This window comes from Mirounga leonina, unplaced genomic scaffold (genome assembly GCF_011800145.1).
Source record: "Mirounga leonina isolate KUSES-001 unplaced genomic scaffold, KU_Mleo_1.0 Mir_174, whole genome shotgun sequence".
Classification (NCBI taxonomy): domain Eukaryota; kingdom Metazoa; phylum Chordata; class Mammalia; order Carnivora; family Phocidae; genus Mirounga; species Mirounga leonina.
In genome coordinates, this window is record NW_023270451.1 from 70,870,582 (window position 1) to 71,447,297 (window position 576,716).

At 40.2% G+C, this 576,716-nt stretch overlaps 3 protein-coding genes across 5 annotated transcripts in view; 2 read left to right on the top strand and 1 right to left on the bottom strand.

The window, feature by feature from the left end:
• Positions 1-65,211: 65,211 nt before the first annotated feature.
• On the bottom strand, positions 65,212-336,951 carry CHCHD3 (coiled-coil-helix-coiled-coil-helix domain containing 3). Of its 3 annotated transcripts, none has more exons than XM_035021131.1 (9): positions 336,700-336,951; positions 324,964-325,033; positions 278,569-278,650; positions 236,495-236,612; positions 157,445-157,528; positions 117,653-117,723; positions 76,628-76,763; positions 68,138-68,204; positions 65,212-65,964 (listed from the first exon to the last, which is right to left on the bottom strand). In XM_035021131.1, exons 1-8 carry the CDS (start codon positions 336,778-336,780, stop codon positions 68,181-68,183), a joined length of 666 nt encoding a protein of 221 aa, XP_034877022.1. In that variant the 5' UTR covers positions 336,781-336,951; the 3' UTR covers positions 65,212-65,964; positions 68,138-68,180. The 3 variants fall into 3 exon arrangements, with proteins under 3 accessions (XP_034877022.1, XP_034877024.1, XP_034877023.1); XM_035021133.1 differs by having other exon boundaries at positions 68,134-68,204; XM_035021132.1 differs by lacking the exon at positions 68,138-68,204.
• Positions 249,685-255,675, top strand: LOC118021249 (ribosomal protein L18-like). The gene is made up of 2 exons (XM_035021374.1): positions 249,685-249,711; positions 255,039-255,675. Exons 1-2 carry the CDS (start codon positions 249,685-249,687, stop codon positions 255,636-255,638), a joined length of 627 nt encoding a protein of 208 aa, XP_034877265.1. The 3' UTR covers positions 255,639-255,675.
• Positions 336,952-470,061: 133,110 nt separating the features above from the next.
• The window catches only part of EXOC4 (exocyst complex component 4), a 735,341-nt gene continuing 628,686 nt past the window's right edge, over positions 470,062-576,716 (top strand). Inside the window, exons 1-7 of the mRNA XM_035021134.1 lie at positions 470,062-470,165; positions 492,178-492,367; positions 502,526-502,720; positions 520,903-521,087; positions 529,110-529,219; positions 544,829-545,072; positions 562,854-563,028. Of these exons, the coding sequence (XP_034877025.1) occupies positions 470,080-470,165; positions 492,178-492,367; positions 502,526-502,720; positions 520,903-521,087; positions 529,110-529,219; positions 544,829-545,072; positions 562,854-563,028 (1,185 nt within the window). The 5' untranslated portion in view covers positions 470,062-470,079. The remainder of the gene's footprint in view (positions 470,166-492,177; positions 492,368-502,525; positions 502,721-520,902; positions 521,088-529,109; positions 529,220-544,828; positions 545,073-562,853; positions 563,029-576,716) is intronic.

The window sequence follows — 576,716 nt, forward strand, 5'->3', positions numbered from 1 at the left end:
TTTGTCTAGTTCTAGAGCTTTGGGTGATCTTTTTCGAACGTTAATAGCAGCCACTCCACAAGCTCCCAAGAGAAAAAGAGGAATGAAAGCCCAGATTGCTTTTATTTGCTTGTCAAAATAATATTAGATGTCTCTTTGTAACTGGGTACTAAAGGATGTATAGAAGGAGAGAGGGGAGCAGTGTGGCATTTAATTGCTCTGTTTCCTCCTTCCTCTCTGCATGGCTCTTGATGGCCCTCACAAAAAATACCCAGGAATTTCCTTGGGGCTTTACAATTACCCTTCCATGGAAGAGGCATGTGTCCACAAAAGCTACTGTTATTTTGAATTGCTCAGCAAAGGCTTCCCTTCTCTCTGTGGCCCCAATGGCAGTGATGGTCCTGCTTGCTGAAGATTTCCAGAAGGTTCCACGAGCCAAGAAGATCACAAATGCTGGGAATGGTTTCCCTGACTATAGGTGCCTCCTCCTCTCCTACCCCTAAAGGCACTGGTGTGTAATTCCCTTGGGGTTATTAAGAAAGAATTATTTATGACACTTGTTAAAGAATGGTAAAGTCAGGGGCGCCTGGGTGGCTCAGTCAATTAAGCATCTGCCTTTGGCTTAGGTCATGATCTCAGGGTTCTGGGATCGAGCCCTGGGTCGGGCTCCCTGCTGAGCGGGGAATCTGCTTCTCCCTCTGCCTCTGCCCCCCTCCCCACACACATACACACTCATTCCCCACCCCCCAAATAAATAAATAAAATCTTAAAAAAAAAAAAAAAGGAATGGTAAGGTCAACTATCACAATGTAATATGCATAGGGACCGTGCAAGGGGGTTTCACAGTGGAGGAGAGAGATTGGGCTCAACTCCAAATACAATAAGGAAAAGTGGGAATTTATAGCCAAAGAGCAGAGTGTGGGGTCAGTGGATGGAAAATGACTGAGAGGAAACATCAGGACTAATGGGGGATTCTGGCTAAAGCGACCTAACAGGATTCTCGCTGGTGGCATTGGACATCCCCTGGGGGTCAGTGGGGGATGGTGGAGGATGAGGAATCTGTTCAGCTTTTAGGGTGATCAGATATGGTGGGGGGTAGCTCTGGCTAAACCGATTTAGCCAGATTCTTTCTAAAATTGGACAATAAAATCAGAGAAGCCTGATTAGAGTTTAAGGAGAAAGTCTTTCTCAGGGTGGTTCCCAAAATAGTGCTGTTGTTGTTTTAATTTAACGCTGCTCGTGTGCGGTCAGTGAACATTTTAAGGCTCCTCTGAGTGATTCTAGTGACTTGTTTCCTTCCTCTGTAAAAACGATGGTGCCCAGGTCTGCTGCACAGGATTGTTGTGAGGAGTAAGGGAGACGGCATCCATGACACCTGATGTCACCGTGCACACAGGGGTGCGCCATCCGTGGGGCCCGCCTTCCTGCTCTGAAGTCTACAACTGTGCCATTGAGGCAGCTCTTGATGCTGGGGCTGAGACCCTTGGCTCCTTCTGTGCCTCCCGGACCTTCAGCCAGCAGGGGCTGGGCAAGCGTGCAGACCCACCCATGTGGCCAGCCTCTCTACCAGGTAAATACTCAGTGAGCACCACCGGCCCTTGGACAGTCACACCAGCTCTGCAGGGGGAAATGGCAGCTTCAGTCAAAGGCTTTGGGGAGTACCAGTTAATTGGCCCTGGTTCATGACGGGCTCCAGCTTGGCTCATACTCCTCCCCGAGGGGACAGGGCTCCTCTCAAGGAGATAGACTTCAGTGGTCCTGACTCCCCCCCCCCTTTTTTTTTCCTGACTCCCTTTGAGGAAGGTGCTGGTCCCAGGCTTGGGGGCTGTTTTGGTTCCTAGCTCGTTGGTAGCAGATTTGTGAGTAGGAGGAGAATGGAAATGATAGCAAAGGAGTTTAGAGGGACAGACCAAGGAGTCTACCCCTTCCTCTGGGCAGATGAGAAGGAACATGACACTGAGGAGGAACATGAAGCACCAAGTGCACATTTAGATTTTGACGGCACCCAGCAATCTCTCCCCTGCCTCCTCAGGACCCAGAGCCATCGCTAAGCTTCAGTGCCTTGAAGGAGGGTGGGGAGGGGCAGCTCTGCGGCTCTGGAACACAGCTCTAGATGGGACGTCCTGGAAAGGGTTTCCGTCCTCTGGGCCTCAGAGGCAGACTTATCGAGAAGCCTAGACTGCTTTGGTTTCACTGCTCACTCGTCCCTGCCAGAGTGCGGAGCCGGGTGGGGCTGAGTGCACTGTCGAGGTTGTGGTCTGTGGCACTTGGTCATTCTTTAGGGTCACTGGCTTCCTTCTCTCAAAGGACACAGCCTCACAACAAGTTGGGCAGAGGTAAACAGGGCAAAAGTCCTTGTCTTCATTCTCCCCCAAGGCCTCAGGCTGTGAATACTGGCCTCTGAAAGGAGTTTCCAGCCTCCACATTTAACCCTTCAGCACCCAGCTTGGGGTTCCCACATGCTTTCCAACACAGCTTTCTGCCACCCTGGTGGGTGTGTGGTGCTAAGGCTTCTTTAAAAGCAGCCAGGTGGGGGCACCTGGGTGGCTCAGCTGTTAAGCATCTGTCTTTAGCTCAGGTCATGATCCCAGAGTCCTGGGATTGAGCCCCACATCGGGCTCCTCACTCGGCGGGAAGCCTGCTTCTCCCTCTCCACTCCCCCTGCTTGTGTTCCCTCTCTCGCTCTCAGTCAGATAAATAAATAAAATCTTAAAAAAATAAAAAATAAATAAAAAAATAAAAGCAGCCAGGTGTATGTATGTGTGAGTGTGTGTGTGGGGGGGTGTGGGTGTACATGTGTGTGATGAGATGGGTAAGAACAAGTTAGAATACATGTTTGTCACTCTTCTGAGTGTTAAAATAACGAGGTGTTGTCACTCTCTGAAAGTGGCCATCTCACAAGCATCAGCAAGGATCTACAAGAAGTTTCTGAGGTTGCTATGGATTGAATCATGCCCCCCCCCCTCAAAATTCACATGTTCACGTCTTCACCACCAGCACCTCAGAACCTGACCTTAGTTGGAAGTAGGATCATTGCAGATGTAATGACTTAAGATGAGGTCATACTGGACTGCGCTGGGCCCTCATGGTATCATTATAAAAGAGAACACCATGTGAAGAGACAGAGACATGCAGTGTGAAGAGAGATGAAGAGACAGAGGGAGAAAACAATCATCCACACGCCAGGAAACCTCGGAAAGTACCAGAAACTAGGAGAGGCCTGGACCAGAGGGGCTTTCCTAGCACCTTGAGAGAGAGCACATCCCTGCTGACAGCTTGATCTCATGCTGGCCTCCAGAACCATGAGACAAGATATTTCAGTTGTTCTAAGCCTCCCAGGTCATAGTACTTTATTAGGACAGCCCTAAGAAACTAATACGAAGGTCAGTGGACAAAAGTGAGTGTGGCTAATACAAAGGGTGGAATGCCCTTCCCTTGGGCAGCCCTGGGACAGGGCATTGTGTTTCTCAGCCTCTGGCTCAAGTGTTAAAGTCATCTCCATGATATCAACCCAGGAGGCCCTTGGCATTCAAGGACTTAGCATTCATGGTTTTAACTATTCATGAACAATCCCATAATTTATGACACATGATGTGCAGTCATTAGTCATTTTGCCAAGGCACAAACTTGAATCATGCACTGAGCCCGGTGAATGGACAGGGCACTTGGCTGGGGCTTTGTTCTCCTCCATTTGTCATCCATAGGCAGAAACACATGGGAGGTGACAAAGCCTGTGCTTTGTGGGGAAAAATGTATCTGAAAAGGAAGGTGGCAGCTAGCATGGGGGAGGAAAGAGAAGAAGTCTAATCATGTGACAGTCTGGGCCAGAAAGGAGCTTTTATAAATTACCTGAGTTCCGTTTTTACAGAATCATCATGGATCTAAAAGAGGCAGGAGATTTTTCAATTATACTTTACTGCCTTGCGGGGGTAGCAGTCATAGGACTTAGTATCACTCTCGAACTCAGTAGTTCACTGAGGTGTGAGGCCGTATCCTTGCAGAATGTCAGGGATCTACTATATAGCATTCCACTGTATTTTCCAAGCCTCCCTTTTCCTTTAGGTAACAGGCTTTCTACAGACCATATGGCTGCTATCTCCTTCAACCACTGGTAAAGGTCACTTGTGTGGTGTCATTTGGAGAGATTCTCAGAAGAGCCTTGCACTAAATGACCCATTCCTCGGTGCCTTTCACCACCACAGCACATACCTGAGGCCCGAAATTCTGCCATTATAGACTCATTCCTTCTGGTGAAAGCATTGCCTCAACTTTTAGGAGCACCCATGGTTGGAAAAGGACGATCTTAAATTACTGATAATCACATACTCCTCAGTGTCAATGGGCTTAGCAGACCCTTTAAAACCAGCCTGACCACAGCTGTTAGTGGGGGAAGTGGGAAGAACCCTATGGGCCCTGGCATCCTGGCAGGTGGATGCTAGAGTCTTCTAGCCTTGCCAAGATCAGCTCTGACGGTACCCTCATATGTGAGGACAGGGTCAGACAAAGGCTCAGCTGGTCTGATCTGGAAACGTCTGATCCGCTTTCTGTGAAACTGATGTACTGCAGATAACATCAGAAGAGGGAATTCCTCCCCCAGTGACATCCAATCTTTAGAGCTGTAACTCTGTTTTCCATTTTCTCTTCTTTCTTTCAAATAAACTCTTACAACCACACAGATCAGCTATAAAGTAATCATCCATTGTGGAGGGAAACAACTTATCATCAGATCTCTAAGTCTTGACTTCCAAGATCATGCTCATGGATAATGGGTCTCTGGAGCTCTCACTTTGATGGCCCTCAGTTCCCTCTTGGTTTCCCTTCTCCTTTTAGAGTCCCATCCTTCCCTACCATCTCTGGAAAGCTTTTAAGATAACTCCAAAAAAACAAAGCGATGTCAGTAAAGGCCACTGCACTGTTCAGCTAACGATAACCACATCACTCTTTCTCAAGATAGCTACAAAGAACATTTTTGAAGCATGCTTGGGTTTGTGAAAATAAATGGACTAAGTCCAACATGAAACAGACAGCCAGGGTGTAGAGTGTCAGCCAAGTTACTGAGCCTGTTGGTAGAACACCACAGCTAAAGCAGCACACCCTCTAATTTCAGGTGGTTCTGTCTGCCTGCGTATTCAAGGAGCTTTTCTTTCATTAGGCATTTGTGATGGACTCCAGAGCCTGCACGCTGTTCCAGAACCACAGTCAAAACTCATTAGACTCATCCTGCAATGTGGGACTCGTCAACCGATGGACATTTGTTATAATATGTGTATCAGAGCAGCGGACGCTGGCCAAGAACATAACGGGAGGCCAAAGAGGTGGGTACCATTATTATGTCCACTTTATAGGAAGGAAAGCTGAAACTGAAAGAGGACTGGCTGCCGTAGAATACAGCTTTAACTTCGCCGCTGAGTCCAACATATGTAGGAACCCCAAGGAGCCTATCTTTAAAGGAAGGGAGCTGGTGTTTGAGGGGGTAGAGAAATCAACACTATTGCGTAGGTCAGATGTGTTGAGAAGGTAGAAGACCTTGAAAGCTGAGTTCCCATGTCTGTGGCCCAAAATTGGGTGTTCAGAAATACGTTTTCTGAAACAAAAGTGAAGGACAACTGTTATTGAGGAGGATATGTTTGTTAGTAACCTATGCACAGAGGTCTGAAGGCATTCTCTCCAGTTTTGAAAGCTGATATGCCCTGGGACAAACCCTCCCCATCCCATCTATATATAGGGTCCTCCCAGCAGGGCGTGCTGGCCCCCAGTCCTCCTAGAGAAACCCATAGCAACATCCTTGAAGGTCAGTGGTTCCTGGCTTGTTGGGAGCCTGTTGGCTCCCCTCTGAGGGGCAGGCAGGGTGCTGAAGGGGCAGAGCCATGTGGACCTGGTGACAGTGTAAGTATTACAAAGTTGAACTGACCCAGAGGGGGAGTAGTGGGAGCTTACCTATCTAAACTTGTATTGCTATGTCTTTCTCCACTAAGCTGTATTCCAAAAGGATAAACTTGAATATATGGTTAATGAGAATTTAGGAGACGAGGGACCCCAAAAGTCTCCATAAGGTCTAGGACTCCTCAAGATGCACCCAAGTCTACCGGGTCCAAGGTACCCTAAGAGGATACCCCAGTTCTCACAACTCCTCCCACTCAGGGAACTCCAGGGAGCATCCAAATTGGCCAGGGCCCCAGTCACTAAAAACACTATAAGCCCCCTCATATATAGTTCAAAATTAAAATAGCACTAAACCATAGGGAAAGAGAGCCCAAGCCAGTTGAGGTATTTTTTTCCAAGATAACCACTTCATACTATCAAATATCTCCATCTTTTGGAAGTCTGTCTCTGTGCGTGTGTGTACATATTTGTGCACATACTCAGTTGGCCTCATGGATTACCCAGGACTGAGAGCTGTCCTCCCAGTGGCCGAGGCTTGGCTGTGTGGTTGTGTTCTCTATCCTGGAGCTCCCAGGTAGGCCAAAGTTTCATGCAGACTGCTGTGATGCTTTGGCAACAGGTCCATTTACTCAAGAGAGAAAAACTCCCCAGGTTTAGCTGTTCCCTCAGACCCACAGAAGTTAGAGAAATCCTCTGTTGATATCCTCAGCCTTCTAAGACCAGAAAAGTAACTGAGGGCTCAGATGCAGCCACCTTAAGGGGTCATGTGGTTAAAGCTAGTTCTGCTTTGGGGTCCCACTCACAACTCCACCACTCTGGTCCATCCCAGCCTTCTGTCAACAGAGAGGGGCCTAGTTCCACACGGTCAACTTGACTCAAGGTCATTAATCCACCAATAACTTGCCTCAGCAGATCTATGGAGCTACCTTAGTTCTTTAGTGAAGGAGGCTCTCCCCAAGATGGCCATAAAGCGTGCTTTAAGAACCTGAGAACCTTCACTGAGATACTTCTCTCCTCTGCATGGCATACACAGATGTCTGAAATTCTACTTTGTTAATTCTCCCTCCCTCCATCCCTACTTTAAGGAAGATGTACTGAGTCTGACAAGAGCCCTTTAGTTCCACTCCTTTAGCCCTGAAGGCCCTGGTCTAGGACATGCTTTCCACTCCTCTCCCTAACAGCATCTAATTTCCACTGTGACTCCCTGAGGAGGGCCCTGGGAGAGATGCTTGTTTTGGCATGTGAGTGCTGGAACGCCATCAACTAATATTAACGAAACTCTCTATCTTCTTCTGTCAAAAATCTTTACACACACATTCCTTTCTCTCTTTCTCTCACACACACATCTCTATACCCCATTCCAGTAGGAGCATTCATTTTCCCTATAATGCTCTCCCATTGTGAGTGGTGATGGGCAAAAGAGATGATGTAATAATTTTATCGGATCAATATATCATTTAGAAAATAAAAGCTCTCCCTTCGTCGGGTGATGACCAAGAGGGGAAATGCCTACGTCTGGTCAGTAATTTATGTCTGTCAAGCAGAATGGATGAGATCTCCCGCTCAATGCTCTTGTGTCTTTGTGTTTTACTGTATCTCCTATGTTTTCAGCAGTGCCCATAAAATATCCCTCTGAAGGGCTCTCCTTTGAGCAGGAAGCAGCTCCCTCCCGGAAGGGCTCAGATCTCAGTCAGGAGGGAAGCCAGCCTTGCCTGTGGCTTTTAGTTTCTCTGCATAGGGAATGATAAGGTCAGTTTCATTTAGGCTAGTGTTTGCCAGGACACCTCTTTGCCTTGCTCAGCAACCACATATTAGGAGCTCCATTTTACAGATAGGAAAAGAGAGGACCAAGAGGGTAAATCTTTTCCTCCAGTCCATGGGGACAAAAACCGTCTTCATCTTCAACTGTAAGAAAGCACTTCCCATGGCTCCCTACAGCTTGGTGGGTGGGATCAGAGCCGGAGAATGTGAGCAGGGAACTGCGTCACTTCACGGTGATGGCTGCGTCCAAGGCAGGAGGATAACAGCTGGGGTCTCTCTCCCTTCCCAAAGCCCTCTCTGATCCTGCAGTCTCATCCTGATGCATGGGCCACCTGCCTCTTCCTTCTTACAACTCAGGACCAGGTCCTATCAGTGGCGGATACCTTGGGGCTGGCCACGAGTGACCTTTGAACACTCATGCCCTATGCCTGAATCTGAGAGAGTGTGTTCTTTGCTTTGGTTCATGCCAGCTCCCTGCATAATAGAATTAAAATGGGGGGGAGGGAGGCGTGGAGGAGAAATAAAGGGCAATATGTAGTAAAATATCTGATCAGTGGCTTATTGAGAAAACAGAAAGAAAAAAAATGAGAAGGAAGAAAACCACTATTTAGTGTGTGCCAGGCACTACATCAGACCATGAAAATACAGAAAAAAAAAACCAAAAAAACAAAAGAAATGATATTGCAATGTTACTGACAATAACATAGATGCTGTCTTTCTCCTATGTATATGATATGTCTACTCCTCTGTGATTTTAGCCGCAGCAGAGGGGGCTTTGAGCTCAAACTGCTCTCTCGTGGCAAACTCACTTTGGAACAAGGGTATCCATTCTTCTACCCATCCACTCACTCAGCTTTTTGGGGGAGGAGAGGGGATGGACCACATGTTTCATGGACTCAGGACCAAATCTTACAACTGAGTGATATGTTTCTTAGTGAATTATTTGTTGGCACTTTTTATTTTAGTATATAGCGCCAACCACTTTTTGTTTAACAATTTTTTGAGCACTTACTAGGTGCTAGGCACCATCCCCAGTACAAGGGGTTCAAGAATAAATAAAATCAAGTCTTTGCCCCCCCCCCCCCCCAGGGAACTAACGCCCAGACACAGAACACAAGGGGCAAATTTATCATGTCAGCCCCATGGACTCGAGACAACTCAACTATTCCAGAACAAAAACCAAAAACGGTTGGGGTTGTGTTTGTTTGGTTTGGTTTTAGTTTTGTTTTGAAAAGGGTATTCAAGCTTAGAAGGACAGCAAGTCACTCATAAAAAAAAGACAAACTCAAATCCTGTCTCTGTATCCACTTGCATATCCCTTCTTTGACCTAGACACACATTATCAGCTTGAACCTCTGATTACTACAAATCTATGGCCATTTTCAGGACCTCCTCGAGGCTGGTCAAAGATGTGTACAAATGAAATGTCTGGTCACTTTAAAAGTCTTCACTCTGGGTCCTTAGCAAAGAACTCTTTCCAGAGGAAGGCAAAGGGTACGAGGTAGGGAGGACAGGCAGCTGTTTGAGGTGGATTCACAGATTTCATGTTAGTTAAGGCTCCGTGAAACATTAGTTAAGGGTCCCTTTAGTCATTCAAAACATATTTTAGCTCCAATTATTTGTGTACCTTCCTGTCCTCAGGACTCAGTACCGTACCTGTCACCCAGTAGAATCTAATAAATGGTTTTTTATAGTTCTCACTTTTCTCAAAATAACATGCATACAGTCACAAATCAAATCTTGCAGGAGTGAGTGCCCTTTTGTGCAAAGGGTGCGTGAAGACATAAACAGCTAATGCTAGGTGGTATAAATATAACACAGGGTTATCAAGGGAACATTCACAAGTCTGAGCAGTAGCAAGGTGCCCAGTCCCCTGGGTTCCCATCATCCCCAAAGAGGCAGCCAAAGCCAGGCCTGGCTAGACCGGACACTCCGGAGGTGGAAGTGAGTTCCAGGGCCATTCCCATCTGTCGTTCCTCCAGCTTTAGAGGACCTGACCCCTCCACTCATCCTCATCTCCTCTCCCAGAGACAATTTCTAAAACCGATCCATTTCCAGCTCTTTTGGTGACCATTACTTTTTTTTTAATGCTATCAAACTTTAATAAGAGCAACGGTAACATCAATTAAATGACAGCAGTTAAACTAAAGAGAAATAAATCAAAATTACTTCTACAAAGAGGAAACACAGCCACATGTCTGGCTGCGGTCAGCTGAATCAAATCTGCCTCAGGCCCCAGATCCCCTAGCCCCCACAACTTAAGTCTCCTCTCCCCTGGGGGCCCTGATGACCCGGGGCAGGTGAGGGGGGGAGCAGGGGTTGCAGGAGGTGTAGTAGTAGCCAAGGGCTGGAACTGAAACCCAACATTAGCCAATACTGGCTGCGAGCACTTTTTTTCCCAGCTCACTGAGCCTTCTCTCTGCTGATGGAGCTGCCGTCCAACTTCCTCGAGCATTTTCTCATAGACAAGAATCTGGTTTTGATAAAAGGAAGTGGTTCTTTCCAATTCTCGGAGTCTTTGGCCATCTTCCCGTAGAGGTGGCCCTTCTGCTTTGTGTAGTTCATGTTTCCATGCACTTTGAGACCATTCTTCTCTATTTCCAAGCATGAGAGCTCCTTTTCGATGTATTTTCCCTGAGTTTGCATTACATATTCTCGGTATACTTCAAGATTCAGCTGGAGCTTCCAAAGCTCACTTTCAGACTCACGTTCAAGCTAGAATTCTCAGACTGCAGAGACGCTTGCACGGTCTGGAGGCTTTTTATTTGTCCTGGAAGCTCTTCATTTGGTTTTCTTCACATAATTTTTTGGAAATAATGTTTTTCTCGATGTTTTTTAAAGGACATATCTAAATTATTAGGTCCCTGATTCTCTTCAAATCAACCTGCAAGACACTGGGTGATCTCCACTGTCCTCTGCCTTCTTTCCCCTCGTTCTAAGTGGCCACCATCCATGTAGAGATCTGCTCTAGAGAGAACAGGCACAACTATGATGTTCAGCATGGGTTCAGCCCGAGACTGCAACCAGCTCTCTTTCTCATCCATGACTTGTTTCATCCATACATTTGTATTTTCAAGCCTTTTTTTTTTCTGTTCTTTCGGTTCGAAGCCCTTGGCTTCCATCCCTCAGTTTCTTGGGCACAGAGTTCTAAACTCTCCTAAAGATTAGTGTTTTCATTCAAGTCATCTGTCATCTTCTTCTGAAGCTGTTCTCCACTGTTGTGAGATGCTTTTAAGGTGTGTTTTCATTTTTGTTTTTGCCTCTGTCTCTTGGGATTGGAGGGACGTTGATGCATCTTCAAGTGATTGCATCCGTCTTTGAAGGTGAACTTGGTCCATGAAGTCAAGTTTAGAGGGCTCATTTTCTTTTCTTTTTAATGATAAGGAAGCAATTTGTAAAAAATTTTTATTTAAATTCAATTTAATTAACATATAGTGTATTTTTAGTTTCAGAGGTAGATTTTAGTGATTCATCAGTTGCATATAATACCCAGTGCTCATTACAACTGCCCTCCTTACTGCCCATCACTGATTTACCCCATCCCTCCAGCCCCCTGCCCTCCAGCAACCCTCAGTTTATTTCCTAGAGTTAAGAACCTCTTATGGTTTGCCTCCCTCTCTGTTTTCATCTTATTTTATTTTTCCTTCCCTTACCCTATGTTCATCTGTTTTGTTTCTTAAATTCCACATATGAGTGAAACCATATTTGTCTTTCTCTGACTTACTTCGCTAAGCATAATACCCTCTACTTCCATCCACGTCCTTGCAAATGGCAAGACTTCATTCTTTTTGATGGTGGAGTAGTGCAACAGGCCCCTCCCCCAAAAGGCCAGCAAATTTCTTTTTTAAATGATTAGTGCTGTTGAGAAAGGGGACAGGTCAACCAGGGGAGGAGCGCGTTTCCCAGCTTGAACTCCAGGCAGGCAGAAGCTGGGCTAGCAGAGAAGAGAATCTTGCATCGGTTGGGAGGTTGGTGTGGCTTCTCGGGTCTCTTTTAGCCATCAATTTTGAGTTTAGCTCTCAGGAAAGTGACACTGTGCGGCGGGTTCTGTTATGTATCTACCCTTCCTTCTGGCAGCACCCTGGGCCCCTCTGAACACAGTGAGATACCGCTAGCCTGGGCCAGTCACGACACATCATCGAGAGGGCTCGCTTTTCTGTACTTTTCCAAGCAAGTCTGCCATGTCCTCAAGTGCAGGCCAGTTCTGAGTTTTATTAAGTGCTGCCAAACACAGCATCTGTGGCTGCAGAGAACTGACCCCACCACAGGAGGCTGGGGGAACTTCACAGGCTTGTCATTAGCCCAGTCTACTCCCTGGCTCTTCAATATACTCTCATGGGAGGCAGAAAGCCTTTTGGCTAGCTTCTCTTCCCTCCTGAAAGTATGCCGGCTCCTTACTATAAAAACCAACATGACAGGACACACTAGGATCTCACAGGGAAACCCACAGAGACCCGGGCCTGTCTCCAGCATGCAGACATCACCAGAACACTGCACAGCAACTCCAGGACTAGCTGGGACGACATTTCTGAGGCACCCAGTGAGCCCTCCACAGCTCCAAAGAGCACGGCAGCTCAGCCTCGGATTGCCAATCTCTGGTAGGCCACAACCGCCCCCATACAACCCTGTGGAGTGCCCCATCTCGAATGCAAACAGGTGCCTAGCAGCCAGGACAGATCACAGGTGGAGATGGAAAAGAGCCAGGCCTGCCAGGTTCTATAAAATAAGGCTCCCTGACTTTGCTCTCCTGAGTGCACAAACAGAAAGTGATATTACTCACACAGTGCATCTGGGAAAGTGGAAAGAGCCCACGGTGGCCAGGGGCCAGCCTAGAGTTCAGCCATTCTAGGCCCCCCGTGGCCCTACAGATCAAGGTTGTACCCTACTGGTGGTTACCATCTTACTATAAATGGTATGGAAACTCCACTTCTTGGTTTGTCAACTTTAAACAATATCCATTGCTTTCCCTCTGTAAAAATAGAAGGATTTAAAGTCACTTCAACTACCTGCCTTTAAGACCTACCTCAAGGCTTGTGGTTTCATATTATTTTTTACGAATATATTTGGTTACTCTCATAACATTAAATAACATATGGACTCTGCTTTATTGTTCCATCAACTTGAGTCAGTGTTTGGATTCTCTTTCATGTAAAGATAATATTTATGCCCCTCCACTCCCTTCCCCTTCCATTTTCAACCTACTCTCAGATGTATTTTTATATTGAATTGAAAAGGTTAGCATTTACATTCTGCAACCACAAGCCCATCTTCTAAGCTTCCACAGTGTGACTCCAAATGTTTTTTTAAATAGTGTTTACATTACTATCACTATAGACATATTGCTCACGGCCCAAATTCAGTAAGGTTCCTGAATCAGTTTCTCCTCTACAAATCTGAGATTACAATCCCCAGGCCACTGAAGGAAGAATGGTCACAGCATAAAACTCAATGAATTTTTTTTTCCTGATATTCCAGCAATTGCATAAAATCGTGATACATTTTTCTTGCTATTTGGATAATGACTTTTTGGTATAGCTTCTTGTTTTTCTAGAAGTTTCTAAATACATTCTTTTTTTCTGTGAACAATGGGCATTTTTCAGATCCTCACCATTTTCCATCATCCCAAGGATATCATCTACCACAAGTAGCTGCCTTTTTCCTCACTCTTCCTGACAGACCACTTTGTTCTTCCATTCCAGTCTGGATTGGTGATCCTTGAGATCGGTTGTCCTGAAGACTTGCTGCCTTAGTTGTTAGTTTGGCATCCACTTAAGTATTCTCCTTGATGGGCTGCTCTCCTGTCCCCTGGATTCCATATCTTTCTCTTCCTTTGTTTACCTCCCCATGCTGCTGGGATACATGCTCAAATAATTTCCTAAGAAAGGGTATATGAAAATTAAATGTCCTTATTTTGCCCTGATACTTGATAATTTGGGCTAGTTTAAAAAAATTAAGTTATATCTTATTCTCTCAGAACTTTGGAGGCATTATTGTTTTCTAGCACTGAGAGTTACAGATGAAAAGTCAGTTAACCAGTTCAAATTTCGTTCCACGAAAGTGACTTATTTGATCTCTCTGGAAGATTTTAGGAACTATCAATTATCTGTGATTTAAGATTTTGCAAAGAAGTGTCTGAGTGTTGGGTTGTTTTGCTGTTGTTGATTTCATTTATTTTGCTAGATACTCTGAGCCCTTTAAAATTAAGGTCCTCTTCAGCCTTGAGAAATTTTCTTTTACTGTTTCTTTGCTAATTTCTGTTTTCTCCATTCTCTCTTTCTATGATTCTTTTTCCTTTTATGCTTGACCTGATGAGTTTTCATGTTTCTTGCCTTTTCTCCAATATTTCTCTTAATATTTCTGTTCTGCATTCTGAGAGGTCCCCTTGACTTTATATCCCAAGCTTGTTTTGAATTTATTTTGATAAGTGAGATTTTGTAATCTCTAAGAACTCTTATTTGCTTTCTGCTTTTTTATTGCATCTTATCGTGTTTTATGGATATAATATACCCTTGAATCTGAGTGTATAAATACAATTTTTTTCTGAATTAACTCAATTTCCACTGGGGTCAGTCTATTTATCTTGGTCTGTGTCTTTCAGATTCTGGTTTTTGTCTAATTCTTGTGATCCCAGGTTGTCATTCCATAGTTTAAAAGGACGAGGCAGCTAATGTGGTTTTCTTCTGCATTGTGCTGGAACACAAGAGATCTATTTTATCACCAGGTTTCTACCCTAGAAGTCTGATTAGCTCTCCATGAGGTGTGAAAAGTTGCCTGGTTGCATGCTGGTTGGCAGGTTTGGTGTTAGGCTGAGTGACTTGAAAATCAAACTACAGACTTCTTGAAGGGTAAAATGTGCACCAAAATCTGCACTACATGCTTCAGCCTTCTCCATAGGGCTAGTTTAAATTTAAAGATACACCTCTTGTATGTGGATTTAGAACAGACACCAGACGACCTGTGCAAACATATACCAACTTAACCATCCCTCCATTTCTTACTCCTGGCTTCCAGTGCACCTGCTAAGTCTGAGCCCAGAACCTTTCTTGGTTTCTAACAGGTTTTTAGGCTCCCACATCGTATTGCAGCCTCCTTTTACTCCAGGTTGTGCCTTTTTTGACTGTTTCATGCATCACAAATCCCATTCATTCCATCTTCCAGAAAAGTGTTGAGCTTTCTTGCCCTGTGACAATCTTCCTCTCCACTCTTTTGCCATAATGGACATTATTTATAGCTTGATTCCAGTGAAATCTAAGTAACAAAGATGAAAGCATGAGCTCAAGCCACCATCTTGAACCAGAAGTTCTCATTAAAAATTTGTTGGAATTCTACTGCGAATATGAACCATGAATGCTATTCCACTATGTGCCAAACATTGTGTCTGACTTTACTAGGCTGCCAGTATAAGAAGTGTTCAAGGGGCATCTGGCTGGCTCAGTCAGTAGAGCATGTAACTCGTGACCTCAGGGTGGTGAGTTAAAGCCCCACTTTGGAGGTGGAGCCTACTTAAAAAAAAAAAAGTGACTAAAAATTACATTTGAATCCATTTTTACTAAAAAGTTACAAAGGAAATTCAAGTTAGACTTGAGAGAAATGTTTCAAAGGGTTCAAGGGCAGAAAGGCCAGGGTTGGCAGCTGCTGGCATTTCCTCTGATTGCAGGTGCTTGAGCACACAAGGTTTGGAGGCCACTCCAGCTCCTGCCAGGAGGACACAGTGGCTGTCAGTCAAGAGCAAGAGGCCACGCACTGGGGCTCTGATCCTGGGCTCCTCACCAGCAACTTTTTCTCTGCATCAGCTCAGCAGCCAACCTTTGTGCACACCTGCTTCTCCCCGCAGGGCCTGGAGAGGCTCACCAGCTCAGAAGATAAGACAAAGGGAAGGCCAGATCTCTGGGCTTAGCACTGATGTGCTGGTCCACCACTGATCTGTGAGTAGCAGGAGGCTCAGAGCTTCTCCAGAGTATTTGTCAGGGGTCTAGTTGTCAAAACCAGAAACAAATTTGAGCTAATCTAAGAAAAAAAAGATGATTTAATCATAAGGGTCTGGGAGTAACTACCGAAACCCACTAGCCTTAAAAAAGGTATAGAACGGACGCCTGGGTGGCTCAGTTGGTTAAGCGACTGCCTTCGGCTCAGGTCATGATCCTGGAGTCCCAGGATCGAGTCCCGCATCGGGCTCCCTGCTCAGTGGGGAGTCTGCTTCTCCCTCTGATCCTCCTCCCTCTCACGCTGTCTCTCATTCTCTCTCTCGCAAATAAATAAATAAAATCTTTAAAAAAAAAAAAAAGGTATAGAACAAAGGCCTTGGGGACTATCCTGAGAAGGATTTACTCTCCTTCTCTTATCTCCCATCTCCAGGTCTGTTTCCTGTTTCTCTCTTTCTGCAGACTGGCCATCTCTTCTCCTCAGTCTACTTGGCAGAATGTGGCTCTCCCACAGATTGGGGGTTCACAGACACTGGCCCAGCCATTCAGAGAGACTAACTGATTTTCCCTTAGACTGGGAGTTGGCAAACTTCTTCTGTAAAGGCCATAGAGAAAATATTTTTGGCTTTGTGGGCCATACAGTCTCTGTACCACTACCCGACTCTATCATTGTTATGCAAAAGCAGTCCCAGCTAACATGTAAAAAATGGTCATATGCCTGTGTTCCAATAAAACTTTATTTACAAAAACAGGCAAGCAGGAGGCAAGATTTGGCTAGTTTGCCCACCCCTGCCTTAGACACAACCCCAAATTTTCAGAAGAATCTGAATGGTGCAGCAGGATTAGTAGTCAGTCCCTTAGTCAGTAAGCACATAGTCAGGGAAACACACCAGAAGCATGACTACAAGGAGCCAAAGCCTGGAGGTGAGGCACGCAGTTCTCAGAGAAGAGACTCTGAGGAGACACCCCAATAAGCGTCCACTATATCACTTCTCATTGTAGCAACCATAAGTTGGAAGTATTAGCTTTTGATCTTCTGACTTCAAGGTAATCTCCTGGAATTGAGTAGCAAGAAATGGCTTGCAGTCGCTTGAGATCCTCAGAAGCAAAGTCCTATTTAGAATGAGACACTTTGAAATTTCCCACCATAAAAAAAGGAAACGAAGTATGGGAGGCAATTAGCTCCCTAAATAACCTATAGTTCTATAACTCAGAGAGCTTATTCAAAACTTATATTGTTTCTTAAGTAGACAGAAAATTTTTACATTCAAACCCAAGGCTCTGAAATTGAACAAGAGTCATTCTGAGCTGAGTTGGCTTAGAGATTCCACTGCTCCCTGCCCCTCACCTCCAGGACTCGAGTGTGTGTCGTAGTGTGGTTAAGGGTTGAATGATATGCCCAGTGTGGCTATAACTCAGCCTGTGTCCTCGACTCCCATGGTAGCCCTGTAGCTTATGGGCATGTCACAGAAAGTCTGGAGTGGCTATTGGTGGAAATGTAAAATGGTGTAGCTGCTGTGGAAAGCCGTACAGTGGTTCCTCAAAAATGTAAAAGTAGAATTACCACATGATCTAGCAATTTCACTTCTGGGTATAGAGCCAAAAGAACTGAAAGCAGGTCTCAAGGAGACATCTGTACACCCATGTTTACAGCAGCATTATTCACTGTGGTCAAAGCGTGGAAGTAACCCAAGGGCTCATCGACAAAGAGACAAACGAGATGTGGTATATATATAAATAGAATTATTATTCACCCTTAAAAAGTTGGGAAATTCTGGTGCATGCTACAAGGCTGACCCCAGAGGACATTCTACTAAGTGAAATAAGCCAGCTACAAAAAGACAAATCCCATCTCAGTATATAAGAAGGCACCTGGAGTAGTCACATTGGCAGAGACAGAAAGTAGAATGGGGTTGCCAGGAGCTAGGGAGAGGAGAAGTGGGGTGTTGTCTCATGGACAGTTTCTGCCAGATAGAAAGTTCTGGAGTTTAGGTGCACAACAATGTGAATGTACCTAACTCTAATATATACTTAGAAAGATGGTTAAGATGGTAAATTTTATCTTATGTATATTTTACTACAACTTAAAAAAAGAGTCTGTGGTGGGACATGGGCCCCAACAGGTAAAGACAGTGTATAGACCAGAGCCACTGCCCCAAAGGCTTTCCTGCAATAAGTTTCAGCCTCTCCTAATCATAGGTCTATAAAAATAAGAGTTGTGATTTTTTTTTCTTCTTGCCAACAGAAACCAAGGAGCAAGAAACACCCTGCTCCTCTGTGAACCAGTCCAGCTGGCCTTCCCAGAATCCTCTGGGGCCCAAGAAGGGAGATGTGGGCTCTCACATGGTTGCTGTTCTCTGGACAGCAGCTTGACTGACAACCAGCCCCCATGCGATCCGCTGCAGAAGCACGTAACCTCTGTGGGCAACTGTAAGGGCCTCTGAGGGAGAGGGGCAGCCCATACAACCCCAGAGCGTCTCCTGAGCCCAAAGGAAGAGCCAGAAGTTTCTTCTTTAGGTGCTGACAGACACTGTGCCAGCCTCCTATGGCCCTCCATGCCTCTAGTCTTGTCCCCTCTGAGCCCTCCTCCAGACAGCCTCCTAGTGACATTTGAACACACATCTAAGTAGGTCACTACCATACACTGACCTTCATTGGCTGCCTACCACTCTCAGAACCAAACTCCCTATCATGACACTCAGCATCCATGCCCTGATCCCTGCCCACCTCTGTAGCCACATTCCCCACAGCTCCCTATCTCCGTGCTTCTGATCCCAACGCATCCCTGCATTTCCATTAAGTGGAAATGCCCTTTTGAAATCCCAGCCAATAAGTCGAATCCTTTTTTTCCATAGAACTCAGACTCTTGGACTATGCTCAATGTGGCAGTGTGGCCTGTCCACTCCATGTCCTATTTACTCTCCTCTGGAGGCCTCCAGTTTGTCCACATCCTCTATACAGAAGGACACCCACGACTGACCATATGTTTCAGGGGTGATCCAAATGGCTCTAAGATTAGCCCATAAGTTCCAGGAATGACTTTGCAGTTTTGAGACATCATAACAGGACACAGTCCAACCAAAGACCATGGATTAAAATTACAGAAGAGGAATTTTAGGATGAACTGCCAAGCAAGGGCTTTGCAAAGCACTAGGATAAGCTCCAGAAGGTCATCTCCTTTCCTCCCCTCTGAGGAGAAGTCAGAAGCATACCTGGCTGGTATGGTGTGGGTGCAGCCTGGAAGTAGGAGATGAGTGAGAAACATCCAGGAGCTCTTCTGCCACTGTGAGTTATATGGCCCCTTTGCTGGGGGCTCTCCAAACCTTTCTCTTTATTTTTATTGCTGAAAATGGGATTGTTCTTTCAGTTTTGGGTTATGGGGTAAAATCCTTAAAAAGTAACCACCTGTCATTCTGGCCCAATTCCTAGGCTACTAAGGCCCTGCTGCCACAAGATGAGGTCAGAAACTATAACAACAGAAGGGAAGGATGAAGTAACTTACCCTTCCCCAGAATCTCTGTGGAAGCTGGAATAACAGGGTCCTCTCCAGAGACCAACCTCTGTGGTCAACGATTTGAGAAATAAAACACAACTACAACTCCATATTCCTACAAGGTTTTTCCTTCTGGCAGACTGGTCACAGCATTAAACTTCTGTGAGCTTCAGCCATAAACATGACAAGACTGCAAAGTGCAAGGCATGCTGAAAATAGTTATGTGTATTCATTCCCTATTCCGGTTATGCAATATCGAGAATGAATAAGGAACAACCTAAGTGTCTGTTGATGGACGAAGAATAAAGAAATTGTGGAGTGTGTGTGTGTGTGTATCTATATAAACACATACATAAGGGAATATTATTCTGCTTACAAAGAAGGGAATCCTACCATTTGTGACATATAAGGAACCTGGAGGACATTCTACCTAGAGAAATAAGCCACTTACAGAAAGAAAAATACTGCCTGATCTCCCTTATATGTGGAATCTGAAAAAGTCAAATACATGGAAGCAGAGAGTAGAATGGCGAATACCAGGGGCAGGGAGGTGGGGGAAGGGGGAGATGTTAGCCAAGGGTGCAAAGGTGCAGTTCTGTAGGATGACTAAGTCGCAAGATCTAATGTACAAGCATGATGACTACTGCTGACAATTCTGTACTGAATATGGGACATTCAATAAGAGAGTAGATCTTAGGGGCTCTCAGCACCACACGTGAGGCCTATATGAAACAGCCTGACTGAAGTCAGCATTTCATTTAGTATGTGTACCAAAACACCATGTTTTATACCTTAAATATAGAGTTTTTTTATATTAAAAATAAAAATACATATACATATATATTTTTAAAACACACAAGAACTGAACAGTGTTAGTCAACACGGGCCTCTTGTGCTGCTGGGCTCTCGGTCACCAACTCTTGTGTATCACCACCATCTCAGGCCCCCTGATACAATGGCCACCCCTGAACCTTGGACCCCTCCATCCGTGGTCACTGGGGGGAATGAAAGAGACAAGGGCCACAGCTCTTCCTAGGGAGCACGGGCGCATGGCTGAGGTCAGAATTCTTTCCCTTTTAACCCACTTCGAGCCGTATTGGGGTCCATGCTCAGGAGAGAGATGCTGAATCAAGCTGTCAGTTCCCAGAGATATAGTTTCCTTCCCCAGGGCCCTGGGGACTCAGGCAATTGCCAAACTCCATGGCCCCCTCTTCCCCTTAAGTGTGATAGATGGGCCCAGTTTTCCTGGTGGTTTAAACACTTTGCATTGATTTGTGTATTAGTTTGTATATTGTTTTGAGAGGCCAATTTCAAGACAAGCTTTGCCCATCGTCCATCAAAGCTCACTGGTACTTTATCTTCATTCTGAGTTGGCTGCTCATCAGACATCGGGCAGGCTGCTGCCAAAAGATCCTGCTGCCCAGGACCTCCATCCATCACAGCACCGGGAACACTCTGCCTCAGGTCCTCAAAGACTTAGGCAGAGGCCATGGCCGCTGGGGAACAACAGTCCACACTCAGCCACTCTGTTTCTTGGAGAAGAGCTGAGCAACTGGTCTTTGGGACTCTTAACATTTCCAGAAATGAGAATGTTCTAGGAATACTCGAAAGCGTTTCACACACGTGGAAATTGAGTCAAGCATCATGGACTAGAAGCCAACCTAAACCCCAGCTGCATCTTAACAGTGTTTTGGAAGGGACAGAGTGGAAACAACCATTGAGCATGGGGCACTTTAGCTTTTACTTGCCAAGCATCTCTGCCTAGAGCTGCTCTGGGGTACAGCTTTGGTGGAGGGACATGGGAATTGCACATGAGACCAATCACCCTGCCGGCAGCATCTTACTCCCTCAAAGAGATTGGCTCCTGCCCTTCATCCATGCTGCAGAAGAAGCCAGTCCCTTGTCCTCCAGGAACAGATGGGGGACACCCTGGCTGGGTAGGTGGGGCCCCATGGACAGTTCACTCTCCCAGCCCTGGCTGCCATGAAGAGACAAAACCTGCAAGTCACCCCCCTCCCCAGCCCCCAACACACACAGACTACTTCTCCTGATGGCTGTCAGCAGTCCCACATCCCGGAGTGAGGGGCCCCTGAACATAAACGGAGCTGACCGTGAATATCAGTTGCTAGAATAGCATTACCTTCTCTCTCTCTGTCTCTCTTCTTCCTACTGTTTCTTTTCTTAAGGTCCCAGCCCCCCACAACAGCTCCATCCTCCAGTGTCAACAGTGACACGAGCTGGGTCTCATCACCCTGCAATTTTGATTCTCCAAAGGGCATCAGAACACAGTGATCAGCAAAACACAATAGCCGGGCTCTCGCAGCTGGACCTTGGCAGAGTCACTTCAGCTCACCTAGGAAACCTCATCCTGGAGCAGCTGCTGGGGAGTCTGAGATGTCCTACCAGCGGGGGCGTGACTGATCCACCCAAAGGGTCACTGTGAAGCCCGGGGGTGGGCAGCAGATGGGGAAAAGGGGCCAACTCTAATACAAATGGTAAGAAAAAAAAAAAAGAGTGACCTTCAGTCCATTTCTGACCCCTCAGCCCCACCTCTCCCCTCTGCTAAGGGAAACCAAGTTCTGGACTTTTCTTTTCTCTTCCCCTCCAGACTTACCTATTCAAAATAGAGATGGCTCTCCAATATATGAAAAGATGCTCAGCCTCATTCAGAATAAAAGAAATACAAAATAAAACTGCTGCGAGAGCCCACTTACCACCATCAAGGTGGCAAAAGGCTAAAAGTTCAACGACCTATGGTGCTGGCCAAGCTGTCTCGGGACACGGGCAGTCTCTTTCACTAGTAGTGGGGTGTAAATTGAAATATTAGGATATTTTGACTGTATCTTTCTGTAATATAATTTTAAAAATATATGTTTGGTCTTTGTCCCCGGTTTTTGGCACAGATCTCCTAGTACGCTTGGAATTTCCTAAGTGATAGGAATGTCTTTTGCTATTCATAGGGGGGCCCTGTAAACCATAGCTGAGTTTATGCTAATAGGGTGACTAAGGATGGGGCCTGGCCATCAAAATCACCAAACTTGTTGGAAGCTCCCACTCCCTGCCATAAACCTGGCCCTTCCATTGGACTGCCCCTGAGTTAGATCCTTTATAATAAACCAGTCATAGTAGTAAAGCGCTTTCCTGAGTTCTAGGAGTCATTCCAGAGAATCCGTGAACGGGGGGCGGGGGGGAGGGTTGCCACGAGAGCCCTTGAATTTGTAGTCAGCAGGCATCTCATCTGCAACTGGCATCTAAAGTGAGATCAGTCTGGTGGGACTGAGCACTTAAGCCTGTGGCGTCTGATGCTAACTCCAGGTAAATAGTGTCAGACTTGAACTGAATTATTGGATACCCAGTTGGTGTCAGAGAATCAGGGAATTGGTGTTGGAAAAGACACCACACATTTGGTGTCAGAAGATAGACATCAGTCTATCAAAATTACCCATGTGTGTATCTTTGACCCACCCAGAAACTCTGCTTCTAGGAATTACCTTAGTGATACACTTGCCAGCATGCACAAGGATGTAATCACCACCCTGTACATTTGGGCGTGGTTTAGAATAGCAAAAGAATGGAAACAGCAAGGGGTGCCTGGGCGGCTCAGGCAGTTAAGTGTCTGCCTTCAGCTCAGGTCATGATCCCAGGGTCCTGGGATTGAGCCCCACATCAGGCTCCTCACTCAGAGGGGAGCCTGTTTCTCCCTCTGCCTGCAGCACCCCCTGCTTGTGCTCTTTCTCTCTCTTTCCTCTTTCTCTAACAAATAAATAAAATCTTAAAAAAGAAAAAATGGAAACAGCCAAACTGCCATCTATATGGGAACTGGCTAAACTGCTGACATGCATACAGTGGAATTCTATATGGTGATAAAAACAAAAACAAAAAAGATTGAAACAGCTCTTTACTAATAAAAAAAATCTTCAGGGTATCTTGTTAACTGGAGAAAAAAAGGCAATGGCAGGACAGTGTTCATCATGTTATATGTTGTGTTAAATGAAAAGGGAAAGAATATAGATTTTAATTGGCTAGTATTTTTTTTTTTTAATCTCTGAAAGGATAAGCAGGCACTAACACCAATGGTGACCTGTTTGAATAGGAAGACAGAACTGGGTAGATGACACACAAGGAAGGGGAAAGGGAGATTTCTGCTGATGTGGGAGCGAGGTGACTGTCATTCCTATTCCACTCATCACAGGTCAGGCCTGCAAGGAACTTCAGGGAGCCTCTCCCACCCTCTCTCCACTTTAAAATTTAAAATGTGGAAATCATGACCCAAAGACATTACCTGGTCTACCCAGCTCTCAGATCTGGTAGAGGACTGGGACAAGAATCCCAGGCCCTCACACCAGTTCAGTGCTCTTTCAGAGACATGGCTAGACCAGGTGCTCCTCTGGGGCGGGGGGTGCTCTCAGTAGGACATGCGCCACATCTTTGCAAATATTGAAAATTCACAGAGCATTGGCACATGCTCACTATTTATTAAGAGTATTCCGAATGAATGAATGTTGCATTATACTTCCTACGAGCCCCGACTCTCTAGCTAAGCTTATTAAGTCATCCTAGCCCAAGAGTGACACGATTTATATCCCCCAATGATGACAGAGTCACATTTTCCCAAGCACCTCAGCAATGGAAACATGTCTGGTGAAGGGGGCCTTTTAACACCCCTCAAGTGAAATGCCATAAACAACTGCCCGTATTGTAACTTCTTGCATTATCAGCCTATGTACAAAATAAGAAAAGAACGATGAGGTTAATATACTTAACACAGCACTCGGGAGAAGAGGAATTATTAATCTGCATATAGATTGTTTAACCAAACAAATGCCCATGGGTCGTGTCCTCTGAATTGTGCAGGCTGGAGTGCTGATTTTGTGCATTGCATCATGAGGACCCGTCTTCTATGCCAAACTTACTAAACTCCAAATACTGTTGCAAGGTAGATGGCAGGTGCACCTCTATTCAAAACATGTGATATGAGTCTTGTTAGCATCATCGTCGAACCGACTACTACCCCACCCAGACAGACGGAGCACTCACCCCAGCCAGGGGCAAAAACTCAGAACCTTCCAGGACATCACTGCACATCATCCATGCTGTGTGACAGACTCAAATTGTGTCTAAATAGGCTGGGAGGGTTCAGAGGGAGATGAGCTAAGTAAGACCATAAACACCTTGGAAAAGCAGATTGAGTAAAGCTACCCATGATGGATGAACATTTGCTAGATCAAAGAGATCTGGGGCTTATGCAGAGAGCCCCATTGGGGAGTTTTGGTCACAGATTAGAGGCCCATTTGGCTCCTTAGACACAGCCGGGTTGGCTGCGGTGAAGGGAGCAAGGTTATCACAGCCGCCAGAGGGAGAACGGGTAAGTGAGATGGATGGAGAGCAAATCCTATTATAACCAACTCTGTTACAAAGAAAATTTCACCTTAAAAATATATCCAAGCCGGAGGCATCGGCCCATAATAATCGTATATCGTTCAAACAACCCATTGTGAAGCATGCTGTTCTTCAGTCCTTCTGGGTAATAGTCTCCAGTTATAACAACACCCCAGCACATCCCCACTTACCACATGATGAATTATTTGTAGTACATGACAATACCTGCCTTCCTTTCCAACCCTCTGACTGTGGGAGGTGACTTTTGAGATGCTCTATTGGAGGCTGATGTTTTGAAAAATGGCAAGGAATTTGTCTTTATAAGAATCTTTACCTCATCTCAGTTTCCCATCAAACCACTCACCTGTATTTAATACCATTAGGAAGATTATTTAAAATGTTAGATGATCACCTCTACATAAGCTGAACAAAAATATTTGATAAAACTCAATATTCATTTGTGTTTTAAAAAAATCATAGAAAAATAAGACTAGTAACTTCCTTAATCTAATAAACATCTGTCAAGAACCTATAGTAAACATCCTACTTAACACTGAAATGTTTAAATCATTCCCTGAAAAGTCTGGAACCAGATTAAATGCCTTTTATATCAGAGATTGGCAGAACATAAAAGGCCTGTAAAATACTGTGTGGAGACAAGGATTTGGAATAATAAGAACTTTCCTGTAGTGCTGGTGGGTGTATAAATTCATATGACCCCTTTAAGAGCATTCTGGCAATAACAAATTGAAGATATACGTATTCTTTGATCCAGCAATGCCATGTGCTCAAGAAGATATGATTAAAATGTGTATTGTAGCTTTACTTTTAATAGAAAAGGGGTTGGAAACAATATATATGTCCATCAAAAGAATATATACATAGTGATATTCTTGCAATGGAAAAGTACATAGTAGTTAAAATGAACCTGCTAGAGCTCCCTGTATCAACATGGATACATCACACACACACACACACACACACACACACACAGGCACACAAAGCAAGCTTCAGAAAGCTAAGACAAATGGTACCTTTATATAAAGTTTTCATTTTAAAAGCATGCGAGTACTAGGGCTCAGCACAGGAGTCCAGGACAGTAGATTCAGCCTCTCCAAGCAGACATTTGTCCTTGAAGCAGAGTGATTGGGGAATCACTCCAGTTCTGGAGTCAAGAAACAGGTTCCTAGCCTGTGTCTTGGATGTTACCAGTGTCTTAGCTCAGACTGCTACAGCAAATACCACTGAATGGCGGCTTAAATAACAAACATATATTTCTTACAGTCCTGGAGGCTGGCTGGGGGCCAGAGTGATTGGATTTTTGGTGAAGGCCCTTCTTCCTGTTTTACACACATCACTTTCTCATTATGGCCTCACGAGGCAGAAAGAGAAGGCTAGCTCTCCTCCTCTGCTTATAAAGACAGTAATCCCATAATGGGGGCTTCACTCTCATGGCCTCATCACCTCCCAAAGTCCCCATCTCCTAATACCATCACAGTAAGGCTTCAACATAAGAATTTGCTGAGAGCATGGGCATTCAGTCCATAGCAATCAGCAAGCACCCTTGACCACTTGGGAATGACCAGAAATTTACTATTCACCAGAAAAATGGCAGTATTTTCTTTCCTCTCTTTCCCCATTTCCACCTTCTGGTTTCTGATCCCCTTTCATGATCTGTTACATATGTCTCTGTGAGACAGCCCAAAGCCACCCCAGAATAGTCCCCCTCCCACCTCTCTAATCAATACAAACATTATGAGACAACAACAAAATTGTGAAGTCCTGGTTGATTGGGTAACATTATCCCATAGCACTCATTAGAAATTTAGAGCTTTAAAGAAATTAAGATGACCCAGTTCCACTTGCTTCCTCTCTCAGGTCCTGCAGGGTGACAAGGTGCACCCAAGGTCACACAAGGACTTAGTGAAAGAGCAAGACCCCAACTCAGGTATCCTGTCTTCCAGGATGATGTTTCTACTATGCCATAGAAGCCTATGACACGTTTATTATGTAAAACATCAGCTTGAGTCCTCTCATCCCTGTGGGGGTTCCAAAAATATCAGATCATGGTTTATGCCACTTTCAAGCTCACAGAGGATCATTTTCAGAATGCATTCCTCCGTGAGGTCAGAGTCACGCTTCCCATCACAGACTGGGATGGCACCCAAGCACACACAGTTGTGCATGCAGAATGATGGTCTCCACATTTAGACAATGACTCATCATTTCGAATGTCACTGGGCTTGGAACAACTTGAAAGACACAGAAGGAAGGAGAGTGATGTTGAAATCTCAGTGGAGTATGCTGATAAAGACATGCTCCTGCTAACAAAAGGTGAAAGTGAATGTTTCTATCCCCTCGCTCACTGGCTGATACCCAATTATCACTAAGGCTCTGGTAGCAAGAATTGTTCTAACAAGGGAAGGGCTCAGCTCTAGATGCAGGAAAATGCCTACAAACATTCCAAACTCGATTGCTCTCTGGGTGATCTTGATTTGTGAAGATCAGTGAGAAATATAAATCGGATGTAAGAAGTTAGTAGTCCACCTTGATGGATAGAACTTTTATATTGATCAGTGCTACAAAGCTGGGAGAAATCTCCGGTTCCTAACCCCCCAAAACTTACAATCTACTGAGATTCAGAACGAACACTTGGGACAAATTTAGGACATCTATAGAGAAACATAAATAAATAGTACTTAAAGACAATACCACATTCTTCCAGCATTGGAGAAAAACAAAAAGGATGATCCAAGTGAGATGGGGTAAATCAAGAAGGACTTCTTGAAGAAATGTGAGGTTTGTGCCATGAGATTTGGAAGGAAAGAAGCCTTGATGGTGAGAAGACAAGGAAAGCAGACATCCAAGGCAGATGAATGGCTTCTGAATATGCCCAGAAGAGGGGTTATGGTGACAGTGGCAAGTCTTTACATCAGCAAGATAAGGCTATTTTATATTCCCTTACTTCTCTATAGACAATGACCTCAGGAAAGAGATAAGGCAGGGATCCTCTCCATTTTACAGAGGGAGAGAAGGACTTAGTAGACTCAGTGGCTTGCCCTAGGGGTCATAGCCAACAAGTGGCAGAGCTAAATCTTGAACTGAGGACTTTGAATTCCAATTATAGAGCATTTTAGGGCTCCCTTAAAGACCTAAATAGAAATAGGAACATAGACAAAGTGACAGTTTTTTAAAAAACTTGGGTCAAGTGCAAGTGTAGGGTAAGGTAATGTGTTACATACTTCCAAAGGACTCAACAGTTATAAACTTGACCTGTTTGATTTGTTGGTCAAGAGTCCTAGAAAATGAATTAATGATATCAAGGTCACAGTTTCAGTGTCTCAGGAAGCAGGATTGAGAAGACAGCTGCAAGCCATTGTTCTCGTAGCTCACTCAGGTATACCAGTTTGCAAAAGTTTGAGGTGGGGAGCAAGTAAGAAATAGAGCCCTCAATATTAGAAAAGAGATCTCTCAATGCACAAATCCCCCCAGATGGAAAAACACCTCCAAACACCTACTCGACAATGGATTGCCCCTCAATTTTTCTGCATGCAAAGATCAGCTTGTTATAATTGTTCATTTGAAGTTAAACTAGGCTGGACACTACTCTTTTCCCTTGCAGCCTGAATTCAGAAGCTTCCAGCTGGAATCCCGCTACATCTCTGCACAAAATCACCCACCCTTCAAAGAGTGTCAGGTTCAAATTTGCTTAACTTTTATCCCTAATTAAGAAGGCCAGAGGAATAGTTGGTAAATACTTTGGATCTAATTAAGTCTGATTGCATTACGAAATGGAATCAGTGTATTCAACTTCTAACATTTTGAAATTCCAAAGTGATCCTAGGTTCTCCATTGGCCACAGATGATAGCCCTTTGCACGTGAAGTACACAAACTGTTCTCACCAGCTGGTTAGTGGCTCAATGGCACACAAACCACAAAATTAACCAATTCTCAGGCACTGCAAAATGAGCTCTGCCTTACACCATAGCTTTGTCTCTCTGGAGCACCCACCCTTACACACATGCAAGGGTCCTGGGCACCCTTCTTTTCTCCACTGGCATTTCTCCCTTGTCAAGGGTTCTCAACCATGGCTGCATTCTGGGATCATTTGGGAGCTTTAAAAATCCCAACGGCTAGGTGGCATGCCCAGATTTAGTTGATTTGGAGAATGGCCTTGTGTCAAATTTTTTTTTAAAGCTTCCCAGATGATTCTAACCTGCTAAGGTCAAGAATGACTGCAACTAAGTGATCTTATCCAGTGCTTAGGCTTTAAATCCTAGCAATAGGCTATAGTTGCAAATATAATCTCCTGTCTTGGGCTCTCCCCTGAGTTCCAGAATCATTCATTAAAACTGCTTACTTGACATGCCTACTTGGGAATCTAAAAGACTTTGCAAACTTCACAAGTTGCAAGAAGAACTCTCAATTTCTCCCCACCTACAGTGTTTCTCTTTCAATAGTTCTCATTGTAGTAAGTAGCTCGAACCTAAAGCCTAGAAGCCATTCTAATTTTCTCCCTTTTCCTCATATGCTGCATCAAATTCACCAGCAAAGTCCTGTTTGTTCTACAACCAAAGTAGATCTCATAGCCATTATGGTCGGCAGCTTCCAAGATGATCTCCAATGATTCCCATTTCCTGGTATTCATACCCTTGTACAGTCCCTTCCCACATTGTACCTGGGTTGGGCTCTATGACCAATAGCATATGGCAGAATTGATGGTATGTTACTTCAGAGATTAGGTTATGAAAAGACTCTGACTTCCATCTTGTTCTCCCCACCATCACACTCACTCTGAGGGAATTAAGCTTCAAGCTGCCATGTTGTGAATAGCCCTTGGAGAGGCCCATGTGGTAGGGAACAGAAGCCTCTGGCCAACAGTCAAAAAAGGAACTGAGTCTTCCAACAACCATATGAGCAAGCTTGAAAGTGGATTCTCCAGCCCAATCAAGCTTTGAGATGACTGTAGCCCCAGCCAACAGCTTGAATTTAACCTCATAAGAGACCTTGAGTCAGAAATATCCAGGTAAGTTGCCCCTAGATCCCTAGCCCTCAAAAACTCTGTAACATAACAAATGTTAATTGTTTTAAGTTGCTAAATTTGGCGGTAGTTAACAACAGACACTATACTCATCCACATTTTTGCATCTCATGGCTATCATGCTCCTCCAACCTACCTCCATTTCTTCTCTACTGTGGACTACTGCGATAGTGTCCTAGCAGGTCTCTCTTTTCCCATTTCTGCTCTCCAACAATTTGTCACCCTCATTTATATTCTTTAAATAAAATTAGCTTACATCTCTTCTCTGTTTAATACCCTTCAATGACTTCCCATTCTACTTAGAATAAAACCCAGTTCCCCACAATAGTCCTTCCTGATCCAATTCCAGTCTATATCTCCAACTTATTCTTGTACCTCTCTTCCCATTTCTTGTTGTGTTCTAGCCACATTATGCCTTCATTTTTATAGGAAGACCCTTGCTTTTCTTTTATGGTTAGGGAAGCTGAGGGAAAGAGGGACATTTTTAATATCAGGGGAATAAGATCCTGGTAACATTGCTCAAAACAGAAATTACTTTTTTGCTACATCTCTGACAAGTATTTGTCAAACTTGAAGGCCACGCAGTATAGTGTGGGAAAAAAAAAGAGGTGCTTTTGCTTCTGGCAATATGTTGGGCTAAATGAGGAGAGAATATCTTCCCAGTATAGAACATCTAAAAATGCTGAATAAAATGAAAAACATGGGGCACCTGAGTGGCTCAGATGGTTAAGCATCTGCCTTCGGCTCAGGTCATGATCCCAGCGTCCTGGGATCGAGTCCCACATCAGGCTCCCTGCTCCTTGGGAGCCTGCTTCTCCCTCTGCCTCTCTCTCTCTCTCTCTCATGAATAAATAAAATCTTTTTAAAAAAAATGAAAAACATATTTCAAAGTATGGCTGAGCTAGTAGGAAAAGAAGGAAACCAATCAGCGGAATTAAAAACAAGGAAGTGTAATTCAGTGGGGATAAGTAAGCTACAGAGGCATTTTCCTTGTGGATATCTATGTATTTCCTAGTGATCTAGAGTCACACACATATGAGAATGGAGAAAACATCCTGGGTCTCAAGCAGAATGGGACTTTATTAGTTGAGACTCCTATAGAGTGATACCTCAGTGGTCACATAGAGATTTGTCTGGCTTAGCCTTGGCCCTTAAGCCAGGAAAGTAGCAGGTGGAAAAAAGTCTCCCCTGATATTTCCTACCACAAACTAATATTTATTAGGATCTGGGGCTGTAATTCATACCATCTGTGAAGCCAGAAGGAAGAAAAAGTGCCAGACTTAAAAGAAGTCCCAGATTGACAGGGCTCCAAACACTTGGGAGAAGAAAAAACAAGTTCTCTCTGAAGGAATGGGCCCTCAACTCAGGCATCTTGATATGTTCATGAATGAAGAACAAAATCACGAAACACGTGGGAGTACAAACTAATATAAGAGTCAACAGAAATAATAAATTGCAGAATCAGACCCATTGAGCCTACAGGTATTAGATTATTAGAGAAAGATTTTTAACATAAATAAGAGGGAATTCACAGTATTACAAAGAAGCAAAAGATTACCAGAGTTGAACAAACCTATTTTAATGAACCAAATATAACTTCATGAAATAAAAATTATAATATATGAAATTTAAAGTTCATTGGATGGGTTAAACATCAGATTAGACTTGGGAAAAATATACCTAGTAGACTGGAGGAACCAGCTGAAAAATTATCCAGAATGCATCAGCAAAAAAGAAAGAAATTAAGATACTTGAATGAAAGAATGAAAAGATACAACCAAAGTATAATTGGGATTACAGAAGATGTAACCAGAAAGAGAAAGAACAAATATTTGAAAAGTTAATGGTTTAGAATTTTCCAGAGTTGATACCACTTCTCAGATTCAGGGAATCCAACCAATTCCAAGCAGGACACATCATAATAAAACTACAGAAATCAAGCTGAGAACTGAAAAAAATAGAAAAATATCTTGCACTCATGGAGTTTATATTTAGTGAGGGAAAACTGACAATTGGCAATTAGCAAAAAAACAAAAAGCAACCCAGATCATTCGGACAGTGACATGTGCAATACAAAGAATTTAAAGAGGATGATGTGAAAGCCTAGGACTTGGGAGCCACATCAGCCTTGGTGATCATGAAAGGTGATATGTAAGCTGAGATCTGAATGACAGAAGGGAACGAGTCCCATAAAGTCATGGGAAACAGCACTCCATGCAGGGGGAAGAGTTAATGCAAAAGTTCCATATCTGTCTGTCCCAACTTCTCTGAGCCTCAGTTTCCTCATTTATAAGATGGGGAAAATATTTTCCTCATATCTGTTGTGAGGCTTGAAATTTTGTATGTAAAGTACTTGAAAATCTTTGAATCATAATATACGTGATAATGTTATGGAGGCAGCCTATCTTCCCATGAAGAATACAGACTTTGGGCCACCCAGACCAGTATTCTTGGCCTGATGATTCATCTGTGAACACTCTGAGATCCAGTGCTTCATTTGTTAAATGAGAATGATGCAGTTGCCATAAAGAATACAGGGTAAAACATTCGCACAGAGCCTAGTGTTGTCCCTGGCAAAAGAACTCAATAATTACCTCTACCAAAACGTTACCTTTCCTGTACAGGCTCTAGAGGCCTCCTCTACCCTCCACACCCTGACTCTAGCCAGAAGTTCTCTCTCTTCTCTGCTCTCCCACTGCACTTTATCTTTAAGTCTCTCCCAAGTCTCTCCTTTTTTGTTTTTATTTTGTTTTGCATTTCTCCCAGTGGTCTGTAAAAAGTCATTCCACAGACTATAGTCTATCCATCTTTTATCCCTCATACTACTTAACCCAGGGTCTTGCACATCATAGGTATTTAATAAAATGTTACAAGTGCAAGAATAAGCATATGAGTTATAATTGGAATATCTCCACCACCACCAAAGCAACTATTTCACAAGGCAGCTAATTGCATGGCTATACTTGTTTAAAGCTTCTCTCCCATATCAAGTCAAAATCTGCTGGTGGAGATTTTACACTAATGGTCCCCAGTGAATCACATCTCTGGGATCCACATGCTGATATTGTCTCCTCCCACCTTGACCCTGGGCTTGTCCCTACAACTCACTGTGGTCAATGGGACAGACATGATGCAAGTCTTTGCTTGATAAGTCTTTGTGCCTTGGGCTCACCCTCTTGGATCACTGCCATTACTATCTGAGGAAGTCCACAATTTCGCCTCCTTGAAGATGCAAGACCACGTGGTCTGAGGGACCCAGCGGAGCTCAGAGCCTTGCCAATCCACAATCAGACTATAGTTGTATCAGCCCTGGCAAAACCAGCAGAAGAGCCACCCAACCAACTCACAACAGAAAGAGAAATAATAAATCAGTGTATTAAACTAATACATTTTGGGGTGGTTTGTTACACAGAAACAGATAACTCAAATACGTTCCCCTTTAACTTCTACCTTCCATCTATAAAAGCAAGAATGATCCTTCTTCCAAAGGTCAGTCCTTCAAATGGCTAAATATCCTCCTGAACACTTTTAGTTCTTCAACAAATTTTCACAGTAGTGAAAGGCCTAAAGGCCCTCTTGTTTTTTCCCCTCTAAGTGTGGAGCTCAGTAAAGAAACACACTCACCTGTGTTCTGGCCGTGCACCTCTTAGACTACAATCATATTGGTCCAGATGCTGTGCTTCTGGTCATGTGGCCAAGTCAGTGTTGGTGTGCCATTTGTGACATCCCCATCACATAGTGGCTCACATGACACTCAGGGTCTTAAATCACAGACCCTTTCCCATGAACTACTGTGAAGTCACATCTTCAAAATCCTGTACGTGAAAACCTGACCATTTGAACCCACATGTGGGCTCCTATTAAGTCGGTCATAACAGTTTTGGCCTGTTGGAGACTTTCTAAATTCAAATTCTATATAGCAATGGACCTCTACATCATTAAATTCAATTCAAGTTTCCATCTTCGGCAAATCTGACCTACTTGATCACTCTCTCCTCCTGGGAATGCTTTCATTTCTTGGCCTCACAAAAATCCCTCTCTCTTGGTTTCCATCCTTTTCCATTGGCTGTTTCTTCTCTGTCTTTGCTGGGTCTGTGGACTTCTTCCCTTCTTTATCTATCTTGGCTCCCTAAAGCCATCTATAGCTGAACAACTCCCAACACTATTTCTCCCATCTTAATTTCTCCCCTGAATCTCAGAATCATATAACCCATTGCCTGCTGAAGATTTCTAACTACAGAATGGGCATCTTAAAATGTAATCTACCCAAAATAGAACATCTGGCTTTCTACCCCTATTTGTCCCCAAACTTCTCATCTCCATAAATAGTGACTCTATTCTCAATTTTCCTGACTGGTCAGTCCAAAACCTTTGGAATCACGGACTCCCCTCTCACGTACCACACACAATTTATCAGAAAATCCTTACAACTCTGCCTTCAAAGTATCTACAACATCTAACAATTTTCACCACTGCCCCCACCCATACCCTAGTCCAAACCACCTAATCCCTAACCCAGACTGTTAGAAGACTCTCCTAATTGGTCTCCCAGCTTCCACCCCTAAAGCCCACAGTAGCCTGTTCTGTATATGGCAACCAAAGGAATCACTTAAGACATAAGTACATGAGTTGTTCATACCTTTCATCCACTCAAAACTTCCAGTGTCTTCCCATGTCACTCAGAGTAAAATCCAAAGCCATTACCCTGACCAGAATGCTCTATACAATCTGGCCTTAGCTACATCTTGATCTTACCTCTTGCTATTCTCACCTTCACTCACTCCACCACAGCCACAACTGGCCTTCCTGCGGTTGCACAAACCCTCCTAGCATACCCATGCCTCAGAGTCTGCATTTGCTCTTCCCGTTGCCTGAAAACACAATTCTCCTGAATCTTAATTGGTGTTCTCCTTCATTTTACACAAGTCGCTGCTCAATGGTCACCTTATCAGAGAAGCTGCCTTTCTGAGGCCAGCAATAACCCCCAACACAAGCTGCTTGATATCTAGTCTTACCTCATCTGACATGTCAGCTTGTCTTCCCTTCTCGTATGCAAGCTCCATGAGAACAGAGGCTTTGTTTTGTTCCCTGCTATATCAGGGAACCAAGCCCAGCCTAGGTGTCAATATTCATTGATAAATGAATTCACTATCCCTTCCAGCTTTGGTCCATCTGCAAAATGGATGTGTGTGTCAATTATATATTTGTCCAAGAAACAGACTTTTTCACATGGTCAAAAGTAATCTTTTGATTACTTGTGTTCTGGCCATGCACCAGCCAAAAGTACATCCAAACCAAAATAATCTGTGGTATGAGCAACGGAGGTCATATCTTAAAGAGAAATAATGCTAGGTCAAGACTGTGGAAGGCCTTGAATGACCAACCAGAACCTGGTTTGTTCACTACAGGCAATGAGATATCATTGAAATTTTTTGAGTGTAAAATGACAGAAATTGTCTCATAAATAACTTTCACTAGGTATATTTTTTAAAAAATCCTGCTTAGATCAATGTGGAAGCAACCTGACATTTTCTTTTTTTATTAACTGGCTTTTAGAACATGTTGACAAGTATGGTTCATTTTGAATGGTCCTAAGTAATTCCCTAGACTAGGGCAGGGACCACTAGGTCATTTGTAAACAGATGCACATGGCTGGCAATAAATAGATTTATGCATCTGAGGCTTAAGACCACATTTTATACTCATAACACATGTATTTCTTATCTAACACCTGTGCGCAACTATATATAGCATACACAGAATCTTGTTTTCATATCCTACAGATATGAAAGCCAGAACGCTCTTTTGAGCCAGGGAGTCTGAGAAAAAAGCTGAGGGAACAGACTGGAAAGCTCTGTCACACACACCAGACTCCAGTGAACTCACATGTGGAAAAAATACACCGCTCAACAGCTGCCTGCTTCGACAACTCAGTGGCCCAGGGGCAGCTGAGATGAGAGAAGTCTTTTCGGCATGGACAGGCTTGTGGTGGAGAGGGAGGGGAGCAGTGGCGGTCATTCTGAGGATCTGCTAACTTCTTCAAAGGGAAAGCAGCGGTGGCTGGAGCAGAGGCTCAGAAACCCTGTCATCAGTCCCTCCAGCCACTACAGACACCTCTAAGGGGCTGGTGGGCAGCAGCTCCAGAGCTGGGAGGGGCCTCTAGAGGGAAAAGCAGAAGCAGATCTTTCTGTGCTGTGGCCCACACAGCAGGCCCTCAGTGGCCACCCACCCTTGACATGCTCAGGAACTGAAACCAAAATTGGTTCCTTAATGCAACTGGGAATATTATTTACATTCAGTTTTTCCCTAATTGTATCTATTCTTGCCTCTCGTTTTCCTACCTCCCTTCCAGAATCACACTGAATCCCTCGTCCCTTGACACTGCGATGAAATCCATACATTTTACAGGTATGTGTGTGTGTGTTTGTTATATACCTACATACATACATACATAAATATATATGTATTTAACAACTTAAACTTCTGCAGGCCCATTTGGGTACTTTCTGTATTCCTGGTCACTTTTACTTCAGGGCCCACATGGGTTGATAAAGCTGATTTTTTCTCTCCATCAATATATCTTCAAAATCCCTTATGAAGGAACAGCACTGCTCTTCATTGGTAAAATATACACTCTACTTATTCATACTTCTCAGGGTAAAAATATCATTCCAGTTATAACCCTTGAGCCCAAAAGTAGCACTCCTAAGAAAATGACTCATCCATGACATTACCAGGTGAATAAATGACAAGTGTGCCTCTCCAGTCATGAGACAACTTACCTAGTTAACTCATCATCCTTAGAATGGGGCATTTTCCCAAATGGAATATGAGTCATTTGGGCATGAGAAGAGTTTTTAAGTTCACAGACATAACATTTCCTCTGCTATGTTCTTCTCCATTAGTAAAAGTTTGATTATTAACATCCGGCACTTTAAGAAATCAGACCTTACATAATGACACTCCTCACTTCTGTTCACTCTCTCCTCTCTTGGGTGAAGTTCATGGTTGAGTTTCAGCTCAAATCTTTCTTTAGCATTTCTTCTGGGAATCCGGAGATTTTACAGGTGGTTAAGCAATTGATAAACTTTTTAGGCAAAATAGTGCTCAGAATGCATGCAATGGTTAGTCACCACCACGCTGATAATTAAGTCAACGACATCATTTTCACAGGATCATGGAAGCTTGTACATTCAGTGGCTACAATGAGCATGTAGAAATTTAGAGCCAGCATTTCACAATAGCAAAAGCACTTTCCAAACATTTGCTCATCTTATCATAATCTTCTCAAGACCAGCTAGACTTAGCCATATGTCTTAGCCATATTCCAACCCCAAGCCTTATAATGTCTAGAACATCATAAATATTTAATAGACTTTGTTGAATGAACAAATGCATTCCCTGAACCATTCAGTGGAGTTTCAAATTTAGAGATTAAGAAGAAGCTAGTAAGTATCAGAGTCTGGACACAAGGACAAGTCTTTGGCTACTAAAAAGCTTTCCAGGCTCCTAAGAAATCATTACCTTGTGTGTGTGGGTGGGGGGGGGGGGGGGGGGGGGGGGGGAGGAGCAATACCAGCAATTCCTTTGGGGGTAGAGACAACAGGAAAAATGATGTGTTGTTTGGTTTACAAAGAGTTAGATGACCCAGTTGGAAGATCTTAGGGATTATCTACAAGATACAGCATGGTATCACGTGAAAATGAAGCCAGACATACCTCAGACTCAGCCTCACTTCTGTTCTTTACTGCCCTGCCTACATTGCATTGTTGCTGTGAGCATTAAATCGGGTAAGTGTGATGGTTATTTTTATGTATTGACTTGGCTAGGCTATGGCACCCAGTTGTTTAGTCAAACATCAGTCTAGGTATTGCTGTGAAGCTATTTTAAAGATATGATTAACATTTAACTCAGTAGACTTTGAGTAAAGCAGGTGGACCTCATCCAATCAGTTGAAGGCCTTAAAAACAAACACTGAGATTTTTTTTTTTTTTTTTTTTTAAGTAGGCTCTGTGCCCAGTACAGAGCCCAATGTGAGGTTGAACTCATAATCCCGAGATCAAGACCTGAGCTGAGATTAAGAGTCAGACAATTAATCGACTGAGCCACCCAAGCACCCCCAAGGTTCCCTTTCTAAAGAAGGGATTCTCAAGATGACAACATAGAAAACTTACATGAATTTTCTAGCCTGCTGAGAAATTCTGATTCAAGACTACAGCATCGACTCTTCCCTGAGTTTCCAGCCTGCTGGCCTGTCCTATAGATTTCAGATTTGCCAGCCCCCACTATCCCACAAGCCAGTTCCTTAAAATAAACCTCTCAATCTCTCTCTCCATGTATGCATGTGTGTGTGTGATTGGTTCTGTTTCTATGAACCTTGATTAATGTAGTGAGTCAAGCCTGACAGAGAAAGTACAAATGTTTGTTCTCTTCTATTATTTGCCCTGAATCTATCTCCATCCTCCTATAAACTATATGAATACTTGCTTGCAAGATGCCAAATGGGCAAAGATCCAGCAATAGCAATGGCCTGCCCAAGGTCATGACCAGTCCATAACAATCTTTTGTCTGTTTCAAGTTTTTATTTAAATTCTAGTTTGCTAACATATAGTATAATACTGGTTTCAGGACTAGAATTTCGTGATTCATCACTTAATAGTCCATGACAATCTTAGGATCCAAATCCTCTTCTGACTCATTACCTGTTTATTCTTCTCCTTCCTGTTACTAACCCATCTTTCCACCCCTAATCCACCCAGATGCTATGCCCACTGAACCCTAGGAATCAGAGTTCCTCTCCAGCAAGGATGCACTACAGTCATCTGGGCCATAATTACACTCTAACCCTGCATATTTACTTAGGATTTCTCTCCATCCTGGCAGCAGAAAGTGTTTCAGTGACAGCCCAGCTAGCTCAGTTTGTCTCTGCACCTGAAGCTCACAAGGCCCATCATGCAGTGAGCTTGGCCCATAGCCCAGTGTCAGTGCCGTGACATCTGTGTCTCTAAGACCCTGTGTCTCTAGCACTTTTTTCTTGAAAATTTTTTTTAAAGATTTTATTTATTTATTCATGACAGACAGAGAGAGAGAGAGGGGGGGGGGGGCAGAGGGAGAAGCAGGCTCCCGAGGAGCAGGGAGCCCGATGCAGGACTCGATCCCAGGACCCTGGGATCATGACCTGAGCCGAAGGCAGACGCTCAACCATCTGAGCCACCCAGGTGCCCTTTCTTGAAATTTTTTAGGTTCAACCTGTCTGTCTGCCTGCAGTCCGTGAAGTTAGTCACACAGCCAGCATTAAAAACACATTCATATGGTAAAGGATTCTACTCTCCTGCATAATTACCAACTACAAGGTTTGGGGGTGTGGGGGTGTTCTTGAGACTATCCGGAGGCTCTATAATTTACTAGGACTTCCAGAACTCACTGCAAGCTGTTATAGTCCATTACAGTTTATTACAGCTAAAGGATACAGCTTCAAATCAGCCAAGGGAAAAGGCACATAGGGCAGAGTCCAGGAAATTCCACACGCAGAGCTCCCATGGAGTTGCGGACCATGTTAACTTCTCCCAGCAATGATGTAGGACATATGCACAGAGCATTTCCAACCAAGGGAGCTCACCTGAGCTTTGGTGTGTAGAATTTGCATGGGGGTTCCACAGTTGACTGCCGACATGGCTGACCCCTCTGGAGGTAGAGTGGATACTGCATGGCCCAAAGCCCCTATCATAAATCACATTGTCCAGTGTGGCTCAAGGCCCCCAGGCAAAGAAAGACACTCTTATCAAGTGGGATATTCCAAGGGCCTAGAGATCACCTGCCAGGAGCTGAGAGCAAAGGCTAGATCTGTCTATGGGCTAACTTAATTTCTTTACTATTAGACCCATCCCCATGGTGTGTCAGGGCAAGCAACTCGACTTTGCAGTCTTCTATAGCTACCTACCATATTCTTAACGCTGACTAGTACTTTTGAAAACGAAAGCTTCTGGCCTCAGGGGTCCAGGACAGGGACTGGGGAGGACTCCTTGCTCACCAGACCCACCGCGGTCATTTAATGAGATGGCAGGTCAGTGTGACGCCCACCAGGGGGTGCTGTGGTTTGTCCCTAAGCCTTCTTCATTGGTACACGCATGCAGGGGTCAGCCCCAATTCTGGGGGTAGCCCAGAACCCTTCCTGCCCCAGTGAACTCCCCAACTCACTCCTTTCTGCTTATTGCAACCCCAGCTCAACCGGTAATGGCATCTTCATCTATTTAAAAATGCCTCTTCTTTCAACGGCCTAGCTTACCACAATTCTGTCAGAAATAATTCACTAGGGGTGCACCTGGGTGGCTCAGTCGGTTAAGTGTCTGCCTTCGGTTCGGGTCATGATCCCAGGGTCCTGGGATCGAGCCCCACATTGGGCTCCCTGCTGAGCGGGAAGCCTGCTTCTCCCTCTCCCACTCCCCCTGCTTGTGTTCCCTCTCTGTCAAATAAATAAATAAAATCTTTAAAAAAAAAAAAAAAAAGAAAAGAAAAGAAAGAATTCATCAGATTTGCAAAATCCAGATTACTGACATTAAGTGGTGAGACTGCTTAAGCTTTACAAATGAAGACCCCAGAACCCCTTGGCGGGGGTGGGGCTCAAGTCATGCACCCATTTTCCCACGTTGCAAAAGGCAGAGGATCCAGACTAAGAGAACACAGCTGTAGGCCAGAGGACTTGATTCACATGAGAAAAGCCAGAACTGATGACTGACAGGGGTGGTGAAGGAGGACAGGAGGGAGGCAGGTGGGTGAGCTGTGTGGTGGGCTCAGCCAGACAGATCACAGGTACAGGGCTGAAGAAGCAGGTACGAACAGTGCAGCCTGATCCACCCCAAAGGCAGATGCTGGGCATCACTGACAAGCTGTAAGGGCTCCTTCAGCCACAACTAGGCATCAGCCCAGCATCCTCCAGCAAACTTCTTTCTGCCTCAGGAATGGGGCATTTGGGTCAGGGCACCCTCCTGGTTCTCTCACTCCATCTCACAACTAACTAAACAGCACCTGTCCCTTGACCTGTCCTCCCAGAGCCCTGGTAGGGATTAGCAAATCTGCTTTGCTAAATGGAACTGAGGTGTTACAACTAATAATGTGGTCAGATAACGTTTTCTGTTTAACAAGGGCTCCAATGCCTTCACTTAAGAGAAACCAGTGGCGGAAGAGATGTTTTCGCTTTCATAGGTAATTGGCTTAGCCTGGCACCAACCCTGTCCACAGAAGCAAAGAGACTCAAAGAAACCGGCAGGTTCAGTACTCCAAGATCATATAGACATAAAATAGAGATTCTGTAAGTAACCTGGATTTGCTAGGTTTCAGAATCTGATTCTAGAAGCCTGGACAAGCCAGCTCACCCCTGCCTTACCCCAGCTGCATCCCTCTGCAGCAAGGTCCTTCCTCCCTCTGCGTTCCCACAGAACCCTGCTTGACCAGGCCCGGCCCTGTGTCCCCTGCCTGGCATTATCCTGTGAAGTCTGGGATAAGGCTGGGCAGGGATCTCTCCTTTTATATCTCTGAGCCCCATGGTGCTTAGCAGGTCAAAATGGAATTGCCAGCACCTGCCTACTTACACTAGCCCTGGTTCTGATTCCCAAGCTACAGGAAAAGAGGAAAGCGGGCAGCCTTGTTCTCACTTGCTGACCACATCAGACCCAGTTCTACTCTCTTCAAGGAGAGCGGGACGTGGGGAAAGGCCAGGTGCAGAGCCCCCAGAAACAGAATGTAAACCATGACAGTCTGCCAAGACCCAATCTTCAGGATTAAAATCTCATCTTCCCCAATAGTGAAGGGGCCAGCTGATCAGAGCCACCTCTCCCCAGGGGTGCCCTGGCAGCTGAGCTCAACAATGACCGCCCCCTTCCCCTCTCAGCAGTTATCATGAAGGTAGCAACAACTATCCAGGAGCTAGGAGGATGTTGCACAGGTTTGGAAGGTACTTTACACAGACGATGACTTCAAATGTTCCTTCTTAATCATCAAAACAAAAACGAGCGCAGTTAACTGGAGGTCCATTCCTGGTTCCTTTAACCCAGGGGTCATGAACTCAGCCCTCTTTCTCAGTCCCACCTCAGGGGGCCAGAAACCAAGGCCAGACCTGGTTGTAGCTAAGACCTGCTGTCCACATGCACCAATTCTTTGTGACCTTAAGCCATCTAACCTCTTCCCCTCCCATTATTTCTCCCTCAAATGGGAGTACACTAACTCGACAGAGATGTCCCAGGGAGGAGTGAGGGGACACATGCCAGGAGGAACCAGAAACACCTGCAGACGCAGCAAGCACTGTTTTTATGTCCTACCTGAAAGCAACAGTCTCTCCACAAAGTCTGCTGTGTTGGCTTTTCTGCTCATAATATTTGTGGTCGAATCATGCCTGTATTTAAACCAAACACAATATTTAAGCCACCAGAAATAAGAAAACAAAGCAAGGAAAATTCCATCACATATTTTTGGTTTTTTTTTTTTTTTTTTTTTAGTCTATTCATCCAGATGGTGATAATTAGTGGGATCGCCTGTCTGCACCTGTTATTCCACCTATAGGAATGTGTTGGGAACTTTCTGGATGAGTCTACCAAGTGACGCTGTGGACCAGACACAACCTCTAGCTCTAGGAATCACCCTTCAGTTCTTTGGTGGAATCAAAAATAGAGCTCTTAGTGCCACAGGGACATACAAAGCCAAGGACAACTTGGGCTGAAAGCCACAGAGACTCCTCCTACTGTTGTCTTCAATAAAGCTGCTTACACACTATGAACAAAAACGCCTGGTTCTGGCAAGAGCAGCCACGTCAGTCACTTGGTGTTTCTTAAATATCTCCGTACCAGGCCCCAGTCTAGACCTCCTGAATTGAATTCTTTGAAGTCACACATGAAAAGACAGCTATTTTAAACACCCACGTGATTCTGACACTTGGTTGAGTTTGGAGTCTTCTGGACTGGAAGAACTCAAGCCTTTGAATGGAGAACTTGGGTCTGCCCCAGGCATGGAGCTAACTTTCTATCCTTGCTGTGTAACTCTGGGAAGCGCACTTTCCTCTGGGCCTCTCTCTCAAATAAGGATGTTGGACTTGACTAAGTGAATTTTTGCTTATATTCTAGAAGCCCTAGGGTTTCCTTGGAGGTTCCAGAAGCTTCTAAGGGAAAGGGGGTAGGAAGAGAATAGTTTGGGCTTAGGGTTCCCTGCCTTGAGATTTCATCACGGGGGCTGCTAAAAATCTATTTACAATGGCCTGACATTAAGCAAGCTCAAATGTGAACACGTGCCTGCGATACAGGAAATGCACAGCCCTGGAAGTAGTTTAAGGTGGCTTAAATGGGCATGGCTTTTTAGAAAATGGCAATCCCTAAGGGAGTCAAGGATTTAGATTGTGGGACTTTAAAAGTATCACTTCATTTCTAGGAGTTGTGATTTCCTCATCCTTCAAAGTAAGGGGTAAACTAGGGATTTCGAAGGATTAGGGGTCTAACATTTTGCCATTGTAATGGTTAGGATGGTCTGCATGAAATCCAGACCCCCCTATGTTGTGAGCTACCTGTGCCCAGAACCAGGGTGAGTCAGCTAATCCCCTGGGAACATGGTGCACAGCCTCGACCTCACTGCCATCTGCTACGGACTGAGTTGTGCCCGCCTCCCCCAATTCATATGTTGAAGTCCTAACCCCAATGTAACTGTATTCAGACATAATTAAGGTTGGATGAGGTCATCAGGGTAGGATTCTAGTTTGATAGGATTGGTGGCCTTATAGGAAGAGACACTGGAGAGTCTGTCTCTCCACATGTTAACTGAGCAAAGATTCTGTGAGGACATGGTGAGCAGGCTGCTGTCTGCAAGCCAGGAAAGAAGCCCTTCCCAGAACCCGACCCTGTGGGCACCCTGATCTCAGATTTCCAGCCTCCAGAACTATGAGAAAATAACTGTATTTATGCCACCCAGTCTGTGGTATTTTGTCAGGACATCCTGACCTAGGACACCATCACACCACGATGTTAGGTTCCTCGGCCACGGCCAGCTCAGGTAGCCACGCAGCTATGTGTGGATGTCACATTCTGCCTTATGGCAGCTCCATCATAAAAAAGTCACTTGCTCTTACTTAGAGGGTGAATCTTTCCTCCCACACTAAAATGAAGCCCCTTGAGGGCCAGAAGTTTGACATTTTCTTTTTTGTCTGCGAAGCTGTTCATGAGGTCAGCAATATCAGACATTTTAGCAGATGGAGAAATGGAGACTCTGAAGTTGGTGGCTCATGCCCAGTCCCACCAGATTGAAAGGGGACCGTTGGCAGGAGATGCGCCTCCAATTTCTACCTCTGAGTGTGTTTGCTAGTGTTCTATTTCCCCTTGGGGCCCCAGCTCAGTGAAGATCTGTTGACAGAGTGAGAGCGGGGAGGGAAGTGATGGCTTCCTGGAGCTCTGGCTACTTCTTACCGTCCAGGACAGACTGAGCAGCGGTTCTCCTGGCCCAGCAGTTGGGCATCCGTGCGCAGGGGGACTTCCAACATGAATGGAGTGGGTTCCCGTGGTGGGCCAGGGTGAGGTTGGCACAGCAGAGCAAGTGCTTCTGTGTTTCTCTCCAGGAAGTCCTAGAGAGTGAGGATGCTGTTTGTCAGGTTAGAAAGGCCTGTGGATTCTGGAGCACCAGGCATGAGCCAAGTTGATAAAACACAATACTATGAAGGTTACAATTTTTGGGTTTATTCCTATACTAATAAACACCTTAAAATTACTTGTCTAGAGCATTTAGATTTAACTAAGCACTTTCATGAACAATGTCATTTATTCTTTACAACAACCCTGGGAGGCAGATATTATCCCCAGTTTGTAGGCAAGGAAACAGCCTCAGCTGTGATTAACCAAATTCACGTAGTTTTCGAGCAGCAATGCCAAGACATGAAGCCCTGTGTTCTATTGCACACCCGATGTTCTATTTCACCCAAGGTTTGCTTCACACAGAAATCAGTAATGGCTCTAGGCTGCTCCTCAACTCAGCCACATGTAATCCTGTGCTGTTGGCTTTGGCGGGGGGGGGGGGGGGGGGTGAAGTGAACAGGTGAAAAGTTGGACGGGCTTAATATAAAGTGGTGTTTCTCAAATGGAGTTTCAGGGAATCCTAACTCCTAGCAAGATGTTAAAATGTACGTTTATAAACAAGGGTGGGACTCTTCTATAATTGAGTTTGGGCAATGCTCGATACAGCCTGTCATTCCTAGGAAATTATGTTAACTGTTAAAGGCTCTGAAAAGTCCTTCAATGAAGAGGCTGGTATAAATTTAATTCAGCATTTGATAACACAACTAATTTTTCTATCAACATCTTGGTTCAGGGAGAAAGTGATGCAGAATGTAGAAGTATCAGTAGCTAAGAATACAGAGGATATTTGTTCACTAGGACAGAAATAAAGGATTATTGAATTAAAAGGAATTAAAACTACTATCATTGTCAAATAAGCATGTTTAACTCCTCTTAAAGCTTGTCACTAAAAATACGTTAGCTAAATCTCTTTAAAGAATTAAATCACATCATTGTTCATGTCTAAGTGTATTTTCACTTAAAGGATTAATAAACAAAACTACTTTTCTTATTTTATCTCACTTTCTTGTATTTTCCAAGTTTATAAATAGGTATCATTTATAAACTATCCAAAACAAATGATTCAAAATAATCTGCCACCCAACAGCTAAAGATCTAGGACCAAGAGTAGACCGTGGAGGACCAAGGGAACAGAGGAGGAAATCTCAATGTGTAGTCTACCAGGTAGGGATACAACATACTGGAAGGTATTGAAAACTGTGGGTTCAAGAATGATTCCGTAGGTATGGAAATGTAGGTTTTAGATGTGTAGATTTCCGGACCCAAGACATGCGGATACCCCAAGTCTGATTTATGTGCCTCCCCATGTGGCCAGAAGGCAGGCAGGCTGAGGCTGGGGAGCTTGGAGGGAGACGTGACAGAGCAGAACTCAGCTCAACAAGTGGGAAATGGGGAGCAAGACAGCAGCACGGCCTGACACTCGGCAGCCCTTCCAGGGTAGACAGGGCAAGGCTGTGTGCAGGATCAGCTGGAAACAGGCAAAACAGCAGTAGTTGTGATAATGGGAGCTCATGGTTAACCCTTATCCTGTGCTAGGCTCTGTTCAGAGAGGTTTATGATTGACTCACTTAATCCTCACAACAACCCATCCCCATTATATAGATGGAGAAATGGAGGCAAAACAGACTAGAGAGCTTGCCCAAGTTCACAGAGCTTGTAAGTGGCTGCCCTAGCAGCTGCCTCCCCTGAGAGATGGCAGATACAAGGTGTATCTGACCCACATGCCCTGAAAATGGAGGAAGAGAAAGGCACAGACCTCCATTTCAGATGGGGGAGACTGGCTATGGAAGCTCAAAGCAGGACCCAGAGCGGCCAGCCCTGCCTGGGAGGACAATATGGAAAATCAGAGCTGGGGGGCAAGGGCCTGGCCAGAGTCTAGTCAAGTCGTTCATGTTCCCCAGGCAGATGAGGCCAGGCGAGGACTTAATTCCCAGGGGCACAAAGGTAGTTGGCAACTCAGCAGGGCTTTAGTTCCTCATAGCCTGGCCCCTTGTTCAGGGCTCCTTCCACTTCTCACATCCCGTGTCAACTGTAGGTTGGAGTAGGTCCATGACGGGGAGAGACCAGGGTCTGGGGGTACATCAGGAAGATTCACTGCTCTGGGTCAGGGAAACCAGGCTTTAAAAGGCTTTAGCCTGAAGGGGCCCTTCTCCCTCTCCAACCCAATGAGGTACCAGCCCTGACACTGGCCCCTTCAAAGCTAAAGCATTTTAAAGCCTGATAAGCCAACATGCAAATAAATCATCTGGTTTGGTTAACCCAGAGCTGAAGTTTAGCTGATCTCATTAGATAGTGACCCAGGTGAGGGGGAGGAGAGCTCCCTGAAGAACTGGGGCAGAGCAGGGTGGGTACCCACAGCATGAGGCCCACCCTGGGCAGCAGCAGCATAGAGCAGCGGAGATGCCAGGAGGAAGGGGAGGCACAGAGACGAGAAAGACACCAAGATGCCCCCCTGTATGCTTGTACATGCACACAGCCTTTGAGCAGCCCTGGTAGGCTTGCTCGAAGATGCTCCTTTATTCCAACATTCTCTTCCACACATGCCTTCTTCTTCCTCGATTGGATTCCCTTCCCTAATATCACTCCCCTCCACTCTCCAACCTGTCCCCCACCCCCTGCTATTTCCACCTTCCTCCCTGAAGGGGAGATGCATGGGCCTGAAGGGAGGGCTCACAGGTATCTGGATAAATGAGTAAATGCAGGCAAAACACCCAGAATGGTGTCTGACACTCCATAAGCACCATGCCTTAGTGGTTTCCCCCAGGCGGTATTCTGTCAAGGACACAAACTTTGAGGCACTGCTTAACATTTCATATTTTTAAAAAGTCCAAAGTGACTCCCAGTGTAATGCTGCCCCCAATTTAACAACCAGGAGAGGAGTGGGTGGTGCAAAAGAGATGCCGTCAGTTGAAATCCAAAGCTGGTCCCTCAGTCCGTTGGCTCTTTAGTTGCATACTCTCCATGCTCATCTTTCCCCAAATGGCATCTCAGGCACCACTTCACTTGCTGCTAGATGCCCTGAGAGGTGGGATGGGCCAGGGCGTGGGTTATAATCTGACAGCACGGGCTGAAGGGGGTGGAGTTATTCTCACGCTTTCAAAACAAGTACACCTGTAAAAGAATGAAATTAGACCCCTTCCTCACTCCATATACAAAAACCAACTCAAAATGCATCACAGACCTAAATGTAAAAGTTAAAACTATAAAACTCTTAGAAGAAAACATAGGTGGGATGCTTGGGTGGCTCAGTAGGTTAAGTGTCCAGCTTTTGATTTCAGCTCAGGTCATGATCTTAGGGTCCTGAGATGGAGCCCTGCACTGGGCTCCATGCTCAGTGGGGTGTCTGCTTCTCTCCCTCTGACCCTCCCCTCACCCGTGCACACTCTCTCTCTAAATTAAATCTTTTTTAAAAAAAGGAAACATAGGAGTAAATTGTTATAACCTTCATTTAGGCAACAGTTTCTTAGCTATGATGCCCAAACCACAAGAAACAAAGGAAAAACAAATACATTGGGCTTCATAAAGATTAACAGCTTTGTGCTGCAAACGACACCCACAGAATGGGAGAAAATATGTGCAAATCATATCCGATAAGGAACTGGTTTCCAAAATACCTAAAGAAATCTCACAACAGTAAAAAGTAACCCAAGTTAAAAAATGGGCAAATAATCTGAACAGACATTTCTCCAAAGATATACAAATGGTTAATAAACACACAAAAAGACGTTCAATGTCATTTGTCATCAGGGAAATGTAATTCAAAATCACAGTGTAATACCACTTCACAACAACTAGGATGACTATGATAAAAAAGATGGACAAGGCATAAGTAATGAGGAGGATATGGAGAAATTAGAACCCTCAGATACTGCTGGTGGGAATGTAAAATGGTGGAGCCACTTTGGAAAAGCTTGGCAGTCCCTCAAAATTTAAAGCATAGGTAGGTACCATAGGACCCAGCAATTCCACTCCTAAGTACATACCCAAGGGAAATGAAAACAAAAGTCTACACAAACACAGCAGTATTGCTCATAATAGTAAAAAAGTGGAAACCCTACTCTCTATCAACAATGTGGCGTATTCATACAGTGGAATTTATTTGATCATAAGAAAAAATGAAGTTGTGGCACATGCTACAGCAGGGGTGAACCTTGCAAACATTGTGCTGAGTGAAAGAAGCCACATACTGTAGGATTCCATTTTTGTGAAATATCTAGAACAAGGAACTCGAGAGAAAGTAGATTCGTGGTTGCCAGGGACTGAGGAACGGTGTGGGAAACGGGGAGTGACTGCTAAAGGCCATAGGATTTCTTTCTAGGGTGATGAAAATTTTCCAAAATTAGACTGTGGTGATGGTGGCACAACCTTGTGATTATGCTAAAAGACACTGAAATGTATACTTGAGAAGGGGGAACTGTATGGCATATAGATGCTATTTTAATAAGCTGTACTTGTTTTTTTAAAGATTAAGAAAATGATGTAACCCCATTATGAAACCAAATAGGCCAACTTAAATGTTTAGTTTTGCTTTTGACTGGAATTCCCACAGTGTGGCAATACTGATGGTCATATATCGACTATAAGTTGATTCATAGACCTAGATACCTTCACTCAAACATTTGGGTATTTACCTTCTGCAAGGTCTCGTGCTAACACTAGTGAAAACAATGCCTGGGGTCAGGATGAAGATACAGTGGGCAGCAAAGGCGGTCTGCTGGGTAGGAGCCTCTGGGCCAAGAAGAAAGCCAGGACACGTGGCCTCTCACTTCACCAACAGGAGCAGGGGATGCTATGATGCCTCTGAGCCCCCAGTTCAGGCCTGGGGAGAGCTTCCCGAGTTGAGAGGAAGAGCCAGACCACTTGAGCATGCAGGGGGTCTCTCTCATCTATCCACTGCTGACTCTCTGAGCTCCCAACTGGCTTCTAAAATGCTCCAAGATTTCCTCTTTCTAGACAGGGCCCACCTCCTGGCACTGGAGGCAAACCCCCTCTCCCCCACCAGAGCTCATGGCAGCTTGGTGGTCTCTCCTGCCATGATGGAGAAGGTCTTAAACATCAACGCCTGTTAATGAGCTGGGAGAAGCAGGGCAAACAGTGTGTGATGAAATTCACAGATGATACTAATTTGGGAGGTGCAGGAAACACCAGCCCTCAGAGAGAAAGCAAACAATCTGTGGAGGGAGAGGTTAGAAACCCAAGGCAAATGATCACCAAGCGAGGCGTGTTGGAAGACAGTGTTTGTTAACCAACACTGCTGACAGAGGGAAGGAGCAGAAGCCTGTTCCTTGAGGCTCAGGAGGCACAATTGTTGACTTGAGCTCCTGATGATAATCTACAGCAAATGAAACGAAGATATGCCAATGGAAAAGGCTGTGCAATGTGGAGCCATTAGCTCAGCCAGTCCAAGCAGAGCATGCCAACTCTTCTAGCAAAGACCTTGGTCCTACCATGATAGAATGATATTTTTTCAAAGATATTTCCATGTCTGCTGGCATTCTCTTGGGTAGAAATTTTTGAGAACAAAGATTTATCAGGACTGACACAAGGCTCTACAAATGTTGCCTACTGTGAGTTTATAGATTAAATCTGGTCAGCTGAGCAGAGCAGCGAACAGGGGCCACAATATGAAGAAAAGCTGGCCAGGGCTGGGAGGGGGAGGAGTGGGCAGAAGCAAGAAAGGCAGATCTCTGGCAGGTCTAGCTAGGATTGGGGGGTGGAAAGAAGCACAGATATTTGCTGATGAGTTGGGGCTGGAGGAAGAACCAGGTGTTATGGACTGAACCGTGTCCCCCAAATTCATACGTTGAAGCCCTACCCAAAACGTGATGGTAATTTAAGAAGGGGCCTTTGGGAAGTAATCAGGGTTAGATAAGGTCATGAGGGTGGGACCCTCATGATGGGATTAGTGGTTTTATAAGAAAAAGAGACACAGCTATGAGGACACAGAGAGAAAGCAGTTATCTTCAAGTTAGGAAGAGTTTCCTCACTAGGCAACAAATCAGTCGGCACCATGATCTTGGACTTCCCAGTCTCCAGAACTGTGAGAAATAAATGTCTCTTGTTTAAGCCACCCAGGCAATGGTATTTTGTTACGGCAGCTCGAGCCAACTAAGACACCAGGTGTCCACAATCAGGCAAATGGCACTACTCACATTATGGCAAGAGACTCAGGGAACATTAACTCACAACAACTGCTGAAAAACCCTGTATCCCTCATGCCCTCAACAAATATTTAAGAATAACTACTCTCCAGACGCTGAAAACACAGCATGGAGCTAAAAACAGGGCCTTGCTCTCATAGGGTTTATATTCTATGGACTTCACCATATGGCTAACAGTTCAATAAAGACATTTCTGTGTGCCCTTGAGCTAAATCCTTCAAATAGTGTTTTCCTAAGATTGACATTGATGTAAAGATATACTTTAGAATATATAAACTCTTTTATGCCACTGATAAAAACTTATTAGGAGCCAGACACTGTACGAAGCATCTCAGACTTTTAACTGTTATTACATCAGCCCCATTGGGGGCAATGTTCTTGTCCCCATTTTACAGACTATGAAACAGACTTGAAGAGGTTTAAGTAAGTTCTCAGTGTTTACACAGCTTTCTGGTTAACAGAGCCAAGACTCAAGATAAGGTCTGTGACTCTAAAACTCTGCCATAACTGTGTCTTCATGATACACTGTGCTATGGCTTTGTATGCAACACTCAGCCTTCTTTCTGCAAATAAGCACCTTCCACTAGGCAGGAACCATTATTAGGAAGGCCAGAGCTCTCCTCTCGTCTCTCAGTTGGCAAACTTGAGCATGAGGAGGGTCTCTCTCTGGGGAGCTGTGCATTCCCTGACCTCACTCCCAGAGAGTCCGATCTGTCGGTCTCAGGAGATGCCCAGGGAATCCATAATTTAAACTCCCCAAGTGTGTTTTTTTTTTTTTAGATGCATCAAAGTCACATTATTATCCTATATAGCAAATGTTTTTGCCTATTTCTTTTTAACAAACGAATGGGAGCAATTCCAATTCTTGTAAATTCAGAAAGCAAAAATGGTTTAATTGGATTTCTTTCTTAAACAGCTTTAAGATATAATTCACCTATCATAAAACTCGCCTGTTTAATGTACACAATTCAATGATTTTTCGTATATTCAGAGTTGTACAACTATTACCACCAAAAAAAACCCCCCTGTACTTTGTAGCAGTCATTCTCTGTTCCCCCTAACACTTACCCTGGCACCCACTATCTACTTTGTTGTCTCTGTGGATTTGCTTTTTCTGGACATTTCATATAAATGGATTCACACAGCACAGGACCTTTTGTGACTGGCTTCTTTTGCTTAGCATGTTTTCAGGGCTCATCTGTACCATAGCAGGTATTAGAACTTCATTCCCTTTCCTATCAAATAATATTCCACTGTATGGATATGCCACATTTTGTTTCTTCATTCATCTGCTGGTGGAGATTTGGGTCGTTTCCACTTTTTGACTGTTATAAAGCTGCTATCAGCATTCATGTACAAGATTTTGTGTGAACCTAGGTCTTCGGTTCTCTGGGGTCTATTTCTAGGAGTGGAATTGCTAGCTCATACAGTAACTATGCTTAACCCTCTGAGAAACTTCCGGACTCTCCCAAAGCAGCTGCACCATTTCACATTCCCAGCAGTGTATGAGAGTTCTCGTTTCTGCACATCCTCGCCAACACTTGCTAGTGTCCTTTTTGATCGCAGCCATCCTAGGGGGTGGGAAGTGGTATCTCACTGTGGTTTTGATTTGCATTTCCCTAATGATCAGTGAAGGTCTTTTCATGCACTTATTGCCCATTTGTGTATCTTCTCTGGATCTTCTGCCCATTTCCCATGTAATTCTGATGTACCTGATTGGGGAATTCATTTCACACTGTTCCATTCTAGAGATTACAAGTCTAACCTTGAGCAAGCATTTGGTGAGAAAGAGGCTGAGGTGACTGAATGTGAGGATATCATTAAAAACCCAAGCTCCCCCCCCCCCAAAAAAAGCTAGCCTGAAGTTGGTGCCCTAATGAGGGAAACACAGGAAGTGGGAGAGGGAGGCTGCATCTGTGTTAAATGCAGATGAATCAGGTTTTCAGCCCAAGTAACAGCAAACCCAGTTCAACCACATAAATGACGAGGAGAAAAGTATCACCTCTCATAATAAGAAGTCTAACGGTAGACCAGTTTTAGCTGATGCACGGGCTCTTCCCACATTTTACCTCTGCTATCCACGGTGTCTTGATCTCAGTCGTCAGGCCTGTTGTTCCGTGATCACAGGTGGGCACCCAAGCTCCAGTCTTGTGCACTCACACAGCAACATCCAAAGCCAACAGGGGACATAAAACCCAGCCTAACGTCCCTATTTAACCTTCTCAGAAGCACCCAGAAAACTCCCCCACACCTCATTGGCCAGAATTAGATCACATGCCCACTCCTAAGCCAATCACTGGCAAGAAAAATGGAATTACTATAATTGGCTTAGGTTATTCAAGATTCTTCCCTGCAGCTGGGAAGGCAAGGCAAATTTCCCCCGAAAACACCTGGCCACCTGATAATTGAACAAACTCGAAGGATACTTTTATGTAGGCCACAGTGAACATCATTACGATCTGCGTGAGATTGTTAAAAAGCACTGGAAGAGACCTTGCCCTTCTTATACTACCCTCTACAGATTTATAGAGATTTTCCCGAAGGATGTTATCGACCAGCCATAATCTTTTTAGTACCTAGAATGCTCACTCTAAGGACTTTATTTATGTGATTCAAGCTGTCTATAAACCAGGGAGTGGCCCAAGTTCTCCTGGCTCTAAAGGACTGTCAGGTCCAAATGGATGGTACTTGAAGGTGGGCAAGAGTAGGTGGGTGAGAGGGTGGGGGTGGGGTGAGTCTGTGGACTCCTAGACTTCAGACCCATGAGGTAGGTGGTACAGGTATCAAAATAAATCCTGAGGAAGAGCCAGTTCAGGAGAGGTGAGGGAACTGTAAATAACTAGCTGTTTTGGACAACTTGAGATGGTGGTAAAAACTGTTGAGGAAAACATGTGTAGAGTTCTCAGAATTTGATTTCTTCTCTTGTTATTTTTAATCTTCTAGCCATAGGAAAAGGGCATAGTGAGGGCGAGTGGCAGAAGCTGAGCTGGTGATATTTCATGGATCCCAGTGCACCTGCTCTGTACCTGCATTATTGAGCAGCTCTGGCTTCAAGGCCAGTGGCCAATCACCACTGAAGACGGCTTGAGAATTCCAAACCAAGTTACTTTTCTTTGGGAGTCTTCTTGCCTCAGAAGACCTTGGGAAACCAGTAACAATGTGGAAGTAGGAGTTTTATTTAGAATGGCTGAGCTCTGCGCCCTGCACCCTCCTGGCCCACCTAGGGACTGCGGCGTGGTTGCACCTGGGGCACCCTCCGGAAGCAGAAGCAGAAGGCATGCACACAGCCTGGCTGTTTCTCCATCTATTGCTTCCTGGGTGGTAGGCCAAGGGAGGGAACACGATGAAGTTAAGCAGATGTCTTGGAGCTCAGGGAAGGTAAAAAAGAGGAAGTAGGGAATTTGTCTGAACCCCGGCAAGTAAAACTAGCAACAGCCACAGGCAGGAGGCTTTCTGTGATTTTTTTTCCTCTGCTTCAAACCTCAGTAACTTCGCACAGGAAAAAAAAAAAAAATCTTGCACCAGTGCAGCCGGTACATGAGAGAAAGTGGATGAAAAGAATGGAACTACCTTTATTGAAGGCTTATATTGTACAAGGCACTGGACTAGAGGCCGTGGTGGGGGGGAGGGTTATGGCAGTTTACAATAAACAGGGATGCCCTGAAGGTCTTGGTAGCAGGATAAGGCATCAGCTGAAAGGGGATCCTGCACCAATTAAGAGTCAGACTTCTGGGGAGAAGGGGACTGGGTGGAGTTTACTAGCTGTATGACCTTTGGCAAGTTACTTAACCCCTCCAAGCCTCAGTTTCCTTATCTGTAAAATGGGAATAATAAAAGTACCTAATTTATAGGATTACTGCAATAAGAGATGATGTATATAAAATGCTCAGTACAGGGCGCCTGGGTGGCTGAGATGGTTAAGCGTCTGCCTTCGGCTCAGGTCGTGATCCCAGGGTCCTGGGATCGAGTCCTGCATCGGGCTCCCTGCTCCTTGGGAGCCTGCTTCTCCCTCTGCCTCTCTGTCATGAATAAATAAATAAAATCTTAAAAAAAAAAAATGAATGACATAAAAAAAAATAAAAAAAATAAAATGCTCAGTACAAATGTCAGTTACTAACTGGTAGGCAATGTCAAGAGAGCAGAAATGGCTTTGTCGTAGGGATAGCCTTAAACCTGTTTAAATTTATTTCAAAAACTTTTTATTGTGAAGTATAAGACACAGTAAGTACATAAATGTACAGCCCAGTGAATTATCATAAATTAAATAGATCAATTTACCACCCAAGCAAAGAAAGAGTATTACCAGGACCCTTGAAGACCTATTTGTGTCCGTTCTCATCAGTACCCCCTCTGGCCCCCAGAAAGGTCACTGCTATCCATTTATGCTAACACTTCATTTTTCTTTATAGTTTTACCACATAAGCATCAAATCCATAAACACTATCATGTACTCTCTTTTTAAGAAGTTCATATGAATGGAATTATACAGTATGTATTAATACTTCTTTTCCTCAAGTTTGTGAGAATCACCCATTTTTACATGTAGCCATAATTCATTCATCTGTATTAATGTATAATATTCCAGTGCTCGCTTCAGCAGCACATATACTAAAAATAATGTATAATATTCCATATGCCTCCATATATATTTTTTTACTACAAGGCACATTTGTTTTTTTCCACTTTGTAGCTAGTATGAATGCTATTGGATGTTATCTGGGATGTACGTAGGCATGATATTGCTGGGTCATCAGTTATGGGTATGTGCTATAAAGTGAATTTGTGTCCTCCCAAAGTCAAATGTTGAAACCTAATCCCCAGTGTGATGGTATCTGGAAGTGGGACCTTGGAGGAGGTGATTAGGCCGTGAAGGTGGATCACCCATGATTGGGATTGGTGCCCTTATAAGAGAGACCTCACAGAGCCCTCTTGACCCTTTGGCCATGTGAGGGCCAAGGGAGAAAATGGCCATCTAAGAACCAGGACCTGGCCTACATCAGACACCAAATCTGCCAGCACTTTGATTTGGGATTCTCAGCCTCCAGAACTGTGAGAAGTGAATTTGTGTTGTTATAAGCCACCCAGTCACCTACAGTTTTGTTGTAACTAAGGGAGTATGTTCAGCTTTAACAGATAATGCCAAATCATTTCGCAAACTGGTTGTACCAATTTGCAGTCTTACCAGCAATGTATTAGAAGCTAGCTGCTTCACATCCTTGTCAACATTCCGTATTTTCCATCTTTTTAATTTTTGCCATTCTGGTGGTAAATGGTGGCATCACACCGCGAATTTAATTTGCATTCCCCTCATTAGTAATGCTGTTGAGTACATTTCATATGCTTATAGGCCATTTAGATATTTACTTTCTGTGAAGTGCTTATTTCAGTCTCTTGCTCATTTTTCTGTTCAGTTGCCTTTTTCTTACTGATTTGTAGTTCTTTATATAGTCTGGATATGAGCCCTTTGTTGGCTTATGCTTCACAAGTATCTTGTCTTTTAAGGCCTGCCTTTTCACTCTCTTCATGGTGTCTTGATGAACAGAAATTCTTAGTTTTAAAGTGATCCAATTTATCAACCTTTTCCCTTATGGTGTTTTTTGTATCCTGTTTAAGAAATTTTTCCTTACGCTGAGGTCAGGAAGTTATTCTTCTATATTGTATTCTAGACGTGTTAGTGTTTTGCTTATTCATTTTTTTTTTAGGGTTTTATTTATTTATTTGACAGAGACAGACACAGCGAGAGAGGGAACACAAGCAGGGGGAGTGGGAAAGGGAGAAGCAGGCTTCCCCTGGAGCAGGGAGCCGGATGGGGGGCCCGATCCCAGGGCCCCGGGACCACGACCTGAGCCAAAGGCAGATGCCCAATGACTGAGCCATCCAGGCGCCCCTTGCTTATTCATTTAAATGACACTCCAATTAAAACTGACTTGAGTATGGAACAAAGTAGGGTCTAGTCTCCCTTTTGCTCCATGTGGATATTAAATTGACCTAGCACTATGTATTTTTTTTTCTTTTTTTTTTTTTTAAAATTTTTTTTTTTTTTTTTATTCATTTGAGAGAGAATGAGATAGAGAGAGCATGAGAGGGGGGAGGGTCAGAGGGAGAAGCAGACTCCCTGCTCAGCAGGGAGCCCGATGCGGGACTCGGATCCCGGGACTCCAGGATCATGACCTGAGCCGAAGGCAGTCGCTTAACCAACTGAGCCACCCAGGCGCCCAGCACTATGTATTTTTTATTGAGATCTGTTTCAGGTACATAACACAATATTCAATATTCGCATATATCGTGAAAAGATCACCACAATTAAGTCTGATATCCATCACCACACATACACATTTTTTTTCTTGTGATAACACATTTCGCCCATCCCTCCCCTCTCACCTCTTGCAACTACCAATTTCTTCTCCGTTTCCATGAGCTTGGGCTTAAGATTCCATGTATAAGAGAGTTCATACAGAATTTGTCTTTCTCTGATTAGCATAATGCCCTCAAGGGCCATCCATGTTGTCGCAAATGGCAGGATGTCCTTTTTTATGGTTGAATAACAACACATTGTGTATATACATAGATCTCTTCTTCATCCATTCATCTGTTGATGGACACAGGTTGCTTCCCTATCCTGGCTACGATGGTAAAAAACTGCACTAAATAATGCTACAGTGAACATGGGTGCATATATCTTTTTGAGTTAGTGTTTTCATTTTCTTCAGTTAATACCACAAGTGGAATTTCTGGATCATACAGCAGTTCTATTTTTAATGTTTTGAGGACCTTCATACTATTTTCAATAGTGGCCACCCCAGCCTACATCCCCACCAACAGTGCACAAGGGCTCCCTTTTTCCCACATCTTCGCCAACACTGGCTGTCTTTTTGATAAGAATCACTCTAACAGGTAAGAGGTGACCTATGTTTTTAAGGACCAGTCTATCCGCTCTGGCCTGCAGTATTACCTTGGTTATATAGCAACCATTCACCTATGCATCATTCTGTGTGTGGACACCTTGTGCTGTTCCACTAGTCTGTCCGAGGTCACACTCTCTTCATTAGTGTAACGTGATAATGACTAGTGCAGCAAGTCCTCCCACCTCATTCTTCAAGAGGTTCTTAGCTATTCCTTTTTTTATTTTTTAAAGTAAATCTCTTTACTCTTGGCTATTTTACAATTCTTTTTTATTTCAAAATAATTTCAAACCTACAGAAAAGTTTCAAGAGTACAAATAACTTTTTATCCTGAACCATTTGAGAGTTGTTGACTTATGCCCCATCACCCCAATACCCCAAATAAGAATAGCCCCTTACATATGATCATCCAAAAAATAAAAAAGTCCCCCTATTACTATCATCTAATCCATAGTCCAGTCCCTGTTCAAGTTCTGTCGAGTATCCCAACAATGTCTTTTACAGCAAAAGATCCAATCTAGGATCATGTACTGGATTTAGTTACTGTTGTCTCTTTTGTTTCCTTCAATTTGGAATAGTTCTTCAGTTTTTCTCTTGACATTCGGAATTTTGACACTTTGGAAGGTTACAAGCCTTCGTATATTGTCCCTCACTTTGGGTTTGTCTGGTATTTTCTCATCATTAGATCAGGCTATACATTTTTGGTAGGAGTATCGCAGAGATGATGCCGTTGTGTGTTCTCACTGCATCCCATCAGATCTTGATTTGACCCATTACTGGAATTGGAATGTTGGTCACTTGATTAAGGTTTTGGTCAGGTTTCTTTACTATAAGGTTACTCTTTTTACTTTTGTAATTCATAAATTGGGCATCAATTTGAGACTATGTTTCTTAAAAAACTTCCACCCTAATGTTAATGTCCATTGTTATTTCTTGGATGAATTATTACTATAATTGCTGTCTAGTGATGATTTTATAATTCTATCATTCCTTTTCCATTTATTAGTTTGTATTCTATCCTAAGGAAGAAGTATTTCCTTTTCACTATCTATTCATCCATTTATTTATATGTACCCATGTTATTCCATGGATTACTATCAGTATTTATTTTGATCTTAAACTGTCGCAGATGTGAACGATGATATCCCCTTCAAGTTGGCTCTGCCCTTTTGATATGTTTCCATCTTGTATTTTCCCTGTCCCTGCCCTGGAGTTAGTCATTTCTTCGACAAGTTATGGTTCCTTTTAGCCCACTAAATGGTATTTAGAAACCAAGATCTGGGTACCTGGAATGCTCATTGCCATTAGGATGCTGTTGCTTCTCGGTCCTCTCAGTGACAGAGCTAAGGAATAGATGTATGAATATACATACGAATATACACACATATTTATATCTGCACTTATATCTGTACCTATATTTATATTTAAAACCACAATCACATCAGTATCTCCAATTCCAAAATGACACCACAGAGTTCATCTTACTTTTCTGCTCTTCCATATTTGTAATTCCCTCCTCTGACAGTAAGAAGCTGGCTACCATCATCTTCACTGTATTTCCTAGGTCAGTGTCCTCTAGATGTTAACCACTTTCCCATTGCTACTGCCACCATTCTTCCCCCACCAACACAGCCACCCTCCTCCAATCACATCCCACTGTAAAGTTCCTCTTCTAGGAATGGACACCCTTCTCACCGTGTTGGGGCATCTCAATCTGGGCCACCATTACCCCAATCTCCAGCATGGAGGCCTACCTTGTGAGCTCCCACCTAATGGCTTTTGGACTGAATTATTCAGGAAGGAAGAAAAGACAGACAGAAAGGAAGGTGCTCAGCTACTTTAATTATTACTAGTGAACATTAACTTGGAATATTCCCCGTGGCTCATGAGAAAATAGATGCCACTGGAAGAGAATGACCTAACCCTCTCACCACCAAATCCATTGCCTGCCTGCATCTATATTCATGAACTTGACCTTCCCTCCTATCACAATAGACAAACTGTGCCTATCTAAGACCGGATCCCCACCTCTTGGCCTGCTTGCTCTGAAACTTTTCACTGAATTTCTCTTCCCCTGGTTATTTCCATTGGCATACAGAACAGGCTGAAATATCCCCAGTCTTAAAAAGAAACCTCCCTAGAATCTCACAGCTCTTCCACCTACTTCCCCGCCTTTTAGTAAAACTTCTCCAAAGTGCTGCCTCTTCTGTCTCCACTTCCCAAACCCATTCTTTCCTCAACCCCACGGTGACCAGGCTTTCACCAAAACTGCTCATCAACTAGCCTTCATGTTGCTGAATCCATTGGCTAAATCTGTCTTCCTCTTGTTTGATGCATCAGTAGCATTCAATACAGCTGGGAAGTCCCTCCTTCTTTAAACACTTTCTTCCCTTGGCCTCCAAGTCGGCCTTGGTTTGTCCCTCACAGCAATGCCCACTGTCCCATTCCTCTCTGCTCACTTCTCTCCTGAGAGCCATAGGGCTAAGCTATCCATTCACTCCCTGGGTGAGCACAGTGCCAAGGCCACACTGATGCCTCAATCTATCTAGCCCCAGCGTTCACCTAACAACCTACTCAGCATTTCTACTAGGAATTGTAATTTATATATTAAATGTAACATGATCAAAACTGAACCCTTTTTGCCCCCCCCCGCCCCAATCTTGCTAGTCTTGTGTCTCAGCCCCAGTAAACGGTACCTCTATTGAGTTAGTTGCTCAGGCAAATCTTGGACATCTTATACTTTTCCTCTCTTTCTCTCACCCTCCAGCCTCCATGTAATGCAATAGTCAGTCTTACTGGGTCTACTTTTATCTGTAGATGTCCTAAATCTGATGACTCCTCACTTTCTCCACTGCTATCACCCTAGTCCAAATCAGCACCTCTTGCTTACATTGTTAATGCGATACTATTCCTACTATTCTTTCCTCCACTTTACCCAAACTTCAGATAATTCTTCACACAGCAGCCAGAGTGATCTTTTAGAAATGTAAATTAGATAAACTGATGACCCTGCACCAAACCTTCCAGTGGTTTTTAATCACACTCTGAATAAAACTGAATTCTTACCATGGAGAAAGAGGTCCCTCCTGTTTAGACCCTGCCTACCTCTCTGAACTCATCTCCCAAAACCATTTGCCTTTTTTACTCCACTCAAGCCACAACGACCTCTTTGCTGTTCCCTAATACAACAAACTTATTCCTACCTCAGGACTTCTGTGCTTACTATATGCTCCCCAGCCTGGAATCCAGTCCCCACTACCTTCAAGAATCTGCCAAACTCTCACCCCCTTATAGCTTGTCTTCACCAATGAATCTTACATAGCACCCTCCTCCCCCCACAGCCCTACTCCAGCTCCCTGAACTCTCTAGTCCTCGCCCTGCTTTAATATTTGTGTAGCCATTTACTATCCCCTGACATTATGTTTACTGTACATTCCCCTCACACCCCACCCAGTGTAAACTCTGAGAGGCCAGGGCCTGTCTAGAGTGTTGACCACTGTATCCCTGACCCCTGGGACAGTGCCCGGGGCACAACGGTAGGTTCTGCTGCATCAAGGTGTGGATGATTCAGGCAATGCCGGTGTGGCATGCTACTGTGGCTGAAAACCACCCCTCCCGGGGACCAGAGTGCAGGAGTGGTCAGCGGGAGTGGTACGGGGAGATCTGTAAGGTGATGAATATGCCACTCCTCTCCTGAGGAGGAAGCTGTAAGTGGTTATATAAACTCAGGACAGTAACTTCTGACGTCCTGAAAGAGCATCACCTCAATGCGGATCCATAACTTGTTTTCTGCTTCTACGCAACAATGTCTTTCTAACTTCACAGATAAATTCATTTCCAGTGGAGGAAAATCACCTTCTGCCTTCGTTACTGAGATTTCCAAGTTCTGTGGTAAGCACCTGAGAGTGAGGAGTGTGGGCTCTTTTATTTTGGGTTCACATTTAACATGTGGCTCCTGCAAAGGCATTTTAAGAACACTGAGGTAACTCAAAATCAACTCCTGCCAGCAGGTGAGCCGACATCCTATTCACCCTCAGCTAAAGCAAAGTTGCTGGTGCTTGCTCTGCAGCCTGTCCTCTAAGCTTGAAATAAAAAGACATTGCCAGTTCAACTCTATGTGGAATAATATTTTCAGTGAATTTGTGGACAAGTTTCTGAGACGAGGGTGCACATTACGTCAGAGAGATGCAAAGCAAAACTAAAATTTGCAGGCTGGACTGGTCTCTGGTTTGATGTTGACAGAGGAGAGCAGCCTGTGGCTATGAGATGGAAGAAAATGTCTTTAGCTTGTCTCTCAGACTGCACAGGCAGATAATAAGCAAGTGGTCCCAGGCGCTTGGCCCTCATCCCTATTTTATATATTTGCCAGGGATGGGGAGACAGAGTGAGCACAGCCTTTCAACCTGTGCTGAGGCCACTGCCGAGAACCTAACAGCAGGCTGACCCAGGGACACACCTGGCAGGGGAGGCTCCTCAGCCTGAGCAGTCCGTTACCCTCACTGGGACCAAGTCTAGGAAAGAGACGTGTGACCACACCAGAGTGGCACCCTGCAACTTGGCCAGGGACCTCAGGCTGCCACATTTGCATTTAAAAGCCATTATGGAAATGTAATTTACTTTGAAGACAAGGTTATATTCAAATCACACTGCTCTCTCAGCAAAGTGACAGTGACCAGGAGAGGAAGAGGGAGACTACGTAGGGAACAAACAGATGAGGGAAGTTGAGCTTTTCTGCAAGGGGAAACTCTTTGACGGGTACGGAGGCCTCGCCTAGTCACACGCACCTAAAGAGGTTGGAAGCACTTCATTAAATTGCAGTATAGCTATTGCCAATTTAGGCTGACTTGGTTTGAGGGAGTTTCAGGGACTGAACTTGACCGTTTGTTTTCAGTTTCTAACTTCCTTAACTGAAAAGCCATAAATATGGTGACCAAATGTTTTGAATCTAAACTGGGTTTAATACTGGACTGTCCCATAAATACAGGGCATATTATCACGGTCTAAAGGAGGCTGTGGGGGGGCGCCTGGGTGGCTCAGTCAGTTAAGCGCCTGCCTTCGGCTCAGGTCATGATCCCGGGGTCCTGGGATCGAGTCCCACATTGGGCTCCCTGCTCAGCGGGGGGCCTGCTTCTCCCTCTCCTCCTTCCTTGCGCTCTCTCTTGCTATCTCTCTCTCTCTCAAATAAATAAATAAAATTAAAAAAAAAAAAGAAGGCTGTGGGTCTGGGGTGTCTGGCTGGCTCAGTTGCTACAGCATGTGGACTCTTGATCTTCGGGGTCATGAGTTCGAGCGCCACATTGGGAGTTGAGCTTACTTCAAAACAATAATAAGTCTGTGGGTCTATTTGGAAGGTTCAAAACAACTGATAGGAAAAGTGGAAGATTCTTTGTTTTGGATGACTTTACTAAAGCAATCAGCTGGGGGGAGGGGGCGTGGTCCTGCCAGCAATACTAAGCCTGGAAAAACCTGGAGAGAGCGAGCATATAGCATGAAATATAAAACATATATATACAAAAGAGAAGTTACAGTGAGAAACCTGAGAAGGGACTTGTACCAATTGGCAAGAGCAGCAGAACCAGAGTAAGAGTCCCAAGATTCTGTACGCAAGATAATGCTCTCAGCACCCTGTAATAATACCTCCCAGGAGCCGGCCCTGAAAGGCCAAGTAGGATGAGAGAAGTTTGAACAGACAGAAGAAGCTAGAAGAGGAGAAACAGATGGGAAAGACAAAGGGGGGGGAAGCAAAGAAATGGATGAATACCTGGGGGAGTAGAACAGAGCAGTGACAGAAAACGAATTATTAACTCATTCATTCAAAGTATTAGCTTTTCAAGAATATTAACTCAAAACAGACTCCTGGTTTTCAGTTCACTTGGTCTGAATCACAGTAAGTTACTGCTACCCTTTCAATTGTTCTTCATCTGCTCTAATTCTTAAATCTTGAAAGGGTCAGATCCTATGGCTCACCGAAATGGGGGAAAGAGAATTATCCTGTGGGTTTCTGGCAAAAGCAGTTATACATGTGGGCTGAAAAATATCAAGCTAAGAACCACAGGTTCCCAGCTCCTAAGCCAGAGAAGCTAAGGCCATCTGGCTGCTTATTCAGTTCTAAGTAAAATACAACTCAGAGCTGCTACAGAGTCTCATTGGTTGACCAGCAGGCCACAAGCATCTGGCTTTTAGCACTCCACATTTGCTATTAATAATGATTAGCCAATAATTTTTTAAACCATCACATGTTAGCAAGTCTTCTGTAATAAATTACTGCCTTTTCAGAGAGCACTTTGTACTGGTCTGACCCAGCTGTCTTCTAGAAGTTCCCCAGACATTTGCTTAGTGTGACCAGCTTTCAGAATACTTTATTCTTCTGGGTTTCAAGAGCTAATCTATTGTGGTTCAAGGTCTGCTCTACTTCATGGAGAAACTGATCAGAGAACTTCACTCCCATGAGACTCATAAATCATAACGTTATTCCCAGGCAGCTGTCCTAGAGTCAACAGTGATCTGAAGAGAGCAGTGATGTAGTCAACAGTGAGGTCTCCAAAGGTGGAGAAAAGGCACCATCTCACCCTTTTACTTCCCCCAAAGTGCTGTCTTTCCCCTCATACCCATCATGTTTATCAGAATGATAAATTAATAACCTGACAAACCACCCTCCCATTCTCATGTATCTAACCAGCTTGAAATGCCTGATGCTTCCAGTGCTGCATTTCTCTGCCAGCAAAAAGACTGGCAGCCTGGGATATGCCAAGTTCTTGGCTCTCAACTGCAAAACAAAACAGTATAGGAGGGAATTTGTGAGTTAGCTGATTTGCAAACACTACAGCAAGTCACCGCGTAAACACTTGTTTTTGTGTACCTATTATTTCTCCCAGGCAGTTACCTGGATGCCATCCTGACGGTGGCCAAATGTGCTGCTCAAGTTACCTTGCTTCCTTCATTCACATTTAAGAGAGCTCAGCTTATTTTGCACCATTAAAAAACAAAGACAAAACCAAAAAAACCTTCATTAAATAGCAATCACAGGGCATCTCGGTTAATTATGGAAGGACAATCACCAACATCACTCAGAATCAACACCAGGTCCACAGGTGTGTCCATAAGGGTACAGGTAGATGCCATTCAAACAGAGCCAGCTCAGGAATTAAGAAGCCACACTTACATAACAGGGATTGGTTGAAATTTCCAAGCACAAGTTCATCCTGATTCCTCTAAAGTAAAAAGTAATCTGGGTATGTGGATATTCTTTCCATGCTCCCAACTCCAAATACCAGTTTACTGAATGATCACACAAACCAACAACATCATATACTGGGCCTGACTGATGTATGTAGAAAGCATTTTGACTCTTCGCTGGAAGCCTACAAGGCAGGTTCTTCAATTTTCCATCTATTTACGGTTGAAGAATGAGAGATCAGTATTGTTAGGTGACTTGTTAGTCCCAAATTGGTAAGAAGCAGAGACACAATCTGAATACAGATACTCCTTATTCCAAAGCCTGTATTCTTAATCATTTTGCTAAATTCTCTCTCTGTGTGTATCAAAATAAAAATGGAATAAAACTTCTACATGACAGAAGCTATTTAGATGACATCACAGAGCACTCGCATTTTCTTCTCCATGTATATCCCAGAAAGAACTTTCCATTCAGCTTTAGTGTAAATGCTAACTTCCAACTTACCAAAATCAAGGGCTGAAGCACCAATCCTCTGGTAGAAAAATAAGTGATAACCAAGAAATTTCAATGAAATTGGAAAGAGGAAAAACTGCAAGGGTTTTTTTTTTTAACATTTTCGTAGTACTGCATAATCATACATTCCTAACCAAGCTTATCTAATCTAGTTCTTGCCCCAGGCAGGACGACTTAAGTCATCCCAAAGACAGAAAGGTTCAGGCAATTTGTGGAGATCTTACAGAATCCTACCTAGATGAGAGGCAAGTTCTAAGTATCTCTTGCCTATCTGAGGCTCTGCAAAGTGCTCTGGAGCTTTTTAGAAGAAAGGTACGGCCCATGTGCAAATATAAATCAACTCAATTTCCATATGCATAACCATCTAACCCAATGAAAGGAATACACGAGGCCCCAGGCTGCAATGCCAGTCTTCTTCGGAAAATATATTTATTATTAATAGTGAGTGCAGTAAAGATGTCCGTATTCATGATCGAGAAGAGGTGGTATAAGCCAAGGTTGCCTTTATGTTGATAAAAAATGCCTTATTTCACTTGTAATCATAAACATTATTCCAGTAAAAGAGGTACATTTTTCTCTCCTTTTTGTCTTACTTATATGATCACCATAATAAGTTAAAATGAAGTAGCTCTTATATAGTCAAGGGAGAAAAGCAAAAGGGAAAACCAAAACACCAGAGCCTAGACGATTGCACCCAGCACTGCTGGGCTGAGATGGAGGTTTGGTGCCCTCTCCCCGCCCCGCTCCAATTACCTCAGCCCCCATCCCAACCCCCAACCCCAGCTCTGCTGGAATGAAGATTCACCCAACCCTGGAGCTTGGTGAGAAGAGAAAGCTGAATTGAAAGTTAAAATTTAAAGGTAGAAAGGTCTGCCTTTCTCTTTTAATCATCATGAACGGAGTTGACTAACACTGCAGTGTGTCCTTGCTGGCTGATACCTGATCTAGGCCTTGGCTTTTCAAACTGCAGTTGATCAACTGGGATATGCTTCAGCTGAATCTGCTCTTTGGTGTTTCTCTTTAATCGTCTTCTCCTTAAATGGGTTACTTTCTTACTAGGAAAAAAAAAAAAAATGTTCCGCCTCTGGAATTAACGTTGAGGAGTTCTGCTTGTTCTAAAAGTTGACTTTATCCTCCCTTCTCAAGCATGCTCTGCAAGAGAAAAAGAAAACATGAGTTTTACCAGCAGAAGGAGGGATCCCCAAAATGGCAATAACTATTTAGTATCATTTGTATTACTTTAAAAAGATCTACTCAAAAACACATAAAACAAGGTGTATGCGCTTCTTGGTCTCAAAATATTATTACTTTTAATGAACACCACTGCTTAATCATGTATAATCTCCAAATGACCCCACCCCCACCCCCGCCACCATACCAAGCTGAACTCAAGAGCGAGCACGGCCTGGATCACTGGGGGGTGTGGACATGTGTGCTCTCTCTCTACCAGGGGCATTTGGAAATGTGTGGGAGTATTTCTGGTAGCCACAGGGACTGGGGTGAAGCTATTGTCATGGCAACAGGGGTGGGGGGTGGGGTGGAGTAGAGGTTAAATCCCAAAGGCTCCGAGAGGGCAAGAATCTCTCCCAGAAACCTCTGCCCACTCCAGGCAGAACACAGATGTTCATGAGCTTGTAATGCTGGATGGAGCTACAAAGATAAGTATCTATTCTGAAATTGCTTTATTTTTGTGACTGAGGGTATGTGTGGGGAGGTAAACAGGAAGAGTTCTCAACTATCAGAGTAAAACTCTATAACTAGCCGGGGCAGGGGATATATTCTCTCCATTCTCAGGAACCTTTAAAGACAAAAGTGATGCTTTACCCTTTAGTTTTGAAATTATTCAGGATGAGGCAGCTAGGTCAGGCCCAAGGTTGCCTATAGTTCATCTGTTCACACCCTTCCAGCCATTTATTCACCCAGCTCTTAAACTGAGCTTTTACTAGGTAATCATTGTAGTGAGTGAGGTGCTATGGGGAAACCAATACACAGGCCCGTGGAGAATTAAGGCATAATATAATGTAGTAATTAGCTATTTTTAAAAAATACTTGCTAAATATATGCTAAAAATTAATTTTACTGAATAAGTAATACATACAGTATAAAATTCAAGATAAACAAAAGAATATTTCCTCCCTTCTGTTTCCCAGTTTCTTGGGTATCCTTCCAGAGAAGGTAATAGTTCAAAAGAGGAGTTGTTCTAACTCGTTCAGAGGAAGAGAACTCTATAAAACTGGAGTGGTCAGAGGAGGCTCCTAATAGGACCTTGCAGACCATCTCTCTGAGTCTTTCAGAATCTAAACAGAAGGACCAGGAGGGGGCTGAGGAGGGGTGAGGGCAGGAAGCAGTGGCAAAGATTCAGAGGTAGGAGCAATCCCGGTATGTATGGGGGGCAGAGGAGAAAGACCAGCCTAACTAGAGGAAAGGGTGTACCAAGGATGTACCAAGGAAAAGAGTGTCCAAAGGGCCCAGAGTGAAAGCCCACTGGCTTTCTGGAAAAAACCTGTTGGCCTCTGGAAAAAACTTGGGAATCCACATATGTCTTTAAACAGGAAAATGTCGTTTAGGAGGGTTACCCTTCTTCCTTGGCATAACGGATCTAATAGATGAGAGTCTGGAGGCAAGAAGACTAGGGCAGAGGCAGATTAGGAATCAAGGGTGGGAATGAGAAATAGAGCCATAAAAGAACTGGCTAGAAACATAGAGGTGGTGAGACCTAAGGTATGGTGATCCTCAGTGACAGGGAGAATGGTGGTGTCATGGAAAAGTCAGGGGGAAGAGTCAGCTTGGGAATGAGGGAAAGGACTTAAATTTTGGGTGTATAAGAAATCCCAGATGGAAATATCTAGAAGGAAGTTACAGCCTTGGGATGAGATGTCAACAGTCTTTAGAGAAAGGTTTAAAGCCAAAGATAAAGAAAAATGATTGAAATAATAGGGCAGAACAGAAAGAGTGGAGGGACAAATAAGAGAGCATCCTGGGTCACAAAGCACAGAATAGGTAGATATCCTAACTTCTCCATGATTATAAGCTACTAAGAAGTCTATGTACACAGGGCACAAAAGACCAGGTATAAAAGCAGGCAAACTAGTTTAGAGAGAACACATACAGAAATGGTCACAAAATATGATACACTCAAGGAGGAAGTAAATTAGAAAACCCAGGTGCATCTAGAGAAAAAAGGAAAGACAAAGCAGGTAAAGCAGAAGACTTCGCTCAGCAGAGTTGTCTTAACAGAACAAACACCATAATGTGAGATTTCTCTCAAACCCATCATTCACATACGCTCTGTATTTGTTGGAAAAAATAAAAATTGAGCACCTACGATGTAAGAGTCAGACCAGACAATGTCCCAGTATCATAGTGTCTCATTTATCCTCTTGTGGCTTGATCTGTGTGAGACAACAACCGTGTGTCCAGTTATTTGGACAGGAAACGATGAATTCCAGACATATAGACAATCTCACCACAACATTATATGTTAATACAAAATAGAAGTCAGTATAAAGTAGATTTATACTTGGCCCATCTAAAGGCACTTAGTTACTAAAGAAAATTATAACTTTATGAGTGATGCCATTTTGCATTTTGGGAGTTATACACTCACTACTTTCTTCAACATACCAATGGGAACTTTAAGCTATTATCTGCCTGATCAAGATTACATGGCTGTGCCTTATTCTATAGCTTAGGTCCTATGGTTATGATAGCTATGTGTCACGTGTTGCAAAATAATCTACAGTGACCACAACATAATTAAAGCAATAAAAAGTGTTTTTTTGAGAGTCTAGGGAATCTTTTTACTATTCTTCTTTCTGTAACCCCAACCAAATATATAAGGGTAATTTTCCAGCCAGATTATATAATGTTAAGAGTATGAGACTCTCTTTAATCTTTGAGAGAGACAAGCTAGGCCCTGGCTGGTTTAAAGATCAGCGGGCCAGTCTAATGAAAAGACTAACAGAACACTTTTGAGCAAATATAAAACACAGAGAAATCACGACATTCACAGAATAGCCCGCTATATGTATTAAAATTCTGATTTTCAAAGACAGCACAACAGTTCAGCACGGGGGCTCCAGGCCAGTCTATACCCATGTTGTAAACTGCACTCAGTTGCCACCAAAGGGTGATAACAAAACTTCTTCACTCAGTCAAAGACATTAATAAATACATCAAGTTGAATAATAAAAAAAAAAAAAGATTGGCAAAACACTCTGTTATTACTATTCTAACTATGCAATAAAACCTGCTCAAAACCTAGGCCCAACGACCTTTGGCTGGAGGGATGCTGAGGCCTGGAAAGGTCTGTGTCATTTAGTGTCACCTTATAGGTTCTCCCACAGTCTCTGTATCGGTTCTGTTAAGTAGCTGCTTTTGGGCTAAATTTCAACACTGTATAAATTTAAGACCGCATAAATTAACATAGGAAATTCCCCAAAGAATCAGGGAGAAGATCTGCAAGTTATAAAAAATTGCTTCCTTCATTTAAGGAACTCCTAACACTTAATCTTAATGTGGAGAAAGAAATTCCTTGCATTTGCTCATCATTCACGTATACGGGGCCTGCAGAAACCCTTTATGAACAGCTGGGTAAATTGCCAAAAGGAGAGAATGGCTCAGGCATCCGTACTGCTCCGTCCTCTAGTCTCTCTCTGATTCCGGCCACCGAGGAAGGAACGACTGGTGGCTCACAGTATCAGACAAGAGCAGGGCCCCTGGAGACCACAGACTGTCTGCCATTTCCATTTATTAAAATGATCTTCACTGTTTTCCTCAAATATTTTTGTTCCACAGTAATCTCATCAACTGATTTTTGAATTATAGCTTTCTTGAAGGGGTTGACTATCAGAGCCATGTGTCAGCTACTGGATGTCTCAATGTGTTGAAGAGGAATTACGGCAACGCTGGTTTTTTTTTTTTTTTTAAGATACTATTCAGAGTGCTTGTCTCTGAGCTCACCCAGCATCTCGCCAAGATCTCAAAAGCCCTAACAAAGCTGAGTAAGGAAGCAGGAGGGTTTACAGGGGAGAACTGAAATGGGAATGTGTTTGGGTATACCTGAGTTTTTCCCAAGGAGGGACATGAAAAGTGGGGAGAGTAAAAGACAAGGGAGTGGTGAAGACACAATGAGGAGAGGACCGACAGAAGCAAAAGTAATCAATAAATTCAATTTAGGAGGAGCACAAGGAGAGCTTTGCCTGTGCACCAAGCATGACTCCTGACCACCTGCAAATCTGATTAGCTAACTTCCTGTGTTCTCGCTGTCTCTCCCCGGCCAGCCAGTGCTGTTCTCTATTCTCCCTGCTTTATGCCTGGATCTAGTTTCATACCTTCTCTGACAAATGCTCTGTGTAATATTCAAATTAAGTTACAAGTAATTAACTGTTTACACAACTTGCTGCAGTAACAGACAAAACACGAACATATTGCAGCTCTAACTCTTGAAGGATAAGCCCTAGAAAAGAAATGCCTATTAAGAAAAAGGAGTCTATTACCATTGTAATATTTCTTCTATTAAACCCAAATTAAAAAAAAAAAAGAAAATGTCATAGAGCAACGATTACTCTCAGAGGGTTCCCTATGATAGAAGAGACTGATAACACATGTAAAAGTTTGGAATTCAGTTTGCTTTGATGTGACTCCAAGTCCGAAGGGCCACCCCACCAAAGGACGGGATATCTATTGTGGAACACGAACATGTCATCCTGAGTATGAGCAGCCCAGCTGGGCCATTAATAAATGTCACTAGGTGATGATGATAAAGAAGCCTTTGAACACAATAAAAATATGCTCCCACAGGTCTTCCCAGAATATTAACCTTCTTGATTTATCTCTGTGCTCCCTGAAGGTGGGCGTCTGTGGACATCAGAAGCAAACGCATAAAGAGAGGGGCCCCTGTGGTCAGTCAGGAGAGGGAAACAGGGTGACTGGAGGAGCAGAGCCAAAGGAGGGTTAGTCACAATTGTGAGCTGGCCAGGGGACCATGTTACCTTGGTTCAGTACCTCTTTCCTCCCTCCCACCCATGAAAACCAGGCATGGCTCCTCACCCAGGGGTACCTACAATTTCAAAGGAGGCAACAGGAGGGGGAGAAAATAACTTCTTTTTAAGGGGCTCCCGCCCTCTGTCCAAGACCTCTTCCAATCTGTTCCTGAGGCTGAAACAGGAACAAGTTCCCAGAGGTCAGATGAGACCTCTGCCAGATGGCTCAGACCCGAGAAGCAGTGACAGGTAGTGGCAAGTCCTCAACTCCCGAAAAGGGAAAACAGAAACTTAGCAGGGCCTCTGAAAGATCGAAGACCTCTAATCCAGGTTAGGCCAATGGGCTCTAGAGTATGTCTGTCAAACTCTTGTGCACAGAGTTACTTGGGAAATTTGTTGAAAGTTCAGATGTCCAGGTCCAACCTTAGACCTTCTGAACCATAATCTCCAGGGATGGGGCCAGATGTGTGCATTTCAAATATGCTCCCCAGCTGATTCTGATGTTCACCCATGTTTGACAGCTGATATTACAGAAAACAGCAGGCTGGGTTTGGCACCAGGAATGGGCTATTCTGGTCTGGACTCTGTCCCATAAACAGATCACTGACCCTTTGTGACTGCAAATTTTTCCAGGTGAAAAGATGGGATTAGGTCACATGATCTCTAAGGTCTGTCTAGCTCTAACAGCCTATGAATCTGTTCAATCATTTGGATGTAATTTATAATTCATCTGAAAACAATGATAAAATACAGCTTGCTCTGGCACTGGGTTTTTCTTTCAAGAATGCTGATTTCTAAAGCAACGGTGACTACTGTGTTTTTAGACCTTCTTCACACTTAGACAACAGGGAGGTATTTGAGACGTCATCTAACACAAACCCAGGTCACAGGGGAGATAAAATGCAATGTCCTTAAGAAGGCTGACACTTCCTGCCATAGGAATCCCTCCCTATGCCCTGATCTTAGTTCAGGTTTTCTATTTTGGGGGTTACCCATGGACTGGAAGTACCATTTCATTTTGGAAATGAAGAACTGAATGCACTAGCATTGGGCTGAAGTAACGTCATATTAAGATCCAGCCTCATTTACCAGGGTCTTGACCTCACGCTCTCCACTACCACAGGGTGACGTTCTGATCTCCCCAACGATACCAGCAGGAAGCACAGGCCTAAGGTAGGCACTGCCTCACTTACAAGATGTCCTCGTTTAGATCCTTCCTTTAACTGAGCTGCTTACTTGGCTACTGACCCACTGCCCCCTTGCTGACTTAAACTTCTGTGATGGTTTACCTTTTCCTGACTGGCCTCTGTCATCTGACTCCAGGCTCCACACTGACCTCTGTCCTTAGGCATCCCCTGGGTCTGGCCCTTGCTTTTAGTCCCAGGCTTTCCTTGGCTCTTCTGACCTGGCTTCCTGCTCTGTCTCTACACTCCCTTACCACCCACGATCCATGGAGTATAGGTGAAAGCCACTGTAGAACAGGGGAGCCTAGGGCTGGCTAGAGGTAGACAGCCTACATTTTCTAATGGAGTTTATTAGCTGGCAGGTTACATTCTGCCAGGTAGTGCTGAGACAGCTGTTTCTCAGTACACTGCCTTTGGAGAAACTGTTTTTACCCCCTCCTAGTTCATTCCACCACTTTGGCTTCCCTGGGGCTGTCAGGAGCATCAGCTTCAAGGAAAGGCTATATAGCTGTGGGAGGCCAGGCAACATGCAGGAAAACCAGAAGTGCAAGTTTAAGGAGGACAGAAAAATCTAAGAGGCAGAGGCACAAGTGCTGGAGGTCCCCAAAGCAGGGCTGCTGCCTACACTAGAGATGCCTCTTGACTGAAATGTGCTCAGAGACGTGCGTCGTTCTGTTCCTGTACACACAAACTCTTGCTCTCATGCGTGGAAGTAGAATTAGTCCCACAGCATCACAGCTGGAAGGCCCTCAGGGATCACCTAGTTCAAACCCATAATTTAGCAAAGAAGAAACTGAAACCCAGATCACCGTGACTAGATTGGAATGTTACCTACAGTATTTCCCCAAAATTCTACCTTCCAGGGAACAAAGAATGTTTGCCCAGAGTCCAGCCAGCTTCTGTACCATCCTGTCAGCGGCAGGGTTGGAAAAAGAGTTGGAATACTTCGAGTTGCCCCCTAAGCATGCTACCCGCCAAGCAGCCAGATGTTGCAAGAAAATATTAGGGCAGTGGGGTGTCCAGGGAACGGAGCAATGCAGATCTGAGAGGGACCCTTTCTCTATCCTTTCCCCTCCTTTTGATAAAGAAAACTTGGGTACATTTTGATCCACTAGCGGCAAATATCCCTGGCTTCCCATTTCTCTCCCACCTTCTGTAGTCTCCTGTAAGGTAGGTGAACCAAGATTGAATAGGAATCAGGTTATCATGGTAAGAACAGGTAATTCAATCTTGGGGAGTTTATAGAAAGCTATGAAGCTAAGCTGATATGAGAAATAAAAGACACAGTCTATCAATCGATGTCCTCCTACATTTTTAAAAGGCGTACCTCATACAGCTAGCGAGTAGCTTTTAAGTCTTAGAAATAATAATTACAGCAATTTATTACCTCTTTACCCTTATGAAGAATACATAACTTAATATACTAGAAGTAACAGTCTAAATGTCTCATATCAACCCACGAGGAATTGTTTAAGAATAGCTGAAGAAAGATTGATATGAGTAAATGCATGAAGAAAGGAAAAATAAGGCTAAGGAATATCCGGAAATTTTCCAATCAGCAAAATCTATTAGTCTATAGAACAGTGCCTCAAGGGAACCAGTGAAAGCCCAATCTTATGAGTCATTTAAAAGTGGAGTGGATTTGGTTCTTGGAATTATTCCAAGGGGAAAACTCTTGCACTATGCCGGAAATGGACAACATGACCTAATGGGTTGTTGTCATGTTGACCATTTTCTACATATTAGCATGTCTAGGTGGTTCTCTGGATTTAACAAGGGAACACAAAAGGGAAGCTGACCAGTCAGGATCGGCTACCATGGACGATCAGAACCACTATACCGCTGAAGCCCCTTCTAACAATGGGCAGAGTCAGGGGTCACAAGGTTAGACAAACTTCACACTGAGAAAAAGGGAAACGTGGTATGAGAGGAAAAGTGCTCAGGAAATGCTGGTATTAACCCTCTGTGGCCATTTTGGTGTGGTCTTAAAATAGGGCACCTTTTTGCTGAGCTGCACCTTTGTCCATGGCCTTTATAATCCCACCTCCCTATTTATTACCTTTAGTCTCCATTACGACTTAATTTGATATTCATGTTTTTCTCTTCACTTCATGATCATCGTTGACATTTTCCCTCATTGCCTTATTTCTGTATTAGTGGATAATGGCTGTCTCTTCTCACACCCAACTCAAAAACCAAACACCATTCTTAATTTTTTTGTTTTTATGGTAGGTGTATCTTGGTTTAGTTGTTACATTGACCATCATGACTTCCCTGGGTTTCAAGTCTCTCAACTGTAAAACCATGAAAATAAAACCGTCTCTATTTACATCTCAGGTTGTCATAAAAACAAGCAAGAGAATAGATGTGAAATCACCTGGAAATCTAAAGTACTATAGAAATACAAGGTATTATTGCTTCTTGTTTTCTTGCCCATTACAATGTTGCCCATCTTAGGGTAAAAATACTTTGTGGACAGTTATCTTTGTATTATTACCTGGTGTTATATGCTCCCTAATATTTGAATGTAAGAGTTGTGAAACAACAGGTACCTCAAAACACACTTCACAGAAAGGATATTAAATTATGTTGCAGACTGGGGCGGGTGGGGGGGTCCTCGTTTGGAATCACTAGTAATAATTTGGTGCTTTGGGATGATCTGTTCAGTGGTTTCAGAATGAAATAACACAACTGAGGGAAAAAGGAAAAAATAAGATTTACCCAATACTTTATATAAATGTAATCCCCACAACACTGGGGATAACATCACCCTAATTCAGAGAGAAAAATCAATGCCCAAGGTCACAGAGTTAGTAAAAGACAAAGCTTCAATACAAACGCAGATCTGCCCAATTTGAACTCCCTACTGCACCGTGTGGCATATTTGATGTTGTTACAAAGTAACTTTGTTTTATTCTATAAATATATGCCACTGATAGCATGGGGCTGGGTGCAAACAATTCAACACAACCCAGATAGTCAGGGTGAAGTTGAAACCCCATACACCCTTGCAGTTGCCACTTGAGTAATGTTACAAATCACATTGTGCGAACAGGCATGTTTGTCAGACGCCAGTGTAGAAACATACATTTTGTCACAGCCGTTCTTTGCACTAACTACTACCCCCTCCTCAATTGGCACTAATATCAAGTTAGAGAAATCCATGAGTCAGCTTGCAGGTCCCAGGTGCGTCAGTTAGTATCAGTATTAAAGGTTCGGGCTCGTTAAGAGCATATCAGAAGCTGTCTTTGACAAATAAAATGTACTAACTTAACATTAGCAACATTACTTCTACCAAAGACCTTTAAAGAAAAGAATCACTGGCATGCCACTAGAAATTACACAGTTGGAGCTACAAGCAAGAAACAGAAGAAAGCCTCAAGCCACTAGGCTTTTATTTTTTTATTTTTTTTTAAAAGATTTTATTTATTTATTTGACAGAGAGAGAGAGAGACAGCGAGAGAGGGAACACAAGCAGGGGGAGTGGGAGAGGGAGAAGCAGGCTTCCCGCAGAGCAGGGAGCCCAATGCAGGGCTCGATCCCAGGACCCTGGGATCATGACCTGAGCCAAAGGCAGACGCTTAATGACTGAGCCACCCAGGTGCCCCAAGCCACTAGGCTTTTAAAGAAAACATGGGCTTTTAATAAATCCTGATTATGTTTTTTTCTACTAGTGTTGATGTTACTTTCCAGCTACACAGATAATACCAACCCTCCCATAAATATCAGAAATTTATAGTGTTAGAAATTTACACTAAGTGGTTTTATTATAACTACAGCAAATTAGACTGCAGAAAGGCATGCTGTGTAACTCAAACACTAGATTTAGTTGGGTCAGAAGGTCAACTCTAGGGAGTCTGTCAGCAGAAAGAATCAAGGTTTCCAACAATTTCTGTCAGAACAACCTACATCCAACTGTTAAGTCAGTTAAATGGTAGGCAATTATGTGACCTGCCAGAACTGATCATTTGCTTCAGGGTTTATCATTAGCTTTCTAAAGCACGTGAATTAGAGAAAACACATTGTCCTGTGAACATCGAATTATTCTGGAATGGGGGGGAGGGTCAAAGAAGAGTATGGCTGCGGTACATAAAAGTGATGGAAAGTGTTGCCTAAATCCCATCTCTGGCCTCACTTTCCCTTCTCAATCCGGTGGGCTCTACCAACTGGTAGAAGACTGAATGGAACTCGAAAGGTGGCTTTTTGTTTTAGCTTTCTGTTTGTTTTTTGCATTTCTAAACCAGGCTCTCTGCACAACTGCTTGCTGCTTACAGACCCTAAGCTGTTGGCCCCTTAACTTGTATCCTTCCTCTTTGCTGGCTTTGAGTATTAGCCAAGAAATATGGGGCAATGGCCTTCAGGACACAATTATCATAAAGGACAGAAGTTCAAAGCAACTGGAAAAAAATATTGTTTTAGTAAGAATCTTTGTCTTTCCTGCAAGTAAAGGAGTTACACACAAGGAGAATATGGGCTCTTCCCACAACCAGCTGGACGGAAGTTGATTACTAACTAACGGACCTGTTATGGCAATTTTTGACGATGACGACTAGTTTGGCTTATAAAGCTCTTCCGTCCTTATCCCTGCCCCACGATGCCGGGCTTGCTTTCTCCTGGTGCCCCAGTTAGCGGGGCCTGCGCACCCACCTGCTTGGCCTGACGGACACAGTGCATGTACTGGCTGGCCAGAGCGGAGCAGCCGAGGGTCTGCTGGGAATTCTGGCGGTAACACTGGAGAATTCTGGCCTGCAGATCAGCACAGACAGGACGAAACTCATACCGCCTACAAACAAAAACAGGAACCAGTGAGACAAACGGTCTTCAATCAGAGTGAAGATCAAGGCTAAAGATTATGTAAAACATAAGATATAAATGTTGCAAGTGTAGAAAAAAAGTTTCTAAAAATGATTTCTTTGAAATTAGTTCCAGTAATTGATACCAGCATGAGCCTCTCCGGACACTGTAACATTCCCAACCAAACCTATACCTAAATCAGGTGAATGGTGCCAATACTCTTCAGCCTAGTCAGCCAAATCAAAAACCTGAGAGCCCTAACTTCTCTCTTTCATGCCCACATCCAACAGGTTGCAAAGTTCGAGATAATGCAGTCTGGTCCTCCTTCTCTATATGCACTGCCATTACATTAATTCATAATCACTTTTATCCTGGAATCAGGCAAAGCCCTCTAAACTAATCTGTCTTTTAGTTTTTGCCTCTTTACTCCTGCCTTCCAGAAGGTTCTAACACTGAGACCGTATCTCTCCCTACTGCTTTCTAAACAAAATGCAAGGTCAACCAGGCAAGTCCTTCTGGATCAGGTTTCCACCTACTCTTCAGCCTTCATTCCCTACATTGCTTCAGCCTGACCAAACCACTTTCAGGGTTTGATCTGTACATGTCCCTTCATGTTTCTGCTCATGCTGCTCTCAATCTTGGACATGCCCTGTACCCAAACTCCCACCCATTCCTATATATCCAGAAAATAAGGACTCGACTTTCAATATTTGAGCTAAGTACTGAAGTGTAACCTTCTCTAGACAGCTTCACTAGCTCTCCATTGAGGGTGGAGTCTACTATTCTCTTTTTGGCGACCCCACTGACCCTGTATTAGCTTCTTCTATCACTTCTTTCACCTTCCACTTAACACTGACTACACCATAACCTGGTGTAATTTACTAGCCTACATCTACTAGGAGGCAAATCCCAAGAAGTAAAGACTGTTATAGAAGTCATGCAATAAACTACTGAGAATACAAATGGGTGGAGAAAAAACATTTATAAATTTTCTGGGCTAAAATTTTACTAATTATACTTACAAATCTCAGATTTTAGTTAAGATTTGCTTTCAGTGAATATGCACTACCAAACATAAGTGCCTCCAAAAATCTTAAAATATACACTTGAAAAATGATAATAAAATCAACCAAATGAATTATACCAATGAAAAGGAAATATTCTTGTTAAGATGGTAGAGGAACTTGAATTATAAGGACTAAACATACACAGAAAAAATACATAATTATCACTTTTAATCTAGGAATTCATATTTTTCAAATTAGTTTTATTTAGTACAAGAGGCTTCTAGTCTTTCATATCAGTTCTTTTTTTGCAATTTAAGTTTTTTATTTCTGTAGTAATCTTGAAATAGCATTATTTTATATTAAATGGGTTCTAAAAAAAAAAAAAACCCTAGAGAATATAGGGGGAATATTTCTCATCAATAAGGAAACCCCTGGGTGATGATTTGTCTCATTACTTTTATCCAACCCACTAAGCTAATACATATTTTGCTTGTACAGAAAACTGAAATGCAAACCATGTTACTGGTCCCTGAGGGAATTTACTTCTTACTACCTTCTAAGGAAAGTAGACATACAGGGAAAAAAAAAAAATAATAATCCCACAACTTTTACATTACATCACTTTTACTTTTTCATTGAACACTACCTTACTGCTCTGCCAAATACCTAAGAACAGAATTTATAACCAATCCCTGGAGTTTCCATTCTCTCTAAGATTTCAAAGTTCCTAATGTCTATGAATTTTTTTGGACATGGATTTCCCTAATTCCCTTCCATGAACATCAGCATCTAAAGGGAGTTAGCTATGCTTCGAAAAGCAGAAGCACAGACACCACAAACTTACTGATTATAGCAAGACACACATCTGGATAAATGTTGAATAAAATATAATTAAGCATTACGTCAGCTGAACCCAGTAAATACATGACTAATGCCTAGGACTGTTCATGGGAAAACAGGGTTATGTTCTATCCTAGTGCTGAGGACCACGATTCTTCTACCATATCTTAGATTTAAAAGCAAAGGAAGGAGGATGGGGAAAGAAGACGAGAACAATCCCGACCTTCTCTTCAGCTCTTCCCCATTAACATTCAGGAAAAAGATTGTAAAGAATGAGCTTCCACATACTACACATCATAAAGAAGAGGGTGTTTCTTTTTTTCTTTAAAAAACTATTTGTGATGGAATAATTCATCCAATACTATGAACTCCTTAGAAAGAAGTAATTTAAGCTGTATATAAACATTTACTGGGTTGAGCTGTTAGTCATGTAAGTTAATATCCATGAGTTATTTATGATTTGAAATGTGTCAAAATATACTTTTATCACCACAAATCAATACTGCTCACTTCCAGGGTCCTTGATTTCCTGTCTGCTGGTCTGGTCTATGTGTGTGTATACACAACACACACACACACACACACATCTGCTGAAATCCTTTTTGTATACATTTCAATGTGTATTGATGATTAGATAGCAGAAAAGGGGGGAACAGGGGTGGAAATCAGCATAATTGTCTCCCAGTTGCTGGAGTAGACTCTGGTACATTCTTCTTGGATTAATCTGTAAGGGCAAAGCTCTGCCTCTGTATTGATCTGCAATGCTTGTTATGCTACTCTAATGCACTGTTTTCACTCTGGGAAAATGCTAAATGAGATTACCGTCCACCATTAGAAGGCCATAAAACACAAGCCATGGCACCTTCCATTCAGGAAAAGGTTTAAAGGCATTTCCAATATGCATTATGGTAAGCCCTCCATATAGCCACTGAGTCAGCAATTGATTTCTATTGACTGCTTTCCTTCCTGCTGATGGAAAAAGCCACTACTAGGCAAAAATAACAGGAGGGCAGAATTTCAAGATACCTAAGAAGGAAAATTAAATCTTAGCTGCAAGAGACATTTAAACAATTTAATCTTTGCATGAAAATAAGATTTAAAAAGGCACTGGTGAATGAGAAATGTAAGACAAAGATGAAATACAAATCTGGAGAACTCGAAACAGTAATAGAGATAGAACAGTAATCCAAAAACATACTTGGCAAAAAGGAATTGGTGGAATAAAGTCGATACTTGAAAATATATATTGATGAAAAACAAGGAAAAAAAACCGGTTTTGGGGTCACTTGCAATGACTGGGATTTTGATGGGTCCCACCACGTATCTCTACGCCCCTCTTCACTTTCCTTTTCCTTCCTGGACTCTACACTCTGTTCCCTTCCTCCTCCCCTCACTCCCACAAGCACCAGCAGCTGCCTTTGCCCTTCCTACTCCACCCCACAGTGGCAATGAGGACCAAGGGGGTTGATGACTGTATTCAGCGAGAGAACTGGAAAGCCAAAGACTTGAACAGAGAATAAAATCACTCCTGGTAAGGCATTCTGTAGCTGGTGAAACCATCTTTGCTAATGTTTAATGCTAAATATTCACTTAAAAGGCAGCTAAGAAAACAGATCCAAGTATTTTGCTCATTGCACTGACAGGGCCATTGTATAAACTCCGGGGAGAAAAAAACCCAGAAAAGAATACAGAAATACATTTGGGCTGTTACTAATTTTTCAGTGCTTAAAATAACATGGAGATGGATATAAATTGTTACTGTTGTCTCTGATTCTTTCCTGGGGATAATTTCTTGTAAGTTGAATTAAGGGTCAAAGACAAATAAAAACATTTCGGTAAAACTGAAGCTGAGATAGGCAGTGTTCAGCTCTCCTCTTCAGACTCGGTGACACCCTGATACTCGGCCATCTGTTTTCGAGCTATCTGCAGGTTTCACTGCTGCTTCCCCCATCTTCATGTCTGAGAAACTTCTTTGATGTGGGTCTGAGCTTTATATTTCGAGGAAACTACTTACCCATCTTTTTAGTTCTGCTAATATAAATGGCAAGGATAATGAGGTAACTTCAGAGAAGGAAAGAAAATATGGAGGCAGCTCTCCTCATGCCAGTCTCCACCAGAAGGCTAAAGAAGTCATGTAATAACAATCAGCAGCCACAAATTCCTAACACTCTCGGGAACACAGAAATCATTCATTAGGAGTACAGGTGCACAAAAAAGGACCCTTTCCCTGTATCTGGACCAGTAAGTATAGAGTGGTGATGGTGGTGGGGGGGGGGATGAGGGAGGGAAGTGGGGGGAGGGATAGAGGGGAAGAAGGGAAGAGAGGGAGAGGGAAGGAAGGAAGGGAGGCAGGGAAGGAATGGACGGGTAGATGGATAGATATGAGAATGGCTGGTGCTAAAATAATTCCTATTCTTTTAGCAGGTTGCGACAATGCATCCTTCATGGGATCTGGTGATCTCATAAAATGGTATCTACCACATTAAAAGCAGGCACCAAACACAGCCATGGAGTTAAATCTTTAGCTCTAATTCCTATGGCACAATGCAAAAACTCTTAATTTTATTCTGTATTAAACATTTCATTAGATGTTAAGCCCAGGAGTCAGGATTTCTGCTTTTATAATACAAAACTAAAGCTCTCAACCCCATTGCCAATAGTTAAAAATATGTAATAAACACTCATCATTTATAATAAAGCTATCATAAAATGCAATATCAATGAAGAAAGTATTAATTCAAAGTATTATCTATTCAACTTTTTTCATTTTACCTTAAATTACAATATCCTAATAATAGTTTCCAGAATAAAATGTAAACAGCCTCTTTCTAACAATGCAAAATCCGAAAGACAACTCAATTACACTTAAAAGGCCAAACATCTCCAAAAGCTGCTTGCTTTCTTAGTTTCAGCTTGTCTCCATATACACGTTGCTATAAAATCTGAAAAAATAAAGTGAAATAAAAGCAGAGGACTTTTTTTTTTTTTAAAGATTTTATTTATTTGAGACAGAGAGAATGAGAGACAGAGAGCATGAGAGGGAGGAGGGTCAGAGGGAGAAGCAGACTCCCTGCCGAGCAGGGAGCCCGATGCGGGACTCGATCCCGGGACTCCAGGATCATGACCTGAGCCGAAGGCAGTCGCTTAACCAACTGAGCCACCCAGGCGCCCCGCAGAGGACTTTTTTTTAACATTTATTTTCTAAAATGATGAATGTGAGCTATGATGTTGTCTATCATCTCAACACAAAAAATGCCAAGAGGCCTCCCCCGTATCAGAGGAGGGACCGCTGACCTTGAGGACACCCAGTCCAGCACTCAGTTCAACGAACCAATCAGGCTGGAGAGTGGATCGTTACCCACAATGAGTGCCATTCCATTCAACCAGCAGATTCAACTGGGTGTTGTTAAAGAAAAACTCAGCTTTGGCTAGAGATACAACAGAGTTTATAGAATTCTATCCTCTACACCCAAGGCTTGAAACAGCAAGATCTATCTGAAAATATTTTAATATTTAATTTTTAATTTTAATGGTTGATTTTGGAGAAAGAGGTCAGTATCACAACTCAATAATCTGGATCCACAGGAGGAAGGTGACCTATCTGCAAGGAAGGGAGAGGAAAACATTGCCAGTCCTACAGGTATTAACATCTCACGTAGAAGGCCTAATACCTGGAAAAATACACAGACAGGACCTCTGGTCACCCATCCGAGATAAAATGAATAATGCGGTGCTCTACATAACAGATTCACTGTTCTTAGACCAACAGGCCTCACACACCCCAAGCAGATGAACACCAACACACCAGAATATAAGGTGAGTGAAAAGCTTTCCAATTTTGCAATATATCTTCCTTCCTTATTCAGTAATATTGAGTGCTTGGAAATGATGGGGACATTAGGGTAAACATAGGAGGAGAGTGGGAACTTAACAGGTGACCAGGTGAAAGCTTGTGGGGGCTGGCTACTCTGCCTTCTCATGGGGCTCAGCGGACAATACTACATCTGACGTTATGGGACTCCCAGATGTCTGCGTTGTCTTCCTGAGCAGACTGCTCTTACTCTACTCTTCAGAGAACCACATGACATCTTGCCAACTTCACCATACCCTGAGTGAGATTCTACTACATGGACTCACCCCACAAGCATCTGGATTTAGAAAAATGGGGCCATCTTCTGCTGTATCTCCGAAGAATAAGGGCCCAAACCATTTTTGTTTTATAAATATTTTCTTAAAATCTGGTAACCTAGAAAGACTAATGGCCACTTAATATTAGTAAAAAAAAAAAACTTTCCCAGAAAATTTCTCCAAGTAATAATGTCTTGGACAAGAAATAGTTATTTATTTGGTTGAAAAGATTTGTGAAGTGAGGCATCAGGTATGAGGCAGAGAAGAACAATCAGTTGGCTAATTTCAATTTTCTACCACATCATGGTACCCTTGACACATTTGGGCTATGTGCAGCAAGGCATACATCTCAAAAAGAGAGATAAAATATTTCTTACTTACATAAAAGGTATCTGGAATAAGAGGCAATAATTATACAGAGTTTAGGGACACAGAACATAAATGAGGCCAACATTAACTCAACCTGAAAGGACCCCAAATCAACTTCCGATCACACTTTCTTTGGAACAACCCAGGACTCATGAGATGTTGCTTTCTCAAACTCACACAATCTTCTCATTAGGCGAAATGCTTGAGCTAACATATTGCACTGAGTGAGCCTTAATTTAGAGAAGTATAAGCCATCCTTCCCTTTCTCCCTTTCTTTCTTAACGATGCTTGGAATATTGTTATTGCTTAATAAATGCCAAGTAATAACGCTGTAATAAAAACAGGGACTAGTGGGTTAACAATGCAGCTCTTTGCTTTAGCAGTGCCTGAGACAACAGCAGTTTACACAAGAATCCTGACTAGAAACATCACCTCCTGCATCCACACAGTAGGAACAAAACAGAATCGCAGTTCATAGAAGCGGCCCTTGTTTATAAGAACTGTACTATCTGCAGAAGCATTCTCTGTCCCTTAAAAAACCTACAAGCCATGGAATGCAGAGATGTCCAGGGCCAAATGTTAAATGTGAATCTCCAAGGGATACATCACTGTGTGAGCGAGACCAAGCCATCTTAATACACCAAATTATTTTTATTTGAAATATCTCAATAAGGCTTCAAGGTGAAGAAATGCATTATTATTAATAGTATAAGTACAACTAAAGAAAAGCATGGCATTTACTCTCACCTGATTTGGTAAAGTAATTGTTTAATGAAACTACTTACAAAATGTTAATCCTGCGCATACAATATGTGTATACCTATATATAATACATTGAACTTATGCCAACACAAGTTAATTTATTTTGTCCCCCAGACTTTATGAGTGATTTCTATTTCCTCTATCCTGTTACTTTGGAATGTTCACTAAAATTGGTCTAAGAATGGAAAATATGAGGGTTGGCTGGTTCATTCATTCTTTCATCCATTCTGTTATTCCAATAACAGATATTATTAAGCATTCATTAAATGCCATTCACTATGATAGGGTCTGAATAAGATATGATCTTTGCCTTCAGATAGCTCAAAGTCTAATGGGGGTGGGGAGAGACAAATTGCACATGTCTTATAATGAGATTGAGAGGTAATATAATTGTAAACATAGTGCTAAACAAACCCGGAGATCTGGTTTGGGATAGGACAGAAACGGAATATAGTGTTTTAGACAAGAGGACATCTATCACTAGTGAACAGGAAGCAAGAACTGGCCTTATGATTTTCTCGAAGCAACTTTAGAGCCTGCTGAAGATCTGTCCAGTGTATCTAGACTAGAGAGACAGATTCAGAGATGGAGAGGAGAGACCTCCTTTGACCTTGGGGATATAAATACACCCATAACCTGGTGACTCCAAGCCTTCTGAACTCCTCTACTTCCCCCTAGAGAAAAGCTTGGTATTTGTGTTCGTGACACTTGCTGATTCAGGCTTGGTTTGGAGAGGTGGAATTAGCTGTATAGAGTTAGAGCTTATACATTCTGAGTCAAGTAGGAATCCACAAGGAAATAATCAGAAGCCAGAGCACAATTTTAGACCTACCAACAATAAACAAATGTTGAGAAAAGTTCCCATTTGCTGTCTTAGTAGGAGAGCTCTGGTGGTAACTCTCCATTGGTGCTAAAATGACTCTTCAGCCTTCATTGTTTTTCCTATTTGGGAATGACTTTTGTAATGACTCTATTGCTTTATTACTTGATATGGCCAAGGAGATTAAACTGGATAATTTGGTCCTGGATCAATGCCCAAATTTGGAGGTAGGAGGGAGACAGGAGGAACGGGGATAAGATGGGGAAGGTAGAAAGATACTGGGAAGCAAAAGAATATACCAGAATTATAGGGAAATCATGGAGGAGGAAGAAAGATTTCTGGGGCCAGATGAGTTTCAGTGGAGCAAAAGCAAAGGGTCTAGCTGAGCATCCCAACCAGCCCATGGGGAAGGACAATGCAAAGGGGAGGCTGTACATTCTAGACCATGGAAACAAACTGTGGCCTTTGTTTTCCAAGACAACTTTCACATTGCAATTTCTAGAAGGGGGATATTATACTTCTCTTCATCGCCCATTCTTCCCGCAGAAAGTCCTCAAGTTCAGAAGAGGAAGAACTGGCTATAGCCAGTGTGGCTGTCCCCAGTACAACCAAAAGGCAGGCACCAGTCCTGGCAATTTAGCAGGTTTTTTCTGACGGAGCATACGCGCAATGAATCTAAGACTCTCCAAGCAAATGTAATGAAACACTGAATACAACCTCCCAGAGATAATCCTTCCATATTTTGGAGAAATATATATTTCTTAGGCCTTATTATATCATTTTCATCAACGAGATCTAACTACTATAATAGCATAGAGTCACAGAATCTTCTAGTTGAGTAGTATGGTACCAGCAGTCTGCACAGAAATATGGTTGAGCGTACACATTCATGTTAAGCTCCTATTTTTAGGCACTTAAAAAATTTTTAAAAAAGAATTACCCTTTTGGATGGATTTCTTATGCTCTTCAGCTGAGGGGATGCTTGGGGGCGGGGCGGGGTGAGATGTTTGGTGAAATCCCATTTGAGTCACCCGAGCATAAAAATACATCCCACTACCCCCACCTCTTCCCTGCTGTGATCACGTGTGAAAGAGTGCCTTTCCTACTAAGAGAAGTCAAGAATAGCTTCATTTTTAAAATTTCAAAACTGTCACAGAGCTCAGTGCGGACTGTGGCACACCCTAACACAACTAGGTGAAGAACAAATGTTAAGTCTGTAGTGACACGGTGTGCTGCATCACTTGAAGGGAGACTCCTTCCTCCACTGCACTGGGAAAGCAAGAGCCGACTCCCAGATACACCCAGGAAGGCATGTGGCTGGCTCTCCTAACTGTAAGAATTGCGAATGTATTTATTTTAGTGACAAGTGAAGGAAAGAAAAAATCACCCCTACTGATTTGCCCTCTAAGTGTCAGAGTGCCAGGAACGAGGAGGGGAGGGGGGAGTCGCAGGTGGGAAGCAGCTGGAGCTAAGCCCGTTGTTGGTTCTCCCTGCCGTGGGGAGGACTTGAAGGGCAGAGTGCGTAAGCATTGCCACTGGATGCGGGAAATCCCTGAATGGGGTCACCAGGCCACACCGGCGGAGCTCCAGGAACACAGGGCAGCCAGGCAGGGAAAAGCCACATGGGCATCACCGTGCTGGCCACCGTGTACACACTGTGAAGGGGGTGCTAAAGGGTGTGTAGAAACAAAAGGAAGGAGAAAAACACACACTCGTTAAAGACACACGCTCGCAGAAGTCAAGCCCAAGGCAATGAGGGTGCCAAGGAAAGGTGCTATACTGTTCTGAGGAGGGAGTGGTCTTTCCCGGATGGGGGTAGTGTGGAAGTCCACGGAAAAGGAGATGGGATAATAGAAGACTCTTGAATGAAGGGTGGGACTGCAAGAGGTCATTTGCTGGGGGGTGTGTGAGCCCCAGTCCAGGCTCAGTGGAGCCAGGCTCCTTCAGGGGACTCAGGCTGGAGGCAGCGCTTGCAGAGGTGAGAGGCGATGCTGGAAAGGAAGGGGCTGGGACTGGGAGAGACTGCCTGTAACAGACAGCAGCTTAGAGTCTACTCTGCAGCTGATGGCAAGCCACCAGCCTTTCCAAATGAGGGGGTGAAGTTATAAAGATGCCACTGTGAAAAGATGGATCTGTTCTGAATAGACCAGATAGACGGCAGAGGGACCTGCCTAGGCTGGGAGGCCAGCAGGGCACTCCCCAGGTACAGAAACAGGCCAGAAGGGCAGCCTTGGAAAGCAGGAATGGAAGGACGTGTTAGCAGACGGACACAGAGTTAAGAAGAGGAAAGACTGAACGACACACACATGGCTTAGGCCCGAGGATTTACAGAATGAAAGTGCTTAAGGATGCCAGGAACCCCAGGTGGACAGGGGTGGAGCTGGACCTGAGCGCGGGGGGTGGAGCTGGACCTGAGCGTGGGGCAGGGCTGCAAGCACAGAGAAATCCCTGAGCAAGACACTGGGGGCACTGGGACAGAACTGCAGCCTCCAGGGAGGGGGAGAGAAGCAGGGAAGGGAGTGGGGCGGCCCCAGAGCTGAGAGTACAGGGAAGAACCCATGCAACACACTGTCCCAGGCAGGGGAGCTGGGGAGGGCTGAGCCTCACGACAGAGGAGACTGTCAACAAGGCGGCTGATAAAAGCCATGGCATTTGATCCCTCGCCATTTGGAGAAACAATTTCAGGAACGAGCAGTAAGAGAAATGGAGGGAGCTACTTTAACGGGGTACAACTGGATGGGAAAAAGGGAAAAATATGAAAGGGGAAGATTACATCTGGCTGAAGATGTGGAGGTCGTAGATGAGATGAAAGAATTTCAGTAGGGTCTTAAAGAACGGGAAAGGCTTAGGCAGTTAAGGGAGGGGACGGAAAAGTAAAGGAAGTAAAGGCAGTGATGTCACTAATAAACTTTTTCTTCCAATGATTCCTGTGGAAATTTACGTAAGATCAGAAAGCCAAACACTTCCAACAGACACATTCTAGGAGAAAAGGAATTCCCATCAAGGGCAGTCATGAGTGAAGGTGTGCTCAGAAGTCAGGAAATCGGGAAGGCTGTGTGAAAAAAGGAGAGTTTTCAATAGTCCCTTAAAGGAAGGGAAGAAGGGCAGAATGGAGGGCCCGGTCCTTGCAGACGTGGTGCAATCACAAACACAGATTTCCTGGTTAAAGCAAGAAGTCCACTGTCAAGAATACAAAAAATGAGGTTGGCGAGGTGCAGGAGGAGAAGTCTTGTCTGTCTGAGAAACCTCAATGGCTAGTGGAGGCACGTGACAGAAACGGAACTCTTGTGAGTACAGAAGAGGGATCCTCCTCCTAAAGGTGTCCCTAGGTGCTGGTGGCGGAAGAGCAGAGACAGCCCTGCAAACCCAGAGTGTGCCGACTGGCCAGGCACGCAGTGGTGTCTGGGAAGACCAAACGATGCTTGATGCTAACGAGGGAACGGCCGGAGACCCTCCTGTACCCCCTCCCCCCACGCTGGATTTCCCACCACAGCTCTTCTTTTATATATAAAGTAAATGCATTGGAGGCAGGGATCGATGTGTGCATTTACCAATAGGTCTTGTCCTCACGCTCACACTGTGTCTCGTACGTTCATTTTGAGCCCCTTCTTGCTCTCCAAAATAGACATGCAGTGAAAGTAATGGTTGACTAATGGTTAACAGAAGATGGAGAAAGCCTGGCATAAAGTACATTTGAAAAAGAGGAGTTTATGGGTGTTAGTCAACAACAGTTACTTCTTCTCTGTAAGCTCATCATGTACTCAAGTTCGATTTAAAATCATGTAACATGCATATGCTAATATATGCACAGGATGTATCTGAAAAAGACACACAACTGGTAACGGGAGTTGCTTCAAAGAAGAGGACTTGGATAGGAAGTCATGGACTTAAGGAGGTGGTCTACTTTTGCATGTGACATTCAAATCTTCTATCACAGGCATATGTTGCTTATCAAGAAATAATTCATTTTAAAGATTACAATGCCATATTATCTACAGATACTGTATGCCCTGAAAAACTGCTAAAAGAAAGGTTGCTTTCCCTCAGGCTGCCTAAGCACCAAAACCCGTTTCTGTGAATCCGTAGCACTTAACAGCACCGAGACACCAGGTAAGAAATCCCACATGCCAACTCTACACAGAAACAAAAATGTGAACTGGGAAATAATTCACAATGCCTTCACACATGTCAGCCTTCAGCACAGCCCTTCTGGTTTAGTATCTCAGCAACCTTGTGAGAAAGAAGGACTGAGAAACCACCCGATTATTTTAAGTTATGGGGTAAGCCATTGGGAGTAAAATGTAACACGAGTGGAAAGCCTGGAAGCTGGCTCCATCCATGAAATCCTTGTCTATCAGGGAGGTTGGTCCCTTCCCTATGGTTTTCACTGTGCTTTCCCCACCTCCCTCCCTGTCTTAGTTGTGTGTGATCCCCAAAGCTCAGGTCTTTGCCCCTGTTGTTCTTCTGGGGTTCCAGATGGAGTTATCCTCCCCTCTTTGGGGGGTTTCCCATTGCTTTCTGTGTGATAGAATGGGTTTTCTAGTTGCTCTCCATCAGTTAGTAGCTGTGTGACCTTTGGCTTCTTTGGGCATCAGTTCTTTATAAAATACACAGATGGTAATCTTCCCTACCTGAAGCTAGGGACTAGATCTGGTGGCCCTCTTATATTCCTTCTAACTCAAAGACCTTTAGACTAAGCAATAACTGGATACGTCCAATTTATTTGATTTCCAGTTCCTTACCCAAACAAGATTTTCCTTCCATTTTTCACCAATAGCAATACCGTTAGCTTATCAGTAGGCATTACATTTTTGTTCTTTTGTGCTCTTAATACTTTATATTCCAGAAGTCCCTGAGATTGTTAGTTCTTCCTTTGAAAAGTCTTTTCACTTTCAACCATTGCTCGGTTCGCCTTAACAGCACCCTAGGCTAAGCTAACAGTTTATGCACAGACTACTATTACTATTACCCTCAGAATAGTCTCTCTGCCCTCCGCTGCCTCCTCTTCAAGCTCATCAACGTCAATTCTACCAGCTGCATACCCTGTAAAATGCCAACCTTTCGTAGGAGGCAATCAGTATTCTTACTTCTCCCTCTTCACCTCCAGTAACTAATTTTACTTTTGAAATATTTCTCATATCCTTTGCCTCCTCAACAAGCTACTATTTGTGGTGTTGGGAGAAAAAGAACCCACTAAAACTTCTACTAAACCACTATTTATACCTATTCTGGCTTCAATGTGAAGGACAGATGGTGATGTATCCAAGGTTGTTTTCAAACACAATCTAAACAGCTAAAGAGCACAACTACACATATTCCTAATGTCCACTTCCCAAGCCATGTTATAAAATTATACAATCATACTCTGAATTTATTTTATTTTTCACTGTGGGTAAGGGCACTACCTACACCACAGTGGTAAGTTTCCACAGGAACTAAATCCACTTCAAAGGGTTGGAGCATAGAGGTTTACAAGAAATGCTCAAACATGACTTTGTACACAGTGCCTTGCATCTCTGAAACTCAGTATTATAAATATTAACCTCTTAATTCCCTGGAAGTCCCAGAAATGAGACGGGAAAAAAAGTCTCTTTGTATTTGGGAAATGGATGTTTAATGTAACTGGTAGGGAAAAGAAAGAACTTAGAAGGTAAGTTGCTGATAATCCATTTCATCTCTAGCATTAAGCACAACTAATCACATGACTGACCAAGTTTTAGAAGAAAAGTACATTATGAATTCAAGTAACTAATATTTCCCTATTTAATACCCCATAAATGAGGGCTACACCTTCAAGCATTTTATAGCTAATGAAAGTGGAAAGTTTATATGGGATGTATAATCACATTGCTACTACACGCACGCCTATGAAACATCAACAACACAATTACTCCTTAATTTAAAAATTCTAACATGTTTCTTTTTTTGGTTCTGATTAACCAAAGTATTCAGTACTGATGCCATAAGAAGGCATTAAATTCTAACACATCATATAACCTCAACCCCTTGTGTTACATAAATGGATTTAAGCATTTTTCAGAGGCCAGGCAAGATTTAGCAAATTGGCTTAACATTCTAGGCTGCTGCTGAGACCGAAATTAACAAGACCAACCATGAAGTACAGAAAACAACAGCCTGCTATACAAATTCTCCAAATGATTATGATGAGCCTCATACATGAGTATTTCAGAGGTGGAATCTCAATGATTCCTATATAAAGGGATAATGATGTATTACTGCAGGACTAAACAATGCATTTCTCAATTCATGTCCTGGATTGGATTCACCATGCTGAGCTCCATTAGTTTTACATCTCCCTAAGGGTTCCAATTCAGCAGTATTAATCTAAGCCATTACACACAGCCCCAATCTATGAACGTCTGCCTTATGAATGTCCCTTAATACAGCTCTCCAGTTGAGTGTTTCTGGGGAAAAATCACATAAACCAGGGAAACTTGAATCATTATAAATTCATAAGCAGACACTAAATTCTGCCTGCCATACTTTTATACTTCTGTGATAAATTTACTCTCACCCCATTTACAATGATCATTTTATCCCATCTTCAACCTTCCCCTCCCCCCCCCAAAATCTCACCCCTTTCCTTCCTCTTTCACGCTTGGCCATTTGTCTATGTTATGCTGGAGAAAAACAGAAACCAAGAGAGAACTCCTTTATCTTCCCACTATAAACACTGGATCTGCCTTTTCTAGTGTTACTTTGGAGGAAGAGTCCCTTCTTTTTTTTTTTTTTTAATTATGTTATGTTAATCACCATACATCATTAGTTTTTGATGTAGTATTCCATGATTCACTGTTTGCATATAACACCCAGTGCTCCACTCAGTACGTGCCCTCTTTAATACCCATCATCAGGCTAACCCATCCCAGAGTCCCTTCTTTTGTAAAAAGAAAGGCAATTCCTACACATGGATTCCATTCTTACCTTCCCCTACCCTACTTTCTAGTGGGATTTCTTCCTCCGTCTTCAATCTCTTTCTTGACTACATCATTGTCACTAGCATTCCAATAGTCTCTCCAACAGGACTTTCTGTGATGATGGGAATGTCCTATACCTATGCAGTCCAGCACTGTGGTGACAGCCACATGGTGCTACTGAGCACCTGATAGGTGACCAAGGCAAAGGGAATGCATTTTAAATTTTACTTAATTTTAATAAATTTATATCTAAACAATTTAAATCTAAACAATGACATATCGGTGAAAGCACAGCTCTGGGAAATACTATGCTTACAACAACCACCTCGCCTGCCCTACTTTCCATCCATGCGCTTTTATTCACACCAAAGTGGCCAAATCCACTGATTTTTTGTACACATCATCTAGGAACAATCAGCACGTTGTTCCCACTATTTCAGATTGTTGTAAAGATTAGTAAGGTGACGTTTAAGCTCTCAATGCAATGCCTGGCACAGAGTAAGCTTTTAATGAATACGAATATTATTATTAATATTGTATTGTCTAATAAACTTCAGTACGTTATTCTGGGAACTTATTAGTTATCACCTTATGTCCAAAGCTAAACGAAGCTCCACTTTCAAACAACCAACTTAAAAATCAAGTTCTAGAATCTAATCCATGTGAGAGCTGCTGACTGTTCATACAACGTGAAGGTGCCCACAAAGTGTTCAGGTGGTGGCAAAATAAGGCTCCTGCATGTATTTTGATAAAGGGACTAAAAAGCTGCACTCATGTTAAAATCAAACTTCCAGCATGGGGTATACAATTAACATAAACCTATGTATCTTTTCTTTTCTCAACAAAGTTCTCACGGGGAGCAACAGTCGTCCCTTTGAATAAACGGAATTGTATTTGAAGTAATTACTCTTGGCACAGAGTTGCCCACTGCTGGTGGCAGGGCTGCTACCTGTGACTAGGCAGGGAGGGGAACTCAGTGGAATTGGTGGCAAACTGCTTTAATTAGCTTTCATAGTAGCAAAAGCCTGTCTAAAACAAGTTGGGCATTTCAAGAATAATCGACAACACACAGCTGAAGTTCCATTACCATTAAACCAGTATTCAAACAGGCCAGGAACTGGTTTTCAGCCTCTTTCAGTGAGTTTCCGTATCTTTAGTGTCATAAATGTCATTTTGTAAAGTCAAGTCGGCAGTCCTCAGCAGGAAGCCTAGAAGTGCCAGTGTTAATTAAAAATGTTGGGTAACATTTTTCAGTTTATTCATGCTGTGAGATCTGGTCCCCCACCCCACCCTCAAAAACTTTAACCACCAAAGGACACTGAGGAGCAGGGAGAAATAGGAGAGTACTATGATTTCATTTCCAAATGGTCTGAAATCGACAGACAGTGACCCTAACAGTGTTGGAGCGCAGTCCACAAGCTGGGGATGGGGAAAAGGACGGCTGGGACGGTTCTCTTCTCTCTAATATGGGATGCAAAGAAAACCCAGATCAGAAATTAGAAGTGGTCTTCCCTGCACCTGAACGAGCAGCCCTTGTGAAGGACAGACGAGAGACCCAGGGATCCCTACACACACACACACACACACACACACAGAGAACAGCACAACAGATATCTGTGGATTGATTCCTGCTCAGAAATTAGTTGCACATGACTAACTTATGATGTAAAAAGCTTATAAAATTTAGAGTTTTGCCATCTCTCTCTCTATATATATAATTTCATATCATGCTAAGAAGTATATAATGGCTGTGGCTATACAGCATGTCATGAAGGAGAAATTTTAGACTTTTCTGCCTAATCTGATCAATGTAAGCTGTCAAAAACTGCCTGATTGTGGCCGGCAACTTCAGCTGGAGTTAGGACTGAAGAATCTTGAAAGAGGAAGGTCTTAAGTACTGCTCAGGATTATAACTTCAGTTTCAGGTCTGAATAGCTGGTGTGGTTATTCAAAGGGAATAAATTAATTAGATAATTTACCACAATCACACAGTGAAATAAAGCGCTGAGGTTTTGTGAAAACTTTTTTTTGGTTTTGTTTTCTAAGTAGGCTCCACGCCCAATGCAGGGCTTGAACTCATGACCCTAAGATCAAGATCTGAGCTGAGATCAAGAGTCAGACGCTTAACCGACTGGCCACCCAGGAGCCCCTGAAAACTTTTCAACACAATGATAAATCAAGTATAATATTAACTTCTACCAAATACCATAAATTTTTACCACTTTGCGATCTCTGATATTAGCTATAATGCCAATATTTAGACTGAAGGAAGAATCACTTAACAGATGGAGCCTTACTACTCTCAGTATTTAGGAAAGAGGTCATTTGATTCAAGTCTTATTTCCCTACTTGAAAACTAAGGCTTTGGCCCAGGAGACACTATTTCAGAAATGTACTGAAGGTTAATATCTTTGCATGTATTACAAATGCTAATCAAAGTGGAATGTTAATATATTCTCCTCTTCACTACAAAGAAAATGTTAGATATGACTGCACATGAAGGACATTTTACCAACAGTTGTTTCTTTCCTGCTTATTTCTTAGGTCCCTGCAAATGCCAGGAATAGTTTCAGTGGTGCTCAGGTAGCTGACGTGAGGCAAAAGAAATGGGCTCTCCTACGACGAGCCACACCAGGACAAGAGGTAACAAAATAGAGTCTTGGTTTGTGGTATTTCATTTCACTAAACCTGCTGGTAGGAGGAAAGGTGAAAAGAGAACAGAGGGGAAAAAAGGTTTTTTTGAGAAAAGATATTAGAATTGTAGCCTTTCTTGCTCCCTCCCCATTCTCCTCCTTCCTATTTCTGGTTTAGGCACTGTCAGTCAGGGAGTAAAGAGATTCTTATATATGCTTCTAAAGCCGGGCAGCAAATATCAAGGAAACATGCCAACTCTCTCACTGCTCATGCCAATGCTGGACGTCACTCATCAATCATGACAGTCCAGGCGGAGCCTCGTCATAGCCTCAGAACCCTTCTCAACAACATACTGCGGGGAGGTCACTATAATCAGCTGGAGTTTGTGCCTGAAACCAAATTTATTTGTGTTCCTTTGCTCTAAAGTTTGCCCCGGTGTTCTAGCTTTAGCACGGGGTCTGACCCTCTTGGTTCTGCACTCTCCTAGGTCCTGCAGTGAAGGCTGAGTAGTCTGTGATGTCGAAATTCACAAGAGGCCTAGCTTTCTTCCAGTGAGCCCTTTGCCGTACAAAAGCCCAGGCTTCTGAAAGTAAGCAAGAGACCAGATAATACCCCTTCCTGACTCATTCCACATCCCTCTAAAATGTGAGCAAAACCAAGAAAAATCATCTGAGCTTAGTCTATTTCTTTCCTTCCTGGAGAAAAAGAGTAGGGCCCTATTAATGTTCAAGCTGGATCTTAACTGTGGTTGTTTTTAAAGCTGATAGGAGGTTCAGATTCAGCATTTAAACTTTTTAAAGTATGCGTTTAAAATAAAGTTTCATGACAGTCACTAGATCACCTGCATGAGCATTTTAGGAGTACCTTCCCCATACATTAACATACTCGTCCATTTGGCTTCCAATATTATTGCTCCCTCTTCTCCAGGAAGCCGTTAATTACACCATCTCGCATCCAACCTTCCCAGTTTGACTCCCTCCACCTCGGAGAGCAGGACTTCCTGGGCATGGTCTTCCTGCCAGCCGCTGTGGGCCAAAATGTGATTCTCCCCAGCCGCTGCTGTGCTTGGGGCTTTATGACAGGGGCCTGCCTGATCACTCTGGGCCATTCCAGGGACGGAAGCCTTCCAGGCAACAAGAAGCTATTAAATGCAACCTGCCTGGGCCAGGCCCGTGTTCTGTTCCCAAGGATAACTCATATATGCTTCTGCCTCTGTTCTCTCATTCCATAGCTTAAGACAGGATCGTCTCCCACACTTGCACAAAGGATCTCTCTGGATAAACAAGTCAAAAGAAGATCAGCAAATGGCAAAACCTTGCCAGAAGTTCATTCGATAAATGGCACACAAAGGCCTCAAAAATAATTTATCAAAATGGAGGCAGTAGGTTCCAATAACTAGGAACGTGGCTGCCTGAAATATGGACAGAGGCCAGAAGAGACACAGTGCATCTCTGTCTATACGTGGGAACTGAAGGAAACGTGGTCATTTCTCCTGTGCATGTGTTTGTCCCTAGTCCCCCACAGCTGCTGGCTCTAAAGAAAATGCTAGTGCAGGAGACGGCCATATAAAGGGCAGCACTTATCTGCTTTAGAGAGAATTGAAAAGATTTACATATTTTTTCTGGGGTCCCAAGCTTTTTTTTTGGCATTACCCATAATGTATTTGTCCATGGGATAAACAGAGACGCCTTCCCCCACAATTATATTTGCTTAAAAGAAAACACAGCTGCCTTTCTTGCATATTAAGACGCAACTGGAACTAGAAAGACCAAACAAAGATTTCAAAGGGAAGGAAAATTTTTACAGCATAAAAGACACTCCATCATACCAAAGTGCATTGAAACTAAAAAACCGAGGCAGAGTAATGACTATTCTCCTTGGGGACAAAGTCCTATTGAGCAAGAAGCTATAGGTGCCATTTTCCAGAAGAGCCACCTGCTACTACTTGGAGCTGTTGCTGATATTCAGGAGCCAGAATTTCAGAGTCCTTCCCTCTGTGGTGTTTGTGTGGGAGAGTATGCACGCACGTGCGCCCTGAGGCAAAACCAATAGGTAATTACTCAATGCTGTCACTGTGGGATAACTGAACCATCAAGTCGACTACTTAATGATCCCCTCTTAGACGACCAGCATCACACTGCACGCTCCTGTTAAGAGGAAACCTTTGGAGAAACATGCTAATCCAAGAGAAAGCAAGGAAGATACTGTATTGCTAAGAGGGCCCACCCCATCCAAAGAACAGAATGTAGGAAGAAGATAATGAGCCTAATTAGTCAGTCATTACTTGCTATACTTACAACTGCATCTAATAACACTGCTACCACAGTGCTGTTTTATGTGATATCTTCTTCATGTAGCAACCTTTTCATAAATCAAAGCAAAAGCCACACCAATTTCTTTTATCTCCCCAGTTTTATGGAGAAATAATTGACACACATCACCGTGTAAGTTTAAGGCATATGGCATGACGGTTTGATTCCCATATGTTGTGAAATGATGACCACGAGAGCTTGGGCAAACACCCACCTCCTCATACAGATGCAACAAGAGGAAAGAAGGAAAGAAGGGGCAAATATTTTCTCCTTGTGATGAGGACTCTTAGGCTCTACCCTCTTAACAACTTTAACTGTGTATCATACAGCAGTGTCAGCTCTAGTCATTATATTGTATTTATTTATCTGGTAACTTGGAAATCTGTACCTTTGTCCACCTTCCTCTGGTTTCCCCTACCCCTGCTAACCGCAGGTCTCATCTCTTTTTTCTATAAATTTGCAGGGTTTTCTTGGATTCCACATATACGTGAGATCATTCAATTTTTGTCTTTCTCTGACTTATCTCCCTTAGCATAATGCTGTCAGGGTCCATCCATGTTGCCACAAATGGTAGGACTTCCTCTTTTTATGGCTGAATTATATATATTTATATACACATACACACATATCACAACTTCTTTATACATTCATCCATCAGTGGACACTTAGGCTGTTTCCATGTTGTTTCCTTTGAAATATTCCCAGAAGTGGAATTGCTGGATCATGTGGTTGTTCTATTTTTAATTTTTCAAGGAACCTCCATACTGCAGTGACTGCACCATTTTACAATTACCCCAGGGTGCACAAGGGTTCCCTTTCCTCCACATCCTCACCAGCATTTGTAACCTCCTGTCTTTTTGGTGATGGCCATTCTAACAGGCCTGAGGTGATATTTCAATGTGGTTTCAACCTGCATGTCCCTGATGATGCTGAGCCTTGACTAGCTTCTTTGAAGAAATGTAGAATCAGGTCCTTTGCCAATTTTTTAATTGGGTTATTTGCTTTTTTGCTATTGAGTGTATGAGTTCTTTATATATTTTGGATATTAATCCCTTATTAGAAGATAGATGGTTTGCAAATATTTTTTTCCCATTCCATGGATTGTCTTCTCACTTTGTTGGTGGTTTCTTTTGCTGTGCAGAAGCTTTTTAGTTTGATAGAGGTCCACTTGTTTTTTATTTTGTTGCTTGTTCTTTAGGTATATCTAAAAAAAAAAGTTATTATCAAAACCTCTGTCAAAGAGATTTGGTCCTATGTTTTCTTCTAGGATTCTCATACATTTAAGTCTTTAATCAATTCGAGTTAATTTTTCTGAGTGGCATAAGATATGGGTCTAGTTTCATTCTTTTACATGTGAATATTCCATTATCCCAGCACCATTTATTAAAGAGACTGTCTTTTCTTCACTGGGTATTCTGGGCTCTCTTATCAAATATTAGTTGACCGTATACGATGTGTTTTATTTCTGGGCTACTGATTCTGTTCCATTGGTCTATTTGTCTGTTTTTATGCTAGTATCATACTGTTTTGATGCCAGTTTCTTATACAGCCTGCCTGACAATAAAAGTTAACACTGAACCTTAGCTGTTACATATCTTAGTAAACGTGGCAAGACTGCTCCACGTTACAGTGGGGCTGCCAGTAATGCCTTCAAAGTAGCAACCCACTAGGATCAATGGGACTTGACCATTGGTACAGTTCTAATTGAGCCAGAAAAAGAAACAGCCCTCTTAGCCTTCTCTTAAAGCATATAGTTTTCTCCTCTATGTCTTGGTTCCACCAGTGCCTTGATCAGAAAATGCCTATAATCAAGTTTAATAAAGATTTGTATATAGCAGACAATAAGAGACCTCATGGGGAAAGCAAGTTGGCTTTCATAAGATAACTTCTTACGAAGTATGTAATTGGCTTTCTTGGTAGAGAGCTACCTGACTTGAAGATGTCATGTTTCCAAGTTCAACTAGAAAATGTTAATGAGACACACTTTAGTAATGGAAAATATATAAATCTATCTTCATTCACAGAGGTGAAAAATAGTCCTCAAAAATAGCAAATGTCAGGCGCCTGGGTGGCTCAGTTGTTAAGCGACTGCCTTCGGCTCAGGTCATAATCCCACGGTCCTGGGATCAAGTCCCGCATCGGGCTCCCTGCTCTGCGGGGAGCCTGCTTCTCCCTCTCCCACTCCCCCTGCTTGTGTTCCCTCTCTCGCTGTGTCTCTATCTGTCAAATAAAAAAAAAAAAAAAAAGCAAATGTCAGGAAGTTTTTCGAATATCTTCTTTAACAAAAATTCACACTGTACAGAAATCTGAACGGAAGGAATTTCCAATTAACGACAAACTTTAAACTAATAAATAATACTCCACTGTATGTTGAATCTTGCTATAATCTTAACTACCCTATTGATACTGTCAAGAGGAATGCTTGCCTTCTCTCCGGCACGTATTGGAGATGTACTCTGGCAATTAGCTAGTGTCCAACAAAAATCAGCCCTGAATTAACAGCCTGTACTAAAGAACACCAACAACTAGAGGAAGCAAACCATTAAGCTAGACAGAGAGATGTCACATAGCCACAGTCCCCTAATTTACTGAAGGAACTTATTTCAGCATGTATTTACTAAGTGCAGTACCTGTGCTAGGTGCTGGGGGAGATCTATAAGTGGAATAAAACACGATTCCTGCCCTCAAGAAGGTTTCATTTCAACTGGGAATGAGATTCGCACACTGTTACTCGACAGTACAACCTTGATAATGGACCCTCTAAACTCCCAAGAGTCTGTAATTCTTACTCAGCTTTTTACACAAGGGCTTCCTTTAATGTTAATTCAAGGTCCCTTCTCGAGTAGAAGGGTAGAAGCTGAAAAGCAGGAAGTTTTGTAAGCGCTTAAATCAATTTAGTAAATAACAACGTTGACATTAACTGAACACCTGTCAAGAGCACCACTGCTATAAAGGTGGCTAAGACAGCTCATGCGCTAAGGGGTTCCTGTTTTAGAAGGGAGACAGGGGCCCAGGCAACTACGATGCAAACTGGACTGTAACAAGGGGTTGAGTTACCCAAACACAGGAGGAGCAATTAATTGTGCTCTTTTCTGGGAGGTGGAGGGGGAAAGGCAGTGTCAAGGAAGACTTCAGAGACACTAACCTGTAAGACAGGTCTTGACAGTGGAGTTTACCAGCAGGAGACGGTGAAGGTGTGCTGTGTTAGGGGCAGGTGTGAACAAACCTGCAGGAGCACAAAGGCACGTTCTCTCTTTAATGAGGAACTCCAAGGTCCATGGAAGATGAAAAGATGAGGTTGAGGTCATGTCAAAGGTTATGTTTATATTGTGCTTTAATGTTGTAAGTTTTGGGTGTTTGTCCCAACTTCTATATAATGGTTTATTAGATACGGTCAATTATTCAGCTTTAAAGCACAAACTTATCTCACCTTTGATCATAAGGATCAGACTGATGAATGACTATGTTGAGATTGCAAGGCAAGCTGCTAAAAAAAAAAAACCTGTTATCAGTTGCCACTACTTATTACTGCAAATCAGGATTATTTCAATGCTATGCAACCTAATAAAAATTTGGGTGCTGAGGCCGATATAAGCCTGCAGCCACCACCCTTAGCAATTACTTTCAAATGTTGTGTTCATGAAAATAAGTGTCTTTGTTTTCTTGATAATTAGAAAAGATTGTAAATAAGCTTAAAACTACATTTTTAAAAATAGTATTATCATTTGTAAGTGTTATGACTGCACCCGAGATTTCATTTTAAAATTGAATCCCACTCACTGCTCAACATCCCCCAACCCTGGAAAAAAGTTTGAATGCTACCAAGGGACAAGGGGGAGAGAGAGCAATTCTTTCCAAGGTTTCTGTATTCCCAGTTCACTCTCTACACGGATCTACATTTTTTTCACAGAAACAAAGTTATACCCATGATTAGATTAGCTTTTAAAATCCAGAACGTAGGGTGCCTGGGTGGTTCAGTTGGTTAAGCAACTGCCTTCGGCTCAGGTCATGATCCTGGAGTCCCGGGATCGAGTCCCGCATCGGACTCCCTGCTCAGCAGGGAGTCTGCTTCTCCTTCTGATCCTCCCCCTCTCATGCTCTGTCTCCCATTCTCTCTCTCAGATAAATAAATAAAATCTTTAAAAATAAATAAATAAAATCCAGAATGTAGTTTAAACACATGAGCATGAGCAAATGCATTATTTCCTTTTTTCCTTTTTGCTTCTTTCTTTTCCCACATCCCCCAACCTCCAGTCTTTTCATTCTTAACTGCAAATATACAGGGATTAAATAGGCTTTTGAGGACTAACCTAGACACTTAACCACAAATTAAGTCCTTCTCATTTCTAGGAAAAATTATGGTCCAAATGCCAAGCAAGTGACTTCAGAAGAAACTTTAGGGAGAATTCTGTTCATTCATTATAGACTACCACCCTGTAATTGCCCGCAATCTCAAATTAATATAAATATCCTAAAGGAAAGACAAGTTATTAGATGAAAACTATACTATAAGCAATAGCAACATTTATCCAAGCACAGCCTCCCATAGGCATTTCTAACTAAATTATGTACATCCTGGCATGTTAAAATATAATTATTATTTTGGGTAGTGTTGTTAACTGCTGGTTAATGATCTGACACAAAACATATGTCCTTAAACACATGTTTTTAGAGGCATGGTATATTCTCAATTGCAAATTTATATGTCCAGGGATTATCACCAAGGGAAACATATATTGAATTATATGATGGGTATCAATTTAAAAACACACAAAATTCACTCAACAGAAACTTGAACTATTGATGACTATACTAATTAGCTAAATACTAACAGCTTGGGTGTGCCAAAAACAAGAATGGTCTTCATTTAATTCCTATACAGCATCTCTGTGATTATCATCTTTCACAGATGTAGAAATATAATGGAGGTGGGGAAGGAAGAGAGAACTTGACAGAAAAACTCTACTGCATTATGTGAAGGATATTTATAAAGATTATACCCAGTAAAATTTCTGCTTACAAGGAAATTTACTATTTCATCACAGCTATACTGACATTATGGAATGGAAGGAACAATTAAGAGAAGACCTAGCGGAGGGATGGGGGGGGAGAGACACCCAGGGAGACCAAGAACCACAAACAAGAGAAAATGAGCATATGTTCTTGGTAGTTGCTATAACAAAATCTGTAGCATTATTAAACATTCTCTTTTTCTTAAAACTACTTCCTAGAGACTATATCATACAAAAGGGGAATTTTATGGTGCAAGGTACAAATATTAATAAGAACAGATCAGCTTTCTGAAGAACGTGGCCAAAAGCCTAGCACTTAGATCTTTTACAGATCTAGCCTTAATGCACTCTCTGGAGCAATGATCCTATTTTCTTTCCATCATCAAGTTCTGAAAGTATATTTTTCATTTGTCTTGTCGTCAGTTAGGAAAGGTGAAGATGTGTATACATTTTGGTTTTCAATTCTCCCATTAAATCAGCTTCTCAGTGCTTCAGTTTCCAAATGCTCCAGAAGAGGTATGGATTGACATTTCTGCCAAAGGACAATTTTTTTGCTCTGTAGTTTTTCCCAGAGTTAATGGAAAAAGTTTACCACTAATCTTTTCAATTCACCTCTAGGGAATTACAAACCAGCAGCAAAAACTCTAAAGGTTGTGCCAAAATTTAAATTACACAAGTCAAAAAAGCTGAAAATTTTCACAAAATGGGTTTTCCTTTTCTTAAAGAAGAGAGAGGGACACTTGGGAGGTCAGATTTAGATTCACACTGTAATAAAACACCTAAAGTTAAGTAACCAAGCTCTGCCAATTCTAATTCCACTAGATCCATACAGAAATTGATCCTGTATAGCGCTGAGTGCCTACTATATGCCCAGAATTCTACCTATATTGTTCATCACCTCTTAAACAACTCAATGAGTTATTATAGCATATACATTTTGTACATCAGCAAAGAACAGCACAATGCAAATTAGTTAGAAGGACTGGTCATGATTCTAACTCCACCCATGTTATGGGAACAAAAGTACCACTTCCTAAAGATTTATGTACAAGTTTGTTTCACTGCAGCAAACAGTTGTTTTTTGTTTTTACTTGTCAAAAAAACCAAATAATTTGGAACACAGCCTGACTGCCTGTCAACAGGGGATGGGCTCCATGAATTCTGATGGATCAATGCCATGGAATAATATGCAGCTTTAAAAGAATGAGTTGGAATTACAGGTGTTGATTAAGGAGGATATATCCATCATAAATGGAAGTTAAGGAAAATATATATGGCACAATATGTTTTTTTCAACTAAAACAAAATCTATTTTTTATTAACGTTTCTATGGATAGAGATAAATGTGGAAGGATGACTATCAAACTGCAATTTCACATGATTTGCTTTTAAGGGTTAACCTGGAAGAAAAGAGAGGGAAAAATTGCATTTGCCTTGCTACAAAAAAAAAAAAAAAAAAAAAAGTATTACCTTGATAATTTTTAAAAATCCAATAGCATTTATTAATTTCATATTCTTTTCACCACACGAAGTCTCTAGGAAGGATATCAAAAGGCAAAGGTTGATCACAAAATACAATGGGAAGGAAAAAATTCTTAAAATATTCATTTAATGATAATACTAGGATCTTATTAGGTGGACTAGCAATATAGGAGCTAATTTTATATATCTTGGGTACATGCAATCACAGACATAAACCAAAAGTCATACACCCAGACAGACCGTATCTGAATAAACCATATAAAATTTGTTTTTAACACATTCTTTGTAACAACATGCAGAATTTGGTATCATATGAATTGTTAGGATGCTATTCAAAGAGATCATGGCTCGGAATACTTTTATAAGTTCACCATTATACCGTTTCAGTTAAAAGATGATCCCACAACATGGTCTGCAGGGACAGTGATAAAATGAGGAACCAGCCTACTGGCTTTTGGTGTTCCTTTATCTGAAATGTTCTTTCTCTGCTAAAATGCTCTAGCATTTCCCCAAACAGCATCCCATGAACCAAACCTTTCTTGAATTCTTTCTTCCCTATCTTTTCAATCACAACTGCTCTTTCCTATATCCCAATCTCTCAAAGCCATGAACTTTGCTAAGAGATAATTAATATGAGTTAACATATGCTTATTTTTGAATAGATATTAATAATGTTAAAATAATAGTAACTAGAAGGGTATAATAAGCTGTGATTATAATAAACACATACATATGCACCGAACATTACACTTGTATATTTGATAGAAAATGTTTAAAAACAACGACCAACTCAAAAGGCATAATTCCATGGTGAGAATCATGGACACCAGAGATGGGGGGCAGAAAAATATTTTCAAGTAGGTAGAACTTTTTTGCTGAATCCTCACACCTTCACCTCCCAGAGTTAATAACTCTTCCTTTCACTACATGGCATGTAAAGTCTGACTCTAATCTTCTTTTATGGCCTCCTATTCCATCACATCTCCCTCCACATTCATCCCAACCACTTCCAGCATCAGATTCCCTCTTGATGGAAAGCTACTTTCCCTCTTCTTACCTTATGAAAATCTCAAAGTGAAAAGACCCAGCCTACGCCAGTCACCTCTGCCTGTAATCCAGCTTCCCTTCTTACAGCATTTTGTTTATACCATTATATTAGCATTTACCACACTTTAGTCACTTTTGTATTAATCTGTCTCCCCCAAGTGTTCTGAAGTCAGGGATCATGCCCATTTCATCTATTTCCCATTTATAAAAACCACCTGGAATGTATGCGATAGGAGATACTCAACAATTTTTTTTGAACAAATGTTGCAGTTATAGTTTCTGTATGAGGTTTTGGCACCTCGATAGCAGAGCTAATGATCTCAACAAGCATAAGACCTCTGAGGGCAGGAACTCAAACTTCTATTTCTGTATTTCCAGTGCCCACAGAGCATGGAGCATCAAATGGGTAGTTCTGTTGATTTTAATGATGACTTAAATTCCCTAAAGCAAAAATTATCTTACTAATAATCTTTCAAAATAAATAGATGTCACTGCGTTCTGAGCTGGGGGGAGAATCCAAACAAATAAGGACAGTGTGTCCGAATCCCCGCACTGAAAGGAACTCCAGGACAGGGGCATCAGTGAAATTTCTGCTGGCAAAATCCAGTATCTCAAACTCAAAAGACTTCAAAAATACGCCCAAACCAACGCTCACCTAACCAAACCAAAACCACGCATTATTTATGGAGTGACAACACATTTGATTCTTGCTGCCTGTCAACTACCCAGGATATCTGAAAGAAGCAGTGTACATCCAGCAATGTTATTTTCTTCTTTATAGTAGTGTCTTTTGTATTAGAGAAAACACGATCATGAAAAGAAAAGAACCGGTTAATTACGAGCAGTGCCCAATGAGCTGTGATGGAGGTGTTATGAATGTGTATCAGTGAAGCCTGATGCGGAAAACAGAAGCATCTGGGCGTGCAGCTTGCAAAGTAATGAGACCGAGGATGTGCTGGCACTGGGCTTTGATCGCTTCATCTTGTTCAAGAGCTCTGCTGGGGAAACAAAGGTGAGAGGCACTGACCTCCTTCCCACAGCTGCACAAGCACAAAAAATAGTTAATGGATCAAGGATGGAGGCCCTTCTCTCTTCTGCTGCTCACCAACACACCCCTTTTTCAGAACTGATGGTTCATAGTTGGGGGCCCAGCATAAAGCAGGCTGAGCAAGCTTCTGCCATATGAAGTGTCATGTCTGAACATGTCTACAGTAATTGGCAATTCATTTTCCATCCTGAAAGTAGAAACAGGTGTATGCTACCTTCAAAATCCCAATCATAAACCATGCAGAATGTGCCTCTCAGACGGCAGCTTTGTTGAGATCTCTACCAGCGGCAGGCTGGTGGACTTCAGAGTCTCCAATAGGTGGGTGTGGCTCACAAATAGGCATGTGTGTAATCTCAGCAGCACAGGAGAACAAGACGAAGAACAAACGGCAGCGCATTATTAAAAAAAAAAAAAAAAAAAATCCCACCACACAACAGCAGCCCTTAGTCTTTCTTGTGTTAATACTGTAATTGGCAAATAGCTGACTGCTTTGTACTTAAGATCCCTACAAAGAAGCATGTTTAACCTACTGAAAAAGGAGGTGTGAGTCCTTGCAAAGGAGTACAAAGCCAGATGTATCACTGCACAGTATTTCTTGCCAGCTTCATCCAGAAACAGTAGCTGAGGTGACTTTTGAGTGGTGCCAAGAGCAAGAGCTCCCCTTAATGAGCGCATCTATCAATTTGCAAGGGACGCAGCTGATTACCAGCATTTAGACGTACACACTCACAAAAGGAACACGGCAATTTAACTGTTGGCCACTGAATGAGAAAGCACATAAAACAGCTTAAGGCAGCCATGTGAGCAAGTTGGGGATGCTTGGCGACACTTGAACATGGGAACATGTGTGCTTTCGTTTCAACATGTAGGGAAGGGCCAAGATGCAAGCTTTTACAAGTTCTGAAGCATTTTGCCAGGATGTAATACATAGTAGGAACAAACTGCTGCCTAGGATTATTATATTAAAAAGTACCAGTGTTACTGTATAAATGTTTCATTTATAAATACTGCCTTCAAAACCCCTTTATCAAAAATAACTTTCAAAACGTAACCAGGTCCATCTACAAGACTCTCGGCTAATGAGGAAGAGAGTATATGAGAGGCAAATGTAACTTAGTAAGGAGGAAAACAGACTGATTCTTAAGAAAATAAATAAATAAAATATAGCAAGGTTTACTTCTATATTTCTATAGCATTGAAATATATTGAATGATGAAAAAATACGATTATGGATAAAATTAATAATTGTAAGTTTCTTAAGACTGATTAAATTGAAGAAACTTATTTTACCTCCGACAAATTATAGTTAGAAGTTGGGCACTCCTAATATTTTGGGCATTTTTTTTTCCCTAGGTAAAATTAATTAACAATGAATTTAGGGTGCTTAAAGTATAATTAGCATTTTTTTAAAAAGCACCTATCTTAATTGTTCATATTGTAAAAATTGTTTATGTCTGTATAACTATGATCTAGAAAACAAATACTCCCAGGGCCTCAGAAAGTCTGTGTCCCTTTCCAATCAAATTGCCTTCCCTCCCCATCAACTGTTCTGATTTCTGTCAGTACAGATGAATTTTTCCTATTTTTGCACTTCATATATAGAATCAAACAAATGGAAGCACACAGTATTGTTTTGTGTTTGGCTTCTTTTTGCTTAACATGTTTCTCAGATTCATCCATGTTATTACATGTATCAATAGTTTGGTTTTTTTCTTTTTCTTTTTTTTTTTAAACTCCTGAAGAGTATTCTATTCCACTGTATGAATATACCACAATTGGTTTATCCATTCTCTGGACCATTTGGGTTGTTTCTAGTTTTGACTACTATGAATAAAGCTGATGTGAACATATGCGTACAAATCTTTTTGTGAATGTATATTTTATTTCCTTTGGGATAAATACCTAGGACTAGAATTGCTGAGTCATAGAGCAAATGTATGTTTAAATTTATAAGAAACTGCCAAACTTTTTCCAAAGTGGCTGCCATTTTAGAACTCCACCAGCAAAGGATGAAAATTCTGGCTTCTCCACATCCTGTCAAACAATTAGGACTGTCAGTCCTTCCGGTTTTCAGCATTCCAACATTTTAAATTCACATTTTCCTAATAACTAATGATGTTATTAGCACTTTTCGTGTGCTAATGGCCATCCTTATATCTTCCTTCGAAGTGTCTCTTCAAATCTTTCACCCATTTTATAAATTTTCTTAATGGTGTCTTTAGATGAACAGAAGTTTTAAATTATAGTAAGGACCAAGTTACCAACTTCCGTATTTTGTTTGCTTATGTCTTAAGAAAATTCAAAAGAGCCAGCAATGGGAATCCTTAATAGACTGAAACCATGAGACATCTCATGATAAATTATAATTTCAAATGTGCTATGGAAATGTATGTTTAAGTGCAATTATCCTAAAAGTTCTGCTTTCAATCTTACTACCATGGTTTTATCCCATGCATGGTGAAAGGGCAACCACAGACATCTATAATTATCTGGCTGGAGGCAGGAAGGCCTGATAGTATTTGGAATAGGCTTACCAAACTGTAGAGCGATAAAACATAATTGGATCTTACAATATGGCCAAGCCTATACAACTTCCACAGACCATCCTGACAGCTATCATTTTTATGTGCAGATAATGACTATGATGCAATTTTTAACCATGCTCAAGACTTTAAGAATTAAAAATCTACAACCTAGAACTCTTCCTGGACATTTTAAAATATGGTAGGTTTGTCAGACAATAATTAACTCTAATTGACCCTCCTTACAAGCTTCTCTCTACCTGCAGCTGAGTGGCACTCAAAAAGCAAAATAACTTTTTCTTATCTCTGAAAACATCAAAGGAAAATCAAAAATTATTTTCTACTGGATCTTTAAAATGTAAAGGAACTCGAGTCAGAATGAGCAAGAGGAAAAGATTTCCTACTTCCAGTTAGAAATAGCTTTTGGGAACTATGAGCTATACCGTTAGTTAATGACTCAAATAAGCAAGGATCAGTAGACAAATTCCAAAATACCATGTACTCTAGAAGTCCAAATGTTCTCATTTTAAATACTGTGATACAAGGAAAGAAACAAGCTATCATTCTGGCAGAACCTCCATTTATCTAACAGTGTGTAATTAATGTTTCATATAACCATGTAGGGTATGCTAGATTCTTAATGGATTGTATTGATTAAGAAAGAAAGTTCAATGCTAATGTTCTTGTAGGGGAAAACAGAACAATTTGTTATCTCACGTGGAACAAATCATGAATTCAGGATCTTATGGCCACAAACCTAAGGGCTACAACAAGACTGGTTAGGATCATTTACATGTAACACATAAATAGGTTAAAGTAAAGAAGATGCCCAGAGCAAAGCAAACCAATCCTGACTGCCACAGCTTGGACAGAGACAAGAGTTCTGGGTCCCGGATAGGATGGAGCTAATCGGACTGGACCTTTGGCAGCTTCTGTCACCACTCGCAGTTCCTTTACATACTTATGTTGACATTGACGTGAGGAGGAAGTGGCTGCAGCAACCGTCTCTTGACCTTGTGAACAAGTGCAGATGTTCATGTGATGGCTGCAGTTTGTGTCCTTTTTGTGAAACAGACCATACTATCTGTGGTTTACACTCACGCACCTGCCCTGTATTCCAATCAACTTTGCCACCCTGCCCCGCCCCTTTCTGCAGACACTTCTGGATTGAGTGGAACGCTGTGAGGGACAGTTTAGGAAGCAGAGAAAAAGTGCAGACAAAAAGCTTACTCCCACGTGGTGTTAATGTTTCTTGCCATTTACTTCTGTTCCCTCAGAAGATAGCGTATAGATTCAATATAGAGATCCAAACCAAGGAACAAAAAGAAACTAAGTAACTTAGATCTGATTAGAAGGGCTCCAATCTTAAAGGAATTTAAAAAAACATTAATCACCTAAGGTTTCTTTACAAATCTAACCAATTTTAAATGCCTATCATATGAAATGTTGTCAAATACTGGTGTATTCCAAAACAGATCTCACTTTACTTGGAACTAATTTGTGGTTGGAGGTGGGTGGGATGTGGGGGATGAAAAGGGAGACAGACTCATAACTTGACAGGTGGCAGACTGTCCTGTAAATATCCCCTGAGGAAGTACCGAAGGGCTGCCACACCATCCAGAACATACTTAAAATGGCAGCCAGCACCTTTAGAACTGAGTAAAACCACCGTTTACAACCATTTTTAGATGAGGCTCAATGACAACTTTCTTTTTTTCCTTCTTTTTTAACTTTTAAACCTTCTCAGCTTGGATGCCCTAAAGAGAGTGGTGGTTATAATTTACATTTTACAGATGGAAGAGACAAGCCAAAGATGTAATAAATAACCTGCCTGAGGAATTAGTTGTTCTAAACAACCAAGACTATGTTTCAGCCAAATGTGTATTTGCCATTAGCTTCATATACAAAGTATATTCTTCAGCTCATAAACATTGTTTCTCAATTTCAGAATGGAAATCCTCTGCCAGCAACACTGACAAACTCCAGAGGGTTTGAGACACCCTGCCAGTTGACACAGGGGAGCTGATGTTTTTTAAAAAACAATAAATAACCTTAAAACCTATTGAAACCAAGTTTATACACAAAGGGTACAGGTATATTGACTTTATCTAGAATTTTGCCTCTTCAGTTACTAAATCTCTTACTGAATAATCAAGATGTTACTTGGCTCTGAGGACCCTAGGGAATAAAATGTCACCAGTGCAGCTGCCATGCTCCCTGCTCACAGCCTTTCAAATTAAAAAAAGGGGAAGGAGGACCCAATACAAATGCAGAATTTAATTAGTTAGTAAAAGCCCAAATCCTTGCTCAAAGCCCTGTTCTTCCTGCAATATCACATTCTTTTCTTCTTGTGTAAACTTTTCATTATGAAGGAGACATCTTTATAATACAATAACTCTAGTTATAATGTAACTGCTGGTAACATAACTCCTGCATTAGAAAAGACAGCATGTTCAAGTAATGTTGTTTTAATACAATTTGTGTTCAGCAGAAGCCAAGTCAACTTGGTCATTTAGAATTTGATCAATGTGAATTAGTGTCTTACTGAGATAAACCATTTGATCATTTAGAAATTGATCCATGAGAATCAGAGATAGAACATTTATCATGTACATTTGGTCTATCAGAGCCATTCACGCAGCACTAAAGTAGGTTATAAACAGACATCAATAAGTGTTAGAGACGATGTGCAGGGTACCTGTCAGCTGCAGATACAAATACATGTACAACAGTATATAATTTTAAGCCTTTTGATAAGGCCAGCTATTCAATAAGGCAGCTGGAGTCACCGAAAAATTGCTGGAACTCCACTTTGGAGAAACCAAAGAGAAAGAGAAGCACAGCAAAACTGAACAGCTCAAACTTTTGAAATAAGTTTTAATTAAAAGTAAGAGGTAAGTAACATAAATTTACTTGGCTACACTTCTAGAAAAGTTTTAAGACTATTAATCAGGGTAAACTTTGTACCTGCAGTACAATTAGTTCTATTAATCTAATATTTCCAAATTGAAGTCACACTGACATTCAGGCACACTGGCTTACTCATCTAACAGAATTATAAATTTGCCAGTCAAAACCTTATTTAATTATTTTACAGCCAATTAAGCAGGATCTTTAAACACTGTTGCTTAAAACTGTCCATGATCCCATGTGTAATTACAGAGAACACGAGAAACACCTGCTGATACCACCGGCATGTAATCCTCAGCTTCACTAATTCATTTCCAGTATAGCTATTAAAATCGTCCACCCAAAAGAAACAAAACAGGACTGCTGGTGCAGAGGAGCAGAATTTGCCACCCCAAGACATGTCTCTCTGGCATAAGGATTATTTTTGGTTGATGATTTTTAAGAAACTGCCAACACGTGAGAAGCTCTGCAAACCAAAGAGAAGTGACCCTTTTGCAGGAGATACTGACATGTCTAAAGAAATCCTCCATTTGCAGGGGCGTCGTTCTTGCGGTATCAGGAAGAGAGGATGACTCAACCTCTAGAAACTCTCATCAGTGGAGAAGAGGATGACTTAGGTCTGCATAACAACCTTACCCTTGTTTACTGTGCTCCCATAACTGATTCTGTATCTCCGAAATCTTTTGTCTTTTGCTGAAGGTGCTATTTAAGGTGATGGTTCTGGCCATTTTGGAGAGTTACTCACTTACTCCAGGTCTCTCTCATGTATACACATTACTACACTTGGAGTTGTTTTCTCCTGTTAATTGGTTTTAAATCAATTTAATTATTTGACCAGCCAAAGATCCTAGACGAAGGGAAAATTTTTCCACCCCTACATCAGTCAAAGTGAAAAACCTAATAAAACCAAAAACATTTTAAAGTTAAAGCATTTTACATTGAAGAAAACTTTGAATATAAGGTAATACTTACAAAATCCATTTTATCTCTAAGAGTTTTGCATAGCATTCCTCAGATACTCTAAAACCACCTAAACTTCTTCCACAGGGTAACTAATTTTTTAATACCTTGTAAGGATAACCCAGGCTTCTTCCATGAGCCTAAATTTGTAAGTCAGGTTTCAACAACTTCGTTCAAGGATAAAAGTGAAAACCCTTCTAAAGTAGAGCACACAAAGGAGTATTACTAGTATTCATGTACAATCTCACAGAATCATACTCCTTTACAAGTGCTTCATCTTCCAACAAAACTGAAGCCAAACTGAAATGTTACACCTTTAACGAAAGGAGTCCAAAAACATTTTCAACAGACCTATGTCACTTCCCACATTCATACTTTCTCCTTTAGGGAAGGTGGAAACGGTCCACTTTGTTATCTACGACAGCATGGGAAAGAAATATCAATTGTCTTTAAAATGCTTTTCATTTATTTGATATTGTATTGTCTTCACAAGGTTTCCATTGCCTTCAGAATATTCTATATTTCTTTGATATGTGCTTAACATTTGTTTTTTTATTTAAAAAAACCTCATATGTACAAAATACACTGGTAATAATGCTTCCTTTTTGCAGATGTGGTACACAGGATCTAATCCACCCAAGGAGGTCTGATTCTGACAGTGATCAAGAGATAGAGCCCCTGCAGCTCTCTCCCTGTTCTCTGCCACATCCCTCACCGCACCCTCCCCGTACCCACAGCTTCATCCCTTGTCTTTGGTTGGGCTGAGAGCTCCCAGAGGATAAGAACTCTTTCTATTGTTTTTTTGTTTGTTTTCAGAGAGGGGTTTAACATCAGGTAGATTTTGTCTGGAAACAAATACAGAAATTTCTCCTATGGTGCACAGTCATATACCTTGAGTTGGACATCATAATAAAATAATATCATCACAATATATATAACAATAAAATCAAATATTCAGAGCATTTATCTTGTGCTAGACCTGTGCTAAGTACCATCAATGCAACATTTAATATAGTATTTTGTTTAATTAATTACCTATCAGGTGAAGAATAAGGGTTAACACAGGGAATACTTCTCTACATGACATGGTACCAGCATCTTGAAACTAAGAACCAGCACCATAAATTGCTCTATTTAACAGATAACACCAGAGTGATGAAAGCAATTGGAACTGCTAACAGTGATTGTTTCTAGTTGGACTGGGAAAAGTTAAGGTTATCTTTTGAATAAAAGCTAGATGTAAAAAATTGCTGGATCTGCTAAGGGATTTGGGTTTTACAGCTAAAACGTTAAAGCTATTGTGGGGTAAAAGTTCTTGCAGGAAAATAAGCAGCATACATTCTTAATTTCCAAACTGTTTAATTCCTACTGAAAAAAACGTAATTAATATTTTTAATAACTTATTAGGGACACAATTATCCCATGATAATAGAACTACCTTGGGATTTTTCAAAAGCTCTTTATTTTAAAATTCTGTCTTCCTCCTGCTCTCTGATCGACTCCCGAGTTCCATACTGGTAAGATCCTACCTGTTTCCTCATAGCTGTATATTCAGAACTCAGAGGGCATGTCACGGAGGAGCCCTCTGAATGAATGAGGTGTTGATTAAATAGGGGGAAAAATGCCATTAAATCTAAAGTGTTTTAATGGTTTCCTGCCAAAACTATAAACTGAAGGACTCAAGTGTGAGTTAATGTTTAAGCATCCCTAAAATAATTCCATTAGCTATCCTGGCAAGATGCATCGATGTGACTGGTGTTTATCATGTCTGGCTTCAAGTGCTCTCAGCTTTCCTTCTCTTTACAATCATTTTGTGTGACCCCCATCAGGTGTATAATACCGCCCTTGAAACTGCAATTTAAAAAGCTTCCATCTTGGGCGCCTGGGTGGCTCAGTTGGTTAAGCGACTGCCTTCGGCTCAGGTCATGATCCTGGAGTCCCGGGATCGAGTCCCGCATCGGGCTCCCTGCTCGGCGGGGAGTCTGCTTCTCCCTCTGACCCTCCCCCTCTCATGCTCTCTCTCTCTAATAAATAAAATAAATAAATCTTTAAAAAAAAAAAAAAAAGCTTCCATCTTCGGGCGTCTGCCTTCGGCTCAGGTCATGATCTCAGGGTCCTAGGATCGAGCCCCACATCGGGCTCCCTGCTTGGCGGGGAGCCTGCTTCTCCCTCTCCCTCTACTGTTCTCCCTGCTTGTGCTCTCTCGCTCTCTCTGTCAAATAAATAAATAAAATCTTAAAAAAAAAATAAAAAAATAAAAAGCTTCCATCTCCTGTAACCAAGATGCATCCAAATGAAATCTCCCATCAGATAAAATTAATTAAATCCTCCTCGAAGTCCTTCTGAGCCTGTTGTCTAAGGGGGACTGCTGAGATCAGCTCTGTCATGAAAGGAAAAGGATATAGTATACTGCCTTGCAAAAGATTAAAGCTGCCATGATTACCTGGGATGGCCAAATCTGTAAGGAGAAACAAAGTTCCACTGAGTAATTTCAGGGCCTTCAAAGATGGTAAGTATCTCTTAGAGCCAAGGCACTATTACTCCCTAGGTGTGAAGCTAAGAACCTCACTACAAATCAAAAATACAATATTCTAGGAAGCTCAGTCTAGCAGATAGTACTGAAAAAAATAATAATATAATGAAAGCCACTCTCTTGAAAAGCTAGCTCTTAAAACTCCCTCATAGTATGTAAAAACCTGGAGTTTTGTTTGTACTACACTTAGTCAAACTGCAAATTCTGAGGGCAGAGTCCCCAAGACTGTCCTCACCCTGACATCATCTGCCAGGTTAAAGGGTTCCCAAAACCACTCTAACCTTTAATAATTCACCAAAAGGACTCACAGAACTCACAGAAAGCCATTAAACTCACAGTTATGGCTTATTATGGGAAATGATACAGAGAACCAGACAAATGAAGAGATAAATAGGACTGAGTATAGGAGAGTTCCAGATGCAAAGTTTCCACTGTCCTCAAGATGTTCTACTCTCCTGGCAGCAACCTGTGATAATATGCACAGAGTATTATCAACCGAGGAAGCCTACCCAAATTCCAGTGTCCAGGGTTTCACTGGTATATGGGTTTGTTTGACAAGCTGCCCATGTGGCTGAATTCAGTCTCCAGTACCACTTCCCTGGAGGCTGGGCTGATACCACATGGCCCAAAGGGCCCATCATGACTAATGAGACACTTTCATCACTCAGGAAATTCCAAGGGGTGAGAGGTTACCTCTCCCAGAAGATGAGTATAAAGACTAGACCTCTCTTTGGGAAAGGTCAAATTCTCTACTACACCAGGTGAGAGCAGAATTAATAAAGAATAATATCTTCTAAAGGTAAGAGAGAATGAAGCTGCTGAGGCTCTGATTAAAACGAAGTCTAACCTACAGAGCCATGTTGTCTTGGAGAAAGTAAGTCAGCAGGACCTTTAGTTTTGAGTTCCATGTACCCTCTCATTTGCCAGCAGGCTAGCCCAGGTTGAATGACATGGCAGGTGCACGGGCTTTCAGAAGAGTGATTCTTTTCATCTCAAACCAGACTTAACTGTAAAAATCCAGCTTCCACCAATTTTCCAATCTGCTAACCCTCTGTTTCTGTTTCTCCCCGGCCCTTCTATCCAGGTGTTATGGGCTGAATTGGGCTCCCCCTCTCCCAAATTCATATGTTGAAGACCTAATGACTGGTATCAGAAAGTGTATTTGAACAAAGGGCTCTCAAAGAGATAATTAAATTAAAATGAAGTCATCAGGGTGAGCCCTAATCCAATGGGATTCCTAAGAAAAGGAGATTAAGACGCAGATGCAGAGAGGAAGACATTGTGAAGACACAGGGAGAAGACGGCCTCCTGCAAGCCAAGCAGAGTGGCCTCAGGGGAAGCCAACCCTGCTGGTGCCCTGATCGCAGATGGCCAGCCTCCAGAACTGCGAGAAAATCAATCTCTGTTAGACCACTCGGTCTGCAGGACTTTGTTAGAGACCACTCGGTCTGCAGGACTTTGTTAGGCAGCCCTAGCCAACGAACACACCAGTCATTCGCTAATTCCTACCTAATCTTCCAATGACTTGTTTGCACCCATCTCTTTCTTTTCTCTGTCACTTACAGGCTAACTGTTCCTCATGCCTCCAAATCAAATGCCTCACATCCACTGTTAGAGACTACTATTACTCAAGCAGCACAGAAATCAGGGCATTAACCTGGTCAAAGACCTTCCAAAAACTTCTTGCTAAATGAAGACCAACTTTTTAGCCCAATAGTTAATGATGACCCCTACTGACCTTTCCAACTTTGTCTTGCACTAGAATCCCTCTGAGTCAAACCACTGATCTGAACTAATTTCTCACCCACCAACTAGAGAGCATGATTTTCCTTCTGAATACTTTTCCTTTCCATCTACTCAGTACTCCTCTCCTAGCCGCAACTCAATTAGTATCTTCTTTAGGAGAACTTCACAGATCATTCTAGTCAGAACTGACCTCCTTTGATTTACCTTAAAATTTAGTTATTTGAATACCTGTCCTCTTACCATGAAGAAATACCCAGGGTACCTAGTCAAAAATTCTCATGGTACAAAGACAAAAAGGTTAACGAATGTTACTTTATCATTAGGGAGAAAGATAAACATATAACTTAAAAATTATGTATGTAGAGCACCTTTTAAAATCAAGTCCAGGGCCCCGCATCAGGCTCCCTGCTCAGCGGGAAGCCTGCTTCTCCCTCTCCCACTCCCCCTGCTTGTGTTCCCTCTCTCGCTGTGTCTCTCTCTGTCAAATAAATAAATAAAATCTTTAAAAAAAAAAAAAATCAAGTCCAGGGGCGCCTGGGTGGCTCAGTTGGTTAAGCGACTGCCTTCGGCTCAGGTCATCATCCCGGAGTCCTGGGATCGAGTCCCACATCGGGCTCCCAGCTCAGCGGGGAGCCTGCTTCTCCCTCAGACCCTCTCCCCTCTCATGCTGTTTCTCTCTCTCTCTTTCTCTCAAATAAATAAATAAATAAATAAATAAATAAAAATCTTTAAAAAAAAAATCAAGTCCATATCCAATTTTATATCTAAATACTTAAGATAGCATGTCAACCTTTAAGAGTGAGATCTGTGGCCCATTCTCAGAAGGTCTTTCCCTGCTGCCCCTAAAAAGAGAATTCACTAGCAAAGACTGGAGGTCTGTTTAAATATACCTCAAACCATCTTTAAATTAAAAAAAAAAAAAATCATCTTTTTAAAACATCAACATTAAAAGAACACTAATATCCATTACCACACAAATTGTACCACAGCAAAAAGTAGTAACATTACACCTTAGGTTTAATCATTTTATCAAATGCTTATAAACATGCACCAAGAAGGAGGTCAGAGCCCAGTGCAATCTTTCAACAAAACCTGTCACAGCACCTTTTTTTGCTTCACTAATTTGCACATGTGCTATAACAGGGGTTACACAATAGAGCTATTTATACTCTCAGGAAAATTCTGAATGACGTCTTCTTACTTAGCCTGAGAACTGGCAGCAAACGGAAAGTACAGGGCTATGGGTCATGGACACGTTGATCCATCAACTACAGAACATTCATTTAAACATTCCAAGGATTAACAGAGGCAGCGATTCAACATCACCTTCATAATCAAGGGCAAGGTAAAGTCTGTGATTTAAATGCTTTCAAGGTACATGTGAAGAAATGAAAACAGCTTAAACAGGAGAAGAGTGGATACTCAAATTTGGACATGCCCGTCATTTTATTACATAAAAGTGAATGGTCTCTATGTTTCTGTTATTAACAGCAATTTCATATCACCTTCATAATCAAGGGCATCCTATCTTATGTAGTATGATTCCAAATGAAAATTCTATTACCACTGCTTTCAATTTTCCCTTAACTTCATAAAATTGAGTTGCAAACAAGCTTTCATCAAAGGTTCTTTCCTTGTGTTTGAATTCCACTAATGGCAGATAACGTGGATATGCCTCAACTGCCCAAACACACTTCCAAGAATTCCAGAGGGCTGCACAACAAACTATCTTCTGTGCAAAAAGCAATAAAGTTGTACTTGCATCTTGTCAAGAACAGTAAATAATTATAATAGTGTTAAAAACTTACTTGAACTTCGCTTCCACCTCTTCAGCAGCTTTCTGATATTGTTCAGTGGTGACTTTGTAGAATTCTGAGCTCTGTGGACAAAGATTGATAGTAGAGTTTTCACTGTCCAAGAGGACAAAATGTGTGCAGGGCTTACAATGACAAAAAATACATAAAATCTTTGTTCCGCCATTCAAGCAAAAGGACAAAGATTTCTTCCAAAAGTGGCATAGCAACTTCTAAAAATGCATGTAAAGGTGTCCATTTAAATAACAGTATGTCTGCTGGCATACAAGTTATAATTAAAATAAACTTTCATGGTTAAAATGCATTATTATTTGATCCCATGAGAAGATTCTTAACACATTTTACCTACTATTCCAATGTTCTACCTAGGATATTCAAGGTTCATTTTTTTTTAACATGGTATTTTTGTCCTTGAGATGGATTCTTTATGGAGTAGAATGTGTTCTATCACCTCCATATGACTGCAAGAGCATCAACATTTATAACAAATTAATCAGTAAGAACAGAGGATGGATTTAGGTAATTTTTACACCAAAAAAAAAAAAATGTTTCCACTATTACATAAATGAACATAAATCAAGTTGTAATAGGAAGGTAATGCCTTTCCTGAGGCAGAAAAATTTAAAACTGTCTATTCTGGCTGGCTACTTTGAAACCTGTCTTACTGCAGGGGGTAGCCTAAATGACCCCAGGAACCTTTAGACTCAATGAAATATCCTGCAAAATGTGTACCAGTACAAAAGAACACTACACAATACAGTGGTCTATTGTGCACCTTCAATCCCTAATCACTCAGGTTTCACAAGCATGACTTGGGGTAGTTTATTTTTTAATAAATCATTGTTGGCTGAGGAGAAAATGAAAATGAAATCCTCTTCACATCAGTGACCCCTTTGCATTTAACAATCTGGGTTGCCCAATGACAGTCACATCCAGGTTTGTTGGATGTAGATAAAATCAATAGGTATGTGATTAGACAGCAGACTCAGGGTGGCTGGAGCAGTGGACAGGTCACCATTTGAGATGATGAATGGCTCTCTATCAACCTAGAGTCCCCTACGATGCTAACATTTACTATAATCTTATTTGGGCTGCGATTTATCTTTCTTGCACCTGATCAATAAAGATGAACAGAACAGTTGTAAGGATCGATTGTAATTTTTTATCATTTTCAAGCACGAAGGTGCATTTTTGACATGAAGACAATATTCTAAGTATACTGCTTCTGCATTTTTTAAAATTACAATTTGAGCGACCAATTTCCTCAGTCTATATGCCGAGAGGTTTTTTTTAATTCATCTGTAGGTCTCAAGCTACCAAAAGGCCATTTGTCTTCTCAGATATTTTAACTTGAGATTGTGTCACACCTTCCTTTCAGTTTTACTTGTAAGATTTTTCTTTCCATTAAAATATACACCAGTCACAACATGCTCTTTTGCAATGTTTGGCTTAAGCTTTTTTGTGAACCCTTCCAACAAAGAGGCAGTAAAAAGGCAGTTACTAATCTACCAGTAACACTGATGAGAAACTCCCCATACTACTATGATAAACTGTCAAGTGGGCACTATGTTACTGAATTACCTGTTAAAATTCTCGTGAAGCAATAACATCTTGATTAATACTTTCAATTATTTTAAGCATTGAAACTAATGTCCAGACAGAGCCAGGACTAGGTTGAAAGATCTGCTTTCTGGTTCTGTTCTGCGACCCTGAGCAAGTCCTTCAAACTCCCTCAGCTTCCTTTCCACTGTTCCTAACCTGTAAAATATGGATGATACTAGCCCTGCCTATCTCTGCCAAAGCGGCTACAGAAATCCAACAAGATGGGCAACAGAGCTGTGAAACCTGTTAAGTGCTTTTGCAGAGTAAGAGCAACAATGTACGAATACCCAGTATTTATCTATTCTCCTGCTGGCAAGCATATTGAGAATAAAACAGTCTTGGAGGAAAAAACTAATTTCAGCAAAACTAATTCTGGGTACAAATTCAAAATGATCAAAGGCAAATAGTAAACTTTTTTTTTTTAAGATTTTATTTATCTACTTGACAGAGAGAGAGAGAGACAGCTAGAGAGGGAACACAAGCAGGGGGAGCGGGAGAGGGAGAAGCAGGCTCCTGGCTGAGCGGGGCTTGATCCCAGGAAGGCAGTCGCTCAACCAACTGAGCCACCCAGGCGCCCTCATTAAAATACTTTCTAAGTCCTCATGCTGTATGGGGAATGGGTGACACAACCTGGTGAGATGACCCTAAAAAGAGAACCAAAAAGAACAGGCAGAGAAAGCTGCCCATGATCTGACATGGTGGTCTTTCAATGAAAGGATCATTGCTTTGTGCATGGCCATATTGATTCTATGATGATAAGGCCTTTTACATCCTAAACCAATTTTTTAAAAGATCTTTTTATTTGAGAGAGAAAGAGAGAGAGAAAGGAACAGGGGCAGGGGAAGAGGGAGAGGGAGAGAGAGAATCTCAAGCAGACTCCCCACTGGGTCTGGAGCTCAACACAGAGCTTGATCCTAGGACCCTGAGATCATGACCTGAGCCAAAATCAAGAGTCCCAATCGCTTAACTGACTGAGCCACCCAGGTGCACCTACAACCTAAAATTTAAAAATACCTTTCATTCATATTCACTTTGCAGTTTCCTGCTCCATCAACAGCAGGTAAAATATTTGACATGATTTGTTCAGTGGTTACATGAATTTGTGGTAGGTAAATGTTATTTAAATCAAATTTAAAAGTCTATTATTTTCTTACTTTAAAACAAATTTTTGTTTGACATGACCATTAAAACAACGTTTTCCACCAAGATTTCCTTTGAGAATGTAGACCTTATAAATTCAAAGTAGAATAATACTATCTTTTTGATGTTTTAGTGCTATCAAAAATCTGATAAAGGCTTATCTTTCTTTTTTGGTCAAAGATTTAGTGAAACAAGAGTTCCTAGGAGGAACTCCAAAATGACAACATAATACTAGATATGGGAGATGCGTCTGTCACCTAGATTAGAGGACAAGACACCACTGGAAACGACAGGCCTTTCCATTTTCTATATTAAAACATTTTCCAATCTAAGGCACTAGCTACCGATTACTAAAAAGCGCACAGGCAACAGACTGAGTTGGCGAGACTGAATGCTCCACTGTACACAATTCTTTAATATATTTAAAACATGAACATGTTGTCCACAGCCCTCTGTACTTCGGTGAGCAATTCACAGCAGAGCCACACTACCAATGACAGCTCCATCCTGGTAAAACAGCACATGTTACTTTACCCCAACAGTTCTCTCACATCTGTAAGATGGGGACGGTCACAGAAGTGGCCTAATAAAAATCTCTGGGAGATTAACTATGATCATTCATGTAAAGTTCTTAGAAAAGTACCTAGGGCTATATATGGTAAGCATTACAGGAATGTTACCTATTATCTTTATAAATTATTTGAAGAGTAAAAAAAAGTATAGCGTGTTGGGTAATTTTTTTCAAAAGCCATTTTAATAAAAATTTACTCTTTAAAAAACAAAAGTCTTTTCTTCCTTTAAACCAATCATCACTGAACTTTGCTTATACAGCTCATCTGTTCTATTTTTCTGTTCCTTAAGATAAATCGGAAATGTGAAGACTGTGGCTGGGCAGTACTAACAATGTTAATGACTATGAAAAAACTATACATATATAGAGAGAGAGAGAGAGAGAGAAAGAGAGAGAGAGAGATGGTGACACTAACCAGCCCATATTAAGAAAAAAAAAATCAAACCAATAATTTTTGACCTTCTCACCAATGAAATCCAATGAACCAAATTAAATAGTAAAAGTACTTTTTAATGCCAGGACCTCCCAGGGCCTTAATTCTTACTATGCACTGTAAATCTCCAAGATGAGAAATACCTTTCATGATGAATCCCAAACTGATTTCCCATGGAATCTTTTCATTCTGGAGCATCTTGAGAGAACAGAATCCCTCAAATGTTCCATGAGAAATGCTGGATTAAAGACAAGTGGACAACCACTATCTCAATCCTGTACTTCTTTGCATGCAACTCTTCTCTTCTCAGAGCAACATTTTCTTACGAATTACTTTTAAAACTAGTGTTCAAAAGAGGAGAAGTTGGCAATATTGGAAAACGATTCCAGAACTGACGGTATCCCTTTCCTGAAGTGCTAATAAAAAAAGAGCGGGCTATTACCTTGAATTTTAAAAAGTTGAGATGGGGGCACCTGGGTGGCTCAGTTGGTTAAACATCTGCCTTCTGCTCAGGTCATGATCCCTCGGTCCTGCACCCTGCTCAGCAGAGAGTCTGCTTGTCCCTCTCCCTCTCCCCCCCCCCCCCGCCCCCGCCTGTGTTCTCTCTCACTCTCTCAATTAAAAACAAAAAAGAAGAAGAAGAAAAAGAAAAAAGTTGAGATGAATTCCTCAAAGAAATCTATTGCTGTACCTCTCCTCTGTTCCCTCAGAGCCCTGTGGCAGACCTCAAAACTGGCCACCATTTTTTCCTCTTTTCTGTAATACATGCCCCTGGGTGAGGCGACCTTGCAAGTTTCTCTATCATGAAAGGGTGGAGTCTATTTCTCCACCCCTTCAATCTGGGCTATGCTTCTGACTTGCTCCGGCCAACAGGATGTGACAGGAGCAACGACGGGCCACTTAACAAACAGAAGCCTCTCTCTTGGAACCCTGCCTAGTGAGACATAAATAAGCCCAGGCTAAAGTAGGAGAGACTATAAGTCACTCCAGCTGAGGCCATCCTAGGCCCAGCCAAACCTCAGTCAACTCAGGATAAGTGAGGCCAGCCAAATCCAGAAGCAGTGCCCAGATGGGTGACCTGTAGAATCATTAGGTAAATAAATGGGGGTTGTTTTAAGCCAGAGTTTGGGGTAGTTGGTTATACAGTAAAAGCTAACTGATTTATGCCCTTCATCTGTCTTCTCATAAACACCACGGACTTTTATCAAAGCACTTAACGCATGGTACTGACCGTGTGTTTACATGTGGTCTCTCCAACGAGTCCATACGATCCCTCGAGGCAAGAATCTCATCCCACTCATCATTATACTTAGAGCACCCGGCACCGTGTGTGATACACGAAACTTACTGAAATAATGTTAGAGTGACACCATTCGTTCTAAACTTCATTCCAAAGTTGACTTTTATTTACAACAGGCTGGGAGAGAGATAAGTCTAAGGTAAATGAAATAATGTAACATGGGCAAAATGGAATACTACATTTATTACATGTCTCTTTCACAAACTGACCAACATTGCAGTCTGCTCTGCCACAAAAAAAGGGATGTGGATATCACCTAGGATCATGTTCAAGTACAATGACAGTACACTGGTAGCAGTTCAAGCGACACGCAGCTAAGGGGCTTATTTTCCTCAGGTAAGAAGGAGTCTGGATGCTGGAAACCCACAGCTGAGGTAGGTGCCAAGGATACTGCCCAATGCCTAGGCCCTTTTTTTTCTATTCCTTCGCAGCCACCCTTAGCATCGGCTTGTGTCCCCAGAGTCTCGGGCGAGCTACTGCACCTCCAGTTCTCGTGCCCAAGTTCTCAGGAAGGAAGAGGAAGGAGGTAGAGAAGGGAAGAGGAGCTCTCTCCAGAGATCTGCGCTCCCATCTCAGTGGCCAGAGTTACAGACCATGCACAACCCTGGATGCAAGTGTTTTGTTTTCTCACTTCTATAGTAAGAGAAAGCAGGAGCTTGGAACTGGTGTTTATTGAGCCAATTTATCATACCTGCCACAAATAGCTGAAGTGACAGCACAGAATCATGCGCAAAACAGTGTGGTTGACTTTGGATACAAGTATTCCAATACTTCTTTTCAGCCACTCTGAAAATCCAAATTTGGGGTTTGCGGGGTGGGACTTACCCATCTGGTATTCTAATACCCAAAAACCAAGATTTTAGACAGTATAGGAAGGAAATGGGAATCCACAAGAGTGGGCATCATTCCCAATTTTTGGGGCATTGGCCATGGCCCATGTTTTTCAATGTGTGATACTGCCATTTTCCATTTTCAGAAAGTCTCCCTTTAAAAGTGTATTTTAAAAAGCACATGCACAGACACACATTACTGCTACATTTGAAAAGTGTCTGTTTGCAAGTTCTAAATTAGATCAAAAGAAAACATGCACACACAGTATTCTGGCAGTATTTTCTCAGGTTCCGAATCTTATTTCTGTTCTATTATAATATGATCATACCTGCGGTATACAAGAAACGAACAAATCAAAAACGTCACAAGAAAAATTTGTTAACTAGCTCTTGTCAGTTCTTTTACAAAATGCTTCATATGATGATTTGGGCACAACTATATAACCATCACACTGAGGTATAATTTAAAGTCTGGTAACCTTACACTATTTCTCAGAGGAGAGTTACAGCCCTACTCACTGTCCATTCAAAGATGATTGCAACTCTGCAGACATTTAGCAACAGTGAATGGGAGAAGGACCAAGTCTGACCTTAGATGTGAGCAGACTGGCTGAAGGTGTGGCTCTATTCTTTCAAAGATGATCTAGAATTACTGCTCACCGTTGTAGGTCTCTATCCCTCCTACAACCCACCCAAACACAAGTGTTACTCTACCTGGATAGCTTTCTTAAACAAAGGTCTAGTGTTGTACAAGCATCAGTGAAAGCCTTCCTATTGACCGACAATGTCAATATGAGCATTCCTAGGTTAAGCAGCTGGATTCAAAACAGACTTCCACTTCTTGTTATAACAGTTGTCCAGGAACTATGTTATAATATGTAATCAGCTAGATGCAGGTAAGTATGTTTCCCCCAAGATGAAGCTAAGCATTTGGGGATGTGATTTAATGCTGCAAATGCAGCATGGTTACAATTCCAGGCACAGAAGCCCTGAAACAGTCATCTACTGAATGGTTTCAGGTGGCCAAAAAAGAGTTCATGCTTCCTCAACCCATTTTGTCTTTTTTATAGACTCACACAGAATCAAGAGACTGACTGCAATATACCTAATTTTTAGCACAACAATTTTAAGAACTACAGAATTTTTAGAAGTAAAAAAACCACTAATGGTCTAAATTTAGTTTATCTAGTGGTTTTAGTATTTATCCTGACAAACCTTCTATCAGAAAACCTAATGGGTCATTTGAATTGTGCCTTCTGTGTGTTCCTGTATATGCTGACGTCTGTTACAGATGGGAAGAAGAGTAATGGAAGGAATTTGATCATAATCAGTGAAAAAAGTGACCCTTGAATAAAGAACTTGGCATCTTAAAGACTCTTTCATTATTGGCACTTCTTAAACCCATGGCCTTGAGTCCACTGTCTATCTACTCTCTCCTTTTATCCCTTTCCCTCCCCCTAACCTTCTGCTCTAGAGAATGCCTTTTAAATAAATACACTGCCTATTTAAATAGCTTGCAAATTGCCAACACTGGTTCAAATGCATGGTATATCAGATTCAATATTCTGTTTCTAAGAGGTACACCAAGGAATGGATTTGGTTATTTAAACTGGATCTCACTTTTTAACATCTAAGAACGAGGACCTTATCTTTGGGGTGATTGTATCAACGGGATATTGTAGGTTCAGCACTTGGCATAGAGCCTGGCTTCTCCTCATTCTCCATCAGAATACCACTCCCGCCAACAACCCTTAGCCCCCTAGCTGATCCCATCAGAGCCTAGGCTCCATTAAATTACCTGCATGCCTCCACAACCTGAAGAATGAGCATCAAGTGGATGGGTTTAATGCTGATTTGTGCAAGCAATAAACTCCTGAAGAGCTATCCTGAGTAGCCCTACGTTTCTGCTAATAACCTTCTGGGTACCTATATAAGTGTATCTTAATTATTCTCCACCCTATTTTTTTTTTCAAATTCCTATCACTAGTGATTATAATAAATTACTAATTTAGCAGTTTCAAACAAATCAGAAGTTCTGACTATTAAGTTCTATGATAAAGGCAAATGAGGATTCCCTGCAGGAAAGCCTATCAGTAAATTATCCCACCATTTCTCACTCCTTCTTAGATAAACTAGATATATGGTCAACCAAACTACAATTTACAGGTTGCTTCTAGTTAGGCCGGGCTGTAAGCAGAATTGTACGGGAATTCCAGATAGGCTGCTTAAAGAGAGCCGACCTCAGTTGGCAAAGAATCTTTTCAGCCCTTTTGCCTTTTCTCCTTTTTCCAGTCTGTGAGGTAGATGGCATGGCCAGAGCTCCAGCAGCCATCCTGGAATACAAACTGACTTTGGAGAGGGAAAACCCTGGGCCAGGAAGCTGGAGCGAAGCAGTAGGTGCCTGGGGCTCTAAGGACAACATGTCAGCCCTCGACTGCGCACTCCTAGACTTTTATTAAATAAGAAGAAAATAAACTTCTAACTGAAGCCATTCCACCTTCATGATACACAGAGTCACAATAACCCGGAATAGACCTTCCTTAAGCCCTGATAGGTTTGCTCTTCGTGCACCTCACAAATGACTTTCATAAAGTCAAGCGCAAAGACACAACAGGAGCACCTCTGTCCTTTGCAGAAATGCTTTGCTTCCACTTGTCAGAAATCTGTTTCCATCTGCTTCTCTCCTTTTCTGACAAAGGACAGGAAGAATTGAAAAGTTTTAACGCCACGTTTAACGGTAGCATCAAATCTTACTGACTCGAAGAAACCACAGTTCATGAAAACACCATGGTCTCCCAGGCACCGTGGCAAAGTTAATGAATCGCTTTTGTACCTACATTCTCCTTCCATCTATACTGTTTCTCATGTAAAGCAAAGAGCTATTCAGGGCTGCTTCTGGCATTTCTAGTTTTATCCCAGGCACTTGAGAAACTTCACTAATTAGAGTCTCAGGTTTTTCTTTCCTGATTTAGTTTTCTAATTAGAATAGAAATCGTAGATTCGTTGACAGCCATGCCACTACATGAGTTATATTACGTACATATGAGTTATATATATATATATTTTTAAGATTTTATTTATTTATTTGAGAGAGAGAATGAGATAGAGAGAGCATGGGGGGGGAGGGTCAGAGAGAGAAGCAGACTCCCCGCCGAGCAGGGAGCCCGATGTGGGACTCGATCCCGAGACTCCAGGATCATGATCTGAGCCGAAGGCAGTCGCTTAACCAACTGAGCCACCCAGGCGCCCCTCGTATATATGAGTTATATTATCTCATGCCTCAGTTTCTTCATCTGGGCAATTTAAATAAACAGCTGCAGCAAACATTCACTTTGGCATTCTACGTTTCCTTCATCTGTTCATCTCTTCATTCTACAAATACTGGAGATTTGTGTCAGACACAAGGCCAGGAATTTGGAATATAATGCAGACAAAACAGGGGGCTGGCCCTGCTTCTAGGAAGCTCATGACATACAGGAGACAGACATAAATTCAAAAATCACACCAATATATGTATAATTAACAGGGAATTACAGTGCCACAGGATCACTATATAGATTTTTTTTTTTCTAGGAAGTAGTTTTTCTAATGAGTCTCTAAAGCCCTATTTTTTTCCTAAAGGAGCTAACTACCTCTCATATGCAGTTCTTAAGTTAGTTGTGTTTTTATTTCCTTTTAATTTCACTCGCTATTTCTGTCAGATGATTCAAGGTTCAGAGCAGAATTCTCTGCACCTGTAAAACTTTCTTCTAACCTCTTTAGAAATAAGGGAAATCTACTGGTACTGATATGGATGGAAAGGGGTCCATGTAGTAGGAAAAAGTTGTGAAATAATTTGAATAGTAAATTTTCTAAACTGGTGAGTCTACATACATGCATACACACAAACCTTGAAATAGTCTGCAAGAAATATTTGTCACCCCTGGAAAGGGGACATGAGGAGGAGATACTTTTCCTTCTTATTTAATAGCCTTCTGTAACAATTTAAATTTTTACCATGGGATTCTATCATTTTATAAGAAAATTAACCATGCCACAATTTCCAACAGGCATTACACCTAAATTTGTATCATGCCAGAAAAGTAACTAATCTAGATATTTTTGGGTAAGTGACTCCCTGATCCCTTCCTGCCTTTAACCATGCTTATGAGACTCCCCATTTACCCTACATAGAAGGTTATGCATTTTTCTATTATCCTTTTCTACAATAATGTCGGTAAAAGGTCTTAAAATCTTCCTACTGTTTGTAGCTCTTCTGAGGGAAAACCATACCCCCCTTCCACACTCACCTTTTAGACCTCTGAATTACAAACCTGACACCTTTCTACTTCTGACAGGGCTGTGCGTTTCACTGCTTCTTCGACAAGGGTGAGTTGAAGCAATTTCAGTTATCAGAAGGGTTATCACGAGAATTTACCAGGACGTCTTGCAAGCCCCACACAGAAACTTTTAAATCACTGTGTGTTTCCAGCGCAGGGACCTCTGGTTCTCTTGCCAACTGTGTAACAGGACACTGTCAATTTGCCAGGCCCTAAGTCTTGTGAAGGGCTCCCTGAGGTGATGCTACAGACACACTGAACAGCATATCCGCTGGACAGCTCCCTAGAGAAGGCGTCGCTGTTCGACTGCAACACATCCCAGGCACGCATTCCATTCTACCCTAACTGCTCTCTCATCGGCTCCTGTGGAAAGGAACTCTAGAAATCAAACTCTCTTGTACTGGGGCTCAGCACACGCACTGGTGTGCACACACGCTCAGTGTTCTCTTGAAAACCATGGGCTAAGAAGAAAGCTGGAAACAATAATCCTTAGGGTAGAGAAGCAGGCAAACATGAGCTTCTTCACCATCAACTCTGCTGCGTTCTTTATTCATTCCCAATTTTATATCAATAATCTGAAAAATGGACAACATATGCTCCCCTTGATGAACTGGCTTACCCATTTCACCTTCCCTTCTAGCCCTCTGACAGGCCAACCTACAATTCATAAAAAAGAGCTTATTTTTCAACAGTAAGCTAATGTGGGCCCTACTGATGGGAGGGTGAAGACCTCTTTAAAGGCTAGTGGAGAGAGAAATAGAAACAGACCCATTACACTAAACAAAGAATATAATTGCCTTTGGTTCCATAAACCATTGCAGCCTCCAAGAGCCCCTCATCACAATGCGAATGCCACAGGAGGAGGTAAGCTGGCACCCAACCCTGTGTTCCTCAAATGTGTACGGTCCATCCTTCTGATTGCAAATAGGATTATATTAATCATACAAACACAGAACAGAAAATACAAATTCTAAAGATCCTCACAGAGATGAGAAGACCTTCTGAGATTCCTTCCTTGGAATCCAGGTTGAGAAAATCTGAGCTAACCTATTTACTACCCTTTAGCTTATTATAAGGTGACGGCCTCAGAGGGACTCCTAACCAAACAGGTGGGGGCAAGACTAATGCTTCCCAAGACAAAAAGAGAAGCATGTAGACTAAAAACTGAATCCCTGGGAGGAAGGAGAAGTGTCAGGAAACCAAGCGGTCCTGACACAACAGGTTGGAGAGGCCAAGACAGAGTCTGCCTTCTTCCCACTTTTGCCTAGAACCTCAATTTTTTAAAAATATGATCGAGGCCAACACCAGTAACTCATTATGGTCCAGAAAACCTAGTCAAGAAAGCCTTTCCTGAAAACTGAGCAAACCTTCAAGCTTGCTTTCACAGACATGACAGTGACAGTGTTGGTCTCTTTGCTCCTCTGGCACCAGCTGAACAGCAGCCCCCAAGTCAATCAAATCTTTGCTAGAGGTCATACCCTTCTGACACCACATAAAAATAAGCAGCTCACATAAAAGGGAGAGTGCCACAGACAAGCTCAGAATCCCAGACTGAGTATGTCTTCGAGTGAGTAAGAGAAGATTCTGACTGACCTCGGCAGAGTTATGACTAAAAGCCTTAATTGAGGGTGCCCCCAAGAGCAGATGGGGCAAAGCATTCCAAAGCTAAAAAGGTAATTTCATCATTATGCTTAGAAAGCTACTCGTTACCTCTGAGATTTACTCATTAAGGAGCTAGGGTGCTCACCCTCTGATGCATACATCTCACACCCGTTCTTAACAGTCGGGGCATGGTGCAGGTAAGGGGCAGGGAATGGCTATCCACAGCAGTTTCTCACTTGTGGATCAGTTTTTGTCCCTGGCATTGTACACTATCAGAGGCCTAGGAGAAAAACTATGCAAAACCCAACCAAAGCCAACATTGCGGAAATAATTTTATTATTTTCTAAGCAAGACTTTTCACCGAAGAGAAAATGCCATTTTTCAAAATCTCCTCATTGAAAAAAAGGTCTAGGGTACAGGTCTTTGCCACATACAATTCCCTGAAAGTAGCATCTGATAGGTTATAGGAGAATTTGTGAGACAAAGATTGGTAAAATCATTTCACTTTATGCTTATCAAGTTGGCTGGGTTTTTTGTTTGCTTTTTGTTTTGTTTATACAGATGTATGATGCTGATGAGCACATGAAGAAATGGGCTCCCCTCGTAATTTGCTAGTGTGAGTATAAATTGGTACAATTTATAGCAACATGTCTCAAATGACTTTGACTCGGCTTCATTTCTAGAAATATCTGAAAAAATCATGGGTGTGTATAAAAATTTAGCTAAAATTTTTTTCATCACAGAGCTTATAATACTGAAAAATGAAAAGCAACGTAAACATTCAACCACAGAGAACAGCTAAAATAAGTAACAGATCACCCATACAATGGAGGGCTGGGAGTTGCTTCAGCTTGCTTCAATCCTGAAGACGGAAAAAGGAGAGAAGAAATATTTAAATTCCTTTAAGTTTTGGTCCTTGGTGAATAGATTGAAGAGTAAAGACAGTTTTACAACAATTTCTTATAATGTTCCAAACTGTACCAGCTCTCTTCCAGAGCGAGAAAATGAAAACAAAAAGCTAGCATTTTCAAAAGCTACACAATATGTATCCATCCATAAGGCCAATACAGATGAGATGGTATGAGTTAATTTTAAAAGAGAGTTGAAACCTATTTTAAATTACAAAGGTCAAAACCCTATTTATTCCTGATGTCCCTGAAATTCCTCTGCCATTTGTTAAGTGGGTGAACGTTCATTTTTTAAATAAGAAATATTTACTGGCAACCATCTCCTAAGAGCAAAATGCTAGTAGCTGAGGGAAATATTTTTTCTTCTTCTTTTTTTTAAAAAGGTAGTTATGTGATTCTAATGTTTATAAATCTACAGGGATGTGATATTCATTATGAAAAGTCCCTGGAAAGAGCAGAGGCTCTGGGGATCCCACCTTTACAAAAAAATACAATCCCATCACAGCAACAGCTAAAACTGCAGGGAGGCTGGTGGGGATCTGGACCCCCACCCACCCCCCACAACAGCAAATATGGTGATATAAATGATTATTTGTATCAATGGATTTTATGATGAAAACCAGCTAAAGAAGAAGCAAAGTGAGAGGCTAGGCCTTCATTTTACCTACCAGGAATGGTATGCTTAACTAAAGTTACATATTTGCTTGACATCCCAAAGGCAGTAAGTATTATAACCAAATCAGCCCAGGTCTGATGCTCTAAGTACAGGGCTGTAACTTAAGTCTTGAGATTTAAAAACATTGTAGCCTCTTTCATAGAAAGCAATAGATGGTATTCTGTAAGTACTTGACAAACTCATGATTTTCTTTGACCACAGAGGTATTATATTTCTTTAAGTCATGTAAGATTGAACTGCGGTACCCAAGTAAAATAGGATCCCATGCAGATGGAACACCTATCTCAAGTTTTAATTTCCTTTCATCGATTTTGAGCACAAACTCAGTTGTTAATAATAACAGTGACATGGTTCTCTCAAGTGCTGGCAACACATATAAAGCTTCGCAGGTGAACAGAAAACTCAGTCTTAATTTAAGGGTTAAAATCTCTGATATGAAAAGGAGAAAGATTTCACAAGTGGCAAAGGGATCACCTATCCATTTCAAAGACATGTTTATCTTTTTGTATTTCAAAGGAAAGGCCTTTTGAAAGATCTGGCAGAGAAATATGCATGTGAATAGAAGCACATTGAAAAGTCTTAGCTTTCAGGTATAATGGCTCTGCCTTAGAAAGGGCTGTGCAGGATTCCTCCATCTCGAAGGCACATTTCATATGCTGCCAAGTACACAACGTCCCTGTAGTATTGCTTCTGTCCAGCTTTTATCTGATGACTCATTAACATTTTCCTTCATTACGGGGCCTAAATCCTACTACTACTTAAAACTTTCACTCCTCAGCTGTAGAGATGCATTCATTCATGTGGGACTAAAACAGGCCAGAATGTCTTATTTGTTTAAAAAAAAAAAAAAAGCAAGCGGGGGTGGGGAAGTGGGGGAGGAAAGTGGAGGGAGAGTAAGATGGGGAAGAAAAGATAATTATGGAAGACCCAGCAAGCAAATTTGATAGTCTTCTTCTAGAAATATTCATGAAAATCTGTTCTTGAAAACTGCTGGTATTTAGTAGCCAATCTTTTCCACATGACTTTACTGAGAAATGTTCTTAGAAAGATCACACAAAGGGGTGATAACAAAATGCATGTCATCAAATGATCTTTTGGTCTGGCATGGAGTCTCTCCTCCCATCTTCAGTGCGGATTGCAACTCCTCTCAAGGCCTAGCTCAGTTGCTCTGTCTTAATCACACTGAGCCTTCTGCCTCCTACAAGTCCTTCCAAACACCACAAGCAAGAAAGCAGCCATCCACCAGGGACAAAAAGCATCCTGCATTCTGTTAGTTTCCACAAAGGCGGACCCTAGGGATTTAGAGAGTTGAGGTCTACAAAAGCACCTTAAAGAACAGCATATTCACCCACAGTAAAGTAAGTTCTGGTGAAACCCCTGTGATCTGAACACATCTCAAGGGAAAGAGACTGGTTCTTTACTTTTGAAAAAGGTCTTGATTAAAAAGACAAATGTGAAATATAAATGTAATCTGGAGTAAGCCGTGTGAATGAGGCCCTGAAATCATTGCTTTTCCTAGCACACACTCAGAAATTATAGAAGCAAAGAAAGTCTGCAATAACCAGGCTGAGTTTGAATCGCGGCTTATTGCTCAGTGTGACCCAAATGTAACCAAATCCATCAGCAGCCAGATGTAAATGGCCTTGTGCTAGGCTGATTCTCTGCCTGGTGAAAGCCCTCTCTCCAACTAGAGGACAAGTTATTAAGAACCTGGTTGTCATCTTAGATTGGATAGATCATTTGTTTCCCCGAATTCTTTTTCTCATCATTTACTCATTACACGCCTCCTCCTGATGTAAGTAGACATTTATTAGCTTCTGCATTTATTGCATTGGCAAACAGAAACATTCTGCTGCATTTCCTGGGGGGTTCACTCATTTATCTATTGGATAAGAGACTGAAGTTTTCTACAGGGCAGAAAAATTAAAATATCAGTCAGGCTGACAGCCAGGAAAATGAGGGTCTCTCTGCAGCAAGAAGCTTTCTTGAGCTTTTGGTTTAGTGAGGAGCTGCAATGTTATTTCACCGAACTACTGCTTCATATGTAACTAAAACTGTGGGCTATTAGCTAGTGAACTAATACTCCAAATGAATGATACACATGGTACCCAGTAAAGTATCTGAGATGCAAAGCTAATTGCTATTTTAAACAGAAAATGTAACAAAATGCTTTCAAAGATCTATTTCCATAAGAAGCCAGGGAGAGATCACCGCCTTACTGAAGCAATGGAAATAGAGCAAGAATCACAGGATCTAAAACTGTAAGGGACCTTCCAGGTTATGGAATCCTTTTCCAAGAATCTTCTTTATGGCATCCCTGACCTGTGATCATTCTCATTCTGCCTAAAACACTGGTGGCAACAGGGAGACTGCATGCCCCACAAAGCAGCTTATTTGAGAGCTGTAGACCTCTGGTTGACAGGGGGTCACCTCCTAAAGGTGGCCTGAATGAATGCATGTGACCTTGGGCAAGCCACTCAACCTCTCTGGGCCTCGGGGTCCTTGTTTTAAAAATTAAGTTACCCTTATGTTAAAAGAACCAGAGTTGAAGGAGGTGAAGTCAGTTAGGGGCACAGCTGCCTCATTCCAGCCAAAGACTATCTGATTCAGCAGGGTGTGGGATTCCACACTGCTGTGTGGGGCCGTGTCACATCATAAGCAGGGCTACCATGCTGGTCTTGAACTCTATGCTGAGACACAGCCATTCTAATCAGGACACGGGAGCTCTTTTAGAGTATGGCGGTCTTCAACTCTTTATCCATTTCTTCTTCATTCTTTTTTCCTCTTTTCTTTTTGGCTTTACCTCCCTTGAACAAACTTTTGTTACACACCTTTCACTCTTGACAAAAAGCAGAAACCGTAACACAACGGAAAATTCCATTTGAGGCTGGCGGTCACTAACACAACCCTCCAGCAGCTGGCCTGCGCCAGCCGTGCCCTGATCTCCCTGATTCTGACACCAACTTGCTGGGGTTTAGCTGTCTGCTGGAGAAAGCATGAATAGCCTAGTATTGTGCCTGCACTGATTACACACAGAAAATGGATTTTTAGTGTTCTGCCCACTTAAGAGTTTGTATGTTAGAGAACACCAGCCTTCCTGATACAATATTGCTCAAATCGGGGCGCCTGGGTGGCTCAGTCATTAAGCGTCTGCCTCTGGCTCAGATCATGATCCCAGGGTCCTGGGATCGAGCCCCGCATCGGGCTCCCTGCTCCGCGGGAAGCCTGCTGCTCCCTCCCCCGCTCCCCCTGCTTGTGTTCCCTCTCTCGCTGTCTCTCTCTCTCTCTCTGTCAAATAAATAAATAAATAAATCTTAAAATATATATATTGCTCAAGTCCCACCGAATCATTTTGGGGACAAGAAAGAATATAAATGCTTGCAAGAATATTCTCTTTACAAATCAGTAACATCTTTTAGGCAAGTGTTCATATAGCCATTTTTCCTAAGTAGCTCTTAAGTCACATGAGGAAAGCAACCTGGATAACGACCCTGCTCTGTGCACTGATATTTACACTGTGACGCCGATGAGCAGTTCCACTGGTGCCGTGGAGCCTCAGTTTACTGACTGAAGAGATTCTCACTCGTTACTACGAAAGCCTTAGTTGAACACCCGGGCAGGAAGTGATGCAGCAATGTACTTGACACCTTCATTAAAAGCCGCCTTACATGTTCAACCATGGCTTAGAAGCCTGTGGAATACAGCAATATAACTTTCCAAAGATCAATTCATGTCTTCCCCAAAAGAGTTAATGTCAACATAAAGCTATAGGATACTTCATTAAAAATAAAAAATTACACCTGCGCTATAATGACCTAGATGCTAGAGTCTCCCTTGTTTGTGGTATCTTTGATATAAACAGCTTGGATAAAAAGCAGTAGAGGCTCTTTAGGGGAGTTCACAGTTTATCAATTCTTACATATTCCATTACATGACACAAGAAAATACATAAGATTATTCAATTCAGTTTCAGCATTATTTTTATCCAAGTAAAATTCTTCCTGAAGATGTCCTTAACTTGTAATTCCTTACGAAAACACTAATTCAAAGGGATACATGCACCCTCTATGTTTATGCGGCATTATTTATAATAGCCAAGATGCTGAAGCAGCCCAAGTGTCCACTCACTGATGAATGGATAAAGAAGATGTGGTGTATATATACACAATGGAGATATTACTCAGCGATAAAAAAGAATGAAACCTTGCCATTTGCAACAACGTGGGTGGATCCAGAGAGTACAATGCTAAGTGAAATGTCAGTCAGAGAAAGACAAATACCATGATTTCACTCATATGTGGAATTTAAGAAACAAAACAAAGAAAAAAAAGTGACAAACCAAGAAACAGACTCTTAACAATAGAGAACAAACTGACGGTTACCAGAGGGGAGTTGAGCAGGGGGATCAGTGAATCAGGTGATACGGATTAAATAGTACACTTATCACAGTGAGCACAGAGTAATGTATAGAACTGTTGAATCACTACCTTGTACACCTGGAACTAATACAAGACTGTATGTTAACTACACTGGAATCAAAATAAAATAAAGATAAATTCCTTACTACGTGTAAGGAACTACAGGAGGGACACAAAAATCACCACCACACAAACTCTGTCCTCAACTAATGAATCTGCCAGAGAGTTTACCTAAATTAATAGTAATATTTAACATCCACTGATATAAACCTATGTGCCAGGCACTGTGATACATGCTTTATACTGTTGTCTAATTTAAACCATACAACACTACGCCATTAGGTTGGTATTATAATCTCTGTTTTCCAGAGGAGGAAACTGAGGCCCAAAGAAGTTGAATAATTAACAGATTGTGTGAGCTTGTGAGTGGCACAACCAGAAAAGAATCCAAGCAGGCTGGCTCCAGGGGTGATATTCTTAACAGCTCTACTGTAGTGATTTCCAAATAGCTATATAAAAACTGAAGTGCCTTATGTAAAGAGATCACATCTGGACAGACGGATCAGAAAGCTTCACGTGGGAGGTAGCATTTAGCCTCTAATTAAATCCTATTTCTTGCCTCAATCTACTACTAGATATTTAAGCTATTACATTAAAATATTCCTAATTATATATTTCATACTTAGCTTTAAATGGGAGGAGGAGTGGTAAGTCAATTGTAATTACAAACAAAAGCAGATACAGGTGCTAAGTGGTTGTGATGCTTCTGTGGCTATCCAGACACTTGTTTTTAAATCTCTATACCACAAACTGAAGGCAGAGAAACAAAAACAAAACAAAACAAAACAGAAAAATAATCAGAGGAAAACTGGTTAACAAGCCAATGAACATGTAACTTTTCTGGCATAGAAATTATAACGGTCAAAATTTATTTTCACTCTATACAAATTAAACTCCTAAGCTATATACTACATGGCCTTGAACTAAATTTTGACTAGTCAGACTTTTCTAATAGAAAATCTCTTAATAATCTTTTGCTTTGGGGTGTCTGGGTGGCTCAGTCGTTAAGCGTCTGCCTTCGGCTCAGGTCATGATTCCAGGGTCTTGGGATCAAGCCCCGCATCGGGCTCCCTGCTCGGCAGGAAGCCTGCTTCTCCCTCTCCCACTCCCCCTGCTTGTGTTCCCTCTCTCGCTGTCTCTCTGTCAAAAAATAAATAAAAACCTTAAAAAAAAATAATCTTTTGCTTTTTTCTTGTCCAAATTCTCATTCCCTCCATGAGGATAGAGAACCACCTCCCTGTATAAATCAGCACAAGTCCTATATTACCCCACACCATCCAAAATACCCTGCAACACCCAATTCCTATGGAAGACTCCCTCTGCCAGACGTTGTCCTCCCCAAAAAGTTACCCATCAGTTCAGGCCCCAAGGTTTGGTTCACAGTCCTCCTTCCTTCTGGGTCTCTAAGGGAGCTCCTCCTGCCTCATGGATCTAAAATTTCCCCCAGGTGACAAATTTGTATATCCAGCCCAGACCTTGCCCCCAGTGACACACTCACTGGTCCAAATATTTTGCTGACAGCTCAACTGGCTATCACAAAAGCACCCCAAAATTAAATGGATAAAAACACAATTTGTGATTTGTGCCCTACAGTCATTTTCTTGTTTCAATGAACCAACTTATCCCTCCTGGTCTGCCAAGGCTCAGTAAATGGTTCTTCCTTTTGCCCAGATGATGAAGCCACAAACACAGGAATCCCCCTTCTTTCCTCATCTTATATCCACTACATCATACCATGTGTTCTCACTCCCTACTTTCAGGCTGGACTTGCCTCCTTTCTTCTTCTTTAACAGGCAGGTAATGGGTTTGGGTTTTATTCTAAGAGCAGTGGGGAAGCAAACAAGATTTTTTAAGCAAAGAAATGATATAATCTAACTCAAGTTCTTAAAAGATCACTGTAGCTCGTAGTGGGTGGGGCAGATAACGGAGTTAAGATGACAAGGGATGACCAGAGTTTAGGTGAGAAATGATGGAGGCTTGGTCTTTGTTGGTAACAGAATTAGAAAGCAGGCAAAACTGAGCTGTATTTTGGAAGAAGATAAACAGAACTTTCTCATATTCAAAAGGAGAGCATGTGAGGAAAACTAAGAATCAATAGTATGTCATGAGTTTTTAGCTTCAACCCTTGAATAGATAATGGTGCCACTTCCTGAAAAGGAAGGAACCTAGAGGAAGCCTGGTATCCAGAACACCTCAGAACCTCTATGTCTGCTATTCTGAGAGGGAGAGAGGGAGGGGGAGGGTGTGCATGTGTGTGATTCTACTTGCTCTTTTCCACTTGACCTTTTTTTTTTTAATTTTTAAGACTTTACTTATTTGAGACAGAGAGCATGAGCGAGACAGCATGAGTGGGAGGTAGGGGCAGAGGGAGTGGGAGAGGGAGAAGCAGAGTCTTCGCTGAGCAGGGAGCCCAATGCAGGGCTCGATCCCAAGACTCTGGGATCATGACCTGAGCCGAAGGCAGACGCTTAACCGAGCGAGCCACCCAGGTGCCCCTACACTCTTCCTCTACAGACTGTTCTTGCTCTTCCTCTTAACTGCTGCATTCTCAGACCACACCATCTGAAACAGAACCTGTCCAATCTATTTTCTCTCGCAGTATCCACATTATTAACTGTACTTTATTTACTGTCTAATTTTCTGGCTTTTTTGCCTTCTTACTGGTCTCCCACTCACTAGACTACGAGCTCCCTGGGGCAAGCAGTAAGTCTTTCATGGTTACTCCCGCTTCCTGTGTGCCCAGTGCAGGTCCTAGCACATATGTGCAACTCAATAAGCATCTGCTCAGTCCATTATCCTCAAGAATTTCTGGGGAGAGAAAAAAAGTATTCCTAAAAGACAGGTTGACAAACTGTTCCCACACAGGGCCAGAGAGTAAATATTTTAAGTTTGAGGGCTACACAGTCTCTAGCAACTACTCAACTCTGTTGGAGCATTAGACTAGCCATAGAGAATATAAACAAAAGAGTGTGGCTGTATTCCAATAAAACTATATTTATAAAGACCATATTGTGAATTTCATAAAATCTGTGTGTCATGAAATTATTCTTTTGATTTCTTTTCAACCATTTAAAAATCTAATAACATCTTAACACGTGGGCCATAGTTTGCTGAACCCTGGTCTATCCAAAATTCACACATCTAGCGTCAAGGAAGGAGAGAGTGAGGAAATGTTGGACAAGGTGATTGGTGTAACTTCCACTGAAGAATTTCCACTGTAAAATAATCCCTGTATTCACATACCTGCTACCCTCCCACTACCCTACTGGCTCCTCAAGAAAAAGGAACCAGGTCCATGAATCTTGTCACCTAATACTTAATGTTTGTTGATTGAAAGAGAGGTAGGAAGAAGAGAAGAACAAAAATGCATCCCAACTCTGAAACAAAGACAAAGCTTATTTTCTCTTGATTCTGGTACTACCTGGCCATGCTGAGAAATATATCAATTTCAAAAGATGAGTGGCCATACAATCAACCTCAATTTCAAACTAGAATACTGATTTAAAGACCCTTCAAAAAGTGTACAAAGCTCTAAGAACACTCATTATTATCCTGTAGGTCATCTTGCTCAGAACAAACACTATTTTCCAATACAATGGCAGGCTACATCTCTATTAATTACAAAACTGTGATCCAACCGTATACCTCTGTCATTAAAACTATATTTTCTACAGTCATTAAAATTAATTCTAATTTATCAGATAAAGAAATTTATGGTATAAAGATGCCTTTAAATACCTAATAAAATTATGCCAAATGTAAAGCAACATCATATAACTGAGTGCCTTGAAAAAAATGATAGGGAGGAGTGAAAAAGAGAGTGATGGTCCAGCCATGCTAGGGTGGGGCAGGACCATGTGTCCCCAAGCTCCACAATGGTCACTCTAACGTTGACAGTTGTGCCCAACTGTGGCAGCCTCAGCACGCTGTCCCCAGTAGAGAAACCAGCGGGGAGTCCCATCTTTTTGTTTGTTTTAAGGATGGAAAAGAGGTAGAGGGCAGGAGGGCATTAGGGACCTAAAAGTGGGGAGGGGAATTCCCTTAAGGAGGGAGTGACCAAAATGGAGACTTGGTATAAAAAAGGCAGGTGCAAAGAGTAGCTATCTTTTCCGTTTTGATAGGATCAATGAAAGCCAGAAAGGGAACACAGAGATGACGAAAACAAGCTAACCAATTTCCAACCTATGGACACGGTCAGAGGAGGAATTTTTGCCCAACTAAAATTACAACATATGTGGGTAATCCACATACTGTTTAGCTTTGGTTAGGGACACTGAGTCAAAGAGGCCTGCTTAGGCTCCTTTACGTCTAATTCAATCCCATCCCAACTCTGGCCTCCCAGGAGTCTGTGCAGTATAGAGACTGAGAATGTGGGCTTACACTGCCTGGGTGCGAACCCTGACTCTAATGCTTACTGTCTCTGCACTTGAATAAAGTACACACTGTTAGTCTGCCTCTCTCTCCTCCTAGGTAAAATAAGGACACAGTCCTGGACGTGAACGCATGTGAAGTGTGTAGCCCAGCGCTGGCAAATGGTAAGCTCACAATAAACGCTACAGTTCTTCCTTTCAAAGAGGGTAGGCAGGATTATTGGTGTTGACCTGGATTTGGGGGAGGGTGATGGGAACTTGAAGAAAGGAATGTGAGGTCACAGGGAGTCTTGTGGGCACATTTCCACTTGATGAGGAATTAAAAAAAAATTTTTTTTTTTTACTTAAGTATTCACTTACCAGATCCACAGTACCTACTTACTATTCCTCTAGGAGAACAAGGATTAGAATCACTCTTGAAATCAGAGTGCCATTTGAACTCAACACAGAACTGATCTGCTAACAAAGTACAGACCAAAATAAGCAGTATCTGCCAGGCTTGGCAAAACAGACACTGTACATGAAGAGCAAACCTGGCAGTTTCTGAAAAGACAGTGAAGAATACACTAGAGCAATAAATGGCGTGGAATCAAGGCAAGAGATGTGGGCAACGGGTGTTCAACAGGCCCTGCCAGAAGGCTCTTCCCCCATATGCATGGTTCACGCCTGGTGTTCAGGCCCCTGCCCAAGTGGCACCCAATCAGAAGCCTCCCGGTATAAAGTAGCATCTGTACCCACTCCCTCTGACACACACACACACACACACACACACACACACACTGTCATTTTCTCTTCCCTTTTATGAGTTCTTTTTCTTCACAGAACTCATTACCACTTGACATAAAATATACTTGTTATATACTGTCAATATTAACAGAGTATTAACTTTACCAGTAATTTCTGTCAATTTTGCTCTCTGGTATATCCCTGGAGCCTAAAATGGAGTCTGCCACACAGTTTGTTCTAAATAAACACTAAATGAGTGACCCGGCCTGGTGAAGAGCTCATGGTGACAAAGCAAAGAAAATAAAAAGAAACTGAGCGAAAAGTCTAAACGGTCAGTAAGAGTACTAAATTACTTGCTTGAAAAAAATTAATATTGCCAGTTAAAGCAATAATGACTTTCAAATTTATGAAAATCCAGCAAGCTATCTAAAAGCATTCTAAATCACAGATGGGACCATGAAAATGGAGGACAGTCAGTCACTCCTGAAATCAACAAAAATGAATCAGGAATATAGGACGTAGGTTTATGAGAATGTATATTTTAGAAAGTTTATTTCACTTGTTAACTGAAATCAGCCCAAATTTCTCTCTCCCATAAAATGTCCACGGATGAAGAAAATGACTAGAAGTATGTTAAGTAAAAGTCGATATTTCTGTTGCTTAAAATACTTACTGTGAACATATAGTATTCTATTGCCATTACTGATTTTAGGATAAATGAATAATGAAAACTATAAGGCATAAAGAGTATCTACCTATACCCATTTTTCTATGTGGATAAACCTTAAGAGTAGTAATTTTCTCAAAAGAAAAATGATTTTTTTCAGATAATGGGAAGATCCAGAAAGTACATTATATAAAATAAGCTATGGGAAATTTTTTAAACTGCAGTGTGGGTGTTCGAGGTGGTGACTTAGCAGGTATTTTACCATATTTTGTACCACAGAGAAAATGAGAAAGAAAAAACAATTTATAACAGTTGCTTATGCCTTTATCTTTAAATTATAGCATATTCAAATGAAAAAAGACATTCACCCACAATTGAGAAACCAGGTTTAATCCTTATAATGCCCATAATTTATATTGTAACAACTGCATACTTCAGTCATTGAAATATACTTGGATTCAAGGGATTGAAAATACAAGATCTGCATATATAAAAGATAATTTAAGGGGCCTAACCAATATTAGTTGTTTTTTGCTTTGTTTTTTGAGGCAGAAGCAGTAAAGACAACAGGAAGGTGTGGGAGAGATACAAAAATGAGTTTAAATTACATGAGAAAGACAGAGGTTCAACGAGACAGAGCTTTTGGAAGGATTATTGTTTGGTGATTTCTTTTTTAAATTATTAGTCATTTAATTTTATGCAAATTCTCTAATCTCAGAAAGACTTTGGAGAAACCTAGTCAAAAAAGGTACATTTTTAAGAACGTTAACACAACCTACTGTGGGTTTGTTTTGTTTTGTTTTTTTGTTTTGTTTTGTTTTTCCTGAGCAGGCTAACAATATGCTGAGACTGTTAGTTTTATAATTAAAAGGACTTCGGTGATTTTGCTCTTTGGTGGGTACTTTTTTAACAGACTCTTGCATAAACTGCACAAAATAATAAGACATGCCAGAATTAAGTTTGACCTAATAGACTTTTCTTAGAAATGAAATTTACAATATTGATATCAACATTCCACTGCCATTTCCCTGATGCTACGACCCCAACAGAAACAGAAATGTTCTCTGCCTCTGAAGAATACAATCCAAAATAAAAAGCCTCATTAAAAAAAGAAAAGAAAAGACCCTTGCAGCCAGGAATATTCTGATCCATGAAATCCATCATTAAAGAGCAGTCTACGTCAAGGAATCACCCTTCCATGTTTTTATTTTACCACATATCCCTTTGCTCAGCTCTTGCCCCAACCCAATCCAATCGTATGACCTGTCTTCATCCATGCTTTCATGCTTTCTCCTCCTGGTCATCCATTCCATTTTAATGGATAATACAGAAGGTAAAAAAAAATAACTCATTCTGTACACTCACTTGTTAAATAAAAACTCTACAAGACTGACCCCAAAATCACAATGAATAGTGAATCCTTATTCTTCATTGATATCCCAAATCAGACTTCCAATGAAAGATTAAAATAAACAAACATTCAAGTAAAACACATGTGCTCACAGCATGTTATTAAGGGGGTACCTGTGTAGTATTTCCCCCAAATTCTACAGTCTCCTCCATCCCTGTACTCCCCACACCCCAGCTACTTCCTTAAAGCTGCTTTCCCTAAACTCTGCAATCGCTCATCTCTGGAACCTAGTCTCTTCATCTTTATGTGTCAGTCCCTGGTCTCAAGGAGCTGCACTCCAATATCACAGTATCTCAGCGTTTAATAAACAAACCATTTTTGACCCAGAGTAAAGTTTAACCAGCTCTACTCTATTGTTGTTGTTTTTAATTTCCCACCCATTGGCTGGCCTTAGAGTAATAAATGAACAAAGACTGTAACGAGCCTTTGCTCAAAAGATGAAAGATAAAACAAAGACCTGAGCTTAAATACACTGAAGTGTCCAGATTTGATATCTATCTCCCCCCGCCTCCCTCCCTCTCTCTCTCTCTCACAAAAAGAGTCTGTCAAATTTTAAGGGATACACATACAAGAGAAATCTCTATTTTATCAAATAAAATTAAGCATTTACAGAGCTCTGAAAACCTAAAAGATTAGGTAGACCTGACTGTAGTTTTTTAATTATTCCTGTATCACAAAACAGTTACACAATTGAGCTAATCATTCTGTTTCTTCTGGCAAAATTCAATATAACATTTCAACATAACAAAATAATGGAAAAATACTGTGTCCTAATTCCGCCCCCCCCTCAACAAGTTATCTCAAACTGTATGGAATTATCATCCTCCTAGATGCTGGAGACTGATGATGATGGCAACAGCAGCTATCCTAATTTAATATTCATATAAATTCACATATAATACTTTGTTTCATCTCTATACCCTCAAGAAGTATGTTATGAAAGCCATGCTACAGATGAGGCTCTAGGGGTGAAACAGGGTACGTGGTGTTTCCAAGGACAAATAGTCAATAAGTAGTTCTGACACCGCTTGTCTTTGATGTCATTATGTTTACCTTGGGGTCCTTCGAGGGAGAGGTCCCGAGCCTTTGAGGCATACCAGAATCATCCAAGCCCATCTCCCTAACTTGCTGAGGTCAGGGGTTATTGAATACCTCAGGTAATTATGAAAAACTGAGAGACAAGCATTTGGGAATTATTGCTTTACAATAGTGTAGGTATGTGAAAATTAGCAACTAGAACAAATCAGCAAGTTAGCTGTCCTTACCTCTGTTAGAACAAATCGGGTGAGTTCTATTCGAAATTTCTTTTGTTCAGCACAGCAATTAATTAAAACACTACTGCATGCTTGCTTTGTGCCATGTTACCAATAAAGCTAGTGAAATTTTGTTTGAGTTTCATAAAACGTGAGGAACAGTACCCCCGTAATTCAATATATTTCAGTCACCTTTGCAATATTTGGGATGGTCACCCCAACACCAAACAGTTCCAGGAACCTACATAAATATTTACTTACTTACTTCGAACCTATTCGATCAGATAATAGTAACGACTAGGTAAACACTGCCATCACTCCCTTCCCCAACTACATAAAACCAACCCTGAAACCCCCAGGTTTCTGTTTCCTTGTCTGAAAAAGTATACTTCTGTACTAGATGAATGCTAAAGTTCCATGGAGCAGTAAACTTTTACGTCTATAAAATACTCCACTTCATTAATTCAGAATCCAGGTGGTTGTATTAATAATGGTTTTAACTGTCGGTCGGCAAAGGCTTCAAATACTGGCAATCTTGTTTTGTTGCCTGGCAAGGCTTGAAATTCAGAATTTCATCATAAATCACTGTTTCCATTTGGTTACTCCTAAAGTAATATTCATTCAAAAACGCTCTTTTGCGTAATTACTCTTAACTAGCTAGAGTATAACTGGTATTTCCGTAAATGTTTACTAGTGCCTCTATTTAGTTAAAACACTCTTTTGTCTTTCTGGCATTATTCTTTTGGGCACCGAGTTCAGGGCCAAGTCCAAATGATACATAATATAATTTTTTAATGTACCCAACAGAGAAATGGCAATCTCTGTCTTTAACTGCATGCTATTGAATTTTAACAAACAGTTCTAGGAATGTCTGCCAAATTTCTATAATTTAGAGCAACTATATCATGAAAGAATAGACAGCCCACAATTTATTACGTATTATTTTTCTTGAACTACAGAAATACTCATTGTAGTTCTAGTTACATTTTTATTTGAATGGTAGTGAGATCAGCAGAAAAACAGATCTCAACACGTGGACTGCCTACCCAAGGAGATAACCTGAGGATCTCAACTCTCCACCTTAAACTACCCTACTCCTGCCTGTATTTGTGCTAAGTCACATCACATAACAGTCCATCTGGGCAAGGCAGAACTACACTGGAGGGGCACCTGGGTGGCTCAGTTGGTTAAGCGACCGCCTTCAGCTCAGGTCATGATCCTGGAGTCCTAGGATGGAGTCCTGCATCGGGCTCCCTGCTCAGCGGGGAGTCTGCTTCTCCCTCTGACCCTACCCCCTCTCATGCTCTCTCTATCTCATTCTCTCTCAAATAAATAAATAAAATCTTTAAAAAAAAAATTTTTTTTTAAATTTAAAAAAAAGAACTACACTGGAAATAAGTTCTAAAAATACTGATATTAACAAGAGGTAACAGGCGAGGAGGAGCGAGGAGAGACGAGAGGTGAACTGTGCTTGATTCAGTCACTCTCTGTATTGTGGGTGCCTACCACACACGATACCTGGGCATACAGTAGGTGCTCAACATCCCCTAAAAGGGGGATGTCTAACACAGGGCAGAGGAATGTACAGAGGGACAGCAAGTCTGCAGATTTCCCGGTGTGTGATGCTGAAGCAGCAGATGGAGACCATCACAAGAGGTTAAATGAAGAAATGGCTTCCAGGTAGTTGACGGAGTGGTAGGTTTCTGAGATTTATAAATTACTCAGGTTAATTCTGAGGCAGAGTTGAGGGAAGCCACTGAGTGCGAAGTTCAAATAGCTCTAGGGTAGGAGGACAATCTGTTGCCTTAAATTAGAGAAAGGAAATTGACAGTAAACTCCTATTTGTGTGACCATAATCTAAATTTACAGGAAGTTTATACCCCAAGATTCCATATGTATACAATCTAACCAGCAGGCGAATAAGAAGGCTGGGCTACTGTGGATACAGTGGTTCAAGGGCCACCTCACCAGAGGTGTACTAGAAAGAAATGATTCTGCAAAGTAAGCCATTGCAAAGGAAGACGGTGGGGGCAAAAGTACGAGCTGGAAGGGGATCACTAGGTCCCATCAGAATGGGACACCACATCCCATTCTCCCCTTGCTGCCATCACACAAAGTCCCAACATTACCTTGGCTGATCTAGCCTGGCGTGGAGCTTTGATTTCTGGATATTTCTCCCCATGGTATTTCTCAGACCACCTTCTTTCTCTCCGTTCCCCCAGAGGAGTAAGACCGATCCATAGACCCTTATCTCTCCTATAACGTAGCCTGTGTACTTCACCAGATAACTGTATCCATCATCTGACCCATGCCCTATAATGAAACTGGTGTAATTTCACTTTACTGTGGAACACAATCCACGATTAAGTAAGCCTACTGGGGCTGAGTTTACAAAAGAAGCCAAGTACAGAACATGCCAAGGGAAAACTCAGCTGAGAATCTGCTCCTAAACTCTAGAGGCTCAAAAGTGTCATGCTCACTTCCACCAAAAATCTTCTTAAAGTGGGGGACAGGGAAGTGGAACTGCATGCTGAATGTAAGGCCAGAAAGCAATGGTCACACAGAAGGAAAGGCTATTAGTGAGGAGGAAGACAGAGGCCTGGCTGCACCAGCTGGGAAACTCAGGGCAAGTTACTTGAGGTCTCTGAGCCTCAATAACAAAATCAACAACAACAGGTTGGGTGGTGAAGAGAAAAAATACCTCTCCCAAAGGTCTGTGCTGGGGTTAGAAGGATGATGTTAAGTCATTTCATACACTGCCTGCCCAATAATAATCCCTCAGTAGATGGTGGCCATTTCAATGCTGCTGCTGAAGACCGTGACACAGACACTTTATTTCTAGGCCAACAGCCTTGAATAGCAAGGGCATCCACAATGCAAAGTCCCAAAGAGCATTTTCACCCAAAGCCAAGTTTGGGGACAATACATGAAGTTGAGCATTCTATTTAGGACAGGGCTTGTCAATAAAATTTTTACGTCCCCAAAGTCATATAAAAGTAATGGCTAAGAACACTGTTTAGGCAATATGATTTAATTTAATTTACTTTAAAAGTTTGCTGGAAAAATGGTATCTATACTGATGTTTAATTTTATGTAAGTAAGATGTGCAGTTGCATTAATACCAGTAGCTAGCATGACTGGAGCAGAAGACCCTCACCCAAATCTCGGAGAAAACCTGCAGGATAAGGTGTAACCTGAGGGAAGGTGTACACTATGTGACCTGGAAGATGAATATCTAAATCACGTGGACCGTTGTTGAGATTAAAGCCTTTTACCTCCTGAAAACGTGTCCATTCATTTATTCGATAAAGATTTACAAAGCACCCACTATGTGTTAGGCACTGTTCCAGGGGCTGGGGATACAACACTGAACAGACAAGGTTCCTGCCCTTATAGATCTCAGTGAGAACTACTAATAGTGAGGGCTCAGTACTGTGGCCACACTATTCTCCCTGGAGCTCTTGTTTTTAACGGTCTTTGAAAGAGAATGAAATTATAGAGCACAGACTACTGACCTTCATTCAGCTTAACTCACTGGATACAAAGACTGCATTTTCTGACCTAGGCAAGCAAACCCTACAGCTTCCTCATCAAATAAGAGCCAGTCCTATAAACTCTTCCTGAAGGGTCAAAACTCCAGGCTCTGAAGGAAAGGAAGGTGCTAATACATCTTTTCCTTATTCCTCTAGCTCTACATCTTGGTAAACACTTGGGGGAAGATTTTTAAAGGCCTGCAATGATAATTAAATATTTATCTAATTTGATTACCATCCCACGTCATTTTATGAAAGAGAAGTAATTTCCTGTTTGGACCCTCAATCTTTGGTGGCATTAGCCTCCATGCCTGATTCTTCACCCAAGGACATTAAGTCCTAGGTTGAAGGGCATGAGTCTGGGTCCTTAGATGGAAGGGCCCCAGTGAAACCTCACTACCCACGGCTCCCAACTCTGCAGAGACTGGAATAATGCAAGCCTGAATAAGGACTGTGAATATAAATGTAACACCGAAAATTACAGGCATAGTTTTCTAGAGATTCTTAGACAGACTGAAGATTATAAAGAGAATAAAAGTGTGAACAACTCCCACTCCAGAGGACCTCAAGAATCCTCAGGCCTCTTTCTCATCTGTCTCCTCTTCTGCAACACAGTGCAAAGGCAGGCCATTCTGGGACGGCTGCAGGTCCTCAGAAGCTTCAAATTAGGACCTCTACTAATGAAACACTATGGCTTCTTGACCTCAACGTCCTAGGAAGGACTCACGCTATAGGAACTGGCGTTGTGCAGGGCACAGCAAGCCTCAGATGGTGTGCCGGGATAAGCTGGTGTTTCTTGAAAAAAAGATTCCGTGGCTTAAGCGTAATGCTGAAACATGGCATTGCAGTATCATCATCTTGGAAGCTCTGAATGTATATAAACTCTGACAAGGCCCTACAGTAAAGAAATCTGTTCAGCTTAGTTAAACTTAACATTCCTCAAAATTATTTGGCCATGGAACCCATCCCACTTCCTGACAAATACATTAATTTTTACAAGTTAGCTGGTGCCTACTATGTGCCAAGCACTATCGTGGTGATCAAAGGGGAAATATTTCTGGGCTTCATGGAGCTTACACATTTAATATTTATTTTCAAAGACCACTATTTAAGGCAACCAGTTCATTGGGTCTTTATCTGAGCATTTAACCTGATGAATTACTCTAAGCCAATGAATTCCCTCCTAAATCCCACGATCTCCAGCTCTCTGAGACAAAAGTGGCAGCTACTCCTCACAAAACATTTCTGCTCTGGAAAATAATAGTCTGGCATAGCCTCCATGGATCCACTCTGGCAATTAAAAGCTCTGTACCAGATGCCAAAAGGTGTTTGTGCTATTTGTATTTGTCCCTATACCTACACACACTTGCCTGGCTCACTGGAGGAGTTTAACAAATGTGTTCTAGAATAAATGGTAAAAGACAAGGACTCCCTCTAGCCTCTGAAAATTCCAGTAAGAATGACCAAGATCAAAATCCTATCTTAGTCTGTGTGGCCAAACTGGATTTGGGTTCCCTTTATTGAATGTTGCCCTCACTGTGCCAACCTGCTTTACACGCCAAGTTCAGATGTGGGCACTTCTTCTTTGACGATATTATGAGCTAATATTATTTGCAAATGTTTTAATGACCAAATATATCTTTCTAACTGAAACTAATGTGCTGAAATGTAATCCCTTATAGAGGCACAGCTGGCTCACGGTCTGAACATAAAACTGGGATTCAAGAGCGTTTTCTAACACCAGCCCTGCAATTTTCTTTAAAAAAAAATTAATATTCGTGTATTTTAATTTCTCAGTCAGTAAAACAGGGAAATAAACATTGGCTGGTCTGCCTAAATGGAGTACATTTGAAATTTATAAATAAACAAGATATCAAGAAGCAAAACAATCACTAATTATGAAATTGGATGCAAAGAAGATTCAGAGATCAAGCCCATTTTCAATCACATTTGCCGGAAATACAGAATGACTTCCTGGCTGCAATATTCCTACCAATAGCAAGAAAAGATCCCAAAGAAAGGAAAGGGAGTATTAACTGTTTTACAAAAGAACATCCTTGCTGAGCCTCCCCACACAAAATAAACAGAATCTTTAAAAGTGAAATTAATTTTCCCTGGATTTCATAACGCTTTATTTCTCACCTTGTCTTTTTACACATTCAAGTGGCAGACCATTTTAAGAAACTGTCATGGTAAACAGAATTTAATTATTTTATGGTACGGTCTTTCACGAGGTAAAGGAAACGTGAAGAGTTGAGAAAGTATGCAACCCATATTGTTGGCATCTTAGCACTTACGATCATTACAAGCACTCACAAAAAGGCAATACTGGGCTTTAAAGCTGAACTCTGTATTATCCCTTTCTCAGAGCCCTGGGGCTATCACTGCAAAGCACAGTGGTCCATTCTAAGCTCTGAATAGAGAAAAGGAAGAGATCATTAAATTATAATTTCCATGCACAATTGGTACAAGTATTTCCTACCAACAGGATTAATATGAAAGCAAGATCCCAGAATAAAGCTGCTCAGCAGAGAGGATGACAGTTTAGTGTCTTGTAAATTCGATTTCACTGAAAGCCCTGACACATCATAATGGTGAAACCCTATTTACTGTAGCAAGCAGGAGGGATAATGCTATTTAATACCTGGTGTACTGTGTGCCATCCGCTCATAGCTTTGTACTCCATGTTCTCATCTTACCTTCTGGTTAGTACTTCTTGACAGCCTACATGGTAAATAGAGCCCCAAATTAAGTGCTGATCCCGTGATTTGCAAATCTTTCCTCTAAAGTTAGGCACAGAAAAACTGGCTCCAGTTAAAGGGATAATTTTCACGGGATGCACTTTTAACAGGCTCACCCCAGAAAAGAATGTAAGTCGCATATCCCTAAAGCCAGATTTAAAAAGCATTTCAAGGTTACCCAAACCACATTTCCCATTAGGAAATTCAGAGAGGTTAACAGAAAAGCCAATGCGTTTGAAGGACTTGTTGAATAATGAATTAAGGATAAGAACCCCATATCCACTACACTGTGTGGATCGCTCCCTTCCCCCTCAGGAGAACAAAAGAGAAGGGGGAGGGGGTGAAGTCCATTCCTGCTTACTGCTTTTGGAATATCTGCAACAATAAGCTTCCTTTAGGGAGGTGAAGAGTGTAAAAGGGTTCAGGTCTTTGAATCTACGTTATAAATAAATATGTCCATTATATTAGGAAAAGATATGATGATACTGGCCCTTATTAATTTTTCTACCTAACAATGAAGATCTAAGCACATTTATGTGAACTATCATTACTTGCTAATGAGGAAAAAAAGAGCAACTCAAGGTACATGCTGGAAAACCACTCCTAAAACCCCTGTCGTGTGTAATGGCATTACAATTAAACGTGTCTCTGGCTTCCATCACCTTCAATGTCCAACTCCTGGACCAGAGAACTTTGTTTCTGCAACTCTGGGTGACTTCAGACCATATTTCAAGATGAATGAGGAAACCAGTACAAAAATTCAGAGTGTCAAAGGAATAATATATATCTCTAGGTTGACAAGTACAAACTAGCTATCTACCACAAAGTTAAGCTTTTAACTATTATGTTAAATTTGCTATCTCACACTGTACAGCCAAAGCCCACACAATAATTCGGTGTATATGAGCTACCCATATGACCTAGAATCACTGACGACTGTTCAGAAAGCACTTGAGGGGGGAAAGTATCAAAGGGTTTTTTTTAATCCCATAAATAGACTTTATTAAATTATCTTCCTACCCCAGAAAAGACTGCTTATGTGTTTTAGTATCTTAGATGTCAGTGATCTGTGATTCTATCCTTTATTAATCCCATCAAAAGGCTGAACAAGCTTCACTCAATGAAGTATTTTTATAATGACAGACCTCATCTGGTAGTAAAAATACATAATAATTTCTTCCCATAAGCAGCACGCTGGGCTGACAATAATCCGTTCTGTTGTCGTTTCTTTTTACCATCATTGTTGGCATTATTTTCCCCCAAGCTTTGCACAGAGGAATAGAGAAACCAAGGTACTAATTGACAAAGAAGTCAAGCAATCAAAAAAGCCCATTAATCATACAGATGAGCCCGACACTTCATAATGCAATGGAAGATATGCCACCCACTATAAGTAAAAGGCTTTTAAAAATTGCTCATTTGGTGTAAGTAAGCACGACCTTAGAATTTAATTAGTAACTCTCTCCACAGGTGACGAACTAGTAAAGTACGTTTCTTCTTAATGACAATTTATTTTTCACCATTCTCTTTACACTGCTTTCTTTTGCTCAGCTTGTACAATTCCCTCTCCTTAATTGTATGGGATTGACTGCAGTGTGTACGCAAATAGCTACTGAAATCCAGAGGAGCCTATAAACTGAAAGCAATACAGATCCCACTACCCTGTTGATACATTGTGACTCTACCTAACTAAGCCCTCTGATCTCCCTCAGCTCCTCAAGTCACCAAGGCTTTTATAGCTCTCTTCACACTGTGCCAAACCCCACCATTCTTATGAACACCAAGAGCAAAGTGGATTGAGTAGAGCAAATCAATTCAAGTTCATAATTGGGAAATTAGACACGAAGACACACTAATCATCAAAGAACTCACATCTCCAAGATGTCTTGGGGAGAAGGGGGTCCTTCATCCTGGAAGATCCCTGGGAGAATCTGGACTCTGCCCTCTCAAACTACGGTCTGGTCTTGCTTCTCACTTCCCTCCCATAGGGCTAATAGACTACTGGAAAATACACATGCCCTGAAGAACATGAAGGCAATCCAGACTCTAATGAAATGACCATCGAAGCATTTTATCAAAAGTATAAAGTTTGTTTCTATCTAGAGGTGGAATGATAGGACTATCTGATAGCAACACTATGAACATATGAATGAATGGCTCAAAAACATTTGTAAACTGCTTCAGTGACTATGGCTTTCTTACTTCAAAGTAGAAGAAGCACAACTAGATGTTAAAATAACTCTTAGAGGTATCATGCTGTAGCTGCTAGATAATAAGACTTTATTTATTCCCTTTTTGGCCAAATGTCCCCAGGAAGTACCATCCTGGGGAAAAGATTCTGCCTTTTCAATGCTTAACAATCTTGTAGATTATGAGGTAGCATTAATCCCATTTTAACATTGGGACCTAAAAAGTTGTATTAGAAACCAAAAAGAGCTAACTCACCACCCAAAGAGCCAACACACAACCAGCAGGATTTAACTCTTGAGTGCAGAACTAACAAATATTAAAGCTAGCACTGGCTAATGGCTAAAAGCTCAGGTGTTGGAATTACCTCAGATCCAGATGTTTTGGTTGGATATTCTCGGGCAAGTTACTTGAAGCCTTCGGGCCTTCATCTAAACAACAGGACTGACAACCTCATAGGGTTGTCTGTGTGAATAAAATGACGTAACCCATGGCAAGTGTCTAGCACATGTAAATGCGCAATAAATATTACTGTGAGTTACTATCACAATGATGATGATGCTACAAATAATATCAAGACAGTCAAAACTTGATTCTCATAGGATAGATATATATTATTAATTTAAATGACGAGTGAAGAAGATACCAGGTACTTTGTTGATAGTTAAAAACTATACATTAATTGCTTAAGACATCATTTTATGGTATAAGCTTAGTAAATCTAGGATTTATTCACTGAACTCCTATGTGAGTTGTGGAAAATACAGAGACGAGAGAAAATGACCTTTAACCTCAGGGAATTTATGTGATAAACACAGATAACAAATCACAATTACCATAACTGTGGCACCATAAAGAGAGGTATAAAAACACTATGGAACATTCCCTTAGAGATTTGTGGAAAGCTTCCTAAAAACACTTAAGAACCTTCTCTTTGAAAGCTGCCCTGGGCTTCCTCTTATCAAATCACCAATCAGGAATTAACATCCTCCAAGTCTCTTAAATCAACAACCAGGAGTTAATACTCAAGTCTCTTTCGGTTAGGCCACACACCTAACTGTGACCTCACCAATGTTATTAAAATACAGAAGTTCACTTCACATCTATGTCAATGTCCTTTGATAAAGCCAGCAACCTTTACAATGAAATAGGGACTTGAAAAACTTTTCAAATGGCTTGACTTTCTTTCTCTGTAAAGAGTTACTGCTTTTAGAATACTGGTTCTAAGAAGGGTGAACTTGTGTCCAGTTAAATTATACTTATTCCTCCTCATGAGGCAGTGATAGAAGAAAGTTCTCTCAGACTCGCGGTGAACCAACCAATATGAATATATAGGAGGAGAAAGATCCATTCACACATAGGAACTATCTAATTGATAGAATTTATAAATAGATCAAAGAGGCAAGCCACACTGTAATAGAACTGAATGTGCTCCACATGTTCAGGGGATTTGGATTCAGAGTCTCAAAAGAAATCTGTAACAAGTCAATGACAATGAACAGTTCAAGTAATAAGACTACGAGTCATCTAAAAGTGATTGTGTACATAATGATGGTGTTAATCTAGTTGATGGGGATCACTTTTGGAATGATTCTGTTAAAGACTGGTCAATATTCCCTCTCCAGTAATGATACACCATCTAGTATCTAGTTTATGGTTTCATCATTTCATTTGGTTTAAATAAAGACATGTACTTAAACCACTTTTAAACCACAGGCAACCTGGATTTCGCATAGTAAGTTAGGTGATTCTACAGCTATCATAATACTATAATTATTTTTCTTGCAATATGCACTATTTGATTTAGCACTTTTAGATCTTCTAACATGAACTGTATGTAGAATTTCTAATAGAAATGGTGAGACATTGCACTTTTCACTGTCAGCACAATACAAGGGGAACTCTTTTTAAAATCTTCTGCATTAAGCCTACAAAATGCTTCATCACGGAGACCTACATCTCTCAAATATTCCTGGAAGAAATCCAATTGAACGAAATTAATGTAGCTACTTCAGGAAAGGCAGTAATAAACAAAGATGATTTTACAGAAATGGAGAGAAGACAGCAGGAAGTTGAACAATACTCAAATAATTTCATGATTTTTAGTGTTTTGTACACAATGAAAAGTAAGTAGATATTCTTTAATGGCAATGGCTTTTGTTAAGCATTTTCCAGTTTTCAAAGAGCTTTTATATACATCATCTTATCTGGTCCCCCCAATAACTCACAAACGTGAGCAAGGAACAGACTACTATCCCCACTTCATAGATAAAGAAGCAGAGACCAGAAGAGATTAGGTGACTTGTCAAATAACTAGATGACAGCACCATGCCTTCTGACTCCTAGTCCAGCCTGGAGTTATTAGGTATTAACTAACAGTAGTGTGATTATTCCACCTTAGGATTTTTCTAAGCTCACTGGTACTCTCAGTTTTCAGTTAAAATTCCTAAAACACTACTTTCCAGCCTTATCTTCAAAAAGGAAAAAATATTTCACCTATATAAAAAGCTGCTGACTGCAATGACTTGACATCATCACACCATCTCCATCTGATCTACCACCATGTGTTCTAACTTGAGGCCAAAAACAACAGTTAGCTGCTGAGCAGACTGGTTTCATCAGCCAAGATCGAATCCTCTCAGTATATCACACTAATCACTGAATGACCTCCATCAAATTGGTGGATTTATGAGAAATGGGTGAATATTTTTCATTGCCTTTTCTTGTACCTGAGAGCAATCAATGACAAATCCAAAAGGTACCGAGCACAGTAATACTTGATAGCAAAGAAAACTGTCACTGGGTGGGGAAAAAAGCAGGTACTGGGTAAATCACCTCAAAAACTATCAGTCATTCATTTTATTCAGCTAATATTTACTATCAGGCACGGTGCTCTGGAAGGGTTGAGGTAAACTAACAGCTGACTGAGCGGTCACTCTGTGCGGGACACTACAGTAGGTGCTTTATGAGAATGAGCCCATTTAACAAATCCGTGAGGTAAGTACTATTATATCTTCATTTTACAGCTGAAGAAACTGAAACTTGAAGTAACATGCTACAAAAACTCAGCAGGTAAATGTCTGTTCAGTGCATTCAATCCAAGTCAGAGCCTGTGTTCTAAACCAGGGTTCTACAGACTAGAACTCATGAGTCAGATCCCGCCTGCTCTCTGTTTTTATATAGCCCTAAGAGTGGTTTTGGGTTTTTGAGTGGTTTGGGGGGTGGGGGGTCCAAAGCAGAGTATTTCATGACATACAGAAATTATGTGAAACCCAAGCTTCAGGGTCCGTAATTGGAACGCAGTCGCAGTTGCCGACTGACATACTGGCTACGGCTGGTGTCACGTTACAATGGCAGCGCCCAGCAGCTGAGCTGAGAGCTGAGTAGTAGAGACAGAAACCATACACAGCCAGCGAAGTCTAAAGTATTTCCTATCTGGCCCTTTACAGAAAAATGTGCTCACTCTTGCCATAAGCCATTCCACTTGATGCTTTTTTTATCATCTCTATTTGGATGTCTTAACAAATATCCCAAACTTAAAGTATTTAAAATCAAATTCCTGATTTTTCTGCACTACCCACAAAAAGATCCGTATCTGCATAGTCTTCCTCTATGGAAAAGCCATCCTTCTAGGTATAAAAGCCATAGATCGAGAGTATCCTTGAGTTCTTTCTTTCACTCATGTTCAAAACCATCAACAAGCCTGATCAGCTCTGCCTTTGAAACATGCAACCCCATGCTTCATCCCCTCCATGGCTAGCAGCCGGGCCCAAGCCATCACTATTCCTTTTCTGAATTACCGCCATTACCTCTTCTTAGGTCTGTCTTGCTTCAGTTCTTGCCTAAGACAAAAGCCAACATGCTCTTCCACTCACAAACCCTCTAGCCTTTCCAACATGAAACACACAGCCCTGCTTCAGGGCTCTGGTGCTGGTTGACTTCCCATTACTGCAGACCTCTTACCAAAAGCCACCTATTAGGCCCTCCCTCTCTACCAGATCCCACACCCTATACTCCAAGGCCCTGGGACCCCTTTTTCTCTGCTTCATTGTTCATCCATAGAATTGCAAACTGCCATCCACTATATACACTTCAGCTCCCTGAGGACAAAAGTTTAGTTAATTTTCTTCATTAGCATTTCTCTGGCACTAGCCTGGAGCCTGACATGTATTAGGTGATTAAGCAGACATCTGTTCGATGAATGAAGAAATGATCCCTGTATGCAAGAAGCATGCAGACTAGTGACGTACAGACACGGGTGAGCATATTTAATGTGTAAATAACTGTACTGAATGGGACTTAATACTGTATTTCTTATTGTATCTACTTTCTTATTAAACATCTTACTCTAAACAACCAAATTTTAGAGCTTTCCATCAAAGGGAAGAAAGATCTAGCTTTGTATGGCCCATGTGTGAAATGATTCTAGACAAATCTACTTTACTGAACGGGGGCACTGATGAGGGGGCTCAAATTCCCATTCTGAAACCCACAGTCTCCTGTTTTAGCTTTAATTCCTGCCTTTGCATCTCTGTCAAACTCTAGGGCCTGCCCAGAGGTACTGCCTCAACTCCTCTGAACTCTTCTTCCTAAGTCCTACTGTTCAACTCCTGCCCATTTCTTAGCCACAAATGCAGTGAAACTGAGATTACACAAAGACAATATATCCATTAAAACACTTCCATTTCTACGAACCCACTCAAGTTTCGTCAATGCTAGGGAGAGTCAAGAGTAGCACTCTACTGTTTGACCTGGAGGCAGTGCAGCTTCTAAACATTTAGGGACAAAATACCCGCGGGGGGCGGGGGTAGGTAGCTGCAGAGTGATAAATGCCTCATTGAACCAATAACGCGACCATACCCCAAAACAGCCAAAGAAGAAATAACATTCCCTGTGAGAATGATCTACCTGCTTGGCTTCTTCACTTCCTTTTAACTAGGAAAAGAAGCTACAGTTCTAATTATTGGTGCTTAAATAAATACACGGGAAAGTTGCAGATGTGGTTCTAGAAGAGAATCAACGACAAGAAATAGTCATACCCTCTCCTCCAGTCTAGCCAGCTGCTCTTTGTAGAATGCATCCTGCTTCTTTATCACTCGATCTTTCTCTTCCAGCTGCTTAGCCTAAAAAAAGAAATGAAGAATAGACTATATCAAGAAAAAGCAGCAACAGTGAAGCAAAAGTCAAGTATAAATTACATTAGAAATAAGTACATAGAGCTGAAGATTTTTGCAATCTATTAGGTCTCTGCCATAGAACAATATTAATAAGATGATGATTGCTGTATTTAAATGTAAAGGAGTCTACATTTTTTTTTTTTACTCTGACAGCTGTGTCCTACTTTGTCAAAAAGTATCAGAATACAGCACAGTTTTATTTAACTCCTATGGAAGAGTAATTTCAAGGATTAATATTTTGTACAATAAAACTTAGATTTTATTCCAAGCATAAACCACATGGTTATTAACCTTTTTTCTGAACAACAAAATACCTATATGACATTTTCTACATAAATCTTATGTTTGAGAGTCCTTAAATTACCCACTGAAACCTGCACCTAAGTACATGTATTGGTCTATTTTCTTTTTTATGAAGCAGGGGGCAAAAACCACTGTAAATGTTTATTTGAATAATTAAAAATTAATAGTAAGAAATAAAAATAGTTAAAGTAATTATAAAACTCAGTCATCCCATTTCCAATTTATAAGATTTTTTCAAAATTAAAAAAAGGTAATAAAAATTTTTTGATACTTGAAAAATAATGATAAAGATGGTTACTTATGGATGTTTTTCAAGGTTAATAAAAAAATGCATTTTTCAAACTGTTGTTTGTATCTTGATCATTACATTTAAGTGATCTTTATCTCTGAGAACAGACCTCCCTGTCTCACACCCCAAGTTAGAAAAGTTTTTAATATATTTTTGTTCAGTAAATGCTGAATACACACTTGACAAGGAATTTTAAGATATCCAGCAAGTATGCATTTTGGCATTCCCACCCTTATGCCGCATACCACATTTTTTTGCAGGGTGATCAAGGGTCACTTGCCTCAACCTTGTGTGAGGGTGATTTCCACTATCTGCTTTTATAAGTTTACGTGTACCCATTTTACACATATATAGGTCATTGCTTTGCTACTTACTTTGTCTTCAATGTCCTGCAGCATGTTAAAAACAAACAACAATTACTTAACAATAGAAGTAGTATTTTTTCCTAATGTCACAAAGAAATCTGATAGATAATATCTAAGATGCAAACCAAAGAAGGCAATAGGGGGAAAAAAAGATCAGAGAACTTGCTTAACTTAGGACACAGCCAAATGTCAATGTGCTGCTACAGTTTGAATAGAAGATTTCAGTGAAAAGTTCATGCTGCTTGAAAGCGTATGAATAAATTTAAAAAGATACAATAATAAGATTACATTAAAATATATTCATATGCAAGTACATAATAATCAATGGCTCCTTGGTACAACATAGTAAAAACCTGACTAGCCTGTCAGGAATATAAAAGAAAAAGGAAACAGAGAAAGAATTTTTAACAAGAAAGTATGCATGACAATATGATCTACAGAGAAAAGGTATTTCTAAATTCAACACATACACACCCAAAATAGAAATAAAGGAAATGTAAAAGAACGGTTTTATGAGACCCTCTGTTAAAAAAAAAATCATTAAACCAAACAAATAAGCAAATGACAAAAAGAGGAAAAGAAACCACAACATGTAACTATGAGAGTTAAAGTTACTAAAATACAGAACACTAAAAAAAAAAAAAAAAAAAAGCCCTCTACCCCTCCACCAAAAAAGCCAAAAGAAAAGTACACAAATGACATACACTGGTAATTCACACACAAAAATACAAATAATAAACACATGGGAAAAAACCCAACCCTAAGAGAAATCAAAGAATGATAATTAAAATAATGAAATACCATTATTCATCTACTGAACTGACAACAATATAAAATAGTAATAGTAATGTCAGATACAGGAAAATAAGCTCTTCTATACATGACTGGTCAGAATGTAATTTGATATAACCACTTTTTAAATCAATTTGACACAATGTAATGTTTTTAAAATGTACATATTCACTGAGATCTAAACTCTATTTTTAGGACTTTTTTTTTAATTGTAGATTTTTTTTTTAATGTTTTATTTATTTATTCATGAGAGTCAGAGAGAGAGAGAGAGAGAGAGAGAGAGGCAGAGGCAGAGGAAGAAGCAGGCTCCCCGCCCAGCAGGGAGCCCGATGTGGGACTGGATCCCAGGACTCTGGGATCATGACCTGACTTTTCTTAAGTAATTATGACAATATACAAAGATGTTCAAGATAAAGTTGTTTAGAATTGCAAAGATGCAAAAATAAAAATCAATTTAATGGCTAAATAAAAATATCTTCAAAATATACTAAGTAAAAATGGAACAGATTATAAACAAAAAGGACAGTATAATCTCTTTTCTTTGTAGGGAAAGAAAAAAACCAGAAGGATACTCAACAAAATGTCAACAAAAGTTATAGCAGAATGGTAGGTTTATGGGTGATTTCTAGTTATTCTTGCTTCTTTATATTTTCCAAATTAAAAAAAAAAATCACATACTTTGTAGTCAAAGGACACAGGAGGGAATTTTCTGAGGTGGGAGAACTAGTCTGCTTGTTGATAATGGTGGTGGTTACACAATTGTATGCATTTGTCAAAACTCATAAAACTACATATCACAAAATGAATTTAACTATATAAATATCTTAAAGTGTATACAAATTAAATACACTAAAATTCATGAAAATAACTACATATAAATAGATGGATGGACGTGTGCATATATCTTTGCTATTGTTAATCTGCTTATCACTTGGCCAATTTTATTCTAGGCATTTAATCCTAGGAAATATTAAGAAAAGCACACAAGGATTTAGATCTAAGAAAATAAAACCAATGTTACTTAAAGCAACAAACAAATGGGAACAACAGAAGGTTGTATAAATAAGATTTGGTCCAACAGGATACTGATTATAATTTTAGTCCAGACACAATGACCAAATATTCAGAGCCATTAAAAAAATAATGGCTTGGAAAAAAGTATCTATTATGCCAAGATATTAACAGTGGACAGGATATGCATAGTGGGATATTTTTTATTTAGACTGTTCTTTACTTTCTAAATTTTCTAGAATGAACAATTACTACTTCTGTAATCAGAAAAAATATTTCTTAAACATTAATATCACATACATGTATCCCTGACTACGAGATGGAAACATAATATGAGATAGAAGCTCAGAGTGAGGTATTTAGTAATTATATTAACAACCAAATTAACAACTTGAACAATTATTTATAGCCTGGAAATTCTCTTACCTACAAAATCCTTAATGTACCAGCACTTGATTCTCTCTCCCATTCAATGTATGACATTACCCACCATGGTTCTTAAAACACTTGCACTAAATGTTTCTTTCGTTCACAGATAGTGCACAGTGAGACTTTTTTTTAAAATGCAAAGAAAAAGTAATAGGTATTCTATTATGGTCATTTAGAAAACACTCAAGAATTCAATACTACAAATATATTGCTTAAGTCTACTGAGAACTACATGCACCAAAAAATTTGATTTTGAGGAGCAATGTAAATAAAGGATATATAGTAATGTCCTCATTCACTTTTCTAAGATGTAATCTTTGAAAAAATTTAAAGCAACATGTGAAAAGGTCAGATATACACATTAAAAAGGAACTACCTCCAAAGACCCGAAACCACCAAGCTATGGTCTAACATCACAAATCTTTCCCTAGACAGCCAACAGAATCAATAGTTTGAGATCCACTGGGGAGAATAACAAAGCAAGAAACACGGCCACAGCACTTTAACGGCACATTGCTTTGAAACAGTTAATGTGATGCTGGGAGGGAAAGTCACACAATATGAATCCTGAAACTTAAATAAGCCTGGAATACATTGACTAAGCTAATAGCTGCCAAGGATGGAGAGTCACACTCAACTTACGAAAAAGCAGTAAACCAAGTGCAAGGAAATAAAACTTCTACGTATAACTCTCTAACAGAGAGAGAATCATTTTAAATGAACAAAAACAAAGAGGATTATAACATTACTTATTGTTATAGAACCATTCCTTAGGGAAAAAAAAGAATATAAAAAAATTTCCCCTCATTTCTTGTTTACTATTACCCTCACTACAAGAAATGTGCACTGATTAGTTTTCAGATCCTGTTAGATTTGGGATAACATGATTGGGCTGAAAACATGACAGAACTTAAGTGGATCATTATGGAAAACTAGAGCACCCCATATGCAAGAGACACAAAGAAAATAAGGAAATCAAGTTTTCTTTAAGAAACCCAACACATAAATACTTCAATGTTTTAACTCCGTGTTGGTAGCTAGATTCAAAATGAAGTTCCCATATGTTAACTTCTTTAAGACTTGCTTCTTTTCAGAAAGGATCTGAAGGTGCTTATGACAAAGAATATAATAAGGTCAACAGAAGCAAAAACTGGGATTATGGATATGACATAGTGTGCTGGTGGCTACTTTACCTTCCCACGTATATTCCTAGGTAACTCTTCATAGCGAAAGGTTTTTGGCATAGTAGCTCAGCCTTCTCAGCCCTGGTTTCTCCTGAGGACTACGGTGTGGCACAGGGTACATGGCCTGGAGAACCTGGTGACATCACAATCACCTAGCTCAGAGGTTGTATTGTTACCTTGGACATCAAGTACAAGGCATGTTAAAGAAAGATTCTGGGCTAAAGCTCGTACACTTGATTTTATTTTATTTTTATTTTTTAAAGGTTTTTATTTATTTATTTGAGAGCGAGGATGAAAGAGAGAGAGAGAGCACATGAGAGGGAAGAGGACCAGAGGGAGAAGCAGACTCCCCGCTGAGCAGGGAGCCCGATGCAGGACTCATCCTGGGACTCCAGGATCATGACCTGAGATGAAGGCAGTTGCTTAACCAACTGAGCCACCCAGGGGCCCTAAGCTTGTACATTTTAAATGACAAAGTTCCTTGAAATGTCAGTGCTCAATTTTAATAGCTCAAGGGAGAAAACAAAGCAGGTACCTGCTCAATTTTCCATGGGAGGATACTATGAAGCCAGAGATTACTAGGGTTGAGAAAAGGCAACAACTGTAAATCAACCTAAATAGGAAATCCCTATAATGATATTTCCTATCATTCTAAATCTTATAACAAATCTGAAACACACACATAATGGATGGAGAAAGATTTAATCTTTCACAATGATATGGATAATCTGTGGCAAAGATCAATCTCTATCTTATAACTCACATAAGCAAATAAGAGCAGGGAAAAGAGCTTTATTCCTCGTCAGAACTACAAAGAACACAAAATATATAGGAACCTAATAAAAGTATATGCTAACATAAAACAAAGAGAGAACTGAATGATCCAATGGGGCTGAGCCATAAACTTGTAAGGTAATAATACATTTAGAAGCTGTAGAACATGGTCACTGTTCACTGGGGATACCAATTAGCCGTAACAAAATAATTAAAGTAGCCATGCATTCAATTAGCTGAATACTACACTTCCGTTATAAATGAGAAATTACATAGGGTTCACTGAGCCTTTATCAAGTGGCACTGGTAAACAAAGAATCATACTCAAAAGCACGGTTTTCCGAGCCACATTATAAGGTGACATTCAAAAGGGTAACTCATCTAGGTGAACTTAAATGATGCCCAACCTATTATCAACCTTAGCACACTGTTCAATGACTACTTAGAGGCATAAGCTATGAGCAAAGCCCAGCATGAAATGTTAAACTACACTTATGTGCACAAACACAGTGAGGGCTGGCGTAAGTTGAATATAGACCGAGACGTAGCAATAGACTTCCTAAATCTGGAACTCCTATCCAAGCCTCCAGGGCTTGATCAGTCCATTTGGTTCTGTTTTGTCTTCCCAAGAAGAGCTTCAGGAACTCTCCTCTTCATTTCACCTTTTTTCACCCTGATGACATACTGGAAAACAGCCTACTGAATATGTCCTCTGCCACTTTGGGGCATATCTGCTTATTTTCTTGAAAAAAGCGAGCAGAGGCAGGTAAGTAGTTTTTGAAATTAAAAAGTAAAGCCAACAATGAGTGAAGAGAGAATGTTAGGTACATAAATTTAGAACAGAAAGCAACCTAGTGTGCTTTGCTTTAACTTTTTCCAGAAGCTCTCCTAACATTTGTGCAGAACATGGTATTTGACAAAATAAGTAAAATTAAGTGCTAGATGAAATCAGAAATGGTTTTACAAGCCTTCTTCTATAGCCTTAGAGAGGAAAAATAATTTTTTAATCATACATTCACTTCTCCAGTTTTCTAGTTTAATTCAGAACTTACTATGACAGATAGTCGAAAATCTACTTGGTGGGGAGTCAGGAGACCCAGATACCCATTCCAACTCTGCTAAATCACCATGTGACCACACACTGACTCACCCCAGCCCCATCCATGTTCTAAAACCCATCTTTAATGTTACTTCCTTCACGTAGCTATTGCCAAGTCATAACCTGCTGCCTCTCCCACTTTTGCACCTAATAAAACTTTTCAACAGGTCTCTTACGGTAACCTGTTTTTTTAAAGATTTCACCTTTAAGTAATCTCTACACTCAATGCGGTGCTCGAACTCACAACCCCGAGATCAAGAGTTGCACGCTTCACTGACTGAGTCTGCCAGGCCCGCCTTATGGCACCTGATTTTGACTTTGCCTTGTATCGTACGCGTTTATCTACCCACGGTCCCTCTCTCAACTGTAAACTCTGAGACAGGAAAAGAGATTTACTCCTCTCTATCTGGATCTCTGGCTCAACCTAGGTCTGTAGCTTCCCACAAAGGAAAGACTCAGGACATGGCAGTCCAAATGAAAACAAGTACACTGAGGTAAAGAGTCTGTAGGAAGTAGGTAGACACAAGTTCTGGGGAGCCAATCTGTCACAGCATCTGTGATTTACTTCAAAATACACAGTGTGACATTATGTGTCCATGTTCCTTAGGTTAAGCTCTGAACCAGGCGCTGCCAGCATGCTACTCAGGCACACGGAATGTGGGAGCCATCAGCAAGTACTCTTACTGGAAGCTCAAAACTGGAAGCTGAAAAAGGAGAGGTGGCTACCACCTGGGCGTCTCTCATGCATGCCTTGATCAATAATGATGTTTTGCTACTTAGCACAATGACCATTGGAAAGGAGATTTTATTAGTGAAAATGGGTCATTAACTGGTATGATAAATGTTAGATATGGGTTCTTGCTAGTTAGTAAAATGAAAACTCAAAAAGATCTCAGGGTTAGCTCCCAGAAGGATATTCCCACCTCTGCTGTGTGACTGGTCACGAGACTACATGAGGTCACGACAACAAAGCTGTCCTGGTACCTTTAAGGTATGGTACCTTAGGCCTGATCGCTTGACAGTCCTGTATCCAGCCATTGGTTGAGGACAGAGATTCTCACCTTTGGCATTGCTGACATTTTGGGCCAGACCACTCGTTGCTGCGGAGAGCCGTCCTACACGCTGCAGAATGCGGAGGGGGACACCTGGCCTCTAGTAGCCAACAGTACCACCCCAACTCTGAGCTGTGACAACCAAAATTGCTTCCAGGCATTGCCAAAACTGCCCCAAGTGGGGACCACTGGTTTAAGAGGATTGTCGGCTGTCTGAGGCCAAGTACAAGCAGCCTCGTCTGCCCCAAGTAACCCTCTTCCTGCAAAACAAACAAACACTTAACAGACAACTGGGACTTCACCGAGTTTTACTGAATGGGTTGTATGAATCATTTTGTACTGCTTGTTAAGAAAGTTTTCTTCAGGGCGCCTGGGTGGCTCAGTCGGTTAGGCGACTGCCTTCGGCTCAGGTCATGATCCTGGAGTCCCGGGATCGAGTCCCGCATCGGGCTCCCTGCTCGGCAGGGAGTCTGCTTCTCCCTCTGACCCTCCTCCCTCTCATGCTCTCTGTCTCTCATTCTCTCTGTCTCAAATAAATAAATAAAATCTTAAAAAAAAAAGAAAGAAAGAAAGAAAGTTTTCTTCAACAAACGTCTGTTTGTATTACAGAATCGAGCTGGAGTCTTGCTCACATTATAAACTGGTAGGGTTGCACTGCAAAGGTATAATGTATAAAAGCAACAAGAGTGGCTCACATACATGTAATGCATCACATCCCAGTGAAAGAGAAAACTGGAAATGTTAGTTCTTTATTTTTGAACTAAGTACAAAAAGCATAAAACAGGTATATAAGTTCTCTCTTTTCTCTGGCTCCCTGAACAAAATGGAATCAATGCCTACATAAGCTCGGATTTTGAATCCATGTAACTGATGCTCAGTTCAGGAAGAATGGATATTCAGTTAACATGAACTGATACGAGTTGTTTAATATTTGTTCTGCTTGGGTAATGACAACCCTAGACCTGATATTAAATATTTTGTGTATCATTCCTGAGAACAGGCATATAATGATTCCATTATAATTTATAACTTTCAATGTTACAAAGCAACATGAAATTTCAACATGAAAGGCACTAAAATATACCACTTCATCAGTTCAGTGTTGTATATTCCATGCTCCCCCACGCCAAGACCCATTTAAAGGAAGAACAGCCATCACGATATCTAGCACATAAGAAACATTAAATAAACGCTGAATCAAAAGTGAAATGAACTGTTAGTGCAGAGTTCTCAAATAAGCAGCTTTAGCTTCTCTAATGAACACTCACTTTAGCTACTACATGTTTATGAAATACACAAGAGAATGTAAACATGCATCAAGTCTAAAAGAAAAGACCATCTGAATCAAAAACAAAGTTCCAGAAGACCAAGTTCTATGAAGAAATGAGAACGCTATGTCACAGAATCATTAGTAAGCTTAGAAACTTTAAGGATAAGAAGGATCTCTGAAAGAAGGAAAAGTGGTTTATAAAAAGGGCCACATTCAATAAAACTACTGTGTGATTACATGGACTCAGAGCAGGAAGGGGCTTTTATTATCAAATTCAGCTGCAGAAAAGATGGGCTTATAAACCACTGAATGTTACCATTACATGTAACAGCAGAGTGGTCTTAACTCTAGACCACAGCTGATATGCTACAGAGTGGAAAGAAGCAACAAGCATTGGGAATTATATAGCCAAAGGTGCAATTATACTAAAATGTCTCTCTTCTTATTCCATATTGTGGGGAATAATACTTCCATTTCCAGGCACTTATGTATAATCTTGTTTTACCATGGAGATTAAAAATCTCAGAAGCACTCTAACACAGAGATGCTAGCTCAACCCCATTACTTGTGCCAAGACATTTGGTGTCACTGATCTGAAATGTAAGTTGGACAGAAACACAGAGACAATTACTGCACAACTTCTGGTTCCTTTTCTTTGTATTAACTTGTGTTTATTCAATTTAAACTTAGGCTTAATGTGTACACGATCAGGACAAATTGGCTGGAGTTGACCTCTCCTCTTAGAATCTATTTCACATGCACAACTTGGAAAAAAAACAAACAAAAAAACCCAAAGATCATCCAGCTCATGTATCAGGAAGCAAGCAAGGCTCCAAGTTCCTTGTTGACTAAGGGAATCCTTAAGGTCAGGGACAGAGTTGGCTCTGGGACCCGTCTCTTGAAGGCAGTGCACTCCCATCAACTCCCTATTTCTTTTCATTTTGTCTTGACATTAAGGGAAGACAATGTAAAAGTGACTAATCAAAAATTCGTAGTTATTTTCAACAGTACTCTACATAAAGAGATTTTTACCATTTGCTGTAATGGTTAATGTAGACTATTCTAAAAATGTCTTCAAAACCACCTATCTGCCATGTCAGTTCAGGTCCACTCGGATGCAGATGCTGAGACAGAATCAGTAGAAGAGATGTACTGGAGGAAGGACAAAGGAGAGAGGGAAGAGCAATGGCAGAGAGAACTTCTGACGATGCTCTAGGTCTGACACCTGGGATGTGAGACCAGGACGGAAGGAGACAACAGTGTACTTCTGAGAAAACCGGGCCAGGACGAAAAGGAGCCTCAGAGCAGAGATCATCCAGTAGAGGAATCCTGCGTCAGGCGAGATGGCCCAGCTCTGAGGCCCTGCCATGTGCTACAAGCCTGGTGGGGGCATGGCCTGGGGATGCACCCTGTAGAAGGTTCCCGGCTGGTGGCTGCTTGAGGCTTGCGGCCAACTGCACCCTTCGCAGCAGGTTCTCTCCTAGAAAGACAGCCCAACGACACACTCCCATGGCTGTCACAAAACTTTGACAATGACAACAAACTCTGACCAGGTCTTAAAACCTCAGCTTCCAGTTCAAACAGAAAGTAAACCAGCAAACAAGAACGAGGTTCTATCTGTTAGAATACATCAGATCTCTTTGGAATTTCTCCACTCATGCAGGCCAGGCTAAGTAAATCCAACTGGACCTCTGGAATACGATTTGATCCAGAAATCCTGTGTAGCAGGAATAGCAACAAAACAGTCATTCAGACAGTTAGAGCTTTCATTCCAGGTTGGCTGCTAACTCATGATCTTGGGCAAGTTCCTTAACCTTTTGGGACTTGTTTCCTTTTTTGTAAAATTAAGGGGATAGGCTAGATAATATCCAAGATCCCTGTAACATTCACATTTTATGCAGTACATTTACCACATTTCTCCTATTATTCAATTTGAATCTACTCGACAACTAGGCCAGAGGAAATTCAATGAATGCGTATGTTCTGCTGCCAAATTGCTAGGATGCTACCAACACATATTGAACAACATTTGGAGATGACGGTGTGTATGTGACACCTGGTTGCCAGGGGCAGACGCTGCATGGCAGCAGTGACACTTCCTCCCCGCCTGACTCGGCATCGGTGGTGGGTTTTCGGCTACTGGAGGAGTGATAGGGCTCTGTCTCAGCAATACTTGCAGGGCTGCTTCTTGAACCTGACGCTACCTGTCAGACTCAAACGGTTAAGACAGACGGTAAAATGGGCCGCTTTCTAAAACAAGTTCAACTCACTGGTGCCAGCCAAATCACACTAGCTCTCGTTTTCTACAGAAAAGTGAGTAAGCTCAGAAAATAACAGGGCATCTTTATCTCATTTACAGGCTTTAAAGAGGATGGTGCAGTGTAATTACATCACATGCACATTCAGTTTATGCAAATCCAACTACCCACTGAAGGCGGGAGAGAGGAATTTAAGTAGAGCACAGGATGCTGCCCACTCCATCGGGAAGCCTAGGACTGCTGCACTCCCGGCCTCTCTCGTTTCCTGCCCAGTGAATGGAATTCTAGTGGTTCAAGATAATATAGTTTTCACTCACAAATCCTTAAATAAAAGCCAACATTTCAACTGTGCTCAACTGAAGAAGCCTAGTGACCTAATAATAGAAGAAAAATAGCATGGCTGGACTCTTAAGAATAAATTAGAACAAAAGAAATCTTGGCCTCATACATGAGTTTTGTTTTTTGGGTTTTGTCTGTTTTGTTTGGTTTGGTTTGGTTTTAGTTTTACTGACTTGTAATGGACAAATAATATTCACATGCTGATTTTAAAACTAAATCCTTAAGTAAGATGTGACTCCACTGCATTCCAAGGAAACTGGAATTGGGAAAGTTATTAGAAGGATAAAAATATTTTTAAAACACTCCTCAGCAACGCCCACTGGTAATGAAAGAATGAAGGAGTACCTGGTGCTTCATGACATCCCATTTTTCCCCAAACCTGATAGGGAGGGGGTTTTTAAAAATCTTTAGCCCCTGTATAAAGCCCCTAGCTTAACTGACGGACTAAATGAAACATGAGATCATGGGAACAACGAATGATGAAACTGAAGCTTGAACAAAGCAAAAATGGAAAGAAGTCTTAGAGAGGAGGAATGAAAAGAAGAGAATGCACCCAAAACATGAATCATCCAAATGGAAAGCAGTTGAGTACACCAGATAGACCGTAAATAAGCCACTTCTATTCGGGGATCAAGCTGGTTGAAGAGGGATGAGAAAGTAGCCATTATCTGCTCGGGGGTGGGCACACTGAATCAGACCTCTTCTCATTCCCTGAGCGTGGCTAGCTTAGATTTAGCATTGTCCTCATCCCTATTTGTACACTGGTGTGGAAGGACCACAGTGAAGCAGAGAATTCTGGATTCTCAAATTCCAGAATCCCTTGACGCACCGGGGAGTGCCTTTCATCAAAGGTTTGCTGAACAAGGGACTCAGGAATGGACATAACCAAAATACCAACTCACAATTCTTAACATCTTTGATCACTTTTAAGGACCTAAAACTACATAATCACTTTAGAAAGCTTCATTCCACAGCAATGTGAAGTAAGGGGTATGGGTTTATACCTACTTTTTGTTTGTTTTAAAGATGTATTTATTTTGAGAGAAAGAGAGCACACACAAGCAGGGATCGTGTGCAGGGCTTGAACTCATGACCCTGAGATCATGACCTCAGCCAAAAAGCAAGAGTCAGACGCTTAATCAAGCCACCAAAGTGCCTTCCCAACTCTTTTTTTTTTTTTTTTAAGAGAGCAGTTACAGACAAGAGACTTGCCTGAAATTCACAGCTGGAATAGCTGTCTCGTGAAAACAGAATTTCTGACTCTTCCCACTACAGCTCACCAGGCAGACACTTCTCTAGGTTTGGACCCAAGAATGAAAATCAACCTCATGATTTTGACTTGGTTTTGCCTGCTGGGAAGTCAGAATATTATTATTTGACATGGTATCCTGCCTGCCTTATAGTTATGGCTATCTTATTATATGTTATCTTTCCAGCTTAAAAACCATCCTCCTGTGTGATTTTCATTCATCCATCATTTGATCAGATGCCAGAAAGCTCCTAGCAACTGTTCAGACTGAGAAGCTAAGTGATCCGATTCCAGCCCCAAGGAAAGTGACCCCCACCCTCAAGCCTCTTAAACCAAATTCAAGTAAAAATTACAGATGATCTTAATGACAAACTGTGAATGACATCGGATGCCATATTTATCAGCTATCAAAAATACTCAGACAAAAAGAGGAAGGATCATATACATTTGAAGCAGGAACGTGCCTTAGGAACCAAGGTCTTCAGATGTTAAAGATCTAATTCTGGGACAGCTCTACTCACATAAGATCATAAACCTACTTAGTCATGGGTTAAGAATATAATACAGGTTATCTTGACTCACATTTTAAAGTTGACAGATTAAACAATATCTCAAAAAAAAAAAAAACCTGCCTGTGAATAAGAAAAAAGAATCCCAAAATAAAAATTCTTACTGTTCCAAACATAACATCACTGCTCCCTACCCCACCCCCTACAATGCATATGCACATTAAAAAGCATGCATTTGTATGGGGGATCATCTACAGAGCTTCTAAGTGGTGTTTACAATCTGGGATGAGCGCTGCAGAAGTGGCCAAAAATATTATAGACCACAAATCAAAAGAGCTACGTGAAAATAAAGTCACTGAAGGTAATGGATATATATGTTAAGCATAAATACACCACGTGTAAGTCATTTAGTATGGTAAAAGAAATCTTGTGCTGAAAGCTCTGGCTTGGTTCTTTAAACTTTTACAATATCAGCCAGCTATTCTATTTTTTTAATGTTGAATGTTTTGTGATCCTTGCCATTTGTCACCGAGCACAGAATATTCCAGGCTCCAGTAAAGAATTAGTGCTTTTTTAAATGAACTAAAAAGGCAGCCTGTTTGCTCTGAAAAATGGCTACCACCTGCTATTAATCTGAAGCTGAAAACAAGCAGTGTAATGACATTTAGCAAGTTAACAACCCCCTCCACCTTCCTCAAAGAAGAGCAAAAGTGACATTTCATAATCTTCTCAAAAATTTTACAAAAGTTCTGAGATATGGATTTATATTTTACTAATAATAAACTGCAAATGACATATGAGATTATTAAAACCAGATACTGTGCCCCTGCAGAGTGACAAGCCTGGTTTAAGTGCTGAAGGAATTCCCTCTTAAGTTTCCCTATCTTTTTCCTTTATTCTTTTTGTCTGGTGTCAGATGAATACAAGCAGTAATGATGACATGATCAAGGAAGAGTTGACAACTGGCTGAATATTTGTAAAAAGACTGTTTAACTGATCTTTGCAACAAGCTATATTTTGTCCTACTGGAGCTTTCTGTCTTCTGAGGTAGCCTGTATCCTCGAGAGCTGAAATGTACCATAAAGCTGTTAATTTATGTATTCTCCAAATAGTTCCTGGAACACTTTGGAGAACTCTTCCAATTTGGTTGGTAGAAAAACCTGCCCACCAACTTACTCAGCTCTAACTAAGCATATAACCATGATCTAAGCAGACTACACAATTCATGACAGTCCATAAATGACTCTGGTGCCCTGTGAACATGTCTCTTCCTGGGCTAAACGCTAAGATAATTTACCTATCTGAACAACAAAATCAACTTAACGTATCTATTCATTTATTCAACAAGCCCTCAATGAAACCTATTTTTTATGAAGCTACTCCAACACTGCACTAGACTTGGTAGAATACAATAGCCAAATGCATCTCCATGACCACAAACCACAACCCCAAAACTCTGATTTGCATAGAAGTATAAAACCAGCAACAATCCATTATTTTCTTCGAGCGCTGTGTTCTTCAAGAATTTACAAACTGGGGTGGAGGGCAGTGCATGGGTTGTACAAACAAACAACCATAATGGAAGATAATATATGATAAGGGCAGTGAGTACTACAAAGAAAATAAAGGATTCCATCAGCTGGACTGAACTTTAAAGCTCGATGAGTAGGATTTAGATGGGCAGAGATGGAGTCAAAGGCCACTGCAAGAAAGGGGACGGTAATCAAAGGTACAGAGGAAAGAAGACAGGAGGCCTGGGCACGTAGAGCAGCTGAAGAGGGAATTACAGTAGGAGGGTCAGAAAGTAAGTGGGGACCAGCCTGCAGGAAGACGGAACTGTCGGGCTAAGAGAGGTCTGGACTTCATCCTGTAGGCCATGGGGGGCCTCTAAAGGTTTTTAAGTGTGATGAAAACAGTATTTTAGGAAGATTAATCTTGGTGTATAGGATAGATTAGAAAGAGGGGAGAATGCCAGTGGGGAAACAATTAAGGGGGCTGTTGAAAGGATCCAGGTGTGAGATAATAGAGGTCTACATGTGCTGAATGGCAGTTACGTTTCCACCAGCGCTTTCTAAATACCCTCTAAAGTAAATATATAAATTCCAGTGACAGGACAGTGCAACTGAAAGAACAAACCATTCTCCAAAACATAGGGGGGGAGGACATGCAAGGATTAACACAGTGCATACCGTTAGCCACGCCATGGAAAATCTCCACGTAGAAACGGCCACTGAAACCACGTAATTTGGAGTTAGGCCCCTGATACATCTGATGTCAAACACACCATTCTAAAATAAAAGTAACTGGAGAAGAAGATGTAATTATGAAAGAGGATGAAAATTGGGACATGTCATCATGAGCTATTAGGCATTATTTTCTTTAAATACCAGTGGCACTTGGAGGTTGAAAATCTGGTGTTGAAGAGAATTATGCTGCCATCACAAGGAAAAATACAACTGGGAGCTTTCTCCATGTCCAGCTCAACACAAGCACCAATGCCCTCCCATCAAGAAATTCAAATTTGCTACAGTCTAACACTAAATTTTAAGTCCTTTAACCTAAACAAAAGACTACTATATAAAACCTATTACCTTAGAAAAATCATGATGGTTCTAGATAAATTTTAAAATACCCTAATTTTAATATTTCCTCAGATTTTTCACTGACATGTTGTTTAGTATGCCACTTTTAAAATGTGAGTCAAGGAAACCTGTATTCCATTCTTAACTTGTGATTTAACTAGCTTTCTGACCTTAAAAGCATCCTTTAGTATTTCAGGACCTTGGTTTCTAAGCTATGGTCGAAAAGTTAAAACTCTAGACCCTCCGCCAAAGAATTTCAATAGATGGTTAAGATGCCAGTAAGTGGGTCAGAAGCATAAGCCTTTGTCCTGCGTGCTGGGTCCAGGACACGCTGGCTCCTTTAGGTTTCCATGGACAATTCAACAAAACAGAATATAAACCAAAGGGACAGATCCCTGAACTCAGAGAGTCTGGAGAAAGCCACTTTTAATAACCAGGATTAATAAAAACTAATAGTTGTATAGCACTTAGGAGTTTCCAAAGTTCTTCCATATTTATTACATCATTTAATTCTCAAAACAATGCTAGGACTAAATTAAATTCTCCAAGCTACACCTAGAGTGCGGCATAGCACAAAAATAGTAAAATAAACCCTGAGAAAGTTATCACCCCAATTTTTTAATTTTTTCATCTATTTATTATCACCCCAATTTTTTTTTTTTTAAAGATTTTATTTATTTATTTGAGAGAGAATGAGATAGAGAGCATGAGAGGGGGGAGGGTCAGAGAGAGAGGCAGACTCCCTGCTGAGCAGGGAGCCCAACGTGGGACTCGATCCCGGGACTCCAGGATCATGACCTGAGCCGAAGGCAGTCGCCCAACCAACTGAGCCACCCAGGCGCCCTATTATCACCCCAATTTTACAGGAGAGCACACTGAGGGTCACAGAAGTGGGAAGAAATGGCCAAGTCACATGGCCAATAAATGGTCAAGATGTTTTATATTCACAACTCTTATTATTACACAAGTACCTTTATCACCTTCTCTACAAAGCCACGCCCCCGCTCTACTGACCATTCCCTTTTATGAACTCCCACGGCACTTGCAGCCTGAGGCACCAATTCATTCAGTAATAGTTATGAAAAAAACTTCTATGTATGAGGCATCCTACAGAGTGCTGTTGCTTAGCGGTGTATTAGTCAGTTTGTTGTTGAGATACATAAAAAGTTACATGGGTAAATAAAAATCACATGTACTATTGGGTACAAAACTTATCCTGGCTCAGCCTACTTGCAACTTCCAGACAAACCCCTTGTTCTCCTACCCACTGACTTAGTGCCTCTGGACTGACCTCACAGGACTGATTCTTGGCTCTCCGTACCCCTCTTTTCTAAACCACCTCCTCAAGCAGGTTAAATGTTTAAAACTGTATGCAGCAGAACATTTTCGGCATGAGTGAGTTTTTACCTATACACCCAATCTGACAAAAGAATTTAATATACATGCAATTTGAGTAAACTAATAATCAAACATTAATGTGTCCTACCATATCCTTTTTATTCCCATTTTTCCCCTCAGTTACTACCCACATTTTCATCTTCAGCTGCTTCTTTGGTAACAGAATAAAAGTCAAATACATCAGCCTAACTAGAAACCTGTTGTATCCATAACTCTTCTTCATCCCCTATATGCAACTAATCACAATATCCTATCTATTAGTATTTCATGTACCACCCTTAGGAATTTTTTTTTTTTTAAGATTTTATTTATTTGAGAGAGTGAGCGAGAGAAAGAGCACAAGAGCAGGGGAAGAGTAGAGGGAGAAGCACACTGACCTACAGTGCAGGGAGCCCTATGTGGAGCTCGATTCCAGAACCCTGGAATCATGACCTAAGCCGAAGGCAAACATTTAACCGAATGAGCCACCCAGGTGCCCCCACCCTTAGGATTTTTGTGATATCCATTTACCACCATTTAAGACCTACTGCTATTGACTTGATATTTTTCTCTAACCTAGCTCACTTTTAAAGGTTCAATAATTTTAAGAGAAAACTTTACATAACTACCCTAATCAGAAAACCAGATTCAGCTGTCATAAATAGAAAACAATAGGGAAAATATACTGAAAACAATTTCTGGTTAGAAAACATTGCCCAACCCAAGATTCTGAGCTGAGACATGCTCCCTTCTCCTTGTGAAAAAGGTAAATTAACTATGCTAGTGGTTGAAGACAAAGTATCACCAATGATGTTGGCAGTAAATTACACAGGGGTTAATTACATATAATCCACAGCCAGAACTCCTGGGTTGGAATTTTAATTCCTCCACCTACTAGCTATGTGATTTAAGGCAAGTTATTTTAACCACTCGGTGCATTAGTTTCATCATCTATAAAACGGGAATATTAATAGTACCTCCCTTATAAGGTAGTTATGAGGTAAAATGGATTAGTATTTGCAAAATGCTTAAATTGTTACTATGTGTTTGTTAAACATATAGTGTAACTACCAGGTTCTGCTGAAGAGCACACAAGCATAGCAACAACTCGCAAGTCACAACAAATAACACTGTATCATGTGATGAAAATTCCAAAACACTGACAAATCAAGATACCAGGTATGTCAAGGACACATGCCAAAAGAGGCTTGAGAATGAGTATGTGGAGACTTCAACTAGAGTGAAGGAAATGAGCCCTGCCTTTCCTCTGCTTGGACTAGACCAGAGATTTGGCCACTCCCCAAGTTCAACAACCTCTGGTAAATGTAGTAGGCATGTCAAGGATGACAAAGCCCTGCTTCAAGGATCTAGAAATCTAAAGAGGGACAGACAGATGATTTTTAAAAATCACAACATAATATGATGGTAAAGGTAGTGGCATGGAAATCAGACAAGGGGAAAATTATGCCAATGGAGTCAGAAAAGGCTTCACCAACGAGTTCAACTGAGATGGGTCCTAGAGGCTGAGTAGCTATTCATCCACCAGACAAGAGAAAGGGCAGTCCAGGCTCAGAATGCAGGGAGCCTAAAGGTGGAAAAGCAGGCTACGTTCAAGGACCGGCACCACATGTGAGTACCTGAACTGCTTCCTCTACATTGACTATGCCCAAAAAACCCAAATACACAAGACTCTGAACAAGGGAGGTCTATGACACAATGCTTTCTTGCCACAGTGTGCCGAGGCTGAACAAATATGAAGAATCAACGGCAGAGGGATACCCCAGTGGGCTGAGGCCAATAGCACAAGGAAGAGGAGAGAGTCTTTAAAGACAGGCTCAAAGATAATTGAGAACGATGTAGCATCACTGTGACCCGCTTGGAAACAACTACAAAACAAGATCACACCGATGAGCAGCAAACCAAGCCAAATGGGTGTTGGTGAGCAATGGATTTAGAATGATATCTGGATGAAAATCAGGGCTATAAATACCCAAAAGCTAACTTCTGATTAATTTAGGATATAGAAGCCAACCAAAGAAAGGAGTTCTGCACGTCTGTTTTCTTGAACATGCAGAAATGATACTATAACCTCAACCATCTAGACCTGGGCATACAACTGTGTTCATCCAAGGTGTTCCTGAAATTAGTACGATTATGTGTATAATCAATAGGAAACAGATTTCTCCACTGAACAGGTAAAAAAAAAAAAAAAAGTTTAAACTTAAAAAGTATGATCTATTTTTGTGATACAGCCTCGATTTCAACAAAGTACAAACATACTTTCCTTTTCCAGACAACAGCCTTCAAAGTTCTCAACCACTTAGCCTCAGAGTGGAAGAAATGGGGGCAGCTGTGGCAAACCAGCACACCCTGTCCGGCAGAGATGTGAGTGAGTGTGTGCTGGGTGAGAGGAGCAGGGACCCTAAAATGCTATACAGTCAGACTACTTAAATACATCAATTTAGAAACAATGGGAGGAAAAGTTTACTAATGAAGCCAAAACAGAGAAGAGAAAGATAAATTCAACAAGGACATTCCAAAGTCCTATAGATAGCACCAGCTTGGAGGGCATCCACTGGGAGAAGCAGCAAGGAAGCAAATCAGAGGTAAGCAGGTGTGACTTCAAGTAAGAGAGAGGTGATCGAGCATGGAGACAATTCTGACAAAGCTTTACTCTGATCAAGCCACACTTAGCGGGCAAAAGCATGGGCCGAGAAGCCTGAGAAAGTGCTGGAACTGCCATGTTCAGGGCCGATGGGGACAACTTCTATTGCTCCCTCTTTCTCTTTCCTCTGGTGTTTTCTTTTGGACTTTTTGCCATAATCTTTCCCTCCCTTATTTATCCATCTTTCCACTTACCAAGAATTTCTTTCTTCTCATGTCTCTCTTCTTTGCTTATTTCTTCTTCCTCACTTTTGTTCTTGCCCTTACGTGGGAGAAAATGTATGCGATGCCTTAGTTTGTTGTTGTTTTCAAGTTCAAAAGAGGCCAAGTTGAGTATGTCATACTTCTGACTCTAAAAATCCAGAAGCATTAGTCTCACCTCCGGCACCCTACTTCTTATGGCTGGATTACTTTTTTTTCCCTCCAGATAATTAGTAGAAAAAAAAAATTCCCTATTCCTGATTTAGCAAATACTTTCTTAGTTCTCTTCATTTTTGCTTATATGAATGCCTCACTGATCTTTTCACTACTCTAATTTTTAACTTTGTGAGCATGGGGAACAAAGGTATTAAGACACAGTATCGTTGGCACATGTAAAATTGTGATGCTTTGTGTGAGTTATAAAAAAACTAATTTTTCACAGAAAGCAAAATGTTTTTCTCTGGTAAGTCAAAGTTCGCATTGCCATTCTGGACTCTCACACTACGGAATTAACACATATGGGGGACAGGCCAGGGAATTCCTAAGCCCCTCCTGAAACTAGATTTCCAAATGTCTCTTGTCTACTGATTATCTATTTTTCTGATTATTTCCCAATGATCTAGTTAAGTAATACTTCTCATCCCTTAATTTCATATACGTCTCATTTTTAAATCTACTTTCTTCTTCCACTCTTCATCCTAACCAATTTATTACTGTCTGGGTCTACCATTCAAGTGCTCTTTCAGAGAATTAGAAATAATAACTAAATCACTCAGTGGGAAAAGATATAAACTGATAAAGTGAAACTTTGTTGAGCGGCCTCTTTTTCCCTAAATACATTGCTTCATATCATCATTCTTTATTTTCGCCAGAATGAAAAGAACATTGTAGGAAATTATTTACAATAAAGTCTAAGTATATAATTTATTTTGGGTGCATTCAAATGGTGCGGGCTGCATCCAAGTTTATGATTCTGCTGTTGTTTAAAAAGAAAAGAGTAAAATCAATATATATAATTGTACTTGGTTGGCTAGTTTACTATTCTGAATCTGGACAGAATCTAAAAGTGTTCTATACAATCCCACAGAGAAGACTAACCAATAGACTTTCCTTCTACCAGAACTAGTTCCTGTCTTTAAACTAAATCCCTCCTGCTGAAATTGAATCCTTAAACAAATTAATCCCATACTCAGATGTAGCTAGAAAAGAGCCAGTCGTAATCCTCCATATCATACTTCTACACATACTAGCAGAAGGTAATCCCCTCAACCCTCTCCTCTTTTAACTAAGTATCTGTGTTACACAGCTAAATATTTTTTCATCCAGCTCTTCAACTGCAATGTGGATCTTTTCTGAATTTTATTCAAACTCTACACCCCTCTCAAATTTAAATATAAATTTTGAGAACCTTGATTTCTTCACCTAAGAAATGAAGCTAGTGACACCTGCCCTATTTCCTCTCTTCTCAGAATCAAATTAAATCATATATGTAAAGGCACTTGTAAGAAGTCAAAAACAATGTACTCATTCCAAGAAGGTATGTGAGCAAACAAATGAGAAAGAGGACCAGAGTGAAGAAAAGACATAAGGATAACACCGTTAAAATTTAAGTCAAGCTTTGTCTATATTTCCTGCACTCACTAAAGCTTATTTACTCTGTAACAATTTCCAGTTTTGATTCTAATAAGGACTAGCTTAGCAAATGATAAGTTAAGATCTTAGCTATTGCTGCATTCAAAAAGATCTGCAAAAATCTTGAGTTGGCTGCTGGATGGGCGATGGTATAGTTAGGGAGACAAAGGCACTGAATCTCGAATATAGCATTTACTAGCTTTAGGATCTTGGGAAAATTAGATCTTGGCTATCTAAGTCTTAGATTCTCCATCACCAAAATGAGGACAATAATCAGACGCTCCTTAAACGGGCTCTGTAAGGATTAAATAAGAGACTTCACATAAAGTTCTGGCACAGTGTGGCATACATTTGGGAAACCATACAATCAGGACCAGTAAATGATACACTTAAAACACAAAGTGAAATACAAAAGTTACCTATGTACTTTATACATTAAGTTGTAATAAAGCATCTAAATACAAATTCTTTGCCAGTTGTCTGAAATAAGAATGAGTCCTTTTCTTTGAGTATGGCTCTGCTGAATTTCCTATAATCTTTATAATGGATTATCAATAATTTCAACTGGTTTCCTTAAAGGTAAATGAGGACTAAAAGACCCTCATAGAGCAATCAGCATGCAGGATCCCTCTTGATTTCCATCCCCCAATCTTGCCCACAATTCTCTCACCCATACCCATATCTAATTCAATAGCAAGTTTTTAGTAAATCACATTTATGAGTCTTTCCAAAGCATTCACCTTATTAATAGCAAGAGATGACATGACATTTAATTAATTTATGCAATAACGACACCTAACATAAATAGGCTTGCAAACAAACATGACTGACTTTTGGTAAGCATCCGACTTAACCTATCAGGTAATGCACAGGAATGTCAGGAAGTCTACTAGCGATGAGCAACAATGAACCATGGGCATCACAGAGTATATTTCATGAGGGAATGGAAGTTGTTTAACCTACCAGGTGGATTCTGGGGAGGTCAGATAAGAGTTATACTATAGCTGAATCATCACCACCACCTTTGCTTTCACTCTAATCCCATATATCTGGGTTTGCTCCTGGGAGATCCCACATAAATTGTTTACCCTTCTTTGACCACATGATCCCTAAGACAATTGATCTAACCCCCTCCAGAAATCTATAAAACAAACTTTCAAGTTGACCAAATCCAGTCACAAGATTTCAAGGTTAGTCTGAAGTGATTCTAGCTTGCAGGAGGCAGAGACAGGGAAAGATCCGGGAATGCTAAACATAAAGCATACTACTATTTGGCTAACTTTATAATGAGAGAACTTTTTGCACAGTAAGATGTGTGTGGCCCCTGGGTACACCATTGAATGAGCAGAGACATCTTGCTCCAGCTTCCACAAATTGTGTTCTAAATGCAACCCAAACTGTTAACTCCAAAGAATTAGCCTTTTAAAAGTGGTACTTCTCAAAGACTTATAGCTACAATCTGATGTGTCACACAAGTATGGAGAGTGTGACAAGTAATCTAACCCTACTAATAAAAGTACTGAAGATTGTGACTGGCTTATTTCGTACAAAAACCATAGAAGATTCAAGATTATCCCTGTGATAAGTTGCTCTCATTCCTTGGGTTTCTGGGTTATTTTTTTAAGTGAGAGAGAAAGGGGTAGAGCTACAGGTAGCACACTGGAAATGCGTATCATCATGACCCCTTTATCTATCCCTTTATTTATAATATGGGTAATCCATGGAGCACCACTGCACATATGAATATACAAAGAGCAAGAATTGTTGTTCTACCACTGAGGTCAGTAAACTGTAGCCCAAGGGCCAAATCTTGCCCACCACTTGTTTTGCAAATAAAGTTTTATTGAAACATAGCCCCATCCATTCATTTATGTATTTGTTCATGGATGCTTTCATGCTGCAATGACAGAGTTACATAGTCGCAAGAGAAACTGTTTGGCCTGCAATGCTTAAAATACTTACTATCTGGGCCTTTACAGATAAAGTTTGCTGACCCTGGCTCTAACAGAAATATGGTACTTTAACCAAAAGACCTAGAAAACCTAGTCCTCCAACACTCTGGGGAAGAAAATGAATAGCTGTATAAAGAAGATGCTTATCTAACATGCAAGTCCTCCCCACAAGCAGACAAACAGATAATTCAGATACAGAACTCGTTTTCTGAATGACCAAACACATACACTGAAGATCAACAAGTTCTTTCAACTTATTATTCTTAAGTATAAGACTATGAGTCACAGAGAGGATAGTTTCTGAACTTGTGTTTTATTTATTGTTTATTTGTTTATTGTTTGGTCGTTTGTTGCCATGAAAAAGAGAAGCAAAAACTGTTACGGAATTCCAGGATGGTGACAACATGCTCTTGTATGTTTTAGAAGCAAGTTGTTCTATGCTCAATATGCCTACCCAACAAACAGCTCATCCTACCCAAGTTCAAATTCACTTAGAATTACAGGCTTGCTATCTCCCAAAATAAGAATATGATCGTTGTTCACTTGTTTCGTTTTATGCATCAATATTTTCTTAATGTTCTCAGGTTTTAAATTTTAAAAAGCTATTTACAGATTACTTTTTAAAAAATCTGGCACTGTAGTTTATCATGAAAATGGCTTTTTAAACGATACATCCCAATACAGCTCAGCTTCTTTGTTGAATGAGAGTAAGAAAAATAATTCTAGACCTCATTTCTTTTTTGCCCACATAACAACACTTATTGCCTGAGTAAGAACCACAGTAACAGGCACTGCCTGGGTTACAATGGGAACCACATGTCATATCCTCCTCTGGGCTCCCGGGAAAGAGGCTGTTCCCCACCTATCACTGACAGCTTCCTCTTGACAAATCACCACCACAGAGAAGCAAAACTCATCAAATGTCATTAAATGTAGAACAAGGGGAAGGAAAAAGTCATATGAACAATATTTTAGTTTTAATATTACTATATTTGAGTAAATTATGACTCCAATTTTGAAAAGATTTGAGGGTCTATATATACACACAAGCAAAAAAGCTAAACTGTACTCATAATGATACTCTAATTTTATAAAATTCTTCTCTACCAAAGAATTCAAACCAATTATATATTCCTGAAATATACTTACACCACTACTTTCCTCCAGGCTCTGAAATTTCATTTAAGAAATGTAATAAAAGCAAGTAAATTCAAAGTACGAGGACAAGTTTCACTACTCACCCCTTGAAACAGTTCTTTTGCAAAGTAGTAAGATTAATAATCTACAAGTCTCTGTATATTAGGCCCATCTCAAAAGTAAATAGCAAGTAAGCCTAATACTTGCTTGAAGGAGGTGTCAAAAATCTCAATTTACAGATAAATAAAGTGAAATTAAGAAGAGCTTGAGATCTTAAAAAAACAGAAAAACATGACACACACCAACAAAAAGCACAAAAAAGTTTATATTAGTCATCTTCCAAAGAGGACTCCAAAGGCAATGGCTTGAAATTCTGAGTGTATTTTTCCATTAGAAAATGGTGCAAAGGCAGCTGCAAAGCCTAAAGGGGACTTCTTATCACCAAGTCTCAGAGGCTGATGGCACTGGGTTAGTGAGAAGTCTAATTTCCCTACAGATCATAGGGAACTTGCAGAGACAGAATTTTATAGTTTCAAAGGATTTGAAAAATCCATCCTTTCAAGCCACATCTCTGTTGAGAGGAAGAAACAAAGGTTCAGCAAGAGTAAATGACCGCCTGAGTACCCACAGCTAGAAAAGAGTCAAGGGAAGAGCAAAGAAGAGCTGCCTCCATTCCTGCCATCTTTTTCTGGGTGCACACAACTGAGGTTGACTGGATCAGCTTTCTTAAGCTCACAAAGAGAATGTACAAAGGAAAGGGAAAAACCTGTTGTCAACGTGGTAGGCAAGAATCCGGATGGAGGGAAAAGAAGAAACATCTTAAGGGGAGTGCGGGGAGACAGTAATGAACGGCCTCATAGAGCACACCCAATGTACCCTAAGAAGGAAGAAAGGAGTTGACCAAATCTCTCCTGACTCAAAATCTGTTTGCAGGCATTTAATGTGACCTCTCCCAAGCAAAACTACTAATATTACCACTAAGCACCTCCGCTAAGTAATCAACAGTCTTTGGTTCATATCCCCCAAAGCCTAAACACCAAAGAAAATGCCACAAAGTTTAGAAAACTGCCCAACACCCCACTGAAGTGCCACTCACTGATATGAGTCCATGCCAGGTCTGTACCCCATATCCTGCTTGCTCACTAAAAGAAGTCTCAGTACTGTAGCCTGGCTTTTATTCCTCTCAATACTAAAAAGGGGCAGAAATGGCAAATGTACCAGCAGGTACTATTGATACATTTCAACTTTGATCAAATGTCCACTTTGCTTTGAAAGGCATAAGCCCTATTTTTCACTTGAGCATAAAATTATTTTGATTATTTGAGTCTGGCATCTAAGTCGCCTGACCAATTTTTAGGGAGTTTTACTCACTTTCAGGTTTTTAGCCACAACTGAGACTCTCAACATTACCGTAGGTCTACTTAAAAATTGCTATTCTGTATTTTACGTACAGGGCAAACTACCAGCAAAGCAACTACTTACTTTTTAACCATCTGAGCCACCCAGGCGCCCTTCTACTTACTTTTTAAATCCCTTGACCAATAACGAGGAAACATCATTTCAAACAGTCATGCTTTATCAAACCTACACTATTCATAATGTGCTGAACGTTGTGGGATAAACATATTAAAGTATATCTTAAACAGAATTTACATGTAAACCTTCATGTGAAAACTTACTTATTCCCACACAAGGCAGAATCTACAATGGTCAAGAAGAAAAACCAAACTCAAAGAGCCATTTAGAATATGAATTCAAAATAATCGGAATAATGTCTTGTTTAAATGAGATCAAAACATGTACCTTTCAAACACATGTCACAATAGACAATGTCACAACAATGTCATAACAGACATTCAAAGTTCAAATGCATCAACAGAATCTTCTAATAAATTTGTTTTGTTATCCAAAAAAATCTGCATTAATAATCCTTTTCAAAACTTTGATATTCCGGTTAGTTTTAAATGTCTGTGTGTTTCAACATAGTTGGAATGTGATGATCCATTTATAGACAGATTTGTATGTGACTGGACACTCCAAACCTGGTTCTTCCATATGGGTAGAAGAGATAAGATTAGACATAGATAGAAATAAATATGTAAAATATTCAGAGAGAAAAAAAATTTTTTACATTATTCCATTTATGCAGTGGCCAGATTTCTGGCAAGTGCAACCAGTTAGAACATAGTATTGACTTCAAATAAGATATACTTTTTAATTCTTAGCAACAGGGGTGTCAGGGTCTGTAAACCTGACTATACATGAGTTTTATGTGCCTTCAGATCTTCATGCATAAAATTGCATGTAAAATCAGATAAAAATCAGAACCCAAGTTCTATATCCAAATAAACACACTTTTTCGAATATAACTTGTCAGTGGGAGATAGACCCCACTCGATAACGAGAAATATTTTCGGTCTTTAGACTTCGAAAGATTTGTTTAAACACTTTTGCCACCCAAAGATAAAAAAGAAACAGACATATGGGAAGTTCAATTTGACTTAGGGAATGAGCAGGAATAATTAAGCCCAAAAATACATAGATGAAGTGTTTAAGGATTTATTAGTTCTATGCAATAAATGAATGGGTACTAGACTTCTGAAGAATACCTCAACCCTTTGCAGACAACACTGATGAACTATGCAACTCATCAGAACCATAAGAATAACATTTGGCTTACAAACCTTGGAGTAAATATTCAAGTAACCAGAAGAATGGAACTTTGACCACAATTGGAGAAATGACGGATGAGAACAAAAGAACTGTTGGCATTAAGATGACTGACCAGGGTGAGATTATGGGGTGACAATAATGAGACTAGGAAAAAGAGGCCTGGTTTTACTGAAATATGGAACATATCATATAGAAATTCTGAAGACTAAGAATCATCAGACAATCAGCCTACTGAGTGGGAAGGATCTGGTCTAATATTACCCAACAATGGTCTCCCAATAACATGGCATAAAGACATGAATCACAGAATGAAGTAAAAAGCAGGGTGTTTAAAAATAGCTCAATTGTTTTTAATTTATAAATCTGTCACTGTCTCATAGTAATTGAAGTACAATTCATTATTCCTGGTTTTAAATATAGGGAACGACTAACCTCTCCTCAACTGACCTGCTAATACTCCAAATTGAGACAACCGACAACTGAGAGGGCCTTGTGTAAAAGGGACATACTGGCTGTGGTCAGAGTAAGGAATCGAAATTCTTTTTTTTTTTTTCTTTTTTTCTTTTTTCTAACCTCTTAAAAAAAAGAAAAAGCCAAGCAAGTGTGGAATATCCAAAATTCATATAACACCAGAGTTCAAACTGTGGAGTGGATATTTTTAAGTGAGGATCTCTGAAGGACTCCTAGCTTGGTTTAAATAGAAGCAAGTAATATTCCAACACAAACACATTCCTTTGAGATGTGTTATCTCTGGGATAAGCAATGCAAAGCATATGAAATACCAAATGTCCAGCTCGCTCACTCTAACACACACACACACACACACACACAGCATGCAGTCATGCCCAGCCACCTGAGTGCCACATGCCTTGACAGAGATCTAAAGCTGCAACAAATTAAACTAGATCTTGTTTCTTTAAGGCCCAGAACTGAAAAGAACTGAACACTAGTGGTGAACCTGTATCCCTTTGATCTTCATTGTAACAAAAAAGCAAGATGACATGCTCAAATGAAAAATCATTTATAATGGATGAAAGAAGGGCTATTCTTTCTTTGAATTTATCTGTTCGGAAGGGAAAAGGGTGGGGGAGTTTGGGGAAGAAAAATAAATTCTGAAAACACAGAACAATCTTTATGAGATAATAATATCAATAATGGAGTGAAGCAGGGAGCCGAGGAGAAAGAAAGGATGTGAGGAAAATCACTTCAGCCCCCACTAGAAAGGGGAGAGATTCTAATCTAACAAATGGGTGAAAGACAATTTCTCATTTAAGTAAGATTAATTTTAAAAGAACCTGATTATGCTGCAAGGTTCCAAGTAGAAACCACGGTACATCATGGATTACCCCTGCACTACGGTGACTCTGGAATTCATTTCAAAATGACTGGATTTTATTATGGCTTTCCAGCAACAATTTACTACTTTATAAGATATAAATATTGGGAGTAATAAATTTGTCTATTGCTACCTGTAAACATTAAACTTGAACTTAATTAAATGCATTATTCACAGGGGACACGGTTCCCCTAGCTAGCCCCTCAGTATGGTAATGAGAAGTTTTAACTGAGTTTATATTATTTATACAGATTTTTAAAAAGATCTGTGGCTGATATTTTTCACCTATGGCACAACCTGTCAGCACCCAGCCATACTAATGCCATACTAACGAACTGTTTTATTGTCAATACTCTTTTTTTAAGAGTATTTTAAGTTTTAAGAGCAAAAGTCTATCTCAACCAAGATCAATGGTTCAGTCAGCTGCATCACAATTTATTTTTTTAAGAATTGGTGTACAAAGAAGTGGAGTAGAAGTTCTAGAGTAGAAGAACTTTTAGAGTTAGTTGTAGTTATAGCTCTTATAACCCTGAAGAAGTCATTTAGTTATTTAGTATGTGTGTAGACTCAGACCTGTGCAATGTTCTGCAAACCTCCATGACATTCCTAAGTGTCCCAGATATGACAAAAGGTGCTGAAGACACAGATGATCACAGCCCCCATCCGCTAAGAGCTCACATCCACTGGGGAAGTGGAGCAGAAACACAGAAGCAGAGTAACAAATTTCACGGTGGATGGAGAAATGTTAACAAAAATGGTTCCAAAAGATGGGGCTCCAGAAAGGGTTAAGGTGGAAAAGATGGATATTCACGAGCAAAGGCATTAAAGCATGGAGGGGTGGTAGCATGAAAATGCACAGCAGGTTCAGCAACCTGGTTCAGGGCAGTGCCATCTAAGCTGCACTTGGAAATATGGCCGAAGATGAGGCAGCAAAACCAAGCATGGGCAGACTATGAAGATGGGCCCTGGTAACCTACTGAAGCTCCAACTTTACCTGGGGACCATGGTGGGCCACTAAAGGACATCCTGCCTGGGAATAACACATCAGAGTTTCACCTGAGATAAACCAAACCACTCCAGAGGCGATGTGCAACACTGAGGCAAGTAGTTGGGATATGCTTGAAGAGATACAGGCTAAATGTCACGAAGGCCCAGACAAGGTCTGTGGCAGCAGGTTTGGATTCCAGAGTTTCAAGGAAGTGGAATCAGCAGAATATGGAAAAGGAGAGAGGAATGGCAAGGAGGACAACTGGATTTCGGATACAGATGGTGGTCTCACTAAGAAAGAGAACAGCGGCTTCTGATGAAGTCTGCAAGTGAGAAGAGAAGACTTGGCTAAATGTTACATGTTGAAAACTAGAGCCTAAGAATATAGATTCTGAAGTTGTTGGCTTATAGCTGATGGCTAGAGCCATCGGTGTGGATGAGACTGTAAACGGAGTACAGAGGCTGAAAAGGACGTAGTCAGAGGAATGTGTGATAAGCAAATGAGATGATGGATGTGAATGCATTCTGTAAACTGTACCTTCCACACATGGGTGCTTCTCTTTTAATAAAATATCAGTGCCCATCCTCCTTATCAAATAATCTCTGATGTCTTCTTACTAGCAGGTCTCTATATTATGGGATATGGAGTTAATGATTAGAATCTAAAGTATGACAGAACTTTAGGGAGTACAGTTTATTAAAACCTAGCTTCACACAGATTACATATAAGCCCATGACCCCCAGATTAGAACCATATACAGTGAAGAGCTCACTATAACCAAGACAATGAAAGAGATGTCAGCCTATTCCCCCAAAATGTAGTATAAACAGTAGTTTCAGGGAAAATCACAAATTTTCTGCAAATTACTGATGCTTCTGACCCCTTTCCCAGATGCCTTTATTAACCACAATGAAGTGAAATGGGAAATCTCCTTTACTCTGAATATGCACACCAAGTCTCTGGAAACCCTCTATTCTTTTCTTTTTTTTTTTTTTGGAGAGGGGGACAGAGGCAGCAGAGGGAGAGAGAATCCCAAGCAGGCTCCACACCCATTGCAGAGCCCAACACAGGACTCGATCTCACAAGCCTAATATCATGCATGACCTGAGCCAAAACCAAGAATCAGATGCTTAACCAACTGAGCCACCCAGGCACCCCTCTATTCATTTGTAACTTCTCAAAGCCATCAACTAACTCTGTTCCTAATCATATAGGTAAGATATGAAAAAATCGATACACATCTGTAAACGTAGGAAAAGCTGGTAATTTGATCAAATATGTAATAAACTTCAGCACCCCCAAGATTGTAACACTGAACTTTGCCCACACATTTATAATAGTGTCTAACAGCTGTTGCCAAGTTGCATAGAAGCAACTGGTTTAAAACAGCTCAAATTTCTAAAACAAGTGCTATTTTCAAAAAATGAAAGACACTGTTAGAATAGCTCTATTACTTATGTATCTATTAAGTTGTTTAAAATTGACAATCTTTAATATAAGGCTCTTCTTGGAATTGGATGTCGATTTCCAATGCCGGAAAGTCAGAACAGATTTCAGAAGCATTGGAAGAACTCAACCCTAAATAAGACTCAAAGGTATGTTTCAGCAAGAAAAAACTAGTCTGATAGAAAACAAATTTGTCAGATACCTTTAAGACTTCATTCTAACTTTTTTAAAAGGTCCCATATTTCCCAAGAAGTATCTTACACTACCCCTGAAGTCAAGGATATCCATATCTTCTAACATATTTAAGTATTCATATAATAAATCTATTGATTGACACAGTTTAAGCAATTTCAGCCTCTTTCTCTCTTGGAAGCACAGAACTTTCAGAAGAGTCCCACAGAAAGACTAGGCTAGGGTCTTTAGGGGGAGGCCTGACTAGAAAGGTATCCTGTTAATGGAGGAGGGCAGACCCAGGCAAGAAGGAAGACCTGTAACATGAAGAGAATGAAATCAAGGATAAAGGGTAAAAACTAAAAGAAGTCCAGGAGACCTGACCGAAAGCTGAAGTTGGGACGCTATGTCAGGAAGGGGCAAGTAAGTCAGGTAAGAGGTATCAACATCTGATTAGCAATGAAGATGCACCTGCTCAGGACACTGGACTGCGAATTCCACTGAGTCTCACCTGACTGTGTTCACATCAGACTCCTGCCCTAAAGAATAAATTGACTTGGCATTCACACAGTAGAACGCAGAATCTCGGTAAATCCTGTAACTGAGATAATGGAGGCCATTCGGTTGCAAACTTCTCTCCCTCCAACTTAAATTTCCTCACATGATCTTCTGAAGAGGATTTCTCTTCCCTTTTCAAAGATCCTCATCTCTAAACTTGGATATATTCCCTCCCAAAACTCTCTGAGATTGTGTTCTATCAATTTATTACCACCTTTCTTGCATTTTTGATCTTTCTCTTGCCATTGGATTCCTTCCCTTAACTCTCAAACATATTAATCTCTTTAAAGAAAATTGGTACAGCCACTGTGGAAAACAATATGGAGATTCCTGAAAAACTTAAAAAGACAACTACCATATGATCCAGTAATTCTGCTATTTACCCAAAGAAAACGAAAATACTAATTCAAAGAGATATATGCACCTCTATTTTACTGCAGCATTATGTGCAATAGCAATGATATGCAAGCAGCCCAAGTGTCCTTCCACAGACAAATGGATAGAGAAGATGTGGTATGTACACACACACACAATATGGAATATTACTCAGCCATAAAAAGAATGAAATTTTGCCATTTGCAACAACATGGGTGGATTTAGAGGGTATAATACCAAGTGAAATGAGTCAATCCGAGAAAGACAAATACCATATGATTTCACTCACACGTGGAATTTAAAAACAAAACAAATGAACAAAGGAAAAAAGAGACAAACCAAAAAACAGACTCTTAACTATAGAGAACAAACCGGTGGTTGTCAGAGGGTAGGTGGGAGGGGAGATGAGTGAAATAGAGAAAGGGAATATAGAGTACACTTACCCTGATGAGCGCTGAGCAATATACAGAATTGTTGAATCACTATATTGTACACCTGAAACTACTATAACACTGTATGTTAATTATACTTGAATTAAAAAATGAGCTAAAAACAATGAAGAAAACTTTTTAAAAGAAGGGGTAAAAATGAAGAAAGAAAAAATAAGGAAAACCTCCCAAAACACTGCTGCTTCATCAAGGTATATATTCTTTGCCACAATTCTTTCACAGGTTAAAGTCCTGACAGAATAATGACTGCCTCAGCTTGTTCCCTTTTTCCCTTCTTTAACCGTCTGAAAGCTGGTTCTGATTCCACTGCTTGATTATGCACATTATGAGGCAAGGTAACCACTGATCAATAACAGCCTAAGTCAATGGCCTCTGATCAGTGCTCATCCTGCTGGCCCTCTCTGGGAGCCACTTCCTGAAGCTCTCTCTTCTCCTCACTGCCAACATTCCTCCATTCTCTCCTTGCAGATGGCTGCTATGTAATCTCTTCCACAACTCTTCCTCCACCTGCTGATTAAAGGTGGGTATTTGCCAATGCTGCCTTTGCCCTCTTTTGTCTTCTGTCCACATTCTCTTCTTTGGAGATCTCACCATTCCCTGATCTCTACCTCTCTCCAACCCTGGCCACCCTCCCCAGTTCCAGAACTGTCTCCAATTTATTTAATGAACATATCCACATGGATGTCTTGGAGGTACTTCAAACACAGCAACCTGAAATGTAACTGGTCATTAACCTTATTTTAAAGCTGTCACCATCCAATTAGACAGCAAGAAACAGAACACAGGAATAGGCACAGGAAGGCTTTCCTCTTATGGTGACAGGTAGATGCTTAAGGGTTGGGAGAGTGCCTTCCTCAGCTTCATATATAAAGTCAGAGAATCTATGGTCCTGAACACCACTAACATGACAGAGTATTTCCTCCACAACTGCTCTAAGGACCAAAGTACTTTAGGTCTGCTCTGAGGAACTAAGAAGGTAAGAGAAAGCTTCACCACCCAGTTACTTGGGTCCTTACCTCATCGGATGGCCTTAGAATTGCTCATTTGCTGGTTCAGTAATAAATCAAAGTGACAGAAATCTTAAACTGACTTGTGATTCCTGCCAGTCTTTGAAGTCGGAGTAATCTTTTTGGTATGGCGTAACTCACTTCTTTCGAATCTCCCACTTCTAAACTCAGCAATGTCTACCATAGATAATCTCCCCCTTTGAATTCCAATGTACAGTCTTCTAATTGAAATTGCTTTGCCTTGGGGTGCCTGGGTGGCTCAGTCATTAAGCAACTGCCTTCGGCTCAGGTCATGATCCCGGGGTCCTGGAATCGAGTTCCACATCGGGCTCCCTGCTCAGCGGGAAGCCTCCCACTCTCCCTGCTTGTGTTCCCTCTCTCGCTGTCTCTCTCTCTGTTAAAAAATTTAAAAACAAAATCTTTAAAAAAAAAGAAAGAAAGAAATTGCTTTGCCTTGCTGGGAAGGCTGCCCCATATTCCTATCCTAAAAGATTTTCACCCTTTTTTCTCTCCTTTAATCTATCCTCAACATGGCCACAAGACTGGCCATTTGGCTGCTCTGTGCCTTCCAACCTGTCAACCATTAACAGTCCTCCTACGTTCTAACGACATTCATATATTCAACATCCAGAAACAGAACTTATGGGTTCTCCCATCTCTGGATCTTCTTGTTCCAGCTGTCCTCTGAGTTTGGATGCCAAGAACCTTTCAAATCCCTAAGCCCCTACTTCTTAAAGTTCCAGCTCAGATACTCAGTCTTCTAAGAAATCGTGGCAGGCTCTCTCCTCTTTCATCCATAGCTATGGCCCAACCCTATCTCTAGAGCCTGAATACTCCCTCAGCCCTTTAGCACTCTGTGTTTCTACCTCTGCATATGTCAATCCTCTGAACTAGAATTTTAGGTTAAGAGAGTGCGAGTCATCTTTGTATGCCCAGAGCACTAATGGTACACTCAGCACATAGAGAGCAGTATATTAATGTGGGAAAACACTAGACATGGAGTCACAAGAGCTGGTTTAAGCTACAACTCAATCACTTATGTGGTAGTAGGGATTTCCATCAAGTCACTTAACTTTTGCTTCTCAGTCCCCTCCTCAATAAAATGTAAAATAATAACTCCTTGAGGATATTCAAAGGAACAAGAGAAAGAATATACAGGAAAGTTCTTTGGAAAACCAGTATAATGCAAACAAATAAAAGACAATACTAGAATGTTTTAAAACACAATGTGTGTTGATAAAGATGGACTCTTTCTACAAAAGCAACGCTGCTCTAAATGATTAATACTGGCTACAGAAACTGGATGAGACAAAAACATCAAAGAGGTTTGCTCACTAGTGATACTTGATCTCTTTAAGATTATTAAATTATTTTATTATACTGGAATGTAATATGCTAATCAAAGTATTAAGACTCGATTTTAAAATGCAGTATTTTGTAGCCTTCTGTAACTTCAGACATTAATTTGGGTAAACAGTCATTATATTACACTCATATGCCTAACTGCTCAGTTATACTTTCGACATAAATGTCAATTATGTGAAATAGCTTTTGAAAAAGAATTTGTATCATTTTTTCTTAGGGTTCAGTTAACAACCTACATTCTCACTGACCAATGTAAATGAGCTTATAAATTTCAAGTTCTGTAAGAAGGGTATCTTCAATGCCAGCCACCCCAACCCCCAACACACACACATTTAACACCATGTCTACGTTACTTCTGAAAAGAAGAAACCCACTGTGCAGCAGGCTGTGTGAAATATAATGCAGCTTTACACTGCATTATGAAAGCAAGAAAACAGCCAGCTGTGAGTTAGAAATAGAACAAAATTTCGAGTTGCAAACCCAAGGGACCTTCAGGTAACATTGAAAGTATTCCTTAATGATGAATAGCTGATTTCATTTCAGACCCACTATGAACACTGTAGGATATATTTAACATTTTAATTTTTGGTTTCAAAAAGCAATAAACCTGGTGGTCAGACGGAAGCGTGGCGGTCACAGCGGCTGATCTATCAATCAATCCAACATGGCTGGGCTCCACCAGCAGACCCTGACACCAATTAGGAAACTGAAATAGCGAACTGCTGCTACCAGGTTACAGTTTTGCCAATTAGAGCACATCCTGGGTGAGAGCGACCAATGAACACTGGAACCCAGGGTCAGGAAAGAGATGTGAAAAGCACCTCGTGCAATGTGACATGAAAAAGAAAGATTGCGGGAGGGACAGAGAAAAGAAGCAAGACAGTCTGAAATCAAACAGTACATTTTATTGTTCACTTGTCAAAGACACGCAGGCACTAAGACAAAGCAAAAGCAAGGCGCTTCCCTTGGTCTCCATCCTGGAGGGAGCTACTTATCGGCCAGCACAACTTGGGAGCCCATCTCTGTGGCATGTGAGCACTGAACCTGCCATCTCCAACTGTTCCCTTTTAGTCAGGATTCACAAGTTAAGCCAGCTCATGCAGGGTCTGAACGTCAAAGACAGACTACTGATAGACACATATCAAAGTGTCTGTAAGGACAATATTTCAGATCAGGCTCATTATTGGCACATAAACCTTTTCTGCTAAAATTTCTCTTTTTTACATCCTACAAAATTTTAAGGACCTCCTTTCAATTTTTCCACCTAAGTTCTCTTCTAAGCCACAGCTTATAGCCCTGGCTTACCAAAACGTCATAAAATCTAAGGACCTCAAAATCTTCCCCCTTGAGTCCTTTCATCTAGTCACTGTTTCCTGCCTCAGAATACCTTCTCTTAATTCCATTTAATCTTCTGGCTTTGAGGGACTCCCAACTGATCCTTTCTGCTCTGTGTCATCTGAAAAAGCAAAAGGCAAAAGCAAGGCTGACAGGAAAACCTTCCAGAGTATGGAAGTTTGGGACTATAGCTGTCATTTTCAGAATCAGATAAAAACCTAGGTCTGGATCACTTTCACAAATGTGAAGCAGATTCTGGCCTGAGTCAGATGAAAATGATAGACAAAAATTTCCTACACATTAAAAGGAACTGTTATTTTTCAAATGCGAAAGTGCTATTATTCATTTATCAACTGAGTCACAGGTTGTTACAACCTATTTTCCACAGGATCTGATGTCAGGCTCATTGTGGTGACTCAAATTCAACTCTGGTGGCTCTCTGTTCTGCTGCTATCAGTTTTTTAAGAATGAAACCAAGCAATTCTAATGGTGTACACTCAGCCTGCTTTCCACATATATATCTGCAGAGGAGGGTGTATTTCAATGATGGACATGGAAGGCATCAGTCAGAATTTATCATAAGTAGCTTCTAAATTGTTCTAGGGCCCTAAAAATGTAAAAGATATTTTTCCTCTAGAGAGGAGGCTATCAACCTTGGCTGCCAGTTGGAATCACCTGGAAGCTTTGAAAAATGCTGCATCCTAGGTCCTACCCTGCAGAAATGTTGATCTCATCGGTTTAGAGTGATATCTGAGAATCAAGATTACTTTTTTTTTTTTTAAGCCCCAGTCTGACTTGGTCCATATCTGGGTCTGCTGGTCCTTCCCTCAAAAGATACCAGAGCTCAAAACACCAAAATACAGCAAAGCTAAGCCAATGATCCCAAGTATTTCAAAGGTTTATTACACACACAGGCTTAGACATGGCTAGGGGAGTCTGTGGGCAAGGGGGCCACAGGCAAAAGGGCTCTCACCCAAAAAGTAGGTGCCAAGAGACAGATGAGGCCAGGTGCTGGTGATATACATACAGAACCGTCACACACCAGGGGGATTTCTAACTAATGCTGGGTGAGGACTAACTTCAGGTGCTCCATTCCGGTTGTGGGGAGGGAGGTATCAAAAGGGCAGGATAGGGTACATTGCTCAGTCTTGCTGGGAGTAGCAGAAGTGAGTAAAGTGGCAGCATCTGACAATTTCCACCCTAGTAGATGCTTCAAGGTTTGACAAAATGTCATTTTGCTGGGAGTTACTTATCATGTCCAACTCTATTTCTCTAGAGTAGCCAAGCAGACAACCACTACACTCTAGCAGTACTTCTCAAACTTTAATGTGCATATTCACCTGGGGATCTTGTTAAAATGCAGATTCTGCCTCAGTAGGTCCAAGCTGGGTCAGAGAGTCTGCACTTTTAACAAGTTTCCAAGTGATATCAATGCTGCTGTTTCATGGACTGCACTGGCCCTATTCTTGAGAACTGTCTCCCCTTGAGTTATAGGCCTCTCACAAATGAAAATCCCATGGTGGCCTCTGGCTTACACATTCTGGGTCGCTTTGGAGGATCTGTAGGTACTGGAAAAACTAACAACCCTAAAAATGGGGCCCAGATAAGTGGAGAAATACTACAGCCATCTAACTCCATATTATTGCTCCTCAAATATTTACGGCATTTGTTAACTGTCTTCCCACTAGAATGGATACTCAAAGCGGAAGCATGTGTGTACAGCTTCCCACTGTAGCCCTAGAGCTTTCCAGCATGATGTGGGCACCCAAATTTGCTGGCTCAAGGAGGGACTGGATGAGAGGATGTGGGCACCGCATGTCATGCTGGTGTTTGGTTACCCCAGTCTGTGCTACTAGTTCATTCCAGGCAAAGACAAGTAAGTGGGGCAACAACCTCAGTCTTGCCTTCTGGCCAATACTTAGGTAGGTATGCCTGGCAAAGGGTGCAAGATGATAAAGACAAGAGACTATCCTGCATCTTCTCAATTCTAATTTTTTTTAAAGATTTATTTACTTGAAAGAGAGAGCATAAGCGGGGCGGGGTAGAGAGAGAGGGAGAGAGAATCTCAAGCAGACTCCCTGCTGAGCACAGAGCCCAACCCGGGGCTCAATCCCAGCACCCTGAGATCATGACCCGAGCCAAAATCAAGAGCCACCCACTCAACCAACTGAGCCACCCAGGCGCCCCTCTTCTCAATTCTATTTAAAACATACTGGGTATACTGTGTCCAGCACAAGAGAAGACAAAAATGGAAGAGGTATAACTGGAGAGAGACCATATTTTTTACTTTGGTTTCCTTCAATTGCCATAATGAACTTCAGAAAGAAAGGGAAGCAGCCTCTGGAAAGTATAACCGGAGTATAACCCTGAATCTTAACTCCACGAGACCCCCCAAAGGACCATGATGAAATGGCAAAGGAGTAACTCTGAGCCTCAGGAAAGGTATTCATCCATCCTCAGAATTCAATCATTCACAAATGCCTACTAGCAAAACTCTCTCACAAAATTAGAAAACTAACAAAATTAGAAGTGCAAGTACCTGAGGCAGCATATAAGCAAGTGTAAAACACAGATTTCACTGACTAGCATGGACCCCACAAGGCCAGCACTGATTCTCAATGATTTTCAAATTGTAGGTTGCTACCTATTAGTGGACTGTGAAGTCGTTTTAGGGGGTTACAACCCACAGATTTTTAAAATGGAAACAGAATAAAATAGAAAATATGAGGGCAGAAAGTAGAATGTAGTATTATTTCTTATGTTTATTAATATATCTGTGTGCACTGCATCATAATTTAAAATGTATTATTGTAGGTCACGATTTAAAAAATTTTTAAATACCCATCTACACCAAGGAGGACCATATTTCATAGTGTCACAACTAAATAAGTGATGTTCACAAACTAAGAGGGCACATTTATACTAGAGATGGTATGGCATAGTAGCTCAAAGCATGGGTCTGGAGCCAAAGTGACTGCCTAGTGGTGAAGGGTAAATCACTTAACTTCTCTAAGTCTCAGTAATTCCAATAATAGGAATAGTAATACTACTACCTCATGCTATAACAATCAAATAAGATATATGTAGAGTTCTTAGCACAGAGCCTGGCATAAGCAAGTGCTTGATAAAATATTATGCATTACTATCACTGCTTAAATGCAAGTCTGCTATGTTTCTTTTATCTTATTTCAGAGGTAAAATACTAAAGAACAGGGGTTAAGGTAACTCATGTGAGCAAGACTGTGACTGCTACCTAAGTAAAAACTGAGGAACTCATCTAATTCTGGAAGAACCTATTTGGAATAAAGAGCTTGCCATTGCAAAAGGGCAAGATGGAAGAGTCATGAACTCACAGAAATGCCACGAAGTTAAGACACAGTGAAGAAAGACAGCACAGGTCAATAAAGGCACAAATGAAATTCTCCCACCAGGACACCTGGATCTTGCTCTTCTTCTAAACTGCCACCAGTAGTTCTGACCCTGGCCCACAAAAGTACGAAGGACCTTAAGCTTGCCCTGTTTCCCAGTCTTATTCAAACTATGAGGAACCGCATCCTGTGCTCTTAAGAACCAATTATTAATTAGAAGCCCTGGAAAGCTGGACGGTGCTTGTTACTATTATTAAATCTAGTATCAAAAAGGGATGTGGATAATTACTATATTTGCTTCTCTAACTGATCTTGATGAAACATGCTGAAGTTACTCTTGACACAAGTAACACCACTGGTAAAGTGCTCAATTTGCTGGCATCTCATCAACGGTACACTCGAAACTCCTATTGCTTGCTGTTAAACTAACAGTTTATATTAGGCTAAACACCGTTTGGTAGCCATTGTCAAGAAAATTGGAGTTGCTCAGGCATGGCAGCAGTTACTGATGTTATTTGTTTGGAAGCCTTGTGATTTAGTGAATCACTAGCAATTGTTAAGCAAGTAATTAAACTATAAAGCCAAGACCTGTGATTTTCAGTCTTTTCAAAGCAATAATCATCAAAATTCCAAGTACCATTTAACTGATTCCCTTCTAAGCATGCTGGCAACGTTTATGTTGTCATTCATCCAGTTGTATAGTTTATAAAAACTAGATTATGGCCTTTATAGAAATCAGATGCTGCTCAACTACTTCGCTAAACATGAGAGGTTTAAAGGAAAAATTCACAAATTATTTAATGAGAACTGGACATAAAAAGTTTTGGATCTGCTCACACATATGGCTATCTTAGGTTTAATAATATTTCAAAAGTCCTATTTTTAGGACTGAAATACTAAAATATCCAGACTATTGTTCTTATAACCTTTTCCAAATATAAGGATGCATTATATAAATTTCACAATTTTTCTAAGTGCCTTTAAAATTACAAGCAATTTAGTCTATGATTCATGTACCATACCGACTGCATGCAATTTTTTTTTTTACTCCACATCTCAATTATATCTTAATATTATGGGGGCTGAAATCCATTAAATAAATCATATTTCACAGACTTCTAGTAAAGTAATAATACTTACATGCATTTTAGAAGAAATTGGCCTGCATTATAAATGTATTCATAATGTCATTACCTGCCTTTCCACACTAACTGAAATATTAGGCAGCAGTGCCTACCTACTTCAAGCCACTGATAAAATCTTTTAGCAAACCTTATGCTTATTCTGTGGCTGGCAATCAGCTCCATTAGTTAATATAATCCAATGTTTACAAACAGCAATTTACCCAATGTATAAAGCAGCTCTTGTAATTAGTGAAACATTGTTACTGATTAAGATTTAATCTGGTGGCTAGTATTTCCGCACTGTGCTACATAAATGTAGAGACTGGTTGATCTTTAATCAGTTAAAGGACATTGCCTTTTCAAAGGATCTTATTACTGTAAAGTGTTTTACTTACAAAGCATACTGCCATTAAGAAAATTAATTCATTAAAAACCTGTATTACTTAAAAACAATACATCAGTGGTGTTATAAGATGGTAGGAAAAAAAAAATCCTAGCAAATACCTTCAACAATTTAAGAAAATGTATAGTATTTTAGGGACCTGCCAACACAGCTCTTCTCTATCCAACTGTTAAATATTAAGTAATTGTGTCTCTAGTTTACAACCCTACCTTACAACTTACAAGGCACTTTTATGTACATTATCTCCGATGATGTTCCTGATCATTCTGTGAAGTGGGTATTTGTGGCTATTAATCGTCTACAACTAACAGATGGAAATACTGAGGCTCACGGACATTACATGACTTGCCCAAGGACATTAAGCTAGTAACAGCAGGGATTCACACTCTTTCCTCCGTGCTACATTGCAGACTTGGCACATCTATTTCCAGAGCCTGAGTAAACAATCTGAGTAACCCGTCAAGAAGAGACAGAAATATAGACTATAGACTGTACACAATTTGGAAATGGGCTATTCCAAAAGGTCATTTGGAATTTGGTTTGCAGAGATCAATGCATTCAGTCCCAAACCAGCCTGGACAAGTCCTTATTTAGTCTGTAATATTTTTGCACTATGTTAACATAAACATTTTGTGATCCTGGGTAACCTAACCACTCTTTATACCGTCGCCTCTAAGGAAATATGCATGTCGAATGGAAACAGGAATGCCAGAAAGCTGTCCCCACAGGCCACACAGTCCAGAGCAGCAGGGCTCCTCCACCAGCTTCTCACACATGTACCTCCCATGAGTCCCCCACCATCAGCAAAGGACTAGGAAAGGAGAAGGCTCTCCAGGCAGAAAGTTTAGATCTCTGAGCCTGGGGAAGAAGAAGGCAAGAGTGTCCCAAAGAGCGGCTGGAGCTGTGAGGACCACACAGCCACTGGTCCCACAAGGCATGGGGTGCAGTGGACTTTTAGTGTGTGAGAGTTGGGGTTTGTAGGGAACTGTGAGAAGTCGGGTAACAGCAGGCTATCCCTGGGCAGATCCATTCAGGATCTCTCATAAAAGAAACCAAGTATTTGCTACGATGGTGGAGGGAATATAATAACCAAACATACCAGCCCTTAATGAGATGAGTACTCCTAAGAAGAAGATGGCTCTACATGGTTTCAAATACTGAAAACTGTCAGTCATTCACTTAAACATTAAAGAGTCCTTTGAACAAATAGGAAGTTTTGCAGAGGAAGAATGAAGACGGTATACTCAAGCATCAAAGTCAAGAGTCTGCGGAAAAAACTCTTGAAATCTCATATAAATTAAAAAAAAAAAAAAAAGCCTGAAAGACGTATAGGAACAAATGAGTATGCGGTATTCCCATTTATACTAATTCATCATAATTTCTTCTGTGGTTCAAATTGATTAATTCAAATTTCTTTTCCCCAGAGCCCATCCACTAGTAAATAGTCCCTATGGACATATTCTCTTTTGAGGAAAACTATTAAACACACAGCTCCATAAATGTATCACATGGGAAATCACCTCCTCTAAGGAGCTAGCTATCTAAAAGGTGTGAGTGATAGGAGGCAAAAACATACTACATTTGTCACTCCCATTAGCATTATTAGTGCTAATGAGAAAGTACATGAACAAGAACACACACCTCTTAATTTGAATGTGTTACAAAAAGTGACTAGATTAGTCACAGGTACTGGGATTAAATGTTAGCACGTAATGCTGAAAAACCGCACGAGGTGATGCTTATGGTGGTTTTGCAGCACAATGTCAGCTATTTAATTACAGTTTTCAAGGCATTTAACACCTCTTGGCACACAGAAGCTGGATGTGTGTGTGCCTGTGTGTTATTCAGGCAGTTCGGGATTTCAGGTATAACTCAATTATCTGGCGTCCCTGGGAAATAAAGTGCTCCGTGTAAGTGCATTTTCTATATAACTGAGGCTTCTATTTTCATGCATCCTCAATCCCTGATTAAATCTGTGGCCATCTGTAAAAGAAATCTTTCCTCAGAGTCTTACATCTCCCTGTCTCTTTACAGACAATGGGACAGAAAGTAGTGAAGTGCTTCTGAATTTTTTGTTTTGTTTTATGGATGAATCAAGGCCATCATTAGGAATATTCATCACCAAAGTAATACAGTTCCTACTTTTTACATTTTGTCTCTTCCTTCGACGACAGGTTTTTAGCAGTCATTTCTCCTAGGATCACTATGATGGCTTCTAATTTACGGACTCCATGATTCACTCCAGTCTTGGAGTCTGTGGCATCTTCCATGGACTGGTGGGGGAAATAACTAAATGTGTTAAGAAATATAGTCAAGCCTCTCTGTCGGGCAGCAGCCATCCGTTCACAGGGAAGCCAAGATGGGCACTTGGAAGTACATGCAGGAGCTGTGGAGGAAGAAGCAGCCCGATGTAATGCGTTTCTTCTCGGGGTGCACTGTGGGCGGTACTGACAGCTGTCTGCACTCCAAAGCCCAGCCCCTCCCAAAGCTGGCCCGACAAAGCACACAGACTGGAGGACAAGACCACGCAGGGTTATGTCATATATCAGATTCATATATCTGATTCATATCAGATTCCTGAGGGTGCGACCTACGGCAAGCCGGTCAATCATGGGGTTAACCAGCTGAAGTCTGCCCGAAGCCTTCAGCTGGTTGCAGAGCAGCGAGCTGGATGCCATCATGGGCCTCTGAGAGTCCTGAATTCTTCCTGGGTTGGCAAAGATTCCACATACAAATTCTTTGAGGTTATCCTCATTGATCCAATCCCATAAAGCTATCAGAAGAAATCCTGACACCCAGTGGATCACCAAACCAGTCCACCAGCCCAGGGAGATGTGAGAGCTGACACGTGCAGGCCACAAGAGCCGGGGCCTTGGGAAGGTTCACAAGTTCCACCACATTACTGGTGGTTCTCGCCACGCGGCATGGAGAAGATGCAATACTCTCCAGCTCCTCCATCACTGCTAATAAGAGTAATACCTGTAAAACTCTTACCCAATAAACAATTTAGGTAAAAAAAGAAATACACTGAATAAGTATCAATAAGGCTAGGACAAGGGGCATAAGGAAAACGGCACATGGTTTTATTATTCTTATTAGCACTCAGAAATGGAAAGAGAAAGGTATTGTTGCATTTACCCTGTCGGTTTCCATTTTTAGGAGAAGATAGCAGGGGAACTCTTAGACCCCAGATTCCACATCCAAGATCCAAGTCCCAGCACAACCAAAGAAGCCAATTTCTCAATGGTCAACATCCTCTCAGAATAATTTAAAGCTGATGTTTCCCAATCACACAGGTGCCTTATTTTTAGGCACGCCTATTTTCTTTCATCCATTCTTTCATGATTCCTCCTGCTAAAGGCATTATGATCTGTGTGTTCAAATGAACGAAACTGATTATGGTAGGGTAGCAATTCATTGAATTCTGTCCACAAATTTGTGACTATATCCAACATAAGAAGGGGTAGCCGATGTCACTATTTAACAACAACAGTCTTAGATTCATAGTCATCCTTGAAGACGGTAGTTAAAAGAAGGCACTAGATTCCTTACAACTTCATGGCGGGGCTCTAGCTGCAGTTACTGCCCAGGCAGCCACATCGATGCGTCACCCCCCAAGGCCATCCTCAGCTATGCTCCCTAAAACTCTCCCTGCTGCTCAGCATAATCACACTTCAGCTCTCAACAATGCTCTTCCTTGTCCTCTTCAAAACATCCCCTCTGAGACCATCCGTAAGCCACTCCCAGACTACAGTCCTTTCTGCAGGCTCTGCTCCCCAACACAGATTCGTGACTTGAGATTCCATCTCTTAAACCATAGCCTCCTTATTTTCTATCTTTTTATCCTCCTTAACAAACTATAACTCTCAAAATTCCACCTTCACCAGCCAGTCGCCCACTTCCTGGGGCTGCTGGGTTCTCTACCTGGCTGGAGACCACAAAAATCAGCAACTAAATCCTGTTCTGCTTAACATCATCATCTCCCCTGCTTTTCCAGCAAATTGCTGGGATAGATGGGTGGTCAGACAGGGCAGGAATGTAGTCAGGGAGGCAGGAGATGTTTACAAAAAGCACAGGACAGGGTGGGAGAACCCTAGCACCTGGCTTCCCATGGACAACAGTGGGATCTGTATGCAGACCTCCCAATCCTTGTTAACCTAGCCAAACACAAGGACAGGAGCGGGTCACCTACAGGAATGTAATAGCAGTACAGTGATGATGGTTCACAAAGCACCTTCGTACATCTCATCTCTCTGAATTTCCAGAACAAAACTCTGAAGAACCCACGGTCATTTGAAAGATGAGGAAACAGATTCAGAAAGACGGGATCATGGCCCAAATCATATATTTAATGAGCAGGAGAGCTAGGGAGGAAATTATCCTGAGTCCTGACTTCCATTAAGTGTCCTCTCAGGGTCCCCATAACAATTCTAGGCCTGTATTTGTTGACAGGGACCATCCAGGAGGCACAAACTTCTTTCTAATGAGGGGAATGCACAAAATCCCACAAGGCAGGAGAAGAGGAGAACACTATTACATTCATTCAAGAAAAAAAAATCCTTACAGTGACTAGTTTATCATCCTTGATACAGTGAGAATAGGGGTTGAAATAAATTATTTATGATGTATAACAGTTTAATGGAGTACAAAATAGACTCTCTTTTTCACAGTTAGTAAAAGTTGTGGGGTTCTTAATGTTGCCATATCCAGACTAAGCCTGTATCCTACTCACCCAGACTTTTGACAGGAGCATCAATTTTCTAAATGGTTCTCTAACAACTACAAGTTAAGAAAGAAAATCACTCTCAGTGCTAATAATTGCGATTCTCTGAAGATACTAAAGAACCCACTGTAATTTCACATCATTGAATGCTATGGCTTTATACATCAGAAGAATTTTCAGACAGCTTCTCCTGTGTATTTTTAATATTAAAAGAACATATCTATATGAAGTACACTGAAGAGCTAAAAATGACATGATGGGATCTAGACTGGTATTACAGACTTGAAAGTGCTGTATGACAACATCCATAAAACATGAAGAAAGAAAAATATCTCACACAAATGTCCTCTGAAAAAGCAAACAAGTACTTCTCTTTGTTCATAATGAAAACAGGAAGAATGAGCTAAATGAAGTTCACAGGTGAACTTCAATAAACAACAAACTGATGTTATAGCAAAATCCACAATGAAGGCATCTGATTGGCTGTAAGAGTCACAAAACATCCAGTCATGCAAGAGTAATAAACGGTTTAGTGGCGGGGCGCCTGGGTGTCTCATTCGTTTAGGGTCTGCCTTTGGCTCAGGTCATGATCCCAGGGTCCTGGGATCGAGCCCCGCGTGAGGCTCTCTGCTCTGTGGGGAGCCTGCTTCTCCCTCTCCCACTCCCCCTGCTTGTGTTCCCTCTTGCTGTGTCTCTCTCTGTCAAATAAATAAATAAAATTAAAAAAACAAAAAAAAGAGCTTAGTGGCAAAAAGAGAGAAGAGACTCTGGCAAACAATGAGAGAAGAAAAGAGAAAGGATAAGGAATAAACGTGAATAGATCCTTTAAAGAATAAACTACCAGGTATTTAAAGTCACATTAGGAGCACAAAAATTTCTATTTACATATACATTCCAAATACTGCATAAAGGTATTTCAATGCACAAAGAATAACCAAGGGTCTTGATTATTATGAAAATACTTAATAAAAACAGACTAATGTTCATCGTGAAGAATAGATGAATCATATCAGTAAAGAAATTTTAAAAATTAACAGTCATGACTAGGGAACTGCCTTGATAAAAATTTTTTAAGGTGTAAATCTACAGTAATATAAATAATGTGGTATATTGGTTCAAGAATTGGCAAATATAGCAAATGAACAGAATTCAAGACCAGAAATAGTCTTCATTCTACATTAGAAATTGGTATAAAATAACTAAGATATCTCTAAGGAGAATGGATACATTATTTATTTTAAAAATTATACTGGCAAAACTGTCTAGAAAAACTTCATGTGATACCATATTCCAAAATAAATATGAGTGAATTAAAATTTCATTGTAAAAAATTGAAAGCATAAAAGTAGAAATAAAACTAATTAAATCTTATGGACGGATACACCATTCTAATCATATACTTCCTATAAAAAGATGGACAGATTTGACTATCTAAAAATTGAAAAAAATATTTCAAAACAATACAGGAAAAATGGAAAAAGGTTATGAATGGGCAATTCAAATTAGCTGTGTGTGTGAAAGAGAGAGAGAGAAAGAGAGAAAACAAAAACATTCCAATATACCCTTTCACCCAACAAATTTGCTTCTAGAAATTTATCAAAAAAACAGAAAACACATCATGTATATCTGCAAAGATTTAGCCCAAAGGTATATTCTTCTCCCTAGCTTTGTTGATAAAATTTTTAAAAATGGAAACAACATAGACATCCAAAAATAAGGAACTGGTCAAATATCCAAACTATACATCCGTGAAAAGATAACCACAGAAAAGTAATAATGCAAAAAAAAAAAAAAAAAAAAATGCAATGTATTTCTGCATTAAAGAAGATTTTATTTTTTTAAAAGCTTTTCCTTTTTTAAAAATTTTATTGATCTATTTGAGACAAATTCAACTTGCATTAACAAAATTTGTTTTAAAAGAACTTCTAAAAAGAAAATTAAGCTAGTTAGATAAATATTGAAGATCCACTAGAATGTAGACCACTGACAGTAGGCACACAAAAAGTGCTCATAAGATTTTCTGAATCAAATTGATTGAAACCACAATCCACATCAAGCAACACTAATTAACAACTGTACTAATGAACACTGGAGATTCTATGATGCATAATCTTCAGAGGGCAGACTTACAAAAGTCACATAAACACTTTATGGAAAATGATAAACAGAACCCTCTGTATGCACCCACTGTCCAAACAGCCATTAGGAAATATAAAATGGATAAAAGTAGGTATTACATCCAACATTAAAAAGTTATGCTGATGATTACTATATTTGGTCTTGATAAAGATATGTTCAGTTAACCATAGGAGAATAATTTAACTAAAAACCTTAGTTGGCCTTTTTTGGGAAAGAAAACAATGATAAATTCAAGAGTATCTCAATACCTTTGGGATGTACCCAATTTGGTAAAAATAAGTACCAAACAGGGCCTGGAACAGGGTAGGCACTCAATAAAATTTTTTTTTAGTAAAAATCAGTCCATTTAGACTCTTATGATTGGAACATCACTTAGAACTCTTCTTGTGACCCTCCTCAGTTTGGCTGGAAGGCTAAGCTGAGCTGAAACTGGACTCCCATGTCATGTGAGGCATCACCCTATTGGGAATGGCAAATGCTAAATTTATTGTTACAGGTCATTCAAAGTTAACTCCAGGAATTCCTATCCAAAAATGATTGGTCCCATATTTCAATTTTATAAATATTCAGGCAGAGTAAAAATTCATATATTATCAAGCTAAGGTCTAAAGTGGTAGGATTCTATTTTAGCACAAACTTCCATCTCTATTACCGAGCATACAGCCTGACACATATGATATTTTATCAAATGAATGAATAAGTGAATTAATGAACAAATTAATATTATAATCTGTTCAGATAATGTCTTTAATGAGAAGAAATGTCTAAGTTGTATAGTTTTTGTTTTTTAATGTTCAAATCCAAAAATAACCTTTATGCCAACTTAAAACATTTACCAAGACACTAAGTTTTATCAGGTTTCTCTTCTACAAAAAAATGTACATGAATCAATATTCTTTTTGCTAAACAAGCGTAACTTTTACTCATTCTTAAGACATGAGCTAATGAGTATTTATTGACATGACAGACCACTCTGTCAAAATACTAGAAAATCTAATGAAGATTGTTGCTTTTTATGTAAAATTAATGTTTTAAAGCAAGCTGACAAAAAATAACTTTCTTATATGTATGGTTAATCACTACAATTAGTGCTTAAATTTATTATGTAGTTTCATAGTTGAAGGCATAATTTATTAATCAAAAATTAAATGAAACAAACCATGTAGCACAAATAATCAGAAACAAAAGGTACTTTATCTCAATATCTAAGCACACCCATTTGGCTTTTGTACTAATTTATTTTCCTTCCTGCCTGCTTTCCAAAGCAAATTCAATAACATCTTCACTTTATTTTAAAATTTTACACAAGAATTTGAGGGAAAGAAAAGAAAAATGAACAAAAAAAAAAACCTCTGATGGCATTAAGAATGGAAAATGAAGAGTTTCTAAAATTACAACCTTAATAAATTGAGATGCCATTTAAATTCAAAAGAAATATGAAAATGAGAACCACAGATTTTTAAGTTTAAATAAAGACCATTAAGTGTTATGTTTAAGAAGATATAGACTCAAGTGTTTAGTGTAATTGCTGAACACCTCAATTTATTTATTCATTCATTCATTCATTCATTTATTTATTTTAGAAGAGAGAGAGAGCACATGCACCCACGCGTGTGAGGGGTGGGGGCGCAGAGTGAGAGGGGGACACTCAAGGTGGAGCCTGATGCAGGGCTCAACATCACGACCCTGAGATCATGACCTGAGATAAAATCAAGAGTTGGATGCTTAACTGACTGAGCCACCCAGGTGCCCCTATCTCAATTTATTTCTTAAAGTTATACTTTCCAAGCAAAGTAAATTGGTAGTGCACTAAATGTATCATTTATCTGATGGTGTTATAATAATATCACTGCATTTGATAATATGGAACTACATGATGATTACGTTTAAGATAAGCACAAAAACCTGGCTGCCAATTTTCAAGTACTAAACTCTAAAAGAAAAAATCTATCAGGAACCCAATTTATATAATTAAACATTGAGTAAAGTTTGATTTCCTCCTGTGTGTGTCAGTTTAATTACTATATTTCAAATATGATATACAGATCATCAGTAAAAACCCCAAAAGGACTATCATCATAAAATAAAAATATGACAATGATCCCACAGGCAGCCACAAAACACAGCCATTAGGAAAAAGATGTAGGGGAAAATACAAAAATAAGTGAATAAATAAATACATGACTTTTGTGATGTCATTATCAAATAATGAACCTAGTTTTTTTAAACAAACATAAACATCAGACTGAGAGTTTCTATTTTGGAACTTCCTTTTTTAGTCAGCCCTCCAAAAACTCAAGAAAACTGGTCTCATTACTTTATAGTCACTCCCTGTCTCTAACTGAAAATGTTATTACAGTTCCATCACCCAATAGCCTTGATTTTAATGACTTCAGCCCGCTCCCAAAATATCAAATCTATTCTCAACTGATGAAGATTTATCACCTTGGAGGACAGTGAAAGGGATGTGCTTTTAAGGGAAACTCTTGGAAGAAAGGGGGGGGGGGAAAGGAAGGAAAGAGTGGAAAAAAGGGGGGGAGGAAGAGAAGGGGAGGGAAGAGACAGTGAGCAAGGACAGCTCCAACAGAATCAATAAGACAGCTTCAGGGAGGCTCCTGTAGAAGGAAGAACACTTACTCTGTGATTTTAGTTTAAACCATTCATACCAGCCATGAACTGGTGACAGTGGAGACTCTTCTGTGCTTACATGACCAACAACGATACCAAATTCAAGAAGAAAAATGTTCTGTGGGAAATCGGCCACTAATGTTCAAATAACATGTCTACTCAACATAACACATAAATGGCGTCGTTTTTAGTTTAAGATTTTCTTCCTGCACTACACAACTGACAACTGACTTTCTCACAGCTAAAACTTTAAGATGGCAAAACAAATTTTGAAGACATTTTCTGTAATAAAAAACGGCTGCTTAGATGCTGAGAGAGAATTTTTCAAGGATAATCTTGTTTTCCACTTTTCTGTTTGAAGATTCAAATGCAGGAGAAATGTGTTGAAATCAAGTAATTAGAATTCCATTTGGCTGGGGCGCCTGGGTGGCTCAGTTGGTTAAGCGACTGCCTTCGGCTCAGGTCACGATCCTGGAGTCCCGGGATCGAGTCCCACATCGGGCTCCCTGCTCAGCGGGGAGTCTGCTTCTCCCTCTGACCCTCCCCCCTCTCATGTGCTCTCTCTCTCTCATTCTCTCTCTCAAATAAATAAATAAAATCTTTAAAAAAAAAAAAATTCCATTTGGTCCATCACCCCTTTTCAAAGATTGTAGACTTTACTGACAACTTTTTACCACCATAATATCTAGGAAAATAATAGTATTTGGTGTTTTCAAATGAATATATGTAATCAAATGATTTATAATCGCAAAGGAGTTGTCAAAAAATGTTAAATACCTAAATACTTTTTAAATTGGCTTCACATCAGAAAGCTCAAATATCAGTTTTGAAGACCGTGTAATTTTGGCAGATTGAACTCCTCATTATATCCATCTCACCTTTACCCATGATAAGGCCTCTGATGTTTAGCAGGGCTCATGATCAAGGAGGTTGGGGGGTAGGGGACAGGGACATTTCCTAGCTTCCTTTGATGTTGGGTGGGGACCAGTAAGTAGGTTCTGCCCAGGAGAGTGTGAAGGAAAGTAGTATGTATACCTTTCAGGACTCATCTCAGTATATCCCAGAGAAGGGATACATCCCTACTTCCCCTTTTCCCCTGACACTGTCCCATTGTATGGATCTAAAACATGAAAGGAAGCTTTCTTAGACCCTATGGATGAAGACTAACCATATACTACTATAAAGTTTAAAATTGCAAGTTCCATCTTTTAATAAGCCTGTATTTATTTGCCTAAGTAGTATAACAGTAATTGTTACAGAATGCAAAAACACATGTGAAACCCTCCAGAAATGGATAATACCTTTTCCCAATGCAGTCAAATGATTTTAAATTTTAAGTAGTCTCATCTAAAAAAAAAAAAATCTGGAACAATGAATATATGACCTCAAAGTGTGTCAATATTTCAAATAAATTTTTTAAGTCTTAACACCTCTGAAAATCAAATTATTTGATTCCAAAGCACCAAGAAAATGATACTGAAACAACACAGTCTCTCTAAAAAGATGTAAAATTTTAATATTGGTGAGGCTACAAAAATCACCCCAGAGGAACAGAGAAGAGTCACAACAACATTCAATAAAAGGAGTTAAAAAACAGAGACAAGTTAGAAGCCCTGGTCCTTCCAATTGTCAGCTGTATACGCTTGGCCATATATGCATTCCTCCCGGAGAATCTCAATTTTGCCTTGAGAAATGGGGTAATACATGCCCAGTCTACTTTGCAGTGCTGCTGTAGTCATTAAGTATGAAAAAAATAAATATAAATATATCCAAAAAAAAGATGATCCTTTGCAAATATAAGGAACTGTTATTCAAATAGCTATGTATACATGCTAAAGCACACACTGGCTTTCATTTATAAAAAGTAAAGAAAGTCATTTGTTGTTTTTTTTTTTAAATACATCGTTATAAATGCATTCATATTTAAAAATCTAATAAAGATCTCCTCTTACCTGCACTTGACATTTCAGGAAAAAGATGGCTTAATTTGCTTCTCTGAAGATTAGCCCCTCACAACTAAATGAATAACAAGGCTAATATTTACCAGTATTATGTAAAAATGACACACAACCGACAAAACATTTCTCATCTTTAAGATGAGAAAAACATTGATTCCATGATTGATCATAAAATGGAGTGTGAAAGACAACCAAGGGACAGTCCAAACACAGATCAGAAGGCCTATGGTGGGATTCAGGGTGCTAAGAAACCTTACAATTTTTTAAATTAAGATTTTTATTTAAAAATTTGTTTTCTTAATTAACTATTTTAGAATGCCTGGAAAAATAATTCCCAGATAGTACATTAAATGCTGTCAATTGTGTTACACTGTATAATATGTTGCTATGTGGTTTCTCAATTTTACCAAAATTACATCTGAGAGAATGAAAACCATTTGTCTACATTTAAAATTCCTCATCTCTACAACTCAATATTTTTCCTTGATGCATTCTAAATGCCCTAGTAGAAATTATTTTGAAAAGAAACCATTAAAGGTATGCTAATGACTCTGAATTGTGACAGATGCTGTGGAAACAGGCCTGTTGGCTGAGGCACGGCACCATTAACTATCTGTCATAAAGTACTCTGGACCTGCTCATTTATAACTGCTGTGTTGCTCAAGGGGGGAGAAAAACAGCAAGAGTTTCTCTTTCTGAGGCAAAAATCATAAGCCACTCACTTATTCTAATGTCACGATCCCCACTGTTTGTCTGCATGATAATTAGGAAAATCAGAAGTAGTGAAATATTGCTTTAACAACGTGATTGGAATTAAACTATTAAAAAGGCCAGGGAGAAAGTTCCATGTGCTTACTGACCGTTGAGTCTCCAACACAAGACACCCAGAGCAGGCAAAACATGTACTATTTCCTAGGAATGAATCAAGGAGTGGAATTCCAAGCCTCACAGGGAGGCAGGGGGAAAGAAGAGAAGAATTTAAAAAGAGGAATGGAAACACATCATTACTCCGAGAATCTTCTGTCTACAACCTGTTAAGAATATTTGTTGATCACCCATTTTGAGAAGAAACACTGATCCAGCCACTGTGGGAATTAACAAGCAGACCCCTGGGTTTTTACAAAGTGACTGAGTGCACGCTAGCTCACTGGATCCTACCAAGGAAGCTCTAAAGAAAATATCATGCTGCTTTTGGAAGACAGGAAACTAAAGGTCAGCTAAAAGTGAGGGGACTGGAGCCCAGATGGCTCAGTCTTTAAGCATCTGCCTTCATCTCAGGTCATGATCCCAGGGTCCTGGGATCGAGCCCCGCATCGGGCTCCCTGCTCAGTGGGAAGCCTGCTTCTCCCTCTCCCACTCCCCCTGCTTGTGTTCCCTCTCTCACTGTCTCTGTAAAATAAATATATAAAATCTTTAAAAATAAAATAAAAGTGAGGGGACGGACTCAAGACCTCAAGATCATTAGTGGAAGCGCCCAGAAGTCAGGCCTTCTGTCTCTAAGGCCAGTGCTCTTTTCTCAAAGACCGAGTGAGAAAGAAGTGAGGGAGGAACAAGTGGTAGGAAGGGTGGGGTAGTTTCTTTAAATCTCTACAGAAATATGAAGAATATGACTGCTGCATAACATGTTTAACATAGATGTTATAGTCACACTACATGGAAGAAACCTAAAAATATATCTGGGTGCACAGGCCTTGGCACAAGAACGCATAGCCTGGCTAAGCTTACACAAAAGCCCTCCTGACCGTGGGGCCGCTGGGCACCAACAAGAGGAGGAGGATGCCTTGTTTCTCTCTCACCTCCAACAGTTGTTCACAATGAGGGCTGGACATTTAAAATCCTGTGTTTTAAAAATACACCTGTCCAGGTCCCACCCTGTAAATCCCACTCCACTGGGGCATTTATGTTTTTTACTAGCCTGACAGGGGACTCTGGTGACAAGCCAGGCTTGGAAAACTTCATCATAGAATCACAGGCGCTTCCTTTTGCATGCCCACACACACACCTGATAGAGGAAAAAGAGGCCGGCACAAAATTAACAGCTTTAAAAGTCAACTACAGATTTTACAAGAGTAAATAAAGGACAGGGAGTGTAGCAAAGAATTAAACGATAAACAATCCTGTCCAGGAAGGTAGTACTAAGCCTAAGGGATTTTTAACTACAGAAGGGAAAGTACTCAAGACAGCCCTAAATGGATGGATGAGAAGTTCACTTTATCAGAGAAAATACAATAAGCTCGTGCCATGTAGTGTTTGCTGAGCATGGGTGTTTGACTAAAGGTGTTACAATACCCTAAGCTCAAAACTTTATAATAACAATTTGCCACTGAAGTCCAAATTACACACTGTAGTAAAACCAAATGCTCATTACCCACAAAAAGATCCTAAGTGTCTACCTTTTCATGGGAGTTGGCCCCAGGCACTCAAGAACGGTGATAACAAGGGAGTTGGCAGTAAAACACTGCACCTTTAGAGACCTTTGAAGTGTTCTCAAGAGGGCTTATCCTATAGCCGTCTACAAAGTAGAAGTCAACGTGTCCATTATTTACTTATTCTAGAACCATGTGGTAATAAATTCAATATTATATTCAATACCTGACTTCATTATACCAATAGCTACCTATTCTGGCCAGTGAAAAGGACTGTTTAAATGGTAAGGGCTTCATTTCTATGTAAAAGCCCATGGCTAAAATTAACAAGTCAGGAAACGACAGATGTTGGCAGGGATTCGGAGAAAGGGAAACCCTCCTACACTGTTGGTGGGAATGCAAGCTGGTGCAGCCACTCTGGAAAACAGTATGGAGGTTCTTCAAAAAGTTGAAAATAGAGCTACCATACGATCCAGCAATTGCACTATTGGGTATTTACCCCAAAGATACAAATGTAGGGATCCAAAGGGGTACGTGCACCCCGATGTTTATAGCAGCAATGTCCACAAGAGCCAAACTGTGGAAAGAGCCAAGATGTCCATCGACAGATGAATGGATAAAGAAGATGTGGTATATATATATACAATGGAATATTATGTAGCCATCGAAAGGAATAAAATCTTGCCATTTGCAACCACGTGGATGGAACTGCAGGGTGTCATGCTGAGCGAAATAAGTCAATCAGAGAAAGACATGTATCATATGACCTCACTGATATGACGAGTTCTTAATCTCAGGAAACAAACTGAGGGTTGCTGGAGTGGTGGGGTGTGGGAGGGATAGGGCGGCTGGGTGATAGATATTGGGGAGGATATGTGCTATGGTGAGCGCTGTGAATTGTACAAGACTGTTGAATCACAGATCTGTACCTCTGAAACAAATAATACATTATATGTTAAAAAAAAGAAGAAGAAGAAGAAGATAGCAGGAGGAGAAGAATGAAGGGGGGGGAATCAGAGCGGGAAATGAACCATGAGAGACGATGGACTCTGAAAAACAAACTGAGGGTTCTAGAGGGGAGGGGAGTGGGAGGATGGGTTAGTCTGGTGATGGGTATTAAAGAGGGCACGTTCTGCATGGAGCACTGGGTGTTATATGCAAATACTGAATCATGGAACACTACATCAAAAACTAATGATGTAATGTATGGTGATTAACATAAAAAGCCCATGAATTAATGTCATCTGGACTCTTCATCAAGGAAATCTATCAGTGACACCTAGTCTATAAAAGAACCTTTTAGAATCTTCTATCCTACATAACTTTTAGCAACCTTATAAAGTGATTATAACCTTCTCAAGTGCTTTGAGTTTAATATATTGCCAGGAGGCGTTCAAGTTTAATGAAGACCCTAAAGATACCAATCACAGGAACAGGGCCCTGTCACGTACTAGCCTTAGGGGTGGTGCCCCCTCTCACCTCCAGCTAGTTTCCTATGTCTTAGATGATTGCACCCAGGAGCATCACCCATGGTCATAATTCCACCTAACAGAATAGACCTATCATCCGGATGGCCACAGCAGCCCAGAATGGGACTGAATTGCCATTATACCAAGATTTGGACTACGGAACAACTCATAGGAGCCCCTTCACAGCTTAGTCTCCCTGGCCCAACTGCCTATTCAGATTTTCCGATAGCTATCCTGGAGGTTCCAACAAGACTGCTCAACTACTGATACCTATTGTGGGGACAGGAAAAATTCCATTCAGTCTATATTACAGCTACTCTAAGCATCCTGAGAGCAAGGACCAGGCTCAATCTTCTGTTCCCCCCAGCTAATGACATAGAACCTACAAAGAGGAGGTACACAAAACCTATCAGTTGTGTTGCTATTCAACTGAATGATTCGGGGCATGCAACACCATGTTACCTCTGTCACATTACACAGCTCTGGCTATGACCCTAGCATTTTGGGCTAGCCCTGTAGTTTAGGAGAACATACAGGAGACTGCCAGGGCCTAGAGAACCTCTATCTCTGCAGAGACAGGGTCAGGGGTTATCGTGAGGAATCATCCAGAGAAAATTATTGAGAAATGGTTGAGAGGTGAAAGCAAACGACAATGCCAACATGGTGCCACTTTAGCTCTCACCTGTGCCACATTTTCTATCTCAACAAAATAGGTACTTTACCATGCTCAGAGACAAGAGGAGCCCACACCACAGGCCCAACAGCATATAGGGTACACCTCCCAACAGTCCATGAAGTCCAGGCCAGACAAGTCACAAGGCTAGCAGCAGTCCTTCAGAGAAAAGAGTGAGGTCCCCCACGGAAGAAGGATTTCTGCCTCCAGAGTACCACATCAACTCTTCTCTGGATCTCCAGTCTGCCCCCCTGCCCTGAAGATTTTTGACTTGCCAGCCCTACAAGTGCATGCACCAACTGCTTAAAAATCAAATCAACTGGACATAGCCACACACCCCTATTACAGATTTATCATTAAGCCCATATATTTATATACTGTGGTACCATTTCTTGGTTTTGAAAAAAATTTTTTTAAATGCCAGTGTAGTTAACATAAAGTATTATATTCATTTCAGGTATACAATACAGTGATTCAACAATTCTACAATTGTTGTAGATTACTCAGTGCTTGTCCCAATAAGTGTACTTATAACCACAGATTACTCAGTGCTTGTCCCAATAAGTGTACTCTTAATCCCCTTCACCTACTTCACTCATCCCCCACCCGTGTCCCCTCTGGTAACCATCTGTTTGTTCTCTACACCTAAGAGTTTGTTTTTTGGTTTGTCTCTTTTTCTTTCCTTTTTCATTTGTTTTGTTTCTTAACTTCCACATATAAGTGAAATCATATGGTATTTGTCCCTCTCTGACTGACTTATTTCGCTCAGCATTATACTCTCGATTCATCCATGTTGTTGCAAATGGCAAGATTTCATTCTTTTTTATGGTTGAATAATATTCCATTGTGTATATAAAGTAAATACCCAGTAGTGCAATTACTGGATTGGAGGGTAGTTCTAGTTTTAATTTTTTGAGGAACCTTCACACTGTTTTCTACAGTGGCTGCACCAGTTTGCATTCCCACCAACAATGCATGAGGGTTCATTTTTCTCTACATCCCCACCAACACTTCCTGTCTCTTGAGTTTTTGATTTTAGCCATTCTGACAGGTATGAGGAGGTATCTCATTGTGGTTTTGATTCGCATTTCCCTGACGATGAGTGATGTTGAGCATCTTTAATGTGTTTCTTGGCCATCTGTAGGTCTTCTTTGGAGAAATGTCTGTTTATGTCTTCTGCTCATTTTTTAGCTGGATATTTTTTAGTGTTGTATAAGTTGTTAATATATATTTTGGATACTAACCCTGTATCAGATATGTCCTTTGCAAATATCTTCTCCCATTCAGCAGGTTATCTTTCAGTTTTGTTGGTTGTCTTCTTTGCTCTGCAGAAGCTTTTTATTTTGATGTAGTCCCAATAGTTCATTTTTGCTTTTCTTTCCCTTGCCTCAGGAGACATATCTAGAAAGAAGTTGCTACAGCTGATGTCAGAGAAATTACTGCCTATGTTCTTTTCTAGGATTTTTATGGTTTCTAGTCTCACATTTAGGCCCCTGACCCATTTTATTTTTGTGTGTAAGAAAGTGGTCCAGGGGCGCCTGGGTGGCTCAGTCAGTAAGCGTCTGCCTTCAGCTCAGGTCATGTTCCCAGGGTCCTGGGATTGAGCCCTGCATCGGGCTCCCTCCTCCGCGGGAAGCCTGTTTCTCCCTCTCCCACTCCCCCTGCTTGTGTTCCCTCTCTTGCTGTGTCTCTCTCTGTCAAATAAATAAATAAAATCTTAAAAAAAAAAAAAGTCCAGTTTCATTCTTTTGCATGTTGCTGCAACAACATTCTCCCAACATCATTTGTTGAAGAGACTCTTTCTTGCATTGCATATTTCTGCCTCCTTTGTCAAAGATTAATTGACCATGTAATTGTGGGTTTATTTCTGGGGTTTCTATTCCATTCCATTGATCTATGTGTCTATTTTTGTGCCGGTACCATAATTTTTGATTACTACAGCTTTATAAAATAACTTAAAGTCTGGAATTATGATATCTCCAGTTTTTTCTTTTTCAAGATTGCGTTGCCTATTCGGGGTTTTTTGTGGTACCATACAAATTTTAGGATTGTTTGTTCTAGTTCTGTGAAAAATGCTGTTGGTATTTTGTTTTTAAGATTTTATTTATTTATTTGAGGGAGACACAGATACAGCATGAGCAGGGGGGAGAGGCAGAGAACGAGCGAGCGAGAAGGAGAAGCAGACTCCCTGCTCAGCAGGGAGCCCGACGCGGGGCTCAATCCCAGGACCCCAAGACCTGAACCATGAGATTATGACCTGAGCTGAAGGTAGACGCTTAACCGACTGAGCCACTCAGGCGCCCCTGATGTTGGTATTTTGATAGGATTGCATTAAATCTGTAGATTCCTTTGGGTAGTATGAACATTTTAACATTTGTTCTTCTAATCCATGAGCATGGCGTCTCTTTCCATTTGTGTTACTTTCATCCACATTTTATAGTTCCCAGAGTACAAGTCTTTCACCTCTTTAGTTAAGTTTATTCCTAGATATTTTAAGTGTGATGCTGTTTTGGTTTTTTTTAAGATTTTATTTATTTTTATTTATTTGACACAGAGAGAGAGATAGTAAGAGAGAGAGCACAAGCAGGGGGAAAGGCAGGCAGAGGGAGAGGGAGAAGCAGGCTCTCTGCTGAGCAAGGAGCCTGATGCAGGGCTCGATCCCAGGACCCTAGGATCATGACCTGAGCGGAAGGCAGCTGCTTAACCGACTAGGCCACCCAGGCGCCCCAAGTATGATGCAGTTTTTAAAAGTGTTTTCAAAATTTTGTCATCTGACCCAATTTTCAAAATTGTTCAAACTCAAACATAAAAGTAAAAATGTCCTGAATAATTACAAAGCACTCTAGGTATAAGGTAGCGCGCGTGCACACACACACACACACACGTGCACAAATGATCAAGAGACTGAATTAGAGCATGAAATACTGAGTGAGCTATTTTTATTCCTTTAGGGTTAACTCCTCTCTCTTTCTAATTTGCACCTATTTCTGGCATCAGCATTAAGCATGATATGTGCCAATTACCCCTACTAAAATGTAAAGTCCACTAGGAAAGGGATTTCTCTTTTTGTATGTTTTGATATCTCCCCAGCATATAAACTACAGTGCCTAGCATGTAGTAGGCTCTCAATAAATTCTTGAATGAAGAGAAATGCAAATAAAATACACACACGCACAGACAGATCTACATATGAGGAAAAGGAAATGTTCACTCTTGCTCAACCAATGAGCATTGACTATGATAGGCAAGTTATGGAGCTTTATTATAATTCTACATGAGTACAACAAAATATCATTATGATCATGCAATGAAGGCTATCAATGATCATTATTCAATGACCATATTTCTGCCTCTTTGTTTCAAGGTAGGAACAGAGAGAAGCCAGTGACATTTACTCACTACCGAAGTTGTCCTAACAGCAGCCTTGCAGATAACTGACAAATAATATGGGCCTTTCCCCCATTATTTAAGAGAGTCAGACATAAGGTACCAGTTTCATGGTCTGGGAAGTTGTAATATTAATCTTTGCCCAGCTACTTATATCTCTTAAATGAGGAGGTAGGTAAATGCAGAAAAGGTCGCTGAGAAAACTGCCACATACAAAGGAAAGACAGAGGAGGTTATACATACAAAGATAAACGTACATCCCCATAGCTCTGTTGAAGAGATGATTTATCCCAAATGCCCTCTGTGTGTCTGGTTTGTGCAAAAGGGGAGCTGCCCCGACCTCAGTAGGGCTTCTCATCCCAAGCCAGCCCAAATTTGTAGAAAGACCCCTGGCCTTCTTCCTTCTTGTTCTCTGGCCCACAAATCACCACTGAAAAAGATAAAAAAATCCTAGAGAGGGAAACTAGAGATATAGGTGCTGATCTCACTGCCACTTTATCCCTAAGAGCCCTAGGCCTTTTTCTTCAAAAATAGAAGGAGGTTAGGTAGGGTGATTTCTACAGTCTCTTTAAGTTGATAATTTGGCCTCTATCTGCATCAAGGCTGACTGGCCACTAGGACAGGGCAAAGGAAGGAGCTAGAGCCCCATACAGCAGGTTCTGGGCAAAACTGTGCAGTGGGCTGCAGCTCGGAACTAATGAGGCTCTCACATCATAGGGCACACCTCTCTCAACTCCCTTTCTCCAGCGCAGTGCTGAAGACGAGAGGCCCACCTGTCAAAGGGCCCCAGGTGACGAATTAAATACTTGGGTGAACTTAGTATTACACATTTAGAAGCCTAGTTTGTTGACAGCCTCAGAAGTTTACAGAGACTTATGAATCAACTAAAAGGCCAAATTATTGATTTAGAATAAGAATTACATCTGCCAAAAAGAACAGGTATGTGGGACCTGCAGCCAAGACATGCTCCTTCTGCAGACCATCTATGTGGAAACTGGAAAGTGACTCGAGCAGCTTTATGACCCAGAAGTGTGCTGGCATGAGGCTAGGAGAGCTTGCTGTAAGCATCTCCACAAAAGGCAGGCATCCACTAGCAGCAGGAAACTAACTGCAGACCCAGGCCCACGCAGGAAGGACAGAGTGTTACTTCTCTTTTTGAGTCTTCTTTTTCCTTCTATTTATATAACTGCTTTGAAAGCAGTAACTAACGGCTGAAGGGATCTATTTTTTATTACATGTAATAAATACTTATTCAATTCAGAGAATCAGATAAACATAGAAGTGTTTTAAAATTTTTTGTTTTGTTTTGTTTTTGAGGAGGGAGAGCAGGGGAGAGGCAGAAGGAGAGAGAACATCTAAAGCAGGCTCCAGGCCCAGTGCGGAGCCGGACACAGGGCTCGATCTCACAACCTTGAGATCATAACCTGAGCTGAAATCAAGAGACAGACACTTAACCCACCCAGGTGTCCCAACACAGAAGTGTTTTAAAAACAGAAAAAGTTTAAAAATATATATCTAATCCTATAGTGAACTGCCTGTGCAGATACACAGATTATAAAGAGCATGTTGATTTTTTACTGTATTAAACATATTGTAAACATGCCCCATGATATTAAACAATCTTTTAAAACTTCATTTTAAACACTAAAAAATAAAAATTGACACATTCTTTCTTTAGACATGTTAATATATTCCATCTGTGACAAGCAAGTCTTACTCGGAGTCACTGAGAATATGTTTTAAACTTTATTGTAAGACAACTAACGATTTCTCCCTCATTTCTAAGTTATTGTACTGCAGTCTATAAGTACAGAAAAGACCTCCCAAATCAAAAGTGCCCTGTCCAGTTAGAAACTTTAGGCTTTATAAAATCTCCACAGTGACAAGGTGGCAATGTGACAAACTAATACCTCATCATGATAGCTGGGCAAGGAGAAGGAGGAGTGCCCCTACCCCAAATATCAACTAGCATCCTCTTCCCAGCAACAGATGTGCCTATCAATGATGGTCTTGCCAAATTAAACACCCCGGCACGTGTCCCCCCCTTACTTCTTTTTTTATTAATTTAATTTTATTATGTTACATTAGTCACCATACATCATTAGTTTTTGATGTAGTGTTCCATGATTCATTGTTTTCGTATAACACCCAGTGCTCCATGCAATACGTGCCCTCCTTAATACCCATCACCGGGCTAACCCATCACCCCATCCCTCTCCCCTCTAAAACCCTCAGTTTGTTTCTCAGAGTCCATAGTCTCTCATGGTTTGTCTCCCCCTCTAATTCCGCCCCCGCTTCATTTTTCCCTTCCTTCTCCTAATGTCCTCTATGCTATTCCTTATGTTCCACAAATAAGTGAAACCATATGATGATTGACTTTCTCTGCTTGACTTATTTCACTTAGCATAATCTCCTCCAGTCCCATCCATGTTGATGTAAAAGTTGGGTATTCATCCTTTCTGATGGCTGAGTAATATCCCATTGTATATATGGACCACATCTTCTTTATCCATTCGTCTGTTGAAGGGCATCTCAGCTCTTTCCATAGTTTGGCTATTGCGGACACTGCCCCTATGAACATTGGGGTGCATATGGCCCTTCTTTTCACTACATCTGTGTCTTTGGGGTAAATACCCAGTAGTGCAATTGCTGGGTCATAGGGTAGCTCTATTTTTAATTTTTTGAGGCACCTCCACACTGTTTTGCAAAGTGGCTGTACCAACTTGCATTCCCACCAACAGTGTAAGAGGGCTCCCCTTTCTCCACATCCTCTCCAACATTTGTTGTTTCTTGCCTTGTCAATTTTTGCCATTCTAACTGGTGTAAGGTGATATCTCAGTGTGGTTTTTATTTGAATTTCCCTGATGGCTAATGATGATGAACATTTTTTCATGTGTCTGTTAGCCATTTGTATGTGTTCTTTTGAAAAGTGTCTGTTCATGTCTTCTGCCCATTTTTTGACTTGATTATTTGTTTTTTGGGTGTTGAGTTTGAGTTCTTTATAGATCTTGGATATCAGCCCTTTGTCTGTAGTGTCATTTGCAAATATCTTCTCCCATTCTGAGGGTTGCCTCTTTGTTTTGTTGACTGTTTCCTTTGCTGTGCAGAAGCTTTTTATCTTGATGACGTCCCAAAAGTTCATTTTTGCTTTTGTTTCCCTAGCTTTTGGAGAAGTATCTTGAAAGAAGTTGCTGTGGCCGATGTCGAAGAGGTTACTGCCTATGTTCTCCTCTAGGATTTTGATGGATTCCTGTCTCACACTGAGGTCTTTCATCCATTTTGAGTTTATCTTTATGTATGGTGTTAGAGAATGGTCGAGTTTCATTCTTCTGTATATAGCTGTCCAATTTTCCCAGCACCACTGTCTTTTTTCCATTGCATATTTTTTCCTGCTTTGTCGAAGATTATTTGACCATAGAGTTGAGGGTCGATATCTGGGCTCTCTATTCTGTTCCATTGATCTATATGTCTGTTTTTGTGCCAGTACCATGCTGTCTTGGTGAAGCGGGGGTGGGGGAGGCAGAGGGAGAGGGAGAAGCAGGCTCCCCGCTGAGCAGGGAACTTGATGTGGGGCTCGATCCCAGGACCCTGGGATCATGACCTGAGCCGAAGGCAGACGCGTTTAACCTACTGAACCACCCAGGCGCCCCATCCCTTCTGACTTCTATCTTGAGAGAGAGGGAAATAAGAATTTCAGGACAAACAGAGAAGAGGCTGAGGCCATGATAAATCAGTGAAGAGTGTATTTCGGACAGCTATAACCTGTCAATAGCATCAAATCACATCATTACTCCGCCTACGTGCAGGACAAGCTCTAAGCCCCCAATTAAGTTATGCTCACATGACAAAAACTTCCTCAACCTCCTGCAATTACATACTACAAAGCAGAAGAAAAGCTCCCAACACCTTGTATCAAACTGTGGACGCCATAAGAACAGCCCCTAAATGCACAGTTGCCTATTACCTGCTTGTGTCCCATTTTCAGTGGCATGGGGACAGAAATGTCTTTTGTACAGCTTCTCTAGGATGACAGACATTAACAGAAATGCATGGATGGATTTACAGCTGGCATGGATCAATTTCTAGTTATTTTACAATTATTGACTAAGGAACTCAAACACACTTTTGCTACTTGCCAGACAAAAAGCTAACCCCACCCCCTTTACCAATCTTGAGAAAAAGCTGAAGAAACATGAAAACTGATGTATTCTGCAAACAGAACATGCCAAGACAAGATTATATCCAACTCAAAGCTGAGAATCGAGGAACAAATGTAGCTCCAGAATAGAGCTTGAGAAACTTGCAGTCTTGGCAAGTCACTCTTACAGCAGCAACCTTTGTTGCAATTGGAATTGACGGGAGGCTTTTTTACTTCGAGTAAAAGATTTCTGTCAGGGTGAACATATTTTAATCCACCACATGCATTTGTACCGTGTCATTTACAAGGACAAAACCTGACTACTTCAAGAGCCTGCTTTTGTTGTGTCACTCCACAGGCCCAGTGTATATGTTCCCAAGGCTCACAGAAAAAAAAAAAATTATTTATATACAGATGTGTGTGTGTGTGCGTGCGCATGTGTACACACACAACACACACACACAGAGGAGAGAGGGGAGGAGAGGGCAGGGGGAGGCAGTATGATAATAGATATGCAGAGCATATGTACAGCTACACATACATCTCGGAAATGGTGATGTACAAGACGGAGAAACATGGTTAAAATATGCTGCATACTGAAGGAGGATGTTATTTAGATCTTGTTCTTTTTGATGCCTTCAGGGGTGGAACTCAGAGAAATGTTTTATAATAGACTGAGTTCTTCGAGGAGTCAAAAAAAAACTTGAAGCCATCAATACCTTCTCCTGTCACCTGTGCATAACAGGGAACAATGGGAACATTCTAGAGATGCCAGGGTCCACGCGCTGCAAATTTAACATAGCAAGGGGAGGTGGGGTTAAGAAAGAAAAATTATGCCACAAACGGACAAGGTAGTGACAGAATGCTCATATTAAAAAATTAGCACATGAGAGGAGCACCTGGGTGGCTCAGCTGGTTAAACACCTGCCTTGGGCTCAGGTCATGATCCCAGGGTCCTGGGATGGAGCCCCACCTCCAGCTCCCTGCTCAACAGGGAGTCTGCTTCTCCCTCTCCCTCTCCCTCTGCCCCTCCGTGCTGTTCTTGCTCCTCTCTCCCCCTCTCTCTCTCAAATAAATCAATCTTTTAAAAAAATTAGCACACAATTTTTTTTTTTAAAGATTTTATTTATTTATTTGAGAGAGAGAGAATGAGAGACAGAGAACATGAGAGGGAGGAGGGTCAGAGGGAGAAGCAGACTCCCCGCCGAGCAGGGAGCCTGATGCGGGACTCGATCCTGGGACTCCAGGATCATGACCTGAGCCGAAGGCAGTCGCTTAACCAACTGAGCCACCCAGGTGCCCCATTTTTTTTTTTTAAGATTTTATTTATTTATTTGAGAGAGAGAGAATGAGAGAGAGCGAGTACATGAGAGCGGGGAGGGTCAGAGGGAGAAGCAGACTCCCTGCCGAGCAGGGAGCCCGATGCGGGACTCGATCCAGGGACTCCAGGATCATGACCTGAGCCGAAGGCAGTCGCTTAACCAACTGAGCCACCCAGGCGCCCTTAGCACACAATTTTTAATGAGTTGAAGAAATAAGTGGGAAATGAATGGAAAATAAAGCAAACATTTAAAAAGATGAATCCTTTTTGGACTTAGGAGTAGCAAAAGGGTTTAGTCCACTGTAATACAGAAATATATAGCATTTAATAGTCATTCTGTAAAGATATAAAGTAGACCAAGTCTGTCTTTTAATTTGATTGTATTTATATTTTAATTGATATCAATTTAAGTTATTTTGCTAACAAAGGCCTGGGTTTTCATTCTAAGTCAACAAGCACATATTAGCAGAAAGATCCCATCCTCTAACATTCAAGAAAAGGACCCCTCTCATTTTCACCCTTTCAGTACAGTGACTGCTAACACCATTTATACCTGTGCCTGTGACTAAATCACTTCTACTAATCAAAGTAAATTTTCAATAACAAAAATCCAATTTAACCAAGAAAATAGAGGCTTTCAACTTTTAACTATTTTCCTTTTTTAAAATGGGGTTCTTTTAATAACTAAAGAAAATTAAAATAGATGTGACTCTTGGAATTGGTAACCTATTCATAAAGCAAAATTACTTTATGAAAAGTCAATCTGTAAGTATATAGAACTCTGCATTCTCTTAGAACTCCTGTATTTATATATTTATTCATCAAGGTAACAGACTTGAAAGCAAAGTGCATTAATGACCTTGTCCTCATTTTAAACAGATAGAAACAAAGAGCACAAAGAAAAAAAGCAGGGTCCCTAAAATTACATGAAGGAGTACATAGGGGAGAAGACTGGGGGGGGGGGGGGGGGAGTCTATTTCAGATAAAATTGTTCAAAAAATTCTGTAGCAAAATAAGAGTTTACTAATAGTTTTTAATGATACAACTTGGATGCCTGCCACATTTCAAAGACACAGAATCAATACAGATGCTGGTGAAAGCATTTAAGTTGTGTTCATGAAAAGAAAATACCCAAAACAAATGAAACTTCACCCATAATACAGAATATTAATCTATATATCTCACTAAAACTCCTCACCTATCATTTTTTGTCCATTCCACTTCTGTCTTTGTAAAACTCTAACAATAACAGCAAGAACTCATAAATTGAAATTAACACAGTATTCGTCTTGATTCTTTTGTTTGCAAATCATGCTTAAAATGTCTTAAGATATGACAACTAAGTGCAATATATGATCCTGGAATCTATCCTATTCCAGCAGGAAAAATTATCATGAACATTACTGGAATCTGGATTAAAGATTAAACTATTCCATCAATGCTAAATTTCCTGATTTTGACAACTGTACTTGGTTATGTAAGAAACACATACTGATTTTCAAGTATTAAGGGGCAAATTGGCATGATGTCTGCAACCCATGCTAAATGGTTCAGAGAAGGTGTGTGTGTGCACGTGTGTGTGTATACACACAAACGGATAGAATGATAAAGCATGTGTGCTAGACGAATCTGAGCAAGTTCTTTGTCCTTATGACATTTCTGAAAGCTAAAAATTCAAAATAAAAATTTTAGAAATTAAATTTGAAATTGAAATCTCTTACAGTATCTGAAAAATACCTTTACCATGTGCACCAAAAATAAAGTATACATGCATACACACAAGGATATCATCTAGCCCTGTTTATACACAGGTTTTAAATTTACAATAGACCTACAGTAAAAATTAGTTACTAGCTCCTTCCTATCCTTCTACCATAGCTGTGAGGAAAGAGCTTATTTTTATGAAGTAGACTAATTTTTCTATTACATTAATCTGCTGTAAGAAATATTCTTGGATGAAATGAAATTGAAAAATACATTAAAGGCTACATAACTACATCCCCAATTTGTTGTTTTTTTTTTTTTAATTTAAGAAATTTCCAAAATGGTCAGTGACATATTTTTTACACTATTCAGAGTTTGACTTTATAAGAAAAACCTGTGGAATATCTTCACTTTAAATTTCTCATAAAATTCAATGAAAACATTAAACAAAATTAACAGAATCACTGCAAGAGTAAAGTGGACATTGTGAATATATTAATTTACTCTTAATAATCTACTGCAGCAAGCCTATCTCTATTCTCAACAAGAATCCTGCTAGAGTGGGCGCCTGGGTGGCTCAGTTGGTTGAGCGACTGCCTTCGGCTCAGGTCATGATCCTGGAGTCCCGGGATCGAGTCCCGCATCGGGCTCCCTGCTTGGCGAGGAGCCTGCTTCTCCCTCTAACCCTCCCCCCTCTCATGTATTCTCTCGCTCTCTCAAATAAATAAATAAATCTTTAAAAAAAAAAAAAAAGAATCCTGTTAGAGTAACACATCTTTATTATCCAAAGTAGATAAAGAATTGTATCTTCTCTTATCTCCCCCTGCAAATAAAGAGTTCACCTTGCACATAAAAAAAGGAAAGTTTCTGCTGTTATCTACTGGTGTTCTTCTGAGGGCAAGAAAATGGATAATTGCTACAAACCAGGTCCTTTTGAATGTATATCACCTCTCCCAAAATACAAAAGATCACGACAAACATTTTTTTTAATAAGTACACTCAAAAATGACTTTATAAAAGTATACAGTATCATTTCATTTAGCCAGTATCCTGTGCAATGTGGAAATTCACAAGTGAGAAATTTTCTGGAATACTGAAATTTACAACCTGACATGCCAAAATTTTTCCAACTCAAAATAATTTAGAAGGAAACTTTAGTTCTAATATGTATTATTCCATTCCTTGTCCTTAAACAGAGTCTTCTTAATCCCTGCTAGTGTTACAATTATGAATATATTATTTCATTAAGCAATACCACACAAGGCCTGCTAGACTGGCTAGGGCTGCCTGCCTCCATGTTCCTTCTCCATGATTATAACATGCCCATCCTGCTGTGGCGTTTTTACTTCCTGCATGTGCTCATCATGCATTACTTTTTGATGCCTTTTTTTATTTATGTCTCCAGTAATTTCTCCTTTGTCCATTTGCCTGCCCTAAAAGTCCCCTTACTCTTTCTAATACAGTTGGTACAAACTACTATACTACAGCTTAAAAACTTAATAAACTTTGCTTAATTGTGCCCCAAATAAGATCACACAGGCAATGGGGACCTAATTTGTAGCTCACTCCCTGTGCAACCTTTAAGTTCAGAATCTCTGAACATTGTTTCATCAGCTGTAACAGGAATGATAGAAGTCCTTACCCATTTCAAGCAATTATTAACACCAAATAAGACACTGGACTTGAAAACTCTTGGTTAAATGAAAAGTGCTAAAAATAAGTATCAACTATTTTTGTTGTGATGCTGGTTATTAACAAAGTTCATGAGGAATATGGCACTACATGAAAACGTTATGTGATCCCTTTTGGGTTTGGAGCTATGATTCCAGGCGATCAGCTAGCTGTGTTTCTGAGACTCAGACGAAAGAAACTATAAAAGGATTAATGTTTACTGCCTAAGTAGAAAATGTATATAAGTAGGCCTATAATCTCCAATAAAATTTACCCTGTGACACCGACTGGTGTTCTTTCTTATCAAGAGAATATTAAACACAATCTGGAATTAAATTTACAGTCAGTGTTTTAAACAGGCAGAGGATATTTAAACACAAAGTATAGGACTTTGTAGCTATTTGTCATAAAAGATCGAAGAATGGAGAGAAGTTAGCTAGAAAACTCCTCTAAACTTTTAATCTCATCAACAAATTTCTATGACAATGAAGACATCTGATGAGTTTACCACAAGTAATCCTAAATTATTGGTGCTGATCATTCCATTACATGTTTTTGAAAATAGCTTGGTGCTGTCTGAGTAAATCATATTCTGCCTGGGGCTATGTAGCTTACCTCGAATTATTTCAGAATCATCTAAAATGACTCCTTTTTCTATTAAAATGATGAATGGGCTAAATGAGGTATGTAATAAATACTGCAGGTTTGTAAACAGATTCCTGCTCTCTAGAGAATGGAGGCCTTACTTCATTGGTAATTCTGCCCCTCGATATTTTCAGGAGAAGTCATCCTTAAAATATAATTAGTAAAGAAAAGAGTGGAGAGAGTCACATTGGAACAAAATGCTGACTGTCTTTCTGGTTAAGGGGATAACCCTAGGCTATATGAAAATAAACCCTCCCACCCCCAGAAGCAGGACACAGTGTAAAACATTAAGAAATTCAGAAAGAGCATTAACTCAGTCCCATTTAGGAATCATAACTAAGCAATAAAACCGGGGATACATAAAAGAAATAAGTATAGATATAGAGCTGTTCAAGAATGTCCAACATTGTGAAAAATTTAATGTCCAAAAAACAAAAATGAAGATCTCATTGTACATGGCATGTCACATAGTAAACATTACTGTTGTTCAATGTACTGCTGAATTCACGAAGTCACAGGTCCACCCACAAAAGGTTGAAGGCAATTCTTCAAGGCTATATCAAAACTGCCAGTGGTGGGTGAGACTTATCATGAAGACAAACTGAAAAGATGACTGGTGAACAAAAAGGAGCACATGTGCCTTACAGTGTCATTCACAACATAATGTGCAAAATTCTTATTTGGGATATGTAAGGACTAGCAGACTTCATGATACTTACGTTAAACTTCTAATTTGTTAAAGGTTAAAACAAACACTGAGGGCCATATTTCTTAGCCTCTTCAGTAGGAGATGAGATTATGATGTCAGTTCAATAAAATTCCAAGGCCCTAATGACAGTTCATTTCAGACCAGGCAGTGAAGCAAATAAGTTAACAATAAATGCCAGGTCATTATAAAGAGACGGAATTATAACCAACCCTTTGCACCTAGTTACCTATGGATTTTTACTCAATGTTCTCCATACCTCACCTTGACACCCATGATGACCCAACTGATGGGACATCAATAAGCTATTTATGGCAGGGCTACCACATAGGACACCACTCAACAAGAGTCACCCAGTTTGCAAGCAACTTGATGCATTTTTTAAGTACATTTTGAATGGAAATATGACAGCACATTCTAAGCAGAGCTGCTCCTCACAGTGGTCCTTTAATAGAACTAGTCGTTGGTAAGAACATCAATAGCATTATACTCAACTGTGCTATTTCTTCTCTAGTCACTTCGTCAGCAAGGTCACACAGCCTGAGAATACTTTCTTGGAAAAAAAGGAACACAAGCAAATTGCCATCACCTGTTCATTGTGTTCACTGGACAGATCCGTCATCCCTGACGGTGAGATTTAATCTCCGCTCCTGGGAGAGCACTCAGCCATCCTCTGCTCCAGGCCCCTCGGTATCTGTCCAGCATGGTATCATGCTTCTCTAAGGCTATTTGATAATGTTGAGACCCCAGGTATTTCTGTAAAGCTGGATGAGAAGGGAGTATGACTATGTACATTTGAGAAATATATTCATCTGGTTAAGCTTTCAGTATATAAGCCATACTGAACTCTGTCATACCGATCCTATTCTTGCTCTGGGCTCTTAACATAATGGCTACACTGAGACAAAACATGCTTCTCCTTTTCCACTGCAGGAGCAAACAAACACACCTGAAGCCATCCTCCTTTCCAAGGGATATTTCATTAACAATCTCTTCATAGGGCTATGTGCCCTCCTGCTGACAATACTAATACTGCTTTAACACACACAGGAAGTAAGGACCATACATCATAACAAAGAACACAGAGACGACATGGCATCTGAACACTTTGTCCTGGAAATGATAATGGCCTGCTGAATCTAAACACACAGGAGTGATGCCGTGCACTCTGCTCCCATGAGTCTTGAGGGAAAGAATGAGACCTGTAGATGGATCCCAGGTCCCACTCTTACCAATAGCACTGAGGAAAATATCTTACACCTACATAGCTTAGATCCCCCAAACATAAAGTAGAAATTCTACATTTAAATAGTCTTCAAAAGCAAAAGCACAAAATCATTAACTTCATTTTTGGCATTAAAAGCAAATTAATACACCATGCATGTCAAAACATTTGGGGCTTGGTGTCTTTTGCAAGAAAACCAGCACATGGTTTATATAACCAGAGGCAGCACATTAGTAGAGATTATAATCAAAGTGCTAAATTGCACCCAAAAACCTGCAACAGTTTTTTTAAAGTATGCTGAAGTGCCCACTAAAAGACCCCAGAAGGACTGCTGCTCCACTGCAACTTGACTCACCTGGTTAATTTTAGTGACACTGAAAGCCCCAAGTTGATGGGTCTTACTGTTCTTTTATGGAGAATTTTTGAGCAAGAACCATGTTGACCATTTCAAAATGACAACCCCAATTGCATCCTTTGCCCTTGGCCAGAACCTCACTTATATTTGGGCAGCAGTGGTATTCTTATCTACTTCTTTTAATTTAGTCATTTTTCCTCCATACCCCAAATTTCAAAACCTTTCTCTCTTTCACCATGAAATTTCAACTGTCACAGTTTGAAGCACAAACAAAACACAGAACTGAAAAGCACACAGCACAAAATTAATCAATTCTTCTTCTTGATTGCTTCACTGGTGCATTTCAGACAAAAAGGAAACTGGGGATAAAAAGTGACATTTTGGTGAAACAGTCACTTAAATTTAGAAAAACTATATTTATGCATTTTCACCTACCCTATTTTTTTTAGTGTTATTTTTTCTAAACACTATGAGGTTTTACAGATTCAAAGAAATAGGATATTAGTAGAGAAAAAGTTCAAGGTAAGAATGACCTTCCCACAAACCCTACACTTGATAGGAGACTCTTCGAGGCAAAGCAACCAGAGATAGTACATCTTTGCATCTCCGGCAACTAACAGCACCTAGCACATACTAGGTGTTTAATAAATTTGCGAAGGAGGGGAATGTGGAAAGGGACCAAAATACATAATGATCTAATGATTTCATTTAAAGTCAAACAAAATAATTTGTGCAGTATCTGAGGCCAGAACTGGGAAGATTCTGAAGTCACACTTCACAATATACACTTAACCTAGAATGTTTTTAATTGATTGCTACTTTTTCTATTTAAAGTAAGAGGGTTTCTAATAACAGAAAGCTTGTGGCTACCCTTCACACTTCTTTCAACCATTCAAATCTAAAATCCTAATAATACTATCACCTAAATATCTCTTACATCTCCTCTTTTCTCTTCATCCCCACTAGCACTGTCCTAATTCAAGTACCACTTGTTCTCTCTTGGATTAATGTGAAGACGGCTAACTTGTCCATTTCCATTCACTTCCTCTTCTATCCTTCACACTTCACTAGAGTGAGAAATCAAAATGCCCATCTAACCATTTCATTTCTCCCCTTCAAAACCCTTCCATGTATCCAGTCCAGGGTTCTTTGGATTGCACACATAGAACTCATGATCTTAGCCCTGCCAACTTCTTCTGCCTCACCCCTCAACATTCCTTGCCCTGGACTTCTCACTCAGCAATTCCTTGTAGTGTCCCATTGTCCCCGTGCCTCTCTGTTTTAACCTGCAATATTGAAGGCTGGACCATCCCTACTCCTCAACCATATGTGCAATTCCTGCTCACACCTCAAGACTCAGCTTGGGCACCACTGCCCTGAGAAATCTTTTCTATTCTTTCCCACTTCCTCTTCCATTTTCAGGGCCTGAATACATTCAATTCTTCATTTATTCAATCAACAAGTATTAACTGACTAATTCCCCTTTGCTAGGAACTGGTATATACTGGGTACTCAAATACGTGTTGAACAAATAAATGCACATATAACAATGAGTTAAAAGAAAGTCCCTGTTTTCCCAAAAGGGAGAATTCTCACAAGAATATAAGTGCCATGGCTCTCTAACAGAGTTAGCCCTTCTCAACATTATTTTTAAATATATCAGTCTCCCACATTATACTGTGAATTTTTTTCCTTCTTTCCTTCTTTATTTGAGAGAGAGAGAGAGAGAGCAGGGGGAGGGGCGGAGTAAGAGGAAGAGAGAGAATCTCACGCAGACTCCACAGTGAGCACAGAACCAAAAGCAGGGCTCGATCTCAGGACCCTGAGATCATGACCCAAGCTGAAACCAAGAGTCAGGGCTTTAACTGACTGAATTTCTTAAGGACAAAAGTTTGTCTTTTTCATTTATATATCCTTGGTATCCAGCCCAGTGTTTCTCATACAGTAAGCACTCACTAAAACATTGTCCAATGGGTGAAGGAAACTATTTCACAATAAAATGTATAAATATTTAAATATTTCCTTAAGTAAAAGCAGGTTCTTTTAAAGTTGAGGTTAAAAAAGAAAAAAGAGGGACGCCTGGGTGGCTCAGTCAGTTAAGCATCTGCCTTCGGCTCAGGTCATGATCCCAGGGTCCTGGGATCAAGTTCCGCATTGGGCTCCTTGCCCAAAGGAGCCTGCTTCTCTCTCTGCCTGCTGCTCCCCCTGGTTGTGCTCTCTCTTGCACGCTCTCTCTGACAAATAAATATTTTTAAAAATTTTAAAAAAGGAAAAAGAAAATAAAACAGTTCTGTGGTGATAACAAAAAATGACTAATGTCAAATCAGCAAAATTTAATTAAGACAAAAGAAGAGTATATCAAAATTTTAATCAGCATTTTAAAAAGAAATCAAATGCAACTGCAAAGTTAAAAAAGACACAACTCCCAACTCTTTAATTTTTTAAAAATCAATGACACAGCAAATGTTAGATTCATATGTACGAGATCTTAAGGATTCACAGAATGTCAAGTTGCACGAACTTTACAGGTTGCCTGGTGCTGTCCTTTTATGTAATCTTCATTCCTATGGAGGTGCTTTCCTGTTCCTAGGAAGCATTCCTTTAATGTGAATTCCATTTAGCATTTCCATGTAGGTAAGATAATCAGTGAACTGCCTCTCTGCGACTTCTGGGCAAAATCAGCGGGCTAAAATTATCATTCCAGTGAGTGAGAAGTAGGGTGAGGGGCTGCTTTGGTCTTCTCAAATCTAAAGCAGCACTTATAGCTTCTCCAGCTAAAGCAATTCTTCCTGAGGGGAAAGTCCAATCTGATTCTATTTTGAAACTTCAGCAACAGGACTCCCGTGACTTTGCCCTTCAAAGAGCCTCTGTAAAGCTAGCTGCTACAACTGTGGGACGAGAAGCCTGGACTCCCAGGCACAGAGAAAGCAATCTAAATGTCAACTGTCAGTGGGCGGAGGAAAATGGGGACTGGGGAGGACTTAGTTTTATTTCACAATACCAATATCACATCAGTTTTGTTTCTTTTTTCCTAGTTCTCCTGAAAGAGAGCTTTCCAATTCCTTCCAACGTGTGAACCCCAACCTCTACTTTCTTACAGGCTGCGACATTTGGGTTCTAAATAAAGAGGAACAAATCAATGTCTGACCATCACTCAAACAGTCCCACATATTAGGGTTAAGAATGGCAGCAGTGAGGGCCCAGCCTCACAGCAGAAACATGCTGACGTTCTCAGGGTGACTCTCACATGAATCATGGGTTCTGGGGATGCCCGCTTCCCCAGCTTAGGATCAAGGGGCTGAGGGACAACATTAGACTTAAATCACAGTCCACACCGCATGTTTTATAAGGTGGGAGGATGTAGAATCTGGAAACCTGGACTGTACATGTAAGGGGGAAGAGAAAGAATGAACGTTTATACCCTCTAAATATTACACGTGCAGGAATGCTTATTTCCTTAGAATTTTTTCTAATCTTTAATTATGGCAAAATACACAAACCAGAAAATTTGCCATCTTAACCATTTAGAAGTGAAAAGTTCAGAAAAGTACATTAACACTGTTATACAACCAATCTCCAGAACTGTTTTCATCTTGCAAAACTGAAACTCCAAACCCGTTAACAAGTGCTCCATTTCTCCCTCCCCACAGCCCAGGGCAACCACCCTTCCGTGTTCTGTCTCTATAGATCTGACTACTCTAGATACTTCATCTAAGTGGAATCCTACAGTATGTCTTTTTGTGACTAGATTATTTCACTTACCACAATGTCTTCAAGGTTCATCTATGTGTTAGCATGTGTCAGAATTTCCTTCCTTTTTAAGGCTGAATAATGTTCCATTGTAAGTATATAGCGCATTTTGCTTATGCATTCATCTGCTGATAAACACTTGGGTTGCTTCCACCTTTTGGCTATTGTGAATTATGCTGCTATGAACATGGGCATACAAATATCTCTTTGAGACTCTGCTTTCAAATCTTTTGGATAAATACCCAGAAGTGGGATGGCTGAATCACGTGGTAGTTCTATTTGTAGTTTTTTTGAGAAACCACCATAATGGTTTCCAGAGTGGCTGTGCCATTTTATATTCCCACCAACTACATCCTTGCCAATACTTGTTATTGTCTGTTTTTCTGATAGTAGCCATACTAATGATTATGAGGTGGTTCCTTAGTAATTTTTCTATTTTCTATACTATCCCTGTATTATCTTATTTGGAGAAAATTCAGTGAAATACATTCAATCATTAAAAGTGATCATGCAAACATATTTATTAATAGAAAAAGATCTTTACCCTATAGTCTAATTTTCTTTTAATATGCAAGTTATTGTAAGAGTTATATGAGACTATGTATACTATCACCTCTGTTTGGGGAAATACATATAAACATATTAATAGAAATGTTTTATACAGGGGCGCCTGGGTGGCTCAGTTGGTTAAGCGACTGCCTTCGGCTCAGGTCATGATCCTGGAGTCCCGGGATCGAGTCCCACATCGGGCTCCCTGCTCGGCGGGGGGTCTGCTTCTCCCTCTGACCCTCATGCCCTCTGTCTCTCACTCTCTCTCTCTCTAATAAATAAATAAAACCTTTAAAAAAAAAAAAAAAGAAAGAAATGTTTTATACAGACTTAGTGGAATGTGGAAAGGAATATAAAAATAATAAACCAGAATGTTAACAGTAATTATCTCCGGATAGTGATAACTTAAGTGATCTTAGTGTTTTTTCTATTTACTTTCTGATTTTTACCCAATGAATATGCATGCCTTCTATAACGAATAATAACAATACAGGGCGTTAACCTTGTAAGTAGGTTGGGAATCATCAGGTACCTAAATTACTGTGGGCAGCCATGGTGCTTTGGCCATGAACTACCACTCAAATGTCTAAGAACACTCAAGCCAAAACAGATCAACTATAATCCTATTGTATAAATTCTACTTTTATTCCCTAAGTGCTACAAGGGCTCTATTTGGCTAATATGATAGGGGCTAAAATCTGGAAGATACTGTAATTTGCCATCTATATCCTATAGCCCCAGAATCAAGAAAGAAGAGACCTTCAAAACATCCCGTCTCTGGACGTTTCTTTCTTGATCCATCACTTTTGTTCTGGCTTCACTGTCCACCCATTCAGCTGGACCCTGGATTAATCTTTGGAGAAATGGATTCACTACACACAGGCTTCTTTTTACTTTCTCTAATGGCACATGACCTCTCCAAGAAAGGACCAAGGGAAAAAAACTACGAGAGAATATAAATTGACCCTTTTCTTATCAATTTTTAAACAATTCTCAATTGCCTGCTGAGCTAGGGACATCACCCTCAGTCCTCCATTCAAAGTTCTCCATTATATAGTCTCATTTTACCTCTCCACTGAGTTCCCAACTAAATTCCAATGAACACTAACGGTTCTGAGAAGTTACACGTGGGTTTCTAGAAGGCTGAAGTAGGAGGTAAGCAGTCAGGACCCCAGGCTTCAACCAGAGCAGCCCCACTTTTACCTAACAATGGAAAATCGTTTGAGAAGTTATGATGCACAAAGAAGACAGAACCTTATTCAGCCATTAAAAACTACATTTCAGAAGAATATTCACTGATATAAGAAAATGTTCATGGGGCGCCTGGGTGTCTCAGTCGTTAACTGTCTGCCTCCGGCTCAGGTCATGATCCCAGGGTCCTGGGATTGAGCCCCGCATCGGGCTCCCTGCTCGGCGGGAAGCCTGCTTCTCTCTCCCACTCCCCCGCTTGTGTTCCTGCTCTCGCTATCTCTCTCTGTCAAATGAATAAATAAAATCTTTAGAAAAAAAAAAAAAAGAAAAGAAAATGTTCATGATGTTAAATGCTATATGCAGTATTGTCCAAATTCTTATATATTCTAAGTATGTAACAGACCTAGGAATAAACGTTTTGAGAGGAAACACATCCCAGTGTAATCATGCTTATGTAAGAATGACAGATCTGTGGGTGCCTTTTAAATTTTCTCCCTTCTATTAATAATCATTTTTAAACATGTTTATGTAATCTGTGCTTTTAACATTTTTTTAAATAGCTCTTTTAAAAAAAAGGATTCCCTTTCTTTAAAAAGATTGCTCCTGAAAGCCTTTGCTCTGCATTTCTCCCTTTCTAAAGCACAGAAAGTGACTGATCAAACCTTACTTACTCACCTTTGCCAGAGACTTCCCAGACTAACATCTGGTGGTTGCATGCAGAGAGAGAAACAGGATAGGCTGCCTGCCCCAGAGGTTTCAAATACAATGAAATCAAAATCAGGGGGGCGGGGAGAGCAAACAAGCAATATCCCTTCAGGCAAGATGCATATGCCACTGTCTCCCCGTTGATCTTTACCAATAATTCTCCAGTTACCTGCCTTAAAAAGTCCTTCACAGTTAATATCAGCAAACTGCCAACAACTTGTAAAAGGCAAAAACCAAGAAAATCTAAGCAAAGAGAAAGAACATGTGTTTTGTCAATACTAACAGCTGGCAAGGAGTGCTTAGCTTTTTCCAAACATCAGAGATCTCCTTGTAGACAAGACATTTCTACTAAATCTTTTTTTTTAAATTTTTTTATTGCTATGTTAATCCCCATACATTACATCATTAGTTTTTGATGTAGTGTTCCACGATTCATTGTTTGTGCATAACACCCAGTGCTCCATGCAGAACGTACCCTCCTCAATACCCATCACCGGGCTAACCCATCCTCCCACCCCCCTCTACTAAATCTTTAATGCTCACCAGGTGCTTTGCCTTGGCTCGTTCTTCTTCACTTGATATCCTCTCTCGAAGAATAGCTCTGGTTAACTGCTCATTAGCAAAAGCCCTCTCTCGGTCCAGTTCTTTGCCTTGCTTTAGTCTAAAAAGACAAGAAAGGACTAACTTAGAAAGAATTATTTTATTGATTATGATTTAATGAAAAACATGAATAAGAAGAGAAATGGCCAAAATCACCTTGACCTATAATTTATTAAAAGCGGGTATGTTTTCTAGTAAGTCCCCATGCAACCTCTACCCAAGCATTTAAAATAGCAGAATTCAAATCCCTGAAAAGTTATTGTTAGGACTGCTAAACTAGTTTTGCAAAGTTCTTCTTATGTAAAATTGAAATGTGCCCACCTAAAAATTCCATCCCTGGTGCCTCTGCTTGTCCTCTGGCGATACAAGCAGTAAGTCTAATTAACAAGCCATCTACAAGACAAATATTTGAAAGTAACCATCATCTTCCCCTCAACACTGACTCATTCAACTGTTTGTTGAATACACACCAGCTGTTGGGTGAGGCACTCATGATACAATGCTGAACAAGAAGGACGGGTCCCTGTCCTCATGGATCTTATATTACAGCAAGGAACTAAAAACATAATTAAGATGTCTTCCCTCCAGATGAATTACTCCCATTTTCCAACAATCCTCATATGCAAAAATGGCCAGACCTTTGAACAGCAGGGATCCTCACTTCTGGAATGACTCCAATTTGTCCCTTAGCCCCAGACCAAATGTAACACTGTGGACATAGTCTAGCAAAACAAGACAGCAGAACTTCACCTCCAAGATCTGTACACAATACTAATTCTTTTAATGAAGCATCCGACAGCACTGGGTTTATCAGTAATCTCATCACACAATTACGTCATATTAAGTTACAATCCACTAAAACCCCTCACTGTGCATGAAAAAGATAAATTACTTTGGCACTGATTTTCACCATAATGCCTGGCACATAAAGGCATTCAGTAATCACTGAATGAGAGTACATTTTAGTCTAATCTTATGGACAAAGATTTTCTGATTGCCTTTTCATCTCTTGAGAGAATAACCCCTCTATACCATCATATCCCCAAAGGTACAAGCAATGCTTTAAAAAGAAAAGGTAAAATTGCTATGTTGGTATAAGTGAAATTCTGAGTGAAATCTACTTTGTAAGTGGGAATGATGAGCACCAAACTGAATTCAATACTAGTCTATCAAATTTTAGTTTTAAAAAGGTTCTTGAAAAGAACTGAAGAAAATAAAAACTTGTTACTATTTTTAAATTGCCACATCATCCAGATACTCTGAAATTCTCAGAAATCAATTACAACCAAATTTCATTATAATCAATTATAATTAAAAATATAATCAGAGGAGTGCCTGGGTGGCTCAGTCCGTTGAGCATCTGACTCTCACGTCATAATCTCATGGGTCCTAGGATCAAGTCCTCAGTTGGGATCCCTGGTCAGAGGGGGTCTGCTTCAAGATTCTCCCCCTCTGCCCCTCCCTGCATTCTCTCTCTCTCAAAAAAATAAATCTTTATATATATATATAAAATCAGAAATTACCTTGTGAAATATATTCCTAAAAAACTGAACCTGTGTTTTTATGTCTTGAATAAAGATGAGTAACAGAAAAATATTAAAACCTACACTTTGAAATTCTCTAATGCAAAAGTAACCTCTAGAAACTTTTCCTTAAGCAATAAGTATAATTACACTTACACAAACCAAATTTCTCCGTATTATTTCACAGTAAGTTCAGCAGCATCAATGCTATCAATACAGTAACTCAGTGGACGTGCATAATCATAAAAGAACACTGATAATTAGAAGTCTCGTCATTTCTGCAGAGCAGCAGTTCTAAAAGTATACATAAATCAGCAGCAGCATCCGTGGGAACCTGTTAGAAATGCAAACACTCGGACACCACCCAGTCTACTGAATTAGAAACTGTGGGGGTAGTGCCCCATAAACTGCCTTTTAATAAGCCCTTCAGGTGATGCGAATGCATACTAAATAAAATGAGAGTCACAGCCCTCAATTAGCAAAATATACTTCTCCCCAAGTAAATCCTGGAGATCTATAAAAGGAGAGTAACAACAAAAATGAAGTGGTCCACATAAGGATAGTGTGCTGGTAACTGTTGCGGTTACTATATCAGAATGCAAAACGGTGCAGTTAAAGCATTTTACTAGCATATCACCTGCAAGTAAAAGGTATTACCTAGGTTACAAGTCAGGTGGAAACTAAAATAAAATAATAAAAATTACTATCATGCATAGATCACCTACTATATGCCAAGCACTGTGCTGGGGACTTTACATACAGATAGACAACTATTATAAAAATCACATTATTAGTTCATCAACATAAAATGAATGCTATACAACTAGATTTTCTCATATCTACCACATGTGGTATATCATATTTTAAAGTATTGTTTATCTAATAATAACTACCTATTTTTTCTAATTTAGTTTACTTGCATATGATATCAATTTTAATTACAAATGGAGTTAAAAGGGGCTCAACTTTAGAAGTTTTGGCAAGTTAATGAAAAAGAAGCAAAAACTTGAGCACAAAAGCCTTCAGTGTTATAATAAAAATAAAAATTATCAGTTTATAATAGCTGGTACAGATGCACAAACTTTGGAGTTGGGAGTCCTGGGTCCAAATCAAGGTTCTAGCACATACCAGCTGAGTCAATACTTGAGTTAATCTCCCTGGGTCTTGTTATTCTGAGTAAAATGAACCAGTATAATACCTACCTTACAGGGTTCTATATACACAAAGCACTTAGCATAAAGCACTCAACACTGTTAGGTGAAGTAGTAGTAATAACAACAGTACCCACTATGGGGTCAGGAATACAGAAAAAGCGGTAGTTTTCTGAAAAGAAGAAGAAAATCTCCAAGTTCACTAAATACACCATGACTATATATGCTTTGTCTTCTCCATCTTTTTTTCCAAGTTCTCACCAATAAGAAGCTCTACTTTATTTTTATTATCTTCATGGACTTCCAAAATCAAAAACTGACAATGACCTGCAGACCTATCCCTTCATATGCTCCTTCGTTTCCTTCCCACTTGCCTAAATATATATATATACACACACACGCACATATATATCCTTACATATATATGTGCGTGTGTGTGTATATATATGTGGTAGGTAATAAATTCTTATTACCTATCAGCAACCTAGCTGTGCAATCTAACAAACCTGTTTTCTCAGCTTTAAAATATAATGGTTGAACCATGTAATTTTAATGTCCCTTGCAGGTAAAAGTTTTACAAACAACATACATTAAATACATTATTCTCCATCCCATAAAAACTCTTGAGAAAGTTGGTGGCAGAAGATAAATGAAACAAATCTATCTCCAAATTTTATCATTTTCACTCAGTGGGCATTTACATTTCCAGTCTCATCCTTGGACTTTCCCACTACTTGATAAAAACTATGAACTAGGTAAGAACAAAGGGGATCCACAAATTCATTCAAGATATAATTACGGGGTGCCAGACATTATTCTGATTACTGAAAACAAAATGGTGAGCACAAGAGACACAGTCCCTATCCTCATGAAGCTTAAACTCTGATGCACTTTTTTTTTTAAGTAAGTGAGGTTGCTCTGAAACTAGATGGATGGGAGCCAGTATCTGAATTGAAACCTAAAGGATATTAACTGAGCAACCTAGGGAAGGAGAACGTGTTTTAGGGCAGACATCAGTCGGGTCAGGAGGTACCGAGAAAGGCTTTTCTTTAGAGCTCTGTGTGTGCCTGTTTCAGACACCAAAGGCTGAGACACCTAGAGTCACTGAGGGAACATTGTTAACACACATATACACACACAAACACACACACACAATTATCAGTAAAAATTAGGGCAAGGCTTGGAAGGGTTCCTGAAGCTTAAAACTGCCTTTGCTATTTTAGGAAAAAAAATTTTAGAAGTTGTGCTTCCTTTCATATTATTCTGGAGGGCAGAGTTTCAGATAGATGGTAGCACTAAATGAAGTTTCCTTTTTACTTCAGAAGTAAAAACAACAGATGAAAAATTTCTGAACTGCTGTATTCCTAATTTCCCCAAATCTCTCCTCCACAAAATTCATTTACAGCAATTCATTTCTTGTAATTAAGTTTCCTCTTTCACTGATCCATTTAGATCACTTTCCAAATGCTTTGCAAAGAAAAACTGCTCCCAATTCTCAGAATTCTCCGAAGCTCCCAATTCTTTTCAGAGCTTTCTCTCCAGGGCCCATGCTTTGGTTATTCCATCGAGCTATTCTACTCAATGGCCATCTATGAAAGGTAGATGGCTGTAAGATCATCTCATTTTTCTCTTACTTTGAGCCAAATGAGATGACCCAGCTTTCTGGGCCTGAGTGCTACTGGCCCAATGGTGGAGCCACATATCAGAGCTGGGTTGTTTTGTAAACACTCCGCAAGGTAAGCAAGTGAAGTGCTATTGACAATAGAAGGCAGCACTTTACTTCTTTGAAGGTCCCTGTTAGGTGAAAAGGAGGCATGAGATAACACGGGTCTTTGATTATTAACCAGGGTTTCCAAAGCTTTAAGAATTATCTCGAGGGCGCCTGGGTGGCTCAGTTGGTTAAGCGACTGCCTTCGGCTCAGGTCATGATCCCAGGGTCCTGGGATCGAGTCCCACATCGGGCTCCCAGCTCAGCGGGGAGCCTGCTTCTCCGTCTGACCCTCTCCTCTCTCATGCTGTTTCTCTCTCGCTCGCTCTCTAATAAATAAATAAAATCTTAAAAAAAAAAAAAAGAATTATCTCGAAATAAAACTAAACAAACCAAGTATCTTGGAGAATACATTCCCTTTTTTATTTTTTGGCATTCCCCACTTATTATTTCAGATCTCCTGGTCTAATATTATTCTACATTAAGCCCCTGATTTAAGTTTCATTTAAATCTCCTTCTTTTAAATACATATCTCTCCTCATTTAAATTCTCTAGAGTTTTAAGCAAAGAAGTAGGAGTTTAGTGTAAACTTTTCTTATTTGCATTAAGTAATTGGATAGCTTGCCTAAGCTTAATGAAACAAATACCAGGCAGCTCTGCCCTTATACCTCAAGCCCTAGCAACTTAGCTGTTTTTCTCAGTATATTCTCAATCAGGTGAGAGATTTAAGATACAACAGCAAAATGAATTTCTAAAAACCAGCCAAATCTCCTATAATGAATATTATTACATGTCCTTTTAAATGGAAAAAAAAAAAAAAAACCTCATATACATTCAGCTTTCATAGATATCTAAAATCCAGTCCTACATGTTTCTGTTTCTGTATAAAAACCAGCCAGTATTATTTTATTCCAAAGAACCTAAAGATTTCAAGAAAGTGGGAAGGGCATTTTAAAGATAGCTTTAGCTATGCATTTTTTACGTAGTCAACCTCATTATCCTCCATGAAGGAGGCATTACTATCCCCCCTCTTTCACTGGAGAAAGACTGAGATGTGCAAAAGCATATGGGAGCCATAAAATGACCTGGTCTGATTTCCAAAGCTCTGCTTCTTAAACCTCCTAAAGAGTGAACCCCTCTAACAGGAATTAGATCCCATTACATCGCTCACCTTTGTGGTCATATAAGGACAGTCCATAAATCTGATATTATTTGTAATTATTTTTTTTAAAGCTCATTTTTTATTTGTTTCCACTATATCAAGTCAGAGTTTGCCAAAGTCAAAATTATTACCAGCCCTTTCCCAAAAGTGGTTTGGCTTTCAGGTGCCCTGTTTCTCTGAACCTGGACACTGCTCAAGTAGCTATTCACAAACACTCAGATTTATCTTCATGTAGGTTGACACATAAGTAATTCTATACAGTTCTAGCTTAGAAAATTACTTTATAATTTAATGTATAAAGCCATTATATTACTGAGGAAAGATGACAAGAACCTCAGATAATGGGTGAGAATGGGAAATGAAGATTGTTAGAGATAAAGTGACTTGATGAAATGATTTATTTACAACTGAATTGTGACCGTTTTACACAGACAATATCTGCAAATTATTGCAATGCACTTAGAAAGACTGTTTCAAACACTGGAAGAGAAAAATGAGTGACTACAACCTCAAAGGTCAATTCTAATGCTAATGATGAATTTTATTTTAATACTTTGTCAGAACATGCTGAACCAGCATTCAAAATACTGTTTACTATTCATTTTTTAAACAGAAAAGCTGAGCTGGGTAATTCAACAAATTATTAGACTATTAAAAATAATGATGGAAAAAGTATACAACTTTTTATTAGTAAGACTTTATAAAAATAAAAGTACACAGCAAGCTTAATACTTCTCTCCTCAAATTATTTCAAATACTGGAAGGAATGTTTGTGCACCGAAGTTCCAAAATACACACATAAAGATGAAGGTACATTAATATAGCCACATTATAGTCATGTATAATAGCTATGTGTTATATGTAACATTTATATGTATCTATATGTAATATCTCTATGTACAAGAGATAAAGAGTCAGTATTTAATAATGCTGACCTTTGGGCCAGGCACAGGTCTAGGTGCTTGTCAGGTGTAACTCACAACAATCCTATGGAATCGACTATTATATTTTGTATTAGGAAATGGAGACAGAGAGAAGTTATGTAAAAGCAAAGCATATGTAAGTGAAATAGTGCCTGGCTCTGGCAGGCATTCAATAAATATTTTTGAAAGAATGAATACAGAGTATGAGCGTAGTTTAATATTACAGAACATAGGTATTCTTTATATAATGGTAATTTAGCAATAAATGGCACTGTCTTGGAAAATTGAAGGACTGCAATCTAGAAAACCATATAGTAAATCAGTATTATTTAACCAGCATTATGACCTGGCTCTGAATATAACTGAGAGGACATATATTTTTGTCATCTATCATCTACATAAATATCATTTAAAATGACATTTAGAATTTAACAATCAAGGTTTCCTTCCTTTGCACAAAAACATTTTCTAAAAAGTGATTTTAGCTTACATTAAAATTTAGTCATAGTCTGGACATTTTCCTGCATAGCTTCAAAATGATGCTGGAGGGAAAACTCAGCCCATAACTGGAAGCCCACAACTTTTATTGGGGATTACCCATAGCCATAATCCTAACCGGTTTTCATCCGCCCACCCCCCACCCCCAGATGATTGCCTCCCATCCCATATCACATATTATTTCATACCTAGAATCCCTATTTCAATTCTCACTTAGGGAAAAAGTTCTACCCATCCTAGTTTTCTGATACCATTTTCTTACCAAATACATTCTCCTACTGCAGTGGAAGATACGTTTATATTTGAAAAGAATTCTGATTTTTTTTTTTTTTTTTTAAGAATTCTGATTATATTCTCAAGTTAATGTCACCATATCCATGGTTCATGCACCTCCCTGTCCCTTGGAAATTCACAATTAAATTCCCTAGGAGGAACTTACAGGACACCCTGAAGCACCTCTGCCTTCCCTCTCCTAGAAGGACCTAAAGCCACTTCTTTATCTAGCCTAAGCTGAATATGTAGAAGCATCTTAAACCAAAATAATCAACTTTTTATTTTAAAGAATACATCAATAATCACAATATTCAAAATACAACTGGACAATGGTCAGAGTACGGAGGTAGAGACACCATTAAATTGTGGGTATCAGTAAGGCTTGAAAACCAACTGTTTCATAGAAGGAAGAGGAGGAAATGACCTTGCATGACCTGTTACAAGTCTAGAAAGTATCTATAGCTCTGTTACTTGTTTAGAAAGTTGTTACTTGTCTAGAAATCTACACCCTGCCCCCCCAACATTCCTTTTGAGGGTACTGCAGGTGTTTATGTACTAAGATGCTGGAGAAGGACAACCACAGAGTCGGCTGAGGGGAAGGGGATGAGGAAACAAATGTAGGCATCGCTAGATCAAATCCCTCTCATCAGCCCATATGGGACATAGCTTGAGCCGGGGACATGTGACAATGTGAGCTGCCTTCCTCCTGAAGACCTCCCTGGTTCAGTGACCTAAGATACAGGGGGAGGCTCTTGTAAAGAGGACTCAGCTATGAAAAACTGACAGCATCTCCCTATCCTTAAGAATACGAAACAGGCATCAAGTCTTTTACAGTGATTTGCATGTATGCTTCTTCTTCATAAAAGCACACCTTACTAGAACACACTTTTTTGAAATTATGTCCTTGTCAAGTTGGTAAGTCTGGGAAAACTTTTGGCCAGAGAGAGAGACATTACCATTCTCCATTCTAAGACTTGCAGAGGAAAAAGAATCAATACTTGTTTTCTATTTCAAAGAACTTTCAAGCTTGAACCAAACTACAACCTCTCACCCTCCACCGGCATTATGCTTCTGGAATGTACAGATAAACACACCACTAACTCAATCCATCTCTTGTATGGGAGATACTTTAATGTTAGAGCTTAGCGGATTCCTCCATCAAGCCCAGAGTAAATATTTTTAAGGAAAGAATGATTACACAAAGTCCTTTATTTTTCTATTTCAAATCAAGTAGTCTTTGAATTTCGAACTGGTTTTGATTCATATACCAAGCTGCTAATTTGATTGACACATAAAGGTTAATGAGTGTTGTTTTTGTAAGCTGTGCTTGTTATCACTATATAATCGTGTTTCTTTATTCTGGTTAGTCCTTATAATCCTGAATTGTACCTTTTCTCATATTTTGTTTGGTATAGTTTTGCCAACCCATTAATTTTTAACAACCTTCATTTATTAAGGTTAAAACAGATTACTTTAAGTGTCCGTCATATACTACATAGCTCCTGGGTGGGTGGGTGTGTCTGTGTGTTAACATAATCTGGCAGCCTTGATTTTTAATGGACAATGTGGCCAGCCACAATTATTAAGAGTATAATAACTAATACACGTACCTTTATTTCTTCCATTTTATATTATGTTTACTATTAATTTTACTTTGTTATCTTTTTTCCCCCCTTCCTTATTTTCCCAGTTATATCAAGTTAATATATATTCTCTTCCCCTCTCAAAAAGATCTACAATGTATTTTTCTATGCCATTAGTGGTCATTCATTTCCCCTCACAGACACATATTCCCCCTGCTATTGTTTAAAAACACAATTCCTACTATTTTCTCAACCATTACCCTATGCAAATTCAGTAAGATGAAATCATTTGAATACACTGACTTTTCCCCACAACCCAACTCTTAGCTAAGAGTTCGGTGCTATCAAATTAACACAATTCTTGGGCTTTCTCTTCAAGGATTTCTCCCCAATTTCAAGAATCCATATGAATAGTACCTTTATTAGACGTTCCTGTCTACCATTCAGGCACACAGCAAAGACCGCTGCTCATGGGTGCTTCCTCTCCTCTCCACCTTTCCCTATATTGAGATCTGTTGTAATGAATTTGTAATTTGGTTAGAATTCTCTTTTTAAATATTTTCTTAAGATGGTCTATTACATCAAATATTTCTCGATGACTCTCAACTTCACACCCCTCTTCTATCCTCTGCTTTTGTGACGTGAGAGCTGGGAGTCTCGAAACCACACTTCTGCTCTGCAGTTGGGTCCCTCTTGGGCACTGTCAATAAAGGGTGACAGAGGGAGACTGCAAGGCTGGAGAGAGAAAAAAAGGCACTCACCTGTTTGGTGTCTACACTTTTCAGCATCACTCAGGCCTCACTATTTAATCCAGTTTGCCCAAACTTGCAAAATCAACCTCACTGCACCCCACTCTGGAGACACCAGCCCTACCTACCAAGGATGTTCCTCAAAATTTGAGTCCCAGACACACTGGCCTCTCCTCCAAGCTCAGAGACAGACAGCAGGGACACCAGCCAGGAGGCACTGCCTCCTCTGAGGCTGAACAGCAGTCCACAAAACCCCTCCTGCAGGTTCAATGTTTTATCAACTGCCACTGCTTCCTGCCAGAGCTACCTCTGGGGCACCTGCAAGCTGCACTGTCCAATACAGTCAGTAAAAGCCAGAGAAATGTAGCTATTGCAAACTGAGATGTACTGTCAGTATAAAGGGCACACTTGGTTTTTTAATACTTAGTATGAAAACAAGAAGGTGGTATATATCATTAATAAATTCAATGTTAAAATGATGATATTTTGCAGGCGCCTGGGTGGCTCAGCCGGTTAAGCGTCTGCCTTCAGCTCAGGTCATGATCCCAGGATCCCAGGCTCCCTGCTCGGCGGGAAGCCTGCTTCTCCCTCTCCCACTCCCGCTGCTTCTGTTCCCTCTCTCGCTGTCTCTGTCAAATAAATAAATAAAATCTTTAAAAAAAAAAATGATATTTTGGATATACTGGGGGAAATAATATATCTTAGAATTATTTTCACCTATTTCTTTGTACTTTTTTTTACCTGATTACTAGACCAATTTTAATTAACAGAAATATAACGTGAGCCATCTATGTAAACAGCACTGCCTTAGGGCTCTTCTGTGTTGTGGGTTTTTTCCTGCCTTTTCAGCTCTTAAATTCTTCATTAACAATTCTTATGTTAAATTCTCTCTGTAAAAGCAACTGATGAGTTTTGTCTCCTCAATGGATTCCGGCTGCTAGCCAGAATAATATTTCCAGAATAATAAATTCTCAAAATCCTTGCATGCCCATAGGTCCTTTTTTCACCTGACAGGTAAATGAGAGCTCAATACAGAATTCAGGAGTTTCAGACTTTTTTTCTCAGGAATGCCAAGAGTCATTCCACCTTCTAGCTTACAGGTTGGCGGAAGAAAAACCTAAACCAGACTGATCCCATTTCCTTTATAAATTAGTGGTTCCTTCTGTCAGGAAGCTTATAGGATTTTCTCTTTATCCCTAGAGTTGAAAAATTTTAGCGTCTATGAGTCGGTGTGCATCTGCTCTCATCAACCCTCCTAAACAGAGAGGCCCTTCAATGTGCAGACTCCAGCCTGTCTTCAGCTCAGGGAAATGTTTCATACCATTTAATTACCATTGCTCTTCTATCTCTTCCATTTATCTCCATCTACAGTTTAGTCCCTTTCATCAATTATAACATGCATGGAGTTATCCTCCCCATCCTTCAATACCTATAAAATCAAGATGCACCTTAAAATCAATGTTATCTTACAATCAAGTGGCAATAGTTACCAATGCCACAAACATCAAAAGCACCATTGAAATATTCCAACAGTTCTTGCTGGAAGCACGTTCTCTGAGTGCTCCTCTCATTTGTCTTTCTGTCTGGCTGCAGTGTCCAGCAAGTGCCTTCTTTTCATCTGCCCACTCACCAGGGCATAGGCCCAGCTGCCGGGCTGTGTTCAGCAGACGTACCTGTTCCAAGGTGGGAGACTAGGCAGTCTCCGCCCTGGGGCCCAGTGGTAGATCACCAGCTGAGAAGTTTTCAGCCCCCTGTCAAGGGAACCAGGAGAAGGTCTCTCTGTTTCCATCTCTCTCCCAAACCAGCTGACAGGGACATGGAAACCAAAAAGTTCTCTGAGAAGCATTCTCAGACTGATGGGGGCCAATTCTGGTGATCCTTGCGCTCTGCCAAACCTAGCCTACTGGCTCACGCCCATCCGTCACATGCTCTTCTAACCAGCGGCAGCTGGGAATGAGACTGAAATTGAAATGGGAGGACAGTGGAGATGCTTTAGATGCTTTCAAGCCTCCAACTCCCTAAAAATCCTCTCCACTTTTAACATTTCTCTTGTATTTTTATTCTTTTTTAACGCTAAAGGGTTTGTTAAAGCATTTTAGGGCAGAGTTAACGGATTAAAAGTGCTGGATGAAACAATCCAGGGCACTGTAAATTAATTCTTATGGAAATAATCTCCCTATATCGCCTTTTCGCTATAAGCTGCATTTTCCTAAAAAGAAACCTTGGGGTATAACACAGCTCCCCTGTACTATAAACACAATTAAGTCTTCATACATATAATGTGTATATTTTATATATGTATATATATATATATACATATATATATAATATGTAATATATGCATGGTGAAAACTATTAACATCTACACAATCAAATAAGAGCAATTTCACATAAGGACAGAACAGCATGGCCCAGTTTTGCAGCTAATACTGATCAAGCATAATTGAAGGACAAGTCTTAGGGAATCAAGGAATAGATAGAATGCCTATATCGCAGAGCACTGCATTAATTAAATATTGCACAGTACTAAGTTCAAGATTAAATTCCATGGCAAGCACCTATTCTATAATCCTGGTGAAATGCGCAGCCAATTGCCACAAAGGTCAGCCTGAGAGAACAGTGACATCCTCTTTGGAAAGCTGAAGAGCCTAATGAAGTTGTATGTGAAGCAGAAAGACAACCCCCCCACCCTCCACCAAAGGAGTATATGCTGCAAGACCAATTCTGTTCTCAAAAAAACGAATGGAAATCCACCACAACAAAAGGATAAACAGCCTCTTAAGAATCAAATTTTATATCACTGAGCACAGCCACAATTGTTATTATTAGCTGGTTAAACACAGGCCTTAGAAAAGAATATTCATCAGTCTCACATGTGAACAAAGATGCCCCTATATTTTTCACCTCAACTGCTCTGTAACCTCAAAAGAAATATCAAGAGCTGAAGGGGCCGTGTCCCTTAGCCCAAGCTCATCTTTCTGTTACAAGTCACCTGGGTCTGCACAATGAGTACAACAGACAACATCAGCACCCACCATGCTGGCTCCACAGTGCATTCTCCCTAGATAACAGCAACCAATTTGCACGCCTCTCTGACACTATTCACCAGCTACAAACTCATTCTTGGGCAGATGTTTTATTTCTAGCATTCCCTATAAAATCATGCTAAAGAAAAACGCATTGATCTGAAAGCCACACTAAACAGTATACTGGATTTCATCTAATTTTCACCCTTAAACAGAACATGAGAGAGCAGAAAGATGTATCACAAGAGCCAAAAATGTAAAATTCTGTATGACTTTATCTACTCTCATTCTAGGGTTCATGTTCATTCCCTCACTTGATATTTTCCATCTCTGACTCAAAAGTAAAATCACAGACATACTTTAAGAAATAGGAATTATTAACCATTCAGAATTCACATCAAAGATAACAATGAAAGAAACAAATGGAGCTGCCTGAAATGAAAATGCATTAAAAAGTTTTTGTTTTTTTATTTTTTTATTTTTTGCAAATTCAATCTGTGGACCCTAGTGTAGGAACAAGGAATCAACCTGCAGGAGATGGAGCAGGACATCCAGGCCTTGCTGGTAAGGAGTCTACCAGAACACAATTCCAATTCAATCTAACAAAAGGTATTCAGACCCACGTGGTCCTTTCACTCTCTAGTCCATTTCATTTGTTATTTTGCATACTGAAGATTTTCACATACAACTTACACCATTTAAATGAAAAAAATATGCATAATATTCAATAATATTATAATAGCTACCATTTAGGGAGTACCTCCTTGTGCCAGGTATTTTAACAGGTGTTTTACATACATTATTTCATTTAATCCTCACAAAAATTCCACAGAGTAGTAGTTATTCACCTTTCAGAGCTAAAGAAACCGAAGCAGAGAGAAATTAAATGCATTGCTCAAAATCACATAAGAAAGGACGTGGTAAGATTTCTATTCTAGATTTCTGACTCTAAAAACCATGTGCTCGTCACTATACTACATGATCTTGGTTGTGGGAACCAAAATGCTTAAAGCCCCCCAAAGTAAAATGTCCGGTGTTCCGATTCAATTACATTAACATACACTTCTAGTCTTTCTTCCCTCCCCTGACAAAGCCCTCCATCTTCTGTCATTTGGCCATAATCAACTGCAAAAGCAACCACAGGTAGTGATATTATATGGCAACAAGTGGCTAACAGATGATCCAGAATGTGCTTCCACTTTCTCCCCCCACCCACAGATGCCCGAGATTGAGAAATCCTGCTGTATATAGCACTATTCCAGAAGGTATAATCTGTATATAAAATGACATTAAGTGAGAAAGCATAAACTAAAGATTACAGCCACGTTGATTAGGACTACAAAATACTATGTATACATTGATTATGACTACAAAATACTATGTATAACAGAACACAGAAATTCAGAGGCCTCTGTTAGGTCTTTCTCTCTTCAGAGCTACCAAGACTGCAAAGGTAATACATTAACATTTCAGTTACCATAAGTAGCTACGCGGTCCCTCAAATTTAGTAGTTATAGCGGTGGTGATCCTTCCAAACCCCTTCACTGATCTGCAACATCTAAGTGAGAAAAGGAACTGCATCGTTGCAGTGAGAACGAGTATACTCAGGCTTTTGAGCCGGACCATTTACTCCCGGGCAGCCTATCCAGAAGAAAAACACTGTGGGTGGTAATCAAAGCAAGGGGAAGGAATTGCAAGATTAACTACAGTTAAAAACATCCTGGGCACACTGCCTACGTGTTATACACAAATGTTTAATAACGTAAAAACTTCAAAATGATTAGGTAAACCACATCTACTTATACAAATAAAACTATTTCCACAATGTTAACAACCATTTCTAAATTTTGGCTTATATTATTGGCCTGAGGAACTAAGGCTTTTTAATTATGCAATATTAGTCACTGACATAGTGCTCCAATCCCACGCAGCACGAACCATGTTAGCTAAACTAACAAAATGAATAATTTAACTCTCAGCCAGCAGGAATTCACTATGCCACCTTCATTATTTACTTCACAATACCCGTTTCTATCCTTTTTGAAATAACAGCTGTAGGTGTTCAAGATGAGCCCATGGGCTACAAGGTTTCTGATCCACATATCACAGGAAAATTAATCCATCCCCTGTCTAAAAATATTTAAGTCATCAAGAATGTTTTAAAATCAACCTACACTCTCTTACTGAGCTCCCTCATTAAATTCTAACCCATTAAATGTCAATAACCCTAACGTGTAATATAATCAATGTAATCGTACTTCAGATAAAGCTTATAAAATGTGGTGTTGCCACTGCACAAAAAAACAATGTATCTCATCAATTGTATATTTTCACACCTTTTACTACTTGGCGTTTCCTTATTGCACCAGAAAAAGGATTTTTCTTTTCTTTTTTTTAAGAAGGAAGAATTTTAAACCCAAAAATGCCTCTATCATTTTCCTTCATGGGAAGAATTTTATGGCTTCTCACTGTAACTAACAGGGTTGTGAAAAGCAGAAAGAAACCAGATGCGTTCACAGCAATCCAGAACAAATTTGGTCACAGAAACCAAGGCTTGAACTCGATCACTCTCTTACACTCTGCCGAATATCAAAAGCGTCCCAGTTACTCCACAGTTCACAGGAGGCGTATCTAGCTTCAATTCTGCAATGACGCTAGCATTCATGGAGATTTGAAAAATGGTCCCTGAATTAGATACTTCAGTTTTATAAGCAGCTAGAATTGTACTAACTCATATTCAAGTCCTAGTTAGAATAATTTTAAAGATAAATAAATACTGTCAAGGAAGAAAAATTTCAGGGAGAACTATAAATTTCATTAAGATATATAGCAGATGTTACGTGGAAGATGAATATTCATTCCATCTGGATCCCACTGCCATCCATTTTATCTTTACAGTGATTTCCAAATATCCCAACTCAAAATGCTTACATTGTACAAAAATTCAACTGCAACACGTTTGTGGTGCAGTTTGTCACTTTTTTGCTTAGTTCAACATGACTAAGTTTGTTAATATATTTTGACAGACTTGCATAACATCCTAAAATGTTTTGAACAATGCAGTTTAGGCCGCAATGCAATATTAATGAGTGAATAATGTTCTTGAATATAAGGTTTAATATTTAATGATTCAGAGTGCTGCCTGGATTTGATGCAGAAGAAAAATGTGATTTAGAATCACTGCATTTATCAGGGGACCTGAGAAAAAGACTACAGACTCCAGGCAAACCTTTAACCTAAACTTTGAGCTGGGGTCTCAGGTGTGAAATTGATGCTTCACCAACTGAATTTCTAGCGCTTATCAGTATTCACAACATCACGCCGTTTATCAAGTGTCATTCATCAGAATTTTTAAATTACTAGGAGCTCACGTCTGAGCCAAGAGGTGGAGAAAGGAGGGTTATCATAAAGGTAACATTGGGGAGTCCGCATTCAAATACATTTAAGAATCAAATCTGCCAATTGCATCAACATGTCAATTTGATTATTCCTCTTTTTAAAAATGTGTGAAACTATAAAGTATTAACTTTAGATCAAATAACCTATCTCCTTATCTTCTATAAAGGTTAAGTGCCTAATCTAAAGGTTCACACAGTGAAGTTGGTTCAGTGTCAATCTAATGCACACATTATTGGACTTATTTGCAAACAATCCTACGTCTTAAAACTAATATATGAAGAGCAACAAGAACGAGATTTATCTAAATCAGTGAAGTAATGCCCAAAACCACAGAACTGTGAAGAAAGGACTGTAAACTACTAACTGGAATGTTAATATTACTGTGCTTTTAAAATAAAACACTATTCAAAGGATGAAAATAAGGCCCAGTTTCCAGTATTTATCTGCATTCACAGTTCCTAACAGCCATGTCAATAATCACTAAAACATCAGAATTAGAACATCTGACTTTAAAACTCTACTCTGCCATACTGAATTTATCAATATAACTTCTCTGAGCTGGTGGTTTTTCTCGTAAGAAGTTGGAAATAGTAACACCTTATGTCAAATGATTGTTGTAGAATCAAATTAAATAAACACTGTTAAGCACTAGGTCATACTCAAAGCATTACACCAATGTGAGTAAACACAGAAAAATCTATGTAACATTTACTGAGCAACTACAATGAACCAGGAAGGGTCTGCACAAAACCCTTCACTTGGATTATCACTGTGGTTGTTAGAATAAAAAGAGCAGACAATGGCAATTTCTATGCTGCTTCATTTAGCTTCTAGAAAAAAAGGAAAAAATAAACAAAAAATAACAGGAGAATGGAGGGAAAAAGAGACAAAAAGCACAAAATGGCAGATAATTCTAAATATATTAGCCATCATATGTATAATTTGGACTGAACTTGCTAGTTAAGTCACAGATCAATAGACTGGATTATAAAAATCCACCTACATACTGTTTATAGGAGATACAGCAAAATCATTAAAATACAAAAAGACTTAAAATAAAAAGATGGAAAAAATGTAATTAGCAAACACCAAAAGAAAGCTGGTGCAGCTATACTAATACTGACAAAATAGACTTCAAGAGTGTCATTAGGGATAAAGATCACTACATGATGATAACAAAAGATTCAATTAAATAGGAATAGATATAATGTTCAACCCATATGCATTTAGTAACATAGCCTCAAACTATGTAAAGCAAAAACTGTCAGAAATACAGACAAAACTGACAAATCCACTATCACAGATTTAACACAGCTCTTAAAAAAACTAGTGGATGACACAGTATAAAAGAAAAAAACATAGTAAGATTATAGATTTGAACACAATTTTTATCTAATGTACATGTATAGAACCCTACACCTAACAGTTAAGAGAATGCATATTCATTTCAAGCGTACAATGAACAGTTACATATATTGACCATAAAAAAGCAGCAGAATGAACACAAATATATGGGCAAAATATTTTCTAACATCTGTATTTCCATTAATGTCATTTTTTGATAGTTTACAAAGTATCTTTTCAACTTGGAGAAAAGAAAAATTATCAAGTGATAATGCTCTACTATTCAATTTGATATAACATGTTTTAATCATTAAAGTATTTATTGAACATTTATTATGTGCTTCGAATAGTGTACCAAAAAAAACCAAAAAAAGAATAGCATACAAAACAATATGTTAAAAAAAATCAGTAACTCTACTATCAACTACAGTATCATTCCTTCATTTATATCATAACATTTATATAATGCTATTAATTCTATTCCATTTTTACCAGATCAGCAATTATATCAACAATTATTTCAAAAAGAGATAAACAGAAACAAAACTGCCTTAAAATGTCTACTGTAGAAAACGTGAAAAGTTTGCCAATGACAGGTAATAGTCTTCATTCACTATAAAATCTTAATTACCACCATAATCAGTGACAGTCAATTTTTTTTCTGTTAAACCATTTCAAAGAACTGATGCTACAAATTCAATGAAAATTAATTAATTCCTCCTAAGCACTGGTCCTGATGCTCCTGCAGGTAATGATGGTGTCTCTTTAAGGAAACATAGATTCAGTAATTAGACTTCCCTCAAGTTATAACTGAGGGAAGACATAACTGAGACAAAAAGGTCGATAGATATTCACTTGGCACTTTTTACCCACCTTAATCCAAAAATCTATATTAAATTACAGTAGCTTTTATGAATATTCTCTTTTAAATTATTTTTTTTTTAAGATTTTATTTATTTATTTGACAGAGAGAGATAGCGAGAGCAGGAACACAAGCAGGGGGAGTGGGAGAGGGAGAAGCAGGCTTCCCGCGGAGCAGGGAGCCCGACGAGGGACTCGATCCCAGGACCCTGGGATCATGACCTGAGCCGAAGGCAGACGCTTAACGACTGAGCCACCCAGGCACCCGAATATTCTCTTTTAAAAAGTACGTAAGAGGGCTGAGCAGGAGGTGCCATCATGGGAGTCGGCATCCCCACAACAAGCACCGAAAGGTTCGGCGCAAGGAGCCCAAGAGTCAGGACATCTACCTGAGACTGCTGCTGGTCAAGCTGTACAGATTTCTGGCCAGACGAACCAACTCTACCTTTAACCAAGTCGTGCTGAAGAGGTTGTTCATGAGTCGCACCAACCGGCCACCTCTGTCCCTTTCCCGGATGATCCGGAAGATGAAGCTGCCTGGCCGGGAAAACGAAACAGCTGTGGTCGTAGGGACCATAACTGACGACACGCATGTCCAGGAGGTGCCCAAACTGAAGGTGTGCACACTGCGTGTGAGCAGCCGTGCCCGGAGCCGCGTCCTCAAGGCTGGAGGCAAGATCCCCCCCTTCGACCAGTTGGCCCTAGACTCCCCCAAGGGCTGTGGCACCGTCTTGCTCTCTGGTCCACGCAAGGGCCGAGAGGTGTACAGGCATTTTGGCAAGGCCCCGGGAACCCCGCACAGCCACACCAAACCCTACGTGAGATCCAAGGGCCGGAAGTTCGAGCACGCCAGAGGCCGCAGGGCCAGCCGCAGCTGCAAAAACTAACCCCAGGTCCTTCCTTGTTATTAAAGGTTTTGAATGCTAAACAAAACAAAACAAAAGTACTTAAGAGCAGCACAAGTATGCTTAGAAAAATGGCAGGAAGAACGCACAAGAAATTGTTAATGACGGTTACCACTGGGGAAAGGGAACGGTCCCGGGCTGAGTTTTTTTCAATTTTGTGATGTTGCCATTTTTATGCAAATGAATTTTTTAAATAAAAAAGTTAGAGCCCTGACTGAAAGAAATATAATTAAAGTTACAAATGTAATTTAAATTTTTCTAAAAGCCACATTAAAAAGGTAAAAAGAGCCAAGTCAAATTAATTTGAACAATGTATTTTATCCAAAATAATTATTTCTATAAATAATCAATACAATTAAAGAGATATTTTTATAAATTAAAGAGCTGGTTTATATTCTTTTTTTCACACTGAGTCTTTGAAATCTGTATTTTATACTTAAAGCAGATCTCAATTCAGACCAACCACCCTTCAAGTACTTAATAATTACTTGTGGCCGTAGGACAACACTGGGCTACATTAAGTCTCAAAGGTGTATCTATGTACAAGTTAGGTATTTTTCTTCCTAGTATTTCAAAGCAATAAGGAGGTGTCCATTAAAACCTCTCTCTCATCAGTTTTCAGCTCCTGGCATATTACTGTTTCACTACTCTCTCTAAATAAATAAAATCTTAAAAAAAAAAAAAAAGTGAAGGCACCAATGCATAAGAATCAACCATTTAGCATCATTATCAACTTTAATACTTAAATTAAAAGGATTATTTTTTCAAGCTAAAAGTTGATTATTTTTCAACCACTTGTTAATCCGATAAGAAAAAAAAATGCCCTATCTCATTTCTCCCACTTAGCACTTTTGGAACTAGGCATGGCACAACCCTTGAAGAAACATAATCAGTGGCTCATGCACAAGAGAAAAAGTTCATCTAGCTTCACTTAGCTTGTTTTTCTTGCACTTTCACCAACAGAGATTTTCTACACTCCTTAGAAATGATGAAGGCAAGAGGAAATGAGAAAGGGCACATGCAGAAGAGAGCAGGTAGGTTTTTCCCTCTATACAACTGGGGACTAATTCTCTGAAATGCACGGATGGATAGATGGACGGACAAGAGAGACAATCACATATATGGAACATGTACTATGATTCTGTGTGAGTCACTGTGCTATTCTAAGAACTTTACATGGAATGTCCCACTTAGGGACATGTCCTCAAAGTAGCCCTGAAAATATCCTAATGTGGGTGTTATTATTGTCCTCCATCTCACACAGGAGGAAACTGACCTCTAAAGAAGTTAAGTAATTTGCTATGTGGTCTCTGACTTAGTAACCCATAAAGTTGGAATTCAAACCCAAGCAGTCTGACCCCTGAGGCCATGCTCTTAACCATCACACTTCAAAGAGACAAAAGTTCTCTGTAAAAAATAAGCATTTTGTATGGAAAGTTTAATGTCCCAGTGTCCTGGGATCAAGTCCCGAATCGGATTCTCCACTCAGAGGTGAGTCTGCTTCTCCCTCTCCCTCTGTGATCTCTCTCACTTTCATTCTCTGTCAAATAAATAAGATCTTAAAAAAAAAAAAATAAGCTTATCAGGTAGGTAGCTTACTACCCTCATTTCACAACAAAGGGAACTGAGAAGGTAAGTCAGCTCCTCAAGATCACAGATTACTAAAAGGCAAAGCTAAAAGTCAAATCAAATCTCTGTCTGGTAACCTTCAGCCCATCCCTGCCCCTCCCACATTGTAGGTGAATTTATAATTACTATAATGAAAGAAATCGACGTAATTAGGCTTTCCTACAACTAAAATAATTTTATTTGTGGTACTTAACAGTTCAAAAAGAGCATTCTTTATACAGAGAGATAACCTGCATGAAAGTAAGTACTACCAAAAAAGACCACTCATTACAAAACTATTAGAGGCTATATACCTGCTTCAATTTCTAATTCACTTTTAGCTTGCTTTAATACAATTAACTCAGAATGGGAGTACTATTTAAATAGGGACACATTTTCAAATTTTTCCTTCTCAAATATCTACAGAACCCTTATTAAAACTACTCTTCCATTTAATGTCACACAATAATGACGCCTCCTGAAATCTTTATATGCAATACACTCATATGGGCCGTAAATGTTACAATGATATTAACTTACCATTCATTTAAGTAGAAATTAAACAAGAATAAAAATGAAAATAACTGACATTATTATACAGTTTCATTACAGATTCCAGGGTGAAATAAAATGGCTTAGTCATTGAAAAATAAAACTTGTATTTGAATTTCTAGGAGATGCTAAATATATGTATTTATATATTTGTTATTTATATATATTTATACTATATATTTTATGTATATAAATATATGTACATTAACATATCTTATATATAAATGAACATATATATATATATATAGCAAATTATATATATAAGAGCATATACGAGCATGGAAATGGGTTGAAAAGATGTAAGTAACCAATGAGGTTGATTAGGATATTTGAAAAAATAAATCCCAAAAGTATTAAAGATCTATGTATTAAAATTAATCAAGATGAACCTCAGAAAACTGTCAAGTAATATGAATGTTTCAAAGACAACGTGCAGCATGGTTTGTGGAAGACTGCTAGAACTTGAAACTCCCACTATTGCCAATTCTTAAAAATTTCCTTAAGACCCATGTTTATAGGGCTAAAGAAGTACAGAATTGGCAAACATGCTCTTAAAAATACCTGGAGACCTATATGCTTTAAAAATGGGCTTCAAATGGTAAATTAACCTCTCTGGGTTCAGGTCAGTTCGATGGGAAGACAAGATAAATCACTACTTTTTTAAAGCAAAGTTTAAAATAACAAATACAACTACTGAGCTTTTATTTTAAACTGTGTAAAGCACATAAAACTGGCTAAATATCTCACATGACTCAAAAATGTGATAATCGAAGAAATGATAATTCTGTCACTGTCCATCATATGTGACAGTGAAAAAGTACTATGTGACTTGTAAAGACCGATTTTACTTCCTTCCTTACTGTGACAATGCACTACCATTTATAGTTAGTTGTCAAGTTCAAATTTACAGTCTTCTGTTTTACACTTGCAGAGGCTCAGAGCTTCAACTCAAGATCTCGCCCATATTAATTTGCCACCTTTGAGTGGCTACCCTTTGGCTCATTTGTTTTACTACTACCAACATACCTGCTTAGATAAAAACAGACAAATACGGACATATGACATCATCTTTACAAATCAATAAATCTTGACCCTAACCCTTTTTAAGGTTTTCAAGCCATAATCATTGGAAAGTCCTGATAAAAATAACTTCCATTAGAAAATCAACACTTAAGGGGTGCCTGGGTGGCTCAGTTGGTTAAGCGACTGCCTTCAGCTCAGGTCATGATCCCGGGGTCCTGGGATCGAGCCCCTCATCAGGGGAGTCTGCTTCTCCTTCTCCCTTTGCCCCTCTCCCTGCTCGTGCTCTCTCTGTGTCTCTCAAATAAATAAAATCTTAAAAAAAAAAAAAAAAGAAAGAAAAGAAAACCAACACTTAAAATTTTAGACCTGAAAGATATGCTAAAGATTTAATATGAGAGTTTCCTGCTGAGGGAAAACCATGAAACTATACTCATCAATTTTTACATGTATATATCACTCTATCCCTCTGTTATGGACTGAATTGTGTCTCCTCCAAAATTCATATTTTGGAGCCTGAACCTCTAGAATCTTAGGAAATGATAGTATTTGGAGACAGGTCCTTTAAAGAGGTAATTGAGATTAAATGCAGTCCTAAATGTGGGGCCCCAATCCAGTATGACTGGTGTCATTTTAAAAAAAAAAAAATTTTATTTATTTATTTGACAGAGAGAGATATAGCAAGAGAGGGAACACAAGCAGGGGGAGTGGGAAAGGGAGAAGCAGGCTTCCTGCTGAGCAGGGAGCCCGATGAGGGGCTCGATCCCAGAACCCTGGGATCATGACCTGAGCCGAAGGCAAATGCTTAAGGACTGAGCCACCCAGGTGCCCTGACTGGTGTCCTTATAAGAAGAGGAAGACACACCAAGGATGCTCTTGAACTGGGGGAAAACAAAAAGCTAGATGAAGACACAGAGAGAAGTCAGCCATCAGCAAGCCAAGAAGACGGGTCTCAGGAGATACCAGATCTGGGGCGCCTGGGTGGCTCAGTCGTTGGGCATCTGCCTTTGGCTCAGGTCGTGATCCCAGAGTCCTGGGATCGAGCCCCCCGTCGGGCTCCCTGCTCCGCGGGAAGCCTGCTTCTCCCTCTCCCACTCCCCCTGCTTGTGTTCCCTCTCTCACTGTCTCTCTCTCTCTGTCAAATAAATAAATAAAAATCTTAAAAAAAAAAAAAAAAAAAGGAGATACCAGATCTGACAACACTTTAATTTGGACTTCCAGCCTCCAGAACTATGAAAAAATAAATTTCTATTGTTTCAGCTACCCAGTCTGTGGCATTTTCCTATGGCAGCCATATCAAACCAATACACCATCTCCTGAGGAAGAATACCAGAGCAGCTTCAGAGTCCTAGAAAATAAGACTGATTGCATTGCAAAAGCAGGCCCTGAAAGCAAAAGGAGAGTTTCAGAAAAGCTAGCTTATAAGTAAAGCTAGCTTATAAGTAAAGATAAAACTCAAATGGAACCAAGATTTAAAACAATATCCAGCACAGAGGTCAGGTTAACTTACCTCTTGGTAGAACATGAATTATGATATGTGCCCAAAAGGGAAGGAGAGCAGCAATTTAAACACAGGGATAATTAAGTAGCAGATGAAAATAATATGAATAAAAAAGCAGTGTGAAGGGGGAACAGTCTCTAGACCTGGGGTAGGAAAGGGAAAAGAGAAAAGAAACTTCTTTAAAATAGCACCATACTTTGCAATGAAGAAAATTTTCAAATACAGATACTTTTTATTTTGGCTCAGTGATCTATGGAGTCTAATCACCATGATACAGCAAGCTGAAGAAAGTCTGTTTGGATTCTGCTGGTTAAATGTCTGCATCATATCTCCACTGTCATATTTGCAATAAGAAGGGAGTTTATTCAAGAGATTAATAGATGTAGTAGAAGTAGCTGTGGTAATAACTGTCATTACTTTTATTATTAAAAATAGCATTATTATAAAACTTTATAGGGCCAAGGCAATTGCGGCATATTGTTTGATCTTCACAACACTAGGAGACAAGTAGGATTATACTCTTTTATAACTGTTTCCATGTTTTTAGATATAAGTTAATTCTGTGATTCACCCATATTTAAACAGTTAATAAGTGGACATGGAAAGACCAGAACCCGTCTTGATTCCCAATTCTTATGTAAAAACACAAGCGTGCATGCACACACCCTGAAATCTCTTCCATCTCCACGCCACTTCCGTGTTCATTATATTCACCTGCATATATGATGTAAGGGTGAGGTGCGTGCATATCCCCAGGCTCCCCCTTACTCCGGGGTGAAGCTGAATGTCTAGCTTGTCTTCTGCATCTGCTATTAGTCCAGAATCAAGAGAAGTTCCAGCAGAAATGTTTAAGTACACGTTTTAGAATAAGATAAACACTTAAGGAAATAACTGTGCTGGGCCCCTGGGTGGCTCAGTTGGTTGAGCGACTGCCATTGGCTCATGTCATGATCCCGCAGTCCCAGGATCGAGTCCCGCATCAGGTTCCCTGCTAGGCAGGGACTCTGCTTCTCCCTCTGACCCGCCCCCCTCTCGTGCTCTCTCACTCACTCTAATAAATAAATAAAATCTTTTAAAAAAAACAAGAGCTGTGCTAATTACAAATTTAAAATTAGGTAATTATAGAAAATCAAGACACAAAAAAATAAACAAAGTGTAAGCAATGCAATTTCTTTAAGCCTAGACTTCAGTCGTCCACTTCACTTGCCACATGTTTTTCATTTCTTCAAATTTATTTGATTTTCCTTTCATTTTTTGTAGCAAGCAAAAAGCAAACACTATGTTATCCTTTAAAAGATGAAAGTATGGCCAAATGCAACATTCAACAAATATTTATTTAGTAGAAACTGTGTGCAGGGCATGGTTTATAAAGCTGGACACATCTCAAAGCTGGTTTATTTCTTCTATTGACAGCTGATCTTAGGACACAATCATACATTCGTAGGTATACATGGTGTTGATGAGTTAGCCAAATCACATTTAGGCCAGGTCCACTGTGGCAATTTGAGAAATACCAAGTCACTTTAGGGCCACTAGAGCCCGCTGGCCCCATAATGTCTCTCACTACTGTGAGTCTACTGTCCCTCATCAGCTGTACACAGGTCTCAGTGACAGGTTTTTATATCTAGAGCCAGCTAACCAAGAGATTAAAACAGTAATAGGACGCCTCGGTGGCTCAGTCGGTTAAGCATCTGCCTGTGGCTCAGGTCATGATCCCGATCCCAGTGTTCTGGGATCGAGCCCCACATCGGGCTCCCTGTTCAGCGGGGAGCCTGCTTCTCCCTCTCCCTCTGCCTTTCTCCTCGTCTCCCCAGCTCGTGCTTGCTCTCTCTAATAAATAAATAAAATCTTTAAAAAAAAAAAAAAACAGTAATAGTTTATAAACTGAGTTTTTTAGTCTATACTGACTTAACAATAACCCCAAATTATCTGGCAAGTATTTAGTAGGTGCTTAAACTCTCACAGCACCCCTTCAGTAACAGCAAGACCAACAAAAAGGCTACTCCATCCCACTAAGAACCACCCATGTAAAATTAATGAAAATAATAGCCAAATAAACAGATATAAGGTATGATCGTATGCACATAATGTAACACTGGTTTTACTACTATATTCCCAAAATTTGCAACAGTGAGACAAAGCACAGATTCACTGGTAGTGAGTTAAATAGCACAATTTCTTGAAGGTATGTTGGCAGTAATATTTTGTATAATTTTTTTCTTAAAGATTTTATTTATTTATTTGAGAGAGACCGAGACAGCGACAGAGATAGCGAGAGAAAGACCACAAGCGGGGAGGAGAGGGAGAAGCAGGCTCGCCACTCAACGGGGAGCCCCACGCGGGGTCGATCCCAGGACCCTGGGATCATGACCTGAGCCGAAAGCAGACGTTTAACCGACTGAGCCACCCAGATGCCCCTATTTTGTATAATTTTTGACTGAGTAATTCCACTTGTAAAAACTTAACCCAAGAAAGTACTACTGGATAATACTGTAATAGGAAAAGAAGTAACACTGGATATGTGTAAATTTAATAACAAGGATATTCAAAGCAGTGTCCACAGGAGTGAAACATTTTGAACTATTTGGAAAGCTAAGTGTCTAATGGTGAACTACCATGAAATTGTCTAATGACAAAACATCCACGATACATCTTAAGAACAAAAATAAAACAATAGTGACAATATGACATCACTTCTGTTATTTTCCCCCACTTAGCTGTGTCTGTGTTCCAAAATATTTACAATGGTTTTATATGAGCAGTGGGATTACGGCAATTTTCATTTTTTTCTTCATTTTGTTGAGCCATTTTTCTCTAATTTTGAATACAGTGCACATTACTTTGGTAATTAGAATAAAACACTTTGTATTACTACTGTGTGCCTTTGACTTTGCTTTTCTCCATAGATCTTCTCAGGTGTTAGGAAGACAGTATGGGTAAGGGGATGAAAGAACACAGGAAAGCAGACCAGGCTAAAGAAAGAATCGCTTATGGGACAAGGAAGATAAACAAGCAGAGACCGACTCTAGAGGGGTTCGGTGACAGGCCAGCGCTCAGGAGCCAGTTCCCCTTATCGAGGGCCTCAGGGGCCACCAGAAGTGGGCAGAGAAGATGGCCCCGTCACGGCTGCTGCGACTGCCTCCAGATGCCCTCAGCACTTAAAGACTCACAGGTGGGGTAAACTCGCAACACTCTGGACCTCCTCAGGGACCCTAAGCTATATCCCTGCTGAGCTCTCTCCCCACCATGCTACAATACAGGTCTCCCTTCTGATTCTCTTAGCTTCTTGATTAATTTATTTGCCCTTTCAAAATGTCCTCTAATTCATTACAGCCTTCCTGGAATTGCTGTATGGCTTCTCAACAAGTGATATCAGATGTCCCATAAACAACAGGACTATTATATTAAAACCATGAATTAGATCTGAGCATCCTATTTCTCCCCAAGCCTATTAACTTGATGTTCTACAGGTTGAATCTCATTTGATTTGCCATTTACAGGATAACCTTTCCAGGTGTATCTTTCAAGTCCTTCCTGCTGTTCTGGATACCTCTTAATATCTGTATGTTGGGGAAAAATCATCGGAATGAGGTAAGAAAATTAATCCTGTTTTTCTCCTAATGGGAAACACTGGAGGAGATGAGCACACAGTGCAATCAGTTCAGGACTGGACAACACCCTGAAGAGGGCTGCCTTCCTGACCGAACAATGAATGGCCGCTCACAGAGAAAAGGGATGAGTATTTCTGTCTATGAAACGACAAGATCGAGTGATGAAAAGGGTCAGGTAAGGCAATTTCCTATTCTCTGGCATTCTGCCATTAGTTATACAGTCAAAGATAGTGGTCTTTATGCAGAGAATTGTTTCCAAATGGTCCCAGAATGGCAGATTATATTACCAATGTTTTTTGGGGTTGAGGGGTAGGTGGAATTCAAAATGAGACTTTTCTGTCTTCTGCACACATGCAGAAAAGAAAGAAATTCTTAAAGGGGGAGGTGGTGGGGTGACATTTCTATGACACAGCAAGGCCAGGCATATTTTCAAAAGTAAATTAAAAAATCACTTTGCCACTTTTATAAGTGTTTCATAGTCTTATACTGTGTAAGAATGATATATATTAAATACATAAAGATAACACTAGTCGGCCATGAAAAATGCCTGAGACAAATTTAAATGACCACCATAATAAAGAATTTGATCTTTTCTTTTTTGTGTTCTCCCTAGGCTTATGTCAGTAAACTAGAATAAACATGTTATTAAAAGAGAATCAATAGAAGGCTTTAAAATATACAGTACCACAAAAGGTCAAGCCCTGGTATCGATTTTAATACAACATTTTTTGTGCAGCTTCCCCAAGGGTTCTTTTCTAATATTGTTCTTCATTTTTCTCTCACTTTGCTCCCTCACTGGTGAATTTGTTGTTCTTGTCTGCAAAAAGCTGTCTAAAGCTGACTTTGCTGAGTGTGTGTCATTCCTATGACAAGCTGCCGGAAATGAAAAAACAAAAAACAAAAAAGTCAACCAAGAAAAAAAAAATTGAAGGAGTGGGAGGATGGATACAAGAGAGCATGAAGCACAAGACAACACTCAAATAGCAAAGTGTACAGGAACGCTGAAACTCAGAACTATTTGCCATCGTGGGCCACCCTGGGCTTTTGTCTCCCCGGGGGCCTCGTGTGGACACGGATTCCTAGGAGCCAGGAAGGCTGGGGAAAGCAGAGAAGAGATGATCTCTCAGGATTCAACCAAAAAATTCTCAACAAACCAGGTAAAGGGACACAGATTTTCAAAATACAAATCCATGGGACCCCAGGCTCCTTTTGAAGGAAAACGGGACCACCTTCGAAAGGATTCACGGGGACTAATGAGAGGTGCATGGCAGGAGCCACAGACTTCCTGACTTCCGTCCCAACATTCAAGGCTCACAGACTTAGATAAAACCCACTCTGGGTCAGTCATATAAGTATGAATGTGTGACACAGGATATATTTTACATGTAGTTCACGTTTTGAGTAGGTTTCTCATTGCCAATCAAAACAGTCCAGAGCCCACACCATGTTCTCATAATGCCCATCTTTCACTTTTAGACAATGCTGACGAAGCAACTGTCTCAGGACAGGATAGAGAGGTAGATCATTTTTTGCCTAAGTCACCTGAAACCAAAGAACTGCTGCCTCTGGAGTTAAAAATGTAGTCCCCATTTCAAAACCAGAGAGCCGATTAAGCCTCCTAGAGGGGAAGACAGGAACCACAGCTGTTTCCTAAGATCCAAAAACTAACTGCTGAAGAGGAAGAGCTGGGAAAGAGGCGCAGAAGGGAAGAGCAGGATTCGAATCCTTATGCTGCCTTCTGTCAGCTCCTCGGGCAAGGAACCCAGCCTCTTGGAGCCGCGTTCCAGCTGTAGAACAAATCCGTGGAGGGCAGAGCCACCGTCCCCATCTACTCCCAGGATAGCATTTGGTGCGGGGGGCCGCCCAGCCTCAGATCCCAGGGAAATGTGGGGGGCATCATCCCACAGGTTGCCACACAGGCTAAGGCAGGCCTAATCAGAAGGCTCCCGGGGAGCGCAGAGCTCATGTCCATAAACGCACCAGCACAGCACCTGCTGAACGGGAGGCAATCATGAAGTGGGAGTTGCTCTTGTCATTTGATAATTCTCCTGCCTCTTTTCCCTTATGGACATATTCTATCCTGTTCTAATCTACTTAACCATACCCATAAAATGTTACTTTAATTTGGTAATGCATTCTTGTTGACACTTACTACAAGACAATGAGTTCTGGCCTCATAGACCTTTATATTCCAGTGGAAGAGACAGTTAATCAATAGCCAAAGTGCTATGAAAAAGAAACAAAGTAGAGAAAAGGATAACCACAGTGAGAGGACAAGAAAGAAAGAAGATTTAGATAAAATAATCAAGGAAAGCCTCTCTGTGGGGCTGAAAAGAACACCGAATAGTAAGAGGGGCCAGCCACGCAAAAGCAGCATAGAGCTGTAGGCACAAAGAGGTTTGCAGCTGACTTCGTTGTAACATTCAATGAGAGGGTGGTAAGAGATGATGCATGAGCATATGAATATATAAAGGGAATCAGAGGACTAGAATGTCATGGAAAGGTCTGGGCTTTATGCTAAATCTAATGAAAAGCCATCACAGAATTTTCAGCAAATAAACTCCCATGATTCAAAATACATTTTTAGGGGCACCTGGTGGGCTCAGTTGATAGAGCACCCGATTCTTGATCTCAGGGTCATGAGTTCGAGCCCCACGTTGGGTGTAAAGATTACTTTTAAAAAATAAATAAATGTTTAAAGCACACTAATACTGCTTTGTGAAGAGTAGAACCTGGAGACAAGCGTGGCTCCCTGGAGTAGACTTTGTAATAACACAACTGAGAAATGATAATGGCTGAGACCAGGGTTTCTGTGCATCATAGGGTATTTAGCAGCATCCTTGGCCACCACCCACTCACTTGATGCCAGGAGCACCCTCTAAGTTGTGACAACTGTAAAGGTCAAGTGCGGGGGGATATCCCCCAATTGAGAACCACTAGCTTGGACTAAGTAGGGATAGAAGTGGTGAGAGATAAATGGATTTGCAATACATTTTAAAAGCAGAGACAGGGATGTGCTGGCTTTGGCAGCACATATACTAAAAGCAGAAACAGGGCTAATTAATTTAAGGGGGAAAGGAGAGACATAAGGCAAAAAGAATGGAGCACGAATAATCAGTAATCAAAATTCTGATATTACCCTCAATTTTTGTTAGGCTAATACCTAAGTTTTCAGTAGTTTCAGGAAAGTGCTTTCTACGTCAAACCTACTTGGGGCTGTACAGATAACAAGTTACAGAAACTCACTTGGACAATAGTTTGGGCTCTTTTTCTTTAAGTCTATAAAAACTGAATTGTATAGTTGACAGGTAGATTCATAAAGAAATACACAATTCCCAATATTTTACAGCAAAATTTATGGAAATATTAATTTTCATCCACTGACAGTATTTTGACAGTTTCATTTCAAAATATAGCCATGTGAGTTAAAAAAAACAAAAATACCAAAGAAAAATCCCTTCACTTGTGAGTTCTTTTCAAAACTAAATTCCTTATTTATTGAGCTCCATAATCAAGGCAAAACCGAGTGTACTGAAATCTGAAAAACCTAAAACTTCAGTAAACCATATCAAAAGAGCCTCAGAGAGAACATTCAGACTAATATATAATAGGTGACATCACTGTTGGACCAGAAAATAAGTTAGCCTCTGAGACGCAGTCAAGTAGAGTGGTGATGAGTATGACTTCAGATGCTTGTGTTCAAATCCCAACCTATTTTCTGGGCATGAGACTAGGAAGTACACCTCTCTATGTCTTGGACACTGCACCTGCAATGTGTATGTACCAGGAGAACAGAACCTCCTCCACTCCGCTGCTGGGAGGATTAAATGATCAATATGTACAAAGTGCTTGCACCAGTGCTTGGGACAAAGGAAGCGTTCAAAAACTGTTCGCTATTACCATTGCGTATTATTACTTATTATCTATTATTACTGTATTACTTTTCCTAGGTGAAGTCTTCTGAAATGGTGTCTATGATCAGATCTAAAGTCTATCTATAAGATCTATATACACTGTACATGGGAAGAGGACCACAATATAAGACTGGGGGGTGGGGGAAAGCAAGTTATACAACATCATTACTTCAATCTCATTTTGTTTAAAACTCAAACCACATAAAACATGGTTAAGAATACATTTCCCATTGGGTATGAATGTGTGAACAGTATTCTAGGGGGAAAGAGCAGGGGCAAGAGGGGAGAGGGAAAGATGACTAAGTTTTTATGCTTCTATATTATCTGGATTTCTTCAATATATAATATATTTCTTTTGTAATTTTTTTAAACAAATAAACATCCATGCTTTCAGTAGTATGAGGAATGACTTTCTAAGTCAAACCTACCAGGTTCTGTAGCAGTAATAAAAATTGCAGAAACTCTGTTGGGTAATGGTTTTTAAAAGGTGAAAGATTTATATGATTTGAAGAGAAACCAGAGTATGGGTAATGGTTTTTAAATTAATTGACATTTCCCATATTAAATTAGTGGTTTTGGTTGCCCTTTTTTTTGGTTTTGTTTTTATTTCATTTGGTTTTAATCCATCATCCTACTGTAATTGAAGCAAAACTGTAATTTATGAGTTTTTAAGGGATTTCTGTTTTAATCTCACAAAATGGCACCAGGAAATATTTAAGCAATCCATTCTAAGAAGTTGTGAAGGAACTCAAATTTAAATCATTAATTGAAACATTAATGGTTAATAAACTATTTTTATACTTTATACTTGATGTCGAAAATCACACTACAATCATCTTAATGGGATAACTTGAAAAAAAAAATTCCAAATGAAATGGTTTAAGCGTGCAGAAGCTACACAGTGTATGTGTAAGGAAGCAGCTGCAAATAGTATCTAATAAATTGCTCCACACATTGCACTACCTGCACATTATTCAATGGAGGAATTCTATATTCTAGTTCCGAAGGCACGTTGTCCTAACAGCTCATTTTCTAACTGATTTAAAAACACAGAAGTTTGTAAGCTAAATCTAATGATTTACCAAAATACCTGGATCATTACAAAAAAGACAAATGAATAATAACAAATACTACAAACCAAAAACCTAATACATGAAGCAATACAACCAATACAAAATAAAAGAATAACCACAAGTCTTTAAAAAAAAAAAAAAAAACAACGACGACGAATATAAAGGGAAAAATGCAAAATGATTTCCATTCCACAGTCATCTCTTAAAGGAAATCCTGTGCCTCTTTATTGCTTCCGGAACAATGGCAGGGCCCAAGCGGCTCCAGTGAACTCAGGAGAACACTGCTGAGCACACGCGTGCCTCAGTCACCAGCAGCTGACACGCTTCTCTAGAGTTCAGGAGGCAGAGTACTTACCACCTGCTTCCACACGCCCTGCCACCACACTGAGCAATTAAGAGAAATGTCCCAATCTTAAGCTAACAGGAAATTCAAATTGCCACCATCACTTAAAATATGTACACAAACGAGCATTTCATAGTAAGTTATCACCTACGTAAATAAAGAATATTAACTTTAAGCACAAATTCTCCAAAAATTTTGGTCCTAAAATAAAGGAAGTGGTAAAAAGATCATCCTGAGCAGCTGCCCAGATCTAATAACCAGTAGCACACAACAGAGGTCATTTTTGAGTGATCTTTTATTTACTACAATTTACACGTGAAAATCCAAGTAAATGCTTGCTACTCCTTCCCACAGTGATAAATGAAAAACTTTAAAGAAAGTACTCCCGGTCCACACGGAAAGGTAGTACTGCAGGATAGTAAAGTGCAGGGACTCCATAGATGTGGGTTCAAATCCCAGACTCATCACTTACTAGATACAAGCTTGGGCAAGTTCTTTCACCTCTCAGTTTCCTTGTTTATCAAGTGGGGTAAACAGAGGCACTGGATGGAAGAATGACTTAAAACACATCAAGTGCTCAGAATAGTACAGAACACATAACAAATACAAAGCAACATCACCTGCAATTTTTTTTAATTTTCTCATTTTAGTTGGGCAAATAGGTCCTGTACTCGGAAGTGTTTTTCACAACAGATAATACGCGATTCCAGTGTGCATATTCTATGTGCTTGTCATCTATAAACTGTGAAGAAAGTTTCCAAAGACAAACCCTATCTGCTTCTGGATGAGTGGGATGCAAAAGAATATGGATTTCTTCAGCAAAATATTTAACAGAAACTTAACATGAGCCACTTGCTCTTAACAGTTTTCTCCAGCCAGGAAAGGAGGGGGGAGGGGTTATTACTTCGACATCAAAATGTGCCAATGTTTGGAAATATTATAATGCTGAGAAAAAATTTACATCTGATTTACAACTATGTTGCCCATACTCCTCGTCAACTCAAGGCTCTACTGGCAAAGCTGTTAAGGTCAGGAAAGGAAAGAGGGGACCCTCTCCGTATATTTCTCCACTGTTTCCAAAGTGAACTGCTATAGAAGGATCTCACATTCTTCTACACTCTTCCTAACACAGCACTCATTACCAGCAGGATCAGCAGATGGCTTCCAGAAGGGCGAGGACGAGGGCTCAGCCAGGGTGAGGCCCAGCCTACGTGGACCACCATCCATAAATACGGACTTCTGGACTCAAGGAAATGGACATGAGGCCACTGCCCACTCACCTTCTAAAACAGAAACAAAACTGCAGCCATCCAACAAATGCTGTTTGGACAAGTATACTCCTCACACAAAAAGCGTCCAAATTTGAGAGAAAATTATCCTGACCACAGGTTTCTCAAACTCAGCCCTAATAGCATTAGGGCCCTGTGAAGGTGATTCCCAGGTCTCTAGGAAGGGAAAAGGGCGGGGGTAAAGGCTGACAGAGCTCTACATTCCTAGTCCTAGCCCTAACCAGATGGCACTTGAATCAGCTTTCATACTGGAGTCCCACGTTGGGCTTCCTTTGAATAAATGTTTTACAAGATGATGTGAGACCGTATGATTCTATCACCTCAGCAATAGATGGTGTGGGGCTAAGGGGCAGTCCAATTCAAGTCCCGTTCTGCTGCTGACTGAGAAACTTTGCATATGTCTACATCAGTCATCTGTTTCTATAAAGCAGGGATAAACTATGAATGCTATTGTCAGTGTTATGGAAGGAAGGATAAATGATTTATAGAGCACATTACAGGCTCCGCTCTTCCCTAGATTGTACTGGTAATGCAGAAACTTCAACAAGAACTACTACAACCACAGAACACTCAGAAACCAATTCCTAGAAACTTCCAAATGTAGAAACCAACTTTAGCACAAATTACTTCAAACACTGGCTTCATGAGAGAAAACTCTGTAATTACTGTCAAAAGAAATGTGAGCAAGAAGTGGTTGAACATCACTGCTGCTATTACAATCAATAAAAAAGTTACAGATCTCTATGGCATGCTTGACTGATTCTGCTTTTCCAGGTTTAATATTCCCACCATGTAGAAATAGCTTCTTAAACAGAATTCAGGGTAGGATCCTACAACAACATAGCATCGATAAGAAAGAAAATTGGCTTTGGAATAAGAAGAGAGGTAAACAAAACACAGACTGGATAATACAACCTTCTAAAATGGTTGGTTATAGAAAGCAGTCGTCTCTACTAAAAACAGAAAAGTGCCATTTGAAGAGAAAAAGATGAAAGTGGCAGATGGCGAAAGATTCCAATACCTAGTACATACACAGCACTTCTAATCATCTTCCACGGAAAAAGTATCAGGTGGCTAAAACGCAATCTTCCTCTTGCACTGAGAACGGGCTCGTTCTTTATCTACTTTTAAGCAAATGTAATAGAAAAGGGATAGGTATAAAACAACAGCAATGCAGTACGCATTTTAAAAAAAGGCTTCAATAAGAAAACAATTCTCTTATATAGGGATTTTCATGATACAGAGGGAGCTCTTAAATGTTAGCGCATATCAAGGAGTATTTTGCAGACAATGCCAACAAGCCATCCGGTACACAGGGAAATGTGCTCACATCACAGCAGAGTGGTACACATTACATTGGACATCAAATGGAGAGTGATTAACTCAAATTTCTTTAATCACCTTATTTGCAAATATTTCTAAATCAGAAGTGAGAGTCATTTGCCTGTGACAGTTGAGTGCCTTGAGAAAATATTGACTAATTGATCTTTTAAAGTCACTTGAAAACTCCACTTTTATAATACGCCATTGATAAATACCAGTTATTAACAGCACTTGTTCCTTGAAAATTGCTGATTTTTTTTTTTTAAAGATTTTATTTATTTATTTGTGTGAGAGAGAATGAGAGAGAGCACATGAGAGGGGGGAGGGTCAGAGGGAGAAGCAGACTCCCTGCCGAGCAGGGAGCCCGATGTGGGACTCGATCCCGGGACTCCAGGATCATGACCTGAGCCGAAGGCAGTCGCTTAACCAACTGAGCCACCCAGGCGCCCGAAAATTGCTGATTTTTTAAAATTCTTATATACCTAGAGATTACACGCAGGTTGAAGGTATGCAATTTCATACATGTGTGATTTGTGTTTACAACTGGAAAGTGATGTTTAACACTACATTAATTTAAAACAAAGGTTTAGTAGTATCTATAGCCTCCAGTTAATGTCTTTTTAAAGGCATAATTTGCTTTTATTTTTAACAAAACATAGCATACATATATATATATATATATGTTATAAAACATATAAGCATATAAAACAGACCGTCCTTGCTAGAAGATTGTCAGGATTTTCCAGCTCCAGTGATTCAGCTGAGCAAATGTTTGTGAGAACTCTCTATGTGTAAGGCACCACACCAGGTAAATGACTTCAGACTTATGTATTTTCAATGTGACACTAACCTACAATACCCTGTTTTTCTCCAGTGGATTCTTTACTCCTTTCTTTCCCAGCTTTTTCTTCCACAGGCAGAAAACAACTAATAATAAAACTGAAATGAATTATTATATGAGTTTAAACAGAAGATACCATCGCTGTGAATTTCACTTTTACTGTAAGAAACTAAATGCACAAATAAGGGGCGCCTGGGTGGCTCAGTCGTTAAGCGTCGGCCTTCGGCTCAGGTCATGATCTCAGGGTCCTGGGATCGAACCCCACATCGGGCTCCCTGCTCCACGGGAAGCCTGCTTCTCCCTCTCCCACTCTCCCTGCTTGTGTTCCCTCTCTCGCTGTATCTCTCTCTGTCAAATAAATAAAATCTTTAAAAAAAAAAAAAAAGAAACTAAATGCACAAATAAGCTTTAAGCCCTTATTTGATAATATAAGCCCTTACCTGATGCTATAAATTGAAAAAAATTAATGGACTGTGTTTAACTTACCCAGATACTGACAAAATTTATGACTAATTTATTAAACCAAATTAATTATTTTATGTCTCACAAATCTAAGGTAATTTTTCAAGTCATTAAAAATGGGGTAAAATTTCAACTGCTTGCTGTTCATCTAAAAACAGCAAGGAAGTCATCTTGGTTGATGTACAGTTAGTTACAACATCATGTAGCTATTCCCTTTCTTCCTGGTTTCTTGAAGAAAGGTTATTAAAACTGAAACACTTTCACTTGCCTTTATAGGTAAAGAGGTGAAATTCAAATGCCAAAGGTCAGAGGTCAGAAGTAGTCACATTTTTCTTGCTGTCAGAGATTGACTCTTGGAGGTAGGGTGCAGAAGACCACATTTTAAAAGTCTATACTCAAACTGTAGCATCCCGCGTCCCTGCCATATTGGCTTGCTACAGTTCCAACACAGTATGGTCAGGTATAATCCAAAATAGGCAATAGAGAAGGATAGCAAAAACAGACTGCTGACATGGGCATTTAATTTACTCTTGACTCCCAATGCACCAAACAACTATTCCATCCATGAGATGTTGTGGTAAGCAAAACCAGGATTCCAAATTAGACCCATCAATTTTAGTGTGTGTCCTAATATTACGTCAGTGATTTGGGGGGTATCAGCTTGTCAACTAAGCAAATCACTGAAGCTTTTCATAAAACAGAATCAGATCTAAAACAACCTGAATTGAGAGTCCATGTGTAAATGTTTTCTTAGATATGAAAAAAAGAAAAAAAGAAATGAGAATACAGCATATCCAGTCAGAGTGCATACAACTAGCTACATGGTCACTGGTCTTAGCAGAGCCCTTCTCCTAATAAAGCAACTTTTAATGAGGCTACATCTGCATGTTTAGATTTAAGGGAGTGGAGACTTAAAGGAAAGGAGTTCGGGTACATTTTCAATGGCCTAATGAAATATCCTCAGTTTAAACGATTTCTGGATGGGCTGTACATGTGTGCGGCCCCTGCCAGGCAGAGACATGTCAAAGGCCCTCTGCACCAGGTGGGACACAAGACAGACACTCAGCAAGTCCCTTCAGCCTGGCAGATGTTACAGCCTCAAGTGTGTCTTGAGTGTGATGGCAGAATACGGTTCTAGGACCACAGTCGTCCATGTCTTCACCCGCCTGAAAGCGTCTCACAACTGCTGTCTGCCCCGTGGCAGTCCTGCACAGCTGCCACAGCCTGTGTGTGACATCACAATTTGCACAACTGCTGTCAGCAGCCTGGAAAAATCCCGGGAACGACAGTGGAGCAATCTTTTAAGGAATGCTGAGGCGCCAAGGTTTTGATGGCACAGAATAAGAACAAGAACATCAAGTCCAAGAGTGATTCAGAAGAATCAGACCAAATGTGAGCAAGTTTTAAGAACCCCTTCACCCTGGGTTTCCCAATGGCAGCACTAGTGACATACTGAGCCAGACAGTTCTTTGTCTGGGGTGGGGAGGTGGTTATCCTGTGCATTACAGGACATTCCGCAGCACCCCTAGTCTGGACCTGCTAGATGCCAATAACACCAAGCAAGCTGTGACAGCCAAAAATGTCTCCAGACATTGTCTTATGTCCCCTGGGGACGAAAGTATCCCCCCTCCCCCCCGAGGACCAGAACACTGCCCTAACCTATTTATTTTGCTTACATTTTCCTTTTTCATGAATACACAAGTGATAGGTTTTTAAAAATTCAAATAAAATCTTAATGAGCTCTTTCAGTAAAATTTCTAAGAGATAAACCATTATTGCTATAATTTGCAGCAATTTTTTTCTCAGTGGTACACCAAATGCTTCTTAAAATCGATGACCTCTTCAATTCAGTGGAATTTAGCCAGCCACCATCCTTTTCCCTTTGTTGTGAAGCCTTCAACCTGATTTCCTTTTAGGGACTTACTTCTTCCCCACTGTGTACAGTTTTAGTAGTACCCAGTTCTTCACTAGCTAGTAGTCCTCTCATCTTCCTTTTGATTCTTTTGAGCTATCCTATATGCTTCTCAAAATGTCCTTGCTTCCTAAGTTAGCCAGAATTAAGTTTCAGTCTTTCAACCAAAAACCCAGCTGAAACAAAGGACCTTCTTTAAGCAAGCCTGACAGAAGACATTTTAGATTATTTCCCTGCCAGAGAATTCACCAGCTTAGTAAAAATGTTATTGTTCCCTCACCATTTGCCACATATAGGCAGAGTGACTGGGGTATAGATGAAACCAGAATTGTTGAAATAGTATGATGGCTCCTGGGGATTCATTGTACTCTTCTCTGTTTTTCAGCGTGCTTTAAAATGTCCATAATAAAAAGGTTAAACAATGATAATAAATATTCTGTAGGAAAAAAAAATACGATTTCCAAAGTCCTTTTTGCACAAATTTGGTTCCTTACATGTATGTGTGCCTATGCGCCACTCTAAAGTGCTTGAGAACTCGCCTACCATCATGTGGGCACCTGGAGAGCAAGGTAAGACTAGTAAGCAGCATGTATACAAGTGACAGGACAATGGCACAAAGAGCCATTCTCTAAAACTGCGTACAAAGCTTTATTCAATCAAGGTACAGATACAATAATGTATTAAATGCTTCATGACTCCAAAACTTGCTTTTTTTTTTATTTTTATTTTTTTTAAAGATTTTATTTATTTATCTGAGACAGAGAGAATGAGAGAGACAGAAAGCACATGAGAGGGGGGAGGGTCAGAAGGAGAAGCAGGCTCCCTGCTGAGCAGGGAGCCCGGTGCGGGACTCGATCCAGAGACTCCAGGATCATGACCTGAGCCGAAGGCAGTCGCTTAACCAACTGAGCCACCCAGGCGCCCCAAAAACTTGCTTTTAAAAGACTACAAAAAGAGGTGCCTGGGTGGCTCAGTCGGTTAAGCGTCTGCCTTTGACTCAAGTCATGATCCCAGAGTCCTGGGATCGAGCCCCACATCAGGCTCCCTGCTTAGCGGGTAGCCTGCTTCTCCCTCTGCCCCTTCCCCCTGCTTGTGCTCTTTCTCTCTCTCTCAAATAAATAAAATCTTTTTAATAAATAAATAAAATAAAAAAGACTACACATAAAACTCTCTTAATGTGGGGCTCCTGGATGGCTCAGTCGGTTAAGCATCTGACTCTTGATTTCGGCTCATCTTGATCTCAGGGTCGTGAGATCAAGCCCCACCTCGGGCTCCACGCTGGGCATGGAGCCTGCTTAAGATTCTCTCGCTCCCTCTCCCTTCCCTCTGCCTACCCCAGCCCATGTGCTCTCTCTCTCTCTCAAAAAAGAATTTTTTTCTTAATGCTTTTCCTAAAATTTCTTCTCCAGTAGAAAGAAAAAAAAAAAAAAACAGCTATTGATTCTACTAAGAACTATCATATGGATGAACACACACTTTTTGCCAAGATTTGACAGCTGGAAGTTTTCATGAAGAAAGCGTCAAACATAAAAAATTTTTTTTAAGAAAAAATAATAAAAAGGTTTTACTACCCTCTGCTCTCCTTAAAGGTGACAGAAAATAAATTCCTTATCAATAGTCATTTGTCCAGTTTACAGTGAGGCTGCCAACCTCAGTCCACATGAGGTATAAAATTGGATCTCACTGGCACCTTTTATTCATCTCATGTGCCCTTTAACCTTCCACAGACCAAGTCAGAGCAAATGAGAGTTGAATAATGAAGGGAAAAAAAACCTACAAAAACAAAAACCAAACACCACAGTAAGGAATTATTGTAACCAATAGCCTGTACCATATGGGGAGAAAGGAAGACAAAAATCCTATGTGAAGTATAATAAGCAAAGTAAATACGAGCATCTAACCAAAAAAAAGCCTTATTAAAATAAAATTCAATTAAAAATAATAAAATTTCAGACAAGAATTTCTACCATAATGTATTGATTTTCTTTGCTTCTTAATGAAAATGGTCTGAAATTTTTTGAATATTTAAACTTCACTCTCTAATTATATACTCCATCAACCTAACCCAATTAAGTAATTATAAAGTGCTCTGTAAGAAAGTATTGAAATACTCACAGACCCTTTCAGCAGTACTAATTACATCTTGATTTTTTAAAACCCTAAGCCATGAGCCTTCCCTATTTCCCGAAAAAATGGTGGTCTTAATCTAAAACTTATATCCTGCTCCACACATTTCAAGCAAATCAGAGGTAGCTTAGCACTTCGTCAAAGGGAAGAAATATTAGAGAACATTTTTCAAACCCCTCAGTTTAGAAATAAAATCTTGAAGGCCCAAAGAGGTTAAATTATATGTTGAAGGTCCTGTGGTCACTGAGGACTAGAATCCAATCCAAAGACTCTTTACATTTAGCTCTCTCAAACAAAATAGTTAAGCAGTCCAAAATAAAAACAAATACATGCTAGGCATCTACATGTGGTAGGCATGTGCCTAGTATTCACAGCAGGAAGACATTCACATGATTATATAATAAAACTCTGCTATATGCAAATTTCAGAAATAGCAGAGATGGGAAGCACTTGACTCTATCTTGGATTAAAATGTATTCACATATTTTCATGAATAAGTATATACTTTAAATCTTTAAAAGTAGTATTTTTTACCAAATAAATATTATCATGCTGTTTTGAACGCTGCTTTTCTTCAATTTATGGTCTTTCCACATCTTTCTGAATCAGCACATAAAGATCTACTTGACTGTCTAGTATTCCATTGTAGGTATGTATCCTAATTCATTCAACCAGTCCCCATAATGGGCATTTGGAGTGCTTCCGTTTTCTACTGTTACAAAAACACTTCAGTGAACATTCTCTCAGCTGTCATTAGTATTAGTAATGACAATAATTGCATAGATGTACAAAAGACTAAAATGTTCAAAAATGGAACAGAAGTATGGAGGATTTTGATTTTCCAACCTTACATATTTCTGCAATGTCCTCAGCTTCTTTGAGTGAGTACATTACTAATTAGTGCTAGTTAGTGTCAATATGGACATTAAGTCAAACATATGACATTCATCATTAGCTATAATATTGTAAGCCTTAACACCCACTGTAGACTATACAATTTTCAATCATAAACACATATATTGGAAGAAACTCGCCTAAGAAATGTCTGGAGAATCCTCAAGAACTACTGCTCACATAGTAAGAAACTTGTCAGTAATCATGCAGCTAAGAACCTCACAAGAGATACAGTGGTCACAATCAAGTGTGGGAAGAGCATAACGTCGGGCTTTCATAAGCACAGTCCAAAACTAAAAATGGCCACATTCTTATACTCAACACATTCTGAAGTGCAGCCAAACGCAAATAATGAGTCTTATTACAATCATCCCTCTCCAAAAATGTTTCATAATTATGATAAGAGGCCACCAAAATCTCTCTCAGATACCACAAAACTCACCGTTTCTGATTTTCAGACTCTTTCCTGGCTTGCTCCAATGCCAGCTCCTCAGCCACTCTTCTCTTCAATTCTTCATCAGAAACTAGGATCAATAAAGAGTGGAAGGAGATAACATCAGTGAATTTTTTTTTAAGATTTTATTTATTTATTTGCTAGAGAGAGAGAGCGTGGGCAAGAGAGAGTGAGCAAGAGCACAAGCAGGGCGACAGGCAGGCAGAGGGAGAAGTAGACGCCCCGCTGAGCAGGGAGCCCGATGCGGGAGTAGATCCCAGGATCCTGGGATCATGACCTGAGCGGAAGGCAGACGCTTAACGACTGAGCCACCCAGGGGTCCCCAATCAGTGATTTCTTAAAAAACAAAAGCAAGAAAACACTCCAGAAAACAAAGCTGAGACTAGATCTTAATGGGCAAAGTTCTGCCAGCTGGTCAGGGTCTCCTTGGAACTACCTAAGCACTGTAGAAAAGACCAATTAGTGCACTTCAGGAGTAATTTAATCAAAAGTTCCCTGGTGACCTAGAAATTTCCATACCTGCCAAAAAGTATAATAAACTCAAGGAGCTGCTTACCGCCCAGTGGGGACTGAGCCATTAAGTACAAATTCTTTAAAATGATGTCCTATCATTAAAGTCAGACAATCATGTATAAGGGGAGGAGAGGCTGTAAGAGAGGGATTTCAGAGAGGAAAATGACACCAAAACATTCTCATTTTGATAATTAAACACTTTAATTTTTTTTAGTAAGCTCCACGCCCAATGTGAAGCCCAATATGGGGCCTGAACTCACAACCCTGAGATCAAGACCTGAGTCAAGATCAAGAGTCAAGACACTTAACCAACTGAGCTACTCAGGTGCCCCATATAATTAAACACTTTAAAAAACCATTTCTGACAGTAAATCATTTGTACTTACATTCATTTTTCCATGATTTATTAAAAAAGGGCATTTATGATTCATAAACATTTTGAAGTCATATTTTTTGGAAAATATGTCATTCAACGTCAAATGCCAACAATTGGAGAGAAACATGGAAAAGTGCTGAGAAGACAGCTGGAGCTTTCTAAATACCTGGTGACTTGATTTGAAACATCTGGTCTTTCCAATTGGAAAATATTGTACGATATGTTTTGTAAAGATTCTTACAGCTATGATAGCAAATAAAATAGACAAATTTTATATATTCCTTAAGAGCCTTTCATAAGAAATAAGCAGAGACTATTTCTGCTTTACTAGGAAACCACTACCTAAAATCATGACCAAGAAAGCACCAGAAAAACTTGGGAGGATCTAGGAATACACACAGGACTTCAGAAGTACTTCAAATGGTGGAGCCTATTAGGTGGAAAACTAGGTGGACACTTTACTTGATGATCTCTATAAGGGCCTTGCCTCAGGGCATATGCAAAAACTGAATTACAACGGGATATGAAAAACCTTTTTAAAATTTAGCTGACATTAAATAAATAAATAAATAAATAAATAAATAAATAAATAAATAAATAAATAAATAAAATTTAGCTGACATGTAATCTGTACTGGCACAAAAACAAACACATAGATTAATGGAACAGAATAGAGTCCAGAAATGGACCCTCAACTCTATGGTCAACTAATCTTTGACAAAGCAGGAAAGAATGTCCAATGGAAAAAAGACAGTCTCTTCAACAAATGGTGGTGGGAAAATTGGACAGCCACATGCAGAAGAATGAAACTGGACCATTTCCTTACACCACACACAAAAATAGACTCAAAATGGATGAAAGACCTAAATGTGAGAGAGGAGTCCATCTTTTAAAATCCCAGAGGAGAACACAGGCAGCAACCTCTCTGACCTCAGCCACAGCAACTTCTTCCTAGAAACATCACCAAAGGCAAGGGAAGCAAGGGCAAAAATGAACTATTGGGACTCCATCAAGACAAAAAGCTTTTGCACAGCAAACAGTCAACAAAACCAAAAGACAACCAACAGAATGGGAGAAGATATTTGCAAGTGACATATCAGATAAAGGGCTAGTATCCAAAATCTATAAAGAACTTATCAAACTCAACATCCAAAGAGCAAATAATCCAATCAAGAAATGGGCAGAAGACATGAACAGACATTTTTCCAAAGAAGACATCCAAATGGCCAACAGACATATGAAAAAGTGCTCAACATCACTCGGTATCAGGGAAATCCAGATCAAAACCTCAATGAGATACTACCTCACACCAGCCAGAATGGCTAAAATTAACAAGTCAGGAAACAACAGATGTTGGTGAGGATGTGGAGAAAGGGGAACCCTCCTACACTGCTGGTGGGAATGCAAGCTGGTGCAGCCACTCCTCTGGAAAACAGTATGGAGGTTCCTCAAAAAGTTGAAAATAGAGCTACCCTACAACCCAGCAATTGCACTACTGGGTATTTACCCCAAAGATACAAATGTAGGGATCTGAAGGGGTACGTGCACCCCAATGTTTATAGTAGCAATGTCCACACAGCCAAACTATGGAAAGAGCCAAGATGTTCATCAACAGATGAATGGATAAAGAAGATGTGGTATACACACACACACACACAGGAATATTATGCAGCCATCAAAAAAAGAAAAGAAAAGAAAAGAAATCTTGCCATTTGCAACAACATGGATAGAACTAAAGGGTACTTTGCTAAGTGAAATAAGTCCATCAGAGAAAGACAAGTACCATACGATCTCACTGATATGAGGAATTCTTAATCTCAGGAAACAAACTGAGGGTTGCTGGAGTGGTGGGAGTGAGAGGGATGGGTGGCTGAGTGATGGACATTGGGGAGGGTAGGTGCTATGGTGAGTGCTGTGAATTGTGTAAGACTGATGACTCACAGACCTGTACCTCTGAAACAAATAATACATTATATGTCTAAAAAAAAAAAAAAAAGATAGTAGGAAGGGAAAAATGAAGGGGGGGAATCGGAGGTGGAGACGAACCATGAGAGACTATGGACTCTGAGAAACAAACTGAGGGCTCTAGAGGGGAGGGGGGTGGGGGGATGGGTTAGCCTGGTAATGGGTATTGAAGAGGGCACGTATTGAATGGAGCACTGGGTGTTATACGCAAACAATGAATCATGGAACACTACATCAAAAACTAATCATGTAATGTATGATGACTAACCTAATAAAATAAAATTTTAAAAATAATAAAAAATAAAATAAAATTTTGCTGACACTGGGTAATAACAATGAAGATATAGGAAAGGTAATAAGGACATGTTCTCTTAGGTGTGGATTATCAGAAAACAAAAACAGCACCAAAGGACACCATCAAGGTGAAAAGACAAGCCACAGAATGGGAGAAAATTCTGGCAAATCATATCGCTGACAGGAGACTTGTATCCAAAATACATAAACAAAAAGACAACAAAATTAAAAATGGGCAAAGGACAGAAACAGGTATTTCTCTAAAAAAGATAATACAAGTGGCCAATAAGCACACGAAACATGGCTCAACGGCATTCATCATCAGGGAAACACAAATCAAAACCATGATGATACACCAATTCAAACCCAGTAAAATCAAAAAGACAAGCATTAACAAGTGTTGGTAGAATGTGAAGAAACTGGAACCTTGATACATTGCTGGTGGGAATGTAAAATAATGTGGCCACCACAGAACACACTTTGGCAGTTCCTCAAAATGCCAAACGCAGTTGCCATGTGATCTATCAATTCCACATTTAGGTACTGTATATACTCAAGAGAGTTGAAAATATTTACAGCAGTATTCACAATATCCCAAAAGTGAAAAACAACCTAACTGCCCATCCACTGATGAATAGATAAACAAAATGTATATCCATCTCAATACAGCTATATAAAGAAAAAAGAAAATAATATAAAAACAGAATAATGAACAAGGAATCAGAGAAAGGAATAAATACTAATTGAGGTTTAATCCAAGCTTGGCCATCAACAATCTGGAGGACCTGGGATGAAAGTTACTAGCCTCTCTGTACAGTTTTCCTCAAAAGGCTGTTCTCAACTGGACGTTCTCCAGAGTCCCTTTGATCTATATACTATGCTGTTGATTGTCTTCTCTCCTACTTCACAGTCTATAATATGAGAAAGATACAAGTCTTGGCTTTGAAAAGGTCACATAAAATCAAGAAAAAAACTAGCACAGAGAATTCTGTCTGCATTCAGGCAAATCTTAAAGATTTTTTCAGTTTTAAAGGTTTAAAATAATACAAACACCAGCAGAGACGTTACAGACAGTAATAGCCCAGCAAAGAGTCCAAACAGTCTTTGTTTTTCCATCAGCTAGACTTTGGATCAATCAGGTAATCTACCTGAGTTTTGATTTTCTCATCCAAAACCAGGACCTGCTGGGTTACATGGGGGTCAGCTGGCCATGAAGTTCTAGACTATGTACTCCACAAGGTGAAAATTTTCACATTTTCAGCTACTTCTCATAAACAAGCAAAACAACATCACACTACACTTTTTCAAGTTGTTCACAGCTGGTAGCTCTAATTAGTAGCAAAAACTGAAATAAATATTTAACCCAACTAATACTACACAAACTATACTCTTAAGTTTCCCATACCAGGCAGAATCTACAGAGTGAGGCTGATATGTACAATCACACCGCTTCCCCCTGGATTTTTTCAAACGACCACAGCAACATTTTTCTCAGGCAAAATTCAATCAAAGTCTCAATCACAATTCAAGTGAATTTCATTCCAACAATTAGAACTAGGCTTCAGTGAAAGAAACCTCAGCATACCAGGTCTTAGTATGCAGAAATGGGATCAGTTTTCTAAGTGAGCTCATAAGGCTCCAGGTCTTCATGGTGCATTTTATGCCGCTTATATAGGGGCTTCCAACTACAGGAAAAGCCAAAGTCAGCAGAGAGCTTTTTATGATGATGTGATAGACCTAAAATGGAACAGTAAGGACTCCATCACCAAATGGCGACCAGCTGGGAAGTTGGGAAGGAAGCCATGCAAGAGAGAATGCAGAGAAGGAAGGTGTGGCTTCGAGGCCTGTCCTCTTTCTCTATACCATCCTGACTATCCTGTCAGCCCCACCACCGGCCAGGGGTGAGGTGAGAAACAGATGGCAGTCACTGGTGATGTCATCTAGGTAGGCTACAAGGGAGAGAGGTGGGAGTGAGAAAGCACCACAAAGTGATGCAAAGAGCCAGAAACTCCTGAGGCCACTGAAGGAGATGTGCCCAAGGGACCAGCTGGTTGACATCACTTTTTGTCAGTAAAGAGACCAAAGCACAGCTGTCTTTCTAACGCCCCAGCTATTTCTGGAAAAGAAAAAAGAAGAAAAAAATACAATTTTGGGTCTCACGTCCAAGGTCACAGCTGAAAAAGTAATTACCTTAGCTACAAGTGAGAATTTAAAATAACAAAAGATAAAACATGACCTAGCATAAAGAGTTTAAAATCTAAAATAGCAAATCAAAGCCAAGGCAGGGAAGTAAACCAGTATAGTAATGAGTTTTGAGCAAATCTAAGTTTCATGTTATTTGTTTTTAAATCAATAGAATACAGAAAGCAACAATATATTATTTCTTCTGATGGGTTTGGTCCAAAGCACAGAAGGGGAAAAGATATACCATGTGGAGACCACTATTTAAAATGGCCTTTCCAAAAACATTCTTTCCAGCTCTCAGGATCTGAACATTTCCTCAAATAAAACTGTTATTAAATTAAAAGGTCAGTGTTTCAGGATGGGCTACTTTAAGAGAAGCTCAGGAAAGGCCAACCTTGCCTATTAGCACAGTGAGTTTCCAAGTAGATCTTTAGGGACTGGCAAAGTTTGTGAAATGACAAAAAGTAAAAAAGAGAAATGTTCAAGCCATATAAATCAGATTTGCCATGGAAATCTGCAAGCCTATTTCAAGCTCAGTAAGTATGCTTCCACAGCTTTTATATACATACAACACTTTCCTTTTAAAATGTGTTAAGACAAAAGGGTATTTTCTTCACATACTTGAATCCTATACTTTTAAAAAGTCTTCTCAAAAACCATTTTATTGTCTTTCTCAATGGCAAACATACACAAACACTGGCATTTTCTCAATTCGTTGTAGATGATACAACACTGACCATAAAACATGTGAAAAAAACGCCAAGTATTTCAATTGCTTGGTTACAGCAAGTCTGGCCCTATCTTTAAAACTATTTTTTAAGATTTTATTTATTTATTTGAGAAAGAGAGAGAGCGCACAAAGGGAGAGGGAGCAGCAGACTCCCCGCTGAGCAGAGAGCGCAATGTGGGGCTCGATCCCAGGACCCTGAGATCATGACCCGAGTCAAAGGCAGACGCTTCACTGACTGAGCCACCCAGGTGCCCCTGTAAAACTATTATGGAAAATAATAAATACTTGTATGGTTGAAAGCAGCTCACGATTCCTAACACATCTGTATTTGTTTTTAGTGAACAACCTTCTAAACAAATGTTTTGGTTAGTCCACTAATTCTTTACTGACTGCCTAGCAATCTTTTACTCCTCTTGGCCACATTCTAAATTTCTAAGAATTTAAATTCTTCAGAAATTCTAAGAATCTGAATTTCTCATTTGGATTCAGGATCAAATAAGAAACTCCTACTTATTATAGATCCTAGTTTTCTTAGGAATAGAATACCATGGTCTTAATTCTCAGAGAAAGTGTAGCATAAATTCATTATGCCTCACCTGCCTTCATGTTATATGACTTACGTCCAAATTCCATTTTCAGAAACTTGGTAAACTAGAGGGAGACAAAGAAGGAAGAGGTGAGAAGAGAGAGTCACTATATTCAAGATAGTTCCTCGAATGGAGAACAGGAAGGACTCCATGTGATGGAAGATGCCTCATCATCTATGAAAAAACAAAAAATTGAAACTGCAACTATGATTCAAGATTTATATAGATTCCCTGAACCTCAGGGGACATATCAGTGTCCTTTGTAACAAGGACATGACTATGACTTTCCCTTCCCTTCATTTTCCTTGCAACACCCTTACACTATAATTCCCTCCCCAATTACAGTATCTCTTAAACAATCTCCAAAAGTTACTTAATAAAAACGATGGCTTGCCTCAGCAAAATGTCAGGTCCTCTGGGATTTTTTTCTTTACTCCATTTGTCTTTCCGGTTTTACCATTTGCTGATACATGCCATGTCCAATTTTATAAAGCCTATTATTTTCATATGCTAGTTTAAAAGCACTGAAGGGAAACTATGAAGATCTACTCTAAGAGGAACATACATGTATGTAACTGCATAACACAAGCAGCAGATTTTAGAAAAAGACCGAGACTCTGCCAGGATTGAGACAGTTGAGCCCCAGCTTATACCAGAAGACAAAGCCAAATTAAATTTTCAGCTCCGTAGAAATATCCATTAATCTTATAATTTCAATAAATTCATTAATACAAAAAGAGCACTGATTGTTTTAAATAGAATAATGGAAGCATCCACACAATCAATGAAATACAGCACACAGTATATTGGAACTCAATGACTCACAGCATGGGTTGCAGGATAAATCCTGTCCCGCTCTTTATCTTACAAAAGGTACGGGGTTTGACTGGGAGAAGAGTCAAAAGATGACAAGGACAAATCTCTGAGGTTAGAAAGAAACATGTTAATGGTTTGCCATTATCCATTTGTGGCACCATTTACCTGGCAGACAAATAAACCTGATTTAAACATACACACACACACAGAGGAGTATATTAAGTATGATGTTCAGCTGACAGTTACATTCACTATCACCCAAGTATAATGTATCTTAAGACTGCCTTCAAAAATACCGTCTGCCCAGATACCTGGCAGAGCAGCTGAGGCTACCTATACGTTACAGTTAATGACAGTGTTAGAATGAAAATCCTTAAATGCACATTCATAACCATAAATATTGAATCAGAAGGCACAGTGGTACAGAGTGTGGCAACCTAAACATGAGCAGCATCAAGTTAATGGTTTATTTCATTGTATTACTGCTCCATCAGGATTTATATACCTTTGTAAATTTCTAATTTGAATGACATAAGATGCAAATAATGTTCATTTTATTGTTTGCTTCACAACCAGCACTCATGGAAACCGGCTCCACGTTCCATTCTATGGGAGAACACACATCAACACCAGGCCGCAGAAGCCGCAGAACGACAGACAAGCTCATCAGTCACATGCTACAGTTTCCACATTTTTAAGTAGATAATTCATAAAACCAGTATTGAGAATCAGATACATCTAGTATTTCATGTCTCCATATCCTGAATAATAGTTGCAAGACCTCACAAAGCCTCAAGGAAAATAAGATCTATAATTTAAATTTAAAAATAATAATTACCTCTGGATATTGCTTTTTGATGCATAGCTTAATTTTTTTTGTTTCACAAATGGATGTGTTTTGTTCACTGGGGATAAAACTATAAATTAAACAGCGTTAAATCTCCAAGCCCAAACCTGTTTCCATTTCGTTTTGGTAGTCCTGAGTGTGGCTATACTCAAACATTTCTTCGGAAAGACCCAAGAAATGCAAAGAGGACCAAGCTGGAAACCAAGGGGGGGTTCCCTTTTAGTCTAGGCTTTGCCACAATTTGTTTTTGTGATTTTGCTCAAAAACTCACCATTGCTCTAGGCCATGGATAGTTCATCCGTAAACTTGAGGGCCCAAACCAGAAAATCTCTAAAAGCTAAAAGCCCTTCCCCTGAAAACACAGGTTAAATGGGAACCTCATGGAACTGAATTCATGCTTGAGCCTCCACATCCCCTAAAAGCCCACTAAAATGAAGGTAAAGGAATAAAACAGTACATCACTGGCAACATATATGGTCAGTTGCTTGAAGTGACACCACTCATTTGGAAACATTGTCTATCAGATACCCACCCAGCAAACTACCAAAAACAGCCTCTAGGCTTCACAGACAATGCAAATATAAAAGGGGGAGAGGCAACAGGGGAAGGAGCAATACTGTGCAGGCTATGACAGACGTTCAATAAGGACATACTAACTGTTTGATTCATATAATCAAACATCAGTCGTTACATAAAATAAGTCATCAACTTCTGAGGTAGTTTGGGAAGATTTAGAAAAACATACACACTGTAAAATCACATACAATGAAAGTAAAAAATGCAGTGGCTACTCAAAAACGAAATTCAAGACAAGCTTCCCTCCCTCCACGCACCCCCCCACCCCAACCACACCACAGCCACCAACACCAGGTTTCTGCTCCTGGACCCTCCTTTCAGAAAATCTGGAGCCAGGGCGCCTGGGTGGCTCAGTTGGTTGAGCCTCGACTCTTGATTTCAGCTCAGGTCATGATCTCAAGGTTGGGGGGCTGAGCCCCATGTCTGGCTCCACACTCAGCGGGGAGTCGGCTTCTCTCCCTCTCCCTCTGCCCCTCCCCCCAAAAAATCTGGAGCCACCACTACTGACAGTATAGTATTTATAAAGGAGAGAAGGATGGGTATTCATTATAAACTTACTGTACTAGCCATAGGTTTCAATGTTTAAGCTCTTCTATGGCCAACCATATGAACTTATTTTTGTTTAATTATTTTCTTCCAAATCAAGCGACCCCTAGGAATAACACAAACTGGGGAAATCCATCAATTCACTAGGTAGTAGATTCTCATTGACTTAAGGCATATGGTCCCTACCATTAGAGACTGTAGTCTGAGTTAGTAAAATTGTGCTCTTGAGGTTTATTATTAAGAAAGCCTACCAAGGCTGGCTGCAGTCATGGAGTGCTTCATGAAGGAGGTGGGACATAAGCAAGGACCTACATTAGAAATGGAAGGGAACCCCAACAAAGCCTGTTTGTAGGCAGAAAAAAATAGAAGGGTAAATTCCGCTCAATTGTGAGGAAGCTTGGAAACCAAGCAGAAGTTTGGATAAAAATGTTAAGAAATAGGGCACTAAGAACAGCTGTTAAAATACAGAAATAATGTGGGGCGCCTGGGTGGCTCAGTCAGTTAAGCATCTGCCTTCAGGTCAGGTCATGATCTCAGAGTTCTGGGATGGAGCCCAGAGAGGGCTTCCCGCACAGCAGGGAGTCGGCTTCGCCCTCTGCCCCTCCTCCCTCCCTCCCCCTCTGCTCCTGCTCTCTCTCCCTCCCTTTCTCTCTCTCTCAAATAAATAAATAAAATCTTTAAAAAGAAAAATACAGAAGTAATGCAATCAAACAGTGTTACAGGAAATTTATTCTGGCACAGGTTTGCAGATAAACAGGATGGGGAAAGCATAAGGCAAGGAATGAGTAGCTCTCAAAGTGTAGACTCATCTCCCATGCCCCCACTTCTCTCCCCTCCCACGGAGCTGCAGCACCAGGAACTTGTTAGAAATGCAAATATTTCAGCCCCACCCCAGACCTATAAATCAATGGGGGGGAGGGCTCGCGGGGAAGCACTCTGTGTGTTAACAAGCCCTCCAGGTGATCCTGATGGTCGTTCAAATTTGAGACAGTGGGTGATGAACACCTCAGCTTAGGTTACTGGCAATAAAGACACCGTGGAAGATACAGAACTTTCATGGGAAAAACTGATCCTCTGTGACTGAGAGAAGAGGGAGAAAGAAGTCAAAGGTGCACCCAGATGCCAGAAAATTAATACCCATGATGGTCAATTAAGAAGGAGAGGCTGTTTGGGCAAGAAGGATAATGAGTTCCATTTCAGAAATAATCAATTGAAAGTAATGGTAGAATCACCACATGGAATTGTAGGCAATTAGATATTTGAACCTGAAATTCAGATTTGATTTGCGACTTGGCTGGAAATGCTGATTTGGGAATGACTATTACAGATCTGAGCTCAGTGAAAAATTGTGTAAAGAGAAAAAAGTAGAAGGCGAAGGAATAGGCCTTAAAAATGCATCAAAAAGAAGGAGGAGGGCGAAAGAAGAACAAACACCATTAGGGGCAAAGAAGAAATGGAACAGAAAGGAAGAAATGAACCAAGATACCATGTGCACAAATGATAGAGATTTCATCTCTTGGCCAATTCCAATCAACTGGCAGTAGCTGTTTGGGGTGCTGTGTGCGGGAGGACTCCATAGTCAATTCCAGGTTCAGTGAGTTACATCTACCCTGGGCACTGGAGGAAGACCTGGCAGCATGGCTAACAATTACCTATTATCCCATGAAGTGCATGGAAATCAGATAGTGTGGGCATCAGGAAATCAGTGGGAAGAGAGCAACCGAAGGCAGCAATTACAGGCCTCTCTTCAACAAGTTTAGAAATAAAACAAGAACGAGGTGGAAGATTTATAAATAAAAGATGACTTTCACAGAAAGTGGCAATCTGTGCATGTTTGAAGGGCAGCCATAATGAATAATCTGTAAATTGTAAAGAGACTGATGAATGCTAGTTGTTTCTCCACAGTAGATTAGCAAATACAATGTATACATTACTCATAAGGATCTGGTTGTTTAATGTACAGTAATGAAGGCCAACTAAAATTTATCTATTATATCCCAGTCCACTTTCCTCATTACCACCCTGTTGCAAAGTTCATAGTGCAATTTTTAAAGTACATTTTATAACAGTGAAACAGAGTGGACAAGCCCACTTCATGTGCTAAAAAGCTTTAACCAAGACTAATGTCCCTCTCTAAATAATTTGCTTTGGTAAATATAAAGTCAAATACCACTCCAACACTTAGAATCACAAATCAATCTTCCCTCTTCCTATTGTTATGAACTAGTGTGTGCTTTTTAGCAAGAAAAACTATTTTATTCAAAAATCCATTAATCACTAATAAAATAAGTTATTAAATAACAAACAAAATAATAAATAGGATATTTAGTTCTTTAAACTCTGACCAACATTTTTTTCTAAGGGAGTCTTTAAATTTGTCTTTGCATGTAATCAAAGCCCAAGAAAACAAGAAGACTCAAAGTCTAAAAATAAAATCTACCTTCTAATCTACCTAACTGCCTACAGCTCTGGGAAATGTCAACTGATCCCAATCTCAAGACTTTTGTTCCCTTGAATTAAAATAAAATTTCTGACCCAATTATGGCCCTTTTGAGAAGGAAGAAAACAAAACTACAGAGTTCTGTTTTAGATATGGGCCCACTACTAGATAGTAGAAATAGTAAGGGACCACAGACAGACCTCTGGGCTCCAGTGCCTTCATTTATAGCCCATCAAGTGTAAGATGCCAAAAAGGGCCTATTTAACACACGAGCTAACCACTACAGAACAATGGCCTCTCCTGGGAAGTTTTTAAAAAAGCAATTCAGATTTAACACCCATGCTTAATTCATATTTTATTTATGGTACTTCAAATATATTAAAACTGTGAGACAGCATAATACACATCGGTATATTTTTCATTAAGCTGTAGTGCAATATCCTGAGCTTTGTTTTTTATTTAGTTCACATTGTGATAATTAGATCAGCCTTTTTTGAAGTAAAATTGTATCTATAGCCCTGTTACTTTTTCCTTCATCTAAAGTAACAAATCTCCACTTATTGTTCAGAAAACAGAATTTCAATGTAGTCATCTCTAGTAAAGCAAAAATACTACCCCGTGAAGCATTATGGAAGCTGTGAATCAGCTGATCACAGCTGATTTCACCATCTTTAAGACACGAGACTGTGGGGGGGGGTGCCTGGGTGGCTCAGTCGGTTAAGCCTCCAACTCTTGATTTCGGCTCAGGTCATGATCTCAGGGCGGTGGGATGGAGCCCCATGTCGGGCTCCACACTGGGTATGGAGCCTACTTAAGATTCTCTCCTCTGCCCCTCTCCTCCCTCTCTATCCCTCTGTCTCTCTCTCTCCCCTTCCCAAAAAAAAAAAAAAAGACGTAAGACTGTACAAAGGGATTTCAATACCAAAGGCCTTGTCCTGTTTTTAAGTCCAAGAATGTACTTAACCTTTTTCTCTAGGAGTATAATAAATTACCTACAGTAAAGTTAGGCTGAGCAGAAGATAACAGTAAAAACATTTATTGTGATTATATATTTATTATGATTATATATTCCTAACGATCCACAAATTTCGTCAATACCAGTGTTATACAGAGAAAGGCAGTAGAACACTTTCTTCTCTTTCAGTAACATTTCACTTTTGTAACCTACACCAGGTGCTATGTAAGGTTTCAGGATGTAAACCTTTTAGAATACCTGAGGCTATCCGAGATAGTAATGAAAACAGATGCTTTCTTGAGACAAGCGGTTTTCACCCTTACCAGACACAACACTCCTTTCTTTCAGCAAACATTTTGTAATATGCCCTTCGCTATCTTGAAAATAGACAATAATTTGACACAAAAATTTTTAATCAGTAGTAATACCCTAAGTGTTCTATTTTTAAAAAAGACACTAATTTGTAATAAAATAGTGGCTTTTCACTATGTAAATGCTCAAACCTAACCACACTAGAAGATGTAACAGCCTGAATCTTGAGCTTATATATTAAGTCACCACAAGTGCAACAGCTACAACTCTTGCTACCCAGGAGCTGCATTCTTGGAAAATTCGCTATATCTTAAAACCATGCAGAACAGACTGTCTCCTTATATATTAAGTTCTGGGCTGAGTAAGCAGGTTTTCAACCGCATAAATTTCTGATGGGACATTCAAAACATTGAGGGCACAGGACAATTAATTCTTCAAGGGACAGAACTCTCCCAGGCATTGCAAGACCTCTAGATCCCTGCCCACACCACTAAACACCAGGAGCTCCCCTAGAAATTTCTAAAATGCCCACCTGGAAGCAGTGCTGCCCCACCACTGAGCACCACTGTTTTAGACTAAGCTAAAATATTCACTCTGGTACAAGAAAAACATGAGAAACCTAGCCACTTTATGGTTTGTATGACCATTGATAGTCGCAAATAATGCACTGATAATAATACGGCATTTTCAAACACAGATAAAAATTTGGAGGGGGCTGTAAAATGCCTTTCCCCGGTGTGAGCTCTGCTCCAAGGTGCCCAAGTATTACTAGCTTCCTCTCTCTCTATGCTCACTAAAATCACATTTGCCCAGTCCCATTCTTACAGATCCCCTTGATTTTCCTTAAGGTATCCAAAACCAATTTCCGCCAATCATTGACTTGTCTATTTTTTTTCTCCCCTGATGCCTCAAGATGAGTCCTCAAAGGATGAGGGCTCCATCTGGAATTCAAAAGAAATCGAAGGTGGGTACAAATGGCAGCCTGAAGACTCCAGCTTGCTTGTTATAGCTCAAGAATACACACAGATACAGGGTGATACCCATCTACCCACAAACTGTTCTAATGTTTTCATTATTAAGCACTCACAGACATTTTCAGGTTAATGTCTTTAAGAGAATAATTTCCCAAACATAACACAATTCCCATCAACACTGTCTACATCGGATGATTCTTGGCCAATTAAAACTCAATGTTTCATAAGTGACAATATCAGAATTAACACTGAACAAATAGTTCAATAGGCCATTATCATTTTTACATTCCAGGAAAATGAGAAAAGGATTTAAAGTTATTTACTCTAAATTGACTAAAAATAATGCACAGAGAGTCTTTCTTGAAATTAAGGAAGTGAAGGTTTAGTAAAGAATAATTTCTCTGTAAACACCAAAAATAAATTAGCTTTCACTACAGTATATAATAGAAAACTATCTAGCATAAATTATAGGAAGGCAGCAAGAATGAGTACAATCCAAATACGTATGATACTTTATGAGAAATGTATTTATGTCATTTTTAAGTACCTTCAGCAGTTGGATCCACTCTTTTAAAACATGTTATCAGGTAAAGGTCCCTAGAACTATTCTAACAAAACCAATAATTAGAATACCAACTTACTCTCTGTAAATAGCGATTTCTAATGTACATGACAAGTTCATAAAATAATTTGCTAAGTAATTTGAGAATTCCTCACAAGTAATTTTCTTACCAAACCCTCCCTCTCTTCCACCCCATCCCCACCCTGTTAGTGTAAGTAAACATAAATCTTCTTAATTTCATGACAAATTGTCAATTAAATGAATCCAAATTAATTTTACTGCATGTTCTAACATTTTTAAAGTGTCTTTAACATATTTTATCTGTAATATAGTTTATAGAGGATTTAACAGTAAAAAAATAAGACATGATATATAATATAAAAATATCTTTAATAGTATAAAATGTTCAGATTTAAATTTATATGCATCTGAAACATGACAATGAAATAATGGGAACAGTATAACATGTCACACATGAAAGACCTCCATTTCACAGTCACAACCATTGTGTGTGTGTGTGTGTGTGTGTGTACATCATAGGACTGTGAAAGAGAGAAACACATCATGTTTGATTTCTCTCAAATGGAGAGTAAAACAGAGCTCAATGAGAAGCATAGCAAAGCTATTCTAATTAAAGAATCAGGTTTAAAGACATCGGTGTTCTCTTCCTGACTTTATCCTCTGTGACTTAAATTTTTGTTTTTTAAAGGTTTTATTTATTTATTTGAGAGAGAGAGACTGAGAGAGAAAGCACATGAGAGGGGGGAGGGTCAGGAGGGTCAGAGGGAGAAGCAGACTCCCTGCCGAGCAGGGAGCCCGATGCGGGACTCGATCCAGGGACTCCAGGATCATGACCTGAGCCGAAGGCAGTCGCCTAACCAACGGAGCCACCCAGGCGCCCTGTGACTTAAATTCTTATCTATAAATTACCAATGAGGTTTCCCTTGAAGACGAAATGAAATAAACTAAGGAGGTATTTTAAGGTCAATGATGAACACCATTACAAAAAGAGAATGAAACTCTATTCAACTGAAGAACCACCAGCATTTGAATTTAAAATCCTGACTACTGTCTAACATTGCATTGAGCCAACACTGTATTTCCCAAGAGATCACAACTTTTTCATCATACAGAAAAGATTATGTAATTTTTTTAAAAAATGGAACAAACTAAGGGTTGCTGGAGGGGCACTGGAGGGGGATGGGTAAAATGGATGATGGGGATTAAAGAGGGCACTTGTGATAAGTGCCAGGTGTTGTATTAAGTGAAGTACCACTAAATTCTACACCTGAAACTAATATTACACTGCATTAACTGGAATTTAAATAAAAACTTGAAAAAGGAAAAAACTGTGGTGGACGTCTCATAAGAATTCAGGATCCAGCCTGATGCCGAGGCCCAATTACATAAGTATTTCAGCTTTTGATCTCCAAGGTTCACGTACTGTAAATGAATTTAATCTGACAGTAACAACAATAAATTTTAATCTCTTTCATTGTCTTTGAATACTGCTAAAGTCATGGATTATGATGGATGATGAAGAGACTGAAGGGTAAAGTAAAATTGATGTTGACCAAGTCTTGTCTAAAAATTCATTTTCATGGCCCATTTAAATACTATTAGAAACAAGAAGGCCAGTAGCAAAGAAAGATTTAGACAACAAGGAAGAGCAACATATATTTTATATATAAAGCAATGAGAAACAGGAAGCAAGCTCAATATCCAAAAACAGGGAAATGGTCCAACAGTAAACAGAAGAGCCATATTATGAAATATGGTGCTAATATTAACATGCTTTTAAAAAATATTAATCCATGAAAAGATTCTCACAATTAAGTAAAAAGGAGAAGATACTAAACTGATCACCTTGTTTGGTCATATTATTTGATCATTTTGTTTTGTCCGTTGTATATCCAGTACTGAAAAAAGCATAAGGAAACCATCACAAAGAAATACATATAAATATAGTCTCGAATGATAGATATAAAGTTATAATAATGATATCTTTGAATTTGGGAGGAATGGATCATTTTTCTCTTTCTTTATACTTAATTGTACTTTTTACCAAATACACATTTTTACTTCCCTGGTCATTTAAGAAGTTATTTTTTAAAAACTTAAATAGACAATAAATTCCAGTTTTCAAATGTACAAAATATATCAGTTTAGCAGAACAGACATTCAAAACTCCCTTATACCAAAAAAGAGTCAGCTGGGATGAAAGAGTCTAAAAGTGAGCACCACAAGATTTGAGAAAACAAAACTGGTTTTTGTTTTTTTTCTTTTACCCCACAGCCATCCCGCTTACACCTCATTATAACAGACTATGTATTCTTAAAAGGCAAATCACTCAAAGAAAGTACAATCATACACCATTATTGTAATAATGTTTGGGGGAGCAGAATTTATAGCACGGTTTCTTATTGTGCTACCTAGAAGCATACCACATGAGGGCTATTTGCTGAAGAGTTCTTTTGTATTGAAAATGATGAGATTCAAAGTGTCAGAAAAAGAATATTTGACGACCATATTAAATACAGGTAGAAAATGGTGGAGAGGGAGCCTTAGAGAGTCAAAATATTCTCTTTGCACTTCATTGTTTCAAGTAACATTTAATTTTTTGTCTTCCATTTAGATTTTTCAATTGATAATACCAATGGCCCTAGTATGATGAATGATAACATGTTATCAAGGACAGCTGATGAAAAATTCTTAGTCACTGACTTCAGCAATCAACTGAGGTTAAGCTAAGTCAGATAAAAGGAATGAAAGATAACCACTGATAGGATTTTCTACATCATGCAACAAATAACACAACATAATGAAAGCTCTATGGAGATCCATTTCCTACATGCAGCAGTTACCACTACGGAGTCACTACATTTGGGGATGTTCTAGAAAATCACTCTATAAATTGTCCATTTTGGCTGTGAGACAGACAGAGTCCAATTTATTTTATTCCACAGAGGCATAAGCTAAAAGAAAATACAACTTCAACTATAAATTTAAACTATTGTATCTGTCATTATATTCTTTGCTGCCACTAGCAAAATAAAACATTTAATGTTCTTTGCTTGCTGATTAGATTTATACTTAGCAGGAAATACATATCAAAATTTTGCTTGCTTCCTTAAAATGGAATCTGACAACTTTTCACTGGGGTTTCATGGCCTGAAGCATCTCTAGCGAAAGCTATTATTCAAGGTAGCAAACTCATTTTTTTTTAAGTTGCTTAGTACATATACACATTACAATCACTGGCTAAGACAAAAAGCTTTTAAATATCTATCTGTAGGAACTGTATCTCAATAACAAATATCAAAACGATCGCTTTTCACAAAACTTTCAAGACAGAATAGCAATGACAAATGACAGGACACTGTAACAGATACTGTAGCTTTATTGTGAGTTTAATCTTCATCTTATTTATTTGGGTTTAAAGGAAAATCAGACTAAATTATTCATTCCTTACAGTTGCAGAGGAATCCTCAGATACTGTTTATACAGTTTGAATATAAACTGAAAATATCAAGTCTTTTCAATTTTTCATCCATACTACTAAATCAGGAATAACTAAAATCCAAACAGGAATTCAGACATGTGACAAAGTGAAGTCTTTGTAACCAAAATATTCCAACATTACTCAGCTCTATTCTGAAAAGAACTTGTGCCTCAGGGATGCCCACATTCTCAGCACTTAAAACCCTGACTACATCCTTTTCCAGTCTCACCTGGAAATGCAAAGAAAATTATGAACTTCAACTAACACAGCCCAGGATGCCACAGGGGCAAATTTTGGTTGGGCATGTGGCTGATCAGAATAAAGACCACATTTTCCAGCCTTGCTCACAGTTGTGTAGCCTCATGACCATGTTCTGGCTAAGAATATGTACGTGGACATGGTGTGTGAAGCTTCTAGAGGTTGGAGGACAGCTGGGGGCCATTTTGGACCATACAGATAAAGCAAACACCCTAGAGATGCAGAGCAATAAGACAGAAGGAACCTGAGTCCCAATACGAAGGAATCATCAAAATTACCCAAAGTATTAATGGGAGGGAGAAATAAAATTCTAACTTTTTAAGCCATCGTTACTTAGGGTCTCCATCAGACAGTGGAACCTATCTTCTACCCTATGTATTCTGATCAAACACGGCAAAAATTCAAAGTTCTCATCTACCCTTTGTCAGACCTCAAAGAATCAAAGACAGTCTCAAAAACATGCACACTTGAGAAGGGAATGGGTGGGGAGGGGAGGGAGGGAAGCAGGGAGGAGGGGAAGGGAAGAGACGCTTCAGAACCAGCTCTGCTGAGATCCCAGAAAAGAGCTGGAAGTCTTGAGGGCAGAGGCCTAGGCTTTGTCCTAGGAAAGTCTCCCCATCCAGATGCGCATAAGAGGAGGAAACTGGAAAATAACCCAGGTGTTTTGTCCATTCCAGAGTCAGTCAGTCATTTAAGCAAGTTATTCAATCTCTTTAGAAGAGCCTCAGTTTCATATTTCTAAAATGAGGGGCATGGATTAGATCATCTCTAATGTTCCTTTCACTTAACCTAATTCTGAACCTACGCTTCTCTACCCATGACATCACAGCAGAGAGGCTGAGAAAGTCAGCTCTGGAATCAGGGATTGCCTAGATCTAAAACCTGGCTCTACCATTTGTTGTATTAGCTTCCCTGTGACTCAGTTTCCTCGCCTGCAAAGTAAGTATTATAAAAGTAACCACGTCACAGGATTTTTGTGGGAATTCTATCTCCTCCTCATGTATATCAGTACCTCATCAGATTACATTTTAGCTCTCATAAGCCTACTTTACCTAAAGACCTGTACATGTAGTCCTCAAATTTCAAGTAACCAGCAATTTACAGATTACTCATTGAAATTACCAATTACCTTTTCCACCCTGGCAATTCTTCAAGGCTCTGTCCTGCCATCTGCCTCCTGTTCAAGAGGAGTCTAACATCATCATACTGCCTGCAAACTAATAATTCACTAACTTTCCACCACCTCTCTGGAAAGTTAAACCTTTCTAAAAAAATGTTGCAGCTAGCCCGAAGTTTGTTGGAGTATCTGACTATTTGAAGTCGTGCTCTCAAATTCTTTCCTTCTCTCTTCTCAAGCAGCACTCTACATAGCAGCAAGGGTCCAAAACAAATCCTAAGTCCTCCTTTTTTATAGATTTTTTTTTTTTTTGCAAATACACCAAGCAGCATTTGAAATAAAAGGATTGATTCTGTCACAAGTTGATTTTCCCCATCTCCCCACCCTCTCCAATCATACACAAAAAACTCAAATGTGATCATTCTATTCTGGGTGTACCATCTAGGAACCCCACTTCCACTATTCTGTGTTCGGCTGCTAACTTTCAGGAATTCCTAAAGTCCAAAACAAACAACTGCACCACTTCAATGCTCCCTTTGATATGCTAACATTCCTAAGGGGACTTCAACTATCAGCTACAAAATAAACATTAGTTTAGGTCCAAAACAGTTTGCTTGGGCATAAGTTCTGTAAAATATTAGTACATTAAAGCTGCTGCTAATGTTTTTAGCATTAATGTTAAAATTCTGTAAGAAAATAATTATTTTAAGCATGCAGTGACTGATTTACTACATTCTTAAGAAATGCAAATTATATCCAGAGGCCTTTTCCAGTACATGTCCAATTTCATAAAAGATGTAAATGTAGAACCATAATCCACTTAAACATATTCACTTAACAGAAAGATCTGTTGAAACACATCTATTTTTTCCCTTTTTTAATGAGCAATGCTTAATAATTTTACAATCTTAAAAATGCTTCTCTTACACACTGCAGTCATAGTTCTGCATTTCCCTAAGATTCTTTCAAACTATTGAGCACCTACAGTTACTGTTTTCAAACCTCTTTGCCACACAGGACAGGCTGAACACCAAGAGAACACCCTCTGAGGGAGCCTTAAATGACTTGCTACCTCCTGACAGCCATCCTTACCCCCAGAAAAAAGTAGGGATCTTGGCTTCCTTGCTAGGTGATACTCATCATCACAGTCAACTCTGCAGTAACACAGGGACCAAGCAGGGCCAATATACTACTGAAGTCATTCCAAGCTGGCTCTGGTCCGTGCCAACGTGTACGCATTTCCACAAAGTCACTCCCTGGTGCAGAAACTAGGGAGACGTTTCATTTCCCTTCCCAAAGCTCTTCTTCCTGCTATACAAATGCTTTTGCTCAATGCTTCTAGAAATACAAATCCTCTCAATAATACAATCTTAACTCTTTTGTAATTTTTTAAAGAATCTGTAATTTATGTGTTATATGATAAAGTAATTTTAAGTTTAAAACATTTTATTTATTTATTTTAAGTAGGTTCCACTCATAGCATGGAGCCCAACACAGGGCCTAAACTCATGACCCTGAGATCAAAGACCTGAGCTGAGATCCCGAGTTGGACGCTTAACTGACTGAGCCACCCAGGAACCCCTAAAACATTTGATTTTAAATTACTAATTATTGAGATCATGACAAAGTTTATTATAATAATCTTTCTATAGTGTTTACAGTATATCATAGAATTCAACTTGTTCCAGTCTTTATGAAAAGAAATAAAAAATTCAGAAGTAAAACCATATATTTGGGGACCAACAGTACTTTCATTTAATTTTTTTTAAAGATTTTATTTTTATGTATTTGACAGAGAGAGATAGAGAGGGAACACAAGCAGGGGGAGTGGGAGAGGGAGAAGCAGGCTTCCCGCCGAGTAGGGAGCCCGATGCGGGGCTCAATCCCAGGACCCCAGGATCATGACCTGAGCCGAAGGGAGACACTTAACGACTGAGCCACCCAGGCACCCCTAGGGACCAACAGTATTTTTAAATATGGTATCAAAAACAGACAAAAAAAATGCTTCTATGACATAATGATCAAAATTCTTACATTTGCATTTAAATTGTTTAAAGTGGTTAAAGTAAATTAAATTGTTTAATTTTAGACCTTTTGTGTTTTATTTCTAAATGACAAGACAAGAGAGATTTCAGGGTGGTATTTGTAAATGGTAATAAATTTGAGGATAGCTTTTATTACAAATAAATTAAAAGCAAAACTGAATATAATAATCACCATATTTTTCCCTTCTTACATTTAGTATTAAAATATTAGACACACCTCAATGGGCTATGAGAATTTTTATCAAATGAATACAGCTTATGAATCTAGCAAAAAGCATCCTGAAGCTAATTTTCAAAACTATCACCATTTTTATGATGTTCATTAACCTGCTTTTCATCTTCAGTGTCCCATATGTTTCCAGACTTTAACCAATAATCCATTATGGGCATAAATCAAATACTACATGACCATGAATAAAAATTTTAAACTACTTAAATGTCTACTCACCAAGGCAGGTGGGAGTACGTGTAATAAACCAACTGTATGATAAAGCAAACAAGGAACTGAAGCCTATTTGCCTGATCTCCACTAACAATCACAAAACTCATTAGACAGGCAAAGAAAATATTTAAATAACTGTTTTACTGGTTGATTTGTTCACAGAAATTAAAATATCCTCCATTAGAGCTTTTAATAGCAATGTGTTCTCCGAAACAGTCATTCAAGTCCCCGGTTGGGAAAGTGTTTTAGAATGGTACAAAATACCAACCTAAGCAGACATGGATTCCTTCAAACTTTCCCTATAATTGGATAAATGCTTATGTTTTAGGGCTCTAGAAATTTCCTAATGGGAAACAAATAGCTAAATAAAAATTAATGGGGGCACGGGGCAGTTAGACAGACAAAAAAAGTCATTATAAAAACTAAAAGAAAAAATGTATATATGCCAAATTTAAAGATTTGTCCTTAGATAATCAGGAGTTAATGGCATTCTCCAGCCCTATTGTAATCAAAAGTTCGTTATAAAACCTCAGGCCAAAAACTGTTGCAAACTGCTATAGACAAATAACAAATTAAAGTTGGTAAGAGTACAGGGAGAGAATGTGTGTGGCAGAAGATAAGTCACAGATGTTTCTGCAGGGCCGACTTGGGGAAGGAAGCAGTGCAGGTGTGCAAGCCCCCTCCATGGGAGGGAGAGGAGGCTGACAAGGAGGGCTCTGTCAGCGAGCCCCGCACGTTCCATAGCTGGGACCCGTGAAGCTGGCCTGGGTCAAGCAGAGCCACAAACTTCTTGCGTCTTGGAGGGCTGCAATCCTGGTGAGTGGTAAATGTGCTAAGGGGGCTTTTCCCCTCTACCTACAGGTCTTCCTGGCACACCATCCAAGGTACTTTTTATCTCTGAAGCTACAACTGAGTCGGAGGGGCCTTAACCTTTAAGAAGAAACAGCCTACTTATTCCCCGCCTAAGGGAAGAAATAAAATGTTTTGTGTGGTTATGTCCTATTTAACTAACAAAAGAACCGGGAGAATTAGACTTTAGGTAACTACTTGAGCAACTACAATACACTCAAGCTGTCGGGTCTGACAACTGATCAAGAGGTTCAGACTTTCCAGGTGGCAAGCGATAAAACAAGCCTTTTCAGGCTTTCCTAATGCACAGCAGAGCAATGCCATTTCAATGCTCTTTACCTTTCCACTTCAGGTCCTTCCTGTCTGTGCCCCACGTCCCAGTCATTACCTGATGGAGCCCTGAAATGCTCTCTGACAGTCAGTCACCCTCATTAAAACAAATTGCCCAAAAGGAGCTGAAACACAGGAGACTAACGCTTTTTAATGAAGAAAATACCAAACCCCAATATAATCGTTGTACCTTTAGGGGACAGGAAGGTAGAGAATGGACTAGAATCCAAAGAAACAAATAATTTACAAGTATAGGTTCTAACCTTTTAAATTAAAGTGAACTTCAATGTTTACCCTCAAGAATTTCACAACACATGGATGCCTTAATTATTCTTCCTTTTTTTATGAGGCCTTTTATCGTTAGCATATATTTTTGGTCCTGCAATTTGTTTATTCAACCATACGTGCCAAGACCAGCAGGTAACACAATGTATACTGGCATGAAGGACAGTATGGTCTAATACAGTTCTTATCCTGGGGATTCTGAGGTTTTCATAAATTTGGATAGAAAAAAATGCATCTTTACTTTAACCTCTAAATCAACGTGAGCATTTCCTTTGATTATGAATGATAGCCTAAAATCAATTAGTATTAGAACCAGTACCTGTGATTTAGTCACCAGAAGAAATCGTATTTTCATAACCTATTGTAATAGTTTCAGACATCTCAAACTATCATTCATGTTCATCACTACTGTGAAGTAACAGTAGAACACCAGACCCTTTTATTTAGTGTGCTTATAATCAGTAACCATATTTCTATATTACAAATTTGGGTCCTTTAGTACCTTGAAAATGTTGTTATAACTGGTTTCCTTTGTAATGCTATATATTCTATGTATTTATAAAAACATTATTCTGAGAATGGCTCCATACACTTCACCAGAATCCCAAAGGAGACCACAGCACAGAACGGTGAAGACCTTGTCATGCAGGAGAATGCACAAAGTTTGCCGTCAAGACCCAAGCTTAAATCCAGGTGTTGTTGCCTGTGGCCTAAGCAAGTCATCTAACCTCTCAGGGCCTCAGTTCCCTCTTTTGCAAATATTGCTCAGAGTTGTTGGACTGTGATAATGTATGAGAGACCACAAATCAAATTTAGATGATGCCAAATTATGGTAAAGATACCAAAGTTAATAGCATATATTGGTCAATATGACTTCTCTAAAAGATGTAACCAAAAAAAGTTTTCAGAGTAAAGACAAAGGTAAAAGAGGACATTTTACAGTTTTATAATCCTAACCCTATAAAATATTTTGTCCTCAGGTTCTTTTGAAAAGATAATCCTGGAAAATCCAAATGACAAGATATGAACCAAACTTAAAGCCACAGCTCATTATTTTATATAATCATCTAAATTTTTGGCACTCAAGAAAAGATACCTTACCTGAGTTGAATCAACAAGAAAAATATTAAGTTATATTCAAGATGCAAATGTGGTTTATCCTCAAGCAAAAATCAGTCTCATCATTTTATCCTTACCACAGAGTACAACACATTTATAAATTGTGTTGGAATACTTTTTTGTTCAAATATGATTCACACATTTTAACAATCATAGATCTAATGACAGGTAGGAAAAAACCACCTATGATATCTGAATATAAAACAGCAAGCGAATTGGCTAAATTATGAAAATATCATCTCAACTAATGGAAGCCCAAAAAAGAAATCTTTAATCTTTAGAGGTTGGAAGTTAAAAGGAAAAGAAGAGAGATGTAGATAATCCAAAAACTCAAACACAGTTGCTTTAGCTTTGGATCCAGTAAGAGTTACACACTCAGAATCAATTAGTGAACAACTACCTTACATAGACAGCAGCCATGAGCTGTGGGTATAAATTCAGGAGGAAAAAAAAGAATGCAATTTGTACCTGCCAGTATTCTAACAATGGGCTATATACACATACCTTTAAATGACCAGAAAGCAAAAATATTTTTAATCCATCACTGAGAACAACATAAAACAGTAAGATAACTATGCGAAACTGAGTGTGGTAAGAGTTAAGGAGTGATCAGAGTTCCACAGGGATGATCAGGGAAGGCTTCTTGGAAGAGGCAGTATTTTACTGATTTTAAAGACGAGTATGGCCTAATGGGGAGAGGATGACAAGGAAGGTATAGGGTAAAGGGGCAGGAGGGGAACAGGGATCATAAGGGCCAGTTCAGAAAGTAACAAGAGTGGGGCGCCTGGGTGTCTCAGTGGGTTGAGCATCCAACTCTCGGTTTCAGCTCGGGTCATGATCTCAGGGTCCTGAGACTGAGCCTCAAAACAGGCTCTGTGCTCAGCAGGGAGTCAGCTTGAGGTTCTCTCCCTCCTTCTCCCTCTGCCCTTCCCCCTGCTAATATGCGTGCGCCCACCACTCTCTCTCTCAAATAAATAAATCTTTAAAAAAAGAGAAAGTAACAAGAGGAGACCTCCTTTCTGAATTAAATCAACAAAATACCTACTCATAAATCATTGGGAATTCACTACCAAAGGGTAAGTGTAAAAATTGTCCCCCTAAAAATAATTTAAAACCTCTCAGACATGATAATGATGGGAGTACGCAGAGAACAGCACAATATAAAAACATATGTGCAAATATTCCCCAAGCAAGCCTCAAAATATACATAAATTCACAAAGCAAGAGGGGGTTTCAGATTTCTTAAGGCAAGGTACGGACATTTTGTAGTTTCTGCCAAGGGAGTGGAATTTTTTTTTAAATATGTTATGTATCTGCTCTAGGGCCTCATACAATGTTAAAGTACTGGACACCTGGTATTTTAACAAAATTTTTTAATTTTGTAACTTTTTATTTTGATATCGTTTCAAAATTGCAGAAAAATTGCAAGACTACAAAAAATCTACATGTACCCTTCACCCAGATTCCCCAATTAACATTTACTCTCTCTCTCTACACACACACATACACACACACACATTCTTTTGAAACACGTGACGGTAAGTTGCAAACATGATGACCTTCACTCCTAAATATTCCAGTGATTTTTGAAACACAAGGACAATCTGTTTCATAACTACAATTCAATGATCAAAATTAAGAAATCAGCAGTCAGGGCGCCTGGGTGGCTCAGTTGGTTAAGCGACTGCCTTCGGCTTAGGTCATGATCCTGGAGTCCCTGGATCGAGTCCCGCATCGGGCTCCCTGCTCGGCAGGGAGTCTGCTTCTCCCTCTGACCCTCCTCCCTCTCATGCTCTCTGTCTCTCATTCTCTCTGTCTCAAATAAATAAATAAAATCTTTAAAAAAAAAAAAAAAGAAATCAGCAGTCATACAATACTACAATCTTATTTAATTTGCCAGTTGGGGCGCCTGGGTGGCTCAGTCGGTTAAGCGACTGCCTTCGGCTCAGGTCATGATCCTGGAGTCCTGGGATCGAGTCCCACATCGGGCTCCCTGCTCTGCGGGAAGCCTGCTTCTCCCTCTCCCACTCCCCCTGCTTGTGTTCCCTCTCTCGCTGTGTCTCTCTCTGTCAAATAAATAAATAAAAATCTTTAAAAAAAAAAAAAAATTTGCCAGTTGTCCACACATGTCCAAAAAAACTGATTCAGATCCAATCCTGGATCATACACTTAGCTACACACTTTAGACACATGATTTTGTTAACTTTTTAAAGACTAATTTAAACTTAATAAATCCAGAGGGAATAGTGCCCAGTAATTTTATCCTACAAAATTTTTCAGTTTATTTACATGCACTATTATGGTGGTCTTACATGTTAAAAAAAAAAAAAAGACAGAGGCTTACTTATACTATTTCAGCATATGAAGCATAGTAAATGCTTTCTCACCAATAATGAGGCTCACAAGACTAAGCTGTACTCCTGTTGGCTGTGTTTATTCCCATTTCTCATTTAACCATCAGCACCTTGAGAGCAAAAGCCTCACTCATCTTTGTATTCCCCGTAATGTATACAAAACTCTGACGTCTGGAAGGCGTTTCAACAGGACAGGACAGAGAGAACAGGGCTATCTTTTCAGGTTAAACTCTCCATTAAGATTCCCCATGAAAGAAAAGCACACTGCACATTAAAATGATTAGAGAATGACAGTGCCTGAATGTGAAACAATATCCTTAACTGCAGTGTTAACTATTTAGGACAAAGAAAAATAATCCCACACTTCACACCTCCGCTATTAACCTCTAGACTGTGAGTTCTTGGTCCAAGTCCCTTTCACAAGCTCGTACGCTGCTGCCGTATTCCATTGATTGTGAGACACATACTCACCGTTCACGTTTCAGCCACTCTGATATTAGCGACAGCTTCTGACTCTTGCTGTGAGCTGGGTGGCAGTCACAACAGAGTTCATGACACTGTCTATGTAAGATGGAGAAAGCAATAGCATCGAAACACGCAGAACAAGTGTCGGCAGCTCAGGAGAAACTACGGAGTCTAAAGAAAAGCACTCTCGTAAGAAATGCAACATCTTAATGGCACCGAGGGTGAGAGCGTGTGGAAATACACTGACAGGGACAATTCAGAGTCAGAAAGTGAGTCACACCTGGGCTCTGAATACGTTTCAAAAATATCACGACCAATTCATTTCACTTCAGTTTTCCTTTTTAATCTATGTTCTTGCAATAAACATAAACCGAACATGCTAATGGAGAAGAAAGCATTGTATTAGCTTAATTGTCAAGGTTATTTCTTGGTGGAACATGATATAATGGTGTATCGTACAATTCATGGTATCCTTCAATTCAAGGAATCACAGTACTTCAAGCACAGAGGAGAAGGCTGGGCTACGTTCTTGAACATCTCCTTCAGAAACAGACCATGGCCAAGCTGGAAACCCAAAGGACAGTACACCCACCGGCTTTCACTTCTCCAGGAACTAACGAGGTTCTTGCAGGCCAGTGGCAACATTCAAGCGGCCACTTCTTGAGGCTGCATTTCAGAAGGCAGTAATATCTATCTCCATTATAACATGCTCCCGGCTCACAACAAGGCCGGCAAACCGCAGGGCGGGGGGGCATAAGACACACATGCCCCCCCACAAAGCAAAACACAGCTGCTATGTTAAATTAACATCCACCAACCTTGACAGTACCCTTCTAATTACTATTTTTCCCTAATTCTCTAAAGTGACTTTTTTAAACCTAGAAGATGCCAATAGCATTTTCGTCATTGTTGGCCGAGTTACTCTGAGCATCACATCCAAATAATGAAATATAAATAATTTTTAAAGTAGGAGATCTTTTAAAATACATATTCTTGGGGTGCCTGGGTGGCTCAGTTGGTTAAGTGCCTGCCTTCGGCAGGTCATGATCCCAGGGTCCTGGGATCGATTCCTGCATCGGGCTCTCCGCTCTCTGCGGAGAGCCGGTTTCTCGCTCTCCCCCTGCTCTTCTCTCCCTGTCAAATAAATAAATAAAATCTTTAAAAAAAAAATACATATTCTTGTACCTTGATCATTACTATGTATTTTTATCTAACTTTTAAATTTTATATATCAGATCTAGGCATACACACGTATATGTATGAATGAATTTTCTTTTTTGTTTTTAGAGTTTTTTTGTTCGTTTGTTCCAAGTTTTTACTTAAATTCCAATTAGTTAACATATAGTGCAGTATTTGTTTCAGGGGTAGAATTTAGTGATTCATCACTTACATATAACACCCAGTGCTCATCACAAGTGCTTCTGTTAATATGAGTGAATTTTTAGACATATTTCAGACTGCTTGGGAAGAAACTTCAAAAAAAGACAATTTTCATTTATAAATGTTCACAGACATATACATATAAGCTCATAATTACAATGTAACTATATCTAATTATGTAACTATGACTCCAGTGGAGATATACACAGCTGCAAACTCAATCATTTGTTCAAAAAATGTTTCCCCAGGTAACAGTGTCAACACACAAACACAAATGAAAATGGTTCTTATCTATCCAAGGAATCTCAAAGATAAGAGTCCATTCCACCATTTGACAGATAACACTAGAGCCCAGAGAAATAAACAAACTTATCCAGTGTAAAAAAAGGCTAGCTGGTAATAAAGTTGAGATAAAAGTCAGCTCTTCTCATTTTTAATCAGCAAGCCAATAATTTAAATAGTCTCTATTTATTAGATAATATTTGGGGCATTAGGTTCTCCTGAGGTAATTAGTACCCAATTTTTTTTTTAAGATTTTATTTATTTATTTGTCAGAGAGAGAGAGAGAGAACGCACAAGCACGGGGAGCGGCAGAGGGAGAGGGCGAAGCGGGCTCCCCGCTGAGCAGGGAGCCCGATGCGGGGCTCAATCCCAGGACCCCGGAATCATGACCTGAGCCAAAGGCAGACGCTTAACCGACTGAGCCACCCAGGCATCCCAGTACCCAATTTTATAGGTGAGGAGACTGCTGTGACTTGCCCATGGAGATTCAGGACTGACTGATCCCAAAGCCCGAGTAATGTTGCAACACAGCCTTGATGGGCTCTGACGGTCCCTGAGAAATGGCCTGACATGGCATGAAATTAGTTCCATGTACATGTGCTAAATCCTCCCTCCTAGTAGAATGGGGAGAAATGCCATAGTTAATACTCCTGAAATAGAGGAAAACAAAAACAAAAGGCCACCACTATCACACTTGGAAAAGTGAATAAACAGAAGCCAACCAAAATTATTTAAACTATTATAAAAGTAAATGTACTTATAAAAATAAATATATAGTAAAACTATTATAAAAGTAAATCCCCTTCACTTCACTGTATAGGCACACCAGCCCTGGGAACAAGAGCAAATGACACAAAAAACATTTGCCTCTGACAAGAGCTTATTCTGCAAGGAGACTTCAGTAACTACAAATTAAAATGTTTTAGGAGGGGTGCCTGGGTGGCTCGGTCATTAAGTGTCTGCCTTTGGCTCAGGTCATGATCTCAGGGTCCTGGGATCGAGCCCCGCATCGGGTTCCCTGCTCAGCGAGAAGCCTGCTTCTCCCTCTCCCACTCCCCCTGCTTGTGTTCCCTCTCTCGCTGTGTTTCTGTCAAATAAATAAAATCTTAAAAAAAAAAAAAATGGGGGTGCCTGGGTGGCTTAGGTGGTTAAGCGACTGCCTTCGGCTCAGGTCATGATCCTGGAGCCCCGGGATCGAGTCCCGCATCGGGCTCCCTGCTCGGCAGGGAGTCTGCTTCTCCCTCTGACCCTCCTCCCTCTCATGCTCTCTGTCTCTCATTCTCTGTCTCAAACAAATAAATAAAATCTTAAAAAAAAAAAAAAAAGTTTTTAGGGGTGCCTGGGTGGCTCACTCAGTTAAGCATCCTCAGCTCAGGCCTTGATCTCAGGGTCGTGAGCTCAAGCCCCATACTGGGCTCCACCCTGGGCATGGAGCCTACATACATACATACATAAGAAAAATAAAATACAATGTATAAATGTCCATGCAAATGTATCTGTGGTTGACATGTTATTTTCATAGGTGATGAATACACACACACGTTTGCATGCGCATACACACACACACATACACACTCATTTGTTTATTTGAACCAGACCTACATAGAGACAAGACCTGACCCCAAATGGTGGAATCCAAAGTGAAGCATTGTAAGCCCTCTCACAAGCCAGAAAGAAACCTTGTACAAAGGAGCCGATCTTGACTGCGAGCTACGGGAAGGTGCCAACACCTTAGTGGTGCCAAAGCTTAATGTAAATTCATCATAAAAAAGTGAAATGGCATCTGGGCTTCTGGGTTAACCCAAAAATCCATTATAAGCCTGACGAATTACTCTAAGAACACTATTTTCAGCTGCATCCATTATTTCTTAAGGAAAACGCATTCTGAGTGCCTTTGCCCAATAATGGGGGATTGCCCAACAAACAGTGACTAGCATGCCTCTCCTGCCACTCTCAGGCCTCACAAATTAGAGAAAGCTGAGGTTCAGAGAGGCTGAACACACTGCCCCCAGGTCAGACACACCATAAGGGGCAGAGCTGAAGTCCAGGCTTTAGTCACGTCAGGACTTCAACATCTATCAATATCCATGTTCCTTCCACCAAACCACAGGTGCTGGGCATTCATTTATTTAACAGGTTTCTGAGCAACCTCTTGGGTCACGCACAGGAAGGCTGGGGGCCCTATTTGGAACTAGTGGGAAAAATCTCCTACCAAATCCTGAGTACTCTGGCTTTCTCTGGCCTAGTAAGTCCTCCCACTCATACTTGGAAAGACCTACTGATCCAGCTCTGGACTGAAACACAGGGTAGCACTCAGCTAGTTGCAGGATAAGTGAGGAGAAATCAAATGCAATGCTTTTGCTATTCCAGAGTCTCTGAAGAAACCCTAATAACAATCAGATCCGTGGTGAAGAACCACCTACTGCTACTATTCATGTTAAATCAGGGTCAAGTAGATCATATCAGCCTTCCCCAAAACATTAATCTGAAACATCCCATTTTTTCAGATAGTTGGCAATCACATGAAAAAGAAAACTGCACACATCATAATGGTAAATGTCCTAAATGATTACATTTGGTGATATAGCATCAGGAAATAACTGTTTTATTTAAGTTATTTGATAATGATTCCATTCAAAATTTCTTGTGGGTAGATTGCATGATGAATACCCTTTGGCAATGATCTTGTTCATTTTCCAAGAGAGCTAGATTTTGCATGAATGCGCACACCACAATAGGTGCTCCCTGCTGTTTCATCAACACAGAAACTACTGGTTCCTACAATGAGGGAGGAAAAAGAAAACCACTTTAAACAACTTATCTAAGGGCACATGTTTTATTAATATGTGTGGCTTCATAAATGCTTTAGTATAAAACAGACTGTAAAAATAAAGTACGTATTAATGAGAAATACAAGACTGACAGGCTAAGAAACAAACTATATCTACCTCTCTTATTCTGAAGGTGACAGAAAAATAACACCATTCCTTCTACTACCTCTGCAAATGCTGTATTTCTTTTTATTAAGACAAAGCAATAGGGGTGCCTGGGTGGCTCAGTCGTTAAGTGTCTGCCTTCGGCTCAGGTCATGATCCCAGGGTCCTGGGATCGAGCCCCGCATCGGGCTCCCTGCTCCACGGGAGGCCTGCTTCTCCCTCTCCCACCCCCCCCACACCGCTTGTGTTCCTGCTTTCACTATCTCTCTCTGTCAAATAAATAAATGAAATCTTTAAAAAAAAAAAAAAGGACAAAGCAATGCATTACTCTCTAAGACAAACTTCTTCAAAAACTTGAAAAATAAAAATATACTGTTCAAATATATCCAACAATGTCACTTCACTGATACTAAAATAACTCACAAGAGAATGAGGTCACTGCATAGGCTCATCAGAGTTCCTCTCACACTCCCTTGCATCTCTGACGGGGTACTAAATTCCCAAAGCTCTACTTCACCTACTTTCTACTAAGTTCCAAGTCAAAATTTTATAACAGAATAATAAATATATAATGCAAGTCCCTAAGTGTATATTGTAAACAAGGGAATAGGAAAAAATATGCATTGAAGATACTTTTTAAAAACCTGGTAAGATTCAAAAGCAAAGATAAAATTTCTATACCATAAAATTCACCCATCTAAAGTATACAGGGTCAGAGGTTTTTAGCAGACTTACAAAGTTCTCCAACCATCAGCAGGCATCTCTATCCTCACCACCTGCACCCCCACCACCCCAGCCCTAGGCAACCACTAATTTACTTTCTTTCTCTGGAGATGTGCTTACACTGGACATTTTTCATAAAAATGGAATCATACAATATGTGGATTTTTGCGACTGGCTTCTCTCATTGAACAGAATGTTTCTGAGGTAACAAGTATTTTGAAGAAACTGGCTCATGGGCCCTTCCATTCTTAAGCAGCCTCTCTACAGGTAAGGCAGATGCCAGATGGGTCACAGTGGGACCCGAGGGGCTTTCAGGTATGAATTCTGCCTTCAAGGAGCTTACCGAAGAGTAAAGATGCTAACACAGCTATTGATAAGTAACTTACTTTTTTTGTAGAAATAGTGACTGCCAAGGGAAAAATACAAAGTTATCATGTGTGTTCAGAGAAAGGCAAGGTAAATAGGATCAAGAGAAGTTCTGATAAGGTGACCTTCAAATAAGAGTTGATCATACGTACACACACGAACAGTTAAAATCAAGTTTAGAAACATAGGAATGGAGTCGTTTCCTACAGAAGTAAATCCACACTCCTTAGCTTTATTATTCCATCCATATTTACTCCTTGTACTCTAATCTCCCCACTCGGTGCCTACATTCCAAATAAATATAACTAATTATACTACCCAGAAATCACAAAGCCCTTTGATTCTAACTGCTGCAACCACCATTTCTTCTCCCAAGAAGAGAGAACCGTGCCCCTCCTCCTTCCCATCAGCCCCCACCATCAATTCCATTATGTCTGTTAGGTAGTAAACTCCTATTCATCCTTCAATATTCAGCTCAAATATCACCACCTCTTTCATGATGTCTATCCTGACCTCCCCAGGCAGTTAGTCCTTAATTCTTTATGCTCCATGTGTACCTCCATTATAGCTCATACTGTTGTTCTGCTTGATTCATCTATGAAAGCCCAGCACTCAGTGCAGTGTCTGGCACACAGCCAGGACTCAATAAATGATTGTTGGGACAAGGGAACACAACACCAAGTGAAAGGCAAAGAGGGAGACAGACCGGCAGAGTCACCCTGGAGTGTGTGAAAGGTGGCAGTGAAGTCAGAGCCCTAAATGCTATGTTAACAGAGGGACATTTTTTTTTTTTTAAGATTTTATTTATTTATTTGACAGAGAGAGACACAGCGAGAGAGGGAGCACAAGCAGGGGGAGTGGGAGAGGGAGAAGCAGGCTTCCCGCTGAGCAGGGAGCCCGATGCGGGACTCGATCCCAGGACCCTGGGATCATGACCCGAACCGAAGGCAGACGCTTAACGACTGAGCCACCCAGGCGCCCCAACAGAGGGACATTTATTGATCACCTGCTATATTTCAGCACCTGTACATTATCTCATTTAGTCTCCATGGCAACCATGTGAAATTAGTCTCTCCCATTTTATCCTGGAGGACACGGAGGTAAGACAAGATCACACAACTATTAAGTGGCAAAAGCTCTTTGAACACTAAACATACAGTGTGCATGTGTGCGTGGGCGCACACACAGACACTTCTATTCAGAGGTAGTTCAGCTACAACCCTTCCATTTCCTATTTGAAGAAACGGGTTCATTTCCTCTGGAATCGCCATCGCACTGCATCAGTGCAGGGCAACAGGTGGTGATCTCAGCCAGCCTCTGCAGCCTCTGGTTAGCCTGGGACAGACCGTACCTCCTGCAGCACAGCGGAAATAATGCTGCAGACTTGAGCACTACAGAGGCCTCTGTGACAGTTCAACTAAAAGAATTTTACTTGGATGGAGAAGAGGGTAGTTCTCAATCAAAAGATAACATAGCCTTAAAAAGTTTCAGTTCAAAGTCCTGTAAGCAATAATGAGCAGTAAAAATGAGCAATTTTTTAAAAATGGCTCTTTTTAAAATTTACTCTGTCATTTTTGCAAACATCATTTGGCAAAAAGATGAACATGAACCATGAAACAATGTCTATTTCAATAGACATATAATGTTTAATAAGACAGGAAAAAATTAGAGGGACCAATTTATCATTTGCGTGTTTAGCAGGCTTGACAAAAAATTGTTTTTTAATTATACAGTCTATGTTTTCTCAAAGATTTTTTTATTAAAAAACTAATAAAATATGTCAAAGGTCAAAGAATAATCATGAAAAGAGGATTATAACTTCCCATAATCTTACAATAATCACTCTAAAAAGTTTCTAAGAAAGAATATTAAAGCAACCTTTTCAGAAAAATTTTATAAAAATGTCACGAAGGCAGTTTATGGGCTCAATCTCATGAGATTCCCAGAGAAGTCACCATGTTACTTTAAAAAATTAAAGAAACGCCCTGTGCCCAATGGGTGTCCTGGTTGTCCCACAAAATTAAACTAAAGCTGCTCGGGTAACATTCTTCTTAACTGAGAAAAGGAAAACAGAGTTGATCAGCGCTATGATGTCCGCAAGTGTGCATGCATACAGTGAGTTAAAGCCATCTCTTCTTGCTAAAAGCACAAGTTTTAAGAAGGGAAATGAACTGAGCACTTTGGAAGTGTTTTTGCTAAAATAATTTGTTTAAATAATTATAAAGACAACATTCAGAATCCACAACTTTGCTGGCTGCATTAATAAAACAATAAAAATGTTTTGGGGGAGTTGTCAATCTTAAACACTGCTTTATATTTTTTTTATTTAAATCAAATCTATCCTGATTATGGTAATTGATTTTGTTATAATTCCTCAGGTCCATCTTCAAAAATGATACACGGCAATCAATATTTATCTTATTTTTCAAAGTAATGAGATGACCGTTACGTCAATAACAAAGACTAATTGCATCAGAAGAATTTAGCATAGCTACCAAATAAAATGTAGGGCAAAGCCAATCTGATATAATTATATGCATTATCATTACCATAGTGCATGGCAATAAGGTGAAAATAGGATACCTTGGGTAGACGCCCATATGAGCTCAGCCAAATTCTTAGAAGTTTTTCTTTTATCATTGTTAGTTAATGCTTAGCTATTTGTGTGTGTATGAACACAGAGGCGAGCCAGCTCCTTGGTCTCAGGGTCTTTTCCACACTGGCCTAAGAGGACACAAGCAGTGGGTCTTCCTTCCAATCCCTAAAACCTCAAAGTTCCTGAGCTTCCAGACCCAAAACCCCCAGGCTTCAAAGAGCTGGCCCCAGGGACTTGAGGAAGTCAGCTGAGAGCAGAGAGACCAGCCTTTCTGGAAGACAAGAGTGGAAAGAGTTGAGCCAAAAATGGAAATCCAGCATGGGAACAACTGCCCAGAAAGAAGAGACGGTGAAGTGGAGCTCTACTTTCAAGGGTCCCAGAGTTTTGACAACAGGAAGACAGTAAAGGGGCTTCCTGGAGGAGGCTGCCAGGGCTGAGTAGCTGCTCTGCAAAGTCAGAGGCCTGATGTAAGCAACCTAAAACTCTTATCCTAAAATTTCAGGGCAAAGGGACAAATATCAGATTAGCTTTGACCCAACAGACAAGGAAAGTGAGCAGGGTACCAGGAACTAAGAGTGGAGGGTCTTAGAGGGGAAAAATCCCAACCTTCTTCAGCCCGCCCCAAAACTTGGCAAAAATCTATGCAGATTATTTCTTTTCTAAACTAAATTAATAACTAGGAGTGGGACACAAAACTCCACATCAACGTTTCCAAATCAGGGCCCTACTCTGCAGCCACTACCTCCACAAACTGTGCTTTTCACAAGATGGTGCTCAAGAAAGTTCTCTCTTACAACTGGATCCACTGGGTTTTCTATGGTTAACACCTAGAACTGGCAAAGCTTTGTATGGCCACCACCCTGGGCCTGGTGAAGACCCTCACACCCACACCCAGCGAACAAGCTTAAGACAAAGATCGCCTTTCCGCCTTGCGTCTAGCTGACACATGCACATGTACATACCAGGCTTCATGACCTGACTGGCTTTAGCTAATACGTTCCCTAAACATGTATTATAATTCGTCACCATGGCTGGGAGTCCACAAGATGAGGAACAAACGTCCTCTGACCTCAAAGGCTCACAGTCTAGAAGAAAAGACAGACAACTAAACCAGTAGTTACAATAGAATGAAGCATATACTGTAACAAGGATCAGTACTGTAGACTTAGTGATACAAGAACAGGAGATCCTTCAAAAAGGTATCAACTTGGGAAGTCGGCCCTGAGATGATGGAAAAATGGCTCTTGAAGAAAGAGAAATCTCCTTAGCCCTCTAAGACTTGTTTTTATCCAAGTTTTCCTAATCGTCTCACCTCAACAGGTCGATGCTCACCCATAGCAAAGATACACCTCTAACTGCTTTCACCTCAGCAGACAGGTCGCCACCAAGGCAGGGGAATACAGAAAGAAGTACCACAGAAGGAGGTCCCGAGAGGACCCACGAGTGAAGACAAGCTGTGGTATCTGAGGGACAGGGCTGAGTAAATGGGCAAGTGCAGCACTATGGGACCAGTGCTGGGACAGGGGAAGCACACGCAGGGTGCCGTGGGGCCATGCAGGAGGGCCACCTAACCCAGACCTGGAGTCAAGAAATACTTCCTGGGGTACATGATTTCCAGGCAGCCATGTGAACAAGGAGAGATGGCCAGATAGAAGACAAGTAGGTGAGGTGGGGCTGGGGCTGGGGAAGACAGCTGGAGGAACAGTGCTCACACAGAAATTCACACATTGTCAAAAACCCAAAAGGGACATGTTCAAGGACACTCAAGAACTTCAGTAGGACTAGACAAGAACTTGACATGAGACAGGTGGGTCTGGGAGATGAGGGAGGAGATAAAGCAGCACAGAGATTGCGCAGGACCTGCTGGCTACGTAGAAGAAATTTAGGCCAGCCTAGGGGAAGTGGAACCTCTCAAGCAGTACGCAGGAGAATGGCATGATTGGTTCTACATTTTGCCAGTGAGAAGAGACTGGGAACCGCAAGGCTGAAAGCCAGGACCCCAAGCAAGATAGTGTTAGAACATGGCAGGAGGGAGGTTGGCAGCCACTAGGTCAGTGACACCAGGATGGTAGAAACTGTATAACTTGCAACCATAAGAAGGGAAATGCGGAGCAAAGCTCTGCTGCTACTCAGCAAGTACACAGCGAGGCTGGTGGGTGTCCCCTGTAGGACTACAGCCACAAGGGGTGGAGACCAGCCAATAAATAAGAGCAAGGGAGCATGAAGTGAGGAGCAGATTGCGGCACTGGCCTATGTGACAAAGGAACTGAATCCTGCCAACAAAGTCACCAAACACTCTCTGCAGCATCTGCAGCATCTACCTCCCCATCACACAATCCGCGAGATGTTCTGACTACCTTCTGCCTTTAAGTAAGGAGATATTACCTTTACTCCCCTCTAATTTCAAGCTGCAATCATCTGGTGCTGGCTAATTAAAACCCATATTCCCATTAAGCACTCAGGGGAACCAGGGCATGCAGAACCAGAATATTGTCTTAAGCGTGCCACAGCAATCCCGTGAAAGAAGTCTGAAGAGCCTCGCTATAATGACCCACATGAGTTCCCAACGCTTTTCAAGAAACACTCAAGCAAGGTCACAGCTGTCAACAAAGTCAAGCAGGCCTGGGGGCAGAACAGGTTGAAAAGGGAACTTAAAAGCACTTATTGCTCCCTGGTAGCCCTGATTTGGCCTAATATAGAGTACTGTACATGTAATTCTGAATAAACCAGGGAGACAGGAAAGAGTAGAGGGAAGAAATGAAATGCTGGGTCACACCTTACTTTTAAAATGCTTTTTACAAAGGAAAACATCATCAACAACAATAACCTACTATTTGGTTGACAGCTAGAAGGGTCAATGGATTGATTTTGAATACCTCAGCTTTCAGTAGAAAAATGTACATCTGAAACTCTCCTGGGCAATTTATTTTACAAGATCTGGGCCATCCAGATGATGCCCTCGAAGTCTATCAAATTCTAAGAAAGGCAAAAATACTGTTAATCAAGTGTTTATTTTACAACTGGCATATTAAATTTAAATCAAAGGTAGTATATTTAGGTATTGTATGTCCTTCACTTTATAATCCGTTAGAGCTGCTTATATAAACACTACCTGATATTTTATTTTATAACTCTTGAAGCATGATTATAAAATTTATACTTTAGAGTTGTTTTCTCTTCGTGGTTTATGATATATCATTAGTGATAGCTATGATTTATTTGATTGTTATGCCCAATAACAACACTTGTTCTATGAGAAAACACAATCCACTGTCCTATGATTCACTTCAGCGTCAAAATCTATGGCAGCAAAAAGTGGAGCGCTTCTTAAATACAGCTTTTCTCTTTATTTCCCTGTGGTCGCTGACGTTCCTTCCTTCCAGCTCCTGACTACAGTGACCCCATGGCGTTACTATATTTCTAATGTGCAGCGTGCAATGCACCCAACAAAATAGCTTCTTCTTTCTAGTAAGTGAGGAACAAGTAAGGAATTTCTGGCCCACTTGATTTCATACCCCTTGGAAGCCCTAATGCAAATATGCTACACCAGTCACAGGGCAGGGGCCTCCAAAGATTTCACAAAAAGCAGCTCAGCCAGTGGTCAATCTAATTAACTCAGAAACCAAAGGGCAGAAGTCCTAAGTCACAAAAAACTACTGGAAGGCATGACTCAGTGACATTTCAGAACCTACTAAGCATCTCTCTCTAATTCCCTTCCTCTACTGCTGGAGCTTTTTCTTTTCTGCATGACTCCCCTTTCACCATCCCAAAATACCATGGAATGTAAGCTATACTGTCAATGATTTTTTTGTTCCATTTTTAAGATGGAACCATTGCTCTCAATTTTAAAATAAAGTGGGTTTAAATTTGTGCTGGTTTCTCAAAAATAAGCACAACACAAGAGTGACAAATCAAGGGACACAAGGGAAGGTGCCCTAGACCAGAGGGAGCAAGGACTGAAGTTCAAGTCCAGGACCACCACTAACCAGCCCTGTGGCCTCAGGCACCAGATCCACCCACAGTCCTTCTTCCTCTTCCATCCCCACCATGCATGGCAGTCGTCCCTATCTCTGATTTCCAATGCATCCTGTACTTTATCCAAGAACCCATTTGCTTTGTTTCACCTGCCCTGCTCAGAAATCGTCTGTTGTGCCCTACACTGCCCCAAGCAGCTGAGGGCAACTTTGTGTTTTTTTCATTTTATTTTTTTTTGCCATAGGGCCAATTATGGGCAAATAAAATTGCTTACGGGCTGCTTATCCTTTCACGAAAATGAAAATTTTATTTAGTACTCTAGTAGAAAACATATATTCTTACAATTTAGATTTGTTAAATATAAAAATATCAATGAGAAAATCACTACATTTTTAGCCATAAAAGCCTTATTAATATCTGAGTATACGTGAAAAGTAGCAACGAATGCAACTTTCTATACTTGCATCCTAAGATTAAATGCAAGTGCTCAGGGGGCGCCTGGGTGGCTCAGACGGTTAAGCGTCTGCCTTCGGCTCAGGTCATGATCTCAGGGTCCTGGGATCGAGTCCCGCATCAGGCTCCCTGCTCCTTGGGAGCCTGCTTCTCCCTCTGCCTCTCTCTCTGTCTCTCTGTCTCTCATGAATGAATAAATAAAATCTTTAAAAAAATAAAAAAAATAAAAAATAAAATAAAATAAATGCAAGTGCTCAGGAGCCACTTGGCCCTACGGGATAAAAGGAAACTCCTTAACTTCCCCAACCTTCCTCTCATGAGACCCCTACATGTACCCTTCATCCACATTATTCAGGTCTGTGTACCGATACCACTGAACACCTTCAACACAAACACCCCCACCTCCCCCAGTGACCTGTCTACCCAAGCTCTTGACCTTCTTCTCTGAGTTCCTAAAACACTTTCTATACTTCTTACACATTCTATCTCCCTTACATATTCACCAACGCAAAAATATTAACTGAGCAGGTGAAGGGTACTAAACTAGGACTTATCTACTACACTATAATGTTAAATAGGTTTTGACCAAACTAACAATTCCTTGAAGCCAAGTATCACTGCCATGCTAGTATTTGTTGATGGATGGAATTAACAATGTGAGTTCAACCATCCGTTAGACGTAGACCGTGGATTTATTTTTAAGAGCAGAATATACCGACTAGAGAATTTGATTTAAAACCTTTAAGTCAATAGTGTACACATAACTTCCTTTTAGGAACTGGCAAGATAAATTATCTATTACGGCACAAGAAGTGCAGAGTTGAGAAACTGACATCAACAAAGTTTCGTATTTTAAAGGTTGGAAACCTAGATACTCCATTCTTGTAACTCAAGTCAAAGGAACAAGCACAACTTGTTTACTGTGATCTCTCCCTACTGTGTTATGTCTAAATAGGCCTTAAAGAGCTGTTTAAAAATAACTAAGAGGGCCAGATTCTGGGAGAAAAACACATAGAACATATAGATGAATCTGTTTCCCTAAATTGGCTATTTAGTTTGGGCCGTGCTATTTCCAGCTTAAATTGGTTTCCTGCAATTTGTTAAGGCTGCCAAATACTTAGTTATCTCAGTGATGTACTTAACACAAATCGGCAAATCTTTCTTATTTTTCACAGTGACAAGAAATGTACAGAGAAACCGGCACAGTGAGGATAATAATAAAAGTGAGTTCATTTGTCTTTTTTCCAGATGCATCATTTTCATCTGGTTGCTAGTGGCTTAGGAAACCAACAAATAGCCTCCTAATATCATTTCCTGCCTGTTTTTTTCCTATTGATTTGGGGACAGAGTTTCTCCAACATCAGGCAGGGTCAAACACGAGAGGTCTGACCTCACTATAAGCCAGAAAAACCCAAGGTTTGGGGTGAAAATGAAGAAAATCAATATCCAACACTGGTTTTTAAAATCAAAAGATGCAAGATGTTAATGAAAAGGTCAGTGTATAACTATGTGCAATAGTATCCCCTTAAGACAGCCTAAAAAAATTCCTTGGTGTAAAATCAAATCAACGTAGCTGGGATAACACATTAACACAGCGAAGAATTTGAGGCATTGAGGACACAGTTAAGTTTAGAGCACATTCATTTATTAAAGTGGCATTACAATCTGCTGTGTGTCACATATTATATTATTTTGCCTGAACAGCTTTACATGCAAATACTTATTGCAACAATTCATTGATCTGGTTCAAGGTTTGGCAAAAAAAGTTTCAGTAAAGTTTTTAGAGGAACTTACTTTCTTAGAGCATAAATTATATTCTCGAAACTATATACGTAACACAACTTAGTTCCTGTATACAGAAATCCAAGGGCTCTCATTCCATCAAATATGCTGCTTTATATTCACACATATGAAGAGCCTAGGGCTGGTATGAATTAGATTCCTATGAGGATGAAGGCATTTTAATGAATATTAAAAATTTAACTCACATTTAATATAATTTACTTGACACTGAAAAGTGTAGAAAAGGCTGGTGACATTTTATCAATATATTTTTATAGACTTAAAAAATTATTTCATAACACATCTAAGTTATAAATCGTAAGAAATCTATTACTGAGTATTAACTCAGTAATTGTATTGCATTCTTAACCTAAGGGCAAGATCATTTCAAAATAGCTTGTCAGATCTTGGTTCTTTTCTTGAGTTGGGTTGGAATAGGTGAGAGAAATGTTCTACTTAGGGGGCCGTATCATGTACCACATCATGGTACAGACAAAACAAGCAAGTATTTGTGTGGAACATGAGGGCACAGGTGTACCCCAGTTACTCGGGAGTCCAGAGAATCCATACCTCCAATACACCCCTAACACACAGGTCAGGAAGCTCTTCTATAGACTGCGGTGAAGACAGCACACCCCAGGGACATATTCCCTGAAGTGTCCATTCACTCACAATCCTGGGGGAGGAGCTGGGAGGTGGGAAAGGCGGGCAACAAGATTCACAAACACACAGCACCATCGACCTCATTAAAATCATCTGATGGACCTCCCAAAGCCACACCCTGACATATTCTAGACTAGACTGTGCAACAGAACTTTGTGCAATGATGAAAGTGTCCTGTATCTGCACTGTCCGACAAGATAGCCACTAGCTGCATGGGGTTACTGCGCACTGAAATACGACGAATGCAACTGAGGAGCTAAAATGTCAATTTTACTTCATTTTAATTAATTTTAATTTAACTCTTCAAGCCACATGTGACTAGGGGCTACCATTCGGAGTTCAGTTCTAACCTGACCACCAAACCACGAGGTGGCGTTCCAAGAGTTTTCAGCGCCCAGGCTGGTCATGGACCAGTGTTCATCAGTCATGTCAAACCTAGAAATGGGAAGGGATGGATCCCTCAGCACAGCCAGGGCGCACCACAATGTCAGGTCATGCACTGCAGCCCAGACCATGAGCATTCATAGAAAGCCTTCCCACTCACACCCACTCTCTCAAAGTATCAGTTCAAGAAACCAACCCAAGAAGGAAAACACCTTCTCTCCTTCAACACATTACTGAATGAGAACCAACATGGGGAAAAGCTAGAAGAAGCAACAATTGCTAATAAATAGAAGGTTCTTTCCTAAACTCAAGCAGCACATCACTAGAAGGGATCTCTTTCCCTCCAACTAGATTCTGTCACTTTCCTTCCACAAAAATTAGCAAGGTGTCCTGCAGATTATAATAAAACAGAGTGGCTCACAGTCAAACAGGATAGAATTCAACTGCTGCCTCCTTTGCTTACCAGCTTTGTGACTTTAGGCAAGAAAATTAATCAGGTCAAGTTTCAGTTTCCTTCTGTGTAAAATGGGCTGATAACAGTCCCTTCCTCACAGGATTATAAGGATCAAATGAGATTAAGACATATAAAGGATTCAGCAGAGTGCCAGACACACAAATGAAATTATTTAAGTACAAATGACATTAAGTATTATTTATCACTCTTCTTTATTTCTTGTCATCATCACCATTATCATCCTCTCTCCAACACAATAGGCAGAAAAGAAATCTACCTAAAACAAATCATATTTTAGATCAAACTCCAATTTAAAAAATATCCACACACCAAAAGTTATTTGTAAGCCAGAATACCTGATATACTTAATTTTAATATCGTCTAGGTTTCTCTTATGCTTCTATCTTTCTGATAGTCTTGTTATATACTTAGTTGTTTCTGCCCAAAAACCCCAAACTTTTTGAAAGATTTTTTTTTCTGTTTCTGTACAGACCTTAATTATTTGCACAATAGTGGACATTCAACAAATGTCACCTGAATTAAATTTATAGAATTATATTCCAGAATGATCATGAGTAGCTACTTTCAAAATGTATAATGGGGGTGCCCAGGTGGCTTAGTTGGTTAAGCGTCCGAGTCTTGATTTTGGCTCAGGTCATGATCTCAATGTCGTGAGATCAAGCCCCATGTCAGGCTCCATGCTGGACGTGGAGCCTGCTTGAGATTCTCTCCCTGCCCCTCCATTCCCCCACTCTCACACACACACGTGCTCTCTCTCTTAAAAAAAAAATATATATATAGGGGCACCTGGGTGGCTCAGATGTTTAAGCATCTGCCTTCAGCTCAGGTCATGATCCCAGGGTCCTGGGATCAAGCCCCACATCGGGCTCTCTGCTCAGCGGGGAGTCTGCTTCTCCCTCTCCCTCTGTCACTTCCTCTGCTCATGCTCTCTCTCTCTAACCTAAAAATAAATAAAATCTTTAAAAAATATATATGTGTATGTGTGTGTGTGTGTGTGTGTATAAAATGGCATCTGCCCTAAAGTAACTCAACACTAAGCACTAAGAACTATCCTAGAAGCTGGGAATTCTGCTGTGAACAAACAGACAAGGAACAAGGTCCCTGGAGCTTATCTTCTAATGGAGATGGCAGCCACTGTGCATAAGTAAAAGAAGGGTCGTAGGAGATGATAAATGATGAGATAAAAAACAAAAAGGGTCCAGTCATGGTGTGCCTCCTCAGAGGCCAAGGAAAGCTGTTCAAATTATATTCCATGTACCATGGAGAACCACCACTGGGATGTGACATGGACTGATTAATTTTTTTCTCCAAGATTGCTAAGGCCTCTGTGTGCGTGGCAAAGTGTAAGGGGATGAGAGAGGAAATAGGGAGCCAATTACAAGGCTCCTAAGAAGGCAAGGTGAGAGCCACTGGTTGTCTGGATCAGGGCTGCAGCCACAAAGACAGATGTGAAAGGGTCATACTCAGATGTGTTGTGGAGACAGACAGGACAGAACTGGCTTATGGCCTAATGTAGGGAGTAAGGAAAGGATGGGGCCCAGGTATGGGGCTTGATCACCTGTGCCATTTACTGGGAAAGACAGAGAAAAGCAAGTCTGGGGAAGAATAGAAAGGCTTGTTTTTGGAGATGTTAAGTTGAAGATCTGAAAGTGGAGATTTCAAGTAGGTAGCTGCCTAAGTTTTGTTTCAGAGAGAGGTCAGGGCTAGCAATACAATTGTAGGAGTCACAGGCATCTACATTACCATTCAAAAGCCATACAACAGGATGAGATTACTTAGTGGAATTGAGCAAAGACAACTAGGCTGAAGATGCCAGTAAGGTGGGAGGAAAACCAAGAGTGTGGTCCAGAAGCCAAAGAAAGGATTTCCAGCAAGGAGGAAGTGGTCAACGTTAATGAACGGTGAACCCCTCTTAATGCTCCCACTGAAAAAGGAGTTTCATAAGAGCAAGAACTACTTGTTATTCATTACTTCTTACTCAACTATTTGAGTAAGAAGTCCCTTCCTCACAGGGTTAGTCCTCTGCTTTAAACATATCAGAAGCTCAATTCATGGTTACAAGTAATGATGAGTAAGGTCACAACTGTCCCCAAGTGAATGGCATTTGGGCAGCATCCCATCTTTCTCAATGTATTTCAGTCTGGAGGCAGATTTACCACACAATAACCTTTCTAGTAAGTACAGAAACTACTTAGTCCAAGATAAATCGTCTTGATTATTTTCTCATACCATTTCTCCAATAAACAGCATGTCCATCCATCAAACTGGGCAGGAACAAGAACAGTACCAGACACATAGCAGGTGCTCAATAAATATTTGTTGGATGAATAAATGGATGGGGTAGGAGAGAGCAAAGAAAAGAGAGATAGCCTCTTATCCCATGGGATCCACAAATAAAATGAGGCTTAATAATTCTCTGTAAATGTCATTTAACATCTTATTTTCATCAATAATTAAGACTGAGAAGAAATAAACTGTTTATAAACTTAGAAGAAATCTATTAGAAAATAAAAGCATTGGTGATGTTCACAATTTGCAAATAGTAAATCAATTATTTTCTAAGTTCAATATTTTATTATAAATATTTGCTCCTTAATCTCTAATATTCCTACAAATAGTCCATTTTACACAAAAGATATGAAGTAACCTGCCAAAGCTTAATAGAGGGTTCAGAAGCTGGATCAGAAAAAAAAATTCTCCCAAGACTGCTTGATAGTCAATTCATTCTCTTTTTTGTGCAAAATGTTTTAAAAGAAACTGTGGTACTAATTTCTAATATTCCATATAAAAAGCCAAACACCCAAAACACAACAGACAGAAAGAAGTGCAAAAGAACTTGACTATCAAGTAAACTTTTATCACTTACAGTTTTCCTACTAAAAATTCTGAAATTAAAATTTTGAAAACCTGAGGCACCATACACACCAGAATGCCGCTGAGACTTCGAACCAGATGGGGAGGTTTCCTTCATACGATCAATCACATTTTCCGAAAGCTGAAAAGGCAACATCAAAATAAAATCAATTATGAAAAACAAGAAAGAAAATAGTACGATAGCATCCAAGTAATGTAGTCATCTACATCAACATGTATAATAAATGGCCTAAAGAAACCTAATTGCTATAAAACTAAAAGGAAGAACAGTTTTAAGATTTCAAGATGCACCCCACAGCACTACTTCTTTATTTCTTCTAATGCACTGCTAACTGCTCATTATAAATAACTTCTCTCGTTTTGTACAATGCGCTAAATTGTAATCTATGAGAAAATGTAAGACAAGAAAACTCCTTCGACTTTCCTCCCCTAATCCTACAAATTAATTTTGCAAACAACAGGTCTTAGCTCCTTCCTTCCCTCCCGTCCCAAAGGAAATGGTATCCTTCCCTCCCTCCTGTTCAAGCTAATCACAAACAACTGCTCTTTCAACAGATTTTATTATGCACCAAATCTCTGCCAGGAACTAGGCTAGACTTAGGGTATTCAATAATCATCGAGTTGCTTAAAGTGGAGTAGAAGAAACAATCATCAGGCAGCGAAATGTAATGAGAAGGGCACCACCTAAGTCAGCTGGCCTGGAATGGAAGTATACAGAAAGCATAATGGATAGGACATCTAGCCAGGGTTTGGGGCTGGGGCTGGAAAAGATAAACAGGTGTTAGGAAGAGAAGACGTAGCATAACAGTACTCCAAGAAGAGGGAAACACACGGCGGTATAGATGAGAAACAAGGCTTGCCACCATCAGACACTAAACACAGATAACAAGTAGGCAGATGGCAATGAGGCGGAGGCTCTGAGAGTCCTCAGCCCCTGAGTTACTATCATACCATTCTTTTTATTTTCTTTATTGCACTCACCACTATGTGAGGCATTCTTGTGTGTCTGCCTTTTACACTCAAAAGGAAGCTCCATGAAAGCTAGCATTTGGCTGTCCTATTATGTCCCCAGAGCCTCAATAAGCCTGGTTAATTGGATGAATGGCTAAATAAATGACTGAAACAATATGAATGAATGGAAGAATGACTGAAGCGGGAAGCTGGAGAGGGGGAGAGGGAAACAGTGAAATAAGATTTTAGATTCCGAAGATTTGAACTGATTCTGAGGGCAACTGGGCACTTCTGAAGGATTTTAAGCAGGGCAGTGACAAGATCAGACTTACATTTTAGAAAGATCACTCTAGCTACAATGCAGAGAACAGACTGGAGGGGGACAAGAACAGAATCAGGAGGACCCCTGAAGGAAGCTAAAGGATCAATTAAGAAGCTATTAAACATATGTCCACACAAAGATTGGTGCAGAAATGTTTACGGGGCATTATTCATAATATAGCAGGAGTGAAACCAAGCAAATGTCCATCTACTGGTGAATGGATAAACAAAACATTATGTATCCAGACAATGGAATACAATTCAGCAATAAAAAGAAGTGAAGTTCTGATACATGCTACAATATGGACAGAGCTAAACAATTAAGGGAAGAAAGCCAGACACAAAAGGCTACATATTGTATAATTCCATTTATATGAAATGCCCAGAAAAGGCAACTCTGCATAGATAGAAAGTAGAGAGGTAGATGCCTAAGGCTAGAGTAGGAATGGGGATTAACTATAAATGGGCATGACAGATCTTACTGGTTTGATGGAAATGTTTTAAAACTGGATTGTGCTGATGGTTGCACAATTCAGTAAATTTATTAAAAAGTGTTGTACACAGAAACAGGTGAATTTATGTAAATTATACATATTTAAAAAAAAACTATTATGGTAATCCAAAGGGAATACATTCAAAAGATATTTAGGATTCAAAATAGCTAACATTCACTGATTGCTTATTATGTGCCAGGCATTACACTAAACAAAACACTTTACTCATTTAATCCTTAACAATTATAGGAAATAGATACTTTTATTATCTCCACTGTATAGGTGAGAAGCTGAAGCACGGCAAGATTAAATAACCTGCTCTGGATTTTACATTTCATCAGTAACGGAGCCAGGATTCAAACCCAGGAAGTCTGAGACTCAAGGTCCCATTCAGGTACCCTGCTTTACTGCCAGACTCAGTGTCTGACTAGATGTGGAAGTGAAGCATAAGTCATCAGGACATCCGGGTTTCTGGGACATGTAACTGGATGATCCCTCTCCTCTATCTACAAAGACCTTCCCATTTCCACTTCCTTGACTCACCACCATCTAGCTTATAACCCAATACAGCGGTATCCTTGTAAAAGTCACCAATGACCAAATAACCTTTTATATTTATATTTATAAAACACCTAAGTTACATGGCTCCCTTTAGCATCTAACACCTTTGGTCACTGTCCTCTTCTGGAAACCCCTCCATTGGCTCTTCTGACCTCCCATTACTCTGACTGACCTAGGACTCTGGCCACATCTTCCCCTTCCCTGCCTACCCTTAAATGCTAGAGGGCCCCACATTCGCTTCTTTGCCTTTATTCTCTTCTCACTCTAAGTGCTCTCGTTGGTCATCTCATCCACTCCCTTGACTTTTTTCTTTTTTCTTTATTATGTTATGTTAATCACCATACATTACATCATTAGTTTTTGATTCGGTGTTCCATGATTCATTCTTTGTGTATAACACCCAGTGCTCCATGCAGAATGTGCCCTCTTTAATACCCATCACCAGGCTAACCCATCCTCCCAAGCCCCTCCCCTCTAGAACCCTCAGTTCGTTTTTCAGAGTCCATCGTCTCTCATGGTTCATCTCCCCCTCCGATTTCCCCCCCCTCCTGCTATCTTCTTCCTTTTTATATATTTTTAACATATAATGTATTATTTGTTTCAGAGGTACAATCTGTGATTCAACAGTCTTGCACACTTCACAGCACTCACCATAGCACATACCCTCCCCAATGTCTATCACCCAGCCGCCCCATCCCTCCCACCCACCCACTCCGTTGACTTTTAACTGCGGTTGATAAATTAATGCATTCTAAATCCTTTATCTCCAGCCCAAGACCTGTGTTTCAAAAGCTAGATCTATACACTGAATTGCCTAAAGGACACCTTCTCTTGGACAGACCACAAGCACCTCAAACCCAACATGTCCTAAATTGAATTCGTGTTTGCCAAAATCTCTTCTTCTTGCTTTCCTTATCTCATTAATGACACCACCTCCACCCAGCTTTCTAAATTAAAACATAGGACTTGACCCTGACTCTTCGTTCTCCCTCTTTCTTTTTGCTATGAATTCCTCAACCCCTAAGTATTTAATGAACACATTTCTTCTCCCATCCCATTTCCCCTGCCCTAATTCAATAATCCTCCTAAAATGCAAATCTGATTATGGTAACTCCCTGCTTCAAAATCCTTCATACCTTCCGTTGACAAAGAAGTCCAAATTCTTCTGCACAGCACTCAAGACTTCCTCGTCATTTGGTCACAACCTAACTCTCCAACCTCAATTTCCATAGACTTTGCTTTAATACTTCATACCTTGTTCTCTACCCATACCGGCTACTTACTGGATGCCGTCTCTTTGCCTTTACACATGACTACACTGCCTTCTCCCCTGGCCCCGTGGGAAGGAATCACCTTTCAAATCCAGTTCAAACATCCTAAAGCCTTCTCTGACCAAATCAGTTCCCCACTCCATTCCAAGTCCGCCTACCCAAGGCTACCCTTATTTGTGCCCCACCATATCCTGCACAAATCTCCCTACATGGCACTCCATGACAGAACAAGTATTTGCCTTTCCACAAAACTGTGAGCTCCTGTATATTACTGAATCATTCACTAAATGTTTACTCGGCCAAGCACTAATTAAGGCCCTTGTGATACATGAGTGAACAAAACAGTTTGTACCTGAGCAGTTACTTACATCTCAGGACCCAAACCAGAATGCAGGGGAGACAGTTAATGGAAAGACTACAGCTCAAAAGCTGGGGTCTTTGGAGGAAAATCCCAAGACGACTCTTGGAAGAGAAATGGAAGTTAGAAAGGACAACGTCAAGGGACTTTGTATTTGAAGATGTCAGGGCCAGTTGCTTCTTTTCTAACAACAGACAGCCACTGACACTGCTGCTGAAACTCATCTGTGAAGCTGAGATATATCTTAGGAAAAAACCCTTTAAGATTGACCACAATCCCCTCAATTTATAGGTAAGGAAAAAAGTCCTGAGTAACATCCACTTTCTGGTAGCATCAGGATAAGCAGCAACCCCCAATCTCTAGTCCAGTGCTTTCTCTGCTAAACAATACAGCCCTACAATCCTATGTAAAAATAAATTCACTTCCTCTTAAGGAGATAAAAATGAGCCTTCTAAGTTTTAGAATCTTAAAGCTATTTTAATTGATACATAATGTATATAAAGCTCATTCGATATATAATGTAATATACTACATATTATATGTATTTATAGGCTATTTTAATATAGTATTCTATGCAGGAGAACTGTGGCATAGACTTAATATATTTTAATAGGTTTGCAATGTAATTTAAAATAACTTAGTAATTAAGATATTTGGTGTTATGTGATGGGCTATTCATTGGTCTGGCTAAAGAGAGAATGGGTCTAGTAAAGTTTGGGAAGTTGAGCTTTAACATGGTCTTTGTGTTTTTTCTTATAGGAAAGGATTAGTTTAGCTGTGCTATTTTAGTTCATATCAGTTTTCTTGATATATAGAAAATTCAATATATCACTGAGATATTCCCCCAGAACCACAGAATCCTACCATATGAAAATTGGAAGGAATCTTAGCAATTATCTATTCTAATCTCTGTTTTAAAGATGAAACTACGGTACAAAGAAGTTAAGTGACATGCCTGTGATAGCTAGTTGGTAGTAATGAACTGTGAAAACTTAAAAAAAATAATAATATAGTATTCTATAAGATACTATGTATATTATATACTACATATCATATACTACCATATATACCATGTATTATATACTATTATATACAATATATTGTATATGTTACATATTTAATATAATTTGTTTAGGGCTAAACTATATAAAGTTAATTTCACATAATATATATGTATATAATTTTATATTTTAATTTATATTTCTATAGTTCAGGCCAAAGTCAAAGAATTACGACTACACTAAATATATATTCTACCCAATCGGAAAGTGAACGTGTTTGCTAAAAATCAAGTGTTAGCCCTAAGCCTTCACCTTATTGGAGACAGGCTACCCTTTCTTCTGAATACCACTTCATCTATTCTCATCAAAATTTATATATTGCCATTACCTATTGCTACTTTCAAAATGAATACTACAAAAGTCCTTCCAGTGACTAAAGCAGCCTCGAAAGTATCATTTCTTGAGAGTATAACTAAAGGCCGACCTGAACAGAGGAAAACGCACTGGCCACCCCCTAGCTATACAATCCTAAGGAAGTCATCTCCATCAGCCTCATTTTCCTTGTCTGAAATTGAAGAACACCTAAGCCCAAGTTATAGGGACTATTACAGGTGCATCATAAACTATAACGTGCTACACACATATTTGGTAAAGTTATTACCAATACAACTCCAGTCATGGGAATTTGGACTGATCAGTTCATCTTAGTCCATTCACCAACTGACCAGAGTTTGTGCTGAGCTCCTTCACTACACAGTGCATGAAGACCAGGGCTACAGCTATTGCCAGAAGCAGCTACCTAAGCCCCAGTATGATTATATAAAGTGCTCATTTATCCTATCTATGCATGCTCTTTGGGTAAAGTGCAGTGTCCCCTTCAGCCTAATCACTAGTTGTTTCTTTTTATTTTTGTGGCTTACCTGATGCCTCAAAACTTGCTACTTAAATTCTAGTATCAATTCAAAACATTTTCCAATGTGGTCTTTGATTATATTTCAGTAAATTTATAAGCATGTCATCCGAAGGAGCACAATTCATCTTTTGAGGTGATAAACATATTGCAGGGTTGTGTTGAGTCAACCTCCCTCTTTTGTCCTTACAATCTTCATAACTGGATCCTCAGGCCCTTCCAAAGGCACATCCATGGCAGCCTACAGTAGCACTCTGCTTACTCCAATCATGATTTACCCTATCCCCAGTACATTCTCAGCCATGTTGATCCAAGGTAATTGCCATGCTGTGTTATCCTCTGTATCTCCAGTTAATACCAGCTGAGCTGACCTGCCAGTTGCAGAAATAAGTTCAGACCGGCACACTCACCTGATCTCTATGCACTGGGGTACTCATGAAGCAGCTGACAAGATTTAGAGATGCTGATCAGGGTTAAATACACAATCTGTAGCTTTAGAACAACTCTTGTGATGTGAACTGACCCAAAGTAGGGTCAGAAGTAGAACATAAGCTTCTGCAAGGGCTGGATAAGCCCTCACTAAGAGAAGCATCTTCAGGAAACATCATTCCTTAAACAGGGTACTTCTGTTAGAAAAGCTTTTGTCCTATTTAAAGATCTGTAGCAACTATACCTAGTTTCTAGACCTCTCTTGCACTCCCCATCAAGGCAAATACCATGTGCAAAAAGTATTTGCAGCAAAGAATGGTGCGCTCTCTCGCTCACACACGTGCTCGCGTGCGCACACACACACACACACACACACACTGGAATTATGCCCTGAGGTCCATGGACTTGGGGATCTATGGATTAATTCCTCAGCTGTATGCAAAACGGTCTGCTTATTACATTGTTCTGGGCAGAGCCCATAGCTTACAGATTTACAATAATCTATAAACTAAAAGAAACACTGTTCTACTCTAAGGGTTAACCAAGAGAAGAGGGCCAGGGCCTGTCAACATCACAGAATTCAGTCCCTTGACTTTGATTATCTGCCTTATTCTCTACTGCTGCTAAAGTGAGATTTAAGTAAATGGGGCTTACTAAGTTCTAGGCTATACCACTCACCACACCAACATGTGCTCCAGAGAGGAGAAAAAGATGTGGGTCATGTTCTATAGTCTTCCCACTCAAGTCTCCCCACCCCCCTTGGCTGGTCATATCTAAATGAGCACAAATACACCACCCACCAATCTAGAATCCAGTATTCTCAGAAACAGAAGGCTGCGTAAGATGGACAAAGAGATAAAGTACTTCCACTTCCAAGGAACAGAGTAAAAGGAGGAGAGGAACTCCTTCTAAGTTGCCCTTCTCTAAGAGGTAAAGTTTGGAACCACATGAGACAGAAATAAATCACACCCTCATCTTCATAATATTTTTCTCATCTCTTCCAGACATGTCTTAATCAAACTGACTAAAAGACTAAGACCCATTTTTGTCACTTGGTCTTCCTTCCATGTAGCATCGGTCATCTTCTGTGAGAGTATTGGTTCGCTTTTTTCAACTACCATTTTAAGACATAGGCTCCAAAAACTGCCATTATTATTTGGAAGATATTACTCCTAAATCCTTACTTAAGGGCATGGCAGGGGAAGGGAAAGATATACAGATTTATATAGTAACTTTTAGCTTATGTTTGTAATTTGCCATTTATATTTCTTTGCATTTGCCATTAATGGAAATGAACTTCTACTGTCTGTATAAAATCTTAGAGCTTTAAAAAGAAAAGTCCTAGAAAGCTTAACACGGTACTCTGCCCAAGAGAGTCATAGATATCTAAACTGGAAAGGGACCAACTGTCCACCAGCTAGCTGAATTACCTCGACAACATCCCTCAACACTCCCAATGACTGACCGGATTTGTTGCCTCTGTTAATATACACTCCCCAGAATCCTCAACAACATCTCACATTAAATAATCTTTTCATTTAGGGGCTCCCAACTGCCAGTACTTCCCCAAAGCCTTAGTTGTGTTCCATGTGAGTATCCACACTACTACATGTATGGCTCCTATGAATTTCAGCTTGCAGCTTCAAGGCCAGTTGCAGAGATTCATTTATGCCTGGAAAGCACGATAAATATTACTTTGAAAATGATACTCATTGAAGTTGACATTTGCTCTGGAAGAATTCACTCACAGCTTTGATGTTTCAGATAAACCAGTGAAAGACTGAGTGGTAAACATACCTTCCAAACCAGCACAGCAGGTGCTCAGAAAAATCCTATTAAGCACATGTAATATGAGTAATGAAAATGCCTGGTCTTTCTACCCCTAGAAATTATTTTAGACTTGGAGAGGAAGGCAAGGCAAAAGGGTGGCCTTTCATCCAACCCATGAGTTGTTTCAGATTTGAAGTTGGAATCAGGTGTAAGAATATGGGTGATTTTATGCAAGTGGAGGGAAAGCTATCAATTGCTAAGGATAAAGGAAATAAACAAAATGCTATAAATACCATGAAAATAACACCTGGTAGGTGAGAATAAACTTTAAACTTAAAAATGTAAGTAGGTCCTTTAATTGCTAGCCGTTGAGGACATTTTCAGCAAGAAAAATCTGGGAAAACATATCTATTAATAGACACAGCCTAGTTACTGAAAGCCTTATGTTGCTTACTAAATGTTAGTCTTCCTGTATTAAGATAAATGAAGATGAAATTACTATCCTTATCAGTGGAACGCAGAATTAGTTTTCCAGCAGTGACTGAGTCTGTGAATCGTTGCTCCACACTCATTTCTTAGGAGCGATGACATAAATATTAGACAATTGGGGAAATTTGGAACATTTTCTTCAGCTAAGTTGAATGAACCTAGCCGCAGTTCAAACACTGAAGTTTGCGCCTCATCGGCACCATGTTTTAATCAACTGAGCCAAAAACAGTGGCTCACTTATGATACCAAGATTGTTGCTTACCCTTAGCCTCAGAGGGAAACAAAGAAGATGACCTATGCTACATGGAAGGAAGACCAAGTGACAAAAATGGGTCTTAGTCTTTTAGTCAGTTTGATTAAGACATGTCTGGAAGAGATGAGAAAAGTATTATGAAGATGAGGGTGTGATTTATTTCTGTCTCATGTGGTTCCAAACTTTACCTCTTAGAGAAGGGCAACTTAGAAGGAGTTCCTCTCCTTTTACTCTGTTCCTTGGAAGTGGAAGTACTTTATCTCTTTGTCCATCTTAAGGGACTGTTTTGAGCTAAGAAAAAGACAAAGATCAGCTGAAAAATATACAAACTGCCTAAAGAAAAATCACAAGGGTGATCAGCTACAGAACGCAGGACTCCTACTTCTCAGTCCACATATTTATTTATTTTTTTCCAGTCCACATCTTTTAGGTATACCTGTTGGAGCACAATATGCTCTTATTTTTAATTAAGTTCAATGTAAGTTTATATATCCATTCCCTTGAATAACTCTAATAATAGCTACTACTCATATAAGTACTAAACACTGTCAAAACACTAAATGCTTGTATACATGATGTCAGATTTCTCACAAGCAGTGCTTGTTACATAAGTAATACAAGCAGGCTACAGTATCTAGACTTACTGAACAAGGAAACACAATGAAGAGTGACTTGTCCAGGGCCATAGAGCCTAGTGAAAGGCAGAGCCAGGACTAAACCCAGGTTGCCAGGTTCCAAAGAAAGTGCTCTGGCCACTATACTAACTACATAGCACCTCCAGAGAATCTTCATATATTGGATGTGAAGGAACCTTATCATAACAGCTGCTTTTTATTAAAAATCTACGATGTGCTACACGCTTTAGATACCTTACCTCATCTTCTTACCAAATATAAAGAAGTGATTTGCCCAAAGCTGCAGATAGTAAACGTCTAATCTGAAGACTTAAACCAAGGTCTTTTTAACTCCAAACTAACGCTCTTTTGAACAGGACCTCAAAGAACTCAGGATGACCCCCCAGGACTCAACAATTCAAGAGGGTGTCATTTTTAGAGGAAATTGCAATGGGCTGAGTATGACTACAAGAAATGTAGAGTGCCACTAGACACACACAGAATTTCAGAACTGGAAAAGATCAGAGATCTTAGAGATGTACTCAAGCCCATCATTTTGCAGATGACAAAACTAAAGCACAGTGATGCAAATCAAGCTTGAGAAAGAAGGATTTGAAGCAAGTGGGAGAACACGGCAAGGGCATTCCAGGTGAAGGGTGTATCCTGAAGAAAACTAAAGCATAGAGGTCAAAAGAAGCACGGTGTGTGCCTGAATTATAATAATATAAATAAAATATACTCTGTGAGAAAAGACAAAAATAAAGAATATTTCTGTTAGGTTGAGTGGCCAAAAGACACAGCTTCTTTTACTTAAAAAGTTTAGAAGAAGTTTTTTAAACACTCTCTCCATTTTATTCCAAGATCTACCCAGTCGTCATACTCATCCTATTTAATCTTACCTAATACTTGATATAAATGTCTGTGCTGTTGCCAAATTTTCTTTTAATTTTGTTTGCTCTCATCACCGTGTCTGTATTAGGGCAAGAGAATATGGATTTATACATTGTTCTGGCAAGTGTCTTCTCACCCAAAATTTATTTTGCTCTCCCTTACTTTTCTTTTTCCCCTTCAGGTATGGAACAGTCAAAGCCTAAGGCAAGATTAAACAAATCTCTGCATAAAACTCAGAGTTGATAGTTTTTATTTTACTCCAAAGAGTACAAACTAAACCACAACAATGCAATGCAGCATCAGACATTCTATTACAAAAGGTGGTGCTATCATTAATTAATATGATATAAAGAAATGGTGGTCACAGACCAAAAACTGAGTTCAACAGTCTGAGTTTCTAGAAAGGAAACTTTAATAAATTCTTCTCAAGGTAACAGTTTCAGAGTAAAAGTTTTTAAACATTTTAAATATTTAAGAAGTTTTATTTCCTGATAACAGATGCTAAAAATCATTTACACATTTCATTTACTTACGTTGGTTGTCTAGTAACAGAGGAGGAAAAATTTAAAAATATTATAAAACTTTCAGAAGTGAAACTGCTTTATTTACTAGGTTCAAGCATACTTTCAAAAACGGGCGGCTCCAGACTCAGGTGCAGCGAAGACAGTGTTAATGAAGTTAGTGCTGGTGGACTAAAAACCCTAGAGAAAAACCAAGTTTTCAGTTTATGTGTCAAGCACAGGTGGGGGACGTGAATAATTTCTCTGTAACGTGTAGTGAGAACTGACTGTACAACTCGCCAGCGGCCTGAAATATGCAAACCCATCTCAGGCCCTGTCAGGCTGGCAGACACTTGTCCCGAAGCAACGGGGCCTAGTCCAAAACTTAGGCGGCAGGCCACAGAGGAGGAAAAGAGGAGGTCACCAAGTGAAAGCGAAGAAGCTAGAAGTCACCCCAGGCAGAAGTCTACGGGGTGTGTGAGTGTGCGGCAATGGGTGGTATCAAAGGGAGAGCACAAAATGACCAAGAGCAGATGAAGGCGTTCTCAAAACGCCAATTCACCTTGAGAGAGGTAACGGGGCCAGTGCAAAACGAGGGTGGGGCTCCTGAGCCCAGGAGGAGCAAGACAAGTCCCATTTCACAGAAGGTAAGACTGCGGTTTCATATAAAGTCCCACAACTAGTGAGCAATACAGTCAAACCCCAGACTGCGAGCCCCTGGAGAGTCTAATTCAACGCGGCACTGCCCCAACCGCCCCAGCACAGTGCTCAGCACTTGCCACACAACCAGGAACTCTCTCTGAAGGAACGTCCCAAGTCTTGAAACTTCAAGCTTCTTTGCAGAGAACTCGGCTTCGGGCCGGACAACACTGGGGGCCGGGACGGGGGAAACCAGGCTGAGCGGGTCCCGGGAAGGTCGGAGGTTTGGGGTCCGAGTCCGGGTGCGGGCCCTCTGCCCGCCCACTGTCACTCACCCGGATGCCCTTCACCACGGTGATGTTCTCATTCTCGTCCGCCTCGAAGGTGACCCGGCGGGTGCTGGAGGTCCCACCCATGGCTCCTGCTTCTGCCCCCGCAGAGACCTAGCCCGGACGCACGAGCGCTTCAGGCCCCACGCGCACACACGCGCGCGGAAGCGCCCGGACCCTTGCCTTGCAAGGCGGGAGCAAGGCCACGACCCCAAGAAGCAAGGAGAACGCGCCGGTCCTCAACTCCCGCCTCCTCCGGTCACGCGCCACAACAAAAATGCCTCCGGTTGGTCGGAGATACGAATGACCCGCCTCTACTCGGTAGGAGCGCCCGGATTGGTTGGACCGGACCCGGATGCTATGGCAACAGGGGCTATTTGACAAGGTTTCCGCAGCCCCTGGGTGTACTGGGAATTGTAGTCTCCTTCAGGCGCAATGGTGGCTGGGACATTCTCTCCTCAGATCCAGAGGCCAAGGGGAGCATGGCATTCTGGGAGATGTGGTCTTGACTGTCCGGAAGGTTTCTAACCGGGCGGCTCTCAAAGAAGTTCGTTTATCTAACAAAACATACTTTGAAAATATTGTTCTAGAAACTTAGGTTGGTGACTTAAAATATACAGTGTCTCTCCTAAAAGAACTCATAGTTTAATGAGGGAGATGCGCTCTCTTAACGAACCATACCTAGATGTCTAACAATAAAAACCTCAGGCAAAATTTAACATTTATTTTAGTCTTAGCCTTAAAAAAAAATAAAATAAAAAACTTGACCTATGGCCTTATCTCATGAGTTTTGTAAAGTAAAATTTGTGAAGTACAAATTTTAAATATGGTTTTCAAATCTGCATGTATGAAAACAGAAACAACAAGTTATTTGTACCAAGCAAGCAGATCATTCATTTTCTTGTGTCTCCTTCCACTTAAGTTGCACAAGCTGGTTAGGCCATAATAGGATGAGGCAAAGAAAAGTTAAGTGATTGATAAAAGTGGAATAAATTAGTGGAGGAATTAAAACTACACCAGACAAAGTTTAGATAATCTCTTTTAGAAAGTTTCTAGTTCAGAATATCACCTCTACAAGACCAGTAAATAATACTTAAGTAATCTACACACACATTTAAAATTATTACTGGGGCACCTGGATGCCTTAGTCATTTAAGCATCTGATTCTTGATCTCAGATCAGGTCTTGATCTCAGGGTTCTGAGTTGGAGCCTGCCCTTGGGCTCTACACACAGCGTGGAGCCTACTTCAAAAAATAAAAAATAAAATTATTATTTGCTAAATACCTGTGACATGTAAGTTTAGTTATGTAACTTTAGTCTTACAGAGGCAGATTTGGAAATTAGGCTAATGATAGTACTTTCCTTGAATCCCTTTCAACATTAAAAACAACCAACCACGGGCGCCTGGGTGGCTCAGTTGGTTAAGCGACTGCCTTCGGCTCAGGTCATGATCCTGGAGTCCCGGGATCGAGTCCCGCATCGGGCTCCCTGCTCGGCGGGGGGTCTGCTTCTCCCTCTGACCCTCACCCCTCTCATGTGCTCTCTCTCTCTCATTCTGTCTCAAATAAATAAATAAAATCTTTAAAAAAAAAAAACAAAAACCAACCACAACACAGCATAGCATCATCTTAATACGTAGGCATTCATAAACTGCAATAACACTTTTTTAAAGTTTTATTTATTTAAGTAATCTCTACATCCAACATGGGGTTTAAACTCACACCCCCCAGATCAAGGGTTGCATGCTCCTCCAACTGAGCCAGCCAGGCACCCCTTCAATTGTGATAACATTTTTGAGTTTCAATTATGTGCTGATTTATTACTGTAGGAATCTTTAGGTAGGGCCCAGACTATTTCTTTCATCTCTGTGTCCCTGGGGATCAGTAGCAGAGTAGTGAATTTAGTCCATGTCATCATTTTGTTAGTTTCAATATATATATGTTTCCAAATTGTATTATACTACTTTGCAGTTTTGAGACTGCATGTTACTTTGTACTTATTCTCAAATTGTATAATATGTTTAAACCTTCCTTTTACAAGAAACTAAAAATCGCAGGGATTATGTCTTTCCTTTCTTTGGCACATTCCCTCCATATACACACCCTCCTCACTTATTACTCCAATAAATAGTACATATTGGAGGTTCTACATAAAGCAGATGTTCAATAAATTCTTATCAAAATAACTAATTACAAGAGCTTAAGGAGAGAGTAGAGATATGAAGGAACCTCTAGTTATCTTGAATATATTTATGTCCTTAAACTATTAAATGAGTTCTTTCAACAAAATAAAGGTAACAAAGTCTAAGTATGAGAGGTAGTGTATTGCCATCACTTTTTATGATATAGAAACATGTAAGTGGGCTTATTAGGCAATATAATAATGCTTTAGAATTCATAATCCTTTCCAAACAACATTACAAAAAAAAAAAAAAAAAAAAACACCTTAAACTGAAGAAAAAAAACAGAATCCAGTCCACTCTTACAGAACAGATACTGGCTAATTAAATGCTGCCTTGAGTTAGATGATCACCAGTAAGCTGTGGCCAGAGAGAAAGGGAGACCACAGGTTCTGGGTAGCTCAAGAAATTTTCTTTGGAAGGGACTCTTGGCCTTGAAATTGATACAGATAGGCCAATATTTTTAGAATAGGCATTTTTTCCAAGAATAAGATGTTTCTTATTTGACAGAGAGAGAGAGAGAGAGAGCACAAGCAGGGGGGAGTGGCAGGAAGAGGGAGAGGGAAAGGGAAAAGCAGGCTCCCTGCTGAGCATGATGAGGTATCAGGAAGGAGAGAGACCTGTTCTTGGTCCCCAACCAGAAACGTGAATGACTCTGTGGTTCATCATAGCCTTTCCCCCAGCATTTCTGAGTAGCATTTCAGCTGCAGAGCAGAGTACTCAGATTCTAGGACCTGTGCTGGAAGAGAAGATAGATATAAAGATCATGTTTTCTGAGCTAAAAATTGGAGGACATGCTCTGACTATTATTTGTGTACTTATAGAGACAATTAAATCAGTCCTTGAAATCAGGATCATCCTAGAAAATCTAGGACATATAGTTGCCATAGTTATAGCAAACCAATTAAAATCATCGAAAAGTGCTTCTTCTGTGGGGCAATCAATATAAAAACATTCTGAAAATCTGGCCTAAGACTTATTCAGCAAGCCGGAGCAGGATATCAGCCTTAAGGCTTTCCCAGCCAATTATTGTATGTAGAATCATGTAAAAACAATGAAGCCCTAAAACAGTAAGTGTGTCTGTGTGTGTGTGTGCGCATACAAGAGTGTGCTTATGTGACAAATTTTGAATATAAGAATTTTGGGCAACATACTTGAAGAGATTAGAAACCCAAAACAGCATGAGACAAGTCAGCAATAATTACAAGGCATTCACAAGTCCCGTATGACAATATCTCTCTGTGTCTTGGAAAGTATCCGCGGTAATGGCACAAATCCCATGGTGTACCTTTAGTATCCCATCACTGTTCAAGTGAGACTGATGCCTGCACTTCCCATGCATCTAGTAAAATCATGAGGCAGCAGGCTCCCATGTCTCAGGGACCCCTCCATCTATCTTTGACTTCCATTTAATAGTAGCCTTTGCTACTAATTTCTCATTCACAATAAATTACCTAAGCTGTGATCCATTGTCATCACAGGATGGGTTCTGGTGACCATTCTACTTAACAGACATCACTTAACACCACATAGCTAAAATAAATTTTACACATGGGTTATAACTTGACAATGCACCAAGAAGATTCCCTGGTACCTCTGGCATAAAGATTATCATAGAGTAAAGCCTCAACAAATGTATAGCAGGTTTCCAAAAAGGCCTTTCTCTGCCATTTCCTAGACATTCTTCTGATATATTTTTTTCATTTTTCTGTTTTTTCCCCTGACACCTCATTTCTTTTCTCCTCATCTTATATTCATCAGAATATAGTGGCTGAAATACAACAGAGTGTTGGTATCAGGGCATGGAAGGAGGGATGCCAGAGTCTAGGCAAAAGTCTGTCCAGAGAGTGAGAGGCCCACCCAGCCCAGCTCCTGTCTCCTCCACCCTCAAGCCCTGCAAGAGTCTCAGGAGCCTCGGCTTTCCTGTGTGTCTGATTTGGAGTGATCATCTCTGATAAACAGAGCCCAGGTCAGAAGAGGCTCATTTCTCCTCTGATCCTCAAACAGGCACAAACATTCCATCTGTCGTCTCTCCTCAATAGCTCCTCTGGCCTTGATGAATTTTCAAACCATCTTTATTTGAAAGCACAGGGACATTCTCCTAACCCTTTTACAATATCTACCTGTCATGGATCTTGAGAGATTTCTGAAATACAGGTTGTTAGCCTCTTTACTTCCAAATAACAAATGCTTGAAAGGCATCAAGGTTACATGAGCACTTCTTCAGTGTTGGACAGGCAGAGAAATGCCTGTTTATTGATGCTAATCGTGTAGAAATGCCCCGAAGTATACATTCCACACAACTGGTCCTCACCTAAGTGTGTTGCCCTGTTTGGTTCCACTTTTGCCCCAGCTCAGAAAGGTCCCAAGGAGGGTGCTTTGTGAGCATCTCAACTCCCCTGAAATTCTGTTTTACTCATATATTCCAAACTCCAGTGAATCCCAACCCTCACCCTGGAACCAGAATCTGGGCAATACAACTCTTTTATTAGGAATCACAGGACTGCCAAGTGGGGGTGACCTTAACAGCTATTTAATCTTCTCTTTATTTCATAGATGAAGGAGTTGACAACCAGAAAGGCTGTGAGTTGCCCAAGACCACACAGCCTCATTTCATCAGACCTGGGGAAATCCTAGATCTCCAACAATTTATTTTTTTATTTTTTGTTTTTATTTTTGTTTTCTAAAAAGATTTTATTCATTTATTTGAGAAAGAGAGAGAGAGAGCATGGGGAGGTGCAGCTGAGCAGGGAGCCTGACACAGGGCTCAATCCCAGGACCCTGGGATCATGACCTGAGCAGAAGGCAGACGTTGAACCAACTGAGCCAACCAGGCGCCCTTGATCTCCAGCAATTTAATCCAGTACTTTACCACTGCATCATGCTGCTCTATCATGAGAAACTGCCCTCATGAGCCATATATGCCAGAACTCTGAAGCCCGATCTGAGATACTGCAGTGGCCACTGGACCCGTGGCAAGCATGATTATCAAGCAGAGGTGGGGAAGGACAGTGCACAGCTGTAAGGTGGCAAAAGCACATCCAGCACAGAGGTGGCTCAGACCTGGCAGGAACCAGTACACCTTCCCCATGGGAATACTGGAGGCTTCATCAATTCAGTTGCTAATCATTCACTAACTCATGACCCAGCAATTCCACTCCTGTGAATATATGCAAGAGAAATGAATGCTTACCAAAAGACATCTGCAGGAATATTCCCTGCAGCTTTATTCACAAGAGCCCCAAATGTCCGTCAACTTTAGAATGGAGAAAGAAATCATGGTATATTTACACAATAGAATGCTATACTACTGTGAAAAAGAATAAACTACTGCTACATTCAACAACATGGCTGAATATCATAGACATGATATCAAGCAAAAGAAGCAAGACACAGAAGAATACATACTGCATGAGGCCATTTGGATGGGGTATGAGAATAGGCAAAACTGATCTATGGTGGTAGATATCAGAGTAGGTGTTAGCTTTTTGAGTGGGGTTGACTGGGAGGGGGGCATGATGGAGCCTTCTGGTATGCTGGAAATGTTTTATAGTGTGCAGAGTGGGTGTCTAAATTTTTAAAAATTCCCTGAGATGGATGCTTACAATTTTTGCACTCGACTCTATGTAAGACATAAGTAAATTTTAGAAAGTCAATTTAAAGAGAGAAAGATGTGTTTGATAGAATCTGTCTTAGGGAATGAGTGAATCCTTTACCAGGAAAGCTGGGATCCAAAATACTTCATAATTAACAAGAACATTCTGAATCTATTATAGTCTTCATCAGCGAAACTGAGAAAATCAAAAGATGGAGAAAGGAGGAAGCAGTGAAACAGATATGTCCCGGGCAGTCCCAAACTGAGGAATTTAAAGCAGTGATGTCCTAGAGTGAGATCCCACTGACTCATGAGAGCTATTCCACATTCAGTGGTATCCTAACTCTATATTTCGTGATATCACCTCAGTAGCTTGGATTTGACTGGGGTGGGAATAGTTTCACCTCAATGGAAGGCAAACACTACAAATCAGAGCTCTTTTATTTTGTCCTCAAGCTGGTTGTTAAACATCAGGTTATTGAAATGCACTTAAGGTGCAATCCATATGGGTTGGTGTACTGCATCCAGGATTGTAGAATCAGACATCTGAGAGTAAGTACATTTACATAAAATGTGTCTGTACTCTGTCTCTTGGCTACTAATCAGGCAGGATCAGATCCTGGCCAATCTTTCTCTCTGTCTACCCGTGGTTACCATCTCACTAAACTTTCCCCCATGTCTAAGGAGTCCAGTACTTTTCATAACTCTGGGCCCTTCCGCATGCTATTACTTCAATCTAGAAAGACTCTTCAATCATGAAAACTTCCTTAAAACACCAGTTCAAGCATCACCTGCTCAATAAAATCATCCCCAGATCAAAGGGGATCTAAAATCAAAGAATTGCTGGGATGGACATTTATTGGTTCTTCCCTGACATTTGCTTCTCTTCTCTCTTGCCATTAATAATCTGATTTCCTATTCACAAACTCCCTCTTTTCCTTTCTCAGCCATCAGTTTTGAATGAGATTGTCCCCACCCTCACCTCCTGTGAGGGGTGGGATAAGGTTCCTCAGTGGCTTAAGCCTGTTAGCCGATTCCTGGTGATTCTAGGAGAAAAAAAAAAAAAGTCCTTCTTCTGAGGAAGCTACTGGAATAGACTCCCACAATATGGAAAAGAGGCGATAGCCTTGTTGATCCCAAAAGACAGCTGCCCGGAAATGGAGTTAACCCAGAAAGAACAGAGCCAAGAACTGGAGAGAAAGAGAAATCGAGCCCTGGTCACATCTTTTGGCTCTAAATCAAGTCTTACCTGAAGCCAGAGGTCTTCCTAGACTTTTAAATTAAGTGAGCAAGACTCAGATTTGGAGTCTTGTCTTCTGTAAGTGGCCACAAAAACACACCAACTAATAAATTGCTTCCTCTTCTGTGTATCAAGTTGCATTAATTCCCCCAACTTTTAGGGTGGCACAGAGTTGCTTGGTCTTTTTGATCACTAGGGTAGGAGGTAGGGACTTGATCAGGGACTAGGGGGAATCTCTTGGGGCCCTGACCAGGGACAGAAACTATATATAGTAGATTGGAGCCTGAGGAACTATTTCAATGTATCGTTTCTTGACACCTGCTGACTAGCAGAAAGGAAGAGTCATTTGCTCCCAAGACTAGGTTGTGAGGAAGGACTTTCTCAAGGAGAAATGGATGTCCCAGCTAGAGTCTGCTCTAAGGACTGAAGTTTGCCCTGCTCAGATGTTTCTACCTTTTCCCTCTATTATCCACTGATTCATTTAAGTAAAGGAAGTTTTTACCCTATTATTACCCCATTTTAATGTATTTAAAGATATTTAAAGCACCTAGCACAAACAGCATCCACTGAGAGCTCAATAAATGGTGATTTTATGTTATTCTGGTGGGGTTAATTTTATTCTGCCTGATTTGAAATATCTTATTAATTATAATTCTAAGCCCTTAGTATTGTATTTTGTTTGTATATGTTTTAGATATTTAAATTACTTAGATTGACTCTATCTTTAAATTCTTAATTTAGAATTCTTATTTTTAACCTGTTATCTTATTTTCCTTAATTTTCCTTGAGTTTCTTTCACTTATTAAAAATAACATGTGCTTATTGTAGTAAAGTGGATAAACAATGAATTGCAAATTAAATCACCCATAAATAACCATTACCCATAAATAACTAGTGTTAATAAAGAATATATGCACATATTTTTTTCTCCAAAACCAACAGGATCATATAGTATGCACTGTTCTTTAGCTTGCTGCAGTTTTTCTTAATATATTGAGATTCTCTTTTCCATGTCATTAAATATTATTTTATAACAATGGTTTTAATGATTATCTAGTATTCCTTTTGTAATAAATCTTTATCAAATTTCCTACTATTGGGCCAAAGGGACTTCCCCTCCTAATTTTAAAGATTTATTTGTTTTAGAGAAAGAGGAGGGGGGACGGAGGGGGAAAGGGCAGAGGGAGAGAATCCCAAGCAGACTCCCCACTGTGCACAGAGCCCAAAATGGGGCTCAGTCTTATGACCCATGAGATCATGACCTGAGCCAAAACCAAGACTCGGACACTCAACAGACTGAGCCACCTAGGCATCCCCACACCCCCTGCTAATTTTAAAAACATGATTAACAATGCTTTGATGAAGATTCTTATAGCTAACTCATTGTGCATATTTGTGATTATCTCTCCAGGATAAAACCCTAGCATTGAAATCACTGGGCCAAAGAGTATTTATACTGAAACAAATAACTGTATAATTCCATTTATATGACGTTCCCAGAGGAGTCAAACCCACAGAGACAGGAAGTAGAATGGGGGGTGGGGCTGGAGGGAGGGGGAAATGGTGAGTTAATATTTAATGGGTATAGAGCTTCAGTTTTGCAGGATGAGAAGAGTTCTGGAGATGGATGGGAGTGATGGTTGTATGACGATATGAATGTATTTAATTACAGTCACTGAACTGTACACTTAAAAAATGATTAAGATGGTAAAGTTTCCATGTATTTTACCACAATAAAAAAATTGAAAGAAAAAGATGTATATTTTCAAAGTTCTTGTGTGTCTTGTCAACCTCTGTATCTAAAACAATTCATAGTTCCACCTGTCATGAAGTAGGTATCATAAAGAGGTTGTTTTCTGTATCCTTGACTATACTGAATAGCATCATTTTTTCAAGACATTACCAACTGGATGAATAAAAAATCAATAGCTCACGGCTTTAATTTACATTTATTTTATTACTAGTGAGGTTGAACATTTTTGCATATGCATCTTGTCATTTGGATTTCTTCATATGCGAATTCACGTCCTTAGTCCATTTTCCAATTAGTACACCCATCATTTCTAAAATAGTATTTTAACTAATTATCATTTTTAACTTAATACTATTGATCTCTGCTGGTTAATTATCAATCTTTAAAAAGCATAATTAATTATAATTTTGCCTTATAATGTTAATCATGATTTTGTTTTATACTATTATGATTTTTACTTTAAATTGTTTTATATCTATTTTTAATTGTCCATCTCTCAAATGTGTTCCCAATTTTTTATAATTGCTCTTATCTCATTTGAGTCTTTCTCAATTTTTTCTTCAAATCATTTTTGCCTTATAGAATCCTGTTTTTTATCCCCTCCTCATTTCTTTTGAAAATCATTTTCTCTGCTTTCAATTATCTTTTGAATAATTACAAAACTAATAGGAAGAGAAGCAGGGACAGTGGTGGCTCTGGGTGGGGAGAGTCCCTGATGTTCAAGGCCATTTGGAAGTTCTCTTTCCCCGACGCCCTGAGGTCACTCTTCTCCTGGACTTCTTTCCAAGGCTGGTTTCCTCCAGCGGGGACACATGGAGCAATTCTGACCGCAGAGACAGCCTGCATGTACTTCCATAGGAATGTTATTACCTCTAGCCACTCTGCATGCAGACCTTGCATAAGAGGGTAGGAGTTCGTATATGGGATTCCTGACACATTACAGCCGCTAGATTTGGGGCAGGCTGTGCCAACCACAACCCACGAGGAAGGCAAGGGAGGTAGGCAGGAGATCTCACCCAAGGAAGGCCCCACCACAAACTACCCTTCTCCTGAGTGTGGTGAGAAACCAGGGGGCACCTGTTTGTACCACAGCACCACTCTCCTCCCTTGTACCTGAAGGCGGGAATTGTGTCCCAATCAACTTTCTCTTCACCCCATCTGGAGTCCCTCGACTTTGATGTATGTCTGTTAAATGATTAATTAATGTGAACCCAGCACATTCTCGTTTATAAAGTACCTGCATCATAATGCAGTGGGGTCCGAATTCTTAGGTTCTAAACCCAGTTTTGTGGTCAGTAAAGTGATATCTAGAATGGGACCTAGACCTAACTTTTTTTTTAAGATTTTACTTATTTATTTGAGAGAGAGAGAAAGCACAAGCAGGGGGAGAGGCAGAGGGAGAGAGAGAAGCAGACTCCCTGCTGAGCAGGGAGCCCGATGCGGGGCTCGATCCCAGGACCCTGGGATCATGACCTGAGCCAAAGGCAGATGCTTAACCAACTGAGCCACCCAGGCACCCCTAGACCTAATTTTTAATTTCTCTAATTTTTTGTTTTCTCATCTCTAGAAAGGAAAAACTCCTACCGAATTTATATGAGTAACATAAAAATAGCCTCATAGGTTATTATGAAGATTTCAGGAGAATTTTTTAATTATTTAAATTTAAACGTGGTTTGGAAACGTTTAAGAGAATAAAGAATGGCTAAGGTAGCCTCACTTTAGCCCAATAAAATACACGTGTGGCTCGTTCACTTGGCTGTTACCTTTTCCTTTTTCTCTACCTCCATCCCAGGCAGATGAGGCTACTGTGGAGGTGAAAGCACAGAGGACGGCGCCAGGGGTAGCTGCAAGACTTCAGGGTATCAGGGTGTCCGGGACTACAGAGCCTAGTGACAAGGGAGACAGGGAAATTCAACACGTTTCTGTAGACAAAGAATTGGCTCCACTTCATTGTCTTTCAGTAGATGCCAGTTGCTTTGGTCAGGGCTCTCCAGGGAAACAGAAATAGTAGGAGATTTGAAGGATAGAAGAAGATGATGATGATGATAGACAGACAGATAGATAGATAGACATTGATAGATGATTGATAGATAGATGATTCACAGGTACAGATATTTCAAGGAATTGGCTTATGTGGAGGCCAGCAAACACAAAATCTGTAGGGTGGGCCAGCAAGCTGGAAACCCTGGGGCAGAAGCTGATGCTGTGGTCTTGAGCAGAATGTCTTCTTCCTCAGGGAAACCTCAGTTTTATGATTAAGGCCTTTCAACCGATTGGTTGAAATGATCACCCACATCACGTAGGATAATATCCTTTATTTAGTCAACTGATTTTAGATGTTGACCACATCTACAGAAATGACTCCAAAGCAACATCTCCACTAGTCTGCGATTGAATAACTGGCCAGCTTAGAGGCTAATCATGTTGACACAGAAAACTGACCCTCACACCAGTATCTGTTAGATCTGCTTTACATTTCTGGCACTGGACTGTTTCTCTCGGGGAGACCCTGACCGGGGCGGGACTCATCTGCACAGTGCAATGGGATTGATTTCTGTTAACGAGTATCAAGTCTCACACACAAACGCTAGGACCAGTGACAGTCTGTGGACTAAAGCAGATGCTGTGCAAAGCATTTTTGCTGATTAAAACTGTGGGGTATGGGGAGAAAGAGAAAACAACTGGGCAGGTGGGCATCCTGGCTCTGCCCTTGGAGAATGCCCGGGGAAGCGCCCTTGCTCCGAGGGTGGGCAAGCAGGATGTGTACCTCCCGGGAGGGAGAGCTGGCCTGGAGGAAGGGCAGCGTCTTAAAAGAGAACACCTTGATGCCTGACACGCACACCCTCATCCATGGTAAATTACTGAGTGCATGCATGTGCATGCACTAAGAAAAAATTGGGGGCCAGGAGGGCCACTGAGAAGCAAGCAAAGGAAAAGAAGCAAAAGGCTTCTTGAGCAGCCTAGTCATGTGAGGCTGAGCTCTCCTGCACGGAGCATTAGCTCTGGTCTCAAGGGCCCAGAATGTAGGCTGCTTGAAGCCCTGCAACCCCAAGGCACCGTTCACTGGGGCAGCGTGACAGGAGGGAACAGAGACAGCAACCTCCTGTGCCCTCACCCCACCCTCACCCTGAGTCCCAGGGAGCCATTGCCTCCGGCTCAAGCCCCGCATCATCAACCGCCAATGGGCTGTTGAGCCCTCTTTGACTTCCCGGAGTAGGAGATTTCCTGGATGGGAAAACAGTCCTCCAGATACCCCTTCCCAAGTTACACGCTGTAAATTGAATCCCAAGCATGGAAAATACAAGCCCTGCCAGCCCACAAATCACTTTTAATGATCCCTGAAAGAAACCATCAGTAAACCTCAGGCAGCAATCTGGAAGTCTGAAGGTACAGCTACAAAAACACAAGGTAAGGAAGGTGACATATAAAGGCTCATTTCACGTGGGCAGCATCTCTGTTTCTTTCGTTCACGGATCATTGTGTTTGCCTTTTTGTCTGCTGAAAGGTAGAGATGTGTCTTACCTAAACACATTAGGAATTTATAGTTAATCTGGAGCTGTGATGAACCTTATCCATCTCATATTGGTACCCTCTTCATGACTCTACTGCCTCTGTGTTCTGAGGGAGTGATTCAATTATAAACAAAATCCCTGCCAGAAATGCTAGCCTTCCACCAGAATGTGAAATGGTTAACGTAGCCATGAGTGGCAGAAGGAAGAACCCTTGTCAGCTTCCCCCCTCCTCCTTCAGGTCATTTCTTCTGTTCCACCTTCCCCAGGCTTTCAGAGCTAGCACGGGGTACTCACACTCAGGCCTCACCCTCTGCCAGCCCTAGTCACCAGCCCCTCTCAGGCTGAAGTGGGTTCTAGTGCGGCAGCTCATCTGCCTGGGAGGGGGGCGTGTGCCACAGCCCTGACTTTGTATTATGACTAGGACAGATTGAATTGCCCCAAAATAGCCACAGTGATGTTTCCAATATTTCTAGTCCCAAGTGCTCTTTTTCCGGAGCTTTGCCATTCCCTGTTAAGAAGTAGGGTCTATACTCCTCCCCTTGAACCTGGTTGGGACTTTGCAACAGCCTCCATGAGTAGAATGAGGCAGAAGAAACACTCTAGGTCATCCAGAGCAATATAGCTTCTGCTTGGCTCTCTCTTTCTCAAGATGCCAACCCATGCAACCCAGCCACCAAGCTGAGAGGAAGCCCAGGTCACATGGAGAGGCCATGTGTACCAGCTAAGGTCCCCACTTCGGCTGGCATCACTGCCAGACATGTGAGTGAGTGGGTGAGTGAGGCTTCAGATGATCCCCGCTTATGCTGAGGAATGGGCTTTGCATGGGCTGGCTTCCCAGGTCATGGGGACATTCTCTTCTCTTACCAGGTCCCCAGGGGTTCCTCCTATCCAGCACCAGATGTCTCAAGTAGCTCACCCTTCAGTAGCTGCTGGTATAATACCAGAGAGCCATCTGGTAAACTGGGGTGGGGTGGGGGGGTATCACTCTAGGAGTTCTGATCAAAACAAAACTTCTTAGAGGGACAGAAGTTTGAAATTATTATCTAATCTTTTGATTCTAACCCAGGATTTGGTGGTCTATCTATATTTAACAAAATGAATTCAAATATAGTCTCTTAGCTGCTGGTACCAAATTTATTCGGAGGGGAAAACTTCTTTTGTTGGAAAAACTTCACCTCATGATACAAGCAAGAACATTGGCTGATGTCAAGGCTTCACAGAAGGCTGAAAACACATTTGGTGTAAAACAAGGACAGACATTTTTTGCTCCCTAATGGAGAGGGGAGAAGGAAATGAAAGGAGAGAGATGTGGGTTGGGACCTGGGTGAAGAAAGAGTGTAGTCAGGGATGGAGGAAAGCCCCATGTCTTATGGTGTGCCCCTTCTCTGTGAATTATACAGCTTCCGAAAAGTCCCCCCAAACCAACAACGAAACACTACATTGCTGCGGAAAGTGATGATGATGCTGGAGTTTGCATGGGGGCTGAGGTGGGGCAGAGAAAGCCAACATGGTGGACACCAGAGCCAGAGAGAGAGGTCAGAGTTAGCCTGGAGGAAATGGCAGCAGGGGACTGGGGACCCCCTGAGGCGATAAAGTTGGGAATTCAGAGCAAACCTGCTTAGGCCTGGGGGCTGTGCAAGCTCCAGCTGAACTCTAGCTTGCATAGGATTTCAGGCCCCCGAGTGCAAAAAATACAAAGAACAAAGTGAAAAATCATATTTTGGTATATATCTTAGGGATAAAAAGTAAACTTTTCTCCGAGAAAGAATAGGATCAAAATAAATATGTTCTCTTGCTACATCTTTTCTGGACCAGTAAGACAATGTTAATAACAATACAGTATCTTTCTACGTATTTGTTCCTCTTTACCAGGAATAGCTGAAACACTGTCATGGTTTATGAAGAATTCTAAAAGGATCCACCTAACTTTTTGAAGAGGATTATTTTTGGATAATGACATAAATATTCCCATGTGCCACATATTAAGCTTCTGGTCAGTCACACAACCCAGTAACTTCCCTAGAAAGTCCTATGCAAATTGCACTTAGAGTTATCGTTTTTTGTGGACAAATTTTCATATACTTGTTCATCTGTGTCATCAGAAGTATAAAAAGAATTAGAAAATAGCAGTGCTTTCCCCAACTCAAGAAGCTTTGTAAAAAGCACAGATATCAATAAATACATATGTAAATATATAATTATATATAATGTAAATGTTTAGAGAAACAGAAACCAATGTCTAGAACAATAGACTTATCAAGTTGGTTATTTTTGAGGAGGAGAGTGGAATGAGAGATAATGAATGGGGGACTAGTTTTTCGCTGTATATACTCTAATATTATTTGAAAAGAATAGAAACATATTTTATAATTTCTAGAAGTCTAAAACCAACCAACTAGTAAATAAGCAAGAGATTTCCTTTTTGACTTCAAGGTGAAAAGATAAAAGGGCATGTCCTGCCATGCCCCTGGCCTGTTTCTGGGATTCTTGGACCCTTTGTAGATTTGGGAGAAAGAGACAGTGATGTGTAGGCCCCTTGGGCTTCCTTCCCTTTCCCAAGCAGGGGTAGGTCTTGTTGTCAAGCATCTGGACACTTGTGGCCCATGGGGTCCTGGATTATTGATGAATATCAAATCTAAGCAGGACTAGCAGCCTTCTAAGATTTCTAAGAAAGCACAATATCCAAATGATATTTCTCTCATTCGAACATGTGGATGAAACTTATTTTTTTTTTATTTTTAAGAAAAACTTTTGGGATGCCTGGATGGCTCAGTCAGTTAAGCATCTGCCTTTGGCTCAGGTCTTGATCCCAGGGTCCTGGGATAGAGTCCCCCATTGGGCTCCCTGCTCAGCGAGGAGCCTGCTTCTCCTTCTGCCTACCACTCCCCCTTCTTGTGCTCTCTCTCTCTCTCACAAATAAATAAAAAAATTTTTTAAAAAAAAGAATAGAACTTTTAAACCATACTATCATCAGTAAGTATCTATCCTCAGTTGTATATCCAAAAATGGGGATATATTCCTGTAGAATTACTGACAAGTACCAGGTTTCTCTGATAGCTACAGGCTTGATTTGGAGAGACAGCTGGCCAGGGGTAGGAGTGCTGGAGACCTTGTAGAACAGAGATTGGACTTAGGGTTTGGCCCCAGTAACAACAGAAGTCAATAACTATAAGGAGCTACTACTAACATGGTGGACAAAAGATGGCATCAGAATGGGGCACATGGGTGGCTCAGCCGCTAAGCGTCTGCCTTCGGCTCAGGTCATGATCCCAGGGTCCTGGGATCGAGTCCCACATCGGGCTCCCTGCTTCTCCTTCTCCCACTCCCCCTGCTTGTGTTCCCTCTCCCGCTGTCTCTCTCTCTGTCAAATAAATAAATAAAATCTTTAAAAAAATAAAAATAAAAAAAGAATATAATGCATATAATGTTTACTAAATAAACAAAGGCAAGGCCCCTGATTTCTTGTTTATTCGCTGCCATAACACCAAACTCCCTCTTGTCCCAGAATGTTTTCTTAGTCCAGTGAACTGATGACAGCATGGAAGACAGTCTTGTAAGTTCAAAAGTGCTGTCTTTTACCTCTGATGTGCTTTGGCCACTCTGCAGGACACTCAGGTCATTGTCCCTGAGGGTGCAAATTGTGCAGAAACCAAGCTCCAGGGTGGGGCAGAAGGGACAGCATCAGAAATAAAAAGTTGACCAGAAGCTCTCTTTTCACACCAGCTGGAATTTATCCAAAGAGAATTCAGACAGCAAAAGTGTGTGAAGCTGAGTGAGAAATGACAAACCCACACAGAATGCAAACAAAGCCCACTTTGCTCAGGAAGAGCCAGCAGAAGCTCATGGCTGAGGGAAAGGAGGCAACTGCCTACTCTCGCGTCCATCTGGCATTGGCCTCTGGCCTCACAGTGGGGAGCCCACCTCTGTAGGACCTCGGCAGGGTGACCCTGGGGGAACAGGTAGCATTTTCCTCGTGAACGTGTCTTTGATCTGACACTACTCTGAGACGGAGCTATTCTGTAATAGCTTTAACACGGCTATACACAAAATTTTGTGAGGCTGGCTAGCAGATGGTTTGAAATCCTCAAGTGATACTTTAAACATACTTTTCAAAGAAATACATTTTTAAGTCCCTTCAATCCTTTCGTTGCTTTCATCCTTTGAAACATGAGGTAGGGGTTTCCTGATCAAATAGTACATTCTCTTTAAAAATACCTATGGCGTGTTAAGCGCCTGTTGGTCTCTTTCCTCAAAGTGAACGTATTATGAAGAATAACATTGCAATTGCTTTGCTAATTTCTTTATCTGTCCTTACAAAGGCTTAGCTCTCCAAAGCAGTCTTAAAATTGAAGTGCCCAGGACTACTGGTGCCAAAGAGAGACTTCTACCCTTGGTGGCTTTCTGGTTGGGGTGGCAGTTCAACGCATTGGTGTGCACCAGAATCACCTGGGATGCTTCTTAAACATGTATGAATAAATACCTGGTCCCATGCACAGATATTGTGATTCACATTAGGTTTGGGGTGGGACCCCCGCATCTGCCTTTTTAATATATTTCCCTGGTGATTGTGATGCAGGTAGTCAGAGGCCCAGAGGTTTAAATCTCCTTGGTGGGCTTCCCACCTTTCTCAGCTAGAAACTGTCATCTCACATTTTTTGGCATTTCCCTGTCATTTTGATTTTCAATATTAACTATTGCCCCCATGTGCAATTTTCAAGACTTTATTAAGACTCAATTTTTACTCTTTCCTATATGTCCCATAAGGTCCAGACTTGAGATTGAGGTAAGTTTGGAGGTGCAAGATTGCCAGCTAGCTCAATGCTTAAAGTCTAAATCAGAATCTAATTTTGATACAAGAGATAACGTTCCTTTGCTAAAAGCAGCTCAGGATTCTGAGCTGAGAAATATTCATGTGAATGGGAAAAATATAATCCATTGTGGAAGAGGTGAACTGTGTGTTTTCTGAAATGGCATCCTCTATTTCATGAAAGCCTCTGGGCTCCTCCAAACTCTTGTGAATAACCAGCTTGGCAGAGTGCAAGATTTGAAGACTGAAAAGGTCATAACATCCTGATTCAAGACCTCATAGCTATGGAATTTATCGTCTTACCACTGGGTCAAGAAAATTTTCCCTTCTCTTCTGACCTTGCACAAGCCCTCTCTTCTCCCTAGACTTCCTGTGCTTAGAGCAGAATTGAGGTGAACTAAGTGGAGTCACAAATATCATTTCACATCGGCCCCTGGGCTTCTTAAAGATGGCAGCTAAGGTTAGGACAGTTGATATTACTCCCGAGGGAGAGTGAAGAGAGCAGATGAAGGGGTGGGATCTCCTCCTCTCTGAGAATTAAGGGTCCGGCCACCAGGAGAAAGAGAAAAGCTAGGAAAATGGGTGGTCATGGATGGCTGCTGGGTCTTTGCCCACCTAACATCCCTTTTTCTCCTTCTGCTTGTAGAACTCTTCTGGGGAAGACCATTTCCCTGTGGTTGGGACAGGCTGCCCCCGCCTCTCACCACAGAGTCCTCTGCCCCTGGCCCTGCCTCTCCCCACCTCAGGCCTGCAGTGATTGGTTCAAGGATAAGACTCAGGAGGCTAATCAGCAACCTCTCTGGTACTTTTCTGCCATAATTGTAGGAAACCTCTTTGCCCGGGGATTGCTAAACCAGCGGGATGGGAGTCTTGGGCTGTGGGATGTCAGGATCATCATCACATCCAAAGAGCCTGTCTGAGAGAGGGAGAGATAAATGGAGCTCCGGATGCAGCCAAGTCTGATTTTTAAGAGTTAATAAAATCCTTCCCTGCCTTGTTTTCCCTTAGGTTAGTTAGGAGTCACTTTCTGTCACTTGCAACCCACAGAACCCTGACTACTAGAGATTGTGTATTTATCCTTGAGATCTATGGCATGCTAGTGTAAACGCTGTCGAGGCCCCACCCAGCTAGCGTGCCCATCCCCCAGTTGCCGTAAGGGCTAAGCTAATGACTTACGCCTATGCCCTCCGTTGACAAAACATCTTCACCCTTAGGTGCCTGGGAAGTCACATCCCACCCAGGGGTCAGCCACTGATGCAGTCCTGCCTCAAGGTGGGACAACTCTGTAGAACTTATGACTCAAAGCTTTCCGTGGATCCACCAAAGTGAGACTTTAGCTAAGGCCACTTCCTTGCCGGTCTCCTTCCCCCTCCCTGTCCTGATGTTCTTGCTTCATCACAGAGCTTTCCTGAGGAGCCCAACAAGTCCCAGGCACCTGAGTCCTTATCAGCCTCTGCTTTTAGGGAACACAACCTAAGATGGACAGTGGTTTGCTTTTAATTAGTTTATATTATAATCAAAGGAATACATGACATGGTTAAAAGAGAAAAAGGTATGAAAAGGCTTTTACTGGTAAACAGCAGTCTCCTGCCTGACCCTTCTCCACCCCAGTCAAGAAAGTAGTCACTCTCCATTCTCCTAATTCTCTTAGTATTTGTCTCAACATTTTAAGTATCATGCATATCCTATTTCCATTCTAAATATTATCTATTGACTTCCCACAGTGATAGAGGAGAAGTCAGCTCATTTACACTACCTCTGCTCTCCCACACCCCCTGACACTTACATTATAGTACATCAGAACTTTTGGCTAAATCAATAGTTATTTTTTTATATTATTTGTGACTATGATGACCTACGCCCATATATCATCAAATTTAAGATGTCATCGATTGTAAGACACACTCTTATTTTATATACTACCAAGAAGAAAGAGTGTTGACAATTAAGCATGACATACCATCAATTATAGGTGCATCCCAGCTTCAGAAATAACATGCGGTGAAAAAAATGTTTTGTCAATCCACCTCCCCTACGCACCCTAGAGTATCAGATCCGTATAAGCACTTGGTCTGTTTTGTTCACTGCTGCAAGCACACTAGTAGGAGCCCAAGGAAGAACTGTTGAATGAATATGCAAATAGTACCAGGAACGGCACATATCACTTTCATTCACATCTCATCAGACAGAATAAATTCCTTGGCCCTGCCCCCCTGCGAGGGGGCTGTGAAGACCTCCAGGAGCCTGGAAGGAGAACAGAAGCTGATATTGACAAGCACTGGTAATGTCTATCACGACTACCTACTGAACATCTCCATCACTGTAGCCACGCTCACGTCACATTCAACAAGTCTGAAACTGAGCGTGTCTTCTCCCACCACACCCTGCCCTATGGGAGCCTGAACTGTGTATGGTGTTCTCTCAGAGAATGATACCACTGTCTATCCAGTTCCCCAGCCCAGAATCTGGTGGCCATCCTTGCCCTTTCTCTCTAGGTACAATTGGCCATAAAGACTTCTGATTCTGTTACCTTAAAAATATTTTGATTTGGTTTTCCTTCTCCCATCCCTAGTACTTAGTTTCTACTTTTCTTTCTGGTTTCTCTCCTGAAGCATTAAGAGGCTTCTTTTAAAAAGAGAGTAGAGTGGTGGTTACCAGGGCTGGAGGGGGGGAGCAGGGTGTGGCTGGGGGGTAGGATGGGGAGATGTTAGAGTACAAACTTCCAGTTAAAAGACGAATACATTCTGAGGATTTAATGTACAGCATGGTGATTAGAGTTAATAATACTGTATTATATACTTGAACTTTGCTAAGAGAATAAATCTTACACGTTCTCACCACAAAAAAGAAATGGTAATAATGTTACATGATGGAGGTGTATATTATACTTGTGCAACATACAAGTGTATGGGGTCAGCAAGTGGTACACTCAAACTTATACAATGTGATATGTCAATTACATCTCAATGAAGCTGGGAGGGGGGAGGCTTCTTTTTATCCCTCCAAGCTTCATGTTCCAGCCCACTCTCTACACAGCTGCCAGAGGTAACCCTCTAAAATTCATGTAGTGAAATGTCACAACAGTCCTTGCAAGACTCCACTGCCCGTAGGCTACGGTTCAAGCTCCTTGGGGTTGTGGAGTTGTCAGGTTCTGCTGCCATTCGGTCTGTAAGTTAAGAGAATATCCTCCTCTACTCTGAACCCTCCAGAAGCTCCCACTTCATGAAGAGTTAAGAGTCAATATCCTTCCAGGATCTCATAGGATCCAACAGAGTCTTCCCCCTGCCCACCCCCATGTCTCTGCCTTCGCCTACTCCTCTGCTCTGCTCCGCCTAACCCCACCCACGCCGGCCTCCTCACCACCTCTCAAATACCACCTGCGCTGGACCCTCTACCTAGAGCACTACTTCCCCAGCTATTTGCATGATTAACTCCCTCATTTCCTTCGAGTCTTTTCTCAAAAAAAATCACCTTCTCAACTCTCCACACCCCATCCTCCCCACAATCCTGATCCAACAGAGCCTGCTTTCATTTTTGTCTTCCTCATACTTAACACTTTTGCGTGTACAATTATTTATTTTTACTAATTATTTATTCTCCATCTCCTCCCTGCTAGAATATAAACTCCATGAAGGTAGGGAATGTTTGTCCATTTTGTTCACTGATGTTTCCCAAAGCACCTAAAGAGGACATAGCACATTGTAGGTGCTAAGTGAATACATGAAAGATGGAATGAATGAATCTCTGTTGTATTACCTTGCAAAGAATATTGTAATTATTTATTGATTTATCTGCTGCTTGCATTAAAATGTGGATTATTTTATTTCTATAACCCCAGCATGATGCCTGACACCTACATGTTCAATAAATATTTGGCAAATATATAATGTAGGATAAACCTCTCACTCTATCAGTAAGGACACTGAGAGCTCACTCCATGTCACACAGTGAGTAAATGGTGGGACCAAAGCTAGAATCCAGATCTTCTGTGTCTGTGGGCTGAATCTCTCCACTATACAGCTCAACCATACTGAAAATATTTTATAGATCTTGTCTTCCAACTATGTTGTAGATTTCCCGAGACAGGAGCAAGGTACCAAGCTGCTTTGAAGCTCAGGTAGTCCCTGATACAGGGCTAGGTAGACACAATACTTATTCAATAAATATTTGTGGTTTGAGTGCTCAATGAAAATATTATTATTGTTAGCGTTGTTTCCACTGTTAACGACAGGAAGGATAATAACCTCCCAGCAGTGTGCTTTAAATAGGTTCAAGACACTGAAATACAATTTTAACAGTGTCTTCCATCAGCTTGCTCCCCGGAGAGATGAAATGAGTTCATAATGAGATTCCTGCAATGAGTCAAAAAGCAGAGGGAATGAGTACAGGGTTTTGCTGCAGTAGACACAGATGTTTCCCTGGCATTTGGGAGCTCCGTTTTTCTCCACTACTCAGAGCTAGCCCCAGGCTCTGGGGAGAGGGCCAGTGGTGTCACCCACCCAATGCCGACAACATGTTTTCTTTTCTGGGCATCCCCCTTAAGTCTAGCTCAGCTGTCGTAAAGGACTGGCAGACAACGGATTGTCTGCTCAGAATAAATGCAATGTGCTACCAGCCTATGGAAGGCATAGGTGCCTCTGAATCCCACATGAAATACCAAATTGATTAATTGCCAGCAACTACAACAGCTTATTTTCTCAGTAAGAGTTTGGTGCAAAGACTCTTCTTTCAAACTTCTGTTGTTAATATGTTTGACTTGCTTGGTTTTAAAGTGCAGGTTAATACCATCTGCTGTTTTTAAGCCTTGGTGGTGAAAGCCTTAGTTCCTAGATTCTGGGCCAGAGGTGGCCAAACAAATCATTGAATGAGTAGGGGTAAATTTCCTTACTTCCCTTTATGCAAATAGAAGAGAAAATAAGAAAAAGTAGCCTGAATTGGAAGGGCTCTTGATATGCTGTTCTCTGTTCTTGGTATGTTATTCTGCTATTCCCCATCTAGGGTCAATCAGGGGAAGGTGTTCTAATGACAGACCTTCAAAATGCTATCCTATTTAGTCTTGCTCCTGAGCTAGAATATCCTGGGCTCTTCTTCACCCCTATTGACTCTCTGAAGTTAATAAATATATACCCTTATTTCCTGAGTGACTCTGTGGCATCACTTCTGACCATGTCTAATGTGTCAAGTTCCTGAGCTGCTTTAGCGTGGCCAAAGGGGGGCCAAGGTTGATCTTCTCTGTGTGGACAGCGTCTATGCTCATGCTCAGTGCCCCCGCCCCGACACTGGGTTACCTCAGCACTTCAGCACCTTACTGCACCCTCCCCACCTCCCAAATAGCACAACAAACATACCCACCTGTAATAACTCAAATTCCAAGAGCACCAGCAAATTTCATAAATTATGACTGATTTTGTGATAAGGCAGAGGAAAGATCTATAGTACAGTTCAGTCAGCAAAATTTTATAAAGTTTCCTTTAAATTCCCCTTAGGACACGGTGGCCTGCCCTTTCCCACTGAGCACACTTTCCAGCTATTTGGAGTTCAGCATTCCCCTCTCTAGCTTCCTATTTCCCATGGGACAATTTAGAGCTCCTCTCAGCTTCCTCACTAGGCATCCTTACCAAGAACTTCCTTGGCACTGAATTTTCTTACAAGAGAGGGGGATTCAGAATAACATTTTGGGGGGTAAAAAGCTATAAAGGTCCAGCTGTTAAATAAATAAGTCCCGGGAATGTGATGTACAACACAGTGACGGTAGGTAATAATGCTACATTGCATATTTGGAAGTTCCTAAGGGAGTAGATCTTAAAAGTTCTCATTATAAGAAAGGAATCCTCATGCACTGCTGGTGGGAATGGGACTGGTGTAGCCACTGTGGAAAACAGTATGGAGATTCCTCAAGAAGTTAAAACAGAACTACCCTGCCATCCAGTAATTGTCCTATGGGGTATTTACCCAAAGAATATGAAAACACTAATTGAAAAGGATACATATACCCCAATGTTTATTGCAGCATTATTTATAAGAGCCAAATTATGGTAGCAACCCAACTGTCCATCAATAGATGAGTGGATAAAGAAGATATGGTATATAAATACAATGGAATATTATTCAGCCATGAAAAAGAATGAGATCTTGCCATTTGCAACATGGATGGATCTAAAGAATATAATGCTAAGTGAAATAAGTCCATCAGAGAAAGACAAATACCATATGATTCCACTCATACGTGGAATTTAAAAAACAAAACAAATGAGCGAAGGAAGAAAGAAAGAGAGAGAAAGACAAACCAAGAAACAGACCCCTAATTATAAAGAACAAACTGATGGTTACCGGGGGGGAGGTGGGAGGGATGGGGAAATAGGTGATGGGGATTAAACACTACACTTATCACGATGAGCACTGAGTAATATATAGAATTGTTGAATCACTATATCACACACCTGAAACTAATAGAACACTGTGTGTTGACTGTACTGGAATTTTTTAAAAACCTTAATAAAATAAAATATATATATATATATATATACATACAAAAAAGTCCTCATCATAAGAAAAAAATTGTAACTGTGTATGGTGACAGATCTTAACTAGACTTATTGGGGGATCGTTTTGCAATATATACAGATATTGAATAATTATGTTGTACATCTGAAACTAATTTAAAGTTATATGTCCGTTATACCTCCAGAAAAGAAAGCCCAGTGAGAAGTGAATTGTGGCTTTAGACTCACACCGAAGTTTTCTGACCCTAGCCAAATACTATTTCTGTTGTGTGTATTTGATCTAAAATAACATTAAAATCTATTTTAAAAAAAAGCAAATGGCATCTTTTCCTTTGTCACACTACGTGAAGGGGGTCGTTGAATGGGTGTCAAGTGCTGGGTTATGGGTACTCAGGCCCTGAATGGTATGCAGTTCGGCCCTCATTGGACCATGTTCTAGTGAGGGCTTCTGGATCTAAGGGTATGATACTGGCTGGAGTTCAGATATGTAAAGGAAGTCTTGTCATCACTTTCCTCATGGATAAAGTGGGGCTCATAACACCTTCCCTACCTCCTCTGCAAGGTAGGATTATAGATGAGAAAGCCTTAGAGAGAACAATTAACAGACCCGCGAAATTGCATCACCGTGGCTGAGATTCTGTGATCCCCTTCCCAGTCTTACAACCTCTAGCGGTTTCTATCTGCAATCTCTGTCTCCTTTACCCATAGTGGCCCAAAGGAAGTCTGATACAGACAGATATTCAGAGAATCCAGATATCCGAGCCGCCAGAACTATTAGCATATCCATGTCAGTCTAGTGCACTGCTTGCCTGATTCCCCTTTTGTCCTGCTTTTCTGATTGCTAAGAAAAACATTGCATTGAAACTAAAAATCATTCCTTTTCTATGCCTGCCATTATTCCTCTTCACTGAGAGTATATTTCCCAAGGTTTCTAAGGAAAATGCAGGGAATAATAGTCACAATGGTAAATTGAATTACATTCTAGTGGAATGAGGATGACTCTCGGGTAAAAAAATTGTAATAATGTATGAGATAACTTATTATTTTTAGCAAAAGTGTTTCTTAAAGAAGATTTCACCATGGGATTTTTCTATTAACTCATCACCTGGTTTGGCCATATAGGCACAAAGAAATAGGCAAAGCAGAGGGGGAATTGGAAGTTCAATTGGATTCAGAGGCTCTCTTCCTCATTTTCTGCCTCTGTTTTGCTCTGATTCGTCATGTTAGTGGGAAGGAGATGATCTTCTGTTTGGGCATTTGTTGCCACGAAGAGAGAAAAAAACCAAGGCTGGGTGGAACTTTTCTTTGAGGCACTCATCCCCTAGCACGGCCTTGACAATATCCCTAAGTCTCCTAGGGCTCAGTCTGAGTTCTGAGTTTCTGAAATGTTTTTCTAGCCTGTCACGTTTGCACTCGATGGACCTGTTGATTCCACAACATGCCAGCACACGAACCCATCTGTCATGATGGCATGGTGCCCTTGCTGCAGGGTGATATGCCAATATCCACCAGCCCCAGTGCCGGCCAAAGTGGCATTAACAACAATGCCCTGCGTGACACAATAAACTGTATACCATTCAGTAAGAAGGTCTTCCTGGGGAAGACCCACACTGCCAAATTAGGAACATCTCTCATTATGGCAAGTCATTTATGGCCCATTTCAGTGTAGACCCTGTCCTGTGGGTAATATTGGCTCTGTCTGTGTAGAGCTACTGTGAGAAAAAGAGCAGCCCCTCTGTAGGGACAGAGCACACTCTGGAATGGAGAACTAGCAATTGCCAGAACACCCATAGGGTCACCAAATGTCCCTATGTGCCAGGAACCGATGGGTTTCCTGTGACACAGGATTGGCACTGCTAAAAACAAGAGAGTCTCGGGGCGCCTGGGTGGCTCAGTCGTTAAGTGTCTGCCTTCAGCTCAGGTCATGATCCCAGGGGTCCTGGGATCAAGCCCCGCATCGGGCTCCCTGCTCTGTGGGAAGCCTGCTTCTCCCTCTCCCACTCCCCCTGCTTGTGTTCCCTCTCTCACTGTATCTGTCTCTGTCAAATAAATAAATAAAATCTTAAAAAAAATAAAAAATAATAAATAAAAACAAGAGAGTCTCAAGCAAGCTGGGATGAGTTGGTCATCCTACCTGTATCTTCATCACTGGCTCCACCAGATAAATTCCACCTGGTCCTGCATCTCCATCTAACCCTATTTCCATTTCTACTTTAGTGATGGGCATCCTCTCAGATGGCCCCAATGATCCCCACCTTATATGATTTACATGCCTTTACAATGATCCCCACCTTCTGATTTACATTAATCCCCTCCAGCTGAGTGTGGGCTGAACTTATTCACTCACTTCTAATGAGAATAGGGTAGAAGTGAAGGAGGTTACTTCCGAGATTTTAGAAAAAAGACTATGGCTTCCATCTTGGGCACTCCCTCTCTTTGTTCTTTTTTCTCCTTACCCCTCCTTCTCTCCCTTGCCTCTCCTTCCCTCTCTCTCTCTCTCCCTTTCCCTCAGAGGATAACCAGTGGCCATGTTTTGAATAGCCCTATAGAGAAGCCCACAGGGCAAAAAAATTGATGTCTTTGCCACCAGCTAGTGAGGACCTGAGACCTGCCAACTGTCCCATGAGTGAGCTTGGACACAGAGTACCTCTCTACCCAGCCTTGAACTAACTGCAGCCCCTGCCAACACCTTGACTGTAGCCTTGAGAAAGACCCTCACCTGGGCACCCGGTGGAGTCATCCTGGCATTTCTGATACACGAAAACTAAGACAATAAACGTCTGCTGTTTTAAGCTACAAAGTATTGGGGTATCTTGTTACATAGAAATAGATAACTAATACAACGTTAAACCGTGAAGGAACCAGACTCATTCAGAAACAGACGGGACTTAGAATATCACAATATTTAGGATTTTTACAGGGACCAGAGAGCTCAATTGTTCCTACCAATTCATTTGGAAAGTGAGGAGCCTGAGCTCAAAGGGGACAAAGGGACTTGTTATGGAGTGAATTGGTGACAGCTTGACTTGGACCTGGATGCATCTTCAGACTCCTGCTTTGGTGCTGGTTTTGTTCAGTGTGCCGCCCAGGCTTGGTGCTACCAAGCGCCCAGAAACCCGCTACCTCTCATTTGGTTCACAAAAGAAAACTGCCTTGAACAGACCAGTGTCTTCTTAATCATCTTTTCCCTGCTGGAAGCCTTTCTGACTCCCTATCAGTTGGCTTCAAGGCTTTCTAGATGGAGTGGAATGTGAGTCCCATCCTCCTATTTGGTTCCTTTTCAAATTGTAGTGTTTCTCTGAGATCTTACAGGGAGAGAATTTATCTTAAGTTTTGTCACAGGGTTGATAAACTTAATAAAATCTTTTATACATGATCTAGAAACACTGCAGATTTTTCCTGGATCTGACAATCATGAAGCCTCTTATCCTCTTGAAATCAGATTTCTACAGTGTGAATAAACTCACATCTCAGTTTAATTCAATGAGTATTCCTTGGTACCTACACCAGCATTTGTTCTAGAAGGGTTCAAATGGAAAAAATATATGACATGATTATTATCCTCAAGGAGCATTTCTGGGTGGAAATGATAACCATAATCATAGTCATAAGAATATTTAGCACCAAGGGCTTTTCTGTGCGTATCTATAATGTGTTCTAAAAAATCTGAAAAAGTGATGAAATGTTAGTTGTTAAGTCTGAGTAGTGAGCACATGATCATTATATTATTTTCTTTTTAAAAGTATATTTTAATAATATATACATTATATTATTTATCAAAACATAAATTATATTTTTATAATGTATACATTATAACATAAATAATATACATTATGTTTTCTGTATGTATTTTTTTTTTTATTTGAGAGAGAGAGTGAGAGAGAGAGCACAAGAAGGGGGAGTGGGAGAGGGAGAAGCAGACTCCCTGCTGAGCAGGTAGCCCGATGCGGGACTCGATCCCGGGACTCCAGGATCATGACCTGAGCCGAAGGCAGTCGCTTAACCAACTGAGCCACCCAGGCGCCCTTCTGTATGTATTTTTTAAATTAAAAGTATCTGGCATTTTATGAGTATTCACTACATCCAAAGCTCTCTACCAACCCTTTACATGCAATTTCTCATTGAATCCTTCTACCAATCCTCTGGGAAAAGTACTGTTTTACCTTGTTCCAGTTCAGAAAGGTTGAGTAATTTATTCAAAATCATTCAGCTAAAAAATGGAGTTAAAATCTAGTTCTAAAAGCTAGATGATCTCAATCAAAACTGGTGATCTCAATCACTGAGCTTAAATTCCTACCAACAAGAAGTAACAAAAAGTATATCGAGGGGGCCTGACTGGCTCTTTTGGTGGAGCATGCGACTCTTGATCTGCAGGGGTGTAGAGATTACTTAAAAATAAAAAAAAAATGCTTTGAAATACAGTATATTGAGGTGGGGAAATAAAAGATACATGTATAAAATAAGTGCCGACAACTTCAGTGAGCTGCCACACTCAATCTAACCAAGGGTCGAATCTGAGGTACTGAGTTATCAGTCAGGAGAGTGAGAAATCAGTGCTAGCGAACCTAATAAGAGAAGGCTTCATGAAACAGACTCATTCATTCATTCATTCATTCATTCAACTACTATTTCTTTTTTTTTTTTTTTTAGATTTATTTCAGAGAGAGAGAGAGAGTGTGTGCGTGCACAAGCAGGGAGGATGGGCAGAGGGAGAGGGGGAGAAGAAGCAGACTCCCCACTCAGTGGGGAGACTGACAGGGGGCTCTATTCTCCACCCAAAGCTCTATCTCCCTACCCAGAGATCATGACCTGAGCCAAAACCAAAAGTCAGATGCTTAACCAACTGAGCCACCCAGGCGCCCCTCAACTACTATTTCTTGAGCACCTGCTATGTGCCTGGCACAGGTGCTGGGGATAAAGTGGAGAACAAGATAGACAGGACACTGTTCCGGTGGAGATCACAACCTAGTGGGGAGGCATAGACTATCAACAAGTACATGAATAGGTAATTTCAAATGATGAAAACACGATGAATAAAATTACAATGGAATGAAAGAGTAACAGAGGTGGGGGCTCTTAGACTGATTGGTTCGGAAGCCCCTGTTCATTAAAGTTTGGACTCAAGTCCCCTTTCTGCCTCATTCCTCTGAGGTGGACAGCTTCACATGACTGGGGCACCCGAAATAGTAATCAGTGCCGTTTGTGGGGAGGGGAGCAACATGTGAAGATTGATTATGTCAGGTAGATTCTTCTACACATATCTTCTCATTTAGTAGCATTTGGATGTTAGTGGCAGGTAGGAAGGAAATAGTGAGAGCATGTGCATATGGGAGCAAGCAAAAGCATCATGAGTCTGGGCAACAAACCAGATAAGGGAGGGCACAGGATACACATTAAAAATTAGGCACAGGGTATTCTAGACAGATAAAGAAGAGCTGACTTGTGAAAGCCAGGATGGGCCTTAGGTAAAAAATTTTAAAAATTACACTGGAGTGAGATACTAAATAAGACAGGGAAGTAATGAAAGTGGTATTTTAAATGGCTTATTCTGGCTACAGATAACACAGGGTACATAGTGTTGGTGAGATAGTGGTGGGAGTCAAGAAAATCTTCCAGAAGACTATAGTTCAGATAAGCCATATGGAACCTTTATCTAAGAGTGCAGGAACTGGGAACGGAGTGATGTATCTGAGAGACAAATGGCAGAGAAAGAATCAACGACCCAACCCCAAGAGCTAGGACAGGGAGGCCTTTCTTTGGATAGAAGTGGTATAAGCTCTCAGTTGGAGGTGGCAGCATTGTTTTTGCCCGGCTGTTCTGGAGGATTGAGTTGTTCTGGTCTGTTGATGTTTGAACAGATTGTGAACATGATCTCTCCAACTTTTTGGTTTTGGACTTGAGATGAAAAGTTTCTCTGAACTATTTACTGGGGAAGTGGGAGGATGGTGCGTAGCACTTGAGCTTCCAGGGGCAAGAGAGCTGGGGCACAGATGGATGTATTACAGGATACAGACTACAATCGACTCCAACATTTAGAAGATTTCCTTTCTCACTAAAATTAGTTCCACCCTTTGAGAAATAACAAAAGAACTTGTGCCATATGCTTCAAATGTCACTAATGCTCCGTTACTTTCCAAAGATTTTGAAACTATTTCCCTCCCAGTCCTATAATTAACTCCCTATGTGCCAACATATATATGTTTTCATTGGATTCTGGGTTTCAAAGAGTAGAGATCTGCCCATTGCCTCAAGAGAAAACAGGAAGGGCAAAGAATTATAAGGATTTGGAATAAGATAGAAAAATAGGACTCTTCTCATCTCAGAATTTGGGTTCAGGCTCCCCAACTCATGATTAAAGGTGCAAAATACCTCTACATTCTAAACAGCACTGCTAGACCATTAACATAGGACATGCCAAAAAGGGTGGTGAAAATATTCTGGCCAGCACTGGCTCATCACCCACCTCTAGGTAATATAAGAGAAGGCAAATTTATTAAGGGGAATAGAGGCCAAGAGTTGGGATATTTTGGGGAAGGGTCACCCATGTGTTTTTCATCACCACACTCCCTATCCCACCTCCCTTCTGTGGTGGCAGATATGGTTATCCCCTCACCCTTACCTCTTCGATGAGCATTGATCAAACCTCGCACTGCCTGCCCTGCCTTTCTTTGCCTGAGAGATTTCTCTGGTTCTCTCAGACTCAGGGAGCAGACTTCAACCAATCCCTGATAGAATATGGTATATGAGTATTCCAGCTTCCTTCCCTTCAGGTGGGACGTGCTTCTTGAGAACCCAACTTGCAACACTGTCCTTTTTGAATCAATGCTCTGAAATGTGTGGAGATTTCTTTTCTGTCCCAGCACATGGAGAGTTTTTGTAAATTTTCCATGGGTCCTTGAAAGGCATCAACATACTAAAGATGTTGGATGCTGTGCTACTGGGTGCTATTAGGCCAAGTTTGTTAAATTGTTAATTGTTCTAATCTTCCATATTCTTACTGATTTTTGTCTGCTTTTTAAATGAATTTTTGAGAGAGGTTGTTAAAATCTCTTGCTAAGATTTCGGATTTATCTATTTCTCATTTTAGTTTTGTCCATTTTTGCTTTATATATTTTGAGATGATATTACTAAGTTGTTTACTATATCTTTTTGGTAATTGTAATTATATCACTAAGAAGTGGTCATCTTTACCACTAACAATATTTTTGTGTACTAACCATCTACTTTGCCCAATATTAGCATAGCTAAAGCATATTTCTTTCAGTTATTATTTGCCAGGTATCTTTGTGCATCACAATAATGGACTCTTACACTGTTGGTGGGAATGCAAGTTGGTATAGCCACTTTGGAAAACAGTGTGGAGGTGCCTCAAAAAATTAAAAATAGAGCTACCCTATGACCCAGCAATTGCACTACTGGGTCTTTACCCCAAAGACACAGATGTAGTGAAAAGAAGGGCCATACGCACCCCAATGTTCATAGCAGCAACATCTGCAATAGCCAAACTGTGGAAAGAGCCGAGATGCCCTTCAACAGACAAATGGATAAAGAAGATGTGGTCCATATATACAATGGAATATTACTCAGCCATCAGAAAGGATGAATACCCAACTTTTACATCAGTGTGGATGGAACTGGAGAAGATTATGCTAAGTGAAATAAGTCAAGCAGAGAAAGTCAATTATCATATGGTTTCACTTATTTGTGGAACATAAGGAATAGCATGGAGGACATTAGGAGAAGGAAGGGAAAAACGAAGGGGGGGAAATCGGAGGGAGAGACGAACCATGAGAGACTACGGACTGTGAGAAACAAACTGAGGGTTTTAGAGGGGAGGGGGGTGGGGGGATGGGTTAGCCTGGTGATGGGGATTAAGGAGGGCACGTACTGCTGGAGCACTGGGTGTTATACGAAAACAATGAATCGTGGATCACTACATCAAAAACTAATGATGTATTGTATGGTGACTAACACAACATAATAAAATAAAACTAAGTTAAAAAAAAAAATAATGGACATAAGCATCACCTTCAAAAGTTCCCATATGCCTCTTTCCCTTTTCTCTTGATTCTCTCTGCAACCTTTCCTAACAGTTCCTAGGCAATGACTGACCTTTTTTCTGTCACTATAGATTAGTTTGCTTTCCAGAGAATTTTATATAAATGGAATCATTCCTTATGCTCTCTTTTTTTTATATGAATTCTTTCACATATTTATTTTTAAATTCATTCATGTTGTGTATATCAATAGATATTTCCTTCTTATTTCTTATTTTTTCTTATTTCTTATTTCCACTTGAAGTTGTCTCATGGGTCACTGAAGCTCTTTTTATTAAAAAAATTTTTTTTCCTCTGTGTTTCATTTTAAATAGCACTTATTATTATTAGTCTTCAAATTCACTAATCTTTTCCTCTGCAGTGTCTAATCTGCTGCTAACCCATCCAGCATGTTTTTCATCTCAAACATTGTAACTTTAATATCCAGAAATTCCATTTGGTTTTTTTTACAGTTTTTTTTTTTTAAGAGAGAGAGAGTGTGTGAGAGAGTGTGTACAAGAGAGAGAGCAAGGGGGAGGGGCAGAGGGGGAGGGAGAGAGATAATCTTGAGTAGGCTCTGCACTCAGTGCAGATGCAGACTTGGAACTGGATCTCATAACCCTGAGATTATGACCTAAGCTGGAATAAAGAATCTGATCCTTAACTGACTGAGCCACCCAGGTGCCCCTTTATTTACCTTTTTAAATATATGAAAATACAGTTTTAATATCTTTGCTAATTCTAATATCTGTCAGTTCTGAGTCAATTTCAGTTAATAGATATTACTCCACTTTCTGGATCATATTTTCCTGCTTCTTTCCAGGTCTGGTACTGTTTAATTGAATGCCAGTCATTGTGAATTTTACCTTGCTGGGTGCTGAATACTTTTGTTTTCCTATAAATAGTTTTGATCTTTGTTCTGGGACATTGTTAGGTTACTTGGAAACAATTTGATCCTTTCTGCTCTTTCTTTAAGTTTTGCTAGTTAGAACCAGAACAGTATTTAGTCTAGGACTAATTATTCCTCACTACTGAGGCAAGACCCTTTTAAGTACTCTATCCAGTTTATCTGTGAATTAGGTTTCTCGTTTGACTGGTGGGAATAGCTCCCAACCCTGTGTGAAAGCCTGCAAATGTTTTTTCCCCCTGTCCCAGATAATTTCCTCACATGCATGCACTGATCAGTACTCTGTTGAATACTCAAGGACCCCCTGCAGATCTCCAGAGTTATCTATCTTTTCAGCCCTTTCTTTCCAGCATTCTCTTGTAAAGCTCTAGCCACCTATTTCACCTTGGACTCTTAGTTGTTTCCTCAATTCAGGGAGTTCACCAACCTCCAGGTGGGTTCTTCCTTCCTTCCAGTGACCTAGAAACTCTCAAGACTTTAAGCTGGGGCAATGGTGTGGCTCACCTCCATTGTTTCCTATTTTCTAATGATCACTGTTCTTCATTGCCAAGTTCCAGCATCTTGAAAATCATTGTTTCAAATATTTTGTCTGCTTTTATTTGTTTGTTTCAGGTGGGAGAGTAAATTTGACCTGTTATTCCATCTTGGCTGGAATCAGAAGTTCTATCCTTTTATTCCTAATCTTTCTATAGGCTCATATTTTAGATGTTTTTCAAAAATAACATGTACTTGGATCTTTTAAATTTGGCCTGAAAAATCTTTGTTTTAGCTAAAGTATTAGTCCATTTTTATTAAGCAATTACTGATTTATTTAGATTTATATCTACCACCTCATCTTTGTATTGTTCCTCTCTCTTCTGTATGTATATATATGTATATTTTTGTTTCCATTTATTGCTTTCCTTTAAACTGATTATTTTTTATTCTTCTCATTTTTTTCCTCTGGACTGGTTTGCAACTTAGTAGGATATTACACTTCATGGAAGCAAGTTCTGTGAACCTGATAATACAGTCAACAAGATTCAGACTAAGGATAGCTCAGAATCCAGGTGCCATAATGACATCACAACAGGCCTCTGAAAAGAGAATTTAAGGAATGAGAAGTATCCAGCATGGCTACTCAGTAAAACATTAATTAATAATAGGAGGAAAGATAAATGAAAAAAAAAATAATTCATTATTATCAGAACAATTCTGGTGAGAGAGGCAAAATAGCAATTGCTACTGTAGTTTTAATTATGTTTGCATGCCTTATGGGGCCCAGCAAGCAAATGAATTCCTTAAGAAGAAGATCCCAGAGATGATGGGAGGTGGTGGTATAATAATCTAAGCTTTCTGCACCTTGCTCTTTCCCTAAATAAAAGGTCTATTCCTCAGGGAAATAATAATAATGATGATGACAGTAATGACAGAGTAACTAAGAGTTTTTGAGTACTTAAGTATGTAATACACAATGCAACATTATATGGCTTTCTTATTTAATCCTCTCAGTAATCCTTCAGCTTGGATTTGACAGTAGAGGACACTCCCTGTACACTACTTTAAATTCTCTGAATCTCACTGATCTGTTAGTCAAGCCAATGCTACAGTGACCAGTCCTGCATAGACTCCAGCCAGCTCCATACAGATGCAACCTGGCGATATCTGCCCTCAGTCCCATGCTTCCTGCCCCAGAGCTTCTCTGCTCATGCTCCTCATGGGTTGCTCTGAGAAAGTCCAAGTATGTCCCTGGGATGGAGAAACTCAAAAGTTAGAAGAATCCTCTTGTTAGTTTTCTGAGCTCTAGAATAAATGCCACGGTGATAGAGAGAACAGTTTCATTTCTCCCCTCCCCTACATTTCTGACCAAGACAGTAAAGCAACTGTGCATCTCAGAAGTTGTAGAGATTAGTGCTACATTCAGATGTTTAAAAGATGCAGGGGGAGTGGTTCCCACAATATTGCCATTTAATTCACCTATCTGAATGCTGAAAAACAAAAACAAAAAATCCAAGATCGATCGTGGCGGGTAATAACTATAAACCTTAATCAAGTGGTAGCCCTAATAAACAGGTGCCGTTCCAGCTGTTCTACCTTTACTAAAGCAAGTCAACATAGCCTCTAGCTCTTCGTATGTGGTTATTGATCTGGCAGATGGCTTCTTCCCCATCCAGATCAGTACAGGGAGGATCAGAACCAGTTTGATTTTACATGAGAGGGACAGAAGTGCATTCACTGTCTTGCCCCAGGGCTATGCTAACTTTCCTGTTCTCAGCCCCAGTTGAGTCTGTAGGGACTTGATTGTCTTGACATTCCACCAGAGCATTAATGACAACTTGCTAATGGGATCTGGGGAGAATGGGATGGCAAGTATCCTGGATGCTCTTGTAAGTGAGCCAGTTCGTACAGATAAATTCCACAGCCTCAAGTTGCAGACATTTCTAGTGTGATTATTTGCTAATGACTTAAAATGTTTTAACTGATAAATTTAACTTTTATTATAGAAAATTTCAAACATATACAAAACTAGGCAGAATGATATAATAAAATCACCATGTATCCTTCACCTAGCTTCAACATTGATCAACTCAGAGCCAATTTTATTTCATCTATAATTTCATTCACTTCTCCCTCTCATTGTATTTTGAAACAAATCCCAGAGATCGTATCTTTTCACTCATAAGTATTCCATACATACCTCTAGAAGATAAGACTTCTTTTTAACATAATAACAGTATTATTTTCACATCTTAAAATGCTTCATAATTGCTTAATATCATCAAATATTCAGTCATTTTTAAATTTTCCAGTTGTTTCATAAATGTTGCACATTTTTAAAGTTGGTTGTTTGAATAAAGATGCAAAGAAAACCTACACATTGCAATTGGTTGATATGTTTTTATTTATTTATTTATTTATTTATTTATTTATTTATTTCTAAAAGATGTATTTATTTTATATTTTGAAATTGTATCTTATTTAAATTCAATTAATTAACATACAGTGTATCATTAGTTTCAGAGGTAGAGTTCAGTTATTCGTCAGTTGCATATAACACCCAGTGCTCATTACATCACGTGCCTTCCTTAATACCCATAACTCAGTTACCCCATCCCCCCACCCACTTCCCCTCCAGCAACCCTCAGTTTGTTTCCTATAGTTATGAGTCTCTTATGGTTTGTCTCCCTCTCTGATTTCATCTTATTTTATTTTTCCCTCCCTTCCCCTATGATCCTCTATTTTGTTTCCTAAATTCTATGAATGAGTGAAATCATATAATTCTTTCTCTGATTGACTTATTTCACTTAGCATAATACCCTCAAGTTCCATCCGTGTCATTGCAAATGGTAAGATTTCATTTTTTTAATGATTGAGTAATATTCCATTGCATATATATACCACATCTTCTTTATACATTCATCTGTCAATGGATATCTCGGCTCTTTCCACAGTTTGGCTATTGTGGACATTGCTGCTATAAACATTGGAGTGCAGGTGTCCCTTCGGATCACTATGTTTGTATCCTTTAGGTAAATACCCAGGAGTGCAATTGCTGGGTCATAAGGTAGTTCTATTTTTAACTTTTTGAGGAACCTTCACACTGTTTCCCAGAGTGGCCGCACCAGCTTGCATTCCACCAACAGTGTAAGAGAATTCCCCTTTCTCTGCATCCTCACCAACATTTGTTGTTTCCTTACTTGCTAATTTTAGCCATTCTGACCAGTGTGAGGTGGTATCTCTTTGTGGTTTTGATTTGTATTTCCCTGATGCTGAGTGCTGTTGAGCATTTTTCAGCGTACACAGATAGCAACTTCTTCAACCTCAGCCCCAGCAACTTCTTGCTAGACACGTCTCCAAAGGCAAAGGAAACAAAAGCAAAAATGAACTACTGGGACTCATCAAGATAAAAAGCTTCCGCACAGCAAAGGAAACAGTCGACAAAACCAAAAGTCAACCTACAGAATGGGAGAAGATGTTTGCAAATGTCTTATCAGATAAAGGGCTAGTATCCAAGATCTGTAAAGAACCTATCAAACTCAACACCCCAAAAATAAATAATCCAGTCAAGATGTGGGCAGAAGACATGAACAGACATTCCTCCAAGTAAGACTTATTTACTTATTTATTTGAGAGAGAGAGAGAGCACAGGGGACAGAGGGAGGGGCAGAAGGAGAGGATCTCAAGCAGACTCCCTGCTAAGTGCAGAGCCCAACGTGGGGCTTGATCCCATGACCCTGAGATCATGACCTGAGCCGAAATCAAGAGTCAGACATTTAACTGCCTGAGCCACCCAGGCACCCTGGTTGACATGTTTTTAAAGCTGCTTCTAATTTACCAGGTCCTCTTCCATCTCCCTGGGATATTTTTTCTTGCAGTTTATTTGTTAAAGGAACTGGGTCATTTTTCCTGCAGATTGGATTTTGCTAATGGCATCCCTGTGGTGTCCTTTGGCATGTTCCTCTATGTTTCCTGTAGATATGTAGTTGGTGATGACATTTTTAGAAGTCCATAAAGTCTGGGATGACCTGGGAAACCTATACTGAGGTAGAAGACAGGTGTTTGTACCTTGCACCTCTGATCAAGGAGGCACAGTGTTTGATGAGCCTTTTGGATTTTGGAAGCAGCTTGCATTTACTTAAAAATACTATTCTAACCAGTTTATCAGGTGACTAGAAAGGCTTCCATTTTCAAGTGGAATCCAGAACACAAAAACAATTCAGCAACGGTCCAGGCTTCAGGGCAAACTGCCCTGTTGCTGGGACCATGTGACCCAGCAGAGCCGATAGTGCTGGGGAGATCCCTTGTGGGTAAGAATGGTGTCTGAAGTTTCTGGCAAGCCCTAACATGAGGATTAGAGCAGATTTCTGGAGCTGGCCACACCTTTCTGAATCAGACAATTAATCTTTTTTTTTTTTTTTAAGAAAGAGTTCCTGATGTGTCCTGGGCTCTAGCAGAGATCTCTAATACCTGGGATGTCAAAAGTCTATGAAACCCAAACTGACCATTCTGAGCTCACTGTTAGCAGAACCACCAAGACATAAGGCCAGTTGGGCACAGAAGTAGTTCACTACACATACAAAACAGTACATCTGGGATCCTGTCAGAGCAGGTCCAGGATGCATAAGCAAATTGTAGGCTCAATCATCCCAGTCCCCAAGTCACCTACTTTTGTTGCAGCAACATCTATCCTCCACTTGCAGCAATGGCTTTATGGAGTGGAGAAGGGTGTCCTGATAGCCAACTAATAGAGGCAGAAAGAATTTGCATCTGGTTCCTGGATGAGTTGGTATTATATATTGGTGCTGGCTAAAAATGTATTCTATAAGTCCAATGGTAAAGGGAAATTTTCCTAGTAGATGGAGCAGTGAGAAGTAGGGTACTTAACTGTCCCATTTTCTATGAAAGGAGAAGTAGCTTGAGGTATGGATAAACACAGATGTCTGGACAGTGGTGGAGGCATTGGCTGGTTGGTCAGGGACTTGAAAGGAACGAGATTGGAAGATATAAGACAGATACATCGGGGGGGAAAGACAGGTGGTTGGACCTGTGGGAATAAGAAAAAAGCAGGCAGATCTTTGTGTCTCACACTGATGCCCAACAGAAGATACCTGATACCTCCTCGGAAGAGGAGGCTCTAAATAGCCAGGTGGATGGACAGGATAACTCATCCTACGAATGTTAGCCAGTCTCTCTCGTAAGCCACTCCAGTGGCAGCATAATGGATCTAAAACCAGAGTGACAATGGTGGCAGCCATGGAGACTATCCATGGGTCCAATGGCATAGGTCCTCTCTCACCAAGGCTAATGTCATTTCTGAATGTTCAACTGACCAACATCAAAGACTGACCATGAGCCCTCGATATAGCCCCATTCTTCAAGGACACCAGCCAGACAATTAGTGGTAGGTTGACTATATCAGACGCTTCTACCCTGGAGGGAAGAGAAATTTGCCTTTAACAGAATTGATACTTAATCCAGATATGTGTTTGCCTTTCTAGCCCACAGTGCCCCCACCAGAGCTACTATTATTGAACTACAGAATCCCTCATCTATTAGCATTATATACAGCACATTACCTTAGAAGAAAGGGTCATTTTTATGGCAAATGGGGAGCAATAAGGGACAGATGACCATAGGATCTTCTGATCTGACCATGTACCCTGTTATTCAGAAGCAACCAGCCTAACAGAATATTTTACTGAGGACCATCCCCCAAAAGACTCCATCTCAGGAGTAGCACCCTGCTGGATTGTCCTTTTTTTTTGCTGCAGGATATAATACACGCACTGAATCAAAAGAAAATATATGGTGCCATCTCCCCAACATCAAGAATACATGGAGTGGGGAGGAATTGTGCTGGGGGACTTAGTCACTGAACTTGAAGCTGTCACTACCACCTGATCATTTGCAGATCCTCATGCTGAAGCACAAGGAGACTAAGAAAGGAACTATTATACTGGCAAGGGTAATTGACCTCTGATTACCACAAGGAGCTAGTGAGATACAACTCACATAGAGAGGGATTTATCTAGGACCCAGGCAATTCAACGTGAGCATCTCTTAGTGACTGGTGAATGGGAATTGCAGTGATCACTGTCTGGCAAGGGCAGGGCAACAAAATCTTAGCTTGTTCAGAGATGAATATCTGAATCACACCCCCCACCCCCCACCCAGGAGGGAAGCAAAGTGAGTAAGAACCCATAGATGAATGTTTCCCATCCCTTTCCATTCCCCAGAAAATTGAATCTGAGTTGCATTTTATACAGCTGTGCAGATAGCGTTGAAGAATCAAGTAGTTGATTGCTTATAGATGACGTCCACTCAACCATATTCCATGTATGGGCTCTCCCTCTTTCATTCTTGACTTGCCCCATCCTTGACTCCTGTTCTTGGCAATGACACTCCCCAGTAAAGGATTTGTACATAGACCTCTATTTTAGATTCTGTTTTCTGGGACACTTAGGCTAAGACAGGTACTATTATTATTTCCATTATAGGTGTCAGTTGATTATTTGTCCATGGTTACACAGCTATAGGATCATGCAACTAGGATTCAGCCTTAGTCTCTCTGACACCAAGGGCTGTGTTCTAATCTGTTGCTGTCCAATGAACTTTCTGTGATGATGGGAATGTTTTCTATCTGCACTGCCTGCCCAATTAGGTAACCACTAGCCACTGAGACTCGAAATGTGGTTAGTACAACACAGGAACTGCATTTTAAATTTAATTTAATTTTAATTAATTTGAAATTAAATAGCCACATGCAGCTAGTGACTATCATATTAGATGGTCCCTGATTTTCCAAGCCCAACAGCTCAAAACCACTTTGCTCTCTTGCCTACTAGGAAAGACTTAGGGTAATCTATGAGGCACTTCTGATTGCATATTCATGAAACAATCTATAAGCATAGTGGCTAAAACCAATAAAGGTGCATTTGATTATTCTTGCTGAGATTTAATTGCAAAACAAACAAAGCCTCATGTCAGAGACTAGAATCTTATTTGACAAATTAAAACACAAATTAGGGGCCCCTGGGTGGCACAGTCAGTTAAGCATTTGACTCTTGGTTTTGGCTCAGGTCATGATCTCATGAGTTGTGGAATCAAGCCCAAGTCTGGAGTTGGGCTCCTCACTCAGCGGGGAGTGTACATGAAAGATTCTCTCCCTCTGCCCCGCACCCCGACACTCTCTCTCAAAATAAATCTTTGAAAAAAAATAAAGCACAAATTGGGAGCGAGCCATGTGCTAAGCAGAGGGTAGATAATGGTAACCAGGACAGATATGATCCTTGCCCTGCTTCTGGATAAAAATCAACACCAGATATTATCTGTTATCTCTCTTTGTCTTTCTTTATCACCCCACAATTCATCTGTGTAGGGTGTCATTTTTCTTATCCATTTCCTCGAACTTCGATAGCTTCATTGTTGAGTTCTTCCCAACCCAACTTGTTCTGAAGCATGTGTAGTGAAAGGAGCTTGGGCCCTGGAGTCAGATATCCCTGCATTAGAGTCGAGTTCTCCTTTTAAAGCCACTCTATCTTACGTAGTTACCTACCTGTCTGAGTCTTAGTTTTTCTCATCTGCAAAATGGGGTTGAGAGGATTAAATGAAGTTATATAAGTATATCCTGGCATCGGAGAGCCCCACAGAAATGTTACCTCTCTGTCCCTCATTCTGACCTTTAGGAATTCCCTGTCCTAGTTCTCCTCCCTGGAACATTTCTAAGAACTTTCCACACAACAGCCAACTACATGTTAAGAGAAGCCAACTCTAGAAGGCCATTGGCAATGGCAACTTTCCACACAACAGGGAACTACATGGTAAGAGAAGCCAACTCTAGAAGGCCATTGGCAATGCAGGTCAGCTACAAGGTAATATTTAGAAATCATTGTGTTCTAATCTGGTGCTGTCCAATGAACAATAAGGCAATAAAAAATAGATGATACAAGAGCTATAATCCTTTTATTACTTTAGGAAATTTAAAACTGCTCACTTTACATGCATGGCACAATTAACAAATGCTTTTTGAATACCCACTGTGCATTCATCGCTGTGCTGACCCCTGGGGATAGAAAGACCAATGCAACTTGGCCTGTGTCCTCATCCAGGCTGTGTCCTTATCCAGGTGGAGCACTGTGTTCAACGCATATCACAGGTAACATGGGATGAGTATCAAGCTATCAGTATAACTGCCTTGTCCTGGGCTGCCTAATGGCCCTGGATAGTGGGACAGAAGCAGCGATGGGAGGGTATACCGGCCAGGCTTAGAGTACACACTAACTGTTCAGGTCATGGTCTGCAGCAGGAGTTGGACTGGGAGTCTGAATGATGTTCATACAACAAGGTTCTGGGCTCTTGTTTGAAGCAAGATAAGAATGAGTTGCAGCTCAATGAAGCTCAGGTCCTGATGGCTCAGAGGGTGGAACTGGAGGCTAGAAGAAATGCATATGACTAGCTCTGTCCTGGCTCCTAGGTAGGGAGTTCTGGCAGCAGGGTTCTGAGATACTCAGCTCGACCTCAGGCTAGATCATCAGCTGATCTCCTTTCAGATGAAAGGGCTAGTCGCATCTGAACCCCCATTTTGTTTTCCCCGTGGAGATGGCTGAGCCTCCTTGGCCCAAGAATCCTTGCTGTGGTTTTCTGTGGGTAGTTTAATACCACTGAGGTAACTGGGTTTTACTTGTGGGGTTAAAACTCCCTTCTTGGTTCACTCTTGACCACTCACCTTAGGTCTTCAGGGTTCCCTGGTGAGAATTCTTATTCTGGGAGGGGGCGCAGATTGTCCTCTCATGAGATCAGGGCCAGAGGCACCTATCTGAGGTACCTCTGGTAGCATCTTTGAGTGTCCACTGAAGGGAGAGAAACTTGAGGACTGAGGGGATCAGGAAAGCATCCCAGTGTGGAGCATGATGGGCAAGAACACTAATCACATGGGGGTCTATGTGAATGGAGCCCCTAGAGATATGCAGTGCACACCCTATGTAGCTGCACATGGCATCCCTGTAGATAGGCAAAGAAGAAGGGGATTAAGCATTCTAGGTAGGGAAGACAACATAAGCAATGACCAAGATCTCATTGATTCACATTCATTTATTACCATTTTAAACCAAGGAACATTCTATAACTCCTAGGCATTTTTACCTCACTATTACTTCATTAACTCCCTCTATATCTCTGGACAATTTTTTTGTGGCAAGTATTAGCAACCTCAGGAGAATACATTAAGAGTAGCAATATGAATTCCCAGGGTGAGTTATTGGGAGGTTGAAAGTGAGAGCTTTCCATCCTTGTGTTCTACCTCCTTTGTAGTCCCACCTTGGTTTCTATCACTTTAATTTTTAAAAATCAACCTGATTTTTCCAGGGTGATGGAAAAAAGTTGAGGTAGCCATGAGTGTACTCCACTAACCAAGAGACAAAGCCAGAAGAAAAAATTTAAAAATCACTTATCCTTGTGCAGTGACAAACTGAAGTTGCTATAAATGCCAAGAGAAAACAATACAGAGAAAATGGATGGGTTAGTAGAACATGTTCATAAATTTATGCAGTAAATGTGTTGTGTGTTCTCCAATTGGCAAGCGTCTAATATAAGACAATATTAAGGTGCTGCAAAATCTAAGTTAATATAACATTCCCCCTCTATACTATTCAGATTTATTGCCTGAATTTTATGGGTTTTAAACAGCTTTTCTTGACATTAAATATTTAGCAGTTAACAGTTAATTTGTCACTTTAATCTCAAATTGTTTCATACCGCATAATATGACAGGAGTTAGGGGAAAAAAGGAAGTTATGTTCCTATATATGTTATAAGGTTATGTCTTGGATTTGTGGGCAAGTTTGGGGTTGGGGATGCCAGATTGGAAAATTTCAACATTTTCAGAAGTCTATCATACTTGAAGTGATGACATGATGTGTTTTATGGCTTTCTGGAAAGTATTTTGGGAGTGGAAGAATGGCAAGTTCCTCATGATCATCCCTATCCATTCCTGTTAGCAAGGAGGGAAATAGACATTGGTTATTAATTACTATATATGGAAGAAATTAAGGCATCAAAAGCAAGTTTCACGTGGTTGGCGAATAATCATTGAGGCTGGAGGCCGAGTACATGGATGGTTGATTAGAGTGTGCTCTCTGTTTTTGTGTATATTAGAAATATCCATAAGGAAAAGGGAAATGCGAGATCCTAGAAATGAACATAAAACAAAAAAACAAAAAGCACATTTTGTCCCAGAGACAGGGCATGACCTTGAGCCTTGCTTCCTCTCTTTTTCTCAGGTTGTTCTTCAGTTTCACCTGTAATTTCCTGTGCTCTTCCTCCAGGCTTTCCTGAGTCATGTTTTAGCACTGTCATTGCAAATGTAGGATTGAGTCTCTTCTAAGATTTCATTTAGGGAGAGACAAAGAAATAACCATCACAATAGAAAGTAATAATAGTGGCCATGTTTTGAACTCTTCTGGAACACTGAGCCAATGCTTTAACACACCATCTCATTTAAATCTTCTGACCATCCTCTGTGGGAGGGTATTAGCACTGCTTTACAGATAGAGACACTGAGGCTTAGAGAGCTAAGTAACATGTCCAAAGTCACAGAGGGAAGGCAGAGCTGGAATTAGAACCCAGGTCTGATGTCCCAAAGCACCAGTTTAACTCTTGCATTGAAGCTGATCCAAACTAATCTGCAGGAGGGGGTCAAAAGAGGCCCTTCAGGCTGATCATCAGGGGTCAACTCTACTTCACACTTGGGTTTGGAATCATCCTCCTATCCAATGTCCAAAAGCAGCACCATAATTTCAGGCTGTCATTCTCCTCAGTACACACACAAGAATCCACAATGGCAGCACAAAGAAGGGGGCATGGAATAGATGACATGGAGGATGAGGTCTTCCTAGGGAAAGATTTCATCTGGGCAGTGTCATAATCATTGGGGGCTGTCCTGAAGACATGCTGGGTTCTCAGCTGCAACCGAGATGAAAAGGAAGAAGCTACAAATAAGTAGGGCTTGCTCTGAGGTATTAATTTTGCTTTCTGGGTGGTCCTCGTGGGATGGTTGCTTGTGGTCTTAGTCCCAATAAGAAAAGAAGGATGGAAGCAAGAAAAGAAGGAGGGAAGGCAATACCCAAGTCCAAAGGTCTATAGCATATTCAGACTCAGTCTGGAATGGCATAAATATGTAGAGGTTCAGCCTAATGGGTGAGACATGTCAGCAGAAATTTCTATGTTGCTGAGATGCTTGAAGATAGAAAAATGGCAAGAAATTCATCCTTATTAAAGACCAACATTAGGTAGGAGTTTTCTACAAGTGCCAGATAGGATATAAAGGCCTTAGCCAAAAAGTCTGAGGTTCAGAGCAGGGCTCTTGACTCAGCAGAAACCCTGGAGTTCATGTCAAGAAGTCAAGGTCATTTGGGCTTGAGAGTAGTCCCTAGTAATCCTTACTCCTCTACCCTAGCTTTGACCCACCCAACACTGTGGTTGACATAACAATTCTAGGAAATACCACTATAAAGCCCACCATGATTTCCTCAAGGGAAAGGTTCATTATTAACCTTTTTGTATCTGCAGTTTCTGATGCAATGCCTAGCCCAGAGTGGGTCCACAAAAATGTCTGTTAAAAGAATGAATGGGAAAGTTTTATGCCTGGATAGTTACAGGAATTTACCTTCTGAAGTCAAGATAATCCTGACAGATCAGGCCTATCGATGGGCTCAGTTTCACCTGTGTATTCAGCTCTCTAGGTGTTCACAACTCAAAAGGGCATCACTGAAAAAAGCAGGTCAGATCTCCAGACTTGATTCAGTTTGGACCTTCTTCAAGTACCAGCATCCTAGTTGGAGCTCTGAGAACCCGGAGCTTCATTCCTGTCCCCGAGTCTCCTCACATAGACCAAGCTTCAAATGCTGGAGTGTAGACCTGGAAAAGGACACCCACACCACAGGAGTGATAAGACTTCCTCTGTGGATCTGAGTCTCATTTTTAGGGTCATTCCATTTCATGAGCATCTATTAATTGCTACGGGGATCCAGGCTCCAGTTGCTGAGAAGAGAAGGCCCTCGGAGCAGCTAGCTCAAGAGCCCCTGGTAGAGTCTGTAGGAGAGGGGTGCCCTGCACAGCTCAGCTCTCATAACAAAACTGAAGTTGTGTTGAATTTGCCCTTTGCTGATTACCATACTCCAGGGTAGCTTTGAGTTAAACCAATCTGAGCTCTGCAAGCACAGGTTCCTTAGAGACAGAGAGGACAACATCTTACTCTGACTCTGGTCCTTTCCTTGTAAAACCAACACTTGAAGCCGTGTCTGGGCTCCCTGTTGCTAGTGGACACCCCTCTGTACAGAGTTGGGGGTTGTGCAGCCACCAGCAGCAAGAAGATTTGAGCTTCCCTCGCTCAGCTTATGTCTTGCCTCTTCCAGAGCCTGTTGTATGTGTGTAACAAGCTTCCTGCCAAAGGGCTGGTGAGGGGCTAGCAGCAGTAGGGACTCTTGACTACTAGATTCTCCTTCCTCATCCATTTTCTTTTTCTTTTCTTTCTTTTTTTTGTTTTGCCGGAATTATCAGTGTCTGTCTTAAGATTGCTGATGGGGCGCCTGGGTGGCTCAGCTGGTTGTGTCTGACTCTTGACTTCGGCTCAGGTCATGATCTCTGGGTCTTGAGATCAAGCCCCGTGTCGGGCCCCCACTAAGTGGGGAGTCTGCTTGAGATTCTCTCTCCTTCTCCTTTTGTCCCTTCCCCCTCTGGTGTGTGTGCTCTCTGACACTCTCTCTCAAATCAATCAATTAATTAATTTTAAAAAGACAAAAGGCTTTAGAAAGACGCTGTGATATGCCACCCAGATCCCCCAGTGAATGTGTTGTCCCAGTTTATTATTCCTCTTTGCCTTCTTACAGTCCAGTCAGCCCAGGACCGGACTGGATATATTAGTTGGTAATCCTAAATAGAAGAAGTGCCAGAGTTATATGTTCAAGGGCTGAGTCTTCTATTGACTTTGGTAAGACCACAGGAAAAGCCATTTGCCATTTCTCTATCATAGGGCCTTTATCTATTAAAGAAAAAACAAAGGTATCAAGCTGACTTTTGTGATGGGGGAAACATACTGTTAGATTGTCAAATCCTCAGGAATAGGAATCATGAAAGACATGTGAAACAATTGATTTGAGACACGCTGCTTACTACAAATTCCAAATATGGCAATGGTGGGAAAATCTTTGAAATGATAGATCTGTAACTGTGGGTTTAACTCCTGCCTTTGATCTCTGCTTCTCTTTAAGAATAGTGAGCATTTCTGTTTTTTAGTGTTTAAAACAAGAAGGAAACTTAAAGGATTGACTCCAGAGTTTGAGAGTTTCAATTTTTAAAACAGTTTTTCTCTTCAAATGGCAGGATCTCAGAACTACTGCTCATAATTACTTTGAGAAGGAAATGTCATCAGGGGTGGAGGGACAAACTAGCAAAGGAAGGGGCAGAATGGGACCACAGGGAATCAGGCTGTAAGCCAAAGGGGTTTCCAGGGAATGGACATTTCTGGATTCTCTTATCTGCAGAATGGAATTGGTTTTACTTGGTGCCTCTCTCAGCTGTTGTAAAAATGAATGGATTTAAGCAGAAGAGATTTTTTTCATAACATTTTCACCTAGACTGAACCAAGCAGTGATGAGCAATGAATTCCAGATGTTGACGATCCCCTGTTGCTATCATTTCTCTGCACACCTGCCTCTTTTCTGACAGCCCAGAGTAGGGATGGCATCCTGAGATGGCTCACTTCTCTCTCTCTCTCCCCCCACCCCTCTTTTTCTCCCTCTTCCTTCCCCTGCTTATTTCTCCCTTTGATGAACACTGTCTTCTATCAGGGTGAGATACTTTGCATATATTTAAAAGCAGCAGGATATTTTGTTCTCCCCAGATATTACACAAGCAGCAAATACAATCAAAGATCAACTTAGCAGATATAGGAAAAGTGTCTTTTCAGTGGTCCCAGGAAAGCAAGACGTGAAGAGGTTTGCCATCTGTCACCCAAACGTACTCTTTTTTTCAGGCAACAGAGTGAGTTGGGAGCTTCTTCATTTTTATATTTATTATTTTAATTTAAAAAAAAGTCCTGGTCAAAGGATTAGCTGTTTTTGTCGGAAACATGACTCTCCTATAGTTCTTCATGGATGCTTATGGTTCCTTAGTGCTCCAAAGTGGACTGATTAACCAAGAAATAGGAAAATGCCAGTGAGTAACAAGACACATCCTGGGGCCAAGCAAACCCATCTAATCCACAGAGGCAAACTCCCACTGCTAAGTGCTAACTGTATACAGATCAGGCTCTTGGCAAGCTGCTGATGGGCAACGAACACTCTCTGAAAAGTCTTCAGTGTTACAGAAGAAAGGAGAAGGGCTCTCTGACAGAAATAATAGTAATCATGTCATATTTATATGGCACTCTGCTCTTTTGTGAAGCTTGAAGCGAGTTTCATCCTCACCACTAGTATATGAGTTAGAAAGGGCAGTTTTTTCTAGTCTGCAAAGATAAATAGCTTATCAGGGTCAGTCAGGACTGTGAAGGTGAATTTTATATGTCAACCTGACTGGATTACAGGGTGCCCAGATACTTGGCCAACCACTATTTCTGGGTGTGTTTCTCTGGAGAACCCTGACTAATACAGGGAATCCAGGCCTTCCAAACTCCCAGAACTGTGTTCTTTCCAGCCCAGGAGGTGCATGTTCTGGCAGGGGCTGCAAGGCCAGCCAGGGGATCTGAGGAGCCAGCAGCAGGAGATATAACTCCAACACAGTGGATCACGGCCAGGGGCTTAAGCTTCCTTCTACTCTCTGCTTAGCTGTGTGGACACCTGTCGTGCAGATGTCTGTGGTACGTGCCGAGTCCTGGTCCTAAAGGTAAGGGGCTCCTGCTGTACGTACCACCCTGTATGTCTTATCAATGCTGTGAGGCAGCTTCTTCTTTCTTACTTACCTGTACCCTCTTGATCATGGTCGGCAAACTTTTTCTTTAAAGGGCCAGGTTAAATAAATAAATACTAAACAAACAAATAAATAAATAAGGGGCCAGATAATAAACATTCTGGGCTTCGCAGGTCATAAGTTCTCTGTCACAGGTACTCAACTCTGCTACTGTAGTGAGTAGTCAACCATAGACTATAATATAGATGTATGAGTGGGGCCGTGTTCCAATAAAACTTTATTTATGGACACTGAAATTTGCATTTCTTACCATTTTCACCTGTCATGAAATATTACCCTCACCCCCTTGCAACCATTAAAAAAACGTAAAGACCATTCTTAGCCCTTGGGCTAAAAGAAGACCAAGCAGGGGCAGATATGGCCCACCCTGCCCTAGATCTGAAGCTCCTTGAGCAAGGGAATGACTTGCTCAGGCACCCCCTAATCTGCATTTCACACGGGTCTTGGCACACAGAACTTGCTCGGCACTTACTGGGTGACTGGATAAGTGGGGTAAAGGCCAGTCCCTAGGCTGTTTCCTAAGGCATTCTCTGGTGTAACCCCTTATCCCATCTGCCCATAATGTCTCTCCAAAGGCAGCTGCTTCCCCAATTGCCCCTCAGGCTGTCAGGTTGCTTTCCTCAGCACCGAAGGCTCTCTGAGAAACACATACATCAGATGGGCTTGTGCTCATTGCCAGCAGCATAAAACCTCCTTTCCCGGCCTTGTTTCCAAAAATTTCCAGGAAATGTTTTGGCACAGTAGAGTCTGAATTTTGTTGTTGAAAACAAGAACATAGGTAACAGGTGTTTCTGCTGTTCTCACCAGAAGAGGGAAATTCCAACAGTATCGAAAGCTTTGTTATTGAAATGACACACACACCAGGGGGGAATAGTGATTGCAATCTGATCAAGCAATATTACCAGCCCGGTATTATATAAGCCCCGAGTACATTCCTTAGATGACTTCTCCATTGATTTCGTCCTCTGTTAGGATAACCATCTGTGGGCTCAGCCTAAAGAATTTATCACCTCGTGGTTCTGCTGCTAGAATGAGTGCCCACAGTTGATAAGATCAGGAGGCTGATTTAACAAATTGAACTTTAATATGATTTTCCTAAGAAAATTTATCATCCCCGCTTCCCCTCTGCCTTATGAAATAGTCCGTGCAGGAGATAAAGAGATAAGGAAGTTCTGAAGCCGCCCGGCTAGCCGTTGGCTCAGCACTCCCCTCATTCTTGGAGATTGTGGGGGACAGCCTGGTTAGCTAGTGATGCCAGAGCTCCAGGCTGGGACCCAGCCAAAGATGTGATGTGGGGATCAGTCCCGACCTCTGATCACCCCATCTGGGTCTTCCTCTTGTTAGCGTGTCCCCATATAACCCCATTCCCCAAAACCAGGTCCTCGGGTTTTGGCCATCCTCTCATCCATCAACACCTGCTTTCAGAAAGACTATCTGATGGACTTATTCATCCTGAAACTCTGGGTTCCCTAGAAGAATTATTTATAACCAATTTTTCTTTTCTTTTTTTTTTTTTAAAGATTTTATTTATTTATTTTGAGAGAGAGAGAATGAGAGAGAGCAAGCACATGAGAGGGGGGAGGGTCAGAGGGAGAAGCAGACTCCCCGCCGAGCAGGGAGCCCGATGCGGGACTCGATCCAGGGACTCCAGGATCATGACCTGAGCCGAAGGCAGTCGCTTAACCAACTGAGCCACCCAGGCGCCCTATAACCAATTTTTCTTTGTTCTGTTTCTTTCCACTGGAATATAAGCTCCAGAATGTCATCAGTGTGAGCTATTTCCTTGACTTAAGAGGTGTGCAGTAAATCTTTCTTGGAAGAATTAATGAATATAGTTAGGTGCACAAATGCCATCGTACTAACCCGCAGAACAGAGAGAGGAGAGTGAGGCAGAACGGGTGTACCTACTGCTTTAAACCAAGTCGGAGACTCCTAGGACTCCATATAATCAAATGATTATACTTGTAAATGTGTATGTTTACAACAGATTTAATATTTGCACAGTGCATAGAACAGGGCCTGGCTCATAGAATACGGTATAGGGGATTCTTCAGCAAGCACACAAACATGAATAAAATGAACAAAAACACGGCAAACATCCCCCACTGCTGAGACAAGTTGGAAAAGACAGCTTCTCCTAACAGCCCCCTCTCTCACCCCTCCTTTTCAGCTCCCACCCCCAAGTCCCCTCTCCCTCTCTCTCTCTCTCTCTCACCCACCACATTACTGATTTTTTTTTTCTTCTCCAAGGTAAGGTTATTGCTACTGTTTTTTCTTACCAGGTTTGATCAGTCTGGGAATGTCGGGGTGGGGAGGGCCCCAGCCCCCATCCCCTAGGAAGCAGGACTTCCTAAAGCCCATGACCAATGAGCTCCCATGTTACCCTTATTGTCTTTCAACAGGCTTGAACCAAAATACATCTCTGAAGGCACACCTCTGGGGATAGTGAGCGGGCCCAATTTGCCCCCCTCACTGAATATGTAAATACCTTATTTGTAAGACCAGACCGGGTGGGTCACCTTGGGATTGATTTCTTTTCCTGAGATAATGGTGGTGGTGGTGGGGGGGGGTTGATGATGATGAAGGTATAAAGATGAGGAGCCCGAGGAAGACGAAGGCAGAGGCTGCAATGCAAGGTGCTCTCTGTGGGCTCTTTGTGGGACTGAGAAGCTCTGAGAAGCTATCATGAATTACCCTGTTTAACTCTAGGAAAGAGTAATCATTTGTCTCCCCATTTTACAGACTTGGAGAGGTTAGCTAACTTTTCCAGGGTCAAACAGCCTGTGACCAGCAGAGAGTCAAACCCAGGTCTGTCTCTCCTCAAACTCTGCATGAGGCGCTATACAAAAGGCCATGCTTATATGATCGCTAATTCTTGCCACAATACTCACAGGGAAGTATTAGTGTCCCTTCTTTATAGCTGTGACGAATGAGATTCCGAGGAGCTCAGTGACTTGTACAAGGTTATAGCTAAAAGGCATGGCACCAGCATTTTAACTGCGAAGTCCCATGTTCTCTCGACATGCCATGTTGTTGTCCCAACCTCGCGGGTCATTTTTATTTGCTCTTTTAAACTTTTAAAATATTTTTTTAAATGTTTAACAATAAGCATGTATTTTATTTTTACCTTTTTATAGCCTTTTCATTACAATATTAATATATGAATACACGCTTATAAAAAACTCAACACTGTAGGAGTTACATTACTTTTTTTTTTTTTTTAAAGATTTTATTTTTTTATTCGAGAGAGTCAGAGGCAGAGGGAGAAGCAGGCTCCCCGCGGAGCAGGGAGCCCGATGCGGGACTCGATCCCAGGACCCTGGGATCATGACCTGAGCCGAAGGCAGACGCTTAACGACTGAGCCCCCCAGGCGTCCCGGAGTTACATTACTTTTATAACGAGGAGAAAAGATTATAAAAACGATGTTATTACGTATTTCTTTAGTTTTATTAATGACTTCACTTTCGTTGTCCCTGGCAGTTCTTATAGCAAGAAATAAGGTATGCCCATGGCAACACCCCCATTTTTCAAATGAAGAACCTCACTAAGTGGTGAGAGGGTGGCTCACCATTAGTTTACGTTGAGAGATGATGTTGACTAAACCTCTCATCCTCCTGCTTCCACCTGGTCTGCAGACCCTGTTAGGGTGGACTTCGGAGCGCCAGGGGGAAGCAAGTTTCTCTTGTTCTCTTAGAGCAGCATGTGGGTTACAGGCTGGTGAGGTGCGGGGCCCCCGGGGGTGCGTCAAGCACATAAGGGAGCGTTGGTGATAATCAGGGCCTTGAAGCCCCGAGTGTCAGTAGGATCGGGGCAGGATCTGGGTGGCACATTTAAGTGGGGAAATGGGGATGAGTTAAATGAAGGGGCTACTTACAATGCCCTGAGCAGGGTTACAAGAAACCAATGAGTAATGGTAAAATATCTGGGTAGCAGCGCGTGTAACGAGCCTTGATCTGAAGGAACGAGGGGAGGGAGCGGTTAGGGAAACAGAGAGAGCTTCTGAGAGGGCCTCCCAGAGAGAGTTCTGGCCTCTGAGAGTACAACACACTCACCACCAGCTCACAGCCAAGCGGGAAGGACACCAGGGGAATACATACCCCAGCTTCTCTCTCCTTGTACTTCCTGATCTCCTGCGAGTGCCTTCCTTTTGCAAAACCCAGCAGGAGTCAGAGGGCAAGGGAGCCCAGTTGGTGCAATTCATAGTGGGCAACTTCTAGAGGCACAGAGAAAGGTTAAGGAACGAGTGCAGAAGGACAAACAGTATAGCCAGCATTGCCCTGACATCCTAGCCAAGGGTAAGGAGGGCAGAGCAGAAGAGTTAGGAGTCCCCTAGCATGCGGAGGCAGGAGAGAAGGGGACCAGGTTGGAAGCCCTGATGACCACAGAGCTTGTCCCCTCTTTTTAATAGTCTATGTTTTAGGACAGTTTGGAGTTCTAGAAAAATCTAAAAGGTAATACAAAGAGTTTCCATATACCGTGCACCCAGATTCCCCTGTGATTAACATCTTAAACTAGTATAACACATCTGTTATGGTTAATGGGCCAGTATTACTGATGCATTACTATTAATGAAACTCCATAGCTTTTTTTTGATCTCCTTAGTTTTATCTTGATGTCCCCCACCCCGAATCCCATCCAGGATACCATATTACATTCAGTCACCATGTTTCCTTAGGTTCATTTTAGCTGTGACTTTTAGCTTCTCAGACTTTCTTTGTTTCTGATGTCCTTGACAGGTTTGAGGAGTACTGGTCAGGTTTTTTGCAGGATGCTACTCTACTGGAACTTGTCTGATGTTTTTCTCATGATAAGACTGGGTTATGGATTACTGGAAGGAAAACCACAGAGGTAAAGTACCATTTTTATCATGTCATATCAAGGGTACATACTTTCAACGTGATTTATGCCTATTGATGCTGACCTTGATCACCAGGCTGAGGAAGTGTCTGTTAGCTTTCTGCACCACACAGTTATTTTTTTCCCCTTTTCCATAGTGTACTCTAGAAGGAAGTCACTACATGTGACACTTAAGGATTGCAGAATTATGCTTCCCCTCCTTGAAGGTGGAGCATCTACATAAATTATTCGGAATTCTTCTGCATGTCAATTTCTCTTTTCTCTACCATTTATTATTTTATTCAGTCATTCATTATGTCAGTAAGGACTCATGGATATTTATTTTCTGCTTTGGGTTATAATCCAACGCTACTTTATCTCGTTGTTCAAACTGTCCCAGCTTTGGCCATTGGGAACTTTTCAGTTGGCTCCTGTATTCCACTGATGCATCCCCATCAATTTGTTTTGTTTTTATTTTTGTGTGTGTGCTTTCTTAATTTCTGGCCTCACAAGGTGCTCAAAGCTTATTCTGTGCATTTCTTGCTAAAAGAAAAACTATTTCCTCTACCCACATAACACTTCTGATGCCAAATGTGTGCAGTTCTCCCTTACATTAAGCAGTTGTGACACTAACTATCTGCAGTTAGCACAGACCCCACAGCTTAAGGATTCAGTCCCACAAGACTGCCCCTGACTTCAGTTGCCAATCATGAGCAGTGGGTACCCAGGTCATCCACACTTCTGTCTGACTTGGCTACAAACTGAAGGGTCCCACAACTGCTTCTTCAGGTTCAATAATTTGCTGTAATGGCTCACAGAATTCAGAGAAACACTTTATTTACTATTACTGGTTTATTATAAAGGACACAACTCAGGAACATCCAAATGGAAGAGATGCATAGGGCAAGGAAGGAAGAAGGCGTGTGGGGCTTCCACGCCTTCTTGGGGCATGTTGTCCCCCTAGCACTTTGGATATGTTCAACAACCCAGACTCTCTCTGAACACCTTGTTCAGGGTTTTTATAAAGATTCCATTACATAAGCATAACTGATTATATCACTGGCCACTGGTGATTAATTCAATCTCTTGCCCTTTTCCCTTCTCTGTAAGTAGAGGTAGGGCTGAAAGTTCCAAGTCTCTAGTCACACGATTGGTTCCTCTGGCAACCAGCCCCCATCCTCCAAGAGTCACCTCATTAGCATAAACTTGGGTACAGTTTAAAGGGGCTTATCGTGAAGAACAAAAGTTGTGCCCCTCATCCTACCACTCAGGAAGTTCCAAGCGTTTTAGTAGTTCTATGCCTGGAATTGGGAAGAAAGACCAAATACCAATATGTATTTCTTATTTTGTCACATTAGCCCTAGTTCTAGAATCTGCTATTTCTTCATAGGCATTGAGGAAATTTCATTGAAGAATGATATTAGAAACCAAAATCTAGGTATCTACATACACATATACACATAAATACATGTGTGCACATGTGCACACACACATGCACATAGACAAAAATATACGTTTCCATATGCAGTCCTCTATATCTATACTAGGCAAAACGAATTCACACTGATGTCTCCAACTCTAATCCATTACCACATGAATCATTCTAGGTTTCTCCCCTTGCTGACCTGGAAATTTCCACCCCATCAGTGAGAAACCTGGTTTGTACCATTTGCCATTCATTTACCTAATTCCAATCCACATGAATGTTCATTTCCAATACACACAAATAGCAGTATCAGAACTGTTAACCTACACCCCTGTGGCTAATAACTTGATAAACACAGTGCTGGTGTGCAGTGTCTTTCATCTTCAGGCTTACAGATTTGACTGATTTCCAAGATTACTTAGGTCAGCGTCTTTTTCCTCTGTCCCCTTCAGGGGGAATGTTTTATACATTTAAATCCTCTTATCACAGTTTGCATTCCTTCCTGGGACCCTTCAACCCCCTAAATAATTTTTTTAAGTTTACATACATTAAGATTTACTCTTTGTGTTGTAAAGTTCTTTGGGTTTTGAGAAGTGTATAATGTCATATACCTGTTACAGTATCATACAAAATAATATTACTGCCTTAAAAAAAAATCCCCTGTCCTTCACCCATTCATCCCTCTCCTCCTCCAACTGAAGCCCTAGAAACCACTGATCATTTTACTGGCTGTATAGTTTTGCCTTTTCCAGAATGTCATATAATTGAAATCATATAATATATAGCCTTTTAGATTGGCTTCTTTCATTTAGGAGCTTTAAAGTTTCTTCATGTATTTTTGTTGCTTAATAGCTGATTTCTTTTTATCACCAAATAATATTCCATGGTAGGGATATACCACAGTTTGTTTATCCATCCACCTATTGAGGCACATCTCAGTTCCTTTCAGCATTTCGCAACTATGAATAAAGTGCTATAAATGGGGGTGCCTGGTTGGCTGAGTCGATAGAGCATGCCGCTCTTGATCTCAGGGTTGTAAGTTTGAACCCCATGTTAAGTGTAAAGATTATTTAAAAATAAAAAAATGTTGGGGCGCCTGGGTGGCTCAGTTGGTTAAGCGACTGCCTTCGGCTCAGGTCATGATCCTGGAGTTCTGGGATCGAGTCCCGCATCGGGCTCCCTACTCAGCAGGGAGTCTGCCTCTCTCTCTGACCCTCCCTCTCTCATGCTCTCTATCTCATTCTCTCTCTCAAATAAATAAATAAAAATCTTAAAAATAAAATAAAATAAAATAAAATAAAAATAAAAAAATGTTTTTAAATGTGCTATAAACATTTATGTATAGGTTTTTGTGAACGTAACTTTGCAAATTAATTGGGTAAATACCTAGGAGCATTATTTCTGGATCGTATGGAAAGACTCTGTTTAGCTTTGCAGGAAACTGCCAAACTGTCTTCTAGAGGGACTGTACCATTTTGCATTCCCACCAGCAATGAATGAGCATTCCTGTTGTTCCAAACCTTCCCCTTAATTCAAATCATGTCACTGGCAACATGAGGACAAGTAACTAGCCGGTTTCCACTGCTCCAGAAGGCAGGGTTTCCATAAGAAGGGGTGGTGACTGAGACATAGATCCTCAGAATCTACCATGCCCATGACTCTAGGCACCATCGGTTCCCAAAGGATACCTGGAGCTTTGGTATTTTCACAATCTAAGGAGAGGTTATGATTGCCTGGATGAAATAAGGGCATGTGGATACTAGGAATTCTTATCACATAGCCAAACAGTACTTCCCTGATATCAAAAAGGAACTCCACCAACCAGCCACTCAAGATGCACATATATTATCCAGATCCCAAGATTTCCTCATGTATTTTGTGGTCAGGACAAATTTACCAGCAGGAGCCTTCAAAATGAAAAAATGTGACATAGCAGAGAATTTAAGAACTTGCCAGCTTTTTCATTGCCAACACTTAACCACAAAGATGCACCAAGCCCATGCCATGGGCCAGTCACTGTGCTCGATGCTAGGATCCCAGAGCTCCTTGTACACGGGGGAGACCAACATGTCCACAGGGTTATCACAATTCAATGCAATACGTACAGTAACAAAGGGACACACACTGATCTGGGAGCTGATGATACAAGCCTGGTTAGTAAATGGGAGCAAGTTAAGTAGCAATTTCCACAACAGCTTCTGCATCCAAGGAACCAAGCCAGTCAACGAGAGGGGCCAACATGAACTTTTTCAGGCTTATGCTAAATGACAGCAACTAGCTTTTTGTAGATGGAGTTGAAAGAAGAAATGAATTCCCTTGTGGGTTTGAGGCGTTGGTGGAGGAAAAGATGGCAAGAGGCAAAGAAGCCCAGGAGTGGAGCAACCCTGGGCAGAGAGGCAGAGACATTTACGACAGGAAGCTGCACCCCGCACTCACCAGTTTCTGAAGCCTCCCTGTGATTTGGAGAGAAAACAGCACACATTTTAAGGACACAGTGGAATGCAAGCGATTGATGGGTCAACACGGCTGGCTGGGCTGGTGATTTTGTAATTACGAAACAGATTTTTTAGACAGAATGGTTACCCCAACTGTGTAATTAAGAGGGTCGTTAGGGATTGTTGCTGGGCTGTGCATCGCCTGGGGCTAGAGCTACCACATGGTTACAATAGAAAAATGCAGGCAGGCTTCATCATAAGGCCATTGCTAATTAATTAAAAAAATATTTGCAATAACAACTCCTATATATGATATATCTGCAACAGTTGAATGCTGACAGAATCTTAACAGTGGGGTCTGATCAGAGGTGAAGCAAAACAAAACAAAACAAAGCAACGCATACACACACACACACACACACAACAGGTGTTAGGCCCCAGGTTAGAGAAAAACCAATGGGCCAGTAGAAATTGGAATTGAAATTGGCCCTGGTGTAGTTTTGATGGAATCCAACCCCATAGCACTGGTTCAGACCTTATTCTGTCATCTCATTTACCCTAGAGTGGGCATGGATTCGTTGGAGAAGTTCCAGAAACAAGGGTGATTGAGTTGGAAGATAGTACCTGTGGGGAAGGTGAGAGAGCAGAGATTGAGTCTGGGCCATAAATCTGCATAAGACATTAATAGAGATTTTCAACATTATGAGGAGGTTTTTTCCCCCTAAGAATAGAAATTCGCTGTTTCCATCTCTCCTGAGCCCAGAGAAGAAATAAAGCCTCAGCTACAGAATGAGGAACTGAACTGAGCACACATTTTGACATTTTAGGTTCTAGACCAGGAGATGACCCAGACATTTGATCTAATTCCCTGGAAGCCTTGAGAACAGCAAAGAGGCCATAAATCCCAACCCAGCCCCCCCTCAATGCTCTGTACAAATTTCCATTTCTCTTCATCTCATTCTGGACATCTTTGTTGGAAATTATTAAGCATCCTTTGCTAAATGAAAGCAGGATTTTGAAAAAAATATAGGCCAAATCATTAACGGAGAGCCCTAATCTCAGGCACTGGAAGGAAGGTCAGACTAGAGATTATAACTGAAGCCACTGAAGGCTTAGATGTGGTTTGTATATGCTTTGGGGGTTGCTTCTAATCTTAAGATTCTAGAAATTAATGACTATTTGCCTTATTTTTCCATTGCCTGCCACGATACCCAACACAGTAGGAACTATTGCTCAGGGATCACATGTAATATAATTACTCAAGCCTCTTGTTTATTAGGGAATTTACACGTTTAGTAATTTTAATTATTTTGAAATTTCGAAAACCTCTGGCCTAAGGTGACCAAACCTCAGCACTGGGCTTGAAATGATCTCCCTGAGAACAGCATTCCCAGAGAGAATGCTAGGACCTCAGTAGCCAGACAAGGAACCTGCTGTCTGGTCAACAAAAGCAGTCTGTACTTACTCGGCCAGCCAGGTTGTCACAGCATAATTAAAACATGGGAAAGACCTTCTGAAATGACCCCTAATGTCCCCTGGGTTTTACAGTATCTCAGTGGGTGTGTGGGGGAAATTCTGTGAGAGGTTTGCCCTGGTGACAGGCAGCGGAGAGCAATACCCTCCATGCCCCACAGGCGTGTTCCTCCAACTGTGATATGAGAAAGCACAGGAAAAATGTCACGCTTTTTCAGTTTGTCCTTTTTATTCAGTGTTCAGTAGTTAAAATCATGTTTTTACATGAAAGCAAATGTGTATGCATTATATTTTAGAAATGAAAAATTCACATGAGCTTTTCAAAGAAAACAAGTCTTCAAAGAACTTTCTTCCCTGATAAAGTTCTGGCGGAGGCGCCAAAATCCCAGGTGTATGCATTTGCTCTACTCTCACTAGGAACAGTTTAGAGCAGTGCTATCCACAGAACTTTCTTTCTTTTCTTTTCTTTTTTTAGATTTTACTTATTTATTTGAGAGAGAGAGAGCACAAGATGGGAGAAGGTCAGAGAGAGAAGCAGACTCCCTGCTAAGCAGGGAACCCGATGTGGGACTCGATCCCAGGACTCTGGGATCATGACCTGAGCCGCAGGCAGTCGCTTAACCAACTGAGCCACCCAGGCACCCTCCACAGAACTTTCTGAGATCATGGAAATGATCTAAATAGACACATGTTGCTATTAAGCACTCGAAATGTGACTAGTGAGACTGAGGAACTAAATTTTTAGTTGTATTCCATTTTAATTCATTTAACAACTTTTTTAAGATTTTATTTATTCATTTGACCGAGAGCACAAACAGGGGGAGCGGCAGGCAGAGGGAGAGGGAGAAGCCGACTCCCCACTGAACAGGGAGCCTGACGTGGGGCTCCATCCCAGGACCCTGGGATCATGACCTGAGCTGAAGACAGACACTTAACCGACTGAGCCACCCAGGTGCCCCTTAATTCATTCAAATTTAAATAGTCACGTGAGGCTGGTGGCTACTGCATTGGACGGGTTTAAAAGACAAGTTTACATTTTATTCCCAACGTCTCCTGAGAAAAGTCTTTGGGAATTAAGGAAGAATCTAGGAAATGGAGCAGAGCATGAGGCTTCTGTAACATTTTCCCTCTGTCTGTCATCCTTCACTTCTGCTCCCAACCCTCTGCTCACCTGAGAACCCCTTTCCCAGTCTCCAGAAGAACCGAACATACGAAAAAAAAATCTGCTTCTGGGGAGAGCCAGGAATGGTGGGCAGTATGTGTTAGGAAGTCTGGAAACCCAGCCTGGCTGTCTTGTGATCCTTCCAACAAGACGTCAGGAATCCTGAAGGTAATTTTTAAGTTCCTCTCATAGAGGTAGAAGGCGAGGCTTGGGGTAGAAATATGTATTGTTCCAGTGACTTGGTGAACGAAGTCGAAGGAGCACCCTCAGCCTCCAGATGCTGTGGATTAGTTCCCGTAATGAACCTGGGTCCCTCTCAGGGAAAGACGATGGACTGTTCTTCCCTGGCCTGTGAGCTTGCTGAGATTTCAAAGCCAGACAACATCCTTGTGGTGTGACCATTTATATACATTGCATGATTTACAAATGCCCCTCTAACTTAGTAATTCCCGTGCTAGTAATTTATCCAAAGTAAATCATGGGGAAATGTTAATAATATTACAATAAGTGGGGAAAAGGAAGGGCACAAAATTATATATATTTATATGTAATAATATGTTATATTTTTTGCAATAATGTAATATTATATCATGTAATTATTATGTATAATACATTGTACATGGTAATATGTATCATATATATAATCTCAAGAGGTTTTTTTCAATGCATGAGTATGCCTATAACAAAAATTGGAAGAAAATATACCAAAACAGATAGTATGATGTCGGAATGGTAGGATTATAGGTGATTTTAATTTTTTACTTTATGCTTTTTGTACGTTTTAATTTTTCTTTAATAAACACCACTTTTATGATTAGGAAAGCCGATTATGTATAAAGACCAACACCCCGGGACGCCTGGGTGGTTCAGTCGGTTAAGCGTCTGCCTTCAGCTCGGGTCATGATCCCAGGGTCCTGGGATCGAGTCCCGCATCGGGCTCCCTGCTCCGCGGGGAGCCTGCTTCTCCCTCTGCCTCTGCCTCTCTCTCTCTATCTCTCATGAATAAATAAATAAAATCTTTAAAAAAAAAAAAGACCAACACCTCATTTAATAATGATGATTCGTATCTCTCGTATTCAGTGAGAACCCACAACATTGTCTTCACTGTTGTGGGCATATATTGGTGTGTTTTTGTCCTGCACTCAGGAAGTGGATGTTCTGGAACAATCTGGAATTTTAAACACCCCTTGACTGTCTGTGTAAGTTTTCTCTGAAGTGGGCTCTCCATGGAGATAGGCATAGGCAATGCCAATGGGCAAGAAACGAGGGTAACTTGACCAAGGAAGAGATGGGCTAAAGATCCTTTCAAGTGACTAAGAGCAAGCGGGCGGGGTGTTGTGGCTCTCGATAGCAAGCAGCTATTGTCAGAATGAGCAGCCTTGCAGACACCCAGTAGAAAAAGCTGTGCCTTTTTCTAATTTACAAAAAGGCAACTTCTATGCTAACGGTGGTCTTGCGTAGTCTCTTTGGTATCACCGACTTGATCATATTCGGAGTGAAATGCAAATCTGGCAAACACATGCAGGAGCTATGTGGGAAGTTGCCCTCGTAACAGCCTTCATGGCAAGTCAAGGCAAATGCCAAGATTTCACACACACCTAATTTCTAACCACAGATATGCAATTCCAGGCTCCTATCTCCCCCGAGGTGGCTTTAGGTTGGCTTCAGGCTGATTCTTTGAAAGCAATTGCTGATAGAATTGGGTAAAATGCACTTAGAACTGAACTAAGGTGTTGAGAGCCTCAGCGAGCTAGCTTCCCCCAGTCCACAGACAGACGCAGGATCAGATGAGAGCAGGGCTTTCTGTTGTGATGCGCTGCTCGCATGGAGAACACACTGCTTTGCAGGCAGGACACGTAACGGTGCTTCAAACCCCACCCCGCTTTGCCACATCCTGTTACGTTGCATCCCATCAACCTAAGCCGCGATGGAGGGGAATACAACCTGGGGTGGCATGAAGCCCTTTGTAATGCATCACAGCATTTAAGTCGGCATCAGCCAAGTTGCAAACATTGGCTTGGACACGATGTGCTCATTATTCAGAGGACACGATCTCATGTGCAGCAAGTGATAGCTGAGGGTGTAAAATGCATCAAGGAAGAGCATCTACATCACACTCCTTCTGAGAGCCGAAGTTCCTCTACTGCATTGAATTATCAGTTCCCTGCTGGAAAACTCCCCAACGACTGGGTCCTTATGAGAGAGGATCTGACAAATGAAGCTAATCCAAATGTTTGGAAGGAGGATGGTGCCTCCAGTCTACTGTGAAATGGGTTATGCCTTGTGAAAATATCACCTTCAAGTATTGATGCTGGTGGATCTCTATCAAGTAACTCATGAAGCCTACGGCTCGATTAACAGCTATCACCTTGAATCAGAATAATGCCAAATGACTTATAGTTGTTTAAACTTAGGATCTTATTATGGTCACCCATTTATCAATTGATTAGGTACATGAGCTTTGCAGGAGAATGATGATGATGAATGATGAATGAATGAATGTCTCTCTAATGCCAACTCTTCACTATAAATGAAGTAAGCTCCACTATAAATGAAATGAATAAATGGTCTCCTCCTCTGGCTGCTGCCTGAAGCCTGGGACTTAGTAATTAGGGGAAACCTTATGTTCTCCAAACCCTGCTAAGGAACAGTAAGGGGACTTGGGAACACCGCAGCCCTCAAAGACTGAGAAGTACTGGAGTATGTCTCAAGCATTCATAGCAGGTTGGGAATCCTCCCAGGTTCTCTCAAGAAAGGAGGATTCAGTGCAGCTTCAGGGGACTTCAAGAGCTCATAACCTGCCTTTAGGTTATAGATGCTTCCTGTTATATACTTTTGTAAAATTTCATGCTCTGATCTTCTCTTGGCCCAGCAAGAGAGGGAGGAAAGTATCTGGAAAGAGGGGTCAGAGCTATATTTCTCAGGAGACTTCTTTTTATTCAGTAGAATTGGAACATTCTGGATAGGCAGTCCTTCCAACAATCCATTAGTGAGTTGCAGGCCCAGCGCCATGGCGATGTCAGGGCACCCTTCGGTTCTCACCCCTCCATCAGTCTTCCTCTGATGTGACTAAATGCTTACCTTACTCCCCTAGTCAAGACTAATGGGTTGGCAGGTATAGAAATAACAAGCTCAATCAACAAAGTGCAGCTGGACTTTGCCAGAACCAGCACCAAAAAGCTAGATGAATCAAAGCAGCTTCTCTCTACTTCATTCTGTCCCTTTCCCTTTCTAGAATCACATGGCCTTGCACTTTCCCTTTCCCTGCATGACTGCTCCCCACCCCCATCTCCATCTCCATCTGCACCTTCTTGCATCTAGCTGTCTTTCTTAATCAGCTTTCTCTGCCTCTTTATGTGCACAAGGACAAATACGGCTACCTCAACCCATTTTAATTTCCTCAGTTCAAGTGCCTTAAAAAAAAAAAGTACTGTATCTTGTAGCTCTAATAAAAATTCCCCGAAGATTTATGCTTGTATTTGATCTACTCCAGTCCAATCAGTACTGTCTACTGAGTGTCCCCTCTAGTCCATTTGGTATGGCCGGGATAGTCCTATCATCCAACCAAACCTTTCAACCACAACTTCACACAAATCATGGTACAGTGAAAGAGAATAGGCTTAGAATCAGACACTCTTGGGTTGGGGCACTGGCTCAGAAATTACCAGCATGTGACCTTGCTTAAGGACCATAAACCTCAATTTCCCCGTAAGAATAGAGGAAATATCATCCATCCTAAGAGGTGTTTTTGAGGAAAAATGGCTTAATTTGGAAAGAGTTATCTGAACTCAGAATCTCCACTTCTTCACTTCCTACTCTCTCCACTTCACTTACTTCTCTGGTTTCTGTTTCTATCATTCCCTTGAAATTGGTTTCATTAAGGTCAACTGTGACTTTCCTATTGGTAATATTTGTCTTGATCTTATTTAACTTCTCTTAAGAATAGGCACTGTTGACCATTCTTGCCTCGAAAATGCTCTTTCTATGGCTTCTATGACAATATGTCCTATGTTTATACAAATTCATGTTGCTTTCTTTGATTGTTTTAATATATAAATGAACAAAATGAAATATTCAATCTTTTTTTGTATCCTCACCGAAAGTTAACTACTGCTAACATGATTCTCTTTTCTTTTTCATTCTTTTCTTTATGAAAACCACTCCATCATTTTATTAAAAAATTTACTTGCTCAGGATGTAAATTCAATTAATGGAAATGTAAAAAAAAGGAAATTAGAAATTTAGAGACAGCTCAAATCCCTCCATCCCAAAATTCTATTCTTTATTTAGGATAACAAAACAAAAACCCTTTTGTTACCCAAGATATCTTTTTAAAATGCAAACGTGGACCTAGAAATAGATGGAAATACATTTTTTTAAATGAGCTCACGCTATTGATGCTATTTTAAGTTAAAAGAATTAAACTTAATTTTGCTTTGTTTTAATAGACATGAAACAGAACTGTTGACCTTCAAATGACTATTTCCTTCACCTGCCATAGAAACAATTTTCTAAAAGATCCCTTCAAAGCTAAGATGAGAATATGAAAACTACTAGGCAGGGAGAATCATCACATATTTCTCTGCAAGACATTAGCACTCTCTCAATTCCTCCCAGCTCTCTTCGCCCACCTCCTGATCTGTGTTTGCTGAATGGTTGTTTTTATAATGTCTACATTTGTAGCTTTCATTTTAATTTCTGTACATGTCATTCCCATAGTTCCTTGGAATCTGGTTTCGGCTCTAGATTTGGCTGTCTATTCAAAGGTATTTAATGCTTTCTACCAGTCCTTTGATCATGGAATGTCCATTCTTGGGTTCTTTGTTTTGATTTACCTCAGTGTGGAATTTTGTTATCCGCAGTTTTTTCAGAAATGCTCATGGGTCTGTATTCTTTGTTATTTCATATGTGAGAGAGTCTGCTATAGCTTTTTACATACATGTAATGTTCACAGATCACACTTTCTTTCTCTTAGAACTCTGATGATATTCCTCCTTTACTTTCTTCTAGCATTGGATGTTCTTGTGGAAGTCTGGGGCCAGCCTTATTTACTATTCTTCACTTGATGCATGAGAAAAATCTCTCTCTACCTTTGTTCCTGTAACTTAACTAGGTTAGCATAACTGTACTATATCTTACATTCAGTCTGAGCAATTGAGATAATGTATAAAAGTGCCTAGCATAGAATCTAGCATAGGGGCTGACCAGCTCTGGCCCATAGACTTAATCAGCCCACAACCTGTTTTTGTAAACAGAGTTTTATTGAAACACAACCATGACTATTCATTTATATCTTGTCTATGGCTGCTTTCCTGCTACAATGGCAGAGCTTGTGACAGAGACCACATGGTCTGCAAACCTAAAATATTTACTATTTGTCCCTTTACAGAAAATGTTTACCAACCCCTGACCTAGACATAATCTTTTCCCTAAGACACACACTCCACCTTTTGCCTATAGAATCAGAAAATGTGGACATTAAAATAAACTTCACACTTCCCTCTCTGGTCTAACACCTTGCACATTGTTTTCTGCAAGAAAAGTTTCCATAAAACCTAGACATGTGACCACCAGTCTTCCGTGAACCAACTCTAAAGAGTTCACTTGCATTCCACCATGTCCATATTACCTGGCATCACCTTTCAAAGATGAGTTCACATCTATGTCCAGGGACCCATCACAACCGAGGCAGAATGATGTTTCAATTTAAAACTGTCTGTGTTCAGGGGCACCTGGGTGGCACAGTCAGTTAAGCCTCCAACTCTTGGTTTTAGCTCAGCTCATGATCTCAGGATCATGAGATCCAGCCCAGCAATGGGCTCTGCACTCAGCATGGAGTCTGCTTGAGACTCTCTCTCCCTCACCCTCTGACCCTCCCTGCCTCCCCCCCAAATAAATAAGTCAATCTTAAAACAAAACAAAACAAAACAACTGTCTGCATTCAGACACCCAGGGTCATGAGATTGAGCCCCCTGATGGGCTCTGCCCTCAGGGTGGAATCTGCTTGAGACTCTCTCCTTTGCCCTCTGCCCCTCCCCGCCATTCTCTCTCTCAAATAAATAAATCTAAAAAAAAAAACAACCCCAAAACAAACTAACAAGCAAAAAACCCCACAAAAAAACCCAACAACTGTCTGCATTCAGACTGGTGCCCTGTTGCCTTCCTGTGGTCAGAAGGGCCACGCCCACTAGCAAATAACCAATCAATATCAACCACAGCATGAGGTTTGATGAGAGGGATAATAAAGTCAAACTGCTTCCAATGTGAGTCAAGTCCAAGAAAATTAAATGCTAAGTCTATTAAAGGTAATGTTGAAGTGACGCAGATTTTAAAAGAGTTTCACTGTGATGACTTTGAAATGCACTTGAGCAGGACTTATCTGGTCCTTCCTCTTGGGGAATGGGCAGCTTTCTGCAGAAGGAATACATGTGGAGATCATTTCCCGCTCTGTGAATTGCCATCTCCACTCACTATCTCTCACGTACCAATTTGTGGAGAGTGATGAGGGTGGTGAGATAGGAGAAAGGATTAATAGTCTGTTTTCCAGTGACTGGGAATGTGGAGAATAGATATTTAGCAAAGGGTGAGATAAGGAATCTCCACACTCTCTGTGTGTTTGTACATGGAAGATATCAATATATCAGCCTTTTAGATATCTACTTGCCTTAGGTCAGTAAAAATTAGGAGGCAGGAATTTTATTTAACTCTGTGTTATCTTCTCTTTGCAACTGGAAGTAGAGGTAGGCTGCTAACACAAAATATATCTTGGGGGGGGGGTACATATTTGTAATGTATATAAAAGGCTGAAATACAGCTTTTTCTATTTTCTCCTCCATGGACAACAGAGTAAGTATCTACAAAGCCGAGAAATATTATGAGTCAGTAGACCCAGAATGTGTGGACTCAGGCAAGTTTCTTAACCTGCTCTGCCTTAGTTTCTTTATCTTCAAGATGGAGAAATAAGAAGAACTAACTTAGGCAAGTACTGGCTCTGTGGTAGGTATGATTCTAATGCTCTCCATGGATGATCTCATTCAATCCTGACACTCTTCAAGATACAGACTGCTATTGTCCCCTCTTGTGTGAGGAAAGTGAGGGATAGAGAGGTTCAAGCCATTAGTTAGTGGGATTGGAACTTGGAAGTCTGGTTCCAAAGAGTATTCTGCCTCCAATTAAAAGTGAGTTTAAAAATATGCAAAAAGAAAAAATTCAAGTAAATTTCTTACCATGTAGTTTGTATGTAGTAAGCATGCAAGAAATGGTAGTGATCTAAGATAATGATGATGATTGTGATTAAAAGAACAATAAAACACCAGAGTGATTTAGAAAAGAGTGATTATAACCCCTGAGAGGGCTGCTGGCCCCAACCAAACTTTCCTCCTTATTGGAGAGAGGGCTGTCTTTATTTGATCTTGGATCCCACTTGGGACAAAGATTGCCTCCTCCTGCCACAGTGTTGATGGAGTTCAAAGTTGCTGGCCATTATCACAGGGCTGGCTTTTCGTCTTTGGCCACAGGGCTTATGCTCAGCCTTTATCTTCTCCCAGGGTCTCAAAATCAGGAATGATTTTCATGCATTCACATAGGCTGCCAGGCAGAAATCAGGAATTACCACTTCTGGCTGTGGAAGGCTTAGGACTGGGGCCCACCCTGACCACTGGGCATCAGTGGGAGAGATGGGAGTATTCCTCTTCTGAGAATCCACCTTTAGGCTTCTGCCTTTTCTATAGCAGACTGATGGTGGAAAGGAGGTTTGGGAGATAAATGACAGTCTGTGAGCTGAAGAAGAGGATGCAGGAATGGTAGAGAATGAGAAAAGGGGAAATTTAGGTAGCAACAGTGAAACGCTTTGGCAGGAACTGTGAATCACAAGGAGACGAGGTTGGGATGTGGTCATATGGTGGAAAAGATGAGCAGTACTTTTAAAGAGTAAGCAAAGACCAAAAGAATTAAAAATAGGGACTCAAGAGATATGTGTACACCCATGTTCATGATAGCATTATTCACAACACCCAACTTAAAATGAAATGCTATAATTGTAAGATGTTCTATGTAAACCTCATGGTGAACACAAAGAAAAAGCTTAAAAAAAAAAAAGAAAAAACCTTTAGTAGATACACAAAAGATAAAGAGAAAGAGATCAAATCATACCACTATAAAAAAGTCAAAATAGCCAAAAAGGTAGAAACAACCCAAATGTCCATTGATGGATATGAAAAATAAACAAAATATGGTCTATCCATACAATGGGATATTATTCGACCCTAAAAAGGAAATAAATTCTGATATGTTCTACAACATGGATGAACCTTGAAGATAATATGCTAAATAAAAGAAGCCAAACACTAGAGAGTGGATATTGTAGGATTCCACTTATACAGGGCATCTAGAGTAGTCAAATTTATAGACAGAAAGTAGGTTGGAGTTTGTCAGGGCCTGGGGGGTAGGGGGTGGGGGACAGAGAATTATTGTCTAATAGGTACAGAGTTTCAGTTGGTGAAGATGAAAAAGTTTTGGAGATGAATGGTGGTGATGATTGCAGAATAATGTGAGTGTACATAATGCCACTGAATGATACACTTAAAATGGCTGAAATGGTAAATTTTATGTTACATCTATTTTACCATAATATAAATAAAAAATAAAGGAAACCTCAAAATAAAAGAACAGGCAACTATGACTTAATTACAGTAGTTGCTTTCTAATGCACATTTATTACATAGATATACATTTATATTCAGTGGTATTGGTGGCTGGGGTGAAAGAGGAAACCAGCAAAATGTATTTAATTTCCATTTTTACCACTCTGAATCCATTGGTCAAAAACGAGGCCCATAATTTATCCCAGGGAGCTGCCACAAAATTTGGACAGTCCTGCCCTCCCATCAGTCACTCTCGAGAGAGGCCCAAGTGAGACCCCATGGAGGGTGTCAGCACCAGGATTCCTGACACGAGAGCTGGCAAGATTAGAGCCGCAGGAAAGTAGGTCAATGGAGAAGCCATTTGCTGGCTTGCAGAGACTTCAGTTAGGGTACAGAAGAGCAGGCTGTGCTGCCGGCTGTGATTCAGGGCATGAGCTCCTTATTATCCACAGGGGCAAATGTTGTTAATACCATGAGGTTGCACAGAGCTCTCTAGAAGCCAAACTGAGAGACTCTCATTGACTCTGGCAGGCTCCCCAGTGCTGGCAAACCAGGGCATCACGGGACTCTAGTCTCTCTACAATTAAACAGATAATTAAGAAATAAGAACATATTTTTCCAATATAAATTGATAGATGCTGGTGGGTAATGTTAGCATCAGGAATAAATTGAGCAGTAATCTGCAAAGGATGTTATTGCTATTACAAAAATAAAGATCTGTCTCCGCAACCAATCAATTCAGCAGATATATACCAACAATCAAATTGTTAAAAATGACTTCTATAAATTGCCCAGTGTTCCGTCTAATGGTACCAGAAGCAGCTGTGATACAATTTAGAGCTGATATAACCATACATCTAGCACGCTTTTTCACCCTGATGTTTTTTGTTCCCTTCCAAGCAGTTGTAGTAGAGCCCCAGCTTTGTTTAAGGCACCCATGTGAAAACAAAGTGTATTTTACTCCACGGGTTAGCAAAGGCATTTTGGCAGAAACACTCAGAAATATATGCATTTAATATGGGAAGAATAATTCAATTTTCTTTCTATTATTTCAGCTACAAGTTTGCAGTATCTTTAATTTCTTCATTAAGCCCTCTGGCTTGCAAGGAAGTTGCTGTTCTTTACGAGCTGCCATACCTCTTTCAAATGAATGTGGAAAAGACCCACAAAGGGATAGTTATAATCAAGTATTTTTCAGTCTTGTCTAACAGCCATTTCGATGAAATCAGAACAATTTAGTACATTTTCTTGATACCTGCAGCACTTGAAGACTCGGTCTGTCCAAACTTTGATTGTCTGTTAATGCCTAATCACCAAGCCACCCTGTGATCTGTCGGTGGCCTTTTTTTCCTTTGCATATTTATGTCAGCTGACAGAGCAGTTAAAAACTGGCTGAACTGAAAGCAATTTTCCTAGTGGGGAGCCCTGACACAACAGGAATCCATCTTGAATATTACAGTTCCAAACTTAGTTCTCATGTTGAAGTTTGTCTGGTAAACTCAGATGGTGCCCAAGCTGAGACATGGTTTACTCCAGACACAATTAACAGTGAGAGCAAAAACATCAACAGTAGCCATTGGTCTCCTACTGAGTGTTAAGTTCTTTCCACAAAAAATGGGACACCAGAAGGCATATCAACACAAATAAATGTGGTCCCTGCCCTCAAATAACTTACAATATAGTGAGGAAATGGCTAAAAAAAATTGAATGGCTTGGGAACAACTAAGGTGATACAAATTAGAATGAGTCCTGTGGAATAGATTTGCTTTGGAAGAGAAAGTTCCTACTTCTTCCCAAGATAAAGGTAGACAAGCTCTACACAGGACATGTGGAGGGTAAAAAAAGGAGCCATATCCTTGTCTTGAATTCAACAATCTAACGATGTAGTGGAGGAAGAAACCTAGAGTGACAGATTATAATAAGGTGAGAGAAATCGAGAAATTCAGGGGCAGGGGAAGGAGAGAGTAGTCGAGGTGGGCCAGGGTCAAGGACAGGTGTGAGGAGGCATGAATGAGGCATATTAAGTTTGACATAGAAATGATGCCTGGTGAGAAGATATTTGCAAATGACATATCTGATAAAGGGTTAGTATCCAAAATCTATAAAGAACTTACCAAACTCAACACCCAAAACACAAATAGTCCAGTTAAGAAATGGGCAGGAGACATGAATAGAAGTTTTTCCAAAGAAGACATAGAGATGGCTAACAGACGCATGAAAAGATGCTTAACATCACTCATCATCAGGGAAATACAAATCAAAACTACAATGAGATATTACCTTACACCTGTTAAGATGGCTAAAATTAACAACATAGGAAACAACAGGTGTTGGTAAGGATGTGGAAAAAAGGGAACCCTCTTACACTCTTGGTGGGAATGTAAACTGGTGCCGCCACTCTGGAAAACAGTATGGAGGAGCCTCAAAAAGTCAAAAATAGAACTACCCAATGATCCAGCAATTGCACTACTAGGTATTTACCCAAAGGATACAAAAATACAGATTCAAAGAGACATATGCAGCCTGATGTTTATAGCAGCATTATCAATAGCCAAATTATGAAAAAAGCCCCAATGTCCATCAACTGATGAATGGATAAAAAAGCTGTAGTATATACATACAATGGAATATTATTCAGCCATCAAAAAGAATGACATCTTGCCATTTGCAATGACGTGGATGGAGCTAGAGTGTATTATGCTAAGTGAAATAAGTCAGAGAAAGACAATTATCATATGATTTCACTCATATGTAGAATTTAAGAAACAAAACAGTTAAACATATGGGAAGGGGGAAAAAGAGGAGGCAAACCATAAGAGACTCTTTCTTTTCTTTTCTTTTCTCTTTTCTTTTTAAAGTAGGCTCCATGCCCAGTGCAGAGCCCAACACAGGGCTTGAATTCACAACCCTGAGATCAAGACCCAAGCTAAGATAAAGAGTAGGACTCTCAACCAACTGACCCATCCCGGTGCTCCACAAGAGATTCTTAACTATAGAGAACTAACTGAGTGTTGCTGGACGGAGGTGGGCAGGGAATGGACTAGATGGGTGTTGGGCATTAAGGAGGGCACTTGCAATGAGCACTGGGTGTTGTAGGTAAGTGACAAATTACTAAATTCTACTCCTGAAACCAGTATTACACTCTATGTTAACTAACTGGAATTTAAATAAAAACTTGAAACAAAAAATAAATTAAAATAAAATCAGACTTCCTGCAGAGATATGAAAGAAAGAAAGAAAGAAAGAAAAAGAAAGAAAGAAAGAAAGAAAGAAAGAAAGAAAGAACGAAAAGAAAGAAAAGAAAGAAAGAAAGAAAGAAAGAGAGAAAGAGAGAAAGAGAGAAAGAGAGAAAGAGAGAAAGAGAAAGAAAGAAAAAGAAATGATGCTCGGTAATCAATTGAAATCTGAGGAGTCTGGAACTCAGGAGAAAAGTCAAAAATAAAGATTTAGAAGTTCTGTTTTTGTGGAATACTAATCAGGTATATTGTAGAATGCCCTAAAAGTTCTATTTCTGACCCTCAATAATATTAAATAATAATATTTAATTTCTTCCCAATAAGTACTAATCCTGAAACTCTCAATGAAACTTCCCATCTTTTAGTATAATTAATAAAAGAAAGATTTATTTGTTTGGGGGGGAGGGGCAATGAGAGAGGGAGAGAGAAACTCAAGCAAACTCTGAGCTGAGCAGAGAGCCCGACGTGGGGCTCGTTCTCATGACCCTGAGATCTTGACCTGAGTTGAAACCAAGAGTTGGATGCTTAACCGACTGCACCACCCAGGTACCCCTTAGTATAATTTTTAATATGAAAATGGTCTTACATGGTCTTAAATGGCCTTTCTACTAGAGATTTTCTGGGTACACATCTTTCTCTATCCTGCTTTGTGACCCAAGGGGCTGATCTCTGTGAACTGCATCATCTTGCTCTCTGGCTGCTAAATTGTTTGGCCACTGGAATACCCAGATGAAAGATAACAGGATGAGAGTGAGGGCAAGGTGTATATCCCTGTGGATCCCTCTTTGCCTGGTCATGAGGAGTTGGCTGCCTCTCTCTGACAAGTGTCCAAGAACCTCTCTGGCTCCTTGCCGGTCTAGCCAATAGGTGATGACAACTTCCTGATTTTTGACTGTGGGGTATAACATCATCCCTTGTTACTTTCCCTAAACCAGGCCTATGCTTTCTTAAAAATTGCCTTCACTAAGCATTCTTACTTTATCAGACTTTGTAGAACTTTATTAAACTCTTCTCAATTACCTAGTGTGAATGCATTCTCTTTTTCTGGCATGACTCTGATAAAATCCTCTGCAAATATTGACTATTGACTGATCGACTGATTGATTGATAAGATCCAGTCTTGGCTCTAAGAAAGCTTCCTTTCAAAAAGTTCTACAACATAGCAATGGCCCTTGGGCTGGTTTCTTTTAATGAAAGAAAATGTTTAAGATAGTTTTCCCCAATCTAAATATTCATCAATGGGAAAATGGTTAGATAAATTATAGTTCATTTTTATGTAAGATATATAAATTTAAAAAAAGAATGAGATGGTCTTATAGGTATGGACATGGGAGTATCTCCAGGACATATTAAGTGAAAAAAATGAAGTGGCAGAAAAATAGGCTCAGTGTAACCCCATTTATGAAAACAACATTAAACGAAATAAAAATAAATATTTTACATGAACTCTTGGTCCTTCAACCTCTATTCCCAAACTTTTCCTTGCCTTATCTCCTGCTATAATCTTTCCTCAACCTTACACTTCAGCTTCATCATACAGAAGCTAAGCTAGAGTAGGCATTCAATGCTTGTTGGATGAGCAAATAAATTACAATTTTCAAATATAACCTGCACTTTCTTTTTCCCTCCATCTTTATTGAGGTATATTTGACAAATAAAAATTATATATATTTAAGATGTATTCCTTGATGTTTTGATATATGTATAAACTGTAAAATAATAAATACAACCAAGCTAACTAACATATCCATCAATATTTACCATTTTCTTTCCTTCCCTTTGTGTGTATAGTGAAAACACTTAAGATTCATGCACTTAGCAAATTTCAAGTTTATAATATAGTGTTGTTAACTGTACATATCCTGCATTTTCAAGATTCCATCTTAGTGTTTGCTCATACTGTTCCACCTGCTTGGAATACCTTAACCCTTCACTCATCTGTTGTAATCAGATTAGTCATCCAGCATCCACTCCAAATGCCCTCATCTGTGACATCTTCTCAAACAACTCAACCTAGAATTTCCTGTCCCTCCTCTGCCATTCTATAGGCATTTGTAATTATAGCTGAGCACTTAGGACACCTTGCTTTGTATTCAGATCCAACTTCCTCATAAGATTCTAAGATCCTTTAGAGAGCTTTGGCAATTTTATATTCCTCATACATAGCATAGGATCTTGCACATAGTAGGAACTCCATAACTAATTGCTCTATTGTCTTGAGTTAAAGCTAATTGATTGTTAGGGTATGGCAGGCCAGATCTTGCTGACTACTGTAGATCATTAACTGAATGTCTCCCAAACCAAATTGATGAATTATGAAATTGAGTGTCATCGTATTTTAAATAATTTACTCTGAAACTTCAGGTAATTTAAATCTAAGATGAAAAGCAGATGTTTCATGTAAGAGCGCTAAGTAGGAAAAATGTTTCTTTGTTGGATACCAACGTCAACACAGAGAACTCAGGTGCTTCAAGGAAAGATCTGGCCCGGCCGGTATGGGAATGGACAGGAGAGGAGCAGTTGGCACATCTTGGGGCAACCAACCTCCTTTTCCTTTTCTCTGGGAGAATGAGCATATTTTCCTGTCTACTTTAGCAGCAGTTACCCCCTGCAGATTTCCCAATGAACCAGAAGCTGCCTCTGCACAGACCCATAATCCACAGCTTGTAAGTAATTCTCAAATCTAATTTATTAAAAACTCATTTATTTGCAACAACACCAGATTTCTGATTAATTCCCAGCACCATGGGTTATTTAATGCAGTGGGTTACATTGTCATTTCTGATTTCCCAAAGTGCTTGATTGATAGAAGCTATTGTGGGCTTAGTCTGTCAGCGTATTGTTCCCTTGTCAAGTGACAACAACAACAAAAAACCTTATTGATGGAATTGCTGGGTGTCTCTTATATAAGGTAGAAATACAGTATGGCACTGGAGACACACAGGTGTTAGGCATTCACTAGGGAAGCTAAAAATTATGCTTAGAAACTTCACTGAAAAGTAAGGCATAGATCCCTGTCTATACTCTACCTAGAAAGGTCTAGCAAAGTATGTAGTTGTGTTTTTTCCTCTAATATCAAGGAATTAAGAGGTCTATTTCCATTTTGCCTTTTTATGAGGGTGATGAAATGCAGTGAAGTAGATTCAAAACCATAAATCACCTTTAAATGAAAGCAGCCTTTTTGTTTGTTTTATAAATTTTTCAGAACATTAAAGACCCATTTAAATCTTTGAGGAGAATAACCCTTAGAAGACAATATAGTCATTAAGGCTCAAAAAAAAAAAAAAAAGTAAGAGTTGGTGCCAGGATGTTTCTGTAGCTAACATGCCACACTAACTAGGAATCCCTCTTTGTTTACCCCCTTAGCCTCTCCCTGAACTGAGATTACCTACCCAACTTAGCCACAGATACAAGCTAAGAATTGGAAATTAGGTATAAAAATTGTCATAACAGGTTAATAAAGGGCAAAGAAGCAGTTCTTCCAAATAATGGCAAACTATTTTCACAATTTAGTGTACTAAATTTGTTAAAATGAGGCAACTCTCTCTTCCATGCCTCCCAATAGTGTCTTTTATCTTTCCAGATAGACAAGGACCCCGGTGGAGGAGAATTGACCATCAAATGGAAAACCTATTTCCATCCCTTCATATTTCTTAAGCATGAGGATAGGTAACTTCCTAATCAGATCTTTCTCAGCTAAATATTTTCCACAACCCTCAGTGACGGCAGGCCAGAGATTTGGAATCACTTCTATGCCAAATATTTCCCTTTAGCCTGGTATCTAATGGCAGGGCTATTGGGCAGTTTATGAAATGTTTACTGTCAAAGAGATTATAGACCACCTTGAACAGCCTAGAGGACACATACTGTGCAAAACTGAGAGCTCAGAAGTCAGGAACCTGAGAAGAAAGCATAATGCAGGGTAAGTGTCCCCACCCCTTTTCATCACCTGTCCTTGCCTCCCTGGAGGAAACTCTAAGAGGGCAAACTAAGGAATAATGTGATGGGGTCCAGAGTTCTTCAAATTCCACTTCCCCGGGCCCTTTATTATATATAAACAAGCCCACTCATGTGCAATTTCTCATATATAAATACAACTCTCCTGACAATCTACTGTCAGAAAAGTGAACGCTTTGAGGTATTTTCCAAAGAGGAATTTATAGTAATTTCTCTACAAACACTTGTACGCAAAGACATGTATTTACTGAAAGACTACATTTAGAATGAATGAGGTCTTATTGCCCTTTACGAGAGATATAGTTAAAATTGTGCCATCTCCATTTTTCACAAAGATTGACCAAGAGAAAAAAGTTAACATATTGGGGCGCCTGGGTGACTCAGTCAGTTAAGCGACGGACTCTTGATTTTTGGCTCAGGTCATGATCTCAGGGTCGTGAGATCCAGCCCTGCATGGGTCTCCGGCTCAGCACCCAGAGACTGCTTAAGATTCTCTCCCTCTCCCTCACCCTCTGCCCCTCTCCCTATTCTCATTCTCTCATGCGCAAAAAAAAAATAAAATAAATAAAATCTTTTTTAAAAAGTTAACATAGTAAGATGGTGATGATATAGGGAAGACACTTTTATATTGTTATATATAAATTGGTGCAAACTCTATGGAGGACAATTTGAGAATATGCATCAAAATTAAAACGTGCTATTAGAGATTTCCAATTTTAAGATAGCAGTGTAGTCTTTTCCTGCCCCTTTTCCTTCTAAGAAATCACCCAAAACCAACAAGGAATATGAGAAACAAAACACAAATTCCATAATCCATGAAATTAGGAAATATTTATAACCTCAAACTACAATATGTGAAAATAAATGAAGGAGTTTAAACGATGTAGCAGCATGGAGAAAGCCTATAGAGTTGGTTCAATAGGATTTTTAAGACACTTAATACTATAGAACGTAGGAGTGAGGAAAGTGGCTAAAAATGGGGATTGATTAAAAGTCTATATAAGGAACAAAGAGAACCCCACAGAGCCTCACCCCATCCTGAGCAGTCACATGTGTATCTCTCTCATTCCCAGGACCAAGTAGGAATTAAAGCAGAGGGGCCTCAAACTCAGGGTCACCAGCCCAGTGGAAGGCAGGGAATAAGCACTAGATTAAAAAAAGTAAATTCTGTGTAAAATGAACAGCAAGATCCCCACCTCCTCTGCTATGCTTAGCTGCCAAAACACTGGGAACCACATTTATTGCCATGGCCTTCCCCTTTCCCCACCACTCTCTACCCAAAGAAAGTAAAATAAATTGTAGAATTCTTCTCTGGAATAACTGAAAGTCCCAGAGAAAATACCTAGAGATACAGATATGAATTCTACCAATAAAAATCAATCAGCTCACTACTCCACTAATTTACAATGAAGCCAGCAAGCTCAGCTCTACAGATGGAATTTCCAATCAGCTCTTTAATAGCTCCTTCTAAAATATGAACTGACAACCAAGGATCTCTTGACATTTGAGAAAATCCTCCAATATGAAAGATACTAAAACACACACACATGCACCCCCCCACACACAGGGAAAAAGGAGTGACAAAGAAACAGAGACAATGTAGTAGCAAAAAATTATTTTCAAAAAACAAATATAATTTATATTCCTAGAAATAATGAAAATAATAAATCCATAGGGAGAAAAGGAACTATGAAAAGAATAATCAGAGAAAAGGAACTCTTAAAAATTAAAAATATTAAAAATATTACCATAAAACATTTTTAATGTTTTTCCCAATAAATGGGTAGAAAAAAAAGAGTTTAAGAAATGTCTCAAAGAGTATAATAAAAAGACAAGGAGAAAAATCACAGGAGCTACAATGAGAAAATTAGAGGTTCAAACCAAGAGATCCAACATCTGATTAATGGATGTACCGGAAAGAGAGAACAAGGGAAGGCACAGGGAGGGAATCATCACAGAAATAATACAAGAAAATTGTAGGACATGGATCTCCAGATTCAAAGAGCCTCCAGAATGTCACTACAAAGAATGAAAAAGACCCACATCCAAGGATATCATTGTAAAATTTCAATACATCAGGAATAAAGAGCCTAAATCTTTTAGAGTTTTTTTTTTTTTAAATCATATACAAAAGATCAGGAATCACAATGGCATTGGATTTCTCAACAGCATTATTGGAAATTAGAAGAGAGTAGGGAAATGTCTTTAAAATTTTGAAGGAAAATTATGTTGTATCTATATCTGGCCAAGCTATCAACTGTGAGAATAAAGTAAAGACATCTTCAGGTATAAAAGGACCTAAAATTTTTACCTTTCATTAATCATTCTTTGGAAGCTACTAAAGAATGCACTCCACAAAAAGGATTAAAACAGACACAAGAAAAGATGGGAAACAGATCATCAGGGATCCAACACAAGAGAGAAAGATAAAGAGAATTCTTAGAATGAGAGCAGCAAGCCCAGAGAGCAACCAGTCAACACTGGAGCAAGAAAATGGAAGGTTCCAGGGAAAAGAAGGAAATGATTGATCATCTGATGAAAAATTAAATATTTACCAAGAAAGCAGGAAATGAAAAATATGAGGCAATCATTAACACCAGAGGAAAAAGTCCAAGAAAGGAAACAATCATGGTGGACTACTTGGTACACCAGCGGACAAAGTTTGCACAGTCAAAATAATGTCATGTAAGTACAAATGTCAATTTAATCTTCAACTGTGACATGAGTACATTACGAGTCTGGAGGGAGGGGAAAGAGTGCATAAGAAAGCTAAATCTTCACCTGACGTAACAGTCAATAGAAAACACCAGAAAGGGTAACTCAAACGTCAGTATCAGCTCATGACCTGGAGATGTGTAGGTAAAAACCAAAAGGAAGAAACAAAAGGATTGAAAACAGAGGAGTGGCCTGTGGGGAACCAGGAAATGGTGGGGCTTGGGGCTGTGACTTTTAGCTATGTTTTTCAGCACTCCTCGATTTCTAAAAATTACCTGCCTATGATAATTTGATAAAACGTAAACATTTACTTTTAAATAATAATGGGGTCATATTAGGTGATCTTTAAAATTGCTCCTAGCTTTAAAAAGCACTTATTAAAAACTTCAAAGGAGAGAAACCACTCCAAGGAGAAAAGTATGAAAAGTAACTAGCATGGCAAAGGGCTAAATAAAGACTTTTCTTCCCCTGCATGGGCTTCTTCTTTCCTGCTCTTATGCTAATTCCATAAGCTTTGGAGTAGAAAAGAACATGTTTGCATGAATAGAACCTATCTCTGAACTTGGCCTAAGTTAATTTCCTAAAGAGCAATTTAAAAGAACACAGACAGAATACTATTCACCAGTTTGAGAGAACAAACTCCATGCTACAAAGTGGATAAATCTTAAAGGAATTATGCTAAGGGAAAGAAACCAGAACCACAAGATTATATAATGTAGGATTCTATTGCTACAATATTCTGGAAAAGGTAAAACTATAGGGACAGGAAGTAGATCAGAGGTTGCCAGGAGCTGGGAGTAGAGTGTGGGGTTGACTACAGGTGCTGGAGGAGGGGAGGGGATTTTTTTTGAAGTGATGGAATAGGTCTGTATCTTCTTTGTGCTGTGGGTTGAACAACGATATGCATTTGTCAAAACTCACAGAACCGCATTAAAAAGGGTGAATTTTATTGCATGTACGTTATATCTCAGCAAGAGAAACCGAGAGGGAGAGGAATACGGGAATGGACAATGATTCCAAAATAGTTCTAGTTTCACAGATCATTAGATGAGACTAAAATAGTCCCACCTCATTGGAGCTTTCCTCACAGCATTGGGTAGGTAATTAAGGTCTCATAAGGCTTATTCAACATAATTCTTTCCCAGATGTATCAGCAGGGATCGAGAAACCCAAAATGTCATGCAGGACTCTACGCTAGTTTCATGATCAATGCAGTTTTTTTCAGAACTTTCTAAAAGGCAAATATGAAAATGAAAAGCATCTCTGCAGTAGATTGCAAAAATAGCCACAATTATTCTCCTCTCTGAATCTACATTACTTCGCAACGTGCCTTTGCAGCTCCTTCCATCAAGAGGACTTGTCTAGGTCTCCACTTGAATCTGGGCTGACTTTGTGAATTGCATTATGAATAGAATATGGTGGAGGTGATTTTGGACAGGCTCTGAGCATCGGCCTCAAGACCTGTGGCCTTTCACTAGACCTCTTAGAGCGCTGCCCAGCTACCATGTGAAAAAGCCTGGCCTTGTTCCCATGAGAGATATGTGTCTGAGTCACCATCATCATCACCTGCTAACCTTCAGGTGTGTGAGTGAGGCCATCCTAGATAAGTAAGCCTCCAGCTAATCCATTGGCTGACCATAGACACATAAACAAGCCCAGTTAAGATCAGCCAAGCCTGGCCCAGGTGAGCTGAATCATCCAGCTGAAGTATAGAATCAGGAACAATAATAAATGGTTGCTGTTTTAAGTCACTCAGCTTTAGGGTAGTTTGTTGGGCAGCAAAGCTAACTGATAAAATATAAAAAAGAATGTATACTGATAAATGTATCAGTATGTATTTATACTGATATAAATACTGATATAAAAGATATATACTGATATAAAAATATATATAAAATATATATACTGATATAAGAGTATATACTGATAAAATATAAAAAGAAATATAATTCAATTAAAAAAAAAGGGAAAACAACCCACTTAGGTGTCTTTGTAATACTGAAAAGCTAGGTATCTTAGGCTAGAGATGAGTCATCAGAAAATAAAAATAAATAAGACTTCTTAAAATTTCATAAAATAGTGCATTATACTTTGAAAAAGCAATTTTACTTACAGGAATTTATTCTATAGGTATACTCACATTGGTATGCCCTAATGTCAACCAAGTGAGCTCTGATTAGTCTAAATGAAGTTTTACTAAAACAGCCTCATCCATTTATTTACATATTCTTTAGGGCTGTTTTCACAACAATGGCAGAGTTGAATAATCTCGATAGAGATTGAGTAGCTGTCAAAGCCTAAGATATTTATTACCTGGCCCTTTACAGATATACAAATCAATAAAAATTTGCCGACCCCTCGTCTCAGCCAGTGGTTCCCGAACATTAGTGAGCATCAGAGCTACATGAAGGACCTATTAAAATACGGATTGCTGTGTCTCCCTTTGGAGTTTCTGATTCAGTAGATCTGGAGAGGGCCTACGAATTTGTATTTGCAATTCTTTCTAATGACCTTCAAATTACCCTCTGTAGACCACTACCTACTGTATGTCCTCTATGAGCTGGTAGTAGAAGGTTCTCAATCCAAATGGCAGGTGTAATCGAGAGCAGTGTGTTCAATGCAGCATTGCTCTGCTCACCATGCACAGAGCATCCTGCCGAGCACTGGGGTCCAGCTCATAGCTCCCACTTTGCCTTATCCTAAATCATTGAATCTCTCCTCCCAGGTATTTGGAGGGAGAGCCATAGAACCTGCAAAAGAAAATTATAAGACCTGGGTTCGAGTTTCTGTCCTACTGTGTCCTTGTGTAAGCTCCCTAAAGACCTGGAGATAATAAAATGCTCTTATCTACTTTACATGGCTATTGTGGGAAATAAATGGGAAATTCTATACAAACTATTCCATCAGTGTTAACTTTCCATAAACTAAAGTTGTATGGTTATGATGTATTATTGCTAGTAACCTACTATATGATAACATTGCTATTATTATTGATAACCCTAGCCGTTCTAAGCAGATGTTGCTATGAGCAGAGAAAAAGGCTTTGCCCCAAAAGAATGAATAAACATTAATAAAATCCATCTCTGATTAAAAGGGAGGAGTTTAACCCATTAAGTAGCTTCAAACTTCACTCTGCATTCAAATGTAAATGTTTGTCTTCGTTCTTGGCAGAAAATAAGGGTGTGCAGGACACGCAAGTGGTGTTGGCAGGTCCAACTTGCCGGACTGGAAGCTCCGAGCAAACCCTACCTGTTTCCCTGCAAAGAGCATCTCCTCCATCTTTGGCTTCCATTCCCATTTGAAGTCAGCCTCCAATGCCGTGTCAGCCTTTGAGCACCTCCAAGTGCTCTAGCACCTTCTGCTGAATCCCTCCGGGAGGACCCAAGGTCCTGAGAACACCTGCTTACACAGGAACTACAGCCAGTTGGCTCCAAGCGCAGGAGCCTTTAGCTGCCATTGACCCTTGGCACAGCTGCTAGTCGGATGGGAAGCTGATGTGGAATGGGGCCCAGCATAGGTCATTACTGCCCCCTCTAGCCACCCAGCTCCCCAGAGGCACCTGAGCTGATGTTTGCCGGCTGGCTGATCTTGTCAAGGTCTTTTCTTGAACCGCACTGCTATGCTTCTTAGGAAAGTTAGACGGAGCGGGGAGGCCTGCCTATCTGCTTTGTGTTTGCTCTTTAGCTGTTATTTCAAGGTCAACTTCACTCACCAGAGGCCAGATCCCAGCTCATCAGGTTGGCACACGCTGCTGGAGTCCTGAGTCAAAGCACCATGTTTACACACACTCTCCCTCCCAATGCTCCCCAAGGCACAGATCCGCTAATTTCAGTGTTCGTGGTCTCCCCACAATTCCCTGCTCTCTACTCAAACAGAACTCAGGTGACTCTCCTTGAGAGCTCTTGGCTTATGCCAAGCAATTCAAATCTCGACAGCGTGTGATAAGAAGGCTCAGAGCACTCCAGGACTATTAGCTGCCTCGGGGAAACAGGTACTGTCTAGTCCATGCGGAGGCAGAACCTCCTGATCCAGCCTTGTTCTGGAAGTTTCGTCCCTCCGGAAACAAGAGTGTGGATAGCTTCACCCTTTGGAAGCGCTAACAAGATGGTTTGTGTGTTTGGGTTTGTCCTGAAAACACTGGAACACTCAGTCGGGCTTCTGAGGTAACCCCGTGTGTTTCTCCCCTTGGAATGAAAAAGCCAGAGGGCTGCATCTGGTACCTCCCCTGCCACCAGTTTACTTCGGGATCTCACGTAAGTCCCATCTCCTCTCTGGGCCTTGGCTGCGTTCTCTAAAAAAAAAAATGGAGTAGTTGCATTATGATTCCTAAGGCTTCTTTCACTGCCAAGGTTTTATGATTCTCTTGAACTCCAAGACTGCCATTCCTCTCCTCCTCTCTCCCCTCCCCCCCCACTCAACTCATAGAGAATGCAAATAATTTTTTAATATAAATCCAAGCAAAATGTAATAAAGAAGGTAAATTTGCTGTCAAAATTTGCATAATGTATTCTCAAGCCAAGCAGAAATGGCATTTGGATTGTTTGCTGTTTTGAATTATCTGCACCACCGCACCCCTGCATTTGTGCAGATAATTGGGAGTGACTGTATGTGGGGAAGAGACACAGTGGTCTCCTATGGATCACATTGCAAGTAGCATTTCTCAGAGCTTGGGTTAATGTGATTAACTCAGTTGGGGGGGCCCAAGGAAGAGCATCAGTTGGCTCTCTGTAGTTTTATATAGAGAAAAAGCTCTTTTCAGATGCCCCTAATTGCACCTCTAATCACAGAAGAAAAAAGAAGCTAAAAAAAAATGCATGTGTTCACTGACTTCCAAATCAGTACACTCTTGCAGTCATGAATTTTCCTTCGTGATCAGAGTAACTCCAAAGGCAGGTAAGATAATTTGTCATCTTATTTGCGGAACGAGTTTGCACGGCCTGTGCTGGGTGGCGAGTAGCAGGAACAAGGCCCAGAGACGGTGGTGGCACCTGGCCAGTCACAAAGCAGCCACTTAGCTTCGTCCTTCTCATGGGCAGCAACTTAACGTGAACACTGTAAAGAAGTGATTTCTCTCTGCCACTTCAATAGAGCTAAAAAGGCTATAAGCTTGTCTGTAAAGATAATGTAAAGAAAATACGCGATTTGGAAAGCAACTCAGGAGAAAGCCCAGCACCTGCGCAAACGCTCCCGTTGGCTTGAAGTCAGAAATTTGAACAGGTCGGGGTGGTGAAGGTCCCCGGGGCTCCTGCGGTAGAACCTAGAAGCTATTGCAGGAGCTGAAAACGGGGGGCGGGGGGCGGTCAGGACAAATACAACAAATGACTCCTGGACAAAGCAGGCGTAAAGAAATGAAACATGTTGCTGCTGAAGGCGATACAGGCTGCAGATAGAAGTAGGCTCAAAAATTGCTTTGGATAAACTCAGGGCTTATAAATCTACAACAGAGGCTTTCCTTTGTAATGGGAAAGCTAGGTATGCTTGACACTTGACCGAGGATAGCAGTGCTTGCCCCCAAAGCATCCTTTTCCCGCACTCTCAGACCTCGGCTGCTTTTGCTACTAACCTGTATTTATCAGGTGCTAGGCAATTACTGAAAACTTTCTGTGCGTTATCTTATTTAATCCTCCCAGGTTCATTGTATTGAGTATTATTATCCCCATTTCAGAAAAGAGGAAACTGAGTATTGTACAAACATCCTGGGTTGACGGCTCAGCTCGCACAATCCCACCTGCCTCCCCAACACTTGACTGCATCTGTATCACATGATCCCTCCTCCTCCCTGCATTGCCAGTTGATTTGGGGGCAAGCCCCTGATCCAACCCAACCTGGGCCAATGGCATTCTCTCTCCCAGACACATGAAATGAGGGCGCACAGATGTGAAATGTGCCCATTAGTGGTGGAAATTCAGTTAAAGAACATATCCTTGGAGAAATTGGAACCCTCGTACATTGCTGATGGGAATATCAAGTGGGGCAGCAGCTGTGGAAAATAATAGTCTGGCGGTTCTTCAAAAAGTTAAACGTAGAATTACTGTATGACCCAGTATATACTTTTACTCCGAGGTATATACCCCAAAGAATTGAAAACAGGGACTCAAACAGATACTTCCATGCCAATGTTCATTGCAGCATTATTTACAATTGTCAAAAGGTGGAAGTAACCCAAATGTCCAATGATGGGCAAAAGGATAAACACAGTGTGGTATATCCATAAATGTAATATCATTCAACCATAAAAAGAAACGAAGTCCCAACACATGCTAAAACATGGACAAACCTTGAAAACATAAAGCTAAGTGAAATAAGCCAGACACAAAAGGACAAATATTGTTTGATTCTACTTACATGAAATATCTAGAAGAGGTACATTCATAGAGACAAAAAATTTATTAGAGATTACCAAGCTTCTGCTGGTACCTTATTGGTGTGGGAAGCAGGTTAAGTTCAATCAGCCATGGTGTTCACTCCCTGCCCTGTTGGAATATTCAGGTCCCTACACTGTGGAGGGCGGAGTCTGTTTTATGTAGAAGATGTGGCTCAGAGCAGCGGAGGGGGTAGAGGCAAATGGCTCTGGACATAAGACTTCAGGACTTTTCTTGGGATTTCTTTTACTTCTGATTGACTTTCAAGGCCTTTCTCATGATTTCCTTTTTCCCACCTTCCTCTTCCTTTGGCCCAACTTCTCTATTTTTATATTTTTTTCAGTATTTTCTTCAAATGAGTTCAAAAGAGGAGCTTGAGATTGTCATCATTAATCATTTGGTATTTAATTGGGTTTTGATTTATATCTATGGATTAAGGTCACATCCTTCACTTAGAATTTCTGGCAGAGTGATGAAGGTAGATATAATCCTAACCCTGAGCCCCAAACTAAAATACTATAGACTAGGACAAATCACCTGTCAACATTATGCTAATGTTGTTCAGCTTTCAAATTCTAAAGACAGGTTTCTCCAGTGTTATAGACAGCTTTAATTTAATCACCAGAAAGGGTCTCAAGTGAATGCTCACTTGCACACCTGAATCTTTTAATTAAAAATTATGTATATATAATATTAAGAGGTTGAGAATAGAGGTTACCATTGTTTCCTCATTTTAACCCGTTTCAAGAGAACACCTTTCCTTGTTGGTGTTACCTTTAAGATTTATTTATCTTAAAAGTGGGGGGAGGGGCAGAGGGAGAGGACCAGAGAGTCTCGAGCTGGTTCTGTGCTGAGTGCACAGCCCTATGCGGGGCTCGATCTCATGATCCCCAAGATAATGACCTGAGCTGAAACCAAGAGTTGGACACTCGACAGACTGTACCACCTAGGTGCGTCATTGTTGGTAGTATATATATATATTTAAGATTTTTATTTATTTGAGAGAGAGGGAGAGAGAACACAAGTAGGCAGAGCGGCAGGCAGAGGGAGAGGGAGAAGCAGGCTCCCTGCTCCCAGGACCCCGGGATCATGACCTGAGCCCAAGGCAGATGCTTAACCGACTGAGCCACCCAGGCACCTCCTGTTGGTATTATCTTTCCCCGACTCAGATATACCTCACTTGTTTTGGTTCGAGAGGATGCTCAGTATCATAACTGCAAGCAATATTGGAGACTCCTCCCACTGTATAACATTTTTACAGGATCTCCTTGATTGTAAGTTATGTGTCAGTATAACTATTGACATGTCAAAAGTTTCTGGAAGCAATTAAATACTTTTCCAACAGACCTAATTATATTTGCAGTCTCCCTTTTCATTGGCTTCCTCAAAAATCAGAACTAAACTTGAGTCATCAATCCTTCTCTCCCTCTTTCCACCTCCTCCCGATCCATCCCTCATTCTCTCAATCTCTCCCCACCCCCAATCCCTTTTATTTTTCAACATTTATTGGAGGTCCATTGTGTTCCAGCACTGTCAACTCTGAAATGACACTAAAAAGTCCCTTACAGTTAAGTTACAGCCACTATTGTTCCCTATTATTTGACTTAATCCGCTGAGGGAATAATTTTTAATTTCATCGCTGGAAATTTCCTTAGCTTCTGATTTCCCCAGGGGATTGTGTTAAGAAAAAAATTAGTCTTTTTTTTTCTTCCTAAGATCTTAGTGAGTTTGAGGGCCGATATACATCATTGAAGTTTGCTATTAACATTTAGTTAATTATGGCAAACACACAGTCTACATGCTGTGATGATGGAAGGGAAAAATAGCCCATCAGTCAGAGGGGCCTCTAAATGATTTTGCCCTAATCTAGGGATATTGAAATTGATGGGTCTCAGCCCATCAACCAACCAAATATAGCATCCAGCTCTTACTGAGATGAGATCTAGACTTTTAAGGAAACTAAAATCGGAAAGGTCTGGGGTTGGTGGCACTATGTTACACTTGAACAAAGAATTATTTCCATATCTCACCTTTGTCGCCAGCACCGGGACAAGCTGTCCATATTCTCTACATGACCTACTATTGTTAGTGTCTTATGTCTTTTCTGAAGGTTCCATTACTAACAGACACCTTTGGCTTCGCTCCTGAAACCTGCGGCTTGACCACCTGAGTTATAAGTGGCCCTGATTAGGTATGCTGCAACGTCCGAGTCTCTGTCTCCACCACCAGACCGCAGGATGAGCCCCATCACGTTCCTGTAAATCTGGGGCCACCGGAGAACTTGAGAGTGCTGGGAAGCTTCCCGAAATTTTGTATTCATCTGTCCCTGCTGCAAGCCGCTCCCTCTCCTGTGGCTGGAAAGCACCCACCTTGCCAGGTGATCGGGATCAGGTAAAGCACCCCATCCAGGACTGACAGTTGAGATCCCGGGCTGCGTGCGTTGACTTGTTAATTGTATCAGCATGCAGCTGGAAGACGTTCTAGAGGAAACGGACAGAAAACCTATTCTTCCTCTACCAATTCCCTTCCCCTCCCCCCACTCTTGTTCTCCTTCTTTCACTTCATTTCATGCAAATGAATGTTCCAGAGCTTCCTTAATTGCACACAGAGTCCTGGACTGAGCTCAGTGCTGCCTCGAAGAGATTTCTCACCCCACCACGCCCACACGTCTGTCAGCACCGTGGGAACTCCACCGTGATCATTTTCCTATCCGAAAAGACTTTTCGAGTCTCTTTCCCAACCTGCTCTAAGCCTTCCCTCCATCTTGAAGTGCATCTTTGTCTTCATCTGCATACTTTTTGTCTCCTTAACATGAGTGCCGGCAGCTTGGAGCAGTTAATTTTTCCAACCTGACCTCTTCTGAAGATAGCTCCCTCTTAAAATGACCGAGGATCATTTTCTCTGAATACAACGGAATATTCGAGAAGAACACAGAGAGCTTCGGCGCTACCAGGATGACAGCATTTCATCCACAGAGACAGAGGGTGTTAAGATGTTCTATAGCTGCACACCGAGGAAATGTCTTCCTCCTCACACCTCTGTGAAGCCCAGGGCTGTGTCTACCAGGCTTTCGGTGGCATGTTTAGCACATATTTACACATTCACAGCTCCTATAAGGGTATCTAATCTTGTTTCAAAACAAAGTCAGCCGGATCGGACCACCTTATCAGTCTGAACCTGTTAAATCTTCTTTCTTTCCCAGCTGCTAGAGATGCAGGTACTGGTTATTTATGTAGGAATCTGGCAAATGTCAGACAAAGCCGGTGATGCTTGTCTAGAAACTGTTCTCCAAGGATGGCCATGAAGGGGTTATGTGAGTATTTCCCAGCCTCTTCTCCCCAGACACCCCTGTTTGCAGTTTTAGATAACAAGGCCATGCATTGTCTGAGCAGGAGGGAAACAGGTGAGATCATCTCCCTGAATGCTGACTGCTTTAGGAAACAGCATCATTTATATCAATTGCATGACCGTTTGCTCCACAAACTCAGGGTGCAAATATGTTCACAGGTCTTTTGCTTTCCCCATTATTTGCCCGACAGCAAAACCCTCCCAGGTGCCTATTGGCAGAAAACCCAGGATTTCACCCTTGAGGCCATCCTGATACTTCCAATGATCAACAGACACTAGAGGCTTAATCCCTGGGGAGTGGATGTTGGGCACGGTGGCAACAGCCCTTCCAGACAGCCAGCTTCCCAGCATGCACTAGAGTCCCTGAGGCCCTCCCCTAAAGCCTCCCCCTGCCTTTCCCTTTTACGGCTGATTTGCTTCTCTGTCCTTTCTCAGAGACAAGCCCTTATACTAACAAGTCCCAGCTAGGAGCAGCCTTGCCACCCTTCCTCACGCCACAGGGACTCCCTCTCGGACATTTACAGGTGGTTTGCCCAAGGGAATCTTCCTTGATAAGACAGGAGCAGCCTCTCTAGGAACGGTTGTCATTTAAAGCATCTCTGTCGACAGACACCGTATAATCTCTATCTCTTAGGCACATCGGTCCCAGCACGTCACTTACACATGGTCATTCTTAGTTCTAAAAGCAAATGTAGGACTAAAAAGCTGCCTCAACTAACCCAAAGGTCCCAAACCCACAAGCTTAGGACAAAATGTAAGATGCACGAATTTTCTTTAAGACCCCAAATCAGGGGGCGCCTGGGTGGCTCAGTTGGTTAAGCGACTGCCTTCGGCTCAGGTCATGATCCTGGATTCCCTGGATCGAGTCCCGCATCGGGCTCCCTGCTCGGCAGGGAGTCTGCTTCTCCCTCTCCCGCTCCCCCCTCTTGTGCTCTCTCTCTCACTCTCTCTCTCAAATAAATAAATAAAATCTTAAAAAAAAAAAAAAAGACCCCAAATCAGCCCCCTTAGTCGCTCTTGCCAGACCTCCGTAGGAACCCCACCGTTTCTCAGGAGAGGCCCCCTCAAGGCTCACCAGGGGCTGGCAGCCAGGAGAGGGAGCATTCATTTATCCTTGAGGCCAGCCAGCCAGTCAACAGCAACGGGAACAGTTGGGCCTCCCGCCGGCCTGGAGTTTCCATCTCTGCCCCCTGCCATCGGGCCGAATGGAAAGCCAAGAGAGGCACCCAGCCACACTACTGTCTGGGTCTCAAAGGGGCACAGCTCTTCGAATTGACAGCCAATTTCACCACCGAGGTCTCGGAGTGCCCGGAAGGCTGGGTGAGGAGAAGCTTTAGTCCATGGGCTTTGCCTCAAACCCACACTTCCCTCTGACAGCCAAAGTGCTCGTGCGAAGTCGGAGTCCCCAGCCTGGATTTCCTCCTCTCTTGCCGTGTGCCTTCTCCCGGGGACCCGCACGTCCTGTTCTGCAGTCTGGCCTCAGGCTAGAGGAGTAGCCCTCCACACGCATCTTTGTTGTTCACACTCAGGGGGAAGGGGAGAGTCTAATACATTTTCCCCAAATGGCTCTGTCAACCCCTTACTTCTGAACGCCAAATGGCTAAGGGACGGGAGTGGGGAATGACCTCTCTACCTGGCAACAGCCAAGACCGCACCTAATCCACTCCCCGCAACTGTTCTGCTTTGATCCCTGCCACGCCCAAGATGGCCTTTTATATCAACACCTGATGACAACGATACATTTCATCCACTTTGCCCACGGGATTAGTATTCTATTGCTGCTGTAACAAATGACCACAGCCTTGGTGACTTAGAACAACACCGACTTACTATCTTATCATTCTGGAGTTCAGGCAGGAGTCTATACATGTTATGAAATGATTACCACATTAAGATTAGTCAACACCTTTGTTCCCTCACATAATTACTTGTGTGTGTGTGTGTGTGTGTATGTGTGTGGTGATGTCTTTTTTAAAGATTTTATTTTTAAGTCATCTCTACACCCAATGTGGGGCTCGAACTCACAACCCTGAGATCATGCTCCACTGAGTGAGCCAGCCAGGCACCCCTGGTGATAACTTTTAAGATCTACTCTCTTAACAACTTTCAAGTATATAATAAAGTACTATTAATTACAGTCACCATGCTGTACATTAGATCCTCAGAACTTAATCATCTTGTAGCTGGAAGTTTGTACCGTTTGACCAACATCTCCCCATTTCCCTCACCCCCCAGCTCCTAACAACCACCATCCTACTCTCAATTTCTTTGAGTTCAGCTTTTTTAGATTCCATATATCTAAAAAAAAAAAAAAAAAGTAAAAAGATCATAAAGTAAGGTCTTATAGTATTTGGCTTTGTCTGCCTGACTTATTTCATTTAGCATAATGACCTCAAGGTCCATCCATGTTGTCACAAAAGGTAGGATTTCCTTTTTTATGGATGGATAATATTGTATACATATTCTCACATGTCCCTTTTTCACCTGTTGAGGGACACAGATTGTTCCTATGTCTTGGTTATTGTGAATAATGCTGCAATAAACATGCCTTACTGCCCCATCTACACCCAGAAGTGGGGTTGGTGAATCATACGGTAGCTCTATTTTTAATTTTTTAAGGAACCTCCATACTGTTTTATTTTGTGACTGTACCAATTTACGTTCCCACCAACAGTGCACAAACATTCCCTTTTCTTCATTCTTGCCAACACTTGTTAGCTCTCTTTTTCTCTTTTTTTAAAGATTTTTTTTTTTTTTTGAGAGAGAGAGAATGAGAGAGAGCAAGCACATGAGAGGGAGGAGGGTCAGAGGGAGAAGCAGACTCCCTGCTGAGCAGGGAGCCCGATGCGGGACTCGATCCAGAGACTCCAGGATCATGACCTGAGCCGAAGGCAGTCGTTTAACCAACTGAGCCACCCAGGCGCCCAGCTCTCTTTTTGATAATAGTCACTCTAACAGGTGTGAGGTGGTATCTCATTATGGTTTTGATTTGTGATTCCCTGATGATGAGTGATTTGAGCATCTTTTCATGGACCTGTTGACCATTTGTATGTCTTCTTTGGGAAAAATATCTATTTATGTTCTTTGTTCATTTTAAAATCAGACTTTTTTTTTATTTTTTGCTGTTGAGTTGTGTGATTTCCTTATATATTTTGAAATTAATCCCTTATCAGATAGGTGGTTTGCATTTCATAGGTTGCCTTTTTAGTTTGCTAATTGTTTCTTTTGCTGTGCAGAACTTTTTAGTTTGATGTAGTCCCACTTGTTCATTTTCACTTTTGTTGTTTGTGTTCTTGGTGTCATATCCAAAAAACTATTGCCAAGATCAATGTGAAGGAGATTTTTTCCTATGTTTCCTACTAGAAGTTTTACAGTTTCAGGTTTTACATTTAAGTCTTTAATCCATTTTGAGTTAGTTTTGTGAGTGGTGTAAGATATGGGTCCAATTTCATTCTTCTTCATTCTACATTCTTCCCTGGCATAATTTATTGAAGAGACTTATCATTTCCCCTGTTGAATTTTCTTGACTCCTTTCCAAATATTAGCTGATCATATATGCATGGGTTAATTTCTGGATTCTTGTTTCTGTTCCACTGGTTTGTGTCTGTTTTTATGCCACTATCATACTTTTTTATTCCTATATTTTTGTAATAAAGTTTGAAATCAGGAATTGTAATGCCTCCAGCTTTGTTCTTTGTCAGCTTTGCTTTAGCTGTCAGGGGACTTCTGCAGTTCCATATGAATGTTAGGATTGTTCTATTTCTGTGAGAAATGCCATTAGAATTTTGATAGGGATTGGTTTGAATCCATAGATGGCTTTGGGCAGTATGGACATTTTAACAATACCAATCCTTTTCATCCATGAAGGTGGGCTATCTTTCCATTTATTTTTGTCTTCTTCAATTTCTTTCATCAATGTCTCATAGTTTTCAGCACACAGATATATCACTCCCTTGATTACATTTATTCCTTACTATTTTATTACTTTTGATGCTCTTGTAAATGGGATTTTTTTTAAAAGATTTATTTATTTATTTTTGAGAGAGCAAGAGGGAACAGTGGGTGAGCAGGAGCAGAGGGAGAGGGAGAGAGAATCCAAACAGACTCCAGAGCCAGATGTAGGGCTTAATCTCATGACCCTGAGATTACGACCTGAGCTGAAACCAGGAGTCAGATGCTTAACCGACTGTGCCACCCAGGTGCCCCTGTAAATGGGATTTTTAAACTTCTTTTTTAGAGACTTCATTGATAGTATGTTGAAATGCAACTGATTTTTGTGTGTTGGGTTTTGTATACTGCAACTTTACTGAATCCGTTAATTAGTTCTAATAGTTTTTTAGCGGAATCTTTAGGGTTTTCTCTATATAACATCATATCATCAGTTAGAGACAATTTTACTTCTTCCTTTCTAATTTTTATGTCTTTTACCTCTTTTCCTTGACTAGGTGCCCTGGCTAGAACTTCTAGTACACAGTTGAATAGGAATGGTGAGAGTGGGCTCCCTTCTCTTATTTCTATTTTAAGGAAAGTTTTTAACCTTTCCCTATTGAGGATGATGTTGAGGTACATTTCTTCTATATCCAGTTTCTTGAGAGTTTTTATCATGAAAGAATGTTGAATTTTGTCAAATGCTTTTTCTATATCTATTGAGATGATCATATGATTTTTATCTTTCATTCTGTTAATGTGGTGTATCACATTCATTGATTTGTGGATGTTGAACTATCCTTTTTTTCTTAATAAGTCTAGGTAACTGTCCGTTTTGTTTATTTTTTCAAAAACAAGCAATTCATTTCATTGATCTTTTCTTCGGGCTTAGTTTGTTCTTCTTTTTTCAGTTCTTTAAGGTGTAAAGTTAGGTTGTGTATTGAAATATTTCTTTTTTCTTACTGTAGAAGTTCAACACAATAAACTTCCTTCTTAGAACTGTTTTTGCTGCATCTCATACATTTTGATATGTTGTATCTCCATTTTCATTTGCTTCAAGACATTTTTTGGTTTCCCTTTTGGTTTCTACTTTGACCCATTGGTTGTTCAGGAGTGTATTTTTTAGTTTTAACACATAAGAGAATTTTCCAGTTTTCCTCCTGTTACTGATTTCTAGTTTCAAGCCATGGTGTTTTGAAAATATACTTGATACAATTTCACCCTTCTTACATTCGTTAAGGCTTATTTTGTGGCTCAACATACGATCTATCCTGGAGAATGTTTCCTGTGCACTTGAGAAGAATGTATATTCTGTTGCTCCTGGGTGGAATGTTCTGGATATGTCTGATAGGTCCATTTGGTCTAAGGGGTAGTTCAAGTCAAATGTTTCTTTATTGATTTTCTGTCTGAATGATCTGTCCATTGTTGAAAGTGGGGTACTGAAGTCCTCTACCGTTATTGTATTATTGTCTATTTCTTCCTTCATATTTACTTATTACATTTAGGTTCTCTGTTTTGGGCACATATATATTTATAATTGATGAATTGACCCCTTTATTATTATATAGTGACCTTCTTTGTCTCTTATAAAGAGACAAAGTTTGACTTAACATCTATTTTAAAGTCTAGACATTTTGTTGTTGTTTATTGTTTATTTGGACCTCTGGTTCTATTGATTATACTCCTCTGTTCATTGCACACTGCCAACATTGGTTGGACTAGTTTTCCAAATCCTGAACTCAAAGAAGTGTCTTTCTTTACTAATTTCTCTATATCTCCATTCTGCCTGGCTATTTAGTAATTTACAAGATAATCACATTCCCAGAGGGGGAAAAAACTGAATACAAGGCAAAGGAATTCTTTGTTCTCAAAAGCTAAATCATAGGACAAGATACTTGAGTGGACTTTGAATCTAAAGGAAATCTTTTTTTTTTCTTTTTGTATAATGTGGAAAACTATAATGCAAATTTCCTCTTCCTTTAACAACCATGCTGACACTATGAGTCTTTTGCTTTTTATAGCTTGCACCATGTCCCCTTTTGTCCTTACTGAAATGAGTAAGGTAAATCTGATTCTACTTGGTCTAACTTCAACAGCGCCTTTAAGTGAGTCCTGAGAAGCAGAAAGGAGAAGTCCTGTGTACTCTTAGTTGCAACTATATAACTCCTTTTCCATTCCCTGGAGCTCATATCAACATATTGGTACAACTTTTGGATGAGCTGGAGGCATTCTCTCTTCCCACTGCAAACAAGAACGTGTACATCTTCTTCTTTGATGTTGGCATAGTTTTATTCTCTTTAGCAATCACCCTAAAGCAAGTAATTCCATTGACTATTTTTAAAAAAGCCTAAAATTGTGCCAAATTCTAAATAGTCACTATGGGCAGATATGCTCCAGTTTTCAGACTAAACAATTTTGTTATTTAATTTGGTATCAGGAGATATTTTAGTTATTCAAAGCTGTTTCCTGAAAAAAATCTTGGCACTGTTTGCATATGCATCTGAAAACTACCCAGGGTACAAATGGAAAAACTTTCCACCTAGGCAAGAATATAAATCAAGCCTCTTAGTTTTCATAATAAAACCTCAGCTCTGCACATCAAATGCCTATAATGCATGAGTCTTCTATCAGCAGTGTGGAAGATCTATGCTTTAGGTCTCAAATTAGCTGCCATTCATTGTCTGTTAATTACCCACCTGAGACAACTGATAATTGAAAAGAATTTTCTAAGAAGAATAGCTGAAGATGTATTCCTCTAGCCTAAATTCTCTTCTAGTCTAAGTTTTATCTCCATGCCAAGTCAAAAACTAGCAAATAACACTTTCATGATAGACTTCCTTAAGCTACCTCTGAGAAAACCTTAACAAGTGTATGACTTAATATCCTCCCCTTGACACTTATCAAGAATATATTTGAGAATTTTCCATATAAAAATGTTCCTGTATCTCAAATAAAATTGAAGGTATTTAAATCCACCATATTAGTTGAATATCTGCATGACAGGTAAATTTACTTGAGAATTTAATGATAGGGAAAAACATTTTAAAGCTGATATATTTAATTTAATAGCTAATGAAGACTACCTCAGTCATTAATTTTTTAACCTTGGCTTCCAGGGAACGCAGAGCTATGTTTGGGGACTGACTGAAGTAGTTTTGCTTAGCTTGAGGTTTTTAGGACACAGCTATTAGCCATCTATTGCTTGGCTCTTCTTCTTTTGCTGTCTTTTAGTGGTTTCTAGTATTTCAGTCTTTATTGTGAGTAATTTTGAATCTGTTGATAGAAGAAGAAAAGGCATAGATAGAAACAGAACCAAGGTCACTTTCTGCCTAAGAGGAAGAGCTGGGAGAAACAACCTCATCTACGGAGCCCATTTTCTAAAATGGATTAGAATCTGCAGTTACTCTGGCTACTAAGCAGATAGATCTCCTACTGCTGCCTCAGACAAATGGTTAGTGACCTTTTCACAGAAAGGGAAAGCTTCCGTGTTGGTGACTGATCTTAATTTAAGAGGAATGAAAAATGAAGTCTATCTCTAGACATGATTTTTTTAATGGTGTATGTTTGTTGCTTGCTTGCTTGGGAAGGACTTTTTTTTTTTCTTTTCTCTTTTCCTCATTTTGCTCCCTGGTCTATTCCTAGGCTTGCCATTTCTAAGCACTCTTGGGACCACAAGCACAAATATGTGCAGCAGAGACCCTGCCATCAGCCCGTAGTTCCCTCAACTCCCTTCCGTGCCAAACTCATCTCTCCAACTTGTATTCCCCGTTCAGAGTGAATTGGCAAGAGATAGTAGGAGTCCCTTATGTCCCTTCGGCACTTTAGCTGCGGGGTTGGGCCATTGCCAGTCGACAAACAGGATCTCAGGCTCAGCTGTTTCCACAGAAGAGACTGATCCTTTTTAAATAAAATCTGTTGGGGTGAATAACATGACTCTCAGGTGCTCTGAAAGGGAAGGGTCGCGCTAGGGGAGAAATATCAGGCCACAATCAGAGAGAAATGCATACAGTAGCTCTAGACTTCACCAATTACAGAAAGAGATCTCAGGGACAACTTGAGGGGAAAAGACTGTAATTAAAAAAATTTTTTTTGCTAACAAACCAACTGATTTTGTAGTGTAACTATAGTCATAATATTGTAGAATTGAAAAGATACCCATGGTAATCAGATTCAGGTTATATTAAGTGACAGTCTATGAACTGCCTTTAAACTGAATGCAGAATTATGTGGATATGTGCAACGTTCATTTTCCTGGAAAAAGAACTCATATTTTCATCAAATTTCCAAAGAGGTCACAATAAAAAAAAAAAAAAGGTCCAGAACCTCTCACCGATCTAATCCAATGCCCTCATTTCATAGGGCCCATCCAATCATAGCTAACTCAAGTCACTGGGCTAAAGCAGAGCTGCCAGGTGAGGGATTAGGAACGATCAATCAATCACAGGAAAGGAACTTTTTAAATAAGATTTTTCTAAGTCCTATAGCTTGCAAGGCTGAAAACACCATGAAAGGACAAGAAAAGGCTAGACCATCTAGAATGAGAAAGACACAGTTTTTCTGATCAAAATATTTCAGGCATGATATTTTCCGTGATCATTTTATGTGTTTAGGAGTATAATTTTCTACAGGAGTACTGAATCATTTAAACTAGCAAAACCTGCAAGTGGGAGATGCTGATATCAGCCAGCCTGAATTCTTTGGAATCTTCCTCTCACAAAGAGCACAGGGATGACTCAACTCCCTGGTCAATCAGCTCCTTGTTTGATACAATGCCGATCAACATCACTTCCTCTTTTCCTCAGCCATCTACTTTCCACGTCCCTAGATCTTGTCATTATCTGGAAGTCTGTTTCTGAAATGTTTCAGTTAAAGTTCTCATCCTGATGACTATTTCATTCACGTATTATCCCCTCTGTATCTGTTAATTTACACTTGGACGCCTCTACTTCCCAGCCCCTCCCCCTATTTCCCCCATACCCAGCTGCCCCATTCTTCTGTCTTCCCTGCTTTATCTTCCTCAACTCTTGTCTCCTTGTCTGTCCAATTCTACCACCTGGCTCAAGAGCATTCCTTGACTGATCTAACTGTCTACATTTTTTGCTTCTGTATCAGTCTGGGTTCTCCAGGGAAACAGAACTAATGGGAAATATCTGCATATCTATATATCTATATTTATATATTTATATCTATCTACATTTGTGTGTGTGTATATATACATATATATGTATGTATATATACATATGGAAACCAGTTAATAGACTGGTTTGTATGTGTTACAGAGTTCCAGGTAATAAGCTAACTAATTAATTTATTCATTCAACTAAGGTTTATTGATCCCCATCCAAGGGGCTTGGGATACAGTTGTGACAAGATAGGTATGATTTATCCTCATGAACTTTAAAGCTGAAAGAGAGAAAGAGATTGAGACCCAATATGTAATAAAATGATAGTGGCCCATATACATATACATATGTATATATACACACACATGCATAAACCTATATATAATATGGGAAATATATACATATATATACGTATCTCCTATTCTCTATTCTGTAATACATCTCTATATAAAATTATGTATATAATCTAAGAGGTAACATATAAAATATATAAATATGATATTTAGATAATAACTATATAAATTTATAGAATTCTAGATCACGTATATAATTATATGTATGTACTTACATATATATGTGTGTGTATATATATGTATATATTTACTTAAGGAATTCATTCTTGCACTTATGGAAGCTGAAAAGTCTAAGATCTGTAGTCCCAAGCTGGTGATGCAAGAAAGACAATAGTATAAGTTATAGTCTGAGTCCAAGTCTGAAGGCAGAGAAGACTGATGTCTCAGTGTGAAGACAAGCAGAGAGAAAATTAATTCTTTGCTTTTTATCTATTTAGGCCTTTAACCAACTGGATGAGGCCCACCCACATAATTTGATTTTTTAAGTACTTTAGCAGTTTTATTGAGGTATAATTGATAGACAAGAAACTACACATATTTAAAGTTTGCAATTTGAAAACATTTAAAACTTTTGTATATATTGAAACTTACCACCACAGTCAAGATAATGGATACATCCATCACCCAAAGGTTTCCTTGAATTCCTTTGTCATCCCTCTCACCAATCCCTTCATGCCACCACTCCCTGTCAGTCCACAGGCAATTACTGATCGGGTTTTTGTCACTATAAATTCATTTGGATTTTCTAGAACAAACTGAGGGTTCTAGAGGGGGGGGTGGGGAGTTGGGCTAGCCCGGTGATGGGTATTAAGGAGGGCATGTATTGAATGGAGCACTGGGTGTTATACACAAACAATGAATCATGGAACACTACATCAAAAACTAATGATGTATGGTGATTAACATAACATAATAAAAAAATTTTTTTTAAGAATTTTAAACAAATTAAGGCATATGGCATATACCCTTTTTCATGACTTTTTTCAGTAATAATAATTTTGAGATTTGTCTGTATTATTGCATGAATCAATAGTTAATTCCTTTAGTTGCTGTGTCATATTCCATTGTATAACTAGACTACAATTTGTTTACTCATTCACCTGTTGTCGAACATTTGTGTCGTTTCCAGTTTAGGGCTATTACAAATAAATCTGCAATGCAGATTTATCTTTGTATAGACATATGTGTTCATTTTTCTTTTAATTTTAGCCATTCCAATGGGTATACAGTAGCATATCGTTATAGTTTTAATTTGTATTTCTCTAATGACTAAGGATGTTGAACATTTTTTCATGTGATTGTCATCTATTTATCTTCCTTGGTAAAGCGACTTCCCAAATCTTTTGCCCATTTTTTAATATAATTGTTTCTTTTCTTATTGTTGGACTTTGAGAATTCTTTATATATTCTGGATCTAAGTTCTTTACGAGATACATAATTTTCAAATATTTTCTCCCAGTCTGTGGTTTTTCATTCTCTTAATGAAATTCTTAATTTTGATGATGTTCTCTCTTTCAAAGTTCTTAATTTTGATGAAATCCAATATATCCTTTTTTTTTTATGGTTTATGTTTTTGGCATCATATCTAAGAAATCTTTGTCTAAGGCCACCGATATTTTCTTCTAGAAGTTTTAGCTTTAGACTTTACAGTTTGATCTAAAATATGTCCTGAGTTTATTTTTTATATGGTATAAGATATAAATCCAAGGATTATTTTTGCATATAGTTGTTCAACTGTTACAAAATCATTTGTTGAAAAGACTAGCTCTACTCCATTGGATTGCTTTTGTGCTTTTGTTGAAAATCAATTGACCATATATGTGTGCATCTATTTCTGTACTCTCTAATCTGTTTCATTGATCTATCTTTATGCCAATACGACACTGTCTTGATTACCGTATCTTTATAAGTCTTGAAATCAGGTAGTGTTAAGTCCAAAATTAAACACATTTTCTCCTTTCAACCTAATTTTACTCTTGTCCTCTTTATTTCCATGAATGGTGGTACCATTCATCATGCCAGGAACCAGAGCATTATCTTGGGCTTCTCCTTCCTCCCCTCCTACATTTCCTCAATTACCAGTAGTTCCTCCACTCTTACCTTGGCTACTCTGGGCCACTATCATTTTATTACATATTGGGTCTCAATCTCTTTCTCTCTTTCAGCTTTAAAGTTCATGAGGATAAATCATATCTATCTTGTCACAACTGTATCCCAAGCCCCTTGGATGGGGATCAATAAACCTTAGTTGAATGAGTAAATTAATTAGTTAGCTTATTACCTGGAACTCTGTAACACATACAGACCAGTCTATTAACTGGTTTCCTCCAGTCTTGGCCCATCCAATCCATCCTGCACAATGCAACCAGAATAATTTTATAAGCAAATCTGATAAAGTGCATTTTCCTTTAAACCGCTTCGATGGCACCTCATTCCCCTCAAGATGATTTCCAAGTTCCTGAAATTGATTTCCACTGCCTTCTGCCCTGGCCCATGCTTAGTTCCCTGGCCCCAAGTCTCTTCATGCCCATCCTCAACACCATGTCACATGCTTTCTCTCACTTTTTCATCTTAGTGCATGCTACTTAGTTTGCCTATTTGGAAAAATGTTTTCCTCCTCCCTTCAACAAGTTAATTCCTGCTCATCCTTCATGCTTATGTTGAGATGTCTTTTCTGAATCCACCACATCTGGGTTAAATGTTTTTCATATGCTCTCAGAGCACCAGGTATTTCCACTTATCATAACGTATTATAGTTATCCATATCCGTAGGAGACGTGACTATTTTGTAGATCATGTATCTCCAGCATCCAGTACAGTTCCTGGCACATAATGAGTGCTTAATAAATATTTGTTGAATATATGTTGCACACTCAGACCTACATGATTTAAATTATGTGTGTGGCATTAAAAACAAGATTGTTTCTGATAGCTTCTAAAGCATTGTTCTATATTAACAGATTTAAAACTTTTTTTTTAAATTTTATTTATTTATTTGACAGAGAGAGACACAGCGAGAGAGGGAACACAAGCAGGGGAAGCGGGAGAGGGAGAAGCAGGCTTCCTGCCAAGCAGGGAGCCCCATGTGGGACTCGATCCCAGGACCCTGGAATCATGACCTGAGCCGAAGGCAGATGCTTAATGACTGAGCCACCCAGGCGCCCCTTAAAACCCTTTGAATAGTTTGACTTAACACCTTTAAGAAAAGATTCATTGTAATATATAGTTGGATCACTTTTAAAGGAATCGAAGTCTCAAGCAGCTCTTCTCAAACTTCAATGTGCATACAATTGCTTGGAGAACTTAGGAATTCCAGAGTCCTGGATCCTATTTCAAGAGTTTCTGATTCAATATATCTTGGCAGGAGGAAACTGTAATGTTAATAAGCACCGTATTAATTAAGGTAGTTTATCTGCCATAACAAATAACCTCCAAGGTTCAGTTGGTTAACACAAGAAAAAGTTCATTTCTTGCTCATGTCCCAATCCAAAAGGATTGGCTGCTTTCCATGTGGAGATTCCAGGACTCCGACTCCTTCCATTTCATGGTTCTGTCATCTTCTAGGGACTTTGAGTCCTCTGGGTGGAAAAGCCACCTCCAGCCAGGAACTGAAAGGAGACTGAGAATCTATGGAGGATCTGGGAGATTTTAATACAGTGCCGTAATAAGTCCAGGGCTCGACTCAATTGAGAGATCACACCTAACTGTAAATTGGGAAGGGGAATGTTGTCTCCTGGCGGGTTCAGGTGGGACAAAAAAGGCTTGGATATCGGCGAAACTTCCATTCCATCTCTAGAGCCCTTTGCTTTAGATGCGCTCATCTATAGGCAATAGTTGGGAAAAAACACCTGGTATAATGTAAAACTCAGTTCATTTCTTACAGATTCTAAACACGATCATCCATAGCATAGTTTCTTATCCCAAGACTTGATTTTAAAATATCTTTTTTTAAATTTCTCTTTAGTCCCTGTTTTAAAGTCATACAATTCATCAGATGGTTCATGTCCATGGCTCTGTAGACTCACTGCCTCAGGGTGAAATGTTGTTTTCATAGTTTCCATCAATTCCTGGCAATTGCTTTAGCTTAAAGAGGCATTTCAGTGACTCCCCTTTCTAACAGCTTCTGCTGAAGTAGTTCGTTCTAAGTTTTAGGTCTTTTCATCGATTCTTTGCATGGAGCAGGAACAGGAGGAGATTATGGCCAGGTAAGGCATTTCAGCCCTTTAGAAAAAACCTTTTAGTAATTAATTCTATTTCTAAATCTCTCTTCACTTGAGTGCCTTTACATCTTTGGGTTTTATTTTTCTTTTATCTGAGAGCTCACTTCAAGTTATAACCATTTGATCAATATTTTATTTTGCACATAAATGATTTTCCTTAGTAACTTTTTAACAACTTACAAGTTTCATAAACTGCCTTCTTAAGTAAACTACTTTCTGAGGAATATTGCAGAAGAAAGTCATTTGTAAAGATTATACGTTGTAAAAGTCCTAATAAAAATTATTGTGTGCAAATATTTTTGCCTGCAGAACTCACATTTGGAGCATTTTAACACCAAAAACGGAAACCATTTAAAGGAGATTTTAAGCCTTTTTCAGCACTCAGAGACTGCAGATATGATTTGGATGATTTGGGGAGGCAGGGTAGGAGAGAAAGCATTGCTTCAGCTTTAAACATGTGGAGTTCATCTTCATCTTCATTTTCTGCCTTGTAGAAAGAGAGCTACAGTTGGAGCCTAGGAGATAATTATTCTAAAATGCTGAGGAATCCTTGAGGGGAAGAGGAGAAAAAGTGGAAACTCTCTGGTTGAGTTTCTCATCAACTCATAATGCTGTCATGGGTTTTCAAATTCCCTTTCCAATACTCTCCAACTCCCTGCCTCAGTTTCCCCACCTTATAGGCCTGCACTGATCCATGAACTTGGAAAATCATAGGTCAGAGGAATTGTACCAAACCTGAAAACCCAAAGATGTAAAGGCACTCAAGTGAAGAGAGATCTAGAAATAAATTAATTACTAAAAGGTTTTTTCTAAAGGGCTGAAATGCCTTACCTGGCCATAATCTCCTGTTCCTGCTCCATGCAAAGAATCTATGAAAAGACCTAAAACTTAGAAGGAACTACTTTGAATTCTGTTTTAAAAATAGTAAAAGAAAAGATTGATCAAAATATTGTTGGCAAGATGCAGGGCTATATCCATTTATTAAAAGAATCATTCTGTCTCGGACCTTTCTCAAATGGCCAGGGAGAAGGGTAGAGAAGAGGCTCAGCCTCCTTCCACACAAGCAAATGTTAGCTTTTCTAATGCAATCTAAAGTTCACAGGATAAGCAAGTGGAACACATCTGGGACACAGTGGCAAAGACTCTGTACACATTTCCAGGAATGAAATTCCCTTAAGCCCTTGAGAGGGCAAAGAGCCTGGTGGGCGGTGGCCTTTCTCTCCACCACCATTCTAAGCACTGAACGTGAAAGTTTTAATAGTGTTCCAGGTTAATATTTCCCAAGCTCTTACTCTTCGGGCCTCGCTGGGACTGGGTGCCAAGGGCTTGTGTTTCAATCCTGGCTGGGTAGAGTGGATTCTGGAGAGAGCTCAGTTAGGATGGTGGAGATAGCCCTGATCTAGTAAATTCTACCCCCTCGTCCACCACTGAGATCCTGAGGTCTAGGAGTCTAACTTCCTTCCGCCTCCATTTTCTCACTGAGAACTTTTGATGATGCTGTCTGCACTGTGGCCATGCAAAGGGATGGCGAAGGGAGAAAAGGCTTTGTGTATATTATAGGAAGACTTCCTCTATGGCTTATGTGCCAGGCCATACAGATCACTATGCTTACATTAGTTTTATATCAAATATAGAAAGGGGCTAAGAAGGCAGTATATCCTATGAACTTCAGGCTTAATTAACTGTTAAAATCAAGGTGTTGGCAGAACTTTCTGGAGGCTCTAGAGGAGAATCCGTTTTCTTGCCTTTTCCAGCTTCTACAAGCTACTGCATTTTCAGCTCAGGGCCCCTTTCTCCATCTTCAAGATCAGCAAGGATGGGCCAAGTCCTTCTGATGCTGCTATCTCTCTGGTTCTTCTGCCTTTGTCTTGTGACTACTCTGAACCCACCCAGAAATCCACTTGTCTGTGTGTGTGTGTGTGTATTAAATTTTTTAAAATTGTGATAAAGTACACATACCATAAAATTTACCATCTTAACTATTTTTAAATGTACAGTTCAGTAGTGTTAAGTATATTCACATTGTTCTGCCTTTTCTTGTATCAAAAAGGAAATTCAAGTCCCCCTAAAATATAACTTAGATATTTAAAACACACTTCTAATAATTCTTGGTTTACAAATAACATCAATGTTGAAATGACAAATTATTGAGAGATGAATGGCCGCAGTAGTCACGTCTCAAAACCTGCGGGGTGTACCCAAGAAAACTTATAGCCTTAAATGTATTTATTAGAAAATAAGATTTTAAAAAGTGAACTACTCATTCATTGCAAGAACCTTTGAAAAGTACACAAGAGTAAAAGGGAAATATTATAAAAATAAAAACAATTAATGAAACAGAATATAAATATAGTAGACTTGATTAATATAAACAAAAATTAATTATTTTAAAAGAGCAGCAAAATAAACAGCTTGGCAATTCTTACAAAGATAAATGAGAAAATACAAAAATAATAAACCTTAGAAAAAAGAAAGCAAACAGACGAAAAGTCCAGCAGTGGTTTTTTTTTTTTTTTAACTCCACAAGATTATGTAAATTTTTTACCATTATGTTCGAAAGTGTAGATTAAATGGATGATATTCCAGAAAAATATAAATCTCCATATTGACTTATGAAGAAATAAGAGGTAGAAAACTGAATTATTCAATAACTATAGATGTAATTGAATAGGTAATGAAAGATCTATCCTTTAAAGTCTCAGTCCCAGAAAATTTATGGACAGGTACTATCAAATGTTCACGAAACAGATAATTCCTATATAAATTATTCCAGGAATAGAAAAAGATGGAAGGCATCCCAACTTGTTATATGGTCATGGATAAAATATATCCATGGATAGAACCAAATACATAAATGTAACTATAAATACAAATAAATATCCTAACTAATGTATTATAAAATGATGATCTATAAGTATATAATCTCAGAAACCCACACCATAGCCAAGTGTCATTTAATCCCATGAATTTAAGGATATTGCAATGTATAAAATCTTTTTCATGTAATTTTCTATATTAACAAATAGGGAAATCAACATCAATATATGCTTTAAAAATCTGCTCAAATTCAATTCCTATTTCTGATTAACATTACAAACCTTAAACTAAAATAGGAAAGGAAGAAACACTCTTAACCTGATAAATAATCTCTGTCATAAATTCAGAGCAAGCAGTAGAAGTTGCGGGGGGGGAGGAACATTAGGAACATTCTAGCTAAAATCAGGATGCAGGAGGGGTATCTGTGTCAGCTCCGATCTTCTACATTGTACTGGAGCTTTGAGCCTGAAGACAAAGAAATAAGTCACAAATATTGGGGGAAAGTAAGATAACTGCCTTTATTCATCACAAATTACTGTTTAATTCGAATGTTCAAGATAATTAATTAAAACTACTAGGGTTGAGGGCACCTGGGTGGCTCAGTTGGTTAAGCGACTGCCTTCGGCTCAGGTCATGATCCTGGAGTCCCTGGATCGAGTCCCGCATCCGGCTCCCTGCTCGGCAGGGAGCCTGCTTCTCCCTCTGACCCTCCCCCCTCTCATGTTCTCTGTCTCTCATTCTCTCTCTCAAATAAATAAATAAAATCTTAAAAAAAAAAACAAAAAACTACTAGGGTTGATAAGTAAGTTCAGAAATTTGACCAGATTTGAAATCAGCATTTAAAAAACATATGACTGCTGAAGAGCCTTGTGTATTCGTTTGGTGGGATTGACTGTATATCCACATTTAATTTTTTTAATTCTTAGTTTTTTGGCTTCTTTTTAAATTGAGATATAATTGACATATAACACTGCATTAGTTTTAGGTGCACAACATAATGATTTGGTATATGCATATATTGCAAAAGGATCAGCACAATAAGTTAATACCCATCACCACACATATTACCAATTTTTTTTTTCTTGTGAGAACTTTTGAGATCTACTCTCTTAGCAGCTTTCAAACATATAGTAGAGTTGTATGTATAGTATGTATGTATAGTCACCATGCTGTACATTACATCTCAAGGACTTATGTATCTTAAAACTGGAAGTTTGTACCTTTTGCCCACCCCTACCCCACTCTACCTCTAACAACCACCAATCCGCTCTGGTTCTATGAGTTCATTTTTAAAAAATAATTTTTAAAATTTCTTCTGTATTGAAATAAAGTTAACACACAATGTTATATTAGTTTCAGGTGTACAACATAGTGATTTGACAACTCTATACTTTATGCTATGCTCACAAGTGTAGCTACCCTCTGTCACCCTACGACACTATTACAATACCATTGACTATATTCCCTGTGCTCTACTTTCATCCCCATGACATATTCATTCCATGACTGGAATCCTATACCTCCTACTCCCCTTCACCCATTTTGCCTACCCCTAAACCCACTTCCCCTCTGGCAACCAGCAATTTGTTCTGTGTATTTATGGGTTTGTTTCTCCTTTTTTATATGCATACATTTTAAAAAGTCACACAGTGCCAGGGGCTTTTTTTTTTTTTTTTAAGATTTTATTTATTTATTTGAGAGAGAGAGAGAGAGCACAAGTGGGAGGAAGGACAGAGGGAGAGGGAGAAGCCAGCTCCCCACTCAACAGGGAGCCTGACACAGGGCTTGATCCCAGGACCCTGAGATCATGACATGAGCCAAAGTCAGAGGCTTAACCAACTGAGCCACCCACGTGCCCCACCAAGGGCTTTCATAACAAATCACCACTGTCTTTCCCTATCCCAAACCCTCCCTCTCCTACACCGTGCCCTGGCCACCTGGTTCCCTGCCCTTCATAGAAGCAACCAATGTTACTGGTGTCTTGTATCTCCTTCTAGAGGTATTCTAGATGTGTACAAACACAAACACACCTTTACATAAAGTTTGCATAATACTCTGAATCTTGCTTATTCACTTCACAATATACCTTGGATATTTTTTTCAGTGTCAGTCTATATGGCACTGCCTCATTCTTTTGGATGGCTGAATATTATTCTATTTTTGGAATACTACTGATTTAATGCTATTGTTGTCCTTTAGGTTGTTTTTGACCTTTTGCTGTTTTAAACAACATTGTCATAAGTAATCTCAAGTATGTGCAAATACACAGTATAAATTATTTTAGGGGTAATTCCTGGGCTATAAGGTATGTGCATTTTAAGTTAATAGGCACTTCCCTTTCTTCCCAACATAATAACATGTTAAATCTGTTTTCAGTATAATGAATATATAAATACTGTTCACTGCTGAGCCAACTGATGTGCCATAATTATGATTATTTTCTTGTGCAAATTTTTGTTTTACCTGGAGTTAAAAATATACTCATTTTTTCATTTGCTTAATATTCTTTGAATGGATAGTTAAGCTTTCCTGTATAATCACAGAGAAATATAAAATGCCACTGCACAGAATTTTCTTCATAGTCAAACTTGTCAGGAAGTGGATCCACTCTAATTTTTATTTCTTGGAAATAGTCTTCCTGGAGCCTCCACTTCCTGCTCCAATCTGGACTCTCTCTGGTTTAACTTCTCGCAAAAGAAATCTCTTATCTCCTGCTGAGGTGGGTGAGACTACCTGCCCTGGATCTGAAGTAGAGATAGGGACATGCGTATTGCTAGCCAGCCTTTTAAGCCATCTTCCTGTTTTTACCCCTTTGTACCCCTTCCCTACAAACAATCTGGTGCTTTCCCAAGCTTTGCAAAGTCGTTCATCATTGCTCACCCCCTTTTCCACCTTCACATGGTGTGAGTTGGGGTTACACATGACAAGGTGGAGTTTGTGCTTCTGTTCATTGTTTTCAACAGTGTTTAGGAGTGATTTTTTTTTTTGAATTTTTTTTTAATTCTTATGTTAATCCCCTTACATTACATCATTAGTTTTAGATGTAGTGTTCCATGATTCATTGTTTGTGCATAACACCCAGTGCTCCATGCAGAATGTGCCCTCCTCAATACCCACCACCAGGCTAACCCATCCTCCCACCCCCCTCCCCTTGAGAACCATCAGTTTGTTTTTCTAGGAGTGATTTTTAAGAGGAGAAAGGGGGTGTATTAGTCAGGATCCCAAGAGGAAGCACCTAGCATACTGAGCTTGGGATCATTTGAGGACTGCTCAGTAAAAGGTATGAGCTGGATGGAGGGGAACCACAGGGCATAGCTCAGTGCCAGAGGCCGGAGCAGAGCTGTTGCTCACCCCATGCTCCAGCCTGAGGGGGAAAAACGGGAAGAGGTAACTGGAACCCAAAAGAGAGAGAGTTAAGTGGAGGAAGCCATCCTGAGAGAGTAGCAGTAGCCTTTGGTTGAGGAGAGCCTGTAAGGAGGTGACCAAAGAACCTCATCATCTTTCCTCCCTCTCATCTCCTGGCGGTGGAGGGAGGGTCCCACATGGGTGGCCCTCAACTTGGACTCAGAGGGCAAGGGAGACCATGGGTGGCTTCCTCCATACCTATCAATCCTCTCGAGGCAGAAAGCAGTGTAGAAACAGAAGGTTTCTGTAAGTCTGGAGGGACGGATGGCAGATGCGTGACAGAGGCAGAAATGTCTTCTGCAACTATTTAAAAACTGGAAGTTTGGTCTCCTGGCTTTAAATGTTATCTCTATATTTGTCACCTAAATTGATGTTATTAAGGCCTAAATTTATATCTCAAGCCAGAATTCTTTAAAATCTAGACTTGTAGCTCCAACTGCCTACTTAACAGCTTCATATGTGTGTCTAACTGACATCTCAAGCATAACACATTCAAAACAGAATTCCTGATTGCTACCGCCAAACATGTGCCTCCCCAGCCTTTCCAGAATTAGCAAAGCACTGGCAGCCATCCAGTTGTTCAAGTCGAAAACCTGAGAGCCAGCATTTACTTTCCTTTTTCTCTCACTCTTTATTTGCAGTGCTGTTTATTCTACCCTCAGAATGTATCTTGACTCAGGCCACGACTCTCAATCCCTGTTGCCATCACCCAAACCTGAGCCCCCATCATCTCTTGTCCCAATTAGTAATTTAAAATCACTTCCAATAATCAATCAATCCATCCATCAGCTTCTAATTGGTTTCTCTGTTTCAGCTCTTGCTGTCCTGCAATTTATTCTTCTCAGAGCAGCCAGAGTAATCTTAACTAGAACTTAGCCAGATAACACTCCCGTGCTGAAAATACTTTCGTCCCCATGATGATGGAAATGCTTTCCAATAATTCAAGAGTAAATTCTTGAATAAAATTCTTGATACCAAGAATAAAATTTTAACTGCTCATCATGTTTCAGGTTCCTGCAGTCTTCGGTCTGCCTTTCCAACTTCTTATATGAATTCAAATGCAGCCTTTTGTTTTGTGCTATTTTTTTTTTTAACCACCCATGGGAATAGCCCTCAAACAATGACTACTGGGAATTGTGTATAAATCCTGGAGAATCGCAGAGCATACCACCCCAAAATAGGACTGTGGGAGTTTAGGATATGCCACCCCAAAATATGCAATTTTGATATATTATTTTGAGCTGCAAGCACTTGAGAAACAGCAAATGGAAGGAGAGCTTTCTGTGAACTCCCTTTATCTCCTAAAGACACACCCTCCAAAAAGGAACTCAATTGTCATAAATCTCTCCAGGAGTTTCATCAACCAAGAAAGATGGGTTCTTATCACAGGAGAGGAGATCAGAAATCAACACCGCACCGGACAGATTTTGTCACGAACTATCATACCTTCCATATATTCTTCTAAGGATCCATTCATCTTCTCTAAAAAATCATTGACCCTCCCCTGACCCTATTACCAGGGTATTTAAGCCTGAATTCTAAGCCACCTCAGAGAGTTACACATTTTCCCCTACGTATCTCTCATGTGTGTATGAGGTATACATCTTAATGAACTTCTGTTTGTTTTTCTGTTATTAATCTGTCTTTATTACAGGGGCCTCAGCTTAGAACTCAGAATGGTACAGGGAAAATTATTTTTCTTCTCCAATACCCAGCTCCTTCCACCCTTGGCTTGGGTGATGCACCTGTGTGTTCTGTAACATTTACCAGAGCTTCTTACAGGATTAAGCTCCAGTCACTCAAATGGAAGTTAGCTTGATAATGCACACCCTGTTGGCTGTCTTTCCATCCCTGTCTCACTTCCGCACTCCCTTATGGAGCTTCTTTCCTGCCCCTCCAGATGAAACTACTTGCACTTGAATACTTGTCTTAAGCACTGCTTCTGGCAAAATTCAAAACTGAAGAATACTGAATTGAGGTGTATCAATTTCCCATTCTCCTAATCTTCACACCTGTTCTCCCAACCCTCCTCCCATGGTATGATTCCTAAGATTGAAAATAAAATAGGTCTAGCTGTCAAGCCTAGACAGTGGGGGTGGGGTGTGGAAGCAGACCACTGGATTCTCTAGAACATTTCTATTAAATATGTATAAAATATACAATATAAAATTAATAAAAATAGGGGCACCTGGGTGGCTCAGTCGGTAAAGCATCTGACTCTTGATTTCAGCTCAGGTCATGATTTCAGGGCAATGAGATGGAGCCCTGTGTTGGGCTCCCTTCTGGGTGTAGAGCCTGCTTAAGATTCTCTCTCTCCTTTTGCCCCTCCCCCTTCACTCTCTCTCTCTCAAAAAAATTAATAAAATTATGTATTTAATATATTTTATTTATATACTTATAATGTTTTTATATATACATAAAATATTATTTGGTAAGAGATATGCAAGTCAAAGTAGAGTAATTCTGAGTTCCATTCATAGTTTAGAGGCCAAGTTCTAAAAGACACAGTTATAATTCTTATTTTAGCCCACGTAATCCCCTCATTAAGTGTGTATTTGAAGGAATTGGTCTTTGTTGCTGGACAGGTTGCGTTCAGTTGTTCCTCAGTTCTGTAATTAATTGACTAACCCATTTTTTCATTAATCTTTAAATTTTCAGTTTTAATTCATCAGCAGCTGTATGATGTAGGTTAAAGCCTTGTTTTATTTGGGTTTAAAACATTTCAATCCATGTCATGCTCACTAACACTGGCTAATGAATTTATACTTCCATATTTAATGCATAGTGTCTGGATTGGATGGTGTTCTCTTACCTCCAAGCCCAACCTCTGTTCCCGGGAGCTCAGCCCATTCTGTGGCACATAGCAGGCCTTAAAGAAGTACTTGTTGAATTGAATTCTGAATGGTTAAGTTGAGAATGAAACAAAGCTACATTCATTATCTAGTATGAACAGAGATTAAAAGAGATCTCATAGGACGGATTCAATTCTCATCACTAATATCATTATCTTGCTCACTCTTGATCAAGAGCCTTTTATTATCCAGAAGACCGTTCACATTGTCTTTTGTTCCTCTACCATGCTTCTCTGCTTGTTTCTTTAACCATTGCTTCAAATTCTTGCTTGCTCAGTTTTAAATGACTATTGTTTCAGTCTCAGATTAGGGCATTGATATGAGCTCAAGGTCAAAAATCAGATGCAGTCTGTCAGCCCCCCAGGGAGTGGAAACCTTGGATGCACACCACATCATACTTGGTAAGCATTTGTCTAGTCTTTCCTTGTCCTAGACATTTATAATGAGCATGCAGCGATCTGCAGGCCACTCTGCTCTCCTTCCAAACCACTGAGAGACCAGCTCCTCACTTGATCCCACCTCCCGCCACCTCATTCTTGGTTTGCTACCTCTGTCTTGGTTCTTCAACTCTCATGTGGTCCCAAATAACTTCCAGCTAATTCTCCCCACCACATGCTCCTACCTATGGGTTACCTGCTTCTTCCCCCATTACCTTGCCAAATTCAGCACAGTGTGTACTTTCCTCTAGAATGTGTTGGTGAGTGTTTAACAACTGGTTCTCCTCTCAAACCAAACATACAAAATAACCCACAAAGAAACAACAACAAAAACCGCTTGATTTGTAGCATTTGTTGATTACTGTGGTATAAATACTTCTACCACAGTCAATGTCAAACGATCAGTATGATGTCACTGAATGCAGATTTTGGAAGACATACACAGTAACACATTATTATATAATATTTCCACCTGTGCTAGCCAGCCTCTAAGAGAGCCTCCCTGGTATTCATACCTAGTGTTTATTCCCGCATTGTTCCAGTGTTGGTTTGTGTCACCAATAAAATATGGCAGAAGTGATGGTACGTTACTCCCAAGGTCAGGCTATAAGAGATATTGCAGCTTTGTGCTCTCTCTCTTTTTCTTTCTTTCTCTCTCTTGTCATTCACTTAGGGGCTAGCTGCCATGTTGTGAGCAGCCTGATAGAGACACGCATGCAAGCAAGTAACTTAGGCCTCTAGCCAACAGCCGTGTTGGTTAACATTTGCTTGGAAGCAAATCTTCCACCTCAGTCAAGCCTTGAGACATCTTGACTGCAGGCTCGTGAGAAACCCTGAGCCAGAGCTACCCAGCTAAGCTGCTCTCAGATTCTTGATTTAGAACCTTGGTGAGCTAATCCAGTTTGTTATTTTGAGCTGCTCAATTTGGGGGTAATTTGTTAATGCAGCAATAGGTAACTAATACACCACAATACAGATAAAATAGATATAAATAACCTCAAGAACAGATAGTAAAATAATAGTAGTAAAACAGTTAGGAAATAAAAAGCTTCAAATAATTACTACCTTGGTTTTTAACAAAATTTATATAATTGTAAGTTTATAAAAGTAAATTTTTAATAATATCGGTGTTTAACATACGGCTTGAGAAGTTCCTAAAATTTTAACAGCTCTCGTGAGCCTATATGTGTATACCTACCAGGAGCAATTCTTTGAGTTTACAATCGCAAAATAACATGTACTACTCTACTAATATGTTAAAAAATTAAGGAAAAAAAAAACAGTATTTTTTAAATCTTTTTTTTAAAAGATTTTATTTATTTATATGTCAGAGAGAGAAAGAGAGAGAGAGAACACAAGCAGGGGGAGCGGCAGACAGAGGGAGAAGCAGACTCCCCTCTGAGCAGGGAGCCCGATGAAGGACTTGAACCCAGGACCCTGGGATCATGACCTCAGCCGAAGGCAGACGCTTTAACTGACAGAGCCTCCCAGGCATCCCCAAATAAACAGTATTTTAAAATAGATTTTATCCCATTTATTTGATGTAAAACTTTCTATTTTCAATGGAAACAAACTTACTAAGCAAGAGAAATGCATCGGCCCTGTTAGATCATCACTGTTTTCACCTGCAAGGTGGCTGACACAGAGGCCATGCCAGGAGAAGGCAGCATGTCAGCTTTGCCAATTTCTTGTTGTTCCTTTGTGCTGGCATTATTAAAATTCAATTCAATTCATGGTCTCTCTGTAGAAATATTTCGAGCTACTTCTTCATTTAGTGAATTAAACCCACACAAGATAATCTGCAAGATCATGTAACTGTATGCATGCAAATTACACCATTTCACAATTCCATCAAATACAGTGAATGAGAATGGGGGTCATAGTCAATCTCAACTCACTGTAGAACCCCCACTCTTGCCAGTTCACTTGGCAGACCACTGGTGACAAATGCCTGAATGGACCAAGTGAGGGTGGCAGGGCCAATCCATAGAATAAGTATTAAAGTTTAACTCCTTTACTTTTTAAAAGAGAAATAAATCGATGTTTTATTATTTTCCCTCATACACCAGTGGACCATTTTACACAATCCCTGGAATATCACATGTCTCCCCTGCCTTCCCCCTTTAGAGACCTATGGTCTTGTCCTTTGGTGGCAACAAAGGTTGACAAATGCTGTTAAATAGCCATGTAAGGCCTCCAACAAGGGCTCCTGAGAGGCACATCCCCTTTCGTAAGAGGAAGGGGATCCCTGTAACTTGGATTTGCGACACTACATTAAATGCAAGGGCTGTAAGAATACAAATGGCTAGAAAACACTTAGCTGTCTCTGGAGCTGAAAAGATGAGACCACAAGAAGAACGTTTTAGAAACAACAAAACCAAAAAATCGCAGCCGAGGCCCAACAGGGGTGATGGATGGAACATGAGGGTTGTGATGTCTGTTGAGAGCAAAAGTCAGAGAAAGCTAGATAAAGAAAGAAACTGTAAGAAATGATTTGCAAGCACGTTTTGAGTCTTTAAGGTTTCCTTTTCTGGGAAGATTTAATAGAAGAATAAAGCAGTCACCCATCCTTCTGCATAACATCTACAAATGTGTTATTCTCCCCCCCTCAAAAGTCTTAAGAGATGATCATTCAAATGCATATTTTTCTGCATATTATAAAGTAATTTGTCACTTCCTTTGTGTTTTGATAGATGTTTCCTGGTGTTTAGCTCCAGAACATTTTCTTTCAGGCATCTGAAGCATTGACATTTCTTAGAGACTCCAGTGTGGCTTTAAAGAATCTGCTTCTGGGGCACCTGGGTGGCTTAGTTGGTTAAGTGTCTACCTTCGGCTCAGGTCATGATCCCAGGACCCCGGGATCAAGTCCCGCATTGGGCTCATTGCTCAGCGGGGAGCCTGCTTCTCCCTTTCCCCACTGCTTGTGTGCAGTCAGTCTTTCTCTCTCTCTCAAATAAATAAATAAAATCTTAAAAAATAAATAAATAAAAAAGGCTGCTTCTCTGACCATCACTGGCTCTCCAACAAAGGGCCTTAACCCAGAGCAACCTCTGGGTGTTGGTGATTTACAATGGATGTGGCACTTGGCCCAATCCAGGTAAGCTTCTTTATCCCTGTTCATAACACCTCTGACTCGCTGTTGGGATTAGGGTGCAGGTGGAGAGAATGTATTGACAACATTTCTTTTAAAAGGGATTGAAGCCTGGGCGCCTGGGTGGCTCAGCTGGTTAAGCGACTGCCTTAGGCTCGGGTCGTGATCCTGGAGTCCTGGGATCAAGTCCCACATCAGGCTCCCTGCTCAGCGGGGGGGTCTGCTTCTCCCTCTGACCCTCTTCCCTCTCATGCTCTCTGTCTCTCATTCTCTCTCTCTCAAATAAATAAATAAAATCTTAAAAAAAAAAAAGGGATCGAAGCCTGTTTTAGACGTGGTATTCCAGGAGGAAAAAAAACACATCCTGAAATATCTCCCATAACTCTCTATAAATAAAGATAAATAAAATAACTTTCCTAGCCCTAGCATTTTCTAAAGTACTCTCATACCCTTTTCTCTTACTTGTGGTCTTGGGTTGAGATTATTTGTATTTATGGCTGAAAAACCTGAGGTCAAGGGACTCAGCACATGTACACAAAGCTTGTTTCTAAGGTAAATATACATAGACACAGCCGGTCCCACATTTTGTGAGATAGTAAAAAGGGGAAAGTAAAACAGATTATTTTTTCTTCTCTTTTGCTTCATGTTTTGCTGCCTCCCTCCCCACACCTGGTCCATGTTGAGTTAAGTTGACGATGCTCATTTACTTTCTACTTGTTTTGAGAAGACTCTTGAACAGAATTAAACCTCAGGGGCAGGACAAGAAAACAGGCAGTAATGGACAGGTTCATTGGAGACATAAACCATGAGGATGATTGCCGATATAAGGGACAGAAGAGATTAGAAATCTGTTTGGCCATAAAGCAGAAAAGACAGAGGCAAGACGGCAGGATCAGGAAAGACAGGAATTAAGAAAACCACAGTTTTTTGGGCCAGGATTTCACCTTTTCACAGCATCTTGGGGCAAAAAATGAAGAGACCCTGTTTCACCATGTAAGATGGAGCAAACTGGAGAAGCACCAAGTCTTCCCTGAGCCTCAGTGTCTTTCTCCTAAACGCACGCATACCCCGAATTTAGGATGGCCAGATAAAATACAGGATACTCGGTTACATTTGATTCCAGATGAAATAATGATTTTTTTAGTCTAAGAATATTCCAGGGGTGCCTGGGTGGCTCAGTCGGTTAAGGGTCTGCCTTCAGCTCAGGTCATGATCTCTGGGTCCTGTGATCGAGTCCTGCATGGGGTTCCTTGCTCAGCCGGAAGTCTGCTTCTGCCCCTTCCCCTGCTCGTGCTCTCTCTCTCTCAAATACATTTTAAAACTCTTAAAAAAAAAAAGTATATTCCAAACAATGTATGGCATATACTTAGATTTAAAAAATGTGTTCTTTATCTGCAATTCAAATTTAATTGGACGCCCTGTATTTTTATTTGTTAAATATGGCAACCCTAATCTAATTAAACTCAGATTACCCAGATTACTATTAAGCAGTTTTTTCTCATTTCCCTTCCCCCAGGCCCTGGCAACCACCAATCTGCATTCTGTCTCTGTGGATTTATCTCTTCCGGACATTTTATGGAAATGGAATCGTACAACTGCGACCTCGTGTCTGGCTTCTTTCACTCAGCCTGTTTTGGAGGTTGGTCCACATTGTAGCATGTATCGGTACTTTATTCCTTTTTATGGATGAATGCTATTTTCCCTGAGTTTTAAAATTCAGTTTATAAATCTTGTTCTATTTCATACAATTAGCAAATTTTGAGCAATAAATTTTAAACTGATTAATATTTAGCCATTTACATAGTTAATTAAAATTCCTTTAAAATTTCAACTAGTGCACTTAATATATTCAATTTTCTTTAATACTTTCATGAGCTTTTTAATTGAAGTATAACTCACATATAGAAAAGTACACAACTCATAAGTATGCAGCTACATGAATTTGCACAAAATGAGCACTGCTACGTAGCTCTCACCCAGATCAAGAAATAGAACATAACCAGCATTGCGGAGGTCCCTCCTGCCCCTCTGCATTTTCCTGTGGAAGAGTTGTCTTTAAGTCTTGAATCTCTATGATTCTCTGTGGCAGATAGGCTTATCTGCCAAATGTTCTACCAGTTATTTGCCAGTCGCTTGTGTGCTTTAACAACAATAGCTATATGGTGCAAAGGACGAGATCCAGAAGGAAGCTCTGTTTGCCTTGCGACTTCTCATATCCCCGGCACCGCACCGCCATCCCCCAGGGGCCTCTCCCCACCTCCCCCACACGCCCGGGAACAGGTTCTTCCCTTTGTGCTGAGTGTACAGCACATGTTGCCCTTTAGTGTAAAAGGACGGGAAGTGCAAGAGAATGACATTGTCTATCAGCTATAGCTGGGTTTATGCTGAAGATCAACTGTTAGTTACTGTCTATAAATTTCCCATTGTCAGGTGGGCAATTAAACCCTTCTGTTATGCAAACCCTTTAGGTATTGCCAGGGATAGACAGAGGAAGTCATTGGGCTTTAGTGGTATTTGCTGTCGAGGTTTCCCACGCCCAGATTGAGTAAAGAGCCCCCCTTAGAAAAGATGCCTTGAGACGAAGTATTTCTAGCTAGAATGAACTTTTGCAGCAGCTCGATGAGCAGAAGACCCAGAGCTAAGATAAATGGGGAAGTTGTCAAGAGTTCAGGTAGGAAAAAGCAGTCTGGAGCCATTTAGTAGAGGGCTCTACCTGCTAGGGGAGGAATCTGTCACTAGGAGATCAGGAATCCTTGCAGGCTTTTTTTTTTTTTTAAAGATTTTATTTATTTATTTGAGAGAGAATGAGATAGAGAGAGCATGAGAGGGGGGAGGGTCAGAGGGAGAAGCGGACTCCCTGCCGAGCAAGGAGCCTGATGCAGGACTCCATCCTGGGACTCCAGGATCATGACCTGAGCCGAAGGCAGTCACTTAACCAACTGAGCCACCCAGGCGCCCTCCTTGCAGGCTTTTGAAGGGAGAGCTGACCAGATGCTAATCATCCTCCGCCCCTTCATCATTGTGTTTATTTTTATTTTCAAGAGTTTCTGATGTGAAGCTGAGGAGTGATGAGTGATTTTTCACCCCTGTGGCTTGTTAGAGGCGATCAATCTGTGCAAGATTCCTTTGCAGGCCTCCAACATCATCACGCCCACTCCTCCTACTAGAGGAGTTGAGGACACACCACCCCAAAATATGCCACTTTGGCATAGCGATTATTTTCAGCTGAAGGTACTTGATTTTTTAAAAAAGATTTTATTTATTTATTTTGAGAGGGAGAGAGAGAGCACAAATGGGGGGAGGGACAGACGGAGAGGTAGAAGCAGACTCCCCGCTGAGCAAAGAGCTGATGCGGGGCTCGTTCCCAGGACCCCAGGATCATGACATGAGCCGAAGGCAGACGTCCAACCGACTGAGCCACCCAGGCGCCCCTCAGCTGAAGGTACTTGAGAAACAGGAGATGCAGAAAGGGCTCTCCGACCTCCCCTCTTTCCACCTAAAAACAGGTCATACGTAACATTTCCCATGAGAAGGGTGCCCTCCTTGTACCAGGAATTGCTTTTCTACCCAGAAAATGAAGCTCCCCTGATACATTTTGCAACAGAATACTGGGAGGGTTCGTTAGAGTGAAAGTGGTTCGAGATCTAAGACAAAATCACAAACATTATTATGAGTGCACGGTGCCCTTCCAGAGCCCCTGCCTACAGCCTTACTGCACAGAGCAAAGCCCTCTGGGAATGAGCACTTACGACGAAAAATGGTTTATTATCATAATGGAGTATTCAATTACTTACTCTGATGAGAAGTAGAGGCATTTCTAAATTCATTGTAGTAATTTAGAGTTTTGAGGGGAAATAATTAAAAATGTAGGCCACCTATGGGTGCTTCATAATGTGGATGATCTAGTGTGGTTTTTAATGGGAATATAATATATTTTATTTATACAGTGTCTAGCTACAAAGAGTATATTAGGTATTTTGCAGTGGGGCTCAAAAGCCTAAAGCAAACAAGATTCAAATCAGCAATAAACCAGATCAGGAGAAGCCAGTGAAATTCAGCAATAAATGTGATGCAAAACCAATGTGATATGCCAAAGGCCTTTTAGAATTTGCTGCAGGCTGCTGCGTATGTTTTTTTATTTTAGTGATAGGGAAGGACAGAGAAGGTGGGGTTGATGGCTGTGAAGGAGAGTTCAGCCCCGGAGCACTTCCTATTGTAGGAAGAACAATTCTGATTTTCTGGGGAGAGGAGAATGTTCATGACCTGCAGATTTTGAAAACTGTGTGTGTGAGCATGCGTGCATGTGTGTGTGTGTGAGGCTGTGAGCGTGTGTGTTGGGGGGATTTACTTCCCAGAGTAGTCACTCATTCCTGTGTGACTCATAATCCTTATTCAGCAAACCCTTCCTGCATAACCTCACATCACCTTCTGGGTTTCCTACTAATGTTTCCCTCCCCCTCCTCTCAATTTTATTTCTCCTACTCCCGTTCTCAGCTTCCCATCTTAAGACCTCTACTCTACTCTTGGCACCCCCCATGTTAGTGTAAAATACTGGACAGAAATAAGACTGTGGAAGTTGGCTTTTGCAGGGGGTCACTTAGCTTCTGTCTATTCAGGACAGGGGGGATCCAGACTTAATGATATGGGGTTTGTTGGGTCCAGGTATCTAAATACAGTAATACTTAGACAAATTCCTTGTCTCAGAACTTTATGAAACTGGCAGAAAAGATTTGTTGAGAAAGGCTGAGTGCACTCTCTGTAGGGAAAATAGCGTATTTTTCTCGAGGCACCTAAGTTAAGCATCTTCTAAAGCATATCTTCTAACACCCCGGCAAAACCCCTTAACCAAGGTGTTGAAGAGAAACACCTTCGTTTTTTTGTGGTCTGGTTTGTGTCCTCTTCTCCATATTCCATGTTGTTCTTGCTGCAAATGCAGATGTACTTGCCTGTCAAAGCATCACCTCTGGGCGCCTGGGTGGCTCAGTTGGTTAAGCCACTGCCTTCGGCTCAGGTCATGATCCTCGAGTCCTGCATCGGGCTCCCTGCTCGGCGGGGAGTCTGCTTCTCCCTCTGACCCTCCCCCCTCTCATGTGCTTTCTCTCTCTCATTCTCTCTCTCTCAAATAAATAAATAAAATCTTAAAAAAAAAAAAAAAGCATCACCTCTAAGGACTGATCCTTATTACATATTTTCTATGGAAGGCTTGCCTCTCTGCCATGTATCATATGAATTACTTGCTGGTTGCCTGACTACCTCGTTAACAAAAATGGGTGCCTGGTGCTCTAGCATCTCTCATTCCACTCAGAGTGCACTGCACACTTGGGTCCCTTTGGCCTCTGCTTTTGCTTTGGCACATTCCATGTTCCCTGTCTGGTGGTGATCGATCCCAGAGCTGGTTCATCCCCCTTTGGTAGGAAGTATTACTTCCTGTTTGACAGCTAAAGATCCTGCTCTGAGCTACACTATGGCACTTTCTAGATAACCCCATTAAACATCCTCTTCCTCCAGATGCCATTGACTGAAGGTGTTATTATTGAAACACTTTGTTTCTAAAACCATGTAGTAACATCAGATTGTAGGCATGAACCATGTTTGTGTTATTTCCCAAACTGCTGGTGTGTTACTACAAGGCGAGCACTATTTTCATATTTTCTTTATGTTCCTCCGTGTCTGGATCACATACATATGTATGCTATGTATGTATTAAATACCCAGCAAATATGCCTTTTCTGTATACACGTTTTATACTTTTCCTTTTATCCCTCAACATTGCATTTTTTAAATGTTCAAACCTACAGAGAAATTGTAGAAAGGAAAACCATATTCTTAGGTTTACCAATTGCCAACTTCTGGCCACATTTGCTTTTTCTGTTTAAACACATATATATATTTTTTCTAAACCATTTGGAAATAAAGAAACCATGACTTTTCATCCATAAATATTTCAACACACATTTCCTAAAAACAAGAACATTTTCCTATCTAAACACAATACTATCATGACACCTAAGAAAAAAGATTAATATACAGTCTATATTTAAAATTCAAGAATTGGGGGCACCTGGGTGGCTCAGTCCATTGGGCGTCTGCCTTCAGCTTGGGCCATGATCCCAGGGTCCTGGGATGGAGCCCCGTGTTGGGCTCCCTGCTCAGTGGGGAGCCTGCTTCTCCCTCTCCCTGCCACTCTGCCTACTTGTGCTCTATCTCTCTATCAAATAAATGGATAAAAAAATTAAAATTCAAGAATTGTCTAAAAAATGTCTGCTATAATTGGTTTACTGCTTTTTTAAAATCTCGGATCCCATTAAGGTTCATGGATTGCATTTTGTTCTTACATCCAAAAAGTCACTTTGAATGAATGTGGAAATTGAAAATCATTTGTCTGCCTCATGGTTCTTCTTGGTAGAATCTGGAATAATCATTTCTACCTAGAAAGATTGGAGAGGAACTGGGGATAACATATTTAGAAGCTCTAGAACATAGCCTCACACATATATATATATATATATATATATATATATATAGCACTTGTTATTGGGATGATCAGGATTGTTACTGGGATTAGAACAGGGCTGGTATTCTGCTGATATGCACCAGCATACACAATGACATTAATACCGAAATGCTATTTATTGTTAGTAAATAGCTATTGCTTAAAGCCCCCATGATGTACTCCCTTCCTCACGCCTCTCACACGACAGCACCTAACATCTTAATTCCTGGCATGCCGATGACCCCCAGGACCAAGGTTGAGACATGTGTTCTACTTGGTCAGTCCCTGTGTCATATCATTCTTAACTTTTAAAATATCACTCCTGGATCAGAAGAAGGAAAACCTTGAATAGACACATTCCAGATCACTCTGTGTCTATTTCAGTTTTCCCATCTGTTAACTGAGATTATTGTTAAAAATTATTTCAGAACTTTTGCTATTTTGTCAAGACCACTCAATAGGTTCAGGGTTTAGCAGTTCTTACTATTCAAGGTGGTAAGCCCCCTGGTTACCCTTTCCCATAATTCTCTGCATTTTGCTTTTCATGACACTCACACACATGTATTATATATAAAAATCTTATTTATGTTTCCCCAAAGAAGAACACGTTTTCTCCATAATCATTCCAGCCAAAGAACCCAGCATTCAGTGCTCAGGTGAAAGCCATATTTATTAATTTACAAATGTTGGCACTGAACAGGTAGCAGGTGGTAATGACTGTTTCTTTTTTTTTTTTTAAAGATTTATTTATTCACTTGAGAGAGCGAGAATGAGAGAGAGTACATGAGAGGGGGGAGGGTCAGAGGGAGAAGCAGGCTCCTCGCTGAGCAGGGAGCCCGATGCGGGACTCGATCCCGGGACTCCAGGATCATGACCTGAGCTGAAGGCAGTTGCTTAACCACCTGAGCCACCCAGGCGCCCCGGTAATGACTGTTTCTTAAGAATTGTGTGCCTAGCTGAGCATTTACTTAATATTTTTGAAATTAAGTGTGAAAATCTCACAAACCGGTAAAGTTAAACAAATGTCATCTATTTTGCATTTACTTAGTGCACACAAGTGTTTATAAAAATGGTGCTTCTGAGCAATTATTTACATAACTGAAGAATCTGGTGAGGTTTTGAGCAATCATTTAATTAAACTTCTAAAAGTTTAAGAATGTGTAAGAGTGACCGAACTGTGTCTGAACCCTGAAAAATCTGTATTATAATTGTCAGTGAAATCTTAGGGGAGTTTTGGAGGCTAAAATGGAACATGGACACAATATTCTGGAAAACGACTGGAAACGGGAAGAGCGAAATACCATCGAATTTTTCAAATAGATGGTAATCGTCAAGGGACTATCATCACCTTCCAAGACACCAGTGTGAGCAGGTGCAACATAAGATATGGCTGACGCACGCAAACCACAGGAAGTAAAAGCCAGAATCTCGAAACTATTAAATTCTGCCAGAACTATGGATGTTGGATAAAGCTTGGAATAATGTATTTAAATTATTATTGTTTGAACAGATAGTACATTCATATGGGTTAAAAATTTTAAAATACATCCCTATCCTCCAGGTGCCCAGTTCCTTCCCAAGAGGTAACCCAGATGATTATATATATATATATTTTTAAGATTTATTTATTTATTTTGAGAGAGAGAGAGAGTGGGAGGGGGGAGGAGCACCAGAGGGAGAGGGAGAGAGAAACCCAAGCAGACTCCATGCTGAGTGCAGAGCTGGATGTGGGGCTCTATCTCTCGACCCTGAGATCATGACCTGAGCCGGAACCAAGAGCTGGATGCTTAACTGACTGTGCCGCCCACATACCCCAACCCAGATGATTATTTCATCAGCTTCTTGTATTCTTAAAAGGATATATAATGCATATATAAGTATAATATATTTAGAGTATATATAAATTCAGTATATATGGTCACATTCCAAAAAGCAAACAGTATATTTGACAATACATTGCTGTCACCTTCAGAAAAGTTAGTAAAATAGAATGAAAAAATTAAATAGAAATAGGGTATAAAACAAAGTTGAATATTTATGTAACCACCACCTTATCAAGAAAGAGAACACTTCTCGTCCCTCCGCCTCCAATTGCTACCCTGTGCCTCTTACCTAGAAGGTAACCACAATTTTGACTTATAACAGTATAGTTTATTTTGCCTGTTTTTGAACTCTGCATAGGTGAGACTATACAGTAGGCATGATTTTGTGTCTGTCTTTGCTTATTCCATATTACATTTTTGAGATTCATTCATGTTGTGTGTAGCTGAAATTGGCTTCTTTTTCACTGCTCTAGGGTACTCCGTTGCATGACTATGACACTTTCTACATTCCGCTGTTGGGCATTTTCTTGTAATGCTCAGTTTGGGGATATCATGAATCATGCTGCTATGAATAGCTTTTACTTTTCTCTTTGTACACATGTAGTCCTCTATCTGTTGGGGAAAAATATATATCTATATGATGTAAATAAATCTTAATATGTTCTCACTTCTTCCACACACACAATGGCTTTTTTTCGTAAGGGTTTTTAGGAAATAGGACGAACAGAGGAAAGTTACTTTTGGAAGAGCTAATCAAGTTACACCATGTGGGTAGCTGGTTTTCATCTACTAGCTGAACCAATTCAACTTGATAATCTCTGTTCAATAGCTGTTCAATCCACGCAGAATAATTGATCCCATTTGTGAATCAGGTTCCCCTGGGACACCTGCCAATCTCCAGATATCAGAGGGCATTGTCATAACAAATTTTTCTCGGTAGATGGTTAAAAATCCTCTTAGAACAGTTGAAGATAAATGATGGTCTTGTTGTTGATCCCATTGCAATGGGAAGTGTGATTTCAGGGTGATTGAACTTCTGGAGACATTAATCCTTGAAATCTTGGAATAGGCAACTCCATTGTTTCATTGTCTGACACAAGTATCTTTTGCTTTTTAAACCATTGGCGAGTCAATTAAAGACAGAAATATTATCAAATGATTATTTAAATAAAAATTCACAAGCTTTTGCATTTTGAATATTTAATTCCACAATAAACATCTATAAGCATTTTTACAGATCAAACACATCGATCTTTGTATTGCCTACAGTTTTACTTATATACATGAAACATGTAGACAACACATTACAGGATTTTAGTCCAGACAGTATGAAAAATTACAGATAGGAAATGATGTTGCTGATTCTATTTTAACATTCCTCATGATTTTATATAGTAAAATGAGATTATAATCTATAAATCTATCAAAAATGATTTCTATTTTTATTATGGTTCCCAAAAGGCAACTTAAATTTGAATTAATTCAACTAAAGTGGTAAAGTCTTTTTTAAGTTGCTGAAGGAATTACTATGTTTAGATCACTTACTAGTTTGATGACTGTGGTGACATTTACCAGGTGCTCTGGTTAATTTTCCTTAAAGTATTTTTGGAAGATTTGGTCTTAGCCCATTATATATCAAAGGAGTGTAGAGGATATTTCAATTCAACAAATACTGAGACCCTGCACTGTGGAAGGTGCCGAGGGTATGAAAATGAATACAATTCATTTTCGGTGTATTTGCACTCAAGTTTGCATGTTTTTGCACTCAAGTTTACAAATGAACAAGCCTAAAGGAAACCGACACAGCCCCTATGACAACCGTATCATCTTGCCATAACTGTTGCTAAAGGAGAATTAAGGGAGTTGTGGTGTGTGCATGTGTGGTGCATTGAGTGCTTAGGTGAGCTACTGACCTTTGGCCTTAAAGGGCAAGCAGAATTTTAACCAGGTAAATGGAAAGACATTCTTTCTTAAAAATAACCATATGTTGAGTGTCCTACATACATACCTTATTATCTCTTGAGTTTCTCAACAAACCTGAAGATAGGTAGCCACGTTTTAAGCCCATATTTAAGATACGGGATCTGGGGCTCAAAGACATTGTAGGCTGAGCAAAAGCATGTAGAACAAAGGAAAATATAAGAATACCTGGTGTATTTGAGACATGGCTAGAGAGCAAGATTTAATGGGGAGTAATCAATAAGGAAGCTGGAAAGATCATTTGGAACTCGTTCTCTAGTAAACAGTTTGAAAAATAATGCTATGGGCAATGAGAGTCCTTGGATGTTCCTAAAGCAGGGGTAAAGGATCAGATTCCTCGTATTGAGGGTGGGGTATAGGAGAGAGTCAGGTTAAGAAATATTACAACACATAAAAAGTACGTAAAGTCTTACTTTCCATTCGTACAGTGGTAGATTAGATTTAATGCATAAGAAAAACCTTTTAACATCCAGAATGCACTAACTGCTACACAATTGGATCCCTAAATCATTAGTTGATAAGCAAACCTCACAGAACAGCCTCAAGTCAGCAAAGGCCACAAACACCATGTACAGCACATTTGATTTGGCAGATTTTGACTAGTGTGGTGGGTAGATCCGAACGAGGGCTATGTAAGAGAAAGGAGTCACAGGTAGGAAGCTAATGGGAGTTTTAGAGGCGAGATGATGAAGACCTGATTAAGTCAATGGGAAGAGGATGCCAAGAAGGAAATGGAATTAAGAAGCATCATGCAGGTCCAATTGATAGAACTTGCTTGGTCTCTCTCTTCCTTTTTCTCTTTCATTATATGTATGTATTATAACTTTATATTTTTATAAAATTATAAAATATAAATTATAAATTTATATATAACCATATATTATATATTGTAATATATATATAACTATTATCTATATGTAATAGTGTAAAATTCAGTGGCATTTACTATATTTACAATGGTATGCAATACTATCCAGGTCCAGAATATTTCCATCACCTCCAAAGGAAACCTTGTACACATAAAGCAGTCATTCTCTATGTTCACCTGACAACCACTAATCTACTTTCTCTCTCTTTGGATTTATCTTTTCTGGATATTTCATAGAAAAGGAATCACACAATATGGGACCTTTTGTGTATGGCTTCTTTCACTTAGCATAATGTGTTTGAGATTCATCCATTTTGTAGAATTGATCAATACTTCATTCCTTTTTATGACTGAGTAATAATCCGCTGTATGGATATACCACATTTAGTTTATCCATCTACCCATTGATGGACATTAGGATTCTTTCCACCTTTGGACATTGTGAATAGTACTGCTATAAACATTTGTGTACAAATTTTTATTTGAACACTTATTTTCAATTCTTTCATGTATATACCTACATGGAGAATTTCGGAGTCATATGGTAATTTTAGGTTGAACCGTTTGGGGAACTAGCAAGCTGTTTTCCACTGTAGCTGTACTATTTTATGTTCTCACAGTTGATGCACTAGGTTTCCATTTCTCCACATACTTGTTAATAGTTGTTATTTTCCTTTTCAAAAAATTATAGCCATTCTAGTGTGTGTGAAGTAGTATTTCATTGTGATTTGGGTTTACATCTCCTTAAGGACAATGATGTTTAGCATCTTTTCATGTGCTTGTTGGCCATTTGTATATCGCCTTTGGAGAAATGTCTATTCAGATCCTTTGCTCATTTAAAAAATTGAATTATTTGTCTTTTTGTTGCTGAATTATAAGAGTTCTTTATTTTCTGGATACTAGACTCTTAACAGATATATGATTTGCAAATATTTGGTCCCACTGCATAGGATGTCTTTTCACTCAGCAGATTTTTGAGCCATTTATTGAAACAGGAAACACATGGGAAGTAGACAGTAGGGCTAGAAGTGGGTAGGAAAAGTGGGTTCAGTTGGAGGCCTGGTTGAAAATCTGGGTGGAGAGTGCCAGAAGGTACTTGGCTATGGATGGTCTCTGGGACATTTTATGCACTTGGCATTTGTTGGATGTTGGAATCTGGGAGGGAAGCTGGGGGACAGTTGCTGCCTTGGCTACCAGCAGTCAGGCTGGTGTCCCGCAGAAACACAGGACACTCTCCTTTCAAGAATGTTGTCCTTTATTATTATTATTATTATTATTTTTAAAGATTTTATTTATTTGACAAGAGAGAGACAGAGGGAGAGGGAACACAAGCAGGGGGAGTGGGAGAGGAGGAAGCCGGCTTCCCGCGGAGCAGGGAGCCCGATGCGGGGCTTGATCCCAGGACCCTGGGATCATGACCTGAGCCGAAGGCAGACGCTTAACGACTGAGCCACCCAGGCGCCCCTGTTGTCCTTTATTATTGAAAAGACTATTCTTGGCCAACCTCCAACTCAAATGCAACATGAAGATTAAACCCCACTTCTGCCATTAGATGACATAGACTACACCAGGTACCAAGAATGTGGCAAACAAAATCAATAGGTGAGACATTGTACAGCTTCCTGTGATCTACTTATAACATTTCCCTCCAAACAGAATACAATGTGTGTATATCTCAAATTAAGCTTATATTTTTGTAAGATTTATGTAAAATGAAGAAATTGAAAAAGCTGATAAGCTGAAATCCTGAATAAAACCATTGTTTTTTTCCATGATGAAAGCATCGTTAACTTTTTCCCCCCAGTTTTAATCTATAGGCTGTGCCTTGATTTCTACAGCTATGCCTAAAGCACATTTTTTATACCTTAGGTGAGGTGACTCTTGTAAGCAGGCAATGTTGAAGAGGACATGAAATGGCTGTCTTTCCAGAGTTCTGCCCACATGGCTGACATTATGAGACACTCTTTTTAAAATCCGCTGGGTCTGTGCTGGACATCCTGCAGACACCCAGGCCTGGCATTTTTTAATGAATGTGCTGCTGAGGTAGCCTTATTCACACATTTCATTTATCCGCAATAATAAGAATATCAATACCTTGGATTTATATAGAACCTCTCATCCAAAGAGGTCAAAGCGTTTTAATTTAATTGGATGTTCCCATGGCTTTAAGAGCCTCTGGGTATATTTACAAATGTGATAATAAGAAACAATCCGCCCTGGTTTACAATATAGACGACATAAAACAAGACCTGAGCATACACTGCTTCTCACCCTCGCTGCATAAACATATCCAATGCCTGGCCATGGGGTTCAAGGTCCTTTCTGAACGGATCTCCATGGATCTCTTCCCCTATGGCACCATTTCTTCTCCATGAATCCTTTATTCTATTCAAATATTCTTTTAACATAGGATGCATGTTTGCACTTTGCACCTCCACCTGTCTAGAAAGTCCTTTTCTTCCTCTACTGGTATTTAATACTCTTATTTTATTTTATTTTATTTTATTTTATTTTATTTTATTTTATTTTATTTTATTTTATTTTATTTTTTGGTCCGGCTTAGTTATAACCCACCTGTTCCATGAAGACTGCTACAGTCATCCTTGCTTATTTCCCATTGAAATGTCTGCAGCCCTTATGCTTTTATTCTTCGGGAACTGAGTAGATGCTGTGATTTATGGTCATTTCCTTTTCTTTTACTTCCCTGAATAGCAGGTTATCCCTCCACACAGCAATGTCTATAATCAGTCCCTTAGATCATCATACATTTTATCTGGTTCCAAGTAGCCTGGTGAGTTTGGGAGGCTGTGGTTGAAGGCTGAAGGTTACAAATGGGCAGACCCACTAAGCCCTCCCTTGATTTTTTTTTTTTTCATTGTTCACAGTTTAGCACAAGTTTGGGGTTAGGTTAGAAGGTCACCTAGATGGGTGCCTGGGTGGCTCAGTCGTTAAGCGTCTGCCTTCAGCTCAGGTCATTATCCTAGGGTCCTGGGATCGAGTCCCACATCGGGCTCCCTGCTCATCAGGAAGCCTGCTTCTCCCTCTCCCATTCCCCCTGCTTGTGTTCCTGCTCTTGCTCTCTGTCAAATAAATAAATAAAATCTTTAAAAAAAAAAAAAAAAGAAGGTCACCTAGAATAGAGGTAGTGTGAAAGGGTTTGCCTGTCACCTGAAGATGAAAGGTGCAATGGGTAAGGTTTCTGGAAGTGGGATATAAAGGAGGTGGAATAGAGAAGCAAAAGCAGTTTCTTGAATTAAGGTTTAATTGGGATGTGTTGATTTAATTATCACATAATTGCTTTTCCAGTTTGTGATAAAAGTAGCCACCATTTTGGTGTTTATCCAAGTCTTGCTTTTAAAAAAAGTTCTTTTGTTTATTTCTGTTTAGAAAGGCAACTCATACATAGAAAATTTGGAAAACACAGAAAGGTGTTAAAAATGGAAAAAAATACCTGTATTCTTGCTCCTCAAAACAACTTCATAATACCCACAGAGGTGTGTTTTTAAACAAAACTAGTACCTTACTTTAGTAATAATAGCTGATATTTGCCAAGTGCTGATCATGCATATCTCATACAGTCTCCAAATTACTTTCTCTAAGGGACTTCCTTATTATCGCCTGCTTTACAGGTAAGGAAACTGAGGCACAGAAAGGTTCAGTAACTTCCCTGAGGTAACCTAGCCAGTAAGTGAAGAGCTGGGATTGAATCTAGGTGGTCCTATTGCACAACTTGCATTTTTTATTTTTTTTATTGTGGTCAAATACACATAACATAATATTTACTATTTTAACCATTTTAAAGTATATCATTCAGTGGCTTTTAATACATTCATAAAATTATGGAACCATCATCACTATCAAGTTCCAGAACATTTCCGTCTTCACAAAAGGAAATCCTGTGTCTATAAAGCAGTCATTCTCCATTCCCACCTCCCCACAACCCTAGGGAATCGTTTCTTCTGTTCTTCAAGGTCCTTCCAGCTGGACTAAGAATCAAATTGACATGACACAGATTAACAGGGGAAAATAGAATTTAGTTTCATATGCACAGGGAATGCACACAGACATGAGATTCTAAAGGCAGTCTGGCAGAATGAGGTATATATGTCATCCTGAACTAAGGAGAAGGGGATCGGGGTCTGGGACTTCAAAGGGAAGGAATGCAATTTATAGGAAGATAAACAAGAGTATATGTTTGATAAACAAATGTTTACTGGGGCACACAGAAACAATGGGACGTAGAAGACTTTTTCAAACAGGACTTGCTAGGTCCCTCCCTATCTACCATTCCTAGTTCATACTGCAATATAGTTATCTATGGACCTGGAGCAGGTCCGCTATCTAAATTCTTTTAAAGCAGTTGAGGGGGAGGTTAAGAGGTTTTCCTGAATCTGCAGGGTTTTGCTTGCTTTTTAACTCAAAATAATCTTTATGCTAAAGTGGCCCACTTGGGGTGTCCTGCCCTTGGCCCCGACATCTGCTTTCTGTCTGTGCGAATTTGCCTATTTTGGGTATTTCATAAAAATAGAATCATATATTGTGTAGCCTTTGGTGTCTAGCTTCTTTCACTTATTACAATGTTTTCACTGTTCATCAGTGTTGTAGCATGTATCAGTATTCCATTCCCTCTTTTTGGCTGAAGAATATTCCATTGTATGGATATGTCACATTTTGTTTATACCACATATTATACCACATCCATCCACTGATAGACATTTGGGTTGTTTCCACCTTCTGGCTATTGTGAACAGTGCTGCTATGAATGTGTACAAGTTTTTTTGAGCACATTTTTTCAATTCTCTTGGATATATACCTATGGGTCAAATTTCTGGGTCATGTGGTAATTTTAACTTTTTGAGGACCCACCAAATTGTTTTCCACATTGGCCATACCATTTTACATTCCCACCAGCAACGTACAAGGGTTCCAGTTTCTCCACATTCTCTCTAACATTTATTTTCTGTTATTTAAAATTATAGCCATACTAGTAGATGTGGAGCAGCATCTCACTGTGGTTTTGATTTGCATTTCCCTGGTGACTAATGTTGTTGAGCATCTTTTCATGTGTTTGTTGGCCATTTGTGTATTTCACTTGGAGAAATGTCTATTCAAGTCCATTGCCCAGTTTTTAATTGGAGTTTCTGTCTTTTGTGGTTGAGTTGTAAGAATTCTTTCCATATGTTGGATATGAGACCCAAATCAGATGTATGATTTGCATATATTTTCTTACACCCTGTGAGGTGTCTTTTTTACTTTCTTTTTTTTCTTTTGAATGGTTGGTGTTTTATTTTTTTATTTTTTAAGATTTTATTTATTTATTTGACAGAGAGACAGGGCGAGAGGGAACACAAGCAGGGGGAGTGGGAGAGGGAGAAACAGGCTGTCCTGCCAAGCAGGGAGCCCGATTTGGGTCTCGATGAGGGGCTCGATCCCAAGACCCTGGGATCATGACCTGAGCCGAAGGCAGACGCTTAATGACTGAGCCACCCAGGCGCCCCTCTTTTTTACTTTCTTGATTGTGTCCTTTGATACACAAAAGTTTCTAATTTTGGTGAAATCCAAGTCATCTATTTTTCCCTTTGTTGTTCATGATTTTAGTGTGATAATGTAAGAATTCATTGCCAAATCTAAGGTCATAAGGATTTACTCCATTTTTTCTTCTAAGAATTTTATCTCTTATGTCTAGGTCTTTGATTCATTTTGAGTTACATTTTGTAAAATGCTATGAGATCTGAATGTATTCTCCGTGATCTGCAAATTCATATGTTCAATCCTAACCCCAAAGGCAATAGTATTAGGAGATAGGGTCTTTTGGAGGTGATTAGGGGTTAGTGTTCTTATAAAAGAGACTTCACAGAAGTCCCTAGCCTCTTCCACCACTGAGGGCACAGTATGAGGTGCTGGCCATGAACCAGGAGGACGGCCTTCCTTGGAACATGACTATGCTGGCACCTCGGTCTTGGACTCCAAGCCTCCAGAACTGGAAGAAACAATTTTCTGTTGTTTATAAGCTACCCAGTCTGTGATATTTTGTTATAGCAGCTTGAGTGGACTAAGACAGGATCCAACTTCATTCTTTTGCACATGTATATCCAGTTTTCCCTGAATCATTGTTGAAGAGACTTTTCTTTTTCCATTGAATGATATTGGCACCCTCATAGAAAATCCATTGATCATAGATATATGGATTCATTTCTGGACTCTCCATAATATTCCATTTATCTGTGTGTTTATGTAAGTGCCACACTTTTAATTACTATAGCTTTTTAGTAAATTTGAAATCAAGAAGACTCAGTTCTCCACATTTGTTATTTTTAAAGATTGCTTTGACTATTTGGGGCTCCTTACAATTCTATATGAATTTTAGGATCAGTTTTTCCAATTTGGCAAAAAAGCCACTGGAATTTTCATAGGAATTGCATTGAGTTTGTAGATAGCTTTAGGGAGCATTGATATCTTAACTATATTGTCTTCCAATTCATGGATGCAGGATGTCTTTCCATTTATTTAGTTCTTTAATTTATTTCACCAATGTTTTGTAGCTTTCAATGTAGAAACCTCCTTGGTTAAATTTATTCCTAAGTATTTTATTCTTTTTGATGCTATTGTAAATGGAATTGTTTTGTTAAGTTTCTTTTGGATTGTTCATTGCTAGTGTACAAAAAGACTACTGATTTGTCTTGATATTGCATCCTGCAACCCTGCTGAGTTAACTTACTGGCTCTAGTCATTTTTTTAAAAAGTCTTTAGGATTTCCATATGTAAAATCATATTGTCTATAAGCAGAGATAGTTTCACTTCTTCCTTTCCAATTTAGATGCCTTTTATTCTTTTTCTTGCCTAATTGCTCTGGCTAGAATTTCCAGTACTATGTTGAAGAGAAGTGGCAAAAGTGGGTGTCCTTGTCCTGTACCTGATCATAGCTGGAAAGCTTTCAGTTTTTCAGCATTGAGTATGATGTTAGCTGTCTGTTTTTAATAAATATTCTTTATCATTTTGAAGAAGTTCCCTTCCATTTCTAGTTTTCTGAGTGTTTCATTGTGAAAAGCGTGCTGGATTTTGTCAAAAGATTTTTTTCTGCATCAACTGCAATGATCATGGTTTTTTCCTACTGCTTGCATTCTTAGCCAGTAGGGCCAATTCTTTTCTCTCTGCATATAAGTTGTTTAACTTTATAGCCTGCTTTTTCTACTTATACCATGAAAATCTCATTCTCATTAAAAGCCATTAAAATTATGATTTCCAGTGGCTATATGTTATATCCTCATATATGGATGTTCTACAATTTATTTAATACTTCTATGTTGTTTCAGTAAAAGTAGTTGATGTGTTCTGTGTTTGCTACTCTACAACTCCAGAACCTCTAAATTTGCATTCTCTTCATCTCTGAAGTTCTCTAAATCTTTACTACTACTAAGCAGTATCCTACCCTCCTGTTTCATATTTATTTTTCTTCTTGTTCCTTGATTTATGCTTTTCATACACACACTAATCTTTGTTTCTTATTTATTTCCTGTTCTGAATTAATGACTAAGCTGGTAGAGTCAAATCCAAGAAATATAAAAACCTACCAGTAAAAATATTAATAAAGCACAAGTAAAATTATTACTATGTATATTTTATTTAGCTTGGGAAAGAAAAAAATCTGCAATTTGGTCGGTTTAGCTTTTTGGTCTTTTTGTCAATTTCCAATTTGCGTGTTTTTGCAGGTATTTTTTTAGGATTATCTGGAAATACAGCCACACTGGAGGATAACTGAACTCACACATAAAACGAATGTAGAAACATTTAGTTTTAGAGAATAAGCATTTCTGTGTCTTATTTTCGCATTTTATTGAATTGTTTTTATTTATTTATTTTAAATTTTTCTTTTTTGTGTGTGTCAAGGGCTGATTTTTAAGAGATTGCAACGAGGGAGCTGCTTTGCTACCTATGAAACCCCGACGCAGTATTAAATTGTTTGTTTATTAAACCATTTGTGTTTAAAGTAAAATTTTGCTCATAGGCATACCCCCCCATGTAAATACATGCCTCTATATACACTTTTTGGCATTGTAAGATAAATTTGATTAAAAACATGATAAAAATCTAAAAACAAGGAAACTGGAAAAAAAAAACAAACCCACATCAGATCAGAGTAAATACAAATCAGACAGTCATTAGGAGACTTCACCAAGTTGCTACTGGTTTAGTTTCCTGTGTAGTTTCAGGGAAGCAAACTACAATTCCCAGAGTGCTTAGAGGGCGTGCGGGACCTTGAAACTTGCTGCCTCGGTCCCGCCTCCTTACTTCAGCGATTGGACTGTCCAGTTTCACGTCTCTGAATTTCTCTTCTTCCATTGGCTACTTCCCAGAGAGGTCAATTACAGAGTTTACGTTCGCTTTGGCCCTTCTTGCCCAGCGGTTCTCCCCCCTCCGCCCGGTACCAAGATGGCGGCAGAAGCAGCTGGTGGGAAATACAGAAGCACAGTCAGCAAAAGCAAAGACCCCTCGGGGCTGCTCATCTCTGTGATCAGGTGAGGGAGGCAGGAGGCAGGGTCAGGGGACAGGGGGCAGCGGGCAGCGGCTCGACCTCCGCTTTGGAAGGGAGAAGGGTTAGCTGGGTTCCACCCTGCCGACCCCTCCCCCTTCCTCCTTGCCTCCCCCCCCAGCCCCTCCGAAGGGCCCCCGCAGTTCCCCCTTTTCCTCTGGGGTTGGGCTAGAGGGAGGAGCCCCGCCTCGCTATCTTTTCTTTGGGACCTGAGCTTTCCATTAGGTCCCTGGGCCCTAGAAGCACGCTGTTTGGGGCGTGGTAGAGAAAGCCAGGTGTGTTCATTTATTCGTACAGCGTTTATTTATGGATTGCCTTCCGCCGCGCTCACTTGGGGAAGGCGCCTTGTTTCCTGAATTTCTGGGTGTAAGGCCCTGAAGTCCGGGGACTACTGTCACGAGTTGCAGATTGTGTTCTCACACTTCGCACACCTCCAACCACCTGTGAATGGCCACAGCCTCCATCCAATACAAGAGCCTGTAGTGAGCTTGTAGAAGGGCTGTGGGTTGGAAGGCGTACAGTCGTTCTCGATTTTTGTTCTGCCTTCCTATCCCGGTCTGTTCCTTCAAAACAAAACAAATTTCGAGTTATCTTCTATGCATGTTATTTCCCCGGAATATATATGGTGGGAGTGGGAGTGGTGGACCTTTTAGGGGCTCCTTTTTTTAAAAAATGTGAAATAAAGGTGAGGGAATCCTTTCAGACATCATTAAAGATGATACAGGAAGTGATTACAACAACCTGAATAAAATGTATTATAACACGTTTTTACGTTGTTGACATTTGAATTTCAACTCAGGTATTTTTCATAAAGTAAAACCCCGTCCTCCTGACCCCCCCCCCCATGCTAAACTTGCAGTTGAGTTCTAGGAGGGCTCCTGCAATATCTTGATGATTTGTTTAAAACCCAGCCTCAACAGTAGCTGGTAGGTAGTAGGGGCTTGAAGGTATGAATAGATGGAATTTTAAAGCAATCTACCACTCATGGACTGATAAAGACCCATCTCATGGGTGTTATTTAGGGGCCTCCAGTTTAAAGTCATGAAATCATTATTACTAAGTGGGGTTTTTGTTTTTTTTCCCCTAAAGATCTAAGATGATAATTCTCTGTGTGGAAATGCTTAATAAACTTGGTAGGCCGTGCAAAGGGAACGCTGGTCTAGTGTGGACCCACATTCTTGTCACAATACAAGCAGCATAGATGATACTAAAATTCCAACTAGAATATTGGTAGCGTCCCATCTTAATCCTTTGTGGAGTTATAATACATGAATTTATTTGGATTCTTCTTTGAACTTGTTTATTTTTTCTCTTATAGTCAACATTCACTTAAACTATGTATTTAGTGCCAGTTTGTAGTATGGTGCCTGGGACTTAATACATACTTAATAAGTATTTGTTGAACAAATGAGTGGATGCCCTGAGTTTTGCAAAGACGAATCAGATGTGATGTTACCCCTGAGAGTATAGTTCACTTGAGAGATAAAATATGGAAGTAAAAACTATGACATAAGTCTAAAAACAGAGATGAGTGAAATATGGGAATCCAGAAGGAGTGGTTAAGTGGAGTGGGGGTTAGGGAAGGTATAACACATGTATATAAATGTACCATTTCAGCTGGGCACTTAATGATTCTGTAGGCTTTACCCATTTCTTTTCTGCTGTGTATCAGTTTTCCTAAATGGCTATTACATTCATTCTAAATGCCCTACATTTGAAAAAAGCATAAAAACCAAACTAAAGGGTTTTTGTTTGTTTGTTTTTGTTTTTTTGTTTTTAACTGATGCTGATTCAGAAATACATTGCCTTTGGTTGACTGTTCCTTTGTTCTTCAGGGGAACTCTCCCACTGGATGGTGTGGAATATGATTTTGTGGTCATTCACCCATCTCTTATGCCCATCTATATTACCTTCACGTATCACCATGATTTAGGCCTACACAATTTTTATGCTGAATTTTGTTGTGTATTATTGTTTTCCATTTTTCTTCCTTATTCTTGACCACCTCAGACCACTTGAATAATATTTTCATTACATCTGTTAACTAGCATGGTATAATGGAGTGTCCAGATGTGGCATCCTGGGCATGTTTAGTAAGGATAAGAGTTCATGGTTCCATATGACCTTATTTAAGACTGGATGATGTTGCTTCTCGAGTGTTAATGTTTATTTTTCGATATTTGTTTGAGTCACAGGAAAATTGTTGGGTTGGCGTGAGAGTGTTGCCAGCTCTCTCCCCTTGTTGTTTCCTCTCTGATGTGCTTTTGAACATATGCAATGGTTTAAATTTCATGAACAGTGGCAGTTAATGAGAGGAGGATGGTGGTATTACTTTGGTGTTTGGGTGGGGAGAAGCAGGGGAGAGTACTTCAGAGAATAGAATGGGGAATGTAGTTGCTAAGAGTAGATCTTAAAGGTTCTCATTACAAGAAAAAGAAATTGTAACTAGGTGAGATGGATGCTTGTTAACTAACCTTATTGTAATCATTTTGCAATATACACAATATATTAAACCATGTTGTACACCTTAAAGGACTATGGTGTTATATGTCCATTACACCCACTAAAACTGAGAGAAAAAAAGAATGGGGAATGTGTATTTCTTGTGAGTAAATTGTTCTGTCACTCTGAAGTTGCCTCTTTGTCTCTCTGTTCAGTTTGTATTCTTTGTGTTACCCCTTCTTGCAACATTGTATTCCTGATTCTTAATTCCTCATGTAAAACTTGGATTAACTCCTCTTCTCCTTAACCTCTTTTCAGATTCTCTCTCACAGACCAAAGCTTTCCTGAACCCATTTTAGGCTCATGTTTATAAATTCTGAGCTTCCTTGAAGATATATCTGATACATGCCAGTTCTCTTTTCTGTTTCCTTGGACCTGTCATTTAAGTGACTTGTCAGTGATAATCTTTTGAAAAGTTTGATTAGTTTAGCTTTATTTATCTTCTTATATCACTGAGCTGTTGCTTTCTTTTTTGAATAGTGAATATTAAAAATACTCCTTTGGTTCTTTTGCTCAGATACGTTAAAAAAGTCATTTTGGGGTGCCTGGGTGGCTCAGTTGGTTAAGGTCCGACTCTTGGTTTCGGCTCAGGTTGTGATCTCGTTGTGAGTCTAAGCTCAGTGGGGAATCTGCTTGAGATTCTCTCTCCTCCCGCTGGTGTGCACATGCATGCATGCGTGCTCTCTCCCTCTCTCTCTCAAATAAATAAATAAATAAATCTTTTTTAAAAAGTCATTTCTATACCTTATTATGTGCTAGCATAACACATCATATATATTTAAAGCTATTTCTGTAACTTGAAACAGCATTTATTGTTAGTCATCTTTTAACACCGAGTGAGAAAACAACAGGTGGATAAGGATTCAACCTAAGGACAGAGTCTGTATAACCGTGGGGACTAGCCATATCTCGTCACTCTTTCCAGCTGTGGTACCAAATAGTTAAATAACGACTATTTTGCTAGTGTGATTGTCCATCACTCTCAAGAATTTAAAAATCAAAACAGTTTCAAGAAATGTTGTTGTATAGTAGTGAAAATGTTACATTTGGTTGATGGGTGTTTAAGTACCTGGAGACTCATAAATGAAATTCTTAGCCATTTAAAAAGTATTGAATAAAAATATTTCCGGACAATCAGATGTTTCAAAGGGTGGACTCCTGGGGTATTGCGGAAGAGGTCCTCACGCTGGGAAGTGGGGTTTTGATGAGGAGATGGACAGTGCTTGCGACCAAGTCTGTCGGAGGCCACTGCTAACTGCTTTTGGTTTGAAGTCTCGCCACTGGCCCTTTAAAAGAACTAATTGGGTGGACAGAGTTTCGATCACCTGCTGATGTAAATTTGGACAGTTTTACACATGTGCGTGCACACACACAGCATTTTCCTACTTTTCTATTGATTTTTCCCCTCCCTAACCTTTTGTCTGGTGTGAAATCGGAGCAGGCAGCCTTTCTAAATGAGGAATAAGCAAGATGGCATTTTGGAGATGCTGTTTTATTTTTGTGAGTTCTTGTCAGATTTTTAATTGGGAAATGTGTCTACCACTTACTGTTAGGTGATTTGCTTTCCAATTAAATGTTGACTCTCTTCTCTTTATAAGTTGGCCTTTAATAGACCATTTAATTGGGAAGACAAACTTTGGCTGTGACTTTAGGCGACCTTATTGAAACCTCAGAGTAGAGCTTTTGTAGACAGACTCTGGCTACAGATGTCACGGAGGTTTGAAGGCGGTTGAAGGCTCACGTTTTCATCAACTTTCATGTCTTCACAGAAGTTGGAATTTCAAAAACTTAGAAAATCCTTTATTGTAGACACCTGTTAAATTCCCTTCTTCCTCAGAGAGTGTTTTGGTCAGCCCCATATTTAATTCAAAGCAGGCTTTGTTGAAGCGTTCCAGGCTTTGATCAGGGCTTTGAACAAAGAGCTTTGAGGTCCATGACACAGTTTGTGGCAGAAAGGAACATGGTCACTCTGTTTGGAGGAGAGTCCCGGAAGTTGTGTTAGGCGGTTAGTGTTGTTTCCAGTAACACCTCTTCTCTTCATCTGAGCCTGTCTCATTATGGTTTTTCGGGTTTCCAGTTCTCTCTTTGTACCCTGAGGCATCTTGGCACTGGGAATGCAGTACTGTTTGAAAATGACTGCCAGGCTGTCTGGAGACTAAACACTTTTTCTTCTCGAAGTCCTAGGACATCTGACAACCTATGTGGATAGAAGGGGCAAAATAATTCCCCCTTTCTTCCTGCTAAACATGAAGAATTAGTATCATGGGAATCCATGTTTTAGTTTCTAACCCCATGTGTAATTTTTAACATTGGGATTTCCTGAAGGCTTTGAGGCAGAGAGGTGTGTTGTTGGGTGATAGGTCAGGTTTTTTTCAAGCCACTACTTACAGTGGATAGGTATGGTCACAGTGTTTGGTGGGAGTTGAGGTATAGTTAGTAGAAGCTTACTGGATTGTGTTACTCAGTTGTTTCAGACCACTGTGTCTAGTCCCTCCTTTGTAAAGTGGGATAATAATATGATCTATGGTTTGGGGGGGAAATTAAGATATATAGGAGGGGCTAACACAGTTTGGCATAGAGAACACACATAGGTGTTCATTTCTTCCTTTTCAGGATCTGCTGCTTCTCTGGTTAGAAACTTGATTGTAATGTTCACCAGATAGCACCCAGGATATGATGTTAATTTTCTGTCAGAAATATCCTTTCCAGTTTGGCTTGAATGTTTGATTCCAGTTGTCAGAATGTTCACGTTGTAACCAAGAAACCTCGTGCAGCTGAATTAAGATGGTAATTAATGATAATTTGAGAGTCAGCCACAGAAGCTAGATTTAAATATATGTATGCTTACGTGTGCATGTAAAACATAAAATATAAACAAAGTATAAAACATTTATTAGGTTGAAGACAGAAAGTTTATAAACCAGCAAATTGAAAGGCCTTGGATCTCTTGGCCTACATCACCCTTTTTGCCATTAAAATCACACATATAATTTTTAAAAGTTAGTTATATGTTTAGAAAATTCAAGTATTTCAAGAGGAACAAAATAAAAAATGAAGACTTTTCACCCTGTTCATCTCCTTCCTGACGTGCTTTTGGTTCCTTGAGAGAAATAGAAAACTGTATTAAAGTATGTGTGAATATATAATCTCTAAACCAGATATATATTCTTTAATATTTAATATAACTTACGAATTTATATACATTTAAGGAAGATTCATTAAAATTATATTATATATTCTTTAAACAAATGGGAACATACTATGTATATTTTTGACCCTTTGTTCATTTGATTGTTTTTCTTTATTTTGGAGATCTTTTCTAGCAGCACATACTGATCTATCTCAATCTTTTTAGTGGCTATGTGGCATTCTGTCATGTGGATACACCATAATCTAATTAATTGGTGGTCCTTCTCCCACCCCTTTTATAACAAACACTTAAGTTTTTTTTTTTTTTTTTAAATCTTCTGTTAAAACAAAGTGAGTGTTCATATACATAGGGGAGTAGACCTGTGGTGTAAAATCATGGCAGTGACAGGGGAATAGCTGCATCTGAGTATCTTCACATTTTGTATTTTGACAGTCAAAATGTCCTCCAGAAAGATGGTCATTTTCGCTCCCTCAAGTGGTGTATTCGCTCACCTGTTTTCCCAAGCCCTGGCCAGAAACTGGATGTTTTTGATGATTGTCTTTATTAAGTCAGTTGTGAGTAAGAGGAGAGTATTTGTCTCCCTGTCACTTAGTTGTGTATTATAGCTGGATGTATGTAGATATATGCGTGTTGCAAATCTTTTCTCCCAGTCTGTGGCTTGTCTTATTCTCTTGACAGAGTCTTTCCCAGAGCAGAAGTTTGTCATATTAATGAAGTCCCACTCATCAGTGATTTCTGTCATGGGTCATATCTTTGGCGTTGTAATCTAAAAAGTCTGTGCCATATCCAAGATCACCTAAATTTTCTTCAGTGGTAACTTCTGGGAGTTTCATATTTTGTCTTGTACTTAGGACTGTTATCCAGTTCAAGTTAATTTTTGTGAAGGCTATACGATCTGTGTCTAGATTCATTTCTTTGCAGGTGGATGTTCAGTTGTCCCAGCACCATTTATGGAAAAGATGACCTCTATTCTCCATTGTTGGACATATGTGGGCTCTTCAACAACATTCCATGTGTTTTGTTCTCTTCCTGTGCACACTTGTCATTGCAACTTCCCCATTTTTGTATCACAAAAACTTGTTAAAAAAGTCATAAAAAAGACACAAGTCCAACAAACTCATTTCCCAAATATTACCTATTTTCCTTTTTAAGGTTTTTGTGTGGATCTTGTCTAGGTACATACAGAAGTTTAGTAGTTGTAATTATAACAAACAACATGTTTTTAGCATAACAAAATATTTTCATGTTGCTATATACTCTTTGGAGTTACATAAATATTTTTTAAGTGGGGGAATTAAAAAATATAGAAAATTACAGAGAAGAAAATATAAACTCTCATATTCTCACCCAGAATTAAACACTGTTAATAACTTTGCTTCCAGTTTTTTAAAAAAGTAACTGTACTGTTATAAAAATAATACACATTCATTATAAAGAATTCAAACAATGGAAATGCTTAAAGATGGGATTATTCCAAATTTTATCTTTTGTAAGTTATTGTCATTGATATTAGCTGAACCTAATTCCAGACGTTGCTGTGTCTCTCTTCTGTGTGTGTATGTACGAAATGTTGGATGGATAGATAGAAATTTTTTTATTTCAAACAAAAAAATATTTTTTAAATAAATATAGGAGCTTACTCTATGTGCTAACTTATTTTTAAGTAATCTCTACCCCCCAGTGTAGGGCTCGAACTCACAACCCCAAGATCAAGAGTTGCATGCTCTACTGACTGACCTAGCCAGGCTGTATATGCTAACTTATGTGCTGACTTTATTTGTTTCCCTTTTTGAGGTATACATACGTAAAGTGCATATATATTAAGTATATGGCTTGATCCCACATCAGGATAGAGACCAACACTTACAGCATCCCTGTCCTTTTTTTTCCAGTTCATTTTTCTGTGCAAGGGTATCCTGTTGTTCCAACACCATTCATTAAACAGATTATGCTTGCTTCGCTGAATTTCTTTTGCATATCTGTCAAAAATCAGTTGACCGATGTGCGTCTGTTTCTTGATTCTCTATTTCACTCATCTGTTTACCTTGATCACATTACCACACAGTCTTGATTATTGTTTTTATAAGTCTTGAAGACAGTGTGTGCTCTCCATCTGTACCCTACTTTTTAAAAGTTATTTTGAATGGGGTGCTGGGGTCGCTCAGTTGGTTGAGTGTCTGACTCTTGATTTTGGCTCAGGTCTTGATCTCAGGGTTGTGAGTTCAGGCCCTACATTGGGCTCCATGGAGCCTACTTAAAAAAACAAAAGTTATTTTGGCTGTTCTAGGTCCTTTGCATTCCCACATCAATTTTATTTTATGTTATTTTATTTATTTTCCCGTATCAGTTTTTGAATTTTTCAGTTTCTGTGGTAAAACCTTCTGGGATTTTGGTTGGGATTGCATTGAATGTACAGATTAATATGGGAGAATTGACATCTTAGCCCTATTGAGTCTTTTTATCCCTGAACAGGTGTATCTCTTAATTCAATTCTTTAATTTTTCTTGGCAATTTTAAAAATAGATTTCAGTGTGTAAATCTTACATATTATTGGTCAGATTTATCGAAGTACTTTAATCACTTCAAGTCCCACATCTTACTGAATGCTGATGTTTTTCCCCCAGTCTATTATTACCATGTCTTCAAATTCATTAATCTTTTCTGCAATTCCCAATCTGTTGTTAATCCTATGTAATGTAATTTTTATTAGATTGTGGTTTTGAGCTCTAGTTTGCTTTGGGTCCTTTAAGAAAAAATCTTTAATAGCTCTCCTTGCACCTTCAGTCTTTCCTATAGCTTCTTGGACTATGAAATACAGATATAATAATTTTCATGTTCTTGTTTACTAATTTTGTCTTGTGTCATTTTTGGATTTAGTGTCAGTTGATTAATATCTGTTCCCCCTTTTTTACATGCCTTACATACGTTTTGGATACTAGATATTGTGAATTTTACCTTATTGGATACTGATAGCAGATACTTTGTTTTCTTGTAAATATTCCTGAATTTTGTTCTAGGATTTGTTAAGTTACTTGGAAACTGTGGTCCTTTCAGGCCTTATTTTAAATTTTGCTCATGGGGGCAGAGCCACATTTGGTGTAGGGCCAATTTTGTTTCCCTACTATGGCAAAATCCTTTTGAGTACTCCACCCCAATGCTGTGTGAACCATGAGATTTCCCCCTCTGGCTGTGAGTTCAGGTAATTATGCCCCTAATCCTTACTGGTGGTTCTTTTCGTGGCCTTGAGTAGTTTTCTCTCAGGCACACGCTGATGATAGTGTGCTGAAGCTTGAAGGGAGCCCTTCTCCAGGTCTCCAGAGTGCTCTGTAGTTCTCTTTCCTCTCCTTCACCTGCCCTGCAAACTCTAACTGCCTTAATGTTTAAGGTTTCAAAATCTTTTTTTTTTGGGGGGGGGGGGGTTGTTTTCACGTTCAGATGCTAGGACAAATCTAGTCCCAGTTATTTCATCAAGACCAGAAGCGGAAGTCTGTCAGTGCTTCATATTTTGAAAAATATCTTTAAAGATTCATTTCCATTGGTCAGATTTCATCAGTTGCATATGCGCAGAAGGAAGAATAAGGTAATCAGATGTGCTGTATAAAGGTACAGCATGAGGTATCTCGTCCCTAGTGACCTTTCTGATTTTGCAGAGTATTTAATTAAACAGTTAAACACTTCCACTTCATATAGTATTTTTCTGGGAACTTTTCCTTCAGAACTCCTAGAAGTGCTTTGGAACTATTTTGCATCTGTTTATGTATTTCTTTATTTTTAAAAATATCGTTTTTGTTTGTTTGCCAATGATAGTATTGTTCACTGTAGCCCGAGCTCTCGTAGAGCTGGTAATTGGTTTTCTTTGGGCGGCACAGCATTTAGATTATTTTTGTTGGTGGTGGTTTTGTTTTGCTTTTTTGTTTTTGCTTGCATTTGGAGGTTTCCAGTCTGTGCTTGCATTTTTCAGTTTGCAGTGGTGAGCCCTGCTCCCTCTGGTCTTCTCCTCTGCCGCTACTTACATTTTTAACTGCTTTCAAGCCGTGAAATGAGTTCTGGTCTTTTTAGTAGCCAGTCCTTTATGTGTTGGGAATTTCGCCTTGAAAAACACGGAAACTCACCATTTAACAGGAAAGTTCTTGTGCACCATTTGACATGGGAGGGAAACTTAATATTTTAAGTTACTTACAACCTTTTCTGACCATTTATTTAAAAAAATTTTTATAAAGCCCTTGCAAAAAATAAAGTGGCATATAATTCAAAAAGGGTTTTTCCATTTAAAATTTGGTGCCTATCATTGTGCTAAACATGGGAGACATCATTTTATACTTAAAATACTACTTGAGAGCTTGCTAGAAATGAAGAATCTTAAAAAAGGGTTGGGGGGGCAGACTCAGTCACCACCTGGCTCACCTGAGCAGAATCTGCAGTTTAACAGGATTACCAGGTGATTTGAATGCAAGTTAGAGTTTGAGTAGCCCTTAGGACATAATTTAGTTGGAGAAATAAACCAATTAGCATTAACTTTTTAAAGCTGAGATAATGGCTGTTTTTACAAAATATTCTTAATTTAAGTAACAAAACAAATGAATAAAGAAAAAGACTTAACTATAGAGAACAGGTGGTTGCCAGAGCCCAAGTGGATGGGGGGGATGTGTGAAATAGGTGATGGGGATTAAGAGCACACTTACTGTGATGAGCACTGAGTCATGTATAGAGTGGTTGAATCACTGTATTGGACACCTGAAACCGATATAACACTATAAATTATACTGGCATTAAGACTATTTTCTTTTAAGAGGTACATAGTGAAATGTATGCTGATAAAAATATCATGTCTAGTATTTGCTTCAAAATAACTGGGGGTGTATGTTCAAGTTAGGGTATAGATGAAACAAGATTGGGTAGTGTTGATAATTGTTGAAGCTGGGTTATTTGAGGAGTCTCAGTTTTTGCACGTGTTTGAAAATTGCCGTGAAAATGTACATGTGTGTTTATGGACTGGGGAGAGGGAAGGGGGTGGTAATTACAAGGGTCTATAGATGAATAAATCTAAGAAATACTACATAATCTTCACGTCTTGTCACCCAGCTTCTGCCTTTCCTCCCAGGGCACCTGGCACACGAACATATTAAAGTCTCCTGGATGTCTGCAGTTAAGAAACTTATGCTTCAATTTGTGTGGGATCCAGAATTTCCAAGATAACCTAGTACCATGCAACAGCTACCAATGTCTTCTAAAATGGGATTTCTGAGGCACTTACTGGAAACTCCACATTAGGAAGTAGCCTACACCTTTAAAATGACCAAATGCCATAATGTGTTGTAGTAACTAAAACATTCCCCTGGAGATGAAAAATAAGATCACTCTGGAGAAGGCTTTAAGGAGGATGTGGAGCTTCAGGTGGAAGTGGGAAAAGAGGTAGTCTCAGTTAAGGAAGAGTAGGGGGTAGAGTTTAAATTGTCAATCTGTCAATCCTGGCCTCAGTTTTATGCTGTAGTGAGGCTGATTTTACTTAATTTTAGATAATGGCCTTCTCTGTTGGTTACAAGACTTAGAGCTTTTGGTCCCCAGAAGTATTTTGTATGACTGAGTTAATTGAAATACTGAAAAGCTGCATGTGTTGGGTGTAGTAATTGGCCCTAAGTGCTGTCTGAAGCAAGACACCAGTGAATTTTCAATTGACTTTAAAGCAGAAATTGTTTACTGTCACTTGATATTAAATGAATCTTTGTATTGAATTAAGGGATGTTGTTTTTATGCATCAGAAAAGTTTTTCAGAGGGACTTGTCATCATGAATTGTCATCAGTTGGGACAGGATTATCTTGTATTTTGTGGGATCTAATAAGGCATAATTAAGAAACAAGCAGTCGCAGTGTATAATTGAATATAATAAAATCGGATTAAAAAGTGTAATGTAGATTCGGTTATGCTTTGAGTGAAGCCATGTCTTAGGTGATTATATAGTGATACACATCTCAAACATTTAATGTGTGATTTTTTTTCCATGCAAACTTAGAATTATGAGGGTCTCTTTTTTTTATAATTCATTGGAAGCATTTGTAGATGAATCATCATATACAAAGTGCTCTGCTTAGTAGACTAGGTTTTGACGACCCTTCTCAACTTGTTAGTGTTTATATTCTTGGTGATCTCTTTTCCTTCTCCTTAGTGTGGATTTGCACTCATACCTAGAACTGTCTTTTTTAAATTTTTTTTTTATTTGAGTGAGAATGCGCAGGCAGGTACACATGCACATGAGCAGGACGGGGGTGGGGTGGGGTGGGGCGGGGGCAGACTCCCCGCTGAGCAGGGAGTCAGCACTCTGGGATCATGACCTGAGCCAAAGGTAGACCCATAACTGACTGAGCCACTCAGGTGCCCCTAGACCTGTCTTTAGTTCTGCTTCTGACATGTTCCTGTCAGGCATTTCTTAGGTTGGCTGTTTCACGCTTTAAAGGAAAAGAAAATCTGACTCTCACACTTTGGAAATAAGGGCTAAGTAGATCTAATAGTGTAATCTGAAAGCAGTTTGGTAAAGAAAATGGATTCACGTTTTCAAGAATCATGTATGCTCTAGACTTTTTGTTTCTGTGTTGGCATCAGTAACGAAAAGGAATATTCTAGAGAGCTCAATAAGCTAATAGTTTTGTTTTTTTTTAAAATATTTTATTTATTTATTTGAGAGAGAGAGAGAGCACATGAGCAGAGGGAGAAACAGGCTCCCTGCTGAGCAGGGAGCCCGATGCGGGACTCGATCCCAGGACCCTGAGATCATGACCTGAGCCGAAGGCAGACGCTTAACCAACTGAGCCACCCAGGCGCCCCAATAAGCTAATAGTTTTTTTCCTACTTGGAGTGATGGTCTGAAACTAGTTAACCCTTTTGTATTTGGGCTTAAAAATACTCAATTTTTGCCTTATGATAACGTGTTAGAATATTTTGTAAATAAAGATGACCCCTTGTCTGATGCTCTTTCCATTATGTGACTAAAAAAATTCATTAGAATTGCCCTAAACGAGAGAAGGTGGTACTGGTTGGGAGGTTCAGGTGCCTGATGAGTAAAAATGCAGGGGCTTGGGGACCTCAGGTTTCTGTAAGAGGCCTATTTTGAGTATTTCCCAGAAAGGATATCGCTGAGATTTGATTCCTACTGTAGATTGAGCTTTGTAGAGCTGTTAGTTTCCTGATAAGTGATTTTTGGATATGTGGGACCTTACTTAGTTTTTCTGGGTTGTTTGAAGGGATTTACATTAATTGTTTTGTTAATCTTTATTATTCCTGGAGGAGAGGTCACTGGATACCAACAAGGAATGCCCTTAGTAGGCAGTTAAGCGTATTAACTGTTTTCAGATAGCATGACTTAATGCTAATTGTTCTGCAGGTGTCACCAAAATTCAGGTGTATTACATTAAATATTTCTTACAGCAGGTTAATTAGTTATCTGAGGCTGTATTAGGCAGTTAATTCTTGAGGATTTGCTGAGAATCTGTGTTGCTCTGGCTAAGGGGCGTGACCAATAACATCTGCCTTGAGATTTTAGCCAAGCAAAATAATACTGCCTGTGTTTTATAGGGTGGTGTGTAAGTCTGCTTGAGCTGCCATAACAAAACCACAGGTTGGGTGGCTTAAACAGAAATCTATTTTCTCACCGTTCTGGAGGCTAGAAGTCTAAGATCAAGGTACCAGTCAGGGTTGGTTTCTGGCAAGGCCTCTCTTCTTGGCTTGTAGATGGCCACCTTCTTGCTGTGTCCTCAAATGGCCTTTCCTCTGTGTGTGGAGAGAAAGGGCTCTTTTGTGTCTCTTTCTCTGCTTCTAAGGACAGCAATTGTATCTCGTATGACCTCCTTTAGAGACCCTAATCTCCAAATAGTGACACTGGGGCTTAGTGCTTCAAGATAAATTTGGTGGTGGTAGGAGGGTGTGTCTCAATTTAGTCTAGAACAGGTGGTACTCCGGAGACTCTTATTACTTTGTGAAAATACCCTAAAATCCTTTCAGAGTGACAGTCTGTTATTACCTATAGGTGATCCTGAGGCTCAGGCTAGAGCCCTGGACAGGTCGTTAATTTTTCACAATTGGTTGGCAACCTTTCTACGTGCTTTCCTGGCTTATGATATTTGACAGTCCCCTGCTGACCCTCTAATACCAAATACTTGTATTGTCGATGCTCTTCAAAGAATTGCTGTCTGGTCAGCTTGAACTATCAAAGGGCTTGCTGAGAAGAGGGAATTAATGAAACATGATTTGATCCATTTCATTCTATACTTTCCCCAAATTCCATTCTTAGATTAAAATGGGTCATTGGAAAGCTTCATGCTTGGACTATGTTCAGAGTCACAGTCTCTTGGTCTGAGTTGTGTTTTAGTGTTCTGTTCCGGAAGGAACTTAAATGACCATGTAAAATTTATTGTTTTTAGAAGGTGGTTGAGGACCTTGTTCACTATATTGTATATTGTCTTCCTTATTTTTTTAAGTGAAAGATTTCTTTTAGAATTTAGGAGTAGCTTAAAGTTTGTTTCCTCAACAGAGGAATTGGAATCCATCTTTTTTTTTTTTTAAAGATTTTATTTATTTATTTGAGAGAGAGAGTCAGAGAGAGAGAGAGAGCACAAGAGGGAGGAGCAGGAGAGGGAGAAGCAGACTCCCCGCCGAGCAGGGAGCCCGATGCGGGACTCAATCCAGGGAGTCCAGGATCATGACCTGAGCCGAAGGCAGTCGCTTAACCAACTGAGCCACCCAGGCGCCCCAAGGAATCCATCTTTTTGATAATGAGAATGATTTAACTGGCTACATTTCCCTTTTTGCATGGCTAGGAACCTCACAGTTAGATTGAGGGCTCATTTCCTATCAACTGTTTGCCCACATGCCCTGCATACCTGTGTTCTACATTTGTATGGCATCATTTTGTCCTGTATCTCCTTAACTAGTTTCACTTTCTCATTTGTATTACCTTCATTTTTGTACAAATGGTCTCCGATCTTTTTTAGAAAGAGGTTGGATAGATATAAAATGGAACTTGAAATATTGTTGAATATTTGCCATTCAGTATTCATTATTAAATACTGGTTGAAAGCTGTCATTCTTTTTTTTTTTTTTTTAAAGTTTTTATTTATTTTTCTTTTATTTCTCTCTACCGAGCGTGGGGTTCGAACTCACTACTCCAGATCAAGAGTTGCATGCTCTTCCTACGGAGCCAGCCAGGTGCCCTGAAAGCTCTTATTCTTTTTGCCTGGGTGTTAACCCCCAGGTGGCATCAAAGAACATTTACAGTAAAAGTCCACAAAGCTGTACCTGATCTGGCTTCCAGCTTCTTACCTGATCCCCTCTCTTCACTGTCCCCTCTCTTGCTTCTCTGAAGCCACATTGACTTCCTTGCCATTCCTTGTACTTTGAACAAGCCAAACATACCCTGCTTCAGGGCCTGTGCATCTTCTGTTCTTTCTGGAATCTGCTTCCCAGATAGTGCCGCCTCTCTCCCCTTCATTTTCTAGAAAGCTCTGTTCAAATGCCATCTTTATCTGAGCGGTTTTCTCTGGTCTCCTTTTGTTGTATACTCCCCCTCGTCCTCCCTGATTTCTGTTTTTTTCCATTACTGTTTCTTCCTGGCCTGCATGTATTGTATGTTTCTCTTGTATTTCCTGCTTCCCCCACTGGGATGTAAGCTTCTTGAGGGGAGGGATTGCTTTAATCCTGGCTGTATCTCTAGCTGCTTAGAACCTGCCTGCCAAGTACTAGGTGTCTAATAACTATTTGTTGAATGACTAAATGAACTCAGTAGGGTTGCTTATTGGTTATTTGTCCTTTCCTAGGTATTTTGGAACAGGCATTGCTTTGTGTGAGATAATTTAGTAGCATTTGTTTCTTAAGGCAAAGGACTGCCCTCCGTGACCTCTTCGGAGCCTGCATCTTGCTGCTGCTCATTATCTAGCTTTTCCTGAGCACTTTCAATGTGCCAGGCACCGTTAAGAATATAACGAGAAGGCCTGACCTCAATTCGTGAGTAAAGACCTTCAGGAACTTTCAAATGGGGGTAGGCTTTGGGCTAACAATATTGTGATTCACAGATGGTTCCTAATAATGTGTCAGCCCACACATCGATGGCACTTTGTATTTTACCAGGCACATTCACATACGTTGCCAGTCGCAACCACCTGGTGAGGCAGGTACTCTTACTATCTTGTCTGATTGGCCAGGAAAGAAACAGACGCAGAAGCTAAGTGACTTGCCCAAGGTTAAAGAGCTGAAAGTGGCAAACACCTCATGGTTGACACATATGATGAGAGGAGTCAGAAACGTATTCCAAATTGGCAGTGTTTTAGACTCGTGTTCTTTTTGCGTCCTCTCATTTGGTCTTTGAAGGTTATGGTTTCTCTTGAGGGATGGGTTACCTTTGGGGTGGCTAACCTTATTTTCATAGCTGTGGTTTTTTTTTTTTATTTGATCTTACTTTTGTCTTTTTAAAGAGTAATATTGACTTCTGTGTGCTTTCCCCCTGTCTGGACTCCATTGCTCTATTCAGTCCAAAGTGAAGGCAGAATTGCTCCATAGAAGGAGTAAGTGATGGTGACTAGTTATTTTCCTTTCAAAACACTTGACCGGCTAGACTGAAATACAGAAGCTGGTATAAAAAAGGGAAAGTGGTAAGTTCAGTTTCAGATCTGCATTTACTTACCTCGGGTTTAATGCTTGTGAGTAAGGCTCGCTTGGAGCTGCTGGCTATGAATTCACTAGAACCATATAGCATGCGTGCCTACTAGGTGCTGTTAACAGTAGCCTAACATGTGCACCATGGTCCTTTTAGCCCATTAGGTAAATAAATTCCTTCCTGGGGATTAATTCGTCATGGTTAAAGATGTAATTCATCATGCAAAATGCCAGACCTGCCTTAGTGAAAAATTTTTGGTGATCCAGAAATGTCTCTGTGTCTGGCTTAACTAGAATTTAGTGCATATTTTTATGTTCCTCCGTGAACTTGGCAATAGTTTTTAAATCTTAATGGTTTCGAGATAGGAATGGAGAAAAAAATCTAAACGATTCAGTAACATGAATGCATTTTGGGGTGGCAACTTCAGATCGTTTCTCCTGTGCTCGAGGCTTTCAGTTCATGCTTCTTGTCCAGACTCAAGACTCTTAGAGCACTTAGCAGCTTTTTTAGTACTGTCTACATCTCTACCCATCCACTCTTCTCATCACATGTGAGCTGTAGCTTGATCAGGAGCTGAAGGCACAAGAAGTAGGAGTTCATAACATGCATAGTGGAAAAGGCATGGGCTTTGAAGTCAGGTATACGTAGCTTCAAGTCCAGGTCCCATGTGTGCTGTGTGTGGGTGAAAGTTAACTTACCTCTCTATTCCTCTGACTCCATCTCAGCAGACTTTCTGAGGATTATCTGAGATTATGTGTGCAAAAGAACCACTGCATTCCCTGGCATATAATGGACACTAACTAGTATCTTGTGCTTCACTTTCATTCTCCCTTTCTCAAATGTAGGACCCAAGGATGCATGTACATTTCTGTATTTAGTTTGAAAATTTCCCAATAGATGAGTGAGAGCTGGCTTGTCAGCACTTACTGTCCGGGGGATCTTGGATAATTTTTGGAGTTGGTATTTACAAAAATGCGATGTAGTTTTAGACCTGATTATTAAAAATATAGTGCCTGTACTATAGGATATAAAAATCTCTTCCTGTTTGGACTGGTCAGACCATATGAGGAGTGTGTTGTGTTCATTTCTAGTACTACACAGGTTAGGTAAGCTTTTAAGGGCCACACTGCTCATGTTTGAGGCCTGGCTCTGCTACTTAAAAGTTCTGTGCCTCTAATACACAACTCTGTTTCCTATCTGTAATAAGGGAGGTAATAAAGGTACCTACCTCCTAGGGTTGTTGTCAGGAATAAATGAATTATTAGGCATAAACCACTTAGATTAACGTCGGGCAAACAGTAAGTTCTATGTGAGTGTTAGCTGTTTTGGAAGGGACTTCAGAGGAAATCCACAAGGATGGTGGGCCGTGTGGGAGCCATGTTGTGGGAGAAACAGTTGAAGCAGTTAGAGATGTTTAACCTGAGAAAGAAGTACTGAAAGCCCTTTACCATTTAAAGAGAAATTGTATGGAAGAAGGGATGGACTCATGTAACCGAAAAAGGGTGCAACTTGGATCAATGGGTAGAAATTATAAAGAGCCTGATTTTATTTTAATGAAAGGCTTTGTAACAAGGAGAGCTGTTCAGAATTGCAGTGAATGGCTTTTCGAACTAATGAGCTTTCCATCTCACAGAGGCTTATTAGAAGGCTGGGGAGAGGTTCCTGACCTGGCTGGCGAGGTGAGCTAGATGACAGGTGTTCTTTTATACCTGGCTCTCAGTTCAGGTCAAGTGACTGGCTTAAAGTAAGATAATTCCACATTGAAATTTGCTGTGGGTAGCAGGCATGGATACTTTCTCCCTAGACTTCTAGTCTGCTTTTATGGTGTATTGTTCATTTGTGGTGCCAGTATTTATTGTGGGAGACATTTAGTTTCTGGTCTCATTTTGCAGAAAAGAAAACAGAGGTCAGGGATACTGTCTGCTATTGCTTGACACCATGGAATCCCTGAAGGAACCCGGGGAATTATGGTTCATTATTGTTGGGAGGGCCATTCTCCTTGGGAGTGCTGTTTCTGAAGTTCTTCTGAGCAAAGCACCGAGTGCCCTTTGTTTTAGGCGGTCTTGTCAAGGATATGTATTTGGATGTTTGGAAGATAGAGATGATTTCTCCCTGTAGAAGAATGGGCAGGCATGTGTCCTGTCCAGTATAAAAGATGGAGTTTTCCATGTTCGGGTTCCTCTTTAGTCACTCATAGCGTGTACAGGCATAAAGTTGGGTCAAGTTGCCTAACCCTCATGGGACTTGGGGCCAAGGTGGGGGGCTACTGCAGATATGCCGGTGCCCTTGCTTCGTGCTGTGCTGTGAGTAACAAAGTCCTTTGTTTCTGACCCACAAGTTTTGTGTCTTCTAGCAGCATCCACGAAACTCTGGCAGGCTAACTTGTTAGCTCGTGAGTAGGATACAAATCTCAGACTCTTAATTCTTGACGTTGAGGAGTAAGTTGAGTCAGAGAGGTTAAATCTCATGCCCAATGCCAATGATCTAGCGTTTGGGGGTGTGATAGAATTTGAATCTGTATCTCCAAAGGACGTCCTTTGCATGACGTTGTGGAACGCTGCTGTTGCCCTTGCGGCTCTGACTGCTAGAGCAGTCTGCACCAACCACCGCCATTCGTTGAGTGCTGATGATCTCCCAGGCATTGCTGGATCTCCTTTAATTCTCACCCACGGCCCTATAAGGAAGGTATCCGTATTCTCTACATTTTGTAGATGAGCAAAATGAGATGGGGGCGCCTGGGTGGCTCAGTCGGTTAAGCGTCTGCCTTCGGCCCAGGTCATTATCTCAGGGTCCTGGGATCAAGTCCTGCATTGGGCTCCCTGCCCAGCAGGGAGTCTGCTTTTCTCTCTCTCTGCTCATGCTCTCTCTGTCTCTCTCAAATAAATAAATAAATGAGTAAATAAAATCTTTTTAAAAAATGTGATGCCATGACCAAGGTCATATCGGTACTAAGTGGTGGAGTCAGGATTCAAAGCGCAGAGGGAGGATGCTAACAGGATCACTCCTAAGGGCTGTCAGGAGGATTCAGCATACACCCTACAGCACTGCTGGTTTCTGGCAGCTGTGGTAAGGCTCTCTAAATATGTGTGGCTATTTTTGTTATTAGTAACCTTGTTGCCTGCCTTGTCTCTAATTAAAAAAAAACCCAAAACGGATGGTTTTGTTTTCTATTTCCAACTAAAAGCAAACTCGTTCAGTGCAGTTTACATGAAGAGGATGAAATTAAAGGGGCACAAACCTGGCATGGGCTCTTTCCTTATACAAATATTTTCTCTAAAAATGAAAATAGGAGCTAAAACTCCCTATAGGCCCAATTTACGCTCTAATCTTCATTTTAGTAACCCTTTCTATTTCATAAATAACTCCTAATGCGGCAGTAATGTGTTACAGTGACAGCTGATGCCCGAGAAGCTGTCCTCTCTGGGCCTGACATTTTCTTTAATGGTAATTCTCCTAGTTAATGTAAACAACGTGAAATGTTTGGCATGTTTCCTTCCACAAATGGCGGTGGAGAGGAAATCCAAGCATTGTAAAGACGGCAGACTGATCCGGTGTAGCTTTGACAAATCCGTGGCTGTTTGCTGTTAGAAGGGGAAATCGGAGGTAAATACCTGGGAACTCTTCCCTTTGGGACAGTTGATAAATTGGAGGCATTTTCTGATTGTGCTTTACTTTAGATTAACAGCCTTGAAGGCTTCAGATTTAAAGAGCAAAGTTATGTATCATAGAAACAATAGGAAGGCATGCTTAGCTCCCTGTACCCAAATACTGCAAGTGATCATTGGTAGCTCCATCTTTGAAACCATATTCCTCCTAGGTTCTCCACTCTGATTTATTTTATTAGCCACATACTTGTGCAGTATTTTCTGTCGGAAAGTAATCTTGGAGGTAGTTCGTCTGATGTCAGATCACCAGTTGACAGAGGAGGACACAGGATCTGGCACGATAAAGGCCTTCCTTCAAGTCTTGGGGTTCCTAGTGTGTTGCCTTCCTGAGTGTACCCCACAACTCTTAGATGCTGTGCACTTTCCTTCATTATATTTCTTGTCCTGTCCCCCCACCCCCCCACCATTTCCTGCTAGAACTGATCTCTTGGCATCCCTAACACATTTATGAAATTCTTTTTAGAGATTAGATTGATGTCAAAGACTGACCTGCTGAATCTCCCCCTAAATTGAGAAGGAAGTTTTATATATCATGTAGCTCATGAATTAAGATCTCTTGCTCTAAATGACAGTTGGGGAAAAAACTGTTATACAGTATTTTGCTTGTGAATATCTGGAAGTAGATATGTGATTGATTCACTGATAGACCATTTCTGAAAGCAGTTCTAATGATGGACTTATAATTAATTGCATCCATCATCGAAAGCCTAAACTACCCCCTCCCTAAATTAAAGATAAATGAAATAAGCTATGCTGAATGTATATAAGCTGACAAATCTGAGGGAATTTAATGAAACTCTAAATTACTGCAGCCAACAGATAAGAGAAAAAGGTTTCTTTGTTACCGGTTAGAACACTAAAAAAAAAAAAAAAATCCAAAAAAGATAATAAAAGAAACAAAGATCTGTGGCCCATGTATCAAACTAAGTTATTGAAACTTTTTTTTTTTTTTTTTTTAAGATTTTATTTATTTGACAGAGAGACAGCAAGAGCGGGAACACAGCAGGGGGAGTGGGAGAGGGAGAAGCAGGCTTCCCGCCAAGCAGGGAGCCCGATGTGGGGCTCGATCCCAGGACCCAGGATCATGACCTGAGCCAAAGGCAGACGCTTAACGACTGAGCCACCCAGGTGCCCCTTGAAAGACTTCTAATAAGTGTATCTGTCTCATTCCCTGGTTATTGTTGACTCATATCAATCTTGTTAGTGCTCTTGGATGAATAGTAAAAGTAGGGATTGTCTTGCAGTAAAGCTTATATTATTGCTGTTGTGACATTTTAGAATTGATGTGACCTTATTTCCAGGCCGCTGGGGGCTCTGTACCAAATTTAGTTCATTTAAATGAGCTATTTGGAATGCAGTTCCTTATGTATAAGTAATTTTATCAGTTAGTACACTTTTAGCTTTATATAAAAGACCAACTGAGGGTGACTTAAACAGTGGGTATTTGTGATCACCCCTAATGAGAAGTCCTGAGGGAAAGCAGCAGGGTTGGCCTCTTGGGGGGCCCAATGATTTCAGTGCAGTAGCTTGGCATTTCTCTTGGCTTTCCCTTCCAGGATTGTAAGGTGGGTGAAATATTTGAGTATCTTAGCTTTGTTTAACAATACCCAGTGTCCGGGGGTTGTGGAGGGAACAAAAACCCAATATCCAGCTTCCTGTTAATCTTGCAAGAAGACTACTCCTAGAAGTCTTTAGGTCTCATTGGTCAGACTTATCACTGATAAGGTGAATGGAATTCCTGGGATTCACTCAAGCAAGTCAGGACCTGCCCAGACTCTCACACAGTTCACGCTGCCTGCTATCTAAGATTCGTGTGCCAAGGAAAGAGCGGAGGGAAAGGCTCCTTGGATAGGCAACCGACACAAATCCACTTGCATGGGCTCTTGCAGTTCACTAGGAAGGTGGCTTCAGTATTTTCTGTTAGTCACTTGTTTCATTTCCTCCCTACTTAGTGAGGTGAATGTGCTCGTGTATTAACTCCTCTTTTACTTTTTTGCTTTTAAATTTGATTAAGCTTCATACAGTCTCTGTCTTCACCAGGACCCTGTCTACCAGTGATGATGTGGAAGACCGGGAGAATGAGAAGGGGCGCCTCGAAGAAGCCTATGAGAAGTGCGACCATGACCTGGATGAGTTGATTGTGCAGCACTACACGGAATTGACGACAGCCATTCGCACGTACCAGAGCATCACAGAGCGCATTACCAACTCCCGAAATAAAATAAAGCAGGTGGGCCTCCCTTTCCTCTTGTGGTTGTGGTTGCCGTTAGGCCAAGGGTTTGTAGCGTGTAGAGGTGCCATGATAGTGGCGACTGGCCTTAGGAGGGACTCATAATGACACTTTCCGGGGATTTTGCAGTGTCTGGAAAGCCTGGCTGAACAGGATCACGGAGGGCATCGTAGGCTTGCCTCCTCCCTGTGTCTTATCCTTGGCTTCTGCTGCTACTTCTCGTAGCGGTGTGAAAGGATGTGGGGGTGGTGGCCCCAATGTGAGGACATTGGAAAGGGGAGCTGTTCTAAGACTCCAGGGCCTCTTACTATTAGAGGCTCCCATTTCCGTGTATCCAGTGTATTTCATATGCTCCTGTCACACATTGTGCACGTGTGTGTGTCTCTGTGTGTGTGTATTGCTGTAACAGTTGAAACATTTTTTGAAATTTCAGCTGTGAGTATGTCCCCTCGTTGAAGTTGGCTGTGGCTTCTCTGTAGTGATTAGACATTCTAGGTATGATCTTGACAAGGAAATCCAACTTACAAATTACTGAAACATCTATTTATGAATACTGAAATTCTTGAATGCCCTTCCTTAGTTGTGACAAGCATGCAGTAACTTCTGTTTTGTTATTTTCCTATATTTTGCAGCGATTTCTTGTTCATTCTTTGTTTCCTCCTCTCTTTCTGCTTCTTGCCCGCTTTCTCTTCCTGCCCACCTCCTTTTGTAGTGGATCCTTGAAAAGTTCTTGGTTCCTGGCTACCATGTTTTTACTGCCTAAAGGACAAAGTAGGTTCATAAGGGGTATTTTTGTATTTGGTGAAGGGATGAACTGACCGTTGGAGGCCGTCGCATCATAGTCCTGGGGTCTCTGGCTGTGTGTTTGGAAGATCAGTCCTTTAATTCCTTTTCGTACCACTCTGCTAACAGTAATTGCTACCACTTAGCACTGCTTCTTTGCCAGGCACGACCGTTCCTCACTCAACAGATTTAGGATTTGGTTGCTAGTGTCCCTAACTCTAAGCTCCTCGCTGCGGGTTTTCAGACCTATTTTAGGCAGTAACCGCCCTTCTGAAAATGAGCTATCTTCCTGACGTCCTAGTTGCCTCTTGTGTGGGGTTGGGGTGAGAGATGCAGAGCCTCATGCTTGGTCCCCTCCTTGAAACTCTGCAGCTGCTCCTCCAGCACCTCTGTGTGGCCACGGGGCTGCACAGACCATTAGAAATGTGCTGGCTGTGCTGTTGATCGGGAACTCCCTGGACTGCACCTGCCCAGTGATAGCTATGCTCACAGCTTTCCCACGTGTCCTGTTGTCTGTCTTCTAGACCTTACCTTACAATTTTCTAAGCAGATACTTAAATTATTCTTCGAAAAATGCTGTTGACACATGAGTTTCAGCCTCTAAGAGGACCGTTTGAGAATCAGCAAGCTCTTAACCTTTTTTGAAGCAATTTGATGACCTCTTTACATTGTAAAATTAACTGAGCATTTTCAAAAGGAATACTATAATTCTTCGCCTTTACAATTGGTGAGTTCATCCTGTGGATTTATCTGTGAAACTAGGTAAAGCTAGAGATCAGTTCAGAGTCAACTGTAGTCCATTTTGACCCAGTATACTAAGCTCAGGAGGAGTCAGAAAATGAATGTCTACTGCTGCTGACCTGGCTTTGCCCCGGGTAATCACAGAAAGGGTGAAGGTTTGGTATTTCTCTTTTCTGATTAGTCCGCTTGGCTGAAAGGACTTTGTCCTGATGTCAAGGGAAGCCTGTAGTGGTTTCTGCCTTGGCTCCCTATCACTTGGAGTCGATAGCCTCTTTGCCCAGAGAGAGTTGGCTGGTATTGAAAAAGAGTCTCCTCTTGATGATTTCACATTTGTTTTAGCAGCCACAGTCTGTTCGCTGTCCTCATTTTTAATTACGCTAGAATTTTGAGAAAGAAACAAAAAACAGAAAAAGAAAACAAAAAGAAAACTTTGTGTTTATTACATCAGACAGTTGTCAAAGTCAGTCTCACCTAATTCTATTATGAATTAGCTCAATATTGGGAAGAGAAAGGGCTCATGCTCCTTTCAAAAAAGCCTCTAATAATTGATAAATGAGAGAAGAAAAATGTTGGAAAAATGAAAGTGAATTTGTTTCTATTGTATAAATTGACAATTTTGTACTGTGAAAGGCCATTTCTTATCACCAGGGAAACACTGATGTTTTCTTACTAGTCTTTCCCTGTCATTTTTGGTTTTTAATTGCACTTTGGATTATATACAAAATATAGGTGTGTATAGTTATGCATATTTTAAAATAGAAGTGGGGATGATTGAATCATCATGGGGCTATATTATTTCACATCCAGCAAGATAGTGAGAATGTGCAGATGTGAGTTGAAATCTTCTTTCTGCTCTCTGCCAAAAGAATGTAATGAGGATTCATTCAACAAATATCTGTGGAGTGCTAGCCGTGTGCCTGGTTCTGTTTTCATTGCTGGGGTTGTACCCACGGAAAACACCTATCCCTGTCCTCAGGAACTGACGTAAACAAAGTAGGTGATATTTAACCACACGGATTAAGTCTCTGTGTGAAGTGTCTGTTTTGTGCTGAGCATTGCTCGAGGTTCTGGGGTATGGAAGTGAATAAAACAAATTCCTGGCCTTGTGGAGTTTACATTCTGGTTTATATTCTAGTCAAGGGAAACCCACTATAAATTAGTACAGTGTGGTATAACAGATGGTAAGAAGTGCTCTGCTTTCCAAACCAAAAGCAAGGAAGGGAGAATTGCGAGTTGCTGCTTAAATGGATTGTTCAGGGAAGGCTTGACTGAGGTAACGTTTGAACCAACACTTGAAGAAAGTGAGGGAGAGTCAAGAGAAGCTCCTTAGGAAGAAGGAATGGCAGGGGCAGAAAGGTCCTGAAGCAAGAACATGACTAGAATTTGGGGGATGCAGCGAGGAGGCCAGTGGGTCACATGGGGTTTTGGTGACTGTAAGGACTTGTTTCATAACTCGAGTATGGTGGGAATCCATTGTAATAAACTTTTGAACACAAGAATGGCATGATACAACATTTTAAAAGGGCTAATCTAGCTGCTATACTGAGTAGATTTTAGTGGGGACCAAGGCAGATGAAGACGTTCATATTCATGCTTTTAGAGCTTGAGAACACAGAACTGTTGACATTTCCCATTATGATAATAGTTTCATATATGGATTTACATTGGTAGAATCTAAGTCCTTGAGGATAATGAGATGACAGATAAGAGTTAACTCTTTTCCCAGATAGGTCTATTGGGAATTTTTTTCTAGATTAAAAAAAAGACATGTAAATAAAAGTGTGTATGATTGATCAGGTCAAGTAATGTGGATAATCAGAATACTTAGGCTATCCTATTACTGTTGAATGCATATTGGTATCAGTCAGAATGCCATGTTACTGCACTAGAAAACCTCAGAATCCGTAGGTTCTGCCAGTCTCCTAATAATGACTGTTATAGCAGCACCACCAAAATAGATGGATATGAATGGGTACAAGCTGGGGACTTGGGTGGCACAGGTCATACTTGCTGGTCTTTGAATTGGAGTGTTTGCTCTGTGCTGTAGGGGGTGGATGAGAGGACATCAGATTTCTTTAAAGACACTAAGTATCTGTCTCATGTTTATCCCAGGAGCTGGTAGGCTGAAGGGAAAACATACTTGTCTCTGTTGTGAATGTGCACACTTTACATTTCACCCCAGTTTCAGCTGCCCCGTTGGTACTAGATCAAGCCTGTAACTCATTTTTCTTGGCTGTAATTAGAAATAACTATATGTGATTATTCAAATGAAGTTGTTAAGGGCTTAATCCTTGAGTAGTGCAACATTCATTACTTAACATTTAAAATAATTTTGTGGCTTTTATATGAAAATATACCTTGAGAGACAGAATAAGAACAAAGAATAACCTTAATACAAAAAAAAAAAATGTCACAGTAGAGCAATATGGATGTGGTAGGAAATTATTTACAGCCCATATGTAAGATGGAAAAATCCTGGCTGCTTCTATGAGAAAGGGAGAAAAGCCTAGAAAGGGACATGCTAAACAATGGGCAATAATGTAATAGCATAATTTAAAATCTAGGCAGTAGAGTGCATGAAGGCAGTCACAAGAACTATGAGGTAGTGTTTCCATTAAATTTAACTGTATCCACATTGGTGTACTATATGCAACTTAAAGGAGAAGTACTGCCCTTGGAAGGGGTTCAGTGGAGCCTCTCAGACAATTTAAGACCTTAGAATGACAGCTAAAAAAACAAAAACAAAAACAAAACAAAAACAAAACGAAGGGAACAAAAGCATGGGAATAAGTTTGAGGGTAATTTAAAAGTGATCGGTCGTTCTAAAGGGCTTTAAAACAGAACAGCGAGTAGTGTTTCTGCACATCATTCCTTCCAAGCACTTTGTATAAGACTTTGGAAAAAAATGGGTTTCGACACATGTCAGGAGAATACCCATGAACATGTTTGTATGTAGATTTATTTTTAACTACAGAAGAGAAAATAAATTTTGTACTTTTAGAATTAAGAATAATGTTGACTGTTATGTTAATTTCATTTATCATCCCTTGCTTATGGGGAACTTTGTAGACTATTTCTAGTCTGTAGTTTCAGTGGGGTGCTTGCCTATCTGTTGTGCTTTATTACAGATACTATGCACACCCAAAGGCATTCCCTCTCCCCATTATCCTTGAACAAAATCAGAAAAGCTTTGAATTTGATGACGTGAAGCCTGTCTCCATCAGCCTCTCTTACATATATCTGTTCCTCTTTTCACAAATGCGACCACGTTGTTACACGGAGGCCCTGGGTAGTTTTCCTCTCTTTATCGTCCCCAAGGCAGGGTTGCGGATAGCTCTGTTTCTGTGCTTTCTGTATCATCTCGCATACCCACTCACAATAACCTCTTGGGGCCTGTTAACCTTATTTTCTCTTTTTCTAATAGGCTCTAATTAGACTGGCTGGAGGTGCTTGTATATTGAAACTGAAATCCTTGCTGTGGCTACATGGGTGGTTAGGAGCAACTGTGAAGTTACTAGAAGTCTAAGGAAGCAAAGGAAACGTGTTTGAAGAAGGATTTCTGTACTTGGGTTTTGATGTCTTGATTTGAATAGCTTGACTCTATGGATTTATTTCAGGAACAAACAGTAACATAAGTTTTCAATTTTAATGATCCTGATAAATTCAGTAGAATGGAATTAAAATGCTGTCACCACATCGAGAAATAAAAGTTTAGATGTAACTTGGTACTGTTCTCACATTTTAGATGTTCTTATTCACTGATGGCTGCAGTGCAGTTTCTCTTCCCTGTATAAAAAGCATTTATTGAGCTATAATTTACCTGCAATAGAAGCAGTATTTTTGAGTATAGTTCAGTGAGTTTTGGCAAATGTACATATCCTTGAACGTATTCCCATCTACCCCAGAGAGTTCCCCCCTGCTTCCTTGGAGTCAAAATTCTATGTTCCCCTCCCTCCCGCCTACCCCCCTCCACATCCTGCTCCAAACAACTGCTGATTTGAATCCCATCACTATAGATTATTTTAAAAAAATTTTTCATGTTCTAGAACTTCAGTATGTACTTTTGTGTACCTGGCTTCATTTGTTCAGCAAAATGTTTCTGAGATTCTTAGTATTTCTTCTCTTTTACTGCTGAGTAGTATTCCTCCTGCTGCCCAAGTTTTAAAATAACATTTCTTCATAACTGTGACTTTCTAATCAAAAAGTTGAGGCCTCAGGGCAATCTAATATTAAAAGTTCTTGTAGCTTCTTGTGTCTGCGGCTTTGGCTAATAACTTAGTTTAGGGAATAATTTTGGTGATGTTCATTTTCCACACAGCCTGATGCCATCTCCCCCACCCTTAAACACAGGCAGAAATTCTACCTTCCTTTTCAGTTTTCCTCTCTGTTAGTAGGCAAAAAGGAGAAGTGAGCTGACTACACTGTATACATCCTAGTGTGAAATACCATAATGGTCTTTTTTCCGATCAGAAAGGAGTTTGCCAAGCTTTACTGACCCACAGTAAGTTTATCCCTCCCTCTCTTGATCAAGAGCCTAGTAGGGTGTTGCATGACATAAACTTTATTTTTAACAATTTCCATAGTAACCATTAAACAAAAGAAAAATCTGAGAATTGCAGAACCAAGGTGAGAAGAGTAGAATATCAGAAATCAAATTCTAACAGATTTTAACTAACGTTTAAGAGAGAATGGATTTAGTAGCTGGAGTTCCTAGCCCAGAGACCAAGAACTCCCAAGAGGATCTGGGAACAATAGCCTTGAGAAATACGTTTAAAAAGTCCGATAATGGTCATTAAGAGATACACAAGTTGTAGGGATGAAGAGTAGAGCATGGGGAATATAGTCAATAATATTGTAACAACTTTGTATGGTGACAGATGACTGCATTTAATCATGGTGAGCATTTTATAATGTATATGATTGTCCTATCACTGTGTTGTATACCTGAAACCAATACTATATGTCAACTATACTTCAATTAAAAATTTAAATAAAGTCAAAACCATAAGTGGTGACAAAAACCAGTACTTCCCTACCTCATCCTTCCCCAATCCCAACTGCAAAACTTCAGAGGCACTGACTTTTACTCTTTGTAAAATGCTTATACTATTCTTGATCTTTCTATTTTAGACATGGTGTAGGAGCTTCCAGCTATGGAAGATGAGGATTTAGGTCTCCCTCCCACTCTTTTCCCCTACCCCACTTCATCTTCTTCCCTCAACCTCTGTCTCTCTGGTTGTATCCTAGTTTTTGGTTAAATAGATAGTGCTTATTTTATTAAGACTATGTAAATATTTACCTCTAAGCCATCCGGTATACTATTGGTGCTTCTGCAATTTTGTTGTTGCTGTTTTCCTTGCAGTTACTGATTGAATGTTCCTGTTGCCTTTCTTCTGCATTGGTTTTCCCCTTTCCTGGATCCTGTGTTTCCTATCTTCTGTTTTTCTCTTGTGGTGATGGAGCGCGTTCTTTACTAGCTTGCTGAGATATGGTGCATATAAGGTTTATTTGTTTGTTTATTTTTGAGAGTTATATATCTGAAAATGTCTTTATTATACTTGTATTATACCTCATACTTGATTGATAGTTTTTCTGGGAAATAATTCTCTCTTAGGATTTTGAAGCTATATTATTCCTTTGTCTTGTAGCTTTTAGTGTTGCTGTTGAGAAAAGTCTGATGCATTCTGATTCACAGCTCTTTGTATGGATTTTGTCCCTCCCCCCACCCCCCTTGAAAGCTTTTAAGATTGTCTCTTATATCCCTGTGTTCTCACATGTCAGGATAACGTGCCCTGGCTTGGGTCTTTTCTCACTCCATTTTCTTGAACATTGGTGTGCCTTTTCAATCTAAAAACACATGTCTTCTGGGACATTTTCTTTTATTATTTTATTGGTATTTTTCTCTACTCCATTTGTCTCATTTTTCCTCCCCTGGAACTCCTCTATTTGGCAAATAGTGGACTTCTTGGGTCAATTCCCTCATTTTCTTTTATCTTTTCTCTCTTGTTTTTGTTTTATTCTCTGGAGATTTCCTCAAGGGTAGCTTCTAGCCTTTATATTGGATTTTTTTGTCTAACCTATTTTAATTTCCAAGAGTAGTTTTGATTCTGGTTTGTTTTTTGTTTTTTTTTTTATAGCATCCTATTCTTGTTTCATTGATGCAGTGCTTTCTTCTATTTTTCCTAAGGATATTAATTATAGTTTTAAAAAACTTTTGTTTCCTGCATAGTGTTTGTCCCATCCCCCCCCCCCCGCACTTTTTTCTTTTTGTTTTGATGCCTGACTTTGCATATTCCAGGCTTTCCTTGGCTGTCTGGTGATCCTTGGCTAACTATCTGAATGGAAGAGGGAGGCGGTACGAAGCTGATTGGGAACTCAGAGCGTGTTGTGGGCCTTGTCTAGTGATGAGTGGTCAGGGATCCAGCAGTTTCCTTGGTGAGACCTCAGATGTCACTAACTCTAGGTCTTTTGCCTGGTCACCTTTCCCAGGGAAAGCCCTACGTTTCCTGTGTTGGAGCTAAAAATCAAGCTGAGTATATTTAGAGGCAACCCTAGCTGGAGGCTGAGGGTCTGAAGGGGACTGAGGATTTTACTGTTCCATAGGCCCACTGTGATCTCATTCTTGTGTTTGCTGTCCAGTGCCTCACACTCTCCCCTCAGCCCGGATCCTTTCTGATCTTCAGTTCATAAACCTTCTATTTGGCCAATGTTTGGGGGGAGGGAATTTCCCATCTGTGTGGTTTGTTGAGGATCCAGGGCTCCAAATACACCTTATGGAAGGTGTGAGCCCTGTATTCCTGCCTTCAGTGTCCTTGGTGTCCCCTTGTCAGTGGTAGGAAACCCCACTTCATGCTGGGACTTTCAGATTGCTGTCCTCTGCTAAATTACCCATGTTCTGCTTTCTTGCTGACTTCAAAGGTTTTGTTACCATCTCTTACATGCCATTCCCTCCTCTCTGTTCTCTTTTCTAGGTGCTTTATGCTTAGCAGAATTTTTTTTTTTTTTTTTTAATCCCTTTGGGAGTGCAGGAAGGAATGGAGGTAATTAGGACCATCTTCAATAGATTTTCAAAGGGGTCTGTGACTCCCCCAAAAGCTAGTAGTCATTCCATTGTGCTTATCAAGAGAGATTACAAAGTCTCTTTAGTTAGGCTTCTTTTTACATTGGAGAGTTTCTTAAAAGTAGGATTAGGTATTGCCCTAAAGTTATAGCAATAGAGTAGATGCTTTCTCAAGAAATGTTCTGATCTTAGCATTAAATCTTTGTATTTTCCATGTGTGTTGGAAAACTGTTGAAATTTATTTTCATAATCACCAGAAGCATAATATTTGTGAGTATGTGCACCACCACACCAAATCTTGTAGAAGAAAGATATTCAATGGTCAAAAACATGGTAGACTTTCTAGGGTGATGGAAATGTCCTATATTTGATGGTTTGGATTATATAGATGTCTTGCATTTGCTAAAATTCATCAAATGGCATACCTGACATGTATTCATAAATTTTACCTAAAACAAAACACAAAATAACTACTCTCTTTCTCTTAAAAAAAAAAAAAAAGTTGGGGGTTGTGCCTGGGTGGCTCAGTCGGTTAAGCATCCTACTCTTGATTTTGGCTCACGTCGTGATCTCAGGGTAGTGAGATTGAGCCCTGGGCATAGAGCCTGATTAAGATTCTGGGCATGGAGTCTGCTTAAGATTCTTGCTCTCCCTGTCCCCTGCCACACACCACCCCCTTCTCTCTCTGTAAAAAAAATAAACCATAAAAAAACCAAAACAAAAAACCGTAATCAAATACTAAATTCTAATTTAAATAAAAATACATGTAAGGAATGTCAAGAGTATATGAGAGTAGCTCTGTGAATTGTGAAAGGTCGTGATTCTTTTTATTTCATGTCATAAAAATGGAAAAGTCTTAATTATGAATATGAAAATGTGTTCCTCAGGTACATTCTGACTACCCCTCCCTGCTCTTCCTCCTGTTTTGTCGAGCTATGCCGTACTGGTCACCAAACTGCAGATCTCTGAGAATGTTTGAAATTGTCTTATTTACTATCTAAAAATCCTTGGTATGTCCCAGTTCCTCTTATTTTGAGATTATTTCTAGATGTGTCTACTCTTTTCTGGAAAGTGGGCTTATTTTCATGTCATTTGAGATGAATGTACAGTTCCTTGGCTCTAAACTTGAGCTGACTTATAGATGTAGGATGGTCCAAGTGACTTATCAGCTGAATAAGAAACATGCAGAGAAGAATGGGCAAGGAATAATAGCATGGCCTCTATCAGTCATTCTCTTTCAGATATTTTAACATCAGTGGGTAGATATTTTAACATATTTTCAGGGATCTCTATGTCCTAAGTCCCTTTTTCTAGATTCACTCAAAGGTAGCTTAGGAGCAGTTTACTCATTTCACAGGAGAGCAAAATACACACGGAGGTGGAGACCCATCCCGGTGAGTCAGTGTCAGGACCAGGATTAGAATTTTGCAAGCCAACCAACCATGGGAATAAGTGGGAGGGGGAGTGAGGAACGGTTTACTTCTAGTGACACTAACGAAGACAACTTAACTAGATTACAGGTTTAGGATGGCAAGACTTTGGACTGATTTAAGATTGAATCTGTTTTATCGTAGGTAAAAGAGAATCTGCTTTCGTGCAAGATGCTGTTGCACTGCAAAAGGGATGAACTTCGGAAATTGTGGATTGAAGGAATTGAACATAAGCATGTCCTGAACCTGCTGGACGAGATTGAGAATATCAAGCAAGTGCCTCAAAAGCTGGAACAGTGCATGGCGAGCAAGCACTATCTCAATGCCACGGACATGCTGGTGAGAGGTCATTTCCGCTCAGCCGGGGGAGCCCTTGCTCTTGTTCCCGGAATGCTGGCTTTCAGGGAGCACATTACAAACTGCCCTCTTGGGGTTCACAAGCCCTTGCAGGTGAAGCCTCACAGGCTCCCTTCCTAATTCCAGTGTTGGAAATGGTAGGCGATTATTTATGTATTGTCTGCCTTTGGAACAATGGCAGGTCGTATAATGGTAAAAAAAAAACAAACCCGGTACCTCAGTCATGTTGGCATGGTAATGAGAGGTGTTTGAGTTTCCGAGGAAGATGGCTAATGAGTCCCATTTTATTTTATTTATTTATTTACTGATTTTTTTTTTTTTTAAAGGAGGCTCCATGCCCAGTGTGGGGCTTGAACTCACAACCCTGAGATCAAGAGCTGTGTGCTTTACTGACTGAGCCAGCCAGGCTCCCCTAATGAATCCCATTTTAAAGAATGAAGTCTGCATGAGAGACAACTTTAGGAGATTGATGGACTTGATGTTCTTCAAGTTCTTTGAAAGGATTGTTATGTGAGGGCTTAGGTTTTTTTTCCTTTAAATTGATGAGAAAGAAAATAATTCTGGAGCAATAATTCTGGAAGGGACTTTGTTAAGCAAGAGTACTCTGCAGCCTGGCCTTTAGCCTCTGAGGCCATTCTGTTACTTTTATTTTTATTTATTTATTTATTTATTTATTTATTTATTTATTTATTTATTTATTTATTTATTATTATGTTACTCACCATACATTACATCATTAGTTTTTGATGATACTTTTATTTTTTTAAAGTAAGCTCTACACCCAGTGTGGGGCTTGAATTCAAAACCCTGAGATCAAGAGTCACGTGCTCTACTGACTGAGCCAGCGGGCTGCCCCCATTCTGTTACTTTTTGAATTAGAAACAGATATTCAGAGAATGTTGCAACTGTTGGTGCATGTGGCTGAGTGTCAAGAAGATGAATAAAAAATAATATATATCTTGTTACTTATTAAGACTAATTTCTCAGGGCCTGTGGCTCTTAGAGAGCTGCTCTATCTACCTCCCCTTTCCACACAAGCACCCCCACTACCATCTGATTCAGAATTGTTTGGGGACTATAGAAGCCCTCTAGCAGATGACTTCATTTGGACTCTTTTCCACAATAGGTGAGCGTACCTTATCTTTGTTTCACCAAGTTAGATTGGCTGTTAACACTGGAAAAAATACTGAGGGGACTTGGTGGGAGAAGCAGGGTAAATCCTCCAAGTGGTTCCAGTTGAGATTTTCAAGAAGAATTTTGCCATAAGTCCTTCATAAGAAGCTTTTAAGGGAATTTGGTAACCAAGACGTGAGATATGCTATGATATTCTATCATATATTAAAACCTGGTTGTGTGATAGGAGTGAACAGTAAGCAATTCACGTAATCTGTCAGCTAAAAGGACAGGAGTATATGTGGAATGCCACCTATATGTTCCTTCTGCCTGTTGTCTTCAGTGTTCTCCTGTAGACTGTTTCTTCCACATGTGGGTGGGGTTTGGGGGTTTGGGAGAGAAGAAGGGGTGTAGGCTGTGGCCTGTAGCTTTCAAGCTTTGCAGAGGAAAATTTTTTAATTAAAAAATATGGGAGTAGGGTCTAGGTTGGGTCAGCTTGAGTACTATGATTGTCAGTTCCAATTAAAATTATGTGGTTGGGGGGAGTGGGGATCTGGGGAGTGGGGTGGGAAGGAAGAGCAGTTACCTCCAGAAAGAGGTGAGTGAGTTATGTTTTCCAGAAGTTCCTCCCCCCCCCCCCCTTTGTTGTTTATATATTCTGGATACTAATCTGTCGCCAGTTGTGTTTGAAATATCTTCTCCTAGTTGGTGGTATATCTTTTTACTTTGTTTATGAAGCCTTTTGTTACAAAGAAGTATTAAAATTTAATGCAATAAAATTTTTTTCCTTTATCCAGTTTTTTTTTTTTTAGAATAATCATTTTATTTTCAGTTTTTTTCAATTTTTGAAAGAGAGAGAGCATGAGTGGCAGAGGGAGGGGTAGAGGGAGAGGGAGAGAGAATCTTAAGCAGGCTTCACGCCCAGTGTGGAGCCCTGAGATGATGACCTGAGCGGAAATCAAGAGTTGGACGCTTAACTGACTGAGCCACCCAGGTGCTCCATATCCAATTTTTATTTCAAGAATTTTTTTTTCTGTCCCAGTGTCATATAGAGAATCTACTATGTCTTTTTAAATCTGTTTGGAATCTGTTTCCCTATATGGATGAACTAGGGATCTAATTTTATCTTCTGTATAAATAGCCACATGGCTCAGACCATTTGCTGAGTTTATTTCCTCCTGACTTCTAATGCCATCTTGGTCACATATCAAGTTTTCATGTATGCATGGGTCTGCCCCTGAGCTCTTTGTTTTGTTCAGTTGGTCTTGTTTATATCTGCACCGAAACCATGCTGTTTTAATTACTATTATCTTATGATATATCTTGATTTTAGCAGGTGGAAACGTTCCCTCACCTTGCTTTTCAGAATTATATGTGCTATTCTTGGCCAGTTACTCTTCCATATGAATTTTAGTATCAACTTGTCCACATTCCTCAAAAAGTGTCATGAGATTGATTCACTTTGTAAGAATTTCATCTTTGTACTATTGAGTCTTTTCAGTGAGTAGGTCTCATTTATTGATGTCTTCATTTATGTTCCATATAATAATGCTTAGTAATGTATTGCCTAGAGGTATTAAATATATTATTTCTTGCTTTTGCATTTTTTAGAACAGTGGTTTTTTATTAATGACAACTTCTAGTTATTTGTTGCTAATGTAGGGATGTGATAGATGTTGTTTAATTGATCGTATTTCCCTGAACCTAATCCCAATCCTGTCTGCCTGGAAAATGATGATTTATTTTTTAAGGCTTGGCTCAAATTTCGTTAGCTCTCTGAATGTCCCAGGTGATTAGCTGCTTTTCTCTTTTCACAAAAAAAATGAGGTATTGTTTTTATTGTGGTAAGAATAGTTAGCCTGAGTAGGTGCTTTTTCTGTTTGTTTCCATAAGCTGCATGTACTTCCTTGTAATACAATTGCTTTTGTTTATATGGTAGGTCATTGAGGGCAAGGGCTATATCTTATTTATTTTTGTCTGCCCTGTTCTTAGCATAGTGTGCCTCATCTAGTTAGGGTTCACAGATCATTAGCCAAATGGGTAACTATGGGAAAGACTTTAATATACTAAACAGATAGTAGGGTGTTCCCTCTCTAGGGGCTCTGGTCTGATTTTTCTCTGGTTTCAGTGTTTGTTTTAACGGCAAGTTTCTCTAGTTTCCAACCTTTCTTTTTCGCAATATTTAAGTGAACAACAAACAATAATTACAATAACAGCTAATATGTATTGAGTTTTCATTATGTTCTGTTACTACTTCAAGTCTGTTACACTTGTTAACACATTTAATTCTTGCAGTAACCCTATGAGAGAGAGGTTTCTGATATGACCCCTATTTTCCAGACGAGGTAGTTGCTTTGCATGATCTGAGGAGTTGGCTTATCCTAATATACAATGACGATTTCATGAAGGTAGGATTCAAGGTGTGCTTAAAAGGTTGGACATTTCCTTCAATTTGGCCCTTTGTATTTGAGTGAATAGTAAGGTCTATAATTGCTCTTTCATTGGACTTCCTATAAAAAAATTATCACATTTCCTTTCCCCATGGTTATGTGCTATTAGAAGTAAAATCTACTTAAGGCATCTCAAGGGTCCAAATGAAAAATCTGCTAAAAGACATCAGAGGAAAGTGAAGACAAAAACTCGAGTCTTCCAGGGGGCGCCTGGGTGGCTCAGTCGTTAAGCGTCTGCCTTTGGCTCAGGTCATGATCCCAGAGTCCTGGGATTGAGCCCCGCATGGGGCTCCCTGCTCCGCGGGAAGGCTGTTTCTCCCTCTCCCACTCCCCCTGCTTGTGTTCCCTTTCTCGCTGTGTCTCTCTCTCTCAAATAAATAAATAAAATCTTTAAAAAAACAACAAAACAAAACAAAACTCGAGTCTTCCGAAACTCTCCAATTTCCCTGGATTTGTTTATCAAAAGATTTTTCATTTCCATGGTAAGGCAGGTGCAGATGGCCAGTAATTTAATCCCTACTCAGGTTCATAAATCCAGGGTAAATAAATCAGTGGTGACCCATGGCTCTTGTCAGCTCCTGCAATTCCTGCTTCACCTTCACACTGCTCTGAAAGCTATAGACTTGGCTTCTAGATGGGATATTTATTTCTTCTTTTGATATGATAACCTGAGTATTGCATAAAATAATTAAATTGTCATGACAGGGAATGTCTGCAAATAGGCATGGCCTTTTGTTTCCTTCTTCAAGGTAAACAGCTGCTGTTAGCTTATGAAAAGCTAAAAGTGGTCCAACAAGAAGCCTGTATCCGTCGCATTGAAATCAGAGACTTGATTAATATTGTAGCCTGTAGCTTTGTGATATGTAGGGTTTAAATTAGACCTTTGCAGTCATTGTGCTGGGTTGATGCAAGCACATTAATGACATAATTTCTGGTTGCTGCATCACATTTCTGCAGTCTGTCTTTTGTATTCCACTCACATTAATTGAAGTAATTTTGCCAGTGAAGCGTGTTTCAAACCTCTGCATTTAAATTGAAATTTTAATTCCCTTATTGTCTTGAAAAGACGGCTGAAGATGCCTTGTTACAGGTTTCATTATCACTCAAAACACTCCAGCTGCTGGTTCTAATGTACAATGACTGATTAATTCTGGGAAGAATTATTAATATAAGAATAGCAGCTTCTTCCCAGTGGCATGAGCTAACCAGGAAGGGATTTGATGATAGTTAATATTTTTATGAACTTTTTTAAAGGAAAATTTATGGGGAAGTCTGCATCAGACTAAAACTGCACAGATGCGCTTTGAAAACCACTTACACAAGTTCCGATTTATCAACCCATAGAAGTCCATTCATAAATGTGTTCTATCAGTGGAAAGTAAGCCAGTGCGAGCGGTTTAGAAGCACGTTGGCTGACAGTCACAGGGCCTGTCGCTAAATTTTTTCATTCCTAAGTCTTCCTGAGATGGTCAAGATTTTGAATGTCTCTTACTCATTTATTTACATTTTTTAAAAAAAGTCATAGCTGTCTAGTATGTATAGTGAGGTAAGGATTATTATAATAATAACTAATATTTATGTAGTTGCCTTCTTCCCAGGGAATCCCAGAGATGCCTTGAGAGAATGGTGTGGTGGAAACAGATCTCACACTGTGAAAATGTGGCCACAACTGGCAGAGAGGGAGTAAGGCAGCTTCTTAGTTGCATAGTTTTCTAAGCTCCTATGATAAAAAGACATTTGTAGTATTTTCAGCTCACAAGATCCTTTGCATTTGTTGGATAACAATCAAGGTTGTGAATGTCAGCATGGGTCTTAGCGTGGGTCAGATGGACCTGTGCTTGAATCTGGCTTTGACTTTTACTAGCTGAATGACTTGGGGCTAATGATTCAATTTGACTTTGCTGAAAGTTGGAGTTGAGAATTACATGTACTCCCAAGTGTTGTTGAAGGGATTAAATGAGATACTAAGCTATTTATGTAAAGTCCGCACAGTATACACAGTAAATGCTTAGAAATGTTGTTTATAATGAATTGATTAACTGATACTCTAAGAAGGGCATGGTGATCGCTGCCGTGTTATAATTTCAAAAACTGGTCAGAGGTGGCCTTGCTTTGAGCTGATAGATTTGAAGTAGGGCTGGCTAGGTTAAGCATTATTGATTCCTTCTTCCCTCAAATGGACATCTATCTGAATGAAAGACTACCCCACACTTTATTTTTTTTTAAAGATTTTATTTATTTATTTGACAGAGACACAGCGAGAGAGGGAACACAAGCAGGGGGAGTGGGAGAGGGAGAAGCAGGCTTCCCGCGGAGCAGGGAGCCCAATGCAGGGCTCGATCCCAGGACCCTGGGATCATGACCCGAGCCAAAGGCAGACACTTAACCGACTGAGCCACCCAGGCAGCCTTACCCCACACTTTATACAAAAGAGTTCCTGCAGGAAGAGATAAGATTTTTCTCCAAAAACAAGTCTAGTCTGATCTAACACATGCACCGAAAGGTGATCAGGACCCCAAAGTTCTTTGCCATATATTTGGGATTTGACATGGACAAATTTCAGATTCTGTGCCCATCACCTTTTTGGCCTACTTTAAGTATATGTTCATAGGGTGCTTACCGTCTAATTATAAGCGATGCAATTCGTCAGTAAACTGCCTAGGATCAGTTTGTTGCAAAATCTACTCTTAGGTAACTAAATGTATTTTTCTGCTAGTATTGTAACTGGATATAAGCCAGTTCACTATTGGAGGGTGCTTATCAATAATGTTGATTTTAGTGTTATAAAGTAGTTGATGTTAAGCTATTCTTTCTGTCAGTGCTTAGGTGGCAGGACCAGTGGAACAGTGAGATTGTTCCTTTTGCTGCCATTAAAACTGTGTCATTAGCAAATAGATGAATTCTTTCCTCAGACTGTGGGCAGGGAAGGGGTGATCATGCATCCACTATCAAATGATTAATGTACAAGAAAGAAAAAGGGGGCCAAAGTTTACATCCTTTCATCTGGTCTGAGAGTTTCGAAGATCTCACAGGACTGTTTTTTCTCATTATGACTGTGGGAATGGTATTGAGGTGAAAGCGCTATAAATATCGAGAGCTGGAACATTCTAGTGAACTTATTGGACTTAACCTGAAAGTGGTAAGTGACTGCAAAAATGTTTCAATATTCCATATAGATTTCTCTACACATGTTAAAAAACATATCCGTGATCAATAACGAAATAGCCACCATTAAGCCCATCTGTTTCTGGTGTAGAATATTGATTTGAAAGACCAATGCCAATATTCTGTACTAATAACAGGGAAGAATTGGGCACCTGTTTTGATAGACTTGCAAAGAATGGGATGGTGCCATTGTTGATCACTTGTGTTGTTGGTATACATATCTGAATGTGGCCTTAACCTTGAAGGAGCTTACATGCTAATAAGGAGAGACAGATGAACAAGTAGTGTCTTGTATCAGGATGAGCATGACAAGAAATGGGGACCAGGAATATTGGGGACGGGGTGGGGTAGTATGGTTGGCTGTTTAAATAAGGTGGTCAGCTGTAGCTGCTTTGAACTGTACTTGAGACCCCTTCATTACCTCAACACCCAATCTTTTCAAAGAGGTTTAGGAAGAGCTGAAAACAAATTTATTAAACGAGAAACCTTGGTGTTTGTCTAAAATTAAATGAGTTGCCTTTGTGTGGCAGCTTCATTTTACTCCTGGAGAGTAAAAGTACAGGGCTTGTAAACTACTTTTGTTGGTGCTCAATGCCCTTTTTTTTTTAATATTTGTTTTTGAAGGCTAGGGTTTCTAAAAGCCACACTGATAGGCACCGGGTTATTGTATTAACTTTCCTTCCCTTTTAGTTTGCTGTTTTATCTGCTCTTCTTTGCCTGTTTTATTTTAAAGCACATAGAAATTCTGTTAGATTGCACTAAACCTCATAAGGTTCAGCAGTTTTCAGTTGGCTCGCTTGGCTGTAGGACAGTGATTCCCAAACTGTGCATTAGGGACTCCTTCAAGAATTCTAAAGCCCAGGTCACACCCTACACTGATGACATTGAAATCTGTGGTGGTGGACACTAGCTTCAGTAATTTGACATTATCCAGGGGATTCCAACGTACAGATAAATTTGGAGCTGTAGATTTAGGGTATAGCCTATCTGTGCTGTGCAACAGAGTAAAACTAATTGTCCTCGACTTCATTTAACACCAGCTCTAAGGAGTTAGAAACCACTTATTTGCATATGACAGACATCACAGGGTAGTCGATACTGTGATGGGCAGATGTTGTAGTTTGAAGTTGCTTTGTTGCCATCCTCTGTTGTGGATTCTGGATAGAGCTGACGAGTATTTGGCTCTTACTCTGAATTACAGCCTGATGATTTGGTCAATAGGAGCATTGTTAAATGGTTAAATCAGATGCTGTCCAGGTTTGGGCTGACTTGAACTCTTTGGGGCTCCCCACTGGTGCTCTAATTCCTGCATTCTTACTGTGGTTTCTTATCTGACATCGCTGGGATTTCATGGGTTGAAATTGGGGCACAAATTGACTTATTGACAAGTGGTGGCTGGGTACATTGTGGTATAGTGCAAACAAAATGGATTTAGAAGCTAGACGTTCTTAATTCCAACCCTGACTCAACATCTCACCAGTTCTGTGAGCTTAGACAAATCACTTTCTCTCCCTGTTTTGTCGTGTTCTCTTCTGTAGAGTCGATATACACATACCCTGTGTAGGTTATAGAATGGCTGTGAGAATAAAAATGAAGTTTTGTAAGGGTACAGTGCTTTGTAAAACGTAAGGCAATATACAAATTTTTTTTTAAAATATTTTTATTTATTTATTTGAGAGAGAGCATGAGAGAGAGAGAGCATGAAAGGAGGGAGGGTCAGAGGGAGAAGCAGACTCCCTGCCAAGCAGGGAGCTGGATGCGGGACTCGATCCCGGGCCTCCAGGATCATGACCTGAGCCGCTTAACCGACTGAGCCACCCAGGCGTCCCAGGCAATATACAAATTTAAAAAAGTGTAAGTAGCATCATTACTACCACACGGTGCCAGGTGAGAGAAAAAGCAGTCATCTGGGACTTGTTTATACTGAGCAGCCTTTCTCTCCTGGAGCTACCATCACTAATGCATACATGTTGTTTTAATCAGATTACCTGTGTGTGCACACACGTTTATACACTTTAGTCTGTAGGAGGAATAGACTCAGGCAAGAATAATACACAAGTCCTTTGCTGACCTCCTCCGTCATATGCCGGGTTTCAGCCTCACATATGGACTCGCTTGAACAGGTTTCTGATTGGTCAATCTGTGGCCACATGGGGACCCTATATATGTATAAATTGGTGCAGTTGATGACGCATGTTGTTGATGGGAGCGCTCTATGTCAACTTGACTATGATCTGAGAAGGCGGATTGGTAGCTTTTGCTTGGCTTGACGAGATAGGAGGAGCTTGTTGGAGTCTGGCTTCTCTTCGATTCATCCCAGTACCAATGACTTGTTCCTAGCCTGAAAATGCAAAAAGCCATATTCCTCTCACATTCCTTTGTAGGATTTTAATAGTTGATGTTAGTAAAGAGCTGTGTAAGTGCTGAGCACTTCTAATGGATTTGGGGATCTTGGAGGGTGGGCGAAATTGTCTTGATTTAAGTGTGAGCCTGCAGTGACTTTCAGAGACCTTTGCCAACTCTGTAACTGTTTCTTGCCCCAGAATAACAAATAAGATGACAGGAAGTGACTTTGGGACACTTGTCAAATGAGGATATCTTTCCTTAGTGGTCTCTTCTCTTGTATTTTGGAATAGAAACCTAGGATTTAATGCTGTCTTTATGGAGCACTGATGGGAATTGAGAATTGGAGGGACCATAAGATTAGGAACAGTGAAGGATTTTTGTGTGTGTGATCTTTTCCATAAGCAATTAAAATTCTTAACTGTCTCTTAAGGTGTTAGGTATAGTTTAATTTCATTAGGAAGTAATTGTGAACTGATCCGTTATAAGTCCATTTTGAACAAATAAGGCTCTTAATTTGGCATTATGTATTAGAAGCCCTAAATATGTGCAATATTTTGGACTTGGAATTCTACTTCTAGAGTGTTAAGGAAAGAGTTAAGAATTTTAATTATGTGATAATTATCCTTGTATACATTTTTTTTTATCACAGGAAGATATGTGAAGATAAAAGAATAGCAATTACTTAGTATGGGGAAATGGTTTAAGTCATTTGTGGAGTGTTCAGTTTATGGGTATGAACGCTAAAAATATGTTGGGTAATGGGCAGATGTTTCCAATATATGGGCAAACGGAAAACACATATTTAAAAATAATAATACTTTTTAAAACTTTGTGTGGAAAAACAGTTGGAAGGAATCAGGTTAAAATATATTTTACTTGATTAGTGAGAATGTGGACCATCTTTTTCCTTTGTGATTTTGTGGATTTCAAGTTTTTTTGATCACGTATTTTTACAATTTGGAAGAAAAACAAAGGTTAAGAAACATACATTTCTGGGCCTTTTTTTTTTTTTAAACCTGTGAGATTAGGGTGGGATCCCAGTCCTAACAGCCTTTTAAGGTCTCTTACAATAGAAAATACAGTATTTCATTTTTCAGATACTGTCCTTCTGTGAGGCTTGGACTGATGGAATATCTTATAAGACCTGCCACCCCTACTTTACAAGAGGATAAAAACAAAGATTTTTGCTTAAGTTATGGGAATTATTTGTGGTGGAATGTCCCGATGTTGAGGAAAAAACAAAAACCAAAAGAGGTGGAAGGCCCAAAGAAGACTTAATAGCTTAGTCAAATGGTACGCTTTTAGAACAAGCCCGTGTCTCACAGCAGTGGTGGGTTGAGCTCTGTGGTGAAACCTGCAGTCACATTGGATCTCTCATGGGTTTTGTTTTCCAAGATAGATTTGAAGATACTTTAAAGAAGAAATTCACAAGTGAAAGAAAGGGCTTTTCTTTGACAGCGCTGTATCTTGCAGGCCCCCCTCCGTTTATTCACTTATCAATAACTTCATCTCATTTGCTTTATCCTGTAAATTCCTATTAGCTCCCCGGCAGTCTATTGCATTAAGCCTTTTCTGCCTAATATTGCCTCATTTACATTGACACATGCTTGACCTCAGCCCTTCTCCTCTCTTTGCTAATGCACCAACAAGCACTGATACCTCTTTGGAGCATTATCATTTGGTTGTTAGCACAACTAATAACAGCCCTTCATTTGAACTGATGAAGGTTTATTAAATAAAAACATGTAATAACCCTGGCAGTAATGAAAGGGAATGGCAGTAGACAGCATCCTGTTTTTAATGGTGAGAGCATGCTGAGTCTGCATTATAGGTATTGGGTTTCCAGAGGGAGCAGGGGCACCTGAATGGGGCTGATCAATATTCTGTTAGCAAACTGACTTTAAGAATGGGCATTTTTGATTGCCTGATTTGATCACTGTGGATTGGCTGCAGGCTGAGGAGTTAGGGTGGAAAAAAGTGTTCTTGCTCCAGGCTCTTGGCCTTGCCCTGTGCTGCAGCTTTCTTGGGAAGTCTGTCCTAAGTTCCAAGCTGTCAATAGCCTGGAGGCCTGCAGTCAATGGCAAAACAGAACCATAGGGAGCCAAATCTCCAGGAAAGCTGGGATCAGGAATTCTGTGTTTCTTATAGATCCCCTAAGACTCCTCTAAACCTCCACTATAGTCCTGGGCCTTGAATGGATTCCCTCATTCTGCTTTGTATGCCCCACACTCTGCCTCCTAATGTCCCTCTCCTCCCATTTCCCCCAACCTTTTTGTATGAAGAGGAGTCTAAGCCATCCTCTGCATATGTCCCCTGTGGTGGCTGGTGTCCTGTTACAAACACAGGTCAAGTGGAGGTTGCTTTCAGTTTATATTTAAGAGGATTTTGTTCAACAAAATCCTTTGGGGTCACATGTTTGTGGTTTTATGTCATATGTGTGTGTGTAGTTTCCTAGCTTCTGTGATGCGACTGAATACATAGGGTTCTATTATAAAGGCCACAGTGCCCTACAACAGCACTGTGATGTCCTAGATGCATCAAAGCTTTTAGATCTCCTAAAACTAATAGAATAAACCCTATGAAACAGTCAATACTGGGTCATTTTTGACTTGTAAAAACAGTTTCCTATGGTTCAAATTCCAAACTAATATATGAAAGATACTGTGTTTTTGTTTTGGCGAGGGTTTAAAGCTGCGTTTAGTTATTGTTGGTTTTTTTGGTTTTTGGTTTTTTAAAAATTCCTGTCTGATAGCCAAATTTCTGCTTGGGCAATGGGGTGTAGCAAAATGGAAATGTTTGGTAAGTGATTGATCTGGGATTCTTGGTGATAAACATCTTCAGTGCTTGTGTAAAGGTGGGTGTGGCTCATTCTGCAATCAGAAGGAGACTTCGTGTGTCCGTCTAGGACTCCCTGAGCCTGAATGTGGAGACTTTTGGGTGGAGGCTGTCTTGTGGAGCCACCAGAGTGTCTTCTAGCAGTTCGGGGCCCGGGTGGCAGCTGCCTACTGGCCTGGGCACTAAGTCAATGTCAGATTCCAAGGCCCGCTTCTTTTGTTCATAGCCAAAGGTTTCTGGTATTCGTAGTTGAGACTGTTGCAAAAATTTACTTACTTACCTAAGTATAGGAAGGGAGAAGGTATCCATTCTCTGGAATAGCCTAATTTCATATCTTTTTACTGTTACTGCATCTGTAAGTTGAGCCAAGGCAACATTTTCAGAATGGTTATGTTGTCTCCCTAGAAAAACAGTTCCTTAAGGGAGACATACAGATCTATTGAAAAGTGATAAAACAGTTTGGAACCATGTAATTATTGGAGTCCTGAAGGAAATACTTATTTTGGACTCAACAGTGGCAACACATTTGCTTTCTTTAGGGGAACATGATTGCCAAAATAAGCATTTTCCTTAGGTAGCAGATGGTTTAGTTAGAAACGGTTACTAATGTAAGTTACCGTTGTGTCTCTCCCCTCCCCCAACTAAAATAATAATAATAATAATAAAAGATCAGTAGTTTCTTTTCTAGTATCTCTTCAATGAAACAGCTGTCGAGAATGGCCAACTTTGGTGTTCCTCCAAAACATTTCTGTTAGTTCATGTTAAAGCACAAAACTAGATCTTTTTACCTCTTCAACTTGAGTGAGATTAGCAGAAGACAAACACCTATGAAATAATAATTTCGTACTTTAAACTAGAATGAAATTGAAAAAATAGACATTTGGGAAAGAAAATTTAAGGGTCCTATAGTTCGTAATCACAAAGATGGCCTTTGTTGTAAACTTAGCTCTCAGCTCAAGGTAAACTTTTTTGCAATACCAGGTAATTCCTGATTATGTGCATTTTAACCATACCTTTCACATACTTAGTTATGGAAACATTTTTAGGGATTTCCGTTTTCTTCCAGTGGATAGGTTTCTAGTAGCAAAACATGCTGTCCTGTTCAGTATCATGTATTAAAACATTTTGTAAATGCTAGCTTATTTTCATAATCCTAAAGGACAGGTTTTTTAAGTCTAGAACGGAGTTATCTAAGCGGTTTCCAGCTGTGGTGAGTAGAATACTAATGTTTGATTAGGTGGTAATAGGAGTTGTATGAAAACATTCCCTGCTTGTAGTATCTCCCCCAACCCCATCATTTTATTTTTGAAAATATGTGTAAGAAAACTTCCAGATCATTTAATTGGCTCATTATGTATTAATCTACCTTTAAGAGATGGTGTGGCCTATCTGAGAATTCTGGGTCATACTAGAGATCATTCGGGGTATGAGTGTATGTTATTCCATCTGTGATAGAGGTATAGACAGCACTTACCAATGAACTGCTGTATTGCATGTTATCTATTTGATTTTTTATCTGGTATGTCTTGTTCTGTAGTAATATATATTTGATGTTACATGTCACACTTAAAGACCCAGTTTTAATAATTTCTTACAGCAACTCACCTGTGAGACCATTTTAGACCATTTTGTTGCTGTCTAATCCAACTGCATCTCTTGAATTCTTGTTAATGTTTCATCAGTGGTATTTAAAAAGTGCTCTGTAGACATTAAATTTAGAGAACAGTGAAATGATTCATAAAATGACCACATTAAAAAAACACAACTCTTTAGTTGTATTTTTACCAGTAGTTATGTATATCTAAATGTACGTGGATATTTAATGATTTTTTTTAAGACTTTAAGTAATCTCTATGCCGCATGTGGGGCTTGAACTTAGAAACCCGAGATCCAGTTGCATGCTCCACTGACTAAGCTGGCCAGGAGCCCCATTTGAAATGTTTTGATATGTGCAGTGCAGTGCAGTGGCATTAAGAGCATTTACATTGTGCAGCCATCACTACCTTCCATCTCCGAGCTTTTTCATCTTCCCAAACTGCGACTGTGTACCCGTTAAACAATAACTCCCCTTTTCCTCCCTCCCCACAGCTTCCAGAAACCACTATTCTACTTTCTGTCTCTATGAATTTGCCTACTCTAGGTACATGATATAAGTGGAATCATACAGTATTTGTCCTTTTGTGTCTGGCTTATTTCACTTAGCTGAATGTTTTCAAGTCCTACCCATGTTGTAGCGTGTTGCTACCACTTTAAAAAAAAATTTTTTTTTATTTAAATTCAATTTAGTTAACAAAATGTATTATTAGTTTCAGGGGTAGAATTTAGTGATTCATCAGTTGCATAAAACACCCAGTGCTCATCACATCAAGTGTCCTCCCCAGTGTCCATCACCCAGTTACCCCATCCCCCCACCCACTTCCCCTCCAGCGATCTTAGTTTGTTCCCTGTAGTGAGGAGTCTCTTCGGTTTGCCTCCCTGTTTTTATCTTACTTTATTTTTCCTTCCCTTCTCCTATCTTCATCTGTTTTGTTTCTTAAATTCCACATGTGAGTGAAATCATATGGTATTTGTCTTTCTCTGACTTATTTCACTTAGCATAATACTCTCTCGTTTCATCCACGTCGTTGCAAATGGCAACATTTCATTCTTTTGATGGCTGAGTAATATTCCATTGTATATATGCACCACATCTTTTTTATCCATTCATCTGTTGATGGACATCTGGGCTCTTTCCATTTTTTGGCAGTTGTGGACATTGCTGCTATAAACATTGGGGTGCACGTGCCCCTTTGAATCACTGTTTTTGTATCCTTTGGATAAATACCTAGTAGCAGCAATTGCTAGGTCTTAGGGTAGTTCTATTTTTAACTTTTTGAGGAACCTCAAAACTGTTTTCCAGAGTGGCTGCACCAATTTGCATTCCCACCAACAGTGTAAGAGGGTTCCCCTTTCTCTGCATCCTCACCAACATCTGTCATTTTCCTGACTTGTTATTTTTAGCTATTCTGACTGGTGTGAGGTGGTATCTCATTGTGGTTTTGATTTATATTTCCCTGATGATGAGTGATGTTGAGCATCTTCTCATGTGTCTGTTAGCCATTTGTATGTCATCTTCTGACAACTATTTTCTTAAAATCAGTTTTAGTACCACTTAGTAAGATTAGAGTAGGGGAGGACAATGACCTTGCCTAGCTTTCATAATTATAGCTTTTAATAAGTGAAGGCCAGAAAATTAGAGCACCGTATTTTCATATAAAAAGAAGACTATGCTGTCTTCTCTGTGGTAAATTCTTCAAGTCTTTGAAACTCTAAGACTAATCTTGATTATATATATTAATTGTACTTCTATTTTGGGTCCAGAAAACATATTCAGAAAGTTTGTCATCTAAATGGTTATAATGGTTCTATGAACAAACAACACTTTACTGGAAATGTAGCATTAGCAATGTTAGTAACATCTTGTGAGGTTTCTTTATCCACAGAATAATGTGGATAAAATCCAGAGATTTTATCAAAATCCACAGATTCTGTTAAAAATCTAATTTCAGTGAGCACTCAGTATGTGCCAGGCACTGTGGTAAGTGCTTTACCTATATTTAAAAAAAAAAAAAATTAAGTGGCTTTGAAAGTTGATATTATCCTATAATTTTGTATTTGGAACATGAACTGTTTGGGTTAAAAATCTTCATGCAAATTCCTACAAACAAATTGAGTGTGGATGTGCAGTGGGTGGTTTTTAAGCTTAAATATCTCAGCTGGATTTAATTACCTTAAGGGATAAGGCTACATGATGGGCCAGTGGCTTACCAAATTATTTTTCATTTTCTGGATCTTGATGTCACTAAAGGTTAATGCATCCTCTTTTCTCTGTTAGAGACCTGAGTTAAAATCCATTTTAGAGCATAAGTGTAAATGAATTTGTTGTTGTTTTTCCTCCTTGGGGACACAGTGGTCATTTTGTGCGGCTGCTTTTCCATTTGGAATCATTGGCAGCTTGCATGAGGCCCAGGGGCTCTTGTCCCATGGGCAGTTGCAAGTCAGCATGAAAATGAACCGGCAGGCTGCAGGGGGCAGAGCTGGCCTAGGGCTTGTCACTTTTTCATGCCTTGATTCTTTCTTGGTTAACTTAAAGAAACTTATTTGCTACTGACATTTGATCATAGCACATCACAAAACAGGTGATGTGTTTGTGGGTAAGCCATTGCATTTTCCTACTTGTCTAAGGCCAGTTTGTATTTGGCAGCTGCAGGCTTTCTGTATTCGCTGTCCACGTGCTCCCAAATGACCTTGTATACTGGTGTGGGTCTGTGGTCAACCCTCTGGATTGTTGGTATGTTTCGTGGCTTTTATTATTTATTGCTTTCATATACATGCTGTACTTTTTAGGAGCATATTTATATCACTAATTACATTTATTGTTTTTACCCTGAAGTATTATTTGTTATTGCCTTTATCTGTACCTTTTAGGAATATTTACAAGTATAACCTAAGTAGGGAATGGTCATAGCATAGGAGTCCCTTTGGGGAGCTTGGTAGGGCTCTTTTCCCTCTGAGTTCAGCTGGTAGTCCTCTTTTCTTTTTATAACTACTACTACTACCAGGACTATTATTATTACATTCTTTGTGTTTCTCTCTTGCTTTTATTTTTCTCCTAAGGAATAGTACCTAGAGTATACTCTTCTCATTGTTATTTTCTTTAAAAAAAAAAAATAGATCTTGGGGTGCCTGGGTAACTCAGTTAGGCGTCCATCTATTGATCTCAGCTCAGGTATTGATCTCAGGAATGTGAGTTCAAGCCCCATGTTGGGCTCCACACTGGGTGTGGAGCCTACTTTAAAATATATATATATATCGGGCGCCTGGGTGGCTCAGTTGGTTGAGCGACTGCCTTCGGCTCAGGTCATGATCCTGGAGTCCCGGGATCGAGTCCCACATCAGGCTCCCTGCTCAGCAGGGAGTCTGCTTCTCCCTCTGACCCTCCTCCCTCTCATGCTCTCTGTCTCTCATTCTCTCTCTCGCGAATAAATAAAATCTTAAAAAAAAAAAATTAAAAAAAAATATATATCTTTACAGAAAGACAAATAGAATCTTTACATACATGGATAAATGGGATCATGTAATACATAATTTTTTTTCCTTTTTGGTTATTGCTTTCTTTCTTTTTTTTTAAAAGATTTATTTATTTATTTATTTGACAGAGACACAGCGAAAGAGGGAACACAAGCAGGGGGGTGGGAGAGGGGGAAGCAGGCTTCCCGCCAAGCAGGGAGCCTGATGCGGGGCTCGATCCCAGGACCCTGGGATCATGACCTGAGCCGAAGGCAGACGCTTAACGACTGAGCCCCCCAGGCGCCCCTGGTTATTGCTTTCAAAGTGAGTTGTCCCAGGCTCGCTGAATTCTTCATCTTCATTTGTTGCAGGCATTCCTACACCATTTTTATTCATCCAGTCTTTTTTGTCTTAAAATCTCCCGAATTGCACTTTACACCAGGAGTATTTCCCTCTCCATAGTTTATCTCCTGTTCACCATTCATATCCCATTTCTTTTGTCGAACTGGATCAGGCCAAGGAGAGGTGAGGGCTGCTATTTTCTCCTTACAGCATTTATGTAAAACATGCATTTCCCTCTGTGTATGCGTATATGAGAAAGAGCGAGAGAGATACATATCTAACTATATGTAGACATGCAGGTAGACTTAGGCTAACCAAGCTCTGACTCATGGTCACCATGAGAATTATTTAAAAATTTATGTAGTGTGCTTTTATTTCGTCTTAGTCTTAAAAAGCTAAATTTGATTAAAAGCTGATTTAAATCATTAGTATGTGGACTTCTTGTGAGAATATGAATGATACAATTTAATTGGGAAGGTCATTTGACTTGTATCTGTTAATAAGCAGTGTGTGGGGGAATAAATAATATGTACAGCTTTACGGTGCTTTAGATGCCTTCACGTTTATCAAGATTGTTTTCTTCGGCATTATTTCTCTTTAGATGTTAGACCCTTCAAAGGCAGAACTAGGCCTATCCACATTATACTCTTCAAAGTCTGATGTATGTTGATAAGGTTCTCATAAACTCTCTTTTGACCATATCTTTTAAAAATAAGGTCATATGTTTTTATAAAATAAACTCTCCTATTTAAAGTCACAAAGTCTCATAAAAGAAGGTCTCAAATAAAAGTAGTCTCCTGTTTCTAATATTGCTCAGTTATGTAGTTGTCCTATTAATCTTTTTTTTTTTTTTCTCCTTTTCAGGTGTCAGCAGTCGAGTCCTTGGAGGGCCCCCTGCTCCAGGTGGAAGGACTGAGTGACCTTAGGTTGGAGCTTCACAGTAAGAAGATGAACCTCCACTTGGTGCTCATAGATGAACTTCATCGGCACCTCTACATCAAATCCACAAGCCGAGTTGTGCAGCGTAACAAGGAGAAAGGGAGAGTGAGGTTGGTTAAAGAGGCTCTTGGCTACAGTGTCTTGTGGCAGTGGAGAATTTTAAGGATTATTATTTGTTTCCCAAAATACTGTTGCCGTTTATTTACTTCTTGCTTTTTTTTTTTTTTTTTACTTTTTAACATGCTGTCCCTGAAACTATAAGACGGTTTTATAATAGCAAATACTCCATGTTCTGAAAGGCTGACATCCAAAGTTTCTTCATTCCTTCGTTGCACATTTATTATGATCCTTTTATGTAAAGATAAGAAACATCTACTATGGGCCTTTATACTAGATCAGAGATACTCTGGCATACCTCAGAAGGAAGAGAAAAAGATCCTTAAGTTGTATAGTACAGTCAGCATAATGAAGAAATATAAGTGTCTGAACTGAAGTTAAAAGATTCTTTGTTCCTTAGGGTTGTGTTCAGCTTTTTTTTTTTTTTTTTTTTTAAGATTTTATTTATTTATTTGAGAGAGAGAGTGAGAGAGAGAAAGAGCACAAGAGGGGGGAGCGGGAGAGGGAGAAGCAGACTCCCTGCTGAGCAGGTAGCCCGATGCGGGACTCGATCCCGGGACTCCAGGATCATGACCTGAGCCGAAGGCAGTCGCTTAACCAACTGAGCCACCCAGGCGCCCGGGTTGTGTTCAGCTTTAGACAATGTTCATTCTGGAATAGTTCAGGAGAGCTTCAGAGAAAACACTTTTATCCCTGGACTGATCGTAGCATAGGCCTATACTTAAGGGCCTGGGTGTGGACTCAAGAAATTCATTAGGTTAGTCTAGACCAGGTAGGGAGTAAGACTAGATCTTAAGACCGTTAAGACAGTAGAATACTAACATTATTGACATGTATCAGATAGCTGTGCATGTCCTAGTCTTTCCAGCATGCCTTTAAAATAGCCATAAGATCTTTTCAGAGGGTAGTTTTAGCAGTATCTGCCAAAATGCATGTGCTCATACTTTTTCATCTAGCTACGGACAAGAGGAGCGCTGGAAGCAGAGCATGCTGGGAATGAAGTCTTTGAAGTCCTATCCTGTTCAGACAGAAATTGCCAACTCTGTGCGTGATGCTTCAATTCAGTCCAAGACCCTGACAGAGAAGTTTCTATCTCTTTTCTGCATATGGGCACTAGAAAATCTTCTGCTGGGCACACAAATTGGGCTATGTATCTGAGACTTAACTTCAACACTGGATCTGGATAGAATGTTAGTTCCTTAGTGGAGAGTAGTGTTAGGTGGGGGCCAGTGCCCTACTCTCACCATGCCTGCAGTTGCTGGATTTTTCAGTGATCTCTAAATGTCCCTGCATCTGTCCTTATCCCCTCAAGATTCAGAGTCCTTGGTGGAAGCATCCAGTTTGTTGAGCCTGAGACATGTCTGGCCTCCTTCAACTTTTATAGTAGGAAGTTAGGCCCTCTTTTTTGCTTTGACCCAGACAGTGGAGGGTCTCTCCAAATACAAAGACTGTTCGAGTTGTTGGTATCCAAAAATAAATACACAAACACCCAACAAATTTCTACTGTGGGAGAAAACAAAAAATCACATGAAGGCACATACATAAAAAGAATAGATTTTTTTTTTTAAGATTTTATTTATTTGAGAGAGAGGCACAGCATGAGTGAGGGGAGGGGCAGAGGCAGAGGGAGAAGCAGACCCCCTGGTGAGCAGGGAGCCCGATGTGGGGCTCGATCCCAGGACCTGAGATCATGACCTGAGCCGAAGGCAGACGTTTAACTGACTGAGTGACCCAGGCGCCCCAAGAACAGATATTTTTGAAGTAGAAACAGACAACTAGTAGATATAATAAGAGAGAGTTACATGGCTACATGGAAAAAATAATAAAAATGGTATTTGGAGGATATGAAACAAGACCTAAATAAATGAGGAGACCTTCCATGTTCTTAAAGAGACCAGTCCCAGTTATAGCCCAGTTGGGTTTTTTGAAATTGTCAGATCTGTAGTTCACATAGAAGAATAAATGAATAAGAATTATTTAAAAATATTGGAGAAAAATAATAAGGCCTTTCTTATCTAATATTAAAATACTATTTTAAAACTAATCGAAACAGTACAGGTATGCAATAGAAAATCAGATTGCTATAGCAAAACAGAATTTAGAAACAGATGCAGGATATATGGGACTTCAGTAATTTTAAACAATAATCCAAGTAAGTAGAGGGAATGAAGCCTATTTAGAAATTAGTGTTGAGACATTTGGCTAAAGAAAGTAAATTTAGATGCTTACCTATTACTATATGCAAAAAATACTAATTCAGTTTAAAAATAACATGATAAAACTTAACTAGCATTAGAAAAAATTAAGAGAATGTGTGTAGAAGAGGCTTTGTAGGCCCATATCCTACAAATATAGTACTGTATCATAAAAATATATGTAACAGGATATTCACTGGAACATTGTTGATAAAAACAACAAAAATACACAACTTAGATGTTTATCAAGAGGCGTATAGTTAAATGAATTATGGCATATCCGTGGTATATAATTCTTAAATGAAGAGAAAGATGTCTTTGTGCTGATAGGGAAATATTGCCTTTTTTTTTTTTTTAAAGATTTTATTTATTTATTCATAAGAGACAGGGGAGGGCAGAGGGAGAAGCAGGCTCCCTGCTCAGCAGGGACTCGATGGAGGGACTTGATCCCAGGACCCTGGGATCATGACCTGAGCTGAAGGCAGATGCTTAGCCATCTGAGCCACCCAGGCGCCCAATAGGGAAAGATTTCTAATATATATTCTTGGGTCCAAAAAAAGCCACTTGAAAAACAGTATATACAGGATGAACGTACTTGTGTAAGAATTGAGAGGATATGTATTTAAAAATGTATCCTTTATATGTAGACATAAATGTTTGTGTGTTTATAGAAAATTCCTGGAAAGATAGTGCTGACACTGTTAAAAGGAATTACCTATGAGAAATGGAAATGGTGGGTGGGAAATAGGAAAGAAGGACTTAGGACTGTGAATGTATTCATCATGAGCATATATTGTTACTTTAATAGTAATACAATTATTGATGATGCTTTTGAATATTATTTTTATTTTTTAAAAAGATTTATTTATTTTAGAGAGAGGGGGGATGGGAGAGGCAGAGGGAGAGGGCGAGAGAAATTCTAGGCAGATCCCCCACTAAGCATGGAGCCAGACAGAGAGCTCAATCTCACAACCCTGAGATCACAACCTGAGTTGAAACCAAGAGTCGGATGCTTAACCGACTGAGCCATCCTGAAGATTATTTTTAATGAAATGGCAAAATGCTTACTACTGACATGAAAACCTAGGATTTAAAATTCTATATAGGATCCAAATAGTGTTGAAAAAGAAAGTGCGTACATTTTTGTATGTATGTGTATGTGCAGGGGGGCAGGGATGGATAGACAGACTCTTTTCTGTCAAATGTTTTGAAAGGCACTACGTTATAATTATATTAGTAGATTATTTTTATTTTCTTAATATTTTTTAAAAACCTACAATACCTTTATAAGTTGATAAAATCAATAAAAAGTTATTTTAAGTACATCCTTTTACTTCATGCATCCTGGGTTAATACTTGATTTGACCTTGTTTCCTTGGATGCTCTTTTGCTCATGAAGGAGAAAGTTTCAGCCGCATGGATTTTGGTGTCCATATTTGTCTGGGGGCGGGGGCATAAAGATCGTCCCTGACCCTGTTGTGTTATTTGTTCCCTATTTTGTCTTCTAAAGTTTTTTCTTTTTGTGTCTGTTTTCTTTTCATCTTTCAGTTCTTTTTCTCTTCTTTTTTCCTCTTTGCCTAGATTTTAGTTTCACTTTATTTTGTATTACATGTCTTCACTCTTGATCTGTCATTTGAGACCATGACTGTTTTTGACTTTTAGACCCTCTAAATCATTCATTTTTCTTTCTGTATGTTCAGGCTGATCTTAGAACGATAGAGAATTACTTTGCCAGCCATTCCTGTTTCATTATTCAGTTAAATTTTCTTAGTAAGGGCATATTATCTTTGACAGCTATTTCTCAGCTCAGTTTGATTTAACAAACTTCTATGAACATTTGCTCTTTGCCAGGTACTGTGCCAGCTGTGGGGGTTATAGAGGTGAGTCTGTTCATTACTAGATATACAACTTAAAGTTCAGCTCACCTCTGGCAAGGTTTAGTTACACAATAAAATCAGCCAAGGGAGCTGCCCCTGTCAATTTTGGACATATTATTATTATTATTTTAAATTTTATTTTATTATGTTATGTTTGGACATATTAAGTGAAGGAACAGAAATGAGTTCTAATTAAAAAGCAGATGTTTAATAAGCTGTTAGTACTTCTAACCCTTCTTAAAACCGCCCCCACAAAACCCAAACCTTTCGTGGCTATTGAAGTCAAACGCATAGAGGTAGATCTTTACTAGATGGATGGATAGTTAATGGCCAAAAAGTCCTTAGGGTTATGGTGGTAGGGGTTGTTTTTGGTATAATTTGCTTTACAGTTTTCCTGTCTGCCACCCTGTGATTAGTAAATAGCAAACCACATTCAATCGCAGTAAGCGATTAGTAATTTTGGGGGGACTATCTTATGCCGGAAAGTATTTTATGTACGTCACAGCTGTCTTTTACAACTTAGCTATGAATGACTAAATGGATTTAAAATAAAAATTTGTAATCAGAGATATTTAAAAAAAACAATACTTTGTACCAATGTTTCTTTCAAAATAAAGCAGTTCAGTGCATTCAAATTAATTACAAACTTGATAAGAACAGTCTAATTTTGATTTTATTTTTTGCTTTCAAAATTACTTCCTCAGAGATATTCAGAACCCTTTGCAGGTACTCATACGTGCCCAACTTTATTTCTTCAGAAATGGAAACGGACGCACACACTATTTAAATGCAGTATTCTGTAGTAGCACCTACCTTTCTGTTGAGCTTCATGTCTGTCATAACTAAATGAGTGGGTGTGCCTACTTTCTCTTGAACTCTTGAGACTAATTCCTTTCATAACAGAACAACAGAAACACCAAAAGTCATTTCCAGAGTTACTTGCCTTTGGGTTAGTGTTCACAAAGGAGAAAATTGAAGCCCAGGGGAAAATTTTAGAGAGATGAGTCTATGAAAATAGTCTTGCAGTAAATTGACTTTCTAAAAGTTTATTGATGGAGTGTAAAGGCCCTCTGGCTCTGGTAATAAAGTCAGTAGGTTATGTTTTTCAAAGTTAAAATGGCAAGACATTTATCACCCCGTATTTAACTGAAACATACTTTTAGGTTAAAATTGAGAAAATAATTATAGGTTTCAATCTAAAGTGAAGCTTGTGCACATCTGTGTTTATAGAAGTGTGTGTTATACTCACAGAAATACACATATCACTACACACAAATATGTACTCATGGTATGACTTCATTTGTAAGCATGGCACACTTGCTCCTATATACACCTGAACTTCCCTGTTAATTGTTACCTTCATCTATCAATGCTTTAAAAATGACTTCTCCATTTTTGTTATGGAAATATTTATGAAACATACTCTATATTTTCTCTATCATTTAGAATGGAAATGAACTGTTTTTTTTGTTTTATAATTTTTTATTATGTTATGTTAGTCACCATACAGTACACCATTAGTTTTTGATGTAGTGTTCCACGATTCATTGTTTGCCTATAACACGCAGTGCTCCGTGCAGAACGTGCCCTCCTTAGTACCCATCACCGGGCTAACCCATCCCCCCCACCGCCGTCCCCTGAACTTTTTCTTAATAGTGAGTAGCAGCGCTGTAAACATCCGTGATGATCCTCTGTCTCTTTGGGTTTGTGAATCTAGGCTAGAGATGTGTATGGAGCCAGTTTTGCAGTTGTGAGTAACATGCAGGTCAGAGGATGAGGTGAGGTAGTCGAGGGAAAACCGGAGATGAGAGCAGTAGTCAATATGTAAAAGATGACTGGATAAATCTGTAATCTTATTGATTTATAGACAAATCAGTAGACAAACTATTGTGACAAATCAGTGGATTTGAAGGCTCTGTTTCTTAAGATAGTTTATGGGTAAATAGGAACTAAACAGCCTTATATTGGAAGAAAAGAATTATGGGAACTCTGTCAGTTTAATTCCAGGTAAGTGTTATTTTTGTTACTTTTATATCTTATACTTGAGGTTTCGCATGAGTCTGCAAGTGATTCCAACAGTTGGAAATAGGCTGTTTGGTTTCGCTCGTATCGCAGTCATACTTGGATCCTCAGCACTGAGCCCTGTGCCAGACACGTCGATGCTGCAGACTTGTTTGAGTCGTGATTCCTTCTTCCCTGTAGTAAATGAGAAGGGGGACCTTAGTAACTGTCCGTTATCCTCAAGGCCTGGGACAATAGCTCACATGTTATTGGTACTTGATAAAAATAAACCTTAATTTTGCCACCACTGAGAAAAGCATCCAGTTCACAGCAAGCACCGACATATGTTATCTAGAGGCTGCCACAAACCTAATGTTTCCAAAGGCAAAGGGAGCAAATCATCCGTGGCTAGAAGTTCAGTCCCGGTTCGCAGTGGATGCTGGGCTGGAAAGGTTTTTGGGTTCAACGATGGCTGAAGTGGAGAGCAGAAGAAGGAAAGGCTGGTCCAGAAGGCAGACTTAGGAAGGAATGAGGCTAAAAGGATTGTTTTCTGGCATTTTGAAATTTTCTAAATGTAAACATTCCATATGCAAATAAACTCTGCTTCATGTAAAAAAAAAAAACAACCTTAATTGATGATTTTGCCTTTCACGTAAGTTTCTTTTTCAGGTTTCTGAAAGAACATGCATACGTTTATTAGGTTAAAAATACACACGTACCTAGCACTGTGGATCCAAAAGGAGTGGTGGGAGGGAGATGGGGTATGTCACTGTGGGATGTGTGGATGCAGATGTTCACAGTGCACACGTCTTTCCCATTTGGAGAAAGCTTTCCTTAAGGTGTAGTCTTGTCCCCGCTTCCCCCACTGTGCCTGCCCTCCCTTTATAACCCACTGTGAGGATCGCATCTGTGGTCAGCCACTGCTACTAATGATGGCGGTGGGACTGGGAAGAGGCGAGAACTATGGCTTTGACCAGTCTACCCTTGGAACTTAGAGAAGCTTTTCTGTTTTAGATGCAGTGTGATTAGATGATTTTGTTTGTTTGTTTGTTTCTTTTTTAAGTTTATTTTTTTTTAGTAATCTCTGTACCTGACATGAGGCTCGAACTTTTGGCCCTAAGATCAAGAGTCCCATGCTCTTCCGACTGAGCCAGCCAGGCACCCCGTAGATGATTCAGTTTCTTGAGAGTAGAGCATAAGTTTGACTTGCCTTGGAATTGCCTACTTCTTTCACTTAACAGATGGCTATAAATGCGAATTAACTTGAAAATTTAATTGTTTTTTATAGTCTTTGTGCCATTTAAAATTAATGTGTTTATTCTGGAGATGATAAAGTTAATCATTAAGATGAGATACCTTTACGGAAAAGGTGAAATGGGTCATCAAATACTGAATTAACCTGTTTGAGTTCCTTAAATCATCTTTTATTGTCATGATTCTCAACTTCGTGAAATTTATGAACCTCTTTTAAAGAAAACTAAATGTAGTGAACTCCCAGACTATATCAAAAACTCCAGCTTGAAAAACACAAGCTAAACAAGGCTTAACTACTTAAACCTTCTTTCAGTTATCATGATATGGTGACATTTGATCTTTCTTTGCTAATAAATTAATTTTAACATAGGAACAGAGGAGGGTACTGAAATTGCATGGCATAATTTGGTGGTAAGGTAGTCTTCCAGATGATCCAGGATCTATTTACGCTGATGTTTTTAGACCCAGCTAGCATTGAAATAAAGATAAAAATTTGAAAACTTGGAACCCTTAGGCTACATCTTTGTACCCCTCTCTGTACAGTCACCACTGGAAATACACTTGGAAAACACTTGCAATCACAGTGTACAAAGGGCTCATGCCAAAACGAAAGTGATAAGGGATGGGCAGGTAGTGGGACTTCAGCTGGTTTTGGAGAAAGTGGTAACTACCTACCTTTCCCTTTCAGCTCCCTTATAAAAGATGCTTCTCCTGTTCCTCTGATTGATGTTACAAACCTTCCTACTCCTCGAAAATTCCTTGATACCTCTCAGTTTTCTACTCCTGGAAGCTCAAGTGGTAAGTATTTAATTCTTAAGCCACTCACCTTCTTTTCATAATGTTGTAGTTCCTCAGCAAAGACCTGGGGAAATCTGGGGGGTCAGGGCTGGGAGGTCCTGAGGTTAGTGCCTTGGAGCCTCTGATGAGCTCTGTGCCACCCTCAGAGGGAGTAAGAAGATGACTGGTTGGGCCTGTTGCATTATCAGCTTTTAAACTGGCAGCTGAATCTGGCCTGCCTCCTGAATCCAGATGTAGTTACGCTTTATTTGATCAGAATTGTTGGTTTTTCTGAAGTTGAATTTGAATGCTTTTTGATGCAGAGAGTCTCTCCCCGCCCCCCCCCCCCTCTTGTTTCTGTAGCTGCGGTACATGTTACATGCTCTGTCTGGTGCTTGAGAGCTTCTGAGTGTGTGCTCTAGATCCTGTGTCCTCTACACGGATACCTTGTATCTTCCAGCGCCGTCCCCACTTACACATGTGCCCGCATGTGGGTGTGCGCATGCACACATACAATGTACTTTGAGATCATATCCACAGACTAGCCATGTTTCTTCTTGGGCTACATAGTGTTCTGTTGAATAAGAGCCATTTTGGCCTACATTTAAAGTTGGAGAGGGAGGGTATGCTTTGAATCTGAACGCAGATTTAGGGGATTTCTTCAGGAATGGCTCAGACTGGCTGTCAGAGGGTTCAGCTGAACTTGGCTCAGATTGTCCCTGGGCCTCTGCAGAGAGCCTTCAACTATTGCAGCGCTGGGTTGAGGAGAAGGCGATGGGATGTTTTTCCTGAGAGGACCCATAGGTGCCTTTGTGTCACAGCTAAAGTCCTCAGTACCTTTTAAGGAATGAGTAATGTTGATTATCGTTGGCTTCGCAGGTATAAATTAGTTCTTACAGTTCTTTTCTAGTTCTATAGTCCTGTAGAGCTTGAAATAATGAAAAAGTGGAAAGGTAGAAAAATAATTTGGAGTCAATGAATACATTTTGTGTACCTAGTTGAAAGTGTTTCTTTTGAGAGCCTCACTATATATTGTTGTTGCTGAGGCACATTTAATTATTTTATAATATCATTTAATTAAGTTTAAGGGTTACTTAGGCTTGGAATCTTGAGGTTTATTGCTTTTACTATAGGAAAAGTGTAGAAATTATTTTGTAATAGATTTTATTGTTAGTCTATTTAATGATTCAAAAAACCCCACAAAAACAAAATACTCAGAACACTTATGTTTATTATGACACTTTATAAGGTTTGTACTAAAGCCTCTTCCTGGAGCTAAAAAGTTTGCTTTGTCCTTCTTGCTGACGTAGTGTTGCGATTCTTTGAGCTGTTGTAGAGTGTGGAAGTATGAAACACCATTTATATTTATACTTTGTAATTCACCTCTTCCTCCAGGAGAAATTATCAATTGTTATATCTTCATGATTTTACAGCATGAGCCATCATCGTTGCTTACCTTCGTTATAGCAATTTAAGTAAATGTTGCCGAGTCAATGGCCAAGTGAAATAAAAATTTTAATTGTTTATGAAGAAATGATAGGGCAGGCGTTTTGCAAATGAAAAGCACTGTGTAAATGCCAAGTAAGTTGAAAAAATGCCAATTATGGCAAATTTCAGTAGAAACTAATTTTGCTACATCTATTATTTTTAATAAGACAGCTTACTCTTTGATGGGCACTTCTGTCAGGCCCTGTAGTTAGCATTTCTCACTTCGTGGAGTTCACGGTGACACTTTGCCTTTGGCAGTCTGTTCCTTCATTATTGGGGATGACTCTTGAAGAGCCATGTGATAGTTGAGTAGAGGTGGGACCATCATGGGGACTGCTTGTACATAGCTACAAACCTTTCTTTTTAGAAGGGCTCATTTCTTTGACTGTTTAAGGCTGTTGATCTCGTGATTTTTCTGTGGGTGACCGAAAGAGATGGTTGAAATATTACTGATTGAAATGCAGTAGGTAAGGTGTGTTTCATGCCTACCATATGTAAAACAGTATTTTAAGTGCTTCGCATGAATTAGCTCAGTCCTTTAACAATCTTTGTAGGTAAGTACTATTCTAATAGCTCCATTTTACAGATGAAAAAGCTGGGGCCTAGGGGGGGTTAATAATTGGTTTAAGTTGTCACAGCTGACAAGGAGTAGAGCTGTCATTTCAAGTAAGGAGCTGGGTTCCAGAATGCACTCTTCTAACCAGTTTTTTTTTTCCTGCAAAAAAGCTAGGTATGCTCTGGGTTATTAGTTTTCTCTTGTTGCCACAACAAATTGTGATAATGTAAATTTATCATCTTACAGTTTTGTAGGTTAGAAGTCCAGTATGGGTCTGATTGGGCTAAAATCAAGGTGTTGGCATGGCCGTGTTCCTTCTGGAGGCTCTACAGGAGAGTTCATTTCCTTGCCTTTCACAGCTCCTAGGGGCTGCTACTTTTCCAGATTGTTGCCCTCTTCCTCTGTCTTCAAAACCAGCGACAGTGTGTCACATCCTTCTGGGGTCACATCTCTCTGACCCACCCTTCTGCCGCCTCCTTCCTCTTTTAAGGACTCGTGTGATTAGATTGATGCCACCTGGGTAATTCAGGATACTCTGCCAGTTTAAGGTCCTTAACCTTAGTCACATCTGTGAAGTCTCCTTTGACATGTGACATATTCACAGAGTCTGGGGATTAGGACATGGATATCTTTTGGGGACCGTCATTCTGCTTACCATATTCTGCAGTGCCTATTTTCTGACTTGAGTTATCTTGAGGAGCCAATATATAAAATTTTGACTTTCTTGAAATTATGTGTGAAGTCTTTTTAAATCATTGCAGTTCCAGTCTTAAGAACTATATTAATCTGGGTCACATTATTAAAGGGGGTTGTGTAAATGTGGAAGATGTAAATTATGTAGAGAACTGCATAAATGTTACTAAGTACGTATAAAAGTGAGGCTGATGAAATACACTATAAATAAAGGGCAGATATTTTCTTATTCTTAATGAACAGTAAGTCCTAAGAGTGTTTTTGTGAAGTGCCCTGCAAGTCAGCCTTGAAAGTAATAGTCATTTTCAGCCAGGAATTTAACATAGGCTTTTAAAACTCCCCTCTCATCTTGTGAAATAGTAGGATGGAGGGTGTAATCCATTAGAACTGACATTTTTATAGAGAAAGTTCAAATAGGGAATCCCTGGATAGAACAGATCTCTCATTAGGGTGCCATAAATTTAGGTTGGAGGTGATTCCTGAGGACATTGAGATTATTATTAATTAAATAAGCATTTTGATTGTTTGCAAATGAGTCATTTTTCAAATGTCTTCTTTACAGGTAGAGATGTGAGTGACTTATCTGTGAGATTTTCTATTATAGTTTACATGTTATAGTTTGCAAGACATGTTCCATCATTCAACTGATGGCAGCAGTCCTATGAGGTAGTTATGGCAGGTACTATTGTCATTATCATGATGATTATTTTTATATCTATCCCATTTCAGTCTGTTAAATACTTAAGTTATAAAAGTACAGAACTATAGATGTGTATGCACCATCCAATTAAAAAATATTTAATTACAAAATTTAAAATCAAGGCACAGGTTGGCAGAAGCAAGAAACCCATTAAGAGAAAAATGATTAGCATCCATTTAGCTTTCCTACACATTAGTGAGGAAAAGAAATGGCATCTTAAAGAACTGGACAAATGATGGGCAGTTTACAGAAGAGTCCATATACGTGGCAAGACTGGCATTTATCCAACAGAGGTTAAGTATCCAGAATATATAAAGAACCCCTGTAAATCAATAAAACAAGTTAATAAACAAAAATATGCAAATGTAAACTATTAAAAAATAGGCATAAACATGAATAGGCAGTTTGTGTAGTAAATATACGAAATATTGCTTATATACTCTAGTTACTAATCAGGTATTATTTTTAAAACTCACTTTATAAATATATTCCATCCACAGAGGTTGAGTGATCAGTCCAGGTCCACCAGATGGTGATTGCTGGAAGGTAGCCTCATGCTGTTCCCACTCTAAATAAGTGAGAGATGTATTTTGCCAGCCTTTCTCCTATTTCTCATCAGTCATAGTATTTTGTAATGTACAGGAAACTAATGTCTAATTTAGATGTAGTAATTCAACTATAACTTAGGTAAAAGGATGGGAGAAGTGTGGAGAAAAGCCAATAATTGTAGTAACATGTTGGTTTAAGCTTTTGGATTCCCAGTATGTCCTTTCATTTGGCAAACTGCCTTTGGAACGTTTTGACTGAGCAATTACTCCTGGGGTACACAAGCATTTCATTTGTGGCTTCTTTATTCATTTTATGCATGCTCCTGCTGGGATTGCTGTGAATATAACTATAATGAAACTGGACTTCTTACTTCCTTTCTTTTTGGTACCAGCATAGGTTAAGCAATAAAACCTAAAGAGAGCACAAATTAAATGATTTTTTTTTTCTTTTGCTGCTGTTTTCTCATGTGCATTTTATTTCATAAAATCTTGTTCTGGGACTTGATACTTTCCTTAAAAATTTAGGATTTGATATTTAAATTCTCTCTACATGGAGTGGGAGCTATGAATCCTAACATAAAAGGAGATGAAATTTTTCTTCTTGCAACTCACATGTCTAGAATAGTGAAAGTTCTCCAAAACAAGGTGATGCCTTTTGAGGTACTTCTGCCCTGAGGTTGGGGCCTCCCTTGGCATTTTAAATCACTTGTTCCGAAAAGTATCCTTCTTTTGCTGTTAAGTATATTGGTTGATTTCTATGATTAGTCGTAAGTAGAGCTGAGGACTGTATACAAGGGAGTCAAAATGGAATTAACGGTTCAGATGTTTATAAATGTAAAAATAAAGCAAAGCCAGAGTTTGTTAGTTAAAATACATTTATTAAATATGAATATTATATTCATATATTGGAGATGAATATAACCATCATTATGTACTTTAATATTAATAAATCTTAATATTTTTCCATATTTGATTCAGATTCTTTAAAAAAAATTTACGGGTACAACTGAAGCCCCCTATGAATGCATGAATTCTTCCTTTCCTCTCTCTTCTACCCTATTGATAACTACTATTTTGAAATTGTTCCATATCTTTTTCCTGTGTGTTTTCATACTTTTACTGTGTGTATGTATGTATATATGTTGTGTATTTGTAAATATAGAAACAATACATATGATTTACATATTTATATATGTATATATTTGTATTATTATTATTTTTTTAAGTGAGAAAGCCCAGGGTGGGGACGTGCAGAGGGAGAGAGAGAGTCTTAAGTCGAGTCCAGTGCAGGGTTTGATCTTATGACCCTGAGATCATGACCTGAGCCAAAATCAAGTGTCGGACACTTAACTGACTGAGCCACCCAGGCGCCCCGTCAGATAGCTTTTTAAAGTGATTGCACCAATGTACGATCTGAACTATGCAAGAACTTTTGTTTGTCTATTTCTTGCCCTTAAAATTGGCTTTGTTAAACTTTTAATTTTTGCAAATGGGTTTTCATAAATCTGACAGGCCCTGTGTTTTTATTTTTTTAGTTATTTTAGTTTGCATTTCTGAGGTTTCTAGTGGCATTGAGAATCTTTCCATGTATATGAACCATTTGGGTCTCTTGTAAATTGTCTATTGTTTGCCAGGTTTTTATTAGGCCATTTCTTTATTACTGTGTATAGAGAGTTAAGTGGATGCTGATCATTTTTCTGTTTTTCCACCCATCCCATATAGTTAATCAATTTCATGAGTTTCTGGCTTATTCTTCCTGTGTTTCTTCTTAAAAAATAAGCTCATATATATATCTCTTAATACCTCTCTTCCATGAAGGGGAATTTTACTTTAGATACTCTCTTATATTTTGCTGTTTTCACTTTATATCCTGGAAATCACTCCATTTTAGTTTATATAGATTTATGCTTTATTATTATTATTTTTAACACTTGCATAGTTCTCCATTATGTTGATTTATCATAGCTCAGCCACTCTCTTATGTATGGTACCAGCTTACATGGTACCACGAGTGTGTGAGAGTGCTCGTTTTCCCCACAGCCTTGCCAAATAATGTGTTGTTATACTTTATATTTATGCCCATTTGGTAGGTGAAAATGGTATCACACTATTGTTTAATTTGCATTTCTCTTATGAGTCAGTTTGAACAAATTTTTATAAGGAAATTTTAAAGCCCATTTTAATTTTTTTGTGAATTGTCATTGTCTTTTGTCTGCTTTTTTCTGTTTTATCTTTAATAGATCTCTTACTGTGCTGTATATTAATGGACTTCCTAATATTGAACCAGTTTTTCATTTCCTAGAATAAATGCCTCTTGATAATGGTGTGTTACTTTCTCAGTGTGGTGGTGAATTCTGTTTGCTAATATTTTACTTAGAATATTTGCATCGATGTTTATAAAGGATATTAGCCTACAGTCTAAGTCATATCAGATTTTGCCTTCAATATAATAATTTGCTTCATAAAAGGTATTTGGAAGTTTTTCTTCATTTTCAGTGCTCTAGAACAATTTATGGAGCGTTGGGGTTCTCTGATATTTGAAGGTTAGGGAATTTCCCTGTGAAAACATTTGGATCTAACACTTTTTCATATTTTTGCTTTTTTAAATTTTCTTTTTTCCTGTGTAAATTGTTCTCTTTAAGCATTCTGTCTCTATTGGGATCAATTTTAATAATGTGTGTTTTTCTAGGAAATTACTGATTTTGTTTAATTTTCAATTTTATTTTTACAGAGATCGGTATTTTCTTATGATTTTGAAATTTTCTTTTCTCTTTTCGTCTTTTTATTTGCACTATCTCCCTTTTCTTGATCAAAGTAGCTGGTGGTTTGTCTGTTGTGTTAGGGTTTTTTGTTTCTGTTTTTAATTTTCAAGAAATAACCAGTATTTTGGTTATTGGTCAGGGCTATTCTTCTGTTCTCTGCCTCATTTTCTCCTTTTATCTTTATTTCCTTTTTCTGTGCTTTCTTCTGGTTTATTTTTTCTTCTGATCTAGACATTGAAGTCATATATTTTAATTCTTTCATTTTTACTGATAAAAGTGTTAAATGAGAGGAATTTTTCTCAACACTTTAAATGCTTCCCATAAACCTTGATATTTAGTTTCCATTATCATTTAAAAACTATTGTCTCATTTCAATTTGTATTTGGATGAAAATCCAGTGTTTTTAAAGATTTTATTTAGTAGAGAAAGCGCATGAACCGGGGTTGGGGAGGTTGGGAGGGGCAGAGGGACAGGAAGAGGGAGAAGCAGACTCCCCACTGAGCAGGGAGACCAATGGCTGCAGAGCTCCATCCCAGGACTCCGGGATCAGGACCTGAGCTGAAGGCAGATGCTTAACCCATTGAGCCACCCAGGTGCCCCTTGATGTAGTATTTTTAATAGAAGAATTTTACACTCAAGGATGAAAGGGTCTTTGTGTTTGTTCTGTTTCTCTTAATCCTTTCTAGCTTTTTTGCATTGAATTCAGAGTATTGTTGGTAATACTTTTACTTCATAGAACTTATATTTTCTTTGTGACAATACATGATCAGTGTGAATGTCCCATGGGTACTTGAGTAAAAGGTACATTCTTAGTTATCAGGTGTAGAGTTGATATATATCCATAAGATCTGCCATATTTATTGTTTAGGTCTTTGATCTCCTTCTTTTTTTTTTTTGTTTTTTTGTGATGTATTCAAGTTTTCTATTAGTGGTCTTTCCCGTGTCTCTACCTCCCTTGTAGTTTTTGTTTCAAAATGGCTGCTGTTTAATTTGGTATATAAATATTTGTAAGTGTTGTAGCCTTATTGCGAATTGTGGTGTGTGGTATTAAAAGATGCCCTTCGTCATCATGGTTAATGCTTTTTGATTGGCATCTTTTGTTCATTCTATATTTCTAGCCTTTCTAAATTACTGGTTTTGAGATCTGTGTATAGCATATTGTTGGGCCTTGCTTTGTGACTCAAATTGAAAATCCTATTCTTATAATAGGTGATCCTATTGATGTATATCAATACATCAATTGATATGTATGGATCACCAATGGATCAATATCTGATCCATTGATGTATATTGATAAGACTAATGTTTTGTCTTAGCTCTATCATAGTATTTTATAAATATGTATATTTGCTGTGTTTCTTTTTCTCTGAGATACTAATTCTTTGCTGCTTAATTTAAACAATTTTTTTTGTTGTTGTTTAAGAGGTGTTTTTTCACCCTAGCAATTGTCTTTTTAATGTATTTAAAAACTTAGAAAAATGCTCTTAGTCCCTTTTTAATGCTTTAATCTTTCACTCACATTTCTGTTTTTGTGGATATCCTTTAATCCCCATCTTTTGCCTAAGTAACAACATGACTTCGTTTTCCTTTCTTTTCTGCCAGTTTTTAGTTGTGTTTTTTACTTTTTATTTTTTATAACGTTCTTGTGTTAGCTGTGTTCCATCCACACCTGCCACTTGTGATTTTGTCTTAAATCTACACTTAAATTTTTTAAATGCTCATCATCATCAATATTTTTTGCTGAAGTTTTTCCACTCATCTCTTGGCTTATCAAAAGGTTCCTTAAGAAAGGGCTCATGGGTGCAGAATTCCTTTAATAGGTGCTTTTTTTCTCTTTTTTCTTTTCTTTTCCTATAGTCTTGGTACTTAAAGGACAGTTTAGATGGGTATAAATTCCTTAGTTTACAATTTTTACTTCCTGATTTTCTTTTTTTGTTTTTTATAAAATGCTATTTCATTATTGTCTTCCTTTGTGTGTTTTATGAAAATTCTTTTATTTTTTTAATTAAAAATTTTTTTATTTACATTCAAGTTGGTTAACTTATAGTTTATTATTAGGTTCTTGGTGGAGTTTAGTGATTCATCAATTGCATATAATACCCAATGCTCATTACAAGAGTCCTCCTTAATGCCCATCACCCATTTAGCCCATTCCCCACCCACCTCCCCTCCAGCAACCCTCACTTTGTTCCCTATAGTTAAGATTCTTTTGGGGCGTGTGAGTGGCTCAGTTCCTTAAGTATCTGCCTTTGGCTCAGGTCATAATCCTGGGGTCCTGGGATTGAGCTCCATTATCGGGCTCCCTGGTCAGTGGAGAGCCTGCTTCTTCTTCTCTTTCTGCCACTCCACCTGCTTGTGCCTGCTTGCTCTCTCTCAAATGAGTAAATAAAATCTTAAAAAAAAAAAAAAGTCTCTTATGGTTTGCCTCTCTCTCTGATTTCGCCTTATTTTATTTTTCCTTCCTTTCTCCTATGTTCATCTGTTTTGTTTCTTAAATCCCACATATGAGTGAAATCATATGGTATTTGTCTTTCTCTGACTTATTTTGCTTAGCATAATACCCTCTAGTTCCATCCATGTCATTGCAAATGGCACAATTTCATTCTTTTTGATGGCAGAGTGATATTCCATTCTGTATATATATCACATCTTCTTATCCATTCATCTCTTGATGGACATCTGGGCTCTTTCCATTTTTTGGCAGTTGTGGATATCTCTGTTCCAAACATTGGGGTTCATGTGTCCCTTTGAATCACTATTTTTATATCCTTTGGATAAATACCTAGTAGTGCAATTGCTGGGTCATGGGTATTTCTATTTTTAACTTTTGAGGTATCTCCATGCTGTTTTCCAGAGTGGCTGCATCAGTTTGCCTTGTTTGCCCTTGTAAATTGTGATCCTGTAGACCTTGATGACTTTTTAACTTAGAAACTTAACAGTTGTAGTAGGAAATGCCCTGGAGTTTGTTTGTTTTTTGGATGGCTAATTTTCCCAGATACCCAATGGGCTCTTTCATTTTGTAGATTCAAGACTTTTTTTCTTTATAATTTTAAGTAATGTATTGTTTGTTTTTCTTCTAATATGTGAACTTTTTCTTTGCCTGTCTTTCATTTCTACTACTTTCTCTTTGGTCTTTGTACTTCTTACTTTATATCCCTTTTATTCTCTATTGTGGTTCCCTGAATTTCCTTAATACCCTTTAGAAGATACTCATTTGAGTCTGTTTTCTCTTGGGTATTTTATAATTTATTCTTCCTGTCTGAAATGATAGCCGTTTTTTCCATGATCTCTTCTCAGTTTAGTCCATTTTGTTCTCACCTTTCTTTTATTTGTCCACGTCTGTTCTTAGTTTTGGGATTCTGACTCAAGGTGACTTTGTATCCCCAAGTTCTTGTTTGAATATATTTTTTCCATTTGGAGTGTTGTCAGCTAATTTTCTTGTGCTTCATGGTAGTTTTGTTGCAGGGAATTTTCCTCTGTTAATGTGTGTTAGATTTTTTGACACTCCCCCCCCCCCCCCCATATACCTTCATACGAATTTGTTCATGTTTTTCTGTTTTCTTTTTATGGGTTTGGGGTGTTTTATAGAATTCCTAGCTCATTGGCTCCCTCTTCTGTCAGCATAGCAGAATCCAAATACTTGAGTGGATTATTGTTTTGACAGTAGGAGAAAGTTCTCAGAATTTTGACTCTCTTGTGGGATTCTGAATTTTCCCTTTATGCTTCTTTCTCCCTTCACTATCCAGTAGCCAAAGGGCATTTCTCTCTTCCTTTTGTCTTATTTCTCCCAAAGAAGCTGGAGGTCTCAAATACTGCTCCTGCAAATTGTCTGCTTTTAAACTCTCTTCCCTCTAGTCCATGCTCTCATCTCTTGGATACTTTTTGAGTATTTTGAAACTTAGGGTGGGCATAGTGTTTTTTAGAAGATAGTTGTAGATCAATCTTAGGATCATCACTAACCCCCTTGTCTCTTCATAGTTCTTCAACAGCCTGCTTTTGCTTGCAACAAAGCCTTGTGGCAGAGCAGGGGTCAGGCAGGAGCCTGGGAGATCCATTGCTGGGATTAGGTGTTTTTTTTTTCTTATTTTTATTTACAGTTGTTGTGAATTTTGGGCCATTTCTGTCTTCCAGGTTATCCTGAGGGTATGATTTGTATGAGTTTTGTTTGTTCTTCTGGTTTTTCTAGTTTGTTTTTGGAGGAAATAAGGAGAAATGGGGACCTAAGTAACTACCGTTGTTTCTAGCAATCCAGGAGTTCCTAAAGCTAGAAGTTTTAAAAGTACATTTGTTTATTTTCTTGGGGGTTTCTTTTTGTGTTTTGATGTCTTATTACCTCATTTAATATACACAGTTGTGTAGATAACATTTTATTTCCATTTTACAGGTGGAAAAATTGAGGCCCAGCAAGATTTAATGACTTGAGAGAGATTTACCCAGTTAGCATGTGGTAGAGTTGGTAATCAGATCTCAAGTCCTATGATGCCCAGCTCTTGCTCTTTTTTTCTTTTTTTTCTTTCTCTTTTTACTACATCGTGCTATCTCTTTAGGTGCTTGAACTTACAAAACCTAACACATATTATTGAATATTAATATAAACTATCAATTTGTTCATCTGTTCCTTGTGTCTTCTCTTATCCTGTTGCCCTCTTAAAATTGTTAGTAGCCACTTCTCCACTGGTGGCTACTTCTTGACTTTCAAAGATGCATCCTCCTTGCTCTAAAAGAGATAATGTACGTATGTTAAGTGCTGTCTCAAGGGAAACTGAACAGGTGTCATTTTGTTTTTATAGTCTACCCTGTTTTTTATTTAATAGTCTACCCTCCACTCTACCTTTCCCCGAAACATACCATCATTTCCCCCTTAGCCCACTTTCACTTATGGGCGGACCAGCGCACATTCATTGTGCTTTCAATGTCCACCTCCGAGTTGTAACTATTCCTGTGCTGAGACTGTAAAAACCCCTAGCTTCATGTAAATGATAGCCCCTAGTAGCAGAGTTGGCAATAGCTTTTGGCAGCCTCCTTTCAGGAGTAGGGTGTTATATTGTCTGTAGTTTCCTTTAAAGTAATTTAATCTGCACCTTAGGGGTGCTTAGTTAACATTTTTGAAGTACCTTAATCAGGAATCCACACTTCAGGGGTAGTTAGTTAACATTTGAAAGACCCTAATCAAGATTATATACTCCAGGGGCAACCAGTGCATCAGAGACTGCTCTCTCAATCTGTACCAGTGGGTGCATTAATTAGAATAAAAGATGTTAGAGGTAATTTTTCATTGGTAAAACGAATGGTATTTAAGATAAATAGTTGACCAGGTATCTCCACTGAGACATGAATGGAAGATAAGGATTTGATGAGGCCAGAAGAATACGTAGGTCTAGAGCTTGATTTGGTCCTGTGCTTGTAGCCCTTGGTGGGGGATTTGTCAGCTCATCTGGCCAGTGGTTGCATGTAAAGTCTCTGTAACACCCCATGGGCTAGACCTTGCCCGCCTTGGCCTGCTTCTCCACACAGAGGTCGTTGGACACATCCTCTGGCTCCACTCCTTTTTTTCTATTTCTTGTCCACAGAGGTGTTATTCTCAATTTTGAACCAGACTATTTCTTCATAACTTCTTAGTTTCTATTTTGTGTATAACTGTGTTTTGGGATTGGCTATCTCAACTATGAATTTATAGTGCCATTTTGACCAGAATTATTGTTAAGTGGTCACTTTCTTATTTTCTATTTGAGAGTATTGTCACTCTTCTGAGGCCAGATTCCCGTCTGTGGGGGCAGCATTGTAGATATGTAATTCTCTTGGTACTTTATTGGGTTAATTAGGCCTGGTGATTTTTTTTGAAGTCTCCTTTTATATTGAATACTGTTCAATAGTGACACAGTTCTCCTGTTATATAGACATAGTGTTCTTGAATACAACATGTAAATGAAGTTATGTATGTAGGTCGAAATCAGATATATCATATTTACAGACTTTAGTTACCGTGCATAGTATAAAGCATGACATTTACCAGGAGTTTCTATGGTAAATGCTACCGTTATCTCTTACAATTTAACATGCATAAATGTTAAGTTAAATAATGAAGCTTATTCATGACAAAGTTAAAGTGTATCACCAGGGTTCTTGTGCAGATTTGATGACGTGTGTATATAGCCATGGTGTGTGTTACTAATATTTTCTTACCAAACGTACCAAGAAAAGAAAGCAGTTATGGACTGGTCTATGTTGCTTCCTGTACTCACTGGGAAACAAAAGGTAGTTTTCTTTTATAGAACACTTACCTGCTTAAATGGATTTTTCACTTTATCTGTTATTTTTTTTAAATGGGCTATCTATAATCTAGGTGCACATAATTAGCTATAGGCCATGGAGCCAGAGATGTATAGATTTACTCTAAGTTGATATAATCATGGAATTGTGGAGCTTGAAGGGACTGGAGATACCATCTAGTTAATTGTTTCATGAGTCCCAAAGTGTCTTAGTTAAACCTTCATGAATCCATGCTTAGCCTCAAACCATAGACACGATTTATATCCATTTAGGCATGTATACCTCCACATCCATATCTTCCTCCTTCCTTCCCTGTCTATGCATGTAATAAGGAACAATTGGGGCCAATAGGATTTTAGTAGTAATAATGGGGAAGAACATGAAAATCTTAATATTTAGCACTGTCCTGCCAGTGACGGTCTTCAAAACAAGGTTCAAGAAATCCTCATTTGATAAGTATCTTCAGAGCAAAAAGATAAGAGAGAACTGGGTGAGAGAGTACAGTATTTCTAATTATAAAATGTTCTAAAACCTGCACGGTGAGTACTATATCATTATAGATACAAGGGAATGATTTGGTGTTTAGTTGTTTGGAAGTATGTACATTTTGTTCTAATTGTGGTGTGAGGCCCTTACTGAATTTCAGCTACATTATTTTTGTACAAGACTTTTTCTATAAAGCACCAATAATTCTATCTGACCTTACAGGTTTTTGAAATTATTGGACTAGTTTTCATGGTTGATTATATTATCCTTTTAAATTGCCTTTTAATTTTCAGCTGATGTAAGTGAAATAGATAATATAAATTAATTAATATTGGATCTGTTCAGTGTTTATGCTCTAGGAGATTTCAGGAGACAAACAGAAAGATAAGGTTCTAAACAAATGTGCCATTTGGGGCTGTGGCATTTTATTATTCATACCTTGCTTTTATTTGTTATTTTTTAATAGGCTGTCTATCATATTAGTGCAAATATAAGTAGCTATATGCCACACCATCTAGGGGCTCATGGATTTAACTATGTTTATCTCCTCACCAATCACTCTTGCGGTAGATGCTTGCGACACACAGGTGGCCCTTTGCTTGTGTCTGTTTGTGACTCATATGTGCTCTTTTGTGAAGATCATTTTCTCTCAGTTAAATTTCTATTACTTTTTTCCCTGCCTGAAGCTCTGCTTATAGTTGTGCTTCATTGCTTCTCCCCCCACACCCCCCACCCCCTAACATGCTGAATTTAGATGGCTCCTTGGCTGCTAAGTATTTCTCTCTTCTTGTTGCTGGGATTTGGGATTTGTTTTGCAGGATGGAGGAATTCTATGGCCTGAGGGGTCTAGTTCTTAATGAATAAAATAAAACCAGTAACTAAAATGTCTATTCTTGGAATGTCACATTTGGAAATATCAGTGCCTTTTGTTTTTGATTTTTTTTTATTTTAACATTTTTTATTATGATAAAATATACATAATGAAAAATTTACCATTTTAACCATTTTAATTATACAATTCAGTGGCATGATTTTTTTTTTTTTGCCATCAAAATTGTCATCTTCAGAGGCTTAAGCTACCTTGGTTCTACTCTCACTTTACTAGTATTAAGCTTTTTTAAATGGAATACCACGTCATCAAATGTCTTCCATGTCGCAAAGAAGATCCTAGGAATTTGGTCATTCTTCTGCCTTTTACTCACTTTTGCTTTATTCTATCTTAAGCCAACCATTTTTAAAATGAGATAGTTATTTTTGGGTATTTTGGGGCACGTATTTGTGTGTATGTGCATTAGTTTGAAGGGAAGGCCTATGGTTTTCAGTAGATAACAGAGGTCTCAGATCTTCATCCCTGCCTTTCCCCAGCTCCTCAGTGGGAGATAAGAACCACTGTGCTAGGCTGTCTTCTTCCAAAATCAGGTGCTTGTGATGAAAGCTGTAGGCTATAGATGTACAGACACTTTTGACATATAAAATTACTTCTCAGAAAACTAACATGGATTAGCAAGACCTATTTTCAGTAGAGTATGTTATGGTAGACCTGTGTTTAAAGAAAAGTAGAAGGTGGTTCTTTTGTATTTATGAAAAGTCTTCATTACTCTTTTCCTCAGTCTTGTCTCACGTTGCACATGCTGTTCTTCATTTTTCTTCATTGCTTGTCGTTTGTTTTAACTAATTTACCTTGTTTAACTTACCTCTTTTTATCAAGTTACTTATCTTTTCTAACTATTAAATAAGAGTTTTGTGACTGTGGTCTGGCTCTTTAGAATTCTCCTGCAGCACCCAAGTATGGCATTTTATCAACAGTGAATGCTTAATAAATGTCATGAACTGACTGGCTCATTGTAGAAGTGGCTGTCTGTGGAAAACTTTCTGTGATTTGCTTGTTTTTAATGGCTTCCACCTCTTATTTTAACTGATGGATATGATTTGAGGAATATAAGTGTTACTTTGTGATTCTTAGTCACTATGTAAATATAATTTAATCAAATTTAATTGAAAAATCTTCTCTAATTCCTTTAAGGGAGTTATCAAAGCTATGATCCCATTTAGTCAACCCATTCTGTTTTTGAATCTTGTAATGGAACCTTTTTCTTTTCTTTTTTTTTCTTTTTTTTTTTTTTACAGTAAGGGAGATTAACCTGCAGGATATCAAGGAGGATTTGGAATCGGATCCAGAGGAGAACAGCACCCTTTTTATGGGCATCCTCATCAAGGGACTGGCCAAACTGAAGAAGATTCCAGAGACCGTTAAGGCAATCAAAGAACGCTTGGAGCAGGAGCTACAGCAAATTGTGAAGAGGTCTACAACCCAGGTGGCAGACAGTGGCTATCAGAGGGGAGAGAACCTCACTGTGGAGAACCAACCAAGGTAAATGGGCATGCAGTTTGTTGTTTTGAGAATTCTACGTTTTCTAGGATGGGGGATAGGTGAACAACTTCTGTTGATGTTATTTCTTGAACTTGGGCTACTAGAGCCCATATGAACTCAGATTGCTGAAAATAGCTGAATAGGCATAATTCAGCTGGTTTTTGATATAGTTGAGAAGTTTTCAAGCATATTGTTCATACTCAAATAAAAAAATGTAGTTATTGAATATTAAGTACTAAGCATATTCAAGGCATTTATGTATAGTATCTCATTTAATTCTCACCACCACTTTATGAGCTACTTATTAGTATCTACATTTTACAATTAGGGAAACTGGGGCTCAGAAACTAGTAATTAGTTCAAGGTCACAGAAAAAGTGGCTGGCCTTGGAGTTGAATGCATCTCTATGGTCTTTCCTCTGTCCTATGCTTTCTTCTTTAATGTGTGGTGATATTTGCCAATAAGGCAAATAGGTTTCAGGAATTCCTCTATCTATTTAAAATAGCTAATAGGATTTGGATTTCATAATTCTTGTTTTATAAGGGGAAACTGAAATTGTACTACAGTTCTAACTCTGTCTTGACTCATACACTGAGAGATCATGTCTGCCAAACCAGAGTTCCGGGCATAATAGACTAATATCACTTGACCATGGGATAAGATACTTGAAATTGAGGCTTTTCTAGAAAATCCAAGATATACTCTACACAGGTCTCTGTTCTCTCCCCACCCCCTTCTCTGCTGTTCCCCCCGCCCAACCCTCCATGTTTACCAGGGATTTGTCACAGTGGGGTGGGGGGAAAGAAACCAGTGGAAACTGCAATTTCATGTGAGAACAGAGGGCAAAGTGGAGCAGGTCTTCTCAGTTGCTCAAATAATGTAAGTTCCTGGGAGATGCCAGACAGTGTGTAGAAGGGATCATAATATTGTGGACCTGTTGCTAAGGGAATTCTACTGTTTGTACGTAGGACTTAAAAGTTTTTTTTTTTTTTTTTAAAGCAAATAACAAATTTAAGGAGAAAGAATAGCTTACTTAGAATTCCTCAGACTTTATATACTTTGGAAAAATTAATGTGTTCTATTTGTATTTTCTATATTCTTTGATATATCTAAATAACATTGATTTTGATTATACTTTAAAACTCTTCAAAAATTAATTCCCTTGAAAACTTCATTCAAAAGTGCAGTTGGTATGGGGCACCTGGGTGGCTCAGTCGGTTGAGTGTCTGGCTCTTGGTTTTGACTCAGGTCGTGATTTCATGGGTGATGGAATCGAGACCTGTGTCGGCCTCTGCACTCAACGGGGAGTCTGCCTGAGGGGTCTCTCCCTCTGCCCTTCCCCTCACTCTCTCTAGGTCTCTCTCTTTCTCTCAAACAAGTAGTGTTTAAAAAAAAAATGCAGTTGGTGAAGAAACCATCTTCCACCCATCTCCTGCCATAGATCATTTCAAAGCACATGTTTTGATGGGTTTTGGAGTCAAGCAGACCTGATTTTGAATGCCAGCTCTATAATCTGAAGAAAATAATCCTATCTTAGAGGATTGCTTGCACCAGGTGAGGTCATGATTAGAGTTTAGTAGAGTAGCGCCACTAAGAACTATTACATGCCTACGTATATATGAACACACATGTTTATTTATTCTTGCTTCCTTCCTGAACTTCCATGTTCTTTGATCACTCACATTGTGATCCAGAGAGGCTGGGGAATGGTTCTAAATTGAACTTTGCTTTTCTTCTTTCTTTGCCTGGTGCCTGGATTTCCGTGAAGACCTTTTGCCTCCTTACTAATGAACACTCCAGAATTCTGGCTTGCTATTTGCCCTGTGCTGCAAGTCCCTAGGTGAATACACTGAACTTTCATAGGGAAATAACATGACTATAGTGTATATTGGAAATAAAACTAAAGGGCACGGATCAATAACTTTTCTGCAAATCTCATTACAGTACCCTTAAAAGCAATGTGTCTTTCATAGGATTTTGACTCCTTCCTCTTCTGCTCCCTGAGCCCCTTCCAGAATTCACAACTGGAAATTACAGCTGTAGAAGCAGAAATTCAGCATACTGCCCCAGGAAATAATAAATGTTTCTCTGTGAGGAATGAGTTAGCAGAAGGGTTTTTCCCCCACTCTTTAAGTTTTTTTTGTTGTTGTCAGTATTTAGAGCTTTTGTAGGAAGGATATATTGGACACTGGCAAGTGAACATGCTGCTTCTCTTGGTTTCATGTGTATAACATGATCCCATTTTATAAAATGTACAAATCTGAAAAATTGGGCCCAAACTATTAACAGATGAAGGAGTCCAGAGAAAGCAAATATTTGGGGTGAACCACTCTTCTTGAAGATCAAAGCTTAAAGTCTCGGGCTGTGATTCCAAATGACTGATAATTTTGAGCTAGTCTGTGGTGGCACTGTGCTTTCACATGCCTTAAAACTCACAAATTAATGACCTTGGAAATGTCACTCAAAAGTGATTGGCATTGTTGCTTCTAGAGGCTAAAAATTTTAGAAGGGATATTGTCAGATTATCCCTTGAAGCTTGCATGGTATTTTGTGTTCATCAAACTGTACTGGGATGTGTTAGTGGCATTTATTTTAGAAAGAAGTCAAGTCATAATACTTCATATTATTTACCACTCAAGGAATCTTATGCTGAAATACAAGAATCTGTTTTTCTTAAAGTTGGAGTGTAGGCAAAAAGAACTATAAATCCTTTTTTTCCCCAATATGCACATTCTTTCCCTCACCCCCCAGTGAAATAACCTCTTCTAAATCATTAGCATGTAAATGCTACTCTGAGGCAAGACACCAGTACTGTAACTTTCCTTAAAAGTTTCATTGTTCAACATCATCTTATTAAGTATATTCTGGTTGTGATGCATTGCAAGCCTGTTTTCATTTGTCCTTATGTAAAGAGAATTAATGTGGTGTGCTCTTTTGCTAGAAAAGAAGGAACCAGGCTAGTAAATTGTCATGCTTCACTTCCTGCAGAGCCAGAATACTCTCACAGCCAGTTTTCAAAAATCACTTTGGTGACCCACTTATTTTGACATCGCCCCCCCCCCCCCCCACTCCCCCGGCTCCCAACTATCTGTTGTCTATAGGAGAGATAGTCTTTCTTTTCATTCATAATCTGTGAAGTGTCTATAAACCTCTGCTTACTATTAAAGAAAAATATTCAAATACTGTTGCCAACTCAGGATAAACTTGAGAGCAACATGTGCTTTACTAATCTCCCATAACCTCCTGCTACCCATAATTTCCTCAGGAAGACAGGCAGTGTTTTCAGTTTCAGATGGCTCATGTGGTCCGCACTCTGGGCAGCTCTTTACCAATTTCTTCATCTCCTAGTGCCTAATGACTGCTTCTTTCCCAAAATCTAGCTCATGAGCACTTCATAGCAATTTTTGTTCCAAGAAGCTGGAAGAAGTTCTTTAATAATTAACAAATAGGAAAAGCACGAGGAAGAGGTAAGAGAAATAAAATCCTCTCCAGGTGCAGTATCAAGAATATGGAGGAGAGAAAGACATGAGAAAAGACAGTGATTGGCAGGTGGGAGGCACCTCTTCCATCTATTTGAAAATGGGCCCCTTTAAATGTAGAGGCAGCAAATCACTGCAAGGGGGAGGTGCTGGAGGGCTGCTCAGCTTTGGTAAAAATGCTGGTCTTGAAAAGGGCAGAAGGGATTGAATGAGTTGAAACCATGGCTGCTATGGAAACCCTTTTTCCTTTTGGAAAGAGATCATTTTGCCACGTTTCTTCATCTTGGTTAGGAATGACGGAAGATTAAGTGTCTGATCTAAAAGGCAGAGAACATTACATGTTCGGTGCCCACTGGGATATTAAAGATTTGTGGAAAACACAAGAAAGAAATATGCTTTAATGCCAAAAGTCGTTGTGTTTGGATAATGTAGATTTTTCCTCCCTTTCTATTTTGTAACTGTTATTAAGGTCTAGTGAAAAATAAATTCATTATTTAAGAATTCAAATACCAAAGTTATTTTAATAGAAGAAATCATTGAAAATGAAAATGCCTAATGGGGGTAACAGTGTGGAAAAATGTAATTAATACCTGTTTGGAGACCAACAGGGTCTTGACCATTAGATTACTTTCTATGATATATGTGTGTGTTTGGTTATCTTCTTCTAACTGCTCTTAGAATGGAAGCCTTGAAAGTGAATGAGTTTGCCTTGCTCAGCACCCTATCTCCAGAATGTAGCACAGTGCCCACCTGACCCAATATTTGTTGAGTGAAAGAATGAATTCTCAGATATGTTGAATATCTACCATGGACCAGACACTGGGCTGAAACGCCAAAGAAATAAGGCATAGTCCCTGTCCTTAGAGAGTTTAAAGTCCAGAGAGGAAGAAAGGCATTAATCAAAGAACTTTTCAATAAGTATATTAGTTTATTATGCTATTCTTTTTCCTTTTTAAAATTTGAAATTTTCAATAATACAGGTAATGTTTATTTCCTTTCAGTTAACTATCTACTTTTCTGGTATGGTTTTTTTTTTTTTTTAATTGATTTGTAGGAACTCTTTATCTATTAAGAAAATTAGTTCTTTGGGATTTATTTTATAATTTCCCCTCACTTTTTCTCTTTTGACTTTGTTTATGGTCTACGGTCATACCACCCCGAACGCGCTCAATCTCGTCTGATCCTAGAAGCTAGTAAGCAGGGTTGGGCTTGCTTAGTACTTGGATGGGAGACTTTGTTAAGATGTCTGGCCATGTAGGCATTATTATTATATATTACAGTTTTTGTTTTTATGAGGCTGTATTATCAAGCTTTCTTTCATAGCTTCTGAGTTTTGTGTCAAACTTAGGTCTTCCTTACTCTTAGACTATACATAAAATTTCTCAACTTTTTTCTTGTATTTATATAGTCCCATTTTTAATATTTATATCTTTGATACATCTGGAATCTGAAGGAGTGGACACACCACTTTTAAACAGATGTAACACTTACTGAACTGTATTATAATGGGCTGTATGCCCCTTTCATTTCTGCCTCCTATGTATCTGCCATGTAATTGATCGTCAGTGTTAGCTGAATGCTTGCTGAATAATTCTAACGCTGAATCATTTACTTTATAGTCATGGGTTTTTTTTTCAAGGTTGATATTTGCCTCATTTCCTAAAACTTTTTTTTTTGGCTGGTAGGTTTGTAGAAATGATTGAATTACTGCTTTAAAAGTAAAAACAAACAAACAAACAAAAAAAAACACTTTTAAGAATATTTTTGAAACTCTGAGTCCAGAACTTGGAATGAGGGCATACTGATATAATAGGGTATTCTTAGAAAGTGGTTCTGTCTATGAGGAAGTCTAAAGGCTTAGTCCCCAAGATTAGTTTTGTAGTACAAATGCAGTGTCTGTGAAAAGACAAATAAATGAAACACTTCTCATGGGTTTTTTTTAGACCTGTGGCTAGAGTCAGGCATATGAGTCTTTTTCAAATAAGTAGCATTTCCTTTCATTTTTTCCTTTTTCTATTAGTTACTCTTCTCCTAAGTCTCTGAAATGTAGGATTTTGTGGGATTGGTCATTTTATTGGACAGAAAAGTCATTTAAGAGCAGCTTTGAAGCAAGGTCAAGCATTTGTCCTCGTGGCTTCTTGTAGCCATTCCCAAGCACTGCATGTAGCGCCTGGACATGCTTGGAATCAGGGAGGGCCTTGATGTAATTTAGATGAGTAGTTAATTCGAATCAAAGCAAGCGGGAAGCAAGTAAATTTAACTTCAGTGATTATGATATCATTTGATTAAATCTCTACTTTTGATTACACATATCAGTGAGAACATGCTTTAAATATACTCAGCTGTTAAATACTGAAGGGTGTGAATAGGATGAACCAACGACTTACAGAAGAAATTCCACTGTTCTTCAACTAGAACATATCCCCTGCAGCTTTTTTGCAATATTTTTAGAACAAATGAAAGGAGTTAATTCTTTACATGTGGGACTTAATATACCAATTGTTAACTAAAACATAAAATTTATTACCATGGAAGGTAGTACTGGTTCCAAATCTATGTATGTTCTAGTAAGGCTTAATAAATAAATTGGTAATAGCTTCATAACATATCAGGTGAATTAGTAATGTTAGTAATGTTCTTTACTCTTTTGTAAGCATGAAATTGGACAGCTGTCTTTGTGACTGTGTATTGTTCTTGAGTTATAGTCTTCAGAGAAAGGGTGTTTGGCTAAATGGGACAGGTCTTAATATTAGATTGCTTAAATCTTTATTTACATTTGTCAGGGTGAAAAAAAAAAAAACCCAACAAAACCTGCTTTTGAATTCTCTTGTTTTGCATGCTATTGCAGGTTCGAGTTAGAGATCATACGAGTTAAAGGAATGGCAGATTAAAATCTATTTCATGGTGTATTGATAACAATTAGGTGTGAGCCTTCATGCTACATCGGGGCCCCCTTCTCTATTTGGCAAATAGTGGTAGCTGCCTTAGGTCTTATTTTCTGTGCACTTGTTGGTGTTAGACGAAAGGTATTCCATATTCAAACTGACATTAGGTCTTCCATTGCAAAAACACAAAACACTTGTGTCAAGTGACAGTCTTCCCTTGCTGATGTTTAGGGTCATATCAGATGGGATTAAAGCATCATCATGTGTATCTTAGGCTGTATTTCGTACCTTAGGGCCTTGTCTAACTCCTGGCCCATTTCATTATTATGGTCTCTAATCAGACTGGACTATGAGTTTGCAAGAGGGGGTTTAACTGTGTTTTTGCAGCCTGATCTAGGGCTGGGCACGTATTAAATGCCCAGGAAGTTTAATGAATGAATAAGAAAAAGATGCTAAGAAGATAATTTTTTAATAAGAGGAAGTGAATTTTAAAAAAAATCTCTGCACCGCTTACAGGAGTGGGGTCTAAAGATCAGCAGCACCAATGCTCTTTGGAAGTTAGAAATGGAGGAGTGATTAAATTAGAATCTCTGGGTGCAGTGCCTGCAGGGGTCTATGCCTTAGGTAATTCTCATGCATGTCAAAGTTTGACACATTCTTTGTATCATCACAGACATCGCAGAGTTTTCTACTTTTGTAGTATTTATGCTTTGCAGAGCGGTCATCTGGTATCTCACCTGAGTGAGCCTCACTATTTGCCTCATCACAGGTAGGGGCATTTAATCTTAATCCCAGATGTACTCAGGGAAATGTGAAAGCCGAAATAATTTGACAGTTCACAAAGCTTGGTGGTGGTGGAATTAAGAGTGGAAGTAGTCTCTTTCCATCATATAAGTTTGCCTTCTGTCTTCTATAAAGATGACGCTCCTAATTCCTTTTCCTGGGCCTGATTTTGTTTCTCCACCAGAGAAAGGCATTATTTGTACTGACGTATCTGTTCTCCCACCCAAACCCCCCATTGTGATCAATGACAGGCCTCTCAGAGATGGCTGGACACGTTAAGAAGTGTGATCAGCGGGATGCCTGGGTGGCTCAGCCAGTTAAGCATCTGCTTTCAGCTCAGGTCATGATCCCACGGTCCCGGGATCGAGTCCCGCATTGGGCTCCCTGCTCAGCCGAGAGCCTGCGTCTCCCTCTCCCTCTGCTGCTCCCCCTGCTTGTGCTCTCTCTCTTTCTTTCTCTCTGATATATGAATAAATAAAATATTAAAAAAAAAAAAAAAGAAATGTGATCAGCAACCACAGAGTAAATGGATCTTAATTAGCTCACCTGAGAATTAAACTGATGACTTAGATACCCAAGCAATTCCCCTAGGGACCTGGCACATTCTTGTACTAAAAATACACATTTAACATCTTTGGTTATCTCTGAGAAAGGGATTTATGGATAATTTTTCTCATGTTCCACTAATGATGAAATATTATTTTGGAATGGGGGAGAGGCGTTTTCCCCCTAGCTTCAGTGAGGTATAATTGACGTACAACATTGCATAAATTTAAGGGGTAGAACATGTTGATAGGACATCCTTATATATTTCAAAAATGATTACCGCCATAGCATTAGCTAACAACTGCATCACATCAATTAATTACCATTTCTTTTTTGTGGTGAGAACTTAAGATCTACTCTTAGCAGCTTTCAAGTCTCTAATATGATATTAACTATACTCACCATGTGTACATTGGCTACCCAGAATTTACTCATCTTACAGCTACAAGTTGGTACCGTTTGACCAACTCCCCACTTTCTCCACCCCCAGCCCCTGGCAACCATCATTCTAGTCTGTTTCTTTGAGTTTGGCTTTTTTAGATTCCTTGTATGTGAGAACATACAGTATTTGCTGAACTTACTTCCCTTATCCTGATACCCTCAAGTTTCATCCATGTTGTCACAAATGACAGGATATCCCTCTTTCTCATGGCTAAGTCATATTTCATTGTACGTACATATACATATGTGTATGTATACGCATTCATATACACACACATGCATACCACATCTTTTTTATCCATTTTTTCATTGATGGACACTTAAGTTGTTTTCCCATTTTAGCTGTTGTGAGCAATGCTGCAACAAACATGAGAGCTCAAACGTCTTTTTGAGATCCTGTTTTCATTTCCTTTGGGATATATACCCAGATGTGGGATTGCTGGATCATATGGTAGTTGCATTTTTAATTTGTTGAGGAACCCCCCATACTATTTTTCATAGGGGCTCCACCAGTTAACATTGCCAACCAATAGGGCACAAGGATTCCCTTTTCTCCTTGTCCTTGCCAATATTTGTTTTTCTGTTGTTGTTTGATGATTGGCATTCTACCAGGTGTGAGGTGGTATCTCATTTTGGTTTTGATTTGCATTTCCCTGATGATGAGTGATGCTAAGCACCATTTTGTGTACCTTTTGGTTATTTGTGTATCTTCTTTGGAAAAATGTCTTATTTAGTTCTCTGCCTGTTTTTAAATTGGATTGTTTGTATGTGCCTTTTTGGTGTTGTTCCTGAGTTGTATGAATTCTTTATATAGTTTACATATTAATTCTTTATCAGATATATTGTTTGCAAATATATTTTTTAAAGATTTTATTCATTTGAGAGAGAACGAGAGCGTGCCTGCGTGCATGAGCGGGCAGAGGGGCAGAGGACGAAGCAGACTCCCTGCTGAGTGGGGGTTCCCAACTTGGGGCCCGAGCCCAGGACCACGAGATCATGATCTGAGCCGAAGGCAGACGCATAGCTGACTGAGCCACCCAGGCGCCCCTATCATTTGCAGATATTTTGTTCTGTTCTGTGGGTTGCTTCTCATTTTTTTGGTGGTTTCCTTTGCTGTGCTGAAGCTTTTTAATTTGATGTAGTCCCAATTGTTTGTTTTACTTTTTCTGTATTTGCTTTTGGTGTCAAATCCAAAAAATCATTGCCAAGGCTGATGTCAAGGAGCTTACCTATATTTTCTTCTCAGAGTTTTGTGGTTTCAGGTCTACAGTCGAGTCTTTACCCCACTTAGAGTTGACTTTGGTGTATGGTGTGAGATCATGATCTAGCTTCACTCTTCTCCATGTGGCTTCCAGTATTCCCAGCACCTTCTATTGAGGAGGTTATCCTGGGAAAGGCTTTTCAAAGAATGATGCTAATACTTTAATTAAGAGGAAGAAGGCCTGGGTCTGTTTTCTTTTTTTCCAAAGATTTTATTTATTTGACAGAGAGAGAGATAGCGAGAGCAGGAACACAAGCAGGGGGAGTGGGAGAGGGAGAAGCAGGCTTCCTGCCGAGCAGGGAGCCCGATGTGGGACTTGATCCCGGGACCCTGGGATCATGACCTGAGCTGAAGGCAGATGCTTAATGACTGAGCCACCCAGGCGCCCCTGGGTCTGTTTTCTAATTTTAGTCACTAGTTTGACATACGTTAGAATTAATTCACTGGGGTCATCTACCGGGAATTCAGGCACTGAGCATGAGAGGCTGACTTATAAGTGGGGAAGCGACACAGGACAAAAGCTCCCAGCGCCAGGGCCCACTACAGTGTGCTTTTTATTTTTGCTCTGTTTCTTTCTACGTTGCTAATAGTTTTTTCCTGTTCTTTTCATCGTGCAGATGGAGAATTAGTCAGCATTCCTCAAATAGTAACTTCTTTTATCTCTACCTCTTTAAGAGTAGGTATTAGATAACCCTGAAGATTAAATGGGATCTCTGTCCTGTTTGAAATGGAAAATACTCGCTCAGCCAAGCTTATTAGGAAACCGTGTATGTGAGGTGGAGACATGTAAAACGAAGACCATCTTGATACGAAATAATTGATGATCAGTTTCCTTTAATTTTTCACATAAGACCCAAGCTCGGAGGTCAGTGTTTTCTTATCTCTTAGTGGTAGGGAAATAAATAGTCTGTGGTTTTTGCCTTTGTCTGTCATTGGGAAAATGCAGAATCCTGATATTAAAGTCTCTGCTGAGACTGCAGATAGGAAGTAGTAGAACGGAACGGAACTGATTTTCTACCTCGTGTGTGTCTCTGCTTCGTGACCAAGTAAGGCAGCTCCTTGGCTGCAAACATGAGTTTTCCAGCCAAATGACTAATTCAAGGTTCCCTGGATGTTAAATTTAGATTCAGATAGTTGTATCTCACCTTAAATATTGAACATTTTTCACAGCTTGGTGATACAGCTTTATACCGAGATACTCCTTGTCCCCTTGTAATGCTTCCTTCACATTTTCTTCTTAACGTTTCTTGAGGACGAGACAGACAGGTGTAGCTGCAAGTGGGAAGTTAGTAGAGGATCTGGGAAATAAGTAACATTTTACTTATAAGAGGGCTGTTTCCAAAACCTGCCAGGTAATTGGATGTATGTTTAAAGAACAAACACTTTCTTCAACTTGACACTTCTGTGTTCTTGTTTTATTTACCAGGGGTAAAAACTAGTTTACGGTGAGAAGGTAGAGTCCGTATAGACAGTTCTATTGACACTTTTTCCAGCCTTGGTTCCCTTGGCATTGTACAGTACTGATATCTCTTTGGCCTCTTTTTTTCCTCCCTCCCTCCCTCCCTCCCTCCCTTCCTTCCTTCCTCTCTCTCTCTCTCTCCCCCCCTCCTTTCCTTTCCTTTTTCCTTTCCTTTCCTTTTTCCTTTCCTTTCCTTTCCTATCCTTTCCTATCCTTTCCTTTTTCCTTTTTCCTTTTTCCTTTTTTTTCCTTTCCTTAGAGCATGCGGAGGGGGAGGGAGAGAGGATCTGAAGCAGACTTCCTGCTAAGTGAGGAGCCCAACGCAGGGCTCCATCTCACGACCCTGAGATCATGACTGGAGCTGAAATCCAGAGTTGAAGGCTTAAGCAACTGAGCCACTCAGGCACCCCTGGCCTCTTTTTAAAAACGACTTCCTTTTTTTCTAATACCCCTTAAAAGGAACATCCTCTAAAATTGAGGCCTTTCTTTGAACCTTATCTGCGTTGTAGTTTCATTGTCTATAAAATGAGGATAAAAGCAGTCCCTTCCTCATAGGGTTGTCCAAAGGTTTAAATGAGATAATTGAAGTAAAGCACTTCCCACAATGTCTGGCATAGAATCAGTGTGGCTGTGTTTGGCATAGTGGTCTTTGTTACAGTCCTTGTCACTGTTGTCATCGTCCTCTTTCCCCTCCTACTTCAGCTCTCCTGTTTCAGAGCTCTCTTTCATTATGCCAGCTTTAGCTACCAGCCCCATGCTGAGGACCCCAGGTCAGTGTCTCTGATCCTAGACTTCTAATATTGCCGCCACCCTACATTGCTCATTCTTTGACTCATGAACTCAGGCACCCATGAAATTTGACTGTTTTCTCCATTCTGAGCGTTGGGCCTTGTGTTGGAAGAGATGTGTATTACAAGGAGGCATAAACTAAGGGCTCTGCCCTTCCTTTCTGGCCCAGGAGGCCATGTATGTCACTGTTTTGTCACTACACTGTGTCCATTGTGAGCGTCTGTTTTTGGAGGGAGTATGGAATCCCAGAGGAATGAAGGAATTCGCCCTTACTCTGTGAGTTAGGCCTCCTTCGGAGGCCAGATCCAACTAAATCGAAGCGGGAGTTTTACTGGAATGATGCTGCTATATCTTACGGAGTACAAGCTGGTATATCTTACTAACGGAGCTGAAGGAAGGACAGAGATGCAGCTGGGCCATGCAGAGATCCGGCACATCTCCTGGGTCTCTCCGCCTCGCCTCTTCCACATGGTAACTGTTAAAGGTACAGAAAACAATTTACTGTTGTTTCAGGTTTGCTTTTTTAGTATACTTCTATCACATTTTGGCATGTATATCTCACCACCTGTGATTAGGAAACCGTGTTTGAAGAAGTTTGTGTCTGAGGAACCTGCGATCTGGAATGTCCTCATGACGTCTCGAAGGCCCCATGATGTGCGGCGGAGAGCTGACTTCAAGTCTGTGGTCCTCAACGGCATACATACTGTCTGGCCATCCCAGGATTACTATTTCCCTTTACCAGCTGTGATGCTGGGTTGCTGTTCGTGCATACTCTTTTGTGGCTCTAGAAATAATCTCTGTGGTACATGTGAGAGAGAGAATGTGTGTTCTTCTTTTCTGAAGGACAGAAATGGCAATTAGTTGAAATTTTAATCTCTGAGGTTCTTAGGCTTCTTTGTATATGAGACCTTTTGTTGAGTTCCGTTTAAGGAGTCTCTAGTCCTTTATTAATTCTGTCTGCTCTTTTGTCTTTTAGATCAGTGGTGAAAACCTTGAGCCTAAAATGATTTAAGTGGCTGAGTTAACTGCAATGGAATGTTTTATTTCTTTTATTTATTTAAATTTTGTGGTGGGAGTAGGGAACAACTTTAGCAGGGCTTTGTGTGTTTGGGTGACCCTGAGTATGTCTGCAGCTGAAGGCAGACACTTGTTTTCTCAATCTAGTGTCGTGTGGGCAATTGGCGAGTGTCTGTGAATATTCATCTTGTTTCAGTTGATTTCTGGTGGCTCTAAATTGGGCCAGACTAGTGTGGATTTATGTTCTATTTATGTGAGTGATTCCCAATCTCTCTTATTCTTTGATGCTTCAGGAGAGAGTTGTCTTACTTTTTCTTTTTTAAGGAGTGCATATGGTGTGCCTTTGCAAAGTGTGTGTTTTGACTTTCGTTTCTTTTTCCTTATTAGCCATTCACTCCTCATCCTACTGTGGAGGGGTCAGCTTCCAGTGCTCCTCTGAAATCCTCTGGTCAAGGTCACTGGGACCTGTGAGTTGTACGATTCTCCGTCTTATCTTCTCTGACCTCAGCGTAGCCTTGACTGTGGATATTCTCTTCTCCTTTGTCTTCTACAATTTTCTTTCCTGGCTTCATTCTTCCTCCCTAGCTACTTCCTAACCATCTTTTCAATGCTGCTCTTTTGGGAAGAGTTGGCTGTGGACCTTGCTTGCCTTACTTACTCTGCATATTATCCCTGAGTGATCTCCTCCTCTCAAATATTTATCATTCTTAAAAATTTCTTTCCAGTGTCAGTCTCTCCCCTGAGCTCCAGATTTGCATATCCAAGTGCTTAAATAAATAACACCTTAAATGTAACCAGATGTAAACCCAACATCTCTCCTTCCAAATTTCTGCCTTCATTTGAATGCTCTCACTCTCAGGAAAGATAACCATCATCTTCAGAGTTGCTCAAGCCAGAAACCCAGACAGAGGGGCCCTGAACTCTCTTCCCTCTACCTGGTTCTGTCCATTTTCTGCTGTGCTCCTTCCAGCAGTTCAGTGAGACCCCTAGAGCAGGTATTAATTAATACTTTGTTTTTATGGATGGGAACACTTAGAGAAGTTGAGACTTTTTTTTTATTAAAAAACATAGGAATTATTGATGCTCTGAAAGCACGTGAATCTTGATTTCTTACAAGTTACTTATATTAGTGGAAAGAACAAACCAAAAGGAGTCGACCAAAAGAGAAAAGCTCATGTCCTCCTGTAGTAAGACTCCAAAAGAATCCGCTTTCATAATACTTCACTTTTTGAGACATGAGTTTCCTTTTTCACTGTTTTATATGTTCTCACTACAGGGGAGGTGTTGGGCCCTGCTGTCCTCACTCAATGCCATAGCTGATGGGTTTCTTTTTAAAACAGACATACTGAGATACAATTCACATACTACACAGTTCATCCATTGAAAGTGTACAATTCAGTGGTTTGTAGTGTATCCACAGGGTTGTGCAACCAGCATCACTGTCTAGTTCCAGAATATTTTTGTCCCCCCCCCCCCGATTAAACCCCATGTGCATTAGTAGTCAATTCCCACTCACTTAAGTAACTACGGATATATTTTCTTTCTTTATAATTTGCCTGTTCTGGGTATCTTATATAAATAGAGTCATAAAATATGTATTCTTCTGTGACTTTTCTTATGTAGCACATTTTCAAGGTTCATCCATGTTGTAGCGTGTCCCAGCACTTCATTCCCTTTGATAGCCATAAATAATAATCTGTTGTACAATTATACAACATTATGTTTGTCCATTGATGAGTTAATGACATTTGGATTATTTCCATTTTTACACCTTTGCTATTGTAATATTTTATTCTTAGGAATAATGCTGCCATGAGCATCTGTGTACAAGTTTCTGTGCACACATACATTTTCATTTTTCTTGGGGACATATCTAGGAGTAGCATTCCTGGATTCCTACGGTAACTCTATGTTTCATGTTTTAAAAAAACTGCCGAAGCGGTTTCCAGAGCAGCTGTACCATTTTACATCCCCACCAGTACTGTACTGAGAGTTCCAGTTTTTCTCAACATCCCCAACAACACCTTTTATCGCTTGCCTATTTGAATACAGCCATCCCGATGGGCTGAAATGGTATCTTGTGGTTTTGCCTTGAATTTCTCTGATGTTGCATGTCTTTTGTTTGCCTGTTGGTTATTCATATATCTTCTTTGGAGAAATATTTTCAAAACCTTTATCCGTCTTAAAATTTGGTTATTCATCTTTTTATTATGAGTTGTAAGAAATCTTTAGATAGGCTAGATACAAATCCTTTGTTAGATAAATGATTTTCAAATATTTTCACCCATTTTGTGGTCTGTCTTTTCACTTTCTTTTTTTTTTTTCTTTTTTCTTTTTATTTATTTATTTGACAGAGAGAGAGACCGCAAGAGAGGGGACACAAGCAGGGGGAGTGGGAGAGGGAGAAGCAGGCCTCCCGCTGAGCAGGGAGCCCCGTGTGGGGCTCGATCCCAGGACCCTGGGATCATGACCCAAGCCGAAGGCAGATGCCCAACGACTGAGCCACCCAGGTGCCCCGTCTTTTCACTTTCTTGATGGTATCGTCTGCAGCACAGAAGTCTTTAATTTTGCTGTAAGAACTGTGGCTTTTATTTATATTGCCATGCTTGTGCTGTGTGGTAAGGCAAAGGAGAGTGTCCCTGTCTTTGAAATGGGTCGATGTTTCAAATGTAGGTAGAGCTGCAGCCTGACTCTCTCCACTTTCAGCCTGTTTCTTCTCCCTTCTTTCTTCCCTGTGTGGCCTCTCTTACGGCTGTGATGGTCATACGACAACAGGTCTGTCTTGGCCTTGATCGTTCGGGACTGAGGGAAACTGGCAATGTGTCAGCATTTTATCAAAGGATTGCTGTTTTCATGATGTTAATAGTTACCACGAATCTCATCCTAAACCTCAATTCCCTGATCCATCTCTTTTCTAAGTAGAGCACTGCCCCTGGTTGCTGAACTGCTCTTGTCCTTGAGTGGCCATCAGGGTGTGCAGTCATGGAGCTTGGTGGTCCTGGAGATGATCAGACAGCAGCACCCCTCCATTCAGAGGAGCCACTTCTTTTCCAGTGTTTTCTGCTTCATTGCTGGTTTGCAGGCCTGTACCTGGAGCTTCATGCCATTGGGCAGTTGGACACCAGTGTGCCTCAGGCTTCTGGATGTCTTGGATCAATAAGATTTCAAGAAGTGTTAGCATATAGTATAAGGTTATTTTTAGTTTTGTCAAGTAAGGACATTTGGCAATGTAATTGCCATCGTGATAGAAAATGAGATATTCCTATCAAGAGAGTGCCAAAAATACCAAATGAATTTACTTTTGTGAAAAGCTGATGTATGTTCCTATTCTTCTTATTCTGCTGTCTATCCCTGAAAAATACCCTGTGGTCTGTGGATCGATATTTGGGAACCATAAGGCTTACATACTTAACTTAAATCTTTATTTGAAAAGTAGAACCTTCACTTAATCAGGAATTTACTCTGTATGATGCCAGATACCAGTTTTATATAGATCATTTCCCTACGTTGAATTAATTGTTTTGGCTGTTAACGTTAGACACATCTTCCTCTGTACCCTCTGCTGATATTTGAGAATTTCTCCTGTAACACAGATGAGAAAGAATTGTTTTAGGTATATGTGAGTATAAATATGATTTTACCTTTAAAAGATTAAAAAAACCCAACCATCATTCCAAAAGTAGAATGGCTCCTATTTACAAATACAATGTTTAATTTCTGGATTATGTGTGTTCTAAACTGGGAGTACTACATAAATTTTTATTGATTCTGTCTCATCTGAATTAAAATGTCAAACACATATTAGGGTTTTATCATAAGATAGTTATTGGCTGTCACACTGGCACATTAATTATAGTAATTGGGCAGTAAAGTAGCCATAGGAATAGATAATAGGCTATACATTTTGATGAAATTGTAGTTATAACCTCTTATTTATGGTAATAAAATCTTGTTAATTGACATTGCTGACAAGCTCTTTTGCTTTCCTTTTCTACTTTTCAGGTTGGTTTGTGAGTCTACTTAGGAACTCTGAACTGAGAGCCCACAATACACAATACACAATAAAGGTCACATTCCAGAATTTTCTAGACTCATTCATGGTATACACATTAAATTCAGCAAATATTTGCTGATCATGTTTTAAATGCTCCTAAGTATACAGAGATGTATAAAGCAGTTTCCCACACTGAAAGACTAATACTGAAGAAGGGAGGCAAAACATCTCTATGTAAATACCTGTGACCCACATTTATTGAGTTACATATATGAGCCACACGTAAGTACCTAACAAGTGGGATAAAATACAAGTTCAGAGGAGGAAAGAATGATTCCAAGCCTAGGTGATCAGTGAAGCTGTAAGGTTCAGTGATAGAGGAATTACTTGGAATTTCTGACATAAAGCTTCGAGCTATCTCTGAAAACACATTTACATTCTAGAGCTATAGCAAGAGGTACGTGGTTAAATGCATCGACATGGAAATCAACTTTTGTTCTAGGCTCAGCTGCCGTGCAACCTCATTTAGTGTCCTTGAGTATATAAAATTGATGAAATAATATGTGTCCAGCATCTCTCACTATGAAAAATGAGATAATGCAGATGCCTAAGCTGTTTCCTGTGGTGAAAGTCAGATTGCTTGGCAGGTGTGTATTTTTTTTCAGGCAACTTAGGCCATACATCTGAATGGTAGGCACAGCTTTCCATGACTAAAAGGATTAGCATCCTTACCAAAGTGCCCAATTTATTGCTGGGAAATAGCATGTTCTGTGTAACATCAGAACTGTTGTCTGAAAAATTGCCTGAATTTCTCGGAGAAACTGCCTATGTGAATACAGAGTAGTAGTGTGGTGATCGCTGAAATTTGATAAAAAGGAAACATGAGCTGTTACTGCTGGTTTAGGGATGTTACAGCTGGTTTTTAAATTCTTGCATCATCTCCATTTTATAGCAGAGGAAACTGAGCTTTAGACTTCAAAAGTTGCTTCGATCATACAACTGTTGGATATCAATCTGTGGAAATCTGATGCACTGTTTCCATGGTTGATGGTTTTCGTGCAGGCCATTGTAAGCCATCTTCGTGTGCGTGCGTGTGTGGATGTAAATATTATCTGTTTTTTCACCAGGTTGCTTCTAGAACTGCTGGAGTTGCTCTTTGACAAGTTTAATGCTGTAGCCACTGCACACTCCGTGGTCCTGGGGTACCTGCAGGACACAGTTGTGGCTCCCCTTACTCAGCAGGAAGACATCAAATTGTACGATATGGCGGACGTGTGGGTGAAGATCCAAGATGTTCTGCAGGTGAGGTCCTTTTACAAATACGGTGCCATCTTGCTTTGGAATAACAGGTTGGGATGAAAAATCTGCCACCTAAAATATTCCCTTACTCAGAAACAGTGAGAAAGCAATGTTGCTAGCTGATGTCATCAACTTCTATCATCTTCAAAAAAGACCTTTTAACTTTTTTTTGCCAGGCTTTAAAATTAGGAGATTCTCAGTATGTAGCAATCAAGGATGTACAGTATTTGGCTTTCTGTTGTAACGTACTTGGCTTCACTGGAATTAGTCATATATTAAGGCAATCAATATTAAAATGTTCTTAAACAGTGTTTTATAAACATGTAGCTTAGTTTTATGACCATTTTCCTACAGTCGTCTCTTGCATATATTGGGGGTAAATGACAGGTCAAGAGCTTGTTTTGAGAGATGAAAATAACCGTAAGGTATAAATGTATCACTTTGATTTGTTGAAGATCGGAAAATGTTATTACTCTTTGGTATGATGGTGCAGAGATGGTATTTAGAAATTTTATTATATTTCCTCTCCATGTGCTAGGAAAATATATTTGATTTGGCTAGATGAGAATTGGAAATACGATTAAGAGTTAGCTGAAGCAAATTTGACATAGCCAAATGGAAGTGACTTGGTTAGATAGTACCTACTAATATGAAAAAAATCAAGTATATGTAGGAAATTGAAAAATATAACTGTGTAGGAATGAAATTACTTGCATGGCAAATAGGAGTATTTGCAGGAAAAAATAAATCATGAATGTAAATTGTAGTCATTTTTAAGAGTATAAGGTGTGTCCTGTTGGATTGAATGATGGATTCTTGGTTATTCATTCATTAGACATTTTTTTTGGTGCAGTGTTTGTGCTTTATTGATGGCTCAGTGAAAAGAATATAGGTTGCAACTACATGCCCTGAGTTCCTTTTGCTGCTTTGTCTATTACCATGTGTCCATAGTAGGTGCTTGATGAGTATTTGTCTATTGAATAAAATATCTTTATTGCTTAGAAACTGGTTCTTACACTGAGATACCACCTTACACCAGTTACAATGGCCAAAATGGACAGGGAAAGAAACAACAAATGTTGGAGAGGTTGTGGAGAAAGAGGAACCCTCTTACACTGTTGGTGGGAATGCAAGTTGGTACAGCCACTTTGGAAAACAGTGTGGAGGTTCCTCAAAAATTTAAAAATAGAGCTACCCTATGACCCAGCAATTGCACTCCTGGGTATTTACCCCAAAGACGCAGATGTAGTGAAAAGAAGGGCCCTATGCACCCCAATGTTCATAGCAGCAATGTCCGCAATAGCCAAACTGTGGAAAGAGCTGAGATGCCCTTCAACAGATGAATGGATAAAGAAGATGTGGTCCATATATACAATGGAATATTACTCAGCCATCAGAAAGGATGAATACCCAACTTTTACATCAACATGGATGGGACTGGAGGAGATTATGCTAAGTGAAATAAGTCAAGCAGAGAAAGTCAATTATCATATGGTTTCACTTATTTGTGGAACATAAGGAATAGCATGGAGTACATTAGGAGAAGGAAGGGAAAAATGGGGGGGGGAATTGGAGGGAGAGACGAACCATGGGAGACTATGGACTCTGAGAAACAAACAGGGTTTTAGAGGGGGTGGGGGGAGAGGGGATTGGTTAGCCCGGTGATGGGCATTAAGGAGGGCACGTACTACATGGAGCACCACGAAAACAATGGATCGTGGACCACCACATCAAAAACCAATGATGTATTGTATGGTGACTAACATAACATAATAAAATTAAAAAAAAAAAACAACTGGTTCTTTAACGTTTTATATCTTGATTTACTAATATCATGGATATATGTGCTTTTCCCACAAACATGTCCCGTGTTTATTTTAAGGATGAAATGAGGTAATAGACTTCAAAGCCATTTCAAAAATAGAATGAGGGACTTTTGGTTCTAGCCATGATGAAGTTACTTCCTGTTGTAAGCAACTCTAAAACCGGATGGACTCAGGCAGTCAGCACATTCATTTGAGAGCAGAGAACACATGAAGTGAATCCTGCATTCATCCCAGCTTCCTCTTGGGGGACACCTGCCACGCTGTGGCATAGGGAACTGAAATCGAGGCAGACAGCAGCAGGCTGAGATGAGAGTTTGGGGATGTGGAGGCAGCTAGAATCTGTGGGTTAGGATGGTGGAGGTGGAGAAGAGGGAATTGCATAGAGGAGGTGCCCCATCAGTCTGAAAAGAGTGCCATTGGGCCTTTGGTCAAATACGGAGTTACATAGACGCACCATAAGGTTTGGCAGAAAATGGCCACCATGGGACTCTACGTTGAACCGCAATTCCAGATGTTGCCAGATGCTTAGGACTGTTGGAGTTCAGAGTGCCCAGAGCGGGGTGAACTTGCTGAGCACCCTGTTCTTTCAGATGTGGCCTCAGAAAGGTTATGTTGTGGCAAGAGGACTGTTCTGGGTGTAGGGTAGGGGTTACTGTAGATCTTGCATAACCAAGTCTCCACAGCATCAGCCTGATCCACCTGTACATTTCCTGCCTGCCGGAGCAAAACTCACTCCAAAGTAAGACAATCCACCTTTTTAGTAGTGAAGCATCCACAGTGTCCAGCATACATTTATGCTTGGAAAAAAGCAGAAAAATGTGACTCTAACTGGGATTTAAGAAAATTAATAAAAATTAATATCTGAAATGAAAAATTTACCAGGTGGCTTTAGCTGCAGATTGCCTGCTATAGAAGAAAATACCAGATAACTCGAAGATGAATCAATTGGAATGATCCAAAATGAAGCATAGGGAGAAAGCGGACTACAAAGAAAACTGAACAAAGCCATATTATCTATAATGGGGTAGTATCCTGCAGTTTAACATTTTGTAGTTGCAGGTACAGAGGAGAGGGGAGAGAGTTATTGGGGCAGAAAATTCTCAGAAGAAATCATGACCAAAAATTTCTAAATTTGTTGAAAAACATAAACCCACAGATCCAAGAAGCTCAACAAATCCTAAGCAACATTAACACAAAGAAAACCAGTACCTAGACACATCATCATCAGGTTGCTGAAAACCAAAGAAAAAAGTCTTAAAGATAGCCAAAGGAAAAAGACACAGTGCTTAGAGGAACCAATGACAAAAATGTCCACTCACTTCTCAGTGCTATTTTGAAGAACATACCCCTGTCTTTTGGGGTTTGTCACTTTGGGTTTAAGAGATCCTCTTTAAATATAAAGATACAGTTTGGGGCGCCTGGGTGGCTCAATTGGTTAAGTGTCTGACTCTTGATTTTGGCTCAGGTCATGATCTCGGGGTTGTGAGATCGAGCCCCAGGGCAGGCTCTGTGCTGGGTGAGGAGCCTGCTTAAGATTCTCTCTCCCTCTGCCCCTCCCTCCCATCCCCACTTGCATGCTCTCTCTCTGTCTCTCTCGAATAGGTAGATAGATGGATAGATAAATATAGGTAGATTAAAAGTATATGAATAGAAAGAGAGATACCATGGAATACTAGTAATTTGTATTATGCAGACATGTTGGACACTATTAGAATACGTGGTATTTCATACTTTATAAATTCCTATGATCTGATATTTGACCAACTTAGACTAATGTTGTAAGTTGAAAACCACTTTTAAGTCTATTAGGATGGTATTTATAATACTATCACGAAGAATTAATTATGGTTTTGAACAAAGTAAGATATGCCTTACTTAGCTCTATTTAGTTTGAATTTGTCCAACATACACAGTTCCCACACTTTTGAAAACAAAACCCCACCAACTTGTATTAAAAATGTTTATAATATACTAAGGAACTAAGGAAGTCTCATCAGACAGGAACAGCTGAGATGTAAACATGATTTAAAATACAGGTTTGTGGCTTCATGGAATGACTTACACCTCTCACCCATTTGGTTTCAAATGAAGTGATTTGGGAATCTTACCTTCATATTATGATTTGAGTTGTTTTGCCTACTTAAACAGCTTTATTGAGATAATTTACATGGCATAAGATTCATGCATTTAAAGTATAAGTTTCAGTGGTTTTTAGTAAATTTATGGAGTTGTACAACCATCACCACGATACAGTTTTAGAGTATTTTCAACACTCTAGAAAGAAACTTTGTGTCCATTGGCAGTTACTTCCTGTTCCCCGCTTTCACCCCCCCAAGATGTGTTTTAAGACATAAAAGAAGTCTCAGTTGTGTGTTACAGCTCTCAGTAAGTTGGTAGTACCCAAATCATGCACTTGGAAATACTGTTACTATTTGATGTTAATGTGTTCATGTGTCATTGGCATAAGCTATTTGACAGATAAAGAATATCAAACTAAAATTGATCTAATAATACAAGGTGAGGTGTCTCACATAAAAGTATCATTTCATTTCATTTATTCTGTTTAATTGGTTTGAGATCAAGGTATGACTGTGTTCTTTGCTTCTTTCCTTTCTTGTAGTCCATTTTTCTCCTCCTCTTACTTATCTACTTTGCTGCCCCCATTTTTTGTTTTCTTAGACATATGTTGGAAGAATGACCTTGGTCACGACTTGAATTAATCTGTGGTTGTTTCTTAACTATCTATTCTACTCGTCTTTATTAAGCCACAGATTTGAGAAATGAAGCATGTTTGAATAAGAAGTTCATCTAAATATTTTAAATGGTTATTATACAATAAAAATTATTTTGCAACTTTTAAACTGTTTTTAGCTCTCTGTATTTTCTGGTTCCTTCAAAAATTATTTTAGGCCACAGGTTACTGAGTGATATTAGGCTGTTACCTGTCAATAAACTGGGTATGTGCAGTGGCAGGCACACAAATGAACTGATGTTGCTAGATATAAGAAGGCATTTGGCACAGGGTGTCATATAATTGTGCTGAAACATGTGGAATGGACCAGTAGAGGGTTTTGGGGCTGGTGATGAGCTGATTCCTGGAGTCACAGGAGCGGGGAGGAGATGGCAGTGGTTCTCCAGGTACTTGGAACGGCAAGTGAGATGGTGTTATGTGGCTCAGAGGGAATGGACAATGGTCTTCGGAGAGAAGTGAGAAAAAGAATGGCTGAGCTGTGACGGCTTCTTCTGTGGACTAGGTAAGTTTGGCTAGGTGGATTTGGGCGCGGCTTGTGGAAGGCCTTTAGTGTCATGTAAGGCATTTGTGATAATTTTCAGACTGATGGTTTCTGAGGCAGGGTATGCATTTAACTTACCCAGGGCTTGTTTCCTAACCCCCTTCTAGACCTTCTGAATGAGAATCACTGTGGATAAGGACTGGATTCTGTTGTTTCTGTTTTGTTTTTTTTTTTTTTTTAGGTCCTAAGGTGATTCTGTTTATTTAGGATCCTCTAATTGGGAGCCATTGCTTTGGGCCAGTGTTCCCTGAGAACATATTAAAAGTGCAGATTTTTATCCCTACCTTATACTTACTAAATTATAAACGCTAGGGATGCAGCTGTATGATCTGTGTTTTAACAAGCCCTTCAGGTGATTTGTATGCGTGCTGAAGTTTGGGGACGTTTGTTTTCAGTAATATTGGACCACTGGGGATTTTGATTGGGTTGGGGTGAGTTGAAGTAGGATTAGTGTGCTGGCATTGAAAAGGACTGAGCAGAGTGGCTAGAGACTAACGCAGGGAAACTGTTTGTAGGCAAGTGGAGAGTCTGTGGATGATATTACTTGGGTATTGTCTAATAGTGAAATAAACAAGACACACTTTCATGGGGCATGGTAAAGGAATACAAGGGAGAGGATTTGTAAACCTTTCGGGAGTCTTTAACACCCAGAAAAATCTGTAACACCATATAGTCGGCTCAGGAATCTGGTTTCCAGTGCGACAGATATTTTAACGGTGGTTTAGTATTAAGTTATTGGGGCCAGCTGTGTGCTAGGTATTAGGGAATAAAGATGAACACAAGATGGAGAGCTCACTGGTGAAGTGAGGAGGAGCCTGCAACGTATGTTTCTCCACTAAATTCACTGTTAGAGATTTGGCAGGAGTAGTAACATGGGAGAATGTGTTTTAATTTTTTATTTTTTTTTTCCTAAACCAATATGGAGGGTTTCAGAAAGACTCTTGGTTTAAGTGCCGTGTCGAGTTTTCTGCTTAGGCCAATTTTGTTTTCACATCCTTGGTGTGCACCAGCTTGATTGAGCAGAGGTGACGGCATTACCCGGTGCATGGAGCTCCGTACGCAGAGTTTGGGTTTCAGTGTCTCTTTGAATAGAAGATGTTTCTTGCTGACAAATTGAAATGTTCTTTTGTTTATTAAATCTTGGAAGAGAAAATGATTTTTGATCCTTTTAAAGACTTCAGCAGCTTTTCTCCCCTGGAACCTGGGCTTTCCCTGGCTGGCAGAATCCATCCTGCAGTCGAAAGGCTCATTTGTCTCAGCATGTTTGTGTCTGGAGACAGCCTTGTGAGGAGACAAGGCTGCCGTCATCCTAGTAACAGGGTGTCAGAGTTTCCTCCTGGTGTCAGACCCGTGACCACACACCGCTGCACTCCTTTTGCAGTTTTACACTCTTTTTGAAACTGTGATAATAGAAATACATGTTTTTGCCCTTCTGAGCAGCGGCAGCACCTTCCAAAATGTCACCTACTTGGTGACATGCCTGTCATCCTGTTGGCTGCACATTTTCAAGTGCATAAGACTGTGGTCCGCTTGAAACAAAATATTCTATTTCTTGTGGAATTCTGCCCAACAGGAAATGAGAGGATCGCTTTGAACAGGTGTTAGGGTGCTAAAAAAAAAAAACAGTCTCCTTCTTTCCTATCTCCTGGCAAAACCAACTGCCCATTTAGCTATTATTGGCTGGAGGGTGAAGCCCCGTGGTGTGCTAAGCAGGGCTCTCTACGTAGGTGGCGGCCGTGGGTTCTCATTACACTGTTTACCACTGACAGTGACACCCGGAACAAGTCACTTCACGTTTTTGTGCCTTGATCTCTCTTTCTGGAGATCAACACAGACAGAATGTAAAATCATTTTACTTTTGCTAACTGCCACATAAATGTTTAAATAGTGATAAAATTAGCCTCATACAGAGAGAACTTGAAGTTTGCTGTCAGGTAAGAAAATGCACAAATCTTATTGGTACTGATCCATGACCTGGAGGAGTTTTTCAAGGAGAAAAATGCAATTTCTATTTTGAATCCAGGTCTGAAACTAGGTTATTCTTAGGTTTGGTTTCATTTGATATTTTGTGAGCTGAGGATTCCAGACCTTAAAGTAAAGCCCGCTTTTTGCAGTATTCCAAGCCAGATAACTTGTCAGATTATCCTTGCAGAAGTAGTTTTTCTTCACTTCTCAGCCTTTAAAACTTTTTTTTTTTTAAAGATTTTATTTATTTATTTGACAGAGAGAGAGACAGCGAGAGCAGGAACACAAGCAGGGGGAGTGGGAGAGGGAGAAGCAGGCTTCCCGCTGAGCAGGGAGCCCGATGTGGGACTCGATCCCAGGACCCTGGGATCATGACCTGAGCCGAAGGCAGACGCTTAATGACTGAGCCATCCAGGCGCCCACCTTTAAAACTTTTTGATAGCCTCTATTTTGGGTGGCTTTTAGTGAAGTCTTTGCCAGCCATGCCATTGCATCTCCAGAAAGGTGCTTTTGCTCCTGGAAGTTTTGTCGTGTCTTGTCAATGGGTGGTATGCTGCCCGGTGAACAGAACTGAGTTTATATTAGAAAGTTAAATTAGAAATCTTCCTCGAAATTGGAGCCAGTTTCCATAGCATCAGGGCTCACCCTGTATTATTTTATGTTCACTACTGTTAATGTTTAAAGCAGGAACTGGTGGGCTGCCAAGGAGATCCTCTGGCTCCTGGTACAAATGTGGCAAGTGCTAAGGTGTCTCATGCCCAGTGAAACCTGAGGTGAATGTCATGGACATCGTAATACATTGGGCCAAAGTTGCTAATATAGTAGCTTAACAGCAGATACTCCAGAGTAAGAAGATCTGGTGGAAAGTCTGTTCTCCTTAAATTCCTTGTTACCCAGGCAGAGTCTGCTTAGATCTTGGTCTAGCAGGGGAGATGGCAGCCTACCACTTCCAAAGCTTATTTCCCTTTCTGGTTTTGTCTGAGATTTTAGAGGCTGGAACATTGTAAGTCACGTGCCCATCAGGCTTGTACTGCTACTGATGCTGTAAGGGTCCCTATGAAGATGGTGTGCTTATCAGGGTGTGGGGTACCTGGGCTGAGGCCCGGGGCCTGCTAGGAACCAGGAGGTCATATAGTAAGTGATGAGGATTCCAGCCAGAATTCCCTGCATGCCCCACTTCTGGAGAGCCTGTTTCCATAGGATTCCATTTGATTCTAATGCACATTCCCAGTTGAGAGCCAGGATTAGAGGTTTGGTCATACTTAAATCAAAGCTATTAAAGACAATCATAAGGACTAAGAGAAAATTATAAAAAGTGAATTTAGTTTAATTTTGAAAGATAGGTCACTGTTGCATGTTGGTGAGAAGTGTCTGTGTTCCATGACAACAAATGATGAGATGTTGAAACTCCATATAGATAGTTGAATGCATAATGCAACTAGTATGTTAGAGACCTGGGGAAAAGGGAGGTTTCTGGTTGGTTGGTTGGTTGGTTGGTTCTTTAGAAAGTTTTATGTTACGCTGAAATCTCAAGCTCCCTGCTGAGCCCAGATCCCAACCTGGGACTCCATCTCACAACCCCAAATCACAACCTGAGCTGAAATCTAGTCGGACACTTAGCTGACAAAGCCGCCCAGGTGCCCTAATATTGTTTTATTTCTACTGCTGTCCATTTCCCTTTCTTTTACTATTTTGAAAAAAATCCTAGAGCTGATTCTGTTTCAGCTATATTAGAGTATGAATTCTAAAAGATAAGGACTCCTTTAAAAAAAAGCATAACGGTACCTAAAAGCATAATTTTCTTATAACCAAATAATCCAGTCAGTGTTCACATTTTGAGTTGTCTCAAATGTTGTAATTGTTTTTTTTTTTTAAAGATTTTATTTATTTATTTGACAGAGAGAGACATAGCGAGAGCAGGAACACAAGCCGGGGGAGCGGGAGACGGAGAAGCAGGCTTCCCGCAGAGCAGGGAGCCCGATGTGGGATTCAATCCCAGGACCCTGGGATCATGACCTGAGCCGAAGGCAGACACTTAACGACTGAGCCACCCAGGCGCCCTCAAATGTTGTAATTGTATATTTTTTGTAGTTTGTTTGAATCAGAATCCAAATAAGGTTTAAATATTGCAGTGTGATTGGTATGTTTCTTAAAACTCCGTCAATCTATAAGTTAAATCTCTCATTTTATTTATTGAAGAAACCAGATCATTTGTCCTGTACAATTTTCCATATTCTGGTTTCTGTTTGCTTTTCCATGATGTCACTTGCTATTTATTATTGTCCTGTAACTTGGGTCTAGAGCCTCCTCAAATTTAGGTTGAATTTTGGGGGGTATAATTACTTCCTAGCTGATGGTAGAGATTATGCTTTTCTGATAGAAAAATAAAATGGTGAGATTAATATTTTTAGGATGATTTATCTGGAAGTGGTGTGCAAAATGGATTGGTAGAGAAGGAAATGGATGGAGAGATCCCACTTAGAAGTTAGGCTCAATCAGTGTGGGATGGAAAGGCAAGATGAGGGCAGGGCCACTGAAAAGCAAGAGGACAGAGATAAAAGAGATTTTAAGAGAAGAGTGAATTTTCAAAAACATTTTAACGACGACTCTACCAAACAGAGGTGGAATTTTGTACCTGGGTGGTTGGGGATTAGGATCAGGAAGATGGTGCTTTTGTGCCTGTTACATTTGAGGTATTGGCAGAATATCCCTGTAGAATTGTGTTACCCCAGGGGACTAGAGATTGAGCACAGGAAGCCAGGGGAGAGATTAGGGAAGGAGATAGAAATTTAGGGATCATCTATCTGCCTGGGGGTAACAGCCGAAGCAGGAAAATGGACCAGCTCAGAAACTCAAGAATGTTAAAGCGAAGCAAGCACTTTCCTTACGCAGTTCATCGGCTCGGTTAGCTCAACACAGTTGCCACAAGCAGCATTTTACACAGTCCCTAGAGACTGGAGTTTCTTTCAGTGATGCCACATCTTGCTTTTCTTTTGCTTCTGCAGTTTTTCATTGTGTGCAGGTGATAGGAGGACAGATTGTCGAGTAGGACCCACATGCTGTTCAGGCCAGGGGTGGTAGCTTTCACAAGCTGGCGATTCCCTCGGGGATGTGGACAGACAGCGCTCTCCTATTCCCAAAGCATCCCTGGGAGGCCAGCTGGCAACCCTACTGGATTATTAGGTATCTCTGAAGAACACCTTGACACTCTCATACCAGCCTACTCTACCAAGTTTATCTGCCTCAGTAAGGGACCCTAGTGACCCTACCTGTGCCACATCCCACACAGAAGAATTGTTCTATAGAACCGGGTCAACCTCAGGGCAGTGAATCTCCACCGTACCCTATGCCAATCAGCAGAGCACCTAAAATGCGCCTGCCTGGAGAAAAACAAGAGATGGTACCATCCAAAATTGTCCTTAGTTCTTTGGGGGGAAAAAAAAGGGAGAAATTTTACATTTTGATTTTTCATTTCCATTTTCTTATCCTTAGTAAAGTTTTCCTGCATATCTTCCTATAAATGAACTGCACTTGCTGTAAATCAAATCCACTTTTTTTTTTTTTAAGATTTTATTTATTTATTTGACAGAGAGAGACACAGCGAGAGAGGGAACACAAGCAGGGGGAGTGGGAGAGGGAGAAGCAGGCTTCCCGCTGAGCAGGGAGCCCGATGCAGGGCTCGATCCCAGGACCCTGGGATCATGACCTGAACCGAAGGCAGACGCTTAACGACTGAGCCACCCAGGCGCCCTCAAATCCACTTCTTTTTTTTTTTTTTTTAAAGATTTTATTTATTTATTTGAGAGAGAGAGAATGAGAGAGAGAGAGCATGAGAGGGGGGAGGGTCAGAGGGAGAAGCAGACTCCCTGCCGAGCAAGGAGCCCGATGCAGGACTCGATCCAGGGACTCCAGGACCATGACCTGAGCCGAAGGCAGTCGCTTAACCGACTGAGCCACCCAGGCGCCCCTCAAATCCACTTCTTTCGGTGATATCTTTTGTGTGTAATTACCTTCTTAAGTGTTAAGTCTTTCTTTAGAATCATCAGGGCTTGTATCATGTAATTCTTTTGAGTAAATGCCATTTAATCAGAGCATGCATTTCACCGGAGGGGCAGCTGCAAGTGAGTGGCGTGGAGATGGTCCCTCTGAGTATAGTTTTTTGAAGTGTTCTATGGTCTTCTGGGAGATGAGGTGCAGTAGAAGTGTAAGGTTTTTTTTTTGTTTTTTGTTTTTTTTTTTTTTAAAGATTTTATTTATTTGACAGAGAGAGACACAGCGAGAGAGGGAACACAAGCAGGGGGAATGGGAGAGGGAGAAGCAGGCTTCCTGCTGAGCAGGGAGCCCGATGTGGGCCTCGATCCCAGGACCCTGGGATCATGACCTGAGCCGAAGGCAGATGCTCAACGACTGAGCCACCCAGGCGTCCAGAAGTGTAAGGTTTTTATTACAACTCCCTACTATGCAGAAAGAACCATGCTAACATCATTGATGATTCTTTTGCATAATCAAAGAATTAAGCAAAAAGTCATATTAATTTTCAGCTCCGTTAGAGATGCAAGAATCAAAAAAGATGTTTGCCAAATGGGAAGGGACTAAATTGGTAGGAAAAAGAAATTTTAATTTCAAGCTTCAAGAGAATGTTACAAATGTAGCATAAAAAAAGCTCCTACCCAAAGTGCCTCACAGTGGCCTTTTTAAAGACAAGCAAAGTTACAGGGGGGAAAAGAGAGTACAAGAATATGAAATTAAAATTGCTGTAATTCAGTCAGTTTATCGTAGTAAATTACTTCAGAGAGCCTCAATTTGAAGATGTCCAGCTAGTCTGTGGTAATTAGTATAATTTTGTCATGGTCACCAAGTCTTTATATTGCTGCTGGTCAAATAGCAGTACTTTTGCCTTTTTTTTTTTTTAAACCTGGTAGTAATTGAGATGATGATAAATCCATTTACTTGGGGAAGGGTGAAGGTGAAATTCCTAGGGCAAAATAGGGGCACTTCAATGTTCAGTTTAAAGAAAGTTTGCATTTTTAATATAAAATAGTCTTATAATTTTCCTCCATCTACACAGAAACTCCATTCCAGTATGTGGGAGCAGTTGTTGTTCATCTTCTGGGGTCATTAATCAGAGGACTAGAGGGGTGGGAAAGTGTATGCCATGGAGAGCAGAGCCCTTTTCTTGAAAACAAAAACCCAGAGGCAACCAGAAGAGCTTGGGAGAACGCTCATCTTCTAGATCTATAATGTTCTTGATTTTCCATCTCCTCTTATCTCCATTCATGACCGACTGGGTTCCAATAGGGTATGAGCAGTTCATGGTATTTAAAGGGCAAGTGAACAGGATCCCGGAACTGTGGTGTTTCGGAATGAGCTGAGATTATTCATATTTAGGCCCCATGTGACTCTGAAGGAAGTGAGTTTTACTGCTCAAGTGAAAAAAAGGAAAAAAACTTACACATACACACACAGTATTTAGAAAAGAAAAAACCATCTGTTCATTCTGCCTACATTTCTTTGGGGATTTAATGTGACCTGAATCACTTGGGATTTGTACAGAATAAACCCGCACTAATATTTTATGATAAAGAGTGCCAGGGGGTATGGAGGGGCACCCCAGACTTTCTCTTTAAGGGCTGGTTAGCTCGATTCAGCTGATGCTGTCTTTTTTTTTTTTTTTTTTTTTTTATTGCCCAGATACATGGCCAACAGTTGTTTTTTTAGTGTTAGCCTTTTCTGACTCCTTCTGGAAGAGGTTCGTTCCTTTATCTTAGCATGAAAAGTTCTCAGGGTGGACAGGGGCATCAGGAATGACTTTAGACAGACCAGTGGTTACAGTGTGGTCCCCAGACTAGCATCATCAGTCACTTGCGAACCCGTTAGAAGTACAAATCCTAGGGCTCTGTCTCAGACAACTGACTGAGAAACTCCAGGAGGATGGAGTTCTGTGATCTTTGTTTTAACAAGCCCTCCTGGTGATTCCGATGTGCAGGAGAACCATGGAATTTTAGACACTAGGGTATAAAAAGGAAATACTGGTGTTACTTCAAGAAACTTAAGCACTCAGACTCACTTAAGCTAATGACTGTGACCCAGGCCAAGCCTTAAATATGTTCTTTTTTTTTCAGTCCTCACAGCATTTCAGAGAGCGTGGTGGTATTATACCCATGCTCACATGAGGACTGTGTCCTCATGATTGGTAAGCAGTAGAGCCAGGCTTTGGATCCTGATCTGATTTCGATGTTTATTGTCTTAACTACTATTAAATAAGGAGATTCTAAAAAGAATGATTGAAGTGACTACTATAGTGACTTTTTCCCCCCAAAGATTTTATTTATTTATTTTATTTTTTAAAACAAATTTTCTTAAAGATTTTATTTATTTGAGACAGAGAGATACAGAGAGAGAGAGAGCATGAACATGGGAAGAGGCAGAGGGAGAGGGAGAAGCAGACTCCGCACTGAGCCAGGAGCCTCATGTGGGGCTCGATCCCAGGACGCTGGGATCATGACCTGAGCCGAAGGCAAACGCTTAACCATCTCAGCCATCCAGGCGCCCCTTATTTATTTATTTTAGAGAGCGAGAGAGCAAGAACATGTGCGCGGTGGGGAGG

What these genes read in the sequence shown, in the direction of transcription:
- CHCHD3 (XM_035021132.1), bottom strand. Translation starts at nt 336,780, where the DNA reads ATGGGTGGGACCTCCAGCACCCGCCGGGTCACCTTCGAGGCGGACGAG. An exon ending in GAGCCAAGGCAAAGCACCTG is followed by an intron (nt 157,529 to 236,494) that starts GTGAGCATTAAA and finishes TTCTTTTTTTAG; the next exon opens with GCTAAGCAGCTGGAAGAGAA. An exon ending in TGGCTAGACTGGAGGAGAGG is followed by an intron (nt 117,724 to 157,444) that starts GTATGACTATTT and finishes CTTTGTCCACAG; the next exon opens with AGCTCAGAATTCTACAAAGT.
- LOC118021249 (XM_035021374.1), top strand. Translation starts at nt 249,685, where the DNA reads ATGGAGCAGGACATCCAGGCCTTGCTG. An exon ending in AGGACATCCAGGCCTTGCTG is followed by an intron (nt 249,712 to 255,038) that starts GTAAGGAGTCTA and finishes TCTTTTAAAAAG; the next exon opens with TACGTAAGAGGGCTGAGCAG.